The 576716-nt window shown below is 27.9% G+C and overlaps 12 protein-coding genes and 1 long non-coding RNA gene across 26 annotated transcripts; 8 read left to right on the top strand and 5 right to left on the bottom strand.

The window, feature by feature from the left end:
* The first annotated feature begins 145477 nt into the window (after nt 1-145477).
* Nucleotides 145478-150069, top strand: LOC147808089 (uncharacterized). The gene is made up of 3 exons (XM_087166863.1): nt 145478-145741; nt 146101-148641; nt 148768-150069. The coding sequence occupies exons 1-3, from the start codon at nt 145478-145480 to the stop codon at nt 150067-150069; spliced, it is 4107 nt and encodes a 1368-aa protein (XP_087022989.1).
* A 74492-nt stretch (nt 150070-224561) lies between these two features.
* On the bottom strand, nt 224562-225775 carry LOC107448436 (putative glutamate receptor). Its single transcript, XM_016063616.2, has one exon. The coding sequence runs from the start codon at nt 225771-225773 to the stop codon at nt 224562-224564; it is 1212 nt and encodes a 403-aa protein (XP_015919102.1). The 5' UTR covers nt 225774-225775.
* A 16134-nt stretch (nt 225776-241909) lies between these two features.
* Nucleotides 241910-295044, top strand: Gug (arginine-glutamic acid dipeptide repeats grunge). Of its 4 annotated transcripts, none has more exons than XM_043050550.3 (17): nt 241910-242134; nt 253312-253573; nt 258170-258269; nt 263178-263276; nt 263438-263518; nt 263677-263824; nt 266123-266221; nt 274827-275008; nt 277530-277646; nt 279329-279609; nt 279691-281145; nt 282410-282557; nt 283391-283659; nt 284829-285492; nt 290936-291063; nt 291322-291390; nt 294270-294503. In XM_043050550.3, exons 2-17 carry the CDS (start codon nt 253485-253487, stop codon nt 294349-294351), a joined length of 4011 nt encoding a protein of 1336 aa, XP_042906484.1. In that variant the 5' UTR covers nt 241910-242134; nt 253312-253484; the 3' UTR covers nt 294352-294503. The 4 variants fall into 4 exon arrangements, with proteins under 4 accessions (XP_042906484.1, XP_015919122.1, XP_042906489.1 ...); XM_043050555.3 differs by having other exon boundaries at nt 242008-242366; XM_043050561.3 differs by lacking the exon at nt 241910-242134 and adding an exon at nt 242387-242772.
* A 12121-nt stretch (nt 295045-307165) lies between these two features.
* mdlc (RING finger protein mdlc) lies at nt 307166-309081 on the bottom strand. Its single transcript, XM_016063626.4, has one exon. The coding sequence runs from the start codon at nt 308961-308963 to the stop codon at nt 308049-308051; it is 915 nt and encodes a 304-aa protein (XP_015919112.1). The 5' UTR covers nt 308964-309081; the 3' UTR covers nt 307166-308048.
* A 92-nt stretch (nt 309082-309173) lies between these two features.
* Nucleotides 309174-369898, top strand: LOC107448442 (nucleolar pre-ribosomal-associated protein 1). The gene is made up of 33 exons (XM_016063624.3): nt 309174-309437; nt 309613-309758; nt 312721-313008; nt 314687-314783; nt 319015-319097; nt 319429-319587; nt 321341-321462; nt 328146-328341; nt 329272-329409; nt 330618-330779; nt 330868-330955; nt 331092-331324; nt 334642-334737; nt 334814-335042; nt 336196-336268; nt 336778-336848; nt 337949-338106; nt 342820-343035; nt 346566-347256; nt 348152-348493; nt 349216-349460; nt 350650-350726; nt 352647-352810; nt 354206-354316; nt 355695-355758; nt 356744-356909; nt 357877-357976; nt 358650-358922; nt 359990-360096; nt 361768-361911; nt 365900-366006; nt 366319-366420; nt 369768-369898. Exons 1-33 carry the CDS (start codon nt 309371-309373, stop codon nt 369835-369837), a joined length of 5385 nt encoding a protein of 1794 aa, XP_015919110.1. The 5' UTR covers nt 309174-309370; the 3' UTR covers nt 369838-369898.
* Nucleotides 360965-396830, bottom strand: LOC122270999 (uncharacterized). Of its 2 annotated transcripts, none has more exons than XR_006226099.3 (3): nt 396696-396830; nt 369751-369857; nt 360965-361130 (listed from the first exon to the last, which is right to left on the bottom strand). It is a non-coding gene; the product is annotated as an uncharacterized LOC122270999 (long non-coding RNA). The 2 variants fall into 2 exon arrangements; XR_015434712.1 differs by lacking the exon at nt 360965-361130 and adding an exon at nt 367133-367267.
* LOC107448435 (salivary peroxidase/catechol oxidase) lies at nt 386452-423133 on the top strand. 7 transcript variants are annotated; one of them, XM_043050581.3, is made up of 18 exons: nt 386540-386640; nt 403422-403519; nt 405386-405585; nt 406956-407065; nt 407182-407283; nt 408703-408829; nt 409200-409369; nt 411038-411208; nt 412149-412322; nt 413122-413223; nt 413337-413444; nt 413741-413938; nt 415024-415157; nt 415563-415727; nt 416860-417062; nt 418881-419050; nt 420619-420724; nt 422160-423133. In XM_043050581.3, the coding sequence occupies exons 2-18, from the start codon at nt 403496-403498 to the stop codon at nt 422218-422220; spliced, it is 2325 nt and encodes a 774-aa protein (XP_042906515.2). In that variant the 5' UTR covers nt 386540-386640; nt 403422-403495; the 3' UTR covers nt 422221-423133. The 7 variants fall into 7 exon arrangements, with proteins under 7 accessions (XP_042906530.2, XP_042906515.2, XP_042906512.2 ...); XM_043050578.3 differs by having other exon boundaries at nt 386540-386673; XM_071178526.2 differs by having other exon boundaries at nt 386545-386627.
* A 4684-nt stretch (nt 423134-427817) lies between these two features.
* Nucleotides 427818-445720, top strand: Ndc1 (Nuclear division cycle 1). Of its 2 annotated transcripts, none has more exons than XM_043050624.3 (16): nt 427818-428024; nt 428104-428224; nt 429120-429221; nt 434757-434925; nt 436454-436577; nt 436665-436773; nt 438114-438162; nt 439071-439197; nt 439862-439954; nt 440035-440116; nt 442210-442338; nt 443472-443533; nt 443611-443731; nt 443987-444087; nt 444668-444822; nt 445479-445720. In XM_043050624.3, exons 1-16 carry the CDS (start codon nt 428007-428009, stop codon nt 445543-445545), a joined length of 1629 nt encoding a protein of 542 aa, XP_042906558.1. In that variant the 5' UTR covers nt 427818-428006; the 3' UTR covers nt 445546-445720. The 2 variants fall into 2 exon arrangements, with proteins under 2 accessions (XP_042906558.1, XP_042906553.1); XM_043050619.3 differs by having other exon boundaries at nt 427871-428024; nt 442210-442347.
* A 322-nt stretch (nt 445721-446042) lies between these two features.
* On the bottom strand, nt 446043-456728 carry Der-2 (Derlin 2). Its single transcript, XM_016063648.4, has 6 exons — nt 456363-456728; nt 450752-450817; nt 449382-449549; nt 448822-449017; nt 447900-447990; nt 446043-446229 (listed from the first exon to the last, which is right to left on the bottom strand). Exons 1-6 carry the CDS (start codon nt 456450-456452, stop codon nt 446142-446144), a joined length of 699 nt encoding a protein of 232 aa, XP_015919134.1. The 5' UTR covers nt 456453-456728; the 3' UTR covers nt 446043-446141.
* Nucleotides 456729-456887: 159 nt separating this feature from the next.
* Rsph3 (Radial spoke head protein 3) lies at nt 456888-467209 on the top strand. Of its 2 annotated transcripts, none has more exons than XM_043050643.3 (9): nt 456888-457113; nt 458622-458765; nt 459680-459728; nt 460990-461214; nt 462216-462419; nt 462693-462861; nt 464042-464128; nt 465280-465380; nt 467071-467209. In XM_043050643.3, the coding sequence occupies exons 2-9, from the start codon at nt 458668-458670 to the stop codon at nt 467134-467136; spliced, it is 999 nt and encodes a 332-aa protein (XP_042906577.1). In that variant the 5' UTR covers nt 456888-457113; nt 458622-458667; the 3' UTR covers nt 467137-467209. The 2 variants fall into 2 exon arrangements, with proteins under 2 accessions (XP_042906577.1, XP_042906592.1); XM_043050658.3 differs by having other exon boundaries at nt 456900-457113; nt 458639-458765.
* A 1407-nt stretch (nt 467210-468616) lies between these two features.
* Nucleotides 468617-491619, bottom strand: LOC107448432 (serine/threonine-protein kinase VRK1). 2 transcript variants are annotated; one of them, XM_087165991.1, is made up of 13 exons: nt 490699-491619; nt 490102-490589; nt 484825-484968; nt 483161-483216; nt 480613-480682; nt 480315-480511; nt 478589-478687; nt 477178-477307; nt 476215-476335; nt 474100-474158; nt 472574-472743; nt 471405-471744; nt 468617-469077 (listed from the first exon to the last, which is right to left on the bottom strand). In XM_087165991.1, the coding sequence occupies exons 2-13, from the start codon at nt 490130-490132 to the stop codon at nt 469034-469036; spliced, it is 1461 nt and encodes a 486-aa protein (XP_087022117.1). In that variant the 5' UTR covers nt 490133-490589; nt 490699-491619; the 3' UTR covers nt 468617-469033. The 2 variants fall into 2 exon arrangements, with proteins under 2 accessions (XP_087022117.1, XP_042906562.1); XM_043050628.3 differs by having other exon boundaries at nt 490102-490172; nt 491454-491606.
* A 26-nt stretch (nt 491620-491645) lies between these two features.
* LOC107448455 (uncharacterized) lies at nt 491646-515515 on the top strand. Its single transcript, XM_016063650.4, has 17 exons — nt 491646-492196; nt 493725-493897; nt 494026-494096; nt 496448-496614; nt 496978-497066; nt 499092-499201; nt 501439-501541; nt 502423-502509; nt 503000-503090; nt 504860-504911; nt 507958-508067; nt 509738-509907; nt 509986-510086; nt 511789-511930; nt 514737-514820; nt 514903-515012; nt 515136-515515. The coding sequence occupies exons 1-17, from the start codon at nt 491872-491874 to the stop codon at nt 515173-515175; spliced, it is 2025 nt and encodes a 674-aa protein (XP_015919136.3). The 5' UTR covers nt 491646-491871; the 3' UTR covers nt 515176-515515.
* Nucleotides 515516-520299: 4784 nt separating this feature from the next.
* On the top strand, nt 520300-525818 carry LOC107448437 (uncharacterized). The gene is made up of 5 exons (XM_016063618.5): nt 520300-520515; nt 520977-521066; nt 521167-521225; nt 524116-524221; nt 525680-525818. Exons 1-5 carry the CDS (start codon nt 520442-520444, stop codon nt 525759-525761), a joined length of 411 nt encoding a protein of 136 aa, XP_015919104.2. The 5' UTR covers nt 520300-520441; the 3' UTR covers nt 525762-525818.
* The last annotated feature ends 50898 nt before the right edge of the window (nt 525819-576716 follow it).

The raw sequence follows: 576716 nt of genomic DNA, 5'->3' as shown, positions 1-576716 counted from the left end.
TAGTTAAAATTCGTCTAAAAACGCACATAAAATTATGTGAACTTAATAATGTTTCATTTATTCTTTGATGCTTTTCTTTTTTCATTTATTCTTATATATATACTTTTTTTTAATTTTTTTGCAATAAAAAGTAGCAAAAACATAACAAAAATATCTGAAGCTTGAAATTTTAAAAAAGGATTTTTAGATTATAATATAAAATCAGGCTTAAATTTATGTATGAGTTAAATATATATACAGTTCGCAAAATTAAATGGAGCGCCCTGAATAATTATGCAAGGTGTCTCAGTTAAGCGTTTCAGAACTTCTAAGAGGGGTAGGGGGCATCCTGACGACTCGAAATCATAAAGCAATGCGGGGTCGGAAATGCTTTCCTGACGCGGTAGATGGCGTTGTTCGAAAGTTCCGACCGAGCTTTCCAGTGCGTTGGCCTCCTCAGTCACCCGACCTATCATGTCTTGAATTTTATTTCTGGGGTCATATGAAAACACTGGCTTAAGACACCCCTGTTGGCAATGCTGAGGAGCTGGTTGCAAGAATCACAGTAGCTGCCGGAGAAATTCGAGATATGCCTGGAGTATTGCAGAATGTTCGGATGTTCATGCACCGGAGATGTGAGGTGTGCATTGTAGCCGGTGGCAGAAACTTCGAGCACTTACTTTGACCCATCTGCCTTATGCTTTTTTCAATGTATTATTAGAACGATTTTTCACTTACGATCTCTTTTCTTTATGGTGCTTCTGTGTACGTCACAGCTTCAGGAAAGCATTTCCGACCCCACATTGCTATATGATTTCGAGTCGTCAGGATGCCCCCTACCCCTCTTAGAAGTTCTGAAACGCTTAACTGAGACACCCTGTATATCTAGTGATCGGATCTTTACGTAACAGAAGTGAATCTCATTGATTTCAAGAAGAGGTGAACTCAAATGTGCTATATAATTTGTTTAAACAATATATAAAGTTGCGAAATCGGACACAAAACTTACTTTCTTTTAATAAAATCCTTTTTTTGCGACATTCTCAACCTTATTCTCAGTCGCAATCTGCGAAATATGGTCCCAATAGCTTGGTTATGTCGATTATTGTAATTAATTAGCATATTTGACTTTAAACCATAATACGTGAAGATCCGATCCATAAATCAAAAGTTATTCAGGATATTTTTTTTCTTTGTTTACTGTGCACCTTAGCTTTTAAGTTTACTTATTAACAATTATTTTATCTAATAAACAATTCCTTTCCTTATTATAGAGTTTCGTAAAAGCTTTGTGCGTAATTAGGGACTGTAAGACTCAGAATGATTTCGAATACATGCAATATTTGCATTCCTTATTGCAACAAAGAGTAAAACAAAAATATTAACTCAAAATAATTCAACATGAATTTTTGCTTTAATTATAAAATAATTGGTGAAACTTATTTTTATGCATTTTACTCTTTCTCATATATTTCAACTTTTTGCTATATTGCAGTGATATTCTAAATTTTTATTATTAAAGTATTATTTGCGTGAAATGTTTCTTTCTTAATTAGTTTGCAAACTAATTTAATTTTCAAGCTTTCTAAAATTTAAATCTAATTTTGGAATATTTCTTTAAAAAATACAGATATGTAAAATATTGTAAAGGATAATTACTCATTAAAGAGGAAAAATTTTGACTTATTAACTTTATTCATGTTTTCCATTTTCTACAAACTTATACCGGAATTTAATCATAAAAATTAAGGAACTGCTTTCGTGTCAGTTCACAGTAAACAAAGATTGCGATTCTTCTTCAAAATGCAAATATTTCATGAATTCAAAATAATCATCTACTATTCACGAAGTTAAGCAATAGGATTTTATTTCCGTAAGGACACAAAGGAAAACTCAAATGCAAATATAAAAATATATCCATAAAAATATATCCTTTAAAAAGAATTATACAGTAAAATTCCTTATTCAATCTTTTTTCTGAATTCTATGTCAGGAATATTGATGTTTTAGAACCTTTGATCTAGTACTCAGTGACTTTCTTAAGTTTTTGAAAAAATATGTAATGTCTTTGAAATGTGCCTTTGTAACCGAAAACTTTAAATTTTGACTTTAGAAAGGGTTTTAATTTGCTAAAAACGTACTTGAAACTTTTTAGGGTCTCAAAAGTATTTTTGTCTTAAAAGTATAAGTAAAAATATAAGCATATATAACGGAATAAAAAAATTTTACAATATCGATACAAAAATATTATCTTTTTGAGACTCGGTACAAAATATCGGTTTTTTGGTACAAAATATTGTAAAATAAAACTTTATAATTATATGAAAGATGGAATTATTGTGTTGCAGGCACTCGGAAGTACATTATGCTTTACAAATACAAAAGTTTGAACATCGAATGAAGCTTGAAATTAGTGCTTAAATTTGTTCAATGAAACGAATAAAAATTGGACTTTCTTCATATACTTGTGCTTTTTAATATTTTTTTTCACATTTCGTGCACAAAAATTGCACTATTTTCTTCATAAAAGCCTTTGACTTAATCTGTTTTGAACAAAAAAATTAATTAAAGGTACAAACTCAGATAAAACTGGCATTCCGAGCCTTTTAAACAAAAGTTTTATACATACTTTTTATCCATGCTTTGTTTTCAATCATTCTTTCTTTTTATCTATTTTTACTAAAAGTGCTGTATCTTGTGTGAAAAAGCCCCATTTTAACCTGCTTATAATATTTATCAGATCGTTCTGAAGAGCACATAAATTTTAACAGCAAAATCAGGAGTTTTAAATGGAAAATAAATAGAAACTGGTCTGTGATTTAAACAAAAATTTTGTGAGCTACTATTGTTACAAGTGACATGTAACATTAATTTTTGGTATTAATTATGTTTTATGTGTTATTTAGTTCTCTTTTTCAATATCATAGAATATTTTTGCAATTTTATGAATAATGTACTCATATGCAATGATTTTTTTTAAAACAACAATTAAATTTTTTCTCCGAAAATTCGTAATTTTATTGAAAATTTCAGAATTCTTTATGAAAGATAAACTAGTTCAATTTACCCCTATTGTACCTGCGTAAAATTTTAAAGCTCATCTCGTTAAAGTTAAGCAGATATTTTTCGACAGTTAAATACGTATATTTAGCTAAAAATGTGCAAAGAATAAAAGTAAATGCCCTCAAGATTCTGTTCATTCAGGATACTTTTTAATCGAGATTTTATCCTCGTGTGCTTTAATCCTTGAAAGATTTTATACACACGATGTTTTTTCCACGGAAGATTTTATCCACATGAGATTTTAACCACCGGAGATTTTCTCCACCAGAGATTTTATCCACGGGAGTTTTATCCACATAATATTTTAACCAGACAAGATTTAATATATAGAAGAATTCATTCACAAGAGATTTTATCCTCATGAGATTTTATACACACGAGATTTTTTCCTCATAAGATTTTATACACACGATGTCTTTTCCACGGAAGATTTTATCCACAGAATATTTTCCCCGCTCGAGATTTCCTCCACACGAGATTTTATTCACAAAAATTTTATCTACATAAGATTTGAACCACGCTAGATTTTATACACAGGAGATTATATCTATGAACGATTTTCTCCACGTCAGAATTTAAGCACCCAAGATTTTATGAGCAAGAAATTTTAACCACACAAGATATCATAAGCTGGAAATTTTATCCACAAGAAATTTTAACGACAGAAGATTTCTCATCACGGGATTTCATCCACGGGAGATTTTATCTACTCAAGATTTTAATCAAGCGATATTTTATACTCAGGAGAATTTATCCTTTTAAGATTTTATCCAAATCAGATTTTATCCGATCGAGATTTTATGCACACGAGCTTTTTAAACGGGAGTTTTTACCCGCTTAAGATGTCTCCACAGTCCAATTTTAACCACACGGAATTTTATACATAGGAGATTTTATAAAAAGAAGATTTCATCAAAAGACGATTTTTTCAAAGGAGTGTGAGTGTTTCAAAAGCTTACGTTCTATTTCTTCCTATTTAAAGAAATATAAACAATTATTTTTTAAATAAATTTACATAATTTTTACTAAGTATCTAAACTATAAAATTCAACAGTCATTATAAGAAACACGAAGAAGGATTTTAGCTTACTGGAAGCTATCTGAAATGCTCTCTATTCGGACAGGTTTTTGTAAAAATATTTTTTCTGGAAGCTTTAGTCCTCAAAACAAAAGCAAGATTAACCTAGATGCTTCATTAATCATTGCTCTTGTCTCGAAAGTTACTCTCTCCAGATTGAAGGACTTATAGCAAAGCTGCTATGTATTAACAATACTTTTAATACGTTTTTTAAAACTAATGAGGCATAAGTACTACTACTTTTAACTCTTGTGAGTAATTTTTAATTATTCTGACCTTTTATAAAAAGTTCTCTTATTTTCATAAATATCTGATGTAAAAATATTGAAAATCCATGAATTCATAATTGTGCTCTTACGTTATTTAGAAAATGTTTATTTGACTATGTTTGCTTCAAACATAAAAGTATTTCCCCTCAATTATTTTTTATTTCTTCTGTTTCATATATATATGTATAAGCGTTTAAAGTGTAAGAGAGTGTCAATTATTTTTTATTTCTTCTGTTTCATATATATATGTATAAGCGTTTAAAGTGTAAGAGACCAACATTTTGTCCTCTATAAATGAGTGAGGTTACAAACAAGTTTTTAACTTTTTGTGAAAAGTAATAGCGTACGCATTCCAAATTTTGCTAAATTTTGGTTTTTGAATTTTTATTTATCTAAAGTTGTATGCCAGATTTCTCTCTTTTTTTAACTTGACAGAAACAAACTATTTAATATAATACTATGTAAAATTTTGACTATGTAAATCCAATTTTTTTTAAAGAGAATAGTTAAATTCAGTAGCAAATTTAATGCATATCAATTTTTTTTTCTGAGTATAAGCAAACTAGTTCATTGTTACATTCTGAACAGACTACTTTTTTCAGATATAAATAGGGATTCAGTAAAGCGATGACAGACTTGGAAAAACACTTCCGAAGATTTGAGAATTGCATAGCTACCCAAGCCGAAATCTCAATAGGCTGCTTAAGGCGCTACCTTACTTCTGCTTTTACGCATTTGATTATGCACTTTCATTTGAACTATATTAATTTCTTGCTTTCAAAGAATTGCTGTCAAAATTATAGTTTAGTGATTTGGCGACTGGCTTGCAGTGCTTTCTAATTGGATTGCAAAACCTGTAAGTCACGATTAAACAACTTTCTTCTGGATGTATTTGAATGCAATTTTTTTCATAGAAAACATAAAATTAAGATAAATCAGAATGTCAGCACCGGCTCAAATACACACAAACAGTTTTTCTACATAGTGAAAGTACCCTACACTGAAAACTCCTGAATCAAATAAAGATTTAAAGTATCAGCATTTCGGATGCATCATTCGTAAAATCCATTTCGCTGTAAAATCCATTTGTAATACAAAATATTAATTTTTACTCTAACCTCTATTTAATTAGACTGATGCTGTAATTTTACTGAAATTATTGCTGCAAAAATTATGTGTATATTATATTTTTCTTTGACATATTACGATAAAAATGGATTTTACAGTAAAAAGTATCGACACTCAAGTTAATGGCTCTTTTTACAGTAATTCTTTTGGCAGTGGCATAGCATGACTTTTTCGACCTATGCAGTAGCATTTGGCTCAAGTATAGGACTGGTCAGTAGTATGTTTGGCACAAATCGAGAATAATCCGTAATTCATTATAAAAAAATACCCCTGAATCAAATATTAGTACAATCTTGACGTAAATAAAAAGACAATTTTGTCTTAGATATAGGAACAAATCTTTATGTATACGGTAATTAGTGACTGAAATATAAGGATGAACCTGGCTCAAATCTTCCTGACTTAAATATTAGGGCATATTTAGTCTTTAATAATAAAAAGAGTCAGTAATCCAAACTTGTTAGCAAAAAAGTACGATTAATCAATAAAAAGAGTTTAACGATAAGGAGTTAAGAGTTTAGAGTAGGAGTTTTCTTTAAAGGGGATGGATCCTAGAATAGCCCACCCCGTGGTAATTTTTTTTAAATCTCGCCAAGCAAGTTTTTGGCCACACTAGGTTTACGGAAGATATTTCGGGGAGATTATTTTGAACGTCCGATCACACCTCCAAAATTAAACCTGATTGGTTATTTGATTTGTATACTTACGCAAAAGTTACAGCGTTATTACAAATCAGAGAAATAGGTTTTAAGTTATAATAAAATGAATTTAAAGAATATAACCTATCGTTAATCAAAATTAAATCTTAATATTTCTCTAATTATCTACATAAAAATGTTATCTCTATTATAAATAAAGATCTATGCAAATATTTTTATTTTCGAGTCCAGAAAGCAACTTTAAATAAGCGACCGAATAGTTCCCAAGAAATCAAATTTCTAATATACACTTTTTTTTCAATTTCTATATCTCAGGAACTATTTGACCGATTTAGTTTAAACTTTATATTCTGCCTTATAAATTTATATTCTTTAAAATACTGTCTAACTTTGTATGCGTTGGAAGTCAAATTTAAATTTTCTATTATTCAATAAGCAAAATAATAAATAATTATGAAAAAGGTTTTTTCCTTGGAATTTTCTTTGGATAAAAAAAATTTATAATTGTGTACAAAAGCTTTTCGAATCATTTTATAGTTCTTTAGAAATGGTGAAGTACGCATAAAGTAAAATTTGTCCAGCTCTTCTGACCAATCCATTGGGACCATATTTCTCGGATTGCGGCTACCTCCTATATTTTGAGGATAAGAAATTCAAATCTGTAGGAAATCAGATATGTTTATTCTGAGAAAGTAATTTTAGTATCTGATTTTGCAACTTAAAATACCGTCTGCAATAATTAATTGGCAAGTTCAAGGTCACCCTCGTAATCCATTAAATTTGTGTCTTAGTAAATGAATATCTTATCATTAGATCAAAAGTAATTTAAACTTATTCATTTAATTATTCATTACTATTTTTAGCAATCTGTATGCAGTTATCCATTTTCTAGCCATTATAAGTTTTGTAAATATTTCGTTCCTTTCTTTCAGTATAATATCTTCCCTTTAGTTTACCAACTAAAAATATTTTAAATTAGAGTTTTTCAATGTATCACATATTAACATCTACTAAAGACTGCTATTAAAAAAACTTATCATAAGAGACATTGCTTTGTGTTTGAGAATATTCAACTCATTTTAAAACCAGTTTTTCTAAAAACACTTTCGTGATTCAAGAAAAAAAAAGAACAAAAATTTGCATTTCAATCTAACTAAACATATTAGTTTTACTTCAGATTTTTGACTTAAGCATATTCCAAAAAAGAAAACACTTCTTATCTTTTTGAAGTGTTTTGCATAAAAATCATATTTCTCTGTCAGAGGAGACATCAACGAATTCAGCTTCTTCTCTTTTCGTATCATTTGCGCTTAGAATTTACATAAGTTCTGAAACAGCTGCGAAGGCTTTCTTTTTTTTTTTTACTCTTTTCAGTCATTTTCAGAAAAACGTGACTTTCGAATATACTCAGATAGTTTTTTTTACAATTAAAATAAGGAAATGTAAATTTTGGATGTGGATAAAAACACTTTTGAAGATTGTGATTGGCATTTCCAGAAATATCATTTTTAACAACAAATGCATTAAAAAAAATGGAGGCACGTGTTTCACAGCTTTCAATGCTTTTGCATGTAAAAAAAAAGTTTTTTTTTGTCTTCTTTTTGATTGCACGTAAATAAAACGGTTGGTTTTAAAAGCTTTTCTGCAGATTTTTTTTAAATTAAAAAAAAAAACCATGAATGCAGGAAAGTTAAAAAGCAGAGAAAAAACTAAGAATTAAACACCATTTTATTTTAAGTTTTCTGCGAGAGCATTTGCTTAAAAGATCAATTATCTAAAGTGAAAGATGAGTCAACAGTTACACTCTGCATTTTCTTGAATGAAAATTTTCTTGAAACATGTATATTGTGATGCATATTATAATGCATATCATTAACAAATTAGATATAGCAGCTGAATTTATCCCTTAATACTGGGCAACTAAAGAATGAATAAAACCAACCATGATATTGTTTGAGATTATGGCAAAAAATGATATTGGAAAGTACAATTTAAATGTACGACTTCGAAGATCAAATTTATCAAATGTACAAATATTTTATGTCATTTTCTGAAATATGAGTAAAGGTATGTAAAACTACCTTTTAACTTAACATGTGTTTGAAAAAGGCCCGAGACTACAGATAAGTTCTTGGAGTTTTGATTCACTTCTTTAGGAGATCAGTTAGTTCTGATTTATTTTACAGATAAAAATGTATGGCTGCATTCAATCTCATACTTCCAAGGAATTTCTCTAATATGAAGATATTTACCGATTGTAGAGGCCAACAAGATCACCAGATCTTAACCCTATATAGAATGGCTGCAAAGCCATGAAGGGGGCAGTTGAAACTAATAACTTTCTTCAAACAACGATACAGAGCTGAATAAGAAAGTTCTTGCTAGACGAATAAGTTGCCTCAAAGACACCAAAACCGTCTTCCCAGAATAAAATCTAAAATCAATGTCTGTGTATCATGAAAATATAATGAGAAGAGACTATTTCCACTTTAAAAGCAATTTTTCCTACAATTCAGCAATGACTGTTTTGAACTCTCCGTGTCATAGGAATACTATAAGTTGTAAGTGTGGAATAATTGTTTTTTCTTATTGTATCATTACATCCTACGTGAAAATCTAATTTCATTCTTACCAGTTCAATAGTTAATTTAGTGGGAGCAAATTTTATTCACAGATATTTATTTATGCTATTTTATTTTATTTTTATAATTGTACTGCTTAAAAATACGAATATAATTACAGTGCCTCATTAATTTGAAATAAAGGTCCTCTGTAGCCTTTGTTTTGACAATTTTCTAATGCTTTTCAAACCTTAAAATTAAATATTCACGTGCAATTATAAAACTTGATTCGGTTCATAAAAAGATAAATAACAATCTGCGGTAAATAAGCATTGTACAGTAAATTACACTCGATTGTAGACCAAGTAGAAATATATCTCAAAAACTAAATTCCTTTATGAATATCTGCACATTTAAATTTTCTGATTGATCCTTACTATGAGAAATTGAAATATTAGTCATAAATAAATAAAAGTGCCAGAAATAATTTGAATAGATATTTATTCCAACACATGCGTTTTTTAAATCTCTATATAATAGAAATTATTAGTAAGCCCCAAAGCCACGAGTATTTTTATAATTTATTTTGCATTATTATTTTTTATTTTATGCTTTAATTTAAATATTTATTTTCATTTATTTATGTTTAATTAAAATATATATTTTTATTTATTTATGTTTAATTTAAATACTTTTTTTTATTTTTACTTATCTATCAGTAATAAATGAATAAAAATGCTAGAAATAGTTCGAATAGATACTTATTGCAACACTCGTTTCTTTTCTTTTTTTCAAATTTCTATGTAACCGAAATTATTAGGAAGTCCCAAAACCACGAATATTTTTAGGATATTCTAAGGTTCAGTAAAATGCTGCAGGAGTAATGTAGCAATGTGCTGTCACGAAGCAATGTAGAATCACGAAGAGGAAAGCTGGTGTGGGCAAGTGAAAAATATTTTAAGCTAAATTATAATTCAAATTTACTTTTCATCATTATATTTCATTTTATGTCTTAACGCATTTTGTTAGCAGACAATATTTTAAAATAATCAAGTACCACCAATAAAGCAGAAACCTGGAAATACCATATATACCACAAACATAAAAATATGAATTTCTACTTCTGCCCAAATCTATATAAAAAAGAGTATAAACTAAGTGTTTATATATTGTTTATTTTTTAATTTTTGCATCAGAATATTTCTTCAATTTTATATTTATAAGTTTTATGTTAAGAAAATATGCTTAAAAGTATTAATAATCTTTATTTATCTTCTAGATCTTTATAATTTATACATTAAAAGAATGGTTAACAACAAATATAAATAAAAAGTAACCTATCATTAAATTAATAATTTTAAGAAAAAAAATGCAATTTAAAATATAAATGTCTGTGATTTTTTTAACATTGTTTTAACTTAACTATATTTAGTTTGACGAATTACTAAAATCTTCGTTTCTCTAATAATATTAATGACTCTTCCTCTTCCAAATTGAAAAAAAAAAGTGAAATGGTAAGGTAAAATAAATTTTTAGCCGAAAGTATTTATTTATTTTTCACTGTTTTTGATTAAACATCATAAAAACGTCAAATTGTTTAAATTATAGCTTATCCAACTACAAAAAAATTTAATTATGCATTCGTGTCCCAATTTTATTTTTGCTGATTTCTTCATTCCATCCTATTTTGAGTAAAGAATTTTATTTTATTTTTATTTAGTTATTCTTTGATCGATGAATGTTATCCATAACAAGGAGGTGCAATACATTTTTTTAAAATAAAAGGGAAATGCCCCAAAAGCTGACTACCCTTCGTTCTTGAAAATAAAAAAGCGTATAGGAATCTGAAAAACTCGTTCTTGATTTACGATGAAAATCACCATAGAAACAAATTTGCATTTTTCTTTTTCTTTTAGTTGGCTGAAAGATTGAAAAAGTATATGGTTCGGTATGCATAAACATCACATTTTTTGAAATAAAAAAAAATATTAACCATTTGTCTTTATATTTAAGCTGAATAATAAATAATACAAAGTAACGAAACATTATTATCAAACTATTTAGTTATTTGAAATTAACATTAAGTTTACTACTAAAAAAAGTTTTAATTTACCCAGTATAGGTATTTATGCCTTATAAAATTATAAGTATTTATGTCTTACCCAATTTAATCGAAATTTCACTTATGACCTTAAAATCAAGCAGAACTAAAATTCCAGTTAAATATTTGAGCTTTGGCATTCGAATTGCAAATGCAGGGATAGAATAGGTTTACACTATATTGTTTACACCATTCATAAACATTAACGTTTACCTATTTTTTACATAATTACCAATTCATTCGATGAAATTTTATACTCTCTGGCTATCACGGGATGAACTCTCAGTTAAGTTACTAAAAGTTACCCATGTCAAAATTCTTGATGGTTTCATCAAAACATTTGATGTTTTATGTTGGTTTCAATGCGATTCAAGATGGTCCAACATCATTTGATGATGATCATCATCAACATTTTCCATTATGCATTCATGGTTTTTGATATGCCAGCAAACTTCCATCATTCCATGATGGAAAATGCTACTTTAATGCTATGATGGCTCGTAACCATCAAGAAAAGTTTGATTCTCATGGACCAACAATCCATAATGATCCGTGATGTTCCATGATGGTTCCAACTATAATTCTCGTTGGTTCTCAGGACTATACCATCAAAACAATTTGTTTTTTTTATGTTGGACCATCATGAATCTGTACGAATTCCTACATTGGGATGATGATTGTTCATGATCATTCCAACATTTGATTTCTAAAAAAACTTTGATGGAAATTTCTGATGGTTCAAAATGAGCAAACCATCAAAACAAGTTGCTATTCTTATGCTGGACTATCATAAATCAGTCCGAATTCCTACATTGGGATAATGGTTACTAATGTTTGAAAACATCAAAAATGTAGCGCTTCATAATGGAATTATTGATGGTTACAATCAAGATTATGTTGGTCCATCAATAGAAAACCATCAAAAAATTTCACTTGGGTAAGCCGTTATAGCTAGACTGTTAAACATGTCCCATCACCACACCATATATAATTAAGAAAAGACTTTTCACCTTGTCATTGAAAAAAAAATTTTGACGCATTATGATTATTTAATTATTAACCGTTGGCAAATACTATTGAAACTATAATAAACAGCAAAGACTCAGGTAAGCTATCGAAAACTTGAAGAAAAAAAATTATGAATAAGTAGGTACGTTTTCCCATCTTGTCGCACAACACGTTGACTATCCAGTTGTTTCAATGGATATATCCAAACGCAGATTCAATCATCTTGACTGGGCATGAAATGATCACCACATGTTTCCTAATTTGAAATAATATTTAACTAGAAGGTAATTCAGTTCTTGACGAAATTTAAAGTTGGAGTATAATAAAAACATATAAAATCTGACAAAGAATATACGAAAACTGCTCCAATTCGATTTTTTTCAAAACGAATAAAGAGAATATTAAAATTCTTTAAAGATTTTAAAAACTATTATTTTAAGTATTTGTTTTCGGAAAGTAGTTGTAATCTTGATTGAAGATTCATTTGGTTGACAATAAATTCTGCTTGCGGTGATACGTAAATAATTTTCACTCGTAATGCTATCGAGCAGAGAACTGTAAATAAAATTTAAGAGCTTTTCCTATTCAGAAAACAATTGGAAATTTATTTGAAACTAAATTCTTATTGTTAATAATATAGAGATAATTTCTTTTTATGGCAATCAAGAAAAGATTTAAACTTTTAATATCATTTATCTCAGAGTTCTATTTAAATTTTGAGTTCTCTAGCATTGGAGGAATTAGTCAAGAACTTTTTGATGACAAATTTTTGCCAATAAATTTAGGATTAAACTTACTTTTAGCTACCTGAAATGATTCGTCAGTTATTATACTATAGAGATTCAGAATGGTTCTGTAAAGATTTGAGTGCCTTAGCGAATGGATAAGTGGTTGAAATCCTTTATGTAATATTCCATCGTTACAAACACAAACGCAAGTGATTAGAAAGATAGTGAATAAAAGTAACTCTCAACTTTCGAAAGAATGTAAATATGAATAAAAAGACTGCATAAAAGACAGAATTCAATTCTCATATATTGTGAGAATTCAATTTTCATATATTGTGAGAACTCAATTCTCATATATTGTGACAATTCTCATATAATGCTTGTAAGCTTCTAACTCAATAGGAGGGCATATTGATAGATTTTTTTTCCATTTACTTCGATAGACAATAGCAGTAACTAGGATACTTATAGTGCCCATTATCTGTTTTAAACCATACCAAATTTTTTAGATTACAATACTTGATTTTGATCAATTTTTTGCTTTGTTGCATTTAAATTAGTCTTTACTATATTTTCAGACCTCTGCATAATTCCTATTTCTGCTAATTACTCTGTGTTAGTAAATTAAACGAAAAAAAATGGATAGATTCTAGCAAAACTAATCATAATTTATTACGATAAATATGAAACTTAATATGAAGCATAATAAAAATGAAGCATAAAAATACTAAGATTTTCAAGCAGTTGTTCTATAAAGCATTTACAATGAAAGAAATTAAAATTTTACAACATTAATTTACAAAAATGACAAACACGTGAGAATTTTTGTCCAAATTATAAGTACTTCTTAAATTCGTTATTTTTCAGAAAAGTCACTTGGTTTTGTGAAAAATGCTTCTAAAGACTTAAGCTACAATTATTTTAAGATAAGAGAGACAAGTTAATATTATCCCAATGTACTTGGTAATTTACTCAGTATTATTTATCATCCATTCTTACAGTATATCCTATCAATTTTCTTAAGATTTTTGATTCTCATTCACCTGGAACTTTAAGTTTTAAATATAATATAAAGATTATACATTTTTCACACTCACACGTTTTTAAAAGAAATGTTTCAAAAACTATCAAAACTTATTTCAAAAAGTTTTAAATAAAGGTCTATTTTATTTTAAATAAAGGTCTATTTTATTTTAAATAAAGGTCTAGTTTTGACTATTTTTCAAATGTTTTTTATCTCAACTTTTAAAAAGTCAGTTTATATAACTGCAATTTAAATTCGAATTAAAAAAGAAAAAAATATCAAATAAGTCTTATAAAAATATCTTCAATAACAAAGAAACGCAGTTTTAATATTTTTTAAAAACATCTTGTTTTCAATGAAAAAACTTCTGGACTAATTATGACAAAATTTAAAATTTTTCCCTGCACTTTTAACAAAACTATACCAAATCATAATTCAAAATTACTTATTTTTTACGGGTATTAGTATTATAAACAAGAACTTTAAGACATCCAAAATGTTACATTGTGCAAAGAAACTAATAATTTAAAAAATTAAATTCATTTTTAGATCTTCCAAAAATATCTTACCACTTTTGTTGAAACATTTAAAACCATTCAAAATGTACAACACAAATACTATTTTCAGAACATTAAAAAATGCTAGGTTAAATTTCTTTTTTTTTAATAGATAAAATTTAGAATTTTTTTCTGTACTTTTATTCAAACTATGTCAAATCATTATTTAAAATTACTTGCTTCTATTTCGTGTATTAATATTATAAATAAGAGATTTAAGACATCCGAAATATTGCATTGTGCAAAAAAAAAATTTTTGAAAAAATTTTTAATTATTTTTAAATTTTCCAAAACTATTTTACTGCTTTCGTTGAAACAAGCAAACAAATTTGAAATGTACAGAACAAATACTATTTTGCGAACATTAAAATAAAAGGTAGGATAAATTCTTGAAACAATACAATAAAATAATTAATCCGATTTAAATGAAAATGTCTTATTTCCATATTCAACAATTCAAAATCGAAGATTTATGAAACATTCTATCATTTACACACCACTTGACTTTTATAAGGGGCAATCTGGAAACCGCTTTTTAGCCTAAAAGCTTCTTTATAAAGGAAGATGGATGCTTGTTAAAAATGCATCACGGTAACAGCTGTGAAAAAAGAAAAACTATCATTCTTTCTTTAAAGGGGATCAAAATGCTTCAAGTTTTAAAAGCTCTGTTAAAAATAAATGACAGGCTTTAAACGCTACTTTGAAGTGTTCTCCATGAAAGTTGCAAAGAAATTCTTATCTCAAAAAAATGATGATTTACGGATTTTAACAACGGTGCATATCTCTAATTATTGATTCCCATTATAGAATTTAAGCTCGATTTAATATGTCAGCACCGTTAGTTGCTTAAGAAAAAAATCATATTTAAATTTCTTAATAATTCGATGCAGTTTTGCTTATTTTGATACTTTAATGTTGTGATACTCAATATTGTGACATTATTGCAACATTTTTAAAATCATTTTTAGTATCAAAATTTTGACTACTTCGTGCCTGGTTGGAGGACTCAAATCTCAACTTCAAGTGCCTGCTGATAATGTCGATTGAAATTTTATACTAAATGTTGTAAGAAATATTTTTCCATTTTATCACAACTCAAAATTTCCTTTACTTTATGCTATAAGCAACTAAGCACGCAACCAAAATGACGAAACAATTTATATAATAACTACATTTTTCGAGTTGACTGAATCGGAGAATATAATTTAATAAATGTCGCACTTATAATGAGAAACGTGGACTATACATGACTATCGTAATAAATATTTATGAAACCAAAATTCCAACATCTTTCAAAAGTGAAAAGTTTTTCGTTTTAGCAATGACTAAAATTGAATTAATTTGTTCTTTTTAGTTCACTTTGGAAACGTAATTTTAAAATTTTTATTATTTTCACACGTATCATAAAATATATGTTTCAATCGATCATTTTCTTAATATTAGCAAATAAGGTGTTGTATGCATTTTTTATTTCTAAAAAATATACAATCAAATATCAGAACTTTTAAAAAGCATTAAAAAACATCTATTTTAAAGGCAACTCAGTTTATTTACTAGTTTTTTTTAGTTTTTAGAAGATTCATTGTATAAGTAGGGAAGAGTCAAGTCTATAATAATACAGAGCATCTTGCCTGTAATTCGGTGCAACATTGTTTCGCAAGATGTTTTGAACTATATATTGCGCTGTATTTTTAGTTTAGCTGGTTCAAAGTTTTGATAGGAAAGGAAAAAGTCTATTTCCTCCCATAATACAGAGTGTCTTTCATGTAATTCGGTGCAATATTTTTTCTCAAGAAGTTTTAAACGACTTACTGGGCTGAATTTTTATTTTAACTGGTTCAGAATATCGTTAGGAAAGGATCAAGTCGTCTTCTATAATACAGCGTATCTTTGTTGTAATTCGGTACTGCATTGTTTCTCAAAATGTTTTAGATGACGACTAGTTTGTATCTTTTTTAATTAAAATCAAGCCCATTTCTAGATATAAAATGATGTGCCCTTTCTGTAACTCATTGTAATGTTTCTTACGATATTTTAAATTATATATTGGGTTGTATTATTACTTAAATTATTTCAGTGCTTTGAATTGAACAGGTTTGGAAACGAACCAATACTTAATTATTTGTATTTGATAGGAACAAAAATCAAACACATTTAGATTTGTATAATAGTGTGAGAATTCGCAGCATTTCTTAAAATATGTAAAAAGTATTTTTTCAACATTTTTGTTTTTATAAATATTTCATACAAAAATATTTATAAAATAAAAATTGATATAAGATATTTATAATATCAATTTCATATGAAAAATGTAAACCAAAGTCATTCACTAATTTTAATTTCTCTAAAAATGTTTTTAAAGTAGGAAAATTCAGCTCTTGTGGTCTTTAGAATGTCTGTTTCATTTATTTCTTGAAAAAATATAAATTATATTATTACAGACAAAAAATTTCAGAAAATTAAAAATATTCTTTACTGAGTACGAATATAAACACGCTCATTGCTAGGCTCAAATATTTTATAGAGCTTCAGTTTTTACATTTTTAGGAGTAAAATTTGGCGTTATTACTACTTAAAATATAGTAATAGAAAGGGAAAAAAGTATAAAAACAAACTTTATTTTCAAAAAAAGGAAAATAAGCCTTTTGATATAATTCAGTTTGGTAGGAATTACTAGCAAAGATCTTAAACTATCATAACAACAGAGATTCTTTCAAGTAACGAAAACATGAACTCTATAACTTATTAAGCTATCAAAATCTGATATCGATAAATATTCAATATCTTTTCACGATATAATACTAATCATTTTATAATTATATCACATATTTATAAAATTTACATTTACTTTTATATCTGTTGAGATTACAGCAAGCATGTTAGAAAAATAAAAGTTACAACGGCACATATCATCTTTAAGAGAAGAAAATAATGTGGCTCGATGTAATTCAATTTGGTGGGCAATATAAACGAAGTTCTTGAGCTTCCTAGCATCAAACTTCCTTGCAGATAAGAAAACCACAATCTCTTATACTCTGACAGGAAAGTAAGGTTTGATACTGCTCCAGCGGGAAAAATAAAATGCACGAAATCGAATCAAAATTTCAACTTTCAGAAAATATTACCACAAGGAATACGATCTGAAGCTATAAAAACAATCTTGTCTTTCATACTTCTAGAAGATCGAGAGTGTTAGATGGATAAATTGCATAGTTTTCTTCCTTTTCAAGAAAATATATTGGAATTAATAATACATTGTAAACAGAGTAACATAAGAATATTAAATGTTAATGGAACATGATGTTAAATGCTTCAGTGTTCAATTTTCTCTTCATATAAGTAGTATGCACACACCCATATTTATATATATATATATATATATATATATATATATATATATATATATATATATATATATATATATATATATATATATATATATATATATATGAATAAAAGAAATTAGGAGCCATATCAGTGCCAAGTTGCTAATGTTAGGGGAGAGTCCGGTACCCCCGCCCGCAGTCAATTTCATATGTATAGAATATTTTTTCAAGTCAATGGGCCATCGGACATTAATTGCTATATTAAAAAAAGATTATTTTCAAAGTTTCAAGTATTTATGCAGCTGTTAACATGGTAAACAATAGTTCTGAAAATATGTTGAATGCAGTAGTCATGAAATTAAGAAAAATTAGTTGAATGTTTCGATTAAACTTCATTTTAATACTAAAAAAATAATTTTTTCTATACATACAACATTAAAGTATGTAGTCTTAAGTTTAATTTGCACGAAGAAAGAAGTTTATATGTGAAAAATTGTTCGAGTAATTACAAATTTACAAAAAAATTGGATTTCGGGTAGCCCTGCTCACATGAATGTCGGGTATCACCGCCCAATTTTGTTTCGACGATAAATGTACGGTTGCAAAGATTATTATTTTACTGTTTCAAATTTGAACGTTATATGCATTTTAACAACAATACAACAAATATTATTGTTATTAAATGATTGTTATTAAAAGATAGAATTCACTAAAAGTGTATAAATATGCAATAAATAAAATAATTTTGTGATAAAAATGATAAATTAGGTTTATCTATTGTCAATACATTGGTCACTTTCATTTACACCTGAAAAAGCAGTCGAAAAACCTAATTTTTGTAACAGGGCGGGGCTACCCGATACATTTTGAAAAGAGCTGAAAAACATGTTTTTTTTAATTTCCATTTTTTTAAGTTAAACTATTCTTTTTTGGTTTATTCTTTTTGCATTATTTAATTAGATGGTAAAACAATGGAAACATACAAAAATATTGATTATTACTCAATATTATACATAAATATAAGCAATACTCCTTAAGTTGGCAGGGCTACCCGACTCTCCCCTACCAGTAGAAATTTGAGGAAATAAAAAATATTTTCAAAATAAAGAATAAAAATGGAAATCGAAAACACTGAAATCTAAGGGGAATTATCTAGCCGTCGATGCAGGAGCAGTTTCTGCTGTCGGTGACAAAATAACACAAACAATCATCAAAACAACTCGAAAATCGAAGTCACTTCGATTTTTAGGATCTTATTATATATATTCGTCTGACTTGCTTTTGTTTCTTGTTTTATTACTCTTTCTTGTAATAATCAGTGGTATGGCTGCTCATGGTATTTTGTCATCGACAGTCAGTGTGTTTTTCAGTGCTTAAAAGTTTAAGCAATATCTTTATTATGATAGGTGATTTCACGATTTTAGTCCTGATATGACGCAATGTATAAATTAATTAATTTACTCTAAATATGTATCAATATCTGAAATATCATAGTGTCAAATGTAAATACATAAAAAGGATTTCATTCATTATAGAAAAAGTATTCAAAATAGAAATCTCTAATTGTCTCTCTTCTGAAAAACGCCTTTTATTTTATGAAAGACATTGATTTTCAGATATACATTTTTATCATTAACTCATGTATTTATTTATGTTCAACAAAAATGAAATAATATAAAAATTGAAAAAACACCTTCGTTTTTGAAATACTGTTTGTACCGTTATGTACCATTATGTACCGTTAAATTATTGCTGATTATAACAATTTTCAACAATCAAAACTTTCCAACTAAAACTAGATTATAACGTAACTTTGTCTCCTAAGAAGCATCTATTCAACGGGGTTTCTGAGAATCATGCATAGTAATCCATCATCATATGTAACTGATCTTCTATGGTTAAACATGACTGTTTGACGATGTCAGATGGGTAGATAGGTCTTTATTCACAATGTAGTACTTGTAGATTAGTTAGAATTTCCACAACACACTCCTATCATATCTAGTTACGATTCCGCTTTGCAGTAAACATCATATTACAGTTTACAGAAATGTTCCATTTATGAGTACAAATAAACACAAAATTAAGCAAATAATCTCACATTGCTTAGGCTTAATGGTTATATATACTACTAATTAAAAAAGTAAACGCTAAATTTTTACTTCCATTAAATTTCTATTTCCTATTTGTTATGCTGTCTATGTGAATTAAGACGTTTTTTTTTCCAATGCTCACCTGAAGAATGACCTTTCGTCATGCAGGCATCAGTGTTGGCCACTCTTTCAGGGGCACCATATTAGGTGAGCAACATTGCTACCACTATAAGGACAGATAGTATAGAGACGGAAAGAACATCCATGACTTAGCCGGGTTTCGAACCCGCAACCTTTCTGATGCACGCCAAATTTCCTACACAGGCAGATCGGCGTGAATTAAGACATTAACGTATGTAATTTCATTGCATTTATAAATACATAAAATAGATTTGAAAAAAATAATGTTTCAAATATAATTCTAAATACCCTAAACTTGCATTAGTTACATAAAAACATTCCCGTCATAGCCCATTGTAGGCCAGGGGGTCATGGATGTTAAGACACTAAAATTTCTTGTCCAATCGCGTGATTGTGACAATCTGGTCAGCATTGCTCACATTCCACCTTTACTTCCCAGATAAGTAGGTATCCATCGATCTGAAGTTAGGTGAGCTTAACCCCCCCCCCCCCCCCTGGGGATCGAATCCCAGTTCCTCACTCTGGCAGTTCAGTGCCTTAACCACTGAGTCATCACCATTCAAACAGTTAAACACAGATGGATGAATATATTCGCATAGGTACAAATATAAATCGGTAGGACCTAAATATTAGCAGCTATAATCAATTTTTTTCAGAGTTATACTCATCCTTACATGACTAGTGAAATTTAAAAAATAAATATCTTAAGTACTAGTTTTTATTTTTTTTGCTTAAAAATCACTTGTATTTAAGCATATACTTTAGTGAATGTAATTAATATTGTATAATTAATAAAGTAATTAATATAATTCATTTTCTTAATATCAAAACTCTCTCAATATTAAGGCACTGAAAAAACACAATGTAAACTAGTTTAAAAATTTTATCATCCAAAACAAACAATAAATGTATATTTCAAAATTACATAAGTGCATCAAAAATGTGGAAACGAAGCTGATATTTATGATACATTCAAGGGATAATCTCCGCTACAGTTTTATAAATATAATGCAAGCATAAAATTGCACAAGACAACAGAACTTGTATCAAATTTATAATAAGTTCTTTATAGTAATTCTATGAATATGAGCTGGTTTAATACAACTCTAGAAATAGTGGATTAAATTATTTTCATCTGTAATTCTGAGATTTTGCAACAGTGTATAAATAGAAATGGTGGAATTTGAAAAATTCCAATTACCATAGATATAGGATTTCAGAATTGTAGACATACATATTTGAACAAATTAATAGAAATACTAAAATAAATTTCAGTAGATAAAATATAAAAATATCGCATCGACAAGCAACACAAAAAGATATTTCAAAATTTAGCTTGCGAAACATACATATTATGTTTACAGGTTATTATGTTTCCAGGATATGGTTATTTCTTGTTTAACATTCAATGTGATTACCTATTGACAAACTATATATTCTCCTGTTGCAAAACATTTTATCAATCTCTTAATTTAGAATAATGTTTTTTAATAGACTATTCCATAAAATAAGGAACTCTAAATAGTGCTATACAAGCTTAATAATCGTTGCTCATATGAGAGGAACAAAAAGAAGATAATTATTTAATCTGTACTAAATAGCATTACGAAATCATACGCAAAACTGAAAGTCTTGCCTACTCTAGATAAAAAGCTGAAATAATTCCAATATATATATTTTTTTATGTACTATTGGTTTTTGTCCTCTCCGGTAGTTATAAGTTATTAGATTAAGTAAACCATGCAACTCCATCAAGCTTTCAAACATTCAAAACAAAACACTTTTCAGCGCAATTTTCCACTTCAGTATTTCTCTGTGGGTAGTATTTGCCGTATCTATTTATACTCGTTTAAAAATAAGTAAATATGTTTAATGCCATTGTTTGAGAATATACTCAGAGTTCTGTTTTGCGTGGGAGTAAAACTAATAATGCGTTTATGAAAATCATTTCATGTACTTTCATTTCAACTGTCCGCTTTATTTATAATTTTTCGTTCAATTTTCACAAAGACCATCGGACTTATATTTAGAGCACAACAATTCCCTCCTTTACAACATCTACCATTTAAAATTCGCTGAATATAGAGTATTGGCAAGTAAAATATTTCTAAATGTCGTTTTTATTATATAACTTGTATTTAGCAAATATTTCTTATCTCGCTTCTTTGTGTTCTCTTGCTATTAACAGGTAGATATTTATGGGTTCTAGCATGATCCCGTATGGGAGGTATACTATGGAAATGAATTTTCTTTTGTAATAATAATCCTGGTAGCGACGTAAAATAATTCTTGGTCATTCATCCGTCTACATTTGACATACTTTCAGTATTTTTTTAAGCCCAAAGTAATACAATCTAATATCTCTCAAAATTCATATGTTTGTAGCATTCTAAAAGCAATTTGCTCTTATTTCAACTTTCTCATTACAAGCAAATACTACGGTTTCAGGAGCCCACAAATTGCCGTCTCGGTAACACACGTAAGTGAAACAGGGGTTCGTCATGCTCCCGGTCAAACAACTTGGCCGGGCAATCACCCGTAAAATATTAAAACTAATAAATTCGCATAAAAATAATACTTCCGATATTACTTTTTTGTTCTATATGACACTTTTCAGCAATTCTTATGATACATCAAAGATTTCATTAATTTTATTCGGAATTCTTCACATTAAATTTGTGGCGTAACTACCACTACGATTATTAAACATCAATTCACTGGTATATAAGACATGCTAACTTGATTCAATCACGAGGTACCTTTTGATAGATGAAGGTTGGCATGATCGATAACTCCGCCCCCACAAATTGTTATGTATTTTCGATGCTGTGATGTTTATTTCTAATGTAATATTATGTTTCTTATTTTCAATTTTAAATAAAAATATGTTTAAAATAGTTCTCGTTAAGCTCTTTAAGATAATTACTAAAAGATTTTGATATTTGCATTTTTAAAAATGATCATTTTGAAATAGTTTATTAAGGAAAGCAGTGTCACAATTGCCATCTTTGGAAAAGGAGGTCACCAAACTTAAGGTCTCCCGATTTCGTGACCAATGTAACAATGTAGTGAGCAATATAGTCAGCATCTCACACCGATCGACTATTCTTTTCAGGTAAATTAGTACTAATCAATCTTGCACCAGGTGGGCTTCAAACCAATACCATACTGAAAAAAAAGTGCAGTCAATACTACTTCTTAGTAAAATTTACCGTATTTCTGGGTCTATGGTAAAACAAAAAAGCTCGGTAATTTTAAAAGAAGGGCTTTAGTAATCATTTTTGTAAAATTAACAATGAAATATTGTTTTTTAATCTGTGATAAATTAGGTATATGGGCTAAAATTGTGTAATTTAATTGTGATATCTTAGAGCATTGCATAAACACGGATTGTGTGGTTAAATTTGCTTTAAGGTTTTGTATTTTTTACTAAATGTGTGGCTATAAGAACTATAAGTTTGAAAACCAGAGCGGAAAAGTTTTTAAGTAATTGGCTTAAATGCATTTTGGTTTTATTTTGGTTTTATTAGCCAGAATTGGGTTCTTTTTTTAACGGAAATATTACCATACAGCACTGTAGTTTTATAAGAATTTTTTTCTCCGTGCAAGCAAACTTGACTATTTTACCTTGACAACTCAGTGACTTAACCATCGTAGCACTTTAATAGCGTATCAAAGAAATATACGTGACCGTGACAGCGTCAGCAGAAACTTAACCCGATTGCTGAAACTTTTAACGCATGTTAAGAAGATTTAATAAATATTATTGCTTATATATTTATAACGATAGAAAAAAATACTAATATACCTCTATATAACTTTTATCTTAATGATTAATTTTGAAGTAAATGGTACAAATACATTTATATAGTATATCACTAGAGTTCCTTTATTTAAAATAACATTTCATTTTCCTTCTGTATGCACTATATGAGGTCATAATAAACATATTTGAGCTAGCATTTTTGCATATAATTATTATTAGAAGCAAAAGTAATATGAATGGTTGACGATCATCTTTACAATAATTACTATATAAATCATCTTCATAAAATCATATTATAAAATCAGCTTTATCATAAATACTAGAAATTATTCATACTAGGGCATTATATATTTTGTAATGTATTTATTAACTTTCATCCGTTATTAAACTTATTTCATAATACATGTTTCAATAACCACTTTTTTTCTCAGAAATACATACTGACGAATAATATACCACTAGCGTTTCTTCTTTTAAAATAACATTTAAAATAACATTTAATTTTTATTCTTTATGCAGTATAGTTTTAAAAACTCACGAAAGATATATTTGGACCAGAATTTCTTTACATAGAATTGGTGTTAAAGGCGAAAATATGATGTACAATTGGCAATCTTTTACATAGTATTAAGTACTACCCATACTAATACATTGTATATTTTGTAACGTATTTAGCAACTTTCATGTGTTATTAAATTTATTCCATTATGCATTTTTCAAATGCCTCTTTTTTCTCAATATGAACAGCTTTTCTGAACCAATCTGAACCAACACTTTTTAAATAGAATTAATATTAGAGGCGAAAATAATATGAATGGTTGACAATCTTTATACATAGTAATAAATACTTTCAATGATTCATGCTAATGTATTGTATTATTTTGGGATTCATTTATTAACGTTCATCAGTTACTAAATTTATTTCACAATAAATATTCTTAATGGCCTACAAAAAATAGAAATTGTTGCTGCGTCATAAACAATAAAAAAATACCTTTCAAGAAAACGTAAGCACATTCAATCAACTAAAAGCTTTTTTTTTTGGAATCTCCACGAATCTTAAAAGTTCTGATGAGCTTTTTTGTTATGACATTCATTTATTCATATATAAGATTTCAGTGATGAATATTAATGTCGCAAAAAGTTTGTTTAACATACAATGTTTTTTCATACATTCATTTTGCGGGCTCCAGTAATTAATCAAATTTTTTTTTCCACCAAAACAGAAGAAAAAAATTAAATGGTTATTAATCAAGTTATATGAGGGTTATTTTAGAAGACAGTTTTTTTCGCTAGAGTAAGTAGGAAGAAAATGGAGTTTTTTTTCCAGCCTTTTATGCAGGCAAGAAAACCATAGCAAAAAATGAATTTAACTATATAGGTGATTTTTATTTGTTCATAAGCATCTTACTTATCAAAAAAAAAGGCTAAATGTTATTATTTAGTTTGGTGCTCATACAATACCGTTAGCTTTGTTTAAAATTTTAATTTTAGTGACGTAATCATTTGATAGCTGCGCAATATCAATAGCGAAATCTATTTACAAATAAAGCTTTCTCTCAGTGTAAATTACATTGTAGATGCTCTAGCGTGATAATTAAAAACTTATTCATAATAACAAACCATAGTTCAATTAGTTCTAAAGTTACATGAAGCGCTTTGGTATAACAGATTTGGTGCAACTAAATATGGTCTTATAATTTGTCATAAATTTTGGAAAATGAGGTAAAGTTTGATAATTTTATAAAATTAGCTATAAGCATGGCATAAAAACCATTTACTTTCTATTAAGTTTATTTTTTCCCTTTTTCTACGAAATGTGTGGTTATAAGAACTATAATTTTGAAAACCAAAGTTTCCGGTAAGCCGTTAACATGTGAGAGGAAAAATACCCAATAAATAATTTAAGTACTGCAATTCGGTATTTAATGTACTCATTTAATATGTATTTAATTTGGTTTTTGTTTAACCAGAATTAATGTTTTTAAAACAGAAATGTCATCATCATACAGTACGATGGTTTTAGAAGAACTTTTTCTTCTCTTTTATTTATAGGGATAGTAATGGAAACCTAACTCGGGAGAACGAGCGTTGGTCATTTTAAAACCCCATACATTCTAGAAGCTCTTATTCCAGAAAACTAGACACCTGTTTGTCCTGTTTTCATAAGTAGCTAATTGTATCCATCCTTATCAGCATTTTCTGAATGTTTCGAAGTAATTTCAATTTATCCACTTCCTTACTTTATCAGCATTTTCTGAATGTTTCGAAGTAATTTCAATGTATCCACTTCCTTATTTTATCAGCATTTTCTGAATGTTTCGAAGTAATTTCAATGTATCCACTTCCTTATTTTATCAGCATTTTCTGAATGTTTCGAAGTAATTTCAATGTATCCACTTCCTTATTTTATCAGCATTTTCTGAATGTTTAGAAGTAATTTCAATGCATCCACTTCCTTATTTTATCGGTTAATGTGGGTATATAATGACCCCACTTTATTCTTTCCGTTTTATGTACAAATCATTTTATTTCTCTTGACTGAAGAATTCAGGGAGTTTTTTTCCATACCCGATTAAAAAATTTTCTCAATAAGTACAAGAACTGCTTTGCTATGCAACAAAAATAAACTAATTGCTGGGGAGTTGAATCATGAACCGAATATTTAGAATCACTTATCCGAGTTAGAATCATATAAACTGCAAGTTCAAATATTAAATAATTAATACCTGCAATCCACAAAATATAAATTTTTCAACGTTATTTTAAACTTTTCAAAAGAAAGTTTTACTCTAGAAATGAACTGCTTCAACCAGCAATTCATTCGAAAAATAATTTTGCAATGGACATATAATTTCTGAGTGTAATTACAGCCTCCGATGAAACTATAAATAAAAACTACTATATTCATTCATAGCCGTGGGGATTCAGGGGATAGAGAATTCTCCTCCCAATGAGGTGACCCGGGTTCGATTCCTGCGATAGCTGGTCGATTTTAATTCTGCACCCGGCTCGCACTGACCGCAGTGCTGACGTAAAATATCCTCTGTGGTAGACGGATCAAGTCTTAGAGTCCCCTTGCCGTCAAGCTAACCATGGGAGGTTTACGTGCTTTTCCTCTCCATGTAACGCAAATGCGGGTTAGTTGCCTCAAAAAGTCCTCCACGATGGCAAATTTCTCCCAATACTTGATCCAGGAGTTCCCTTGACTTCCAGATCTAATTCAAAATCACAAGGCTACGTAGTTGAACATTAGTAGCCGTGAGGAAATTTGAGTCGCGACCAAGGTCCTTAGGGCCCATACGCCAAATATTTGATGCCTCGCCGTCACAGAAGAACCCACAAAGCACTCAAGGCCATGCAGAAGGTGGACTCTCAGGCACATGGCTCCGAGTCACACAAGATTAAGGCACCACGTGTAGTGTCGGATGGCAAAGGAGGACCGAAGACCCCGGGGGGTGCAACGAGTGATGCGACGTCAAAGTCGAGGTACCAGGTCTGGGCCGACAGCAGTTGAGCTTCACCCACTGGGATCCACTAAGCAGCCTCCAACCAGAAGGCCAGCAAGGCGTCTTGCCCCTCAACCACATGCTTTATTAAAATTCAATTAAAAACATGATTAAAAACAATAAAATCAATTAAAAATATCATTGAATCCAAGCGAGGCGCAGCTCGCAATACAATTTTCTTCTTTGGCGTCACATGAGTCGAGGTAGTAGCCGTAACCAGTAAATTGGGTCTGCTGTTCAAAGACGGTTATATATTCGTATATACTAATTCTTATTTGCTTTAAAACAATCATATCGAATGTAATATAATAATTCATATTATAATGTTTTTAGAAACTTTTAAATGAATTTAATTTTGGATCATTCAATGACTTCCACGCTTCTTAACATTAGTTCGGGGTGGCGTGCACCTTCATGGGACTTCCATAACCCCCTTGGCTCACGACAGACCGTTGCAGAAATGCTTCACTGACTTTCTAAAGGAAAGTAGTTTATTAAAATATATAATTATTCTCGATAAATACAGTATTATATAAAAACTACTATATACGAGTATCATATAAAGCATCAATTTTTATAATTGGTACAAAAATATTCCCCTTTTCATTTTTTAAAAATAATACACCGAAGAGCCATTACATTATGACCACCCTACTAATAACATGTAGGACCACCCTTAGACCTCAAAACTGCTATCACCCGCCGTGGCATTGATTCCGCAAGGTACTGATATGTAGTCTGAGGTATATGGTACCAAGCGCTCACCAACTGGTTCTGCAATTCCCTCACATTGCGAGGGGTAGCGTGGCAGCACGAATTTCGTTTTCCAAGTAGGACCACAAATGCTCTATTGGATTAAGGTCAGGTGAAGTTGGGGACCGAGACATGACTTGAAAGTCACTGGAATGTTCCTCGAACCAATCTATGACGATTCGACCCTTAGGACATGGTGCATTATCCTGTTGGTAAACACCATCCCCCGCAGGAAAAACTATTGCCATGAATGGGTGAACCTGGTCTGCAACTATGTTCAAGTAGCTTACAGACGTCAGGGATTGTTCTATGAGGATTATGGGTACTAATGTGCCCCATGAAAACATTGTTCCTGCACGAGAAACCATGAAAACCTGGGCGAGCCCATTTTTATAGATGGAGGGTGGTCATAATGTAATGGCTCTTCGGTGTATATTTATATATATACTAATTCTTATTAGCTTTAAGACAATCATATCGAATGTAATATAATAATTCATATTATAACGTTTTTAGAAACTCTTAAATGAATTTAATTTTGGATCATTCAATGGCTTCCACGCTTCTTAACATTAGTTCAGGGGACGTGCACCTTCACGGGACCTCCATAACCCCCTTGGCTCACGACAGGCCATTGCAAAAATGCTTCACTGACTTTCTAAAGGAAAGTAATTAATTAAAAAATATAATTACTCTCGATAAATACAGTATTATATAAATACTACTTTATACTATATGAAGCATCAATTTATGATTGGTACAAAAATATACCCCTTTTCTTTTTTAAAAAATAATATATCTCGCTTAATATTTTGTGAGCTTCAAAAAACGTAGTTTAAAGTTCAATCGCAGCTTTTGAATTCTTTATATTCTATTTTGAGATACTACAAATATTTTATATTTTTCTTTTAACTTTTTTGAGTGGGGTTGAGTATTTTTTCAAATGCTTTAAATGATCATTCTACTACATTAAACAATTGATTTGATGATCAAACGAGTAACATCCAATGAAATTAATTATAATGATAATCATTTTTAAGAATAATTTTAATGTACACTATCACCATCAAGGAATATAACGATCAATTTGATGCGTCTTTATTATTCTCTTTCTGTATCAATGGTTATCAAAAAGTAAATTAAGTTCATTCTAAGCGCGTATATTACCATTCAAACGTACATATAAAGTTAATCGAAACGCGTATCAATGGTCAAGTTAAGAAATTAAATTAACTCCAAAATGTATTCAATATTTATTCAAATGTATCGATTACAGCTTAATGAACTTTATGAATTCTTTTCCCTCTAAAATCACAGTTAATGTTTTTTTATGCTTCTTTGCTTTAATTTTTTATTAATAATAATGTCACTAATATAATAGTACTTTATATTCTGTCACCTTATTAACTAAGTAAAAGAAGAAAAACTAATTAAAAACTAAAATTATTATAACAAATTAAAAACTACTTAAAATTGTAATGAGCAATAGCTTAAACAAGATACCTAGAAGCAAATGCTCCTAGAATCTACAGAAGGAACGTGAAAGTTGTACTTCTTCAATCTCAATCCACAAAAGTTCACTAAATATGAGAAAAAAGTGGATTTAAATAGTAGTTTTTCTTAGATGAATGAAAATTTCTATGTATTTAACATTTGGGGGAAGAAACTAAAAAAAGTACAATGGAATCCGTTATGACTTTTCTTCCCATCAGAGAGAAAAAGAAATATCTACAAACCCTGATTAAAGTCAAAGAATTACTGAAGATTGCAGATCTCAATTAACATAAAACTTGAAGAAAAAAAGAAACTTTCCCTCTAACCCAATTAAGAGTAAAATAGTTATTTCTTGCTACTTCGCATAGATTCTCTCAATAACACTTCATTTAACTTTATTGCAAGTATTAAATTAGTTGGCCATACAAAGAAATACTGAGAAAAATAATAGGAATGTATGCGCATTTTATTCAACCAAAGAGCATCCTATTCTTAATGACCTCAGTTAAAGTGCATCAAAACAAAATCAGAAGACAAGCTCATTTTATTAATTTAATTACAGAAAGCCTCAAAATTAAAACACGTAATGTTCTTGTGCCTTATTTTAATGAGACTATTTCCCATTCTTCTGTTTGGTATAATGATTCTGTAATGTAATTAAAGTCTGGTGTTCTTAATGATTAGCATGACTATTTAAAGTTCTTTTCAAACAGCTAAGACCTAATATTTGTCATTACTTATCAAGCATATACATCAGTTAAGCATATACAGTGTAATACGTCAGTTTAGTTTAATTCTTTAACCCTTAAATGCAGTTTCACAAAAATATTTTTTTAAATAGTATTGTTTTTAAACTACAAAGTTCTTTAGTGAGAAAAATTATTCGAATTCATATTTTCTATTCATAATTAATATTAAAAACACAGTTGTAATATTTATTTTAAACGAGATTTACTATGCTAACTATAGACAGTTCAGGCAGAAAAGACTTTCTTTTTTAATATATTACTCGTTACGAAGCCCAAAATATAGTTTGCCAATATGCGTTTGTGAAACGCTATGAATTTTATATAGAGAAAAGATGGGAGGTTTGACTCTTTGTTTACAAAAGCATTTTATAAGATGGGCGTTGCTGGGGTTCCAATATCTGTTCTTTTAATTACGTTTTATTGCTGTTGGCATTTTGTGTTATGTAAACTTTTAATAATTTTTAATAAATGCCACGGGTGGTGGCTTAGCAAACCGGGTCAGCAGTGTGGGTGTCCCGTGGGTCCGGGCAGTGGTCCTTTTGGTGGACTGGCGGGAACTTCGAATTTGGAACTTCGGGAGGGGCGGAGTATATTTTACCTTACAAAAACATTTTTCAATGTCTTATTTACATAATAGAATTCATAATTTGTTTAGATTATTATTGTTTTACTTACAAATTCTTTTTTTTTTTATTAAGGCATTTTAGAATTTAAAGTCAAGCTACCCAGACATGGTTTGAATCATTATGAAGCTATTATACCCTACACAGCATTAAATATTGTCAACAAAAAAAACAGGTAGTAACTGTGTTGAAAGATGTACCAATTATTTACAAACTGACATTAATAATAATAAATCTGAATTAAATTGTTAAATTAATGTAGTTTGGAGCAGTATATTGAGTAAAATGGAGGCAATTCTGTCATATGCTTTTTGTTAACTTTTTTTCCGGTAGAAGTATTTTGTAGAACTTTCTTGTTTGTTTGTTGTCTCTATTTTTTGCTTATTGTTCTTCAGGATTTCTAGTTCAGTAATAAAATCTGACAAATTCTGTTATGAATGGTCAATTTAAAATGCATTTAAATGGAAAGTCAAAGTGTGCAGTTGATAAACTTGTTTTTAGTACACATATTAATCCAATTACATAAAAATGACAAATCGTTCTTAATAGATATTAATGACAGATGGTACCGTAGAGAATCAAATTTACATAGATTAAGTTACTCTTCCGTATAAAAAATTTCATTATTCATATTATTTTAATTATAATAAGTTATTACAGTAAAATATTTATCATCTAACTGTTTCTATTTAATTCTTTGAATTTACTTGCAAACTGAGAAAGAATATAAATGACGTATAATTTTGCATAATATCATTATACAATCTTGTCAGTTGAATATATGTTTTTTTTTTCTTTTTTAAATGAATAAAATTAATCAAGCCACTCCTGTTGTCAAACTTTCCTTATACGTATCCCCATTAAGTTGCGTGCAGAAAGAGAACATTTATTTTTTAAATACTTTTATTAAACTGTGGCAGTCATAAATAAAATTTACACTGATTTAAAATATAGTTGTATCTTATTAAGCACTCAACACAACTATCCTATCTCTATTTCCTCATATTTATTTTAATAAAACAATAAAAAATATTTTGCTGAAAATCTTTGATTTCGAATATTTTGAGTTTTAAAATAATTATAAGCACCACAACTGAAGTCGGAAAGAGTTCTTATAGAAACATGATTTAAATCAAACTATATAAACTTTATTGCATGTTAAAGATAGCAAACTATTACTTTTATAATCAGAATTTTTAAAAATAAAATAACCGAAATAAAACTAAATTATTTTTTTCATCTTAAGTTATGTAGCTTTAAATAACAAAATCTGAAATATCTATGGAATTTATTGAATTGATTTAAAGCTTAGAAATAGAAATGAATAGAATGATTTTTTTTCTAATTTCCATGTTTCCGTATCAATTTAAATATTTTCTTTATTTCCTTTGAGACTTCGGAATAATGAGTTTCTCTTATTCAATTTTTTAACGAGTTCTTACACAGCCATTTCAAAATCTTCGCTCGAGGGGGAAATTAATTAGTTCATTCATTCTTTAACACTGAATTAAATCTCAACTTAAACTCTTAATATACATGAAAATATGACGCTCTTTTTTAGCTTCTTAATATATATAAATTATCGCCTTTTATACCTTCTACGTTAATGGGTTGGGATAGCCTAGTTGGTAAGGCGTTGGGTTCATGTCCAAGAGGTGTCAAGTTCGTGAGTGAGTGAGCCTGCTGAAGGCTCACCGTGTAGCGAATGGTGACTCGTGTACGTTAAATCTGTCGGGGTCACAAAGTCCTCTAAGTTCCCATAACAAATAAAAACTTTTGGGGGTACTGAATAGGAAATTGATTTTTCTCTGGATCAATTCAAAATTAAAATCTGTGGATGAATAAAAGGATATATGAATGGGTCCACCTGATAAACGGGTCGTGACGTGTGTGTGTGACTGAAATCATATTCTTGACAAAAGATGGCACCACTGGAAAAAAAGAAACTCAAACTCTGCCTTAAGTTGACCAGATTTCAACAAGCTGGCTTGCTGGTAATTGGCATGTGGTATTAGAAACAACAACAATCGTTTACGTAAATAGATTACTTAATTTTCTTTAAAAGCATTTATTAATATCTAAGCTAACAATATTAAAATATTTTAATAGAAAAACTATATATTAATTGCAAAATGACTTGTTGAAAATGTTCTATCATCCGAAATCAAAAAATACGTGAATGTTTTAAAGTATAATTTAACGGTCAATGATCATATTATATTTACGACTAATAATTTTCAAAAGAAAATGAGCTAAACTGCAAATGAAAATAACTTACCTTATCTAGTTCAAAGCCACTAATTTCTTAATTAAATGGTTCAGAGGTTTAATTATATAAAACTAGATAAAGTATAAATTTTCTCGTTCATTTTAAACATAAAAATAAGAGGGTATATGCCAGAATTTACGTTATAAAAACGGATATAGTACATGAAATAAATTTATCCTATAATTTAAAGCTATGGTATCAAAGTTAAAATTAATAAAATAATAATTAGTAGATATTAAGTTCCATAGTAAAAAATTAGCCTATTAGTATACTACCATAAGCTTCTTGTTTTAATTTTTCTTCTTCTTTGTGTGATTTCGTGTGAGTTTCGTTAAGTAATCCGTTATTTTCAAAATCCTAATTCTTTTGTTATAATTCGTCTACTAATAAAATTAGAAATTTTTCTTTTGTTATTTTTTGCTTACTGTTCCAAAAATTTTAAGAGATCATAGATTATTTCGCATCGCTGATTTCCAATATGAAATCTGCTTCTTTCTCTAATTTAATTTTTTAGAGCTAACATTTACAGTCTATTTTTGCATAAATGTGCAAATTGAAAAACGTTATATATAACAGGGGGTCAGCTAAATTGTGCAACAAATTTTTAGAGTAATTAAGGCACATCATCAGGATTGAAATTACATAGGAACCCATGACCGTCACACGCCGCTTGGGGCGCTTCCCTCTTATGAACTGTTTCCTCGTGTGCTTCTTAACAAGTCATAAATGGGAGGGCCCCTAAGCGTAAACGAAGACGTTTCCTGATATGGGTTCCTATACACGTTTAAATTCCGATAATGTGCTCTCACTCCCTCAGAAGTTTGTCGCAACAATTATGAGATCATTTGCTGCGCATAATATTTTTGAACTTACATTAAACTTTTCAATCTTACATTTTAACAAAAAAAGAGTGAAAATGTCATTTAAAAAATTTCTGTAGCTATAGGAGAGAAAACAGATTTGAAATTCATGCATCTAAGTTTAGTAAGATAAAGTGTCTGTATAAATGCAACAAAAAATTTGGCCTCAGTGTATTCATAAGGTTTTTAACATTACTGTAAAATTATAATATTAGTATTACCTAAAAAAATACATTTTTGGCACTGAAAACGTTCTTAAAATTAAATAAATACATTGAAAAATTTAAATAGATCATAAAACAGGAATCACGAATACTGCCTAATTTCGACAAATTCAATTTTTAACAATTATATTCGATTTTTAACAATTTTGATTAGTAAAATGTTTGTAGTGTTCAAGTAAACTAAAAATAAATGTTAAATAACTTTAACGTTTATAAAAATTAAATATTTTTATATAAATTAAAATAATTAATTGTCTATATCACCAAAATAATTATTTTTAGCTTATGAGGCCTTTTTAAAAAAATTCAGAGGATGATGGATAGATAAAAGGTATTGATGAAATCTTCTAGCGATAAAAACCTTTATAGAAATAATACGTTAACTAAATATCTAAGTTGATAATTCAAAGAAATTTTTTTTGGTTAATGTTTTCCATAACTAATATTTGGTTTAAAATAGGATAATATCTCTATCTGACCGTCTCTGGTTCATTGCCAGGTCATTTGATATATTAAATTCCATGTGATATATAAAATTCCATATGATGTATTATCATGCGTAATATGGAAATTTTACCCTAATTTCATTTTAATGAACGACAGGCACTTATTTTCTTAGAGCCTAATTAGTCAACTTTCTAGAAAGGGAGAATATTTAAATTATAGCTTTACTGGCCATATCTCCATATATCAACAAAATAGATCGCGTTTGTTGCTCTCTAATACAAATGATTGAATTTCACAATCCTATTTCGAGAACTATTAAGATTCTGATAAAAGCATTGCTAAATGAATGCTACAGAAACTGCCTTACTTCCACTATGATATTACTATGTTTAACTCTAATAGGTATTCACATCAGTTATTGTTTCATATTTTCTGACTCTTTCACGCATTACGCACATGATTATGCGTAAATATTATAACTATGGAATAGTCATTTAGCTTGTGTTACACATTCCACTGTTCTAACTAAATTTCCTTAAAATCAGCCATGGATTTCAGAAGCTGATCAACTAAATCTGAATATTCTCGTATTTTTGAACCCAAGTTTAATTTTTAATTAACTTTATAGTTAGAAAATTTTAGTACTTCTGTTCTTGAAATCGTAATTATAAATGCCTATCATTTTTAGAAAACCAATTAAAAATACTAGCGCTTGTTTGTTTCGAATTATTTAATTTCGAATTATCAGCATTAGTTCAACATTTAATATTTACTTGAAAACTAATGCACAGTAAAATACTTTTGTTTCAATTCAAATTAATACTGGAATATAAGCGAACACATTTCCTCTTCTATCAATAATTTTGAGTAATGTTTCGCTGAATCCTTTTCCCTCAATAAAACCTTGCGAGATTCATGGATATTCTCTTTTAAATTATTGCTCTTAAATTGAAATAGAATGTTTTAAATTTGATGCATAAAACAAGTAGAGAATGCTCAAATAATAAAACTTAATAATTTGTTCTCAACGCATATTTTTATTGCATTTTAAGGTGTTTTCAATTTAATTTGAAGATCTATATGAAAGCAAAACATCGGAAACGTATTCTGGAATGAAAAAAATAAAAACCATATTTTGTGTAAAAACTTAAAAACAGAAATAAATAATGACCAAAAAAACTAATATAACATAATGAAATTTTAAATTTTACCGTTATTTAATTAAATTTTACTTTTTAAATGAAACATTTTTATTAAAATGCTAATAGGTTTCCAAATAAAATGTAAATTTTTAATTTTTAAACTAATATCCTAATTTTGTATTTTCAGAAGTTGCTATTTGAAAGACTTTTTAGGGATTCTTTTAAATTTATTTCCTGTAAAAGTATTTAAAATGGGTAAACTATATTTTAGGCTAATTTATATTTGCATTATTATATTTACATTATGATATTTACATTACTATAATTTATATTTACATTATAAACTATATTTTAAATTAAAAATGTATCGATCGAAATTCTTTGCCCTCCACACAATTCAGTTTAAAATAAAGTTTATGCTTGAAATTGTATTGAGAGAAACCTTCGTGGGGAACTTTTTGATTGAACTAACCCGCATTTGCGATATATGAAAAATAAAACCACGAAAACCTTCCACGGTTAGCCCGATGGCAAGGGGCTCTAACACATCCATCTACCACTGAGAACAGTTTTACGCCAGCACTGCGGTCGGTACGAGCCGCGTGTGGAATTTGCATGTTTTTTATAACTAATTGTGTGTTTTTTCGTATGTTCTAAAAAGATACGTAGATATTTATATACATTTTCAAAAGATGCAATGAAAAAGGCTTCTACTAAATCCCACTCTCTAAAACAAGCGAAAATTTCTTGAATTGTTCGCCAGAACACCAAATAAAATAATGTATTCAGACTACATCAAGAAAATTAATCAAATTTGACAAGGATGCAAGAAAAAGTTGTTTCAAATGTTAATTTCCTAATAGAAGCGACTACGTAGAATTATTCAACCGACGTAAGTCATTTTAAATTATGGCATTACTATGTCATCAGTTTTGAATATTTTGGAGTGAATCTAATTTCCTTAGAATATTCTAAAAATTAATCTAATTACAAATAGAAATCTCTGCAAATATGATAAGCATTAATTTATATAAAACTAGTTTAAAATGAATATTGAAATGAATATATAGATTAAAATTAATATAAAATTAATAAAACTAGATAAAATAAAATGAATATAGTACAAAAATTTTGAAAGACATAAATTCTTAAAATTACCACCAGTTGATATGAAATAATAATATTCCATTAACAAAATAAAGATTAGTTGTACAGGATTAATATGTACAACTTTGTTAGCTGCCTGATAGGTGAAAAAAATTTTTAGATAAAATTCTACTTTACTAAAAATACTTTTTGATATATCTTAAATAGTTAAGTCTGTCAAAAGAGGAAAATACTTAAATTTTTATTGAAAAGAAATGATTTCAAAAGCAGTTCATTTTTCCTAAGATTGAAAAAAAGAAGATTATTGAACTATCAGGAAGATGAAAGAAAGTAGTATTCATATTTCTGCATTATTCATGTACATGAAAATGTCTTTATATCACAAGGAACGATTTAATGAATTTTAAACAGTCGTGCTCTTTTCATTTTAAATTTTATCAAGAATATACTTCTTATTACTTGCATAGTGAGCTAAACTGAAACTGCTGGCGTATGATTAAATTTGAAAGAATAATGTTCTAAAACATCAAGCTTTCATATTTTTCAGATCGGATATTTATGAATTTTGATTTTATAAACTTTTTCTTTGATGAAAAATTTAATATATTAATTAAAAATCTCAGCTACTTTTTTTCGTTACGTTTTTTTTTAATTAATGCGATACTTAGTATCTCTTTGCCTATTTAAATTAGTTTATTTTTAAATTAGCAGAATACCCCATTTGCACACGGGGTGGAGAAAGTCAACAAATCAGTACTGAATGACACAAAAAAATCATTCTAAACTGAAAGACATGCATAAATACAAGTAAATTGAAAAGAATTCCATTTCTTACTTTCTTTCTTTTTTGTATTTGACGAAGGATTTACAATTTTAGATTAAACAGAATGAGTTTTTAGTGGTTTATCTCATCAAAATAATAATAAACTATATTCAGTATCAGTTCCATGATACTGAAACTTAAGATGAACTTATGTCAGCCGAAAATAGCCACTATTAAATGATTTTATCTGGTCCTTATCTCTTACAAGGGCCGTAAAAAATCTCTTTTCATAGTATTTATATTGAAACTGGACAGTTCCCATGCAGTTTGGTACCAAATTTACTAATTGTACCTATATAGCACATTCGATACCTATTAAAACTGCACCAACTACCAAAATACCAAAAGTTGCTATTACAAAAATGAATTAATGTGGATTTCTGCTTCAGTGGTCCAAATTAAGCCTCATTTTTAACGTTTTTCTTTTTTAATGAAATGAAAGGATACATTGAGACATACAGTATTACCTATGTCTACCTGAAATATTTATTCATAGATATTCCTTGTAGTTCACCCTTTGTTTAACTTATTCTTTCTTCTATGTTTTTCATAAATTGCATAGAGAGCCAGAAAAATATTTTTTTTAAAAAAAAAAATTTCTCTAATTTTCATAACTGCATTTGTTGCCTTAGCACAAGATTCGAATCAGAATGTCTGCAATTCGGTTCGGGGGGGGGGGGGAATTTCTTAAAGAAAATACATTAATAGTTCATATACTAGCATTATTTTATTTAAAATAACTGAATTATAAGAGCAATAGTTGATATTTGAAACACAAATTCAATGAGCACGTCTTGTATTCTGCTAGAGGGATAGTGACGAGTTAGTAGCATTTAATGCAACTTTCTAACAAAATTAAAATAGAACTAGTTAATATATCTGTCTGGTATCAATTCTATTTAAAATAACTGAATCACAAATGTAATAGTATTAGAATGAGACTCAATTTTTCAAGGTAATGGCCTTCCCTACAATATAAATGTAATCAAAGAGTCAATATAACAACCCCATTCTACCTGTCTTAAGTAAGCTTTTATGATTTTGATTATATTCTATAGACCTAAAGTAAATAAGACACACTAATATGTTGCTAAATTTCATTTGATTGGTACTAGAATTGGAATGTGAAAACTCGATTTACACCTTGTCTCTGCGTTAAGTATCGGAAGGATGATTTTGTGTGCGTATGTCTATGACAGAATATATTACAACACACAATTCTAGTTATTAATTATATTGTCTAGCTCTTAATATTGTGATTTAGCTTGAAAACAAATTCAATAACTTGGTGCAAAGGATTTCGAAATTTCAGAATACGTATCCGGTTTGTTAAATTTCGATTAAAAAGAGATATTATAATTAAATATGAAAGCAGATACATTACTGTAGTGTTCTCCAGTTATGTATTTGTTACGTATTGGTGTTTCATGTGATGTAGATGTAGTGTAGTATAATGTTTCATGTTCAAACACAAATTTATGTTTTTTTTTTTATTTGTTAAATAGAAATAAAAATCTTATTCTCCAATAATAAATTAAAATTTAAAGGAAATTGATGGGGAAGAATTATACGTAATAAAATTCAATTATCATAATTTTATTTATCACATAAAGTACTTTACATAAATAATTATAAAGGACAAAATTATGTTAAAATTGAAATCAGAGTTCTGTATAAAACGTCACATTTCAGGTAATAAAAAAATCATAATTCCGATTAATAAAACTGAAATATATGATATTTAAACCATTCATTTGTTAATTTTCCGTTCATGTTATGGTTATTTTAAATTATAGTTCGCATTTCCACGCAATATCCGAAGCTGAATATGACAGTGGAAGTGATTTACACTCACTGTAAGGCACATTTTCAAAAAGTTTTCTCAAAGAGGAAATATCAGTGAAGCTTTAGCTACTTTTTTTTCCAAGTTTTCACTAATCACTTTATCTGAAATGGTAGATGTTTTTTCAATGTTAGAAACACATTTTTGAAATTTTCTAAAAATGCCCTTTTTCGTTTTGCTGGCCTTTCTTTTAACTTATGCCAACGAGAACTGGGGTTTTTCATGTTTCGGAAATAACAAATAAAACAAAAATGAAAACAAAAGTAATAATTAACAATTAACAATTAATATATATATATATATATATATATATATATATATATATATATATAAATAAATAAATAATACGCGCGATAAAAAAAATTGGCAAATAACCAATTAATTATAAACATTGATGCAGTCACAATTAAGAACTATGTTGCCAAAAAATTCAGAAATTAAATTAAAATACTAAAAATATTTTTAAAAATTTAAAAAACTACCAAAATTAAACTGAATGAGAAAGAATCAATAAAAAGCGAAACTAATTTTAATAGTTATCTGCAGACAAGAAAATGTAAACAAAAGGGAGTGGTCAAAGCAGAAATGGCCATAACTTGTCAATTTTGCTCTAATTCTTTTTAATGTCCAGTTAAATATCTGAATTTCAAAAATATGAAAAGTAAAAAATCAAATTTCTTTTTTTGGCAAATTTTCGCTAATTTGAAAGTCTTTTATCACTTTAATTGAATAAATGGTTTATACGCCCTGCTCTAAGGTATGATGATAAAATTGCCAAATTTCGCTCCATTTACAAAAATTTTATTACATATTATAAAATTATACCAACCAAAATCATCACACATCTTTTTTTTTATTCCCATAGATACAGAAACACGATCAGTTTTACCATACTTTTTTTGTAAATGATTAAATTCTAGGTAAAGTTATGTTTCAATACTCAGTATATCGTTCTAAATTCGAATCAAACTAGTTACTATCTTTAACATTTTCATTTAATGAAAAGCGTATTAAAATTCTAAAAAAAACTTATAATGTGACTATATTATGTGACACAATATACCCAAAAAATGCTCCTAGATTATCCTAGTTAAAATCAAACTACTGAATCTAAAAAAGTTTTAGATTTAAAACACAAGTACGGGAATAGGTCTCTAGAAAAGGGTATTACGAATAGAAGCCACGGGTTATAAGAAACATATAAATTGGTAACCACTTTTGTAATATTGATAACCACTTTTAGTATGTATTCAGGGTTATTTATTTTATAAATCCTTTTGGAAAAAATCAATATATTTGATTTAAGGTATCCGACTAGTTTCGACAACTTTATTTTTTAAATATTTATAGAAAAATTTAAAAAGCTATATGTGTATTTGCATGTAATATATGTATTGCATGCTATATGTGTATTTGCATGCTATATGTGTATTTGCATGTTTGCATATGTAAGCATGTGTATTTGTTTAGCAAATAATAACTATTATTATGATTTTCCTAATTAGTAATTTACAGGTAAATAAGTCATTTTTTTGCATTTACGCTACATTAAATAAAATTTCTACCGTCTGAAACAAAAATTCCTTTGAGAATTTTCTTTAAAAGGCTATCAACTATCTTATGACGCAATTATCTTAAAAGCAAGTGCATATACTACCGTAGTTAGGTATCAATGTTGTTCGAAAATAATAAAAAATTAAATTTCTATAATTGTAACAAATTTTAAATTTCCATAAAAAACGTGGACAAAGAATGAAATTCTACTTTTTTTCTCTTAGTCTGCATTTAAAAACATGCGCACTATAGTTCCAAACGTCTGTAACAAAGTGTACACAATTGTTTTAAAAACAACATGAGATATCGTGTTTTGGGTGGTCTAAAATGTGAAAAAATCTGATTTTGAGATAAACGCATTTAATGACTTATAATCATTAGTCTATCCACTGTTATCGCCTTGCACAAAACCTGATATATCTTTGTACGGAATTTGAGTACAAACAAAGATAAAGTATTTTTAGAAAGCTAAGACTACAAGAATTTTAAATTTATAATAAACTCAATTTAAAAATTTTGCCCCAAATTACGCTTTTGCACTAGTCAGACACCTTAAATCCTTTTCGTATATATTTTTTAAAAATAAAATAAATTTATTACAAAAATGTCTTACAATAAACAGTTTATTGATGTATATTTCTTTTAAAAATAGTACATAACTTAAGAGAATTTGAATAATACGAATAGCAATCATTTAGAAATATTTACAAACTAAAGATAAATAATAACATATATAATATACTTGTAAAATGTATCAGATATTTATAAATGGAAGTGAAGAAAAATAACTTTCTTCTCTAATATAATTTAAATTCTAATTAATAATTATTTCGATTATTTTTATTTTTGGTTCTAATTGTTAAACTACTCACAATATGCTTTTCAATTATTTGTATTATACAATTTCTGATAGGGGTTTGCAACCATTTCTTCATAGAAAATTAAGTTGTTTCATCCAAAATAAAAGGATTTTTACTACTTGTGAATAAGTAAGAGGATGAAAGTATTGAACAAAAATTATCCATAATATGTGAAAGCATAAGAAAATGAAATAAAATAGCTATTTTGAAATGAACAAAAAGAAGTTAGGAAGAAGCAATCTTATTGGAATAAGGCTTTAATAAAAGTTTAAAAAATATGAACTGTAAAGTATCGTAAACCTTAAAGTAGTTTTTAAATACTAATAAAAATAAAAATAAAATTTTCTGAAGTTTTCATACTTTTTTAGTCAATTTTGCTAAAGGAAAATGGAAGAAAGTAATCTAAGATAAATCCCTGCAATGTGTATTGCATAAATCTGAAATGTTTTCAATCACTATGTTAGTAACTTAAATATAATGGATTAAATATATACAGTGCGCAAAATAAATTTTTTCAATGTTTCTGGCAAATATAGCCATAATAGTTTGATTAGAAAAGCGGATCAAAGTTTGAACTCTTTAATATTAATTTTCCATATCTCGAGAAATTTTTGAAGCAAAATGAAAAAAATTTGCACACAGCTATGAAATCCGTTTATTTCAGATTAACTTTTAGTGAATATTTATCATTATTTTATTATTTTATTTATTAATAGTCGAAAAAAATAGTCAAATAGTCGAAAATTTTGAAGAATGCATTTTTAAATGTCAATATACAAATTTTGAGCAAAATCGGTCGAATATGTTTCTGAGAAATCGAGTTTCAAAAATAAGACTTTTTCAAACTTTGATGCATTCAATATATTTAATGTGTATTAATAACTTACTGATTTAAAATTATATTATTAGAAATTTCACGATGCATCAAAGCAAAATATTGTGCTAAATAGAAAAAAAAATATTGTAAACCTACTGGAGCTCGTATTATCAATCAACTTTAGTGGAGATATGGTACAATTTAACCCCTTGAGAACCACATAGAAAATCTGATGAATATTTTATATCAAAGTACCAATATCATGGTTCAATATTGAACCGATATTTATAATATTGAGTAAATGAATAATGTGCAAAATAAAGATGTTAATAACAAAAAAATATTAAGACCAGAGCTGATGCTAAAGGAAAACTCATATAATAAATTCCTTTTATAATTTATTAGCATAAAAAATATGTTGAAGCTTACATTTCACTAGTTTATATATTTATGTGCTGTAAACTGAAAAAAGAAGGAAAATGCATTTTAACGGTTATTTTCAAGCTATAACTTTCATTATTCCTGATATTTTATTTATTACAATTTCAAAAGCGAAAACAAAGCATTCATAACTATGAAAGTTTCTACTGAGAGTTTTATTTGTCCGCATTTATACTCAGCCTAAATCTTATCCAGAAAACAAATACTGTTTTAGAAAACAAAAAGTTGCAAAAGCCTACCGAAACGTCTCAACACTTATAGAGAGCTTTGAAGTAGCTAAAAATAAGTGGATCTATAAAAACCCATTATCAGATTTAAAACGTTTTGATGGATAGGATTTATCCTCCGTTTTATTTTACATAGTAACTTCCATAAAATGGAAATAAATATCGTTATTTTTTCAATACCTTCAACTTAGATACGGATTTAGGAAGGATGGGTCTATTTTGAGAAAATAAAAGGATTTTTTTTATTGGAAAAGAATGGGGGTGTCAAAGCTTGCTTTGCATTAAAATGAATGTGTGACTCACACAATTAAAATTTTTTTCTTAATAATCTCGAGGTAAAATTTTGAATTTTAAAGAGTAATATTAAAATAGTTTGTATAATATTGAAATCTGTTAAGATCTAGAAAGCTAAAAGAAATCCTTGAAGAGAAATAATTTCATACATCACACAAGTTTAAGCTTACTGTAATGTTCAAATTAACACTAATAACAATAAAAAACTTTTAAAAAATAAGTAATACATATTTACAAAAATAGGTTCAACATTGAATCATAATATTGGTATTTTTAACGATAATATAAGCAAGTTTTCTGTAACCATATGGTGTTAAATTAGACGATGCTTCCGTAAAACTTCAAGATGCAAAAATATGCAACTTAATACTATATTAACGTTGCTGCAAATTTAAATAATATTATGCAATATAAATTTTTCGAAAAAAGTGGTTAAATAACAATTTATTTCATTTTATACTGTCATATTCAACCGAAACAATCAAATAGCCAAAAAAATATTATTTTCCATATACTGTTTTCATATACTGTTTACTGTGAGAAAAATCATTTATTGAATGTTTTCAGTTAATAAAGGGTTAGACAACCAGAATATTATCCGAACCAACTAGGAGCATAGCCAATGCAATCGAGATGCATCGCAAAGCTGTTTTACACTAAATAGTCAGGTATTTCTAACTCTCATGATAGATGGCACCACTGGATAAAGTAATTAGACATATGTCTCCGTTCATTTGGCAAAACACTACTCAACCAAAATCTAACTCAAATTTTACATAATCTAACGAAAATCCTAACTCTAAAGTTCACTTAAATTACATTTTTACCGATTTTGAAACCATTCTTGTTGTAAATTATTACAAAATTATGTAGTTTAATATTCATGGTTTCTTTACTCTACGAGCAATTCAACAGTTTAAAATCCGTAAAAAAAAGAAGAAATATTCCTACTCGTAAACTTTGCGATCCGGAAAGACAGATTGCGTCCAGTTATTTTACCGTAATTTTATAATAAATATTTTTACAATGTGGTTAGAAACGCTCCAAAATTTAAAACAGGTTTTTTTTAAATACCTGTCATGCAAAAAATATTTTGAAAATTCCAAAAATAACTACAAGAGCTTACAAATTCTCTAAAACTAGGATTTTTTGCTTTCCTGCTTCTACTATTAAACCCAATTATAATTTTTTTTCTGAAATATTTCCAAGATTTAACAAAAGTTTTTCAAATATTTTTGGGTTTAAAATATTTGAAATTGATAAAAAAATATTCGAAAATTTCCAACAATATTTTTTAACTCTCTAAAACATTTAACTTGCGTTTTTCAACTGCTACTTAAAAACACTTCTGAAATGTCTTGGAAAGGTTCGCAAAAGAGTTTAAAAAGGTTTTAAATACTATTGCAAAAGAGATAATGGTCAGCAATCTGTATAAAAGCAGTCGAACTACAAAATATTATATACTAATTTATTGATAGTTTCACGAAGTAAAATATTTATTTTAACAGCATTTTTGTACATAACATAAAATTTAATAAATATATATATAACAGATTTTCATATCAAAATATTATCCTTTCTATTGAAATTTCTTCCATCACTGCACATTACATGCCTTTTTTATAATCAAATAGAACTATTTTTCCTGAAATAAGACACTATAATATATCAATGAGTATCGATTAAATATTTCTTTATTTGATTCATTTTATTCCTAAATGCGGGAGTGAAGAAAAAGTGAAAATCTAAAAATAGCGTTCACTGAAGCACCTAATATAATGCTGTTTTATCCAGTTCTTGATACCCTTATCAATCTTTCTGGAGTTTAATTTAAAATTTGCTTCAACTTTCATAAATCTAATGCACAGCTATTACCTTTCTCAGTCAAAAATAAATCTCTGATGTCCTGGAAAAACTGCCCCAAATTTAATGAAATCCATACAAAGATAGACTGTGTGTGTTTAATATCATACATATCAGAAATTATTTATGTATTGTAATACTGTTACTGTGAATTTTATTCGCTAATCATTTTTCAATATTCAAATAATTTTTTGCTCATCAATTTAAATCCATTCTTTTTAATTTTCTATTGCCCAATAATTGTAATGTTACTGTTACAATGATTGCAATGTAATTGTAATGTAATAATTTTTAGATTACACAATAATTGTAATGTTATTATTGTGTAGTTTATTCTCTAATAATTTTTTTTATTTATTTTTGTGAATCAATTTTTATATATTTTAAACTTCCAAATCATTTAATAATTATTTGTTAACAAATTCTTTCTCTGGAATTCATTTGCTAATTATTTTATTTTATTTATTTTTCCACTTTTACGCCATTTTGTTTTTATTTTTTCTGCTGTAATTTTTTTTACTTGCTATGCATTTTGTTCGCTAAATTTATTTTACGTTTAGTTACTTTTTCATTGTTACAAATTACTCCGATTATGAAGAGATGTAGCAAATCATTTCTATTAATAAAACTTAATATTTATTATTATAACTTACCTATTTTTATCAATTGAAGAGATTAGGAATTAGGAATAGAATAGAGGTAAAGAATAGACGAGAGAATCGGACTAATAGCTATGATAATTTTATGTTCAAAAAGTACAATTTCGTTCTTGTGACTGTATCTACGCATTGACATTGTTAGCAAAAGAGGTAAAACTTTGTTCCCCGTGTATTTTTTTCCTATGTATTTTGTTTTCAATATAAATCAATAATGATTAAGGTATCGACTAGTTTCTACAACTTTTTTTTAAATGTTAATATAAAAATTTTTTAAAAACTAGTTTATTTGTTTCATTATCTGTAAAAACTTATAAAACTAGCAAAAAAATATTATTATTATTTTCATAATTGGCTATTTTTAGGTAAAAATAAGGCACTTTTTGCACTTATTCTAAGCACTGTGAAAAGAATTCAATTGTCTGAAACAAAGAATTAGAGTATAAACAAAAGTAAAGTATTTTTATAAAGCTAAAAGTGCAGGAATTGTAAATTTGTAATAAACTCAATTTCAAAACTTTTAACCCAATTCATGTTTTTGGACGAGTCAGATAATTTAAACAAGACTGAAAACGATAAATAATTCAAAATTTTTATTGTTTTTACTTAAAAAAGTACTATTGTAGTTATTTTACATTGGTATGTAGTGAATATATCTAAGCACGCTAAACATAGTTCCGATTTTGTTTTCTACTTAATTAAGTAAAATTAAACACGAGATGGACAAACTAACAATTCAAGAGTACAAAAAGTACAATTTTGTACTTTTGAACTTATATGTACTATTTGAACATTGTTTCCGGTGTATTTCTTTCAATACTTTATGCCTGCTTGAATGACGCCAAAATCGAGTCAATCGAGAACTGATATTTCAGAAGCTGTGATAGTATTTTTATGATGCGAAATCAAAAATAAATGGTTAAAAATTTAAACATTCGGGAGTTCCTTTTATTTGCTGACTTTTATGTTTTTACTGAAAACAAGGAAAATGTCTTAATAACAATTGAAGATCAAGTGGAAAGGACAGTTTATGACGATTTGATCGCCAGCTGTTGCATTTTATAGATTACTAAGTATTGATAATTCAAAAATATGGAAAATAGGTTGTCTTCTAGAGATATTATACAGTGAATATGGGCCATGCTGGGGAAAAACGTACCGCTTCCACGTGCGAATTCGTTTCTTCTCAGAATCTGCTTTGATGGGCATAAACAATTCTTCCCCCTCGGTCTTCATTTTCTAATGATAAGAAATCGAGATGGAAATAATAAAATAATTGAAAATTTGACAAACAGCAGAAGCTCCAAGATGCAGCGCTCAATCCAAGAGGCACCCAATTCTACACTCTAACCATTAAATGTTAAATATTTAAGTATTTCGCCTATTTTAAGCATATCCATAAGAAATAGAATGAATGTAATACAGTATTTTTCTATCATCGAATTTTAATCTTTAAAACTGAACCATTCAAATTTAGGAAAAATGTCATTTAAAACTTGAATTTAATTGGCACTTCAATTAACATTAGGCTTCCCGTATCCATAATTAGAAAAATAAATTTTAATACTGAAAATATCTAGATAGAATATTAATGTATATATAAAGCTAAATCATTCTACACTGTAAATAATTTTGGATCAAATTACAATTATCGGTACTTTGGGTGCCTCATCCGTAAAATCCATTTTTACCTTAAAATATTAAACCGTAATTTTTTACAGTTAATTAACTAGAGTGATTCAGTGATTTTACGGTAATTATTACGGTAAAATTACGGTATATCTAATTTTTTGTTCCTTAACATGTTCCACTAAAAATGGATTTTTCTGTAAAAACCACACACAAGATACCGGTACTTTTTATCGCAATTTAATCCAGAATTTTTCCCAGTGTAAAAATCGCAATTAAATGAATTTCAATAATAAACAATTTCGACAAATATAATCAATTCTCTTTATAAAACAAATATTTTTGCGTTTTTTAAAATACCGTTCTTAAAAATTGAGGGTGTTTTTATGATTTAGAAATCTGCTCCAGCTCCCGAGAACTCAATAAAGTGAAAAAGGGAAAAGGAATGTCAAAAAAATCGATGGCGGAAAAATTATTTCCCTTGACTTTTTTGAATGCATTCAAAAGAATTCATTGATTTTTCTTGAGCTGAAAAAAAAGAAGAATTTTTCCGAGAACTTAACCAATTTTATGATCATTAAATATATATTAATCATAAATTTCCTATTATTTTTTTTTTCATTTCGCTAAATAGAAAAAATATTAAGAATTAATTAAATGTAGATTCCTACTTGATAAAAAATATTATGCTTTAATTTTACAAATTTAACTTTTTTAAAAAAAGCTTATTTTACTTTAGCTTTTTTTTTTAATGAAATGACGGTCAGCTTAAAAAAGAAAATTTAATAACAATTCGTAATAGTTTCGTTAATTTTAATATTATAACGATAACTATTAATTTTACTAACTATACCGATACCCTTACTTGTTTAGCAATGTTATAAACAAATTATATAGTTAGATATATCATCATTATTCTTACTTATTTTTAAGGGATTGTATAAATTAAAATTGGGCTTAAAAATTGCTCCATTTCGAAATGTTTTAACTTACTTTAAAAGAAAAATAAATTAAAATGAAGTTAATACTTTAATAAAGCATAATAATTACTACAAAAAAGTTAATATCAATTCAATGGAGCTTACTGCATTCTTTTACTTTATTATGTTCTATATTCTAACACAAAGATATATTCTAACAAAAAGATATTTAAAAAAAATAAGTCATTAAATATAGTGTTTTGTACTTTTTTTCCCTTTTTTTGGGTTCAAATATTAATTTCGACGACTATTGTGTATATTTTTTATTCAATTTCGGACGAAGTTTAAAAAAACATATTACAACGACAATCATTAATGAACACTCTGAACTAATATTTCAAAGTTAGAAAAAAATTTTCCTTAATTTAGACTATTTTTTCAGACGTGTAATCATTTTAAACAATTTGTTTTTCATCACTTTTTTAATTGGAATTAGATGAAATTTATTTTTTACATACTTGCATTTTATGTAAAAATGAATTATAATTAGAAGAAAACACTGGAAAAGAAATAAAATATATTTTTCTACGAAGGTATATTTATGGGGATTAGCGCTTCTAAAATTAATCAACCCATTAATTTTTTCATAAAAAGTTTAAAACTTACTCATAAATATAAACGTAATTTAACATTCAATACAATTCTAACGAATAATTTAAAAAGCGACAATGATTACTTTTATTGTGGGTTTGATTTTTTTTTATTTAATTGCTGATTGTCGCCATGGTCCTGAAGCGCAATTAATTTTAAATTACTTATTTTTATATGGTAAACAACAAAAACCAACTAAAATCGGTCAAATGTAATATCGGTCAATTGTTAGTTTTAAAAATGTCCTATATTTATAAATTCGATTTCTCAGAAACAATAAGACCAATTTCGCTCAAATTTTGTATTTTACCTGGTAAAATCCCATTTTTAAAATTATGTGAAATATTGTATACCTTATAATTCAGATTTTTTCTTACTTTTATTAAATAAAATAATAAAAAATAATAAATGATTATTGAAATTATTTAGCTTTTGAGAAACGAACCTTTATAATTGTGTGCAAATATTTTTTAATTCACTTAAAATGTTCTGCAGATGTATTGAATTACACAAAATGTAAAATTAACAATAAAAGGTAAATAAAAAAATTAAATTAACAATAACTTTGCACCTTTCTCCAGGTCAAAATATTGGGAGTATAATTCCAAGATTGTGGGTACCCCCTTCAGGATAGGAAATGCGAAATCAAAACCCATCTAAAAAGCATATGTTTATTCAGAAGAAGCATGTTTTGACGTCCGATTTCATATTTCAAAATATCGTCTTCATGAACTAATCAGCATATATGAGGTAATCCCTGGAACCATTAAGTTTAAGCCCAATAGTATGTAAAAATCTGACCATATTATGAAAAGATTTTCAGTGTGCTTCCTTTTTTTACCGCACTGTACATAACGCTATTGGATATTAATTACAGTGTGTATCATAATAGTAACTTTACTTTCGTTACATGTTTAAGTCGTTAAAATAAAAAAGAAAATTTAGTAATTGCAAATTTAATTAAATTTATATAACAGGTAAATTTGTTAAGTGAATCAGTAGTTTTCATATAAAAATTTCTTCTGATTCTGTATCTTAAACGAAAATTTGTTTATTACAAACATGTAAATATACTGTAAGATAAATAAGTGTGTAAATATAAATTTGATTTTCAAAGCTCTTTTGAAAAGAGAAATAAAAAAATAAGTAGTTTTATTACCCCAAACTTAAACAAAAAATTTTTATATTTAAACTATATATGCTATCATTCAGAAAATAATTGACAAAGCTCTTTTATCAAGAAAAATAAAAAAAATCCATCATTCTATTGCCTAAAACTAAGTTTCAATTTCAAACTCTATACCTATCCAGAAAATAATTGTTAAAGCTCTTTTGCCAAGACAAACGAAAAATCCATAGTTCTATGCCTTAAACTTAAAACTAGGTTTTAAATTTAAACTATACATACTATATGTCAGAAAATAATTGTGAAATATCTTTTGTGAGGAAAATAAGAAATCCATAGTTCTATTGCATTACACTTAAAACTAAGTTTTAAATTATTTTCAATAAAACCAAAATGCACCACATTTAAACAATTAATTTGGTAATTTTTCCATTCATATAGTAACATTTTATAGCAAGCTCTAGTTTTCAAAATTATAGTTGTTATTACCACGCATTTAGTAAAAAGTACAAAACTCAAAAACAAATATAACAGCATGAATGATTTTTATGCTTTGCTCTAAGGTATCATGATAAAATTACCGTGATGCCACAATTGGCACTACATATTTCCTACCTTTTAAAATATTCTTAATTACTTTAGCTTATTTTTCTAATCATTATTAATCGAATTATATTTAAATTAAATCAATAAGCTAATCTTTATAAAAGCGAGCATAAAATATTTTATTCTTCTCTTATCGATCAATGTAACAGCTAACTTTTTATTTCAATACTAATGCAGACTTATTAATTCACTATCAAGCCTAATCGAAAACAAAAATCTATTTATAACTCTTTATTATTAATTTCTTGCAGCAAATATGTTTCAGTTACATGGTTATAATAATTCTCACAGTCTTGTTGGCGATTTGCGATCGCCAAGGTATTTTCAAACCTAATAATGATCATGCGGGGTTGGCTTTATTTTGGCTATGTTATGTTTCGATAAATCGCCAATTTGGGATCTCCTCTCCATGCTTCTGCGTCCGTTAGGAATAAATTCATTCACTTTCAATTTCAAATTTGTGGCGACTGGGGATGCCCTTGCAGTCCTCCCAGTCCCAACCGTTGAATATCAATGATGGTAACAAATTTCTCGATGTAAGAGAATATTTTATCTTGATCCCTTTAGAGGATTTTCTTTTCCTTATGACTTGTGTACTCTATGGTCATTTAAATATATTTATTCTTACTTTAATAAATAAAATTTCTACTTAAACGATTTTATTCTTTTTTCTGGAGATAATATTTCAAACACCATTATATAGCAATCACCAACATCATAGTTGCAAAGTGTTATGAAGCTATATTTTTTTGTTAATTTCACAAACTTATTACTAAAGCGAATCGGCAAAATTTACCAAGATCTTTTTTGTTCTCGTGGAGCAAGAAAAATGGTACATTTTCCCATATTCTGGTAGTTTCGACCATCTCTATTTTCAGTGCGTAATATTAAAGCATATTTATTAATTTTTTACTCTTTGTTAGAAGCCTTTTTCTTTCTAATCTACTGCGTTCATTTTTTTATATCAAATACTGAATTGAACACTGATACCAATACTATGCGTCCTAATAATATAAATAGCAGATCGACTTCAGATTAAAGTATTTGCAAATTCAACGGAACTGTATTAGGAAAAATAATACAAAATTTGTATCAAATAATATATAGTTTGAATTCTCAAAACATTTTTAAGTTTTTCCACTATTTTTTAAGTTTCTCACCTATTTTTAATAGGTTCCTCATTCGCCTTCCAATGACGTGACCCACGTTCAAATCACAGAGATGGTTGATAAATACGAATTCTTTTTCCAACTCACACCGACCACAGTGCTGACGTAAAACATCATCGGTAGTAGACGGATCATGAGTCAACATCCCCTTACAGTAGAGCTACCCAAAGGAAAATTTCGGGGTTTGCCTACCCATCAAGAAGTAGTTCATGGAAGGTAGTTAGTCCTAAAGCTTGACCCAGAAGTTTTCTCGTCTGTGGATTTGAATTAGAATAACAAAGCTATGAAATCGAACATGGGTAGTTGTTTACTCAAAATTGGATTGAAAGTTCAACGCAGTTATAAATTAAAATAGAATGTTTATGTTAATTTACTTAAAGTTATCCCTTTGACGCAGAATTTTTATTAAGTATATTTTTCAGATTTTTTCATAATTTTGTATTAAGTCAAAATAAGTGAAAAATATTATATTTGACAGTTTAATAATTTATGGCTATGAAATGCAGCATGAAACGCAGGTGTCTTTTTTTTTCTTTTGCTTTAAAGGTAAAATCTTCCAAATAACCTTCTATACAATTATTATTCATCTCTGAAATTTCTTTAATTTAAAAAATCAATTATTGATTCAATATGAATGGAGAAAAAAAATTCATTCTACTTATTGGGTTATTTTTTTTTATTTATTTATTTATTTATTTATTTATTTATTTATTTATTTTTTCAAACCTAAATTCGAAAATCTAAAAAAAAAAAAATATTAACCATTACACTGTTTTTTTACACTTTAAAAAAACACGCTTTCACTTGTAATTAGAGCATTAGAAAAAAATTATGTAAAAGGGACTGTCTCATTTGTCATCAAAAACATATAAAATGGTATCTCATTTGCGTCAAAGAGTTAAAGAAAGACCATTTATTGATTGGTTGGTTGGTTCTAATGCCACTTGCCACACTGGCAGGCCTGCTTGGTGAAACCGAGCAAATTTAAGGCAGAGTGTGCGATACTTGTTTTTCAGTGGCGCCATCTATGGCCAAGAATTCGACTTCGCCACACCATACGTCACACCAGTTTATAAGGCGGATCCATTCATACATCCATTCATTCATCCACAGATCGTAATTTTGACCTGAATCAAAGAACTATCGAGCTCCTATCCAGTACCCCCAGAGGTATTGATTTATTATGGGAACATGGAGGACTTCTCGTCTCAACAAAATTTTAACGTGCATCAGTCACCAACTACGCGGAGAGTCTTCGGTCGACGGGATTCGAACCCACGCACTCTCGGACATGGGCCCAGCGCCCTACCAACCAGGCTATCCCGGAACCCATTTATAGAAATAGTGATTTCCTTTCAACTATTATTAACGAAAAAAGGAGTTTAAAAAAGGGGGAAGGCATTAGGTGCTATATAAATGTAATTATGTCGTTGGAAAATAAGTTCTGTCTATTTTCCCATGACAATTATTTATACTTCATGGTATTTCTGAAAATTAGAAAGATATTAGATGTCGGATGTCACAGAAAAGCTTCTTGTTTACGTTTTTAAACACTCATTGTTTAGAATTTTACATTTCATGTTATTATTTAATAATTTTTGGAAAAACAAACAGGTGCTCATAACAAAGTTAAAGAAAATGATAAACTCTCTGTGATTCTTTTAAATTGTAAGGGTAATAAAAGTAATGCATTGCCTGTAAACAATTTTTAGATTCGATAAGTCATGGATGAATTGCTGGTGAACGCAGCAAGTGAAATGTCATTTCTAGCAATGTGACATTTATTGCGATAGAATCTTTTGGGAGAACTTTATGGACAATTCAGATTCATGCTCCATAAATTTTAAGTAACATTTATTATCGTTCGATTTGCTTTAAGAAGTTTTGAATGTACTTTCAATTTAGTTAAGAATTCTGCTCATTGATGACCGTTACTTTATTATGTTGACATTGTTTTTTGCCTCAACAACTTGCTTTAAATTTCTCCTTTGCTATATAGGTTAGATATAAAGATGTGTAAAATGCATAGGAAAAATTCTGAATGAAAATAGTTCAACATCATATGGATTAAATTTATGCATCCTAAGGCAAGTAATATAATCTTAGTTTTAAGCAAACGTAACTAAAATTTTAGTTTTCATGTATTTAATAATCTTGTCTAGCATTTAATTTAGCCCTTCTTGTACATTACGTCATCATAAGAAAATTAAATTTTTGTATAGAGATTAGCTGATGCTGAATGTTGAATCTCCAGCTAATCTTTATATAAAAGGTTAAAAAAGCTTAAGGTAGGGCGGAAATGCAGGTTAAGAACAAACTATTCTTATAAACAAATTATTCTACATTACTGTTTTAATTCTAATTTTCAACGGAAACCTAATCAGTGTGTCTTTGACTATTTATGATGATTGATAATTTACACAGGTGATATATATATATATATATATATATATATATATATATATATATATATATATATATATATATATATATATATATATATATATATATATATATATATATATATATATATATATATATATATATATATATATATATTTCATTAAAGAAGATCGGCAAGGAATGTGGTCGAGAGTGGAGATCTCACTACGTAACTTTTAAACATTGATCCAACCGAAAGTTTCTTTAACTCGATGAACTAGCTCCGTTTTCGTCTACTTTGTTAATATCATTTTCTTTTCAGTTCCTTATCTTTTTCCTTAGTTTTTAAACTGTCTACGAGTTTATTGTAAGAAAATAGTAAAAAGATTTGAAATTGTTGTCTAAACTCTAAAATTTATAACAGTGTATATAGAGAGAATAGAGAAATTCTATGAAATATTGATTCCGAATATAGTTTCTAGTAATATTGAAATATATATAAATCATATCGTATCAGTATTTTCAGGTCCATATAAATGCAATACATATTTAACATAAATGAAAGGCTTCACAAAATCCATACGCTGTTAATGTTTAGTTCTCTATTTTCTTTCTAGAGAAATATAAGACCAGGTTGAAAACACGCGTATCCAATCAGAAAGTGAAGCAAACTCTAGTTATGAAATAGCTCAAAAGGAATATCATACATATAAAGCAAGAATAAAGTTAGAAAAAGCATCCTATGTGCTATAGAGGGGAGCACAAGAGCTCAGCATGAAGGGTTGAACCTCCCTGCAACAATATCTTTTTTTTTAAATCATAGAGGAAAAGGTTTTGTAAATAAAGAAAAAGTTGTTATTACTGTGAAAAAGAAAAAAAGCATAGTAATTTATATCAATTTGAAAATGAATGTAATAAAGCTGAGCATTATTTTTTTTTGAAAAAAGGTGTATAGTATCTGTATAACACGGTGAAAGTTAAAGTTATTAACTGCATTTATTGTTGGAGGATAGTATCACTCTCGAGCTAAACAAAAATTTAAAAAATTAAGTTTACTTAAATTCTTCAGTTTGAACATTAAAAGACATTTTCTAAAATTAAAAGATAACTTACAGTAATAGTATCAGAGGGATCAAATGCATTTATAAAGTTTTATATTCCTTTGCTTCATAAAGAATATTCTATTTTACAAATTACTGATCCTCAGCGAACTAAGTTTTTTATTTAATGTTCGCAGAGTAGAAAATTTTTAAGATTAAATGCAAGGTGGAAAAAAATTATTCTTTCGGAGTATTTTAAGAAATAAATTAACCACTCTCAATATTTTATTCAAAATACTGTTTTAGTTTAATGAATATTTTTATAAAAAGAAAAATTACATTCCCGACGAAGATTATTTTAACTATTCAAAAACTGTTGAATTTTAAGATAAATTGGATAGAATTTAAGGAATATAATTCAGCTCAGATTCAACAAATAATGCAGCTAAACACACGCGTCTTTAGTTTCCTATATTTTCTTTAACTATTATCCTAAATATAGTTCAAATATATAGTTTCCCTTCCAGCAATATAATGCCATAATTATGTAGTACACATAATTACTATTAGGTTGTGTACTACATGAGCTGTGGTTCTAAATGCTTTTCCTTCCAGATATTACTAGTGTAATTCAAATGCCTTAAGACTAAGATATGGAGTCAGAGGCTGGACGTCATTACTGTGTTGCCATTCTTGCGGAAAATTAACATTTCCCCAAATCCTTTGAAATGGGTTATCTTGATGACATATTTTGATGGACGTATTTCCGGTGGATAACATTCAGTACTCATAAAGCTGCCTTTGATAAAGACTTCCAATGATGGTAACTGAAAATACTTTTAATCTGAGTTAAGTGGCTTAGACATTATCTCGATTTTCTAACAAATAATTTGCGCGATAAATATCGTGTGACGCTGGGAGTTTTTTAAAGTTATTTTCTTTAATATTGTTAATACAGTTTAACGTTTTTGGAACTGTTTAATTTGAGATTCTGGATAATTCAAATTTTTGATCGGTCATTAGAGTTTTGAATTAAAAAATGGTAATAAATCGTCGATAATTAAAATTTTATTTAGATTTTCCGTATGATCGCCTTGTAAAACACTAGAGTGAATATTGTTCTTAAAAGTGTGTTTCTAAGGAAAGCAAGATGTCCCACTACGAATTACTTTAACAAAACCAGTCTGGTGCATTTTTTTCGCATGCGAATAAGCGGATGTAATACGAATGCTCTCTTTCAGGCATTTTTAAGCAAGAATTATACTTTGATACTACTTTAATTTTAACCTACTTATTATTCTGTATTTTCTTTCTTTTTTTTTACATTTTATAAATTAGTACTAAACTTGAGAACTTGAAGCTGTGATGTGCCTGAATACTGAAATTTAGAAATGTGTACAAGGGAAAAATAAAATTTAGAAGCAAAAAATTGTCTCAAAGAAATTGTTAACATTGAATTCAACATAAATTTTTACTTCAACTACCAAATAATGTTCTAATTTCAACATTTTTTATGACTGTGATGCCACAATTGGCATTACATATTTATTTCCTATATTTTAAGATATCTTTGATTACTTAAGCTGATTTTTATTAATAGAATTACTTTTAAAATAAATCAAAGACTTAATCTTTTGAAACGAACATAAAATTCTTGTCTTTTAGATCAATGTAACGGATACTTTTTATTTTATTACTAATGCAGACTTGTTAATTCACTGTCGCCTCTAATCGAAAACAAAAATCTATTAATAACTTTTTAATTCTAAATTTTCTAACCGAAAATATGTTTCAGTTGCATGGTAGCAATAATTCTCATAGATTTGTTGGCGATTCGTGATCGCCAAGGTATTCTTTTAAACCCAATATTGATATGCTGGTTGGCTTTGTTTTGGCTATGTTATGTTATGATAATTCGCCAATTTTGAATCTCCTACCCATGCTTCTCCTGTGTCCGATCGGAACAAATTACACGTACTTTTTAATTTGGCTTTTGTTTAGGCAGGTCGTGGGGGATGTGTCTCCCATGGCCCGTCCTTATTAGTATTATTATGCAAAATTGATTCAACTGAAATTCTTATGGATAATATTTAAATTTGGTATCTCGAGCTCTGCAAATATATGAAATAAAAGCTTTTTATTAAATATGATCCGGTTCAATTGTTAATTTTCATCATCCCCTGATTTCAGCATCAATCTTCAATTTGTCAATACCCTACACCCTCCTACAACACCTGCCTATTCCATCTTAACATTATTGGCTCCCTAATTGGCTAAATATTCCTTCTTCCACCATGATGACTATACTAATTTTTCCTGCTATTTCCTTTGATTCTTATACGTTTTACAACTTTGTGATAAAATAAAGAACATATAGTTGCTGTCCTTCTGAAAACTGAAATTTAGAATTGTATACTTGAAGGAATATGCGAACTTTTAGCAATTTCAAGTTAATAGTGAAATGCATAGTATAGACCCGCAGTGGACTGGTCGTTAAGACATGATTCCCAGCAGATCACCGAAGTCAAGCATCACTGACTGCGGTCAGTGTGCGGGTGGGTAACCACTTGGTCCAGTCTGCATAGGGACCGAGGGTGTGCGGTATTGGTCCTCGTTAAACTGTTCTACCGTAAAGTGCTTGACTTCGCGTGCAGGTCGTCGGGCTACCGAAGCGGGAGTGCCATCCCCTCCGCAGAGGATCAAAATTGTGATGGCATGTCTTCGGATCATCCTCAGGGATGCTTCCCAGAACGTCGCCAATGGCCCATTGTGCAGCTCTAGTGCGACGTAAATGAACTACAACTACAACAGCATAGTATAGAGAAACCAAATATATATTTAAAATTTTGTACAGAGAAGAGTTTTATGAACTATTTTAACTTTAGACGTCTAAAATGTATACAAAATGAGACGGAATTAGCGCATCAAATGAATGAGCGAAGCCCGTTTGGATTGCTTCGCAATCCGAAGCAATCCAAACGATTCGCAATATCATTTAAGGAGTTTTCGAGCCATAGTGAGCAGGGGTGGAGCCTTCTAGCTCTTTTGGTTTTGCTGAAACTGGTGCTTAATTATAATGATTTAATGCTGTTGTAACATTAGGAATTTTTGAAGGCTTCGCAATTTTTTGAAGGACAGTCGAATGTGGAACATCCATGTTTTGCATCAATTAATGAGTAAGAATCAAGGATTTCATTCAATGAATCAATTAAACATTAGATGCCCTCCTTTGAAGAAAAAAAATTATGAATAATAAGTCGTTGAACAATATTTGATTAAAGAAAAAATTCTTTTTGCTTGCAATTTTGTACTCGTACTACGTGTTCGTCAAATTTGTTGTATACTCCCTGAGGGTAGATTGACTTTTAAAATCTTAATGAAAAAAAGTAGTAGTATGAAGAAAATGTAGTAGTCTTTTTTCAGATAAAGTTTTTTTGTTGAATGTATGATTGTGAATTTAATCTGCATATATTATTTATTTCTCCTGTTATGCATGGAAAGAAGAGAATGCATGGAAATTGACTTTTTCAATATTTAAACTTTTTTTCTCAAGTGCTTTCAACTTGGATGTACCCAAGCTTGACTACAAATAGCACTTGTAAAATTCTGGAACGTACGCTTGTTTATTATTAGTTTAGAATTGAATTCCGTGGTGCAATAAAACAAAATTTTAACTTTCTTCATGAATTTCGAAAGAAAAAAAAAAGAGTTAGCAAAAAAAATATTTTTTTAAAGTCATAAGGACTGTTTAAGATTCAATATTTCAAATATCTTGTGGGAAAAGGAATTTTATGGAATCTTTTTATTTCATTTTTGCTTTTTAAATGACATGAAAGTACAGCTTTTTTCACATGCAAGCTGATGAAATTAAAAAGAGCTATTTTCCCTTACGCCATTGTACTTTTTAGTAACATCTTAATGTTATATGTAGATTTAAAAAAATTGCATGTTTGCTCGAACCTCAGTATGCTTCAAAAGTTTTTTAATTTCTTTTCGAATTAATAACTTTACATCTTATTGCAAATTTATGTTGGACAGTAAAATTAAATAAAGTTTTCTCTTTAGTGACTTCATAACTTTAAAAAAAAAAATTTCATTTTGTGTATTTTCACTTTTTAATTTTAAAGAATAAGGGTTTTTTTTAAGAAAATGACAGAAAAATTTTAAAAAAAAATGTACAAAAATCTGTTTTGAGTGATCTACTTAACGTTACTTTTTATTTAGGGGCAAAAGTACTGTAAGACATAGAAACTGCAAATTTCATAGTTGTGTAGAAAATGATCAGGAGGTACGAAGAAATAAAAAAAAAATAGGATAGAATTCAGTATTATAATTATGTTTATTTACGTCTTTATTTTGGCAGCGCTGCACAATGGGCTATTGGCGACGGTCTGGGATTTATCCCTGTGAATGATCCAAAGACAAGCCATCATAATTTCGATCCTTTGTAGAGGAGATGAGTCCTTCGCTTTGGTAGCTCGACCAAAGCATATGCATAGGGGGAGAAGGCTAGCTTCCGTAGGTATAATGTAAACAAGACCCCAAAGGTTTGGTGCAGTCCCTGTGTATGAAAGAAAACACATTATTTACGGACACGCAGCAGAAGCTCTTGAAACTAGTTCCCACTCTTGTCTCTTCCCAATCCCTACTGGGGCAGGGAGAAGAAAAAAAGTGTTCTCTTTTCGTTACTGGTATACTCTGAATTTCGCACTATTGATAAACGGTACTGTACTGTTAGTAAAGATATTCCTTTGAGAAATACACTTGCATCATCCATGTTGATTTAATCAGCTGACGCATTTTGACAAAGAAAAAAAGAATAATATGGCGTACCCAGTCATGCATGTAGAGTTGCCCAACAACCGGTTGGCTGTCACTTTGTTTCTTATGCGTATGGGCTAGATCTCAGTACATATGATACTCTGTTACATTTGAGTACGTTGCTCACCTTGCATGTTGTTTTTCTGGTATAACATATCGAACCGAGCAGTTGTCCAAGTTAGTTTCGTATTCTGAGAGCTGGACTTCTTCAACTTCCTATGTTCCTTGGCTCGACGACCTTCGTCTGAAGTGCACCCTACCGCTCACTCACCGCAGGTAACGATAGTTGAGTTCTGTGTTCTTCTAGAAGCTGTGTTCTAACAGTAAGTCAACAGGGGGAGAAAATCAATCATTAGTTTGAAAATCTATTAAACTTGTAATAAAAATACCACGTGGGGCCCTCTGAAGACTGCTGGAATGCAAGTGAAATTTAACGTGCTAAAAAGGACCATTTTCGTTTCTAAACTAAATCTATACTAAAACTATCTTTTTATTTTTTTTATTTTGCAACTCCATTTTTTTTTCTTTGATAACTCCAATTTTCGTGCTTTACAATTTTTCTTTCCGATACATTTGTTTCGCTGAGACCAAGTAGCTAAGAAACTTAAGATTACAACGGTGTGTTGAAAATGAACATGGAGTACAACGAAATAAAAAGTTTAAAAAAAAACTAAGATTCAATTATTAAACAAAGAAATATCAACTATTAAACTTGCTGTAAAAAATATCATGTGAGCCGATCTGCTGCCCACTGCAATGTAGCTACCGGCTTGAAATTAAACGTGCAGAAAGGTTTTTTTAGCTGATTTTTTCACCTTTTTAGCTTTACACAATGATTACTTATCCATTGTTGTGGAAAATTTAATTTCTTCCTCTACGAAATTTTTTTTATAAGTTTGCGCTTGACTTAGTGAATAAAAAAGCGAACAAATAAAATAAGAAATAAGATAAAGAAATTAGACGATGCAGATATAAATCTCAACACTTGTATCGAATAACACTTGTATCGTAAAAATAAAATAAACTCAAGAGTGAGGAAAATTGCTTCCAATTTAAACGGCTATATGAGAAAAACTTTATGTTATAAATTTTCAACAAGTAAAATTATTTCTCATTTATGCCTTTATTACGTCACGCATTCTGTATTCCTAAGCTTAATTTTTATTATTGACTATTTTTTTACAGTTGACTATTTTTTTAAATTCAGGAATCCAGGTAATCTTTCATTTTGTTTCAATTAATGTGTTAACAATTTTTTATTTTTTATAATTATAATAATAATACATTTTATAAACAAAATGCTCTTTTTTTTTAGTCTTTTCATTTCAAAATTCCAACTTCAAAAAAATGGCAGACAACCACTGGTGTTGCAAAAGGTGACAGGTGGTGGAGTGTTCAGAAAATGGGGCCTCCCATCCTTTTGTGAATAGAAAAGGCGTCTCAAGGTTTCACAATTTTCGCACTCTCCACACTTTTCCCTCTCAGTTACCATGGTAATCCCAAAGCTTCTTTCTCCTCACATGGCAATACCTTTCAGTATAATGTTGGAATGTACTAAGCGTTGGAAAAGCAAAATTTGTCGTAACCATGGTAACAAAAAGGGGAAATCTCGAAAGTGTAAGGTGACTATTCTATTCACAAAGAAAATAGTAATGATTGATAAGAAATTTGCTTACATACCAAGACTATTGTTGTTTCCTTATTGTTGGAAATTTACAAGGCAGTGTAACCGTTAAAAGCATTGTTTTTTTTTTTAAATTTACATTTTTAATGCATAAAAAACCTTTTTTTATGTACGAATAATTAGAGAATTCAGTTTGGAAACAAATTTAAAAAATAACTGAGGGAAAGAATGAATAAGTTTTGATCATTCAAAATAATAACTGAAATTCTGTGATTGCCAGATATCTGTTATAGCCCGATTGAAGTATCTGTTATTGCGCGATTGAAGTACCTGTTATCGCCCGATGTTTCTCTTTCAGGAATCACATAAATAATATTCTAATTATTTCTCTTTACTCACAGTAACAATCTGAACAATACCAGATTTTTATCTTTACTGTGAATAACCCAAATAACTCAAAAATGTTCGGCACTGTGAAAAATTACGGATCTAATTAGGGTAAAAAATACCGGATCCGAAAAAATCCATTTTTGCAGAGCATGTTACGGAAATAATTGTAATCTTCACTATTGTAGAATCACTGAATCACTCTAATTAAATAAATGTGATGGTAAAAATTTACTGTATAAAATTTTATAGTATAACATTGTACGGTAAAAATAGATTTTACAATAAAATGAATTTGACGGATTATGCACCCAAAATGCTGGTACTTTATACTGTACTCACTATCTTGTTTGCTGTGTAGTATTATCTTGCAACATAATTAATTTTACGCTTTTGCATCTTAAAAATACCACAATGACCCTACATATACACTGAAGAGCCATTACATTACGACCACCCTGCTAATAACATGTAGGACTACCTTTAGCCCTCAAAACTTATTAATATTTTTTATTTCTTGGGAAAAATTAAGCCAAAAAATGTGCACAATAAGGATTTCAAATTGATATTAAAACAAGAAAGAAAAATTAGCAGATCAGTTTGACTGCTTTAAGAACCTGTGTGTTTCTTATTAACATCTTTTCAATTTCTCTCTGTACTTACCATCAAATAAGCAGGGCTTTTTCTCACTTTCAGTTCTATTTCCTTCAGTTAGATTTTGATAAAGTTATCTTTTTCTTTGCTACCTCGCTTGAATATTAATTTGAAGCTCTATATAGATTTTATTTTAACAAGTATTCTAAAAGTATGTATTAAGGGTGTTTATTCCGAAAACCCTGTTTGTTTTTGACTACCAAAAGATTAAGCAAACAAATCAGTTCCGTTTAAATAAATATGCGCAGTTTTCTCAAAGAATAACCACCACATACATACAGTTGCCATTCTCAAAAACATTCGCTTAGTGCCTTTCATAAAAACAAGAATACAAGCCCTTCAACAGCTTTCACTTTCTAAAAAAAAATAACTTTAAACCTAAAAAGTTCTACTTTATTTGAATCATTTCTTCGGTTGGCTGGCGAATTCTAAAAGAAATTTCTGAATTCTTGCGAAGAAAAAGAAATAGAACTTAACCGATGAACAAAAATATGTTGTAAGGAGTTTCAATACTTTTCCTTTCCTGGATACATTTTTATGACTTTCAAGGCTGTCATCCATCACACAAATAGCTTATTTTAGTTCTCAAAAAATCGTGCATATGTGATTTAGTTAGATAGCTAGAAAAATATAAAACTTTTATATGTGTTTTGTGAAAGTAAATCATATGTTACATTGACAATCTTGGGGGAAAAAATTTAAAAATTGTTTTTCGTATTTCGGTACTAGCAAATGTTTTTAATATTTGATTAGCACAAATAAGTTTTACTGAAAAATATATTTAAATATTTTTTTCAAGCTTAAATGTAGCATTCACTATTTTTTCAAACTCAATATTATTCTTAACATTTCAAAAAATTATTTTAGGTAGAAACTTAAACAGTTTTCATGTTATGAAAAATTTTGACTGATTTTAACATATTCCTTACTATGAATAATAAATATTTGTATATATATATATATATATATATATATATATATATATATATATATATATATATATATATATATATATATATATATATATATATATATATATATATATATATATATATATATATATATATAATAAAATAAATATTTATAATATATAATAAAAAAATAAATACAAGAAAACACGAAGAAAATTAAGAAAAACAATAAGTTTCATTTATTGCGCTTAAGCTGCAAGTAAACAGAACTCATTAGATAAGTTCAAAATGAACTCTCTGTTTCACGGATGTAATCGTGTGGGCTGATGAAAAGATTATATCTTCTTTTTCCGGTTTTTTAAATAAAATTTCATCCATTTTTTTTTTCCTTAAACTGTTGTTTGTTATTTTTTTACTTATTATTCCCCCCTCTTTTTTTTCATATGTCTATAATTTTTCTTTGCTTTATTCTTCATTTTGAACTTATATATATATATATATATATATATATATATATATATATATATATATATATATATATATATATATATATATATATATATATATATATATATATATATATCACTCTTATTACTGCAAAAATTTCAGCATTTTTGTTTTTTAGAATTAGATTAGTACTCTGTTCACCACACTTCTTTAAACGTTTTTTAATAACGTACTTTATATACATTTTTTCCACTTTTTAATAAATTGCTATAAAAATTACTCATATTACTGATATCGGTACTTTTTACCGTAGTTCATCAGAAATTTTTATAAGGTACAAAACAATATACTTTTTAAATAACTATAAATTAAAAAACATATTTTCTTAATCATATCATTTAATTCAATTTCAAAATTTATTAAATTATTATGTTGCTAAATTTTAATTCATTTTACTTATATTTATTTTAGTACCAGCTTCCTCCGGCGTTCAACTGTTCCACCTATTGAAAGAAGTGGAATTTTAAGTATTTCGAGATTTAAAATACTGTACAGTTAAAAATTAAGACCATAAGTAAGTGTGATAAACTCATATTGCGTAAGAGTGACTGGAATTAATATTTGTCTCTTACATCTTATCGTTTTGTATCGTGAATATCTTAGTGAATTTGTTATTAAAATGTTTATTACGACATATGTTAATATTAAAGAAAAATAAATGATAATTCTCTCAATAGCATCTATGCCAGATGATAAATCAAATTAGCAACATTTTCAAAATCAAACTGCGAGCAGATTTGCTATTATTTATAATGCGAGCCCATGAATTTCATTAGTAAGGGTTTAGAAATATATACAAATATCAAGGCATACTTTCACTTATCTAAAGAGATATTTGAAATACTTTTACATCTATACTTATTAAATTGTATAGAAAATTTCCATCCAAAATTAAATTCGAACTATATTAAAAATAATATATTTTGTAAACCTAATATAAAGATGTTGTCTATTCAACTTTATTTTCGAAATGAGAACGCAGATGCATATGGAAAGCAAATTAGTTTTTCAGAAGAAAATTCCAATACCACCTGAGGAAGGAATTCTTGAATACTTTGGAGATTCTTTTTATTGAAGTTTTCATATCTGATCAATAGATTTTTATTGAGAGCAAGAAAGAATGTAAACGCATCATGAATCCGTGAAAATTATCTCACTCTTCAGAAATAAAATTTCAATTCTCCAGAAGGCATGACAAAAATACGTGTTTCGTTGTTAGAAATAGGACAAAGATATTACCTCACAAAAAATAGCGTAATAAGGGTTTTGTAAAGTTAATACTTTTTATGTATTACATTATTTTTAATGTTACTTGCTTCTTCCGGAATTGCTTATAAATTAATACTTGCTGTACTTCAATAAGTTTTGTATTGCATAATTTAAATAATAATAAATTTATTTTAGTTATGGGACTACACTGTTAAAAATTTTAGGAAAAAATCGTTAATTAGCAGTTTATTCAATTGTTATTTTACCACATTCAATCAAAACAGTCAAATAAGCATTAAAAAAAGTTTGCTTAAACTGTTAAGTGCAAGAAAAAAAAAGTTTATTGAATGTTTTTTTTTCAAATACGGTTAAACAAAACGAATACACACGGTAGCTGAGAAGGCTGATAGGTGAATCTCATGACCTGCTGATCAGGGGTTCGAATCCCAGCATTGATAACATTACATTTCTTTAATTTCTTCAATACATGAAGAGTTTCCAAGGTCCTGCACTCTTTAATCAGTGATCCTGGTCTATTAGAATACGAAACATTCACGCAGAAATGACGCTGCACCTACAGAACTCCAATGTCTGTTTAAGTTTCATTTTTATACTTTAGAAACTATGCCATTTGTAAATTGTTACAAAACCGTATAGTTTTGTATTCACGATTCTTTAATCTTACAAGTAAACGGTTTCAAAACTGCAAAGATAAAAAAATGTTCCTAACCATAAACTTTACTTTAATCAGATAGACCGACTGGTACCGTTTATTTTACCGTAATTTCCAAATGAAAATTTTAACAGTGTATGACACACATTTCCAACTAAGTTAAAATCATAATTTACGAATGTAATATTACCATTATTGTCATTTATCTTAAATATAATAGGCTCTAACTACACTAAAATAATTTTATTGCATCTTAACACAAAACATGGTGTAATTACTTTTCACCAAAGAGGTGTAGCAAAACGCCATATATATCTGTTGGATTACTACACCAAGAATATTCGTTCACTCTACTTGGTGCGAAATAGCGGCCACCATTTCTCTTATTCAATAACAGCGAAATTTATAATTATAGTAATATAAAATACTCATAAAAATCAGTAAAGTTATTTTTATGATGCAACATAAAGCAAGAATCATTACTTTATGGTGCATATACAATATAATAAAAATTTCTTAAAATTGAATGAAATACGTATATGGTTAAACGGCGAAATGGTAAATGGTTTAAGGCAAAACAAATCTTTCACCATTTTAAACTCTGTAATTTAAGATGACAAAATATTAAATTTAAACGAAATTGGAAGAATAGTTTTTGAGAAATAAAACTTTATAATACGGCTTTTTTGAAATTTCATAACTCGAGAATTATTTCTACTAATTTTGCACACATTTTATATTTTGTTATTTGTAATTACGTAGTTTAAAAGAGTGTAATGAAAAATTTATTCAAGAAAAGTAGGTCTTTATGTGTGATTATGATACTTTAAAACTGGACTATTTAATCTGCATATTGAGGTAGGACCCTTGAAATCAAGATTGAATTTTGTTTTTTGGCTAACTCTAAAGTATGCAAAGAAACGAAAGATGTCAATCTCAAGAGCTTTCAATGTAATGACTGGATTTTCACGTACTAAGACTCAAGTTAATGGTCCGAGAGCGTAACCTTAAATATGCTAATTAATTAGTGCAAGGAATATTTTAAGTTATAAAATCAGTCACAATAACGTACTTTCACTGCATTAACATACATTTCACGAAGAATCTGAAATATATAGTCACTATATATTAGTCAGGAACGCGGTTAAAAATTTAGCCTCTTAATCTTAAAATCTTAATCATTTTAGTTTAGTTTCAATGCTAGATTCTAAAATAAAATAAATTTTGCTTATTCAAATGTCTATAATTAATAAAGTATATATATAACAAATCACTTCAGCAATGCAGTAAGAATGGCCCTTTAAAACAAAACCCCTCCAGTTACACTCAATTTGCGCTTTTGTTTTCATATTTTGTAATCTGGCAATCTTGTTGCGAAAATATTTTTAAATCATTCTTGAAAAATTTCCCGTTCATATAAGTACATCTGATTTCGCTACTCGCTTTATAGTTTCTGTTTTACACTGTTTTTTCTTTTTATTTTATTTTATTTTCTGTTTTTACGTGTTATTTTTACTTATTGTGTTCTATTTTATTTGTTGTAATTGTTGTAAAAAAATTTTTTAATTGCTCCTCACACTATTGTATTAATATATTTTGCTTTGGCTATATTGATACAATAGCAGAACGCATTTTCTTTTGCAGATATAATCGTGTGGGCTGATGAAAAGATTATATCTATTTCTTTTTATTATATATATATATATATATATATATATATATATATATATATATATATATATATATATATATATATATATATATATATATATATATATATATATATATATATATAACAAATTTGGTGAGGTCACAACTGTTTAATATTTTTGCTTACCGTACGGACGGATGTACGGACGGGTCAAATACAATTTTTGTATTCTTCACTTTGTGCATGAAGCTGAAAGTTAAGTTCTAAATCAGTTAACGAATCTCTTTAACAGTAATTCGTTGTACTATATTAATATAATTTCCACCAAGAAATAATACTTACAAAACTGTTAATAAGATCAGACATCAATTTAAATAAATTTATCTTAAAATATAACTTAGAATTATGTGATAATAATAATAAAAAAACAATTTTCTTAAGCTCTTAATTTGGAAAGCAAACAAAAGCGTAATAATAACAGTTCAGGTAAATAGCCTTGAATTAGGGATACAAAAGTATTTATAGGAAAACAATACCTTCATGACTTATATCAATTTTGTATTGATGATAACCAAACCAATAAGAAAATTAATGAGGGAAAACTGGATCCTACCATGTGATTTTCTGGCCAAAAAATTCGCGGACAACAGTGGGAAACTGTGTTAGATTATTATGCTTTCATGTTACACAAAGATATATACATTTTAACTCTGAAATTGGGGGTAACTACTTAGTCACCATTTTTGTTGTTCAGATACGCGAAAAAAATTTAGGCTAACTTTGCAACCTTAAGCGTTTTCCAGTTTATTAAAACTGGCACTTAAGTTTAACAGCATTGTGTAGCCAATACCTTAATAAAAAAAATCACTTTGTTTGGCACTTTTAGCTTTTTTAATATTTTTTATAATCTTGCGCAATATGAGTTTATCGTTCGATCAAAAAAAAAATAATTCTGAGCTGCAATTCAACTATGAATTAAACTGAATTCAACACCAAATATATTTGTTTTGACAGAAAAGTTGTAATCAATAGCTAAAACTAAATAAAATGAGTTAAAAATATTCTTAAGATGTTAAAAAAATAATTTTCATTTAAAAGAAAAATTTTTTAATGCCATTATTTAATACTTAAATAATTTTTAAGAAAATTGTATTAATATTGAAATACTTTTAAACTGAAATAAAATTCTTCTTTTTAGCAATTAAAGTTTAAATCTTATATGTTATTTGAAATACGATACATTTTCTTAAAGAAATGCACTTTTTTAATTTATTAAATACAAAAAAATAATTCAATTGAACTTCCACTACTGGAATTCAAAGTAAATATATTTTTTATTTCCTTCAAAATAAATTGGCTATCTTTTACTTTTATTGGTTATATTTATAAAATATATTTTACTTCTGTAAAAGTGAAGAAGAAAAAATAAATTTTAAAACTTACTTACGAATTTCATCAGATATAATAATCATATTTCATTTTCAGTAAAAAAAAATCTGCAGGATCTAAGTTGGTAAAGAATCATTAAGTAGTGATCAAGTAAATACGAAACTAAATTAAATTTAATTCAGAGTCAAAAAGAAATTAAAGTAGCGTTACCAATATCGAATAAAAAATATTTTTTCTTTACGAATAATACAGTAAAAAAAAAATTTCTTTATCTTTTGAGGAGCTGTGCAGAATATAAATTTAATTCGAATCAAAAATTTTACTAAAACTTTTCTATTTAAATCAAAGTTTAGTATTAAGCAAATCTATTTTAATTTTAAAATATTTTTTGAAAAAAATAGAGAAAAAAACTTTTAGATACGAATTGATGAAATATTTTTTTAAAAAAAGGGGTTTAAATCTTCGGTTATATTTGATTAAACTAAGCGTTAAAAACTTAATTCAAATTTCTTTCATAAAATCATCTAAGATTTCCACATAAAAAAATTGAAATCTTAAATTTTAAAATTAACTATTTAGCTTGTTTAATCGATTGATTTTATTGAGCTTGTTTAATCGATTGATTGGTTATCCATTGATTCTAAAAATAAATGAATGAAGATTCTCAATTATTCACCCTATCTTTAAACACTATTAACACCTTTATGGTCAATATTTTCATGTTAGTATTTTTACATTAATATTTTTCTTGTTATATAAAAATAGAACTTTTTTATTTTTGGATTATGAAGTTGACGTTCATTGCATTTATTAAAAGAAAAAAGAACTATGTATTTTTTTTCTATTTAATTACATTTGGTACCACTTAACAACTATTCTTTGATTTTTGCTTTTGTATTACGGAATTGGCGAAAATTCTTGTACTATTTCTTAAAATATACAATAATTAAATATGCATTAAATAACTTATTCTAGTGAAATTTATAAAAACCGCATTTCAGCACTTTCAGAAAATAAAAAAAGTATTTTATTTCATTAATATATTACTGCTTGTGTGTGATTAAAAAAGCAAAGATTAAACAAAATAAAATATTTTACTTTGAATTTTAGCCCTTTATCCATTGTTAACTCATAGAACTATTAATATTAAGCGTAGAAATAGTGAATGATCAAATCAATTTATTCACAAAACAAAAATATAAAAGTAGAGAAAAGATATGCCTTGAAAGAGAAATAAAAAGAAAATGATATAACTAAGAAAGTTAACTTTCATAGCAGTCAGTATGTTTATTTTGGGAAAATTCTTTTTCTTTTTAGATCAAAACATTAACCAAAAAGCACAATACAGTAAAGAAGCATGTTTTCTCAAACATACCTCAAGAACATGATATCAGTACCAACAAAGTAATAAGCAACTATTAGTAGGATTACTCTCGCACTGAAATTCGGATCGTTAGTGATAAAATAGTACATGATCGTTTCCTCTACCATTATGCTTAAAGATATTGGCAAGAAAATGTTTCTCATAATTTTCTTGTTAAATACTCTTTCGCCAGATCATTTATTATTTTCCATAAATACGGTTAATCTTAGACAAATATTCAAGCAATATTACAAAGTGATTACTCTGAAAAACAAATTTTTTGTTGCATTCATACTAATAATTGATCTTGACTAATTTTGGTGTAAGAATTTAAAATCTGGAACTAGTTTTTTTCCAAATGCTACAGATATTTTTAAATGACACTTTTAGTCAAATTTTTTAATATGTTTACACTTTATATGTAACAGGGGTTCACGTAAATGTTTTATTTAATTTTATAACCGGTGTTGAACAACAGACCTAATTTTGAGATTACGACTATCAATGTTCAACTCCATAGCCTTGCAATTTTGAACCTAACTCATAAGACAAGCAAACTCTTGAATCAAGCATTGGGAGAAACTAGGCTTTATGGGACTTTTTGATGGAACTAATCCGATTTGATCTAAGTAGAGAGGAAAACCACGAAGCCCTCTCTCGGTTAACCCGACGGCAAGGAAATTCTAACCCATAATCCGTCTACCATTGAGATTATTTTATATCGGCACTGTGATCGTTGCAAACCGGGAGTTGAATTCAATTCTATCGGCCGACGCTAGGATCTAACAAGGGTAATCTCATCGGGAGACGAGCTCTCTATATATCGGTGATACCATGATAACTGTTTCGGGATACCATGATAACTGAGAGGGAAAAGTGTGGAGAGTGTGAAAATTGTGTAACCGTGAGACGATTATTCTATTCAAAAAAAGGTATAAGAGGTACCATCAACTGAATGCTCCACCATCTCTGCCACCTTTTGCCCCTCCGAAGTTTGTTTTTTTTTATAAGTTGATATTTTAAAATAAAAAGAGTACCACGACTCGCCTAAATGTTACAACAAACTCTCTATAGGAGTTAGGAAAAATCATTAGGATTAAAATTGCTTAGGAATCCATGCCTTGAAATGTCGTCGGACGCTGCTCTAGGCACAACCCGAAGGCGCCCAAAATAACATTTCCGGGCAAGTCGTGGCTTCCCATGCAAATTTAATCTTGATGATGTGCCCTAACTAAAAGTTTGTTTCAACATTTATGTGAACCAATTTTATATATAACGCTTTTAAACTTCTTCATTTCGACAAAAAATGGACGGCAAATGTCATTTAAAAAAGAAGTGTAACTTGTAGAATAGTTAAGAAATGTTAAGAAATTTCATGCAACAGAAAACAACAACAAAAATTGTTTCAGTATTATTAGGTTACTCGATTTAAACCAACGGAATGCCAATGAAATTTGGTATATACATAGTATGAACCGTACCTAGTGGACGAGAGAAAACTCCAAGTTAAGTAAATAAATAAAAATTTAATCTAAACATTCAATTAAAATTTGAAATTAAAAATAATATCTGATATTAAAAAGACAAGAACACATTTGCATTATTTCCATTTAATGTGAAAGCATTTTTCTTATTATTTTCTAAGTCTATCTTCCATTTATGTATTTTAATGAACAAAAAGTATATATTTTCAGAAAAACACATTGTAATTATATCTTAATTATGATACTTCTTTTTAAAAAATACTAGTAGAAACTGAGAATTAGTTATTTCTTTGGGGTATAGTCTATTTATCTCTAGGAAATAACACGTCAAAATAGTCTGTTTTAAATTAATCTTGCAGCATACGTGTTTGGCAACTAATTGTGTAGAATTAACTCATATATTTTAAGCTCAAAACAGATTTTCAAAGCAGATATAATTAATTAAGATACACTTACTTGTATGAAATTTAAATAATTCATTTCGAAACATTTTTATAAATTAAGTAAGAAGGACTTAAACTTCTTTTGAAATCAAGGTGGTGTATGTACTTTAAAAAAAACCGTCTTTTAACAAACTGATAAACACCAGAGATAAAAAAAAAACATTTTTAAGTCCCACTATTTCAATACACCATATAAGTCAGTATCTAATTTGTATTCGAAATTGATATTTTTCTTTTTATACAGATTCATATATAACAAAAATAATTAAACTGTGGCGTAATTAGGCAAAAAGACACACATTTAGTTTTATAAAAATACCGATTTGAAAAATATAAAGAGAAAATTGCGTTGCTTAAAATTATTTAAAATTAATCACTATCTGCTTAAAAACCATTAAGCTATTGTCAACCCAATTTATATCATAGTCCACAGTCACGGTTTCAGTTAAATTCATCTCTTGTACGGTTTTCCATGAAAATTTTATAAATATTATCTAAACTCTACTCACCTTAAAAAGAAATATGTGTTTTCTTTCTATTACATGCATTCTCATTGAGAAAAAAACATGAAGCTTATATAAATAAATAAAATTTGTTTTTTGTGAGGTGTATCGAATTAATAAAGCTTATAAAAGATTTTATCTGTTAAATACAAGGAGAAAAATATTCTGGTAGATATTACAGTACTGTATAGTAATGTTATGTCTGGTGAAACAAAAGTCATAATTCTAATTAATAAAATCAAGATATTGGATATTCAAACGCTTCAATTAGTAATTTCATTTTATTCATATGGTGACGGTTTATTGATTATTCTGGTCTTCAAAACTATAGTTCTTATTACTACACATTTAGTAAAAAATACAAAACTGAACAGTAAATTTAACCAAATAAATGATTTTTATGTCATGCTCTAGGGTATAATGACAAAATTACTAAATTTTATACATTTTATCATGCATTATAAAACCATGTTCTTTTTTTTAATTTTAACAAATCATTAACGAAATACTTAACAGTAAAAATTACCGAACTTTTTGGTAATTCCATAGATCTGCTAATTTAGGTCCTATTTTTTATTTGCGTAATTGTCCCTAAATTGTAATAATTATCGGCCCGCAATATTTATTTACAATTTTATTGTAATTTTGTGTTTTTATTGATACAACTGCGTTTTTGAATTGGATTATAGATCAAAACTGAATGCTTAAAACAAAAAGTGGTGTTTCTTTGTCAATATATAAATTAACCTTATGAGATAACCTTATTATGCAATATTTTATGATAATTATATTTTGTAACCATTTAAGTAGCATACCACTCGTATGTGGATTTACTCGTAAGCTTTTACTTATTTAATCCTTAATTCAAATAGTATACTATATATAATTTTTCAAATGGAATTATAAAGATAGCTTATATTTATACAAAAATACTACAAAACTTTAATACAACTGAAATTCGACTGAAAAAATCAGAACAATGCACTCTTATTTAATTAATCTTTTTAATGAACTATTCGTTGTTAATTTCGAAAAACTATTCAGCTCAATATCAAATTATTCTCACAAAAAATACACATCCAATACATTTTTCATCATGAAATTAAATATCTTGCATATTTATAAAATCCTAAGCTCTCAAAAGAAATTCATCAAAGCTTTAAACGAAATGAAAATGTAAAACTTTTTCATTAAAATACTTTAACATTTCGAAAAAAAGCATTTTTCAACAAACATCTTTGTTATAAAGCTATAAAATATTGAATTTCTTCTAAAAAAAATTTAGACATCTCTAAAGAACATGCAAAGAATAAATTAACTGTAAAAGAATATGAAATATTTCTATTAATATTTACCATTTCTATTTTAACAACGAATGATTCCAAGTAAAACTTAAACTTCATTATTTTTTGTATTAAAGTTAAAAAGAAACGATTTGCTCTAAAGTTTCAACTAAAAACTATTTTTCCAAACAATACTTAATTTAATGAAAATGTTTCTATTCTTAAGTTATATTTCTTTTAAAGGAAATGTTCGAGTATAAACAAACAGTTCGTAAATTTAAATTTCCATTAAAAACAGTACGAGGAAAGGATAATGTTTCTTTAAAAATGCATTTTATGGAACTACGGAATCGGAAAAAAGAGCATATCGCAATTTAAAGAAGAAATTGAATGTTTAAAGAATGCAGATATTCGTAATATTTTTGTTTCAAGACAAGAAAGAGAAACAAATTATAGTTTCGGGAGTCTACAGAAAGAGACTAACTTCCTATTCGGCAATCGACCGACACGCTAGAAAAATTTGATTATTTCGCCCAATAGGAAGTCAACTTCCTATAACCACTGCAGCAATTTAATGAGACTTTAGACAAAACTCGGTTAATAGTTTGCATTTTACTGTTGGGCTCATTTCTTCTTTACATTTATTTGATAAGTTCTCCCCAGATTTTGCAATTTGGAGGTGCTGGCTATTTTTCCTCATTTATTTGAAGTCGCATTTATTTTTAAAAATGTATTCCTGGGGAATACTTAAAACCTTATTTTAATTTTTACCTAAATGATTTATTTTTTTTAATTTTTTATTTTTAGTGTGATATTTTAAAACAGCTTTTCTGATAACTCGCTTTCATTTAAATTTGGGTGGTGCATTGCAATCAAAGTTTCTTTGATAATCCTGGTCTGGAATACTCAAATTCTAGCTCAAGCTTCATGCTAAATGAAAATCCTTGATTAATTTTGTTTTCTGACTTTTATAAACAAGATTTGTGTGGTTATTTCTTGGCAAATAAGAAGTATTTAGCACTTTGCATGTAACTAGAGTGCTCAAGTTTCATCTTAAGTTCTATGCCTGAGAAAATTACAAGTTTCAATAACTTACTATTTGATACTGCCATACACATTAAAAATATTTTTGTCTATGTCCCAAAAAGAAATAAATTATACTTTCTGCAAGGAGAAAAAAAAAGCAAAGTACCATACTGTATGGGTATGACATTTCTGGTGGTTTATATAACTAAAATATATGGTATTTAAGCCATTCATTTGATAGACTTTTAATCTGTATGGTACCAGTTTGCAGTAATTTACCGTGGTTTTCTAAATTATAGTTTATATCACTATACATTTAATAAAAAATACAAAACTGAAAAGTAAATTTAACCACATAAAGGGTTTTATGTTAAAGTGTCATGATAAAGTTATGAAATTGTACCACATATCCATAATTGCGAAATTTTACCACATATTATGAAACTATATTTTATTGTTAATTTTATCAAAACCATAACTGATGCGCTTTGATAAAAATTACCGAGCTTTTTGATGTCCCCATAGATCCAGAAACACGGAAAATTTTACCATATTTTGATAATTTTGACCAAAGATTAAATAAATCAATTGACCTATAGATTTGAAATTTCTGATTATTTCAACTAGCAGAAGAAGCGATCTTGCTATTACCACTGAGCCAAGTTGTATGAATTTTGATACTAACAATAAGTTTGGTTAATAGCTACTGAATAGTTCTGTTGGATCTTCTTTTGCCCTTTACGTCTATTTTGAAGTTTTGCTCTATAGGGCGTAATTGGACAGTGTAAATTGTTTTGCTTCGTTATTTGAAAATCGCATTTATTTAAAACTGTTTCTTGAAATTTAAAAGCTTTTTTCAACTTTTACGTAGGGGAGAGTGGGGTCAATTGTAACCAGGGCTAAAGAGAATAGAAGGGCTGGTTCACTCCTTTGAAGTATCTCTTGCCGCGCCGATCCTCCGACGTCACTCTAGTGACGTCACTTTGGCGCAAAGCTCGCACTTTTACTTCAAGAACGGAGCGTTTGGCCTTACTAGCTCTAACTAATATTGGATCATTTCTTTTTGCGAGATATTCTAAGACATTTGTTATTTTCTATAATGACTTTCCTCAGTTTTTGCAGTGAATTTACAAGAATTTAAAACTATTATCGAAATGCCAGTTTGCGCGATTGCAACTAGCAAAAATTCTGATATAAAAACAAAAGGAAAAAGTATAATTTTTCGCGTGTTCCCTAAAGTAAATGAACAACTATGTGAAGAATGGATTCCGAAATGACACAGTTAATATAAAACAGCAACACGTTTATTCTGTCGTAAAGAACTTTTATAAAAATTCATTATCTAAATAGAAACCGCCTCGTTACTTCATAAAGAAAGGCAGGTGAAAAGAATTAAAAAATAGATAAAGTCAAAGAAAATTAAAATGTAAGTAAAAAGTATAAATAAAATATATAGTATATAGTTGAAATTCTCCTAATTTCATAACATATTTTTTAATGTAGTTATTCTAAATATTTATGATTTTTTTTAAAAATTATATTCTCTTCAATTTAAATATCTATAAATTATATCATCGTAAATTTAAATGTCTTTAAGCAATTGCAAAATTTCTAATGTCATTATGAACCTAAATTATTATTTTGTTTCAGTAATTAGCGTTTAAGGTTGATGTTTCCTAATGATGAAGTATGAACAAATTGCTACTAACGACATATTTTAAAATCAGGGATTCTAAATTTAACTTAACTTATCTTTATAAAAGAATATGTAGATAAAAAAAGTGTCGATATATGCCTTCATTTTTCTTAATAGTTAAAGTTAAAACAGAACTTTTTAAAATAAAGTATTTATCGTGTCATTTTCACCAACTAGCAAAACATTTTTATAAGTTTAAAATGGTATTTTTTTAATATAATAACCAAGAAAGTTTTTTTTGAACTATGTTTATGAACGGAAATAATGTGTTAATTACGTAAAGTTTGAAGGCTAATAACCAGAAAAAGTCTAACTTATTTTTACAAAGAGAAAGATGCAAAGTTATCATATCTTTGCTTAGCGATCTCCGAGATCTGTGGACACAGTGACGTCATGAGGAGGAAAATCGTAGCTTCAGCTCTAAGAGCGGAGTGAACTAGCCCTTGTATTCTCTTTAGCCCTGAATTGTAACAGGGTACGATTGTAGAGCAAAAATTTCGAGTGTCGGGTTCTAGATTTGGCTCATAGGTGGCGCACAAGGTGTATTTAACAAATCTACATGTACACCCCTGCCGGCAACCATTTTTATGTACTTTTGTAAGAGTTACATCACAAAAGATATTTTCACGCTACGTAAGTACTTTTTTGGTATTGGAATATTATATTGTAACAAAGTAATTTTGTTTAAACAAATAAAAATTATTAACCGAATATGTAAGTGGACACCTTAATTAACATTTCAATAAAAAAAATTAGTTTTGTTAATTAACTAGCATTGTTTTTAGCAAATGAAGCTGAAATGGCGTCTTGGGGACGATTGTAACAATAAGTAAAGGGACGATTGTAACAGCTGAAAATAAACAATCTTATGTTTACAAACCGTTACTTAGCTCTTTAAGAACCACCAATAGTTTCCTATATCATTTATATTATGCTGCATGTGCATTATTTTATTTGTCACCTTTCACAGCATAAATTAAAATTTTTAACTCTTTAGGGCGCTTTTTCATTACACGACACGATACCGACAAAATCGGACGACAAATGTGTGAACGACAATGTCGTTGCCGGATCGTTCAAGCAATTGTTTTTTCACTTCCGATATCGTTCGTCCGAGAAGTAGAAATTCTTGTTCATTCAATGTTTTGAGCTTGAGTGAGCAGTTGTTTGTGTTCTGTAGTGATTTTTTTCTGCAAACTTTAAATATGCCGGATGATAATCGTCGTCTCAAACTTCTTTTTAGAAGAAAAAAGCTAGCAGTGCAGAAACGTTTTTGGATGCACGAAATGGTACTTACGTATTAACGCCACCGCAGCTACAGATTTGGCGGTTTTTAAGTGCCGTCAATCTACACCTAAAATTTTTGCGACAAATCATGAAATAAAACACTCTATTTAAAATCTAAAAATTCAAAACACATTATTTAAAATCAAAGTAGTCAATCAGATTTCGGTGGAAAATGGGCCGATATAGAGTTTTACATATATTCAAAACAGTCTCTTTTCTTTCACCAGATGTTGTCGCCATATGAACTCTGATAAATAAGATTCCAAATGATGTCTGACTGTCCACCTATGTCTTTTGTTCCTCCATTTAACACTATCCCTTATTCTCTCAACTGTTTGTGTATTATGAACTCCTGTATCAAGGTTAATAAAATGTATACAAATACCTACTTGCTAAGGTATTTGTATTTATGATAAACTTTAGCCACTAGGAATCCTTCCATTACCTTTGTTTGATAACCTTTCCAACTGTCAGAATAAATTGTGCTACCATCTAAGTCCCACTTGCTGATACACTGTCTTAGATTACATTTCCAAAACGTACGTTTACCAAAATAAAGTCTCATGTCATGGGAATTGATACATTTTAGTTTTCCTTTTGTTCTATTTTCAGCAAATCCCAAAGATGCATTTTCGTAGTACTAAAAATGGCGTCAGAAATCAGCAAACAAGGCAACAAGGAATCCAAAAGATAACTGCATGCGAAAACGCTGTGTGCGAACAACAGGATTGCTCTTTATTGGAGCATTAGCACAACTTCTGCAACAACGTAAGTACCCACGAAATAAATGAGGCAAGACATGTTGAAGAAGATTTTTATGTGTTTTTCCATAAGCTGCAAAAAGTCCCAAATAAATTTTTTAATAACGTCTGAATGAGAAAAACCAAGAACAAGAGTGATGTTAATGAGGAGTAATTTTTATATGGCTTTTAAGTTGGCGTCTGCTCGCTAATTTATGTCTGTAATCACTTAACATTACTTAAATTCTTTAAATGCTTTTAAAAGTATTAACGTTTTTTTAATCGAATTAAAATATTTGTTTCTTTTAGAATAATCTTTTTAGATGATTTTTTAAATGAGTTTTACCAAATTTATCTTATGAAGCCGCTCTATCATATTTCAAGAAAATGTTTCAGTTGAATCAGGGAACAGATTTTTTATTACTCAATCAAGCAGAAACCAGTAGTTAGTTCGAGTTCTGTTTGAAATACATAAGGGTCTTTATTTGCCTTCTTATCAAACCATTACTTTTATAAAAAATATTATCTCTTCATAAAGCATATAATGAATTTATAAAAAATTTTAATAAAACTTTTATGATTGTTTAAGTTTTTCAACCTCATTATAATGTAAAAAATGCTATATCATAAAATTAGAAATTTATAACTAGACATGAGAATACATTTTATAAAACTTTTATTTTCAAATTTTGCATTTGGCACGATCAAATAAACGATTAAAATTGATTAAAAGAATAAAATAATGATATCAAAAGAAGAGATAAAACAGAAAAGATACACAATAACAAATAAAATCGTCAAGAATTGAGGAGAAACTTGCTTGCCTAACCAACATTTGATTCCGACGAACGATATCGCCTTGTCGGATACGACATAATCGTTATCGTATCGGTGAGTGAAAAAGCACTCCGTTGCTGACCATGTATTTTACTTGACTCTATGTCGTTCGCCGACAATCGGATCCGTTTTGTCGTTATAGTGTCGTGTAATAAAAAAGCGCCCTCAAAGTTAAAAGTTTAACCCTTTAGGTGTCTGCTCATTATTACTTTTACTCCTAAAGTATCACTACTATTTTGATCAATAAAAAAATACATCACAACTATGATAATATGTATAATTAACTATATTTTAGTTGAATTTATGAACTGTTACAATTGACCCCGTAAGTGGGAACAATTGTAACAAATGCACGACTGTCAAAAATGTTTGATAACTAATGTAATAACAATTAAATATATAACATTTAAAATAAGGTATTTATTTTTTTTTCTGGTAGAGGATAGTCTACTTTACTCGTCTGTCAATTAATACTAATAATATATTGGATTTTTTGTTAGTTAAGAATAGTTAAGTAAAAAATTTTACAATTGACCCCACTCTCCCCTACTAATATTTCTTTACTCTCATTTTCAGATTAAATAAACATTTAATTTTTAGAGGTCTTTTTTCATTCCGCTGTGTAATGACAATTATTATGTATTATTTTTTGCCGAAGGAGAAGAAAAAATGAGGCAAAAACGTTCTCCTTAGCATCCATAAAATTCAAATTCAACTAACAAAACAAAAATACTCATGAGGTAATATAATAGTACAAACACACATACATAGAGAATTTTTCGTTAAATTAATATGCACTTGCGTTACGCCTTAGAAAAGATCTTCAAATGCCATTCACTGTTAGAGAGGTTTCGCATTCACTGTTAGAGAGATTTTGCATTCACAGGTAGAGAAATTTTGCATTCACTGTTAGAGAGATTTTTCACCCATCTCTCTCTTGTTAGCTTGTTCTTTCCGCTTAAAATTACGAATATTGCGCAACCTCCGATTGACCAGTAATTACATCACTTTTACGCTGTTAGATCTTGATAAGCAGAGGAAAGAAATTAAGAAAACGGAAGGGTAAAAGTAACAGACATTATGTCCTTGATACGTCTACGAATGTGGAGATTTCATATTAGCGTGCCTTGCAATACAATCTAGGCTCAGTTATGTCCGGAGTTCAAACATGCAGGGCCTCGTGTGCCAAAATTAAACGCTTTTTTCCGATGCATAACGATCAATGTGAGGCTATTTTTCAAAGTTGTCAGCCAAGATCAAAACTAATGAAATAAAATTAAAACAGCCTTAGCATTCATGTTTCATTTTTATGATTTTTATATGAAGAACTGTGCTTGCGCTTCCTGGGATTATGATAATCATACTATTTTTTGTTAGCGATGAAAGCTATGCTCCTTCAATATTTTCCTGAACTTTATTATGCTACACTTACGCTTCTTATTTAGCATAGTCTATAGTTTAAGGAAAAAAAAACTCTGTGCTTTTTCTGGATGAACAATGCTTTTCTTATATATCCGGATCTCGTGTCTGGAAAATATGTTTCCAATAACTAAAATAGAAGAGTTCTCGAAGATTTTGATCCCTTAAATTTGATTTCACATCTTGCATTTTTCTCATGTCATTGGAATTACTTAAAAGAATTAAAAACGTCGTTTCATATAATTATAAAACATGCTCTATCCAAAAATATTACACGCAAGAAAGTATTTCCTTTTTCATAATTATTTATTGCTTAATTTAATAAAAAATTTAAAGTTTCTTGAATTATTACATATACAAAATTTCACGTCATTTTAAACTTGGTAATTTTAAATTAGAAAATCTAAAACTTAAACGAAATTGTTTATTACAATTCTTGACAAATTAAATCTTGAAAATAAATATTTTTTAATTTATTGCTCAGAAAATGAATTCCAATTTCATTCGAATAATGAATTTTTCTTATTTAATTAAAATTTCTTAGTTTAATTTAATGTAAAAATGAAAATATTGATAGAGCTGGATATGGATGTAGAAAATATTTTATAACAGGAAAGATATATTGTAATTTCATTTATGCTGATCAATAAAAATATTTTTAAAGGTGTCTATCCGAAGATTTGAATTCTCCACTTAAATACACTGTTAGAAATTTCTCGGAAAAAAATGAATAACAATTTATTATTTGTTATTTTACCATTTTAAAACTAAATAGTCAAATAACCATAAAAAAAGATGGTAATCAAATTGTTAACTGTGAGAAAAACCGTTTATTAACTGCCTTCATCTAATATGGTTAAACAATTCGAATTTTATAGCAGCAACTAAGCACTCCTAATAAAGCCACTTAGTTCTTCAACTGAGTGCATATTATTGCCGAGAGGAGTAATCTGTCAATCTCTTGAAAGAAAGAACTTTACTTCGAGTCTTAGCATAAACGCCCCAATATTTCCCTCTCCAGCTTTCAACGAAACCATTACTAAACGAAAAGTCCAGTGTTCAGTTAAATCTGTGTTTATGGTTTTGAAACCATGTTAGTTAGTTGTACATGATGAAAAGCCGTATAGTTATGCATTTATAATTTTATAACCATACTAGTTGTAAACGGTTCCAAAACCAAAAAGATTTTTTTAAAAATTTCTATACCACAAACTTTGCGATTAAGTAAATGTACAGACTGTTGCTGGTTATTTTACCATAATTTTAAAATGCAAATTCTAACAGTGTACACCATTGTAATATTTGTATCATAAAGAAGAATTATAAATAAGTTTTTCTGCATCATATGGTTTATTTTTTATTTGCCTAAATAAATTATATATTTAGACTCTTACTAACGAACTTAAAATGGAAGCAAACTTGCGCATTTAAAATAAAAGTTATAATTTAATGAACACAGCGAAAAAACCAGAGAAATTTGAAAAACATCATAATTATGTATATGATTATACCTAAAGTTGGATGAAAAATGAAATAGATATATTTCACAATCATCTTTAAAAAACTCTATTGAATCTAGAAAACAAAACAATGAAATATTTTTGTTCAATTATATTACTAAAAATTACCAAAATATTGTAATTTAAGCTCCGAACAGCTTACTATTACTTTTAAGTACAGAAAAGAAAGAATTATCATTATTCATTACCTAAAACAGTTTCATTAAATACAAAAGCTCTTTTTAATTAATTTACTAGGCGCAAGTGAAACTTAACTTGGAACAATAAAGTTTCTGAACTAAATTAAGTTTGCAAAGAAAGAACACCTTACAATGAGAGAACCTTTGTCTCCCTTATTTAACGAAGTCTTTGGGCTATTTGTCATCTAGTAATTCCGTAAATAGCAGAAAAAGTTAATACACCTTCTGTCTCTTTTATTATTTTAGATTATTCAAATAGTTTCTATTTCAAAGGAATTTTTTTCGTTCGATTCAGTAACCGCCATTAAATTTCAAAATTAATTACATGCTTTATCGTAATAATTAAACTCGCCGTTAGCTCTTCCATGGGTCGTTAATTAATTTTTGATCTTATGATTCATAAATTACAATTTAAATAAGCACCTTCATTAATATTGATTAAGATACTAGAAATCACTTATAAAAAGTCTTTATTCAAAGGTCGTTTTCTCGTGATTAAAGCTTAATTAAAGAGAAAAATCTCAAGCAGTTTCAGTTATTTCCGAAATAAATAGCTTTGAAAATATATTAAACTCATCAGAACAAATGAAACTCATCAGAACTTTCAAAATATTTTCAATCCTAAAGATGAAATATTTTCCTCGAAATCTTTTCATCAAAAATTATTTGGAGACTTCCAGCCATGTGAATATTATTAAATGTAGAATATTAGATCCCTTCAAGAAAATATATTTTCTCAAATCTATCTTTCAAATTTCAAATGATGATTATTTTTCTTTTTCCTAATGTGTTTATTTTTCTCAAATAAACAACCAAGTAAATTTTGGGATATATTTTTAAAAGATCTCGTTACTTGTCTGTTTTTTACTCATATTCTCTCATCTACATTAACAAGCAAAAATAGTTTCAAAAGATACATTTAATTTAGTGTATTAAAAATACATTTGCTTAATTTCGTTTTACCATCCACGCTTAACTGCCTAATGAGCATGTGTGGTTCTTATATATCCAGGATATCTACTCTTTACTTCGTAACATTGAATCTCAAAAAAAGCAGCAAATGGTGCAAAAATTTCGAGCTAACCCCGTTTTTTTGGAGAAAGTCCCTTAAACCCAAAGCAGAAATTTTAAATTATATATAGGCAAAAATGGGGTAAGACCGAGTAGATAAGATTCGAAGGCCTATTGGAGTTAAACTGTTCGACATGGAAAGTGTCATATTTAGTCAGGATATCCATTGTTTAAATGTGCACCATGTATCATTCCTGAAAAATCATTGATATACTAGTTTTTTTTTTATGCTTTTTTTTCAATTCCTACTATTATTTCACAGTCTCCTTATATCTTGTTCAAATTTTCAATCGTTAATAAAATACTTTTTATTCATCCCCTCAAATCATCATCAAGTCATCACTTGATGTTAATACAGTTCTGTCAAATATTAATTCATTAATTAAATAGGAATTAGCGAAAAGCGAAATGGAATTTTCTGATTGGTTAAGAGTAAGTCATCGTTTTAAATTTTACTATAAGCTATTCAGTTCTTCAAATATTTTAAAAATAACATCAGTGATAATTTCTAACTTATAGCTCTATTTGAACAAAAAAATAGTTCACTGCCCACATTTATACATTTAATTATTTTATATCTGCTGTGTCAGATAAATTCAATTAGAACACTACGTGGTGGCACGTATGCTCCACGTCACCAAACTCATACTTTTATAAATCCTTATTGTTTGTTATGGTACGAATCTTTAATGGAAGCATAATAACCGGTTCTAAAAATTATTTATATAGTTTTGATGACCAATAAATAAGAATATCTTAAAAACAGAAGAACCTTCGAGAGTTGACATAGTAAAACAAATATATACACACACAGACACCGTGAATTTATCAATAACAACACGAACATAATATGGATCACTTTTCATGACTAGTAAAGTTTAATTCAGAGTTTGTTTTCTAGAAAACAGAACTAATTTTCTCTCAATCGATATACTCAGTCTTATCCCACCCTCCCCTACTATTTTACCTTAAAAATTCATCTGATGTTTGAAGAATACTAATAACTTAATTATTTAAAAAAAATATTGAACTTCTCAAAAAAATTACCGATTTGGCTAGATTTTTCAACCTTTAAGAAAATTATTAAAACTTATTACATTTTGCAAAATTTAGGAGCCCAAACAATACATAGTTGGAGTAACTTTTCAAATATTAAAAACAAAATTAAATTAAAAAAGTTTCTCGATTTTTCAAAACAGTGATTTTTTTTCGTATTGGCACTGCGCCATTTTGAAAATTAGCACAGAGTGTGCTAACCTAAATTAAGCAAAACCAAATCTAACAGTGAACACTTACTGTTGCAATTTCACAACAGTTTTAAAAAAATAGCGTGATATTCTGAAAAATCATTCTTTCACAGCAGTTTACCAAGCAATGATGAATAATTCTTAAAAATTTTTACATATTAATTCTTAAAAATTTTTACATGTGAATTCTTAAAAATTTTTACATATTACTTTATAAATCATTGTTACATATGAAGACCAAGTGTTTGAGAAACAGCCTTAAACATATTTGTATTTATATGAAACAAAATGAACTACCAAATTCTCCCATGCAAATTCCGATGGTAATTAAACTCTAATCGTTGATCCGCTTACCACTTGGATTATTCTATGTAAGTGATAAGGGTAACACCAGTTTATACAAGATTCAATCTGGTTTCACCGGAATGGAAATCAAGGTTATCTGCAATGTTTTAATGAAAGCAAATGGTTTAATTCCTGGGCCATCAATCTTCTAGGTTTTACAACGTAAAGTATAGCTGGATGTTATACTACAGTCTTCTTTATTAGTTAGCCGAAACGATTTTACCTGGTTTAACGTCAGAGAGTCGAAACAAAATGTTTGTTAAGGTTTTCATTTACAAGAGAGGGTTTATAGGAAACTAGAATTATTTTCAATTCTGGCTAAATCTTTAATATAATGAAAAATTAATTTTTGAATTCGTGTTTACAAATGTTTCATCTAAGAACAGAAATGAATTCATAAAATATACTTTTCCAATTTTTGAGTTTCAAACTACCAGCTACAACAGTTGCATGCAATAATTTTTCCATAAAATGAAACTTAATTATTCCAGAAAATTAAATAACTTTTAGCTGTTAGTTTCAGTAATCAATTTTTTTTTAATTATAAATTTCGCGAAATGAAGTTATAGGATGCTGTGGGCGTGCATAAAGAATGAGAATTTAACAATGAAATGTTCAGAACATACCGTTTCAAGCACACGGATAATTTGAATGTTTGATGTGAAATCAAACATAGACAAAACAAAAAAACATTTGTTTACCTTATTATCGGTTAATATAGTAAGCAAACAAACTGCTAACTGAATGTTAGTTCAAACTTAAAATAACACAGAATCATGTATTGCTCCAACCTGTGTATTGTATAGTTTACTATGAGAAAATAAGCATGAACCTAAAATTTATAATAGTGTTTTCTCTTTCAGTTGCTTAAATTCCGTTTATAAAATATAAGTAAACAAGTTAGATACTTAAATATTATCTTAGGCTTACTTGAAGCCACCTTGTTAAAACTCCATTTTAAAAGATTTTACTATGATGTCTAACTCTGTCAACTTTAAGAGTAAGTTTTACGTGCGTTTACAAAGGCTTTGAAGTAACATTTAAGATCAAGATTCATGAATAATTAAGTTCTGTTAAAATTGAAATGATTATCTAAGGGAATTTAAGTAGTAAGTCTCTGATAAAAGCACGTATATTCGCATGTATATTCGATGAAATTATTGGCAGTATTTTAAAGTAAATTTGAAGAAAAGCATACTGGATCAATACTTCACAGAAAATTATAAATATTCTTGTATTGTTATTGGATCTATGTTTTTCAGGAATAGGGGTATTAAATATAATAGAAATGTTACCAAGAAAGATTAATTGAAAAAAAAATGTTGTTTCTTCGGTTAGATGAAATATCCAACATACCGACAGATATTTGTTGCAAAGTGCATTGCAATAAGTCCCACAGTGGACTGATCGTTAAGACACGGTTCCCAGCTGATCACGGAAGTCAAGCATCACTGGCTGCGGTCAGTGTGCGGGTGGGTGACCACTTGGATCAGCCTGCGTAGGGACCGAGGGTGTGCGGTATTGGTCCTCGTTAAACTGCTCTACCGTAAAGTGCTCGACTTCGCGCGCTGGTCGCCGGGCTACCGAAGCGGGGGAGCCATCCCCTCCGCAGAGGATCAAAATTGTTATGGAACGTCTTCGGATCATCCTCAGGGATGTTTCCCAGACCGTCGCCAATAGCCCATTGTGCAGCTCTAGTGCGACGTAAATGAGCAACAACAACAACAGCATTGCAATAAAATCCAATAAACTACTTGTTTGCTCAAAGTTAGTTCAAAACATACATTGACATGACCTGACATTTTCTAAACATACATTGACATTCAATTTTTGAAAAGACATGCATGTTTATTTAAAAGTAATGAATCTTTTGTAACAAGATCGATCATTTTAAAAGAAAAATGGTTTTGGAAAGCCATCAATATCTAGCTCATCAAGTTAATAACCAAATTATTAAATTACGATAAACATCTACGATGGTTGTAAATTAAACAGTGGCAACTTAACCTTGAAACTCACAAAAGGTCGCGCATGCGTAAATAGGGTATGGGTGCGGTGAGGTGGCGCTGTTGTCGATGTGTAGAGTGCAAAAAACAGTCGATTTGCTTAGAAGGGTAGTTGTTGCGTGGCGTTAAAGTGAGGAGTTTCGTTTCCATCGCTCTAAAGCATGTTGTGAAAAGGCTTAATGACGAAAAAAGACGAGATGCTTGAATCCATCGTGCTACTGTCCTATATGGTAAAGCATTTGCTCCAAAGGCTTCCACTAATCCTCGATAGCATTCTGTTGCATTTTTGCCACGGGCAACCTCGATTGTAAGCCACGACCGCTGATCACCTTTTGAAAACATGCTTTGGAGCGATGGAAACGATACTCCTCACTTTAACGCCACACAACATTTACCCTTCTAAGCTAATCGACTTTTTTTTGCACTCTACACATCGACAACAGCCCCACCTCACAGCTCCCATATCTAATTTGCGCATGCCCGTCCTTCTGTGAGTTTAAAGGTTAAGTTGCCACTATTTAATTTACAACCCTCGTATTTCAGGACGCATCTGAATGACATATTTGGCAATAATTATAAGAAAACGTAAAGTTAGCTTAAAATTAATGTAATTTATGTAAATAAAACTATCGTTTCAAGTGAGCGCGGAAGAGGCGTATTCCGGAAGCTGAATGGAGAAAAAAATTGGCAAAATTAATGGCATTCCTGATTTTAAAAAATAAATAAAAAGATAAAAAACATAATTTCAGTATAAAAATCAAAATATACATTTAGCCCATTCATTTGGTAATTTTTTCATTCATATGGTAATGGCTTACAGGAAATTTGAGTTTTCAAAATTGTTCTTATTAGCACACATTTAGTAAAAAGTGCAAAACTGAAATCAAATTAATGGTTAAAGCATGGTTTTTATGCCACTCTCTAATGTATCATGACGAAATTGTCGAATTTTACCGCAGTTACCAAACTTTGTGATGCATTATAAAATCATATTTTATTGTTAATTTTACCAAAATCATTACTAAACCTCTTTGGAATAAATTACCGTTCCCATTGAGTCACAGACCTGGTAAATTTTACCATATACTGATAATTTTGAATATACATTTTTGCCTCAGTGTGCGATCAATTTCGTATTGTGGGCTTCTGTGGAGTCCTCAATTTTCTTAATGTGCCCTGTATATGTCTGTAAATCAGAAAGGACAGAAACCACATCATGACATTACTTAAATCTGCCCCGAAATTGATATCCATAAAATATGATAATAAATTTACTGTTCTTAATATGGGATTATGGATTTACACTTGCCTTATCAATAGTTCCACTTGAAATTTAGACTAAAGAAGCTATTTCTAACTCTCTGAATGAGAGTTATTCCGTTTTCTGAACTTACTGAACAGAAGGCCTACCTGCATCGTAAAATTGTTTTTTTTTTCCATGCTATTCTTTGGAATTTTACTGCTTGGCTGGGAAATTTCTTGGACATATTTGTCCAGGAACTCTATGCTTGTAGGGTGAAAAAATAGCGTTCAGATTTGACACGGAATGGAGGGAACCGGCATCTAGAAAACAAATTCTTAAGACTTTTCTCCAAATGTTTCGCACATATGTTAGTCTCACAACTTTTTCGTTAGCAAAGTATTCCTGAGTCACATCTCCTTTGTAAAATCAAGAGCATTTTTTTGCCATATGTAATAAAAACAATTATTACATAAACAAGTTGTAAACTATCGGCGTTATGATAAAAAATATAATTCCGTTTCATACAAGTATCATTTTAAATCAATCAATTATCATTTAAATCAAGTATAATTTTTAAAAAAAAATTCTTTTCTCATAAAGAAACGCGTTGTCATTTTATATGCTCTAGAATTATAGGGGAAACTATGTATTTCTCTGTGATAGAAATATGTAAGAAAAACACTTGTAACTATCCAAGTCCAGCTAATAATTCTGCAACGTATCGACGAATTTACATTTGCCACTAACTCAACCTGAATTCAAAACTCATCTCCTTTGAACATAGCTATGCACTTCTGTCCAATTGAATGTCTGAACCATGCGTTATTATATATTATAGTTACCTTATTGCAATTATTAGGGCGTTATATACGAGTCCAAGAAAGGTCAAGTCCATTGCCAGAAAATAAATGTTTCAAAGAAAATATGAAGAAAAATTTTCATTCATACTTAAGCAAAAATGGTATATTGACAAAATAACATCAAAGAAACATTATCCCCTTCCTTCTCGCTCCCGTGAAAATGACGGGGTGAGGTTTCGTCCTCTATTTCTCGCTCCCGTGATATTTCCGAGCTGAAGTGTTCAGTAGTAACGCGCCAGTGAAAATAAAAATAAATCATTTCTTATGCCCAGAAAACATTTTATTTCTCATTTTACACACCAGATGGCAGTACCAGGATATTTTTAAGGTAATTTTGGAAGAGATGAAAAAAATAAGAGATATAAGAATGAAACTCGGTACTACTATCCAGATTGTGACTTTGGCCTCTCATGCTTTGAAAGTTATCACACTAGAAAAATTACAAATATTTATGTATATTATACGTGAGTTTAATAAAATTCTTTTTTAATGTTTAGAGCCCATATTTTTAAAATTTTCCTTGCTTGCTGGAAAACCAACACTAAGTCATAGTAACCATGACTGTTGGCTTTTCCTGAAAATTTATTTTTCTTAAAATTCCAAGCTAAAAACAAATCAAGAATTAAAAATGAATATATATATCGTTCATACACATATTTATGTATAATTTTCAGGAATGAAGGAAATAGGCACTTTTATGACCGTTTTCTTGAAAATTAACCGATCCTTAATGGGTTATTTAGAGAATACAGATGATATGGCATGTATTAAGCATATAAAGAACTTTCTGAAGTGTAAATATGTCGTTTTGTGTTTTGACTGTAACTGCTTGCATAGTAAATTTGTGAATATTTATTTCATTGTAAACTATACAAACGTAAACTAAATTTCATTTTAGAGTAGATTCAGAACTCTCTAGCCCTGATGTGATTCATTGAAATATATTACGATCAAAGCTTATAATCGTGAAAAAGTCATACACCTGTTAGCGGAGAACATTCTCTCTGTATACCTAACACGCATACTTCGAGAAATTTTAATACAACCTCAATATTAATAATACGAAATAATGCAAAACTGTTTAGTTTACAATCTGTGGGAAAAGTTTCCGAAATACCTGCACAACTATTTTGAATTAGGTGGATAAATATTTCTGTCTAACAAATACTGAAACAGATTTCACTTGGGTATTTAACTAATCAGACTGGCAATAGACTTATGAAAGAATTTTAACTTCCACTTCTGTTTTGTTAGAATATTCCGCATCCTGCTAAAGTTGTTTGTGTTCCTTTTTTTTCAAATATCAAAGCTATATTGCAAATCTTAGAACTATTGAAAATTTATTTCTAAAAAAATTCATCAGAAATATAAAAAAGTATCTTATTTACTAATAAACAATTTTAAATGAAACATATTTTTAATAATTTAAATAAAAATTATTTTAATACTTAATTTCAACACACTGCTGACAATACATCATTACTGTAGCTATACACTGTAAAAAGATTTAGTGTAAAATTGCCACCATTTTCGGTGTTGAGATAAACTGAAATTTTTTACAGTACAGGTAGTCACATTTTTATTTACTTTTTCCCTGTTATAGTTCCATTTATTTATTTATTTATTTTTTGTTTGTTTGTTTAGTGTTAACACCTATTTTCATGCTCATTAGAATCAATTTATGTCTTTATTTCAAAAGCCTTTTGTTTAAAAACCAAGCGCTTTTACAGTAATATGTTTTATTAACTCTATGTTTACCCTACAATTCTATGTTTAACCCTACAATTCTATGTTTAAAATATGCTTAGTTTAACTCAACACCAGAAATAGTCTCAACTATACGCCAAATTTTTTTGCAGTATAGAGCTACATTAAGTTTCAAAATCTATTAAAATTAATGATAGATTAAAATCAAAGATAGCATGAACTTCCTTCCAATTTTATTTAAGAAAGTAAGGCTATATTTGCTTATTTAAATTATATCATAAGTTTTACTTATCAATTTATTACTTATGATAATATAAAATATTTTTTTGATGAGGTACAAAGATTTCTTTTTTTTTAAAAAACAAAATTCGAATTTTTAAAACAAATTTTTCCTGACTCTTTGAAAGAAAAAGTAGCATTTCTTTTCCAGGTACATGACAATGAAACTAGTGTCAATATGAAAAGCCAAGTTAAGTAGGATAAAATATTTCATGGCCAAAAAACTGCACTTGAAAATTAATTGTCATGTTAGTAAAATATAGAAAATAAAAACATCCTTTCAGTAGTAAATTTTCAAAAGCTTATAAATTCCTACAACTGTCTTATTCAATAAAAAAAGAAAATAAGTTGAACAGTGACTTTGAACTTGACTTTATGGAGCTTATAAACTAAAGCGAAATGTCAAACTAGGAAACTGAAACTTTAATCTAGAATGACAAGCGTCTATACCTGATTGTTGTTTCCCTGTTTATAGTTGTTTTGTTGGTAATATTAATGCGTGTTATAACACTACATTTACAAAATTTTATTGCACACTATAAAACAATATTTTATTGTTAATTTTATCAAAATTATTACTAAAGCTCGCTCGTCGATAAAAATCATCGAGCTTTATGGTGCTCCTATACAGCGAAAAAAATCGGTAAATTTTGACCTTTCGCTAGTTTTGACCACATTTTCTTTTCTCGGTGTATATGTAGGTTTGCATTATCTTTCATATTGCAGTGATGTAATTTCAAGTTATGGAATTTAATACTCTCTATACAATTCAATAAAATCTTAAGGATAAATGACTTACAAATTATTGTGCAATTTCATTAAAATAATCATACAATAACACGAAAAAAACTTTTATAAATGCTTAAAGTTTTTAAATGTTTATTGACAATGCAAATGAATGTTTACCTGTTTTTTGTCTAAGCGATAAGCGGAATAGCTATATTAATTGAACAGGTCATGCCACGAATTAACGCCTTACTGTAATCTCCATCTTAAGTTGAAATGAATTTAATAGTTCTCAGCAGATGCATAACCATTAATTATTTTCTAGGTATCAGTGAATTTAATATAGCGATATAGATCTTAAGTCTGGTTTCATACATATAGAAACTCCCTATGGCACTATAACGTGTGTCTATGTCAACGCGCTCGAGATGTGCAATGCTTTCTAATTACAAACAACAATGGAAGTGGTTAAATAAAGCACTAATTAAAGATCAAAGCTTCCGTAATTAAACTACTAATAATTACCTGTTTAATACGGTTTTATTAGAACTGTCTTTGATATTTTGAGTGCCTTATCAACATGTTCGCAATTATATGAAATACCATGAATAATAATTTGGTTAGTTCCTGGTGTATTCGGCTATGGAATAAAGAGTAAAGTATATAGTTTAATTTAAATATAGAGATCACATCTTTTGTATTTGAGTTACTAATAATTACTTTTATATAATAATCTGAAGAAGCATAAATAAATATATATTTTAAGTCAAATATAGAGATCAAAGCTTTCGTATTTAGACTACTAATAATTACTTTTATATATTAGTTATATGATTAGGAAATTTAAAATATATTAATTATATTATTTATATGAAATAATATGAATAGTGTCTTGGTTAGTTCTTTAAGATTAGCATTGTAGCGGACTATGATGCGTTCAATATATGTATATATACTAGCTGACCCGGCAAGCGTTGTTTTGCCATATGAATTATTTCTAGAATATGGAAATATATCTTATTTATTGTAAGTGTGTGCATATGTGGTATATGAGTGGAAGAGACATGGAGCGCTGTGAACGATGACGGAATGTGAAGATAACAACACACCAAATAATATTTTTTTAAATTTATTGTAACTTTTTTTTATAAATTATATATACAGCGAATTCTGAAAATATTAGTCAACAATATTAATCTCTTAGTGCAGTATTTCCCAAAGTGTGGTACGCGTACCCCCAGGGGTACGGGAGCAGCTTAGCGGGAGTACGCGTTCTTATGCGAAATATCTTACAACAAACGAAAAATTTAAAAAGAATTTATTTAAAAACAAAGCTAGCAGCGAAAATTTACTATTACGTATTTTTCTATTGGCTATTTTTTGTAGAGTTAACAGTTAATGATTAGTGGTGTCAACAGCCAGTTTCAATTTTTAACTTATGTGCAATTTTTTTATAGTAAAAAATTTACTTTCATTTTTTTATTTGTGGTACACGGCGTTGCGAAACATTTTAAAAGGGTACACAAAAGTCATAAGTTTGGGAAACACTGTCTTAGTGCAATGTAGTGTACAATATTTTTTGACATTCCATCTTTAGCTAACACAAATAAACTGGATGGTTTGCCCACTCGAGAGCATGCCATGTATAATTGTCCGTGTGAAAAGCATGGTGTGCTCAAATTAAAGCCACAAACAAACATTGCTTGGCCTTGAAATTTATTCATAGTCATTGCAAATGCAAATCTAATGAGGAACTGAATGCGTTTAAATTGAATTGGCACATCTGTGGGTGTAATAGGGATTCGTGGAAGTAATATACTTTCACCCATTTAAAATAATGACTTCGATAACGCTGTTCATTAATTTTTTAACGACTAATCGTACGCCGTTGCGCAGCCGTGGTGGGTTCAAATTACGAAGCAAAATAACAGGAGATGCAACTTTTCCCTTGCTGAGATAGTTGATCAAGTGTTAATTGATCAGCTATCGACCGGGGTTAAAAAATATAAAATGCTTATTAAAAAGTAGGGTTTGGTGGTAGGAGGGTGAAAATTAAGGACTGAATATATTTTTTAATGCCACAAAATAATAAAAAAAAATAACAAAAAAAATTTGTCCAAAGAAATTTTTAAAAAATTAGTTATAAACCTATTCTCAGACTTACACTGAATATACATATAAAATGCCATCAAAATCGGTGAAGCCATGTCGGAGGAGTATAAACACTAAAACTGTGACATGAGATTATATATATATATATATATATATATATATATATATATATATATATATATATGCCGACCAGTCTGTGTAGGGGGCAGGGAACTGTTCTGGCACTTTCTGTGGCCAATGGACAATAGCTCCAAGTGCCCGCCATTAAAAAAAAAAAAAAAAAAAAAAAAAAAAAAAAATATATATATATATATATATATATATATATATATATATATATATATATATATATATATATATATATATATGTGTGTGTAATACAAAAATTAAATACTTTTGTATTAATAAAAGCATTAAAACTTCATACGTTTTCATAAAATATCTTTAGTGAAAGATAAGGGTAGAAATTCTATTTTGGGACTTCAAGGCTAAAAACATGCCAATGAATAATAATTAGATTTATACTTCAAAAGAGAAGTTATTTTAAGATCTTTCACTTCCATATAAGGAAAGATTAAACGATTTGCTTTGAGTAATAAATAAATTGATGAGGCATTTTTTTTGGGGGGGGGATGTAATACAAAAATTAAATACTTTTGTATTAATAAAAGCATTAAAACTTCATACGTTTTCATAAAATATCTTTAGTGAAAGATAAGGGTAGAAATTCTATTTTGGGACTTCAAGGCTAAAAACATGCCAATGAATAATAATTAGATTTATACTTCAAAAGAGAAGTTATTTTAAGATCTTTCACTTCCATATAAGGAAAGATTAAACGATTTGCTTTGAGTAATAAATAAATTGATGAGGCATTTTTTTTGGGAGGGGGGGATGTAATACAAAAATTAAATACTTTTGTATTAATAAAAGCATTAAAACTTCATACGTTTTCATAAAATATCTTCAGTGAAAGATAAGGGTAGAAATTCTATTTTGGGACTTCAAGGCTAAAAACATGCCAATGAATAATAATTAGATTTATACTTCAAAAGAGAAGTTATTTTAAGATCTTTCACTTCCATATAAGGAAAGATTAAACGATTTGCTTTGAGTAATAAATAAATTGATGAGGCATTTTTTTTTGGGGGGGGGGATGTAATACAAAAATTAAATACTTTTGTATTAATAAAAGCATTAAAACTTCATACGTTTTCATGAAATATCTTCAGTGAAAGATAAGGGTAGAAATTCTATTTTGGGACTTCAAGGCTAAAAACATGCCAATGAATAATAATTAGATTTATACTTCAAAAGAGAAGTTATTTTAAGATCTTTCACTTCCATATAAAAGATTAAACGATTTGCTTTGAGTAATAAATAAATTGATGAGGCGTAAGAATACAGAAAAAGGCAATATGACTAGCCTCTTTACAACTAAAAATCATCCTATAAAATGCAGGAGCAATGTTTTTGCGTGACTTTATGGTGTATAATGTTTACCAACTAAACTTCGTCAAATCTGACGGTAACTCTGTCTCTCCCTCTCCGTCTGGAGAGGGGTGAAACTGCTATTTCACCATCGTTTAGCTAAATAAAAGATTATGCCGAAACTGGACTCCTTAATCATGCTGCTCTCACTACTAAATTACAAAAAAATAACGGTGTGGTTACACCGAATATTTCATATATATATATATATATATATATATATATATATATATATATATATATATATTCAAAGTCAAATGTACTTCCACTTACCGGTAAAAAAAGATTTAAACGATTTTAGCAACAGGTTTGTCAAATATGAAAAAACACATATGAAAGTAAATTACAAAATATATATTATAATAATAATAAATATATATTACAAAATATGAAAGTAAAAGCGCAAATAAACAATAGTGGAATGCATTTTATGGCTCTCTCTTACTGACGTACAAAACCGCATTTGATTTGTTATTCACCATGAATTGGTTCGAAACTGGATATGCGCAAAGTAATAATAATGTACTGAATAATTCAATGTTTGTAATTTATAAAGTTTAATTTTAATTTTGTTGAGTTTTAAAAAAATTATTAACATTTATTAAAAGAAAATTTTATTAAAAAACTCTTAATTAAATATTAGAAGATTTTTAACCACGGATTTCTGAATTGAACTCAATGAACTTTTTTATTTTTAAACGTACGTCAAAATTGGTTTACGTATTCTCTTTTATTTTAGTTTAAATTTAAATACTAACTTTAAAGTATATGTGAACTTTCGATTTGGTGTAACGTGAAAATGAAATAACTTGGTTCACAAAACTTTGGAGTTTTTCAACTCCAAATTCATCTCTGCCTTTGTAACACCCAACAGTTTTTACAGTGTGTGAGCAATTGAGCTATAAATATTACAATAACTTACATAACTTGTTACCATATTATATATAAAATGTAATTACATGAACAAAACTTTAAATAATATTTCTTACCAATGTTATTATATGTTTTACATACAATTACATTTTAATTCTTTACTGTCATTAATCTAAACTTCTGATTGGGGTACACATATTATTTCCTTCAGTATACCTTAACAATAACCTAACTTTTAATGCTTAGACTTAATTTTATCCCCCATAAATGCTTCTAACCTCAAAATTTATCAAGCAAAGTTGACTTGATCTCATTATGCAGTTCCTGCTCATTAAAATGACTATAATTATCCTTAAATATGAACCATCTGGCACTATAATTAGGTTAAACAACTGTAATTTAGATATTTAAATGTTTAAAATGCTAACAATACTGTTGTCATCATACCCAACAATTGGTGTCATAATTAAAGTAGCTACGAAACAGTTTTGCATTTGATACTTTAGAATAAAGTTGCATTCATATATTTACTCGTGGATTTATTAAATGTAAGAAGATCTTATTTTAATTAGGTTAAGCTTACTTAACAGAATTTTTTTATTGCTTCTCATTTGTCTAAGGGTGCATGATAGACACTCATATATCAAATTATAGATAAGATAATTCATTTGTAATTTTTTACTACGTTAGTTATTATTTTTCAAATAGTGATATATATAATTGTCTGATTTAAATAATACACATTAAAAAATAGATACTACAAATTCGCAAAGTTTCTTTCGTTTTGATGATATGGTTTCCTGGAAAATACACCAAGCTAACATTTTGTTAAACTTGAGGAAATTATTATATTTTTTTTTGATTGAGGACACGAATTTCGTCAAAAACTTTAAGTTATAATGATTAACACAATTGATAAGAAAATATGACGCAAGTTAAAAGGTGTGTAGTGGAATGAATTCTCAGACACGACCAGGATTTGAACCCAAAAATGTCACATGCGCTCACTAATCACGACCACTTTCCATCACAGTGAGTAAACCAATTGGAAATCAGATAAAGATTGCTTAGGAAATCCCAGAAATGCACTAAATTGATGCACGTGTAAAAATGCAGTTTTTCTCCTATATTTTAAAGTATGTCTAAAAACATGTAGTTTTGTGGTTGTCAAAAATAAGGTAAAAAATGACATTAAAATTTCTGAGAAAATGCTCTAATGAATTAGAAATTTACTTTTCTACTTGCTATTGTTGGCCAACTTTTAGAATATCATTTTGCTATTTAAGCTTGTTCCGCGTAATCTAGCATTTTTGTTTAAGCAATGTGCCGGCACAGATTAAAAAACTATATTATCTATAACTATTTATATTAAAAGTATAATTAGAGATGCCCCTTTTCGAAAACTGTCAAATTGGTTTTGGCTTCATTCGTATCTACGTAAAACACCATGTGAAACAAAATGACTTCCATAATAAAACATGATTAAGACATAAAAATAAATTATAAACCGAATTTATAACAAAAGAGTTGATTTTATAACAAAATAAAGCAAGCAAATTGCATAAAAATTCAAATGCATGTTATTTACTGCGCCATGTAGAATAAAGGAAATGTGATGTTTTATTTATAATTTTTTTGTGCGGGTTGCCATAAATGAAATAAAATCGCTCACATTGATAACCAACTTGGCTATTATCCTACGGGCAACTGAATATATAATCTGACCCCAAATTTTTAGGCATTATGTAGCTTTAGAATTTCTATAAAATTAAATTTTATACGTTAAAGGGTTTTCAATTTTTTTTTTCAATTTTCTATAGATGTAACTCTACATGTAACATATACAATTTAACAAGCACAATATAACATACACAATATAACATGTACTATAAAGATAAATATTTATATAAATAAACATACACATTAAGTATAAATTACAAGCTTAATTGAGGAAAATCAATAAAATTAATAAAACAAAACTTAAGAAATATTTGCAGAGAACATTAATTGCGTACTTATAACATTAATTGCACTGCAAGAATATGAAATTTTGTTTGTTTGTTTTTTTACTGAACACAAATAATTTCCATGTATGTTAGTTTTATAATTTCTAAGAATTAGTATCCGAAATATATATCCAAATAAATTTAAAACGAGTATTTAATACTCCATATCGGTTATACGGACATTTAAAATCATTTACACGTATCTCACTGTTTACGTCATTTCTAGTTTCCAATTTCCAAACAAACATATTCATTAACAGTAAATTTGTCAGTTCATCCGGTATTCCTTTCGAGAGTAATTTATGATTCAACGTAATGTTCAGAATTTCAATCAGTTTATTTTCCAAATAACCCAAACATTTTGTAATTCAAAATGATTGTGTTTATGTTTGGCAAATATAGGACAGATTACGGCAAATTAATTATAAGGAATTTTAACACCTAATAACTATATTATACTAATATGTACATAAAATTTTTAATACCATATTTCTTGCATATTCTGTTCAAAAAAGAATAAAATTAACATGCAAGTATATTCTATAAATTAAGATTTCGTATAATTGATTATTATTAATTGCTCATAGCATAAGGTTTGGGTGAATGTTGCGTTACGGGCAAGGTATTGTTTTTTGTTCTTCGTGCTAAACTCATACGGTTATTTTTTTTTAAATTATAGCAAAAAAAATTCAATGGTAAATTGCGTTATAATGTTGCAAAAAATTTTTAAATTTTAGACTGGTGTTATCATTACAATGCAGCTTACTGCTTTCTTTAAATTAAATTTTTGGTGACGATAAATTTTAACAAACATAGGGGTTGACTAGCAACCTAGCTGTAAAAGCAAAAATATCACCTAAATAAAGTAGTGTGGCTAAGTAACATTTGTTTTACACGTGCAGAAAAACTGTGACTAAACTTAAGAGTTAATAACGTCAGAATTAATAATTAATAACCTAATTGATAGCTTTTTATACAGGCATTAAAGGACTTTAGGCTGCATTTCCAATTGGAGGCAGTTTTAATAATAATTCGTTTAAATTTTCGGCAATTTAAAGTATTTGCGAACGTTTCAGTTCAAAAAATTTAAGCAATTAGATTAACAACTGCATTAGTTAGTATAGATGAATACTTTCTTTTGTTCAAAATCATTAAGTTCAAAGCAGTCTTTAAACCAGGACTCAAAAAATTTTCATGTAGTTCCCTTTAGGTTTATACATTACATTACAATTAATAAATGTTCATGATAATTAAGCACGTCTATCCCAAGCATGACAATTAATAAATATTCATGAAATAATAATTATTCATGACAATTAATGATGATTCAGGAAATATTTTGGGTACTTTTATTTTAGTTTAAATTCTATGAACCAAAATAAAAGTAGCCAAAATATTTTCCTTGCGTTAGCATTAAAAAAAAACGTTTCATGTTTTTTATACAAAATTGGATGTAATCCTGAATATTTATTAGATTTCCCAAGTTTTTAAATAGTTAGGGTTGTTTTTAAAACAAATGAGTTTTAAAAAAATCTCAAATTAGATAAAAAGTTTAAAAAATCTTACTGGTTGTTCGTAAGACTCTCATTTTGTAATGTTTTGTAAGTATGGATAAGATCTATATCAATATTTTTAATTAGTAAAAAAATTAAAATTGCTTTTTCAAATTTTGCGCTGTTTGAAATACTTTGTTGTATAAGAGAAACACACCAACAATAAAGAAACACAACAATTTGTTGCTCTAAAGGTGCCTTAGTATAAAAGGTGTCAATTAATAAGGTGCCTCTACGGGTGCAGATTTTTAAGCACGGAAACCCTATCTAGAAGCATTTAAATTTAGAAAATTATTCCATAAATTTACCGTTCATTTAATATTTTTCTGAAAACATTTTATTTTTTACATTCAAATGTTATAAGTCCTTAAAAACTTGCTTGTGAGTTGTCAACTATTTTATTGAGATATCTTATAAGTCGAGTAACATTTGAAAGCCAATTTAAAAATATTTTCACTTAAATTTATACATGCCTTAACGAACGCAAAGAATAGTTTTAATCTCTTAATATAATTTTTTTTTGTAAAATAATTAACCATTATATTTATAGAAGTTGCATTCAAATTTTGATTTGATACCGAATAAACTTTGTACTTACCTAAAATCTAAGAGCGCCTCACTTTTAGGAACTCTAAAAAGAAAAAAAATATCTGTAATAAATATTAACAAAGATAATTTTCTAATTATAGCGGAAAGTAATTAAACTTTTATTAATTACGTTTGCATAAACAAATATTTTAAAGATAACTTTCATTGGGAAATAAATTTTAAGCAAGTATTTATCTTCTACGTAAGCGAAAAATGTATGGCCACAAGAGAATAATATTTCACTTTTTTTATAAAAACGAAAAATAGTTTCAATAACTCTGGAAGGCGTCTGATTATCCAACTAATTTAAATTTCTTGGTTAAGGAAAATACGTTTCCACAGTAAAGAATTTGAAAAGAAAAAAGAAATAACTGGCACAGTTAAAAAAAAATAATTGATCATAATTAAAGATACAAAGTTAAAAATTATTCAAGAAATTTGGAACAAAGCCAAGTCAAGAGTGCTCTAGCAGTTTACCGCAAAAAGTGAAATAAAATTTATTTGTCTTCCACAAAATGTGTTATAATTTTTTTCAAAACATGTTTAGGAATGAAACTTTGATAATATACATTTGCAGATTTATAAAAAAAATAAACAACTATTGTATTGTGTTGAACAGTTTATATCTTATTGTCATAAATGCAGTTGTAAAAAAGAGGAACTTTGCTAAGTGTGGTAATCTATTGCAATGTTCTTGTCTTACTGAAAATTTTAGCGCTGTCAGCCATAAGTTTCTAATTACGTTAGCTGTAGGAACTTTAGCTGAGAAAAGAGCGAAAATAATATTATGGTAAATCAGACATTTCTTAAGGATGATAGAAATTTTCATTAGTTGGGAGTCTGAGCGAAACTGTCTCTCCCAATATGGAGTGTCAAAGTTAATCAATAACATTTTACGCCATTTGTAACAACTTTATTAAGTTTCTTTAACCCATACATTAAATGTAACAGAATAAATCGTTTTTTAGTCATGGTCTTCGATATCTTGTTAAAATTTTCAAATTTTACCTCATTTATCAAATTTATCCCCCTGTTATAAAACTCTATTCTACTGCAAAACGCTTCGATGAAAACTACCGAGCTTTTTGATATTCCCATAAAACCAGAAACACGATAAATTTTATCATTTTCTAGTAGTTTTGAACATACTTTTTCTCATTGTTCAGTCTATTTCACTAAGGATAAAAAAGCTACATTTGATAGCCCAAAACAAGAAACAAAAAATCAATGAATTTATTATTTTTCTGAAAACAATTTATAGACTTCAAAACTGGCAAATATTTGAATATTTCAAAAAATACATTAAAAAAACAATTGCAGTTTGTTTAACCACTCTTAGTTTTTTCAATTATGGCTGTTCTTTGAGGGCAATGAATAATTCTATGAATTGGCAGGCTGCTAGTAATTGGAGCAAAGTATTGCTGGAATAACTTTCGAAAACTGAAAGATCAAAAAAAAAATATATGACTTTTTTAAATATTATAATCGTCTTTTATGATTATAATGGACGCTAGATAGGGAAAGGCATAATAACTGTTTTGAAATCCCAGTTACAAAACGAACATAAAATTTGGTAAGCGTCACTCTTTCGTAACACGACTCACAGCCTTAAAAAACAATCCTAAGTAGAATGATTAACAGCAGCAAAGATGAAACTATTTTTAAGCAACAGTAAAAAGCTAATCATGTCAAATATTTAAATCACTGAAAATAAAAATCTGGATGAAAACTAGAAGGACAAAATGGATGCTTGAGAAATCATATATTACATGAAATGAAAAGCGTTGGTGAAAACATTTTATCACAAACACTTTTTGTTTGAAAACAAAAAGCTGTCGTTTTGCTTTTTGTTGACATGCATTTCATTGGATCAGATTGACTCCAAACCAACAAATATGAAAAGGCCTCTTCAGAGATTTGTATGCCGTTTTACCTTGTTCAAAGTATAAACCAAACATTTGGTTGGAAATTTAAAGAGCATTGCAAGTGTCCACTGTTTGTTAATCGTTGTCGATTTGTCTAAATGGACTCAAACTAGAAGAACTGCAAATTTTGTAATAGATTGAAAAAAACTAGGCTACGTTAGTACTTTTAAATTGGTGCACTGAAAACAACTTGATTGTCGATAACTCTGCGGTTCGTCTATCTCGCGAGCTCACTAAGCACTTCCCACTAAAGTAAAGTTTGCAATATCAAAGGTATTGCAATATCCGATCATTTCAAATACAGGGTGCTAATTTTTTTTAGAATTAACGATCTCTTACTAAGCACTTCCCACTAAAGTAAAGTTTGCAATATCAAAGGTATTGCAATATCCGATCATTTCAAATACAGGGTGCTAATTTTTTTTAGAATTAACGATCTCTACTCACTTTTCTTGCGAAAGTACTGAAAGTACCAACTGTCATATATTAATACAATGCGACTTTTTTCAAGGATTGAGTAACTGTGTAGAAGTTTGATTCTCATGTAGATGTATTTTTAGTTTTGTTTGTTTCTAACCTTACATCAAAAGAGAGAAAATATCTTTTCCATTGATTCTGTCAAATCATTTATAATTAACAACATCCATTTTTTCCTTCAAATTATGAAACTCTGACGATCTCAGGGAATGATTTATTTTATGAATAAAATTCATCTATAGATTTTCAGTTAATATCATAAACAGAATTGAGAATTCGACAGCCTCGGTGAATAAAAATTGGGAAATTTTATTACCTTTATTCAATTACCTTTGATAATAAATTTATCTAGAATTTGCAAGTGGAATCGCATATAGAATATACAGATTGACGATTGATTATTCTGAAGTGTTTAACTAGTTCAATGTGGGGAAACGCCAGAACTACCATAAATATAAAAGACATTTGTTTTGCCCTTGATTTCATATTTCTGACAACCACGTGTAACCAGATCCAGAAAAAAACTGGAAACCTTTCAAAATTAGTGAAATAGACTCATCACTAAGGCATTCTAATATACTCTAATTGAATTTTTCTTACGATTACTAAAATATTTATTTTAACGTTGGCTTCCCGTTGGACGAAAAGGTTGACATCTTGTATGAGCCCTTGATCTGTATTAATAATCTATTCTGAGTTAATTATTACGACTCACTAAGGAGTTTAAACACTCTTTGTGGTTACAGAAAGTCCGAGATATTAAGGTTTAATGTGTTCTAATTGATCAAAGATAGGAAACTGTACCATGAGCAAACCCCTTATCTATGATTCAAATTGAAGCAAACCTTGACTGAGTTAAGTGTTCTCCATAAGTGTAAGAGCTACCAAAAACTTGGAATGCTTTGCTTTGGAATTCCTAAGTACTATATACCTGGAATATAATTGGCTACATGTATATACAGACAAATCATTATTTAAAGACTCAGATTCTGCAGGTAAGGTAATTTTTTATAGTCTCCTCTGTTTATATGCAACTTCTGAAAAAAAAAACAAAATTGTTAGTCCATAATACCTGAATATAAACCAGAATTTCACAAGATAATTAACCTTCTTTAAATATTAATAGAATTGATTTTCTGACATTTACTTTAATATACTTTATTATTTAATGCTAAACTGTATATCTAAAAACTTATTTTGGTGAAAAAAATTGAGATTCAAATGAAATGTCTATGATACTAATAAAAACGAAGATACTTTGTACTTATTCCCTATTTCAAGTTTCTATTTTTTTTTTAAAAAAAACTCAATAGTCCTTAAAATGAATTTGTGCTAAAATAAAATTTGAAACATGTAAGAGTTTCTTTTGTATCAAAAAAGCAATATCTGTATTTAAAATTATGAAATAAGAGTAATTTGTTTAATGAGATCTACAGCAAAAAGCAGTTTTATTTTTTATTGAAACTTTTAAGACTTTCTTCTTAAAATTAACAAAGAAAAAAAGTTCCCCTCAAAGTAACTTCTCATTTTGGTCTTAAAAACTTGAAATATATTCCTTTTCATCTTATGAAATAAAATCCTAGTTCTTTGAAAGATCTTAAAAAGACAATAAGAAGTCGCATTTTAAAAATATTTCATATTTTTAATGAAAAGAAAGAAACAAACAATTCTTTTATAATATTTTTAATTTCTTGAAAGAATTTCATAAAAACATAGTATTTATTTCAAATAACTAAAAGGTGTTTTTTATCGTTACAAATATGCACTTCATAAATTTTTCAAATTCTGTTAATTAATTTAAAAGAAATACAGAACTTTTATTTTATCCACATTATAAATAAAGTAAAACAGGTAGCTGCTTGAAAATTAATTTATTTCTGTGTAGTAAGAAACAATAATTTATCTTTTGGAATAACGAAACTTATTATGAAAAAGTAGTTTGTTTCATATTGTTTCTTTATTATTATGCAAAACTTTATTATCATGCAAAATAAGAATGCAAATTCTTTAAATATAAATTATTTTTCCTTTTATTTTAAGTGGGTATCAATTAATTTCCAATAAATCCTTTGTTTACTTATTTAACCTATCAAACTCGACTCCAGAATACCTCATTAAACAATAGACCAACAATGAAACAGTCATGTTCTTAAAACATGTATAGAACCAAGCAGCGTGTATTCAAATAAAATTCAAAATGCCTTTTGGCTTAAAAATTAATTTATGTTTGTTATAAACATATTTTCATGTCTTTAATTTAATTGTAATCAATTCTAAAACATTAAAAATTTCCTCATTTAGAAAGATGTTTCATTGTTCTACTTTTCTTTATTGCTTTTATTTTTAAGAAAATGTGAACTATATTACGATTTTTTTTCTCTTATAATAATAGTGAATTTGCTAAAAAAATATGATTACATTAAATATTTCTATTTTAAAATGCTCGAAAGTTTATTCAATAATTTTGATAGTGCCATGTGTGACTATAATGTTTATTTAAACACATGTATATATATATATATATATATATATATATATATATATATATATATATATATATATATATATATATATATATATATATATATATATATATATATATATATATATATGTTTAAATAAGACACATATAAAGAATAATTTTTATCTTAGGATAATTATTCTTTATTCAGAAATATCGCATTAATTTAAACCAATAGATGTGTCTTGATAACGACTATTGGTTTTCCCATTTTTAGTTTCTCTTCATATTAATTTTTATTTTATTATTTGTGTTTATATATATGTATATATATATAGGGGTCATTCTCACGAAAACTGTCATTTTTCAGTTCATAAAATCCCAAAAAAGTAAAGTGAATAAAAAGCTCTGAAACTTTTTATATTAATAGAAGTATGTAATGACATTATAAAGAAAGTATACATCCTATAAATTATACTTAATATTTAAATTAATTAATTTTTTAAATAATTAATTTATAATTAATTAATTTATAATAATTAATAATTAATTAATTAATTTAATAAATTAATTTATTAAATTATTTAATTTATTTTTCAAATTAATTAATAAGTAAATTAATTATTTTCACTATTTAAAAAGTGAGGGAATGACACTAACAGTGAGGGAATGATATTTTATTTTAATACATGTTGTTATCTAAGTTACATCTACCTAAAGTTTGAAAATGATAACATACTAAGTATATCTAATATTTATTATAATTTAGTCTTATATATTTAATAGCTTTTACAGGTTTGGGATATAAATTGGCTGGCACGATTGAACAAAAAAAAATTTATGATATACTCATCTTGAATCATTCCCTCACATCAGCATCATTCCCTCACTTTATACACTAGTGAGGGAATGACGAATTCAATAAAATTAAAAAATAACAGTTAGGCCTAATTAATTTCTGAAGTCAATCACATACAATTATATTCATACAAGAAAGCAACATATAATTATCCACTTTCTCGATGAAGTTGTATTTTATTTTACTCTAAAAAATGACATGAGGGAATGACAAATGAAAAAATTTTTACCTAGTTTTATTCATTCAAATTTATTCCACAGCAAAGCTTCTTTAAGTTGAAGATGGAAACATACTGCAATTTTATTCTATGATGCCAGTTGTTAACTTCTGAAGTTTTTATTAAAATATTTTTATTCTAAGAAGATTGCAGGTGATAAGAACATTGTTGTGAGGGAATGACGCGAAACACTGGGGACAAAGTTTAAAATAGTGCTGTGTTAATATTTTTATCAGAAATTAAATTTAAAATTGATTTTCTGAATTCTATATTTCAGTATTCTGAAATAAAAAACACGAATTTGTAAAAAAAAAATAAAAAATAAAAAATTATTTCCGAAACAATTTTTTTCTTTTTTTAAATCAGCAGTGGGGAAAAGTGAGGGAATGACATACTGGTATATTTTAATTACCTAAAATAAATAAAAAATAAAAATTTATAATTTTATTTTTATTCTTTTGTTAGCTTGCATTCTGAAGGACACTTTCTCTGAATTTTTTTTTTCGTAAGCTGTAAAACAAACATAAAATATACTGGGGACATGAAAATGACTGTTTTTGTGAGAATGACCCATATATATATATAAACACACACACACACACACATATATATATATATATATATATATATATATATATATATATATATATATATATATATATAAATAATGTACAATCAGTATACATACAAAACCATTATATGTTTTCGGTTATTCAACACTCATACATTTCATTTTAATGTTTTAATGTAACTCATTCGCAAAGGACCCTGTAAAAATTTAAGGACATGCATTTGTTTAAGTAAGTTTTTAATTCTACTAACTCACTTTTCTTTTAAATAAAAAAAGATATCACTAAATCCCTCTTTAGTAATTGCAACAATGTACGTAAATATAAAAGAAAAGACTACAGCTAATAAAAATAATGACTGCAAACTTTTCTTTTTACATTTTATACGAATTTTATACTTATTTAAATGCAAGTGCTTTATTAGACATGAAGAAACAATATAAATACCATTTTAAAGAAGAATTACAGAAACAGCACACATAAGAGACTCTTTCTAATTTATTGTTGTAAATAAATATTGTTTTCGTTTTTAGACCGAAGTTAATAATTTAAAAGTATATGCATAAGTTGTATAAAAGCATATGCTGTATATTTCAACTTTCATTCAAACTTCTTTTCGAAAGTTTTTTCTCTCAGAAACAATGAAATATTAATTTATTTTATTTTTTTAAGTTTAGATATGAGCAATTGTATGTATTATTTGAGCAGCATAACATTTGCGAAACAATTTTCGCTGAAGCATTTTTAAAGCTCTTAAAATTATTATATGAACCATTAAAAGAATTATAACTATTACCTAAATCCTAATATTTAAAATCAAACTCTTAAAATCATTTTTAACATGACAAATTTTTAAAAGGAAGTCAATAGAATTGAAAATTATATTTTGAATTAAAAAAAAGTCATACTTAAAAGTGATGTTGAAATAAATGGTGTCGTTTCTTACGTTAAGTTTAAAAATTTTAAAATAAAAAAAAACAATATATTAAAAGTTTTTCCATTTAAGAACTTGTAGAAAAATTAAGTTATTTTAAAATTCATAAGGTGAAAGTAAAAATAGGAATATTTCCCAGTTCTTTCCAATTTAGGAATTTGTAAAAATTAAATAGTTTAATATTCGTTGGGTGAAAAATTGTTCCTTGATTAAACCAAGCACATTTTCAACAAAAAATAACAATAAACTAAACTGTGGAATTTTACAAAAATAATTTCTTTATATTTAATACAAATAGTTTATTGTCTGAGAAACCTTTCACTGAGGTTTATATTATTTTCTAAAATTCCCCTCATCTTTAGTTACAAAGAGTTTTATTTAATATTTTACAGCATAAAAATTAAATAGCTTATACCATAAGTATTTACATTCTAGAACAAAGCTTTTTCATCTTATTATACTTCGAATTATAAATTTCCTGTTAAAAATCTTCATAAAAAGGGAATGTATGTAAAAATAAATATTCCTCTCATTTGTTTAGGTTTTATTTATTATTGAAAAGAGCTGCATCTAATGAAGACAAAAATATATTCATTGGGAAGAAAATAATTCCTAGACAATTTTTTTAATATCACTAAGTTTTAAGAAGAAGAATGCCGAACTGTACACGGAAAAAAATTCTTGTTAAATTACCGCACTGTATAGTTGTGACATTATTCGTGAAAAAAGAAACAAAATCTGGTTAATAATATTAAAATATACGGTACTTAACCCATTAATTTGGTAATTTCCCTGTTCATATGGTACCGGAATTTCTTTATTTTAGAAATAATTCCTATTAATTTAAAAATAGATAACTGAGAAGTAAATTTAACCGAATAAATGGTTTTTATGCCATGCTCTAAAGTATCATGATGCAATTACAAAATTTTACTTCTTTAACCAAATTTTTTCACACGTTATAAAACAATACTTTTTTAATATTTTTAACAAAAGCATTCACCAACCTGCTTCGGTAAAAATTAATTTGCTTTTCGGTGCAAAAAATTGAAAAAAAAAATTTTCAAGTTTTAATTTATCTTGGGAGAAAGAGAAGAAACAGAAGGAATAAAGATGAGAAACAAAACTAGTAAACCCACAGTTGCTGAGACAGAAAAAGATGAAGAACAGGCCAAAAAAATCCACAGTGGACGAGAGAGGCAATACAGGTCCATAATTTCCACTCGCTATGGAGAAATGGTGAGGAACTAATGTCATTAACAAAGGAATCAGTTTTCATGTGAATAAATAAAACGAAATTCCAAGACATCAAGATGAGCTGAAGTTAATGGAGTGAAAATTGACGAAATGAAATTTATGTTCAAGTTTCCATCAATGGGCTGTGATTGATGATTTCTCGCAATATTGATAACGAACATATCAATCATGTTCCTTTAGTCTAAATAAAGCGTGTCCAGTTTGTCTGATGTAGCCAAGATCGCACTGACTAGGAATGTGGTAATTCCCCCAGCGATTATCAAAACCAGCAGAATATTTTTAAGAGATTTATATTTAATTTTCTTAACAGGCATTAAAAGGGCTTTAAAGCAAAAAAGAAGAGGTCAAAAAAAGAGGTTTTAAGTAAAAAATATTCATAGCGCAAAGAAAAACTACTTTCGCAGAACATTCTTAAAAAAAACCTTATACTAGTACAGAGAAATAAAAATGAAGGAAGAAATTTTAAAAAGGAATTTTTTGAAGGAATTTTAAAAAGGAACTGAAAGCTTCATCGCCCTATTTTTATTATCCTGAAGTATTATTATTAATATTACTGTTTTCTCCATAATGACAATTAATATAGTCATTACCAATAATAACAAATAATTTAGTCAGAAATGATGCATTTTTAATGTACTGAAAAAAATTATTGAATCCCCCTAAAGGAACTTAGTTACAAATCATAATCAACACGAAACGTATTGAATACTAATAAATATAGCACTTGTTTGACTAATGAATATAGCACTATACTAATGAATATAGCACTTGTTTGACTAATGAATATAGCACTTGTTTGACATTTACTGACACGGTAAAAAATTTTAACATATCCCAACGCCAAAAATGGTGGCAACTACTTTGCAACAAAATGGTGTAGTGAAACGCCATACTTAACTCTTGAATCTAGATAAGATACATATAGGAGTCAGTAAATTTATTTTTGCGATGCAATATAAAGTAAAAATCATTAATTTAGAATGTATAGATACACTAATCCTTAAAAAAAATTAGTATATGAATCAAAGATCCGCATAGAACAGAGAGAATCTTAAGACAAATTCGAATTAGGCTTAATAGAACGAAAGTGGATAGAAATTATACATTATAAAATCATTTAATACAATTATTAGAGATTTAAAAAATTAAGTGTAATTATCCTTAATACGCAAGTAAAAACACACATACATATTAAGCAGCGAATTTTTGTTTCTGTTGATGAATCTCATCGTTGAAAATTACAGCGAACTCTTCCCAGCATATTCCAGATTGCAAACAAATTACTCACATTATTCTACTTGGCGTTTCTTGATATTCAAAGATTGCCAAATGCTAACCTTGGTGTTTTTGGATATGAAAATATTTTTTGTATGGTGAAAAAGTTTGGTGTAAGATTAATCAATTTTAAGTGTTTGGAGTTAAATTATACATCCTTTAAATCGAATACAAATGCTCGATTTGGTGCTAACTCTGCTTAAAGTGTTTCTTCACACAATTTTTCGGGTTGTTTAACATCCTAGTTGGATAGAAATTACAGCACAGTTATTCAGTATAGGTTCAAATTAGTGCTATATTATTTTCGATTTTAATCCAATCTATTGTACTTAATTTTTATATTATTATTGTGTGAGAAAAGTGTATAAACCGAAATTTGGTTTTATCATTTGAAATTACATTTAGAACATTGCTGTAAGAAAATCAGCAAGAATTTACTAAAATGTCGAATATTATACAATATCTTTAGAAAAACATGTAACACGAAGAAGAACAATTAATATTGTCCTAAGCACTAAAAGCAATGTAAACCACAAATGTAAGAAAATTATTAAACAAATAATTTTATGTCTGCAATTATTTCGAACTGAAAAATAAATGAATTACTTTAGTTTCCGAAAACATATTATTATTGTGTTCAAAACTCCATATGTTAAATACTATTTAAAAATTTATTTTCTAATAAATGCATTCTAACGTTTCTCAACTTTATCCAAGACTTTATTGACTTCTTACATTGGTAGAATAAATCTTCTATCATGAATAAAAATCTTTACCGGTGCTTGTATTCGTAGAAGAGAGATTTTACAACACATTCCTTTTCACCTCAGACATGAAATATCTTCATTTCCCTGGCGCACACGCACCATAGTTATGATTCCCATGGGAAATGCTTTACACTTTCGATTCCAGAGAAAGCGCTGGTAAAACTTTATTTTCTCTTATAGTCTACATTTTGTGAAAAATAGAGATTTCAGCCTAAATTTCTGGTCATTTTTAAGATTCAATTCAATTCCTGATCCAACAATTTTTCTTTTTTTGAACATGAAAAAAAATCATTTCTTGTTCGAGATTAAAAAGAAAGGTTACAGCAAACAATTACAGTTACAAATAAACAATAAAATTACAAATAAACAATTAGAGTTTACGTAAGAAAAAAGCAACTTTAATGTTTTTATGGTGTAATTTGTTATTTTCTAAACGCTTACTATACATTGCTTTAATTTTTACTTACAATAATGTTTAAGTCCTATAGATGTTTAAGTCCTATAGATGTTAAGTTGAGATGTTTAAGTCCTATAAGTTATCTAAAATAATTTTATTTTTTAAATAAATATTTAATCATGAAATCATGAAACAAAAATTATTACTTATCTCCAATCAGAATTTAGATGCGAGACCAAGAAAGCTAGCTTATAAATTTAAACTAACACCAGCGAAAATGTGTGTTAAACTATGCCTAACTTTTTTTCTTATTCAATATAATATTTTAAATATTTTACAACATCTTATCTTTTTTCCTAATTTAGCTATCATTGGGGAAATCTGTGGTAAGAAGCCAAAGAAGCTCGCTCAGATTTCCTTCAACTTTTGAAATGTAACCAATCGCGCATACTTTTCGAGCTATTCCGTTTAAAAAAGCAGTAGTAGTTCAGAAGATAGAGTGCTCACTTCCTAATGCTCGCTTCCTAACCCAAATTCGAATCCCAGTGACCGAATTCACTGGTCAATCATCCTCAGTCATCAACAGATTATGAATAAAGTTCCCCATTCTGTCGGGCTAACCTGGGATGGTTATCGTGACTTTCTCTCTCCATAAAACGCAAATTCGTGTTAGCTCATTCAAAAGGTAAAGGCATTTTGACTAGTTTGTTCCAATTCTTTTTCATGAGTTCCCCTGTCTTCTGAGTTAAGTGCATCAGCACAAGACTGCGTAGATTGCAAAAATGAGCCAGCTGTTCAACACTAGCTGTTAAATGCAACAAAATTCAGTTTTAAGTTTGCAAGTAACGTCATAATTCTTTAGTGAAAAATATTTCTTTAGTAGCATTTTAAAAATTTTTGTCAGAAAAACAAACCCAAACACAAAAAAACTGAAACCATTTAGAAAATAAAAATTCAATTAATAATTTTCGGAAACTTAGGAAGCATTCTTACTAGGTCTAAATCGACGATCGACGTTTGCGCGAATCAAGCTTTCAATTTCCCAATACATATCCCATTAATTTACATTTATAATGCAGTCGGAATCTATTATAGGAATAACGATTTCCGTTACATTTTTTTGAGAAAAAACATTTGATTAATTTATGCATTAAGCAATAATTAGAGAATAAACTATAGACTTTGAAGCTATATAATATTTAAAATATAGGAAATATTTGATACCTATAATAGCATGACAATCTTGTTCACTCTATTTTTCTTATTAAAATAGATACGGGAAATTGATATACAGCGGGCAACAAAAAAAGGACCACCCTGATTGCGGCTACCACCTATATTTTGGGGCTCCGAAAACCAAATCAGTTGAATAAAAGTTTCGTTCATTCAAAGAAAGTGCTTCTTCGTGTCTAATTCCGTAATTTAATATATCATCTGCACTAATTAATTAGCATATTTGAGGTCACTTCTTCGAACCATTAAGGTTGAATCCTAAAACGCGAAGATCCGATGATTAAATCAAAAGTTATTCAGGTTGATCCAGTTTTCTTATTTTTTGGTGCATTGTACCTGGATCTTCATGTACAGTCCCAAATTAAAAAAGTAAACACTCTGAGTAGCTTTTGACCTAATGATTTTATTTTACCAACTGTATCTCAGATCACAGCAATGATAAAATTTGCACTCAGTGATGGTTATTACCTGTAATCTATTGCGTGCAGTTAAAAGCAAATTAATATCTCTTGTATTGTCGAACGTTTCAGAGTATCCCAAATATATGCAGAGGAATTTTTCTGATTCTGAATAATTTTTCCTGATTTTCTGATTTCTGAATAATTTTTTCCATTCAATCGCATTGAGAAATAAGACACTTTGATACTTGCATTTGAAAGCAAAACTTATTAAGTAAATTGCAAATTTTCATTCCCGAGGTAAAATACCAATTTTTAAAAAAATAATAACTTCTTCTTACGAGATTTAAGAAGATCAATAAAGTGCGTCTTATTTGTATCTTGAACTGGTGTAAGGTACCTGCAACAGGTACTTTTTTACATCAGATAGCATAAATGTAAATTCTTGTGTACTTTGCTACATACCAGATGTGAAAAAAATATGATATTCTTAGTAAACCTCTAAATTTTTAAAAATTTTCTAAACTTTTATTTTTATGATTCATTGGATTAACTTTAACCAAAGCCGGCAAATTGTATCAATATTGAACTTTTTGCACTACATTCATCTGCCGAGTCTATGAGAAAACTCAAAATAAATCAAACATGGGGCGGAATCCAATGTTACAGGGACACCTTGGATTACCTTGATTAATATTTCTAACTTTCGCCAAAAAAATTATATTAACGAAGAATTGTAAAATGCACTTCTCATAAAATTTAGAAGTAATTAAAATTATTGCATTTTGCATAAAAAATCAAAATAGGCTCAAAATACGACAATAATTCTTAAAAATATGCGTGAATCAATACACTGTGAAAAATTTTAGTACATAGTTGCCACCCTTTTAGGTGTTGAGGTAAACTGAAATTTTTCACAGTGCATGTTGTCATATTATCTATTTGATTTACCTCTGTTACAATTTTATTTACTTAATTTTTAATTTTTTGTTGTTTGTTTAATGACAACACATATTGTCATGCGTATTGGAATCAATTTCATGGCTTCATTGCAAATTATTTCGCTTAAGAAAGAAGCACATATTTAATAATATATCCGCATTAGTTCTTTCAAACAATTGATGTATTTGGTCAATTTTATATAAATTTTTGCATGATTGCAATAGTTCGGTACTAATAAATGTATTTAATTTACCTCAAAACCAAAAATGATGGCAACTATGGACCAGAATTTTTTACAGTGTAGAATTTGAAATATTTTTAGCAAACACATTTTGTTTTTAAATTGCATTTACAAAATTATTTTAGAATGACAAAGAACGATATCCCTTTTGAACTCTACTCTAGTCCACGCACATAAATTTAAGAAATTTTCAATTTAAATTTTTATTTAAAGATATGATTTCCAATTTCAACATTTAAAAATTTCCAAATTTAATAGTTTACGTATTTTGAAGAAATGCAGGAAATTCAAATAGGTAAAAAAAACATATTTCTTTCTTACTGCTTTTCTTGTTATTTCAAATTTGTTCTGTTGAAGAAAAGAATTACTCAACATTGCAACTTTGTTCCCATTTTTCATCAAACTATTTTCTTTGTTTAAAGAAAAAATTATCACTCGCAATTGGTGGCGTTATACATTTATCTTGCCTAAGGAAAAAGGAAATTTAAACAAAGGCAAACAAGTCTGTTTTGAATTTTTTCTAATACGAAAGCAGTTTCATATCAATAAAAAAGATTTATCTATAAACATATATGTTAAACCAATGAATATTTGCATTGGAAATAATTTTTATAGGTTTCCCTGGAGTACAATTCTGATGTTTTTAAAAGAAATAAAATGCATTTTGAATCCAAAAAAATTAAAAACATCATTTCACATTTCTTCTTTTAACAGAAAAATTTAAGAAGCATTCACTTTTTTTCAGGTGGTACCAAACATTGTGTGTTAAGTCTTATTAGAATGGTAAGAAACTATTAGATTTGAGATTATTTGAGTTTGAGTTTTGCTGTTGAAAAAAATTTCTTCTAAAGCAAAAATTACGCTTGGTAAAAGAAAGAATTTCATTATGTAAAATGCTTTTCACAACAGTGCCTTTTATATGACTTAGAAAAATAAAAAGGTTTTTATATACTCTCAAGTGGCACTTCAAAGTAAATTTAATTTTGGCCAAAAGTTTTAGAAAATTTGCTTTTTAGAATATATTAAATTCTTTCAGAAAAATAATGTTTGTTCTATAACAAATAAAATGAGTGTTTTAAAGAAAAATTTAATCTTTAAGCAAAGCAAGTATTCACAAGACAATTTGCGTGAAGTTAGAAAAGCTTTAAAAATAAATACACTTAGTCTAATTCAAAACAATGATGAGTTTTTAAAAAATTATGAAAGAAGTTCTTACTTTAAAGATAAATACGTTTCATATTTACGTTCGAAAAAAATCAAATAACCTCGTTTTTTAAAGACACATTTCTGTTTATTTAAAGTGTTATAATCCCTTTTTTATTCAAATTTTAATAAGATAACTAGTAAATATTTTTAGGCTTTCGAAAACTTCAAAATGACTAAACCTATTCCTTATCACCATTTTTTTAATATATATGTTTGATATTTTTTAAATGCCTATCCTGATTAAATTAAGGAACTATGAATGTGTTATATGACCTAGGTCTAATCTCAATTTTGAGTTACAATTAGAAAGAATGCCATGTGCAGAGAATCCTGTATTCACTGGTATTTTGAGAAGTGCTTGAATTTTCTGGGCTAAAGTGATCACATAATCTCGAGAGGTTTATGTTATCATTAGCTTGAAAAAGAATAACTATTATATACTTATATTGTATACTTGTATACTTGGTATATAAACAGAGTGTGTCAGATTTTAAATTTAGAGGCAGTGACTATTTTATATATATTTGTGGGAAAAGTTGTTGCTCTGAAGAATTCCTGTAAGGTTTGAAAAGTATATTAACTTCTATGTTATGTTTGGTGATGTTTAGTGATTATGTTAGGTCATGCTTTGGTCTAGCCTGTCATACGGAGAAAAAAAACAAGTGGAGGTAATGGTCTAGTTATTCATAAGGAGAATTTTATGCAATAAGAGTGTAAATGCTATAGTCTAGTAAGTCATAAGGAGAAAACGCATAAGTGGATGTTATGATCAAGTCAGTCATACGAAGAAAATGTATGAGTGAATGCTAAGGTTGAGTGAGTCTGAAAGTGCAACTTCTACTCAGAAGTGAGGTTCAAAAACAACAATACAATAACAAGTAGAAACAGAAACAATATTATTTCAGGAATTTTCAAATAATATAGGAAAAGTGCAATAATAAAAAATTTATTTGTTTCGTATATAAAAAGTACAAAACATATAATTATTTCCAAACAAATGAGTAAAACTCATATTGTGATTTATTTATTTCTGTATACCTCTTCTTTGTAATAAATTCTACATAATTATAATACACAGTAAATTGAACCTTTTGTGCACTTATACAATTGTAATTAGAAAAATAAATAAAATTTTCAGAATGTAAATAATAGTGACAATGAAAAAACTGTATTCTTAAAAAAATTTTATTATTTTTTTTACATTTAGCAATAACTTATTTGATTTTTAAAACATTAATAACTTTGCAAGATATTTATCTGGAAGACATGAACAATAAATAAATATTAAGCTGTAAAAAATCGGCACTATTAAAGAAAATAAATAAATAGTAAAGATCAAATCATTTGCGGAATAATCAAGGAGTAGAGCAATATATTAAGTTTAGTAAAAGCAGTTTAATCTCTACATTGCAAGCAGCTTTAAGCAATCTAATTAGATAAGCTTTGATCTCTAATTAACATTTTACGTGATTACAAGCCTCACGGTCATGTGACAATACAAGGTAAATTTAGGTTAATGCAGTGACATACAAAAGCCTGCTTAATGTAGTTCAGTTACTTGGAAATTGTATTGAAACTAGTATTTACATGCCCAATTTACAGGTATCTTGAAATGTTTCTTGATGTTGTCGATACAGCAATGTGATGGAAAAAATATTCTTTCCTATAAAAAGAATTTTTTATCTTAATTACATCAATTGTAACTTATGACTTATAATTAGTTTAACTTTATTCAAAGGTTGTGTATTTATTAACTTTGACAAATAAATTACTATCTCTTTATTTGTTTATTTAATAAAATTAAATTTGTGGCAGATAATGAAACTGCGTATTTTAATTGCTTTTAGCAATCTAAATATTTAGGAACTTCTAAATTATAATGCATTCACGTAACAAATAGCTAGAATTATCTATAATGGCATATATTTGTATTATACAAAACACTATTGTATATATTGTCACAAAACTAATTAAATTTCTTTTCTTGTGTTGGCAACGAAAGGTTGCTATAAGTTAGGCAGAGAAGAGTAATTAAAAGTAAGTTTTAGTTCATCTAAACGAACTGACTGTTTTACATATTTTTTAAGTCATACTTATTAATTTACACAGGTAACAGAATAATTTAAAACTTTAATTAAGTTTACAGAGCCAGTTTCCATAAACCTTAGGCAAGTTTGGATGCTTGATATTTCAGATTTTGTTAAAATTTATTATATTTCAAATGTCTATTTTTTATTCTTCGTAAAAAAAATTTGCGATTTTTTGGAAAGACAAAATAAAGATCATCCAGAATTTTGGGGGTAAAATACATCTATTTAAATACGGGAATTGATCTCATTTTGCATTCTACTACTTGCACCTTAACTATGATGACATTATTGCTATCTCAAGTACTTTGCCTCAGAGGTCAAAAGTGTTTCAAAACTCCTTTACTTAAATCTATATTTTAGACTTTGGCCGCCAAAATTTACTCGTGTCACAATGAGCAACAAAGGAATTTATTTTTGTGACTGCATACTAATGAGTAGACCAAAAAAACATCACATGTGGGGTATACATTTTGCGTGGCCTTAAACTGACCTTAAAAAAGCGAGAAGCTGAAATTTTTCTTGCTTTCAAAGTCATTAACTGCCTTCACCAAAACTTAACAAATATGAAACATACATGTATGAGATATTGCTGGAAAAAAGCCCTCTAAATATAGCAGAAACAATATTATATACATATATATATATATATATATATATATATATATATATATATATATATATATATATATATATATATATATATATATATATATATATATATATATATATATATATATATATATATATATATATATATATATTTCTGGATATTCGCAGGTGTTTCAAAAGTGCTTCGATACTTACAGTTTAGGTGTTCGAAGGAACAATTCTATTATTTGTAAATATTTTTTATTAGGGTACAATATATAATAATTAAATAATATTTAACAATATAAAATAATAAACTAGAGCATTCAATTTAAATATTCATCGAAGTAAATATTCATTAAAGTCATTAATACAATAGCAACAGTAAATTAATTTTAGTTGTAAGTTTACAGCTTAATTTGCATAATTTTAGATTCAAGAGATAAAAGCAATGCTTACTTTGCTCAGAATACAGTATTGAAGGAAAGGGCTGAACTTGACTTCACTTAGATGTTCTTTAGGCCATGAATTGGGCACCCTTTTCCTCATCTAAACAAGGACAATAATTTCAATCATAAAATTTAAAATGTTATGAAGTGCTCCCATCTCCCCTACATAAATCAAATCTTAATCGCACGGTAAAAAAAATCATTCTAGTAAACCACACTGTATGATAAATGGAAATTTTTAATAACAGAAGTGATTATTAAAACCTGGTTTACCCGAAGTTCTGGATTTCGAAACTATAGTTCTTAATATCATACATTTACTAAAAAGTACAAAACTGAAAAATAAACCTAACTAAACTAAATGTGCTTTTATAAGGTATCAGGAAAAAAGTAATAGATTTTACCTCATTTTACAAATTATACCACACGTTAATTTTATTATTAATTTCACAAAAATCATTACTAAAGCGCTTCACTAAAAATTTACCGAGCTTTTTGGTGTTCCCACAGAACTACAAAACCGATAAGCTTTACCATACTTTGGTAGTTTTCACCATACTTCCAGTCTTATTGCTCCTAGAAATTGAATAGAAAGTTTAGAAATTGAACTGCTTAGAAATTGAAAAACTCTATTGCATATATTTTGAACTTCATTTTAGGAAAAATAGATTAAGACCAAATCTATTCATTAATGACAGATACTCGAGAAAACCAAAGAATATAATGTTGATAAGTATTTATTTCTAAAAAAAATTTATTCAATAACTTATTATAGACAAAAAAATTTAATTTCCTTAAGAGGGATTACCGTTACAGATTTTAATGATTGATTTTGATTTTTAATATTTTACACGCTCAGAAAATAATATTCATTATTAAATTTGGAAATAGTTTTCTTCATCCTTTGGAACTTATATTTAAGAATATTTTCATTTCCAATCAATCATTTCCAATAAATCACAGTACAATGAAGTAAAGCTGTAATAGTTAACTTGAAAAGCAGCATAATTTCACTAGAATCTATGGTAGTTTTTAAGAGTGATTCCACATTAAAGGGGGAAGAACTTTCATGAAGCTTTCATTTTAAATATTTAACTAGTTATAACTTTATGTATATTGCAAAATAATCTCTGATGGGTTGCATTGGGAAAATAAAAACTTTTCTAATAACTATGCGTTATTATTTTTTTTATCTTTTGACATCTGACATTTTATATAGTATAAAAAATATATTTAATGAAGGTATAAAAAATCGGTGAACCAGAGTTTTTCATCCGATAATAACTTATAGTATCTATAACAACACCGAACAAGAGTAAACGCAATATTCTCACGTTAAAATACATTTATAATGACGTACTTAAGTTTCCACAAATCAATTATGTATTTCTTTCTGCCTGAATTATTAATTTCTAAAAACTCGAAAGCATAAAATGCTAGAATGATTTGACAATTTCCTTTTGGGGATAACTTAAACTTTGGCTTATATCATGCAAAATTAATATACTTTTATCTTTAGATACTCTGTAAATAAAGCATAAATTTCATAAAAATATTCATTAAAAAAACGAATTGAAATAATTTTTATCTCCAAGTGCTAAAATGTATTAAAAATCATTTGTTAAGTTGAACTGTTCTCATAAATTTGTATTCCTTACAATACCACTGACTTATTGGTCGGTCTACTTTTATTTATATATACTTTAAATGTTTCTCTTGATATACTCAATGGTTTCAATAATAATGTTTTTAAATAATTATTAAACTTTTATTGTGCTCAAGAAAAGCTTCCAAGTGAAAATTAAAACTTATTACGAGTTTATTACACCAGTATGCTACATTTTCTAGGTCTATTAAATAAATGAGGTCAATTGCGTAGAACGAAAATCCGGAAGAAAGAGTAAAGTATGTTATCCGTAATTACATGTATTTGTAAAATATCTATTTGTAAAACATACATTTGTAAGACGTGTGTTTAATTGCCTGAAGAAACATACAGTGTTCGAAATTCTGGATCAAATTACAAAATCAATTACCGGCACTTTTCGTGTTAAATACATTTTTCCGTAATATATTATACAGTAATTTTTACAGTACTTCTTATTTCAATTTGATGAGATTAGTAATTCTTACTTAATTAGATTATTAATTTCAATGATATTACGATAGTTATTACTGTAAAAATTGCGATATATTAAATTTTTTTTTGTTATCTAATATGTTTTGGTAAAAATGGATTTACGATGAGAAGTACTTTTTCAAAGGTGAATTTTAGAGACACTAACAATTTTAACGAAGCAATCAAACTGGTTTTTCATTATTTTCTTATCTATATCATTAGTGATGTGATGGTTTATTTGGATTGCGCTTTTTTATATTCATTTGCTTTTCTTGTATTTGTATGGTATGCAATTTTTACTTCAAATTTATTAAAGATTCTGAAAACATATGTAAAGGGCTGAAGATATGGAATATACAGTATATAACATGTGTGTAAATTAATAAAAGTTTTTTGTATATAAAGGCACAAGTCAAAGCATTAATGAAGATTTATATAAATATTTTTTATAAGTAATTTACTAAATTATGAGCTGTAAAATTTGAAACTCATATGAGATAATATAGTAGATTAAATACATAAATTGAAAAGTGTTAATTTTAAATAAGAAAAAATATTTTAAGAAAAATATTTCCTATTTTCTTCAGTATAAAAATATTTAAAAAAATTTCAACGAGAATTTCAGACAAAAAGGAATTCTTTAAGCAAAATATGAGACTAAATAAGTTTAAAAAGGAAGAATAACCTTTATTAAAAAGAAATTGCAACAAGAAAGAGTAAGAAAATAGATTTAGAATGCTTTTCTAAGATTAATTAATAAATTCTTGTTTTATAGAATTAAAAAAAATCAGTAAGCATGTTTTATGTTGATATGAAGAAAAAAAATTACTCAACAAAATAGAAAACAGCAACAAAAACAATGATCTGAAAGTCTTTAAATTATCAAACAATCAAAACACTTTATCTTTTTCCTGATACTAATTTATTTTATTACTTAAAGTTGCAAAAAACTAAAGAATTTTTAAATTTAAGATAAAATTTATATCTCATCAACAGAAAAAAAAATTTTTCAATACAAGTAATGAAATATTTTAACTATATAATTCTTTTGTAATAGAAACAAAAACTTCGTGCTTCATTTTTTCGAACAAAGAATTATGCTTTAAAAGTAAATAATCCAATAAAGAAGTTTCTTAATTTTATTTTTGGCAAAATTAGTTTTCATAAAATATTAAAAAAATATCACTTTATTTTTAGTCCTTTGCTCCTTTTTTATTTAATACACTGTAAACTCTTATTTCATATAAATATTGTCGACACCGGTGACCATCTGGTTCACCGTTTTAAATAAGTAGAATTTTATTTATTTCAAGATTTAAAACCATACAGTCGAAAATCAAGACAATATGTAAGTATAGCTCAAGTGTGAATGGATTAATTTTGTTTCTTACATGTTCGTATGGTATCGTGGTGTTATCAAAATGTTTATTTAGTACAACATATGCTATTATTAAACGAAAACAAAAATGCTTATTACCTCAATCTCGCTTCAATTAGTGAATAATTAGTGAAATTAGGAATTTTTTCAAAGTCAAACTGTGTCCTTATTTGTTATTATTAATTGCCAATGAATTTCATTTGGAATGGTTTTTTCGCAAGAGCAAAATGAGCTTAACTGTTAGAAATTTCTTTAAGTTAAAAGATTACAAACTGAGTTTTTTTTTCATTTACTTAGTTAAATTTACTGAACATTAACAGTAAAAGTACGGTTTTAATAAGAGTCATAACTCTAAAATGCAGCATTGGAGATTGGAGAAAAATTAACTTAAAGAATATTTTTAGCATTTTTCCGAATTAGACACAAAACTGACACAACTGTTCTAAACTGGATAAATTGCGAGTTAAGTGTGGGAAATTTTTTGAACTTGGTGGGTCACTTAACATATATGTTTTATTGACATAATCTCAAAATTACTGTTTTTTTACTTGTGACACTTTTCTTGCCGGGGTGTGATATGTGATGAAATTTGGTAAATGTGGTGCAGTTTGGTAATTGGGAGAAAATTTGTAAATTTTTTCTTGATAACTTAGAGCATGGTCCAAAAACAGTTTTTTCTTTTCATTTATTTGGTTAAATTTACTATTCAGTGTTGTACTTCTTACTAAATGTGTGGATATAAGAACTATAATTTTGAAAACCAGCATTTCCAGTAAACTATTACTATATGAGCGGAAAAAATGCTAAATGAATGGTTTAAATTCTGCATATTTTGGCTTTAATACCAGAAATGTAGTTTTTTTTTACCCGAAATGTCATTACCATACAGTACAGTAATTTTAACAGAATTGTTTCCTCTGTACGTTTAGCCAAAATCTTAAACAAATAAATATTTTAAATGAATAGAATATTTAGAAATTTAAGCTTTTATGAGAAATTGTTTAAATGTTATAATTATATATTTAAATGGTTTATTGTTAGTCTCAATCTTACAAAAATTTCCAAATCTTTTTTTTTAATTTAACATTAGCTTTTGGTTTAATAAACAAATTATAATGCCGTGAAATTTTTTTCCTTAAATTAAATATGTTATCCGTTGTAGTGATGTACAATTGCTTTTTGCTTTATTTCCTTCGTATAAACTTTTACAAGAAGACAATTAAAGCTTTCCAACAGAATGCATTTCTTATTAGTTCATCCAACAATTTTTCGTGACCAGTTTAAATAGGAGAAGTTTAATGTTTCTATGGGCGATCAACGAATGTTTCTATTTCTACCAGGATTGCTAAGTAGTTTAATTTTCTTGTAACGTAGCTTTACTTACAAATTCAAACCATAAAAGAAAGAACTACTTTATTTTTCTCTTGAAAATTCCCATCGATTTCCACCTACTATCATTAAGGAAACAATATATTTAAAGTGTTGTGAATTTCTCATTGTAACATGCTATACTGATGGAAAAAAATTTCTCCCTTCTCTCGCTTTTTCAATTAGACTATATACTTTTATTTCGTACGTATATATAAGTGCATGAACTGAGAAAAAAGGTATGGTCAAAACTACCAGAATATGACAAAATTGTTTCTGGATTTATGGAATCACCGAAAAATTTGGTAATTTTTCCGAAGTGCTTTTGGGATGATTTTGGCTAAATTAACAACAAAATATAGTCTTATACTAATATGTGATAAATTTGATAATTTTATCATATCTTAGAGTATGGCATAAAATCATTCATTCAGTTAAAATAATATTTTACTTCTGCATATTTTGTTAAATGCGTGGTAATGTGGATCATAATTTTTAAAACCAGCAAACTTTTCAGTAAACCGTTACCATACGAGCGGTAAAATTACCAATGGTTTGAAAACAGTATATTTATGTTTTATTTCAAGAATTATGTTGTTTTTTTACCAGAAATGTCTTTACCATACAGTACGCTAACTTTAGAATTTTTTTTCTTCGTGCACTGTTAATTACTTCTCGGGAATTTATCGAACAATTTATTTAATTGTTATTTCACCATATTAAAACAAAGCAGTCAAATAACCATGAATATGGTACATATTATAGCCTAGAGGACTAATCTGTCACTCTCATGACCAACAAAGCTGAGATTCGAAACCCAACGTTAACAAAACAATATTTCTTCATCAAATATATTTTTTGTAGTTTTTAAAGCATGCTATTTGTAAATGGTTAAAAAAATAGTTTCGTATTCCTGGTTTTATAACCATACTACTTGTAAACGGTTTCGAAATCGTATAGGTAAAATATTTTCATTACCGTAAACTTTACTGTTAATCGAATGGATATTTTGCTGTCGGGTTTTTTTACCACAATTTTAGAATAAACATTCTAACAGTGTGTAGCATTTGATATATTTTGCAGCATATATTAGACTTCAGAGATGAAGATATTTCTAATGTTTCATGAAGAAAATTAAAACGTTTGGAGGACATTTAAAAACATTTTTTTATTAAAAGCATTACATAAACAATGTATGTTTACTTATGATATTTTTTGAGGCCCGGAACTTGGTTAAAAAGAATAATCAATGAAAAACAAAACGGTATTTTCCATGTCTTCCAAACTAAAAAGCAAATGCTTGGAAAATCTGCGAAAGAAGTAAAATAAACATCCCGAAGGCATAGCAAGTAACTTATTGTCAAGATGTTCAATGTTTTGCGGTGCAATAAATTTTATCGTGGGCTTTGACGCCTGAGGACTTGATCTTACAAGAGATTGCAATGCTTTGTTATCATTTTTTTTCTGGAAGAAAGAATTGTGCTGAAGTGTTGCGCTCAAAAAAAAACTCTCTTTTATTTTTTGTAGCTTTATTGAGCTTCAAGTATCCAATAAACATAGGTAAGTGACAAAGAATGTTGTGATTTCAATGACGCTTTATAAGTATTGTATGTCAATAGTGCAATAAAAATGTCAGTGAAGATGTCAAAGAAATCTTTACTGCTGATAACATTTACTTTGTAAAGGTTTTTTTATAGAAATCGTGTTGTTTTGGACTATATTAATAGATACGAAGAAAAGTTTTAAAGCTTTTTAAAACTACGTGCATTCTTTTCGAGATTTTGTGTTTTTGTACATTCAATAAGTAATTATATTTTTTGCAAATCTATCGTAGCTTTAAGAAAAAAAATTAAATACTTGCTGGCTCTGGTTGAAAGAGTTATACTGGAGTTTGTAAAACTCCCGTCTCTCTCTCTATCCATGAAAGAGAGAGACCATGAAAGGAAAGTACACTATACCATCAGCACATAACATCTATATTCAAATAAAACCTTTCATTAAATCAGGCAATAAGCAATGAAAAAAACATTAATAATGTACTATGACTCTAATATAAAGTTTGTGGGAGGCAGAATTTCTGAACTTAAAAGTTTTATTTGAAAAACATTTTGCACATCTCTGTAATAAAAATTTCCAAACATTTTTAGGAGATAAAAAACTTTTTAAACTGCATACAAAACGTGCTTTTAAAATGTCACAGAATTATTTGCGGAATGTAGATTGTCGAAGATAGCTCTATCTGAAATGATAGAACTGTTTTTAAATTATTCACAAATATACATATAATTCAACATTTATACTTTCAGGAAGATTTTTTTTTATTTTTATAAGTATGGAAGAGTTGGTACCTGCATAGTATTTTACTCAAGAGACGCTGCTTTCTAAATCCTTTTTGATGAAATTTTAAGCATTTTATCCTTCCAAGATAGTTTTGTCAGGATGTTTTTATCCAAAGATTTAAACGAGAGCTTATTCCCTGCAAATAGAAACTGACAAGAAAAAAATATAAAAGTCATAACTAAAGTATAAACATGGAAAAGAAAAAGTATTTGAAGCAAAATAACACTACTATTTTCAGTTTAATGCCCATGATGGATGTCGGTTAAGACAGATATAAAGCATTCTTTTAAGCAATCAGTATTATCCTTGTCTTTTGGTGAGAGATATTGCTTCCATTGTGAACCTTAACTGAAGAAACTTTAAACCAATTACTTTTTATTAAATTATTTTTATTTTATTACGAGAAGACTGTACTTCCTACTGTAGGATGCTTACAAAGTCTAAGAGAAACTTCTCAATTTTTTATTATAGAATAATTATTACCACTACAATTAACGCAAAAGGCAAGTTATTACTAAGCAATTTTACCCTAAGGTGAAATGTTTTTATAACCATAATATTATTATTTTTTTACAGCTGGCACTGAACTTTCGTTCTTCGCCTCTGAAGATGGCGGAAGTGTTGCCCAGTGAGCTCCTTTGAACCTAAGTCACGGAGACGAGCAACATTACAAATGCCACACTGCCATAGATACCCGCTTATAGGGTGGGCCACATTCACATATCACACAACAGAGAACAACAGAGAGAGAAAAAAAAACATCCATGCAATGAGCGGGATTCGAACCCGCAACCATTGGCCTCACTGTCAGGCACAATTGAAAACACCTTTTTGTATCTAAAGCTTTTGATCATGAAACTGCATATAAAATATAATTTTCTGAGACAGATAATTTACAGTGTTAAGAAATTATAAGTTTTCAAATATCAGTGTATAAAAAATAAACATATATCTTGCTTTTACTTAAATTATTTTTTATATAAGTTCTTAGCTGATTATGCATTTTGTGTTGCATTAATATTATTTCTTTGAACTACCTATCGGTTCAAATTTCGTGTATTTTATCCATATAATTGAGAAAATAGAACCAAAAAGAAATAAAGTGAAAATGAAATAAAATAAGATTTATGCGAATATTATTGGTTTATCAATAATGGAACTTTAAAATGTATACCTTTAGAATGTTAAAATACTGCAAAACATGAAATACATTATGAAGGAAAAGTAGATTATATATATATATATATATATATGTACAAAAGTATATTCAGATTGAACGACGGATATTGTACGAACCATTCTTCTAAGCCAAAAAGCAAATAAAGTTTGTTTATAGACTTAATTCAGTTAAAACAATGTGTTTTTCATGTTGTTGTTAAATATAGTTAATTAATTGAGAGTTATTAAATATTACGTTATCCACTAAATTAGTATTCTAGGACATAACTTCTCTTCAATAAAAAATCTTATTTCCTATAACCATCTATTCATTAAATCTAATACATAAACACATATTATATGCATCATCATTATATCCATCATCATTATATCTATTATCATTAAATCCATTATCATTATATCTATTCCCATTATGTGTTTCAAATTGCTTTTACTAAAAATAACTTAAAATTATTAACGTGAGGACTACGAAAATAAAATTGGTGCTTTAAAAATAAAGTATGGTGATTATGAAAAGAAAAAATTTATTATTACTTGATCAAAAATAAATTAGCCAACTATTTAGTTGAAGAAATGACTGTATTTCAACAGGTGGGAGGTAATGCTTTGAACAATTAATTTCCAAATTAACAAAATTGAAAAAGGAATACTTAAAGCATGCAAAAGTTAGTTAGTTTACATTGAATACAAATTACTTGCTAAATTAAAAATCACTGCTGGTTAAAATTCAGTTACTTTATTTAATTCTTAATTAAATCATCTAATTTTTCACACAAAAAAAATTATCCAAGTAAAATTTGCATCTAATTTAAAATTCTCTCATAATTATTCACTTAAATTATATTTTAAAAATAGCTGAAAAAATCCTTATTCATGGACTTTCAGTCAATAGGGAATATATTATACAAGCCATTTTCTGATAGAAAATATTTGTAAAAAGAAGCCATTGTGATATGAACAGTTTAAATTTGTTTAAACAAAAATGTTTCCTAAAATAAGAATATTTTCCTGAATTTCTGCATGATTTAATTTGTAAAATTAATTAACTTCTAATTCCTAGAAATCTGAATGTTTAAATTTTAATTGAAGTTACATTATTCAGTTTTAATTAATTTTATTTGTCATAAAATATTGAAAACTCAGAATATAGTTATTTACGCCTTTGTATTTATAATTGGGAACTTACTGATATTTCTAACAGTTAAAAAGTTAAAAATTAAATTTATTTTAATAGCACCTATATTTTGGCTTGTTTGTAATAAGTACATCGTCTAAATACATTTACATTTGCAATTTTAAATTTAAAATTTTTACAGCTTTCTTAAAGAACATTTAAAGTGCTGAGATTAAATAGAATGTTCTTAAGAGATTTAAAAGCATAATTAAATCCTGCAATTCAAAAACGAATAAAATGCTTATAATAGCAAGTTTTTTCGTCGGCATTTGTGTTTAAAAGTATCTTTATCTCCCTTTGTGTTTATGAGTAATTTACACATCTTTAAATATTCTAAATATGCCCAAAGTTCTTAATAATAGTAATAAAACTATTTTTATAAGATTCCAGAACATTTAAGATAATAGCATAGTTTGTATTCGCCCGTTTTTAATATAATTTTTAAGCGACTGTCATTTGTTTAATAAACTATCTTATTTGTTCTTTTCAGTGTATTAAATCAGATTTTTAAATCTTTAAAAGGACTTTAAACACCAAAAGAGATTAAACTATGATAGCTACGGCATTAAAATATTTTATGGCAACATTCTTGTCACTCTCTCTCTTCTCGTAAATATATATATATATATATATATATATATATATATATTCCGTATTTTCAGAAGATACTTTTCCTATACTGTAAAAAATTTCGGTATAAAGTTACCATAAAATCTCTTTACCGAAACATGTTTAGGAACAAAAAATCTGATAAACAGCAATTTATATAGTAATATTTACCTCAAAATTACTGAAGCACTCTAATTAAATAAATATTACTGTAAAAACTACTGTATAATATTTCACAGTAAAAATTGATTTTACGGATGATGCAAGCAAAGTATCTTTACTTTATACCATAATTTGATTCGGCATTTTTTTACAGTGTAGTGAAGAAAAGAAGGGTGTTAATGTTTTGAGTTAAAATAAACAAAATTTTGTCCACCACTACACAAAACTAATTTAAACGCATATAATAATGGTCGTATAGACGAATGGTCATTCTCTTAAGCGTATAACAATAGTGTATGAGTGTATAACATTATATATTAAGTAAGTGTATAACAAAAAATTTTGCTTATGTATGTATAAAGGCACAATTTTTCAAAGAATATAAAAATTTCTCACTATTTAAAAAGGGGAAAAAGCAACTTATCAAAGTATTTCATAGTAATAACTACAATATCTATACCTGAATGATAGCGTTATTATTATTTTTATGAACATTTATCTTAAAAACTGATCAAATGGGAACAGTCAATAGTTTGAAGAAAAAATATCAGCCTATTATAAAGAGTGGGCAGAACTTCATGAAAAAGTTTTTAATATCTTTGATTGGGCTTGAATTAATATTTTTAGTTTTAAATTTCGTAAGCCATATGAAGGAAAACACTGAGCACCAAATTTTAACTTTCTGCCAAGAAAAATCCGTTTTAAGTTCTTTTATAAAATAACAAAATATTTTGTCCAAAGCAAAACTTATAAACTTTTAAAAATAGAGATCCATTTTGTACTTTATGTGAGGAGAATTAAATAGAAACCAAATAACATGTCTTATGTGAATACCCCTTTTGTAAAAAAATCATTGGCGTAAATATCTGAAAGCCTTTTTTATACTTTTAGAATGAAAAATTTTAGGGAGAAGTATTCATACATAAAAGCAGGAAAAATGTTACTCTATCAGTAAAACAACAACTAGTGCAGTATTTTATTTTTTTGTGCATATTTCAAAATCACGACAATGTTTTGTAGGACACATTGTTATATCCATTGCAAGTGATGTTCCAATATTGTAATAGAAAGTTGTACTATTATATGACATTATAGACAAAAATTTTATAATTAACATATTTAATTACCTGTTTGCAATATTTTAGTGATGAATATAGTTTATTAAATTTACGGTTAAAGTAGTTATTACAAAATAAGTATTTAAAATTAAGAAGATGTCATAGAAATTAACTTTTTGGAATAGCGATAATAAATATCTCTATCCAAAAATATTTCATGAGTTTTTAAAGAAAAAGTCGAAAATGAATGAAAAATACAAGTTTGTTTATGAAGTTGGAATGGTTACCAAGCAAAAAGATTAGGTTTATATTTTATCTCTGTAGTCAGAAGAGTCTTTGCAGAAGCTGCGACATACATAAAACCAAAACGCCATGGTAGTCTACCGGAATCTTTTTGCATGATAGTGCCTGACACCATACTGCTATTCTGGTAATGTCAATATATAGCTAGGATGCACTCTAACATCCTCTATACAGACCATGTTTCTCCTACTGTTATTTCAATATTCTTAGTGACTTTAAGAGAGTCATTAGTGAATGTCGGAATCATTCGGACTTTAAATTGCTGAAGGGGTCGATTCGTCAATGATTTATCACCTAGTTGATTGATCATCTTGTCTCTCAGTGCAATAAATGTATTATAGCTTTCAGCAATTGCTTTTAAAGAAAACTCATTCCACTGTCACCTTACAGTTGGTGTCCGATTTTCATTTGGCTATCCTTCGTATGTAAATAAAACCTTACTAAAACTTAGAATGATAATCAAATTTATCGTAATATAAAGAACTGGAACTCAGTTGTTTTTGCAAAATAAGTTGCTTAGAAAATTAAATAATTGTGTAGTAACTCTATTTTATTGCACATTTTGGTTACCCTTTAACTATTACAATTGCATTTTAATTGATACTAGGGAATTGATTTTAATTTCACTTTTAAGTATTTTAATAACTTTTTATCGAAATTTAAATTTTTTAAACTTTTAAATGTATGAATATGAAGGAAAAAATCCATTATTTGTATTTTATTCCATAAACTGTGCATTTAGGAGTTGTTTACGTAATATGTATTTTAATATGCTGTAGTTGTATCTTTAGGGAGGTAAAAAAAAAACTTGAAAAAGAAGGACTTGAAAAAATTACTTCTTCCTTTTGGTATTTCTTAATGGAAATACTTTACAATGACAACAAGAATTTATATGTATTATTTTTTGTGGTAATAATATACACTTAACTCCTAATAATTAATTAAATTATAAATCAAAAAGCGAGATGCTAACACCAATAAGAAAACTGATACCTTATGAAATTATTTATAACAGAGCTATTTTTTTCTGCTTAACGAAACCAGAAAAATCTATCGTAATTATTAATTTTATAATTGCCACGTAATTTAAGGACTAATGAACTTTGTTAGAAAAATCAAAAAATAACCTATTAATAATAGTTATTTTCGAAATTGCTATTAACTGTCACGATAATGACCCTCCTAAGTTAGAGAAGTATTTGTTAAAATAAAGACAGCAGGATTTTATAAAAACAAAAAATACTGTGCATTTTTTTATATTTCACCTTATCAAATAATACTAAACTACTTTTTTTATAATGAAATACTGATTTTCAAACTACTTACTTACAAAAGAATTTTAAAATGCAGTATTTTATTAAACAAAATTACTGTTAATACTCAATTTGTTTTAATTCAGTTTAGGGGAATGAAATCTAAATGATGAAGAAAAAAATATTTTTTTCTCCCTAATGAATAAATGTTTGTTTATTATTACTTTTTTAATTCCAAATACAAATTATACATGCAAATTTCAATGCAGGCTTTTATAATGAGAAATTTCTCTAAAATAGTAGTTAAGGCTTTCCGAATTTAATTAAACTAAAGAAAATGAATATAAATCTGAGTAAATAAATTGGGTAAAACTACATTATTAGCATTTACATAATTTTACATCAAAACAATTAGTAAGAAATAGCAAAATGTAATACTCTTTTTATATTATTTTTATTTAAAAAAGCAAAGTAATGGAGAAGGGCAACTTTATCTATTATTGTTAAATTAATTTAATATTCTTTTATCTTTTTAAAATGACTAATTGTAAAAAGATTTCATCCTCACATTTTATTTCTAATTAAATAAAGGGTATTTGAAACAGTTTATTCATGTTCCCATAACAGATGCATGAAAAATTATTAAAATTTAATAACAATGGGAAAACAAATAATCAGTTAAATTTGGACTACTTGAAATAAATATTTTAACAGATTTGCAAACTCACAATACTTTTCAGATTAGTTTTGATATTTTATCTCATTCACATTTTTAAACTTTTATCATAAATTCATTATCATTCTATTAACATTTCACCGAAAAGTTATAGAGGTTCGTTTTTTGCGCTTTTTTAAATGTATTATATTTTTCTTTTCCTACAATTTAATACAATATGTGTTTTTAAATTAGTATTTAAATAAAAAAAATGAAGAAAAATAATTGATTTTCATGAATTTTTATCAAATAAATAATAACTATGCAATAATAAATAATAATTGTGAATAATATTAACTAAAAAATTAGTAACAATTATGAATTTGAAGTTTTGCATAAAAAATCGATAATAATTTAAATCTGCGGCTGTTTTTCGCATATCAATTAAATCTAGCGCATTTATAATTTGAGAAAACTCTCATAGATTTTATAATGTTAATACACAACTAACTTAAAAAAATTACAACAGAAAGTAAAGGAAGAGTCGTTGGTTATAGTTGAAAATTAATTAACTATAAACAAGTTCTAAAAACGCAAGCTTTTGTAGCATTTAAAAGCTTTATGAGAGTAAAAAAGTATATAAATTAAATCACTTCATATGAGTTCTTCAAAAGCAAAAATATTTTCTCTGGACATTAAGAAGAAAAACATTAATTTTCTAAGAGAACTTGATGTTCGCATTTTTATTTTAAAACATTTTAACTCTGAACTTTATTTTGTAGTCAAGGAATGGTTAGTAAGAAGTGTTTTTAATCTAAGAAGGAATTCTGAGAAATAGAAGTAATTAATAATTTAAATTAAATGTTATAAACTATCCAAGTTACGAAACCATATGCTCCTATGTAAAATATTAAACTCTACCTTCACTTTAAGTAATATCATACCGTAAAATATTTAAATTCATGCAATTTATCTTTGAAAATGATAAATACGCTTACATTTGGAAATTCAAATTCAAATTTTCATAGCTTAATATAAGGCGGTTTAATTTATGTATGCTTCTTGAATGTTTCGCTATCTTTGTATTTGCACTAAATACAAAAAATAATGAAAGCTATGAGAACTAAATTTCAATTAGGAACTTAATCAGAATTTTAATCAGAACTTTCATTTTATACAGAAAAAATGAATTAATTTTGTATTACTTGAAATATGTATTTAAATAGTTGCAAATTAAAAATGCTTACCTGATTGATCTTTATAATATTTTACTATTTTTAAGTTTATGATTTCTATCAATATTTTATAAATGCCTAATTTTCATCATCGTAGTTTTCATCGAAAAATAATGATAATTTTTCATAAGTATGATACATTTATAATCCATAAAACAAATACATTAATATTTTATCAAAAATTAATTTTTTAAGTAGAAAACGTTAATTTATCATAAAATGATTATAAAAAGTAAAGAACTTTATATGAAAGAAATTAAGGAATAAGGAATAAAAGATCAAAAATGAATTATTGTTTATGCATAAAATAAGTGCACCATATTTTGGAAACTTTTCAATTTATCAAATTTTATCAAATTTTTTATAATTTGAAAAAACTCACATAGATATTTTGTAAATAAAAATAAATTTTTTCGATATATTTTTTAAACAAATGGAAGATAAGTTAGTTATAGATATTTGTCTATGAGGTTTATTTTAAATTGTTTTGAGATGCAAGGTTGCTTTGATGGGATGTTTAGTTAAAATTAATTTCTGAAGTAACCCTTAAAGCATCAGCCTCCGAAGGCTTATAATCAAGGTGTATGAAGTTGTTATATTCACACTTGAGGCTGTTTTGGAGTTGAGTAGACTACCTTAGCTCTACCTTAGAGCTAGAAATCTACCTTATTATTGTTTTTGAAGAGCAGAGGATAATTTTTCTACACTTCAAGCAAGTAATTATATTTGTGGTATGAATAATTTCACCACATTTCAACTAAAAGTATTGCTGATTTATATAAAAGGTTGTTTTCATGAGCTATAAATGCTATTGAAATTGAGGTATATATTTAAGATTTGTTTGGTGCAAAACATAACCTCATTTCCACAGTCAGGTGTATTTTTTTCACCTTTTAAATTCAAAAAGAACCTCAAAGACACTTTTTTCCAGAGAGGAGTTGAAATTCTGCATGATCATATCGTAAAGACCTACCCAAAAGCACACTAATTTCCATGATATTTAAAAGCTTCGAAAGAATAAAAGAATACCGAATTAAACCATTTCATGGAAATAAAAAAAGAGGAGCAATAATTTTTTTAAAAATACAAGAGCAAAGAGCTTCATGTTTACATGTTTATTTGAAAACATTTTAATTATAAATATCATTTTATTTCGTAGTTAAAAATTGTTATAAAGCTGAGTTTTAAAGCTGAGTTTATAATCATGTCTTAAATTATTTTATTTTTTCAATATTCATCTTTTAAAATGGTAAAAGAAATATATTTAAAAGTTACAATTATTTTTTTATATCTTAATATAGACATGTCTTAATTTCCTACCATGCATGTCTTACGATATTTATATAATTATAATTAATAATAATAAATAATTTTCTTAGCATTTATTCAAGAAAATCATGATTAAAAGAACACTTTTATGTTTATTTTATGTTGTGCGGGTTTTTTTGGTTTATTTTTGTTATTTATTTTAATTTTGTGCGAATAAGGTTCAACGGTGCTGGCCTAGCAAGCTTCAGAAAACCAATTAAGAAATTTTAACTCAATTAGCAATTGACAATTGGGTACTAAACTAATTGCAGGATCACTTGGTTGTGCATAGCTTTAAGGCTAAGGTTTACAACCACCTGAAGCAAATTTTGGAGTGAGCTGTAACTGCAAGTGAGATGAAACGTTAACATGTCATGTACTTCCACATTATAGTGTTTACGTGGCCATGAGTACAAATTATTTTTTTATTAAAGTGAATTTGATCTAAACTGAAATGTAAGAAATTATAACCAAAAAAGATTGTTCACTATTCTTTTTGTATAAAACTAGTCTGATTTTTAAAAACCTTATGTGTATATTTGATCACCATTGAATATATATTTGAACATTATCTACCTCTTTAGTTTCGCTTAATGTATAAATATCATTAACTTTTTATATGTCCATTTAAAATTCCTTTGTGCCATAGCTTACAAATTTTGACTTATAAAAATTAACATATTTTTACCTGATAAATAATCCTCTAAGTTATTTTAAACATACTAACTATACTGCTGCAGAATAAAATTTGAATTAAATATGTGGAATTTACATAATGGTTTTGGGAAGAGTTTAATGGAGAATAAAACAAATCTTGTATTCACTAATTCTGATATTTATCAGTCCTGTCATGTCAAGATTTATTTGAACGCGAAAAACTCCTTATCTAATATAAAACGAAATGAAAAACTTAAAACAAGGAATATTTACTCAAAGGAATTATTATAATTCTGAATTTAAATGACTGTCGCAACCTTTGAAAAAACTAACTGATCGAGAAAAAATAATATTCCGAGATGCAGTTGTATTTATGCAAAAATTTTATTCCAAACCGAAAAGAGTTTTGTATATTTCGAACAATAGTAATAACTAAAATGCATCTCATTAAAGATATCTCTCGCTTATTTATTTACACATTATATTACTCTCTTCCTTTATTTTTTTCTTCCTATTTTTCAATTCCAAAAGCAAATTGTGACCATCATATAGCATAATATATTTAAAACTTCACTTTTTTTGAAGATATTAAAATAAATTCCAGGTCTAAGACTATTACAAGCATCTTTTGAAAGAATATTTAAGCAAGACAATTCTATCAAACTCTTAAACAAAATGAAAAAGAATTGCTTATTGTAAAGTAAGTACAAATTTACGAATTTAAATTACATTGTCATCATTTTAAATGTTGCCAACATTACTAACTGTGGAGATCGTTTAAGTTATCAAGCTTTCATCCAAGCCATTGTTTCAAATTTCTGATTAAATAGTAATTAAAAAAGTTTTTTTGGTCACATTTATTTCATTTTTCTATTATATCTTTCTCATAAAATATAAATCTAAAAAAGTCATATTTCATAAATCTTTTTTTTTCGAAATTAATTCTTGAATAATAAGGAAAATTTTAAAAACTCCTCGAAAAAAATTTTTTTTTAATATTTGAAATAATTTATCAAAATTTCATCCACAAAATTTGAATAATCATTCTCAATAACCGGTACCTGAAATTATAATATGCGCTATTAAAAGTTCCTCCTATATGAAAGAAGTAATGACTTTCCTCAAATCATTTTTCTTCATCGAAAACCAATAAAAGTCTTCGAGTAAAATGTTTTTACAAAAAAGCCGGCGAAGCCATCATTAAAAAAACTTTCCTAATATATTTTAAATGCATAGAACGAAACAAAGTGTTTTCAGTTTTTTGTAGAAATTATTAAATATTTAAAATCATTTTTAGTTCGTTACTTCGCTCTAACCATAGTTTCATTTAACGTTTTAAACAACTTTCATCAAGTCTGAAAAATCATGAGACAAAAATTACTAAAAAAAATTAACATAATATGAAGTATCTTTTTTATATATTTATGAATCATCTATCTTAAATTATATTCTATTCTGTTGTTTGAGTTTTATAGCTAAAATAGCTTATTCAGGTTTCAAAGAACCACCGAAGCTAACCTAACAAACTTCAAATAAAAGAATACTGAAAAAAATTCTGAAATATGAATTATTATTAGAGTTAAAGACAATTAACTTAAGTATTTTGTGAAATTTAATGTTCACATAGTTAGTGAAAATATCTGTGATTAAATATAGCTTTTTCTTCTACTAGTTTCAGACATTAATTTTTTTTTATGAAAGTGTTATATTTATTTATTTTGAAGATACTTTAACTTTATTATTCATTGTGACTCCAGATTAATAATTAAAGACAGTTATTAATGAACAGTTAGGAATAAAATAAATAATTTAAACATTTATACATCACTTTTTTGGTTACTTGTGAATTTATCTTTTTATTAATGTTCGTTGCATTCATTAGTTATTCTTAGTTAACCTAATCTGATACACGAAAATAACATTAAAAAACCTACATTCTCCAGATTAGCTTAAAAAATTATATTTTTAACTCTCTTTTTTCATATTTAAATTAATGTTCAATACATGATTGAGAACGTTTTGTTATTTATTTTTATTTTTCATAGAATAATGTTATTTAAAAAAATTCTAACACTAATTTTCCTTCTGACACATCATAAGAAAGATTTAAAATATATGCCACAAATCTGACTAATGTGATAATTGAGGATTACTGCAAGAATAGCATAAAAAAATTGGTAATAATTGGTTTGGTAGTATAGTAAATTTGGCTGATGATATGCTTTTTACGAAAGATTTTGAAACCGAATGATTCTGCGAGCACTTTAGTCAACTAGAGTTTATGGCCTCTTAACTTTTGTTCTAGGATAACATCTTCTCACGGAAACTTTTTTCCCTCCCTAATCAACAGTCTTTTTTTATATATATATATACAGGGTTTTTAATAAACACCAACCTTAATACGTATTTTTTAATGCTTATCGTGAATTGAAGTAAAAAGTATTCCCATAGAGTCACAAATTAATATTTGAGAAAAGAAAAATACATTATTGAAATCTAAATAATAATAGTATTTGTAAGCGGATGCACTAAACCCCAAAAATTGCTTGATTGAAAGTTGAACTTCGAAGGTGTTTCTATCTATCGTCTTTAAAATCCTTTCTGTTTACTCCCACAATCAAACCAATTTTGTAGTTTATTGTAAAAGTGTACTTTAAAAAAAATACATATAATGTCACAAAAAAAGACAAATGCTATAATGAAACACCTTCTTCAGTGTCAATACTCCGGGTTTCAACGTTAAAGAAAGTACTTCATAATAATGGTAAAATGATCGTATGTCTTTTTTACTGAATTATTTTATTTTTCAGTTATTTTAATTTAATTTTATGTACACAAATAAAAATTCCGGATCGAAGTACCAGCACTTTGTCAGCATCATTCATAAAATCCCTTTTCACAATACAATATTATAGTACTGTTTATGAAATTCGAGTGATTAAGTAATTTTACTGTATTGCTATAAAAATTACAGTGTATCAGATCTTTTATTACGTAACATGCTCCGGGAAAATGGATTTTAAGGAAAAAAGTACCGGCACCCTGAGCACCGGTACTCTTCACCATAACTAGATCCGAAATATTTTACAGTTTGCAGAGCAAAATTAGTTATATTTTTGAATGGAATTAATTTTGAAGTATGGTAATAAGGTTAAACATATTAAGGTAGTCCAAGCGATATTGTGGTTCAATCAACATAAAAATTTTAACAGTGTATTTAGCAGAAAATATAATTTTCTAATTTATTGAAGGTTAATTTGTTAATCATCATGTAATCAAAGTAGCAATAGAATTGAAAACATTTTTTAAATCAAAACTTAACCTAATTTTATGTTTAAAAACAATACATAAAAACATCTCACTGAATCATTTTATTGAGTTGGAAATTAAATGCTTTGTTGCGAAGTGTATTTTTCGAATGATTTCTACAAAAACGACAATGATGTATAAGAGAGTTATACATAAAAGAGTATTCTGAATTTCCAAATCAAATTTTGCACTAAATTCTTTTCTATAAAATTTGTTATACCTCCGTTTTTCTACTATACGTCACAGTTTCTATCTCAATTCAATTTATTATTTTACCAAACTATTTTTACTGTTTTCATTGTTTTTCCAAAACGGTTTTTGAAATAAAGAAAATTGTAAATGTTTCCTGTCATGCAATATTACAAGCAATCTGGAAAAAAGGAAGCCATGTTTAAAGTAAACAATTTGCGTTGACAGTAAGAATAGTTTTTCTTAACTCCTAAGCAATAGCTATCTGAAAAAAGCATGTTTGTTTTCTTACAATGAAAAAAACTTTTATGTGAATGAGAATAAGGAATGAATTTAAGGAAAACAACCGTAAACTTCATTTAAAATAAATAGAATGCTATTCAGTAACAATTTAAGGCTGTCAAATGTTTGTATTGCTAGTGGAAAATATACATTTATGTTAACGCACACCAAAAAATGTACCTAAAAAATTTACAGCAAAATGTACTGACATTTTAGAGTGCCATTAAAGCTGAAGGTTGCAAAAATTAGAAACAGAAAAAAATACAAATATAAGCAAAGGAAAATTAAGTCACAGACATAATTTGAACCCTGGGAACTTAGTTAATAAGCTAATGCATTAACCCGCAGCACAATCTGTATGATTTTTTCGAATTCGATGAAATGTTTTAGAAACTGGTCTCAATGTCATAGCAAATGAGAAAAATTTAATTAAAAAGACATTCATTCAAAACATTCTAAAAAAACATTCTTCTAAATTTAAGAAAAACATTCTGCTGAATGATTAGTAATAGTGATAAATGAATAGCATTAGAAGTAATTATAATATCTTTAAACGATAAAAGCAAATCATGCCAATGAATTTTGAATATACTAAAAATTAACTTTCGGTGTTTGAATTAAATAGCTTTAGATGATCCAAGAATGAATTTAAATACTTTCATCAAATTAATAGGATCATTGAATAGTTGTTAAAATTATTTTCGCTTCCATTTTCATAGATAAGAAAAACATTTATTGTATTAAACTTAATTTTCTTTAAAACAATTTTTTTTCGATACATATATGCCTAATTGTATGATAGTAACACTATATTGTGCAGCAATTGGGCTAAATAAATTTTTGTTTTATTTAATTGAGGATATATTACATTCTTTCATAACTTCTAAATTAATTTAAATAATGATAAGCAATGTTTTTTTTAAAAAAAAACCATTTTTTATATTTCCTAGTTTAGCTTCATGTATGCAGCTGTATATATTGCATAGTATTCAATTGCATCATACTTCTAGTATAAGTTTGATTAAAATTTGTAGTAGCACAATAGAATCGAATTTTGTTTTACTTTAACTTTCTAAGAAGTCTCTTTGGACTTAAAGCAAAGTTATTAAAGTTTATCAAATGGCTTTAATTAGAAATCAATCCAAAAACAATACAGACAGTATGAACAACATAAAGATGAAAGAACAAATGAAAAAAGCACATCGGTGAATGGTGTCGGACCCAAATATTGCAGAACCCAAAGAGGCTTGACGCTTCCTTATTGATGCAAGCTAATAATATTTATTTTAATATTTACAAAGAAATAAATGAACCCTTACAAATAAAAAGATTTTTACTATTGATGTTTATTACTAAAATAATGCGAATCATTTGAAACTATAAATACTATTTCTTTTGCTTTTCACTTTTGAACTAAAAAATAATATTCGCTATTTAATTAAATCGCATGATACACTTGTTGATATGTTTCAACTAAGTGTTCGTCTTCTTTTTTCTCAGCACTACGGCTTGTAACTTGTCAGACCTGTTTTAATTCATCGAGATCTCCCATATGCCAGCGGTATATGGGAGTATCTCTGATATGGTACTTAAGCGAGTTACTACGAAATCAAGTATAAATATTTTTAAGACGAAATACACGGCACTTAATTCAACCTAAAAATCTAAGTCACTTATTAAACAAAACTAAAAACAACATTCTAACGTAGCTAATTTTTCTAAAAAACGAAAGAAAGAAAAAGGATTAGAAACACTCTAAAATTTTGGAAAATTCTTCTTTTTTTTTTTTTTTTTCGATTCTTGCTCATGCGTTTTAATACCTTAATATTATGTAACCAAGTGTTTAATAGATAATATTTTAGTAAAGTTTATTAGTAAATACGTAATTACTCGAGATTCAATTTTTAGTATAACCCCATACAATTTACTGCTAGCATTGAAAAAACAATTTCAAATTGACTGAACTCATTCAACAATTAACATTGAAAGTAAACTGAATGTTTAAAACTGGGGTAATTACAAAAATATGTACTGTGTTTTTTTATCATATAATTTTGTTTTCTTATAAGCAGTTTCTTGGAGATTTTTTAAGTGAGATATAAGCTTTTCTACTTTTTTTAAACATATTAAAAATTGATATACCTAAAAATTCCAACTTAGTTTTGTAAATATTCAAATTCTTATTTTATTATTCTTATTTTGTAACTATTTAATTGAAGAGAAGAAAATGTATGCTCTAAATTTAACTTTTTGACGCAGACGGGACACTGATATCCCTCTTATATATTTTTTCTGACGCACTAATTGCAAACGAAAATATATTTTTGGACTTTTTAACTCTAAAACATTGTGTAATAGTTAGTAATAATTACTGAACAAAAACATTTGTTAAATTATTCAAATTACATCTGCATTAAAATACAAAATACAAAGGTAAGTAGTTTGATTAAAAAAAATTTATTGATATGAACTGAAATAAAGAAAACAGTCATAAATTTAAAACGTTTTAAACATGTTTTAAACAACGTTTTAGTTTCATGAGTTTAAAGTTAAAAGTATTAAAAAATCCAAGACCATCACTCGATAAGTAGCCAGAAAAAATTTTAAGTAACTGATTCATCAAGTAACTAGATTAAATTTAAATTCAAAATTTATTAAAAAAAATATCAATTAAAATTGGGGCCGAAATGTATTAGATAAGATTCGTAACTAAGCTTATAAAAAAATAATAATTATCTTTAAATAAGCGAAAGTTATTAAGTATAGCATTTTTAAATGAACTGAAATTTTTTAAAAAAAACAGTCATAAATTTTAAATGTTTAAACAATTTCAAAAGTTTCATGGGTTTAAAGTGAAAATTATTAAGAAGTTCAAGACCATTAACATATTGTTAGTTGAGTAACTGGAGAGAATTAAAAGTAACTGGTTCGTTAAGTAACTGGATCAAAATTAAACGTAAAATTTAAATTTAAATTATTACGAAAAAATTAAACTGAATTCTGGCCGAAACGTATAAGAAAAAAATCATAACAAAGTTTATGAAAAAAAACTATAATTATCTTTAAATAAACGAAAGATATTCATTACAGCATTTGTAAGTGAACTGAAATTTAAAAAAAACAGTCATAAATTTAAAACGTTTAATTAATTTCAAAAGTTTCGCGGATTTAAAGTGAAAAGTATTAAGAAGTTCAAGACCATGAATACATTGTTCGTTAAGTAACTGGAAACGAAAGTGATTAGCGAATCATTAGCACTAAACGCTCTATTGAAAACTAAATAAGAAAAAAAACTGTTCTTAAAAGGTTATCTGAGAAGTCTGTAAATATCATCGATTCATTAACTATTCTAAGAGTCTTTTAATGTTTTGGAAAATAGCGGAACAAAATTACTTAAAGACTTCTAATGACCAGAGCTATCTTGAGGAAATACAATCTACAGCAGCTGCTTCATTTGTGCCTTATATGACTTTAAAACTTGGCCCGAGTCTTCTTTTATAAGAAAGAAAATTATCCAATACTTAAACTCGAAGGAACTTTTTAAACAGAAGGGTCTGCTTCAATTATTTTTTATGAAAGAAAACTGCTACAAACAGAACTTATTTTTCTGGTTAAAAAACATTGAGGACCTGGCAGAACGCTTTTTCTAATAATTCCAGCAAGACGTAATTTTAAATCAAACAAATATTTTATGTCGCACGATGCCCTGATCGAATTAAAGATATTGTAGATGTTTTCAATCTAGATTTTTATGATCATTTTGCTTTTGTGTACAGAAGAAAAATTTATAATTTACAACTAACAATTTTCCTACATCATTGAATCCCCTCTAATTTACTTTTTATGACTAATTGTTCACTATGGAGGAAGGTAAATTTCATATATTTATAATAATTTAATACCTGAGGAAAAAAAAGAATAGTCTAAACTATCAGAGCATGGCAGAATTTATCGTATTCCTTAATTTAAGGGAATAAAAAACCATTTTTGTGCTGAGGTAATCTGAAACTTTTTACAGGGCCCATAATCTCAGTTTTATTCACTTTTTCACATTTTTATTAACTTTTATTTTACTTTTTCTTTATTGATTGATTGATTCTTTGTTTGCTGAATTACTGACAATGCATATTTTCATGTGCATTGGAATCAATTTATGGCTTTATTTCAAAAACATTTCTTTTGGAAAACATGCAAATTTTTAGTAATACATCTTTATGCTAGTTCTCTAAAATGATTGTTATTTCATTAATTTTATATAACTTTCTGCATGATGACAACAATTCTGTGCTTAAAAATCTATTTAGTTTATCTCAACACCAAAAATGATGGTAACACAGCACAAAGGTTTTTACAGTATACTAAATGTTTGGTAATAAGAACTATATCTTTGAAAAGGAGAATTTCCGGTAAACCATTACCATATGAATGAAAACATTTTTATATGAATGTTTTAAATACCATATATTTTGGTTTTAATAACCAGAATAATGATTTCTTACCAGAAATGTCATAGTTAAGGGCAGAAGTGTTTTTTATGTCAAACTGTTCCCTAGCGTTGTTTCCTTATAAATACATTACTTTTTTTTAATATAATTTAAATGTTTACTTAAAATCTTTAGTATCGGCAAAACCGCTAAAAGTCAAACATAAAGATGATAGCAAGCAACTTTTATCAGAAATATTGCAAGTAACTTTTTTTTTATTATTGAGAGTAATTTCCCATGTTGATGTTTCACTTACTAAAATAACATTTTAGATGATTTTTAAGAAGATACAGATCAGCGGTTTGGAAAAAGGTTCCGTAGAACTGTTACAGGTTCTTCAAAAGTCAGGTTTTAATATAAGTGATAAAATCTATATTTATATCCAATTCAACCGTCATGGCTCAGGGGATAGAGTGTTCGCCTTCCAATGAGGTAAACCTGGGTTCGAATCCCAACTATGCTGGTCGATACGCTGGCGCCGACCACAGTGCTGACGCAAAATATCCTCAATGGTTGTGGAAAATAGAGTGATAGTTTTTGTAAATATATGTCTGACGTCACAAAGTTATTTTATATGTTCTTTAAATTGTAATTATTATATTTGTTAAAAGAGAAAATGGCAACGATGTTTGTATTCGAATGTTGATTAAATGATAAGGGTGAAAGTTAATGCATCGTGTCAAGTTATTTTCTACTAGAATTATTATAATCTTGTAAAGTATAGAAATTAAATGGAGTCAGATAATTAATAAGCTGAGTACGACTGAATGAAACAATATTCAGGGAGATACTACCGACATTAGTGGTGACCGACGGACGTGATTCTTTAAAAGGTACTGTGTCTTTAAGTTTTAAGTTATGGAACTCTTGATTAAGAAACGCTCGCCAATTAGAGGCAATTTTACCAAAACTTACAATGCATTAACTGAATTGTTGGCGGAAGAAAGTCCTCAGGAGGAAAGTATTAAAGTAAATTACGCTCGCTTAGAAAGAATTCATCGGTCTTTGGCGATATTGGACAATGAAATCTGCGACATGTTATTAGATACTTCCGAGCAGCAAAAATACGATGATGAATATAATGCTATCGAAGAATATAATGAAAAAATGGATTCTGCAAAAGTAAATTTCGAGTTTTTTTTTTGGCGAAAAACGCAAGTTTAGATAGAGCAAGTTTAGATGGTTGTTCGTTGTCAACGAAAAGGAAATTGAAATTGCCGAAAATAGAATTGGTAAAATTTAGTTCAGAGTTAAAAGATTGGCTTTCCTTTTGGAGCCAGTTTAAAAGAATACACGAGGATAATGAATTGGAAAATGAGGATAAATTCCAATACTTAATTCAATGCATCAGCAAAGGAACAAGAGCTCGAGAAATAATCGATAGTTTTCCGCCCACAAGTGAGAATTATAAAAAGGCGATTGAAAGTTTAAAATCCCGATTTGGGCGAGATGAGTTATTAATTTAATTTTATGTGAGACAGCTTCTTCAACTGGTTGTTCAAAATGCAAAAGGAGCCAAAAATAAAATTAACACCAGTAGTTTGTATGATAAGTTAGAATCATATCTAAGAGCGCTGGAATCGATTGGCTTGACCTCCGACAAATACGCTGCCATGCTTTTTCCACTTGTAGAATCGTGTATTCCGGAAGACATTTTTAGAGTATGGCTAAGAAACCCAGGTGCCATTGCTGATGATTCGTCAAATAATGTTTACAGCACAAAGTTAAAAAGTTTATTGGCATTTCTCAAAACCGAAGTAGAAGGAGACGAACGAATTCGTTTGGCGCAATCCAGTTTTGAAAATGATCGAAATCGTTTGGAACAATCCAGCTTTGAAAATGAACGCCGACAACGAAAAGAGAAATCGCCACAATTTACTACTGCGAATGATTTGTTCTCGGGAACACTTGAAAAGAAGAAAATAAATCCTCCTTGTGTATTTTGTGACAAAGTGCACGACAGTAAAGAATGCTTTCACGCTCAAACACTTAAATGGGAACAAAAGCAAGAAATTTTACGTAATAAGAAGTGTTGTTTTCTATGTTTGAAAATCGGACACCGATCAAAATTCTGCAAAACTCGCGTAAAATGTGTTTTGTGTAGCAAAAGGCACTTGGTTTTAATGTGTCCAGAATTGCCAGCTAACAAAATAACTGAAAAGAAAACCGACTTGACCTTGCCAAAAGTCAGTTTGACAAGCCATTGCAATACAGAAGACGTGTTACTTCAAACATTAATTGTGAAGTTGAAAGCGAACGGTAAAACACGCCAAGTTCGAGTTCTGATTGATAGTGGATCGCAAAGGTCATACATACTTGAAAGTACTGCTGAAACTATCGGCCAACTTTTTACCGGGCGCATACATAAGCTTAAATGTGGCCTAATAGCGTGTGAAACTCATTTGGGTTGGATAGTCATGGGTAAAGTGCCTGGAGAGAGATTTGACCATACCTCAGCCAACCTGATAACATCATTGTTTGTAAAAAACGCATCAATAGCCAATCTCTGGGAAATGGATATACTCGGTATAAAAGATCCTATTGAAGCCAAATCCAGAAAAGAAATGGAAGCAGCAGCCGTTGATCATTTTATCAAAACTTTTTCAATAAACGAAGATGGCCGTTATGAGGTCCATTTACCTTGGAAAGAAGCAAATTGTGAGTTGATTGACAACAGGGACATTGCTGAGAAAAGACTTATTTCGACGTCTCTGAAGCTCATACGGGAGGAAAAGTATAATGATTACAATGCAGTTTTCAAGGATTGGGAAGAATCAGGGATAATAGAAGTAGTACCCGAAGAAGAACATCAACGTCCCTCTATTTACTTGCCTCATAGAGCCGTTATAAAGGAGAACTCTACAACCAAAATAAGACCTGTATTTGATGCTTCTTGTCATGTAAAAAGGCACCTGTCACTGAATGACTGTTTGGAGAAAGGTCCAAATCTTCTAGAAGAAATTCCACCTATATTAATGAGATTCCGCAAGGATAAGATTGGCATAGTTTCCGACGTCAGAAAGGCATTTCTCCAGATATCTGTTTCGAAGGAAGATTGCGATTCTCTCCGTTTTTTGTGGTGGAAGGACTTTGAAAAAAGGCAAACGAAGGTGTTCCGACATCGGCGTGTCGTATTTGGACTTACATGCAGCCTATTCCTATTAGCTGCTGTATTGAATAACTTGATAGAAAACGCCCCAATAGAGATGCAGGATACGGCAGACATCTTACGAAGATCCTTTTATGTAGACAATTGTGTTACCTCTTTGCCAACTGAAGAAAGAATGATAACATTCATTCATCAATCGAGAAATTTATTGGAAAGAGGCCGTTTTGACCTCAGAGGGTGGGAACATTCCAATTTCTACGAAATAAAAACTTCTGAGAAACCCATATCTGTTTTGGGATTACAATGGGATAAAAACGAAGATACTCTTTTTTGTGATATACAATCAGTTGAAGAAGCGAAGAAAAATTTGACAAAAAGAAATATCCTTTCAACTGTGAATAAAATATTCGATCCTCTCGGATTTTTATGCCCTGTGACAGTTATTCCCAAGCTTATGGTGCAACAAACTGGGAATCTCAAGATTGGTTGGGACGCAGAACTTCCAGAAGAAATCCAAAATAAATTTCAAGTCTGGATTAAAGATTTAGAGTTACTATCCAGCGTTAAAATTCCCCGATGTCTTGATATATGCCAGCCCAGCTCGCAAATAAGCCTTCATGTCTTTGTGGATGCAAGCAAACTTGCATACAGTGCTGTTGTATTCCTTAGGAGGATTGAAGGCAAAATTATAAGTGTTCATTTTATTCAAGCGAAAAGTAGAGTCTCTCCTTTACACAAGATGTCAATTCCCAGACTTGAGCTACTTGCATGCTGTATTGGAGCACGACTCGCCCATTCCGTAATGAAGGCAATGGATTTGTTTGATGTGCCCATTACCTATTGGACGGATTCCTCAACCGCTCTCAGTTGGATAATAAAGAATGAGAACTGGGGAGTCTTTGTTAATAACCGAGTAAGATAAATCAGAACGCTTTCGAATAAAGATTCATGGAAACATATTTCCGGAGAGCACAATCCCGCCGATTTACCTTCAAGGGGTTGTTCAATTAGAGCCTATTTAAGATCCAAATGGTGGGAGGGGCTGTTATGGTTGAGACAAGACGAAGAAAATTGGCCAAAATCAGAAGTACGAATAGATGAAGAGGAAGTTTCAAAAGAAAAAAGAAAAGATCTTGACTTATCGTCTACCTTTCTCGTTACTGAGGAAGAGAGAAAATGGTACAACAGAAGGTTTTCGAAGTATTCTCAAATACTTAGAAGGATTGCCTGGATCCTCCGTTTTTCAAATAACTCACTTAAAAGAAATAAGAAAATTACAGGTGAACTATTAATTACTGAATTAGAAATTGCAGAAAAGAAGCTTGTAAAATTTATTCAAGAAGACCATTTTAAGCAAAGTGAATGTCATAAACAGCTAAAATCGCTTTGTACCTTTCATGATGATGAAGGACTTCTTAGACTCAAGACCAAGATCATAAGACGTAAAGATGAAGAAAATTTCTTGTGCCCAATCATTCTCCCATCTAATAATGATGTGGTCAACAAACTCATCCATGAACGTCATTTACAGCTCTCACATGCTGGAACTCAGGTTGTATTGACGAATATTAGGCAGCAATTCTGGATTTTAAGAGGCAGAAAAACTGTGCAACGTGTAATAGCGAAATGTGTCCGGTGCAGGAGGCATGCTGCCAAAGGAGTTGAATCCATTCCTACATCACTACCAGAAGATAGAACCAGGGATACTTTAGTCTTTGAGGTAATTGGAATAGATCTGGCAGGACCGTTGTACATGAAGACTGGAGAAAAATTGTGGATTCTACTATTCACCTGCGCGGTGTATCGTGCTATTCACCTTGAGCTACTAAAAAGTGTGTCCACAAACTATTTCCTTTTAGGCTTAAGAAGGTTCATAGCTCACCGGGGTCGGCCTAAAATAATATATAGCGACAACGGAAGCAATTTTCTTGGAGCCTCGAATCTTATGAAAAGTCTCAACTGGGATCAAATAATTCGTGACACTTCAATCTACAGAATACAATGGAAATTTAATCCCCCAGCTGCACCATGGTGGGGCGGTTGGTGGGAGAGAATTGTGCAAATGGTGAAAAGTCTATTAAAAAAAGTGTTAGGAAAGGCTTGTCTTGTTTACGAAGAAATTCTAACCATTTTGTGTGATGTAGAAGCTGTAATTAATGCAAGACCTCTCACTTATGTCTCAGATGATCCAAGAGATTTGGTTCCCCTATCTCCATCATTGTTCATTCAGGATATTCCTACTGTTGGTGTCCCAGATTTGGATCATTTGGATGATGTTAATATTTCAAAAAGGTTGAGATACCAGCAAAGGCTACGTAAGGAATTTCGAAAACGATATTGAGATGAATATCTCAGTCTTTTAGTGCAGTCACCTGTTAAGAAAAGGTATCTAATCAAAGAGTTAAAGATAGGTGATATTGTGTTAATTAAGTGTGATAATAAGAAGAGAATGGATTGGCCACTTGGACGAATTATTGAAGTTTTTCCTGGACATGACAATTTCATTCGTGTGGTTAAAGTTAAAACTGCGAATGGAGAATTGACACGACCTGTTAAAAATATATACCCCTTAGAGATTTCATGTAGTAATGAACTGTGCGAGAAAGTAGACATTAGCAAAACTGAGTCTGTTGCTCCTGAAGTTGTTGTCAATCAAGACTCTGATACAACTCAGACTGTTGCTCCAAGAGTTGTGGTCGCTCCAGACTCTGATTCCAAGAATGATCAAACTAGGTGCGGAAGAAGAATTAGACTTCCAAAACGTTATGATAACTAATTCAACTTCTCATTAATATTTGTAAACTGTTCTATCTTAATTTATATGAATGTTGAATTATATGTGTGTTGATTATATGCGTGCGTGTGTGATTGAGTTGAATGTTTTAAAATTAGTTTAACCTTAACTGTTTTGATAAATTAGCATTTATCAAAAGGTGGGAGTGTGGAAAATAGAGTGATAGTTTTTGTAAATATATGTCTGACGTCACAAAGTTATTTTATATGTTCTTTAAGTTGTAATTATTATATTTGTTAAAAGAGAAAATGGCAACGATGTTTGTATTCGAATGTTGATTAAATGATAATGGTGAAAGTTAATGAATCGTGTCAAGTTATTTTCTACTAGAATTATTATAATCTTGTAAAGTATACAAATTAAATGGAGTCAGATAATTAATAAGCTGAGTACGACTGAATGAAACAATATTCAGGGAGATACTACCGACAATGGTAGACGGATCAAGGGTTAGAGTCCTCTTACCATCAGGTTCATGATTTTCCTCTCTATGTGACGCAAATGCGAGTTAGTTCCATCAAAAAGTCCTCCATGAAGGCAAATCTCTCACAACTTGAGCCAGGAGTTCCCTTGTATTCTGGATTGGGTTCAAAATTACAATGCTGCGGAGTTGAACATTAGTATTCGTAAATCCCAAATAGGGTCGGCTGTTCAACGACGGTTATAAAATAAAATAAATGAACTTCCTTATATAAAATGTCAATAAAAAATAGCAACATTTAAAAAAAAATTTCTTTTGCAACATATTGAATAAATTATAAAAAAGGTATGAATTCATAAAAAAAATTCAATGAGTATTTCTCATCAAGCTTTTCAATTCAAAACAAAATAACTAATTTCAATGAAGAAAAATTGCATTTTCCTTATAACTACTCTCAATGTTTACAACAATTCTATATTGAACACTATAATTCAGCTTGTTTTATTTATTTTCAGCATATGCATACATCAAAAGCAAATTCATAATTCTAAATACTTTATTTCACACTAAATATTTTATAAATAATTAGTAGTCTTTTTTCTAAGTATATTCGCAGCCGCTAATGATCTTATTTTCTTCATAATTCCGAAGTTCCGCCTAAAGAAGCCCAATCATTTAGGGATCCATAACCGAAAAAAATTGGAAACCGCTGACATAGTTCAAGATGTGGATTAGCACCCACAATCTGCTGAATCTTCTACTCAATGCCCGTAAAATCAAAATAATTTTTTGTAACTTAGTACAGTCCATGGCCACATTATTAGATGCATTATAAGATTCTACGTAAAATCTTAATTATCAGGTGATATTATACAGCGTTATTGTTTTTACAAGGATGAAACCGGTTTGCATTTGCTTACGTCCATGTATAAATTGGTTAACATTGATTACAATGTAATACATTAGTTCAAAACGTTAACGTTATGTTAACGTTATGTTAAAAATGAAAACTAATATTAGTATTTATTTTTAACATATTACAATGTAATACATTAGTAATATGTTAAAAATAAATACTAATAGGAAGTGTATAAAAAATCTCCTGAATAAAAAGTCATTATATGGATATTTAAGTATAAAAGCATTGCATACAAACTCGTGCAAAACATGTAATTATTAAAACACTACAGCGCGCCTAATAATTTGGTCTAATTATTATAATATTCTAATTTATTACCTGATATAAGAAATATTCTATATTTATATAATATATCGTCTAATTTATCCAATCGTCGAATATATATCATATATCATCTAATTTAACAAATTGATAGACGGACGTAAAGAAGTGCAACCCGGTTTCAGTCACGTAAAAACAATAAAGCTGTAGGAGAGTCGGGTAGCCCCGCCTGCAGTCAATTTCATATGTATAGAATGTTTTTTCAAATCAATGGGCCATCGGACATTAATTGTTATATTAAGAAAATATTATTTTCAAAGTTTCAAGTATTTATGCAACTGTTAACATGGTAAACATTAGTTTTGAAAATATGTTGAACCCAGTAGTCATGAAATTAAGAAAAATTGGTTGAATGTTTCGATTAAACTTCATTTTAATACTAAAAAAATAATTTTTTCTATACATACAGCATTAAAGTAAGTAGTCTTAAGTTTAATTTGCACGAAGAAAGAAGTTTATATGTGAAAAATTGTTCGAGTAATTACAAATTTACAAAAAAATTGGATTTTGGGTAGCCCCGCTCATATGAATGTCGGGTATCACCGCCCAATTTTATTTCATCGAGAAATGTACGGTTGCAAAGATTATTATTTTATTCCTTCAAATTTGAACGTTATATGCATTTTTAACAACAAATATTGTTGTAATTAAATTATTGTAATTAAATGATAGAATTCACTAAAAGTATATAAATATGTAATAAATAAAATAATTTTGTGATAAAAATGATAAATGAGGTTTATCTATTGTCAATACATTGGTCACTTTCATTTGTACCTGAAAAAACACAATTTTTGTAGCTGGGTGGGGCTACCCGACACATTTTGAAAAGAGCTGAAAAACATGTTTTTTTAAATTTTTATTTTTTTAAGTTAAACTATTCTTTTTTGGTTCATTCTTTTTGCATTATTTAATTAGATGGTAAAACAATAGAAACATACAAAAATATTGATTCTTACTCAATATTATACAGAAATATAAGCAATACTCCTTAAGTGGGCGGGGCTACCCGACTCTCCCCTATTAACCTGATAATTAAGATTTCACTTGGAATCTTATATTGCGTCTAATCATTTGGAAAGGGGCTGTATACTAAGCTAGAAAATTAATTTTTGTTTAGTGAAAGATGATTTTGTTGTCAGTAGTTTAATGGAGTTATTTGTAGCACAGAAATACTGAAAAAATTCTAATTGGATTCTTAGTAATGTATGCATGTAATAATGTTCTAAATTTTACCATATTCATCAATAAGTGTGTTCCAAGTTTTTCATTTATATTATTTTTTAAACAATTGTCATGTTAAATATCTGAATATTTATTATGTTTAACATGTGCTTTGCATGTATAGAATTAAACTTCATATGCAAACATAAATACACTGGTATAAGCCTGCCTAAACATTTTTTTTTAAATTTCCTTTAAATAAATTAGTGAACATTTATTCAAATAGAAAAAATAGGAAGCACCCATTAAGATTTATAATGCACCCTATTGTTGAAAGAAAATCTAACTCAATCGCTACATCAAAATAATCAGTTAATTAGGTCCGCGTAATCAACTCGTTAATTCTAATTTAATTAGTTTTGTTACTTTCATCTACGTGAAAAGAAGTATAACAAAACCACTAAAATTAACCACGGCACCATAAATAGAAAACAAAAACGCATTGAAATCTTTTATAAATGAGTTACCGATTCATTAAATTTGTGTAAACCGCCCCATAAATAAAGAATCAAAAGCATTAGTTTCAAAAAAAAAAGTTTAATTAATGCACCATCTTTCCAATTAAATTGTCTTTGTTAAAGAGATGAAAGATAAATATATTAAAAAATCTCTATTAGTAATCAATAATCATTTAGTTACTTTTTATAAAAAAGCATAAGCGTGTTTGCTAAAAATTATTCAATTAAAATATATTTGTTAAAATATTCCTTTGAACTAAGTATCATATTAATTTGATTTTGGTAATTAAAGCATCTTAAATGTATCTCATATAGATTTAAATATTTCATGCTAGTAAATTATTAAACGTGTATCATGTAATAGAAACAACTGAATAAAGCACAAATAATTGCAGAAAATTAATCTTGCTGTAGATTTTTGTGATTTTTGTGCAGTAATTTTGTATTTCGATATTGAGGAAAAATCGACTTTATAAAACCAATGCTATAATGTGTATGATGCACTTTTGTACCTTAATTTCTTCTTACTTCCGGCTTTTCAATTCCCATTATTAATTCACAATCTCCCTTTACTTATTTATATATCTTGTTCAAAATTTCAATCGTTAATAGAATACTTTTAATTCAGTCACTCAAGTTCAAATACATTTTCTTAAACTTGTAGTGGATGACACTTAATCTTAATACAGTTTTTCCAAATATTAAATAATTAATTAAATTTAATTAGTTAATTAAATTTAATTAATTAATTTTAGTTTTATAATATTTTATAATTAATTAATTAAATTAAATTAGTTAATTAAATTTAATTAATTAATTTTAGTTTTATAATATTTTATAATTAATTAATTAAATTTAATTAATTAATTTTAGTTTTATATGGGAGAAAAAGATTGCAATAATGAATCATTACAAGAGGTGGATAGAATGGGAAACTATAGACCACCATCAGCCTCATAAATAAGAAACTAAAATAAATAAAAAGCTAATAAATAGTAGTAACAAACAAAAATAATCATCCAACACCATAATTAAAAAGGAGAATTGCAAGGAAATTCGCTTTCGATTTTGCCTTTTAATATTGTGATTCTGTCGTATGTATATACATAATTATATTAATTGTAATTATTTAATAAAAAGTAACTAAAATAAAAATTTTCCTTGTTGACCTAAGTAGAAATTGACTTTAATTTTTTCTTATATTACTTGTTTTTTATATTATTCATACATGGAGAAAAGTATTCTGGTAAAATTACCATTCTATTTGGTAATTTACTTTTATCATATATCGTATAGTATTCATACTTTTTTCTCAGTGTACTTAGCACAGTGTCTACTTTATCTTTATTTAAATTAATTATTTAAATTATTTATTCTACTTAGTAATGAAATCTAAAAGTTTAGGGAACATTTCTGGAAAATAAAAAAATCATAATTTTGATTTATAAAAAACAAAAAATATTTTCAATCAACTATTCGTTAATTTTTCCGTTTAATTCTGATTTTCAAAATCGTAGCTCTCATTACCACACACTTAGTTAAAAATACAAAACCTAAAAGCAAATTTAAATGAATAAATAGTTCTTTCGCCATGCTTTAAGGTATCATGATAATATCGCCTAATTTTTCCATATTTACCAAGTTTTATCACATATTATAAAACCATGTCTCATTCTTAATTTTACAAAAAAAATGCCAAAGCACTTTGGTAAAAATTACTGAGATTTTTGGTGCTAGTAGTTTTGAGGGCTAAATGTGGTCCTACATGTTATTAGCAGGGTGGTCATAATTTAATGGCTCTTCGGAGTATATTACCTCCTTCATTTGAAATTCTGAAAATAAAATGTGATTATTAAAAGTAAAGAGAAATTTTGAAAGTTACTTTTGCACCTTAAAAACCTTCTTCTATTTTAAGTATTCTCAGTTCGATTATGCAAATGCACAGGGAAGCGTGCATTAGTGTTGGCAATTTAGCATATCACTCAGAGGAAATTTGACAAATAAGTTGAAAAGTTATTCGAGATATAGACTCTTGTCCCATGTCCACGCTGGTCCTCCTCTCCCGTAATTATAACAGAAAAAGTGAGTTCTTAATATCATAATATCCTATAATGAAACAAGCACTTTTTAATTAACTTAATATTAATTAATAATTTATTAACTTATTATTAACTTAATATTAATTAATAATTTATTAACTTATTATTAACTTAATATTAATTAATATTAATTAATAATTTATTAACTTAATATTAATATTAAATATTAATTATTTCCAAAACTATTATATCCTATAATGAAACGAGCCAATATTAGTCTTATAACAACTTAAAATGAATAAAATCCACATAAATCTTATGGTTGAGTTAAGAATTCAATTTTTTAAATCATTCTGAAAGTAATTTTAATACTTTTCTGTCTTTCTTCCCATTTCCAAATTCCCAGCTCTCGAGCAATTCCTGTTTTACTAACTATTACCTTTTCTTACTTCAACTTAACTAGTACTTTCGAAAAATTTTAATTGCTAATTATTAGTAGATTTACGAAATTTTTGGCTTCTGATGAAAAAGTTAAAATATCAAGAGACATTTACAAGACATTTTTGAAAATGGTTTTTAATATTTTAAAAAATATTATACGAATATTGTGCCTGGATATCTTATGTATTATTTTAATTTTTATCGTATGTCATATTTCTATATTTTATTACTACAGTTACTCTAATGTTAATAAAAATGACATAAGGGGAAAATATTAAAATTAATATTTTATAAAGAAAGAAACTATAAAATTTAATGTTAATGAAAAGAGGAGATTTAATGGAAAGTACCTTTAATTTGTACAAAATACAACAAAACAAGAATCTTGCTTGTTTTTTTCTTGCTTTTAAAAAATTCCTTAATTTCCTTTTCTTAATATTTAAAAATAGTTAAATCTGTAAGATTTACACTTTATATATTTTACTTAAAAAAATAAAAGCGAAACATTTAATATAATTTATTTTTAAGGAATTTATTAGTTTTATTCTTTTACTTCCCGAAGTAAATAGAAAAATCTCTAAGGAATTCATGAGATAAAAAAAATATCATTTTTTAAACAATAATTTTTCTTTTTTTTAATGTTCCTTTTTCAAAAATTTATAAAAATAAATTTTTTACATTGGATTAGCGTTTGTTTTATTTACATTCACCTGAAAAATATATAAAAGGAAAAAAATGTGGAAACTTATTTATTATATAAGAACTTTTAATACCTCATTTAAAATTTAGAATATCATTTTGACTTCATCCTTTTTAAATATTTAACTTTTAAATAAGTGAAAGTGTCATAAGTATTAAGAGTAAATTTTATCACATGTCAGAGAAAGTATTTATTTATTATTCAATAAAATTTGAGCTTTACACTGAAGCAGTTTTTTTTATAAAAAAAACTTTTTTGCAGAAAATATTTTTTAGATAGCTAATTTTTTGAGAAAAGAAGAAAACTAAAAGCGTTTTTTCCTCAAAGACATTAGAACAATAAATTTTGTTATGTACTAACGCTTAGCGTTTCGAAAAGCGTTTGAAGCAGAAACTAATATAGGAATTAAATAATTAAAACACTTAAAATCTGATAAAATACGTACTAAATAAAATTTTAAAAATTAATTACTCTCATAATCTATTACGGAGAAAAACATTATGGTAAAATTACCATTCTGTAAACACAATTCTGGTAAAGAAAAAAAAATTCCAAAACCCATTCTTTTGGTAATTTTTCCGTTCTTATGATTACGGTTAGCTGTAAATTCTGTTTTACTAAATTGTGATTCGCATCACCACATATTTAATAAAAATTCTAAATTGAAAAATAAATTTAACTAAATAAAGGGTTTTTATAACATGCTCTGAAATATCATGATAACATTACCAAATTTTACGACAATTACGATATTTTATCACATATTATAATACCATATTTTATTGTTAATTTTAATAAAGCAGTTCGATAAAAATTACCCGGCTTTTTGGTCTTCCCAAAGAGTCAGAAACTTGGTAAAATTTTACCATATTCTAGTATTTTTGACCATACTTTCTTTTCTAAGTGTAGAAATACCCACTTTTATGTAACAGCATGTGAAATCCTTGTTATGTGTTTTTGACAAATTCTCAGGAAGAATTTCAAATGATTTCAACTGTACTGTAAAAAATTCAAGATCAAATTGCGATAAAAAGAAATGACACTTAGGGTGCCCATACATTTTATTGCAAAATTCCTTTTTATAGGAACAGGATATGGAACAAAAATTTGCTATACTGTAATTTTTACGGTGATAATTACCATAAAATCACTGATAACTCTAAGGAACTAAATATTACTGTAAAAATTACGGTATAATATTTTACTGTAAAAATTAATTTTACGGTAAAATGAATTTTACAATGATGCACACAAAGTTCCTGTACCTTATGCCGTAATTTGATCAGAAAAATTTTCTACAGTGTGACATGTTTTAAAATAGTCGATATACATTAGATATTATGTATAATTTTAATAATACGTTTCCCGTTATATTTTTTTAAACTTATTTTAGTATTGTATTATTTTTAATAATGCAAAAGTTAGTTAAATTCTTCATAAATGTAAAACATTTATACATTGTTTAAAGTTATAAATACATAAAAACTAATTCTATCTCTTCACAATTTAACTCATTCTGTGAATGGCTCAGAAAATGTTCATCATCCGAAAAGGCTTCGTTTAATTCCTTTTTAACCGTTTCTAAGCAACTCTCACGAAAGTAACGAGATTAATTCAACATTCTCATTCATCAGTCAGCTTAGTAGCTTTAAACAATTTGAAAATAGTATTTATACTCGGAACGTTTCTTTGGTGCCATAAAATTGCTTACATTCTTAAGACATACCGAATAATGATAAACCCATTTTATACATAAGGAGTATACAAATTTAAAGAAACTGGCAAATATTGAATTAAACATTCAAACAAAAATGCACGATTGTTGTATTTTCCTACCGACTGAATATCTATATGTCTTACAAGGTGAATAAAAAAAAGAAACAATAAATTATTGTTGAACAACACTACAGAAACAAGCCGACACAAATAATGAAGCTTGCCCTTCCCAGTGGCTTCACCATATTAGATTAAGTAAAAAACACATTCCCGGTAGGTTCGCATTAAAAAAAGAAAAAAAGTTTAACTATATTCTGTGTCATCCGGCGAAATGTTGTTAGTCGAATCAACTCGTGATACTTAAAATTTATCAAAATCAAGCAACGTTTTCCTGTACTCATATATTCGAGCAGCCGTAAAGAAACTATTGCTGCAGTAAACCATAAAAATACACAATATTGGTGCAGCTTTAGTAGGCACCAAATTAACTCATGAAATACTTTGTACCGATATAACAGTAAATTTGGTACCTATTAAAACTGCACCTATTACCCTAGTGCTTATTGCCAAACTTAAACATCATTGTTTTCAATAACAGTATGGCGATATGTTATGGTTCCCCATATAAAATAAATACATTTTATTTATTTTGCTTTTCAATGCATAGCATAATTTTTTATTTCAATTAGTACCGATTATCAAAATTAATTAAGCATCAATGAGTCAATAATAGACTATTTTTTACTATCTTTTCTACAAATTAGTACCATTTCTCGAAACATTACGTTTTAGTACATAACTTACATTTTATTTTAATTGGTAACCAATGCCAAATTGATCATTAGCGTCAATAATAATATTGGCATTTGTTTTACATTTATCTTCTATTAATCACAGTCATGTCCATTAAATTTGATTCTCAGTGCAGAACTTTTTTAATTCAATTACCGTTTATTTTAAATCATTTAGCTTCGTCGTAACGCTTTTTAAAACCATAACTATAAGCAAAATAAACATGTGGTTTTCAAATAAATTTAAGAATACTAATTTGGTGACGTAATTTGCTACCTCAATCACATTGATGATGCAGATAATTTAGCATATAGATGTGTATCTAAGCTGAAGTCTCTTCATTTATCTGTTCAGTAACAATAAATCAATGATCAATCAGTTATACAGCAACCAATAGTAATAAGTTTTTATTGGGATAGAAATAAGTATCGCCCAGTAGTAATAGTGTAAACAGCTAGTTCACAACCACACAATTATTACAATTGATTGATTTATTCCACTGAAGGATGTAGTTCAGTTTTTGGCTTGGACATCTTTGTAACGAATAAAAAATTATGAAGTATTTCAGAAATAACGATAAAGAAATTCTTAGCTATGAGCTAACATATACCACTGATGTTATCTTTAAAATTTTTTACAAAACTAAATCGTCTATTAATTTAAAACAATAATACAATAGTTTAATTTAAAGCAATAGTTTAATTTAAAACAATAGCTTTCAATAGGAATATTGCAAGAAGCTAATAGCCATTCCCAATCACGAAATTACTACAATTGATTGATTTATTCCCCTCAAGGATGTTTCTGGCTTGGACAACTCTAAAAAGAATAAAATATAATTATTATAACAAATAAAAATTCATTAATAATAACACGCAATAAACAACTTTTGAGCTATAATCTAATAAACATCACTGATGTCATCTTTAAAATATCGGACATAAAACTGAATCGTCTATAATTTAATTTAAAACAATGGCTTCCTCTAAAGAAATGGGAAAAATCCATTTTTGAAATGTTTACGAATTAAAAATGTAATTAAAAAAATCAAAAATAGAGCTTCGTAATTTATTTTCTATTGAACTCATTTAGTTTCATAGTGAACGTCGGATTTGTAGTGCCTACGGTATGACGCACAGACACGCACACAAATTCTTTATTTCATTATGAAGATGAAATAATTTTTTTTTCTTTTCATTTTTTCTTCATTAAACCAAATATCTGAATGGAATTTTTGTGATACTATAAAAAATATCTTTTGTGGTATTAATGTAAGTAAAATTTTTAAAAATGATTGAATTCATATCAAGCACACTTAAAGAAAACTTTTTATGATAAATTATATTTTATATTAAGTGTTTCAATAAACATTATATTTCACATTGTCTTAAGATTTAAAAAAAAGAAAATAGGAATGATATTTTTTCATAAATTTTATTTTTCGCGTTGCAAAATACTATGCTACTTAAGTAAAATAAAGCATTACCGCAGCATCCCGTTATGGGCCAGGGTTGTCACAGAGGGTTAGGCTCCACAATTTCGTGACCAATGGTATAATTTGAGACAAGGTAGTCAGCATTGCGCGCAGACCAACTTTATTTACCAGACAGGCTAGGCTGGTACTCATTGATCTGAAGCTGAATCTGCTTCCCTCCCCCACTGAGAATCGAACCCCTGTTCCTCACAATGATAGTTCCGTACCTTAACCACTGTGTCTTCGCGTCTTAGTGGTTATAGGGAAAACTTAAAAAGGAATATTTCCTAAATTTCTAAAATTTCTTGTTTCAAGTTATATTATCGACAATAAATGTTACAAAAACAAGTAAATGATTCAAAACTTTTCATTTGGAAAGTTTTAAAAATTTCATAATTTTTTCCTTTTTCACAAATTTGTCATAATTAACAGAAAAATGAGAGGCATTAGAACTTTTACTGACTTGCGACGTTTAGTGACAAAATATTTAATGTACCACTTGTTATTTTTATTTTTATTTTATTTTTTTTAAATTTTAGTTACTGTTCATCTTAGAAACTAAATGTGTAAAAAAGTCTCTATCATATTTTTATAAAATAGAAATTCTTGAAACGTAACAAATTTTGATTGTGTATGTGTAGATTATTATTTTATTTCATATCTTTTATATCATTTTATATTATTTTATATCTTTTATATTATTTTATATCAGACGTTGAACAGCTGATCCAGTTTTTGGGATTTACTACTACTAATGTTCAACTCCGTAGCCTTGGAGTTTAGAACCAATCCAGAAGACAAGGAAGCTCCTGGATCAGTACCGCTAGTAATTTGAAATGGCTGCATGGAGTATAATTTGTAATGGCAGCATGGAGGACTTGGTGACTCGTCAGTTTATCATACATCAGTCACCATTTACTACACGGGGAGACTTTGGTAGGCTGGTATCGAACCCACGACCTCTTGGACATGGGCCCAGTGCCCTGTCAACCAGGCAATCCCGGCCAATTCATTTTTGAAAACAATGGAAGCTAATGGCCAAAGAAAGAAAAAGGTAGAGCTGTGTGGTTGTGTGGTAAAGGAGGCGATAGTCCTTCATGAACTGTAGAGCCGAGGATTAAGTAAATAAGCAATCTGTTCATCGTATCTATCACTAAAATTGAAAAAAAAAGTCTGAATTATTCTCAAGGCTTTAAATATAAATAAAACTACATTTTAATACTTTTTTAGGTTCATTTAATTGCATATACCTTATTGAAATTCCATAAATGTATCCGATTTAAGGTTAAAGTTTTTCAATAGTAATTGTGTTTCATTAAAGTGTATGATCTTAACCTTAAATAAAATTGCTGCAGTTTAAAAACAACAAAATTATCTTCCCCACTTCTGCTTTATCTTAATTAGGAAAAATTGGAACAGTTTGACGTTGCAATTAGTTTGAAATGTATGTATTGTTGTTTTCAAAGCATACACAATAGGCAACTACAAAGGACATTTTTTAGTAAAAGATGCGATGCATATTTAGAGAGTTAAAGGACGAAAATAAAAATTGTCAATCGACAAAGAAAGTTGGAATGCCTTCTTACTTCCTCCTTGTCCTTTGTGACCTCAAGAACTTAACCCTTTCTGGGATAGTGAGATAAAAACTGCCCCACCCATTTTTGGCAATAATATAAGCCACTAAAACTTTAATTAAACTTCACGATTTCTAATCAATCACTTTAAATATGGGAAGAATATAGTATTAAATATAGTGAGTTTGTAATTGAAGTAAAATATAAAATATAGTAAGTAAATAATTGAAGTAAAGTAGATCATTTCACTTACTACTCCCAACTCTGTGTTTAGCACTAAACACAGAGTTGGCGCAAAAATACCTCCATTGGTACTGGATACTTGCATTGGCATTCTCTTGACATCAGGATAACACGGTTTGAATTCGGTTCCCCGCAATTGCCGGTTGGATCTTATATCACTCCCCTTTTGCACCAAAAACAGAGTTGGCGCAAAAAAAATATCTTCATTGGTACATGGAACATGCAGCTACGTTCCCTTGACAATAGGATAGCCCTAAGAGATTTTCGTAGTTTTCTTATCCATGTAACTTAAATGAGTATAAGTTGACTTAATGAGTATAAGTTCATAAATTCTTAAATTAGTATAAGTTCATAAAATTCTTTCAAGAAGGTCGGTTTGAACCAATACTCAAAGCAAAAGTTTCGCTGGTTTCCGAATTCAACTTGAAACTGCCAAGGCACGTTATCTATTTATAATTATATCCATGATAAATATTATCTATAATCTATTATCCATAATCTATTATATATAATTATACTAGTATATTTATATGAATAGTCTGATATCAAAATTTCCTCATAACAAAAAGGAACCAAACTAGCACTTTTATAATCAGTTACTGCTATTTATCAATTTTCAAATCAGATCCGTTTTCAAATCAGATATATCTATGTATAATAACTATTTTAGTTATTCATTTGCATCAAACAAAAAATAATTACTGAATTTATTAGATTTCAATACACTTCACCTCACAGTAAAAATATGTATGAAATATTTATTTCTTAAAGCTAAAAAATTAACAAATAATCTATATAAATCCTTAGATTAATAAAACTACCTTATCAAAATAAGAAGCTGGGGTAAATTTATACGCTATATTTGCATTTTTAGTTCTAATTTTATTTATTTTTGTAACAAAAATTTACCAAGCAAAAACATTTAACTAAAATTAAATAATGTGTTACATTATAATATTATTTTAATTTTATTATTTTTTACAGCAAAAAATTACCTCTAAAAGTCCATCTATAATTTATAAATTCCTTAACTGAAACTTTTCCTTACTTACATTCTAAGCCGAATAATTTCGAAATCTTTTGGGTAAAAAATGCGTAAGCCTTCTTTCTCTTCGTTACAGATGACATCTCATATTAAGAAAGTCAAGAATGAGGCTAACAACCTTTTCAAAGCTAATTGCTATGATTAATGATGGTGCGGATCGTGTTGCCTCTTTTCAAGAGAAAGCGGAATATTGCTGATAATCCCGTTTTTGTCTTTATGATCCTGGGTTATCGAGGAAAAGAGAGTTTTACAAGGGCCTCGCTTGATCGGAAATGTTATTGAGTCACACTTGGGAGTTATAATTCTCGTTCGTGTCTACGAAAGGAAATGACTATTTTTCATGGTTACAGTTAAACTATAACAATGAAAATTTTATTTAGAGCAAATCTTTCAAATTATTTTATACTAATAAATTCATAAGCATTTAATATTTGTTTTAAGTGTAAAGTGATTAACATAAATTAAATCATAAAAGTAATCAAAATTATTTTAATGGAAAGGCTAATACACTTCTGTAAGATAATACAAACATAAATTTTAGTAGATAGTAAATAAATGAAACAGCAAAACATTTGCGATGTGTATTTATGATATGAAAAAATGTTTGCAATTTTTATTGCGTATGCTAAAAATTTATTGTTCTAATCAAGCAATAATTGTCTTTTTTCTCAATGTTAAGCAGTAAAAATTGAGAATGGCAAGAAATAGCGGTTTCGAAAATGTTAGTACAATCTAAGGATAGTCTAGTAGTTTCAGTTGGAATTTATATTAATCGGCAAATCAGCCATTAGTTATTAAGTCATTTTAAAATTGAAGTTTTATTCGAAAAATTCTACTTTATTTGTGATATACTTACATGCATAATAATTCTCCTAAATATTCGGGATTGAAGGATAACGTCTTAAAAATTCCTCCTTGCAACATATTGTACCTTAGCAGAATGATAATAGAAATGAAATTTGGATTTCCTTTTTACTGGGGGCTTGTTAATTTTTATTTCAATATTATATTATTAATATATTATTTTGTAAAAATTTATCAGTAATTTTACATTCTAATTAAACATCTTTCATCCAAGAATAATGATACTATATTACGTAATTTAGTGTTTTTTTTGTCGTATGCCTGTTTAGGCAATGGGAGTGCGATTGTTCCTGTTTTTCAGTGGCGCCATCTACGGCCAGGAATTCGACTTCTGCCACACCATTCACACAACCACAACCCGTTTATAGGGCGGGTCACTTTCACACACATTCACACACAAAGGAGAAAGGATATAGAACACACAGAGAGAGAAAGAAACATCCATGCCTTCCCCGGTATTCGAACCCATGACCTTTCTGATGCAAGAACAGTTCCCTGCCCCCTACACAGACCGGTCGGCAATTTATTGATTAGTTTTTAAAAACAGAGTATAATGGAGAGAAAAAACATTACTTTTTACAAAGCATGGAGCTATGGAGGACGTGCTTAGAGACATACCTACATAAATGCATATAAGTAATTTTTTTCACTGCAATTGATAGGTTTTATTTTTCGATGCAGGAAAATTATGCTCATTGTAACTATTCACTTGTATTTTATGTCTTATTTTCCATTAACTTATGTATTAATTTACTTAATTACTTTAACTTTATATATTAATTGTTTACAGCATAAAATACTGCTGGAAAATTATCCTATAGAAGTTTTTAAATTTTATTTAAAAACAATTCCCTTAAATAAATATTAATGGCTAGTTTAAATAGCTATTAAAAGTATTTTTATGTTTCAAATACGTTATAGTTTGTTTTACTCTGTTAACTATATCATTTTAATGTCATGAAAGATGCCCATTAATAATTACGATTATTATTGTTAAATATTATAAAATAATGATATAACTTAAATCAAACTTATAAAAATAGTGTTTTTGCCAAATTTTCAAGGGAATTTACTCTTTTTTCCTAAGAATTATAATGATTTGAGTTGAATTTTAATGATTGCAAGTTTTGCAAAAGTCAAAATTCTTTAAAAGAAATTCAATTGATTTAATTAGCCAACTAATGAGACCACATAACTAGTTTTTTTTTATTTAAAACTCTTTTTTCACTAATTAAAGACATGTTTTGAAATAATGCTGTTTATTAACTAAAAATAAATAATTCTTTTTTAGTTTACTTAAGTGCAAGGCTTTTTCTTCGAAAATAAAGTTGTCTGAAAATATTTCCACTGTTACGTTAACTATTTCTTTTTATTTACATCTATTCAAAAACAAATTATTTATTTTTAAAACGATAAATAAACCCAAACTCAGTCGCTTCTAGAAATATAAGTCAATAAAGGTATATTACATATGGTGGAAATATTTTTGACGATAAAAGTTCTTTAATGGAAAAAACGTGATAGTATATCCTGTAAACTCATTTATGTTCTCCTTAAATCATTACTATAAGAAAATTTATTGCATTCTCAGAAATAAAACTCTCACTTTCGATAATTCAGCAAACCTTAAGCTTTATTTTGTTAATGTTGATAATAATTTTATCTCGAAATTGTGTGATGAAACGCTAAATCTCGATGAAAATGTTTCCTCAACTTGAAACCTCATTGTAGAGCATTGCGAGAGAGAGTTACCTATAATAGCGAAACTAGTACGAAGACCAGACAATCGAGAATTAAGGGACGAAGTAAGCCGACTGCACTATATGGTGGTCAAGGAGTTGGTCTCGTACCAGGAAGATCCCAAAATGTAATTCTGTTTCTGGCATGGAAGTTTGCCTCTCTGTTCTATCTGTCCTTCTATTAGGGGGACACATTGGTCCACTGATATGGTCCCCACGATAAAGTGATTAATCGAAAAGTTTAATAGGTTTAGCACAGCGAAGCGTTTCATTTATTTATTTATTTTTGATAAAGAATAAAATAGCGAAATATTTCTTTTTTTAAATTTTGACGAAATTCATTCCCGCGAAGAAGTGATAGTTATTTCGTTACTTTGGTGATATAATAGCTTGGAGCATATGCCGGAAAACAATTTCGTCGAAAACAAAGATAATTTTGTGATATTTTTTTTTAATGGCGGGCACTTGGGACGAAGACTCATTGGCCTCAGAAAATGCCAGAACTGTTACTCTCTTCTCGTTACCCAGTGGGCACCTGGGGCGAAGCCACGGCAGTGGAGCAGCGTCGCCCACATCACACAACCACAAATCCGTTTATAGGGCGAGTCACATTCACGCACAAAGGAGAAAGGACATAGAACACAGAGAGAAAAAAACATCCATGCACTGAACAGGATACTCCCCGTGCAGTAAATGGTGACTGATGCACGTTAAATCTGTCGAGTCTCAAAGTCCTCCATGTTCCCATAACAAATCAATACCTCTGGGGGTACTGATCCAGGAGTTTCCTTGTCTTCTGGATTGGTTCAAAATTACAAGGCTACGGAGTTGAACTTTAGTAGTCGTAAACCCATGAAATTGGGTCGGCTGTTTAACGACGGTTATAAAATAAAATAAAATATCGGCTCCGCAGTCAAGCTCGCTAACCACTCGGCCACCTGGTTGGCAATTTTGTGATATATAAGTCCCTTTTTTACAGTTCACGTAAACCATTTATTCATTACAATAAAATTGCTTTTTTTTTCAAAGGATTTATTTGCTTTTTCTTAAAAGGATTTGAACTAAAGACAAATATTGCTCTCTCATAATTAAAATACATTTTGACTTATCAAAGGGGGGATTTATAAGGAATTATGCAGCGTGTCTTTCTCGGCTTTAAGTTACTCTTGTGTGCTGTTAAAACATTGTGTGTGTCGCCTAGCTAAAATGTGGATTGTAATGTGATAAACAAAACATAAATACAGATTCGTTATTTTCAGCTAAACACATATGTGAAATACGTATTTTCTTTTAAAGAGTTTTTTTCGTATTATAACGTGTTATTTGCAAGTTTGTGCAAACCTATTCTATTGAATATCATTCGATTTAAATGGTAATTTAAATGTCCTTCGATTATAATTCTACGTTATCCATAAACAAATAAAAAATAGCTTTGAGTCTCTTAGTTTGATCTAATTAGAAACTAACTAAATCTATTTAAAACCAAATTTCAGAATCACAACAAAGACCAATTGCCAAAAAAATGATTAAGGAAACATCAAGATAGAAAAACAGTATTTGATACCACAAAATCGTTCAAACAGCATAAAAAAAGTTTCGTTTAATTTCAAAAAAACTACTACATTAGTTAATTGCAAAATAAAACAAAGCTAAAAAAATAGAAATCGGCAATTTGTTTGTTCTATACAAATGTTCTTTCAAGCTATTTCCATTCAAATTTACTGAAACAAAGCACGATGGGAATAAATTTACTCGGTTTATTTACAAAAAGATTTAAATTAAAGCATTTTAATAGCGTATGCATTGGTTTGTTTTGAAAACATTATTTTGGTGGCTTAATAGCTATGTATTAATTTTAATTAAATGCATGGTTAAAATAATAAAACTACAAGTTTTGTACATTTTATCAAACAATTAACTTTATTTCAGCTTTTCTTAATTAAGATAGTTTTTAAACTTTTATAAGAATATAAAAAAAGAAAAAGAAAGTGCACAAGTTATAATATATTTTAACGCTCTTATATTTCAATATTATATTATATTATATTATATTATATTATATTATATTATATTATATTATATTATATTATATTATATTATATTATATTATATTATATTATATTATATTATATTATATTATATTATATTATATTATATTATATTATATTATATTATATTATATTATACTATATTATATTATATTATATCATATCATATCATATCATATCATATCATATCATATTATATTATATCTATATATATTTCTCTTACACGGCGACAAAAAAAATCTCATTACAACTCCCCGAATGGCAACGCTAGAAAATCAACCAATGATTTGCCGCAAAAAATGTCACATGCCAAATCTAGCTGAGGTGGCTCAACATATAGCGGTTTTAAAAACTGAAACAACCTGAGAGAGCATCAGCTGCGGCAATCTCATACTATTAAGCTAGGCAGAAGTGAGTAGTCTTTGTCTTTAGATCTCTATTTTAGTATTTTGTCGAAGGCGCTTTTTTCACGAATTTATATATTATGAATTCATTTGACGATTTTTGATTTATATCACGAATTTATTTGTTTTATTTTTGTTATTAGTTATTCATTGAAAAATGAGTCTCAGTCGCGCTGTTACGCTTTAAGATTTTATAGTATAGCACATTTCTAATAGGTTTAAGGAATTACATGTAATTTATTTGAATTCAAATTTATTTTAATGACTTAGTATTTACTAAAAAGATGTATTTTTTTTCTAAAAAAAAATTGTTATATGGATTTGAATTATGGTTTTGAATTCTTAGAATTTTGTGCATTTGCAATGTACCTAAGTTAGTAGCGAGCGAAACGAGCTTGGTATGCGAAGCAATCCATATAAGATTGCGTAGCAATTTTCGGGGGTTGGCGAGCGTTAGCGAGCAGTGGCCACAGCCCACTAGTTATATTATATTATGTTATGTTATATTATATAATTATGTATTGCCCTTAAAAATATTTTTTATTTAAAAAAAAAGTCTTTTTCTTAGGCATTTGACTCGGTGTTCCGAAAATGTCTGGCGTTTTGAGAACCCAGTTAAAAACAAAAAAGTGGTTGAAAAAATAGGTCTGCAGAACTTTATTTATGAAACTAGTTTTTATTTTTAAGAAGTTGCAAAATTACTTAGACTGCTTATCAAAATGTAGCGCTGGTGACTAGACCACAAAGCAATGTTTTCTATTGCATGTCATACCATTCTTACTAAAATATTTGCAAAACCCATAGCTCATTTTGCTTTCAAACTGTTTCATATTGTTACTACATTTTGGGTGGAATTTCAAAAGTATTGCTTTATAATTTTTTTTCAGTTAACAGCAGCGTCTATTAAAGAGTTTTCAAGTAATTAATTTGAAATTCGATGTGAAAAGGCAGTGTTTTCTCAGAAAAAAGCAGTAAGCTTTACGTTTCTAAGTTCTTCTTTTTTCTTTAATTCATTTTCTTTTCAAATCATCGATTATTTTTACTGCCCTTGGTCTTCGAAAGAAAGAGTTAGACTCGAAAAATAACATAAATTTGTATTTCAGGAATTAATTACAATTAATTGTTATGCAATTTTTTTTTAAAAATTATGAAGATTTTTGTTCCCTATTTTTTATTTCAAATTACATTGATTCCAAAACTATTTTTCGTTCTTTTTATCTCAAAAATATTTTTTTACAGTTGAACAGCATTTACTTCTTAAATACCAGCATTAACTCAGACATCATTTCTCAATAGTCACAAAGTTAAGGCAATCTAAAATATGAGTTAAATTTTCTCTTATGCTGGGTTGCATATTCAAATTTTTGCAAACTTCATGCTGAAGCAATATAAATTTCGAAGCCCATTTCACATTTTATTCTCATTAAGACTCAGAAAGCAAGCTGTAAAGGATTATTACACTTTCAAAATAGAAGCGAACTACACATTTAAATTTTTTGAACTAGCTTATCTGAATTTCCTTATTTCCTTTTTTTTCCTTTAATGAATAAAACCTTCTCTCCCTGATGATATTCGATTGAGTAATTCGAATTGACTTCACTGGTTTTCATGAAACTTTTAAATTGGATTTCCACGAACAATATAAGGTTTTCATCAGAGCTTTGCATTCGCTGTAACTTTATTTTGCATTCAATCAATTTAATAAAAAATAATTCCAAAAAGGAGAAGTCTGAATTTCGAAGGAACTATTTGAATTATTTACTTGCATTTAATTATTTCATTCTAAATATGTTTTAATAAACTCACTGCGTTATGGGCTTAAAAATTTAAATTAGTATGCGCAAATCATTTTATTAGAATATAAGTCATTCATATCAATTTATATTTATCAGTCTTTCTAATATTCAAAAAGTGCCAACTGGACTGTGTAAGAGTCAGGAAACTGGCTTTGAATCAGAAAGGTTCTGGGTTCGAATCCCGGGCAAGGCATGGATATTTTTTCAGTCTCTATACTATCTGTCCTTACTGTGGAAGCAACGTTGGCCTACTTAATATGATGCCCCTGAAAAAGTGATCTTGAAATCTGCCTTTCAGATGCATGTATTAACGAGAGGTCATTCCGCAGGTGGGCATTGGAAAAAAATACTTAGAGTGCTTATGAAACGTTTAAAATATTTAATTTTAAGTTACTCTGAGTAAGAACTATCTTATACTTTTTGGATACTTTTCCGAAGAGCTTTGATCATGATTTTGGTATAATCAGCTATGAAATATGATTTTATAATATGTGTTAAAATTAGGAAAATATCATAAAATTCTTTATGATATTTTTCTAATGTTAATTCCTAATTAACTTTAAAAATATGATAAAATTTTATTATGATACTTTAGAGCATGACATAAGAACCCTTTATTCGATTAAATTTACATTTTAGTTTTGTATTCCTTATTAAATGTGTGGTAATATGAACTATAATTATGAAAACCGGAATTTCCGGTAAACGGTTACCATATGAACAGAAAAATTTCCTAATGAATGGTATGAAAACCGTATATTTTGGTTTCTTTTCCAGAATTATAAGATTTTTCTTTTTACAAAAAATGCCATTACCATACACTAACTTAATTTTAACAGTTGTTGAGGCTGGACGGATTTTACCCTATGCGGTAAGAAAATATTGTTGAAAAAATATAGTCAAAAGAAGCTTAGAAAATTGTGGTTACCGAATGTGTATTCACAATAAAGCGATTTATTTTGTCTTTGTGCATTTTTCAAAAAAAAAATAGCCATTAAATGAAAACCGCGCAGCTTTAGAGATAAAAACTATTATAACTTATGGGGCTTATATTATTGTCAAAAATGAGTGGAGAATTTTTTTGCCACCGTTCCTGAAAGTTTCAAACTTGTCAAACTTTACAAACAAATTAAAAATGCTTTTTTTATAAAAAAAATAAATAAATAAATAAATAAATAAATAAATAAATAAAATAAAAAACATTATCTGCGCATCTCAAAATTTTTACTTTTTTTTTCAAATATTTATGAACTAATCTGGTATACATTCTTAAGAATAAATAATATGCATTCTTTATTATATTTAAATAATTTAAAAATCGTATACATATCAGAAATTTAATTTTTATCAATTATTTCCTTTCTTAAAAAAAAACTTCTCAAACCACTGGGTTTCGGACTCACCGTCCAAGTTTGAAAAATCCAAACTATTTTTAAATATTTGATTAGTCATTTCATCAATCTATAGCAATAGTTTAACCAAAATCTACTAAGTCGCGGAGCCCTAAAAGACATTTAAAAGAAGTCACACACATCAAATATTTTCAAACTAAGCATTTTTTTACAAAACCAATTTTGTTTTAGTCCGGTACATGTGGGTTTTTTAATAAACAAGCTAAATTAAAAATAAATATGTAGTCAAAAAATTTTAAACTTTATAATAAACTTTCGGAAATAACCTGAGCATTTGAAAAATTATGGCACTTTTTCTCGGAAATAAAAATATCAGAAAACGCAAAAAACAATTCATTCTAACATTGTCTTTTAGGAAAAAAAATTTATTGTACACGAAAACAATTCCGGTTAAATTACCGTATAGTAAAATAATTATAATTTTGGTAATAAAACCAAAAATATACAGTATTTAAACCATTTATTTGGTAATTTTACCGTTTCTACAGTAATGGTTTACAAGAAATTCTGGTTTAAATAAAACTGAAAAGTAAATTTAACCGAATAAATGATTTGTTTGCCATGATCTAAAGTATCATGATTAATTTACCAAATTTACCAAATTTTATTACTGATTATAAACCAATATTTTATACTTAATTTTACCAAAATCATTATCAAAGCGCTTTAGTAATAATTACCTAGAGCACTTCGGCATTCCCATAGAGCCACAAGCACAGTAAACTTTTACCATATTCTGGTAGTTTGGACCACACTTTTTTTTCAAATCCAAAATAGTCAAAAATTTAAGTGATAGGAATAAATGTTTAGACAAGTTTAACAATATAAAAATGGTGCAAAAATTGACATTTACTCTTTCTTTTTAATCTGGTTACATTGTAATCGCAACTAGCTGACACAAAAAATAATTTTTCATGAATTTATTGTACAAAGTCAGACAAAACTAATAAATAGAAAATGTTAGAAAAGCAATTAGCGACAACTTTGGAAATCGCCGCAAGTGAAGTAATTCTACACAACGAAATTCGAAAAGTTAGGAATAGAAATTCTCTTCTCAATTGACAAAAAAAATAACAAAACTATGAGATAATATGCCTTATTATTTTTTTTTCTAATCAAATTAGATGAACTAAGAAAACTCAACTTTGCTGTGAAAGAATCTTATAGAAACATCATCATAATTCGAAAATTTAAAAAGCCTTATACCTGGAACAAATTTTATCTTCAAAAATATTATTTAAATATCACTTTAGAAACAAAGAGAAAAAGGTGCTTTAATTTTTCAAATTCAATCTAAGACAAAAAGAAGATAAAAGCTAACTTTTTTCTGTCTAATGTTAAAAGGATTAATTTGTAAAATCAACGTTTTGTAAAGCAAAGCTAATTATCGTTTTTATTTTGTCTTTCTAATCCAGTACAAGACTTCATTTTTTATTCGAATTTTTCGGATTTAACTTTTATAACTCCAAGCTGTATCAGTCATGCTGTTATAATCCCAGCTTAATAAGAGAGTTTTCTTTTGTCTGAAAAATAACTTTTTTTTATTTTAATGTCTGTATCTTGTTTTTTATAGCTAAAGAATAAAGGGATTTTTATATCCATGGCTTTCTAACAGAATGCTCAAAAAAAATAGACTAGAGAAAAAAAATTTTATTCTATAATTAAAAAAAAATATTGTTTAATGATTCGGACAAAAGATGGTCTTTATGCTGAAAAAATAAACCAAATAAATGGGAAATGTTCGAATAGTAATTACTTACAAGTTTTGAAATCGCTTTAAGTAAAATAATTTGGCACACTGTGAAAAAAAAAGTATGGACAAAACTACCAGAATATGATAAAATTTACCGTTCTTTTTGGCTCTATGGAAACACAAAAAAGCTGGATAATTTTTACAGAAGTGCTTTTGTAATGAGTTTGATAACATTAACAATACTATATGATTTCATAACATGCGATAAAATTTGTTTAATGCGGTAAAATTTGGTACTTCTATCATGATCACGGCTTAAAAACCATTTATGTAGCTAAATTTACATTTCAGCTTCGTATTATTTGTTACATAAGGGGTAATAAGAGCTGTAATTTTCAAAACCAGAATTTCCAGTTAACCGTTACCATATAAACGGAAAAATTTTCAAATGAATGGTTTAAATACCGTATATTTAGGCTTTATTTACCAGAATTATGTTTTCTTACCGTAAATATCATTATCATACATTACGGTAATTTTACCAGATTTGTTTTGTCTCCGTGCAATGATAGTCAAAAGAACAAAAACAGAAACTCTTATACAATAAAAAAGAAATATCTGAAGTGTACGATAGTGAAGCTCGTTAATTCTTTACTGACCAAATCAGATCTACTTAAATTAAACTTTGTTATGAAAAAGCTTTCAGCAACGAAATCACAAGGCATCAGATTAAAATGTCTTATTCCTTGAACAACTTTAATCAATATAAATGTTATTTTAACATCATTATATGAACTAATTTTCCAAACTCAATCAGAAATGGAGATAAATGCTTTTATATTCTTTTTTTATTTATTTATTTTTTTTAGCTTGTCTAAATGCCTATATTAAAAGGATTAGTTATTAGAATCAACACTTTGAATAACGAAGATAAGTATTGCTTTTACTTGTGTATACAATTAAAAATTCTGGAAATTTCTGTCTGGTCTATTACGATTTTTCTCTTCTTGTCAAATTCTTCAGATTGATCTTTTTTTTTAATACAAGTTGCATTATTCAAATAATTTAAATCCCAGATAAATAATCTAGCTTTTTTAACATTCTAAAACAATATTTTTTGTTCAATAATTAAAATTTATCTTTTGTTATTTGAGAATAAACAGGTACTTCGAAATCTGTAATTATCCTTTTCTTCGCTAAGGAGTAAAAGTAAAATAATATGAGATTTAATTTTTTCGTTTTTTTAAAAAAGCAATTGCTTAAAAAAAATTAATCAGCCTTTGCCTGACAACATATTACCTATCAAATAAAAAATGTTCGAACATTAAATAGAGGCAAGTTTGGAAATCGCCACGAGTAAAACCATTTAATACAATAATACTCGAAAAATCAAGAACAGAAGTTCGCTTCTAAATTAATAAAAAAGAAAACTGAAAGATAGTGGAACTTATTATTTCTTATCTGATCAAATTACATCTACAAATCAAATTCACTTTCATTGAGAGAGAAACTTATAGCAACTTAATCACAAAACAGCGATTGAAAGTAATTTGAAAAAACTTATTCCTCGAACAACTTATATCATTATAAACAATGTTTAAATGTCACTTCAGGAAGCAAGAAGGTGCTTTAATTTTCTCAATTTAATCAAATGCAGATGAAAAGATAAAAGCTAATTTCTTTTCTGTCTACGTTAAAAGGTTTAATCGCAAAATCAGCAATTTCTAAAGTGAAGCTGATTGCCGTTTTTATTTTGTATAAGAATGAAGATTATGGAATTTTTTTTTTTTTGATGTAATGTATGGCTTCTTTTTTTATACGAATTTCCTAGATTAAAGCTTTCATAATCCCAGCTGTGTCAGTAAAATTTAGATAATCTTAACTGAATAAACGTGTGTTTTTGTACTCAAAAAATAGTAGTGTTTCCTTTTTTTAATCTTTAAAACTTACATTTGAGTTGTTTTGAAAAAGAACTGGTTAGTTGAAAACTATGATTATCCAATACTATATTAATTAACTATAAGAGATTAATATTTTTCAATCCTTAGAGTGAAAATCGTTTAATAGTTGATGGATTTAAAACTAACTGTGTTTAAATAATATTAAAGTAAATCTTCAATGGTAGACCTCTAATTAAAATTTTAGCTTGCTGTGAATATATTAACTGAAATCTATCAGAATTTTGATCCAAAATTAAGCTAACTCTTTAATGTGCTATTTTAAAAAAGTACATAAATCAATTTTCCTCTAAGAAAATGCATATAATAAAGTTAGCAATGATCGTAAGCTAGACTTAATTTTTAATGTTTCAAATGAATAAAATAAAGTTATTTTTTTATAAGTGATTAATTGCAGTGATTAAATGCTAAATAAATTGCAACAAATTTAATACTGTAGAGAGAAAAAAAATTCGTTTAAAATTTGCGGTATTTTCGGTAATAAAATTTCTAGATAAAAATACATTAAAAAAAATTAAAAAAAACATGATTCTGGTTAATAAAACTGAAATATTTGGCACTTAAACCATTCATTTTGGTAATTTTTCCTTTCACATGGTAATGGTTTACCAAAAGTTCTGGTTTTCAAAACTATAGTTCTTAATACTACACATTTAAAAAAATTTAAACGTAAATTTAACCGAATAAAGGTTTTTTATGCCATGCTCTAAGGTATTAAGATAAAATTACCAAATTTTATTAAATTTGCCACATTTTATCATGTTTTATTTAACAGTATTTAATAGTTAATTTCATTGAAATCATTACCAATGCGCTTTGATAAAATTACCGAGCTTTTTGATTTTCCCATAGAGCCAGAAGCACTATTGTTAGAACAAAATTTTCCAGTAATTAAAAGACTATAATTTACGTTTAAAGAAACTCTTTGTAATTGCAACTTTTGAAAAAAAAATTATTCTTCCTAACTTTTGACAATATATTTCACTAAGAGTCATTTCTTGAAAGAAACAGTCACTGTTAGGTCAAGTTTAGCCTTTTTAAAGCCAGCGCTGTCTACGCTTATTTTGAAAATAGCGCAAAACGTCAGTATGAAGAAAAGCCACAGTTTTATGAAAATAAAAAGCGTTTATGGACTAATGTTTTAATATTTAGAAACTTACTCCTATTCTGCATTACTTGGGATCATAAAAATTTGCAAAAACTGAAATTAAGACTGTTTTTGATAATTTTCATCAAGGTGGAAAAATGTTGCCAAATTGACGATTTTTAAAAAAATTTAATAACTTTTAAAACAATTAAGTTATTTGTCTGTTCTAAAGCCCAGATAATTTTTAATGCAAGAATAGTTTGAAATCATCGCATTGCTTCAAGTGTAAAGCGCTTAAACTATGTTTTTTTTATTTTCCTTGGCGACAGAGCTTCAAGAAACAGCATTGAGTGTAACTTGTTTCCCTCAATTGAAAATCGCTAAAAAAAAATTCTAATTTTATTTCTGGAAAACAAAATAAATTTCACGTTTCCCTCTATAATTTTTATTTGATGCATACGCAAACTAACTGTGAAAAAACCTCTTTTAGTAATTTAAATCTTTGAGGGATAAGTTATTTAGCTGTACACATTAACTATACGGAAGAGACGAGCATTTTCCAGCGGACATGACCTCCAATCCTTTGAGAAAAAGTAATAAAACAAAATGTCACTACCATTTGTACAAAGACTTGTACCTTAACCCGGGACTATTTATCAAATAAGAACACTAATTTTTAATTTATCCTCTGAGTAAAGATAATTAGATACTTGCACTTCAAGAGGAAGAAGATCACAGATATCCACACTTGTGACCTATGACTAAACATTAAGTCAGTGCCAGCTGATCGCTTATAAGCAAAATGGAATCATAAAGCTGTGCTAAGATTCTATAACTAGACTGGTAATTAGTGTTAAGTTAATTAAATAAAACGCCGTATTGGGCATCGAATTTGTTGAAATATAATTCTTTCTCGAATATATAATATAATTCTAATAACATATATATATATATATATATATATATATATATATATATATATATATATATATATATATATATATATATATATATATATATATATATATATATATATATATATATATATATATATATATATATATATATATATATATATATATATATATATATATATATATATATATTGAAGGAATTTAAATCTTTGTGAAAGAATATAGAATAAATCACTTAAGAATTGACACTTGATGGGCTTGTCTTACTCTAAACAGACTGGAAAGAACTGTTGCTAACGTAGACAAATGCAGCGCTTCAACAACCAATCAGGATCCAAATACCCACACTTGAAGGTATCCCATTGTGATTTAGCTAAAATCCCATTGTTGCTTTACTTTACCTAGACACCATGTTTATGATTATCCATCGGGTGATCGTAATGGTCATTAGAAAACTAAAAAATCATCTTGATTGTGCCGCAAACTAGGTTCTGTGATTTGGAAGCTAGTTTTTCTTAGTTTTCTCCTTAGTTTTGAGAAAATATTTCATCTATTTTGTGATATATTTGTATTTTGCCCAATATATTTATGCTATGCTACGGATACTACTAAAATATTTTCGAACCATTTAAAATGATGTAGTTCCAGAAAGTTGTTTTCACATGGAGTATTTCTAACAATAAAATGAATATTTACTCTGATTATATTAAATCAAATAACTTTCTATTTTATTCAACGACATTATTTCGAAGATTTAAAATGATTTTATTCTTGAAAGAGTTCATTTCATCCCAAACTAAACAATGAGCATTTCATTCGAAACGAATTTTATATCTTTTATTTATCATCCGTATGTATCAAACAAAGCACGAATTTCAAAATTGATTTTAAAGTCATTTTCAACAAACGACAAAAAAAATTATAAAAATTTACGTCGAAGTGAAATGTATGTGAGTTTTTTTTTCTTTATAAGCAATTCTAAAACACTCATTTATGAAAGTACCATACAACTGAATTGAAAAACTCGGAGTTAAAGATATTATATTTGATGCTGATATCATTTTCGAAACGGAAATCGACTCTTATAAAATAAATATGGCTATCAAATTCCTTATTTATTTGATGTGAAAAAACTGCCTGCACTTTGCCAAGTTTTTTATTTTCTCAAAAATAGAGTAAAATATTTTATTTGATCTGATTTATCGAAATGAGGATATGTTGTGATTTTTCTTTCGATTGAAATAAAGTTGAATAAAATATGTTATACAACCTTAAAAACTCTAATCATATTTAGAGTAACGTATAAATCATCTTCTGCTGAAACTATTATTTAAGTAAATACCTAAATATTACATAATATAGCATCCGTAAAACCCTAATACTATTATATAAATGATACGTCATTGATACAACAATCAAATTCTGACAATGCTGTTTCGGTTAATACAAGAATCTGGCACAATTGTTACTTCAGTCCTCTTTCTCTTGCTAACACGCTGAATAACTTCGATGCATTTATACTTTCTTTTTCGATCGCAATAAAGTTGAATAAAAATATGTTTTACAAGAATAAAAAAAAATTCATATTGAAAATACCATTTAAACCATCTTTTGCTGCAATTATCATATTAGCAAATACCTTACCATATATATTGCGTTAGTAAATAATCTAACACTTTTCTATTAGTGACTAGATGGTAATATGAGGAGAGGAATTTCTGGAAAATTACAACCAAAGAATATACATCTATACAGTCCTCCAAAAAAAAACGGATCTAATCTTTTGATCTATTAATCGGATTTTCGGATAAAAGTAATATAAATTTTGAACAGCATAAACTTATTTGTGTGCAATTTTTATTAACCTTACGTAAGCAAAGTTTGCCTTATACATGCCAGATTACGACCAATTATTGCAATATTAGTCATTGATTGTTTGTGCTACGATCAGAGACAAATTTGAATTTATGAAGATTGCTCTGTAGATTGATTCTGTAAATTCTTCGATGACAAACATATGTAGTGAGCAGGAAAAAAAGAAAAAAAGCATATACTACCCTGAATAACTTTTGATTTAATAATCGAATGTTCACAATCTTATTGACTCGAGGAGGTTACCTCAGATGTGATTTATTAATAAGTGCCGACGATATTTTAAGTTACGAAAACAGACACAAAAACGTTCTGTCTCTGCATAAACATATCTTTTTTTCGACGAATTCATATTTCTAACATCCAAATTGTAGGGGATAGCCACAATTTGGGAAATATGATCTTCATAGTTTGGTCAGGAGAGTGATCCAAAGTTCGGACATCATAATCATAATTTTTTTTTTGCGTATCTCGTCATATCTTGAGAACTTTTCAAGCGAATTGAAAAATCTTTGCACACTATTATAAAATTTGTTTATTCAAAGATAATTCTATACATTTTATTATTTTTTATTATTTTATTTAATAATAATCGAAAAAATTTTGAATTGCAAGGTATACAATTTTTACATCATTTAAAGTATGTAATTTTACATGACAAAATACGAAATTTCTGCGAAATTGGTTAAATGGTTCCTGAGAAATCAAAGTTCAAAAAATCAAGCATGTAAAATTAATTAATTTATTTGAATTGTAAGGTACACAAATTCGTATATTATTTTATCTAGTGTAATTTAAATAAATAAACTTCTAAATTTAAAAGGAAACGGATGAATAGTTTCTGAGAAAATAAAATTTCTAAATAATCAGAATCACTCTTTCAATCTCAAGAATTATTTTTCTGATTTCGATCAAATTTTTTATCTTGTCATTAAAAATCGTAACTTTAAAACGGTGTAAAAATCTGTATATCTAATTAATCATAAATTCTTAGTGTATTATTTATAAAATAAAATAAAAATAATCAATAGTTATAAATTACGATTTCATTTTTCTCATATAACTTTCTTTGGATAAACGAATTTTAGAATTGCTCTCAAAAATTCTAAGATTCGCTTAAAACTTCTCAAAATATGGTGAAGTGCACAAAAAGTGAAATTTATATTAAAAGGCCAGCATGAACTTTAAACCGCACTCCTGGCTGAACTATGGGGACCCTATTTATCAGACTGCAGCTATTCTGTATATTTTGATTCTTAAACCATTAAAGTTGGTCCTTAGTTGATCAATAGAAAAAAAAAGTTATTCAGTATAATATATTTTTTTACTTTTTTTCGCTTTGTACCTAATAAAAAACATTATAAATCTATCGTATTTTGATTTTGATTTGGCTCTCATTTGCAATTTATGAATCGAAACTTGTTCTTGCACCAAAAGGATTGCTAAAGGATTTCAAAGATTATGATTATTTTTTACGGGTTGAGCTAGAGGAATCAAATTACTCAAAACAGAAAGGAAAAATTTTACACTCTGCACCCATGAAAAATGTACATTGTATGATTATGCTATTCCTTAAATTTTAAAATCAAGGTGAAGAATATATGTCTATAATAGCTGATTCAGAGGAAAAAAAGGTGAAAATGTGAGGGCAGGGACTGTTTCTCCTAAGAACGGCCAAGCTTCACAATGTAATAACTCTCGGGAAGAACCAATTTTTCATGCTATTGATTGGTCAAAACTTAGCAATCCTCAAAATGCAGCAAATTGTAATCTATTTGTCCTTTTTCTAACAAATGGACATAAAGCTTTTTTCCACTTTGATCCTCATGTATGAAAAGCTGGAAAAATGGAAGGACAGGATATATCTACATATATGGAGTAATTTTAACTGGAAAACATGCTATGCATCCTAAATATAAAGAACTTGGTGGTAAATAACATGTTAAAGGCATGTTTTACCTTACATATATTAAGTGCTTGCATTGTAAAAACATATTATACCTAACACATGAACAACTTATAGTGGAAGAACATGTTATATCTACATGGAAAAAGAACTTACAGTAAAAGAACATGTTTTCTAATCATATATGAAGAACTTATAAAAGAAGAACACGATATGTTTTATATATATGAAGCACTTGCAGGGGAAGAACATGATAAAAACTGCTTCGGCATTGTTGCATTTTGCTAGCTGTAATATTTAAGTACTTACTCAATCTGACAATACTGTTAATATTTCTTTGGGTAGAAAAAAGATATTGAAAAGGTATTGTTTCAAACACAGCTCTCCAAAATTTCATAACAAAGTTTTGTTTAGCAAAATCGTTTAATTAAATTAGTTTATTATTTGTCTATCATATTAGCTTTTCAAATGAATGAAACTTCGTTAAGTAAGAATTTTGAAATAAATCAAATAGTTATACATTTTTGAGTTAAGCAAAAATTACCGCAAAAATTCAGAAAAATAAACGATTTTAAACTATAAGGTTAAATTTCATGAAAAAAATAAACTTGACTGGAAGAAACGTGAATGACATGAAATTCCTATTTTTTTTTTCTTAATATAATCGCATTTTAATAAAAAAGAATTATATCACATATAGGTAACACGGTATACATTCAAATACGTTGTCTCATTTATAATAAATTTTGACTAATTGTAACAATATGATTATTGAATACAAGGGCTTTCATTAAATGCACCAGTTAGCATTTATCACAAGCCAAATATTTAAATAGCTTATTATAAAGATTGAAAAGTAAAATAACAGTTTTGTGATTACGAACTTTACATCTACATCTTCATATATTGATAAAATACAAAAAATGTGATTAACAGTCAAAATTTCTTAAAAATGATGTACATCTTTAATAAAAATTAGTTAACATTACGTAAAATTTTCCCATTTTTATCCCAAGAAAACACATTATTTTCCTTCGACTATATAAACCTTTTTCTAGACATAATTTTTATGAAAACACATTTTTTTCCAATTACTTTACGTCCCAAATTGCTAAAAGTAAATGTTTTTAGCGCAGTGCACTGATAATTTTGGGAACTGTTTGCATTATGTTTCAGATTGCACTAAATTTAAAAAAACAGAGATCTACAAGAATTTACAAGAAAATAGAAAAATTTAAACCATTAAAATAACATTTAACAAAATTAAATTTTATTCCAAACAAGAATCGTATTATTTTTTCTTCAACAGGAATTTATTAACTTTTCTAGAGTTTAATGTTTGAGTAAAAACAGGTTGTGTTTCGGGATTAATTAAAATTGTCCGAAATTAAGTTTAAAGAGTTTTGGCAGTATATGATACTTTAAAACTAGAAATAACTCTTTTTTTTGTATGAGCTGTTATCAATTTTAATTTCTGGAATTTCTCTAACAATCGCGCAACACTATTTACTAAATCATTGATCCCAAACATCATCTCCATTATTCATTTTCCTAAGTGAACTAGAGCCATCTATCGGAAATTAAATCAACTTTTAAATTAAGCTTAAAATAATTTCTGAGATTGAACGAAAAAATAAACCAGAAAATAACCAATGATCTGAAATTATTAAATTTTTTAAAAAAAAAAATTTCTTTTGTAAAAAGAAGAAAAAAAACCGAAAACTTAAATTTTTTTCACTCTTGCACTTACTTTAACACAATAAACTATATAATCAAAATAATAATTAAGCAACTTATTTTTGAAATAAAAAATTAATTAAGTCACATTTCTGGCACAAAATAATTAAAATAAATTTTTAAAAAATCTTACTTTTTTCAATAGAATTTTTTTTAATTCTTCTTCAAAATTTAAATAAAATTTATAGGTACTTTTGAATAATTTAGGCTACAATAAATTCTACAGAATTTCAAAAGTTCTGAGTCTACCCAGTAACAAAACAGACGATACCGAAGAGAGGTTTTTCCCAAACCAATTATAGTTAAGAAAAATTTCAGTAATAACGTAAAAGGTTGGTTATTACATTTATATTTTACGAATAAAACCTCTCATCGGTATTGAAAGTTTCATTAAATTAAAGAGTATATGAAATATTGATAATGACATTTTAGCATAATATCCTTTTACTTATACTTTTAAAAAAAATATTTCGTAAATGTTCATAATTTTTTATTATATTATTTCCCATGTCTATACGACAAAAATTTTATTAGCCACTATAAATCAAAGACTTAAATTTAAATTCCGCGCAACTACAGAAACGATATTCCTTAGTGAGAACAATTTCCATTGTACTTTCTCTTGTGCGTTTTTTGAAATAAAAAGAAATTGCTTTCGACCGTATTCCATAAGCATCCATTAATCACATAAACTAATAAATTTAACTATCAACCACACCAAATGGTATAGAGTTATATTATTTCTCTAGAGGTTCTTATATTCTTCTGGTATTCTGCCAAATAACATGAAATATTTGACTCCATGCATGTATTGAAAACTATATAGTGAATAAAAAAAAATAGAAAATTGCTTAAAAATGAATTGTGAAAGCTGTCCAAAATAATATTGCATAAAAGGAGATTTCACAGAGATAAACAGCTCTAATGGGAAAGTCATGTGACCAATTTTTTAGCGCCAATGCTAACTATATAAAAAGATGAATTTTGAGTTAAAACATTCCACGAATCTCTTTAGGGTTACAAATAAAGTTTAAATAAGAAACATATAATTAATATATATATATATATATATATATATATATATATATATATATATATATATATATATATATATATATATATATATATATATATATATATATATATATATATATATATATATATATATATATATATATATATATATATATATATATATGTACATACATATATATGTACATACATATATATGTACATACATATATATATATATATATATATATATATATATATATATATATATATATATATATATATATATATATATATATATATATATATATATATATATATATATATATGTATGTATGTATGTATGTATGTATGTATGTATGTATGTATACAGAGCAATTAAATACAAAAAAACACAAGGAAAATTAAGAAAAACAATAAGTTTCATTTCTTGCGCATAAACTGCAAGTAAACAGAACTCATGAGATAAGTTTAAAATGAAGATAAAACAAATTTTTATTTTACTTTATTTTCTGTTTTACGTGTTATTTTTACCTATTGTGTTCTATTTTATTTGTTGTAATTTTTGCAAAAAAATATTTGAGTGCTCCTCACACTATTGTATTGATATATTTTGCGTTAGCTATATTGATACAATATCAGAAAGCACTCTTTTTTGCGGATATAATCGTGTGGGCTGATGAAAAGATTACATCTTTTATTTTCCAGACTTTTTAAAAAAATTTTATCCTTTTTTTCCCAGTTGTCTGTCTTTTTTATCATTTTTTTTTCTCCCCCCCCCTTTTTTCATATGTCTGTAATTTTCCTTTGTTTTATCTTCATTTTGAACTTATATATATTGCAGACTTGCATCTACTGGAAAATACTCAATCAGGAAACTCATTTAAGTTACACTTTTAAACAGTCGTCAAAAAAACGAAAGCATAGCATATTTAGAAAGTCTGAAAGATTACTTTATGTAGCAAAAGTTACTAAGCTTCAGTTTCTAAACAGACACAAAATATGGCATTTAAATTTCAGCCAGCAAGTCATGAGCAAATGGTCCACCAATGGATACAAATATTTTTTTCTGGTAAAAAAGATATGATTTGGATAGACCAGATGAATGGAAGTACTATTGGCATGAATTAAGGAAATAAAAAGAAATATTCTCCAAACGCTTATTAGGTGGAAGCTCTGTGACTATCCGAGGATCTTTTTCTTACAATGATGTTGGTTCAATTGAGTTTATTTCAGGCAAAATGAATTCACGAGCTTTCCAAAATGCCCTAGCAAGTCATCTTTTGCCAAATGCACACTTTCTTTCAGGATAAAATTGCATATATCAGCAAGACAACGCGACTATTCATTCAAGTAACAAAACGAAAAATTGATGAAATCTGCCATCGAAGACAATTGGTATAAAGCAGACCCGGAACTTAATAAAAATCTAGTTTCATCCATGAAGTATTTGAAGTATTTAAGAAAAATGTCTCTCACAGCAGCTCCGAAATCTTTTGTGTTATTTTCTACATGCTACATTCTATGTTGGTTTTAAAGGTTTTTACTCAGGCTGAAATACTAATTTTGTAAATACAACTTTTTTCTGATAATTATAAGATTACAAATCGAGTTTTTTGCATTATTTCTTAACAGTGTACTATAAGAATTAATAATACCATAATATTTAAATCCCTTTTATTTTTTACATTCTTTGCTCAAAGTTTTTCACTAGCTTTAAGTTCTTACTCAAACATCATTACCAACGTTGCATTGTAGCCATATGCTGAATCCCTGTGACTTAGATTTAATAAATATATTCGGTATTAACTTCGGGAGGATTAGATAAGTTAAAACCTTTATATAGCTTTATTTTGGAAGAAAAGATGATTTATTTGATTTTTTTTATTATTGTTAGTTTATAATTACTAAAGCTGACTATAAGTCTAATTTTTTTTGGGAAGTATAATTCCCATTTATATACGGACATAAGTCTGTATTTGTATTTTATCACTTGTATTTCATCCTTTCATTAAATATTTTGATATTGTAAAATCCTTTAAATTGATGATTTTTGTTATCGTTAATATTTTTTTTGCTTAATTTTGAAAATATTTATATTAAGTGATTATTAAAAGAACTCGTGAATAAGAATGTGCTAGTAAAGAAGAATAACAAATTAAAAACAAAAAAAAACTAAGTAAGGCATAATTAAGAGAGGAAGGAAAAGGTTTCACGTTACTTAAATAATTGTCAATTATAAATATTTAAAAAAGTTCTTTAATTTAAAAAAAACAGTTAAAAACAATTGCATATTCCCATTTAAAACATATATTCCATATTTTATTTTTAAGAAAAGCATGTCTTAGCTTGTTTCAAAAAAAAATTTAATTCAAATGCCGAGACAAAAAGGTACAAATAGAAAGATGAAATAAGTAACAAATACATATGTACGTAGGATAACAAAAAGAGAAGACCGAAGTCATTGCATTAAAAGTTCTCTTGCTTCCCAACATCTTGAGGACTCAGTGTGTCCATGAAGGGCCCCACATAGAAGCAGGTGGTCCCTGCCCAATGTTTCAAAAATTGAAATATAAGTTTTAATACTAGTATATAGCCATACTATATTAATTTTCTAAGCCATAGCAATAAATCAGATAAAGCATTATTGAAAATAAGAATCTTGGGCAATTATGTCATTATAGTACTCTGTATGAAAGGTCATGCGTTAATATAATAGTTTAGGGAAAATGCATAATGGCTAAATCCTTGATTAAGTCAGCTTAAGTCCCTCCATTAAGTCAGCTAAAATAACTAAGTTCCGAAAATATGTTTGGTTAGTCCATGTTTATACAATAGCTCTTTTAATAACATCTTCTTAAAATTAATTCTTTTGTTTATGCAAACCATAATAATTAAATTCAACTTCTTTAAGGAGGAAAAATTATTTATTCAAATCTTTTACCAAACTCAGATTACTTAGATTGCCAGATACCATAACTATTCTATAGTTCACTATTCCATTTTTGGTAATGAATTTCCGCTATTTACCATTTTTGAAAGAAATATTGTAAACTTGGAGGCTTCGTCCCCTGCTCGCTGGCGCTCACCAACCCCCGGAACTGCTTTCACAGTTCATTTCGGATTGTTTCGCAATCCAATGCTCGCTTTGCTCGCTCATTGGATACGTTCTTAACGTCTAGTTTTTGTATACTTTTTTGAATACTGAAGTTCCGAAAACTTTTCACTGTAGAAAATTCTAAACCTGTACATTTCAATATTAATTTGAAATTGCAAACAGTTCACATATTTTTTCATAATCACACTATTCTAAATTTCAGTTGTTGAGAAAAGTAACTGTTGTAAGTTTTGTTTTAAAGTCTTTTCCACCAGAGGGCTAAAGCCATGTGTTGTAAGACAATATGAAATAGTAGTCTGCCACTGAACGCCGGATGTAAAGCATCGGCTTTGATGAAGATAATTTTGTATTTTTAATTCTCTGAAGGGCGCCACCTTAATAATATGAAATTTGTAAAATAAATGTATATATTTTTGATTATTGATGAAGCCCATTATTTTGTGTTTTCATCAGTGTTCAGAAGCAGAACAACTATAAGTTTTTTATTTTATCACAAAAAAATAAAATGTTTAAAAAACAAAGAAAAGAGTAAGAAAATGAGTATAGTCATAGAAAAAGTTAAAATTGTAATATAGTATTTGTCAGTTAAAATAAAACTTTTTGTTTAAGTCATTGCTAACAATTCAAATTTCTCCGAGGCAATTCTAAAGTATAAATTAAGGTAGTATTGTTAAGTTGAAACACAATATTTTTAGTTTTGATGTCAACAATACAATTCAATTTTTCACAAAAACGATTGTTTCCATTGTTAAGTTCAATGTCAACAATTCAAATTTTTCTGAGGCAATTCTTAACCTCTAAATATTAATTTTTTTTATGTACACATTTCTAAATGTCAGTATTCAACCACAAAACAAAGTCCTCAAATTTAGCATGAAGTTGTAAAATGTACTGAAAGAGGGTCATAGCAAATAATGAAAGTAGAAGTAAAGTTAGTACTGTAAAATTAAAACAATATTTTTAATCAATTAGCCAAGTTCTTCAAGAAGCAGTTGTAGAAGTAGGTTGTTTATTTAAAACTTTTTATAGAATTTCTTTAAGAACACAATTGTTAATTTGGGCATTTGGCGATACAACACTTTTAGAATTGAAGGATTTGTTACGTCAAGCGCTCAGGTATCATAATTTTGATCTAGTTGCGCTTCTATGTCATTTTGACTTATGTTGCTAAGTTAACTTTCAAAAAATTCTATGGCTGGCAACAGCATTTTTATTTTTTAAGTTGTTTATTTTTATTTCTTTTAGAATTCGTTATTTTTTTAGCGAAATGTTTTTTAACCTAACAGAATTCTTTGCCGACTGTTTTCTCTATGAATGAAGAAAATAAAGTAAATATTTAACTGTTGTGAAAAGAATTTTATTTAGTTGTACAAAGTACTTCAGCCAAAATTTGGGAGCCTCGTAAGAGAATTATATATATTAGATCAGAAACACATCATTAAAAGGCAGAATGCTTTGGTGTTTTCAAAACAAAGCAAACGTTGCCACCGGCGGAAAAGAAATACAACCAAAATTTGGGAGCCACGTAAGAGAATTATATATAATAGATGTATTCTTTTTCCTTTTTTATTAGTTCAATGTATAACGACATAAACAGATAGCAAAATATGTATAAAAAAGGAAATATCTAATATAATGTTAATGGAACTGTGACAGTTGGATTTGACATGCATACATTTTTTTTTAATTTCATAAGTTTCATTTTATTTTTATACTTTTCCATTCGCAGGCATTCAAAACTGAAAAATAAATAAATATTTAAATAGTTAAAAATAATAGTTCAGCTCAATGGCACTTTTGATCGATAATAAAACAAATTAGCAACTTTGATATAATCAAACTATGCACTTATTCGGCAGTGTTAATTGTATTTGTATTAGCAATAAGAACGTTCTATGACAAGACGATGAATTATATTTATAATGGTTTTTTTGCCGAAAAATAATGAATATTTACCTCTTATAAATTTATTCAAGTTGTGGTGAACCACCTTCTCACCAGATGGCGATGAACTTTGTTCGCCAGGTGGCAGTACAAAACTTTCCCCTCAAGAAAATGACTTTTCTATAAGATGGCAACATCTCTGAGTTAAAACCTTAGTTTCAAGAAATGGCAACACGTCAATTGTCTAACATTCATTCCATCTTGCTGTCTGATGAACTTACACCATTTTTGAAATGCTGCTGTCGCTAATCCTAGTCGTCTTTCTATTTATAACTTAATATGATTTCTTTTATGTTTTATTATTATTAAACTGTGTTGATAGTTAATTTTTATTGAATTAATTTATTTAATATATTTTACCTAATCACCACAGATTGGTGACCCGGACGTGATGAACTTTGATGAACTGGCTAAAGCTCAAAAAAGTGACACTGAACTTCAAGCTCTTCTGAGTGATAAAAAGTGCTCGCCAAACTTCCAGTCATTACATCTGACGAATGGACTGCACATAATTTGTGACTCTAGCAAGCAAAAAGTTAGACCATATGTCCCTGTTCAGTTTAGGAAACCTATTTTCTTTGCTTTCCATAACCTATCCCATCCTGGTGTAAGAGCCACTAAAAAACTTGTCATGGACAGATACGTTTGGCCTGCTATCGCCAAAGATATAGTCGAATGGACCAGAAGCTGCCTAGACTGCCAGAGATCCAAAGTCACCCGACACACTCGTAGTCCTATCCAGTCATTCATACCACCTTCAGCAAGGTTCGACCATATACACCTTGACCTGGTCGGACCCCTGCCACCCTCCAATGGTAACAGTTACTTGTTAACGTGCATCGACATATACACCAGATGGGCAGAAGCAGTACCACTGGCGGATATTACAGCTGAAACTGTAGCTCGAGCTTTTGTTGAGCATTGGATTGCTCGATTTGGTGTACCTTCAAGAATCACCACAGACCAAGGAAGACAATTTCAGTCATCGCTTTTCACGTCATTAGCTCAAATATTGGGCACTCATCAAATTCGCACATCTCCGTACCACCCAGCCAGCAATGGAATGGTTGAGCGCTTCCACCGCTCACTAAAACAAGCTTTGATGTGCCACAGCAACAAGAGATGGACTGAAACCCTACCGATAGTACTCTTGGGTCTCCGCTCTGCTTTTAAAGAGGACTTGAAGTGTACAGTCCGCAAAAAAAAAACGAATCACCCTGAATAACTTTCGTTCTAATGATCGGATTTTCACGAACTAAGTGTCAATCTTAATGGTTCCTGGGGGTGACCTCAAATATGCTAATTAATTAGTGCTAACTATTAATTAAGTTACGAAATCAGACACAAAAACGTACTTTCTCTCAATAAACATGCATTTTTTTTTACATATTTGGATTTCTTATCTTCAAAATATAGGGGGTAGCCGCAATCTGGGAAATGTGGTCCCCATAGTTTGGTCAGGAGAGCGATTCAAAGTTCGTACCCCTTAATGTTAATTTCGCTTTTTGCGTTTTCAGTTATATTTTCAAAACTAATGAAGCAATTCAAAAAAAAATTGCACCCACTCATAAAACTCATTTACCCAAAGATAATTTCATGCAAAAAATAATTTTTAATAATTATTTATTATTTTTTATTATTTAATTAAAGTGAGGATGAAAAAATATTCAATTATAAGGTATGAATTTTTTTATACCATATTAATCTACATATTTTTCAATTGAAAAATCTAAAGTTTCAACTGTTTTTATTTATTAGAAGCTGAGAAAAATTAAAATTAATTATTTTTAAAAAAATAATTTGGCGACAATAATGAAATAACTAATTGGGGCGATTAAAATTAAAATGTGATAAACTTGGGAGGACTTCGCGCGCGTAGCGTAAAATTTCATTCATATTTTTTTCGCTAATAATCGTTTGCTAATCTTTTTATTTTTATTTCTTTCACACTATAAAATACGATGTTTCTTTTTTAGTCATTTAATAATTTATTTGCAATTTAGAAAAGAATTTTGAATAAAAAAAACTTTATTCAACAAATGTCTAGTTTTAAAAAAGCGTGCTTCTGATAGAATACACCAGATTGTGCTTATTTAATTTGATTATTTTTTATTTTTTTTATTTTATTTTTCAATAACTGATACAATTTCAATAATATACATACGTATGCATAGATTTGGAATACTATATTTATCAATTTCTTGAATACATATTTTATAAATATTAATAAAAATACGTAGTCAACATTTTTAAACATCTCTCACAACATCGCAAATTTCTCAACGTCTTATAGGGTAAACTAAACAATGAAGGAACACTTAAGCTTAGCTTGCCTTTAAAAAAAATTCATAAAAATTTCAAAATTTGTAATTTTAGCTAAATGATGGCGTCGACATATTGGTTATTAAATGTAAATTATGTAAAAAAAAGTTAGATAACTTACATAATATTGTTTTAAGCTTTTGGTGGTTTAAATAATAAGTAGTAAGATGACCAAGTGAAGGAACAGTTCTTACCAGTGAATAAACACTAAATTTTCCAGTGAATGAACACTTAATTTTGAGAATGTTTGATGCTCGTTAGGAGTCCATAGGCCACACAAATGTCTAAGAACAAGATTTTTCTTGGAATTACGACATATAACCATAGTTGATGTGGAAAATATTACTTTTTTTTCAGTCATGGAATGGAAAGTAAAATATGTTTGAATACATAATTTTAAAAAAAATGTTTTTCATTTTTTTCTCACAGTTTAATAGTCCGTTCTAAATTATGAATGTTTATCATTGTGTAATCCGATGATGTTTTTATTATTATTATAATTCGATCATTTTTTTGTTTACTCTTTTCCCCATATTTTTGAAGCTTTTTTTAAAATCTTTTTAAGTATTTTTTTTTCTCTTCGTCATGAGTATTTTATTTCTTTTGATTTAACCTTCCTCTTTTTTCCAAATTTTTGGCCAATGTAAATGTATCTTCGAAATTTCTTTTGATTTTCTAGTTCCATTTCCAGAATTCCTCACTGGATAATAAATGAGAATAAGGAGTTTCGAAGTTTGAGTAAAACCCATCTCTCATTGACTTATATCTAGTAGTTACTTATGAAACCAATTGTTTTTGCAACTAATAATGCATCAAGAGGACTTATCTCAAAATCAGTTTTCAAGATACTTTCATTATTAATGTTAGTTGTCTCAGCTTCAGAGCCAAAATTTGATTATACAATTGTTCTTTTTGAAATAAATTCTTCAATATTGAGAAAAGCACAGGCTATTGGATATTTGGGAGATAAAACTTTTCTGTCAATGCTCCTTTAAAAATTTGCAACATAACTTGTGAGATTTCCATCTCAAGCTTCCGAAGAAATAGCGCATCGTTACTCTCGAAGCATGTGTTTTGTTGATAAGTTGTCTTGCTCATTAATTCTTGGTGTCTGTTTTGCATGCATTTGTTACAGTCAACGTTTTCTACATCGAATGGAAAAATATCGCATTTCATAAAAGCATTTTAACTTCATCAGTTGATGCCTCAAATTTTATTTAAAAATGGATGCAAAATTTTCTAGACATATTGTTTTACAATTCTTTTGTTTTCAAGATCTAACGAGAGATTTCCATGAATTAGGTAGAAAACTAAACCAGAAAATTTGTTTTGAGGAACAAAACTTGCTCAGTTTCAAATTGATATGAGATTTATACCTATCCAGAAGAAGCAAAATATGGAATTTGATTGCATTTTTAATTAGCCATGAGTAGAAACATTTGCAATATATTTGTAAAATGCTGCTGCAGTCATCGTTTCATTTCATGAATAGCTTTTTCCAATGAAATATGTAGCAGGGACTGATTCTGTAATATCTCAACGACTTCTTCTGTAAAGAAAAACTACCAATGGAGGTACTTTTTCTTTCCTAGGTACTTTAGAATATAAATCCTTATAATTTTTGAGGCCGAAGAGTTTTCCCGTTTAAGGACAGTATTCAACTCTTGTTTCATTCGCATTGTAAATGCAATCACTTTATAAAAGGATGCCAGGGCTACTTCCCTCCTAAAGATTCTTCTGAAGCTCTTAAAACCAGTATTTCAAATATTATTCTCTAAGGGAACTTTTGCCTTTTGAATTTATCGTCTTATTCCTTGAGTTATCGGTGGATGTCGCCTTAAAAAAACTTCACCCATTTTTCACCTATATAATTGTCTTTAAATGGATTTTTCCTACCAGTTCTCGTTAGGACATTAATGACGGCAATAAGATAATAATTTAGCTAATTATTGGCACAAAATCCTGCAAAGAAATTTTCCATTCAAGCTTTTATTATTATACTTAGTTGTTATATTTAGTAAATAAACATAGTTTATTAAGGTGTCTAAGGTATGATGTAATAACTAATCACTACATTTATAAAGATAAATAATAAATTAAATATTATTATAATTCTTTAAATAAATTTAGCAACTAAATTTGCATATTTAAATGAAATTGTTATAAGAACTATTCATACAACATTTAACTGAATTTTAGGAGTCCTCTATGTCGCTGAACTACTAATTATCCATGTAAAATCATATTTCACTCCTACTATTCATTCACTGGGAAATCTATTCTCAGTGAAGGAACATGCCTGTTCCTTCACTGGTTAGAAGTTGTTTTTTTAATTTCTAACATAATTTTGATTTATAATATGACAAAAGGTACAAGAAAATTAAAAATTTTCTTTTATTTTCATTAACTTGAAAAAATCCCAATAAAGGAACACTTGTTTATTCATTGATTTTTCATCGTTTGGTAATCTCAGTACCTGCTTATGTTATGATGCTTGAAATAAATAAAACGTAGCTTCAATAACCATATTTTGAACAACTTTTTCACAATGAGAAAAAAAGCATTATTATATGCAATTAATTTTACTTTAAACGGATAACTAGCACCACTGACCTTATAATTGTATCAAAGAAACAAGGCGTTGAGCAGATACTAACAAATTCAAAACTTTTTCCTGAGAAGACTCTAAGACCAGGTAACTCAATGCATTGTTAGATAACTTCCTATTGTTAGGTAGTAAGCTACTGTTACCAATCAATCTAAATTAAAACGTTTAAAATCTTATTTTAAAAAAAATATCTATGAAATGTTCCTTCACTGGGGTGTGTTCCATCACTGGTTGGCTTACCTTATATCGCCTTAATCTTAATAGAAATTTCTGGAAGTGTTTCACAAATGTTTCGCAGAACTATTTTACCAGTTATTTAAGCAAATTTTGACATTTTTAAGAATCTTTTTCTTTACCCTTTTACGTTCATTATTTCTTTATTAATATACTAATCAATTCTTTTAGTTCTTTAATTTAGGTTTTCTTTAAAGTAAAGTTCCTTTCTAAATTATAATCAAGTTTTCTTAAAAAGAATTATTGTCTGCTAGCTAAGAATAAAACCTTGTTAAGAAATTAAAAACATTCCGCTGTTTAAAATTATTTAATGCAAAACAGCTGATTATTTACTAAGCATACTATTTTTTTTTGAAGGAAGAGTATAAATTATTAATTGTCTTTTTTTTTTGTTGTTTCTTTTGACTTCAACATAGATTATCTAAAATAGTTTTGATGTTTTATAAGTCACTACAAAGAGTTTAAAGATACAGAACATAAAAAGCTGTCGAATACGCAGCCAAATTTTTAAGCGTCTTAAAATATCTCAGTATCTTAAATGTCGTCCTAACATCCTAGTTGTGAAACTAAATTTTTAGTTATCTGATCACGTGTGATTCACTAATTATTTCATTATATCTTTTACTCTTTCTTTATGATACCAAGTAGATTTTTTTCTTGATAATATACTAAACTATTTTGTTTATTTTTTTACTTTAGCACGATTCCCAATATATTATTGTAGTATAATTTGTTATCTGGAAAATGCCTTATTTTGTTAAGTAGGAAATACTAAAAATTGAAATTTGTAAGAAGGTTCCGAAGCCGTGCCAATTTTAGAGTCATCTGATTTTAAAAAAATGCTATAAAAAATACGCAATTTCCCAACTTATTTTAATAAAAAAATAAATAAAAGAAACCGTGGCAAGAAGGCTAACATACTTTTTACAGAAACTGTGAAAACTAATTTTTCCTATATTTCGTCAAAAGAGGATAAGAATGATATTGCTCCAAGGGACCTACTCAATAATTTCGCTATTTCCAGAATGAAATCTGTTTGATCGAAACATATTATTCCTTGAAAATTAAAACGAGGAAAAAATTAGCTTTTATTATTTATCTAAGCTTATTTCATTTATTTAATAATACAGGTATTAAGGTTAAGAATATGCGATGGAAGCCCCGTTTACTATTATACTATAAATGCATTAAATCATATAGCTTGAATAATTTATTTTAAGCAAATTATTTAATAATTTTAAGCAAATAAGGGTGTAAAAATAAACTCGATCAAAATACTCCGATAGCATACCCTAAAATATATATAGAATAAACTTTGGCATCGATACATAAAAAATACCTTTTCAAAACTTATTTTAATATCGAGTGAAATAATTTAATATGTTGTGTAACTAGATGGATAATCCCAAGAAACTAAATCGAAAATATGAAAACTTCATTGCTTTAAAAAAATAATAGATGATAATAAAAGTAAACATGTTTTGAGAGTCCAATAATGAAAGTCACAAGTTATTCAAGCCTGACAAGTCTTGAGAATGGGCGATTATATTTGAACGCTCGAAACATATCGACTTTTACTTCCCTCTTCATATGTTTTGAAGCCAGTTGAGCTTTTATCGTCAATTATACTGTTTTACATTTGGGTCTTGATCATTATTTTGATAAGGATTTTACACTCGTTAAAGTAAACATATGCATTTTAATATTTTAACAGGATTCATGTGGTCTTTAAAAACGTAAGAGCATCAATATTGTAAAAGTTATATTTAACTAAAAAATTAAAATTTTGACACCGGATATTTTGAGTTAATGAAATAAAATATTTTATCTTTTAAGTTTTTGGGCCCCATTTCAGTAACTTAAAGATCTTACCAGCTCTGTTTAAAAGCAGAGTATCAGATATATATAAGAAAACATAAATAATCATAGTAGCAGTATTTGGTGGTAAATGTAGCTTATCGTAATTGAAGAATATGCTGTGCGACATTGTATGGGAAATTTGCGAACGTAAGTTTCAGAATGCATCGAAACACGAGGATGCTATTTGCTAATCATCTTTATCCAAAGAAAACCATGTAGCCTAAATATCTAGCAGAATGAATCGATTTTATAAACAACGAATATTACAATATGCAGCATATTATTTCAATATCTTATTCTTAAACAAAACATATTTCAATGTCTTTAAAATGCCACTAAACATTCAGCAATTCCTTGAGTTATAGAAAAAAGAAATATCGCAAATTATAGAAAACCTTGTAAATGTGCATTAGAATTACTATACAATCTACATTTTATTTTTCAAGTACTTTTTTGTTCTTCAAACTTTCTTGCTTAGAAGACTCGATTAAAGCTGTAAAAATGATTATCCCTAAAAGTTTGTATTTAGCTATAAGTTATGTTAATTTAATTTTAGTATTAAATCCTCGAATAAATATAGCAAAAACAGCATAATCTATATAATATCGGTAAAAAGTTCATGTATTTAAATTCTAAAAACTTAGAAAATCATAAATAATTTATAAATCGATACAAATTTTCTTTTCAAAGGGGATTAAAATATTTTTTTTTGCTTTTTGGACAGAAATCAGCTTAAAAATTGTCTATTGCCTAGAAACTTCGAGATATTTACTATTAACAATTAATTAAACCTCTCCCAGCAATCAACAACATTATTTCAATTTTTTCTACAGTCAGAGCGTGGTTGCCAAGCAACCTAGTAAAATTACGCATTCCTCTTTTGAATTAGTCAATGGGTTATCTTAAAATATTCATTTGCGTAGGCGACTTTTTTTGGCGGTTTTCTGGACTATCGCCAAATATATAAACCTTTATTGCTACCCAATTTACCACACAATTTTTTTAAAATTTTGTCTACCCCCCCGAATTCAAGTGTCTAGATTCCAAATATGTAAAAAAAAATATATGTTTATTCAGAGAAAGTACGTTTTTGTGTCTGATTTCGTAACTTAATTAATAGTTAGCACTAATTAATTAGCATATTTGAGGTCAGCCCCAGGAACCATTAAGATTGACACTTAGTTCGTGAAAATCCGATCATTAGAACGAAAGTTATTCAGGGTGATTCGTTTTTTTTTTCTTGCGGACTGTACATCTTCAGAATTAGTCTATGGTACAACCATAAGGCTTCCAGCAGACTTTATCGCTCCATCAACAACTACCAAAAAAGACTTGCCAGAAGATTTTGTACAGCAGCTAAAAAAAGCTATGCAAACTCTGACTCCGACTCCAGGTTCTGCCCACTGTGAACCAGGAACATTTGTGCATCATTCATTATCTGATTGCAGTCAGGTTCTAGTGCGTCACGGTGGAATTAAAAGATCTCTCCAACCTCCCTATGATGGACCCTACCAAGTACTTGAGCGCACCCCAAAACACTTTACTGTGCTCATACATGGCAAAAGATGCACAATTGGCATTGATCGCCTTAAGCCATGTTTCTCGACAGCATCAGACGAGGTGTTGACAGGACAAAAAGCAACCACTAGTGTAAACATCAGTGATTCTCTGGATCCTACTCCAGAAGGCAAGGACCCTGTGATCCAACCCCAGACCATCACACGATCTGGAAGGCATGTTCGCTTTAACCCTCGCTACCTCTGACATCAGTGCCTTCACCACTTGGGGGGGAGTACTGTGGTGAACCACCTTCTCACCAGATGGCGATGAACTTTGCTCGCCAGGTGGCAGTACAAAACTTTCCCCTCAAGAAAATGACTTTTCTATAAGATGGCAACATCTCTGAGTTAAAACCTTAGTTTCAAGAAATGGCAACACGTCAATTGTCTAACATTCATTCCATCTTGCTGTCTGATGAACTTACACCATTTTTGAAATGCTGCTGTCGCTAATCCTAGTCGTCTTTCTATTTATAACTTAATATGATTTCTTTTATGTTTTATTATTATTAAACTGTGTTGATAGTTAATTTTTATTGAATTAATTTATTTAATATATTTAACCTAATCACCACAAAGTTAAAAGTAAACATGGATATAAAAGAAAGTAAATAATACTTTTTAGAGCAAAAAAATATTTCAGTTTAATAGTGCTGTTGAAAAATTAAAAGACAGTATTGACTTAGTTTTCAACGGTTGGCTGCGGTATTTGTAGAGGTTGTTTCGACTTCCAGTGAAAGACTTGCTTGAATTGATTTCTATTTTTTTCTTTTTTTTTTCATATTATTTTTCGATTTATTTTCTTATTACAATTATTTGTTTTCAATGACTAAAAATTCGCTTGCAAGTGGCAACAGTTGTTTTGAATTGCACTAAACGTCGAAGCATAAATTTGTTTTCTGAAATTAACGTATTTGAATTTTAAGACCAATTCCTTCGAATTCAGTCGAATAATGCAATAAAGAGTAAGGACTTGAAATAAAGACATTGTCACGTCAAAAAACGACGCCAGAGGAAGACAAGACTTCCTGTAGAGTTGTTGTCGTTGTCATGTCCATGGATTAAGGTTGTAAACTAGATGCCATTAAAAAAGCGGTTAACTTGAGGGGATTTAATCTTAGACTATGTCAACCTTCATCTATCAAAAGGTACCTCATGATAGAATCAAGTTAACATCTCTTATATACTAGTGATTCGGTATTTAATATTTATAGTGGTAGTTACGCCACATTACTCCCCTTCCAGAATTTTATCTGTGATAGAATTCGATGAACAGATACCACTAGTTGATTAATGCTGTTTTATTTATTAACTTCAATTTTTTGCTCATTATATTTATTTTTTTTCTTCCAAGCATTTCGCTCGTTATTTTTTCTTATATATATAGCTTTTTCGCTATTTTTTCCCATCATTTTTTTATAGCTTTTCGCTATTATTATTTTTTTTTCTAGCATTTCGCTCATTATTAATTATTAACCGGGAGACTTTATTTACACTTCACCGGATTTCCTTCTTTTTTTTTTCTTTGAGCAGTATATATATTTTTTTAAGCAAATCAACTGTTTAATGTGGATTCATCCATCAATATTGACAATTTCTTATCACGTCCGGGTCACCAATGAGGGGATTTAATCTTAGACTATGTCAACCTTCATTTATCAAAAGGTACCTCATGATAGAATCAAGTTAACATCTCTTATATACTAGTGATTCGGTATTTAATATTTATAGTGGTAGTTACACCACAAACTGAAGCCGCCAGTTCTGGTGCCTTGGAGCTATAAAGAATCTCCTGGAGAGTTGTTCCTGAAGTGGCAACATACCAAGCTTTAATGCATTTACAATAAAAATTGGGTATTCAGAGATATGTTTTGGTGCTAATTGGGAATCTGGGCAGTCCTTCCAGTTGATATATGATCTTGTATTATCGGGATGGATTTTCATGTCCTTATAATGTTTTGTCCTTAGTCTGTCCTGTAGGGTTAGTTGAGTTTTTTTAGGATAGATGGTGCATAACCAAGTGAATGGATATTTGCATTAAAATGTCAAAATCAGTCTTTACATTCATATGACACCTTTAATTGGTGATTAAAATGGAATTTTTTATATCAAATCACTTTTCTTTAACTTTTTTCAGCTTTGGCAAAGTAATTTTTTCTGTTGCTTTTATTTTCTTATTATTCAGATCCACGATTTGAGACTTAAGCTTTAAATGTGAGTACACAAACATATTATTTATGTAGCACATACGTTAAATGCATCTAGCCACGGTTTGAGTTCAAAATATCGCGAATAAAAATCGGAATATTTAATAAAGTTTATATTTCTATTTAAAGGATATTAATGTGCAGTTAGATATTTGAAAATTTGTGGTAGAAAAACACCAAAGAATAATTATTATCATTAATATTTGGCAACACTAAGTTTCAACATTAGAGTTCAATAAATTTAAACGTCTTAAAATTAAAATGCTGTTTGGACGAAAAAGAAAAGAATTTTTGTTTAAAATTCCCAGTAACTGCTAAACATAGTATTTATTTAATTTTTGATAACTTATGCTAGCCTGCGTTTTTGTTTCAAGCACGTGTATTTACTTCAATATTTAAATTATTACCTTTAATTGGGTACTTGCACTTCAAGAATAAGAAGACCGCCCTAGAGCCCCTGAATTAGACAGCCTGACTCATCATCTATTTTTGCTCCAAAGAGCTAACATAAGCACAATACTAACATAACGTTAACTTGCAAACTTTTTTGCTCCAATATTGCTTGATAGGTCATAGTATAGGAGCCTTACTTCCCCCTTTTTGCCTTCGTGACGTCACTTGTGTGTGATGTCATATTATCCATTTCTTTATTTGCAAGTTATTATTTTTCTATTTAAATCTTTTTATTTTAATTTTAAAACAAATATACGTTAGTTAAAATTTTCCTTCAGATTGAGTTTAAAAAGTTAAACGTATTTACGCCCGGAAAAAAATTAAAAGAGTACATTTTACAATTTCACGCGATTTGAGTTACAATATTAGAATTAAAATTATTATTTATGTAGTTTTTAATTTTATTTTATCTCAGGTTGCATTTACTAATTTAAATACAATGCCTATAAATATAAAAAGAATAAACAAATGAAAATATAAAGAGAAGTAAATAGCAAATAAAAAAATTTTAATGCAAAATTTTAATTTTTTGGTTTTTAAACATAAGTGAGTAATTGTAATTTTATTAAAAATTTCTAACAATTGTATGTTATTTTAATTTTAATATTGATCTAAGTTTCCTGATATAAGTTAGAATGTTAATTTACGATAAGTTCATTAAACACAGAGTCATATCTCACATCGAATAGGTTGAAATACAATTCTTTTGCTTCTACTTCTTTTAATTAACTGAGATTTATTATTTGTTTATGCATTTTATTGTAACCGTGATATATTTTTGTTTTGTGTACCTGTAAACTTCGATGCATAATTAGTTTATGTTCCTCATGACTTCGTGCCTGTCTTTGTGTTATGTCTCTGCGTAAATATATAATGAAAGAATTGAAATCTTGCACAAAGAATCTATGGTAAAGAATTTAGAATGTATCACCTAAGAGACTTGATACTTGCCTGCTTGGCTTACTCGAAATAGAATGGAAAGAACAGTTGATAATGTAAACAAGTGCAGTGTTTCAACAGACACTCAGGATCGAGATACCCACACTACGTCACTTGCAGGTATTTCTTTAGGTATTTGAAAATTTCTCGAGATTTCGTCTGCTTCAATTTTGTTAAACATTTTGTAACGATGCTGTTTCTGTAACTGAGGAAAGTTGAAACGATTATAAAAAGCGTTTGTCAACATTGCATGCGAACAAATCAACGTAGAGAGATTGAGAATATCGAAAAATGATTCACAAAATATTATTAAAATGTAACAAGAAACGTCATGCCAATCGGTAAAAACATTCGAAAGAAAGTAAGAAAAGTTTAAACTGAAACAATGGATTTCAACAATGAAATTTTCATATTTACGATATTGTGCCCAAACTACATAAAACTGGAAAATGATGATTGGTTACAAACCACTCCAAGAAAATTTGCAAAATGCTGGGGAAAAAACACGATCCAAATCGGTTTTTCCGTTCGCGAGTTATTAGTGAGCATACATACAAGCAAACTTCCACTTTTACATTTATATAGTGATAAATAGTAACACATCCGGGGCCACTTAGTTCAAAATCCAACTTCATTTACACTGTTGTTCAATAGGGTAAACAAGAAGAGGCTTACATGTAAAATCAATTGCAAAGCGACTTTGAGACTAAGAATTTGTTTAAAACGTAACTTTAAATCATAATCTAGTTCAACCACAGACTGAATAATCTGAAAAAGTTAAACAATACTGAGTTAAGCCTTACTTGATGGAAGGAAATAAAATCACAATCATATTGTTTTACCATGTATAGGATGTTAGGACCAAAGATATTAATCTCATTATTTATAATTTCATATTATGAAGTAATCCTCTAATATTTTTAGTACATTATTTAAAAATAAAAAAACAAGAATTTATTTAAACAGGAACTACTCAAGTTTAGCTTAAAATAAATTTCATAAGAAAATTGGGAAATTAAAAACTTCTTTAATGCACGTGGGTTTCTTTATTTGTATTACGTGTTTCCCAGCTATTTGAACACGAGAAAAATGAAGTTTTTAGAACGCTATTTGTATAAATTCAGGAGCTAAATTACATTATTTTAAATTTTTAAAATCATTTTAACAGAAAGCCTCCAATAATCTTTTGATTCTTATTGACTCAAATTAACCTTTTTTTGCCGAAATGGACAAGAAAACTGCTGAAAAGAAACCAGCTGAAAAAAAGCCCGCTGAGAAGAAACCCGGTGAAAAGAAAGGCGCTGAAACGAAGGAGGGCGAAACCTTTTTTCAGAAAATTGCCGGAATATTTAAAAAGAAATAATGAATCGGTGAATCTTTGTTTAGTAATGGACTGGCTACAAGAACTTATTGAAAAATGATTTTATACGAATGAGACTGCACTAATTTCCTTCAGCTTTAAGCAATATGACATAGGTCAACTAAACCAAAAAATTACTCACAATTGCTGTTGATCCTCATTATGTTAAAATAAATCCTCTGGTCCTTTTGGGTGAGACATTCAATCATTTTGTTTTTCTCATAAAAGTATTTTTCATACATTGTAATTAATTTAGAAGCATTACTTTTCCATTAATATAATCAATAAGTATCCTTATTCCTATTTAAAGTATTCGATGAAGTTGGTAACTGAACAAAAAGATTCGAATGTTACATTATTTTTCCCACATATTGATTTCTAATGCAGTTGTATTATTATAATTTTGAGCCCAACTTTTAAAGTAAAGAAATCCACTAATCACTTATTGCAACTAAAAGTAATTTCAACTTTATTAGTAATTAAATAATTCATAAGTAATTTAATTTGAAATTCCTTATCAGCTCCTGTTTGACGAGAAGAACAGCATCAAAATTACTTCGTCAAACTTGCCGGACCATTTGCATTTGGCGATAGAAACTTAAGCTAATATACAGTACATACAGAATTTTGCGGAATTCGCCAGTTTAAATAATCTAATAATTCTAAATTTTGTGTACCAGTTGATAGTAATTTCTCGATAAAAGTTCACAATCAAGTACCCCTTATATTTCAGTGATTTTTTTATATTCCTAGAGAAAACAGATTTTGACATAAAAATGAGTTTTCTGATAATAAGTAATCGAAATAGAAATCGTAGGAAGAGGAAGAAATTTTATCTACAGTAAAAGCTCACGTAAAGCGCCCAATCGAGAGACACCCTATTCTACACTCTATTCTTTTTTCTTAATTAAATTGTTCCTCCCATTCTTTGTAAAGTAAATCAATAAACAGATTAATTTTAGATTGTATCTTAAATAATTACTTGTTGGCGACAATTTTAAAATCATGTAAATGCTTAGATCTATCCTATGTTTCTACTGAAACTCAAGCTTATCTATTTCCTCTTGAATTATTGATTAGGATTCTGATGTGATTGATTTAATCATAGTCAAAATGTAGTATTGACATTGTATTTTTACAAAACGCTTTCAATGGCTTTTAATTTTCTAGTTCATAAATAAATATCTCAGCACTTCTTTCTCAGGAGAACCATCTGCAAAGTGATTCATGCCAAGACTGATGCCAAGACTAATTGAAGACAGTTTTTAACAATAATCTTGCTCAAACTTACAGCTATTTTTTTTCTCTTTTGGTATATACTTTTCTGAGGGCCGTCTATTAGCGCAGTGCTTAGATTTGGATGCCCATTACCAGCATTAGCATATTTTTATGACAATAGTACCTAAATTATAATTTATCTTATATATAACTTATTACCACATTACCTGCTTTAGGTTTTCCCATTATTATAATAAACACCTATTACCGCAATGCCAGTAATACTGATAACCACAATTATTAAGCATCACTAGAGTGTAAATTGTCAATTTGATAGTTTTTCATAAAGCCCATCGAAATGGATAAGCATCGTTTTTTTTTAAAACCATACATCTTTGTTACCAAGGAATACTTAAAAATCTTTGGCTGCCATTAACGTAAATTTAACAAGAGTTATAATAGTAATAAACTAATTTATTACTATAATAACTTTTGTGTAAAACTTTAATTGTAAAAGTGTGTTTTTTTTTCAACGATCAGAACAAAATTTGTATTTATATTCCATTTTAAAGTATTTTTATTCTGTTCTATTTGGACTATAGACGCATCTGATGTAAATTGAATTTATAGTCAATTATTCTGATCTATCATACTGTTTATATTCAACTTATTTTGTCATTTCAGCTATTGCTGTTATACTTTTATTAAAATGCAATGCAAAAAATTAAAAGACACGAGTGGTGTAGATCAGTAAAGATTAGATTGAAAGAAAGAAACAGAGAGTAGTGTGAAAACAAAAGAATTCCACTTGTAGTACTTCAGTAGTTTGGTAGTTTGGTTTACTAGTAGTTTGGTAGTCCGATGACCTGAGCTCGAATTCGAACACTTTCGGGTAGAACAGTTTATCGAGGACTGCAACTGGCCAGCCTCGGTCCCTTCGCAGATTGGTAAAAGTGGTCCCGAGCCGTTTTGGCTCAGGGGATAGAGCACTGCTATTATTGCAGTTTTTGATTTCAATTGTTTTTTTCAATTAAGAGTTTATAACTTAGAGTTGTTTCTTTACTATACCATAATTCTATTATATTGCCTTAATAAACTACATTTTAAGATAATTTCACTTAAATCTGTGTCTAAATTTATTCACCAATTTGCAAGAATTATTTTTTGGTGCAAACCTCATTTATATAATGTAAATTACAGTTAAAAATATACTAGCCTATTTGGTAAACGAAAATATTAAAAATATTTTTCGCATAGCCGTGAGCAAGCGAAAAGTCGCCAAGAAATGTAGACTTAAGCCAAACTTTTGTTTATTGGTTTTATATTTATTTTTTAAACATATAAATATAAAATAAAACATCTTACAACTAGGGGCCATTTTTTGGCGAATTTTTGACACCAAGGACGACATCAAAATGTTAAAGATTTTTCTTATGATCTTAATAAATTGATTCGAAATTCTCTCTTTAACTGATATCACATATCCTCAATTATACTAGTATGGGCACCAGTCTCGGGAACTACAAAATTCAAGTAATGATTAATAAGTAAATGCAAGAAACCTTCATTTTTCAAACAATTATAGGATATCCAAAAATAATTGAGATGATGGTTGTCCCAAGCAATATTTTCCAGCTAATAACTTCAAACAAAGTCTCTTTTGCACGATCTTCTACGAAATCAATAAAATGTATATATATATATATATATATATATATATATATATATATATATATATATATATATATATATATATATATATATATATATATATATATATATATATATATATATATATATATATATATATATATATATATATATATATATATATATATATATATATATATATATATATATATAGATAGATAAATAGATATAGGTACATACATATAAGCTGTATGTAAATTTTGGAAAGATAGAGTGTTTCCTATTGAGATGCTAGTTTAATTATAGGAGATTATAATTTCTCATCAGAAAAAAAGTGAGTAGATTAGTAAAATAAATAAAAATTTTATAAAATTTAAATTATTTTAGTAGATTTATAAAAGTATTCCTAAAATGTTTAAACTCCTTAATACCAAAATGCTTCTTTTAAAATTCTCTTGTGCAAAATTTATCACATCTTCGATATTTCGATAATATTATTTCGCATATATTTGCAAGAATACGTGTTTACACTTCAATGGAAACAACAAAAAATTGTAATAACTGCAGTTCTTCCTTTCAAAGCAAACCCAAAATACTCTTTCTAGATTTAGCACCCCATAATCACAGAAAAGAGATTACTGACTACCCAGCTGTTGCTAAAATTTTCAAAATTTATCGGTCCCTCGTAAACCTTTCAACTTTTTCTAGCCTTCTTTGAAATATAGCTGCAAAACTATTTCTGAATAAGAAATATTTTAAGCCATTTCAAAATCTTGAGAGAATAAAGCAGACTGCTTATCTGATTTTTAAATCAACCAGAAACAGAAGATAGTTTTCGCCATCCCCTCGATAAGCATCAAGAAAAATATTCCATGAAAAAAAAGAATGAAGAATATTTATTGCAGAACTTTTCCAACTCGAAGATTTTTTTTATCCTACACACACAACAGAAAACGTAATTGGAAAGTTTTCGAAAAGCTACTCGCATATTCTAAAGTTCTATTTTTTTTCTTTGCTGAAAAATAACAATCTTGATTTAAATTTGTTTATTTTCTTACATTTTTCTCTCGTTAAAAGTTTATTTTTTTAAGTACTTGATAAGAACTTCTGTTTCCCTTGATAAAGTGAAAAACATGGAATAATGTTGTTAAATTAAAAGAATAATTCTAAGAAACTGAAGTGGAAAGATATCCCGAAAAAATAAAAACTTCATTTGCTTTCAAAATTATTGAAGTGAGAAAAGTTGTCATGTTTCGAACACTCAAAATTAGGCAACCATTTTCAATAACTCGAAAAACAGAATAGGTTTTAAATAAAAAACATTACATCAACTATTAAAAAAATGAAAAATAAATAAAGGTGGAAAAAAACTAGAAAAAGCACAGCAGCCGAGAAAGGCAAATCGCTTCAGGACGCTGGTCCAAGCACTAGGTTGAGATCATGATTATAATTTTTGAAGCAAATGAAGATTTTTCATTTTCAAGTAAAGGCTGATAGATATTTTGAAAATAATTTTTTAAATTTTTTAATCATGCTGTGTTATCACTTTCTATCATATATTGCCCCTATCATTGAAACACTAGTAATCATAAAGCATATGGTAAACATGTTTACGGTAAATGTATGATTAACATATAATCATGTCGATAGATTAAAAAATAATTCCAAGAAACTGAAGCAGAAAGACATGCTTAAAAACGTAAAAGCTTCAGTTGCTTTAAAATTTATTGAATTGATAAAAGTCGAGTTTTGTTCAAACTTTTCGAGTTAGAGTTTTTAAGTGATGTTTAGACTATTCAAAATTCGGCACCACTTTTCAAAACTCGGAAACAAAACCAAGTTTGAAATAGAAAACATTAAGTAGCCTATGAAAAATGAGAAATGAATAAAATTGATAAACAAAACAAGAAAAAGCATAGCAGCCAAAAAAGTCAATTCAGGGCAGAACACCGTTTTGAGTACTATGAAAAAATCATTATTATAATTTTTGAATAAAATAGAGCTTTTTTTTATGTAAATGTCGAGGGACATTTTGAGAAAAATTTTAGATTTTTTTTTTATCATGCATACTAATCATTTCGTTTCTGTATTGCTCCTGTCACTAAAACACTAGAAGAAGTCTTAAAACATATTGGGCTGTAAAAATGAATATAAAATGACAGAAGTGATAGCAAAGGTAATTAACTAATTACTTAACAGTGTTTTTTTTTGCAAACGAAAATACACTATTTGGAAGGAAGTGACGGGACACGACACTATAACGACATAAATCCATATTTATTAAAATTAATTGGAGGCTGCGATCACAGCTGCAACCCTTTTGGGCATGCTTTCCACTAAATTAGCCATAGTGGCAAGAAGAATTTCCTTCCAAATGTTTAACAGGAAGTTCCATAGTTTATGCTTGCTTTTGGTGAGTGGGGTGCAGGCCCTCAACCGACGGTCCAATTCGTCCCAGAGACGTTCAATTGGGTTAAGATCAGGGTAACAAAAATGCGGTTACTGTATATTCATTAACTTTTTTCAACTATTGAATTTTTTTACTCTTCTTTTCTTAAAAAGAATAATCAGCTAAATAACTTTGCTTGAAAATATGCAATTTTAAAATAAAATTCTCTTCCATGGAAAAAGTACATTCAGGCCCCTTAATTATTTTTATTTAAAATCACGAATTCATAATTAGAAAGAAGACATTTAAGTTTCTAATTAGTGTCCGAAGATTTTTTCCAATATAAAAATAAATCAATTATAAAATTTTATATTTTATTTTAATCCAGTGTAAAAATTCAGCAAAATAATTTAATATTTCCGATATAATATTCTACACTGAATGTAGAAACTTCTTAAAGATTTTACTTTAAAATTATTCAACTATGTTACCCATTCAACGAGGAAATGGGTAACATATTTAATCTTTAAAGGTTTTTTTTATTCTCTTATCTTCAACTATTTCTGTGCAAGCAAAAAAAATAATAAATAAAGAGATTCATTTACTTAAACTTTCTTTTTTTTCCAGTAAATTTCATTTATTTCGCTTGTCAAAATATGCATAAAAATAAAGACACAAAATTTGTAAGCCATTTATGTATTTTTTCAAAAATTTAATCACTTACTTTAGTTTTTCAAGAAATGAGCTTTTAAGAAAATATTCCCAAGAAAGTAAGAAAAGGTCTTCAAACAAATTCAAATTCATAAATCAACTAAGCTTTCTTGAAATCCCTATCAAATAAAATAAAAAATATAATAAATAAGGAATAATGAAACAATTGTTAAGAAGCAATTTTTATTTCATTTCTTGAAGCATTAAAATGATTAAAATTAAATAATTTTTTCCCCTTTTTAAAACTAATAACGAAGGAAAACTTTTTTTCTGAAATTTGAATGAACTTTGAAACAAATTTTCCGTTCTTCTTTTTCATTCCACTTCCAACAATCTGCCTGTAAATAAAAAAAAAATTTTAAAAAATGTTTCGAAGATATATTGTTCAACTTTGATCATTTTTTTAAAACTCACTTTAAAAAATATTCAAAACATATAGAAAGTGAAAAAAACAAAACTATATAAAGATCTGATTTACTCAAAGTTAAGTATTGATCTTATAACTGAAGTTTTTATAAGTTCTGCTTTTTTTTGACTGAATAATAATTTCCACTATTTTATCTCTTTTTTAATGAAAAAGTGAAGTTTAATTCCAGATAATGCTAATAACACTACGGAACAAATTTTTTGCAACATTTATACGAATTCCAGACTTTGTCTAATTCGGGTGTGGAGATTTCAAATCTCAGTTTAATTTTGCTCGTAAAACAATGGATTTTGTTTTAAAATTACATTTTTAAACTATTAATGTTGAAATGTGCAAGTTTAAAAACATTTTGTACAACAAAAGACAAAGAGTACTAGAACAGTTCACAATAGGGAATCGCTACTTGCGGCGTATAACGACATTACCAGGCAAAGATTTTTAAGTAATTTTAATCCTTATGATGTACCCTAACTCCCCTAGAAGTTTGTCAAAATACTTATGTGACCCTCTGTTGTATATAACGTATTTAAACTTGTACATTTGGAACAACAACAAAAAATCTATTAAGAATGCCATTTAAAAAAACTGTTGCATGGAGATAGAAACCGATTGCAGATTTAAAATCAGTGATATGAAAGTATCTAAGATCTGTTAAAAAAATCTCATGAAACAGGAAACAAAAAAAATTATTGGTTTCATTTCTTAACATCAAAACTAAGGTCTGGATTTGTCTGTTTACTAAAAACTTAAAAGGAGACACCAGCATGCCATTTTCCTATTACAATTTGCTGCAAATTTCCGAGATGTTTTGCAATAGTTAACACCCTCTTACGTAAAGAAAAGTTTTATTTTATATTTCCGAAAGGAATGTTCGAAAAATATTTTTTAGTAAGACTTGGGAAACCTAAATATCAGATTATAAATCTATAAACTCAAGTTCAATTTCCAATATCCTTTAAAGTTATAACATGCTTTTTATATAATTTCTTAGAATTTTTTGGCTCTACATTTTCTTATATATGTGAAGTCTTTTCCAAAAGAAAGTATATTTAATTTGATAAAATGAAATATAGTAGCCTATGTTTCAAGAATGTGAAAAAAAAGAAAAGAAATCTCTTACGGCGGTATTCATTAAAATATATAGTGAAATAGTTGAAACAAACTGCAAAATTTTCTGTTTAAAAAAATTTGCATTTTTTTCACTCTTAAGAAAAAGAAAAAAGCAAATTGTTTTTTTTTTATCTGAACTATATCAGCTTTGTTATTGAAACCGACAATCAAGCAAGAGGCCTTTCCTAAGTCAGGTGCAATGATTAATGATACTATAGATCGTTTTGTTACTTGAAAAAGAAGTGAAAGGGGCACCATGGATAATCTCGCTTTTGTCTTAACGATTAAAGGTATCAAAGAAAAAAGAACTTTACGGGAGCGTTTCAGGATTGAAAGTACTTCAGATAAACCCTAGAGAGCTATAATCCACGTTCGTGTTCTCGTGGGGGATTGTAACTATTTCCCTCAGGTATAGATATATACTAGAAATCTGAAACATTGAACTAAGAAGTAATTTTTTGAGCATTACGATCATGTCGAATTTTATCAGCATTCAAGTTTTTATATCGGTCTTAAGTCTAGAGTTACTTTTTCAGCGAACTTTATATTTGAATTTTTTTTAGAAAGGTACATTTTTCAATTTATAAAATGAAGGATATTCAACTGATCTCTAAAAATAAATGGTAAAAAAATCGACTGCTTTAAACTCAAATCAAATTTTTAATATTTAATTACCAGATTCGATCAAATTTAGCAACTGCTTTAAAACAATTACTTATTTACAAGTACACGAAAAAGACAGGCGATATATACACTGATACAAAAAATATGATCAAAACTACACCAGAGCTTGATAATTTTTACCGAATCAATTTGGTAAAATTAAAAACAAAATATGGTTTGAAAATATGTGATAATTTTATTATGATATCTTAGAGTGGGGTTTAAAAACCATTTATTCGGCTATATTTACTTTTCAGTTTTGTACTTTTTTCAGTTTTGTGTGGTAATGAGAACTATAATTTTGAGAAACAGAATTTCTGATAACGATTACCATAAAAACGGAAAAATTACCAAATAAATAGCTTTACCAGAATTATGATTTTTTTTAGCAGAAATGTCATTACCATACAATACGGTAATTTTACCAGAATTTTTTTCTCCGAGTAGAAAGATATAATATAAATGCACTGTTGAGTTCCTTTAAACAGAACTAAATAAATCACGAAGAAGCGGAGTGTAGCAGATGTTTTATTAATACATGATTAACGCACTTATGATACAATCTCAAGACGGCTTTTCCACTTCCTTAATTTGTCACATGAGGGCGGGTCAGAACTAACCTAATTTCTGAAATATACAAGTGCTAAATGTGTGCACTTTTGTTTACCCCGAACACGCCCACAGTGAACTGATCATTAAGACACGGTTCCCAGTAGATCACCGAAGTCAAGTACACTGTTTGCGGTTAGTGTGCGGGTGGGTGACCACTTGCATCAGTCTGCGTAGGGACCGAGGGTGTACGGTATTGGTCCTCGTTAAACTGTTCTACCGTGAAGTGCTCGACTTCGCTTGTAGGTCGTCTGGCTACCGAAGCGGGGATGCCATCCCCTCTGCAGACGATCAAAATTGTGATGGCATGTCTTCGGATCATCCTCAGGGATGTTTCCCAGACTGTCACCAATAGCCCATTGTGCAGCTCTAGTGCTACGTAAATGAGCTACAACTACAACAATTTTCCCCGAACACAACCTTAAAATAATGAAGTTCAAAAAATAATCAAAAAATAGATCTGATTAAAAAACGCTTATTTTTGCGGATATGATTAGTTTAAAAATTCAAATTTTCATATCTTCATATATTATTTTTTCATATTATTTTAAAAATTGAAATTTTCACAGCAAATTTCAATTATTAAAGTGATTTTATCAAAGAAATACTAATTTATGTCAAAATTATAATAAATAAATTTTTGAGGATATGATTAATTATATTTTAAAAATTCAAATTTTCGCTGAAATGAAAAGCATAAATTATTTTGTAAATAAATTATTCTTTCACTGAAGTTAACCGTTAAAATTAGTTTTTCTGAAGAAATACTTTACTCTAAGAATCAGTTCAAACCAATTCTAACGGTAGCATATTTAATGAAACGATTCACCAAATCCAGATAGTAATATATTTCGGATGTCGTTATTTTGAAGACTTTTTTAGTGCAGTTGTCCCACTAATAAAATCTGTCCAAAAAAGTATAAATACCTCGTAAGGATGAGCTTCAAAAGATAAGATTCCTTGAGTCAAAATGCGACACTTCCAGGAAATTCACTCCTTGGAAAAATTTAAAAACTGAAAGGAAAAGCTCGAGGAAATAAATATTTAAACTAACACCTAAGTACCAAAAATTATTTGCAAATTTTATAGTTGTATCAGAACTAATCTGCAGAATTTTTGGAATATAAACAAAACAAAAAACTTGTAAAACTATCATCAATCTCCTGAAATATTTCTCTTTGCTTTTTAAATTTTTCCAAACTGTTGCTACTTTTATATCTTAGCCTGTATCCAATATTATATTTATGATTTCAATAAAAATCTTAAGAAAATTAAGGTTATTGTTCGCAATAAATTATTAAATATTACCAAAAACAGTAACCTTTACAAACTTAAAAACAATATTTTTATCGAATGATGCCTTAACTTGCAACGATGTTCCATTCTTCATGATTAAGATCTAAGAAAATTTGTTGAAGCTGTTTTTGAAGCTCGCACTGCTCTTTATCACAAGCGGAGAGCAATTAAAAGAAACAAAATGTTAGATTCCTGTAGCAATAGTTGCCGTAAATCAGAAATTTATCTTGAGCTGTTTCTTGAACACCAAAAGCGTTTGGCTTCATTTTTCCTTTTATTTGTTTTTGTTGCAGCTTTCTGTAAAATATTAGGCTGTAACTATGATGGATTGCAGTCATCAATCACTGAAATATAAACCTCAGCTACCAGACTGTCTAACTTATAAACCAGTGTATGAACAAGACTAACTTTCTAACTAAACAGATATTTTTGATACATAGTAATATTCTTCAAATATGTCGATTTATTTTTTTTCTTAAATGGAAGTTTAAATTTGCTGTATCTTACGGTGTGAAGAGCGCACTTCATATATATTTTTAGACTTCTTTCCAAACAAGTCATTAAAAAAAATACACATTTCTGGAGTTCCGAATTATTAAACTCTACCAAATTCTGTCGAACCACAATAGAGAAAACAGAAATTGAAAGACTGAAAGACGTTATTGGAAGCACTTTCAGATTTTATGAGGCAATTAAAATAAGTTTCGATATTTTCAGTCTCGCCTTCTTCAATTGTGATTCGTTAGATTTCTATAGGGCTTTTTTTCTTCAATATTAATTGGCGATTCTTAATGTACTTCATTTTTGAGAAGGATACTAAAATATTTGTTAAGGATAGTCATTTCAAAAACTCTAGGTAACATAATTGGTGATGTTAGTTAAGGACATAGTATAGGTTATTTAAATCTATGCCATTCGTGAGAGAATTTGCTTAAGCAAAGTATATACCTTTTATTATTTTCCCGGATATTGAATATTAAGGGTTTAAAAACCTTAATCTTTACCCGATAATAAAGTATTACCAATAACTAGCTATTAAATCTGGCGTAGTTTGGATTTTTTTTAAAAAATTGATTATTTATGAACTGATATGTATTAACAGTGTATAGTTCTCAAATTGAAATTTTAAAAAAAGTCTACGTTTTCAAACACGTTCTTCAATTGTGGATTTTATCACTAACTATTGACACTGGTGTTTCTCGGATAAAAAAAGGAGGCTCATTATTAATAAAGTAATCAAAATTTAATTCTTAAATTGGAATTTACAAAGGGTGTTTAGAAGAAATTTTAAGAGTCTTTTTTACGTAAAAATACACTACTATTGTCTGATAGACAATGAAATGTTATTGCATATTGTGCTGTTTTTCTTAGAAACACTACTAAGGAAACTTTTGATGTAAAAATGCCACTTTTTGAAGAAAAAAATTATGGCTTATTTCCACTTTTGCAATTTCCACATTTGTATATATAACTAATATTTATTTTAAATTTTTTTAGTTTTTAAAATCTCATTCTGGAATTTTATTCATTGAATAATAACTCTCTCATATTTTCTACTTTAAGAAAACTAGTTTTTGTAAAAATAAAAAAATTTAAACCGAATTTGTAAAACTTAAGAGTTTTAGCATTCCTATAAAAAATTCAAAAAAAGGAATTTTAAAAGTTTAGCTATACTTTCTTTGAATTCGCGGCTTAAGATTTCTTTTGCAACAAACAACTGTGCTTTCTTATTCTTCGAGAAAATTCCTCAAACTTCCCCAAAAAGAAAAACCACACACACACACATATATATAGCTAGATATCCACCCAATATATAGTTAGACTAAATTTTTTGGGAAGAAATTTACTATTCATTTAATCTTATGGTTAAAACTTTTTTTAAATATATATAAACAGAAAATGAAAGTTAATTAACTAGTCATTTGAAAAATTGCTTTGCTTCCGAAACATAAGAAAACAAAACGCTTTTAAACTAATTTCTGGTTTTTTTATAATCTGCCGTGTAATTTTGCTAACCTTAGCTGCTTTTAAATGCATTTTTTTTCATTTATCAATTTTAATTAAAAATCAAATATAAAGCTAATGGTTTTTAAAACAATGATATCCTTATGTCTGTGAAAATATTAAAAAACAAAAAGAATTTTTTTAATCAAATTGGTTAAAGCAATTTATACAATAAAAATTACTTTTAACTGAAAAAAATTCTTCATAAATGAGATTATTTCGAAACGTTGAAAATTAAATAAAAATATTTACATACAATAAAGAAGATATAAGATGCGGCGAAAAATAAGAACTTGTATTCACAGTTAGATATGCACTTATAGATATATTTTGAAAGAAAGGAAATTTTTAATGAGTATTCAAAAATAATAATCTTTCAAAATCATTGAACTATATGCTGTATTATTTCTCCGAAATGAGAAAAAAATAGAATTTAAGGCAAGACAGTTTATAAAATTGTTATTTGAGTTTCTTTCCTTTTTTTTTCAATATAAGCGTTTTAAGGAACTTTTTTTGGCATAACCAGACAAATAAACGAAATTTACGATATTTACGATATTTAATCTCAACTTTAGATAGCGATAAATCTCAATAATAATTCCTGAAATGTTCAGAACAGCTCTCTTTTTGCTTCCTCACTTAAATATTAATATCCGATATGCGATGAGTATTTCTCTTTTTTCGTCGAGTATGCTGAAAATATATTTCAAGGTTTATTAGAGAACACTATTAACATCTCATTCACCAGTAATATTATTTTTTTCTGCTCGCGTATTTTAGTAACATTCTGAATAGAAACATCACTTAATAATTCAAATATCTTATTAGTTTATATATCTTTGTTTTTACATTAGCCTTTCATCGAGCCATTTTTAGCAATGTTATGTTAAAATATTTTTAGGGTTAAGATCAATTTATAAAAATCATTTCATTTAGCTTATTACTTAAAACCAATTTCATTTTTTCTTTTTTGTGGTTACGTGGATGGAATATTCAAAATTTTACTTACAGTAAAGAATTCACCATACGTTTGAAATTTTGTGCTTATAAATAACCGAATTTATAAATTCTGTGTTTAAAACTATAAAGAAACTAAATGAGAAATGATCAGACGAAACAACTCCTAACGCACAAGAGAAAATAACTCCCCAGTGTTTGTCTAAGCACAACTTTAATCCACATTTATGTAAACAACGCCCCCTGTTTTGTTTCTTTTTTCTTTTTTTTTTCGTAATTTCTGAAGTCAACAGCAGACAGCCGCCCAAACTATGGGTAAATAGCCTCCCATCCACTTTTAAAAACTAATGAAATTGGTAAGAAATATACTTCTTACTGCCCTATAAAGAATCAACACGTGAATATCTAAGTCCTATTTTATATTAATACTAGGAGGCTCCGCCCCCTGCTCGCTAACGCTCGCCAACCCCCGAGAATTGCTACGCAATCCTATGCGGTTCACGCCGTGAACTATGGCTCGCTGCGCTCGCTCGCCAATGAACACAATGTTCTAGCACAAAGACATAATATATTATCATCAAAGACATAGTATTTTATCATCAAAGACATAGTATTTTATCATCAAAGACATAGTATTGTACTTATGTAGAAAAATTCTACCAATGTTCTTATTGGCTTTTAAAAAAGTATATTAGCTATTTAGATTGTACATGGTGAAAAAATCAAAACATTAGCTAAATAAGAAACATATTAGCAAAATAAATTATCAAATATTGCTTCACTAAAATTCTGCATTTTAAAGCGTGAAAATTCAATGCATAAATAAACGCGAAATATAAAAAAATTCAATGCATTCAATACAAACACTTCAACGTTTTTTAGACGTTTAGGTAGCTCCCAGTAGAAAGATATCAATTCAACAGCGGCCTTTTAAAGCATTCTCACTATTAATTAATTAATTCCTAATTGAGTTTAAATTAAATATTCGCGATCGCAACGAACTATAGGGGGGCGTTGTTGTAGGAGACTAATACCTGCGATTTCTATATGAACAGTCATTCAGTTACTCTAGAGACGTCGTTAATGTCGCACGTAGCATTGCAACGTTCCTTCTTTATTGTGGCTAATTAAATTTAAAAAAGAAAAATGCTTGATATTCTTTCTTATGCAAACGAAAACAAAATGGTATCTCTTTTTATTAGCGAAGGAATATCCAAAACACATCTGAAAAATATTTGTACATTAACAGAAAAAAATATGTATATTCTTATAAGAGTTAAAACCTAATGCCCGAGAAATAGTACTACTAAATTTAATGATATAACATGAAAGGCCCATTTAAACTTTACATTCTATAGTTTTACGAATCATATTACTTCAAAAATTTAAATGAACAAAAAGTATACATAAGCCTCATAATTTTATGAAATTTAATTTTGTAAGCAAAGTTTTCTGACAACAATTTTTATCAAAAAATTTCAAGTTTCAATAAAAATCATTATTTAGAAACTAAGAAACGTAAAATAAGGAATGCTGACGAAACAAAAACAAAAAATCAATTCTTTTTTGTCGCCATTTTTAGTGCTACGAAAATTCGTCTTTGGGATTTGCCAAAAACAAAACAAGATGAAATTTTATTTTTTCAGGAGGGAAATATTTTACCGAAAAAACGAAAATGTACCAATTCCCACAACATGAAACTTTATCTTGGTAAACGTACGTTTTGGAAATGTTATTTCATTTGGAATCTTATTTATCAGAGTTCATATGGCGATATGATTGTTTTGAATCTATGCTAAACTCTATATCGGCTCATTTTCCACCGAAATCCGATTGACTATTTTGATTTTAAATAAAGTATTTTATTTTAAGGAATTGTCGCAAAAATTTTAAGTGTAGATTGGCGGCACTTAAAAACCGCCAAATCTGCAGCGGTGGTGGCGTTAATACGTAAGTACCGAATTTTTATTCCATACTTTTCTAAATCATATTACTTCAAACATTGGAATATACAAGAAGTATACATAAATACATAATGTTATACCATTTAATTTTTCAAAAAAAGTATTTTGAGAACAATTTTTATCAAAAAATTATAAACTAAAAAACGGAAAATAAAGAATTCTTAGGATAAAAAAAACGATTTTAAGAATTCTTTACATTGAAATAAAAACTTTCATATTGTTTCTTTTTTTATTATTCTTATAGTTCTTAATCAGACGTAAAAAACCATTCTGTAGAGAACCATCATCAAATGAAAAAAAATATTTACTAGCAAATTTTTTATTGTAAAAATCATTGCACTTACCTGATTTATAATTCCCGGAGAATACCAAAATGATAAGTTCCTTGTTTGAAAACTTTATTCTCAAATAATAGATACATAGTTTATCCCTTCATTACTTTTAGATAACATACTACACAGCAATATTTTATAATTGATATGAATTTGAATATGTAGCTAAAAACAGAATAGCTGAATTCTAGTTGAACTTATTCTTTCAAAACTAAAAAATACTTACCAAGAAAACGATACAAATTAATTAAGAATTAGCGCAAATGGCACTATTCGCGATCGCAACGCTCGAGTACGCCATCTAGCGGGAGCCTGTAAATATCAGACATTAATTTATCACGTTTTCATTTAGTTCCATCAAAATCATTGACTGAATCAGACGCCATTTTTTAGCAGCAAATAAGAAACAAAATTTCCCTAAGGAAAAGGCCGAAGAACTTGAAAAAAATTTCCAGAATATTAGTAAATCTTTCAGGAACAGAACACGCCAAGCATTTGAAGAAAAATTCCTCAATAATTTTTAATTTCTATTATCAACAAACTTGCAACTGATGACTTCCGATTTCGGATACTGTTACAGATGTGTGTATTAAGGTAAAATGCATTTCTTCTGTCTTCAATTCATTACGAATTAAAGTGAAGTCAACATTGCTTTCGTCATTCCAGTGAATAAATATGAATTCAGAACATACAGAATTGTAATAGTTATAGCATATTCTTCTTCGTTATAGAATAGTATATATTTCTGTATCCATATAATTCGGAAAACAACAATAAAAAATTATCCAAGTTACTTGAAATAGTGCCATTTGTGCTGATTCTTAATTAATTTTAATCGTTTTCTTGGTAAGTATTTTTTAGTTTTGAAAGAATAAGTTCAACTAGAATTCAGCTATTCTGTTTTTAACTACATATTTAAATTCATATCAATTATAAAATTTTGCTGTGTGGTATGTTATCTAAAAGTAATGAAGGGATAAACTATGTATTTTTTATTTGAGAATAAAGGTTTCAAACAAGGAACTTATCATTTTGGAATTCTCCGGGAATTATAATCAGGTAAGTGCAATGATTTTTACAATAAAAAATTTGCTTGTAAATATTTTTTTTTCATTTGATGATGGTTCTCTACAGAATGGTTTTTTACGTCTGATTAAGAACTATAAGAATAATAAAAAAAGAAACAATATGAAAGTTTTTATTTCAATGTAAAGAATTCTTAAAATCGTTTTTTTATCCTAAGAATTCTTTATTTTCCGTTTTTTAGTTTATAATTTTTTGATAAAAATTGTTCTCAAAATACTTTTTTTGAAAAATTAAATGGTATAACATTATGTGTTTATGTATACTTCTTGTATATTCCAATGTTTGAAGTAATATGATTCAGAAAAGTATGGAATAAAAATTCGGTACTTACGTATTAGAGCCACCGCCGCTACAGATTTGGCGGTTTTTAAGTGCCGCCAATCTACACTTAAAATTTTTGCGACAATTCATTAAATAAAACACTTTATTTAAAATCAAAATAGTCAATCGGATTTCGGTGGAAAATGAGACGATATAGAGTTTAGCATAGATTCAAAACAATCATATCGCCATATGAACTCTGATAAATAAGATTCCAAATGAAATAACATTTCCAAAACGTACGTTTACCAAAATAAAGTTTTATGTTGTGGGAATTGGTACATTTTCGTTTTTTCGGTAAAATATTTCCCTCCTGAAAAAATAAAATTGCATCATGTTTTGTTTTTGGCAAATCCCAAAGACGAATTTTCGTAGCACTAAAAATGGCGACAAAAAAGAATTGTTTTTTTTTTTTTTTTTTTTTTTTTTGTTTCGTCAGCATTCCTTATTTTACGTTTCTTAGTCTCTAAATAATGATTTTTATTGAAACTTGAAATTTTTTTATAAAAATTGTTGTCAAAAAACTTTGTTTACAAAATTAAATTTCATAAAATTATGAGGCTTATGTATACTTTTTGTTCATTTTAATTTTTGAAGTAATATGATTCTTAAAACTATAGAATGTAAAGTTTAAATGGGCCTTTCATGTTATATCATTAAATTTAGTAATACTATTTCTCGGGCATTAGGTTTTAACTCTTATAAGAATATACATATTTTTTTCTGTTAATGTACAAATATTTTTCCGATGTGTTTTGGATATTCCTTCTCTAATAAAAAGAGATACCATTTTGTTTTCGTTTGCATAAGAAAGAATATCAAGCATTTTTCTTTTTTAAATTTAATTAGCCACAATAAAGAAGGAACGTTGCAATGCTACGTGCTACATTAACGACGTCTCTAGAGTAACTGAATGACTGTTCATATAGAAATCGCAGGTATTAGTCTCATACAACAACGCCCCCTATAGTTCGTTGCGATCGCGAATTTCAAGTAACTTGGATAATTTTTTATTATTGTTTTCCGAATAATATGGATACAGAAATATATACTATTCTATAACGAAGAAGAATATGCTATAACTATTACAATTCTGTATGTTCTGAATTCATATTTATTCACTGGAATGACGAAAGCAATGTTGACTTCACTTTAATTCGTAATGAATTGAAGACAGAAGAAATGCATTTTACCTCAAACATCTGTAACAGTATCCGAAATCGGAAGTCATCAGTTGCAAGTTTGTTGATAATAGAAATTAAAAATTATTGAGGAATTTTTCTTCAAATGTTTGGCGTGTTCTGTTCCTGAAAGATTTACTAATATTCTGGAGATTTTTTTCAAGTTCTTCGGCCTTTTCCTTAGGGAAATTTTGTTTCTTATTTGCTGCTAAAAAATGGCGTCTTATTCAGTCAATGATTTTGATGGAACTAAATGAAAACGTGATAAATTAATGTCCGATATTTACAGGCTCCCGCTAGACGGCGTACTCGAGCGTTGCGATCGCGAATTGTCATGTTTTTAGTGCATGAATCTGAATTGAACAACCTGATAATGCTCACTCTGGTTATTGTTATCTGGTTGCTCACTACGTGCTCTTGCGCGCCGAATTCAATCAATTAAAAATGAAAACTGTTGCCAGCGCGAGAAAAGAAATATCATCAGTTTTATTGATACATACATACGTACGTATTAGCGTTTTATATAATATAGATTTTGTATACGAATATTAAATTATGCGCATTCAACTTGAGAATTACAAAGATTTCTGCCTAAAATTGTTCTCTTTTATTTGAAAATGCTGAAATATCCCTAACAATGTTCTAACTTACCATCTTTGTCTCGCAATTTGTAGTGGATGAACACGATATTTTTGCGCCAAACACTCATCATTCTGCTTCTTTAGCCAAGACCCCAACTACTCCATCGAGGGACTAGTTTTCCAGCTTAATTTAGTTGTCCTTCTTAATTAATGTTTTGTAAACTAATACTGGTCAATGTGAAGTCAACCTGCAAGCTATTAAAAATTACTGTATAAAATATTTTAGCTTCATTTGAAAAAGTTAAAATGTTCCTAACTCTGCTGTTCCCTTTAATGCAGTATATATGACATGGTAATGGTTTTATTAGCTGATGGAGAAAAAAACAATGTAAGATCCATTTAAATTAAGCTACTTAGGAAATTATGCTACTTAAGTGATTTACTTTTTTTAGATACTGTAATTTTTTTAGAATAAGTGATATAAGTATTTTCATATGAGTGCTTCATTTATATATGTGTTTCATTCATACATCTATTTTTTTTAATTATTTATTTAAAAGTAATTAAGAACATCCTTAAAGTAAAGTAAGAAAATTGTGCCTTTTCTTAGAAAATACTGAATAATATTTCAGCTTGTTACTGCTGTTATACAGCTAGTTTTAACGATTTTTTTTTAATTTGTAACTTGGAGTTTTGACAATTTAAAAAATCATTTCAAATATTAAATGTATTACACACTAATAATGAGTTTTTTTTTTTGTATGTGTTCCATTCATATGTCTGTTTTTTTTAAATTATTTGTTAAGAAGTGATTAGAAACATCCTTGCTGTAAGGTAACAAAAATGCGCCTTTTCTCAAAAATTACTGAATCAGCTTGTTCTTGCTATTATAATGATCTCTTTAATGAATTTTTTTTTTAATTTTAAACATGGAGTTTTGATAATTTGAAAATCATTTGAAATGTTAAATATATTATAAACTTTTAATAAAAAAAAATTTTGAGCCACATTTGATATAGCTAGTAAAAATTAAACCATATTTACCACTTTCTTTAAAATTAGATATCCTTCTATTAAAGCTACTAATAATGAAATCAAACGCTAGATTTCCATTCGAATTAATGATCACCAATTTTCGTACCGAAATTCAGCCGGCTTGCGCCATCTATCAACAAGTTTATGAATACGATTACATAAAAAAAAATCACTAAACAGAAAAATAAATGACTTATGAAGATTTATTTTTCGTTTGAAATTTAATAAAACGTTCTAACCAAGTACTTAATATTTTATTATTGTTAACTAAACTTAAAGTTAATGAAGAAAATATCCATTTCTTCATCTTTTTTATTAATAGAACATAACAGAAACACAATATTTTAACATTTGATTGATTTATATGTCATGAAATAATTATCATCATAAATATGAATTTAAATAATTATAGTAGAATTGTACTTATTTAAAACAATATCCCTCAAACTAACGAAAAGAATTTAGGAATTTGTAAATAAAGATGGAAAACGCATTTTTATGTTTCTGGGCGGATAAAAAATATTCTAGTAAAATTACAATACTATATTATTAAAACATTTCTGGTAAAAAAAAAAAATTCTAGTATTAAAACACAAAATATGCGATATTTAAACCTTTCATTTGGTAATTTTTCTGTTCTTGTGACAACGGTTTATCGGAAATTCTGGTTTTTAAAATTATAGTTGTTACTACTGCAAATTTAGTAAAAAATATACATAATGGAAAAGTGCATTTAATGAAATGGTTTTTATGACATGCTCTAAAATATCATGATAAACTTGCAAAATTTTAAAACATTTACCAAATTTTATACACATTATAAAACCATATTTTGTTAATTTTGCCAAATCCATTACCAAAGCGTTTCGGTAAAACTTATCGAGATTTTTGTTATTTCCACACAGTCATAAACACCATAAATTTTAATATATTCTGGAAGTTTTGACCATACAGTTTTTCTCAGTGTGTATACATATATTTATTATTGTCACCCCTAAAGTGAAAAACAGTCTATACAGCACTTTAGTACATTAGACTTTCATCACTAACAAAAATTCCGCGTCTTTCGAAAGTGATATGCCCTACGTTTTTCATTTTAGATGTGTCAAAATCAAATTATTTTCTCTTCTACGTAAAAAATAAACTGGACTAAAAAAGTAAAAAGTTCCCAACGCTATTTGTTCTTTTTTAAAAATGAAGTTTGATCGAGGAGGCTTATTACTGATACTATCTCAAATAATTTAATGCTGATATTTATCACTTACCACTACCGTATAGTATATAATCAGAAATTAAACATTAGTACAATGCGTTAAACCAAGCCTTGGTTGAACTAATGCCTTTACATATCCTTATTGATCAATAAATACAATAAATTAATAATTTTATGCATAAATTATTAATAATTTTGATCAATAATTTTAATGATTTATATATTAACAATTCAACGCTTATGCTCAGGCCTTTTTCTTTTTACTCTGTGTTAGTTAGTACGTAGAAAAAAAAATACACAACACAAGAAAGCTTATATATTACATTAAGCATGCCAGAGATTGATGAAATACATATAATATCATAAAAGTTATGCTTTCTTTATCAATGTCTTTCAATTATAAAACGTTCATCATTTTTTAACATAGAAAGTAAAATGCAGCTGCCACTGGCAAGCCTTTTTGAGAGGTAACATTAGAGATTTAAATATAGATAAATTTTTATTGCCATTTTGTTAAGAGCAACAATTTTACGTGATATAATTGTTTAAAATGACATATTACGAAGTAAAAAGAAATTAACGATAAAAAAAAATTCTTTCAACAATTAAATTTTTTGAAGCTTGCTTCTCCATAATTTAAAATTATTTAAAAAATATTTGTTGCTCTATATTTGTTTTGTCTGTCATGAGACAAATATATAAAGATTAAATCTGTGCTAATGTGCAGATTTTGCATATTAACTACTCTTGATGATACAACCAATTTAATAAATATTTATAAGTATGTTCTTATTCGCATATAATAGTAAAACAATTGTACTCTGATATTAATATAAGGCGTTATAGTTATGATTATGAGATGATGTAAATGTAAGAAAATTCATTTTTTCTTATAGAAACAGCATTCTCCAATGAATGCTACAATTGATAGAATACATCCAAAAGCAAAAATAATCAGTGCTCCTGATAAATCCTGTACAGACAATGGATGGTTAGTTTCCGGTATCGTTAAATTTTTTATATATTTAAACCAAGATTGATACAGTTCATCTTCTATAAGTTTTTGATATATACCAGCGTACTTAATCTTAACAATAGCAGCATCAAGCTCATCCTTGCAGCAAAAATTTTTTCTCACACCCAATGCCATTTCATAAGAATAAGCTGTATCTTCAGATACATACTTCCTTGTAAAAGGAGCCTTTCCAAATCTGAAATATAAAAATATTCTACTACCCAAGTGTGCTGTTCGACCATCAAAATAAGTTTCTGTTTGTGATTCGGGATATGTTAAAAACCAATTGTTTCTTATAATTGTATCAGCTAAATGTACGAGATCTTCTCGCTTGCTTGCAAGTAAACCTGGAACAAAGGCAGTTCCGTTAACATCAAGGCACCTGTATTGGTTTTTGGATACAGCCATGGATAATTCTTGAAAGTTTCTTATGGGAGTTTCTTGCAGAGGGATGCTTAAAAAGGATAAAAGAGCTCCTGAGTAACTGACTGATAAAACTATAGAAGTAATCCACCAAAATACAAGAAGAGTTTTTTGGTAAAAATGTTCATCATTTAAAGGCTGATGCACAATCGTCCCGTATAGATACAATAGACGCTCAAAGTATGATGGGCCAGAAGAAGATAGCAACCAGAAAAAAAATGGGATCATTAAAATGAGAAATATGAGGCAACACCATGTGATTCGATCAAAAGGATGGAAGAAAGCATAAGCTTTAGGTAAATTTTCTGGCAACGTAGTAACATAAGTTAAGTCATCCACGTCATAGGGCTCGCTAAAATCGACTGCTTCTGAACGTTCTTTCGTAACCGAAGTCCATAACGTAAAGTCTGCCTCTCCTCTAAATACTTGTCCTATCATACCAGTCCAGTTCCCATCATCGGTCATTCGACCCCATTCTCTGTCAGGTGGTATTTTAACGTTGTATTTAAATTTCAAAGCTTGTGCTAGAATGTTTAAAAACTTTCCATCTGAACCATGCAAATGAACACGACCATCCTCGATTCTGTTAATTTCAACAACTCGTGGTACAGGAACCACTGACACTATGACACCAGAAGGGAATCTCCACACCATTGTTGCAAAAACACCAAGATCACAATGCACATGGGAAAAAAATCAGTGACCATTTTATTGAAGACGACAATCACGAGAGCGTGTTCATCGAAAAATTCGATAAGGCGGTAATGCAACAAAAACAAATAAATTAGAATGATTTGAAGTTTAGAACGATTTTAGGTATTTCGCGTTACTCAAATTATGGCTATATTTTGTTTACTTCCAAGTTGTTGTTTTTTTGTGACATTCTCATCTCGTGCATTTTAAATGTTTATTTATTTGTTTTATGATGTATATTGTTACATCAGATGAGTTTGTTGAGATAAGAAATATTAAAAAATACATAGTCGCAATCTTGTTTGAATTTCGAATGACTCTTGCTCATCTTGAAAACTTAAGATGATCATTAAAAATATCGCCGTTTTTTTATCTTATTATTTTCATACAAAACATTTATTTTAACAAAATGTGAAGAATAAAGATGTATATTTATAATGGAAAACAAGCGATGTTAAACGTATCCCGACCATATACCAATTCCAAATACATTATCATTCTTAATGCTTATTGAAGCACGAGTTACATAATGTTGCAAAAGAAACAATTCTGAAGTTCGATTTTTTAGTTGTATTTAATGTTTCCTTCGAGAGAAAAAAATATTACAAGCCTATTTTTTCACCAGATTTAAAATAAAGTTTGAAAAAGTTATTATTTTTCAAATCCGAAATATTTATTAAATATTTTATTGTAAGAACTGGTGGCTTAAACTAAATTGAAACATTCACCGTTTTGTTCTGTTTCGGTATATTGTCCGGAATTTATATTTCGGCTTTCTTTATACTAAAGAAACACTACTTTCAGTTTTAAGCTTTTGCTATGTTATGTTGATCAAATTAAAAAGTATGATATTTACATAAAATATCTAGGAAGAATGAGACATAAATATTAACTGTTAACTCCTTAAATTTAAGGATTAAGATATATTTAATAGGTAAACAATACCTTAATAAATTTTAATAATTTTATGCTATTGATAATCAAGGAAATCTGCATCTTCATGTGAGTAAACTAAATGATACCGTGTGATTTTCTGGTCAATAAAAATAAGTAAAAAATTTATTGCTTTGTTGTACAGACATTAAAAATATTGTCTGTTTTAAAGTTAAAAAGACACAGATATATTTGAAATATTTCTTTCACTTAATTTAACATTTCTTAATATTTTTTGTTGTTCAATTAAATGAATGAGATAATTAAAATGTTCATAAAGTTTAAGGTTTGGCGTATGCTTTCAAATTTCAGTTTCCACAATAGCATACAAAATTTTGAAAAAATTCCAATCGCATGCACGAAATCAAAATATCAATATATTTAGTAAGTGATGTATTAATACATTCTATTTTTTTATCTGATTGTTTGCTAGTTTTCGGTTTAAAATACATTTTTAATGCATTAAAATTATTAATTATTTCAATAATTGAGTAATACTTTCATGAAATTTTAAATTCTGTTTACGTTAAGATTTTTGAAGAAAAAAATAATTTTACTATTTTTCTCTTTTTCAAGAATTAGTTCAGTTTTTTTTTTCTTTTTTTTTTTTTTTTTTTTTTAAAATTTGGTATAAAGTTTCTAAAATGCAAGCAAGCTCAAAATATTAAAGAGCATAACAATTTATTTAACCATATTTTCTTCAAAGTCGACGCCAGCTGAGGGGATTATTTAGTTTTTTTAAAGTCCCATCAATAAAAAAATTCCCTATTTCAAAGAGCTAATAATTCCATTTACCATAAAAAAGGTACAATAAATAAATAAAAACTATAACGAATAATTACGCATTATGCCATCGAAAACAAAATTCTTTGATAAGATTAATTTTCTCTTTCTCTTTTTTTTTGCAAAAAATAATAAAAAAGAAGTGTCTTTTTGGGGAAAATTAATTATTTTTTTGACAATCTCGCTTCCAAATGTATTAAGTTTTCGTCAAAACAATTTCAGGCATAAATGAAGCTTCCATGCTTTTGCTATTTAATAATAATTATTTTATCTAACAATAAAGAGCTCAGTTTCATGGAAAAATTATTTAATTCGCATCACTTTTGGAAAATGAATTAATGAAGTAGATTTAAGTTAGTATCGGGAAGCTCACTTAATTGCTTTTTCACATACTTTTAACGTGCTGTTCTTTAATGAAATTTATTTTAATGCAATATCCTTTAAATCTTGAAAGTTAATTTTGCTTTTGGAAAGATTAAAAAATGGGATATAATGAAATTTTTATGAAATAAATCCATATAATTCTCCTAATAATTAATTCCCAGTATGTTTCAAAAATAGAAAGATATAATAAAATGAGATAAAATTGAAATAGAATAGACATTATGTTAAAACGATAAGTAAACCTAGCATATTGCATGTCAATTACTTTCAATTTATTTAAAAATGCCAGAATGAAATTAAATTTATTTTAATTAATTTTCATATTTTTGAATACTTTTAATTAAAAGAAATATATATTTTGAAAGTACAGTTCATTGACAAATAGTTTAAATAATTCGTTTTTAATGGGATACCTGCAAGTGACATAGTGTGTGTATTTCTATCTTGATTGGTTATTGAAACGTGGCATTTGTTTACGTTAGCAATTGTTCTTTCTATTCTATTTCATGTAAGCCAAGCCTGTCAAATATCAATTGTCTTAAGTGGCACACTCTCTATTCTTACACAAAGATTCTATCGTAAAGATTTAAATTCTTTCACTAAATATTTACACAGAGACTTTACACAAAAACAAGCACGAAGTCACATGGTACATAAACAAACTAATTATGCATCGAAGTTTCCAGGTACACGAAACAAAAATATATCACTGTTAAAATAAAATTTATTATTAAATAACAAATCTTAGTTAAATAAATGAAGTAGAAGAGAAAGAATCATAATTCAACTAATTCGATATGCCATAAGGCGCAGTAATTAATTAACTTATCTCTAATTAACATTTTAACTTATGCAGAGAAACTTAGCTCAACTTTAACACGCCCTTTTACTTATAAATGATCAGCTGCAGCTGACGTCATAGATCACATGTGTGGGTATGTCTGATCTTCTTCTTCTTCTTCTTGAAGTGAAGAAACCCAATTATATACGTGCAGATGACTTCATCCTAGGTAAATTATAGCATTTGAATCATTAAGAAGCTATCCAAGTTCGACACACACGCGTGACGTCTCTTACGAATATCCAATTAAATCTGTTTTAAATCACATGGTTAAACATAATCACTTCACTTCCTCTCGAGTTGCAAGAACCCAAATCCATATTTAATTAAAATGGAGTATAGAACAGCAGTAAATGATTGAAGCATTTAAATATTTTTTAGAAATCGATTTTATCGTAGGTCAAAAGCAATTGATAAAGTTCTGTTCTTTCTTTTCCTTTTTTAATCTTTTAAACCTCTATCGTTAATATTAATTATTTTCTTAATCTGTTATACACAATTTCCCGAAATAGCACAAGTTCACATTTTTTAAGCAATTTTTAGTAGTCTTTCACAGAAGTGTTCGCATTTAAATAATATGCATGCATATGTTACACTCCTGTAAATATTCATAATTTCGTCTTAGATAATTTACGGAAAGTCAAAAAAGAATTGTATAGTGCCCTAAAGAAAAAACGGACCACCCTGAATAATTTTTGATCTAATAATCAGATCTTCACGTTCTAGGACTCAGTCTTAATGGTTCGAGGGGGATGACTTCAAATATGCTAATTAATTACTGCAGACGATATTTTAAGTTACGAAATCAGACACAAAAATACATTTCTCTGAATAAACATACCTTTTTTTCGAACGATTCAGGTTTCTGACCCCGCAACCTCTAAAATATGGCCTCCATAGTTCGATCAGGAGAGTTATCCAAAGTTTGAACCTCGTAATGTTAATTTTATTTTTTGCGTATTTCGCCATATCTCGAGAACTTTTTGATCGAATTGAAAAGTTTTGCTCAAAATTATAAAATTTGTTTAGCCAAAGGTAATTCCAGGCAAAAAAAAAAATTTTTTTATGATTTTTATTATTTTATTTAATATTAGTCGAAAAATTTTGAATTTTAAGATACATAATTTTTTATGCCTTTAAGACATGTAATTTTGCTTTGTAAAATGCAAAATTTGGACGAAATCGATTGAATAGTTCCTGAGAAATGGAATTTTAAGGAAGTCTAATATTTAAAATTCGATTTCTCATGGGCTATTCTGCCGGTTTCGCCCAAATTTGGTATTTCGCCGTGTATAATTACATACTTTAAAATGACATAAAAATTGCTTTGAATTATAGCATATTTGAGGTCAACCATTAGAGTCATTAAGATTGAGTTCTAAAATATGAAGATCCAATCATTAGATTAAAAGTTATTCAGGGAGGTCAGTTTTTCATCTGCTCTTGGTACATTAATGCTTTCTCGCTGAAATCAAAACCACCTAGACCTGTTAAGCAGCATTATAAACAAATTCAAGACCAGAAGTCAACTTATTTCATTATTCCAAGAATCTCGCTAGTCTGGTTATACTCCCAAGCCATCATTTGGTTGCCCTCTGTTTATAAGTAATGGTGGTTATAAAAAGCGCTAAACACAAGTGAGCTGAATAAAAAATATTTAAATTGTCATCTTGAGTGATGTCTAATGTCAAAGAAAAAATAAATTTTCCCCTGAAAGCAATAATCTTATCAATTGTGAACAAAGAGTATGTACACTAAATATACATCTTCCCGCACATAAAAGTATAATAGCCATGATTTTGATTTGGTAGGAGCTCAAGTCATAAAAATACATTGGTTTGAATAAGAAGTGCTTTCTTGAAGATTTGTTTCTTTTTTTCCCAAATCCTTAAGTTTACACTGAACATCCATTTTTATCTACCAATATGATATATTATAATGAAATAAGTAAGGCTTAAATTTTATTTTTGTCATAAATTGGAAACTAAACGAACTACAGCTCATGCCATCCTTAAATAAAACTGTATCCTTTGTGATTATTTATATTAATTTAGTATATGCTTATTATTTCCTGACTTATTATTTCCTGACTTAGTGTCCTTTCCTTTAAAATGTATTTTATCATTTTCAAATTATCATAGCGGAAAACGTAATACTTTGTCCCAGAAAAAACCTTTCCGATTGCATGAAGAATGACGTATATATTGCAAAAACTTCTAGAAGGTTAATGGCTGAAATTTCTTAGATTATCAAATGAAAGCTGTGGAGTATATAATTAAATGTGAAAAGTGGAAGAATAACTTCTTAGAGAACGACTTGATAAAGAAGCATTGAAATGATTATTAAAATATATCTTTAAAAAAATAAAACAAAGAAAAATGCGGGTGGAAATGGGGTTTATCGTTATTATTAAAACTCTCCATACATCTTGAGGTTAGGATTTTTACTTTAATTTCAAAGATTTTTAAAAATTAAATGTCATTTTAAACCTCACACTTTTCAACACTTAGTAATGATCTAAAGTTTTTGACACTGAAAGAAAAGATTCAATATTATCTAAAGGCTAAGACAGATTGGCAGGTTAAAGATATTCTATTAAGTATTACATTTAAAAAATAAAGAAGGAGATAATTCTATTTGCACAAATTAGGAAACAATATTTCTAGATTAAATTTGCGGAAAGAGTGTTAGAAAACATACTTCAAAATATATTTCTTGAACATTTTTTTAAGTTATTAAAATGAGAATATATTTAAAAAGTTTTTTTTAATTTGATACATTTAGATAATTCATTACCGATAAAAATAATTTCAACAATCACTAACCAATACTAATAATTTAAAAAATCTTAAAGCAATCCTGATAATTTCAGCAGTCGTCTTCGAGGATTGTTTGGAATTATACATACCAAAAACGTGCAATCGAGTTTAATTTTTTCAGTCAGCACTCCTTTGAAATAATACATAATAGTAAGACATAATTGACATTGGCTTATGCTATTTTGTTTAATTTTTTTGTCATTAAGTGTTTATTTCTATTTCAAAAACGCGATATATAAGTTGCTGTTGTGGTAATTCATTAAACACTAACGGTTCCTGATAATTTCAACAATCTTCATCGGGAGGATTAGATTAAGAAATTTTTCAATGCTACTTAAAACGTACAACCACTTCTAACTTTCTTAATTGTTTATGCTCCGAAATAATATATAATAATAGGAAATATCTAACAACAGCTTACAAAGTTTTTTCAATAAGCAAATATTCATTTCTATTTTAAAAATTCTGTACCTGCTGAATACACGCCACATTTTTTTGTTTTTCCTTTTTTTTTCTAGCCAGGTATTGTATCTCAGATATAAGTTAACCGATTCGATTGATTGATTGTATTCACCGCTATAAATCTTTCTTGAAAATGCTATATTGGACTATATTGAAATAGCCACATAGCTGGTGTTAAAGAAGGAAACTTTGAAACTGGCATTTGCGCAACAAAATCAAACGGCGCGTAAAAAAAATGCCAGCCATGTGATTGGTGCTTAATTGTTGTTGTTGTTGTTGTTGTTGCTTCTAATAACACATGGATAAGCCTAGCTCACCAGCCATTGTGTTTTTGCGAATTATCTCAAGAAGATGCGCCTTTCGTTTTACAAGAGAGCTCAGCTAGGATGAAAGTACGTCTTGGCTCAGAACTCCACGGATGGATGACAGAACCATTGATGCCACTTCCTCCATTTAGACATAAATCTGAAGGGGAAGGAAATTTTCTCCAGATCCCTATAATCATGGTATTGCTTAGCGACCCGGTGCTCACTTAAAGAAGGTAAATATTATGAAACAATTGTGATATATTTGCTGCCACTTTTCTCTTTGAGAGAAAACTCCCCAGATTCTAATTTCTATTTAAGCCTCTATTTCTACCCTAATTATTAACCGTTTCTATAGATTAAGAGATTTTTAATTTTAATAAAATCGTCTCAGTAGTTTTAAAAGGTATTCTATTGAAAACGCAAATTTCTCCATTTCAAACATCACCAAATAAATAATTTAAACTTTGTTAATCATTTATATTCTTTGTTCTTATAATTATTTTAGAACTACCGAAGAATATACGTTGCCACATACGGTCATGGAAATTGAAAACTACTCGTAAAGATGGTTAAATTTAGCATCCAAAATTCTACGCACTCCGATTAAACAGTCCATCCAGCTGTTGCTTAAGATCTCCAAACTCTTCAGTCGCTCGTAAAATTTCTTTCTGCTCCATCATCCTTGATATATATTGAGATCGAAACCTAGCGCTGAATAGAAAATATCTAAAAGCATCCGAAGAGTTCGATAGTAGGAAGAATAAACTTATCAGGCTTCTAAATCAATCGAATGCGTGAAAGTTCTGCCGTTATCTTTTCAATAAATAGGAAGAGAGTTGTTGAGCTGAAAAATAAAACAGAAGTTATTTCAAAATTATTTTAATTCCAAACATTCACCTTGGCTGTTTGGAACACTTAGTCATAAGTCTTCGTAGAAATATTAAATAAATAAAACACTGCTTTACAATAAGAAATAATGCTAGTATTATTATTATTATAATTATCATTATTATTATTATGTATCCTTATGTTGTATATGACTCAATTTAATATATGATTGCATTTGATTTTCAATTTATTGAAATGTAAAATGCAAGAAAATAAAATACACTATATCTCAACCATACAGAAATAAAATTAAATGTTTGAAATAATTTAATAAAGGACTTGTATAGAAATAAATGTGTCTATAAAAATAGTAATCCCTTTTAATTATTATAGAATTCAATAAATCGTTATCACCAATTTAATGCATCAATATCTATAATTTAATATATCAGTGCACTCAACCTGCATTATATTGATAATTTTTATTTTTTTATTTTTTTATTTTAATTAACTTCGCTATGAATGTCATGTTTGAAAATTAGTTAAACAACAACTGATTTGATTTTTGTATAAAGTCACAACATAAAAAATTAGCAAAGCTGCATTAGTAGACTGTTAAAAAAAACACAATAATAAAAACAAGCAAATTTTTTATTGTAAAAATCATTGCACTTACCTGATTTATAATCCCCGGAGAATTCCAAAATAAGTTCCTTGTTTGAAAACTTTATTCTCAAATAATAGATACATAGTTTATCCCTTCATTACTTTTAGATAACATACTACACAGCAAAATTTTATAATTGATATGAATTTGAATATGTAGCTAAAAACAGAATAGCTGAATTCTAGTTGAACTTATTCTTTCGAAGCTAAAAAATACTTACCAAGAAAACGATTAAAATTAATTAAGAATCAGCACAAATGGCACTATTTCAAGTAACTTGGATACTTTTTTATTGTTGTTTTCCTAATTATATGGATACAGAAATATTACAATTCTGTATGTTCTACTATTACACTTAACATACGTATGTTCTACTATTACATTCTACTATTACTATTACAATTCTGTATGTTCTGAATTCATATTTATTCACTGGAATGACGAAAGCAATGTTGACTTCACTTTAATTCGTAATGAATTGAAGACAGAAGAAATGCATTTTACCTTAATACACACATCTGTAACAGTATCCGAAATCGGAAGTCATCAGTTGCAAGTTTGTTAATAATAGAAATTAAAAATTATTGAGGAATTTTTCTTCAAATATTTGGCGTGTTCTGTTCCTGAAAGATTTACTAATATTCTGGAGATTTTTTCAAGTTCTTCGGCCTTTTCCTTAGGGAAATTTTGTTTCTTATTTGCTGCTAAAAAATGGCGTCTGATTCAGTCAATGATTTTGATGGAACTAAATGAAAACGTGATAAATTAATGTCTGATATTTACAGGCTCCAGCTAGACGGCGTACTCGAGCGTTGCGATCGCGAATTGTGAAATCAGTCATCCATGTTACCCTACATTTTCCTTTTTAAACTCCGATTATAATATTTTATTCCCTAATAATTGTTTCAAGGAATAGTGTTTGATGAAGAAATCAATAACTCGGTATAAAAAATTTTTAATTTGCTTAAAACAGTTTGGAATATAAGTTTTATTTATGAAAAGAATTTATTAAACCGTAACCTCCCAAATATTCTAAATTTATTTTTTAAGAAAGAAAAGAATATGAATATTTATTAATCAATGAATTTGAACATTAAACAATTGAGATAATAAAAATAACAACTAAACTAAATTATTTTTGAGTTTTAGAAATGTTAAGAACGTATTACTGAAGTTTCATAACGTAATAAATAAAACCGAACTATCTGTCATGCGTTCTTTGTTATTTTTAGGGTGAAACGTTTTTCGGGCATTTTTAACATAAGTTACATCTTGCCATGGTTAATTTCATCAACAGTATTCTTTCAGAAACTAATTTATTCTTCAAATTGTTGAAAATCTCTAAATTATTAGCAGAAATGGTATTTTCTTGATAAAATATCATAAACTAGGAGGCTCCGCCCCCTGCTCGCTAACGCTCGCCAACCCCCGAGAATTGCTACGCAATCCTATGTGGTTCACGCAGTGAACCATGGCTCGCTGCGCTCGCTCACCAATGAACACAATGTTCTAGCACAAAGACATAGTATTGTACTTACGTAGAAGAATTCTATCAATGTTCTTATTGGCTTTTAAAAAAGTATATTAGCTATTTAGATTGTACATGGTGAAAAAATCAAAACATTAGCTAAATGAGAAACATATTAGCAAAATAAATTATCAAATATTGCAGTCACTCACCTAAATTCAACTAAATGTGTATAATAAATTAGTTAATGCTAGAAATTCTGAAAGTTTTAGAAAAAAATTTTATTATTTAAAAATATAAACTTTAAACCCTAACTTTTCCTTGTGAGATAATAACCCTCAAAAAGTCTTTCATTTTCAAGAACACAAAAATTTTTTTAATCGCCAAATGAAATATTTTTAGGTGATCAGCATTATTGAAATCAATTTCTATATTAATTAACATTTGTGATAAAGTGCATAAAATTTTAGAACAAAATAAGGATGTTTTACATACAATAAATTAAAATGCATTACCCGAGAAATACCACGTGGAGGTCGCCATGCTGCATTTCTAATCGGGGAGTTTTGATTTTGGCAGTTCCCCTTACCTACTGCCAATTCGCGATCGCAACGCTCGAGTACGCCGTCTAGCGGGAGCCTGTAAATATCAGACATTAATTTATCACGTTTTCATTTAGTTCCATCGAAATCATTGACTGAATCAGACGCCATTTTTTAGCAGCAAATAAGAAACAAAATTTCCCTAAGGAAAAGGCCGAAGAACTTTAAAAAAATATCCAGAATATTAGTAAATCTTTCAGGAACAGAACACGCCAAACATTTGAAGAAAAATTCCTCAATTATTTTTAATTTCTATTATCAACAAACTTGCAACTGATGACTTCCGATTTCGGATACTGTTACAGATGTGTGTATTAAGGTAAAATGCATTTCTTCTGTCTTCAATTCATTACGAATTAAAGTGAAGTCAACATTGCTTTCGTCATTCCAGTGAATAAATATGAATTCAGAACATACAGAATTGTGATAGTTATAGCATATTCTTCTTCGTTATAGAATAGTATATATTTCTGTATCCATATAATTCGGAAAACAGCAATAAAGAATCATCCAAACTACTTGAAATAGATTCATTTGTGCTGATTATTAATAAATTTGTATCGTTTTCTTGGTAATTATTTTTTTGTTTTGAAGGAATAATTTCAACTAGAATTCAGCTATTCTGTTTTTAGCTACATATTCAAATTCATATCAATTATAACATTTTGCTGTGTAGTATGTTATCTAAAAGTAATGAAGGGATAAACTATGTTATCTATTATTTGAGAATAAAGTTTTCAAACAAGGAACTTATCATTTTGGAATTCTCCGGGGATTATAAATCAGGTAAGTGCAATGATTTTTACAATAAAAAATATGCTTGTAAATATTTTTTTTTTCATTTGATGATGGTTCTCTACAGAATGGTTTTTTACGTCTGATTAAGAACTATAAGAATAATAAAAAAAGAAACAATATGAAAGTTTTTATTTCAATGTAAAGAATTCTTAAAATAGTTTTTTATCCTAAGAATTCTTTATTTTCCGTTTTTTAGTTTATAATTTTTTGATAAAAATTGTTCTCAAAATACTTTTTTTGAAAAATTAAATGGTATAAGATTATGTGTTTATATATACTTCTTGTATATTCCAATGCTTGAAGTAATATGATTCAGAAAAGTATGGAATAAAAATTCGGTACTTACGTATTAAGATTTGGATTACAGATTTGGCGGTTTTTAAGTGCCGCTAATCTACACTTAAAATTTTTGCGACAATTCATAAAATAAAACACTTTATTTAAAATCAAAATAGTCAATCGGATTTCGGTGGAAAATGAGCCGATATAGAGTTTAGCATAGATTCAAAACAATCATATCGCCATATGAACTCTGATAAATAAGATTCCAAATGAAATAACATTTCCAAAACGTACGTTTACCAAGATAAAGTTTTATGTTGTGGGATTTGGTATATTTTCGTTTCTTCGGTAAAATATTTCCCTCCTGAAAAAATAAAATTGCATCTTGTTTTGTTTTTGGCAAATCCCAAAGACGAATTTTTGTAGCACTAAAAATGGCGACAAAAAAGAATTTTTTTTTTTGTTTTTGTTTCGTCAGCATTCTTTATTTTACGTTTCTTAGTTTCTAAATAATGATTTTTATTGAAACTTGAAATTTTTTGATAAAAATTGTTGTCAGAAAACTTTGTTTACAAAATTAAATTTCATAAAATTATTAGGCTTATGTATACTTTTTGTTCATTTTAATTTTTGAAGTAATATGATTCTTAAAACTATAGAATGTAAAGTTTAAATGGGCCTTTCATGTTATATCATTAAATTTAGTAAAACTATTTCTCGGGCATTAGGTTTTAACTCTTATAAGAATATACATATTTTTTTCTGTTAATGTACAAATATTTTTCCGATGTGTTTTGGATATTCTTTCTCTAATAAAAAGAGATACCATTTTGTTTTCGTTTGCATAAGAAAGAATATCAAGCATTTTTTCTTTTTTAAATTTAATTAGCCACAATAAAGAAGGAACGTTGCAGTGCTACGTGCTACATTAACGACGTCTCTAGAGTAACTGAATGACTGTTCATATAGAAATCGCAGGTATTAGTCTCATACAACAACGCCCCCTATAGTTCATTGCGATCGCGAATAGAAGTTTCAATTAAATTTTTTCCAAAAAACATTTCTTTCTGCAAAGCTTTAAGAAATTAACACTAAGCATTTAGAATTTCTTTGAAAACACAATTATAGATTTGGCAAACAACCTGATAATGCTCACTCTGGTTATTGTTTCCGTTTTTAAAAACGCTATATGTTGAGCCAGTTTAAATTAAATATTATTATGTTTTTAGGGTATGAATCTGAATTGAACAACCTGATAATGCTCACTCTGGTTATTGTTTCCGTTTTTAAAAGTGCTATATGTTGAGCCACCTCATGTGACATTTGCCATGTGACATTTTTAGCAACAATCATTGGTCGATTTTCTAACGTTGCCATTCGGGGAGTTGTAATGAGGCTTTTTTTTGGTACCGTGTAAGAGAAATATATATATAGATATTCTTAATTATTTTAATTGAAATAATCGGATTTTCGCTTGCTACGATACATTATTAACAACAAAGTATAAAAGTTAAACAAAATCGGCAGACTAGTTAATGAAAATTTTAGAAAGTGGAGTTTTTAAATTTTTATTTCATGAATCTATTCAAACTTTCTGCTAAAACTATAAGAATCATATGGTTATCTCCATATATTGATGGCCAAGAATCTTAATCAATCGAGAGAAAAAGTACGTTTAATCAGAGAAAGTAAACTTTTTGTATTTGATTTCGTAACTTAAAACATCATTTGCACAATTTAATTAGAATATTTAAATTAAGCCCCAAGCAATATTTTGTAAATTTATGTTATTCGAACCGAAATGTTAAGTGAATTTAGTTTACAAGAATTGAAATATTATTTTAAAATACGAAATATGAACGAATTCGAAATATGAACGAATGAAATTCCAAAATAAAACCGCATGTATATTTTTGTTTCGCAATTAACATTGGGAAGCCCTAACTTTCGCCCTCTATACAATATAAACTATTGGAACACCGAATTTACTATATATAGTGAATTATAAAAATATTTGGATTGGAAATATTTTAAATTGGATGATTATTTATTGTTGTATTCCGAGTTATATAGATACAGAAATATATTCCATTCTATAAAGAAGAAGAATATTCTATAACAATATTACATAATATATCATAGTAATATATTACAGTTTTGCACGTTCTGAAATCACATTTATTCATTGGAATGAAGTAAGCAATGTGGACTTAAGTAACTTCCCTTCAATTTAAAATGAATTAAAGACAAAAAAAAATTATAAAAAAATATATTAAAAATATATGTATGTATCCTTTACGAAGGCAGAATTCTCCAAGTACTTGATTCAGGAGTTCCCTTGTCGAAATGGATTGGGTTCAAAATTACAAAGCTACGGAGTTGAACATTTGTAGTCGTTAACTCAAAAATTGGGTCTGCTGTTTAAACGACGGTAATAATTTAAAATATACCAAAAAAAAATTTCTATTGAAAATTAAAGTAAATCAAATTAATTAACTCTAAAGTGTCTACTATTATCAGAGTTTTCCATCTTATTGCAAAGCTTTACGATAACCATTCTACATCCAAACATTCATTCCAAATTTCTTAGAAACTTGAAATTTAATTTTTTTTTTCGAAAATCTAAAAATGAAAGCATACATTTTTATTGATATAGGCACGCAATAAATTTTCTGATCATTCATATTCGATATTTTTTCGTTACAATTTATATTCGACAAATGTTTGTTCAATAAAAAATTACGTACTCGATTTTCATATTGTTATATTGCCCAGACGGAAAATAAATCCTAATTTACCTAGTACTCGTAACCGGTCGGGTAACAAATAAAACTTCACTAGTACCCAGAACGAACCGGGTAAAAGGTTTAAGTTTCTAGTTAACTGGAACCCTAATCCGGTATATCTCTAAAATGTACTAAATTTGAAATCAAATTCTTCCCATTTACATGCGCAAAGATTTTTTGAATAGTTTGTCTACTTCTAGTGCCGGAATGTACCTCTACCAGCTAATTAGGTCCTGGGTCACGCTGCACGCGAAGACTTCGCAAATAAGAATTTGGAGTAGCGAAAGAGGTAGGTAAGTACTATATTTACGTCGCACTAGAGTTTCACAATGAGCTATTGTCGACGGTCTGAGAAACATCCCTGAGGATGATCCGAAGACATGACGACCTGTGAGTGAAGTTGAGAGAAAAGAAAGAGAACTTGAGTAATGAAATATATTCATCAGAAAGCAATTCGTCAAGAGCCATTTACACTGCATGCGATTTTTTTTCGTATGCGAAAAAATGGTATGCGTACGGGAACATAATTGGTAAGTTTTTGCAGGGAAATATTTTTCCCCAATCCAGTTGTCATTTGTTAGAAATTTTTTTGCTTGCGATGAAATTGCATCCAGTGAGAATCGTCCTTCACTCAGATTCTCTCTCGCTTCGCCAAATTTGTGATTTTTTTCGCATGCAGTCTGAATTTCTCTGTGGAAATGGCGGCACATAAATAAATTGCATTTTCGTATGCGTATGCGAATCACGTCCAGTTATGCTTACATGCAATCGCACGCGAATATGATACACACGTGTGAGAGTAGTTCTTCTTAAGAGTTATTCTCGCTGCATGTGTAAAATTGGCTTATGCGGGAGGTAAACTGACTGGCGAATTTTCTGTGTAAATTTGCTCGCAATTTTACCATTCATAAGATTTTCCTGTAAATTTTAAATTCTAACTGGTTGTGAGCCAAAAATAATTTTTTATCGCAACATAAATAAAGTGTAAGGTTTGCCATGATATGATAGTGTTATTCCTTTGTTTGGCAATATTTGTGTAAAATATCACCGTTATTTATTTTTTGGGTTGCATCTTGCAAGGCATAGCATGCTTACGGAGTCTTTCAAATGCTTATGTTGTTTGCTTCGTTGAAATTTAAACTTAAAAAACACTTTATATTGTAAACACTACAATTGCATGTAATTGTAGTAAGTATTCTATGACTTTCTTCCTCTATGACTCTCCACACGCTAAAGGTAAAAGCATGCAAAGTGTTGCCATAGGTAGAGAGTTCTGCTCTACGCCACCTGCAGCCCATTTCGATTGCCAATTTCACTAGTCAAGTGTCTCATTTCAAAACTCTGCGAATTTTTCGCATGCAGTAAAAATGGTATGTATAGCTTCACGACGTTCCCACGCGTGTGTAGGTAAACTTGATAAAATACTAGGGCCATTTTCACTGTATATGAGTCGCACATGCGATCCTCGTAAATGCAATTCGCACTTGTGCAAACAGTTCTCCCAGGAATCTTTCACACTTTATGCAAAAAATTCACGTAATATTTGAATTTGGAAACAAGACCAAAAAACTTATCAATCAGGTTCTAGTTTGCATCTCTGCATTTACTTTCCCGATTTATTTCGTACCCGAGGTAAATGCCCCTTTCTGGTCCATCAACACTGCATCTCATTGAAATGCGTGAGAAAGTATGTTTAGAGATTGCATGCAAGACAAACTGATTGAGCATGCATGAATTGTGTGCTCAGAGTACTCCCTTTGGTAAAGTTTTTTTAACCTTTGCTCACGTCGATATCGGATGAAGTGAGGATGATACAGGAACATCTTCTTTGATTGGAATACGCATGTGCGATCAAACCAAATATGATTCGCGCAGTCCCAAACCTCACTTGTAGTTTCAAAACATTCACACTCGCGTTTAGGGCTATCACAGGCAATCATAAACGCAAGCCCCTTAATCACAATCGCAAGTGCATTTCGTTTTAATAAGCATTAATTTTACAACCGAGAGCGCCAGCTTCCAGGATATGTTTAGCATGGAACAAGAATTTCATTGAACAGCGGAAATTTTGCATAAGTTATGAGATAATTGATAAATAAATGTAAACATTTTAAGAATTAACTTTCAACCGCCAAAGAAATTTATTGTAATTACAAAATGGCGTATGCGGTGTTCTACCAATCAGGCTGCGGCTAGCCACGGGTCATTGCAGTGTGAAAAAAAAAAATAATAACAGTTAAGTGTGTAGATAGTTGCCTGTGCAAATAAATTAAATGGAATGAACATACAATGCTTTTATTTACAATTTCCCATTCGATCATTCCCAAAATAGAAGAATAGATGACATGAATTTTAATTATTGTAAGTCTATTAAATAAAGATAATTTTATAATTGTATTGTTATCTTGATGTGATCGATGTAAATTACAAAAGCATTTAATCCAAAACTTATCCATTTACTACGCCTAAAAACACTTATCTTTAATTAAATATGTGTCTTTTAGATGTTTTAATCGATTGCAAGAAAACAAAAGAAAATAATCAATTGATTTTTGTCACGATTTGTTTATTTTAGGTACTGGTACAACAGGAAGTAAGTTACTTAGGATAATCATATCTGTAAATCGTATGCATCACTGCTTCGACAAATATAACATGTTTACTTTTAAATAACTTGCTTGATTAATTTTTATTGCATTCATTTTATTTGAGTATACATTCCAAATATTTAAAAGATAATAAAACCTTTTGACATCACTACAAAAACATTCATCCCGTTCAATTATCTCCTTCAGCTACAAAATTAGACAGCGTATTTGAAAATTCAGAATTTTATAATTTGTTTGGTTCGTTTGAAAATCTCTTATCATTCGATGTGCACTGAGAATAAGTCATTGGTATTCTTGTTATTTATATAAATTTCACCTCAGAAATCTGTAGATTATTTTTAATTAATAACTATCGACTTTAGCAGAGAAGTTAAGCATCGTATTTTTAAGGTATATAATTTATTTGATTTATGTGAAAATCTTAATTTACCGATCGATGTGCGTTTAAATATATCTTGGTTATACAGCATTATCCCCAGAAATCATAATAATTATTAAGATTTATATATAATACTTTAATGGTTATATATAATACCTGCTAACATATTATTTAACTTTCAGTTTAAATTTGAGTTTGTTTTGAAATGTTTTTAAATTATTTTACTGTTAACTACATGAGTATAACTAAAAACAATTTTGGTACTTTGTTTGAAAAGGAATTTTTGTGTAGATTAATTATTCATCTCAATTGAATTATTTCAATGTTTAGATTATAAAAACATGCTTTTTATAATCGTTGAAAATTAAATCATACATCAAATACTATGTGGCCATAAGATTTTTACCATGTGTTATAATTTAAGTTCTGTAGTTATAAAAACCAATTGAAAGAGTACCATGAGGGTTATGCATATATATTTATCAATGTGAACCTGTCAAAAAATTAGGACACCTGACCTAGTTTATAATCAATCTTGTTATTTATCATTTATTGTTTTTAAGTTTTTTAATGCTTAATCTTCAGCCAAATATTCTAAGTAAGCTTTTAATTTTTATATGAAATATAAACTGTTTCACAATTTGATGTAACCAATATATGTGTAGCACAAAATTAATAAAAATTATTTTGCTTTATTTTAAGTAAGTTAATTTTAATTCCTATAAATCTTTAGGTTTTAAACACTTTTTAAAGTTGTATAATGTTTGAACTACAGTTTCTTAATTTGCTAATGCACAATGTTAAACTTCTTTATTGAATTGAATTACATGTGAGAAATTTTATTGTTTTCATAACACAGAATAAAAATTTCTCATTAGTTTAAGAAAGAAATGTGGTTTTAAATGAATAAAAGCATTTATTGAATTATATTTTTGAAAATATTTTTTAAAAAATTTGACATTTCAGAAATAATACTTATTTACTTAGATCAGGGTTGGAGTTTTTGCTGGCAAAAAGGGGTTTTTGCCAGGACAGTGGCAAAAACCTGGTAAAAACAGACAAAAACCAAATTATCTAAATTGCTGATTAAATATTATTACAAAATACTTGAAACAAATTTAAATCAATCATAAGGAATAATAATTTTGATACATTACATGAAAAAATTATTTTTAACACATTAATAATTAATAAAAAGGCAATAATTTTTAAAAGATTGAAAGTTTTTGACCTCTTTTCATTTTAGAATCCTTAAATAAATGTTTTTTTACAAATAAATAAATATTATTATTTGTATAATATTATTATTTATCATAAAAAAATTATTATTTGTACAATAATTAACTACACATCTTGATAGATATTTTCTGCTTTAAATTATAGTTATATTAATTTAAAATAAGTTCATTTCACTGGAAAAAAGAGATTAATCGAGAATTTTCCAATCAATAATGTTTTAAACAGGGTTCGCCAAGTGGGCCCACTTTGAAAAAACCCGCCCGGGTTTTATTGGGTGGGCCCACCTTGAAAAAACCCACTTGGAACGATAAGTGGGTTTTTTCAAAAAAAAAATTTTTTTTTTTACTAAAACTTATTGTTTCACATTTATTTTTATATAATTTATTGTGCAGCATAAATTTGTCCAATAGAGTTGCATGATTTATATGATTAAGTTTTTAATATTAGTAAAGTAAAAGAAACTCAAATATTCATATAATTTTTATAGTAGGTGCTATTGAAAACTTCAAGTGGGTTTTTTCAAAAAAGTAATATTTTAATGATATCAAATCAAATAAAAATTTAAATAATATAGTCTGAAAAGATCAATTTTTCAACTATAGTTGCATGCTTTATATATTAATAAACAGGTAATAAAATACATACAGGTAATATAATAATATAATATATTAAAAAAAATTGAAAAGAAACAATTTCTTTCTTTTTTTTACCAAGCGATACATTAACAAATTTAAACAGTTTTATTTTCTAGCTTAAAAAAAAAAAAGCTAAAACTTCTTATAGGAGAACTTTTTAAAATTATTTATCTAAAAATGAAATCCTTTTCCTAGGGTTAATTATTTGAAAACAAATGGGACAAGTAACTGATACTCTTTATAATTATATGTAGTTTTAATTTCACTTTCTATTAATCTTATTATAGAAACATGTAAGACCATTAAATATGTATTTCAGTTTTTTATTTAACTCAAGTCAGATGAAATTTTAGTTTTTACTGATTATAAATATTTACAGATTATAATTTTATAATGGGTAACATCCATATGTTTAATAAATATAGTAAATAAATGTGTGTGAAAACAAAAAGATTAATAAACTTGTTCCTTTTATATTACTGCATTTATATTTTATAATTCTTGAGTTAAAAAATTATGAAACGTAATGTACTTAAAAATAAAGAAGATTCAAATATGTATTAGTGATAATGCGTTATTTAAACTTAATATAAAATACATATAATCAGGGTTCCCCAAGTGGGCACACTTTGAAAAAACCCACTTGGTGATTTTTTTCACAAATTGTTTTTTTTTTTAAATTTGGTTCAAAAAGAAGTATATCTCCTAATACTATTATTGGACATATCGTTGAAGTTAACAAATATTTTAGAAATGTGCATCAAGCACATGGATGGGCAAATGAAAAAAACTGCTTGATGACCAAATGATACAAGGTGGAATTCATATTGTGAGCGCGTAAAAACTTTTGCCAATAATTACCATAAATATGAAGAGATTGTTCTTGAACAATTTTATGTGTCAAAAAAATTAAATAATGTTGGGCTTTACCAATAAACTATCGATTGGGAAAAACAGATATCAATTGTTTCTGAAGCTTTAAAAAAGCTTCAACCAGAAAACATTTCAATTTCAGAACCTGTTGAAATATGAATTAACTTACAATCGTGTGATGAATTAGAATCCCATAAACATTTTGTTAAAAGATCAGGCTGTTCAGCCACATCATTTATCAGCATATGAATCCTGGATCCCGAAACAAGGGGACAATTTTTAAATGATGAACAAGACCAATTAGCAAAAAGCTGTTTTTCTAAGCATCATCCAGAATTTTTGCCACATGTTATGGCATCCAAAATTTCCGATCCTGAATACTTTCCAAAAACAATGATGCTTGACACTGTTATTGAACAGCTTTCATCAAAAAATAGTGGAAAATTATGGCAAAAAAAATAAATAAATAAGTAAGTAAATAAAATTCCTAGCTTCCACAAAATTTCTGTCAATTCTTTTTTCTTTGCACTCAGCACCAGCATCCTCTGTCTCTATCGAAAGACACTTTTCAACTTTCGGTTTGGTGCAGAGTAAACTTCGAAATAGATTAGGAATAGATAAAGCTACAAAACTCGTAAAAGTGTATTGCCATCTAAGAGAGAAATGTAGACACTTAGAATCTGTTGTATGATAATAATAATAAAGGAAAAAATTGACCTTTTTTTTAAGTTAACTCTTAACATCTGCTGACAATTTTTAATTATTGGAGAAAGTTTATCACAATTAAAAAACAGTTAAAAATTAAAATATTACTTTTAAGATTTTTTAAATATTTTTAAGATTTCATTTGAATACAATTTATTTTGTTTCTTTTAATCATGTTTAAAAATATTGAAAGCAAACAAAACAAAAAAATGTATTAAGTGATACATTAAACAACAATAAACAAATTTAAAGTTTTATTATCTGATTTTTAAAAAATAAGCTATAACTTTTTATATATGCTTTTTTATAATTTTAAGATTAATTTGTTTTTTGAAACAATAAAGTTAAAATGCATATATTTATCTAAATATTTGAAAAAAGGGACAAGTAACTGATACTCTTTATAATTATACAAAATTTTAATTTCACTTTCTATTAATCGTATTATAAAAACACTGAAGACCATTAAATATTTATTCCAGTTTAATTTTAATACAGGTAAAAGTCAGATGAAATTTTAGTGTTTACTTATACAACTCTATTTAATGAATAAAAATATTTTCACAGTGAAATTTATAAGCACTAAATGAAAAAACCCAATTTTCCCCGGGTTTTTTCAAATAAAACCCAATTTTCCCCGGGTTTTTTCAATAAAACCCAGGCGGGTTGGGTTTTTTCAAAAATCCCCGGGTTTTTTCAAACCCTGGTTTTAAACTACTAAAATGATATATTATTACATTATGAATTAATTATGGAATAATAATTTTGTTAATTTTTTTGTAATTATTTATATTTATATTTCAATTTTAGGAATGTTTTAATTTAATGCAAAATAAAAAGAGACAAAACTTAATATATATATCAGAGTTCTCCCAAGGTATTAAAAAGTACAGGGTTTTTACTCACAGAGAAAGGCGTTTTGATTAAGTTATACTATTTTATGTGTAGATCTCAAAAAGTAATTTTCACTCATTATCTGAATAAAAGAAAAATTTGTGGTTTAAAAATAATAATTAAGGGCATTCCAAGTCACAATTTTTGTGGATAAATTTTTTTTCAAAAAAAAGTAAACTAATAAAAAAAAAATTTTGATCAACAGCTTAAAAGATTATTTCTATAATTTATACTTAAAATTATTTGAGAATAAACCTTTAAAGGTGAATTTATTATTAAAACAAAAGGTATTTATTCAAAAAATATTTGTAAAATCACTTAAAAAATTTCTTATTATTCTCCCTTAAAAAAAGAAAAATTTAACCAGTTAAGAATAATCTTAAGAAAGTAAATGTTTGTAATAGTAATCAGAATTAAACCTATAAACACTATAAAAAAAAAAAATTTTTTTTTATAATTGTTATTTAAGCTATTTAATTAATTTTACTTTAAAAGACAGCGTTTTTAAGGTATGGTGGCTTATTTTTACATATAGTGGCTTATTTTTCATTTATTGGGATCAAAAAACATGGCCTTTCTAAAAATGCTAAGGGAGAACACTGTATATATATAATTGCGCTTATAGAAGAGAAAAATTATTATTTCTATTTATATGTGTTCATTTCATATGGCTTTATATGTTCAGATTTGCCTGAGATTGGCAAGAGTTATACCATTCAAGTTCTTTAATATTAAGAACTAAAATAAAACAAATAGTTTCGTACTATCCAAATATATATGAGTTTTATTTATGTTATAGACATTTATTTTTTTTTAATAGTTGAATTGTTTTTTAGTTTTGCTTTTTTAGTGCCAGAGCCCAGCATATATATTCCCAGTGTACCCTGCAGTGAAGTTTCTTGATCAGCTCCTCTGCCCGGTATACCTTAAACCAGTGCTTCCCAAACTTATGACTTTTGTGTACCCTTTCTAAATTTTTCATAATGCTAAGTACCACTGAAGAAAAAAGGAATGAATTTCTCACTATAGAAAAATTGCACTAAAGTTAAAAATCACAACTATCTTTTGACACCACTAAATATTAACTCTGCAAAAAATAGCCAATACAAAAATGCATAATTGTAAATTTTCATGGCTAGCTTTGTTTTTAAATACAATTTTTTGAAATTTTCGTTTGTTGCAAGATATTTTGCATACGAACGCATACCCTCACTAAAGTGTTCCCGTACCCCTAGGGGTACGTGTACCACACTTTGGGAAGCACTGCCTTGCACTGATGCTTTTTTAAGGTTAAGTGACATCGGCCGGCATGCCTTTACACCGTTGCTAATAATTGACCATTAATATAAATGAACTGTGAATTTCATAGGGTATATTCAGATATTGTATTTCGTTTTTAGCATCAGGTGCTGACGCATAACAAATCAGTTTTAAAATTTAAAATATTTTTAATGCTTGCTACACTATTTTGCAATGATTGATTACTTAGTTCTTTAATTCACAAGGTTATTAGCTCTCTAATTGTTACACTGGGTCATCATTAGTCAAATATATTGAATAGTGCATTAATAAAAAAATTTCACTTTTGTGGGAAATGAACTATTGATTTTTGCTAAAATTAAATATATGAGCCATTCTCTGGGAAGGTGTTATTTTCCGTCCCGTGTTTGATACAACCTCAGAAAAAAAATGAATTGTTTTTTTATTACTATTTTTGATTTGTCATCTTCTACAGAGCAAAATTACATGCATATAATAAAGATGTATATCCCCTATTTTTAACAATTTACAATATAAAGTGTAAAATGTCATTACCATCCACTGTCCCTTATCAGAATTTCTGTTTTTCATGACTTACCTGTACTAATAAAAATAAAAATGCATCATTAAAATATTTTTTTTTACTTGCCTAATATACTTTTAAATTCAAAATAAAGTTTGTCTTTTGTTTGACTGCAATTTAAAATTATGGGTACATTGTTTTTATCTTGTCCCCTGCATTTTACATCATTACCATCCATAATCTTGTACAGCCTTTCATCGCCACTAGATGGCATTACTAATTTATACAGCATTCAGTCTAGAGACAGCCACCTTTCTTTTGTTGATGTAGTTAGAATTTTGTGTGTGGAAATCTTGATACATCATTCTACAGAGCATTGAATATTAAAGTAAGTTGAAAATTATTTATTGCTGTCATTACCATCCTTACCAATTATGAATTATTTTTAACATTATACTAAACTTTTGATTTATATATGCTAATATTAGTTAGATCTTTGTATTAAACAAGTAAAAAATTTTCAAAGTTAGCCATATTTTATATCCTGGCAAGTGAAATAATGTAAAATGTCATTACCATCCATGTCATTACCATCCAGTTTACAATTCATAAAAATGTGGATGGTAATGACAGATTGGGGATGGTAATGATAAACTTAGAATTTAATGATACCATGTGCTTTTTTTAATTTTATAATTTAAGTTTGATACATTTTTACTAGCTTAATTTTTAAGTTACTTTTATACTATTATAAAATTTTATTATGGTACATAGAACTTCATTTAAAAGAATTCTGCAAAGTATTTTTTATTCTTTAGCATTTCAAGTTTTTACTTTAGATTATTATTTATGCATTTTCTGACCATATTTTTTTTGTTTCTACAACACCTGTAATTACCAATAACTACAGCATTGAGATAAATTTTGAAAATCTTTTCTGGAATTCCAATTTAATTTGTAGTTTATTTAATAATGTGCTTTTATTAGTGTAGATTAATAATGGGCAAACCAAGTAAGAACAAAAAAAGTAAAAGGATGTCAATTGATGAGAAGCGTCAGAAGGATAATGAGAGAAAAAGAAGGGATAGACAAAAACTGAAGGAGAATCCTGAGGAATATGAAAAGGCAAGGGCCAAGGAGAAAGAACGTTATAACAGGCGTAAAAAAGAAGGAAAGTTGAAATCTATTGAACAAAAACCTAAAAGACAACAAAGACAGCAGCGAAAGAGTTGGCGAGTACATGCTCAAACTTACAGAGCAAAGAAAAGGTTAATTGCAGAAGAGGAGCATCAACAAGATTCACCATCATGCAGTTATAGCTTAGGTCTGCATAATTTAGTTACCTCAAGCATTGAGAAAAAGAAGTCTGGGCGGAAAAGAGTCGTGCGCGCAAGAAATGCTGCATCTAAGAAAATAAAAATTTTGGAGAGTGCTTTAGCTTCTGAGAAGAAAAGGGCAGCTAAATACAAGAAACGCTGTCAAAGACTCCAAGATTCAAAGTGTCTTACTCCAAGGAAAAAAGTAAGACGTTTGCTAAAAGATCCTAAAGCTGTTAAACGCAGTCTCTTGTTTCATGAAGCACTAGTGAATCAATTGATTCATAATGCAAAATTAAGGAAAACTAACAGGGAAAAATTTGCCTTCACAAAGTTTGTGACAGGTAAAATTTTAAAAAAATACAGATTAATTAAATTAACAAGAGATTTCACTTTTAGTTTCAAGAATAATGGATCAGCATTGAATTACCAAAGGGTATCAAATTCGCTATTACCAAGTATAAAAAAAGCATTATTTTCTTTTTTTCAAGATGAAGAAAACTCTACTATAGCCCCAGGAAAGAAGGATTGTATAACAAAATATAAAATTAAAAAACAAAAGAGATACCTGGTAGATACCTTAAAGAACTTGCATAAGAAATTCCTTTGTTCTAGTACATTTTATGTATCATATTCTACGTTTTGTCGAGCGAAGCCCTTTTGGGTTGTCAAGCCTAATATATCAGCAAGGGATACGTGCATGTGTAAAAAGCATGCAAATTTTCAATATTTAGTTACGAAGCTGAAAATATTGAAAGTAATACCTTATTCGCAAGCAAGTAACCTCTCCAGCGCAGTTGTTTGTGATGTAATGTCAAAAGAATGCATGTACCGTGATTGCATAAAATGTAAAGACAAAGTCATTACTGTAGTAAATGATGAAAAAATAGAGGATGAAAGTTTTTACCACAAATGGGTAACAAATAAAGAAAAAAGAGTGAACAATAAAGGTAAAGAAATTACAGTTCAAATTACATCCAAGAATAAAATTAATTGCAAAGTCAATGAGATGTTTGCTGAAATGCAAACTCATTTGCCTCAATTTCTAAAGCACTGCTACAATGTATTCCACCAGTTTAGAGCAATGAAAAACTTGCGAAACAATCTTGCAGAAAATGAAATTTTAATAATAATTGATTTTTCTGAAAATTATGAATGCAAATATCACAGAGAAATTCAATCTGCTCATTTTGGAGCAAGCAAAAGTCAAATAACTATTCACACAGCTGTACTCTACTGTAAAAGTAGTGAATCAGAGAAAAAATGTCATTCTTTTGCGACAATAAGTGGATCCCTACGACATGATGCATGTGCGGTATGGGCACATCTTTGTGCAGTGATAAAAGAAGTAAAACAACTTTTCCCTCATGCCAATATAATTCATTTTCAAAGTGATGGTCCCACTACACAATACAGAAACAAGACAAATTTTTTTCTGTTTGCTCATTTTGCTACTACTTTAGGATTTAAAAAGGCAACGTGGAATTTTAGTGAAGCTGGTCACGGTAAATCACCTGCAGATGGCATTGGGGGTTTCATAAAACACTATGCTGACCAGGCAGTTGCACATGGAGAAGACATCACAACAACGGAACAATTTTTAAATGTTTTCCGAAAAGAAAAGGTTAAGGTAACAGTAATAGAAGTGAAAGAGGCAGACATTCATAGAGTTGAAAGCATTGTACCTAATTGGCTAAAAGCTGTAAAAAATACAATGTTATTGCACCAACTTGTATGGGAGGAAAGCAATTGTGATCAATTGCAATTGCACATTTTAAGTTGCTTCAATTGCAAGATTGAACCATGTTCCCATTTTTTGGCTGAGCCATATTTATGGTCAATTGAAGGACTCCGGGAGAGAAGGAAATCAAATATCTCGGGCCCTCCCAAAAAACTAATAAAAAGAGATGAAGGAGTTTCTAAGAGATTCCCATCAAAAGTACCTGTAGGACAATGGGTTGCTGTCATTTTTGATGATCAATGGTTCCCAGGTATGTAAACTATTTTTTATTAAGCATGTCGTAGTATGTTTTGAATTGTTTGCTTTTAAATGTTATGTATTATATATAAAAGTGATCAAGGCTTTAATGTGCAGGTGTTGTGGAATCGGTGCAAAAAAATGTCCTGGAAATCAACTTTATGTCTCGTTCGCAAACAAAAAGCCATTTTTGCTGGCCTACAGAAGAAGACAAGCACCAAATACCCGCTGAAGAGATTTTATGCCTCATTAAAGATCCTCCTACTCCCGTATCTCGTAGATATTTCTTTTTTTCAGAAAAGGAGCATATTGACAGAATTTTTGAATCTGTATTTAATAAAAATTAATGTGTAAAAAATATTTTTTACACAACCAGCATTCTGTATTAATTCTATTTTATACTTGCTAAAATATATTCCAAACATAGTATGTACCATCCTTCCTTCCATTTCACAGTTATTACCATCCTTCCTCAGTCATTACCATCCTTCCTCAGTCATTACCATCCTACCGCTGTCATTACCATCCTTGCCTAAGAATTGTTTATCCTTAAATTATTTATGACTGAATATTTAAGTATATGTTTTTAAGGTACTTAGATTTAATGGTAATTTAAGTTGAAAACATAATTAGGCTAAAAAAAAAAACTTTACTTGTCAAAAATAAACAGTAAGCACTCTATAATACAAAAAAATTAGAATAAGCTAACCTTTTAAAATTTTATTTAAAAAAAAAAAAAGAATCTAGAACGATTTATTTTGGTGATTTTATTTAGATTATTGCTAATGTCCGATTATAAACCTTCAACAAATCTACAAAAACTGTATTTATGGAATTTTTTCATCATTTTCAACATAGGATGGTAATGACACTTTCTGACAAATTTACATATTTAAACCTCATTTTTGCCAAAATAAATGAAGATGTTTCATGGATTTTAGTATTTTTAGAAAAATACATATATTGTCTTGTTAAAAAATGCCAAACTGCACCCTTTGTGCAAAGTTGAAAAATTAAAAAATTAGAAGTGCAAAATCACACCTTCCCAGATAATTGCCCATATTTGTTCAGTTGTGAATTTTGATGATATTTTCTTGTATAGTTTACATTAATATTTTTTATTTCAGTCTTGCAGCTAGTATTGATATTCGCTTTTGAGTAGCTCTGTTATTGCTGGAACAGATTTTCCCTTTGAAATATTTAATCTCACAGGCTGGCGACAATTCAAGGAGAAATAAGGGTGGGTCCCAGCCACCAGGCTCGGCTGCCTGAATATAAGCCCAATATAAAGCCTTACGAAATGCCAGAAAAGTGTGAAGCGCTTGAAGAACTAAGATGGTATCCTGGTGTTCCTGATTGTGATCTTCAGATGTATCTACGAGCAGCTAGGTACAGTTTATCTATAATTTTTTTTTCTTTGTATTTATATCAATTGAAAAAATAAATTTAAAATAGTCATATATTTTTATAGCTTTAAAGTAAGTTTTAACATTAATATCTTTACTTCTTGTAAAGAAAAATTTTTCCATCCAAATGCTGTAAAGAAAGAAAAATTTTCCATTTTTGTTTAATATTTTTTACTTTTGTCCTATGTTCTTCAAAAGAAATTTTGATTCTTCTTTATTTTTAACTTAAACCTTTATTAAAAATGTACTACCGTCATATTTGCTCTAGCAAAACATGACTGAAGTTTATTTTTATAATTCTTTTGTGTTTTGTAGTATTGAGTTTTTTATAAAAATCCTCTAAATTTATAAATTAAAATGTCTTTGTGGTAGGCCGCTCTTTTTTTTTTTTTTTTTTTTTTTACACTGCCAAGGATGCATATCAAAACCTATCTCTCTTTTTTTAAATTATATTCTTAGTTTTTAGTTAAGGGTCTAGTATCTGAACTATTACTTAAGACCAATTTTATGAGATTTTATACATAAAAACTTTATTTATTTCAGGAAGGAAAAAATTAAGACCCCAAAAAACATTTTGTTATCCCCTGAAATGTTTTTAAAAGATTCATAGCTTGCTAACATTTGATTCTAAATGTACTAATGAGAAAGATAATTAATTTAAAAATTCTTTATCCCATTATTTGCCATAAATGAAACGAACAGAAAAAAAAACTTATATCAAACATTTGCTTGCAGAACTTGGAAAAAATATCAAATTATAAATAATTTTTTAAAAAAAGTATCTTTCATATTCTGACATGATGGAAAACAGTTCTTCCTATTTACTTGACTTGTTGAAGCTCTGGTGTTATTGAAAATCTTTGATCGCATAAAAGAAAACGCTAAATATAAGTGTCTTTATTAAAGCTTCTTACTATTTTAAGTTTAAACTTTCAATGTTACAATTAAATTATTTAACCATATTACTTTATTTAATAGATAAAATTATTAGAAAAAATATAGTAGTTCTTAGTTAATTATAGTAGTAAAATTTCTTAAAAGATATTAGTTAACAGTTTTTATGCAAGATTTAAAAACTTTTTAAATTACAAAAAAGAATATGAAGTTTTTTTTTCTTCTTCCGTTAAATTATATTTTTTGCTTTTTAAGTGACTATAAATATTTTTTTTAAAATCACCAATAAAATAAATCAGAAAAAATATACAAAAACTTTAATTTTATTTTTTCCCTGTGTAGTAGTATGCAGGGTGTATCGTGGTTTTAAAAAGTACTTAAACGTGCTTATTATTTATGATCTTTTTTACGGGCTCATAAGGAAGCTAATTTTTATTGGATGTTTGTAAAATGTATACTTTTTTTTTTTTCTTCTTCTTACCATTCAAATTATTACCATGAATTAGCACTTAAAGCATATTTACTACATGGTCATTCACTCAGAGACTGTTACACCATCGTCCGTACCATACAGACAACTTAATTTTTTTTTTTTTTTTTTTTATGTTGGATACGATGATTCGAATTTGGCTAGAAGGATTCCTACTTTCACATGTGCAACTCTGCGGAATTTGGCAAGTGGCTCCCTATTTCAGGCTTCATTCTTGCCCTATAGAATCGAACCATAAATATCCCGAATTTCTACTGATCACTAAAAAGTGGTAATTTATAGAGATGAAACCAAAATTAAATTTTCTCATTTTCTCAACCATTTTAAATTTTACAAAAGCTTATTTTAATAAAAAAATATGTTTTTGTCATGAGAACACATACTTTCTGGTAAAATTGTTGGATGATATGCATCTAGCTACTACTTTATCTGCTTTATTGTCACAAACTGCTAGAGTTTCATCTGGTGATATTGCGTGATCCGTCAATGAAAGTGTTAATTTGAATTTACGATTTTTTCTTTGCTCCAATTTTTAATGTTAGTAAAATCTTTCTTGTTGCTTACATTATCTGGACTTAATATAATTCTAATTAGTTATGTGACATATCTAAGGGAAATAACTGTAATCGAATAAAATATACAAGATTTGTTCCGAAAAATTCATATTGATGTTATTTTCAAGATCAAGGGAATATATATTTTTCTTAATGGTAGAAAAAATCAATCACCAAAACACTGTTTGTTTTGTCAAATTTTCAATTTTAAGCACATTGGTGAGTTCCCTGTCTCTGTATTTTTATTTCAAGATAATTTAAACCTTTTGTTTTTAAATCTTTAACTATTGAGCATAAAACATAAAAGAATTATTGACTTAAAAGTAAGAGTATGCAACCTTTTCGAATGAAGGCCACTTACTCAGCAGGATGTATAACGAAGTGCCACACGCGTATTTAAACATGTTGATGACAAATAGGAAAAACATTATATAAACATTAGTATTCTAAGCACTAAAGTTTTTTTGTCAGTAAATTTAGTAATATATTTACAGCAAATTAAATACTTTCAATTATTTATTAAGATTTATTCAAAAATTTAAAAACTGATACTTTTTTTAAGTTTATTCCCTTTTTATCAAAAACCGATTTATTAAAAAATGTGTATAAATATATGGAAAAAGAAATGGGTTTTTTTTTTCTTTTTTCAGGATATCACGTAATACACAAGTTCGTTTCAAAATAAATTCTAATAAAAAGAGAAAAAACTAATGCTTGTGAAATAAATAAAAAAAAAATGAATACATATTTTAATGAGTAATATAAATTCAAATTAAATATTTGAATTTAAAAAAATTTTTAGGGTTTAAACAAAAACTAAAAATTAAAACAAAGCCATTATAATACAAAATAAGATTCAATATTTATTTGGTATTATACTTTAGATATCATTTCTATTTCTTAACATTAATTATTTCACAATGATTGCCACACAAAAAAGGCGTTTAAATTTACGATGAAATCAACATGAATAAAGTGCGTCAATAAATAATTATTTAAATGCGTTATTTAAAATTTGCATGTTATATTAAAAATTTGAATTTTTAAAACCACGATGGAATGTAGAGCGCTAACTGCCTAAAAAATGGTTCGAAAATAACTGGAATTTCCAATAAAATCGCCACAAACAAAGCGCTCAAGAAGAGATTTAAATGTGCGATTTGAAACTCATGTATCAAACAAATTTCTTAGTAAAAATATGGAATTTTCAAAATGATTGCAAAAAGCTTAGTAATAACTGCCTTTTAAAAAAAATTATTAAATAAAAATAATTTAAGATTTAGAATGAAATCAACCCAGATAAAACACATCAAAAAGCAGTCAATCAAATACACGATTTATAACTCGTGAGTAGTAATATTGTATTAAATTTACCTGTTTTTTAAAAACCACATGGAAATTATTAGTTATAACTGCAACACAAAAAAAAACGATCAAAAAAATTATTGAAAGTGATTGGATTTGCAATGAAATCGACAAAAATAAAAGAAATCATAAAGTGATTACCCAAATTTAAAATTCGCATATTAAAATTTCATATTAAAAATATTTAATTTTTTTAAAAAATCATGTGGAATTCTAAAGCAATTACCATGGGAAAAGTGATTGAGAAATGGAGATTTACAATAGAATATATGCAGATTGAGCACATGGAACTTTGATAACTCGAATGTGCAATTCGAAATTTTCGTCAATTTGTTTATTTTTCAAAAAAAAAAAAAAAAAAAAAAAAAAAAAAAACATTTTTTTCATGGTGTTGGAAAGCTTCTACATAAAGTTATAAAAGAACTAGTATCTAGAACTATTATGTTATAAAAGAACTGTTGAACCAAATTACAGTTTTTAATGAACATTATTCTCTGGTTTGGTTCAAATCCTGGACGAGGCATGCATGTTTTTTCATTCTCAGTACTATTTGTCCTTACTGTGTAGGAGCAATGTTGGCCCACCTAATATGGTCACCCTAAAAGAGTGGGCATTTGAAGAAAAAAAGTAATTAATATTTATTCAAATCTAAAATATACACTTTTTTTTTTTAAATTGAAGTATAACTGACTGTTGTTCTAAATTATTTATTTGTTTTTATTATTTATTTTGCATAATGGAACAAAGTGATTGTTACTTTAAAGAATAGAATTCACAACATCACATTGAATCCAATTTAAATTAATATAAAATGCTTTCATGGTGGCTAATAAAATCAAGAATCAAGTTCTTTGCCAAAAACGAGTTATTTTATTAATGATTACACACATGAGTATCTTTTTTTTCTCTTCCAAATACAATGTTTTATAATTTTTGAGTCCTTGAAAGGTGCTTATTTTTTGTTGAAAATTTTGTCGACACATCCTAGCATGGTTAAAAACTAATTTGGTAATAAAAATGTACAAATGATAGCTTAACTCGTTTACTCACTAAAATAATTATTCATTATTTGAATAATAAATATTCGTTAAAAAAAATAATAAATTTGAAAAACTCATTGTTACTGTCGGGCTAAATATTATACTGTATAATTACTTAAAAATATAACATTTTTCCTATTAAATAATACATTTCATAAATTTTAAATATGCATATATGCTCATCTACTTATTATATGGAGCAAAAATTCATTTTGAATAATTTTTTCCTTTCGCAGAAGTATGGCTGCATTTGCTGGTATGTGTGATGGGGGTTCTGCTGAAGATGGCTGCATTGCTGCTTCTAGAGATGACACAACTATAAATGCAATGGATTTAGTAAGATAACTACAAAAATATTATAATTAAGTGATGCAACAGACTGGGCTAAAGAGAATAGAAGGGCTGGTTCACTCCTTTGAAGAAACTCTCGAAGCGTCAATCCTCCGATTTTCTCTAATGACGTCGCTTTGGCGCAAAGCTCGCACTTTTACTTCAAGAACGGAGCGTTCGGCCTTACTCGCTCTAACTAAAATTGGAGCATTTCCTTTTACGAGATATTCTAAGACATTTGTTATTTTCTATAATGACTTTCCTCAGTTTTTGCAGTGAATTTACAAGAATTTAAAACTATTATTGAAATGCCAGTTTGCGCGATTGCAACTTGCAAAAATTCTGATAGGAAAACAAAAGGAAAAAATATAATTTTCCGCGTGTTCCCTAAAGTAAATGAACAACTATGTAAAGAATGGGTTCTGAAATGACACAGTTTATATAAAACAGCAATATGTTTATTCTCTAGTTAAGAACTTTTATAAAAATTCATTATCTAAATAGAAACCGCCTTGTTACTTCAAAAAGAAAGGCAGGTGAAAAAAATTAAAAAAATGGATAAAGTCAAAGAAAATTAAAATGTAAATAAAAAGTATAAATAAAATATAGTATATAATTGAAATTCTCCTAATTTCATAACATATTTTTTAATGTAGTTATTCTAAATATTTATGATTTTTTTTAAATATTATATTCTTTTAAATTTAAATATCTGTAAATTATAACTTGTAAATTTAAATATCTATAAACAATTGCAAAATTTTTAATGTCATTTTGAACCTAAATTATTATTTTGTTTCAGTAATTAGCGTTTAAGATTGATGTTTCATAGTGATTAACTATTAACAAATTGCTATTAAAAGCATATTTTAAAATCAGGGATTCTAAATTTATCTCAACTTATTGTTATAAAAGAATATGTAGATAAAAAAAGTGTCGATATATGCTTTCATTTTTCTTAATAATTAAAGTTAAAACTGAACTTTTTAAAATAAAGTATTTATAGTGTCATTTTCCCAACTAGTAAAACATTTTTATAAGTTTAAAATGGTATATTTTTTAATATAATGGCCAAGGAAGTTTTTTTGAACTATGTTTATGAACGGAAATAATGTGTTAATTACGTAAAGTTTGAAAGCTAATAACCAGAAAAAGTCTAAACTTATTTTTACAAAGAGAAAGATGCAAAGTAATCATAATATCTTTGCTTGCGATCTCCGAGATCTGTCGACACAGTGACGTCATGAGGAGGGAAATCGTAGCTTCAGCTCTAAGTGCGGAGTGAACTAGCCCTTCTATTCTCTTTAGCCCTGTGCAACAGATACCCAATCAGCTTGTTTTATAAAGCATGTCCAGGCAAAACTCAAAATAATCAGAAGTAGTCGTAAATTATAATTATTTTGCTGCAGCCCCCTGAAATAATTTATAGAAAAATGAAATTAATGTAACAAAAAAAATTTAATGTTAGCACTCGGATGGCTGCAATTTTAGCCCCATAACAGCAGTAGGCTTTCAAATTGACTGTTCTTTAAAAACAGTTGTTAAATTTGAGTTTAAAAGCGGATGACTAAGGAAAATTGTTTTTTATATTAGTTTTTCTCTTATAATTTAAAAAGCTTAATTTTAGTCACTTATCTTTAAAAAAATTTTGAGTTTGTGATTAACTTATTAAATATGACTTATTAAAAATATGATTTAGCGCATTTAAACTAATACTGGAAAGAAAGCGGAGACTTATGTGACCCCTCTCATTTTTTGTTTCTCTGTAATTCAAAAAATAACTTTTGGAAAGTAAAAATTATTTATGATATAAAATAATTTGATCCAATTTAATTTCTTGTTTAATCATACTTGTGTTAGCATTAGGGTGTCAGTTAAGGAAGGCCAGGAAAGCCTGGCTGTAAAGTCATTGAGCTCATGTCCGAGAGGTCGTGAGATTGATCCCCGCCGGCTGAAGACTATCCCTGTACAAAATGATGACTGGGGCACACTAAATCTGTCAGGGTCACAAAGTTCTAACAACAGGGATGTGATTCTTTCGCGGATTTCCGCTTTTTTTCAGATTTTTCCATTTTTCCCGCTAATTTCCGCTGACATTTTTTTTTTTTTTGCACAAGTTAAAATATTTTATGAGGAATTTAATTTTCCCCGGAGGGAAATTATTGAAGTCCCTTTTCCTCCCTCTGAAGTTTCTCTAAAAATCATTTCTTTGGGATAAAACTGGTTGACCTTTATACAGGGATGAGATTTTTTTTGTCTCTCGAATTTCAGCCTTTTTATCAAAAACTCCAATTCTCTAAAAGTTTCGTTTTTTTTTTTAATAAATATCCCGTTTTTTTTTTTAAAATTCAGTCATTGAAGTAAAATAATTATATTTATTTACGATTTTCAAAGATAAACAGAAAATTCAATCTATGCCCTAGCTGCTGACCCTTCCGCATTTTTACTTATTTTAGCTATTTTCTCCTATTTCACGCACAGAAAATAAGATTTTCCGTATTTTTTATCAGTCGGCTGGATAGCTCGTATTTTCGTAATTCAGACGCCGCTGCTTCTTGTATTCTGGCGTGAAAACAAACAAAAAAGAGTGGAAAAATAGAGGTGGATTTGCGGTGAAAATATTTATTTGCTCATTCAATTAATCTTGTGAATTTGTATTTATTATGTCTAAACAAAAATAATACAAACAAGCCTTTTAGAAATCACAAGTCCTGACTCTGCAAATATCTCGATTTTTATTCACGCGATTTTAATATCAATCATCGATTTTCGTATTTACCTGATTTAAAAGTTGCGCATTGCGATTCTTATTTACAACATTTAAAAATCCAATATCGTGTTTTGTATTTATGCATTTTTAAAATCGCGATTTTATTATCAAATCTCGATTTTCGTATTTACTTGATTTAAAAGTTGAACGTTGCGATTCTTATTCAGGTGATTTAAATATTGTACATTGCGATTCTCACTTACGAGATTTAAAAAATCAATATTGCGATTTGTATTTACGAGCTTTTAAAGCCCTATGTAGCAATTCGTATTCACGCGAGCTTAAAATCCAATATCGTGATTCGTTTTTGTGGTTGTAATATCACACGATTTAAAAATTATGCATCGTGATCAAAAAATTAAAAAATCATGATTTGTATTTTTGCATTTTTTTAATTCAATGTAGAGTTTCATATTTACGTGATTTAAAAGTCTCATATCGGGATTTATATTCACATGGTTTACAAGTTTAAAAATCGCACATTTTTGTTTATATATACATATATATATAATTTTTTTTTTCTGGATTTCCTCTTTTTTACTTTCTGACTACTCTCATCCCTGTAGCAAGGTCTCATAACAAATCAATACCTCTGGGGAAACTGGATCGCAGATTGATCCTACTCTGGTTCAGGTATAAATTACAATCAGCGGATGGATAAATGTGGTGTGAATGTGTCCTCCCTGTAAAATGGGATATGGCATATTTATATCTTCTCTGGATCATCCTCCAGGATGTTACCCAGGCGTTTGCCAATAGTACATTGCACAGCTCTTGTGTGACATAAATAAAGGAAAGAAGAGTGTATATATAGAACCTTATTACCTAGAATGACAGAAGGGGCCCTTAAAGTATTTTGGTAGGTACCTCATAACATAAGTGGGTTTGGTATAAGTTATCCCAGTTTCAAAAAAGAATTTAAGGTATTTGAACTTATTATTATTATTTAAGAAGAAAAGAAAACTGAATTATTTAAATAAAACTCATAATTATGTATAATTGAAAAGTCTTATGTTGCATTTCTTCAAATATTTTCATACACCAAATCAAATAAAATTCCATTGATTTTAGATGCTTAATTGATCAAAATCTAGGAGGGGTCACTCTGGTCTTTAAACTGTCTCTTGTAAGATCAATAGTACTAGTTAAGATGCCTATCAATCTAATCTCAAACAAAAATCTAGAAAGCCATACTAGCCCATTTAGACTTTCTAGATACACAGTAGTATATTGTCTTTTCGATAAAAGGCTTTTGGGCTAGTGGCTATTTAATTTTTAACTAGGATACAAAACTATAAGCATATCACAAACTCTTGGTTTAAAGTCAATAGTCTGAACACCTTTAAGAAAGACAATATAATCATTCCAAAGCTTCACTCATGTGTATGTCTCTTTTAAATAGGTGTGTCTCTCTCTAATCTTCACACCCAATCATTTGATAATGTAGAATAATTAATTTTAAAGCAAAAGAAATATAAATCTTTAAAACTGGTTATTTTGGCCTTGTTGGCCATTTTAGATATGATGTAATTTTACAAAGAAATTAATAAAGATGAATGAACAAAATTTTTCATGGGTGATGTTTATAAATATTTAGAAAAAATCTACAAATATTGGTGATAGCCGGAAAAAAATTTCCGAATAGTTTTACGGTCAAAATGACCGGTGTGGCCATTCTAGTGTTATGTCATTATTAAAAAACATTTGGTTAATATTTTTTAGTAAATAAATAAATAAATACGCATAATAAAAACTGACTAGGGGACTAAGCCCTTTTGTCATTATTTATGATTGGTAAATTAAAATGAAACAAAAATGGCAATCAATCAGCATTCCTTGGTACAATTCAGTTCGGTTTTTTTCTCCTAAATTAACTGTACTTCTTTGTATAATTTCCCATTGTATATACTGCTGATTAAAAGGAAAAAGAAAGAAAGGTATTTTTTTAATCGCTTTTGATAAAGGTGAAAAAGGAAAATGAAAATCTCTAGAAAAAGACAAGAGTAAAGATCAGAAGAAAGAAAAGTATACTGGCAATATGTGGATACCTGTTTTCTAGCCAAATTGATATCTGTTGCATAACTATTATAAATTTTGTTAGCTTTGCTGATCTAAACTTAATGAAACTATTTTATTTATTTTAGTTGCATGAAAGTAGTTATGATACTGGCAAAGCCTTGCAAGCATTAGTGAAAAATCCGATTCCACCTGGCATTGAAAAGAAATGGCAGGAGGAAGAACAAGTAAACATTTTTCTATTAAATGCATATATATCATGCTGTCATGTTTCTTGGTGTTTTCTTTTTAATATCTTTATTGTTTTATTGTAAGTTTTTAAATTGTTATTATTTTATCACTACTTTAAATTCAATTAAATTTCTTTAAAACATGAATTTTCTTCTAGAAAAGATTTGTGAAAGGTTTAAGACAGTATGGCAAAAACTTCTTTAAAATACGAAAAGAATTACTGCCACACAAAGAAACGGTAATAATGTTTTTGTGTTTTATAGATAATGGGGTAATTATTCAATTTATGTTTTATTCCCATTGTATGCATATCAATAATTCTTCTTTTTATGCAATAAAAGTTTAATTTCACTTTTTATAGCATTGAAAATTTATTTATATTCTCTAAAAAATTAGGCTGAATTAGTTGAGTTCTATTATCTATGGAAGAAATCCCCTGGAGCTGTTACATCTCGTACACATAGACGTAATCGTCGTCAAAATACTTTACGTCGTATAAAGCCTAGTCCTGTTAAACAAAGCAGACCAGCATCTAATGATTTTAGTAAGTTTTAAACCTTTTATTCATAAAATGTAACCTGCAGTTTTATCATATCCAAGCTAACACTGTTAATTAAGCTTAAAAAAATTACAAGTAATCAAATTATATATTTTGCCAAATCGTCAGTAAGAATTATCAAAACAATTTGTAAAAAGTTTTGATTTTTACTAATTATGTTTTAAAAAAGTCTTATAATTTTATTTTTAAAAAATTACACTTAAGATTTGAATGAAACTCGCGCTTGTAAAAATGTCTCATTAAATCATCAAAACAGGGTTGCCACAGGCGACTAAAATGCAACTATTTTCGGCCTGAGGCGACTTTGGCAACTTTTCTTGCCTGAAAAAGCTAAAAAAAAAAAAAAAAAAAAAAAACTATTTTCTAGAAAAGGAAACTATTAGGAGACTTTTTTGCTTTCATAGCAATGTTTTTTAGTATTAATAGGGTTGACAACCTGCAGCCTGCAAGAGCTTCTGAGCACAATGAATTTTTTCTTAAAGAATAAAAAATATTAAATCATTGAACTGTTGAAGTTTGAGTCATCACTCTTTAATGCGCTTAATTTGCACAGATTCCATTTTAAGTCTTATTTTGTTTCTTGACCGCCTTTTCAACAGTTATTACTACAAAATTCTGCTTGATTTAAAAAATTTAGAAAAAGTCTATTTTGAATGAATTCTAATAATTAAAAGTATTTAATTTTCTGCAAATAACTATTTTTTTATATAAAGATTCAATGCTAAAACACTAACGTTTATATAAAAATTATCATATTTGTCACCAACTTTACTAAATTGATCATCGTATATGATAATTCATTTATAAAATTTTAATCTTATTAATGAAAAATTTTTGTTCTTATTTAGGCAACTATTTTCATAGTTTTTGGCAACTATTTTCATGCTTTAGGTTACTAAAAGCTACTATTTTGTTCATTTTTTTCTTTGGCAACCCTGTCAAAAAAGAAAGTTTTCTTAAATTAAATAATTTAACTTCACTCTCAATTAAAATTTTTCAAGTATTAACTGATCCTTTCAAATGTAAAGTATGCAAGAACAAATATAACTTTTTAATAAATGAGTTCATTATAATATTTTGCTTAACGTAGAGACAACTGACCTGTTTTTGTGAGTAACAAGTAAAAGTTAACTTTAGTATTATTAGAATTAATGTGTTCATCAAATCAAAAATAAGTTTGTTTTTATTCTTAAATTATTTTAAAGGTTGGGAAAATTACTTTTATTGTGTTGATAAAATGTATGCTTTAAATGCGCTTTATATTTTGAAAATACATACAAGTAAAATACATGTATGACCATTAAAAAAGATTCAAAGCATGTTCTACCATTAGGAACCTAATTAGTGTAACGCTTTTAAAATGAAATCAACAAGCTCAATATGCATATCTCTTTAAGTAAAGTTAATATTAATTTTACTTGAGAAACCAAATACAAGCCATGGTTTCTTCTTACTTTATTTTTCTGAATAAAGTAACTCAGTTTTAAATCCTGGCAGCAACTGGTTGATATGAATTCTTCTCGCAGCTTGCAACCAACCGCAGTTAAAACATTCTCAATGGCATATGGATTATGTGTTGCCTTTAGACTAACCCTGGAAGGTTTTCATGGTGTTTCTCTCCATGTAATGCAAATTCAGGTTATTTCCATCAAAAAATTCTCTTCGCTGGAAGGCTTCTCTTTCCCAATGCTTGATCTAAGCATTCCCTTGTCTTCTGGGTTAGGTTCAGAATTACACGGAGTGGAACATTGATTCAGCTGTTTAAAAAAATTACCAAAGGCAATGTTTTACTAAAAACTTAACTTCTTTTACATTATTTATCTGGTTTTAATATCTGGAATTTAGATAAAGATAATTTATAGAGTCACTTTTCTATTGTATTTTATCAAAATAAGTATATTTCTCATACTTTCCTTTCTATGAAAAGTATTTTAATCAATTCCTATGCAAACCTCAATTTTAAACAAAAAAATATTGTTTGGTAATTAATACTATTTCAATTGTAATAATTATTTGCATTTGATAAACTGATTTATGCATTTGATTGTATAATTAATTTTTAAAAATCCTTGCAATTATGATCGAGTTTACATTATCATTGTTAAAAAACTGTAATAATCATTTGAATTAATATTTTTAGTATAAACTGATTTATGTATTCGATCATAGAATAAATTTTTTTTTAAAAAATCTTACATTAATGACTGAGTATTCAATTTGCAATTGTCTTTGTCAAATTATTTATTTATTTTTTATCATTCCAATTTTTTTTTCTCCTATTAGTTGAGGGAAGTTCTGGTAGTGATGAAGGTGAAGATTCAGCTGATGATTCTGATTCTAGAGATGTCACTAGTTACACTTGCCAAAATTGTTCCACTACAAGTAATGTTATAACTCTAATGATTATTACACTCTTTCACTACTGACAAAAAATATTTTTTATATATTATTTGAACAAAAACTTACACCTTTTAAATATGCTAATGTTCTATATGAATTCTGCAAGTGCTAGTATGTTTTAAAACTTGAAAAATGCTTACATTTTCAAAAATGTTAAATGAAATATTTCATGGAAGGTTTTAAAAAATTAATTTTTATTATTTAATTCCTCTTATTGGACAAAATTGTTACAGAACCTCTTGCATAGAACTGATTGTTGGTTATACTAATTGTGTGTTGATTATTTAGTTATTTAGAATCTCAAATCCTATCAGTAGAGTGTAAAAAGATGACATACTAGTTGGATTTTTGCAACAATGTTCGATATGAAAATATACTTAATATCATATGATATGAAAATTTGCACAATTTTCTATCTTTCCAGTCTTATTTCATGCTTCAATGGAAATAAACTTGTCTAATAAGTTACTGGTTAATGAATAGCTTCTCCGCAAAGAAAAACAAGAAAGCTGGGTTCATGTTATCATCACCAGTCGAAAATCAAAAAAATTTTGTAATATGTAGTTTTTTCTTTTATTTGAGTGCGCTGATGTTCCTTTTTTTAGCATGTGATGGAATTAAAGAAAATTGGTACAGCTTAGTTAAACCTTATAGTTACTGTCTCAACCAGTAACTAAAAACTTATATAGTTAATCAAAGTTCACAGATTTTCAGTTCATATTCAAGACTCAATTCTTAGTTCTTATTTTAGTTTTTCTAGTCTTGTTTGAAAGTATTTATAAGAAATTACATTACCAATTATCACCTGTATCCTTAAATTTTGTGCCTAAATGTGTCAATTGAACAAAATGATAAGATTAAAATATTTTATAGAACCTCAGTACTATATAAATGGTACAAAAGATTATGTGTAGTATTGTGAATGAAAAAAATGCAACTTTAAATTATAAAAGAAATGTCTGTTTAAAAAATTAACATTTGCAAAGTAAAATGTTTTGAATCATTTTTCTTGGAAAACATCAAATTTAGCTTCAAAATCTACTTTAACAATGTAAACAAAAAAAATTATTTTTTCTTAAAGTATTGTGAAATAAAACTTTAAGTTAACCTATGATATATTACTGTAATCAAACTAACATACAAATTCCGATACTATGGTGAGCTACAGATCTAGCCTCACCTAACTTTATTTAAAGCTTTAAATTTATTTAACACCGTTGGCAACGTTCCGTTGACAACTGAGTTGTAATTTGGTTTTTCACTTTTCCAGTTTTACCTTTTCATTCTCGGCCGTCAAACCAGATGGTTGTGTTCTTGTTTTTAGTTAATAAATTTAGTTTATGTATGAATGATATTTCTTTCCTTGTACATAACGTTCAATAGACCCTCGAAGACACGGGGGCCTAAAAGTGGTGACCCGTTTGGACATAGAACACGTATAGTCTGCAAATAGAATGTGTTTCTTTCATGGTGGTGTCAACTGGCGTTCAGTAAGCTTATTCTACGACGTAAATATGGTCATTTATTTCAAATATTAGATGAAATTTAAATTTATAAATGCTTAAGATAATGCAAATTTTTTAATATTTCTATAAAGTTAATTGAACTTTTTAAAATATTCTGTCATTATATTTGACATTTAATAACTACTTTTCAATTTCGTAAACTTTGTTACTCTAATCTTAATTTACTATAAATTTCAATTACAATGTGTGAAAAGCAATGAATTTTTAATTAGAGTATAAGAAATACAATTAATTAGTTTCAACTTCACTTACAATAATTTTAATTTAAAATGAAGTATTCTTCAACTGTATTTTGCATTCTTTCTCAAAATGCATTTATTAACTTATGTTTGATATACTTCGATTAGAAATTTAAATTTGTGATTTATTGTGCATGCCTTTTACTTTTTGCTCTCTGACTCGCTCATATAAACAAAATGCCTGACGAAATTACTGCTTCTGAAAGCGTGGCAGATGTTGCTCGCGTCGCTTTTAAAGCACCCCCGTTTTGGCGCGCTAATCCAGAAGTGTGGTTTATTCAATTGGAATCTCAGTTTGTCGTATCTGGGATAAGCGCCGACGACACAAAATATCACTGCGTTGTGTCTGCTCTAGATGGAGATGTTCTAACTTTAATTTCGGATATTATTCGGCAGCCACCTACTGATAATAAATATGAAACGATTAAAAATAGAATAATTGCAAACTATGCAGATTCCGAAACTGCTCGTTTGAAAATGCTTCTTAAAGACTTAGAATTGGGAGATAAACGACCTTCTCACTTATTACGCTCCATGCAAGATCTCGCTGGTAATTCTATAAGCACAGAAATTTTACGTTCACTTTTTCTTCAGCGTTTACCGGTCTCCGTGCAACAAATTCTTTCAGTTTGCATGGAAAAAGGTGAGCAAAATTTATCTCTCCTAGCCGAGAAAGCCGATAAAATTTTGGAAGTAACTCAAAATTCATTGACAGTTAATTCTATAAATGTGACAGATGACAATTCGCGTTTTCAAAAATTGGAGGATGAAATTCGTAAACTTTCCGAGACCGTTACACGTTTGTCTAGACAACAATATCGGAATAAAAATAAATTTAGCACACGTAGACAAGGTTCTCGTTCAAGGTCGACACAGCGCACTGTGGCTGGACCTCTATGCTGGTATCACTATAAATTCGGTACTAAAGCTAATAAATGCATTCCTCCTTGCAATTACGCTCAAAATTCGGAAAACTGATTGGACCCTCTGTTCATGCGACGGCAGATATAGGTCCTAGTCAAAGTCGCCTATTTGTATACGACAGACTCACCAACCGCCAGTTTCTTATAGACACCGGGGCTTCTGTTTCAGTTATTCCAAAAACACATATGCAGAAAAATTTGATTTCTAATAAATCTTTTGATATTTACGCTGCTAATGGTTCGAAAATTGCAGTTTACGGTCAGACAACATGTACTTTAGATTTCGGAATTTCCAGGCGATTTCAATGGAAATTTCTTGTCGCTGACGTTACTCAACCAATTTTAGGAGCGGATTTTCTTACCCATTTTAAATTGCTGGTTGATTTAAAAAATAAAAAATTGATTGATTCCTTAACTTACGCTGGTATTAAAGGGGAAACATTTCCTACTTTCTCTTTGGGTTTAACAACTATTGCAGAAGATGCTGTTTATCGAAAATTATTATTGCAGTACCCTCGTATATGTACGAATAACTTAACTTTCAACACTTCAACTCATGATGTTCAGCATCATATTCAAACTATAGGTCCTCCGGTGTTTGCAAAAGCTAGACGTTTGCCACCGGATAAACTTGCAGCCGCCAAAAAAGAATTTGATTATATGTTAAAAACCGGCTTATGCAGGCCTTCAAGTAGCCCATGGGCAAGTCCCATTCATATGGTGCCGAAGTCAAACGGCACTTGGAGAATATGCGGTGATTACAGACGGTTAAATTCTATTACAATACCGGACAGATACCCTCTCCCACACATTCATGATTTCGCTTATAGCCTAAATGACTCAAAAATTTATTCAAAGTTAGATTTTGTTCGAGCGTATCATCAGATCCCTGTCGCGGAAACAGACATTGAAAAAACAGCTGTTATAACCCCTTTTGGCTTATTCGAATTCACTAAAATGATGTTTGGGCTCTGCAATGCAGGGCAAACTTTCCAACGCTTCATGCATGTCGTTTTAAGGGGATTAGAATTTTGCTTCGTATACCTTGATGACGTTTTAATTGCTTCCAAAACTTTAGAAGAACACTTAACTCACTTAAATATAGTTTTTAAACGTTTTGATGAATACGGAATTGTTTTGAATACCGAAAAATGTGTGTTTGGAAAATCAAAGTTAACATTTTTAGGTTTTGAAGTGTCTCCCGATGGAATTGCTCCTTCACCTAGTAAAGTGTCCGCAATTACCGATTTTCCCCAACCTAAAACTGTATCGGAATTACGTAGATTTTTAGCAATGTTCAATTTTTACCATAGATTTATAGATCACGCTTCCGAAAAACAATCTCTCCTTAGTTCCTTACTCACAAATAAAAAGAAAGACCCTACACCCATTAATTGGTCAACCGAAGCTGTGTGCGCTTTTGAAACTTGCAAACAAGCCATTTCTAAGGCAGCAACACTTGCACACCCCACACCCGCCGCAAAATTGTTTTTGCATACAGACGCGTCCGACGTTGGTATAGGCGCAGTCCTTCAACAGCTTAAAAACTCCACACTCGAACCTCTAGCATTCTTTTCTCGCAAACTCACGCTCACTGAAAGAAAATACAGTACGTACGATAGAGAGTTACTCGCAGTCTACTCTTCCATACGGTACTTCGCTCACATGTTAGAGGGAAGAGAGTTCCATGTGCTAACGGATCATAAACCGCTGACCTTCGCATTCCAGCAAAAATCGGATGACTCTTCACCTCGTAAAAACCGACATTTACAGTATATAAGTCAGTTTACAACGTCGATTCGTCACGTGCCTGGAAAAGAAAATGTTGTTACTGATGCACTTTCCCGCATAGAGGAAATAGCACTCACTGGTCCAATGGACTACGCTGAACTTGCAGCAGCGCAAAAATCCGATCCCGAACTTAGCACTTTAAAGTCGTCAGCTAATTCTAGTTTAGTTTTCAAAAATATTGTATTTCCTCCTGACGGTATAATACTTTGTTGTGATACTTCTACTAATGTTGCACGTCCATTTATTCCTCAATCTTTTCGACAAATAATTTTTTACAAATTTCATAACCTGTCACATCCCGGTATACGCGCAACAATTCGTCTCATTAAACAAAGGTTCATTTGGCCTTCCTTGAATAAAGATTGTACCCTGTGGTGTCGAGCTTGTGTCTCGTGTCAGAGAGCTAAAATTCAAAGGCATACGAAATCACCTTTAAAAGATTATCCTCTAACTTCTGATAGGTTCGCGCATATACATATTGATATCGTCGGACCACTTCCTACATCAAAAGGTTTTAGATTTTGTCTCACAACAATTGATCGCTTCACGCGTTGGCCTGAAGCAACGCCAATTGTTGACACCACTGCTGAAACTGTTGCTGCTGCCCTACTGAATACCTGGATAGCTCGCTTTGGAGTTCCAGAAACTGTAACTACTGATAGAGGAGCACAGTTCGAAAGTGAACTTTTTTCACAATTATCCAGAATGCTGGGTATACACAGAACTCGAACAACAGCTTACCACCCACAAGCTAATTCAATGATCGAACGCTTTCACCGACACTTAAAATCGTCCATTAGAGCTTATGCCACAGAAAAATGGGTCGAAGTCCTCCCACTAATTCTCTTAGGAATGAGAACTGCTATTAAAGAAGACCTCACCTTTTCAAGTGCAGAGATGCTCTATGGCACAACCCTTCGATTGCCTGGAGATTTTTTCCGACCTTCCAGTACTGGCAAAGAACCCCGCAATGTCCCGGGTTTTGTACAAAGACTTCGTGAGTTCATGTGTACGTTGCTTCCTACTCAAGTACCACGGCACGGACAGCACAATATTTTTGTGCATCAAGACTTGAAAACGTGCACACATGTGTTTGTGAGAATTGACAGTGGCCGCCGAAGTCTCGAACCTCCATATCACGGCCCACATAAAGTTGTTAAACGCAACGACAAAGTGTTCACTTTAAAAATTGGAAATAAAGAATCAACAGTAACCATTGACAGACTTAAACCATGTTTTACAGACAATACGTCCAATGTGCATCCAAGAGTTGAAAATTTCCCCACAAATCCTCCATATAAATCTATTCTAAAGAACAGTATGGAATCTTCACAACAATCAACGAATCTTACACCTTCCAAACCGAAACAGCATAAGGTTAAATTTGAAAACTCTCCTCGATCTTTAACCAAAACTACAATGAGAGGAAGAAAAGTTCAAGTACCTGTTCGTTACCCGCAATAGACATTTGCGCAGTTTATTTTTGGTAACGTTCGTGGACCTCACTGGAGGGGGAGTACTATGGTGAGCTACAGATCTAGCCTCACCTAACTTTATTTAAAGCTTTAAATTTATTTAACACCGTTGGCAACGTTCCGTTGACAACTGAGTTGTAATTTGGTTTTTCACTTTTCCAGTTTTACCTTTTCATTCTCGGCCGTCAAACCAGATGGTTGTGTTCTTGTTTTTAGTTAATAAATTTAGTTTATGTATGAATGATATTTCTTTCCTTGTACATAACGTTCAATAGACCCTCGAAACATATATATATGATACATATATATATAATGATACATTATAAACATGAATAGTATTTTAACTAATGTGTTAGATATTTTAACATTATCTTTTACCTTTTATTCGCTCATCACAATGTTTTTATTCTTCTTAACTTTCATAAAGCTGTAACAAATATTAGGCCTTTTTAAAAGTGTTTCTGATAGAATCTATCTCCTTTAACAATTTATGAATATTTATTTTCCAAAAAATATTATTTTTAGCGGTAAAGTTTTGCTTTGAAAATTAAGAGAATTCTTTTTCTATTTCTCTTTTTTTGCAACTTTAGTTTGTTATTTTTTTTATAGTTATTAGTTAATTTTTTTATTTTTCCTAAATATTTTTGATGGTCAATTATTAGTTTTTTTTTCCTCATACCAATAATCATATTTGATTATACAATATTTATTAATGATTTTATTTTTAACTGAAATGTTGCTATTCGTTACATCACTAAACTTTCATTCTACTTTTTTCATGCTATTTTTTAATATTATCTGATATAAAATATATGGCAATTGTAAACTGTTTTGGAAGACCAATACAGTGTCTAGCATTTAATATGATCACATCAATACCTGTAGGTTTTGATTCCTATAAGTAGCTGTGTATGCTAAAAGGTTTTTGACATTGCCTAAGAAATGCATAATCTTGCCATTCTTTTTTTTAATATTTTATCTTGCTAATATGGTATCTTGTCATTTTTATTGGAAGAAAATACCACATTTATCTATCCACATTCTAACAAATCCCAAATTCTTATTTTTCTAACGTGGAAAATAATTATTCAATTAAATTAAGTTGAAATAGAACTTAATGATGTTGAACAACACCTAAAGACAGAAGATTTCTTTTGAAAGGGGGGGGGGGGCAAATTATTACTTCTACAGGGTTCCCACGGTCCTTGAATTTTTTTTTGCTAAATTTAGGTCCTTGAAAGTGCTTGAAAAACGTCTTAGGTCCTTGAAAAACTTGATAAGTCCTTGAATTTGTCCAATACAGCCGGCGGCCCTTTTTATAAAACACCTGCGGATCTTTCTCGTTCTTTCTGTTTTGTTCCCGAGCTCTCTCACGTGGTTTTTAACGCCACCGTTTCTAACCGGGCTTAGTGTCTTGGTGTCTGCCAAGCGCGCGGGACACAGCAGACAATCAATGCGTTCGGGGCGAGACTCCACTTTCGAATTTCGTGACAGTATGTACCTTGTAGTTTTCAATAAATTTGCCGTTTTACCATCCGCACTTGTCCTTACGTTTGCGTCATTTCAAAACTTTATTGTAAAGCGTATTCGCAAAGGCACGGCTTCGTATTTGTGTTATGTAGTTTAGACTAGTTATGCCTGGGAAGTGCTATTTTAATCCCCAATGGATGGATAATCAAGCTTATAAAGAATGGATTTTATCGATGCCCGAAGAGAAGTTCAGAGCCAAGTGCCGATTATGCATGAAGGAGATCGATATCGCAAAAATGGAAGAATCTGCTCTGAAATCACACGTGAAAGAAAGGTAAAACAAAAAAGCAGTCTCATGCCCTGAGTTCTCTTTTTCCAAAGACATCATCATCTAATTCATCTGGTGTAAATACTCCTTCAACATCGTGTGCCCCAAGTGAAACAGAAACTTTAGTGGCCGAGGTAACATTGTCTTCTTATCTGGTCAAAAGGAATGTGCTTGATACTGAAATTCTCTGGAGTCTGAAGTGCATCACTAGTAATTATTCATGAAACTCCTGTGAAGGGATTAGTAAATTGTTCTCCAAAATGTTTGCTGATAGCTGTATAGCGAGACAATTTTTTTGTAGTGCCACAAAGTGAGCCTATTTGGGCTCCTTTGGATTGGCACTATACTTCAAAGGGATTCTTATAAATGAGCTGAAGAATGTTGATTGCTACACTGTACTCTTTGATGAGACGTTAAATCAGTCTATACAATCTAAGATGGACATTATGGTAAGGAATTGATAATAAAGTTTGCACTAAGTATCTTACCTCCCAATTTATGGGTCATGGAACTGCAGAAAATATTTTGTCCTCTTTTTACAAATGCATGGATGATGGTTAAAAGCTCTCTAAATTACATCAATTATCCATGGCTGGACCCTATGTCTATTGGAAATTCTATTAGAAGCTTCAGTGTGAATTAAGAGAGAAATATTCCCACCAGGTCATATTCATTGGTCATATTCAATAATTAGTTTAATCATTTAAGGTTAATTAATTTAGTTTCGACACAGCATGTCCTTTTTTAAAACTTGTGCCATTTAACCTTACATTTAACTTTAAATAATTAGTTTAAATGCTTTCAAGTTTTAATTGGGCTATATTTTTCTGTTTAGCATCAAAAGATTGGCTTCCTGTTGGAAAAGATTTGGCAGTTATGTGTACAGATTGTCGAAATTATTACAAAAAGCATGGGGAATTTCCTGCCATTGATTCAAAAGACTTCTTTTTCCAACCTGTAAAAGAAGAGGAAGGTGTAAATGGAAAGCATGTTATGAGGACTCGTCGTTGCAAAGAAGTAATTTTGCTCATATTTGTTTCTGATGAATCAAAAGATTTTATTTAATATTTGCTAGTAATAATTTTTCTTTGAGGACTAATGACATAATAATATGGTTGATATTTTGATTTAAACTTATGTGACTTAATGTATCTCATATAAATTTATACCTGTATCTTCTTTTTTTTTAAAAAAAATGTATGTTTTTGCAACTAATAAACTTTTAAAGCTATAAATTTATTTAATTACTTTAAAAACATAATAAATTAAATTATTTTTAATTGTATTTTTAAAGCTGCACTTTTGTATAATTACTTTGAAAATGATACTAGACTCTAATTAACATATATTTTTATAAAAAAATTATTTTCATTCTGTAGAGTTTGATTTTTTAAGAATAAATTAGATTTTTAAGAAAAATATTGTTTCAAATATTTCGAGAAATAAATGTTGCCTAATTATAAAAATTCTTAACAAACCAAATGAAGTAAAGACAATCACTTTGTGAAAAAAAAAATTAAGAACTGAAAAAGATAAATTTTTTTTATTTTTACTTCATACACTTTCCCATTTAATCAGGGCCTAATCTATAATTTTTATCTTGCTTTGTACTTTTCTAAAAAAAAGTTTATCAGCTCTCTAGTTTTGAGAATAATTTGAGCACTCTTAAGTTTTTGTGAAGGAAAGAAAAATTGCAATTTCATCTTAAATGAGATGCACTCTATTTTTTAAAAAAAGGTGGATAAAAATTTTAGCATTTTGAGAACCACACTTGATTTAGTTTTTATGTTACAGGATGATAACTTAGCTATTCCTTAATGTTATACAACAGACCTTTACTACACAAACTTTGAATCTTGAGGCTTTGTGTTATGTAGATCATTTCACATATCATTAAACTTATCTATTAAACATGGGTGTATGCAATGGAACAGATCAATATTGATGCTTTAAACTAATTTTTAAATTCAAATAGTTTAAAACACAAAATTATGTGTACTAAAGTATTCGTTATTTACAACAACAAAAAAAAACTGAATTAAAAGTGAAAGTTGACGAATTTATAAATTTTTGGTTTGCTTTAGAATTAAAATTCATGAGATTTATAGAATTGCCTTGTATAGGTCTTCTATTGTAGTACAATATTATTTTGTCTCAAAAATTAAACGGAGAAATACTGCAAATTAAATACTTAGATGTCAGCTTGTACTGTCATTGAGGAAAAAAATTTCTTAGTGGTAGCAGGACTGATTGTGCTCCGGAAAAATTCTGGATTTTTCGCTAACAGTGATCCGGAAGCTTCCGGAGATATAAGGTCCAGACGTTTAAAAAAATCCTTGATCACAGAAGTTTCCGGAAACAAAATTTTCAAAGGTGGAACTTAAAAATACAGTTTATTTTATTTGTTTCTAAGGGAGAACTGGATACTTTATAAGCTTATATTCATGATTATTATTAATTTTTTATCAGTAAACAGTTATTATAATCATAAACTCAAGAAAGACATATTTGTAAATTTTAATTACTTCTCCAGGTCATCATAGGTATGTGTAAATGGTATAGGTATATGTAAAATTTTAAATATATTTTAAGTAAACTAAGAAATGTTGAGAAAAAGAAAAAAAAACCTTGTTTAAATTTTTTTTCAATTTAAACTGTTTTTTTTTTTTTTTTTTTTAACTCTAGAAATTTTTTGGAATTTTGACTTGGGCTCACAATCATGTTAGTTACATTTATATTTTAACATATAAATCTTAATTTTAAAAGTTAAATCTTAAATTGTACAAACTTACCATGACAAATTATTAGTTTAAATATATCATATATATTTAGCCAACTAATTTTGCTTTTTAATTAAATTTAGGTAAAGCAGTTTAAATTTTAGAAAATTTTTATTATTTCTAATGTTAGTATGCTACTGTTTTTTAAAAATTTCCTGTACAACAGCATTGACAATTATTTATATATAATATTTATAAAGTAATATTTTGAAGATCATTTGATGTTTTATGCAAATTGTCTTCTTTTTTAATAAATAAATTTCAACAATTTCTAATTTTATTTGTATAAACATAAATTTATTTAAACATCTTTAATTTGTATATAAATCTTTAAACTAGTTCCATTTGAACATATTTTGGTTACAGAGTTTTCTTTAAAAAAAAATAATAATAACAATCGCTATAATAAAAAATTTAAATCTTTGACACAGCTTGAATTAGAATGTCTACATTTTGAAATTTTAATCTTATAATTTCAGTATTCAAAATTAATTTGAAAAATAGTCTTAAATGTCTTACTCTTTTTATGTTGGTTTTTCCAATTAATGTTTGGTTGTCAGAGGAGTTAGCACTGATAGATCATTCAAAGGCTGCATTTACTCCCCTCCCTCAAGCTATTTTTTATACACACCTAAAGTATTAAGTTTTAGCAGAGACTTTTTGTGCTGAGTTTTCATTATTTTTGCGATAACGGCTTAATAATTGTGAAATTGACCTGTATTAATTCCAATGTGCTAATTACATTTTTTTGAATTTAGAATCAAAGTCCAAAGACAGTCCTTAATGAGGGTGGTACAATAATCAAAACAGAAAGAAAGTCTCCTGGTGTTGCCAGCACTGGTACTGCAGGCTCTCAAGATAGAGATAAGAAAAAAGTAAGTATTTTTTTTTCCAAATAAAGTGCTAATAAACTGCTATATACAGTACAAAGTCCGTTATCTGGACGTCCATTTGCAGGAAATATCTCTTTTCCAGACACTTTTTAAGAGTCAAAATCTTGACAAACCAGTCCAGATTTTGACTGTTCTAGGGATGAGCGGATTTCCGCTTTTTTTACTTTTGTGTCTCGAATATCCGAACTTTTGTGTATCGAATATTTATCAAAAACTCCGATTATCTAAAAGTTTCACTTTTTTTTAAAAAAAATTTTAAATAAATATTTTGCTTTTTCAAAAATTTAGCTGTTGAATTAAGAGAATTTTCTATCAACAATTATTAGTATATATAGGCATATTTAAAACTTACATTCTGTGCTTGCAAAGAAGAATGTGACAAAGGCAGGTAAAGAAAGAAAATATGGGATTTGTGAAAAGATGTTTGAAGATGGGCTAATGACTGAATTAATCACCAATCTGTTTCCCCTCATTCACAAGCTGCATTACGAGAAATTTGACCTTGTTAAAGGATTTTTTGCTTGTTTTGTAAAACATGAAGTGCTTGCAGCAAATTAAGCAACAAAAAAAAATATATAGCAAACAAAAGCAATCACTTAAAAAATTATTCAATTTTTTGTGGAAAAAGAGTTGATTAACTCATCACCGAAATTTAAGAAATAATAATGCTGCTGTTATTTATGATATAAAATGTGAAATTCTTATCATATGAAAAATAATTATCTAAACAGTTGCTGATTATCATGTAATTTTTTCAAACTAAAATAGCAATTTTTGTTATTTGTTATCATAAATTGTCAGGAATTTATTATTAAACGACTGCACATGCGTAAAATTTGCTCACATGGAAATTCAGCTTTTTTACCTTTTGGCCAATCTCATCCTTGCTGTTTAAAAGTCTTTTCTCTTTTTTGAAAAGGGGAAAGTCCTGTCTTTTCCCTTTTCAAGATTTTTTTTTTACTTTGCAGCCTGTTAAAACATAGTATGCATGGATGAGAATCCTCCACTTCTTTGATTTTTAGCCAATTTTTGTTCAATTTTAATCTGATTTCCGCTATAATATTTTCTTTTTAAAAATTGAATACCACAGGAACGAAAGTCGTCATTTCACTACAACATGAAAAAAATCATGTAATTTTTTTCCCTCACATAAAAAGATTATTACCTCCAAAAATCATCACTGTGGAATCGTCGCTAATCGGCGGATCAAGAAATTATTACTAACTGAAGTGCATGATTCGGAATTCGCAGTGTGCTATAATGACATGTTAAAACATTAGGATTTTAAAAATCGTGTGGAAATTTGTAACAAAAGCTGGTACAATAGTGCAACCACGCAAACCACATGGATTTATAGGTTGATTGAAATTTACGTAAGTTATTGTTATTCTTTATTGAATATAGATGTTTTGTTTGTTTACCTTAAAGACCTATTATCTAGAAACATCTATTTTCCATGCTTGCCAAAGTCCCAATGATTCCGGATACAAGACTTTCCACTGTAGTTCTATTATAACATACCGTTCCAAAAACTGTCCCAATTTATTTATAAACTGTGATCCTGTTTTTTTTTTTTTTTTTCACTTTATACTTACTAGAAGACTTGAATATTTTAGCATTAGTTCATAAATTTAAAAGATTGAAGTATTATATTTTTTATTTAGAAACAAATCAGTGATACTACTTCTAAAAGTAAAAAAAGGATTAAGGAAGAAAAAAGTAGTAACTCAGAGGATGTAAGTGATGGAAAATCTGAGAGTCATAAAAAGAAAAGTAGACCGAATAGCCCGTCTGAATCTGTATGTACAGAAAGTAGCGTGTCTAATGAAGAAGTACCTCAAGATGGTGAAGCTCCCAGTTCACCTAGTCCTGGTGCAAGTCCAGTACCGAGTCCTCTTCCCATTCTCCCTGAAGTCGAAACACAGCCCGACCAGGAGCCTGAATTGTATGTGCATTCAATATATTTTGATTTTTATGCATATTAATCTATTTATATATTAAATGTATATTATAATTTCTTATTTAGGCCAATGGAAAGTTCTTCGATTTCAAACGATATGGAACAACCTGTTACAGTAAAAGAAGAATATATCCCTCCAGTAACTCCAGAACCCTTGTTATGCCCTGTTGAAGTAAAGCAAGAAGTTATTGCAAATGAATCAGATGAAGCAATGGATACTCAAGATTCAATGAACCCTCCTGAGCAGCTTGAACTTATGGAAAAAATTAAAGAGGAAAACCCAGTTCATTCATATACACCTTCACCAGCAGCATCACCTGTTCCTTTTGTTCCTCCTATAGATGAGCCTATGCCCGTATCAGATACAAATTCTGCAGCTCCTGAAATTTCGGAACCCAATCGATATGCCTCTCCTACTGAAGAACAGCAAACATCTGATGAACCTGTCATTCAAAATCAACCACATTATCCTGGACCTTCTCCTCAAGGCATTAAAATGGAACCTGTTGATATAACTGCCACTCCCCCTCCTCCTGCAATTCATGAACCTCCAGTCCACCATCCTCATGTATATGCTCAGTCCTCTTCAACTGCTTTTTCAAATAGTATATCCATTGCCATGGCTAATAGTTCTGTATCCGGTTCAATATCTGCATCATCCTCTATATCTCTATCATATCATAATCATTCCAAAATGCCTTATCCCGGACATTCTACTCTCATTACTACCTCACAATCATCAATGTCTGCTTTTAATTATCGACCCTTTTCTCCTCAATACCCATATCCTCCTGCCTTGCCTCCATTTCCTCATATGCCAGCTCAACCAATAAAACATAAGTACAATACCAGTACCTCGTCACCTTCTCCGAGTACTCCTCCTCCAACATCTTCCCCTTATAATGCAGCATCTCTTGCTGCTTCCCAGCAATATCGTGAATCCACTCCACCTACAAAACCTCATAGCAATGGATCAACACCACCAAGCTATCCACGTAGTTCACAGATGTCAAGTTCATTACAATCACCTGCTGTAACATCTCATTCATCAGTGCCTACAATGCCTAGTTCACATGGCTCTTCAAAATCACCATCATATGGAATGCAAAGTCAAAACAGCCAGAGCTCATCAAGTCAAAAAGCTGTGCCTCAGCCTGCCCACCAGAGTTCTATGTATTCTCAAATGGGAATAAATCAACAATCATCTATGAAATCTAGCAGTCATTCTCATCAGTTACCAAGACCTCATCCTCTTTCTCAACATTCTCAATCTGGGCTACCTACTTCATCACAGCATTTGCCTCCCACAGCTTATGTGGCAAATTTACCTCCACAAGTTGGAGCTCAAAATCAGATGCACATGGCACCCGAAAGAACAATAGAATCTGAAAAATGTTCTGTCATTCAAGAACCTGTGACTATTGAAGAAGAGGAAGAGGTTGAACCTCATTATCCTTATAGAGGTCCTAGTCCTGAACCAAGAGTTGAAGATGTTGAATGTCACAGGAGTCAATTTGCCATGTAAGTCTTTTTAACTTTCAATTACAAGCTGCATTCAAATTATTGTGACATTTTTGTGCAACGTAACTTCTCACCATATTTGTTCTAATTCCTCATTCAAAATTTTTATCGTTAAAAAAAAAAAAAAAATTTAATAAAATATAAATTTTAATAACATTTTCTGAACCTTCCCCTTTAATTCATAAATGCATCCAATATATAAAAAAAATAAGAAAAATTTATTTACTTGTGAGTTTTTTTTTCTAAATTTACATAGTTTTTCAATTGTTTTTATGACTAATTAATCATTTTTTGGCAGTTTCCCAGTGATTTCTCAAATTCTGTATTTTAATTATTACTTTCACATCATTTGATGATAGTTTTTCGAGAGTTATTTATCATTTTCTCAGCTTCTATTTATCCTTTTTTCAGAAGTTATTCATGGGTTTTCAAATTCCAATAATTTTAATGTGATGTTATTAGAACGTGAGAATTTTGATTTTGTGTTATCACCTTTTGATGCATTTCATTCATGGTGATTTCATCGCAAATTGCAATGTTTAGTTTAATTTCATAAATTTCGGGAAATTTTTTATTTTTTTTATTTTTTAGTGCCCCTTTTTCATGAGTTTTCGAATTCTAATAACTTTAATATTGTGTTATGATGTTTGAATTATCACTTTTTCACCTGTTCAATTTGTGACAATTCCAATTTAATTCAATTCCTTAAATGATAGTTTTTTCCGCCCTTTTCACATGGTTTCTCAAATTCCAATATTTTCATTCAGCAACTTCCTGTTGCTGAATGATAGTGTTTCAGCTGTTGTTCATCATTTTTCTGGCATTTATTATATGGGTTTTTAAACTACATTTTTTTAATAGATTATTCCAACAGATTAATTTTAAATTTGAGTTATTACTGTAAGAGGCACTCAATTTACATAGTAAGTCATTTTGACAACTCTTTTAAAATCCTGATATTAATATGTTATTGTTACTCAAAATTTTCAAAGTTCAAGATTTTTGCTCATTTTAAAAATAGACTCGCGAATTTAATTGAGGAATAATTTAAAGTTAATTTATTTCTTAATTTTGTAATATTTTTTTTCATGATAGGACTATTTTTTGAGTTGATCTTGAGTTTGTATATTCTGAGACTAAAAAAAAAGTTGTACAAATGTTTGCAATCCCTTTTTGATGGAATATATCACGCTTTTTATTTTCTAACATTTGTCCTTTTTAAGATCTAGAATAAATTCTGATAAATGTACTTTCTAAATTTCAGTTTTTTGAGGCATTGGAATAGAGGTGAATTCAATTCTTGTGCAAGAACAGATCTCACTTTCAAACCGGTACCTGATTCTAAGCTTGCTCGAACGAGAGAAGCTAAAGCCAGAAAAGCAGCAGAAAAAGAAAGAGAAGAGACAAAAGCTGTAAGATTTTTTCTTTAAATTTTCAAATAATTGTGAATAACTTCCTAGATGGAAGATAAAGTTTTTGATTTTATTCAATGACATATTCAGAGTTGATTTATTAAAATTTATTTGGTAAACTAAGATTTTTTTTAAATTGATTTTTTTTTTCATTATTTTTTATCCATCTAAATGGTTATTATATTATCAAAATAGATTTCAGCCGGATACTAAATGTTAATAAATGATATCCAAGTACTATCAATGATAAATATATTTTACTTTCTTATAATAATTCTGATAAATATATTCTCTTATATAATTATTGAAGAATTATATACTTGCCATTAAGAACCATATACCATGAATATAAACTATTTTAATTTGATTTTACTAAGGTAAATTTTTTTATTGGGGTATAATCTTCATAAGTGAATAATTTATTTAAATCTTATGTAAGGCATAGTTTGTTATTACCCAAATTAGCATATCTTTGATTTTCTTATAAAAAAAATGTTTTCACATTAACTTTCTTTGAACTGAGGAAGCATTTAATTCCTTTTCATATAAAGTTATTAGACGCACACTTTTTTTTCATTGAATTTAAATATAATACATATAGTTTCCAACATTTGGATGTCACTGTTAAAAAAATTTTCACCTTCCTACTTTCAACTTTCTTAAACCCATTTCTTCATATTTTTACCAATAGACTCATACCATGATTTGACATTAACTTGTTTTCTTTATGTAGGTGAACTGTACTGTAAAATGTTGTCTCAAAATACTTACTACTTGATTGAATTTATATCAGGTATAATATCTCTAATTCATTCCGTGTTTATTTTTCATAGCGACTGGGTTCTACACCTGATAATAAATCAGGATCTAGCTCTCAGGCAGATGGCCATCATCTCAGTCCTTTTGACAGACAATCTTCTAGAAGTGGGCCAGATACGCCTGCTCTCAGACAGCTTAGTGAGTATGCCCGCCCTCACGCTTCTGCCTTTCCACCTGGATATGCTCGCCCAGGTCAACCCATAGGTGTTTTGCCTCATGGAATTGACCCCATATTACACTATCAATTATCTTCTGGAATGTATGGAGCTGCAGCTAGGGAAAGGTAAGTGCATGAAATGCAATTCACTTTATATATTTACAGTTTAATAGCTCTTCATTAAATTTCTCAAGTTGTTTGGAAATCTCGTGTTTCATTGATTTCTTGAGTATCATTAGCACTGTTTTAAAGTCTCTTATAAAAGTATAATTCATGAACTACTTGAAAAAAATGTATATATTTATAGGTATTTTATATGTACTTTGACTGTCTAAAACATGCATTCATCTTTATGCACCATTACTTTTCAAAGATTAGGCACTTATCATTTTTTTTTATTTCTTTATTTTTAAACACCTTGTATGTTCTAATTATTAGTAAGGATGAATTATTACTTTTTTTTTTTTTTTTAATTTTCTTGTATTCTATGATTTAGCTACAATAAAATCCTGATGATTCAAGCTTATCTAACTCGAAATATTCAGATTTTTGAACATGTTCCCATGGAGAGCATAGTTTTAGCAAAGTGTAATTATTTGTGCTTTAGGGTGATACAGTGTGAAAGCAGGATTAAAAAATAAATCATTACTTATGCAAATCACTGTATCAATTCGGTTTAGAACTTTTACTTGATTTCACCCTTGTTTTGCAATTATGCCTGTAAACAGTCAAAAATTAATGATAGTCTGTTTCAGCATAAACAACATTTTGTTTGCTTTATGCTTCAGTCAAACAGCTTAATTTGCACCTAATCTGAGTATCATTAGTTCATTTATAGATGAACTAGTTACTTTAGTGAATGTCTGTTAAATATAGGAAGTTCATAATTTATGATAGTCTGGCTTGGTCAATTATTTAATGTATTAACTAAGTAAAATTTGAAACAACTCAATTATACATTAATGGTAACATAAACATTTACATTTCTTATTAACTTTTTTTTTTAATCTAGTTGAATTGTATTAAATACTTTGAAATTTTATATTGCACCCTTAACATCATTTTTACATTTCGATTTAAGTACTATTTTGTACCAGTATTATGGTACTTTTACTCCTTGAGCTGATTATATTAAAAATAAAGATGAACAGATATAATCGTTCTTTTATGAAAGATACAAGTTTAAGTAATAATTCTGTTGAATGGTTTTTTACTTTTCATAAAAATCTATATTAAGCAACATTAAGATAGAAATTAACACCAGGTTGTTATAATTTGAATATTGTTTATTGTAGTTATAGACTTGAAATTGAAATGGAAAGAGAGAAGCGTGAACGGGATCTTCATGATAAAATAAAAGCTGAATATGAAATGAAGGCTCGTCTTCCACCTGGAAGTTATGATCCACATTGGATGGAGCTTCAACGCAGGTATGGTGGTCTTCAAGGAGGACCGGCTGTTGGTCTTGCTCAAGCTCATGCTGGTATGAATCATGGGCCTTTTGGTCTGTATACACCCGCAGAGAGAGAACGACTGGGCATTCCTCAAAATGTACCTGTTTCTGAAGCTGCAGCCATAGAACGCATTAATGCGGAACGAGCTCATTCTGAACGGCTCATGCTAGGAGCTGATCCTTTATTGCGTTTACAAATGGCTGGTTTGGCACCTGAACTTCATACTCATGCTCATACCCATGCTCATGCTCATACTCATTTACACCTACATCCCCATGATGCCGTTTCAGCGGCTGCTGCGGCAGCTGCAGCAATGGGTGTGCCTCCTCACCCAGGAATGGAACCGGGTGTTCATCCATCTTCAGGATCACATCCACTTTTACCACCATCAGGCTATCCAGCTGGGGCACAGAGACCTGGTTTAATTCCCCGTGCAGAGCTTCTTCATCCTGCTGCCTCAGCAGGAATGTTACGACCCCCATATGATGAACAGTTTGCTCATCAGGTAATTAAATCCAGCTATACATGATTAAGGTTTCGAAGACTTTTTATTCAGCTGTTAAAAGTTTGCTAAAATTATTTAAAAGTTAGCCATTGCATGTAAATATTATTAGAAATTGATCGAATTACATGTCAGTCTGGTATTAATTCAGGGTTCCCACGGTCCTTGAGAGTCCTTGAAAGTCCTTGAATTTTTTTTTGCTAAATTTAGGTCCTTGAAAAACGTCTTAGGTCCTTGAAAAACTTGATAGGTCCTTGAATTTGTCCAATACTGCTGGCGGCCCTTTTTATAAAACACCCGCGGATCTTTCTCGTTCTTTCTGTTTTGTTCCCGAACTCTCTCACCTGGTTTTTAACGCCACCGTTTCTAACCGGGCCTAGCGTCTTGGTGTCTGCCAAGCACGCGGAGCACAGCAGACAATCAATGCGTTCGGGGCGAGACTCCACTTCATCTTCTGTCACATATGCTTAGATCTTCTTTTTTCTTAACGAAACTGGGATACTCTCGAATTTCGTAACAATATGTACCTTGTAGTTTTCAATAAATTTGCCGTTTTACCATCCGCACTTGTCCTTACGTTTGCGTCATTTCAAAACTTTATTGTAAATCGTATTCGCAAAGGCACGGCTTCGTATTTGTGTTATGTAGTTTAGACTAGTTATGCCTGGGAAGTGCTATTTTAATCCCCAATGGATGGATAATCAAGCTTATAAAGAATGGATTTTATCGATGCCCGAAAAGAAGTTCAGAGCCAAGTGCCGATTATGCATGAAGGAGATCGATATCGCGAAAATGAAAGAATCTGCTCTGAAATCACACATCAAAGAAAGGTAAGACAAAAAAGCAGTCTCATGCCCTGAGTTCTCTTTTTCCAAAGACATCAACATCTAATTCATCTGGTGTAAATACTCCTTCGACATCGTGTGCCCCATGTGAAACAGAAACTTTAGTGGCCGAGGTAACATTGTCTTCTTATCTGGTCAAAAGGAATGTGCTTGATGCTGAAATTCTCTGGAGTCTGAAGTGCATCACTAGTAATTATTCATGTAACTCCTGTGAAGGGATTAGTAAATTGTTCTCCAAAATGTTTGCTGATAGCTGTATAGCGAGACAATTTTTTTGTAGTGCCACAAAGTGAGCCTATTTGGGCTCCTTTGGATTGGCACTATACTTCAAAGGGATTCTTATAAATGAGCTGAAGAATGTTGATTGCTACACTGTACTCTTTGATGAGACGTTAAGTCAGTCTCTACAATCTAAGCAGATGGACATTATGGTAAGGAATTGATAATAAAGTTTGCACTAAGTATCTTACCTCCCAATTTATAGGTCATGGAACTGCAGAAAATATTTTGTCCTCTCTTTACAAATGCATGGATGATGGTTAAAAGCTCTCTAAAATACTTCAATTATCCATGGATGGACCCTATGTCACTTGGAAATTCTATTAGAAGCTTCAGTGTGAATTAAAAGAGAAATATTCCCACCAGCTCATATTCATTGGCAGTTGTGGATTACACATAACGAATAATGCTTTTAACCATGGTGAAAATGGGATATGTTCCTTCTAATTTTTATTTTCAGAAAGAATTGTTGCTGCATAACATTTAGAGAAGGTTGTGTAAATTATGGATGAATAATTTCAGAAACTATGCTTAATAGAGGAGAGGAGGGGGTTATGGAATAGTCACGGAATATGGAATACCTAAGATTTAACTCTGTCTTTCATGCAGCCTTCACATGGAAATACACAGGATTAAAGGATTTCACCATTAACACCTCATTACCATTAGTTATAGATTGTGCTGAAAATGATTTTGTGAATTAATATGTAAAACCAGTAGGGTTGTTTTTAAAAAAATCAGGGATGAGATTTTTCCGCTTTTTAGCGGATTTCCGCTTTTTTCACTTTTATCTCTTGAATTTCAGTTTTTTTTTTTATCAAAAATTCAGATTTTTCTAAAAATTTCACTTTTTTTATAAGTATTCCGCTTTTTCAGAAAATTCACCGATTTTCAAAGAGAAACAGAAAATTCAAACTACATAGCTAGCAATCCTTTCTCATTTTTACTTATTATAGCTATTTTCTCCCCTTTTACTACAGCAGCTGATAAGATTTTCCGAATTTTTTACCCGCCCTCCCGATAGATCCGATTTTTGTAGTACAAGCGACGCTGCTTCTGACAAGCCTTTTAGAGGTCCCAAAGCTGGAATCTGCTAATATCTCCATTCTTATTCACACGATTTTAATATCAAACATAGCTTTTCATATTTGCGTGTTACGATTCTTATTCACGCGATTTGAATATTGTATGTTGCGATTCTTATTTACGAGATTTAAAAATCCGATATTGTGATTCGTATTTACGCCTTTTTAAAAACCTATATAGCGATTCGTATTCACGCAAGTTTAAAATTAATGTCTTGATTTGCTCATGCGGTTTATAATATCAAACATTGATTTTCGTATTTATACATGATTTTAAAATAAGGCATTGGGATTCGCATTCTGAAAATTATGCATCATAACTCTTATTTATGCAATCTAAAAATTACGCATCATGATTCGTATTTACGCAATCTAAAAAGAATGAATCGTGATTTGTATTTACGCATTTTAAAAATTCTATATCCCAGTTTGTATTTCCTCATTTTCAAAATCGTATATCTAGTTTCATATTCATGTGATTTCAAAATCCATAATTGTTATTCATATTCACGCTATTTTAAAATCAACTATCGCGATTCTTGTAAGAAGTAAATTATTTTTTTAAATTAGTTACTATAAAGGTGACTGTTTTTCTAACGACGATTATTAGTATATGTAAGTGTTACAACATCAGAGAAACTGGAAGGGAATATATTCAAAACTTACATTCTGTGCTTGCAAAGAAGAAAAAATAGGATTTGTCACGAGATGTTTGAAGATGGACTAACGACTAAATATAGCAAACATAAAAGATATAGCAAACAAAAGCAATCACTTAAAAAGGGATTTAATTTAATTTTTTTTTTTTTGGAAAAAGAGTTAATTAACTCATCATCAAAATTTTATTTATAATTGCTGTTATTTATGCTATAAAAGGCAAAATTCTTATCAAATAAAAAACAATTATCTAAATAGTTACTGATTGTCATGTAATTTTTCAAACTAAAATAGCAATTTTTGTATGCTAAGGAGTTACTATATATTTCTACTTCACTGTTATTGATATGTTTCAAAGGGCTCTAGTTAGATTAGACTATAATATTAACATAATGATTCTGTCCATTGTTAAAGTTTTTTTTCCCAATATAATTTAAAAAGTAATATTACTGATATATTTGCTATAAAACACATAACAGTATTTATTAAAAGAAATGAAATATTAATGTATATTCTCAGTAGTTTTAATTTGCTAAACCAGGTAGTTTTTCAAGTATTAATTGTCTCTTATGTGAACTGAGGAAAATTATAATTTCCAGCTTTATTTTTTCAATTGGTAATTTTTATTTTCACTAAATGTTAAGTAGCAATGTAATCATTTATATAATAATAGATTAGTACAAAATTGTATGTCAACACATTATTTATTACCTTAAACTGTCTGGAATTTATTATCAAAGGGTTGCGCTTGCGTAAAATTTATGATCGTGGAAATTCAGCTTTTTTGCCTTTTGGCTAATCTCATCCCTGAAAAATATAAATTTTAGTCCATAATACATATACTTTCTTCTCTCTATATAGGCAAAGCATTTAGGTATTATATTTGAAATTAATTATTGCCACAACAAGCATTGTTGCTTCTAGTAAAATAGAAGAGAATAATTTTTGAAATTGGTCTTAGATTAAGGTCCTTGAAAATTTTGTTGAGGTCCTTGAAAAGTCCTGGAAAGTCCTTGAATTTCAATCTCATCATAGAGTGGGAACCCTGTAATTGCTCCATAATTTACCAAATGCTTGTATTTGCTTGATAATCAATTACTTATTGCGATGCACTAATGTCAAATTTTTATCATTTAGATATTGACATGGAGACAAATTTGTGTTTAGTCTAATTTCATTCATAAAATAATTTTAAAGATTGGAATTGGATAGAATTGTTTTTAATTATAATAATATGCTGTTAAAGCATAAATGTTAAGTTTGCGGAATATTATTTTAGGAGTTTATTAATTACATAATTATTAAATAAATAATTTTTCCTTAAAAATTATTTGTAAGAATAAAACATGCCTTCCCCTCACATGTTTTAAATAATTAATTGTTTTCAGATAGAACCATTTTTGTTTAAAATTTTACATGCTTGCGCCATTTTAAAAATAATCTTGTAAGCCTTAATTTGAAAACATTTTAAGTAGAACACTTATGAATCAAGTAATGAGTATGGCTCTTTTTTTTTTAAACCAATATTTTTATTTATGATTTCTTTGATTTATTACTAATTTTCCTTTTTTCAAGTTATTTGAACAAAAAATGATTATTCCATTGTCTTATAGTCGAGTTAAAAAGTACATTAGTTTAATCATACTTTAACTATGCTTCACTTACCATTTTAAAATTTTAAATGAATGTGCATCAATTTTTAAAATGGTAACTTTTTATTTTAAAGGAATACCCTCTTAACTGTTTTTACTATGACAGTTATATGCATCGATATATTAAACATATTTTAGTCATTAACAAAGAATGTTTATTTAATCAGGAATTTAATAGGTTATTATAATAAAGGGAGAAGAATTAGTATTTCTCAAATTTTTGGAAATAAACTCATTTCTTACAAATCAACACAATGATTTTATCTCTTATTAAATTTTTCTGCAACATAATGTTTTATACAGCTTAATTCGGTACAGCACTTACAAACCTTAAAGGAAGGTAAAGCATGTTATACAGATTAAAAATCACTTAACAACCCATATCCAGAAATGTTATCTTTTGTCACTAAAAGTACCTGCACTTTCTGAACTGTTTGTGTACATTTCAAGGGGTAATTGTCACTAAAAGTTTTTAACTGTAATTTTGTCACTAAAAGGTATCTAAAGTCTTACTTTTATACTAAATTTGCATTTCCTAATAGTTATTACATTTAAATGGACCCAGATACCTTTATCGTAATTAATGATTTGGTGACCAATTTAGCAAGCATTTCTGGTTAGTCAAATCATTAAATTACAATAAAGCACCTGTTCCTGGGTCTTATGTATGCAATTTGTCAATAATTTCTAGAAAAAGTTAATGTTTACATAAAAATAAATTAATGTTCCCTTTCAAATCTGTATGAACAAAAAGTACATAATTGGGAGGCGTCTCTAGTTGTGTGTGGTGAACATTTCCGGTAATGGGCTGCTATGCGATTCTCTTTTTCTTATGATATGCCCTACCACCCCTCCAAGTTCGTAACTACTAGACTGGATCACTCTTTATTATTATTCTTTGCATTAATAATATGTGTATTTACACTAGCTCACTGCCCAGTTACACCAAGAACAAATGCAACGACAAATTTTAATGGAAAGAGAAAGGTATGCACATATGGGAGGTCCCATGGCTCATCCATCCTCTCTTATTTCACCACATGAAGAATTTCTTAGGTAATTATAAAAATATGAATTTAATCTATATATGTTTTAATAATGCCTATCTATATATGTTTTATTTTTTTATTATGATGAAGAAACAAAATCTGGTTTATGTTAAAAATAAAGCAGCAATTAGCTGCAATCTCAATTTGAAATCATGTTTAGGTATTTATTTTTAAGTTAAGTAAGGGTATTGTTCTTACATTTAAACATAAAGTTGCACCAAAAATAATCATATATTGATTTTTTATATTATTAATATTGAAAAAGGTATGAACAAATGAGAGGTCCCATGCCTCATCCATCCTCCTTTATTTCTCAACATGATGAATTTCTTAGGTAATTATAGAAATGTGAATTAAAGTCTCTATGCATTTATTTATTGTGTTTCTCATTGTATAAAAATTTGAATATTAGTGAATAATAGAGTAAAATAGCATAACCGTTCCATACTAAAATCATGTTCTGTGACTTTTTTCTGTTTTAATCAGGAATGAAATTTTTGCTTTAAATCATTAAACTTTAGCAAAATAATAAAAAAAAAATTATCATTTACACAGTATATACAAAAAATATGCAAATAAAATCTTAAATTTAAGCAATTTGAAAGCAGCGATTTGGAAATTTAAAATATCCGAGATAAATTCCTTTTTTTTTTTTTTTTTTTTTTTTTAACAAAGTTATCTGGGCTGCCAATGGAGACTTAAAAGGCAACTGCAACCGCTATTTTAAAGGGAATGAGACTAAGGCGATTATTTTTGCTGAAATATAGTTAAAAAATGTATAGCAGTCAATTGCGAAAAAAAGACAACATTTTTGCACCGATTAGGTACTATAAAATAGCACAAACCAAGCCCAGAGGCGTGATCTCAAATATGCTAATTAATTATTGCTAACTATTTGTTAAGTTACAGATTCAAACACAAAAACGTGCTTTCTCTGAATAAACATACTTATTTTTGTGATGTAATTGAATTTTAAATATGAGGGGTAACAGCAATCAGTTCCCAAAAGTTTAGGCAATAGAGCAGTCAAAAATTCAAATCCCTTGAAGTTAATTTGACATATTTGGCCATATCTTTGATATTTTTTTAAGCGAATCGAAAGAATTTTGTACACAATTACAAAGTTTATTCAAAAATTAATTTTAAATGACAAAATACGAAATTTGAACTAAATTGGCCCAAAAATTCTGGAGAAATAGAGTTTTTAAAATATGGCCTTTTTGAGATTTTACAACTTGAATTTTTCAATTGATTTCGTTAAAAAAATTTTGATCTTTATTATGTTAAATAATAAAAAATAAATAAATATTTTTTTCAGGAAATTATGTCTGAATAAGGGAATTTTTTTATAGTTAAGTTACAAATGGCTGTAAAACTTTCCGACTAAACATGCAAAAAGTGAAAATAACATGAAAAGGCAGAAACGTTTGGAACCTCTCCCTACCCTAAACTTTTGAGACCATATTTTTCAAATTGTGACTACATATCGATGATCAAAAATATCTATCTGTCAAAAAAAATATTAAGTTTATTCAGAAATAGTACATTTTATTGTCCATTTATATAATTTAATTAAAATTTTGCGCAAATTAATGACCACGTTCAAGATTACCTTTTTATCATTCAACAAAGGTACTTACTTTTTGATAATCAGGACATTAGATTATAATATCCTTTTTATTTTGGGCACTGTACAGAAGAACAGATTTGAAATAATTCATGGAAGGAGGTTGAAAAGAATCTGTTAGATGCGCATGAAAGATGTTTAATTGAAAATGGGGGGGTGAAGCAGCAAATTTTAATAAAAAAAATCTTTTGCGATGAAAAACGTGAATATGAATAAAAAAAAATTAGTGCAACTCTTGAGTTAAAATAGAAATAAATATTCTTAAAAATATTAAAAAATGATGTTATGTAATGATATATAATTTTTAATAGTTTTAGTATACTCATTTCTTTTTTTTTTTTTTTTCTTTTTTTTTTTTTCATGCGACTTAACTCATTTATTGACTTTATCATTCTCGACAAATTTCCAAATTCAACATTTAGTTATTATTTTTGCATTGGTGAGCTAAACAGAATTCATAAAATTTTGTCTGTGTTTAAAATTATTGAGTTCGGTATTTTAATTGTATTTACAACTAATTTTTTGATTTCATTAAACTTACCATGTAAAATTTTTCTTTGTAAATGTTATTTTATTTTATGAGAATTTCTGAAAACATCCACATAACATGTCTCTATACATCTTTAACGGATTGAGTTTAATGCTTTTGTATATTTTGAATAAGATTATTATTACATTAATTTTTCGAAGTGTAAGCATCTATCAGAAAAATATATGTATTTGGATTATTTTATATTATAATAGTATAAGTATTGTAAAAATAGATTAAGGCTGGAGGCTTTTTAATATCTGAAGCAGCCAAATCGACTGTTTTTAGAGTCTTACCCCAGTGGCAGCCCTGAGCTTTAGCTTATTAATCTTATAACTAACACATGGTGCGTAGCATTTTTTAAAAAGTTCTTAAAGGTGCTTATTTTCATTTTTTAAAAGCCCCTAAAGGTGCTTTTTTTCATTGGGTGTTTTAAAAAATTGCTTAATTTTCCCTTTTCGAACATAGATTTTTTTTCTTTACCATTTCGATTTTCGCCACGTATTATGCAAAAGTGTACTTTTCACATTGTTCACAATTCATTCAACCCCAATCATTTTACATGTTTGATGAAATCTTGCCATTCTACATATGCACCTACTGAGCTGGGTTCGGTGAGATTATTGCATTCTCATGTGCAACTCTGCCGCATTCTCAATTTCGGGCTTCTTTTTCCACCTTCAGATATTGAACCGAAAATCTCTTAATCATTTTATAATGGCTAATATCAAGAAAAGAGTTCTTTGTCAGAAACTAGTTAGTTAGTCATGATCATGTAAAGTCTTTGGAAAGTAATTTGCATTTTGTTAATGTTAACGTAGTGCTTTAAATTTTTTTTTTTTTTTTTGAGTGATTAAAAAGTACTTATTTTCTGGTGTAAAAAGTACTTTTATTAAAGGTGCTTATTTTTTGTTGAAAGATTTGGCTACGCACCCTGTAACATGCTTTAATTGTTTACATTCTTTATCATTTATTTTTTCCAGATTTAAAGGAAAGGAAATTCATTAATTAAATTGTTATTTTTATGAATTTGATAATTCTAAATGCTTGTTTACAGACAACAGCAGCAACGAGAAAGAGAGATAAAATTAAGAACGTTGGAAGAAGCTGCTCGAGGTGGAAGGCCCCCAATGAATTGAACATAAATATTTGGTTGTATATAATAGTGACATTTTTCTTCTCTTTAGAAGAAAATTTATATACATATATATATTTATTGAAAATCTGTGTTTGTAGATATGACATATAAGCTAATCTAGTTGAAATTCAGTATTTTTATTGTTGGTTTTAATTATTTCTTGTTATTTAACAATACTAATGTAATATAGGCTTAAGATGGAGAAAAGTATTTTTATTACCAGTTAAAACTTAAATTCTAGTTAACTTGCAGCATATACTAGTATTCAGTTTTTGGCATATGACAATTAAATATTATTCTCCATTTTATCTCCTTTGCTAACAGTCAGTATTTATGTTGCTTTGTTTTTCTATTAAAATCTCTGTATCAGTTTCAAATATTCCATGGTGATTATTCTGCAAAATTGTTTATTCTAAATTGATGAATGTGGTTATAAAAGCCCTCTAGTACAAAGATACATATCTTTTTTTAATTTGCGTATTCAAATATTTTATATGGAAATAATTTTAATAATCATCTTAGCTCTAAACTCTTTTTTAGAGTATTTTATATGCCCTGTAGCTTTTAATATTTTCAATGCACTTGATGGTATAACTATATTAAGACCAAAAAATAGTAAAGACATCAAATTAGTTTATTTTCTTTTTTTTCTAAAGCTGGATGTTTTTAAAAGACCAATATTATCAGAAATCAATTTTGTATGATCTGATGTATTCTGTTTAGAAGAGCAAAAATGTATGCTCAACATGTTTTAAAATTAGTTGTTTTCATCCTGTTTAAACATCAACAAATAATGGTGTTAACTGAAAAAAACAAGACAATGTTTAAAATGATGACTAATTTGTAACTATTTGGTGCAGTCTATGGACTGAAGTAAGACTAGAACCTAATGCAGAAAACATTGTTTTATAGCTTTTTTTTTCTCTTTTTTTATTTAACAATGTCATCTGTTCACAAATTTAATTGCTAACTTTAAATGTTATGAGAATAAATTACACCTGGTTTCCTTAGCAGATCCAGCTAACCATGCATTTATATCTTCTTCTTTTTTCTATTAAATTTTTAAATTATGTATTTTTTAAAGGACACCAGATAAATCCAAAGCATGACACTGCATAATAATAATTATTAATTTATTTATTAATAATATTAGAGTAAGTAAATTAAAAAAACAAACTTTTGCAATGTACAAGACAATGATCATAGTATTTATGTTTAATTAGCAACATTATCTAAAATGGATGTAATAGTTTCCTGTTTAACCAAGTTATGCTATAAAAATGATTTAAAACATGATATAGTTGGATTATGTTTGTATTATAGTGATATTTTGCAATTGTATATAAATGTATGTAAATTAATTTTATATTTATTTTTCAGTTCCAATATTTTGTTAATTATTAATTTTGCTGAATAATTTCTTCAACCCCTAATTATTTAAATGTAACTTTCTCAAATTCATTCATAATTTATCTGTTAACACATGAAAACGTGTTTTTTTATTAGATTAAGAAAAATAAAGGCTCAAAGCTAAATACAATAAAAAAGAAAACTCTTTTTGATTTTGTCTAAGTCTATATTGGAGCTATTCTTGTCAAAAAGTAACATGTTTTAGCAATCTATTATATTTTTTTTAATTCTTCGAGAACTTGTCATTCAATTGTGTGAAAAAGTATTTATGAAAAATGATTGCCTCTAAATGTTCATAACAGTATTAAATATAGCTTCAAAATAAGAAATCAAATTTTTAGCTTTGTCGCATTTTTTAAATTGTTTTACTAATTAAAAAATTGTGTGACAAGAATGTTGATTTTTATTTTTTAAAAATATTTAAATTGTGTTTTAACTTTCTACTGTTACTGATTAAGATTTACTATCTGGTTCAGTGTAAGATAAACATTTTGTTGACTAAAATTTTTAATGGACATGAAGGCTATGGTAAAAATTTCTTAGAATGTGTTTGAAGTAAATTTTAGAATTGTAATAATTATTTAAACTTAAAACTTAGCTGTAATTTCGTTCTTCAGATTTTTACACGTTTTCTGATCAAAAATCTTAAGTATTTACATAACTGTGGTAGAATATAAAACTTATTCCAAATTTGTGAAAAGTAATAATTTTAAATCATATAATTAAATTGTAAGGTTTAATATTGCGAGCTATATGCTTAATTTTGATTTTTGAAACTTCAACAACTTCGCTAGTTTTGTTTTCCCTTCTGTTTTCATAAGTTTACCAGATTATTTTTATATTAAGATGCAGGCTGAAGAAATAATAATTTTGCTTTAAAATTTTAATATTTTTGTTGCATTCTAAACTTTAAATTCTTATAAAGTACTTTAAAAACCAGTACAATAAGATGCATTATTTTTGTCATTATTTGACATTTTTTTCTCTAATGTATTTGCTGAAATTTTTATATTTAAAACTTTCTCTTTTTATACTCCTTTAATTAAATGATTTTTAAAAATCCTTTTTTGCAAAATATTTTATTGTATACTGCACTTCTGATGAGTAATTGAATTAAATCATTGTCTCATGATAAATTCCAGTTTTTGTAATCTATGAAGAATTTATATATATAGATTCTTTAACATTCTTTTGCTTCAATTAAGATACTTTAAAAACTAATTTTTTTGCAAATATCTGTCAAAATTTTATCAAAGTAAACTACTCTTAAATTTTTTTTTTCAATGCTCACTTGGGGAATGCCTACATCATACAGGCATCTGAAGGGCAAATTTGTTGGCCACTTTTTCTAGGGCATTATATTAGGCAGGCCAACATTGCTCCCACAGTAAGGACAGATAGAACAGATAATTAAAAAAAACATCCATGCTTTGCCCGGGATTCAATCCCAGAACCTTTCTGATGCAAGGTGAGTTCCCTGGCCCCTACACAGGCCGGGTGGAACTGCTCTAAATTTGGAATGAAATATCAAAACTCAATAAGTCATCTACTGAACACTGTTTCTCTCCATCTTTTTAAAGTTTTCAAATGTCCTCGGAGTCAATAGAACAAGAAAAAACAGAAATAAGACTTATAAGGAATGGTGTAACCGATACTTTAATATCGATATATACATATTTAGTTAATATGAGCAAATGAAAAGTTTTATGCAAAAAAACATAATGGGATAATTGATATACCTAAAATAAACATGTATAACAATTTAACAAGACAGTTAAAAATTGTGTTTAATATCCGCCAGGTATGACAGCTTTATTTCGATAGGTATGTTGGTAATAGCTAAAAATAAAAAAGTGAGCGAAGCTGATCAATCAATCATAACAGGTGGGCTGAAAAGTTCGTAGGCTAACGTAGAAAAAAAAATTGTGATAAAATTTCATTTTATTTTTCAATATAGTTTCCTTCAAGGGCGATACAATGATTATAGCTGTCATATAATTTTTCGATACCATTTTTATAGTACGATTTGTCTTTAGCCTCAAAATAGGGCTTAGTTTCGGTAACTACTTGTTTATCGGCGCTAAATTTTTTTCCAGCGAACATTCTCTTGAGGTCTCAGAACAGGAAAAAGTCGCTGGGGACCAGATCTGGAGAATACCGTGGATGCGGAAGCAATTCGAAGACCAATTTATATAATTTTGCCATCGTTTTCATTGACTTGTGACATGGTGCATTGTCTTGATGAAACAGCACTTTCTTCTTCTTCAAATGGGGCCGTTTTTCTGCGATTTCGTAGTTCAAACGGTCCAATAACGCTATGTAATAGTCAATGTTGACGGTTGTTCCTTTTTCAAGATAGTCAATGAATATTAAACCATGAGCATTCCAAAATACTGATGCCATATCTTTGCCTGCTGACTTTTGCATCTTTCCAAGCTTTAGAGTTGGTTCTTCTCGTGCAGTTCACTCGCTGACGATTGATTAGACTCCGGTATGAAATTATGGAGCCATGTTTCACCCATTGTCATTTATCGACACATAAATTCAGATTTATTACGATTAAACAGCTTCAAACACAGCTCAGACTCATTAATTCGTTGTTGTTTTTGGTCAATTGTGAGCTCGTGTGGCACCCAATTTGCCTAGAGCTTTCTCATACCCAAATATTCATTCACGATATGTCTTAACACTTTCCTTTGATATCTTTAGAGTCTCAGATATTTTGATCAACTTCATTTTACGGTAATCTAAAATTATTTTGTGAACTTTTTTAATATTTTCGTCGCTAACAGCCTCTTTGGGGCGTTCACGGTGCGCATCTTCGTCGGAGTTCATTTCGCCTCGTTTAAACTTAGCAAACCACTTCTCAATGGTTGATTTTCCTGGTACAGAGTTCGAATAATGTTTCTCGAGCCTAGCCTTGGCGTCATGAGTAATTTTTTTTCGCTGGAAAGCAATGCTTTATAAACACGCGAAATTCCGTTTTATCCATTGTTTTTAAACTAACAAAAGTTGCTTCACTAAAAATACTATATCTCACAAACTTTTAGTCCGGCAGCTGTCAAATTTATACATGTGTCTTTCGAAGGCTAGAACTAACTAAAAATCATATGTTTTTAATAATAGCAGCCCCATCTTTGTGTCAGCCTACGAACTTTTCAGCCCAACTGTTACAATGGCTTTTTTTTTTACCAAGATTATTTTTTTTGTATTTGAAAAAAATGTTTTTTTTTTCTTTTTTGAATGACCGATTCCTCTGTGAGAGATTTACATTATTATTCGTTAATAAAGATTTTTTTTTTGTCCTTACCTTATTAGATTTTTTTTTTCTTTTTACTAAAAATAATTGTTTTTGTGCCTTTTTCTAAAAAAAAAAAAAAAAATTTTTGTCTATTTAAGATGCCTGAAAATTATTTAAAAATATATTTCTGTTAATTCTAATGAAAATAATGTATAGTTAACAAGGAAGTCCATTGAGAGTCAATCATAGTTTATATTCATTTTAATGGCAAAAAAATTATTATAATAATATATATGTACTTTAAAATGGTTGCAATTCTGTATTTTTATATTTCAGCACGAAATTAATGTAAATATGTAATCAATTAAAATAAATGTTTGTATAAACTGTATATATGAATATGATTGTTAGAAACAAAAGATAGTATCGTGTTGTGTATAGCTTGATCTTTTTTCATAACTTTGTGCATTTAATAAGTACAGCTTATAGACTTTTTTGAAATATTTACCAAATATTTGCAGTCAAACTAAAGTTTTTATTTATGAAAGATTATGTAGATTTTTAAATGTAGAATAAAATATTTTACAACAATGATCTGTCTCTTTGGGAAATATCCTGGGGGTTATAGTTGTCCAATTTTTCTTACACTATTTTTTTTCCTTAGTCCTCCATTTCTTAATTTTCAGCCTATCATCACTTCCCCAAAATCATTACCTAGCTTTTCTTATGTGCCAATATTAATTTTCTCCATTTGCACATAGTGGTTATTTCCATCTTGACTTAAAACCAGCTGGTCTGCCTATACGAACTCACCGCTTTGCAATTCCAAACTGTTCTTTGCCTGCAACATATGTTAATTTATCGGAACATGCTATTTAGCATTACTGTCAAGCAGGTTAATTACCCTGATTAATTTAAAATACTAAAATGTATTTCTTCTAGTTTTTTTTTTTTTTTTTTTTTTATCTTATCTTATAAAGAGCACGTGGACCAAATTCAAGAATTTCATCTTGAAGGGGAAAAAATTATTATTAAGCAATGCTGCCAATTAGGCTGATTACTCAAATTATTATTTCAAAACATCCTAATATTAGCAAAATTAATTTTTTTTTTTAGTTTTTTGCTTATTTTATAAAGAACGTGTGATTTAAATTTGAGAGTTCAATCTTGGTAAAAACTTGCTATTTAGCATTACTGTCAACTATACTAATTGTCCTGAAATTTACAAATATCAAAAAAAAGACTTTTTACTTGCCACTATTAATTTTCTTCTTTGGCACATAGTGATCATTTTCACCTTGACTAATAAAAATTAACGAGATCGAAACTTGCATAACCTTGTTAAGTATAATCAATGTTCCCATGAATCGGGAAAACCAGGAATTGTCACACAATTTTATTTTGACAATTAAAAAAACAGGAAAAGTTGCTCTTTTTTTATAGATACATGGAAAATTACTGCACTTTTTCTGAAAAATTGTCAGTAACACTAATCTATTATTGAAATTCTATTCAATTAATTTTAACATCTATTAAAATTATTTGTTGTAAAAATTTCACATTTTAGTGAATCTTTTCCATGTTTTCATCCTAACTCTATTTTTGCTCACAAAATATAATATTGGACATGCAATGCAACTAAGAAAAAAACTAAGTTTTTCGAGGAGAAATTGATCGATCAAATTAGATCTGGATAAGTCCCACAGTGGACTGATCGTTAAGACACAGTTCCCAGCAGATCGCCGAAGTCAAGCATCACTGGCTACGGTCAGTGTGCGGGTGGATGACCACTTGGATCAGTCTGCTTAGGGACCGAGGGTGTGCGGTATTGGTAGTTGGGCTGCCGAAGCGGGGGTGCCATCCCCTGTGCAGAGGATCGAAATTGTGATGGGATGTCTTCGGATCATTCTCGGGGATGTTTCCCAGGCCATCGCCAGTTGCCCATTGTGCAGCTCTAGAACGACGTAAATGAACAACGACAACCAGATCTGGATAAATTGAAATTTGTCCGAAATGCCCAGGATTTTTTTCTGAAATTAAATGGGAACTTAGTGAATGTGCCAGTATTAAAATTTATCAACAAGTTCTTACTGCTTCTAATTTAATTGTACTTGCGCTCTTGATTTCTTCGTAATGCCTGAACTAGTAAGCTACAACAAGGTGGTGTTTCATTTATTATTAATCTTGTTTAACTAAATCAATCTTAAAATCCATTTATTGAATTAGAAAAGAAGCATTAGACGAATCTAATGATGGTAGGGGAAAAAATGAAATGATTAAAAAAAAAATTATGAATAGGAAGCAATTACAAATGAGTGAGAAGTGGTTGGTGAGCTGAACTTCCGAGTATAATTTAAAAAAGTATTTAGATAAAATTCTTAAAATTTCTGTCCGCGCACTTCAAAGTAATCTTTGTAAATAAAATATTACTATTCAAAAAACATCTAGTTCCATTTGAATAAATATGATTAAATTTGAACTATCGATGGGAATGAACCGTCTTTGCTGAAATTAATGCAATAAATCTCATTAAATTTGAACTCATTGGGCTGAATCAAATGAGTCATTAAGTTTATTTAATTTTTAAAAATAACATCACCACTTAGTGTTTATATCGCTATCTTTGTCTTCGAAATATAATATTTCTAAAGGTGAATCTAATTAAGATAAGACAATCAAATACAACTAAAAAAATAGTTGTTTAACCCCTTAACGATCCGTTAGTTTTCAAGAAAACGGTCATAAAAGCTTTTTTTTGTATTTGATTAGTGCAGACATCTAGTTTAAAATAAACTAACTATCTACAATTACCTTAAAAATATCCTGGTACTGCCATCTTGTGTAAAATGAGAAATAAAATGTTTTCCGGGCAAAAGAAATGAATTAGTTTTATTCTTGTTGGCGTGTTACTACTGATCACTCCTCCAGCCCGTCAATATCACGGGAGCGAGAAATATAGGGCGATAATTCACCCCGTCATTTTCACGGGAGCGAGAAGGAAGGGGTTAAATAAAAAATTTATATACATTTTTGTTGTTTGAAGAAATGAGTGGCAGAGTTTTCAAATTCAAAGGGGGTGTCCTCATTAGCCTTTGGAACGATGGGCACCCGTGTTTCATATTAACCTCTGCCTTTGCAAACTTACAAAATTTGCTCTAGTGCCCTGAAAGCATTGCATTTTAATTTTATGTACAAATTTTAATTTTGAGATTCACAAGATCACCGTTTTGCACATTTTAACTCACAATACAGAGGATAAAAGCGAGTAGCACTGATCCTCTCAATGCACAGGAGCCGACCGGTATCGCCCACCACACGCTGTGCAAAGTGTGGAGGTCCATGTCTCACTAAAATATTTCCAAAAGAATGCTTTTATTTTGCAGCTAGAACATTCTTATGCCTTTCCGACCGCATATTTCTTTTAATAATTAGAAACCGGAAGTATTTTTAAAAAATCAGATCTTTAGAAACGACGGGATTGAGATGTAAGTACTTATTGAACCAAATATGAAATAAAAAGCCTGATGAAAAAATAAAACGGCTATTTAGTTTCTTAGCCTATTTACTTAGCTCCATTAGTAGGTCGGCTAAATGGGGGAGTACGGTAAGTAATGGCAAAGGAGCTTTTGAATCATATCACGGGGTTCTGAAATTAATAATAAAAAAATATTGACCTGAAGAAGATAATCTTTAAGGACCTGACTTACAAAAACTGAAGAATCACATCACACAGAAATTGGACGAATACTTAACTACGTCACTTTTTTTAAATAAATCAAAAATTAGCAAACTTGCACTTTCATAGAAGGTACTAGGTTCGAATCCCGCCATTCTGTTTCAAATATCAATTAATAGCGTTTTTAATCATATATTAGGAGAGAAAAAGTTATTGTTTGTTAAAATAAACCGTATTTCACAAATCTTAGTCTTAACACAGATATCATAAATTTTTGGAAGGTGATATAAAGTTACCTTGCCTTCCTCTGTTCAAATTAAGAAAGAAATATAAATGACAGTAGAGGATTGAACAAACAGACTTAGAATGAAGTGGCCGTTAATCTCACGTCCTGTACTGCGGGAAATAGTGTTTTAAGTTTGCGTTTGAAATCCTGCGCATTCAATTAAAATAGAACTAGTTCATAATAGAGTAGCACAATGAGCTATTGGCGACGGTCTGGGAAACATTCCTGAGGATGACCCGAAGACATGCCATCACAATTTTGATCCTCTGCGGAGGGGAAGTTACCCCCACTTCGGTAGCCCAACGACCTGTACGTGAAGTCGAGCACTTCACGGTAGAACAGTTTAACGAGGACCAATACCGCACACAGTCGATCCCTACTCAGACTGATCCAAGTGGTCACCCACCCGCACATGGCTGCGGTCAGTGTGCGGGTGGCAGTCAAGCATCACTGCAGTGATGCTTGACTTGGTGATCTGCTGTGAACTGTATCTTAACGATCAGTTCACTACGGGACTGAAACAGAAACTTATGGTAGGAAGATTCACTTTTACTTGAAGTTGAAATTGAGGCAGAAATCAAACCTACCAATGGATACAAATTGATCCATAGGTGACATGGAAAACTAAATTATAGATAAAATTCAAAAGTCTGTGTCTGAGTTGGATGAAGAAAAGGATCTTTGCTCATCACTTTCATCCTCTATGCTGTGAGAAATTTGAGATTGATGATGATGATGGAGAAGTGAGGATACAAGATGATCATAATGAAGAAACATTAAACTAATTCGAGGTAAAATTTACAGTGTTCCGAGAAATCAAAGTACATAATTCTGTGGTTCCAATACTTTTGGAGAGATTGAGTTGATGATAATGAAGTGTGATATAAAACGATTGTGAAGATAGGCTTTAAATCAATACGGTGCTAACTGCTAAGTTTGCAGTTTCCTAGAATTCGAAAGCAAAAATTTTGAGGTTCCAATACTTTTACAGCTGAGATCATACAAGGTTTGGACACAAACTTGTAAGATTTTAGGGAACTTTAATATGCGCAGCCCGATAACCACCAAAATAATTGGACTAAATTGCGAGATAAGAATCAGAAATGGCCTAGACGTCATACAGCTCCCTAGTGACTTAGTTGTCATGACTCACCTAGTTCTGCTTTCAACAGCAGTTTTCTCAATCCAATAAGTGCATATCTGAAGAGTAAAATGGGAGATGTCCGGACTTTTCTGCCCCTTACCCCCACAAAAAATTTAGTTGCTCTTTTTATTTTCATGTTAAATTCTAAACCTTTTTCAAAATCCAACTAAATATGAAAATAATCGATATAAAAATTTTTTGTTAAAGCTGATAACAAACTGAAACATTAATCATTCTACTGGACTATCCGAACAGTAATAAGTACTGTTAACTTTTTTTTTATTTAAATTATTGAACTACTACTCTTGCTCCACAAAGTATATCATGAGACTTAGAGATATAAGTGGACAAAGTACAATTCTAAATTAAAACGAGAATGAGAATACAATTAATTAGACTTGTACTTTTTTTATTCAAAATTTATCGCAAGTTTTTTAACTATTTTCAGGATTTTCTGTTAGCAATAACATTACACTAATTATCTTTTTTTCCCAAATCAGAAATAATTTAATAACTTATCAATTCCTTTGTCTTTTGAGGCGTGTTAAAGTTTATAGAGATATGATGAATTGGCTGTCTAATGAAAAAAATAAAACTGTACTTATAAATGTAGAAATAAAATTCAAAGATTAACACCATTGTAACACCATTTATTTAATTTCAAAATTTTATACACCCGAATTGACTGCCTAATGAAACTATACATATAAAAGAAATAAAATTATGAGTTCAATGTAACAACATTTATTTAATTTTAAAAATTTGTACGCATAATTAATAAAACTACAACGACAGTTACTTTATTCATATTATTGAGTTTCTCCTCTTGGCATTATGGCTTGACTCAGTTTTTTTTTAAACCAAATCTTTAGGATAAATACTAAAAATAAAATGTTTTTTTTTTTAAACCAAATCTTTAGAATAAATACTAAAAATAAAATGTTTTTTTTTTTTAAACCAAATCAAATCATCAATATATGTAAAATCATTAAACTCAAGAAATTTAGCTTAAAAAAAATTTGGTTTTGAAAAAAAACTAATTAGAATTGCTTAAATGTTGAATATTTAGATTTTAAAATTGATATTGTTGATTAAATAATTAAAATTGGTGTTTTTGATAAACGAGAGGCTTTTAAATTTAAAGTTTATTTTTTTCTGTAACTTTAATACTAATTTGAGCAATAAAATTTTCAAAAATTTAGTTTTTTCTCAATTGTTTAGAGTTAAAAAAATGTTTTCAAGAGGCTGTGAATAATTTTTTGAGAAATAATGATTTTCCTTATAATTATTGTAATGTTAAATTTTTGATTAGGAAAATGATTGAGGAATATTAGTTCATTATTTCTTTTAACAGGGCGAAATTAAAGTCTCGACTGAGCAGCCCCAGTTAAGCATTATATTAATCTGTTACGCAATCTTTACCTTTCCTATTCTTTTTTTCTTCCTACTGCGCATTTTAATAGAAGGTGTTTTCTTTTATATCAAATGCAGGGTTGGCAAGTTTTTGACACATGACGGTTTTTACTGTCATGTCAAAAACCCATAGTTTCGATAAAACTGTATTTTAGTTTGAGTTTAACTGCTTATGATTTAAAATTAATTCATTTTTGGGCAATAAAATTAGAAAAAATGAAATGAAAAAAGTGAATGTTTTGTTTAGCTTATTTCTAATATTTAAGAAATGCCAAATTTTAAATTCTTCTTTTTAGTTCTTGAATTTATTAATAGTTCCAAGTTTTTTTGTTTGTTCGTTTATTTCTAACTATTAAGAAGTGCAAAATTTTAAATCCTTTGCAAATCAAGCTATAATGATAAAAGTTAAGTATCACTATTTTCAATAAGTATATTACAATATTTCTGTATGAATGTATATCCTTCTATAAGAATACATGTATATAGTTGCAAAATCAATAGCAATCATTTACAACACTCATTTATAAAGGCAATTAAGTGAAAATAATATATTGTCCGCTATATGCCATAAATTAAAGAAAACAGTAGGTTTTTGACGGTTTTTACCACTGTCATTTTAAAAGCCAGTTTTTGACGGCAAAAACCCAACCCTGATCAAATGTTTCTTTCACAATTAGTTAGTTTCATGAAATTGCTGTTTGACCAGTTTACTGTGAGTTTTTGTATTTTCCTTTTTGTATTATATTCTCAAGATTTTGTTTGAAATTTCTCTTCTGATTTGATTTTATGTATTTCTTTCTGGACTTTTGCAAAACCTTCGGGGTACTGAGGAAGCAAATTCTGACATTTGTCTGGCTCTCTCAATAGAAAAAGTTTTGTTCTATGGCTTCCGGAGCTGATAACCCCTGAAGACGTCGGCTTCGGTGGCCATATTTTTATTTCCATTGTTTTCTTTTTTCTTTATTGATTCAATTATTCTTTCTTTTGAAAATACTGCTGCTTTGCACGTTTTTTACAAGGAAAGTTCTGTTATTATAGAATTAAATATTTTGTATTCTTTTACTTAAATTTTTGATACATCATAAGCCATGTAAGTCAAAATTGGAAATAATATAAGCACTTACATTTAGCGAAGTGAAAAATATGTATATAAGTCTTAATCTAAAGAAGATTTTTTTAAAACCATTATTTGTAACTACTTAAACTATAAATACTCAACATACTGCAGTACTGGCAATAGCACTATCTACATAGGAATAAGAGAAGTACTTTACCATCAGCAGATATTTTATCATCCAAATTTTTTTTTTAAATTACGAAGAAATTAAGAGAACAACAGATTTTTTTCAATAAATATGGAGAAATTTGAGAATATACGTATAAACCAGAGATTGTCGTAAAATACAAGAGTTTTCGTTAAAAAACGAGAGACTTGGCAGGTATGTAAGACCATATTTTGCTAGCAAACACACAATAATTTAAAACCAGACATAAAAACCACATATTTTAAATCTTGTTTTAAAATGCATATTTGTTTACAGAAAACAATAATTACCAAAAAGGACAATAAACTTTCATTCATTCCTCTTATTTTAGGCCTTGATAGCTAAAACGCTAAGTTTTTAATAAATAACGACACAATAGATTTAAACAATGAGATTTATTATTTTTATTTTTTTGTTTTTAACTATACACTTTAAATTAAATACTTATGCATAGTGTTTTGTACAACCTTTGACAGTGAGACGTATCTTATAACAATATACATGGAGAATATATAACTAATTCTTACAAAAGATACAAGCCATAAATAAAAAACATTTCTGTGTTTTTAAACACAGTATGAGGTAAACTTTTAACTTTGGTAAAGAACATGCTTTCTAGAACATAAAAATTACAACAAATAAATGCTAATAAAGTACCAACTGCTCTGTTTCAGGAAGCCCAGAAAAATATTACCTCAGTACCTATATTTGTTTATTAGGTACCAATTATTAGAATATGAATAGTACAATTTACTACAGTTAATTAAGCCTCACTAGCATCATTAATAACTTAGAGGGGGAAATTTATTAATTAGTATTCAATTCTGAACAAAGGTTTTAAGGACCCCGAGAACAAAATCTACAGCTGGCCCCTTCCTCAAAACACAAAAATAAACATAACATTATAGACATAAAAATTCTCCGCAAGTTTTTTTTTTTTAAAAAATTAATAAATTATAAACTCCAAAATAGTTTTAAGACATTTTAGTTGGACCCTCAGCAGTCCTGAGCACACCCCCCCCCAGACTAAATCCAGCCAAACTTTGTCACAACCAGACAATGGATGCAAAAAACTAAAAAAAAGAAAAGAAGATAGTTCAAAGAATTTTAATTTAAAAACTAAAGATCCTTCGACGCTTTTGAAAGTAGTTGGCTTGAACAGGTGCTAATATGAAAATATCTTGATTAGTAATCTGTTTAATGGCTCACGAAACAAAGTACTACAACTACTAATAAAATTTAAAATAAAATAAAAAACAATAATCAGTCACTATTTTCAGGAGAATCTTTTGCCTCCCTAGCTGCTAATTTAGCTTTCAATTCTTTAGCTGGTTTGAAAAAACCAGAAGTTTGCGTACCACAAACATAACATCTGGAACTTTTTTTGTACTGCTCTAGAGCGCACTTCTCACAAAAGTAATGTTGGCATTTAGTTACAACAGGTTCAACAAAAGAACTGCGACAAATGAAACACTTGAAAGGCAAATCATCTTCATCAGAACTTATTTCATATTTTGTATCATCTTCAGCCCCATAGGTATTGTTTGCCATTTCTAATTCTAGTTGCCAACCATGTTTATGATCTGAACGGTCATGCAAAAACTTACAACTGTCACCAAAGCCACAAAAACCAGTTTCTTTATAATCTTTACAAATGTCAGGTTGGTAATCCCATCTAACTGTAGATCTGATATTATCAGGTGCTCGTATGGGTCCTTTTCTGACCATACCACTAGATGCATTACCCTGTGCAGTATCTTTTATTTTGCTATATTGAGCATAATTGTTAATACCTCTATATACTTTATCATCAGCTTTGTCTTTGAGCTCGTCATTAATTTTTTGTGCTTTCTCGAATATTGCTTGAGCATCTCTGTCTTTCTCAGTCTCAACTTGATTATATGATGTAGCACCCATATCTGATGGGCCAACTCGAGCACTTGTCTTGTCGGATTTATACGCTACCAAAGCAGGTTCATCATCGTTGTCGTCTACCACAATGTCCCGAGTTTTCTTTTTGCTTTTGTTTGTACTTTGAATCATGGGATTACTAAAATTGGACTTTTTTTCTTTTTGTAAAACTCTAGTTTCATCTTCACTACTTGATGCATCACTCCCGCTTATTTTTCTTTTTCGTATGTTTCGTTTGAATGATTTTTTGAAAACAACACCTTCCATATTTAGAACAAACTTTGAGGATATGAAATATTTAGATTGTAGAATGATAAAACGATCATAAAATATTTATTTATTTTCATCTGAATGATGCACAAAATGATGCAACTTTACGATGTGTAAATGAGCAGCTTGTCGCTTACATAGTTTATTATGCCAACAATTAAGATTGGTAAAAAGATTACAAGCACAACTGCTTGATCTCATACTCTTATGACACAAAGCAAACTGTTTACACTGAGATTAAAAAGTTTTTTCAGTTTAGCATTTCTGGGAACGAAAATTAGAGTAAAAATCATCTCAACGAGTTCGATGCGATTGCGCATTGAATCCTTGAGTTTTTAATTCTGGAAAAACTATTTACTGTATTTCACGTGTATTTGTTTTGGTTAGCGAAATACAAGAACACGATGGAGGAAAAGATCAATGCTGAATTCCTTTATAATGCATTTATAAAAAACGATAACTCCTATAAGTGTATGTAATTTTCTTCTATACTTCTTCTAATTCTGTATAAAATTACTTTTATTTCTCTATGTAAATTAAACCTCGTATATTATTCTATAGCAAGTTACTTAAATGATGATTCTTATAAATCTACTGTTTTTATATTATAATCTTTAAGTTTAGTTACTAATCTTGTTTTTTCCAGATTTGCATAAATTTGTAAGCTTTGCTGAAGAATTTAATGAAAGTAAATCAAATTATGACATTGTCAAAGAATATTTACAGTTCTCTAATAGTTGTGATGAATTACTGCCTTTTGTGAAAGAATTAGCAAATGCAGATTCTCAAAATGTAAGTTCAAATAATCAGTGTCTTAAATTTCAATTTAATATTGTATTACATATTTTCAGTGATTTTTCTCGTATAAAGTTAAGAGTTTTGTTATAAGTTTTTCAGAAGCTTAAGGTTTGATGCATAACGGTTATCAAATCTAGAAGTAGGTATCTAAAGTGCAATGAATTATGTATTCGTAAGTTACTTGGGGATATTTCGGTATCGTGGTCTGTCACGCCAGCTACAATCGCTAAGGTGCCAAATAGATTTTAAATTTGTGAACTTTAAAAAAAGAAGAAGAAAAAAAGCATGTATATGTTTGCCTGGGGGTTGTTACAAGTTAAAACTTTCGAGTTCCGTTCTGTGATGTTATTTTTAGTTTCTCCTGGGACAGTGTCCGGAAGTTTCCAAGAATAGGCGATTATTCTGCCACAGATCATGATACGGAAATCTCTCCAGTTACTTTACTAGTTTTTTGTAATGCTACCAGTGTTTTCACTACAGCGCGAGAATCTCGCATATTTTTGTTCTTCTCTCGCAATAAAAAATTTTTAACGTGAGAAGTTCGTGCACTCCATTAATCAATTTCAAAATGCGCGAATTTTTGGAAAAAATTTCGTCTTTTGCCATTTTGAATAAAATCCTTTTCACTGTTCTTCCTTGATCTTTCATTATTTTGAACATCGGTCCTTGTTATCTAGCTTCCCTATTTTCGAGTATAGTTCAAAACCGGTGCGAACAGCAGAACACCACTCACCTTTCTCTGCAACCACATGTTCACCATAGGTAAGGTTTCTTCATGTAAGACGTTTACATTTTTATGTAAGATGGACAAATACCTTGTTAAAGCGACATCTTCTACTCCATAACGGACAAATGAAAAGGAAACAAATGTCGGTAGAAACGGTCAAAACAAATACGGATATTTTTCAGCCAAATAAATATTATAGCTGATGAAAAAGTGGATATAGAACATTTTCCATATGATGATACAGCAAAAATATTCAATTAGAAGATGTTAAAAATGTATTATAATTAAAGAAATAATTTTTTTTCCAAGTCTATTCATGTTTTTTTAATTTTTAGATGTAGAGCATTTAAGATATAGAATATAGGAAAAGTAGATATAGAACATTTTCCATATGATGATGCAGCAAAAATATTCAATTAGAAGATGTTAAAAATGTATTATAATTTAAGAAATAATTTTTTTCCAAGTCTATTCATGTTTTTTTTAATTTTTAGAAATCTCACTTAGCTTTTTTAAATCTCACCCTGTTTTTGAGAAAGGGTGAGAAATTCTCTCCCATAATGAAAACACTGGCTACAAAGTAATTGAACATTGAAGAAACCATGCTTTTATTCACAGTAGTTGAACCATGTCTAATGTTTAAAGATAAAAGTGATATTTTTAAAAGTGTTTAACAATCAATTCTTACTAATAACTATTATTTATGACAAATAATTTTATTATGCAGAGTAATGCCTTCAATTTATGGGAATACAGTAAAATATCTATAAAATGTCTATCCACAATGAAACTTAAAGTTTTGTTTTATGGAATTTTGTATTATATAGATCATTTCACTGATCTTTAACTTTACCTTACTAAATATGGCAATTTTAGTCTGGAAGAGATCAACAGTAAAATGCTCTAAAATAATTTTTAGATACAAATACTTAAAAATACAAAATGTTCTTTTAAATATTTATTATTTACAAAAAAAAAAAAAAAAGACTAATTTCTTGCAGTGTTTGAAGTAGAAACAAACAAATTAACCAATTTTAGTTTGTTCAGCTTATGACATTTAGCTTATGACATCTTAGCAAATAATTTAAAAAGTTAAAAGTTCTATCAGAGATTTCTTTACTGCAAATTTTATTATTTACACCAGCAAAGCTAATTTGGTTTATGGAGAAGTGCTGCTTATACAATTACATTATGTAGGCCTTCTACTGTACTTCTAAAAACATTCTTAATTAGTAAAAGTTATGTATAACTGTCTCTACAGATGAAATAAAATTTATTAACAGCCTATTAAATTTTCATTGAGACTTGCTATTAAGTTGTCCTTGTATAAAAGTAGATCAAATTGTTCTGCACCTAACATAAATTGCTTATCAGGGGCTATGTCTATTCCATAATTTGAGCACTTTTAGCTTTGGGACTTCTATATAGTTTTTGGAATAGTTTTGCTTGTTTATGTATTAAGTTACTATTATTTATAACTTTTCATTTATTAGCAGAGTTAGATAATGTAGATGCATGCTGGGTGTGGGTGCACCCACAGAAATTCTTAAATTTTGCTGATTCTTTTTAAAAATTTACAAAAGTGATGGCATTTTCATAAAATATAAAAATTCTAGTGTTTTTTTAAAAAATTTTAAATTCTGTTTTTTCCTTATAAAGTTCCATTTTTCCTTTTTATGACGATGGTATTTTTTTGTCACTCTTTAATGAGTAAATGTGTAGTAAAGCCATTTAAAAATAAACATCATGATTGGCTTTAAAGTGGTCGACAAATACTACTTTATGATTCACATTTGATTTATTTGGTGATTTATTGCAATTTACGATTGCTTCATGTTTTTTAAATTTTACAGATTTTTCGCTATTCATATTGAAGTAATTTACAAATTGCACTTAGCATTCTAACAAGTCATACAAGTGATTCTAAGCTCTTAGAAAGATCACAAATAGCACATAGTGAATCATTCTCACACAATTTAAAAATCTCAAATTACACTTTGTTTCCCCACAATTTAAAAATTGCTCATGGAATTTTAAATTCAAAGTTTTGATTAAAAATTCTTTAAAATTTGTTTAAAAGATTGAACTATCCTAGTTGTACTCAATTTGCCATTCTTAAATATCTTTGAATAAATCTTGCTTAATTACTACATCTAAAACTTAATGATTCTAAAGTGTGATTTGTGCATTTTTTCTCTTATATGACTTTGTTTTTTAATATTAATATAGGTTGGTGTGGTTTTGAAAGCTATGTGCCACATTCTTATTCGAGTGGCAGGCGACTTACATGTACATGAAGCAGCTGGAACTAAAATCGTAAAAGATGTGTTACTGCATGGTATGCGACTCATATTTCAATATTTAAGACCTCAAAAGCGTCCTGCACAAGCAAGGTTAGCTTTACATCTTTTAGCTTCAATGGTTGCATTAAGCAAACAAGTAGCTACTCAAGTAGTCGCCAAATTAGATTTCAGTCATGTCAATTTTACGCATTTACTATTCAACACAAATACTAGAGTAAGTATTTATTTTTACTTCTTTTTTATTATGTTAGCTATATTTACACTTGTGTTTGATTTGATAATGAATTGTTTCGGTGGTATATAAGGCACATAAACTAAGTCAGAACACATTTAAATTTTAATTTATAGTTGTATAGAACTTATTCTAAACCTGCTTTGTCATGATTACTTTTTGGCAATAAAACTTCAATTGGGTTAATAGACAAATTTTTCACTTTCATATGTTAGTGTTCCACAACCATATGTTCATAAATGTAGGTTACGGTCAATGAAGGGGGAATTCATATCGTCTCTGTGCAATAATACAAAAAGAAATCAAAATTGGGAAAAAGAAATCAAGTTCAATGCGCAAAAATAGCTATGAAATGTTTTTCTTTCAATTAGCCACGGTTGTTCTAGCAAATCATCCTGCGGCGTGAATCACACTTTTCCTTACATTCTTCTTTAGGTATATGAAAAGTGTTGCATATTTTATTTGTTAATGGGAATGAAAGAAAAATATATAATGTTTCAGTATTTTAAATTGAGCTTTCACCTTTGTGTACCACCATTTCTGTACTTTTCTTTTAAAAAGACCAACTTTTACAATTTAAGTAAAAAAAAAAAAAAAAACGGCTATAGTGCATAAATGCGAACTCTGACAGAACTTACATATATGAACATGTGGAATACTATGTGAGAGTGCAAAATCGCTCAAATATCTATTTTTCTTTATATCTGTTTTTAATATTTTCTATTTTTAGTTTTATTTTTCTATGAAAAGACCACTGTTTTATATAACATCTGTGAGAAATAGAAATGTGCCATTTCGTATGGAATTGATTGCTTTCCTCTAAATTGTATTTTGCAATCATATTTCCATGGCTGTTAAATTCTACTGGTTTTTTTAGGAGATTGTTAAATACTAGTAAGTACCGTTTCTCCTAATTTAATAGGAAAATCTTTTATTTTTTGTTTTAAAAAACCACTTAAATTTAGAGGCTGATGAAAGCCCCATCAAAGCATTTTATATTTTTCTTACAATTTTATTTTATAGTATTTATAAATTTATTAAAAAAGTTTTTCTTTTCAAAATTAGATATTTAAAGTGCAATAAACTAATGTAAAATTCTATTTCATTGTTCAATCAATAAAAATAGACCAGAAATATTATAGTTAATTTGAATTTTGTCGTTAATTGTGTTAGTACATTATTTTCATGTTTTTTCCTCTTTTTCATTATTATAACAAATTTCTAGATCTCATAATGTTAATCATTGTTTCTTATTCTGATTTTCCCATTTTAATCTAGTTTGTACATCACTAAATCTTCTATTGAACTTTTATTTATGTATTTATTTTTTTTTAAAAATGACTTGTTAAGCAAGTATTTTACTTCGCAAATACCTGGTCATAATCAAATGTCAATCATAAATCATATGATTTTTGTCATTGTTTAAGAAATTTTTGTTATATTTGTCTTATTTTTCAGTATGTAATTTAAAAGCCAATATTTTGCTAAATAACTGTAATATTCCGTTACTGCTATTTCAGTCTATTTGTATAAAGGAACAGGCTATTGTGGCTCATATTTAGTTGGCGGCTCATAATTAGTTATATTTAGTTTTTTTTGTTTGAAGTTATATAAAAAATTCTTTGTTCTGTTGTTTAAAGCTTCTTTATTTGCTTTTCAGGCTGAAGAAGATGTTAGAAGTGCTTTTTTGAATTTATTAGTTTTGGTTATCACTATCTGTGATAATAATGTAATTCGTCAAATTGTGGAAGTTAAAGGTATGCATGGAAATTTTTTATAAATAGCTTCTTTTTAAAGCAAAAGTTTCTGTTTTATATTTCAAAAAGTTTATTGTTGTTATGTTATCGCTCTTTCATGAGGTGCCTCATTTAGTGCTCCGGTGGCGCAATCGGTTAAGGCATCATTTGCATTACTGGTAGTAGTATAGGGGCTAGTGAGTTCAATCTTGACAAAAACAAGTGGCGTGTATATGCGGCAAGATGCATGTTACATGTGTCATGTCTAAAAGTCCTCTCATTGATTGTTGTGTAGAGATTTGGAGAAAAGGGTATCTGCTCAGATTCTGTTTACTCCGTCTGACCAGGTTTAAAGTTTTACGTAGTAAAAGAGTTTTCCTACCAGGCTATTAAAAGATACAGGGGTTGGTGCTTGGCCATGGTTGAGTGATGTGATGTCTGGTGGTGCTTTATTAAGTGTTTTGTTTTCAAAGTTTAGTAATAACATTTTCAAGATTACTCATTAGCTATATTTACATTTTATCATCTGTTTCAAATATAACATTGTTTTATTTTTTTACTAAAAAAAGTAATTTGCTCATAATTTTTTTTTATTTTTGAATTTTAAGTATTTTTTTTTATATAAAATATTATCAAAAGCATTTTTAAATTTAAATTATTGTTTGTTAAGCAATTGACTTAAAAATGGTTGCTTCAGTCATTATTTAACATTAATTTTTGGAAATAAAAATAAAAATTTATATTTATCAAGCAGCTGTTAATTATCTTGCACTTTTGTCTTTTACTGCTAAAATTAATATGGTGGTTTAATATAGGTAATAAGCCAAATATACAACCAGGGTTCCCGCGGCCTTGAAAAAGCCTTGAAAAGTACTTGAATTTCATTTTGATTTTCAAGGGCCCCTAGAAGTACTTGAAAATGATATTAAATCCTTGAAAAATTCGAAATGACCTTGAAAAGTATCGAAAACTCAGGAAAACAGCCCTATTTCCAGTATTTCTATGTTTAACTTTTGACGCGCGTAAGTGTGAGAGAATGACTTCCCCGTCTTTCAGATGATGACACATACTGTTTGATTTTAGGATTTTATGTAAGTTTGGCTGATTTTAGAAATTTTAAATATTGGGAACTGCGCCAAATTCTGACAAAATCTCGATACTTATTCAGGCGATTTTAATATCAATCATCGATCTTCGTATTAGACTTATTTAAAAATTATGTGTTGCAGGGATGAAAGACTTCCGCGAAAAAGCGGAAATCCGCTTTTTTTCCCCAATTTTGAAAATTTCCGACCGTGTTCCAAAAACTAAAATTTTTGGGAAGTCCTATTGGAGAAACCCAAGCCGCCCGAGCGATAGTCGGATTACCGCGACTTCTGCTATAGAGTGGAAAAGAGTCTAAGCGTTTCGAGCGCCGATGTTTTTTTTTTTTTTTTTTTTGGCTGATTTTTGGAATATTAGGAACTGCACCGGAATTTGCCAAAATCGCGATTTTTAATCAAACGATTTTAATATCAATCATCGATTTTTGTATTTAACTGATTTAAAACTTACGTGTTGCAATTTTTTTACGCGATTTAAAAATCGTACTAGCAATTCCTATTCACTCAATTTCAAAATCCAATATCGCGATTTGTATTTAAGCGTTTTTAAAACCCAATGTCGCGATTTGTATTCTTGTGAGTTTAAAATCCAACATCGCGATTCGTATTCACGCATTTTTAAATCCAATTTTGCGATTCGTTATCACGCAGTTGTAATATCAGATATCGTTTTTCGTATTTGTACGCTATTTAAAAATTACTGCGATTCGTATTCACGTGATCTAAAAATTATGTATCGTGATTCTTATTTACGCGATTTAAAAGTTCAATATCGCAATTTGTATTTTCGTGTTTTTAAAATCCAACAGCTCGATTCATATTCACGGGATTTTAAAATCCAAAATCGCGATTCATATTCACGCGATTTTAAAATCCAAAAACGCGATTCATATTCACGCGATTTTAAAATCCAATATCATTATTGGTATTCACGTGATTTTAAAATCCAATATCGTGATTTGTATTTTCGTGTTTTTAAAATCCAAAATCGCGATTCATATTCACGCGATTTTAAAATCCAATATCGTGATTCATATTCACGCATTTTTAAAATCCAAAATCGCGATTCATATTCACGCGATTTTAAAATCCAATATCGTGATTCATATTCACGCGATTTTAAAATCTAATATCGTGATTTGTATTTTCGGGTTTTTAAAATCCAACTGCACGATTCATATTCACGCGGTTTTAAAATCCAATAGCATGATTCACATTCACGAAATTTTAAAATCCAAAATCGCGATTCATATTCACGCGATTTTAAAATCCAATTTCGTGATTCATATTCACGCGATTTTGAAATCCAAAATCGCGATTCATATTCATGCGATTTTAAAATCGAATATCAAGATTCATATTCACACGATTTTAAAACCCAATATCGCGATTCTTGAAAGAAGTAGAAGTAAGCTTTCTCTTGAATTAGTTACTGTAAAGATGTGATATATTTTTCATTAGTAAGTAATTTAATAGTTGCGCCTTCCTATAATTGCTTAATTTTTTTAAATATATTAGTGGTCGAAATTTTAAAATTATATTTAAGAAAAATTTAAAGTTAACTGTCTAAATGCTTCTGCCACTTTAAATATTGAATAAAAATCTCCCAGCATAATTAAAAGTTGCTTTTATAAATCTCAGTATCATATAGAGCACCCCCCCTCCTCCTAGTGACCTGCGTTGTAAAGGTTCAGCTTTTTTTATTTTTGTCCACTTTAATGCCTGCTGTTGCAATTCGTTTTCGCGTGATTCAAAAATCGCACTCGCAATTCCCATTAAAGCAATTCAAAAATCTAATATCGCGATTTGTACTTAAGCGGTTTTTTAGCGCAATTAGTTTTTCCGCGAGTTTAAAATCCAATGTCGCTATTCGTATTCGCGCATTTTGCGATATCAAACATCGATGTTGTAATATCAAACATCGATTTTCGTATTTATACTCAATTTGAAAACTACTTGTTGCAGTTCATATTCACGTGACCATGTCAAGTGCAAATGATCGATGCTACTGAAAAAAAGTTAATTCAAGTATGAGTGGTTAATTAAAAAAGTCAAAGTGACCAAAATTGTTACTAAGAATCTATCAGAAGGTATTGAGGTGAAAGTTGGCAACTGTTTCAATTTAAAATGGTTGACTGGTAATAAATTTAAAATGATAGTTAAGCCGCAACATCCAATAATTGATTAATTTTCTTAAATAGAAAAGTGGTCGAAATTTCAAAATTATATTTAAGAACAATTTAAATTTCACTGTCTAAATGCTTCTGCCACTTTAAATATTAAATAAAAGTCTCCCGGCAGAGTTGTTTTTAAATATCTAATTGATATCACAGTATTATATAGAACATTCCCCCCTACCCCGTCTTCTGAACGAATCTTTGCTTATTCAGAGGTTGTATACCTAGCTTAAAATAAGCCTTAATGCAAAATTCAAACCTGACGTTTTTATGCATCATGAATTTTATTCTCGACTTGATGCCAATCACCCTTGTTTTTTTTTTACTTAGATCACTTTCCAAAATCAAGAGAGAGCAATGGAAGTCTTATTTTTCAGTACTGCTATTATCGACTAACATTTATCGTCAAAACATTTTAGTTTAAAATGTTAAATTTTAGTCTATCTTTAACTAAAATTTAAGTCCTTGAGAATTTTATAATAAGTCTTAAAAAGTCCTTGAAAAGTACTTGAATTTTATTTTTATAGTAGAGCATGAACCCTGACAACCTATATGTTGTAAAATAAGTTACAAGCATATACACATATTAATCTTAGTGATACATACTACGCTAAATGAGGCATCCCATGATATATACTGATGGGGTACGTACTTTTATTTTACTTGAGTTCAATATGAAGCAATAATTTTATTAAAAAAACTTTTTTTTGTAATTTATTTTATAATTAAACCTCATTTTTTCCCCTTTTATGTACTTTTTACATAATTAAGTAAACTATTAATTGTTTATTATACCAAGTTGTGAAAGTTACAATTGTTACTCTCATATAATTCACATAGAATTTCAGATTTTTTGAAAATCTTATCCCTGTAATTGCTTTTTATTTCAATGCTGACTAATATTAGTAAAAAGATATGACTTATAATTGTGAAAAAAAGGTAATTGATAGTTGTTTTTTAACCTCTTTCTAGGTCTTTTAAATAATGTATTTCCAGGACTGCTAACTGATCATGCATCAACAATAACTCTTGTTTTGAATACCTTTCGTTCTAAAGTATGAAAATATTATTTATTTCCCTTCTGCGTTTACTCTGATATTGAAAGAAAATGTTTTCTTGTAAAATTGTTTTTAAGAATCTAAAAAATTTCGTGTAATGTGTCTTTTGATGATCCTGTGCTGAATAACTACAAAAATATCAGTGTGTATTATAGTTTTAGAAGTTACCATGTACTGAATAGTTGTTTATTTGTCAGAAATATATTGTTCATGCATGCGATTATGATTAAACTAAGCTGTTCCAATATTTTTCAACTGATATTAAATACTGCTATTAAATTTTTTTAATTATTATTATTAAATGATGTTTTTATTTATATGTATTCAGATTGTTGAAAATATTGATATTCCAAAAACTTGTAAGCTTCGTCTGTTCAACGAACATTCTTTAAAATTTGTGATTGAATTGTATTCTTGGAGAGGCCCTTTGAAAAAGAAAAAGTTTATGAAGCGTAAATTAGGAGAAGATGCAAAACCTCTGTGTTATGTACGTATTATTCAAAGTCGTTCAGACTTTCATAATTTATTTTGTATGTTTTTTCCTGATTTATAGTTTGCTAATTCTTTATCTCTTGCACTTTTCTTTATTTTTATACCATAAATGTCTCTTATTGTTTTTAAAGATCTGCATTAAGAGAAGACATTTTTATTAATAAATATTATCTACAGTTTAACATTTAGATTCTATTAGCATTTGTGCTATTGCACTATATTTTTACTTACACATTATGTCACTTTATTTCATAATTAGGAATAAAGTTGATACAAAAAATTTTTGCACTGTTCCTAAACCATGAAATAATCTTCAATTTTGAAATTTTTGATACATTTTGAAACAATAATTGAAGATCAAAGGGAAAACTGTTTGTGACCACTTTTCGCAAAAAAATATTATTTGATCTGATCTATTGCATTTTAAGAATTACTAAGTTTTGACAAATCAATAACTTGGAAATGACAACTCAATAATATTATTCATATAATAATATATCTCAGTTTTTTGGATTTAAGTATTAAAACCGAAGAAAATATCTGCATTGATGACTTATACAATAAAAGAAGTAATTTTAACTTTAATCTAAACTAATTACATGGAATTCTAATGTTTCTAAAAACACTTTTTTAAATAACATTTTTAATCAAATAAATAGAATTAAAAGAATTAGTAGTAATGTTTATCTAGCGAAAACGAACAATGAATATTCAACTAATGTAATTGAATTCTTTATAAATTCATTGAGTTAATTGTATGTAATTATTAATAAATTTGTAAAATTATTTGCTAATTAAATTTATATTTTTACTATATTTAAATCCATGGCTAAAATTTTTATAATTAACTCTAAAATCAAACTAAAATTTTTAGTTTATAATTATCAAACAAATCAAACACGTAAAATCTGTATTTCAGTAAAAATGTGCCATAAAATGATTCCACTCTCTATTTATGCTTCTATTTTTCCTATTTTGTGACCCGACAATCTTGTTACGAAAATATTTTAAATCATTTTTGTAAGATGCTGGTAAGTGGAAGTATATTTGAATTTGCTACTTGCTTTGTATATAAGTTGTGTTTTATTCTCTATTTTCTTGAATTTCTATTTCCTATTTTTTGCTTGATTTGTTTTATTTTGTATTCTTTGCTCAATGTGCTCTACTTTTGTTTTTAAAAAAAATTGTTATTTATTTGTTTATTATTGATCATATGTTGTTTTCTGGTTTTTTATTTAATATTTTTTTTTATTATTTTCTGTAAATATTTTTATTCAAATTTTTTATTTTCTTTAAAAAATTTATATATTTTTTCCATGTTTTCTTTGTATTTTTAACTTATTTTATGAGTTCTATGTACTTGCAGCTTATGCACAGTAAATAAAACTTTTTATTAGTTTTCTTAATTTTCTTTGTTAATCTCTCTTTTTTTTATTCTTGTTTGTTTCTTTATTGTGTTATATATGTATGTGTGTGTAAATATATATCTATATGTATGTAGTAATTTTAATTCGGGAATAATCCGAATATTAAATGAACTTTATTCTTTTCCTTAAACTATCTAATTATAGCAGTCAGTCTTTGTTCTGTAATGCTTCATATAGGGAGTTCTGCACTATCAATGTTGCTGTTATAATTATTTTCCTTCCTTATTAAATTTGTTAAGTTAATTATTGTCTTTTTTCCTCCTTTGCTCCCCAAATTACTGCACATATATATTTAGTTTGTCAAATTTCATTTTATTATAGGAAGTAGGAGATGAAGAGGCTAAAGAAGTTCAATTATGTGCTCATCAATTTATGCTTTCTTTGTGCTCTTCAGTTAAATACGGAATAATATTTCGAGATCCTTCATTAGGATCATCTGGAAGGTAATGGAATAAATCTCAGCTGTTGAAATCTTATTGAAATATCTTATTTTTTTAGTTTTGGAATTTATGGAAGTTCATATGTTTTTGAAGTTTTGGATGTTTAATTGTTTTGAAAGCATTAGATTGTTCTGGTTGCATGTATTTATTGAGTCTTTTATAGAAGTCCTTTTATATTTTGAATGCTTTTGTTTACAAAAACAGACCATATAGAAAGTAATTAACTAACTATATCACATAAAACATCGTTTTAGAGTTCAATTAGTTTTATGCGATATAGGTAGCTAATTACTTTCTTAACATCATTTTAGAATTCAATTTGTTTTACGTGAAATACATAGTTAATTACTTTCTGCATATTTTATTTATTTTTTAATTTGAGTTTTTTAATTTAATATATGTATATGTTTTCAAGAGAAATATGATTAAATTTTAAAAGTTTTATATCTAATTGTTTTAACAGCATTAGTAAGTTTTTTTTTATCAATTCAATAAACTTTCATGGAAATTTATTTTTCTTTTTTACCACTTGTCTTACAAAAATGTGCAGCGCTTGTCAAGATGCTTTTGTCAAAAAATCACCAACTGCAAGTGTCAGCCTATTCCAATTTCTATAAAGCATTGAACATTATAAGTTCTTCAGTGATAAAATATTTTCGATTTAGAGTAAATCTGAAATCAATAAAAAAGAAAAATTTTAAAATTATTTTTTGATTTTGGCTTGTGTTAAAAGTTTTATTAACTATGTTTATAATATAATATTTGGATCAATTAATCTGTTGATTTTTCATGAGAGTGGAAATCATCATTGCATACTTAATCCAAAATTCTCTGTAGCTTCTCTTTCTCATTTTTGCATTAGTCCACTTATTTACTTTTATTGAATTGTTTGACGTGTAAATAAGAAAAGTAAAATTATTCGGTGTCAAGATATTCAACTTCCTTATTTATTTATAAAATTTTCATTTAAATAAAATAAATAAATAGTAGGAATTGAATTAAATTGATGCAAAAGTAAGAATTAACAACTATATTGATAAAATATGTGAACCTTAGATTAATATAAGATGTATAAATCAGAATAATAGGACTATTTCATAGATAAACTCTCATAGAGCTGACTGTGTATTGATAGAAACTAAATATTTGATGCATCCTTAATTGCTGATAATGGAGTTAAAAAAAACTAACTTAAACAGGGTTCCCACGGTCCTTGAGAGTCCTTGAAAGTCCTTGAATTTTTTTTGCTAAATTTAGGTCCTTGAAAGTGCTTGAAAAACATCTTAGGTCCTTGAAAAACTTGATAGGTCCTTGAATTTGTCCAATACTGCCGACGGCCCTTTTTATAAAACACCCACGGATCTTTCTGTTTTGTTCCCGAGCTCTCTCACGTGGTTTTTAACGCCACCGTTTCCATACTTGCCAACTTTTACGGATTATCCGTAAAATGTACGGATTTACGTCTAATTTTGCAGGCCTACGGATTAACCTGAAATTTATACGGATCCCCCGTTTTTAGCGTTGCACGATTAGCGCATCGGCAAAATTCCGCGATTATCAGCTGCTACGGAGCTAGAGTAAAACCATTTGTAAAGTGCTGAGTTATTGTTTACCTCTTTTTTAGTTGAGCATAATGTTCCGCTAAATGCCGACAGTCATGTGGGTCCGCTTTTTCGAAAGATGTTTCCGAAAAGTGAAATTGCGAAACGTTACGGATGTGCTAAAACCAAAACTGCATCCCTTGTCCATGAAATGGCTATAGATCGAACTTCAGAAATTATTAAATATTTGCAAGAACAAGCATTTACTGCAGCATGTGATGGTAGTCACGAAGCTGATTATAAGTTGAACCCAGTTGTGGTGAGTTATTTTAACGTGGATCTTAAACGCATTGAAAGTACTTTATTGGCAATCCCAAATTTGTAAGGAAACTCCGCAGGTGAAAATATAAGCTCCCTTCTTTTAAATGTGTTTGCTAAATATAACATTCCTTTTAGAAATTGTATAGCATTCAGTGCAGATAATGCTTCTGTTATGCAGGGAAAGAAAAATGGTGTGATTTCATTTTTAGAGAAGGAAAATGAGCACATAATATCAATTTGATGCTGCTGCCATTTAATACACCTTGCCTCTGGAAAAGCTGCTGCAACTTTTCCCGTTAGGATAGATGAAGTTTTGGTAGATATTTCTTACCACTTAAAAAGGAGCGTTAATTGTAAGGACTCTCTTAAGAAATTTCAGGAAAAGTATGGTAAAGAAGCACAAAAAGTGCTTAAACATGTGTCAACTCGCTGGTTATCGTTAGGGAGAAGTCTTACACGCTTGGTTAATCAGTGGGATCCACTTATGAGCTATTTTAGAGCTGAAGTTTCTACTTCCAGTGTGTCTGTATCATCTACTTTGTCATTTTTCAAAATACCAAAAGTAGTTGATACGGAAAGCAACACAGTAGATAAATTGAAGGATAAGCCTAAAGTGGAAACTAAGACTTGTGCTATAATAAAACAGCCTATGACACATAAACAGGACCCAACTAATGATAAAAAAAAAAAGGAAAAGTTCACAACAAGAAAGTGTGAATATGGTTAAAAGACATAAAGCTAAAAAAGATTATTCAACTTTATCCAAAGAAGAGAAAATTTTTATGTATTTGTCTTCAGATTTAAATAAGTGCTTTAGTTTATTTCTTTTAAATGTTATCCCTACATTTGAAAAGGTAAATGTGATTTTGCAGTCATCTTCCCCAAAAATTCATCGATTAGGAGCTCTTCTTTTGGATCTGTTAAAAGAACTTTTTTCCAAGTTTATTAAACCTTCTGAGGTTAAAGGAAAAGAGTTAACATGCGTCAATTTTCATTCTTCTTTCAACCATAAAGATTAGCAAGATTTAGTTATAGGCAACGCAGCAATGGACTTAATTTCAAATTCTTCGGAAGAAAGAAAACATTGTTTTATTCAGCTGTTATCAAATATTTCATAACTGCCTGTGAATATATTATTAAGAAATTCCCTTTAAATGATCAAGTACTCAAACATGCTGAAGTTGCTGACTTAAATAAAATTGAAAACTCCAGTTTTGAAAGCGTGAGATATTTTGTAAATTTGTTTCCCTTCCTTTTAAAAACAAAAAGTAATGAAACCAAGCTTACAGCAATGGATGAACTGCAGAAACAGTTTTGCCAACTTCAGTTGGAAGATTTGAGTGAAATAACTGTTTCAGATAGATCAATTGATGTGCAGTGGTTAATGATAAGTCAAATGAAAGGTGCGGATGACATTTTTTAGTATGAAAAATTTGGAAACATTGTATTGTCAATTCTTCTCATACCACATTCAAATTCAGAAAGTGAGAGAATTTTTAGTTTGGTTAGAAAGAACCGTACTGAATCGCGAACAATTATGTCTAATAAAACTTTAGAAAGCCTGCTTATATTAAAAACCAAATTTTCTAAAATCTGTCACGAACAAGTGTTTGAAAAAGATTTTTTAATTAAAGCAAAGAAGGCTACTTCAGCTTCTTTAAATTCAGCATCCTCTTTTGCTGTTGATTTATTAAGAAACTATTTAACTTATTAACTATTTAACTTTAGAAACTTAAAGAACTATTTTATTTTGCATATAACATTTTTTAAAAAAGTAGCATCATTGTAATAGAATTTGAAATAATTGTAATAGAATTTGAGATGATAAATGATTGGTTGATTAGATATTTCGGTACATTTTCTAACAAGTGCAATTAAAAAATTTACTGAAAATTTGGTTCTCACTTCATCAACATTCAATCATGTGATAGATTCTATAATTAATATATTTATTATTCATTTGTGGTGTATTGTTACTTATTAAATAATTCGAATGGTCTTAAATTTTTCGTAAAAAAAGTTTTACTGATGGCAGTTTTTTTAAGTTGGCAAGTATGCGTTTCTAACCGGGCCTAGCGTCTTGGCGTCTGCCAAGCGCGCGGAGCACAGCAGACAATTAATGCATTCGGGGCGAGACTCCACTTCATCTTCTGTCGCATATGCTTAGATCTTTTTTCTTATCGAAACTGGAATACTCTCAAATTTTGTAACAATATGTACCTTGTAGTTTTCAATAAATTTGCCGTTTTACCATCCGCACTTGTCCTTACGTTTGCGTCATTTCAAAACTTTATTGTAAAGCGTATTCGCAAAGGCACGGCTTCGTATTTGTGTTATGTAGTTTAGACTAGTTATGCCTGGGAAGTGCTATTTTAATCCCCAATGGATGGATAATCAAGCTTATAAAGAATGGATTTTATCGATGCCCGAAAAGAAGTTCAGAGCCAAGTGCCGATTATGCATGAAGGAGATCGATATCGCGAAAATGGAAGAATCTGCTCTGAAATCACACATCAAAGAAAGGTAAAACAAAAAAGCAGTCTCATGCCCTGAGTTCTCTTTTTCCAAAGACATGAACATCTAATTCATCTGGTGTAAATACTCCTTCAACATTGTGTGCCCCATGTGAAACAGAAACTTTAGTGGCCGAGGTAACATTGTCTTCTTATCTGGTCAAAAGGAATGTGCTTGATGCTGAAATTCTCTGGAGTCTGAAGTGCATCACTAGTAATTATTCATGTAACTCCTGTGAGGGGATTAGTAAATTGTTCTCCAAAATGTTTGCTGATAGCTGTATAGCGAGACAATTTTTTTGTAGTGCCACAAAGTGAGCGTATTTGAGCTCCTTTGGATTGGCACTATACTTCAAAGGGATTCTTATAAATGAGCTGAAGAATGTTGATTGCTACACTGTATTCTTTGATCAGACGTTAAATCAGTCTCTACAATCTAAGCAGATGGACATTATGGTAAGGAATTGATAATAAAGTTTGCACTAAGTATCTTACCTCCCAATTTATGGGTCATGGAACTGCAGAAAATATTTTGTCCTCTTTTTACAAATGCATGGATGATGGTTAAAAGCTCTCTAAAATACTTCAATTATCCATGGATAGACCCTATGTCAATTGAAAATTCTATTAGAAGCTTCAGTGTGAATTAAAAGAGAAATATTCCCACCAGGTCATATTCATTGGCAGTTGTGGATTACACATAACTAAGGCCCGGATTTTGATGACATTTGCATTTTTGGACATTTTTTGTCCTTTAGAGCATTTTTTTGAGATTTATAGGGCATTTTCTTTAAATTTTGGGGCGTATTTTGCATTTTAAAGCATTTTTTAAATTTTTTGTTAATTTTTTCTAATTTTTGCTATTTTTTATAATTTTTTATTATTACACTGGCTTCCAAGCAATGAAGAAAATCTCTAGGATATTAAAAGGTGAAACAACATCTTTTCAAATTGAAGAAGAATTGTCAGTAAGTGTGACTGTCCTTTTCAAGTACGCACCAATAACATCAGTAGACGTTGAAAGAAGTTTCTCCTGGTATAAAAATTTGCTTTCGGACAAGAGACGCTCGTTTACGTTTCAAAATATTAAAGAAAATTTAATAATCCATTGTAATTCTGATATTTAGTAATATTATGAGATGGAAGTTGTTATATTCATTTAAGTTTCTATACAAAATGAAAATGTTTTGGACTCAACATATTTTCCTTTTTTTTGTTATTTTTGGATATAAAACATATTTTTCAAACTTTAATGAACGTAGAACAAGTATTGCATTGCTTTATATTTTTTGAAACGACTCATAATAATTTTAAAGAGTAAAGCATTGTTTTAGTTCAATATTTAAGTCATGTCATAAGGCATTTTTAGCGCAATTTTCGCATTTTAAGGGCATTTTTTGCAGTTTGTAAGGGCATTTTTTGCAGTTTGTAAGGGCATTTTTTGCACTTTTTAAGGGCATTAATTGAGATTTTTTAGGTCATCAAAATCCGGGCTCTACACATAACGAATAATGCTTTTAAACAAGGTGAAAATGGGATATGTTCCTTCTAATTTTTATTTTCAGAAAGAATTGTTGCTGCATCACATTTAGAGAAGGTTGTGTATATTATGGATGAATAATTTCAGAAACGATGTTTAATAGAGGAGAGGAGGAGGCTTATGGTATAGTCATGGAATATGGAATACCTAAGATTTAGCTCTGTCTTTCATGCAGCCTTCACATGGAAATACACAGGATTAAAGGATTTCACCATTAACACCTCATTACCATTAGTTATAGATTGTGCTGAAAATGATTTTGTGAATTAATATGTAAAACCAGTAGGGTTGTTTTTAAAAAAATATAAATTTTAGTACATAATACATATACTCTCTTCTCTCTATATAGGCAAAGCATTTAGGTATTATATTTGAAATTAATTATTGCCACAACAAGCATTGTTGCTTCTAGTAAAATAGAAGAGAATAATTTTTAAAATTGGTCTTAGATTAAGGTCCTTGAAAATTTTGTTGAGGTCCTTGAAAAGTCCTGGAAAGTCCTTGAATTTCAATCTCATCATAGAATGGGAACCCTGTTAAATTTATTTTTTTACTCTTACATTATTTAGTGTTATGGATTATAAGTTAATTTAAAAGTAATAGTTGCTCGATTTAGTAATACTGAATCATCAAAAAAAAATTGGATTAAGTTACAACAAGTGAATTTTTAATAGTTTAGGCTCTGCTACTTGTGTGTATAAAATGTTATAAGTGTATTTATAATTAGTATTGCTTTTTAAATATTTCATTGTTTTTCTGTATGAATTTCAGAAATTTTAATTCTGTCATTACAAACATTTTAAAATGTTTTACCAAACCTTTTGCTGATGAGTTATCTTCAGAGTTTGTGATATCTGTTCTTAAAGCTTGTCCTGATCAAGTCAAGTTTTTTCTCCCACTTCTAAAAGATAGTTTTGCACCAAGAATCTCTGTTTTGTGGGTGAAAGCAATTGAGTTTTTTGAGAAAGTATGTATATCATTTTTCTTGAAAAGATAAATATTTTCTGTTTTAGGCATTTTTTTACTGTTTACATTTTAATAGCAATATTCATATTACAGTATCATTTGTCATTTTGGATCAGAATCAGTCTAATTCAGTATTATTATTTTGCAAACTAACTTTTTCTTGGAAGAGTTAATTTTTGAACTTCAATAAGATTCAAAAATATTGATTATCTTATGAGTGTCTTTATTTGTTAGAAACAGCACTGAACATGGAATCAGCCATAAGTACTTCCAATGTGTGTTATAATTATTACTACAAAATGATTGTTAGTTGAATATATCGTAAATTTCATCAACACTATGCTGGTAAGGATAAAGCATTAAAATTAAATTTACTGTATTTAATTTAGTTTTTCAGTTCTAAATTTAGAGTGGAATTAAATTCTTATTTTTTTTAAAAAAAATCAGCTAAGATAATTATTATACTCCATTTTTTTTTGTGCAAAGTATTACTATACACATTTAATATAATAGAGAGTCTTTGTTTAGTTTTTTTTCTTCCTGAATTTAATATTTGATAAACATTTTCTATTCAAAAACTATACTTTTATAATAGAAAGTTGTGTATTAAAAATGTGGTTTAAATTTGTTTTTCAATTTCAAAAATGGTGAAAGTCAGTGAATTTTATTTTCTGATTTTTTCAGTTTTATATTTATTATTACAATGTTTCAGATTCCTTATAATAAATTTAAAAATTCTAAATTGTAATGTTTATTTTTAATATAATAAGGTAAAACTAAAAACGATAAGTTTTTATTTTGTGTTGAACATGTAATTATTTCATGGTTACCTAAAATCTTGGTAAAAAATTTATATATAACTGAGACAAGAAATATTTTAATTTATTTTATGTTATAAATAATATTTTAATCACTATGTCCGTTACTCTAGGCAATCAGGTCCCTTGATGTAACTTCATATTTATTTAAATCAGGAACTAAATTTCCTATGCCCACATTGACTTCAATCTCCAAAACATTTTGTTTACCTGGTCTTCTAAGTATTTCAACTATAGAAGAGACATTCATAGTAAGTTTTTGTTTATGTATAATAATTCTTTTATTTCTTTATTGAATTTCTAATTTTATTTATTTTTTGCTTGCTCTCAATATATGTTCACTAGGTAGGCAAAATAAAACTGTTCAAAAAATAATTGTTACTTTGAATGTAAAAGCTACAAAGAACATTAAAAACATTGTTGCTACTCTCCCTTCAGCGCAATGTTACAATAACCCTTTGCTTGCTGTGTACCATGTTGTGTCATCACATGTGCCAGCCATAAGCAAATGGTTAATGTTAATAGTGACTATTTTTAGTATTTTCTGTGTTTGATTGTTTTCTTGTTAATGAATACAGGTACATTTTCTGTCCAGTCTTGCAATTTTTTTCTGGGACATTTTTTGCATTGAAATAAGCTTTGTTAATTACTCTCATTATTCAAATTTATTGCTACATACAATGGAGTAAAGATGACAAATACAAAGGAATTAAAAAAGGTTTTCAATGTTTAAATTAATAGAAAGTTTTAATAAAGGTGTAAATTTTGCAAAAGTTGCTCTTTAATAAATGATTATTATTATTTTTTTTAATAATTCAGAAATCCCTTTAGAAATCTTTACTACAGTACAGAACCCGTTATCCGGAAATCGGAAAACCAAAAAACCGGAACAAAATTCGATAAATTTTCCCGCCATTTAAAAAAAAAAATTTTTTTTTTCCTCATAAGATTTTAAGATTTTTCTTTCTTTTTTGAAAGATGTTTACCTTACCATCATTTTGGAAATAATCATTAGTGTATTACTTCATCGTTTTTCTTCTTTTTAAGATTATTTCCAAATATTTTTTTTTTTAGTTGGGTTTAACAGTAAAAAAAAACGGCATTTTGTAGCGATTCAGAAAACCGGAAAAATCAGTTATCCGGAATAGCGACGGTCCCAATCGATCCGGATAATCGGTTCCCTACTGTATTCCCTACTGAAATTTTGTTCTTCATCTCTACGTATATGCAAGCAACTCAATTTTTACACATTATTCGTGTTTAAAGTGTTAAAAAGTTTTACTTTGTCATTGCATCAGATGTTACTTTCAAAGTTAAGAAATTAACAAAATAGTTGAAAAAAATATTGCTCTTGAAAAGAACCTTATTTAACTTTACCTAACCCTAATCTAAACCTTATTTAGCTTAACCTTATCAAAAAAGGAAGTGAATAGTTCAAGAGTTGTTCATTCTTTTTCAGCTTGGTCATCCAGTATTAGGGTACTATGTTAGTAATTACTTATCAAGCCTTTTGGAGCAAATAAAATCTGTGCTAGATTTCTGTGAGCATCCAACTTCAGACTTATATGATCCATCTGAATTAGCTGCATTTCGAAAAGCATTTTTACCATTAGCATTGCGAGTAAGATATTTTTCATTACTTAAGAATTCAATTTTTGGTCTTACTTTCCTACTTAATTAATTTCATGTTTGAAATCATCAAATTCTAGAACTTACCTATAACAAGAGGACTAGAAAGTTTTTGGAATAAAATCGTATCTGGAGAAAATATTTGGTTGAAAGATGAAGCTTTAAGTGGTAAGATTTCTCTTTTGTTTTTAAAAGTTTCTTCAGAAGCTACCAACTATTTTAAAATTGTATTAATTTTGTAAAATAATTTTATGTGTTTTACTAACTAATAATTAAATCACTTAGACAATGCATTTTATTATAGGCTTTCCTTCGCCAAGTTGCTTCGAACAGTTATTTGCTGTACTAAAAGTAATGAAAGTTTTTCAAGAAATATACCAAAATTCACAAAATAATCACAGTTTTAATTTTCTTCAAATGCTACACTCTTTGCAAAAGTTTGAGTCTTTGACAAAAAAGGAACTTTTGCTTGTTCGCATAGAACTTGTAGATCTTATAGCTACTCAACAGCAAGGAACTATTCTCTTAGCAAAAGAGGTAATATTTTTCTGCATTTATGTTGTACAAAATTAAGGTCTATTAAATTGTATATTTTATAACATTGCTTTTAATTTCAAATATGAAAAATGAACAATTATTTTAAATTGTTAATGAAATATACAAATCTGTATTTTTATTAAGCATTTAAATTAAAATTAGTATACAAACATGATTGCTTGAAATGTACTTCCTTTCGAAGTTGAGAAAAATTCTGTTCTTTTATGAGGGAATAAATTTAAAGTACATTTAAAATGTATCCTTATTTTTTGAAGTGTGTTTATTATGTCCTGTAATTTGACCTTTGTTGTGTAATATTCTTTTTATTTTCTTTGGGTTGTTTGAGAAATAATCCCCGTTTGAGAAATAATTTCCCGCAGAGGACATTTAATTTTTTCTTATCCAACTTCACACTTAAGCTGCATAATCATTCTAAATTTTGACTGCTGATATCAGCTTACTTGTTAAAAAGATAAATTGGTTCTATTCAGTAGTTTTTGGTTGGAAGAAAAAAAATTATCTGGTGTGTATGGAAACAATGTATTAAACAGTAAACCATTGCCCAAACTGGTTTTTCCAAAATTTTGATCCAGCAACTTTGATGTAGAAGATTCACCACATTCTGGAAGTGCAATTAAAGACATGATTAAGGCCTTAGTTGATGCAAATCAATGAAGATTAAATTCCAATAGCTGAAAGATTAAATTTATTAAATTCAACCATTCATTATGATTTAAAACATCTTGGTTCATTCTCAAAGATTGACATACAGATTCCTCATGTTCTTTCTAAAAGATGTCGGTGATTTGCTTCTCAAATGTCAAGAAAATGGTCCATTTTTGAAGATCTATTGATCTATTTAGATCCCTAATCACTGGGGACGAGAAATGGCTTATTTATAATATTAGTTCGGGTCTCCACAAAAATTTTGAAATGATAAAACAATTACTTTCAATAAGGATGTCAAAAATCACCTGTGATAATTTTTTTCTAGCAAAAATTTTGTGAATCATGCTACTTCCAGAAAGATAGCAAAATGTATCGAACCAGAATGGACAATGTGTACTTCAATAAAATATTTATTCACTATAAGAAAATAATCTTTTATTTTCATAAGATTAGAACAAAATTACTTTCTGAACAACTCAATATTTATGCTGTTAAGTCTGCCTTTAGACTGCACATCACATAACCATAGCTAAGCTCCATAGCCCCATTTGTATGGCTCTCTCTTGTATTAGTCATGGTGGGAATGCGAGGCAATTTAGGCCCCAATCAGACGACACAGGAAGCACCTGAGTTAGTACCTTTCTTTCCAAACTTCCATATCAATAGAGAACTTTCAGCTGCAACAGATTTAATGTGCACCTTACTGCATATACGTGCCAATTGTTTTGTCAGCTTCTCATATCAAGCTTAATTCCCCCAGCTCTTGAGCCAGCAGTGTTGAACTTAGACTGGGCTTGTGCCAGACTTGAAGAATTTTTACAAATACAAAAAAAAAAAAAAAAAAAAAAAATCGTTTTGTTTCTGTTTTGCAGCTCACTGTGCCTGAAGTTACCTAAGACAAAGCTGCATAACAATGTGCAGTCTGTTTAAGATAACTGATATCTAATAGTACCTATAAAAATCAACAATTGTTTGACAACTTTTAATATTTTTTTTTTAAACAGTTGGTCTATAGATTTGTATGAGTTAAAGCTATTTCCTTTTTCTCTAAATATAGAAAAAAATTACTTCAATGCTATATCTTTGCATCATTATTGGATTCTATCCACATCATTTATAAAACTACTTTTAATCTCTAAGTTTAAAGTTTTTAAAATTTGATGAGACTGCTTTAGTGTTGGATACTACTTACCATTAAAACTTTTAACAAAAAAGAAAAAGCACAAGGCTCATCCAAAGTTTGGTGGGTTAGAAATGTATGAGATAAATTAAATGCCTTCATCAGCATTGAACACTGTGCAATACTGATTACAATGTAGACAAAAGAAAATAAGTCATTTTACCCACATGTATTATCATGCTCTAATATATCAATAATGACATAGTTGACAAAAGAAAATAAGTCATTTTACTCATATCATTTTATCATTTTCTTGCACACTGAGCCAACTTATTCTGATTGGTTATGTCTATTGTGCCAGAAACTGTTATCTCCTAGAAATGGCTGTACAATGTTCTAACAAAAACTGGGCCATGCTCATAATTGTTTGGGGGCCCTTATTCAAACTCTTAGTCAATGCAAATAAATGTTTAGCTTTTTTATGTCTATTTTATATAAGGCTTAATTTTATTTTTCTTTTGCTTTGTTTTCTAACATAAATTTAATTTGATAAACATATGCTGATAAACTAATAGTGAAAAGGGCGAAAAGAATTGTGAGCAAATAAGCTGCAACAGACAAGAATAGAGAAATAAAAAAATAAAAATTAAAAAAAATCTAAAAATGAAGAATAATTATCATAAAGTTTTAAAAAATTAAAAGGTCTAAACTGAATCATTACCATATCAAAACATGCTAATGCATTCCTTTTATAAAATCATGATCATGGTTTTGTAAAACAAAAGAAAGGAAAAAAACATAGTTGCAGATGTGGATGACATTTCTTAGGGAAATTGAAGGGTGAGAGTTATAAAATAATAAGTGTTAAGGAATCTAAATGAAAGCAATTCATGAATTAGGAAAAATTATGGAATGCCTGTTATCATTCAATGGCGATGATCTTCACAAATTCAATAAGGTAAATCTACCTTCAATAGATGTCAATAAAGCACTCAATATTTTAAAATGAACTTTACAGTTAAGAAAAGGAAATATTGAAAGCTCTAAAACTTTTATAAATTTTCAAACCATGTTGACTTTTTGATTTAAATTTAGCTAATCAAACAATTCTGCTAATATTTTAAGATCTTTCTGCAAATTTAAAAAATATAGCTAATGTTTAATCAAAATGTCAAATGTAGGTTCAGTAAAAATAAAATATAAATTTAGTAATCAATTTGGGTTTAAGTGCTTTTGTAAAATGTGGTGCTCCGGTTTATAAAATCAGCTGTTTTATAAAATCAAATGTTCCTCATAACAGGCAGGATTTTAAAAGGCAGCGAATACTCTATTGAAGTTTTTGTAATATAACATTTCTGGGTCTGTCTAGATATGCTCAATAAATCTTTTAATAAATTTCTACATCAATAAAATCTTTATAAATAATCATTATTGTCAATGACTTTGTATAATGTCATTGACTATGAAAATGGCTTTGTATTTGTTTCTACAGCATTTGGCTTTTATTAAATGATAATTTAATTTTCAGGATTCAAAAAGTATTCCTTTTCCGCCTGTGTTGGATGTTTATTTAACAGCTGAAGAACCGGAAGAAATCCTTATGGCTACACACTTAATACACAAAGTAAGATGTTATAACAAACAAATTACATCACAAACGTGATATATAACTTCTTGTTCTAATTGTAAGATTTTTGCAGGTTCTCTGGCATACAAAATTGTTTGATAATTGCAAATGGGAAATTGAAGTGTGGTTAGATGCAATCAAAAGTACCAAATCTCAAGATTTATCTGCAGTATTTGAACTTTTAAGTGATTCACTTAAAGTATCTCTTGCTCAACCAAACCTTGTTTCATTTGAATCATTTGATGTTCAGGGTCCTGTAAATAGCATCAATGAAATAACTGATCCTTTAGAAATGTTAAAAGGTTTGTATGGAAAAATTAGTTTAATATTTCCGTGTTTTCATTGAAAATTCACTTTATGTAACATTTTCCAATAGGAGTTATGCTTACTTATCATGTTTGTATAGCAATGTTTATTATGCCATGAATATTTTATCACATACTTTTGTAAGTGGCAACATCAATTTGGGAAAACATACTTAGCATTACAATAAATTCTTTATTTCATTTGAAATTAATGTTGTGTTGAAATAATTAAACAAAATATTCAGAAATGCAAATTTAGCAATATAAACATTTATAAAATCTTTAATGTTATTAAGATAATTTAAATGATTTACAATATTGAATAGTAACTTAGCACAACAATAAAATTACATTGTATTGGAAAATTATATATTTTGAACCAGTGTAAAGATATTTTTATTGATCTCCATTTCTGTGATCTTGGCGAAAATTGTAAGAAATGTTGTTTGCAAATGTTAAGACTTTACATATCCCATAGGCCACCTTTGAAAAGACGCTTAAGGAGACCACTGATTTCATAAAAATAAGTAATAATATCTAGCTAAGACAATTTTGTTTCTTTTTATGGTTATAAAAATTTGGATTAGTTTATCAAATTTATTATGTAAACCTTAAATAGTAGTTCTCAGATATTTTAAATATAAGTTGGGTATCTTAACTTATGTAACTTTTAAGATTTTAATCTAACTAAAGATACCTTCAAGTTATGTCCTCTTACAACTTAAGCAGGATTTATTTAACATTATACAAGGATACAAAATCTATATAAGATTAGATATTAGTATCTAACTTATAATGCCTTCAAGATATATACAGAGCACGCTATATATGTTTTATATAAACTTTTAAATTGAATTAATTTTGTATTTAGGTTACAGTTTTTTGTTATGTTGGGTAATCTTGGGATTCATCAGTCTTTTTGATAGACTTGATGCTCTGCAGCAAGTCTATCAAAGCTGCTTGCTAAAGGCAGTTAGTATGAAATGTCTTTGATTTCTTTCTAACATGCGAACATAACAAATACAAACCTGATTAAATTTTGCCTCAAAATTAAATGTATGTAAAATACTATTAACAAAATTATTGTGCTTAATTTTTTTATGTACATAGATTTGTTAATTGTGCATTAACTTATCTTGTCATTTTATAGGCATTATAGATGAGGATAATGATGATCATAGTGGTGCTTTAGAAGTTGAGCCAATCGAATATTCATCAGAAAGGTAAGCTTAAATTTGTTACTATTTAGAGGAAAATTTTTTGTCTTATTTTATTCTATTTTGCAGCTTTTGCTACCATTGTGTAATAAAATTGCTTACAATTTTTGTCTCTTATGATTTGTAAATGGTGAATTAACTTTGGTTATGTATGCAACTTTAGTATTTTGTTTAATACTTTGTTATTCAATTGGTATAAAAGTAATTTCATGGTACTAGACCAACTAACTACTGTTAGTTCATCATATATTTTTAATACTGAAATGGCTGTAGTCATATTTCATGTATTTTAAAAAAATTAATGTATATAAATTAAATAAACACAGATTCTTATAGTTCAAAAAAAATTTGCTTTATTTAATTTTATTGGCATTCTAAATTTTTGATAGAAGCTGTGTGATTTTTTTCAAAATTTGAAAATTGGATAACAATCGAACATATGGCAATGCTGTTTCAACCAATCTTTATTGTTAAAAGCTAATTATCTTTCCAAACTGTTTTTTTTTTCTTTCTAGGTTTTGTTTCAGTAATTTGGTTCCTGCTATTCTCCAACAATTTGCATCTCTGAATAAGAAAGATAAAAAAGGTATGTTTAATAGCATATAAGATTGTGGAATTTTTGTCAGAATTTTTTTTTTTTTTTTTTTTTTTTTTTTTTTTATCTATTTTATTTCTTGCATTTTCAGTGAATTTTTAAAAATTTGAAAAAATCATTGCATAATTGCCAAATCTCTTCATTCCAATTAATTCATTATTATACATTATTTTAAATGGTGTTGATAATTTTCTACAGTGTAGTAAAATCCCATTAATTCAAGGTTTGTTTAGTTTTCTCAAAAGAATCCGAATTATTTTATATTTTTTTGTTGTTGCAAATAATGCTATAGTTATATAGATGGAGAAGTAATGCTTGCCATTGAAAATATGATCCCTATAAATAATTTGTATATAACTCTTTTACAATGCATTTTTGTAAACTAAAATTGTTTTTTATGTATATATATATATATTTATTTAAGTTTATTATCTTCTCGAATAATAGTAACTCTTAAGTGTATGATTAATATTATGATAGATAGTTTTATTTGTTTTGAGGTTTTAGTGCTCTAAAATGCTGTTTGTCTTAATTAACTAATATTATTGTCATAGCAATATATTTATCGTTAAAATGCTGATTAAATAAATTGATTAAAATAACTTGATTTATTTTATTCCAAGTAATATAATTAATTTTAAGAAAAAAGGTATATTTTAAGAAAAAAGGTATAATAAATATTTTTTAAATTGGAAATAAGATAAATAATATATAATCTTAAGAAAAAAGCATATAAAATAAGCACAGGATGAAGAACATGTATATAAATTGTAAAAATTAGTTTGTTTTCTTTACTAACGTTTGAGCATTTGCTCTGATTTTAATTGTATTCTAATGATATTATATTACAAACCAGAAAAATCCATTAGTTTTCACGTAAATTGTTATGAATAGATAATTTCAATCAATCTTGCTAAAGTCGCATTCTTCATTCACTTTTAGCCTATTAAAAATGATTTTCAAGTTTAATGATATTATATCTATTTTAAACGATAAATTTAGTCGTGAAAAACTTAAATTATTTTCTAAAATGTTTAAGAAAACGAATTGCATATGATTGTATTGATTAATATCAAGTTCTTTTTTTATAGTTTGCAGACCTTTTGTAGAAAATGCTCTACTTCTGGTACTTCATCGTCAATTTTCAACCGAAACTCTATTTGAATTAGTTAAGAAATATGAAGATTCTCTTGATTCAACAACATTTGCATATTTCGACTTGCTCCATTCATTAAAAAGAGATATTCAAGTAATTTTCACTAGTTAATAATACTTTTAGATACTTTTCCATCTCGTGGGACCCTAAAAACTTTCCGTACTATATTCTAGATCAGTGTTTCTCAACGGGGGCGTTGGGAGTATGCTGAGGGGCGGTGGACTTGTTTTGGGCGGCAGGGGGGCATTAGGTATGTTTTGGGCGGTAGGAGGCGATGAGCTTGTTATGTTATTCAAATTTAATTTTAATACTCCCAAATAAAATTATTAAATTAAGAATCATTTAGTAAATAAAATTAATCTAAAATTAATAATAAAGAAAACAAAGATTAAATTAATATAATAAATTTAGATTATCTGATACAACATTAGTACCAGCAGTAAAACGAACTTATGCAATACATATTCTCCTATCCGAATCAGCACAGCGCATAGGCAATTACTGTAAATATCTCTGTTCAAGTTTGTATTTTCTCTAATCATGGAAATATTATTGTGAAGCTACCACAACGACTGCTTATATTCAAAATGTTTTTAACTCATTGTTGTAATTTCATGATGAATGGGATAGAGGCCGCTGCGCGGCCCAGGTGCCCAGTTGTCTTTAAATAAAGTAAGTAAGTAAGCGCAGCGCATGAGTCAGTAGTTTTTGCCTCTGACTCATTTCAGCCATTTGGTGAGAATTAAAGTGCATGCGCTTTTTGTAAAAAGTTCGATTTGACCCGTGTTTCTTATGATGGTTTAGTTTGCTTCCTAGCAGTTTTTTACCCAGTTTCGATTCGATTCCATTGTTTATTTGGTCAGGTGCGTTTGTGAATTAGTTCTTAATCGTAAATTATTTATTAATTTGAAAAAACAGTTGATTTTCTTTCATTCGTATTTTGCTGCCACCAACAATGTCGGTTAACATAAACAAGTGTATTCAATACAGTGTCACGTACTTGAAGTTTAGATTTGTTCAATTGCCCTCGAACTCTCAACTACCCATAAATTTATTTTATAACAAAGTTTAATATAATGAGATAATGGAGCCTTCTCGTTAGCAGAAGCATTTGCAAAATATTCATCCTCACAAACAAAATAAAGATTTGTCATTTTTCTTGAATATCAAAGACAAGTTTCTGAAGGCACCTTTGGCCTCAGGCTTACTGACAACCTAATCACAAAAATGCGATGATGGTTTGATAAGTTCTTATAATATATCAAAATTAATTGCTAAATCTGGGAAATGTCATGCCGTCGGCAAATAATTGATACTGCCGGCTGTTAAGCAAGTTTTAGGAACAGTTTTACACTATCAAGCCTCATCCGATTTAATCAAAAATATCCCTTGCAATAGTGGGTCGACATGGTGGGTTTTTCGCCGTTTTGAAGAGGGTGGTACCAGATATTTTAGCAGTTCATTGCGTGATTCACAGGCAGTATTTAATAAGAAAAAACCTCAGCTACCGTTTGCATCAGTCATTGCAATATGTTATATCTGCTGCAAACAAAATTCTCAGTAATGTTCTCAATGATTGATTACTCAGACAGCTGTTTAAGAAAAACTATGAAGAATATCGCTTGCTACTACACCGTGATTCGCTGGCTTTCCAAAGGAGCCTTGTCTCAATAGGTTCTTGAATATTTTCGACTCTGTGCTTGAGTTCCTCGGAGACATAATGTAGCTCTGAGAGACAGATTGCTAGAATTTAAGATAAACGTTGGTGGATTTACTTGCAAAATTAAATGGTGTTAATTTGCAACTTCAAGGTGACAAACTCAATTTGATCCCTACGAAATCAGTTATTTCTACATTTCTAAAAAAACTTATTTTTTGGTAGCAGAAATTTGGTTGGAATGAGTTCAACCAATTTAAAATCTTATCGTATCTTGAAAAGAATGGCGAAATTTCCTCTGATGATACACAAGAATATAGTTAATATCTTGACTCTTTGCACATGTACTTTTCTGACCGTTATAAATATGTTTTGTTCTGCTTCCTTCAATGGGTTATTAACCCTTTTTTGAATATTGAAATAGAAGAGGTTCAGATACAGGAGGAATCGGTCAAACTTTCAACTAATGAAGCTTTGAAATGGTGATAACTCACAGAATTTTGGCTTCAAGGTAACATCAGCTGCTAACTCTGGACTGTCAAAATTCATTCTTATTTTCAATTTCCTTCACTTTCTCCTACTTCGTCGAACGTGGATTCAGTTCTGTTATGGATCAAGTCACAAAAAAGAGAAATAGACACGAAATCATGCAACGAGGGGACTTGCGTCTTCACCTCAGCAAAAATATTGAGCCGAACGTTTAGAAATTGGCTATGAACCATCAAGTACAATCATTCCACTGACATAGTAACTTGATTGTTTCGTTGATACTACTTTTATTTTTGGGTGTTTTTTTAATTATCTAATTAAGAACAGGTGGCTCTTTTTAAGTATAGTTTTCTTTGTTGTACTATTTTTTTTCATTACCGTATTTATTTTTATTATGACAAATAGACTGTGGTTACCTGCCTGGAGAAAATTATTGAGTTAACGTACACATTATATTTTTTAAAAAAAAAACAAGCAAATTTAACGTTTAAAAAATTGCCTAAAAATGCATCTTATAATTCAGCACACCCCCTCCGTCCTCATGCTCTAAATAACTGAATTATCACAAAGAGGGGCGTTGATATGTGTTTTGCTTATTAAGGGGGCGGCAACGTTAAAAAGGTTGAGAATCTATGTTCTAGATGCTTAATTGATTTTGGTAATAATTATTGCTTGCAATGTGGTATTAGGTGGTACTAATGATAATATTCCTGACAATGATAATATAATGATAATTCCTTGATGATAATTTTTTCTGCCCCCTCTGAAACGAGATACCTAATTTTATAAACTGTTTATATTTTAAACTGTTAAACTCCATTTCATTTGTTATGTTCAATTTAGCACAACATCGCTATATATGGTATTTGTGCTATTAAGCTCTACATTTAATCCTATGCAAAGAAATATTTTGTCTTGGCGAAACAAACTTTCCTTTTTCTATTTAAAACATAAGGAAAAATATTATATGACTAAAAATTATAGCTTATCACTTACAAATAATTACATCAATTTATTTCTCTTCATTTTGAAATATTTTTTTCCTGAAACAAATTACAAATTTATTAAAATAAATTAGCACCTGTTAATAAATATTAAAGAATGAGTGCAGCTAGAGTGAGTGAATCATTAAGCTATAAGTAGAAAATGTATTCGCTGATTTGGAAACATCATACTTATTTTTTTATATTTTTTATTATCGAAGTTTTATTTATTGGTAACCTTTTATCTGGATATTATTTTACTATTATTTGATTAGCAATTAATGCTATATAATATAATACATTGCATTAAAATATCAGTTTCAATTGTGGATGCAATGTGTATGTAGGGCAAAGACCTGTTAATAGTGTAATTTGAAACAATTTTTTTTTTTAATATTTATTTTTTAATATTTTCCAGATAAACTCAAATTTCTAATTATAGAAGAGTAATACATCTTTAGATCTTCATTTACCAGTGTTTATATGATTTAATATTACGATTACATATCTAAACAATACTTAATTATTTTGTTTTGTTTCTTTATAAAATTGTTATTTTTAAGAGTTAAAAAATGAGAAATTTGAGAAAATAATAACTCAAAATAATAACTCAAAAAATAAACAAAATCTTATCTACTTCAATTAAATAAGGGATGAACATTTTGATTTTGACTGATAAGATCAGCCATTTAAAAAATAATGGAGTGTAGGATAAGATCTTACTAAATACAATTCTTTTACTATCTTAAACTTTTGTGTAAGATAGTGCAAAAATTGTTTTGAATTACATAGTACTATATGTGTGTGCTATTAGCATAATTCAATTTCTATGTTGATGTATTCCTTCAACGTCTATATATGGGCATTTGATTTCCTTGATTTTTTTTTATTAGTTAAGAAATACCATTTTGTTAACATAAAGAATTAGTAAAGAATGCAAAACATGTGTTGAGAGCATAGATATTTATTAAAACTTCTTAGAGCACTTACTATTTTTAACTCAATAAATATAGCTTTCCAGCCATGAAATCTCATATGTTAGACTTTTGGAAATATGGCATATATTGCATTTCTTATAATGGATGTGAAATGTATATTCAGCAAACCAAGAGAACCCAAGGAAACATAGATATAGAAAACTATAATTGAGTATCTAATTTAGAAGTGTTAAAATCTTCTGTTGCCAAATATACTTGGTACTTTTTCCACATTTTTAAGTTTCAAATCGCAAAATTTTTTTATAATGTTAATTATAAATTTGAACTTGTGACCATTTTTATAAACAGGAATAAGATTGTAAATCAAAATAATTATTGTAAATTTTTATCTACTGTTTGGAAAAATATGTGTTTTTCGGCTTGTAATTTTATTATTTATTAGTTTTATTTGTAGTATTTTTTGTATTATATATTATTAAACTAGAACAATTAACAAAGAATAATTAAATAAAGAATATTTACTAGTATTCTTTATTTTATTAGTATTATTTATAACTTTCAGTTGATTTTATTTCTTACTTGTACTTTTTTTCTTTTCATTTTCTTATTTCTGCTTTTTTTTTATAGCTTTATTGCCTCAACAACATTTATCAACAAATCATGCTATAATTTATAAATTTCTTAATTATTTTTCATATTGCAAACTATAATTAAATTAATTTAATACTGTTTCTTTTAGGTTGATTCATTGATATCAAAGACACAAAGTGATGCATGTGAAAAGAATCTAAGTGAACACCTGCAACAAATATTTGTTATTTTGCTTAAATCTGACAAAGGAAATGCTTGTTCTTGTACAGTAGATATGACATCCTTCAATCCAAATCAGGACTCTGCACGAAATATTCTTTGGCAATTGTTATCATACATCAATTTTGAATTGAAACATTTACTTGTAAGTTGAACTTTTTTTCTGTAGGTGTACTTAGAAATCTAATTAAAATGAGTGTAGCAGAGAAAGATAATTATTACTTGCCGTACTATATGTTATTCAAAATCCTATAAATCTTTCATAGAATTTTTTTCCCATTGGAAAATTACAAGAATTTAATAATGTTATTAACATCTCTAAATTCTTGTAAATATTGATCAACATTACATAAATACAATACTTGGAGGAACACTGGTCTTAAATTGATTGCAGGCTTTCAAATTAAACAGACAATCAAAACAGTCCAGTGCCTATGTTAGTGTACTCTTAACGTTTAACCCTTTGTTAGTGTGTATTTTGTATGAATGAATGATTTGTAATAATCTCATTTTTATATTTGTGTTACCATGAAAGTTCAAAATCTAGCAAATGTTAACATTTGGAGTTACTTTGGTGGTGGTCCTAAATATTTTTCATATTCATCATTATTTCACTCTTAACCAGCAACTAGTGCTTTGATGACGAATCTTGAATTAAGAAAAATGTTTTACAGACTGAAAACAGACATCTGCAGATTATAACTTTCTGTGGATCGACATCAAATATGTTGGTCTATTGACATTACTAGTCAATTTACATTTGTTTATATTTGGTACTTATGTTTATACCCTTTTTGGTAGCCACATGTTAGTTTCTCATTGGCAGAGCTATTGCATACCAGCCATCTATTAATCCTTTCGAGGATGATTTTCCCCAGTGGTAGTAAAATGGAATTTAAATTGCAATTTTAGGCAGAAACATACACTGTATTTTTAAAAGAGCTTATTTGGACTACCACAACAGTAATATGTATGCTTAATTTTTTTTAAGAATAGTGGTGGCCGAAAAGATTATAAATTTAGTTTATAAATACAGGGAATATATAGAAAGCATACATTTTACTACCACTTTAAATATAGAAATAAAATTTTACACCAAATACATAAAAGTTGGCAGTTATGCTATCGTCATAAGTAAGAATTCACTTTTATTTTCATGTAAGTTCTAATAATTTTCAGGCATCAGTTGTTGACATTGACTTCATATCAGGGTTGGCAGGTTTTTGACATGTGACAGTTTTTGACAGTTTAAACCATGGTTTAAACCGTCACGTCAAAAACCTCACTGTCAAAAATGTCGAAAATGTCAAAAACCTATATTCATATGTGAAATTTAATTAATACATAAAATTTATATATTTTTTATAAAGGATAGTGTTTCTAAATATGCTCTAGAAAAAATAAATTTAAAATTTTGAAGAAACACTTATATTTTGAATAGTAACCAAAATCTTGTACTTTTGAAAGCTCACATCTTTTGTAATATTATGTATTCATTTTCATGTGTTATTGAAAATCTGCAGTGATATTATTAAGAAATTTATTTATAACCAAATTTAGTGTATAGTATAGATTATACTAAAAATTAGACACTTTTAAAGATAAACATTAGCAGTTTTGTACATTAGACATCTTTTAAAGAAAAATCTTTTTAATATTCTTTTAAATCTTCTTAATAATCTTTTTAACATAAGACAATACAAATTTAAGTGCTTTCTGTTAAATACACAGAGTAGTTAGTGTCGATTTACAGTATATTCAGCCTATTCATTTACTATGCTGAAAATTTAGTTTATCCAAATACTTGTGAATTTCATTTTGCTGAATACGATATAGTTTTGTTGAATATCTAAATATTCAGCTGCTGAATAATTACTTCTTGCTTTCAAGATATGCATTATTTGTATTCTTAATACAAGTGGCGAAAAAAAAATTAAGAGATAAAAATTGTTTTAAAAGGATAAGTGTAATAATTATAAATAAATATAACTACTTTTAAATTCAAATTAACATACTGGATAATAAAGATATTCGGTATAACATTAAAATTTTTTTTCATACACTTGTATCAAGTTTGTATTTATACAACATAACTTGTAAGTTCCTTATAAATATTAGTTATATGTTCCTTATATGTCAAAAATGCATAGTAATAAACTTTTAATTTTCTTAAGTATCAAAAAAAAAACTTTTTTTTTTCAAAATATAAATATTTAAAAACATTTTGGGCAAAATTTTTCTGCACATGCATTTGAATATAAATTTCTGAGATTTTAAATCTGTTATTTTACCTTAATTTTAATTAAAAAATATTTTAAAACCTGCTGATTACCTATAGTATAATTAAATTTCAATATAATGCATGGCAACTGTTGGTAGTTTTGAAGTTTATAAATTTTCTTGGCAAACTTTAGTTTTTGACATTTTTGACGGGTTTTTGACGGTTTAAACCAGTATTATACCCTTGTCATGTCAAAAACCACTTTTTGACGTCAAAAACCCAACCCTGCTTCATATAAATTAGGTATAGGATAAATACCAACTATTAGGTGTTTTCTTTCACACTTTTATCCAGATAGTAGATTAGAATGTGTCATATTATCTTTAGACTAGTGACTAGAACCTGTATAATTGCCTTGTTGATGTCCACTTGAAGTTGCAGAGTAATTTAATGATAGATGGAATTAATTGAGGTATGTTATGTTACTGTTCTCAATCCAAGGGAAACTTCCCGCATACTCTGAATCATGAGGAATGAACATTTAAACTTATGTTTGAAATGTCAAACTACATTAGTTAGAATGCTTGGGTGTTAGCTCATGTTGTTGGGCATGTTACAAACATTACCTTTCCTAGTTGAATCGTTTTGTGTTCAAACTGTTACTGGTTCCTGTATAATGACCAATAGTGTGTTACTAAGTATGTGTTACTTTGGCTGTCACTCACAGATTTTGTTTTGATAAAGATGACCTTATGTTTACAACTTGTGTGCTGCTGTACATTTCCTATGTTACAAGAAACACTGTTTTATTCTTCTCCTTATACTAAATGCTCATTTGGTGTAAAACATCACAATGTGCAATTGAGAAATAATATTTTAACTGTATTTTATTCAACATTCATTATTAATGCACGCTGAGTATCAATGTTGTGAACCTTCGCCTTAGTTAATAAAAAATAATGATAATTAACAACTGTTTTGCTTACCCCCCAAAGCATTTATAAATGTTGACATTAATTTATTTTTGACTTTTTTAGAAACATCTATTCAGAGAAAAAAAAAATTTGTCTACATAATTCAAATATGATATTTTTCTAAAGGTTTAGCTCATATATGTTTTTTATACAGAAAAAATTACTTACTACTTTATGATTCTGTTTCTAACTTCTTTTCTAATTATACTAGATTGCCTTTTTTGATCTAAGAACAATAAATTGGTCCTAAAATAATTTAGAGATTGGCAATATTTTTAAAGATTAGAATGCTTGCATAGGGTTTTTCTTAGCTGAACAGAATTTTGTTGACTATTAATAGATAACCAATTTTTCAGGAATAAACATTATTGAATTAACTGTAGAAAAAAAAATCATAATGAATCAATATTTACGAAACTGTGTTTTTATTATTTTTTATTTATTTAAGTTCTAATAATTTCATATACTTTTTTATTTTAGGAATTTCAAGATAAGGAGTCTTCTTTGTTGATATTTATAGATTTCCTTCAAAAATTATATGGTTCTTTGAAACCATACTTTCAAAAGGAAGAGCACAAAAATTTTGATATGGAGAAATCAAGTGATATCTCATCTAAAAATGCAGAAATAAACCTAGAAGGAGAGATACTCTCTCACCCTGCTATTCTGAAGTTATTTTTACAAACTGAAAATACCCCTAAGTGTATTTCTAAATTATTGAAAAAAGCTTCTAGGACTATTACAAAACTTGTGCTAGATATTACTCAAGATATGATGAGTTTTAATAAAGAAGAGCACCATTTGTATATCAGAAAATACAAGCAAAAAGTTTTAAATTACATCCATGAAAGTTCTAGTAATTTAAAATGTGATGAGTTAGATCTACTTTCTATAATAGGAGCTTTCTCATCATTCTATTCAAGCCGGGAAATTGTACTTTTACTTGAAAATTTGCCAAATGTCCAGCAATCTGAATCATCATTCTCATTGTTAGTGTTGCTTGTGAAGCAATATCTTGAGACAAAGAATTTCATTACTTTATCTCCATCTTGTGTTGATTCATTAGTTTTGAAGTATTCTGCTATGTCCAAAAAGCAGAAGAAGATTTTTATTGATATATTTCTTGAAGTCTTCCACAAACATCCAGCTTACGGTTTACATGTTAATAAAGGTGAGTTCTTGATTTAATTTTATAACAACTCTTAAAAATATAAAAAAAGACTTGTTGCAAGAATTTTTTTGCACACAGAAAACACATGCTTTTTTTTATCCCTAAAAGAGCATATGTATTTGTTTATTTCATTGTTTATTATTTTTTCAAAGGCATTCAGTAAATATATTGTTAAAAATTGTGTGTGTTGCATTGTTTGTGTGTGCTCGTATGTGCATAATGGGTTATTAGTACAACAAGTTTAAATGGGAGAGATTGCATTTCATTGACTTTAAACTAGATTACAAACTCAATAAAAAATTTTTATAAATTTATGCATCATAATTAAAGAATTCTAATTTCATAAGCTTTTAGAAGTAGACAAAACTAGATCATAAATACATTACATTTGCTGGATAATTTCTGAAACTTGGAGGTGGTGGAGCATTTTCTCTAACATTAAAATTTGTTGTCAAATGTAAAAAAAAAATAGAAAAGGTTCAATCGGTTGTAAATCCAAAAACTGGAGTTATTCAAACTTTCTCTTTTTGTAAGGAAAAGATGTAGTGTTTAATAAGTTGTTTTGATGAAGTTTAATTTCTAAGAAAAATATTTTATAACACTATGGGGGGGAGCTGTCTATGTTTTTTGGTTGTGACTTTTTCGCTGAAATGAAAATTCATCTGAAAGATGCATTTTTTTCCCTCCTCAAAATTGCAGCAATTTGACTGGGATAGTTTCGACAGAATGGTCAGATTTGGTTTTGACAAAATTGTTATGACAATCTTTGATTTGTGAAAGAAAAATAAGAAAGGTCAATTTAAAATGAAACATCTTGATATTAGGAAAATATTTTATTCATTCATTTTTATTATATTATTATTATTTATTTATTATTTATTTTTATTTTTTTCAGATTCATTCTGGCTTCTATTAGAACACAGGTCAGATAAAGACCTAAATGTGCTAGGTGCTTTAATTGAGCTCAATAAAGAACTTCGCCAACTCACTCAAGTACATCTTGGAGAAATTACTGAAGATTTTAACAACTTCAGTTTCATGTTCCTCACCAGTAGATGTCTGAGTATGTGTGATAGTGAAGATGAGCAAGATCAGAAATTTAAAACTACCATCTCAGATGTATTCTGGAATAGTATTACTCAGTTTCTTAATGAAGAATTAGAGAGGGAAGTAGAAAATTTTAAATTCTGCAAAGCAGATAAAGCTGTTCAAAATCTGCTGCAAGAAAATTTTATTTGTAAGCTTTTTATAATTCGTTTTTTTTTTATTTTAATATTTTGATAAGAATGATACCTATGACTTGCCATGCCCATAATGTATTTTGACATGCCCTCTGAACTGTTTGAAATAATTAAAAAAATTATAAAAGAAACATGAAAGTAGTTTTTCCATATGTGCTATGCAAAAGTAAATTATGGAACTAGCTCAACCTTTTTTAGGAGTCCCAGATTCTAACTAATTCCAAATACATTATAATTATCTTGAATATTGTATTGCTAAGAAAGTCTATTTTCTAAATATTAGTCAACTTTATTTAAAAATTTTCTGGGGTAAAGGAAAATGTTTTAATTTTCTATTCTTCTTTTTTCTGTATACCTATTCTTTTGTTATAATTTTTTTTTTGTAACAACATCTAGCAGCCATGTAATTACATACAAATAAATAAATACAGATCTATTTGCATTAAATATAATATTTATTTTATGTTCTAAATGCAAGTAATGAAAATTAGACATTTGTAAGTTAACCATTTTATTTTCTAACAGAGACTAATATTCTCACTTCAGTTATGATCATAGCTTCCTGTTAATGTTGCTCCACACCATGTTAATTTGGTTTTTATGGTTCGCTCCCTGTAAATGATTGAGCATCTTCCCTTCTAGATTGATTTTAAAAAAATTTCATATCTCTTTAGAAACATTCATTAATGTATGTTTAATGTTGTTCAATTATTTTTAGCTTCTAAGAAGTTGAGTAAGTTTTGGAAATCCCTTCTTGGAGATTCAAAAAGTTTAGAATCAGCTCCTGCTCCATCTAAAATGTCTGTGTTGCTTCAACTTCTTAAAATATGGAAAACTCAAAGATGTGAAAAGGGCAAAAGCTTAATTCCTGTCTTGCAGATTATTTTTTCATGGATGACAATCTGTTTACCTAAATTTCAAGAATATATTGATTTGATTGCTGCTATAAAGAATATACTCCAGGTAGTAACAAAATTTCCTTTTTTAGTGCTTATTATAACCTTTATGTGTATTGTTTGTAATGAGCAGTGTGTTTATATTTATTTTTAATAAATTATTATAGTGTTTGGATTTAAAATTTGAATTTATATTTATTATTTACTTTGCATTGTGTGTTGAGTGGCTTTCTATATTTTATGTTAGTCTCTTATACAGCTAATATTTTATATTTTCTCAAGATACTAAATCAGTTTTAAAAATCTTTTTTTTTTATTTGTTTATATTTGTTTGTTTATTTGTTTATATTTATTTTTAATAAATTATTATAGTGTTTGGATTTAAAATTTAAATTTATATTTATTATTTACTTTGCATTGTGTGTTGAGTGGCTTTCTATATTTTATGTTAGCCTTTTATACAGCTAATATTTTATATTTCCTCAAGATACTAAATCAGTTTTAAAAATCTTTTTTTTTTATTTGTTAGATGAAAAGTTTAAAATAGTATGTGGTGACAAGTTGTTTGTTAAAATATATGGTGACAAGTTATTAGAAAAATGGAATTTAATTTTTTAAATTTGAATCTGAAAAATGTGAATTTTATTGTCAATCAACTGAATTAAAAATTTACAATCTAATCAACAACCGAAAAGTTTTGTTAGCTAGCTATTTTTAGTTGAGCAAAACAAAATGTTCACTATTAAAAGAAGAACAAAGCTAAGTTTACAAGGAGAACTAAATTTTTAAAAATCAATTGTTTTTCCGAGAAATGTTTTTAACCTAGGGTTAGATGGCACATCTGATTCCACTTATTTTAATGCTTCAGTAGTTTTTTTAGTATCAAGAGTATGAAATGTTTATTTCATATTCGATTGAAATTGTTCTTGTAATTTGATTAGTCATTTTGTTCATAAAGTTGTAACGCTTTCCTCATATCAATATTTAATTTTAAAAAAAGTCATTAATATTATAATAAAATCATTATTCATGTATTAGGTTTTTTTTCAGTATTAAACTAAAGAATATTTTTTAGAAAGGAAAGAATTTGTTTTTTTTTTCTTGCAATGTTTGAAGATGGGGAAAACTATTCATTTTTTAAAGATTTTCCAAAATAGCGAATTTTCATAGCCTCTAAGAGATAAAAAATTATAAAGATTTCAATAATTTTACTACTATTTAGATATTTTAAGTATGTTTTTATTATTTTCTTCCAGGACCTAGATGAAATAACTTTATCTGACTTTCTTGATGTTATTCCTTTTTTCCAAAAAGCGTTAAAAGTATCAATGAAGTAAGTAAAATTTGGTGCATATAAAATTGTCTAATATCCAGTGCTAGGTTTTTCTAGCTATTTCACTTATTACTTTATTTTACTTTTCCCCCAAACATTTAACAAATAATTTAGTAGAAATGTAAGAAACAATATTTTAAATAATCATAAATAATTTTTAAAAAAAGATCTTTGTTTACAAAACGAACAGAAAAAAGGACTGTATTTTGTTTACCAAGTGGTAAAATAATAAATTAGTTAAATATTCATGATCAGATTCTTATCTTTTAAAAAATTGCAAAACATGATAGGAAATTGCTTTTTTGCATTATTATTAAATGTGTTTACTAAATTAAATTTTTATTGTCGAAAAAAGCTTTTAATTAGTTGTTATAACTACCAAAAATTAAATCAAAATTTTTAAAAGAGTCTAAGTTTGAGGCAGATAATGGATTTTTTTCAGAATTTTTGACATATATATGTATTTATTGTAGTTATCTTTAATTTCATAGATACCATCCAAATAGGAACTATTTTAACTAACTGCAATTTTGAGACAAAATACAATCTTCTTTTGCCTGTAAAGATGACCCTCTGTAAAAACTTGTGTTTTTAAAATTAGTTTTAACATTGTTTTATTTATATGTTATAATGATTTGTATTAAAGTAATAAAAAATAAACAATCAACAAACAACAACAAAAATAAACAATCAACAAAATAAACAAACAACTTGTTTTTAAATTTTTTATGAAATGATGCCATTATAAATTGTGACATAGAATGGATATCATTGTTCATGGCATATAAAATGAAATATGAAGCTGCAGTGATAACTGAGGAAATTTGTTATGAAAATAAAGCTTACATTTTAATAATATTTTAATTAAATGATTGCTAAGAAAAAGGAATATATTCAGAAATAGATTTTAATGCAAAAAAATCAACTTAATTTTTATTTAGTTAATAAATACAAGGCACTGAAACAAAACATAATACACAAGTTTTAAGTTGAGATTTTAATTTTTTATGCGTAAAAAACATTTTATTTACCATCAGTTTACTATCCTGAATTATCTCGGGCAAATGAAAAAAGTTAAATATTTGTCTTTGTATGATAGTTTTTAAAACAAGGGACAAAGTGATACTTACCAAATGCCAGTGAAATGATATGCTATTTTTATACTCTTTTCTTTCTATGTAAATTTAGCAATTATCACATATGCAATCACATAAAACACATGTGTAGTCCCACAATCTAACAGTAAATGTAAAACTCCCAAACAAAACTTGGCAAACTTCCAATCACTGCAGATTTTTATTTATTTATTTTTGTTGTTTTGTTTCTGGCCTATTAAACACGTCATAAAACAAAACGTTCTGACAAATTCTGCTACGCCCAAGTTTTCTTATGATAGTAAATATTTACAATATGTACATACCCGAGTTATCTCGAAATAATCAGGGAAGGGATTAGCAGAATTATAAACGATTTGTATGGACATGGAAAACATGAGTAGAATTCCTTTAGCATATACAGTTAAAATGAATTATTTCAATTTTTGAAAACTTCTATGTCAAAAAACGAAAATTATTGCAAAGCATTCATGATGGCTGTTAAGCATCAATGAACAGAGGCTCTGCCTACTAGTATATCATAAAACGTCAGTGCAATACAAAGCTTAGTACAAATATAATTAATGCTAATTCTTTTTTTTGCATATTCATAATAGTGATAACACTAATTAAGAAATATGTTTCTGATGTCTGAATTCCATTTCAATGTTTTTAAAGCTTTTAGAAAAATTGTTCATGTCTTTATTTACTCAAAGTTTTCTACTTCTTTCAACTGGTAAAAATCTGAAGTTAATCAACGCCTATTGTACTTGAGATTTTGAATGCTTAGTTTTTATGTTTTGCTAATTCCAAATTAATTTTATAGATGTGATGGAGTTGGGGTAGAAATTTTGAAGATTTTGTCTGTTTTGTGTGCAAAATCAAGAAATGTTAATTTGCCAGTTCAAAATCTGCATGATTTAGTCATTGGACACTCAAATTTTTTCAATATAATTCTAACAGATGTGAAAAATGATGCAAGCTTAAAAGGTAATTTTTTAATAACATATTTATTTATAATTGTGTTCATAACTTTTGAGCATTACAATAACTTAAAAGTTTGAAGAGCTTAGAAGCTCTAAACTTTGAACTGCATTTAATTCCTTTTGATTCTTACTTAAGAAGTTTTAATGAATTTCAACCTACTGAACAATTTTTGTAGCAATTAGAAGAAAAATAAGCTGAATAAATATCAACTGGTTACAAAAAAAGTAATTTTGAGCTTTTGTTTATTTTAAATATACAGGTAATTTAAATAGGCTAGTTTATAATTTCAAGTTATAGCTGCATTCTTTTATGAAATTCATATTTCAATACCCATTTTCATAGATACCTTTGAGCTCCTGAGTTTTTTAAAAATAATTTTTTGGGGAGGGGATATTATTTCCCCCATTTTTCCTGATATATAATGTACAATATTTATCTCACAAGATTTTATCCTATTGCATACTTCACAAGTAGTTTTGGTTATATCCAATGTTGAATGTAGCATAAAAAGGTATAAAATGTATCAGAAAGTCTTTTCATCTTCTACTAATATCCAACTACCCAAAGAACAAACATATTTTAGTTGCATGTTTTTTTTTTTTTTGGTGCAATACTATAAAAAGAGTATAAGATGGTTCATTTTATGATTAATGATTGCACTTAGAAGACATTTGCATTTTTTAAAATTTTTATCTTTAATTTTTTTTTTTTTTTTTTTTAAATTTGGAGAATTTTTTTTTTAATGTTAAGAGTATTTTTTTTATGGGGTATTCTCTCTCTCTTTTTTTAAAGTTATTTCTTTAGCTTTGGGTCATTTTAATTGTATTGACTGCATTTTTTTTCCCTTATAATTTGACATTTTATTATGCAATTTACCATACCACCTTCAATCAGGTTTTCCCATTATGTTATTGATGCAAAATCTTTAGAAATAATTCTTTATTACAGTTTTCTAGGAAATAATTTAGTGTTGTCTACTATTGAAACAAACTTTGCAGTTTAATACTCCCATTTATGTTAATATAGTATTGGAAGTTTTTATGATCATCAAAAAGAAAATGTTCAGGAGTCAGTTTATTTTCTTTTTTTTTGCCATAACAACTCATAACATTTATTTTAAACTTTCATGAACATGGAACATGTATTGCACTTTTTTATATAATTATTTTCACATGATTGGGTATAATTTCAAGGAGGAAACATTGTTTTAGTTTAATAGTTTTACTTTAAAATGGCATTTTTTAATAGCATCTATGGGGATTTTTTAGGTCATCAAAATACTGGCTATAATCGTGATTATTAAATATTTATAGCCTAATCATTCTTGATAGTTATAAAACTGTTTTATGCACTGCTTATTCCTTGTCTTATGATCTTTTGGTTTATATTTCTTAATAGAGGGTGTTATTGAACTACTGACAGTTCTTGCAAAACTTGATGTTTCAGTCTGTAAAGAACAACATATAGGAATATTTCTCGGTGCATACCATGGCACCATGTCTAGGATAGGTGAGTAATTACCAACTGTTTCTTACATTTTGGGTTAGCAAAACTGTCAACTTTCAGGCTTTTTTCCTAATAAGTGTATTAATCGGAGGACCTGTGTGCAGTTTGCCCAGAAAGTAATATTTGGAAATTTTGACTAAATTTTTTTTTAAAAAAGTGTAACAATTTTTTAGCAAAGCATATACAAAGCACTGCGCTATCAAAGCTTATGATATCTTAAATTCACATTAAAATAGAAAATTTGAGTGATAATGCAACTAAGAACTAAAATTTTTCATTCTTTTGATGGGGTTGATACTTAATGGTATAAAGTCAGTCGCAAGAAAATTAATACCTTCAGTATATTGACCAAATTAAAGATAGCGGTATTAACCATTTCTCCCAGCGATTTGATTGTAAGAGACTTGTAAATTCTGTTTTTGCCAAAACAAACTGGAGAATTCCTAGACTGAGAAAGCTAATCAGAATTCAAATTTTTTTATATAACCTTTTTTAAAAATAGTCAAATCAGCTATTCATTCTGTTTAAAAAAGTAGATTAATTTATTTTTATTTTTTAAAAGGTAAAAAAGTTACTTATAGAAATTTAATGAACATGTAAATTTATTCAATTTTATTATTTTTTGTTTGGATGCTTATTATGCTATGTTTACAATAAGTTCAGGTCTGGGTTAATTTTATCTCTGTTTTATAACTATAGTATTTATTTTTTTACTTAAATATTTAATTTTTCATTTATTTTGTCTGGTCAATTATCTGTTTAAGTTTAGTCACTTGTTTATTTTTGAAATTTTTTAAGAGTAGATTCTTCTTTCAAGTCTAAGCATCAAAAATGATTTCCCATTTAAAAAAATTGGACATTTTGTCCTCCTATCTTTTAAAATGATTTTTCTTCTAACAGCTTTGAATTTAAATAAATGTTACATTTGACCTTTAAAGAAATTATTTAATTTCTAAGTTAAAATTTTGAAACTTAAATTCCAATGATTTATTATTTATATGGTTAATTGTAATTTCAGTATTAGTTATTGTATTATTTTTTTTCATTTCATATATTATATTAAATAGCACTGAAAAAATAGAATTCTTGTCCCTACTTAATTTTATTCTATTCAACCTCTTGTAATTCTCATACTTTTGTTTAATTTTTTTCTAATTTTTGAACCTTTACCACATATCCCTTTAAAATATGTTAAATATTTCATTTCTTTAGTTTCTTGTGGGAATGACAAAAATGTTCTATAAGTACGACACTATTTTATAAAAAGAATTCCTTTAATTTTTCTTGTCACATCTTGAAGGCAGCAAATATTGTAACTAAAAACATTTTATGATAACAACAAAGCATATACTAATGCTCGTTACAAACTTTTTTATTTTAGATCAAAAATTGCTATATTTGATCAAGATTTATTCAGACAATGGTGTCAATATGATAAAATATAGGTAATGTTCTTATTAGTTTTTATTTGTTTTATGTCACCTGACTTACTTCTGTAACAACATTTGTTTATTTACTAACACTTTGCTACTTATGACATATTAAAATGTGTATCAAAGAAAAATAAATTAAATATTGATTTATATTATAAAATACCAAATTTAAGCATAAAAACTTTCATTCTTTCATGTTATTAATTGTTAACATTTAATACTTTTTCTAATTTAAATGTCATTGATCAATGGTAAATATTTTCTAGAAAAGGGTGTCCTAAATTTTATGGTAGATTGAATTAAATAGAAAAGTGGTCTCCTAGATAATTTGATTTAACACCATTAGATTTCTTTTGACGAGGATAATTTGAAGTCAAAGATCTATATCAACAAGCCCACATTCCGCCGTGCATCAAAGAAGCATCGATGGAATTCTACAGCATTTATGCCAAATAGTAATGGAAAATTTTGATGAAAAAGTGTGCCAGCAAGATTGTGAAACTCATTTGCCCAATCTACTATTTCATATATAATCCTGTCCCATGTAGTTTATGTTTCAATAAAAATAATTAATAATTTGAAAATTTTTTTTTTATTTAAATAAAATCTTTCGTAAATTTTAGGACATCCTTTGTATGCTAAGTATTGCAGTGTAAAATTATTAATCTTTTGAACTTGTATGGATTTGACTTGTTAAAGATAAAAAGAAACTTTAATTAAAATATAAAAATTAAAGTGTACTAAAATATTCAAGTATTGTTTTTGTTAATATGATTTTTTTTGTTTGCTCATAGAAATTAAAAGAAAGTAAAATTGCTTGAATAATTAATTAAATCTTAAAGTTTAATGACTGAATTACTGTGAAACTCTTAAATATCACTGCTTTTTCAGCATTTACTTGTAAATTTAGTTTATGTACTAATTAGTCTAACTTTTTTTTAAAAGAAACAAAATAAGTTATTTTAAAATGTATCATTTTTATTTTCTATTATTCTAGCCCTTTCTTATGGGGTAAAGCTGCAATTGCACATTATTCAATTGTAAACAGTGGAGAACATCTTAATTTATCGAAGCAAGCTAAACTTAAAGATATTGCCAGTCTAATCTCGTCTGAAAAAATTGAAAAAACTATTCTTCATTATCCTCTAAAAATGGCTTTACAGGTAAATATATTTTTTCATATATTTTGTTCTTTGTTTCTATTATAATAATTGTTTTTAAGCTTTCAGTATCCACATCCAACTTATATAATAATAAATATGTTAATCCGATTATTAATGAGTTGCTTTATAAAATAATTTGCATTACAAGTTTAATATTTTAGTGTTCTTACTGGCTTTTGACAAACTTTAGAAAAACCTGCAAAAAAATAAATAAATGTATGTAAATAACGATGTTAGTAAATTAAATTCTCCGCTTTATTAATTACTGATCTCAATTTAAATATTTGTTATAGAATCCATCAAAGTAGTTATCCTTTAAAAATTTCAGAATCTCCCCTAAAATGTTCAAAATTTAGATTATAATCTCTTTTATTCAGAGGAGAAATTACCAAACCTTTTTTCATTATTATTTAAATTAATTATACTTTAAAGTTATAATTTAGTTTGTTAAGTTTCTAATGGTATAGAATTTCAAATAGTTTTTTGATATTTTGTGACTAAATTTTTCTTAATCATTTTAATCATTTTCTTAATCACATCAAAATTTGGTATTCCTTGTGTTATTTCCAAGAAAAGAAAAATAGAACAATAGCTATATAATTAACTAATGAAATTGAACTTTAGGTTTTAGTGAAATGTTGATTATATTTTTTTCCTTATCATATAAATTTCTATAGGCAGTTAATCTATTTGAAATCAAACTTGCACAAAAATAAACCAACTCATAAAAACTGAAAATAGTGATTAAATTTCTAATTTAGATTTTTTTTTTTTTAATTATTATTTATTTATATTTCTAATTTTCTTTCTAAAATTTTCAGAAAGTTTGCCTGATTTACATAAACCCTAATTAGGCAACCTTTACTTTAGTTGTAAAATTCATTCCATTCTTATTTTTTTTCTGAATCTTATTGTCTTTCTTAAGCATTATTTAAATTATTATTTTTTTAATCATTTTTGTTTTTAGCTTTCTCTGGAATTTGTAGAAGACATTGACAAGGAATTAGCTTGTAACATTTATGATTTACGTTTCTTTCTGCCTTTACTTGCAAATCTGCTGTCTCCTGGTAAGTACATTACTATTTTTATCTTTTGTGCATTGCTGCTACTTAGCATGTTTAACATTTTCTTCTATTACTTGTGTTTTAAATTTTATTTTTTTTAAATTTTATCTTAATTAAATTTTATCTTACTCTATTTTTTCTTGAATTTATTCCATTTTAGAAAAGCATTATTTTTATAGCTTATAGAATATTTTCTTGTCTTGGTCTTTTGCAACTGTGACCAAAATCTTGACTTAAAATATTTTATTCTTGCATTTATTGTGCTTTAGTAAAATTAATTTCCTTAAATAAAATTTATATAAATCTTAAAATTCAGATTTATAATTTGCAAACTGAGGTTATTATAAATCAAAAAATGCCTTATTAACCTTTAAGAGTGAACAAATAATAGTTATTAAACATTTACTTTCATTAAATATTTTACAACAATTTCTTGGAAATAGTTCACTTTAAGAAAAAGTGCAATCTAAGTTTATGGGTTTCCAATTAAAATTGCTTTAAAATATTCCAGACAGACAATTTAAGATTGTGCCTAAAGAATATAAAAATTTCTTTGTTTCTCTGAACCATAATTATTAATCATGTTTGAGAATAACGCTGAATACTTTGGAAGTATTTCTTAGACTTTTATATCTAACTCTTCATGTTTTAAAATTTTAATAAATTATTTTTTTAGGTTCCTATGTAAATATCCACTGTTTCCTTGAATCAAAACTTTTATTCCTGGTATTTATTTCATTGAGTAGTTATGATTCAGATCTCAGGGCTCTTGGATATTATTGTCTTTCTCAGTTTTATCACCATTTAGAAAGTTGGAGATCTCAAGAAAAAGAAGTTTGGATATCTCTTTTAGAGTGCCTGCGTAATGATATATCATCTTCCAATCCTAAACTTCCATGCATTATTACATTATTTCTTGTTAGAGTAACTGAAATATTCAACAAACCAAGTATGTTTTTTTTAATATTATATCATGAATCAGTGATTTCTTTTGTATTTATTATAAACCTTTAATTCCTCAATATTTGTGTAATATTAATTTTGACAAATGAATCAAAGTATTTGTTCAATCAAATATCTTTATTTCTTTTTTACTGATTTTTTTAAAAAAAAATCAAATTCAAATATATATTCAAATTTTTTCAAAATGTTATGATTATTTTTTAGTTCTAATTTAACAAAATAAAGTAAAATTTAATTTATTATGATTTATTTTTATTTTAAATATGCTTTCTTAAATGAAAAGATATATAAATACTTTTATAATTGAATAAATTAAAAATATATGAGAAAAACAACTTAATCGAAGGGCCCCAAAAATTTTAATGGCCTAGAGCCCCATGTACGCTTAATCCGGCCCTGGTACAGTCAACTGCCTGTTTATGATAAACTGAAGTAGAATGAAAATTTTATTAATAGTATAATAATTTATCTATTTTTTACTGGGTGTAGTGTGACCTACAATAAACTACAAAGGATGGAAAAGTGTTTGCATTAAACGAAAATAGAGAATTGTCTAATTTCAGCTGAAGTTTTTCTCAGAGATTTCTTAACTCTAATATCTTGCACTATGGAAATTCTGGGCAATTTGAAAGCTAATCCTTGAATCCTTTTTTTTTTTTTTACTTATTATTTTTCTTATAAATATTTTTTACATAAAAGACCTAAAAACCACTAAGAATTGGATACAAAGTTCTGCTTGGTTTTTAAATACTAAATAAGTTTTCTTAATATTTTGTTTCTTTGTTCTCTTTCAATATCTTGTTTTTATTCTCTAAAACTGATGTGAATTGTACTGATAGCTGCTTTCCTTATTAAGTCAATCTCCAGAGATCTGTTACTTTTAAAAATGATTGAAATGATTGTTTGAGTTTGAAAAAACTTCGTTACTGACATGTATCTTTTATTTTATATTATAAATATTTTTATGTATTGAAATCTAAAAATTGAACTATCATAATGTTCTTATTATTTATTGAAAAGAAAAATATTTTAAAGTAAGTACATTTTTTTCAGGTAATTCTCTATATCCTATTCTGTACAAATTTATTATGACAAAACCAGCCTTAGATGTCACTCATGTTCCTGAATTTTACAAGTTATTTAACAGTGTAGAGTTAGAGGTAAATTTAATATTCATCTTTTAAGATTACATACTCACCATAATTTAGATAACTGACAAACCTTATAGTTTTATCACCATGTAATCTTTATAGATATTGCAGAAGTAGTATCAGCTTTTCTCCTTCTTATTGTTATATACAATTTTTTTCTATAAGCAATAAACTTTTACTACGTTATATACTATTATATTGTTTAAAAAATGTGCTTAGTACAAATTTGCTGTCTGATGATTTTTGGTACGATTAAGTAATAATCAATTAATCTGGTTTGATTTTATGAGTAAATATTAAAGGAATTGTTTTGATTTTTAGAAGCAACTCTTAATGCATGATTTAGTCTACTGTATTGACAAGGTTTTTCTTTCTTTGATTCAACTTAACAGTTCAGCTTATAAAAATCATTCAGCAATTATATGAACATTTTAAAAAATATTGAAGTTATTATCGTTTTGAGATTTAGAAAAATAAAAAAAAAGTCTCTTGATGCTAGTGCAATGAAGAAAGTTAGTATCTGTTGCAATATGATGGATATGCATCAATTGATGAAAATGTTAAAACTTGTGGTATTGTTAGTTAAAGAAATGTCACAGAAGCTAAGGAATGCAAACTGATACTGATGAAGACTGTAAAACCAAACAACAACCAATGTGTGGAACTGCAACCAAAATTCATTTGTGGAAGGCCTCAGAGCCTTTAAAAATAATGAGGAACTTTGGATTTTTACGTAAACTTACAGAAAATGAATGGCAATCTGTTACAAGTGCCGAAAATTTATTGTTTAATCTAAGAAGAAAAGAGTGTTCAAATCAAAATGTCCAAATATTTGAAGTAAATACATGTGTTTATTCATCTTTCTTTTGCGTCGGAAATATCTTTACATTAAGTACACACTCTTTTTAATTAAATTTTTTTACACATAACGTAAGTTTATAATTTTAAAATCCATTTTTTTTCATACATTTTCAAGTTATTTGATATTTAATGTTGTCTTGCATTCGTTTTTCCATCACATCGATGTTTTGCAATGAATGTCCCTAAAGAAACAATCAATCAAAGTTTTATTGTATAAATTTACAGATAATGAATGTATCCAAATATTTGATTGCGAAAATTTAGCTGTGGGGTCATGATAAAAAATTATGTATGTCACCAATATTTCTATGATAAGCAAGACAAGTTTGTTTCAGCATCTTGAAGTAGTTTCTTTTCATTTAGTATTGCTCGATAAGTATTGTACCATTTACTATTTCTTGTATAATTACTGAACTTAATTTAAAATTTTTTTGTCATATGTCTGTATCTTCAGGCATTAGTTTTTATTATTTTAAGAAAAGTTAGAATTCATTACCCACATTTAACATAAATTTAAACTCAGCTCTATTCTTATTACAAAAAAAAAAAAATAATAATAATTCTGCAACTGCCCGATTTGAGCTAAATTCACAATTTCTTGACCAGAAGCATATAGTGACAATGTGGTCAGCATTGGGCATGAACTGCCTTCTCTTCCTAGAAAATCTAGCACTTAGTGATTAGAAGCTGGGTAGGCTACAGGTCACTACAAGAAATATTTTTGTTATTTAAATTTTTTTATTATTCTCATTTTGTTTATTTTATTTTTGTAAATCTTTTAATGTCATGTTGTTTAACATTGCTTTTTCTTGCTCATAGCATAGAATACAAAGGTTATGGTTATTAAGCTTACTTGCTGATGGACTTCGTACAAGTGTAGATTTTCATATTTGTGAGAAGCGATATATTTTCAGTATAATGAAATCTCTTTGTTGGAGCACCTTATCATCGCAGCAGGAAAAAGTAACTTCTTTTAAATACTATGTATTTTTCATGTAAAACATTAAATACATATTTAAGTATGTACATTATTCCATATGCCATCTTCTCAAATTAGTAAAGTATTTGTTATAGTTAAGAAATTTATTTAAGCCAGATTATTTTTGATAGCCCACAATTTGCACCATAACACCTATATCTACCTACAACATTGAAATTTTAAACTGTACTTCGTAATAAAAGTACTTTTTAAGATTTTTAAAAAATAAAAAAAAACGACTTAGCACCTTGAAAAAAAAAGGGGGGGGGGTATATAATTTTTTTCAAAAAAAAAAGAATTTTACTGTTTTTTGTAAAATCACTCAATTAGTTATGAAATATTTATTATGTATATTTATTATATGTATATTTATTTGAAAAAAGTACGATATTGTGTTATGTAATCTGTCTAAGCAAATTGATTATTTATGTCATTACTGAAAGGAAAAAATATTTAAAAAAATACTTATTGGTATTATAACAATGAGACAAGAATAATAAATATTTTAGGTGCTTTCATTATAAAAAAATATATTTTAGCCATAGAAACTTATCTAAAGGTAATTGATTAAATGTAATTTTGAACTAATATCTAGAAGTTTATTAACTTAAGAGTTTTTTACCAGTGATATGCTAATTCATCTTTAAATAAGTTTTCTATTTGCCATAAATAACAGTTTTTAATTGTGTGATAATTTTTTATTCTAGTCAAAATCTAAAACTTATTTTGTTATTACAAAAATTATTTATTTTATCTGAGTAGAGTTTTAAGATTTTGTAGTTAGTTATTTTAACTCATTGACTACAGGTCTTTGAAATTTGGATCATTGCTTAAAGCTTGATTAGTCCATCAACCCTCTTGCTATTTGGATAAATTTGTTCAAAAACTTTGCTAACTATTTGAATACGATGTAAACCTTCAGTTATTATAACGGTTATTCAGTCATATATTCAGGGTTCCCGCGGCCTTGAAAAGTACTTGAATTTCATTTTGATTTTCAAGGGCCCCTAGGAGTACTTGAAAATGATATTACATCCTTGAAAATTTCGAAATGACCTTGAAAAGTATCGAAAACTCGGGAAAACAGCCCTATTTCCAGTATTTCTATGTTTAACTTTTTGACGTGCGTAAGTGTGAGAGAATGACTTCCCCGTCTTTCAGATGATGACTCGTACTGTTTGATTTAAGGATTTTATGTATGTTTGACTGATTTTAGGAATTTTAAATATTGGGAACTGCGCCAGATTCTGACAAAATCTCGATTCTTATTCAGGCGATTTTAATATCAATCATCGATCTTCGTATTAGACGTAGTTAAAAATTATGTGTTGCAGGGATGAAAGACTTCCACGAAAAAGCGGAAATCCGCTTTTTTCCCCCAATTTTGAAAATTTCCGACCATGTTCCAAAAACTAAAATTTTTGGCAAGTCCTAAACCCAAGCCGCCCGAACGATAGTCGGATTACCGCGACTTCTGCTATAGAGTGGACAGGAGTCTAAGCGTTTCGTTACGAGCGCCGATATTTGATTTTTTTTTTGTTTGGCTGATTTTTGGAATTTTAAATATTAGGAACTGCACCGGAATTTGCTAAAACCGCGATTTTTAATCAAACGATTTTAATATCAATCATCGATTTTTGTATTTAACTGATTTAAAACTTACGTGTTGCAATTTTTTTACGCGATTTAAAAAACGTACTAGCAATTCCTATTCACCCAATATCGCGATTTGTATTTAAGCGTTTTTAAAACCCAATATCGCGATTTGTATTCTCGTGAGTTTAAAATCCAACGTCTCGATTCGTATTCACGCATTTTTAAAACCAATTTTGCGATTCGTTATCACGCAGTTGTAATATCAGCTAACGTTTTTCGTATTTACTGCGATTCGTATTCACGTGGTCTAAAAATTATGCATCGTGATTCTTATTTACGCGATTTAAAAATTCAATATCGCAATTTGTATTTTCATGTCTTTAAAATCCAACAGCGTGATTCGTAATCACGGGATTTTATAAATCCAAAATCGCGATTCATATTCACGCTATTTTAAAATCTAAAAACGCGATTCATATTCACACGATTTTAAAATCCAATATCGTTATTTGTATTCACGCGATTTTAAAATCCAATATCGTGATTTGTATTTTCACGTTTTTAAAATCCAATGTCGTGATTCATATTCATGCAATTTTAAAATCCAAAATCGCGATTCATAGTCACGCGATTTTAAAATCTAATATCGTGATTCATATTCACGCGATTTTAAAATCCAATATCGTGATTCATATTCACGCGATTTTAAAATCCAATATCGCGATTCATTTTCACGCGGTTTTAAAATCCAACAGCATGATTCACATTCACGCAATTTTAAAATCCAAAATCGCGTTTCATATTCACGCGATTTTAAAATCCAACAGCACTATTCATATTCACGCGATTTTAAAATCCAAAATCGCGATTCATATTCACGCGATTTTAAAATCCAAAATCGCGATTCATATTCACGCGATTTTGAAATCCAAAATCGCGATTCATATTTATGCGATTTTATAATCCAATATCAAGATTCATATTCACACGATTTTAAAACCCAATATCGCGATTCTTGAAAGAAGTAGAAGTAAGCTTTCTCTTGAATTAGTTACTGTAAAGATGTGATATATTTTTCATTAGTAAGTAATTTAATAGTCGCGCCTTCCTATAATTGCTTAATTTTTTTTTTTAATATATTAGTGGTCAAAATTTTAAAATTATATTTAAGAAAAATTTAAAGTTAACTGTCTAAATGCTTCTGCCACTTTAAATATTGAATAAAAATCTCCCAGCATAGTTAAAAGTTGCTTTTATAAATCTCAGTATCATATAAAGCACTTCCCACCCCTCCTCCTAGTGACCTGCATTGTAAAAGTTCAGCTTTTTTTATTTTTGTCCACTTTAATGCCTGGTGTTGCAATTCGTTTTGGCGTGATTCAAAAATCGTACTCGCAATTGCCATTAAAGCAATTTAAAAATGTATTATCTCGATTTGTACTTAAGCGTTTTTTTAGCGCAATTAGTTTTTCCGCGAATTTAAAATTCAATGTCGCTATTCGTATTCACGCATTTTGCGATATCAAACATCGATTTTCATATTTATACTCTATTTGAAAACTACTTGTTGCAATTCATATTAACGTGACCATGTCAAGTGCGTATGATCGATGCTACTGAAAAAAAGTTAATTCAAGTATGAGTGGTTAATTAAAAAAGTCAGTGACCAAAATTGTTACTAAGAATCTATCAGAAGGTATTGAGGTGAAAGTTGGCAACTGTTTCAATTTAAAATGGTTGACTGGTAATAAATTTAAAATGATAATCAAGCCGCAACAACCAATAATTGATTAATTTTCTTAAATAGAAAAGTGGTTGAAATTTCAAAATTACATTTAAGAACAATTTAAATTTCACTGTCTAAATGCTTCTGCCACTTTAAATATTAAATAAAAGTCTCCCGGCAGAGTTGTTTTTAAATATCTAATTGATATCACAGTATTATATCGAACATTCCCCCCTACCCCGTCTTCTGCCCGAATCTTTGCTTATTCAGACTTTATATACCTAGCTTAAAATAAGCCTCAATGCAAAATTCAAACCTGACGTTTTTATGCATCATGAATTTTATTCTCGACTTGATGCCAATCACCCTTGTTTTTTTTGTTGTTTTTTTTATATATATACTTAGATCACTTTCCGAAATCAAGAGAGAGCAATGGAAGTCTTATTTTTCAGTACTGCTATTATCGACTAACATTTATCATCAAAACATTTTAGTTTAAAATGTTAAATTTTAATCTATATTTAACTAAAATTTAAGTCCTTGAGAATTTTATAATAAGTCTTAAAAAGTCCTTGAAAAGTACTTGAATTTTATTTTTATAGTAGAGCATGAACCCTGTATATTATAAGCATTTTATTTTGTATTTATAGATTTCTGTTCTTCGTGTTATTTTGTCCGCTGTTAAAATTGAGTCATCTGCTCGAACATTATGTCAAAATGGTTTACTAGTATGGCTACATAATATATTAGAACAGTGGTAAGTAGAAATCAATTATTGTTATGATGATGACTTGTAAATTTTCATTTCTGTATCTTATTTTTTGACTGATTTTAATTTTATTCATTTATTTATTTATTTTTGTCAAGGAGCACTAGCTTGGTAATGACTTAAAGAATTATCCAACTTTTTCTTTGAAAACTGGAATTTATGACAATTTTTTTATTTTTAGTTTTATTTTTAAGTAAAATTTTCAAATAATTAAAATTCAAAAATGTTTATTTATAAAATTCTAAGCTATTATGTTTTTTATTTCTCAAAAAGGTACTGATTTTTTTTTCTTCTCTTTAGTGAAATGACTGATGAAATATCACCAATTTTAAAAGATATTTTTGAAAATGTCAGTAAAGCTGATGCTGAAAATGGATCACTAATGCTTTTGCAAAAGTTAAAGTAAGAATTTGTTTTCTAATATTACATGTACTAATATTTCAATCACATGATATTCTAAATTAAATTTTCAGAAAAGATATATTATTTTAATTAAAAAATATTCAATGAGATGCATTTGTATTGTAGTTACAAACATTTGCCTTCTAAATTTTAAAATTAATTGCTAACAATAAACTAGTGTCATGATTTCTTCAAAAATTTCAATTTTACCTATTCCTTAATGATCTTATGCTCTTATCACTCTTTCTCAACCTAGTTATTTATATCACCAGGGCAGCCACTTTCTCTGGAAACAGAAAAAAAACTATAATTCTCATTCAATTTCAAAATACCACAGGGAAACCTGGGATTGTGTTTCAAAATACCACAGGAAACTGTGTTTTAATCTATTATTTATTAGGCATTAAAAAAATTTTCCTAACTATTCATTATACTACTCATTTATTTTTATTGTCATTACTTGTTTAATGAATAATTTGAATTAGTTTTTTTGTTAATTCTATTTTCTATATTAAACAAGCATTTTTTAAAATCGCTTCAACCTATAAAGAATATTTATGAAAATTAATACTGAATTTTTTTAATTATGATTTTTTTTTAAATGTCGGGAATATTTAATGTGCAAAACACTGAATAAATTCCTATTAAAGATATGAGCAATTTTCTGCATTTATTGTAAATTCCTAATAAGCATATGTGTAAATTTAATTGCATTTAAAATCAAATAATTTATATTACAAAATTCTGCACAATGCGTTTTCTCTGGAAATCTCAAGGAATATGGTTATTGTCTGAAGAATGTCCACACAATCACGTTCTTCTTTAGTAAATCTTTCTGTTCCATTTGCTGAAAACGAATTTAATATCGGTTTTCTGATAACTAACAAATGATGTTTTTTTTTCTGAATGTTTATATAGTTGTAAATAAATGAGTTCTAAACGAAAATAAATTTTAAAACCAAGATCATAGATTGAACCATCAAAACCACAGGGTTGCCCACATTTGAACAACAGTAAGAGGAGCACAAATTAAGAGGAACATTTTATACATTTTGCAAAGCACTTTTTAGAGTTAGGTAAAATAATTTAATAGCAAATCAAAACTCAATTTATTAATAAATTTAAATATTTTCAATGTGTGTAATCAATAACTTACAGCAGAAACAATAACAGTAGAAAAGAAATCAATTTATTGAAAGAAAATAAAGTTGAATGTTTTCAATGCATTTATTTAATAATAGAAAACATTTCCAGAAGAAGAATGAAATGAAAAATTATAGTAAAAAAACAAGAATTGTTGCATTTAAAATATTAAATTCAAATCAAGTGTAAATATGTAGATCAGGGGTCCCCAACCTTTTTTCACCTAAGAGCAAATACCAGAATATCGGTCGAATGGCGGGCACCATTTATTTTTTCAAGACAAATTTATAATTGATAGACATAGGTAATAATAAACACTACATATAATGCACAGAAAGTTTAATTGAAAAAATTAATTTAACATATGAATATAATTAGTATTAATATTCTTGTGTAAAATAAATTATTACTAAATTGCTTTCAAAACATACGAAGTATAAAAATTATTTATAAAATACAGTCAATGTGGTCTTTGGCATGGCATTTCTTTGGCCAGCGCTTCATAATTGGGAGAATATGATGAAATTCCTGCTCGCAAGCAATCGTTAAGGTGTTCATCTGTAAGTCGGGATCTATATTTTGATTTTATGATATTCATTGTCAAAAACAATGATTCGCACAAGTATGTGGAACCAAGAAACGACTTTATTTTATGTGCTGCTCTTTTTAAGAATGGAATTTATTCCTTCAACTATATTCCAAAATTTCTCATCTGATATAACAGTTTTGAGGATAATGTCATTCTGAAGATCCGCAATTTCTATCTCCACTTCCTCTCGCCTTAGTTGAAGAAATTCTGAAATGTATGTTGCTATTAAGGTTGCGTTTATTTGGTTGGTAAAAAGATTAACAAAAAAGGTTATCAAGGGCTCGATGATATTAAATTGTTGAAAACTTTTTTCAAATTGATCTTGAAGCAATTGAAGGTTGATGATAAATGTTGATAAGTCAATTTCACTGTTACCTATCATTTTTTTCATGTTTGGAAAATGCACAAGAGACTTCATTTTGAAATGTGATATCCACAAAACTAGCTTAGCTCTGAACAAGTTTATAGCCTCTATCATTTTTGCTATATGGTTGTCCTTTCCCTGCAGCTCCAAGTTTAAATTATTTAGTTTTTTTTTATGTCCGTTATGAAAGACAAATATGCTAGCCAAATAGAATCTCTTAATTCTAAAAATGTTTGATCTTTGGCTGCAAGGTTATTTTTAATTTTTTCATTTAAATATAAAATTAGAAATCTATCAGGTACTTTGCCTTTACTGAGCCAGCGTACTTCAGTATGTACACTGTTCAGTACATAGCATTTAATGGGAAAATAGAAAACTTAAATATTTTATCGTTGGTCACAAGCAGCGGGCACACTTAGACCTGTCGACGGGCGCCATGGTGCCCGCGGGCATAGGGTTGGGGACCCCTGATGTAGATAATATTTTCCTTTTTATACCAATAAATTGTATTCAAAAATTAACAAAAAATATTTTAAGTGCATAGTATTTTGTAATAACTTTTTTTGTTGTTACCAGTAATGATTTTTCATATAGAGATAGATATATGATGTTTAAGCTTCGTGAAATGTAGTCTATAAAATCAAAATACAGTGGAATGGTCCATAAAGGATAAAAAAAAAAATTCTTTTTTCATGTCAAATGACAAAAATATTATTTTAAATAAAAATATCATTATTTGTAGAACTAAAGACACAGCTGATTGGGCATAGTTTCAAAATGTTGCGGTGAAACTTCGTTCAATGTGGAGCAGTTAGCAACCCTGTACACTTACCATGTTAAATATCATAGAAACTGAAAATCAATTATAATATTATATGTCATCAGTAAAATTTACTCATAGCATTGATCATTGATTCTTAAATTACATTAGATATCTACAACCTAAGCAGGCATCTATAGAAATAAAAAGGCAAATTTACTCTTCTTAATACTGCAGTGAACTATGTTAAGTGGCTATTTCTGTTAGAAAATGTTAATTTTTAAACATTTTTCTTAAAATATAAATTAATAATTAATTTTTTAATACAAATATTAAAATTTTAATATTAATAAATATCTTAATTGATGGATTGATATATTTGGATGATAATATGTGACCCATTCCAGTTTTGAAATTTTAATTATTTAGAAATGAAACTTCATTTATTGCTACTTTTATTTATACATTCATTACCTGTAAATTATTTTCAGAGAGCATCTTCTTAAATCTTCCTTATTGAATCATCACTCCTCTACAGTTTCACAAATGGATATCAGTTGAGAATTTGCATTTTATATCACCTGTAAATAGGCTTTTATAAATAAATAATGAAAGAATAAAATTGTCTTCATTTTACTTCATAATTCTGTTTAATTGAAGTATTTTTGTAAACCAGCTATTGTTAATATTACTTTTACAGGTATATGATTTTCAACATTTTTACTGAATTCAGTAATAATGTTCAGTTGGCAAAAAAAAGGACCATCCTGAATAACTTTTGATTATATGATTGGATTTTGCGTTCTAGGCTCAAGCCCACTCTTATATATACTAATCTCAAATATATTAATAAATAAGTGTAGACAATATTTTAAGTTATGAAATCAGACACAAAAATGAACTTTCTCTGAATAAACATATCTTTTTTTTTTTCTTGACAGATTTGGATTTCTGACCCACAAAATAAAGGGGGGTTCAAAGTTTGGACTCCTGGATGTCAATTTTTCTTTTTGCGTATTTCACCATATCTCAAAAACTTTTTAAGCATTTTTTGCACACAATTATAACATTCGTTTATCCAAAGGTAATTCCATGTGAAAAATAATTTTTAATAAATATTTATTATTTTATTCAATAATGGTAGAAAAAATTTTGAATTGTAAGGTATACAATTTTATACATCATTTTCAAAATGTAATTTTATGTATCAAAATACAAAATTTGAGCAAAATCCATTGAATAGTGCCTGAGAAATAGAATTTCAAATAAGTCAGATGCTTAAAATTCGATTTGATATAAAACTTTAAATTTTTTTATTTTGTGTATTATGTATTTGAAAATTAAATATTTGTAAAAAATATAGTCAGCTATATAGTTTTATAAGTTTATCAAGCAATTAGTAACTACATTAGGAAGATCCTGTCATCAAAATGACTTGTCGAGAATGCAATTATCGCTATTTCCTTTTTCAATATTTCTGTTAATTTAAATTGAATTTGTTTCTCTAAACCTGATTCTCATGTTTTTTTTACCCGTTAATCATTACATCATTAATGTATCTGAAATTTTTTAAATTATCTGCCTTTGAAAAAAAGTTATAAATAAAGCAACTTATACAAATATAAAAAAAAATATTTTCTGATAATTTATAATATTCAGATCCTTGCCATTAACTCTTTCATCACGGCAATGGCACTTTTTTGTCCCATCTTTTGTTCTAAGAGTTGCCCTGCAGCACTAAAATTGAAACAAAATGCAAATTCTTTTAAGATTTGTTTATTTTACTTTAAAAAAAAATAGTTATCATTAGCAATTAATAACAATACTAATACAATTTTAACGCATAAAGAGTATTTCTGAAATACGAGTTATCTTGTCCATCACGATGAAAAAGTTTAAGTTTAAATTTTTTTTTCACTTTATTACATAGAATACATTCCAGTAAATAAACTGAAAAAAATCTTCAGCAACATAAAATGATTGAAAAACTTTATTACATAGAATACATTCCAGTAAATAAACTGAAAAAAATCTTCAACAACATAAAATGATTGAAAAACTCATTTTCTGTTTTTTAAATTAGTCTTCTTGCTTTCTATCCCTTGCCGACCCTCATAAACTGCTTGCACAGTTCTTTAAAGATAGTTTCCCCACAGTTACCATTTCACTTGTCTTAAAACGAAAATAATTTAGGTCTCTTCTTTCAAGGCACTGCAGGCAAAAGCCGCCCCAACTTGTCTTTGAGGTCTGGTCCTATCCTTGGCTAGGCTTTTTCAGTTTCCCTTATTTACTATATGAAATTCTTTCTCCACCGATTCTAGTCCCCTAATTGGTTTTCTTCCTTGTTTTCTATTTCTCATGGGATTAATAAAAGTGAGCTTTTTTTACTGGATTTGTATTATCAGATCAAAATAGATGTCTGAGCCATCATAGCCTATTTTTTTTTTATTTAAACGACTTAAAACTCCTCATGCACCACAAAGTATAGCATGAGGCTTACAGTTGTAAGTAGAAAACAAAAGGAGAAAAATTTACAAATTTACATTAAAAACAAAATTCCGCAAGGCCGCAAGACTTTCAATACTTTTGACCAGTTCTAATAAGACAGGTGGCCAACAAATTGAAAGACGTCTCAAATCAGTCTTTAAATTCATTCGGGCACTCGCATAGAGACTACAGTGAAAAAGAATATGTTCAGCATAACCGCAAGCACAAATTCCACTGGTCTGCAGATGGAAACGAAATAAATATCTCTTAAAATTTGGGTCAATTTAAAATCAGTTGCAAAGAATTTACATTGCAAACGGTGAAAAATGGATGGAAAGAACCTTTTCGTCCAGAGCGACCGAGGCGAAGCAAGAAATTCTGCATTCCAGTCCGCAATGATTTTATCTCTAGCGATGCGCTTCCAGTGAGAAGCTGGAACAGACACCCTTAAGTCTATTTCACCACACGTAGCTTCCTTAGCCAATTGGTCTGCTCTTTCATTGCCCAAAATACCGCTATGGCCACGAACGTAAGAAAAATGAATAGTTACGTTTTCAAGAGCGTTCAAAATCGAGAGAATTTCCACCACAAGCTTCTCAGTAGAAGTCGTGTCACGCAAAAGAAAAAGTGAAGAAAGAGAATCTGTACAAATGAGATATTTAAAAATTTGGTTTTCACTAAAAGAATTTTGTATCCACTTAACAACCAGGTTTATACACAAAAGTTCAGCCTGGAAAACAGTACATTCATTATGTAGTCGGTGCTTGGCAGTAACCTTCTCTGTTCCATTTTCATAAATTTATAACAGGTTTCATCATAGCCTATTGCATTTTATTATTTTAACAGTATCGGTTTACTGGATTTGTATTATCAGATCAGAGCTATCATAGCCTTATGCATTTTATTATTTTAACAATATCGGTTTTGTACTTTTGGTAAATTTCTAAGTTAAGCAAAGATCTGCTATTATTCTCATCAACTGCACTAAATATTTTTCTTAATAGTTTCTGTTCAAAGGTCAATGCTTTGAGTTTCATGCGACTTTGTTATTGCTCCGTATTCCCTCCCATAAAGCAGAATAGGTCATCTTTAATAGTGAAAATGTAGTGTTAATAGTCAAAGATTCAGAATAAAATTATAATTGCATATACATTTAGACACAAAATATGGAAATTGAACTCAAAAGGAGTATTGTTTCAATTTCATTTATTTATTCTTTTAAATTTTCCTCCAGCACTAAATAAGTTTTATTCTTGGATAAACGAAGTTGTGCTTGCATTGGCACACATTAGAGTTGCTTTCTATATTTTTTCTATCTACTTTTTAAGTTGCTTTCATTTGTAGCGTAATTATGAAGTCTGATTCGCTAAAATAAGTTGACACAAATGGAAACAATGCTTCGAGTCCTCTTTCTGCCTCCTGTGTGACTGATTAATTTTCTCCTAGAAATTTAGAAGAATTTTTTTAAACGAAGTTTATATCGAATTAAATTGTACTTCTTGTCAGAGAATTCAGGAAAGCATATCCCAAATACGTTTTCTAATGATAAAAAGAGGTCTTGAATAGAAATCAAATGTATAATCAGAACCACTGATAAATAAGTTTGGAAATAAAAAATTTCTGGCATCAGAGACGCCGGGAATAGCGATGAAAAAAATAATCCACAAGTATCATATTAGGCATCTATTTCACAATTCTCCTATTTTCCTTTCCAAATCTAAATCCCTTCTTGCCATTGGAAAGTTCATTTTTCAAACAATTGTAATGGAGCTCCTGTTTTTGAACACGAACGAGTCAGTTACATCAGAAGGAGAGTTTATCTTAAATTCAAAAGTTTCCTCGCGCACGTTCTTCTTTTATGGATAAGAAAAAGTACAAATATAGTTTGGTTAATGTTGCACGAAGCATGAAAAATATCAAATTAATTACATACAGCAGAAATTTATTTAAATTTTTAAATACATAAAAATTTCTAAGATTAAACGTTTGCGTAAGCGATACTAAGTTGAATGTTTAACTTATGAAAATAATTTTTGACTATCTCTCATATTAAAAGGAAGTTACTGGCGCAAAATCACTTCTATATCAGAAAATATTCGCCAAACATGCTTCTCACTGTCATAACTCAAAAACTATTCAATGGAATAATATGAGATTTTGCACATTACAACAAATCCGATTTTAGAATGTGATTGATGGCGGCTTTTTTACTTTAAAGATTTTTCTTCTCGCGGAAACGTAAATGGGTTACTCATCAGTCATCACTTTTGAATTAACTAAAAAATAGTTTATATTGACGGTTTCGGATGTTTAGAAAAAATAGTGGCTGTAAAATTGTAATTTTTAGTTTTGTACTCTTATGATTGAAAATAATAATAATGAAAAATTAAAAAAAACGTTGACCTCTTTCTAAAATTTTGAATTCAAAGCAATTAAATTTGAAAAATTTTGGTATTTTTTTTATAGAATCCTGAAAGTTTAACAAAAAATACGTTCTTTTTTACATCGTTTGGACACGTCGAATGTTAAATGTTCTCCTTTCGTTACAAAAAAATGGGATTATTTTAATTGGGGAGGGAGAGCTCGATTCTCAGAATATGCTATTCATGTTCAGTATTCGACGAGATTTGCCGATCACCAAATTATTTGTTAATCCGCTCGTGGGATAGTGAAAAGTTATATCTTTATTTTAGTTGCTAATTAATTAATATTTATATTTATTTCTCAATTTGTTCATAAATTATTTTATTTATTGGCTAGAATAAATAAGTGCATAATCGTTAAAGCAGCTATATATTAGTGGAAAAAATTGACTTGTTTTGAAAATATAAGCAACAAAATAATATAATTTTTTATTGAAGCAAATGAATAACATCCTTATATATATTTTATTCTACAAACAGTACGCCCTTTTTCATTATAGTTATAGCAAATCTATTTCCCTAGCTGTTAGTAAACTTGATTTTACTATAAATTAGATTTTTTAAAATATGGTTGTTTGTTGACATTATATTAGACAAATTATACTTATTTCGTAACTCGTAACACTTGCACTTATTTAAGAAGTTTTTGTTTTCAAGTTGCAGTGAAATAAAAATTGCAAAAACAACAGTAAGAAATTTGTCAAATTTTATCAGCACGTATGACCATATTTATGATTATTCGATAGTTTATATTACGTTTAAATTAATTAGGTATAATGATGAGCGAAAACCTTTCAAATCAGATTTATTCAATCTAAGTATAAATCTTGTTACCAGTAAAAATATAAAACCTCCCAGGGTGAAATAGGAGAAGTTAGCAGCTATGTTATCTATAAAAAATATATTTAAATATAATATTTTTTAAGATTTGTTTATAACGTTTTTCCTTGGAGATCAGAATAATTGCAGACGCTCATTTATAATTCGATTAAAATTGGGAATTTCATTCGTCAAAATTGCACTTTCTTCCCCCCCAAAAATATAAGTTTGCGGCCACCCTGTATGGTATATGAATAATAACTACTAAATTGATAGACGTGGAAAAATCGTTTCAAATCGAAGTGCCTCAAACGCGGCACTGTTTCAGTGAAGAAAGGAAAAATTATAACCGCGAACAGAGAATGTAGAAGATAATTTTACAAACCAGCCGTATTAATTTATTTTATTGCATAACCGTCGTTGATCAGCTGACCCAATTTTTTGGGTTTACGACTACTAATGTTTAACGCTGTAGCCTTGTAATTTAGAACGCAATTCAGAAGACAACGGAATACCTGGATCAAATATTGGGAGAAATTTGCCTTCGTGGAGGACTTTGTTTTGATGAAACTAACCCGCATTAGCGCAAACCTCCCACGGTTAGCCTGGCGGCAAAGGAAGTCTAACCCATGATCCGTCTACCACACAGAATGTTTTACGTCGGTGCGAGCTGGGAGCAGAATTTGTATCGACCAGCTGTCGCTGGGATTCGAACCCGACTCATCTCATTGGAAGGCGAACGCTCTATCCCCTGAGCCACCACGGCTCTGTATTAATATATGTAAATATCAACATTGACTCCCCCAAAATAATATTGTACCATAAAAAGTTTTTATGAAAACATATTTTGCATTATTTCCGCCCTCTAAATTGAAGTGAATTTTTAAAAAAAATTTCATTTTCATGGTTACATGAAAACACAACAACACATTTAAGATTCAGTAACTCCGAAAATAATTCAAAATTTTATAAAAGGTCCAAAGATTTTTTTATTTTTATCGTTAGTCCTGAAAATACGTAAAAGAAAAAAAAAATTCATAATTTTACTGCAATTATTTTTTCCTTTCCATTGAAATATCAGAAAAACTTTTAATATAAACTATTTAATTGCGCCAAAACTAAATTGAAATTTAAGCAAAATAAAATGCATCAAAGTAAAACGGTGTCAGTAGCTACAAAGAAAAAAAAATTATATATATATATATATATATGCTTTTGCTAAATTTTCGCTAAACTAAGCAAGAAAAAAATTCTTCCACTTTGACATATAATAATTGAAAATCTAATAACTGCATCACTTTTATTTTGATATCAGAATGTCCCTTAAGCTAGGGCTAAAGAGAATAGAAGGGCTAGTTCACTCCGCTCTTAGAGCTGAAGCTACGATTTCCCTCCTCATGACGTCACTGTGTCCACAGATCTCGGAGATCGCAAGCAAAGATATATGATAACTTTGCATCTTTCACTTTGTAAAAATAAGTTAGACTTTTTCTGGTTATTAGCTCTCAAACTTTACGTAATTAACACATTATTTTCGTTCATAAACATAGTTCCAAAAAACTTTCTGGGCCATTATATTAAAAAAAAATACCATTTTAAACTTATAAAAATGTTTTACTAGTTGGCGAAAATGACACCATAAATACTTTATTTTAAAAAGTTCAGTTTTAACTTTAATTATTAAGAAAAATGCAAGCATATATCGACACTTTTTTTTATCTACATATTCTTTTATAACAATAAGTTGAGTTAAATTTAGAATCCCTGATTTTAAAATATGCCGTTAATAGCAATTTGTTCATACTTAATCATTAGGAAACATCAACCTTAAACGCTAATTACTGAAACAAAATAATAATTTAGGTTCATAATGACATTAGAAATTTTACAATTGCTTATAGATATTTAAATTTAAGAGAATATAATTTTTTTTTAAAATCATAAATATTTAGAATAACTACACTAAAAAATATGTTATGAAATTAGGAGAATTCCAACTATATACAAAATATTTTATTTATACTTTTTATTTACATTTTAATTTTCTTTGACTTTATCCATTTTTGAATTTTTTTTTCACCTGCCTTTCTTTTTGAAGTAACTAGGCGGTTTCTATTTAGATAATGAATTTTTATAAAAGTTCATAACGACAGAATAAACGTATTGCTGTTTTATATTAACTGTGTCATTTCGGAATCCATTCTTTACATAGTTGTTCATTTACTTTTGTTAACACGCGGAAAATTATAGTTTTTCCTTTTGTTTTTCTATCAGAATTTTTTCAAGTTGCAATGGCGCAAACTGGCATTTCGATAATAGTTTTAAATTCTTGTAAATTCACTACAAAAACTGAGGAAACTCATTATAGAAAATAACAAATGTCTTAGAATATCTCGCAAAAAGAAATGCTCCAATATTAGTTAGAGCTAGTAAAATCGGAGGATTGGCGCGGCGAGAGCTTCTTCAAAGGAGTGAACCAGCCCTTCTATTCTCTTTATCCCTGTTCTTTACCTATCTAAAAAATTTCATCTTTAATAATCTAATAGTTTTTTAGTTAAAGTGAAAAGCGCGCTCGACAAAAATATCTGAACCAGCGATGATAACGACAGCAAATTTTTTTTCTTTTTAAATAATAGTAATGGAGATACTGCAATGCAGTCAACATTCTGTTAATTGTAGCAATTATGAAATATTACATATTATTTATGAGCTTAATTATAATTATCAGATCTGAATCGATAAGGAGATAGTTTTCTGCTTATTCGATTCAAGCTAAAAATGAAGAACCATTAAGTGTTCGCAATTTTCTACGCCCTCTCGACCAAGTTTCTGTCAGTGAAGAAGAATGATCAATATCAAGGTCATGGTTGTTACATAACAAAATATTATTCACTCCTCGTTTCATTCTTTTTACTTTGATATTCAGTCTCCAAGTACAAGCGGTGCCACATAACCGTACTACGTATGTAAGAAATATTCGATCAAAAATGTTGAAATGAAGGTGATCCACTTAAAAAAGCAAATAAGAAAATTTTGGGTTACGTGCATCGAGACCCAGTCAGATATTAAATTACAGTTATTAAATCCAGGACTTAAACAGATTCGATTCAGTTTCCTGAGAACTTTTTTTTTTCTGAAATAATAATAATTTTGTAAGCATTAATGTTTTTCTCACTTCATAGAGCAAGCAATAAGTGTTTCTCCAGCTTTTTGCCAAACAAAACTTTTGTAATACTAATAATTTCTTTTTAATGGACATCTTTTCTTATCCATTTCTGAAAATATATGTTTTAAGTAGTAATTTACTTTTTTCCCCTCTTGAATTAATCATGTGTGCTAATTTGTTTTTAATTTATAATACTTATAATTTATTTACTTAATTTTTTAATATTTATTATATTGAACATTGAGTGGAGTAGGAAGCGCTCCACATTCCTTAAATTTTTTTTTTTTTTTTTTTTTAAAAGGTAACAATTATTTGACAACTGACTTTTCAAACGATACAGTTCATATTTTCCCGTTACGTCATTCATTCCTTATTTAATAATTATTCTAATTATTATCAATATTTTAAATAATTCTCTCTGAAAAAACTTACAACAAAAAAGATAAAATCTTAAAAAATAATAAAATACTATTTACGATTTTTAAAAATTTAAGGAACATACGCGATATGATTTGATAAGTTCTGCTTTAAAAGCAAAATCAGATTCTCAATTTCGAAAAGCATATTTCATATAAACTTGCATTTTGAATAAAAAGTAATTATAAAAAATATAGTCAGTGCCACGTTGTTAAATATTTTTAAAAACTATAAGATTGTCGTCAGAATATTTTTTAATTTTACACAAAATCGTTTGTTTATAAGAAAAAGGGAAGGATTGAATATCATATCGAGCAAATGTTTTTTAATTCTTTTTAAAAATCAAGTAGTAGTTAACAGAAAATATTCATTTAACTAAAACAACTAACCACTTTTCTCATTGGAGATATTTTTGCGTTACGGCATATAAAAAATCCAGGCGTTAATGGGTTAATCAATGAATAAGAAAGTCTTAAGTCTATCATACTACATCAGAGCAGAAATGTTAAGGAAACGAAATTTCTAAAATACAATTTTTGAAGTTATACTTCTTATGCGACTTCCAACAAGGTTGCGTTAAACGTTTAACGCTACATTTTTATTGGCCGGGAAATCATGTGGTAGGATCCAGTTTTCCCTCATTCATTTCCATATTGTTTTGGTTCTCACTAGCATAAAAATAATAAAAGTCATAAAAGTATTGTTTTTCTATAAATATTTTTTTAGTTTGTTTTGATACGCATATAATTTAATAGGGTAGTATTTTTTATTTTCAAATTTAGTGGATAACAATTGTAAAAAATGAGTGAAAATAATCCCACGGACAATGCGACGGATTTAAGGTTATGTCAAGGTACGTCTCTTGTGAATATCAATTGATTGTTAGGTTTTCTCCTTTGAAATTACATTATGACGCATTCACAAACATTACTAATACAAATACATTTTCCATGGCGAGACGATGAGGCAGCCACAAGCACTTCCACTGATTCAAGAGTTCCACGAGGGAAAAATGCACAATATTACCGTTATTACAGAGCACGGAAGCCAGCGGAGCAGGAAAAAGAGTCGTTGAATAGAACTAGTGATCATTCTACGACTGCTGATTCTTCTACAATTAACGTCGCAAGTTACGAAGTTTAACTTCTTCCGAGCTGAGGGACTCCATGCACTATTTTTTTTGCTAAAGAAATTTATTAGGGGATGGAGCTTTCGCCTTCCTCTGAGGTGAACCGGGTTCGAATCCCAGCAATGACTAGTCGATGCAAATTTCCCACCGGGCTCGCACCGACCACGGTGCTGACGTAAAATATCCTCTGAGGTAGACGCATCATGGGTCAGAGTCCTCTTGCCGTTAGGCTAACCGTGGGAGGTTTTCGGGGTTTTTCTTCAAGCAAACCAAAAGCGGGTTAGTTGCATCAAAAGATCCTGCAGGAAGGCAAAATTTCTCACAATATTTGATCCAAGAGTTCCCTTGTCTTCTGGATTGGGTTCCAAATCAAAAGGCTACGAAGTTGAATATTAGTAGTCATAAACTCACAATTGGGTCGGCTGTTCAACGGTGGTTATAAAATATAAAATAAAATAAACTTATTTTAGATTAAAACGTGGACAAAAATGTAAAAATAAGTACTTATGCTTTTATTTATACACGCGTGTAATAAATTTACTTAGATATAAATTAGATGAGATATTGTTACTATTAGATGCTATTACTACTAGATACTTGTATTAGATACTTAGATAATATACTAAATACTTTTTCGATTGAAAATTACACGATTTTTATAATAGCATATATGCTAAACGGCCGGATAATAAATCCAATTTTTACCGGGTACCTGGACCGGACAAGGAAATAATTAAAATTCGTACCGGTTATCCGGAACCGGCCGTGTAAGAGATTTTAACTTTTACTGCGTACCCAAACCTGGCAAAGGTGTAGGACCCGGTCCGTCCCTACATCATAAAAACGAAATTGAATTCTTAATTTCAAAATATGCCTTATAGATTCAAGTCAGTCAATTCAAATAGTAAAAAACTTGTTCTGTATGATTTATAACTCTTATATAAGAGGAATGTTCTGACCACGTCTCTTAAACGTGAAGGTTATAGCAGTTTTAGATTCAACGTGAGTATGGCAGTCGGCTTTTAGTGTTTAAAGAAAAGAAAAAGTAAACTTTTAGTAGTTGGCCTTCAGAGCTAGAAAAATTACAATGTTTCAAGGTCAAAAAAAGAAGTAATACCAGTGTTTAAACGTGAAGTTGCTGTCAAGTTGGATAACTAGATTATAATCGAAATCTAACAAAGATTTGTACTCAAATATCAGCATGTAACAAAATTTATTACTTATCTTAATTCATGTCATTTCTAGGAATACAAATTTATACTCAGTTATATAAAGGTTTTTAAAGAAATAAATTAATAATAACCTCCTGAAATTCGAGCTTTTATCAGGGTAGAAATGCGATTTTCATGTAGAATAAAAAGTTAATAGAATAAAGAAAATAATAGAATAAGAATAGAATAAAGTTAATAGAATGGTAGAATAAAGTTAGAAAAAAGTAAACTCATAAATACGATAAAAAAATTTTTTTTAAATAATTCCATTAACTAAACATAATTAACTTTTTAATTATTATATAAAATGTTGCTAACATTTAATTTTTAGCATTATTTAGGATTTTTTTCTTGTAGTACATTTTTTCATAATTTAATAATGAAAAAAAAAATCAACTCGCTTCAAACTATGTAAGGAAATTATATTTTAATGTAATCGGGTTCACCAGCAATTCATTTTCTCTGTTTTCTAGTGACTGCACTACCGGATCAAATTTGGGTTATTGAAAAAAAAAAAATGATGGCATTTTAAGTCCTTATTAAAAACTAATTTATTAAACAATTATCGTAACAATTACAGATTTATTATCGTAAACAATTACTGATATCAGCCACCTAAAAAAATCACCGGAACTGGAACTTCATAAATGATTCACAAGACATGAAGGGAGATAAGGTATTGTGTCTTAACTAATGGGGCATATGTTGAAACGCGATGAAATGGATACAGTGACATGGGGCAAAGGGTAGTCGATGAGAGGGGCAATGTCCCCAGGCCTTCGAGATGAGGCGGTCACTGTCCGAACCCGAAATTCCGAGCCTTAACCAGGGACCGACCAAGACAAATTCAGGCCTAAGGACCACCAAATTTTCTGGGCCCCTAACAAGATATTTTGATATTAGATTGCTGAAGAGTAGTCCAAATAATGTAAAAGAATTTATTGAATAGCATGATTCAGGAGAAACATTCTAAGAAATTTTGAAAGCAGACAATGGAAGATTATTTTTCTAAGATAAAGTTTATGTATCTATAAACTAGAGCAAAATATAAAACAGCAAAACAATGTTATATCAAAATAAAAATAGTTTGTTAGCCAAAAACAATCTAAATCAGTGATTTTTGCTAAAAGTTACTCATTTTTATTTAATACTGTTTGTTGTAAAACTGCTTTTTATTTAATACTTAAACCAACAGAAAGCTAGTCCACTTTCCATTAGACTTTTTACTACTTTTCGAGGCCCCTCAGAAATTGTGGGCCCTTGGCCCATGCCTGTTGAGCCTAGGTGATAATCAGGCCCTGGCCTTAACTCGACTCGGACTAATTGAAATTATCTGTAGAAAGTCATTGGCCTATAGGTCTCATGATAGAGATTTCATTTGCTTTCTTATTATTTTTTAATTATAAACATGTTTAAAGTATTATGTTCCGCTCATAAGTATTAAAAAATTATTAGCATAAAAAGTAGGCAGTTTTATAATTTTATTTTATTTTATAACCGTCGTTGAACAGCCGACCCAGTTTTGAGTTTACGACTTCCAATGTTTAATTCCGTAACATTGTAATTTTGAACCTAATCCAGAAGACAAGAGAACTGATGGTTCAGGTATTGGGAGAAATTTGTCTTCATGGAGGAGTTTTTGATGGGCATATTCATTACATGGAGAGAAAAAACACGAAAACCCCCACGGTTAGCTAGACGGCAAGGAGACTCTAACTCATGATCCGTCTACTACTGAGGATGACTTACGTTAGAACTGTGGTCTGTGCGAGCCGAGTGCGGAGTACGTATCAACCAGCCATCGCTGAGATTCGAACTTTGTTACAGAGAGCTCTATTCCCTGAGCCACCGCAACACGGTATAAGCTGTATCGTATTTCTGCTCTGCAATTCCAAAAACAACGTATGTGCTTCACGATTGATTCTGAGAAAAGTGGCTAGACAACTATGATTGCTAATGCTATGAACGTAACGTACCATACAACGATGCCAAATATATAAAAATCTCAATTTTGAATTTTTTGTCTCTAACGTTGATTTTTCAATCAAACGGCTAATTTATCCTTTGTCTTTGTTAGATTCAGCTTTATATTTTGGAGAGTTTCGATCTCCGGCTATATTATATCTTAGACTGAGCTGCTTCAGGCATGAAAATACGTATATATTAACTTCGAACGCTTGGGAGGACTCGGATTTTAAGTTTTCGGATTCGGGAAAGAGCCCGTATTCTTTTCTATCAAGCATCCTATCCAGCCAAAAAGGGGCAGACGACTATGGGCACTTTCAATCTATATTTGAATTTTTTAGCAGATAAATATCTGATTCAAACAAACATTTTGTGAAGAATAAAATGTGATTTTAAAACCAACTTAGAAATTAAGTTTCAGATTATTACATTTTAATTATTCCAGGGTTTCCACTCAATTTCAGAAAAAAATTCCCTGACTCTTCCAGGTATAACAAGTAAATTTCAATGAAAATCTATACCATATTTTATCTATACCTTGCAATATTTAATCAGAAAACTTTGATTATTTTTATTTGTTAAGTCAAATATTAAATTTTGTGAGTGAAAACATATAATAGAATAAGAATGGATACATGGAAAATTTTCACTAAAAAGTGGAATTTTTTTAAATAATTATAATAGATGTTAAAATTATTTAGCATGTATCTCAATTACTGATTGCTGACTCAATTACTGACTGGTTGTGTTCCAGGTATGATGTAGGAATTTTTCAGATTTTTTTGTAAGAAATTGAGATTTTTTCTGACAATTCCCTGCTTTTTGGAGTCAAAATAAAATTTTCCCACAATTCTAGGTTTTCCCAGACCCGTGGAAGCCCTGTATTCCTTACATTTAAAGAAATAAAAGAATATTTAATTAGAAATAATAAGCATTTTATCATAGAATAATTTAAATTATACCATAGTTATATTTTCATTAAAAGGAGTTTAAAATATGGATTTAGATTTTTACAAATGCATATCTTCCCATTGTTTTTCTCTTTTTTTTCCAATAAAATTAGTTTGCCTCTTTAGTGAATTTTTTTTCCCAGCTGTAAATAATTTTTCTGGGCATTCGGGCACTTCTGCATACCACGGAATGAACATAAACATTTGTACTTTTCATAATATTTTTTGTACCAAGTTTGCATTCAAGTGTTTATTTATTCGTATAACGCAAATTTTGTAATTGCGGCAATTTATTTCGGTATCGATTCGGATAAATATCTTTCACAAGTTCTTCTGAATAAAAATTGAGATACAGAATCATGGAATTTATTAATTTTGATGCGTTAATAATTTTAAAAAAAGTAAATTTTTTATACTTAAAGAAGTAAATAATTTCATATAAGTTGTCTGTGTCGTCGAATCCTAAAATGCTTTAACCGCATTCAATATAGTTTAAATTTCTATAGTTACCCTTTAAATCTTCAGTTTTAATTCATTTTGTTGACTTATGCTATAAATAAACCTCTGCCATCTGACTACCATTGGTAACGTTCTATGTTTGAACTGTAGTTAACGCGAGCCGAAAAATATAAATTGCCCCATGATGCATTATTTAAAAATAAAAAATAAAAAAATCCTGTGGTCAGGTTTTGGTTTGTTCCTTCAAGAAAATAATTTTGTATATGATGCATGATTAAGAAAATAAAAGGCAAATATTCTGTTTAAATTTTTTAAAAATTAGCAATTGTTTTTAAATAAGCACGTATGATTTTGATATTATAGCATTTTTTTTCCTTATTTTTTTCTAAATATTATATTAGGAGCTATTTTTGCCTGAATTAAATAAAAAGAGGGAACAAAAAAAAATCGTTAAAATTTTTGTTTACATTTTTATGAAGTTAGATACTGAATTCGAAATTAAACGAAATTTAACAATAATTTTTTTAAGGTTAAATAATTTCAATAAAAATAATTGACAATTTGTTAAATATGTATTTTTGGTATATTGTATTTGGTATATGTATTATGTGCTATATTTATTCAATTTATACGTTAATTTCTTTTTCAGAAGAAGAAATAGCACAAAATAACCACGAAATTCTCTAAAGATTAAAGGAAAATCTCGAAAGATTAAATATGCAGATTATCTACAAAAGAGAGAGGGAGATACAAAAGCAAGGAAGAGAAAGAAGGGGGAGGGGGGTAACAACAGCGGCCAACAAGGAAAAACAATTACAGCAACAAATGCAGAGTGAGAGGCAAATAAAATAAATATTATTACCTTTTTATAGTCTTATCTTTTGATATCGTTACTGTGTTACACATCATTATATTTATATCTTTTATTACCTTTTTCCTTTTATTACAATATTATTACCTTTTGATATTAAAACCTATTGATATTATTACCTTTTGATTTCATTAATGAATTAATGATTATATTAATGATTATATTTAATTATTAATTATATTAATGATTATATTAATAAAAAATATCTGATTTGTAAATATTTGTGTTGTGTTCTTATTTCATTGTTCATATAAGTCACACCCGCAATTTAAATATTGAATATTTCCTACAGAAGTAAGAATTGAGAAAGTAATTGTTTTTTTCTTGTTTTTTTTTCTTGTTTTTTTTTTCCAGAGAATATTTATTTAAAATTATTGACTAACATAAATAAAACGCAGTTCTTACAGTTGTTATAATTCACAGAATTTGGAGTTTTTGCACTGAAAGATGAAAAGGCATGTCTTTTCATGTCACACGCGTAGAAATTAGTTTTTTTTTAAAAAAAATACAGGGCAACTAGCAGTTATGTATTAATGTATATGTTAGTAGCCAACATTGAAATCCGTTAAAATTTAAACCAAGGCTTTAAAATATTTTAACTAATAGCCAATTTAGTTAGTGTAAATGTCACACCTTTCAACTTTGGATAAGGTGATTTCTAGAATAAGTTCATTATACGAATTATATTCCTTAATTATAAGTAATTTTACTACTTTTCACAATTCTGAACAAAAATGCGTTTAAAATATACTCACTTTGAAAATAATTTGTAAAATATTCAATAATTCAATAAATGAACCTTAAACATATTTATCAAAATCGTCAAATATACATTACATTTGCGATCACTAGAAAAAAAAAGACTAGGAAATTCTATATAATGATTATGATATATATATATATATATATATATATATATATATATATATATATATATATATATATATATATATATATATATATATATATATATATATATATATATATATATATATATATATATATATATATATATAAATAAATCATTATAAATCATAAAAATGTTATATGATTTATTATGTTTTAGTTGAGTTATTGTAAAATATTACTTTCGTGATGTTATATAATCTTAGAAAAACCAACAATTGTAATTGAAAAATTTTAATCTAGAAATTATAATAATTGCTATCTAGTAAACAGCCGGAACAGAATTAAAAAAGAATCCAAAAACTGTAATGTAAATCTCTTTTTTTTGGAACAAGTGTATAAAGACAACAGGTCTTCAAAGAAGAGGCGGTTGCATCACAGAACGCCTTGAAATTCTGAATTCTGATTGGCTAACAGAGCATGCAGACAAATAAACGAGGGGCTTCACAAGAAAAAAAAAGGGATACATGAGTTTTATTCATCTAAGTTTTCATTTTACAAATTATATTTCTATACTTCGTTAAAGTATAAGCCTTCACTGATATCAGGTACACTTCACAGGTACTATATCTTACAGTAACTATTTCATATAAGGTATTATCAATTCGTAATTATTTAAAATATTTTATAAACATATTATAACTAAATATTCAATATTTATTTATTCTAAATATATTTGAATTGCTTAAAGCATTTAAAAATTCTAAAATATTAAGAATATAATTGAAGTTTTAGGTAAGGAACTGAATGCAAAATTTTATTTTAAAAGTAGTTCAATTTATGTTTAAGAAACGCTTAATATTAAATCGGATTTCAATTTTTATTTCTATTTAAAAAAGGAAATAAATGGAAAATCGAAATAATTTAAATCGAATTTTTATTTTAAGATAATTTTATCTAAAAATTAAAAAAAAATTTAAAAACAGATTTTCAACTTACTGCAGTTTGATATTTCTTATATTTTATTTTTAAATAAAATTTGATCGTAAATTAATTTTAATATTTTTAATTAAATATTTTTTTAAAGAAAATATATCTTAGTAATTATTTAAATGGCTGATTATTTATGAATTAATATTTTAGAAATTTTCAAAAATAGTTGTGATAAATATATATTGTATGATTAATAGGTTTTTTTTTCTTTTAAAAAACTTTTTATTATTTACTATTAACAATTTTTTGAAACACAATGCACTGAACATTTTGTATCATTTTTAAATGTTATTATATTATTTCTGTTAGAATTATTTTTTGAATCATTTTGAAATTGCCATATTTGTGTGATAGAAATATTCTTCGAATTTTTGAGCTTAAATTAATTTGTTAATTGACACTAACACACGCAAACAAAAAAAAAAACCTTGTATCTAACACAAAATTTGAAAATTATATTTTTCAGTTTATATATAGTTTTCAGTTATATATATAGTATATATATAGATACATGTAGAATATATATATAGTTATATATAGAATAAATATATTGTTATATATAGAATATATATATATAGTTATATATAGAATATATATATAGTTATATATAGAATATATATAGTTATATGTATGCATTCAGTTATTATTTAGCATTAGTTATAGTATTCAGTTTATCAATATATTAGCATCAAGTAAAATATTCAATTTTGGTAAAAAAAAATTAAAAAATATCTGCTTTTTCTTAAAAGATTTATTTAAATAGCCTTAATTCTTTTCTTTCCCTTTTTTAAAAATAGTGAACAGTTTTTTAATCATTTTTTAAGAAAAACATGCATGATGAATTGAAAAAAGGATTAAAGTATTAGTAAAAGCTAACAAAACAAAATTATTGAAAAAACATTTCTTTCAAAAGTCATATTGGATAGCATTAAGTATTTTCTATCATTTAAAAAAAATGGAAAAGTCATTTACTCATTTTTTAAGAAAAACATATATAATGAATACAAAAATATTAAAATTTAGTATAAGTTAATATGAAACAAATTGATAAAATAATTGAAAAAAAATTATTTTCTTTTCTTCAAAATAATGTTTAAATAGTTTTTATTTTCTTCAAAATAATGTTTAAATAGTTTTTTTTTTCAAGAATAGGGAATAGTTTATTTCTTTTTCCTTAAAAAATATTTAAGATTTCTTGTTAATCAATGGAACAAACTATTTTAATTTACTACTTTATTTTGCGTTATTAAATCAAGTTAGCTGATTTTATAAGCAATAAAATAAGAAAAATTGATAATAAATAAATATTGCAAAAATATGTACTAGTTAACAAATTAAATTATAATAGTATTTATATTATTTTATACAATAAAATTATTGAAATAAATTTCTTTTTCTAATATTGTTATTCAACTCTGTCTTATGCGAGAAAAATCAAAATTTGTGGTTAAAAAAAGTTTTTTTTCTTTGTTATATATGGTACATTTTTAACATTTATAAGTATTTTTATTTGGAAATTTAAAAACTGTTCATTCATGAACGTCTTAAATTTGAAGTCTAAAGTAAAGCACAGAATTATATTATATAAATGGGAAAATGTTCACATACATAATTCGAACATAAATTAGAGCTTAGATGTTTGCTAAAATCTACAACGCAATAAAAGGGATGGTTAAATTTTGCAAATTGGTAACGATCAATATTCTGTCTATGGAAAGAATTCCCTTCCTCATTTGTCAGCAGCAGTGGCGGTGATTATGGTTGCGAAATTTAACTATTTCATGTATGGGTGTTGGGTCTATAGTTAAGATAAGACAAAAAAGGTAGTTCTGGGAAGAAAAAAACTCCCCTCTTTAAAATGCACTATTTCTTGTTTCGATAGCGCAGACGGCATTAGACTTCGTTGCGAGAAGAGTTTTTTCTATAAATAAATTATCGTGTAAGTTTAGAGCCAATGGCACAATACTTCGGCCAAAACATTCATTGGGTCAATGGCACTTGTTTTTATTTTTCCACTATGTAATTAACATTTTATAATTGTACGATAGATTGTATAAAACATGTTATAATGTCAAGACATGCATAGTATGAAACAGCTGCCAACATTTTCATTCTTTAAGGAACTTTTCTTTCTACTGGTAGTGACGTTACATTAATTATATTCAGAGTTGTAAACAGATATTTTTAATATTTTATCAGCATCTAAAAATAACATCAAATAACTATCAATCTTTTATAGATGTGTTTTAATTATTCTTACATAATGGTGGGCAAAATTCTTTTAAATCGGATTGATTTAATCAAGGACGAAATATTAAAGCATAAATTTTGCAAAAGCGTCAAAAAACTTATGGATAAGCAGAAAAAAATGCAGCTATGTATATGGTAACGGTAGACAGTGTTATAAGTATACAGTTAGCAAAATACGCATAACTTTATTGATTTAATTATTAATCCCATTTTCTAAATTGTTTGTTACATTTTCTAAATTGATAGTCGTAAACTCAAAATTAGGTTAAATGAATAAAGCGAAAATTGCTACATTATGAATGGGTTGGTGACCCACCCCTATCCAGGCAATTATTTTTCAATTTTTTCGTACGAAGACACGCTGCATCTTCGTACGAAGACACGCTGCTGTTAAGCTGTAGAGCCTCAGGCGATAGGGCTTTCGCCTCCCAATGAGGTGACTCAGATTCAAATCCGATATGTGGTTGATACAAAATCTTCTCAAGGCTCGGGCCGACCACATCGCTGATATAAAATATCTTTCAGTGGTGGCATTTCTCTCGCTTTTTTCTTTTTATCACTTGTTTTATTTTTACACATATGCCTCCTCAGCTTATGTCTTTTAGATTATGAAGAATCTAAGTTAAGAAAGGAACAACTATTGCCCAAGCATCTCGTTGCTCCATCTCTCTGCACTCATTTAAATTGCTGGTCCGAAACCAATTCCGGAACATGCTCTCAGAGAATTTCCGTACAAGCAATATACACAAAACCTGGTTCAACCGTATTTTATCCATCCCAAATCAGCCCAGGTTTACGGCAGTCGCTCTCTTTAGACTTGTAACGGGCCATGACTTTTTTGCCAAACACCTTTTTAGCATAAACATTTTTGACTCTCCTAAATGCAAGCTCTGTCGCCTTGGGGAAGACATGGACTTGCCCCATATTTCCGTCTGTCCTGCGCTCATCTCCACTACTGTGTGTGGACGCTACTGGGAAGCTAGGGCCCGTATGGGCTAAGCATGTCACTATGCATTCAATTCTATTTATTTCTTTTTGCCTTGTTTTTCTTGTTATTTTATCCTTTTTGTTCTTTTAAATTGGCCTGCCATTGGAAATAAAAAGATTATGAAGAATCGGTTAGTGGCAATTCGCGCCAAACACCGAGATTGCAACAATATCCAACATTTCTCCCGCCATTATCTGCTCACTATCATATTCTTGTCGCCCAAGAGCACAACTATAGATCAAGGAGTCAGTTCTCAGCTTCGCGAACAGGCACTCCGTATGAACACTCAGTCCAACGCATCATGGGTTAGAATCCCCTTGACTTCTGGTAAACTATGAGAGGTTTCCGAAGTTTTTCTCTCCGTGTAACGCAAATGCAGGTTAGTACTCCACGAAGGCTACAGTTTGTTCCAATGCTCGATCTAGAAATTCCCATGTCTTCTGAGCAGAATTCAAAATTACAAGGCTACGGAGAAGAGCATTGATTAGTCGTAAACTCAGAATTGGGTGGGTTAATCAACAACGGTTATAAATTACAAAATAAAAAGCATATTAGGTGTAATTAAGTTTGAATAAGATAATGATCTAATATTAATTTTTCCCTTTTAGATCTATGTGTACAAAAAAAAAAAAAAAAAAAAAAAAAAAAAAAAAAAACATCAAACATCTTTAGAAAAAAAATTTTTTTGATTACGCTGTCTTTTTCGCTTCTGTTTATAATATTTTTTAAAATTTTATTGACTTGCATAAGATGATAGAGTATTAAAAAATAAAAAAAGCAGCCACTATATTGATCATAAGAATTCTCTGGCCAGCATGTTGATATGAAAATGAAGACGACCGGTTTCCTTCATTTGGGGGGGGGGGGGGGGAGCACAGATCTCCTCCCCTCCAAAAAAAAAACTTACTCAGCATTTCATAAGTGTAACGTTCGTGCTTTGACATGCGCAGTATGGAAAATAATAATTTCATTAATATATTCAAAACAATAAAACTGTCCAAATAGAACAATTTTAACTGTCGCTTAGTTCAAATGGTCCTATGGCTTCCTCTAATTAAAATTTACCGGACATCATAAAACGATAAATATTTGTCTATATTTTATCCATATGTGATTTAAACTCTGGTAAGTATTGATGGAAAAACAACCTTAGGATTTTAAGAAATTTTAAATCATTAAGAAACTTGGGGCACAATAAATATAAGCCACATATTGAAATTTTTCAGGAGTATGTTTTTGGGAAAAAAAACACAATGATTTATATATAGGATAATCGAACTGATGCTTTCAACAAATACTTTGAATTTTTTACAAGGTCTAAAACCTTATCTTGCATTTAAAATGGTTCGTTGAAGCCAATAACTCAATTTTAGAAATGTTTATTGATCTTTGTTAGAATAGTGATGCAAAAAAAGGACAATAGGTATAATAAAAGCAAATTGAAAGTATTGTCGCGCAATAGAGAAAGTCCATGCAAGTGACGAAAAATCCGCAAATGAGATTTTCATATATTTAACATTTTTGTACAATAAGTAACTTATTAAAAAAATTAAAAAAAAAATTTTTATTAGTTTTTTTGAAATTCTATTTTAGCGTTCTTGTTTTTTCCTTATGAAAAGAGTCTTGTTTATTTAGAAGGGATGGTTTTGAAAATCTGTGTATTGCAAGTCAGAACAGGTTTTCATAGGAATCCCTTCTAAAACTAAATTTCGCCTTGCTATAACTAGTTTTTTTTTCTTAAAAAGGAAAAAAAAAAATAACCAAGACGCCGCTCAGATCTGACCCACACGCGTGACGTCGCTTGCAGGTATTCGATAAAATCAGATCCGAAAATTCATGCAGCGGGATGCTAAACACAAGTCTTATGAAGCTGTAACGGTTAACACACCATGCACAACCACGTGATTAGGCACAACCATCCGATTAGTTAGGAATACTCAATTGAATTGTTTTCGAACTGTGTTAAATGCTATCTGAAATATTTTTTATCGTAAAGAAATCTAACAAAAAACAGTCAGTTATTATTGAAGAATTCGTGTATCAGAACTTTAAAACACGTAATTCATATGCGTGACGTCACCAATGATAATTTCACTGAAAGTTTCCAGTCGTTTTTGCTTGAACTGATATTCTTTTAATTTAAATCTAACGAAGTTCTCTTTTTGTGCATTTAAAAAAAAAATTATTTGATCTTAATTTCTCAGTGTTACAAAGCAGGTAAATAAATACAAATTAATAATAAGGGGGGAAAATCGAATAGAAAAGTAAAGGGGGACTGATAAGCATTTTATTAATATTTTTTTACTTTTTTTTTGATTACTCATTTAAAGTCACCATCTATGATTTCTTCCCATGCCTGTTTCTATAAAAGTTCTTCCCTTATAATTTAAATAAAATTTGATTGATAGAGTTTTCATTCGTAACTAAACAAAAAAAAAACTCTTTTCTCAACACAATATTTTTACCAAAATTACCGATTTTTACACAGTCGAATACCTTCATGTATACATTCATAATGCTTGTCAAAAATAAAAATACACATTAGGTGCCAAACTATTTATCTAGGGAAACTAGACTCATTTTAGACTAATATTTAGACAGCTGATATTTATATTAGGAAAAAAGAAAAAACGTTATCGAATCTGCCGAATTACTCTTAATGAAATATCTTATAGTGGATACAGTTTTTTTTTTTTTTTTTTAAAGATTTAAAATAAACTATATTGATATGAATAAATTATTTTGCGTTCAATTTTAAATTTTAAAAGTAACTGTTCATACTTTTAAAACTTAGAATAAAATAAAATAAAAGAATTAGAATAAAATGAAATTGTGCTATATATTCGGCTTAGTTTTCATTAAAGTTTATTTGTTGCACAGTGCACAAAAAAAGGACTACCCTGAATATCTTTTGATCTGATGATAGGACCTTCACCTACTAGGACTGAATCTCAATGGTTTGAAGGGGTCCTCAAATATCTTGATTAATTAGTTCAGACGATATTTTAAGTTAAGAAATCAGGAAAATATATGGACACATTACTCAGGATTCGTTTACTCTGGAATTATTCGACCAATTTCGTAAAAAAAAAAAAAAAAAAAATTTTTTTTGCCATAAAAAATTGCATTCCTTAAAATGATTTAAAACTTTTCAAACCATATAGTTCTAAATTTTTTCTACCATTATTAAATAAAATAAGGAATTGTTAAAAATAATTTTTTGCATGGAATTATCTTCGCGTAAATCAATTTTATAAATGTGGACAAAACGTTTTCAATTCGGTGCTGGAAGACGCGGAATAAATATCTCGAGATATAGGGCGAAACTATTGCGACCATAATTATCTTTTTATAACAGTTGCTGTAAAAATAAATTGTTGCAAATAATAATTATTTTTTTGCATTATATTATTTTCGGATAAACGAATTTTATATTTGTGGGAAAAAGTTTTTTTTTTTAATTCGTTTAAAATTTCGCGAGATATGGCGAAATACATAAAAAATAAGGTTAGCACTAAGGGGTCCTAGATTTAATAGCATTTGTTTCTCAATTAGTCTTATTTTATAATAAAAATTTTAAAAAAAAGTCAGAAATTTCTAAGAAAATAAAGCCTTATCGTGGTTAAGATTAGTTATTTTACTTTTAGAAAAAGTAAAAAACTTAAATTATAATTCAATGAGCTGATTTACAGAAGATTTAACCAAATTTTTTTTTTGAAAAATATTATCATATATAGAGCATTTAATAGCATGGTTAAAAGGATTTGGAGCAAATTTACATCGCTATCACACCATACACCTTTTTAGTAACTTAATAAAATCAAGCACAAGTAGTAAGGTTTGACAAATGAATTTCAGCTTTAAAAAAATTGAATATCTCAGAAAGCGCATTTCCCAATTTTTGTCTGGGAAACCTAAATGATCCAGTTTTTATGGCGGAACTAGAACTTGATAAATAAAGTTCATCAGCAGCAGCGAATATACTAACCGATGAAAGAAAAGTAATAATTTTGTAATCATTTTATATGAAAATGAAGGTTTTTTGTTCATTGTTCAATCAAGTCAATTGTGTCAGCTAGTTGAATTTTAAAATAGTTCTGAATTTGTTTTGAGTGTATGCATAAATTGAAAATGAATGAAATAAACTGAAGTACGGTTTTCGAAAAATAAAACTGCTCTTAACATTAAGTGAGGTTTTCAGAGGAACACTTCGACTCTTGAATTTCATTATTTTACTCTGAATTCAAAAGATTGATGAGAAATATAGAATCAATTTTTTTTTATAAATGCTTATTCTTTTTAAATTCTATTCAATAAAATGCTGGTTCTTATTCTTTAAATTTTACTATTTCTTCCTCCATTGGCATTTTACTTAAATAATTTCATAAAAATCATCTAGATATTAAATAAATTATGGATTATTGGTTGGATATAAATATTATTACAGATTTCAAAAATAATTACTATTTGAAAAAATGTTTTAACGCTCGGAAATTTTGTGACCCTTCCAAGGAACCCTTGGGTGCCACAGAACACTTTTTGTGGACCACTGCTCTAGATTGTTTCCTACCATTAGCTATTTAATTTATATGGATGATATTATTGCTTTCCTCACATTAGCTATTTAATTTATATGGATGATATTATAAGTCGTAAGATACATAAAAAGGTATGTAAAAAACTGATGAAGGTCAGGTAAAAAAACAATAGACATTTTAGTAAAAATGGACTGGATGACCTTTTTTTATTTACAAATCTAAAAAACAATTAGTTGAGATGCTAATACTGTTAGATCTATTGCATGGCAGTCTTACTTAAATTTCTAAAAGAAAAAATATTATTGAAAGTGATATACTTATTCAAAATTTTATGAAAGTTTCGGTAACTAGAATTTTGCGGAGCAGTTTAACATTTTCTAGCTAGTAACATTTTCTTATTTTAATCCCGAAAGAAAACAACACTAGATACCCATATCCAGAATGCACTATAAGAGTGATGTATTCAAAATCTGGAAGTTGCTTTCTAAGCAATAAAATACTATTTAAAATCTTAAAAAAAAAAAAAAAATTTAAAAATAAGAAATTAAGTTTGAAAAAAAATTGAAGATTTGCATTTTTTACAGTGCATTTTTTAAACAACACAGAGTCACTGGATTTAAAATTAACTGTTTTTTTGTTTTTGCTTTAATCAAATTCTTCCTCGTAGATAATGAATTTCAATTTTTAATCAAATCTTCTCCACAGATATTGAATGCACCACTTGAATAAGATATTTAAAAAAAAAAAAATGCATTTCTACGACGATGCAGTCTAAGTTTACGGTAAATAACTTAATACTATCTAGTTTTAGTAAATTTCTCCCGCAAATATTGACTGCATTAATTTTAAAAAGTTATAAAATTTATTTAAAAAGATATTTAAAAAACAATTTTATGACAAATTTAATTATGTGCATCTTTTCTATGATGCAGATAGTGGAATATAATATATAATAATAATGCAATATTGAAAAGAAAACTCCTCAGATATTAAACACACTATAACAGTGGTCAAAAGCCAATTTTCAAATTAAAAATAATTAATTTCCTATTATATAACTTTAGGATGATTAAAATGAAATATTAATCATCCTAATCCCCTATTAAAATAATTTTAAAATCTTTGCGTTTTAACTCTCAACGCACAGTGGACGCAAGTGTTAAAATATAGGGTTAATCTGTATTCACTTTTACTTTAAATGTTAAATTTATGTTCGAAATTTTTAGCTAAATTTAAATTTTCATTCATGTTAAAAAAAGAATTATCTTTCATGCATTATAAATATTACAAGGATTAACTTGGCGAAATTTATACAAGATTAATAGCAGAATGAAAATTTCATTTCTGGTTGATATTTTTTTTTAAAGACTGAACTAACCAGACTGGATAAATTTAACTACTATAATGATAATAATTAAAACAATGATAATAATACAAATAAATAAACTTGTGCAGTAAGATACGGTATTTTAAGCAATTTACTAAGCACAGAAAATTGCTTCATGCGGAACGTAACTTTGAAACTTCATGCGGAACGTAACTTTGAACTTTGAAACTTCATAAAAAAAATTAAATGAATAAGTCGTTCTAACTAACGATTTAAAATTGATTGAATCTTCCAGTATATAAAATGTTGAAACAATAAAAAATCCTTAACAATCTATATCACGTTTAAACATTTAATTACCAAAAAAAACGTATTTTAGTAAAATTTTGTAAAAATGTAAGATATTCTGAATATCTTGCACCATTTAAAAATTTGATTGGAGGTGACCTATACATTAAAGCAAAAAGCTCGTTTTTTATTATTAAATATTTTTAATTAAAAATTCTTAAGTAATCCTTAAAAATCTTAATCTTAAGTAATTTTAAAATAATTATTAAATATAATTCAGAATTCTACTTACCTCCTTTTAAAAGATATCCTTTAAACACTAGTATATACTTTAAAAATTATTTTAGCGAATTTCTTATACGCTGATATTATTTCACGCTTTGTAAATCTTATTCTGGCTAAAAATATCTTTCTACTAACCAAAATGGAAAGAACCTGTTCAACTAGGCATGCGCAGATGCGAGAGTATGATATAACTGGGCAACCTTGATATATTTTTAGAAACCTATTATCATATTATTTTCTACACTTGTGACTGCGTAATTCATTAAAACTTATAAGCGAGGACTGTTTTTATTGTGATAAGTAATAAAAAAAAGAGACTTTTTATTAAAAAAAAAAGTATTTTGTATCTTTTGCTCTTCAGAACGTATCATTAACGTAATTAAGGTTGTCACCAACTATCTCCTTCAATTTGTCTTGTATGTCTTTACATAATTCAATATAATAATATATATTTCTACAATGAATTTTTTTTGATTAAACGATTTTATGAATAGAGATTTTTTTTCTAAGTAATTGCATGATTTTAAGGTTCTGTTGTTGAAAAAGATAGACATTCATTTTCGATAGACATGTTGCGATACCTAGTAATTGCACAATATTAAAAAAAATTATTTTAATATATATATATATATATATAATAAATAAATAAATACAAGAAAACACGAAGAAAGTTAACAATAAGTTTCATTTATTGCGCTTAAGCTGCAATTAAACAGTACTCATTAGATAAGTTCAAAATGAAGAATAAAACAAAGAAAAATTATAGACATATGAAAAAAAAAGGGGGGGGGGGAATAATAAGTCTATAATTTTTCTTTGTTTTATTCTTGTATATATATATATATATATATATATATATATATATATATATATATATATATATATATATATATATATATATTTATATTATTGTAAAGATCTTAAGGTCTTAATATTAATTTTGATTTAATTAGGGGTTGATAGTTGGTAGAAGGATCATTCTTAGAAGAACAGTACAGTATTGAATAAATTAACTAATCGGAGATTAATTAACATTTGGGTAGCAGGTCATAAATGTTTAATTAATATGGCAACCTAACGTCTGGAATTTATTTTGTAATTGTATGTTAATGTCATTAGGGACAACAGACCCAGTATTCAGTCAAAGGGGTGTGACAATAGACAAATAAGATAAAATTTAATTTCGAAAAATATACATTTGCCATAACAAAAATAAATTGCCAATTATTTTCTTCAAATAACAAAGCTGTAAACTAAAATTATGTTTTAATTTCTCTTTTATTTTGATTTAAATATATTGGGGGCTTAGCTTCCAACTCGCTTTCGCTCTTCAGCCCCGGAATTACTTACGCAGTTAATTTTAGATAAATAATTTCAAACAAATGAAAACTGAGTTCGAAATATAAATAGATAATTTTATTGTTCGTGATAAAGTATTAAATTATTGCTCGACAATGAATGAAAACATCCGACTCTTAAACACTTTTCTTCCCTCTTTTATTTTTGATATTTATGAACGCTTTCACCTTCCATAAGCGGGAAAAATTATACTATTGAAAGGTGTTTTCTCATGTTCTCAACTCCAAAGATATAATTTATTTACAAAATATTTTAATATTATTTTTAATGAGTCAGATAAATATTTATTACCAAAAATGCATTTTATAAAGAAAGTAATTAGATTGTCAATCAAGTTTACTTATGAAGTTTGAGAACATTAAAATATTGGTAGAGGCAGATCGCTATTGAAAATACTTTTCTTACACATAATAATTTTAGCTTGAATTTACTTAAGTAATGAATAAGGCCCGGATTTTGATGACATTTGCATTTTTTTTTTTTTTTTTTTTTTTTTTTTTTTTTTTTTTTGCATTTTTGGACATTTTTTGTCCTTTAGAGCATTTTTTTAGATTTATAGGGCATTTTTTTTTTAAATTTTGGTGTGCATTTCGCATTTTAAGGTATTTTTTAAGCTTTTTGTTAATTTTTTCCAATTTTCATCATTTATTGGGCATTTTTATTACATGAAATGCAATATTTGTCTTATAATTTAAAATTTCATATTGTAGCTTTCAATACCACCTGCATGTCATTATGTTTTTCCATTATGTTATTGATTGATATAAAATCTTTAGAAGTAATTCTTTGTTACAGCTTTCCCATTTTCTCTGATTTGTATAGTTTAAAACATTACAATTTTCTAGGAAATTTTCTTCTCCAGGAATAAAAATTTACTTTCAGAAGAGACGCTCGTTTACATTTCAAAATATCAAAAAACATTTAATAATCCAATGTAATTCTGATATTTAGTAATATTATGAGATGAAAGTTGTTATATTCATTAAAGTTTCTATACAAAATGAAAATGTTTTGGAGTCAACATATTTTCCTCTTTTTTTGTTATTTTAGGATATAAAACATATGTGTCAAACTTTAATTAACGTAGAACAAGAATTGCATTGTTTTATATTTTTTGAAATGACTCATTATAATTTTAAAGAGTAAAACATTGTTTTAGTTTAATATTTTTACTTTATTTAAATCATGTCATAAGGCATTTTTAGCGCATTTATCGCAGTTTTAAGGGCATTTTTCGCACTTTTTAAGGGCATTTTTTGCACTTTTTAAGGGCATTAGCTGAGACTTTTTGGGTCATCAAAATCCGGGCTCTAGTAATGAATTTTAAATACGGATTTTTATAAATTTTTATTTTTATCTTCATTGAAATGGGTTTATATTTGCCCCTTCCAGTGATTATACTCTTCATTTCACTTGTATTTAACCAAGATGTTTGCCCCAGTCTTTAACACACTTCTGCTCGCTATCGATTACTATACTGCAGCAGGGCCGGATTACCCATTAGGCCAGACTAGGCCATGACCTGGGGCCCCCAATGATTAGGAGCCCCCTTAAAAAAATTTTTTTGAAATAATTATAAAAAAATTAAGAAAAACAATGATTTAAAAAAAATCAATTTCAAATATATATTAATAAAATACGATAAATTTTTTTAGTTCTAATTTAACAAAATAAAGAAAAATTTAATTTATTATATTTAATTTTATTTTAAATTTTCTTTCTTAAATGGAAAGATATATAAATACTTTTATATTTGAATAAATAAAAAATATAAGCGAAAAAAAATATATCTAAGGGTGCAAAAATTTGAATGACCTAGGGCCCCGCTTGCGCTTAATCCGGCCCTGTACTGCAGTGTTTCCCAAAGTGTAGTACGCGTACCCCCAGGGGTACGGGAACAGTTTAGCGGGGGTACGCTTTCTAATGCGAAATATCTTGCAACAAACGAAAATTTCAAAAAATTTTATTTAAAAACAAAGCTAGCCACGAAAATTTTAGATTACGTATTTTTCTATTGGCTATTCTTCGCTGCGGTAACAGTTAATAATTAGTGGTGTCAACTGCCAGTTGTGATTTTTAACTTTTGTGCAATTTTTGTATAGTAAAAAGTGCATACATTCATTTTTTTCATTAGTGGTACACAGCGTTACGAAAAATGTAGAAAGGGTACACAAAAGTCATAAGTTTGGGAAACATTTTTATATACTGTGTTAATATGAGCAAGTATTTATACTAAGGATCATACTATCAATGATGAGTGGCATAATGAATGGGATAAATGTAGGAATTTTTCTCTTGCATTGTTGCATTAAGGTTTTGTCAGTTTTAAATAATTTTTGAAAAAAAATTTTTTTTAGTAAAAATAAATGTGTTTATGTAATAACATGTAATAAATTACGTGCTCGGAAAATTTAACTATTCTGCAGTGTTCTTATGTTGCGTATACAATCATTTCCCGCACGTACACTATCATTTCTAATAATGAGCTGAGACTTTCAAAAGAATAAATTAAAATATTTAATTACAAAGCTTTGACAATACAGTACATAGTGAAAACGTTAAAATAAAATAATTTATATTTGTAGGGCATCACCTTTAATAACCTAAATACAATCACGCTAAAAAGTGCCAGTTTGAATAATTATTATAGTTACTGTCATGGTACTAAGATTTCTTTTGCTGTCATTAGCATAAAATTAATAAAAGTTATAAAGGTATTCTTCACATAAAAAATATTTTTTAATTCTACGTAACTATTCTACGTTAACGTATATACGTATATACCTATAAAATTTATTTATCATGCTTCCTTATTACGTATTTCATTTTCATTATTATTCCATTCCAAACTCAAGGCTTAAAATTGAAAGTTGCGTTGTTTTATTATCAAGTAACCTCATAATATTGTCTTATCACTCAACTTTTTACTATGAACATAGTTAAATTGATGTTGAAACTTATTAGCAGTTTAAGGATTATTTGTATAATTGCTTTTATTTACTATATTTTACAAATAATATTTACTTTTATAAAAAGCTTTGTGTAAAACTGTGTTCAATCAGCATATACAATAAAAATAACGAATGCAAAAATGAGAAATTTTACTAAGAAATAATTTTTGCACTATTACTAAATAATATATCTAGAGTGAAAAACCTTTAACGAGTTATTTTATCAAACAAAAATTAAATAGGAAGAGGATCGCCAAGAGTCTTTGATTTCTGAGGTGCCTCAAAGATTAGTAAAGCGTCATGAAAAGTATTAACAGTGTAAAAATCATTAAAAACAAAAACTAACTTAAAAATAATTCAAAACAGTATAGCATGATAAATGGAAAAAGCAGACGATACTTTTAGAACTCTTTTTTAAGTTGACTGATTCAGACCGAGTTTTTGTGAAGAAGTGATGTAAACTCATTTTTATAACCGTCGTTGAACAGCCGGCCCAATTTTATGAGTTTACGACTGCTAATGTTCAACTCCATAGCCTTGTAATTGTGAACCCAATCCAGAAGACAAGGGAACTCCTGGATCGAGTATTGGGAGAAATTTGCCTGCGTGGAGGACTTTTTGATGGAGCTAACCCTCAATTGCGTTACATGGAGAGAAAGGCCTCATTGGAAGGCGAACGCTCTATCCCCTGAGCCATCGCGGCTCATGTAAACTCCTTATGGAAAATAAAAGACATAGTTTTTGTTGAGAAATGTCTACTACCCGTTACGGGATGCTAATTTAAAATCTAGCGGCCTTTAACGACTCGTTCTCTTTTATGGAGATTTTTATCTTATTTGTAGTTGGTCGCAATTATATAATACAAGGTTTTATTTCTTATAAAATTTGTTACCTGGGCAAAAAAAAAAAGAAATCGCAAATCCAGTTTTCTTTATTCCGGAAAATGCTAAACTATTAACTAAACAGGAGAGCGAATTGTTGAATGCCGCTGAATTGGAAAATCGCTTTCCGGATAAGAAAGATGTTTGAACTATCCACTAAAGAAATTTTTGCTGTTTAATTGGAACTGGTGACATCGTACGTAATCTGAAGGGATGCAATTGGATGCCTATGAGTGACGTCATGTGTAGGTTGGAAATGGTGAATGCTTCTTTGACATTTAAATAAATGCTATTCTATTTATATTATCCGGATCTTCAAATTAGCAGTACATCAGTTTCTTTCTTGAAAAAAATTCGTTTTTTTTTAAAAATTTGATGAAAAAGTTCCTTTCAAAGAAATGCAATATTTATTTTAAGTGTTCTTCATACTACAAAAAGCTCAAAAAAAATTTCGAATGATTTTATGTTTTGAACTATTTTTACTTGCTAATAACAATGATTCCTAGATACATATTTAGCTTTAATATATAGATAGGTATACTATAACCCCTTGCTTTAAAAATTTCAAAACATTTTTCCACTTGAGGAAAAGTTTTGCTGAAACTTGCCAAAAGGAAGAAACACTACGGGAAAGCATGTAGATCAATTTTATCCCATTGAAATGAAAATAATTACGATTATATTTTTAAATAAGTTTAAAAATAAAGTTTTTCAAAATTATACAATTAGCATTTTAAGTTATATAATTTACTGTCATGTTTTAAACTTTTTTCAATAGCATTAACTTTCTGTTTTAACTCACTCAAATTATTTTAAAATGATTAAATATTTTCTACATTTTGAAATATCTCCAAAAATTACAAACTAGAGGGGAAAAAATTAAAATTTGCCCAAATGTAAATACTTTTGAATTTTCTGATAATAAAACCAAAATTTCATCCAAAAATTTCAAACAAAAGAAAAAAATCATTGTTTTTCCAAAGTAAATATTGTTGAATTTTGTAAGAATAAAACGTATTAAAAATGGCAATAAATGCGATCTTGTAAAAATCTCACAGTAGAGTTACCCTTCAGTTTTCATGAACATAGTTTAGGAACCATGGAAAACAGGTCTTTCTAATGTTAGAAAAATAATAATTTAATAAGCAAATAAAAGAAAATGAATTTCACCTTGAATTAATTCAAAATCGCAAGGTTACGTGTTCTTGTTATTCAGTAGATGTTTGAAATACGTGATTATATAACTATCAGTTACAGAGTTTTCTATGTTATATAAAGAGTCTAACATAAAAAAAGATTCAAAATATCTTAAGCACGTTTAATTATTTCTGGAGGTTTGAGTTGACAATATCTGTCACTAAAAAAAAACTATGCATTCATTATTTTTGCCATAACTTTTAACTGTTCGTCAGATAAATTTTCCTTAAAAATCAGCATGGTTTTGATAAGTAAACTAAGTTAATATCAACATCTAGTACTTATAAGTTATATATTAAAACAATTATTTTATATGTGTTTAATCATGCGTAACTATTTTTATAGGTTTTTCATTTTAAGAGAAGAGGCATAAGTAATTTGTATTGAAAAACCACGTTACCGAGTATCTTGTGAATTAGATGATAATTATTAAGAAAGTTCAGGTAATGGTTATTTCTTGATATAGAGTGGCGCAGAATTTTTTGGTGATATGCTCATATTTCGGAGAGAGAGGGCCTTTCTGTTTTACACACAATTTATGTCTGACAATTTACCTTTTAAAAATTCCAAAGATTAATTAACTCCGTTGGACATCAGTATGATACTGTCGGCTTTTGATGTTTTTAAAACCTAAATAAGGAAATTAAAGTTAAACTTTGTTTATGAAATTCTACTATATTTTTTTTGGATTTAATCGCAAAAAAATAATTTCATTTCTATTCTTGTATAAATATTTACTACTATATGAGATTTATTTCTGAATGAAATTTTATCAACTTTTTATGAATGATGTAACGTAGAGTTTATATTATTCTATCTTTGTTTATAAATTGCGCAAAAAAAAACGGATCAACTTGAATAACTTTTGGTCTAATGATCGATTCACAATTATCAATTCACGCTCTAGTGCTCAATTGAATGGTTCGAGGGGGAGACTTCACATATGTTGATTAATTAGTGCAGACGATATTTTCAATTACGAAATCAGACACAAAAACGTACTGCCTCTGAATGGACGTGTCGTTTTTTCTTGACAGATTTGGATTCACAAAATATAGGGGTTAGCCGTAATCTGGGAAATACGGTCCCATTAGTTAAGACAAGAGAGCAGATCATATAAAATTCGTTTATGCAAAGATAATTCCGTTCAAAAAAATAAGCTTTAGAAAAGATTTGTTATTTTTTACTACTTTATTTAGAGTCGAAAATTTTTTGAATTGTAACGTACAAAATTTTTTACATCAATTTTGTATGGCATAATACAAAATTTGTGCGAAATCGGCCGAAGACTTCCCGAGAAATCGAATTTTTAAAAGAAGACTTTTTCATAATTCAGAATCAAAAATTATTCAGAATGATCTGTATTTTTTTCCTTCGTGTCATACATGTCTGGCTGAAAAGCAACATAAAAAGTTTCTAAAAAAATTAAACTTTAATATAAGTAAAAATAATATTTAACTGTGCAACATAAGTTAAGCAAATAATTTAAGTGCTTGCTGTTTAGGGAATTAATTGAAATCATTCACACCAAGTTTCAGAATTAGTAATAAAATTCGTCAACAGATGGCACTGATAGAACCCACTGATAGATGACTGATGGAACCAATGTTTTCAAAATGCCATTTCACAACGTGGGAAAATCTGAGGACATAATTAAAAACTTCATTGCAAATATTCAGTGTTTTAATAATCTCAAATGAATAAAAAAAAAACATTGTTTCATAATTTCTTTTAGTTATTAGCACCATAAGTTGGATTAACTTTAAATAAATCTGAAAATTGATGAAAATAAACCTTCATTAACAGAGCAAATCGTAAATATCTCCCTTTATTTTTATTTGAATTTGTGTTTAAAGTAGATAGTCATTTTTAGGCACTCAGTACGTCTATTCTATAGAGGGATTAATATGAGTTGCTGTATAAAAATAATTGTACATAATTAACAATAAAAATATAGTTATATATTATCATTCGGTGTTACTTAGATTTCTTTTCAATTTAGGATATCTTTTTTAGGAACATGAGCCTACAGCTACACTGTAAGCTTGGACAAATGAAAGTTTTCTATGTTTAAGACAAAGTAAATAAAACATGGTAGTTTTAGTTAAACCGAGTATAGAGTAACTTACACCAGCATTAAAAATGTTTTTTGGCTAATGTTAGTTGGTGATGTAATAACAAAAGACTTTTTGTCAAGAATATTCTGTCGCCACTCATGATTTTATGTATTATGCAGTCCTCTTATTAAGATGCAGATTGTGCAAATAGGATAAATTTTTTGTAGCTAAAAATATATTTAACTTTTACAGGATTTTGCATATTGCATGAGAATGTTTTTCGTTCATGGTAATGATGAAATAACAACTATAGAGGAGGCTAGTGAAAACACTCCATTGATAGCACCATCTGCACCAACTTATCCCACAGTTAAGCCGAATTCATGGAGGAGATACATAGAAGTAGACATTAAAGTACCTCGGATACAAACGATAACAGGAATACTATTGGGGTAAATATCATAACTAATAGCTTATGACTTATAATTATGAATGTCTGCCACAATAATCAAAGAGGATATAAGCCTTCTTGAATGATGCTTTTGGACGAGTTTTTAAAAACCTGCATATAAATGTTATTTAATAGCATGAATGTAATTTTGTGAATATAGGGTGCCTCAAAAATTTATTGGCAAGCTTTTACGAATGGAACATCAGGAGGATTGAGAACATAATAGCAACATATGAACGGAAATATCCTAATACATCGCAAGCTGGAGATCTGCTCGAAAGCGATGAGAATGAGCGTGGTCTGGTGATCTGATTACTTTCTCCACTGCTTACCTGATTTATCGAGTATTAATTTTTGTCAAATGGAACAGATTTTAAGCCTTTGTGTGAACTTCACCTAGTACGCCATTTTTGCTCATGGTATTTTATAAAAGTTTCCAACTAATTGTTCGCTCGGGTCCTTTCATAACTTTTGCTACTGTCTTCCTGCGAATGTTTCCAGTAATATGTTCTCTGCAATTCTCGATCCTTTCCTTTTGGTATGCCTTACCCCTTCTAAAACTTCTTCGCAACATTTCGGAAACACTCCTTACAGTAGAAAATTTTGTGCTGTATGCATTAATACATATTGTGTTTTAATATATAAAGAGTATAGTCTTGAGATCCCGAGATTAAACCCGTCTTCACTGTACTGAAAGAACCTTCATCGCGAGCTCATCTTGCCATTACCAGACAATATTATTGCTTCATCAGAAAAATGCATAATTTTTCCGAAGAAGCAAATGTAGTATAGTATTGAGATCACGAGATTACCCTCAGTCCTCACTGAAAGCTCATTTCGTGATTGTCAAGCAGTATCATTGCTCCTTCAGAAAAAATATATAATTTTGTTAAAAAAAGTTATTAATTTAACCACTGTTTTGTTATCTTTCTACCTTTCAAATAATAATATACTTCTTCAACCCGATATTAAGAACACAATTTATTTTTTTGGCGAATCTATTTCTATGTCAAAGGAAGGGATTTCACCAAATGTAAACAAAGCTTCCTCGTTAAATCTTCGGACGATCCTGTTACGCGAAATTTAGTTTTCGAACCTGCATTGCCAAACTAGGTTTTTTTCATATTTTTCAGTAGGAGGAGTTTAAGGGGAGAAACATTTCCAAAAGTAGGCCAAATTCCAACTTGGTTAAAAGATAAAAAGACTAATGTTTTGCAAATTTCTAGAAAGAAGCAAATCTATAATATCTCTTTTCTTATAGTTTTTAAATTATGAAATTAACATTAATCCATAGAAGTTTTCAATGAATAAGAGTGATTATACAATTGAAATTATTTATATGTTATCATCATGGGCTATAATTTATTTCAGGTTGCTTTTATTGGGAATGATAGTGATGCTTGTGGCTGAAGCTATTAGAGAAAATCGACAACCTGATCCATTCCTTGTAGATTATTCTACATCGCCATCTCCTTTTGCTGGTATATAAATCAGTTTTCATTCACGTTATATGATATTTTAAAATAATGAAGATATATTTAATATAAAAGTAAAATTTTTAGCTAATTAATAATAATTTTGAAACATGTTTGCACAGGTTTCCTAAGATTACCGAACAAAGCATTTCACCAAGCTTGGGTCGAAGGTGAAGGTATTGCCGCTTATAGGAGAAATTTGGAAAAAGTTCTTTTCGAAAATGGTATGATTTTTAGGAAGACAATTATTTAAATTTTTATTTCCTAATGTAGTTAAGACTTTGACGAATTTAAACAATTTTAAATTTTATTCCACCTACATTATGTATCTTCCTTTTGCTTGAAAAAAATCTTTACCAGCTCTTTTACATTACAATTTATATTTATTAATATTTTTCACCCTTTGCATTTTTTTACTTATTCCTTACATAGACGCTCAAAATTAATGCTGCATTACCGTTAATAATACCGAATAATATTTTTTTTAGTATTAGTGATAAATATTTTTATGAAGTGAAAGAAGAATTAAGAACGGAGACCGGATTCACCGATCTCACCACTGAACACACATTTGAACCACTATGGTTCATACCTAATGCCAGTTTTAAAAGAATACAGTTTTCGTTCTCAGAATTCAACCAATTCTGCTCTAAACAGGAACTGTTCAGGGCAATTACAATAAAATAAAAGTAGCGAACTGCGGTGGCTCAGGAAATAGAGCGCTCCCTCCTAATGATGTGACCCAGGTATAATCGCAGAGTCGGCTGGATTATTCAAATTCCACTCCCGGTTAGCACAGAGCTGACATAAAGTATCCTCAGTAGAAGATGGATTATAGGTTATAACCCGCTTGCATCGAACAAACTGTTGGAGATTTACGCGGTTATCCTCCCCGTGTACCGCTGATACTTGTTAGTTCCATCAAAAAATCCTCCACGAAGGCTAGTTTGTCTCAGTATTTTATCCAGAAGTACTCTTATCTTTTGAATTGGGTTCAAAATTATAAGTCTACGGTGTTGAATATTGAGTGACGCAAACTCAGAACTGGATCGACTGATCAACACCGGTTATAAAATAAAAATAAAAGTAGTCAAAAATTGTTTTTACATTAAACAAACTTTTATCATAAATTTACTTAAGAGCGTAAATGTTTAAAAGCTTAAAAAAACTACCTAAAATTTGGTTGCGTACATAATCAGTATGATTTGGTAGTTTTGAACTTACTTTTTAGGAGTGGAATCACGTTCAATGCTTTAAACTAAGTTTAATCATGGGGTCGAGGAATCGAGTTAGGCGAGTTTCAATTGGGCAGTCCAGATTGTTCCGTTTAAGTAAACCAGCAATCTATACGGATCAATTTCTAGAAATAAGAATTTTCTTTACCTTGTAGTAGGGCATTGTCACCCCGGCAAATTTTTAAGTATCATAATTGTAACTTTTGAAATTGTTAAATTGTTCTATTCTTGAATATTAAATATCGTGTCATCAAATGATAGTTAAAGACATGAATGTATTTGAAATTCGGTCCTTTTTAAACGAACATGAAATCTGGGTTATTCAATATTTGGATTTAAAAAAATTACCTAAATATCCAACATAAGTGTTGAATAGGAATTTAAACAGGAATTTCAACATTTAAACAGGAATTTTGCCAAAGAGAGGATCTCCATCATCCACTCTACAAAAGTTTCAGAAAGGCAACGTTGATGTTCAAGAATTAGAAGATTGCGGCCTGATTGTTGAACACATGAAAAAAGCATTAGGAGGATGGTAAGTAGAAAATGATATTCTAGTCCAGATCTAGCTAAATATTCAAGCTTGAATCTTATATTGAATTAAATGACTTTCAACAAATATACTTCAGATCATAATTTTCAATTCTTAAACTAGTTGCATGTGGCAGAAGGTTCCTTTATTTTTTTAATAATAACATCATGTTTTGAGAATAACATGTGTCACAAACTGCTGCGATTAAATGCTTTACTAACTACAGCTGTTTTAAATACGATAAATTCGTTTTTTCTTCTTTAGGTATACATCTTTTGTCATCATTTATCATTTATTTTCTTTATAATGTATCTAATAAAGAAAAATACCCGTGCATTATCTTGCTTTAAAAATTACTTCTAATTATTTTCAGCATTGATGTAGCCATGTTGCCCGATCATTGTCAACCAGATACTCCAACATCGTGCAGTTCTACATACCCTTACAGAACTTTGAATGGAAGTTGTAATAATCTGCAACATGCTGATTGGGGTATGGCTATGACTGCTTTTAAAAGACTACTGAGACCTGATTATGCAGATGGTAAAAACTCCATACTTAACTTCTTATTATTATAGCATTGTTTTGCATTAATAAATATGAGATAAGAACAATCTCAGGTAAATGGAAGCATGAATTTGATTTTGGGAAAAACTGAATAGATGTCTTTTTTTTCCTTCCTGTATTTAAATCAGTAATTTTAGTAGCTTTTTACTCAAATATCTATTTTTGCCGTGAAAGAAAGCATCTCACAAAATTTTTTGGGATATTGTGTGTCCCAAAAAGGAACGGCGATTTGAAAAATCAATTAGAGATGTTAGACTTAATATATGGACTTACAATATGGTTTACTGCGTTATGCTTAAGAAACAGAAATTTATTCTTATGAAGTTTTAATATTAGCTATAAAGTTCGACAGATGACGTTGCTAATGAAACAACTAGGAAACAATGATTTCTTTGAGACCAGACCATTCAAAATAAAATATTTGAGTAGGCGTTTGTTAAGTTAGTCCTCATATTCCACCACCGTTGTGACTGTTGTTATTAATGGTTGATTTAAAAATATTAATTTATTGTTTTTCCTTGTTTTTAGTGCCACCTATTGACTCATTTTGTAACTAATTTTTAAACTTGACGAGAACAAAAAGCTGTTTTTTTTTAATTTAAAAAAGTGCAGCAAACGGTAGTTTTCTATTTCTTGCAGTTTCTATTTAATTAATTTTTCTAATCATCGGCCATTTTCAGAGTATTCGGAATTTATTCACTAGTTCTTTGGAAATTTATTACTCAAATATGTACTTTTAGAAAAAGAATTACGAAATCTTTATTGTTATATTCTAAGCAGGATACAATGCAGTTTAACATAATTAACAGTATTTATCAACATATAGTTTCATAATATCATCATTCTTTTTTTAAACTTTCAATTACAGTTATTTAAATGGCATATTGAAACATGACTTAGTTACAAGAAGAAAAAATGTTAAACCACAAAGAAGTTGAAAAAAATTTAAATATATTCCTTTAATTACGTTTGAAGGCATTAAATCCTCAAAAATTTGTATTGCTTATAAAATTGGTATTTGTATAAGAAACTTACAGTTTATTTAAATTCAAATTAATAGGGCATACATTAAATACCCTAATAAAGAATGAATTACTATACTATGCCGAAATATAGTATTTTAAAAAAAAAATATTCAGGATGGACTCAATGCTTTTTTTTGTCATCTTTGATATGCAGTAACACATAAAAAAAATCATTAAATTTATGTTGATAGTTTTTTTTATTTGCGTCTAAACTGTAAAAGCTACCGAAAGCATAAAAGCGACTTAATCCATTTAAGAACACTACAACATATCTGGTGGCCCTATCAAGCTCAATTGTGATTTTTGTTGTTTTTAATGCGACAAAAAAAAAAAAAAAAAACGTATGTTTGTACTTTGTGTACTAAAACTGTTTAAGAAACTTACAAACACGTAGCGTGCAAAAGATGAGCACCAAAAAATTTTTTCTGGCCCTAAAGCATGTGACTGTAACAAAAATTAATTTTAATAGGTAAATACAAATTTGCATTATAATTGATAGTAACTTTTAAAACAAAGCAATTTTATTTTAGTATCTGACAATGTTTATTGTTTATCAGTTATAGCTTAGTAAGAACTAAGTAAACGTCTTAATATAAATTTTTTTATTATGCTTTGATAGGTGTTTCACAACCTCGAATGTCCGTAACAGGAGATGAACTTCCAAATGCTCGATATTTAAGCAATAAACTATATACACATCGTTCAAGACCTAAGTGCAATGCTACTGTTTTAATAATTTATTTTGGTCTCTTTGTTGATCATGACGTCATCAGCATAGTGAGCAAACAAGGTAATTATATGAATATTAATGTTTATTATGTTAAATATAAATCGAATAAAATGCAAAGTGAATGAAATATGAATAACGGTAAAAAAAAAAAAGAAATTCATGATTGATGTTGTTGTTTTTTATAACTCTTGGACAGGCCAAGCCAAGCTTGCCAGCCATTCATCTTTTGCGAATTAAGGTGCGTAGGTGTGCCTATCGTTTAACGGTAGAGCATCGCAAGGGTTAAAGTACATCTTAGAACCCCACGGATAGATGGCAGCACCACTCATTCGTGAAGCCACTTCCTCAATTTAAACATAGATCTGAGGGGGAAGAAAATTTTTTCCAGATCCCCCTACCCATAATACAGTTTAGTGACCGAGCACAAGACTTTCGATCCAACAGATTTCACCACCAGGTATATTGCATGTTCTCGGTGGGTCTTAGCGAAGTTGAAATTGAACTCCGGTCCCTCTGGCCCGGAGTCCAAATCTATAACCACTAGGCTACTACAGCCTTTATGATTGATTGATACACAACACAGTATCCAAAACAAAAGCAAATCAAAAAAGTATTTGAAGTAAGAGATTGAAATTTCTATTTTTCTATGAAAGGATGAAATTCACTGAAATGAAATTATGCTAATTTCTTTATCTACGTATACTGGTAAGATATTGATAAATATGGATAAGAATTCGTCAAATCTTTTTCAAAATTCTGCTTTTATAAAGACGTCAAAATACTCATTGCATCAAGAGCACGAATAGACTCTATATTTTGGTTTACATTACTCAACCCTATTATTAAATCTACATTTAGTTTAGTTTAGTAATTAATAGTAAATCTTTAATTACTAAATTTTCTTATTGTATTTGTTCTTGTATTTAAATCAGTAAGGTCATATTTAATAGTTTATGGACGTAATGCAATTTAAATCATTGTTGCTAACTGTTCATTTTAGGTCATAATGGTGCTCCAATTTCATGTTGTCATCCAGACATTATTGAAAATCCATCTCTCATGCACCCTGAATGCATGGCCATAAGTGTTCCTGAAGATGATACATTTTATAGACCTCTTGGAGTCAAGTGTCTGGACTTCTTACGATCTATTCCTGTTCCTGGAGAGTGCCCGGGTAAATATGCTTCCAATCTAAATATATACATATACATATGGTATCGAAATGACCACATGAAATATTTATTTTTAACCCTCTTATAAAAGTAATTGGAATTAATCTCAAATTAATATTCAAACGAAGAATAAACAAAAACTGTATTAGTGTATGACAAACCTTTATTGAGGAGGGTGAGATAATAAAATCACCGCTATTGAGATTACGGATTGATTTTTATGGATGGTTTTAATAAAAAAAAAACTTAGATAACCTCTCTCTGTTTTCGTAGGCAATCAAGCAGATTTTGTTATTTTCAGTCCTGTTTTCCTCTGTTGTGATTTGTAAGATATTGATAGAGTTTTCGGTTTATTCTCACCTAAATATTTATTTGTGACTTCAAAAATTTTATACATTAAAGGTTATTTTTAAAAGAACTAATCTAAATATTAGAGGTTGCAAATACGACTGCTGATTATAAACTTCTAAAAAGAGCTCCTTTCTACCTTGATTTCTAATTAAAGGAGAATGCTTTAAAAAATTTCCTATCGCAGCAATTTTTTTTTTTTATGTTTAAAATTCTATTTTTGCTTTGATTGATCTTAACAGTGATCCGTTATATTTTGATAACTTTTTATAACATTAACATATTTTTTTAAATGAGTAATATATTCTTTACATTTTACTTACATTCTTTTTACAGATATCGATTTTTTTGTACATATAATCCATCGTTTATTTGCCTGATTCAGTAGAATTATTTATTAAATTTGCAATACTAAAATTTATAAAAACTAAAATTTTTTTTGTTTTATTTTAGGAGAAAGAGAGCAGATGAATTTAGTAACTTCATTTTTAGATGCTTCTGGAGTGTATTCGTCCTTTTACGATAAGAGTAATTTTCTGAGATCTCACAAAGATGGTAAGAAATAAAAATCTACAATTTTTTTTTAATGTTTAAATTTAAGAAAAATTATTTAATTAATTAATTATTATGCATTTGAAATTTTAATTAGGAAAACTAATTTTCTTTAGGTCAATTAAGAGTTTGCAATATTAATAATACAGAAATGCTTCCACCCGCTCATCATCTCAGTTATCAATGTGGTTTTCCAAAACAAAATCAATACTGTTTCCAAGCAGGTAAGTACACATTTTTATCAATTATTTTAAATTTGAACTATATTTAGTTGTTGAGCAAAATTGTGAAAAATATATATGGTGTTCTGTAATGATCAACAACAATTAAAATACACCATAAAATTCTCCCTTATCTAAATTGAAACTGCTTAATCTGATTGAAATCATTCACAACTCACTAAAACACACGCAAATAGCATGTCTAGTTGATTATTATGTTTCGCTAATTACTAAATCTCTTATTTTATTTCAAATTATCCTGAATTCTCCTTTAATATTAACTTCTTTTTAATTAACAGGTGATATGCGAGCCAATGAACAAGTGGAATTAACAGCCATTCATGCGATATGGATGAGAGAACATAATCGAATAGCCGAGAGATTTCATTCCCTCAATCCTCACTGGAGTGACGAAAAATTGTTTCAAGAGAGCCGAAGACTAGTTATAGCAGAACTGCAACACATTGTTTACAATGAATTCCTACCTCTTTTACTTGGTATATAAATCACTTGTGCTTTTTGTTTTCCTTTACATGGGTCTTATTTTAACTATTCACCATACATTTTCGTTTATGTTGTTATTGTTACTAATTCTGACGAAGTCAGACCAGGTGCAAAAGACCGTTGACTCGATGAAAGTGTAGTAGTGTATTAGATTAAATGTCCTCGTTGGTGAAGACCAATAGTGTAAGCCGTTTGCGTTTATATTTAAAGTTACCTTATGTATTTTTTAAAGAAAATACAAACACAATTTTGAATCTAAAAAAAGTAGTTTTAGTTAATTAATTATAAGAAAACTCCACATATTCCACGACTTATATAGCATTAAATTTTACTTATTGCACTCTTTTCGGATTGTTTTCATTTTCAGAAAAATAAGTTCAAAGTTCCATATAATACAAACATATTTTAAACATTAATTGAGAAGCTTTAAGGGGCCGTTCAAAAAGTACGTACATCCTGAAGGGGGGGGGAGGGGATTTGCTATTTTGTACGATTTTGTATGATGGGGAGGGGGAGGTATTATACAAAGTACGTACATAAAGTTGGGTGTTATTGTTTAAATAATTAAAATTAATAAATTATATTAAATAAATATTTAATTTTATTTAAAACATAATTATTTTAATTTTTATGAAAAAGGGGGGTAGACTAATAAAATGTACGTACTCTAAGGGGGGGAGTAAGACCTTGTGTACGGTTATGTACAAAGGGGGGGGGGGAGGGGTTAAAATTTCTCCATTTTTGTGTACGTACTTTTTGAACGGCCCCTAACTAAATCTTCGATTTTTAAATTTTTATATTTTAATGTTTACGCTTATGGTAAATTACATACATTTATATAAAAGTTACTACGGTTAATTAATAAAATGGAATAAATCATTAGTTACACAAAAAAATCGCGAAAAATATTCGATATTTAATGAATTTACAAGCGAAGAATGTAATATTAAATTGTACTAAAGACATACATATAGAAGAAAAAGTATGGGAAATTCTAGACGCTGATTTATTTTTAAAACATAAATGTTTTAAGTGTGAAATTTGCTGATGTGATTTTTTTTTAAATTTTATTATTTAGGTGAAGAGGTGGCAAATGACTACAATCTAATTATCGATCCTCAAAGAGGATTTGAGTACAACACTGCAGTAAACCCAAGCATGTTTAATGTGTTTGGTGCTTCAGCGTTTAGAGTAGGCCATTCTCTAATAGAAGTAAGAATTTCAATTTAAAGCTAATTTTATACTTTTTTCCTGGCATATGAAAGCATGTTTATTCAAGTTAACTTCTTTACTCTTATTTTTGAATAAAATGTGCTTTTTTATTAATTATACTATTATAATTGCATACTTTACCTATATTTCATCAGCCATTTTAACAAAATTTTTATTAATCATGTTTTTTTTATTATTTTGTATTTAAATTGTATAATATAATTTTGTATAATATTTTGTATTTACTTTGTATAATATTTTGTATGTTATTTTGTATAATATAATTTAGATCAAAATAAGAAAAAATATTTTATTACGCATTTTAATGATTTTTTCTGTTAAACTATTTTCTGATTTCTGTTCATTTAATGTCTCTTTAATTCTCATAATTTTTTTTATTTAAAGGGGATGTTGGATTTAATAGGCCCAAAATACTCCTCAATGAGACAGATTCCTTTGCATACTGCATTTCTCAATCCTCACATTTTTTACGAGAAAGGAATTGATTTACTTCTACGAGGGTTGGTTCGAGAAAAAGCAGCATCTGCTGATAGTTACATCACTGATGAGGTAAACTAATTCCTTCATCAAAAATTTGCTCATGTTTTACTTAATTTATCCAAAAAACGCTGCGCCTGTGCAGCTTTGGTTTCAATATATGACTTTCGTATCAGTGACTTACAAAAGAAAAATATTGTTTTCAATTATAGTGTAGAATTAACTATAAATAAACACAGAAATGTAAAAAAAGATTTTGTGCGTAAATAACAAAGAGAAACACACTATCTCCACCCCCCTTCTGCTTCATGAGATTTTTGAATAGATCTTCTTAAACACTTAATTATCGCTGATTTCAAATTTGCAATTAGTTTGTCTCTCCATGCTACAGATTTTATAAATAATATTTCTTTGCTTTACATTGTGTAGAAATGTACAAATTTAAAAACGTTATGTATTACAGGGAGTCACATAAATGTTGCGGCAGTGTTGTTAGTCACCTAAGGTGACTAGAGAGTGAGTGATATTAAACTCTAGTGAAAGGTGGCGCTGGACATTACTTATTGTACGTTTTCAGAACAAAATTCATATTATCAATTACAATTAAAATATTAAATTTCATTAAGCAAATCAACTGTGGTCTATCTTTTGACTCTTATTATTTAAGGTTTACTAGCGTTGTAAATGTGTATTATTATGTGACGTTCATTATGTAACGTATTTTGTTATGTAGTGTATTATTATGTAAGGTTTTCTATCTTTGCAAATGTGTATTATTATTATTTAAGTTTTATTAGTGTTGTCATGCGTGTTGGCATATTAGGCATGGCAGGTGGAAAATACTAGATCGAACTGGTGATACTCGTCGGCGGTAGTTTGAAGACCCATCATGATCAAAAACATTTAACAACATTTTCTAACTTTCCAATCTATTTTCATAATAAATAGAAAATAAAGACCCTTAATATGCTTATTTTTCAAGTAAATCAGACAACTGAATACTTGAAACTATGTTATAATAGATTGCAAAAATGATTTTGCTTATGAAAAAAATAAAATATCTGCATTGCTTTCAACAAACAAGTGAGATACCATAAATTCCCCATATATAGATATGATTCTTATACTTTTGACTTTAGTGATATTTTTACTAATGAAAATGTATTATTATTTAGTTATTTTCTCATTGAATTGCACATTTTAGGTTCGTAATCGGTTGTTCCAACCCCACACTGGAAACCACGGAATGGATTTAGCTGCTATTGGAATTCAGAGAGGTCGTGATCAAGGTCTTCCGAATTATCCGAAATGGAGAAAATTTTGTAATCTATCTGAAGTTAATACATGGGAGGATTTGTTTCAAGCAATGGATTCAGAACACGTTCAAAGGTTACGAAATGTTTACAGGTATGTACAAGATTCTGATATTTTGCTTAAGATCGAAATTTAGGTTACTAATAAGTACGGAGTTCCATCGAAAACCATGTTGCACTCGCATAAAAAATAGCTGAGTTCGTACGCTTCGGGAATATCGGAAATATTATCAGGAAAAACGAGACTCGAAAAAAAAAAAAAAAAAAAAGACTGGGAAAGACGTAATTTTACTCCAAAACCGGGAATTGTTGGAGAATTTGACGCCCTACCAAATTGCAGGATTTCACTCTTCTGTTTTCAACCGCAATTTGAGCTTACGCAGTTGAAAAATTGAACGAAAAAAAAAAAACTTTTTTTTTATAGACAGCTAGTAAGTGTATTCTCATGATTCTATTATTCTTAAGCGTTTCTGGAGTGTTGTCAATTAGATGTTCCAAGTTGAAACTTCCGCCTTGAAATTATTAACATGTTAGGTTTTTTCTTTAAATCCACTTTTGCCTTCTCAATTTTAAGTATTGATTTATTATGATAAAAATTATTGTTTTTTAATTTCGGATGAAGCCTTAAATATAAAGAACAAAACGTTTTTTATCGTCTGCTATATGATATTTGTTGAGGAAATTATATATTTTTAATTGAATAAATTTTATTCCTCAGAGTGTTTTTGATTCCCCATTTGTAATAAGTTTTGCTTGTTGCGGAATCACATCTGCTTTCGTTAAAAATCGTCTGCTTAGATAATTTTTTTTCCTGTTTGGTAAACGAAATAAAAGAAGATAGTATATACGTAAACATACTATTATTTTTCACTAAAAGCAGATGATTATTTTATGAAGCTGATTGCGGCTTTCACTTTTTACTAGTCATACATTTCTAACTTACGTATTTGTTAATTTCTTTTTTGTTGGTTTGGTTTTTATCATTAAAGTGAGTCTGACATTTTTTTTAAAACTAATTCTGAGGTTTTTAAATTGCAATCTATATTTTTTAACTATCCATCTTATTTATAATTCATTTTTCTTTAAATATAAGATTTTAATATATTGCATTTTTATAGTTTATTTTTCGTTTTTTTCCCCTTTTTTTCTTAAAAACGTTTGTTCAGTTGACTAAATATAATTTAATTTCAATTAAATACACATTATTTGTGCAAAATTTTTATTAATTTAGTTCTTTTTAAGGATGACTTAGTTGTTGAAAAGTTGTTCTTTTATTATGTTGCTTAATATGTTCTAGTTTTATTTTTTGTTTTCTTTCAGCTTTGTTTCATATTTTAGAACAATTTATTTATTTATTTTATAGCTTAGGTTTAAAAATATTGCACTTTTACCGTTTATTTATTTATTTGCTTGTTTGTTGATAAAAAGCATTATTTTTAAGTTATTTATTCTATTTGACTTAATTTAAAAAATACAGCCTAATTTTAATTAAATATATATTGTTCATATATTTGTTAGATTCTTTTGAAGATGGGTTGATAATTGGTGTTAAAAATACGATTTTTTTAAAACTATTTTCTTTTTAAATTTGTATCACTCACGTTTCAACTGATCTCTATTTTCTTCCGCATTTGAACGTGATAAGTTTTATTCAGCCCTGCTTTCCTCAGTAGTAATTCGTTAGATTTCAAAATCATTTAGCCCTCTTCTAAAAATATATTTTAAAAATGATCATTATGAATGGAAATTGTATAGTAATAAAAGTTTCTAATCAAGTTTTAGTTAATAAAGTTTCATGATTAATTATGAAAAAAATTAACTTAGAAAAGAGAAAGTTGCAGATTAAAATTCCCTTTGCAAATTAAATGATTTGTTATTGTGATGATGAAGTGTTTTTTCTTTCTTTCAATAGTTCCGTGGATGATATCGACCTAACACCTGCTGCTCTCTCTGAAAATCATTTACCTGGAGCTTTAGTAGGACCTACTCATGCCTGCTTAATCGCCAGACAATTTCAACACACTCGATACGGAGATAGATTTTGGTTTGAAGCTAAAAACCAAGTTGGATCTTTTACCCCAAGTGAGAACTATACTCTTATAACAAACATTCATATAGTAAATAAGCTATACTTCTGAGTTTTAAAAACCATGGGTTTGTTTAAATAGATTATTGTATTTTAAAATTAAATAATTTTAATTAAGGATTCATTACACACCAGTAACACTGGCAGATTCTTTCTAAAAATAATAAATCAAAAATTTCAAAAATTATGTTCGTAAAGTGGACTAAGAAAGAAAATAATTTTTTTTTTGTTTGTCAGACCTGATGAGAATTATCCTTTTATTATACTTTAATTCCATTTCACAGAAGCATAATTTTCGAAAGTCATATGGGGGGAGGAGTTAAAAAAATTACTTTATAAAAAACTCTATTTGCTTCAAAAATATACAAAATTATTTATTGTAATAAAAATTATTGTAATTATTGTAATAAATTATTGTAAATAACAGTCAACATGATTCAAGCGCTCAAAAATAAGCGCCTATTCTCAAGAGAAGATGACTTTCGATAGAAGTTTATTATGCCCTTAGTTTTTTTAATTATGTCTGACGAAAAATGAAAATATTTAACTTCGATAGGAACAATTTTTAACTCTTATCGCCTTCACGTGCTGAGCTCCAGTTGAAATTTAAGCACTCTAGCTGACCAGAAAGCAGTCAAAATTACGATCGACAATGAATTCTATTCGGCTAAAAATTTGTGTTATAAATTCTGCATGCAGTTATCAAGACATATATCCTCATCCAACATAATGATGCATTTTAGATAAGCACGTAAACAGTTTAAGCACTCTAGGTAGTCCGACAGTGGGCGAACTTTTGATTGACTTCGGATTCTCTTTGTTTATAATATGATATATTGTGCCTTTAGTGTTCAGGAAGCGATTGAAACTTTTGATATCACTCAACGCAGAGAGTCAGTTAAAATTTGAGTACAATAGTTAGTCAGAAAGATGTCAGAATTTCGATTTCAAATAAATTCTCTGAGGAGATAAATTGTTCATTTGAATTTTGCATTGTTATTAAGCATTGAGCTCTTTTAGAGATTTGGGTGTGCTAACCAGTCGGAAATTGATTGAAATTTCGATTGCAAGATACTAGCATTAAATGCGCGAAAGTGAGCAATAAAAGTATAGTAATAAAACTCCTTTTGGTATGAAGTGTTTTTAATTTCTAGAATTACATTCAGAATTATAACTTTATTTTTTTAATTGAATTCATTTTTATTTATTTCAATTTATTTATTAATAAATTATCATTTAATTTAATAATAGGCAATAAAAGTCAATTTAAGTAAATTAAGCATAAATTTCGAGAAGTGACAGGATTAATATCATATTAAAGAAGAATCATTGAAGACAAATTCGTAACAATCGATCTACATTAAGTTTTTAGTTTCAGTTTTGCCAAACAAAGCTTGTACTAATCATTAATTAAAAATTTTGATTTAAAAACGACAATAAATCCTTTTATCTTCTGTTAATTTTGCTTTTTATTGCCATATGTACTATATAGCTATGTGTCACATTTCAACAAAAAAAATTTAAGTTAAGTTTTTATTTTAATAACTCATATAATATGTAATAGGTCAACTGGCCGAGATATATAAATCAAGTGTGGCCCGCCTCTTCTGTGATAATTCAGATAAAATCGTAGAAATTCAAGCAGAGGCATTCAGGGTAATATCAGATGAGTAAGTATATTTCCGTCTTTTTTCATTGATTAATTATTTTCTGAAGCATACATAATAATAGAGAAAACATATCATTCTCTAAGAAGCGGAGTAAGACATATGACTAACATAAAGAGAATCATCATCATGTGTAAGCATTATTTACATCGTCGGGCGAAAGCAGTCAACCCGTCAATAGTGTTCCTATTCGGCTTACTGATATCAGCCTGGGGTCCCCAAAAAAGATAAATATTTGCCTCCTTTTTATTTCATCTATATCAAAAAAGAAAACAAGCTTTTCTAAGTTTCAAATGCAAAAATAAATGTAATTTTCGTATTTGTTTTTAAAAATCCGACTATTGTTTGTGTTTAACCAAGTAAAAAAAATAATTAATAAATAAATAAACTTAATAAAAATACCTTCCAGGAAAGCAAAGTCCTGCGAAAATGTCCCGCCTTTCTCACCCTTACAACGGCCTTGCACTGTTACTAAATCCTCGTAGCAAGTTTTTTTTCTTCATGTTGTGGAAGTTACTTGTCAAAAAGCATTTTTACCTTACGTCGTTTACTTGCATGTTTAAGTTGAGAATAGTTCTTCTATAAAGAGCTTTCAGCGCATTTGATGTTAAATCAGTTTCCGAAGACTGATTGCTTGTTAAGCATAAAATTTATTCTCTTTTATTAAAAAAATTACCGATGATCGCAAGATTGACAGACTAATTGAAGACGAAATCGACTTAAAAGAAGAAGAAAAAAAACTGGTGTTTTGGAGAGGGAAAAAAACACAGTTATTTTTTCTTACCAACTTTAAAAATTAGCTACAAGGCTTATCCACAGATGTCGTTTTAAAAAACAATATTTTTTAAATATCAGAAATTTGTAGCTGCAACTTGAGTCTTAGGATAAAATTTGTGGCGTAACTACCACTATAAATATTAAATACCGAATCACTAGTATATAAGACATGTCAACTTGATTCGATCTTGAAGTACCTTTTGATAGATGAAGGTTGACATAGTCTATAATCAAATTCCCCTCAAATTAATAGATGCTTTTCCAATCTTGTATCTGCAATTGTCTCACATCAGGGCGTTATAAAAAATTGAATCTTAATATAGTTAAATATTTCAACTATAAAATAAATCAGATTTCTAAACAAAACAAATAACTAAATTTCTTTTAAAATCTAGAACATCAATTAGCCTCAAAACTTGAAAATTTTGAAATGTTTCTTTTGCCTAAATTACTTTAGAAGTTTTTCGCTATTTTCTAACTACATCTATTTTCTAACTTCGAATATAAATCGAAGTTAGAAAGTTCAGTATTAAATGTACAAGACTAACATTTCTTCTTATGGAATATAATAATATTCTTATAACCAGAAATTTCGCATCAGATTAACTGTTCATTCTTAAAATATCATTTCATTACTCTTAAATTATCATGCATTTTTCAGGAATCCTGTTTTGCCTTGTTCAGAAATCGCAAAAGTTGATCTGAAGTTATGGATGGAATGAGTCTCCTGCGTATTTAATGAAATAGAATCACATCAAATGGTGTGAAATGAGAAACAAAAGCAAAACAAAAAATATGTGTTCATTTTTATTCAACTTTTTCAAGTTTCAAATGATGAGCGTAACCGAAGCTTGAAGTTGTATGTGGCAACGAAAAAGTCAAGTCATCGTTTTAGGAACTTTCAGTCATTGTAAATGTACAACAACTTTCTCATGAACTATTTCCCTATTTTGAATTTCATAATTACTTCACCTGACTTTTAATTTCAATTTAAAAGAAATACATTTTGTTTCGTTATTCGTATCATTTCCTTGAAAATAATTCAGGTCATTTCCATGAAAATGATTCCAATATAGGAGTCATGATCATAACCCCGCACCAATTAATGCCTAAATTCTGTTGCTAATGTGATTTATTTAACTTGATATTTAATTTCAATTAAGGAAAAGCCTTATACTTTAGTTTTAAATTTTAATAATTAGATAATTACTAATAATTTAACCAATTTTAACACTTTCTCTTGCAGTTTTTTACTGTATTCTAGGAGGAAAGTTTAAAATAAATTCAGTTTAGTTTTATTTCTAGTTTTTTTTCTTCAATTTCTTGAAGTTAGTGTTACATTTATTGTATATATTTTTCTGCATAAATTTTATTAGTTCTTTAAATTAATAGAATACACAATTATCTTCGAAATGCATTAGAAAAATAAGAAAAAATGATTCTAAGAGCAATTTTGTTACTTCTGCATTTATGGCTTAATTAATGCTGCTTTCTATAAGCAGTAATAGATATTCTGAAAAATTATTTCTAGTGAATTCATATGTTAAAATTACATTTCTGTTATAGATTTAGAGTTTTGGCGCAATTTCATTTTCTATGTATTTGTTGAAAATAAAGTATTTATTTTGTTTTATTTTACTCAATGTTTGAAGAATATTTCTTGTTCTCATTTTCTGAAAATTGACGTTTGTTATAACAAAAAACGTGCCATTTTCTCTTCTTGTGTGTAGTGCAAAAAAAATAAATAAATAAATAAATAAAAAAAAAATAACTGAAATATTAATAACTTTCATTCAACCAAGCAGATTCGAAATTTTCAATGTCATTTGCTTATAAATAGTACTTTTAGAAAATTATGAATTATTTTTAAAAGACTTACAAACACTTAATGAGAGAATATCTGAAATTTTATAATAGACTCAGAATGTTTGTACCAGAAATTTCATTTTTATACATTGTGGGAATTAGATAAACTTGTCCATTATGTCAGGAATATACTGAAAAGCTTTTTGTTGAACATAATTGAAAGAAAAAGCTATTAATGATTGGTGTTTTTCTTTTAAAAAAAATTTCTGCATAAATATAAAAAGTTAGTACTGAATAAATAAAAAATATATGGAATCAGTGTAACTTAGAACCAAAGCTTTCATCTAGACAGTAATAGGTCTTTTCAGGTCCAATAATAACCTGAAAATCTGTAAACTATTGGAATTAGTCCATTTCATTTAAATTGTGGACTTTTCCATTAAAAGTTGCATTGTTTAAGAAGTTGTAACGTTACTTCTATGAAATTTTAAAATTTTGTTTCATAATTAGTAAACCAATTTTATAATTAGTAAACCAATTTTATAATTAGTAAACCAATTTCATAAATGAACGCAAGAATTTCTTAATATACGTCAGAGATTCGCGAAAAGCGAAAAAGTTCAAAAAACACTAAGAAGATTGAACTTTCAACGCTCTTTTAACTAAACTATTAGAACCACAGTTTCCAAATTCTGCAATACTTCGATACTCAAAAATTCTTATCCCTTTAAAAGAAAAACTACAGTTCGATTAATTCAGATATTAATTAAAAGTTCGATTAAGTGACTTAAAATATTTTTTGTTTGCATACATTAACATATTTTCTATTCAGTTTTTTTCCTATTAGATGTCGAAAGGAAAACAATTTTCCTAATAATTATGAAACTAACTGCAAAATCAGCATTAGGAAAACTTGATTCCGTAAAATACGATTTGGATAAAAATTTAAAAGGATGTTAAATTGTGCAGTGAGCGAATTAAATTTAATCTAGGCTATAGGTACTTGAAATTGAAAATTGAGTTCTTGTTGCCATCTGAGTATTTTTTTTTCTGGATAGAAATTCATGAACGCCACAATAGTTTAAGTCATGGGTTGTGAAATCTGCATTAATTATGTTTGTCCAATGGGCAGGATTGGGTTTTCAATTCAATGCAACACACGTTTATAGGCAATATACGCTTACAACACTTTGGCTCAAAATTTTAACTAAACATATTTTCGTAATTTTTTCATTATTTTCCATTAATTTATGTCAAAATAAGTAAAAAATATTGTATTTAGCATTTTAATAATTTATAGTTATGAAGTACAGCATGAAACACCAGTGTCTTTTTCTGAGTTAAGGTAAAATCTTTCAAACGCGTCTCACTAACAAAAAATAATTTTTCCAATTTGCACTTATTTCCAGTTATTTAGATCTAAGCGAAACAAAATCAATTATTGATAAATTTTTAAGTATGAATAAAATAAAAAAATTCAAATTATTATTTTTTTTGGGGGGGGGGGGGATTTTATATTTTAGTGCAAATGCAATTCCGATACTCTAACAGATTTTTTTAGTTACTATTAGACTGTTTTTTATAATTAAAAAATACCATTACATATTTTTATTTGTAATTAGAGGGTCAGAGAAACAATATAAAACACCGGTGTCCCATCAGACTTAACAAAATTCTTTTCCTTCTTTAGTATTCATATTGATATTCAAATAACCACCAAAGCGATAATTATGAATAAGCTAATCATAAAAAGGAAGGAAAAAAATACTGTCAACTAATATATTGTATAAAAACATCAAAAATACACGCAGGTGGAAAAAAAAATACTCAGTCTGGGAAACGATCAACTCAAAGTAGCTCCTAAATTATCGTCTGCTTTTTTTTCATTTGATTTTGGGTTTCTTTTTTTATTTAAAGTTTATATGTTAGCCTGATATTTTATGACTCTTAGGACTCCGTATTTGAGTCTATAAGTTAAATTTGATCTAGTCAAGAAGTGCGTGGACATGAAAGATTTAGAACAACACCCATTTTCCCTAAGGGTAAAATAGAGATAAAGTAAAAATATTTTTTTCTTCGCTACCCTGCATGAAGTGGATGTAAGCAGCGAAACAGTTTTACAGGAGAGAGATTCTTGGATTCGAATTTCTTGGATACTCGCAGCTTGAGGGGACCCCCCCCCAAGAAATCGGGGGTGCTCCCCCCCCCCAAAAAAAAAATCACAAGTTTTGCCTGGCGTGTTAACGATAGTTATTCGCGAAAGCAAAGACCTATTGCGGGCGTTGTTATTTGAGACGAATGACTACTAGCAAAACAACACGAATATCAGTTGCATTTCTTCAATGTAGCATGGTAATCTTCCTTCCTTATTGTGTCTTATTAAATTTAAGAAAGAAAAATGTTTGATATTCTTTCTCATGCAAGCGAATATAAAATGGAATTGCTTTTTTTTAGAGAAGGAACATCCAAAACATGCGGAAAAATATTTGTAAATAAACAGAAAAAATATGTGTCTTCTTATTAGAGTTAAAATCTAATGCCTGCGAAATCAATCTATTAAATTTAAGTCCCGCAGTGAACTGATCGTGAAGACACGGTTCCCAGCAGATCACCGAAGTCAAGCATCACTGGCTACGGTCAGTGTGCGGGTGGGTGACCACTTGGATCAGTCTGCGTAGGGACCGAGGGTGTGCGGTATTGGTCCTCGTTAAACTATGCTACCGTAAAGTGCTCGACTTCGCGCGCAGGTCGTAAGCGGGGGTGCCATCGCCTCCGCAGAGGATCAAAATTGTGATGGCATGTCTTCGGATCATCCTCCGGGATGTTTCCCAGACCGTCGCCAATAGCCCATTGTGCAGCTCTAGTGCGACGTAAATTAACAACAACAACAACAATTAAATTTAATGATCTAATATGAAGGGTCGATTTAAACTTCATATTCCATACTTTTCTGAAGAATCATATTACTTCAAATATTAAAATATACAGAAACACTTAGTGTTACAACATTTAATTTTGCAAAAAACAAAAGTTTTTCGAAGTTTCAATAAAAAATCATTATTTATAAACTAAAAAACGTAAAATAAGGAATGTTTACGATAAAGAAAAAACGATTCTAAAAATCCCTTACATTGTTATAAAATATTTTCATATTGCTTTTTTTATTATATTTTTTTTAGTCTTAAAGTTCTTAATCTGACGTAGAAAATTATTCAGAAGAGAATTATCATCAAATTAGACAAAAATTATTTGCAAGTAAACTTTTTATTATTATATAAAACATAACACTTACCTGTTATATATATCCGGGGAATTCCAAATTGAAATGTTCTTCGTTTGAAAAGTGCATTCATAAATAATATATACATAGATTATAGATTATCTCTTCATTAATTTAGGATGACATACCACACAATAAAATTTTATAATTGTAAGATCTCGATATGAATTTCACTAACTTAAACGCAATGAGCTTATTTAATTTTAAGTTAAATAAGCTCATAACTGAATAACAAAATAGCTGAATTCTAGTTTAAATTAAGCATTCAAAATTTAAAAAAAATACTTGCTAAGAAAACGATAAAAAATTTATTAATAATCAACGCAAATGATACTATTTCAAGTAATTCGGGTGATTCTTTATTGTTGTTCTCCGTATTATATAGATACAGAAATGTATATTATTCTATGAAGAAGAAGAATATTCTATAACTATTACACTTTTGCACTTTATAAAATCACATTTATTCATTCGAATGAAGTAAGCAATGTGGAATGAACTAACTTCCCTTTAATTTATAATTAATTGAAAGCAAAATAAATTTATTTTGCCTTAATACACACATCTTTAACAGTAAGCGATCCTAAAATCAGAAGTTATCAGTTGTGTGCTTGTTGATAACGGAAAGGAAAAAATTATTGAGAAATTGTTCTCCAAATGTTGGACGCGTTCTGTTTCCGAATGATTTACCAATGTTCTGAGTAGTCTTTTCAATTTCTTCTGCGTTTTCCTTTGGGAAATTTTGCTTCTCATTTGCTGCTAAAAAAGAGCGTTCTTCTCTACCAATATATCGCAATTTTGTTAAAATTTATTTTTGCAGCATTGAGGACTCGTTGTTAAGATATTTATTCACTGATCTTGAAGCAATGAAACTTAAACGTGAAACTTCAAACACGAAACTTTTTTTTTGCACAATGGTCAGAGCAATGGTTTTGTGCAATATGTAAGAGATCCTTCTTGGAAAATGTGGAACTCAAATGTCAAAAAAGTGGCTTCTCTGCAAAAGGCCTTTCCATCTTTAAGTAAAACTTTTACATAGGGTACTTTAGATATAAAGAAAATTAATCTTAAATTAATCATTTAAAAAATAAAAACCCACAGCAATATTTTACAAACGAACAATATTTTCAAAAAAGAAAATATTAATTATTTAGAAAATATTAAATCTGGGCCTCGTTCGGCAATGCTCTAAACTGCCGCTGTTGGGCGAACGTCCGGTTTGACCATCCTATTTCACCGGCCATGCACACACCTTAATCTGACGTCAGTTTGTAGGAAGTTGTTAATTTAAAATTATTGCAGTTTCTGAAAGTGGCAACATCAAAACAATTTTGCGGGAAAGGAGAAATATTTATTTACTTCTTTCGAAATTTCTTTTCTGTAATAAATTGTTTCAGTTTTTGTTAATTTTAATTTCTAAAGATGTGGTTTGCTACTGAGGTACCTCAATTTGCTTTCATATAGAAGATATCATTATTTGTTAAAATTATTAATATTGTCTTTATTATTGTTTTTTCAGGTTATATTTCCCAGAATTATTCGAAGCTTTTTCTGGGTTGTCATTATACAGGCCATCTATATTTCATTTTTATTCTTGCTTATGAAAAGCATATCATGGAATCCATTTACGGGAATTATCGGTAATTAATAGATTTCAATTTTAATTGCTGCTTTGTATTTTTAGTAGATCCGCTTATTTTTTTTAGCATGTATTAGTTTATTAGATTGATTTAAAGGATATTTCCTTATTGTATTTTGTTGCGCCAAGTGCTATCGCCGAGGTGCCCAAATGGATATTAAACTATCCATTTGGCAAATGAATAATTAACTATCCATTTGGCACCTAGAAATTTTTTTAGGGATTAAATTCATTGTACTAAGTTTTATATCCACATGTCAGCTTACTAGGAATGTCTTATGTTTCCTACACTTTTCTTACAATAAAAATAATTTGTTTTCCTTTTTCAGTAAATAAAAATAAACAAATTTTCTTGCTATTTTTTATACCCAAATACTTTTTCCTCTTAAAAGAGCACACTAAAAGAGTTTTTAAAAAATGAACAGTTAGAGAAAAACAAATTTAAGTGAGAAAAGAGAACTTTAAATATAACTTAATCTGAATATTAATCGTGTTTGAAAAGAACATCATTATTTGATATTTTTTTTTTATTGAGTAACACATTTTATGCTTGTTTATCGTAACACCTATTATCAGAAAAAAATCCATTTTTCTGGACTTGCTGAAATCTTGACCATTCGGAATTTGAGACTTTCTATTTTTTATAATTATACATATTACTTTCGACATAGCAACTTTTTTTTAAGTAAAGATATTAATTCACGTTAAAAATTGCTTAGTCTTGAATCTGATTGCTATTTTCATTAATTTTCTAATATAATATAAAATGAAAAAAAAATCATGTACAAACTGTCATATTTACTGTCATTATTTCAAACTGTCATATTGTTAAGAAAATTTAATGTTCTTTTGATACTTTGCATTTGAATTATATAATTTCTATGTTTTTTCTTTAGATTGGCTGTTTTATTTAATTCATTGGAAGACACTATTATATCAAGTTATACTTTGCTTATCAACTGTATTATTTGGTGTTTTGAATATGCAATATTATTCTGGTAGGTTTCTTTTAATTAAATTATTTAATACATATTGTTTATTTTTTAGTTTTCTCTTCACTTATTTGAATTGGTTAAACATTTCAAATTTTAAGGAAAATTAATATACACCAAGTAACAGGGATTTTGTGATAGATCTATAAATGAATCCCTTTTTTCCCCCTATTTTTATCTTTCAAAGCTTGATGTAGGTAGCATGACGCATATTTGCTCGTTCTCCAATCTTTTTTATTTCCTTCTTGTTCTTATGTTCATATTTTATAAAGATTACACATAGGCAAAGAAATTCAGCTACCACAGACATAATGTGAACTGGTTCCTAAGGATTAGTACAATCTCTGGATATAAAGGAAGAAACTACAGTGAAGGGTACAGCATCAGAAGCTCATTTTGCAATGAGTTTTCACCCATCTTTTCCTTTAACCATTACTAGGGTTTGTGAGAAGAAAATTTTTATTTTATTAATGGATGGTTGGTCTATTCTTAAATTTTTGCACTTTTTATAAACAGTACTGTTATTAAAATACTTATTTACGAATTTATTTATGTCATCCATCTTGATTATGCCTGAGCACATTTTCAGCTAGATTGAAAGAATAAAATAGGGATTCACAGGAGGCAGCATACCTAACAACTATTCATCTAGCATACCTCCTGACTAGGACTGGGCTATAAATCGATGTATCGAGACATATCGATTTAACGCATATATCGGCAAGACGATACAGCGACTTTCATTCAAGGCAATGCATCAGAAATCTGATTTAAGCCGTCGAGTGAAGACAACGAGCGCAAAACGATATAGCGATATAAGACACGCAAGGATCAGGGTTGGCAGGTTTTTGACGGTTTAAACCATGGTTTAAACTGTCACGTCAAAAACCTCACTGTCAAAAATGTCGAAAATGTCAAAAACCTATATTTATATGTGAAATTTAATTAATACATAAAATTTATCTATTTTTTTTATAAAGGATAATGTTTCTAAATATGTTCTAGAAAACATAAATTTAAAATTTTGAAGAAACACTTATATTTTGAATAGTAACCAAAATCTTGTACTTTTGAAAGCTCACATCTTTTGTAATATTATGTTTTCATTTTCATGTGTTATTGAAAATCTGCAGTGATATTATTAAGAAATTTATTTAAAACCAAATTTAGTGTATAATATAGATAATACTAAAAATTAGACATTTTTAAAGATAAACATTAGCAGTTTTGTACATTAGACATCTTTTAAAGAAAAATCTTTTAAACAGGTTGGGCACATGCAACATTCACAATCAGGGAATTTTTGTCTATTTTTAGCTCTTCTAAAGTAAACTGGGGGGAGGGGGATTAGTGAACCGCTTTCAACATACTTTGTTTGGTGGTGGAAAAATGTTCAAAACTAGTTATGTGCTACCGTATGCTGCAAGGAGCAAATGAACTAGACTATTGAATTTTGAATTAAATTTCTACTTCCATCATTTTCCTTTTGATTATGTAATGTGATGCATGTTCTAATTTTTAAAATTATGTATTTAATTAGAGTAATTAAAAAATTTCCATAATAATTTGTTTACATATTTCATGGATCAGTGACTGTAATGTTCTTCTGTTTCGTTTGACTTTTGTGATTGGTTGTTAGTTTTTCAGAAAAATCAGTAATTCTGAATTTTAAATCTTAAATTTTTTTTAATTCATAGTTAACATAAGACAATACAAATTTAAGTGCTTTCTGTTAAATACACAGAGAAGTTAGTGTCGATTGACAGTATATTCAGCCTATTCATTTACTATGCTGAAAATTTAGTTTATCCAAATACTTGTGAATTTCATTTTGCTGAATACTATATAGTTTTGTTGAATATCGAAATATTCAGCTGTTGAATAATTACTTCTTACTTTCAAGATATACATTATTTGTATTCTTAATACAAGTGGAGAAAAAAAAATTAAGAGATGAAAATTGTTTTAAAATGATAAGTGTAATTATTATAAATAAATATAATAAACAATATGAATTATATTTATCATTATTCATAAATATAACTACTTTTAAATTCAAATTAACATACTGGATAATAAAGATATTCAGTCTAACATTAAATTTTTTTTTTATACGCTTGTATCAAGTTTGTATTTATACAACATAACTTGTAAGTTCCTTATAACTATAAATATTAGTTAAATGTTCCTTATATGCCAAAAATGCATGGTAATAAACTTTTAATTTTCTTAAATATCAAAAAAAAATTTTTTTTTTCAAAATATAAATATTTAAACAATTTTTGTGCAAAATTTTTCTGCACATGCATTTGAATATAAATTTCTGAGATTTTAAATCTGTTATTTTACCTTAATTTTAATAAAAAAATATTTTAAAACCTGCTGATTACCTATAGTATAATTAAATTTCCATATAATGCATGGCAACTGTTGGTAGTTTTGAAGTTTATATATTTTCTTGGCAAACTTCAGTTTTTGACGGTTTAAACCAGTATTATACCCTTGTCATGTCAAAAACCACTTTTTGACGTCAAAAATCCAACCCTGGCAAGGATATAAGATAACGATATAGCGATATAAGACTCTTCTCTTACGTTCCGATGTCGACTCGCGCTGTGGAAGACGATGTTCGTTATGTTGAAATGGCCTTGATTGGTGAGCTGTAGAATCAGAATCAGAGTTTTGAGAACACATATCGCTATATCGCATGTTCCTTTTCGCACCTCTTAGCTTTTTTTTTCTTTGTCGCGACTTTTCTTGTAGATTATTTTCAGTGGGACTAACTTCGTGATCGCCGATGTTACCTTGTTCTGAAGGCAATCTATTATTGAAAAGGAAATATAAAGAAGAGTTTCTTCATTAATTAGATAAGTTTTTTTTTAAAAAAAAAACTTTTTAAATGTGGAAATTATCGGCAATCTAATTTAGGCGCCCATAAAGAATTGAATTTGTTAGGTTATTTTTTTTACTTTCTTTTAATTTATTAAAAACTTTTTGGATGAAACTTCTAATAATTTAATGAGTTTTTATTACTGATTTTAAATTTATAAATCTTGTTGTTTTTATTTTTTGATTAAAACAAAAGAAGTTAGAAGTTAAAACAAAATTTATTTTTGTCATTTGGATTTGGACATAAGTCAATCAACTTTGTTTATACAAAAAAATTTGAAAGGTTTGCGTATTTTATTCATTTTTTAAAATCATTTAGCACTTCGTTTTATTAGAGAGTATAATAATTTCCTATAGAGTATAATCCTGGAGAAGACGATATAATACTGAACTGTATAAAATCTACAGAGACCCAGATATTGTGAAATTCATTAAAATACATCGAATGAACTGGGCAGCTCACATTTTCAGAAGGAATGATGACTCAAATTTAAAAAAAATCCTGTTACACAAACCCCTAACGAACAGGAAAAGAGGTAGACCCAGGCTGAGATGGTTGGATTTAGTTGAGACTGATTTCCTTACTCTAAAGGAGAAAAACTGGCGAACAAGTGTCAAAAGTAGAGAGAAGTGGATTCGATTTCAAAAGAAGGCACTGGCCCACCCTGGGCTGTCTAGCCAGATATGATGATGAATAATTTTTTAAAAAAATATTCTTTTCATATTATTTGTTAATTAGCTAAATATATTACAGAATATCACAATTTTTTTATTTTTAAGAAATTAAATCTTACTTTGTTTTTCGGTCATTATTTAACTTAATTTAATTATTTATCTGAAATGATAAGGTCCCGCAGTGGACTGATCGTTAAGACATGGTTCCCTGCAGATCACCGAAGTCAAGCATCACTGGCTGTGGTCAGTGTGCGGGAGAGTGATCACTTGGATCAGTCTGGATCAGGGACCGAGGGTGTGCGGTATGGGTCCTCGTTAAACTGTTCTACCGTAAAGTGCTCGACATCGCGTGCAGGTCGTCGAGCTACCGAAGCGGGGGTGCCATCCCATCTGCAGAGGATCAAAATTGTGATGCCATGTCTTCGGATCATCCTCAGGGATGTTTCCCAGACCGTCGCCAATAGCCCATTGTGCAGCTCTAGTGTGACGTAAATGAACTATAATAGAACTATAATAACTGAAATGATAATAATAAAAAATAGTGTTTTAAAAGCATTTTTTTTTCTAAAATTTATTTAGCACTTTGCTTTAAACATACAAATAAATTTTAATGTTTCATTTAGAAATTGAACATTACGATCGAACTTAATAATTATGTAATAATTTATGCATAATAGTACAAGAAAATATTAATTTGTGAAAAATGCTTTATAAAAAGTTTTTAACACTTTGTTTTACGCCCATTATGAATTTCTAAACAAACATTTCAATAAATATTTTAAGTAAGATTTGTACATTGTAGTCAATTTATTTAATATACTTAAGCAAAACATATATATCTTGAAATTTATAAATTGATTTAAATTAATCTGAGTATGATGTTTTGATAGAAATCTGACTTTCTGTGCCTTACAAGTAAATGAAATTCAAAAATACTATATCGCGATGCAAAACTGACGATGCATCACGATATATAATTTCCAGTATCGCCCAGTCCTACTCCTGACTGTACCTTGCTTTTTATGCGCATACCGGAATGGTTGTACAATATACATGTGACCTTTTGCTGAATCTGAGCATGTTGTTCTCCTTGTGAGTTGTTTTTATCGTATAGCATACTGTACTGATCAGTTTCCCATATTAGTTACGTATGCAGAGAGTGTGACTTCTTTTCCTTTTTCTATCTTTGTCTTGAGAGTGTTTATGCTAAAACTCCATTATTAATGTACTCTGAACATTGAAATTTTGTTCCCATTTTCCTATAGCTGAATTATTTCCGTATTATGTATTATTATTTATTGAAAATAAGTAAATATATGTCATTCTAAATTAAAATTGAGGAGAATTATTACATTTAAATTTAACCAATATACTCTTCCCCATAAAATAATTTCTCTCTTATTTAAATAAAGTTGGTTGAAACCAATGACATTTCTTTGAGCTGATCAGACTAAAATACTTTTTATTTAATGTAATTCTATAATTTACTTTAAATGGCCACAACGGTTCAGTTTTTAAGGTGTGGAACTCTCATCGTGAAGAATTGAATCAAAAACTCCTTACAAATAACAACTTTTATGTTGAAAAGAAAATAAATAAAAATAAAACATCTTGTAATAATGTTTAAGTTTATTAAACATGTTTTTTTAATTATTTAATATATATAATAATTTTTACTGGAAATGTTAACATTTCCTGAAAAAAAAACATTTTTGTGTTCCAAAAAATTTCATTTAAAGATAAAACGTTCCTCATTAGTGAAGACCTTAAAAAAATTATAACCATTTTATATAGATATTATTGAAGTTGAAAAACATGTTTTAAAATAATCCGTATTTCATTATAAAAAATTATCAGTAAATTTTTTTTCTCATATAATATTTTAATCTAAAAATGTCTCTTGATTTCAACTTTGTTAATTATATTTCCTCTTACTTAATAATATTATATTTTCTTTTCTTGTTTATTCATTCTTAGTTCAAAAGCATATACCAACAACAAGATTTCAAAAAATTTGTCACATTTTGAGTCCCAGATATCTACAGCATTTTATAGTAACTTCGGGATTAGGAGTAGTAGTTAGTTTTTGCTTTGTTGGACTTTCCCACAGTTTTGACCCTGAGAAAACATCAATACTTGGAAGTTGGTAAGTCAAACTTTATTCAATTAAAAACATGTAAGTTTTAATTCAAGGTTGTCATTACAAATGACATAATTGTCGTCTGGAATTTGAATGATAAGTCTATAAGTATTGGTAACTGTATCCTCTTCACTAATGCTTATCTTTCACGATTGAAGTTCTATTGAACAACAATTCATAAAATAACCCCTCTTCTATTTTAAATATTTTTTTTAGTTGAAACACTGATTTGAATTTATTGTGAACACTGAGTGAACAAAATTTTCCTCAATTCCCAGTGCCATTTAGATTTTGTAGAGTCCTGGTTTCTTTTTTTAGCCTTTGACTAAAATGAATTATGGTGAATGGTTTAATCTTTGTTTAGTATAGTTTAGACGAATACAAAAAGTAACATAAAAAAAATTTCCTGCAAATATTATTATTATTTAAATTTAGGTAGTAATACTAATAGTATAAGTTGATTTTTCATTTGATACATGACATCTATAAGAGCAGCCCAAAAATGTCCTGTTTTTGAAGGGGTTTTGATGTGAAATATTTTTGTTTTGAGAAATTTCTCTAAATCTAATAAATTTGTTTCTTTATATTTTTCAATTTTAGAAATTTTTATCTTTGTATTTTTCAACAGACAAATTATACACCCGGAATAACAGAAATTTGCCACCTCATAATCAAAATTAGAGGGTCGAGTTATACACCACAATGTATGGTATATTTAAATATTGTTTTCTATGTTTCATTGTAAAAAAGACAAAATATATGTTTCGTAGGCATTTGAAAACCAAAAGAGATCTTAAAAATTGGCCAATAATAGTGATATTTTTTTCCATCTGTGATTTATGGGTGACATGTTAAGATCATTTTTTCCACCTAAAAAATTTAATTTAAATTTCTAGCTGAAAATTAAAAGCTTGGATTACAATTAGTCTTGACAGATTAATAGGATATGTCTTTAGAAATGAACCAAAGTGAAGTTGAAATATAGGAAATAACATTGCAAACATATCAGAGCCTATAAACATATGGTAATAGTATTGCTACACTACAGGAATGGAACAATCACTGTTTTCTTTTCAGTATGTGTATGCTTATTTCTTCATTTATACAAGGTATCGTGTTAGATAAACTCATTAATAGGGTCTTAAAAAGGAATTTATAATTTGTAAGTGATTGTATAACATTCTGTCACTATCTACTGAAAGTTAATATAGCATGCTAGAATATATTTTATTAATTAATTCTGTTTTTGAAAAATTTAATTTAAAAAAATTACTGATTTTAAAATCCAATGGTTTTATTAAGGATGATAATTTTATTAGTAACACTTTTTTAGTTCTCATTTAAGGAATATTGTAACAAGTAGTAATGAGCCCAAGTGGTGAAAAGTTTTATTATAGTTTCTTTTCATTGTAGTAATTTTAACTATAGGAAATTGATGTTAATATTTTTGTTTTTAAATTGCAATCAAATAATTTTTTGTGTCTTTTAAAAACTGGCCTAAGTTTTTAAAATTAATATATTTTTTTTTTTATAGTTTGCAGGTTGAAACTGAATTTGAATATTTCTTTGTTATTCAGCATGGTTGTTTCTCTGGGTTTATGTTCAGCCTTAAATATTTTGTCTGCTGTTTATATCTTTTAAAGTTCTCATTAGAACAGGTAATAATTTTTTATTTTTTTTAGTGTCTTGCATAAAGCGTTTTTTTTTTTCCTTTCCTTCCTTATCTCATTTCGGTCCTCTTTTAGAAAACAAAACTTCAATTCATACAAAATCAAGCCTTTGAGTTATTGAAGGATTCCGCCTCCTGTATTTTGAAAAGCTTACTTTGGAACTATTTACTTTTTTTCATGATCAGTGAGTATTTAAATTTTTTTCCCATGTGAAATTTATTGACCTTGATAATGAAACTATTTTGCATCGCTACTAACTTTTCTGCACTAGATTTTTGCAATAAATTTCTGCCTTTTTGACTCAAACCCTCTACATTTTGAAACTATTCATTAAAATGTTGCTTTCAAATCTGCGCCTTCTTAGAACTTATGGGTTAGTCTCTCTTGCCTTGCTTAAACTATGATGTCATGAATGTTTGCTGTGTTTCAGCTTAACCAATGTAGTATGCTATTGATTGTGCAAAACATGTTGAAAAAACAATATGTTTTAATACTTTTACTTGTGGAATACAATATCATGCTATAAATAAAATTATCATTAAACATGCTATATGTAAAATTAAATATATTAGTCTCAAATGTGACTTTTGATTCCAAATACTCATATTACTGTTTCTAGAAAATAGTTATAGATATTTAGAATAATTTCATCACTTAATAATCCTCATTTTTTTTTTTTTTCAGTTAGCTTTATTTTAGTATATCAGAAAAATTGATAAATTAGAATTTTTTTTTTAAAGCTTGGAAAACAATCATAATTCTCAATAGAGAAACTTATTGACGTATCAAATCATGCATTCAAAACAGTTAATGGTTGAGGTAGAATGATTCTTGAACTAGGATCATGTTAATAGTTGTCAAACCTGAAATCTTCAGTGCTGAATCAGAACTGTCTCCTGTACACTAATCACTTGGAAATTTAATCCTTAAACAAGTTAATTTTCCTTCTTCTTTCTTATTAGAGTTACAATACTATTTATTTATTATTTTAAATGACGTCTAATGACATTTACTTTACTTGATGTTAATTTTGAAAATGTACTTATTTAAATTTTATAGAGCTGCCATAATGTTCTATTTTAGCTTTGTTAGAAGTATTCTTAAAAAATGTCAGACTACAATTTTTTAACTTATGACTACAGTTTTTCAAGTAGACAAGCAAAAAGTGTGGTTGGTACCTTAAATAGTTTGTCTGAAAATGGATAAACAATAGGCTTTTTTTTTAAAATTACTGTGGTATATTTGTAAAAGATGCAAAAGCAATGATCGGTTGTGTAATATTTGACTAAAAACATTTTCTTTAGCATTTTAAGAAAATATTTAGCTTCAATTTATAAAAAAAAAAAAAAAAAAAATTATCTGTGTAGAGTAAATATATGTGCTTTTATATCTTAGATGCTTATGTAACAAATAAATCATATCATTAATTTTTTATTTAATAATTTGAAAGCACACTAATTTTAGTTTAAACAGTTATGTTACTCTTAGGAAATATCATGTATTTCATGAAATTTATGTTTGTAGGTTCCTTTTTACCTAGCTACATATTCATATTTTCAAAACAGCATTTTAGGTAAGTATTAGTTTTGATTCTATTTTGAAATTTAAGTGGAAATATATAACAAAAAGTATTAATTAAAACTTATAAAGTCTTCTACACTTTAGTTACAGTAAACTGTAAACTAGTCATTGCATGAACAATTATTCTCTTTTTATTATGATTTTTTTCCTACTAGGTAAAGAACCCTTGAAATCTTTAGTGGAGCTCCATGGTTGATGACAATCCAAGTCGATTGTTAATTGACCACTACAAGTGAAATTACTATTGCCAAATAAAATTTCTTGTTAATAGATATTTCAATCCATTTTTGATTAACCACTGGGCTTAAATTTCAGCTTGAGCTCATTAATTGAGGCTAATACAAATTACAATTATGCCCTAAATGATGGGAGCCATTTTATCCTCAACTGTAATTTTGACCTATATTAATAGCAGTGAAACTAAAGTAAAATTTTCTTAAAGGCTGCATTTAAGTAGACTAAAAAAAAGGAATATAGTTTTGTTTTTTAGACCAAATACATAGTGATTATTTGTATCACTATAAACACTTCTCCTTTTAAAACTGATTCCCCTTTTAAATTTTTTGTTCTAGATCTGTCAAAAATTAACTTATTTTCTCTCATATACTAAAAAGGCATAAATTTTAATGTTTTAAAATTTTTATTCTCTTCCTACTCGATGCAAAAAAAGTTGTAGTAATATGATATTACAGTTATGTACTGAATCATGGTAATTATTGAAGTACTATATATTCTTGATCTTTGTATGCTCAATTTACTCCAGCATAAATTTAAATCCCAGTTTAAGATAAAAATGAAACAAAAGCATTTATCATTTAAAATGCTATTTTCAATTTATTTTATTTCATTGTTCAAATGAAATATTTATTTTATAGCTCAATTGAAATTTTTATTTTATAGTTCAGTTGAAAACATACTGTACAGCTTATTCAGCTTTAAACTGTTTCTTGCATCTGTGATGTCTGGCATCGTTATCTTCTTTAATTGGAGCCTTTATATTTTAATTTTCAATACTTGTGCTGTTGAGGTAAGCTATTAAAATGAATCTCTTAATGATTTTATAAGAAATCCTTAAATATTTTGAAATAATATTGCAAATATTTCATTGTATTCAATTGTTTCTTTTAATTTCAATTTTATTAATCCTCTAGCTGCTAGGACAAATTTGTATAAAAATTTCACTGTTGATATATTTTTCTTTTCATTGAATAACACAGAAACTAGTTTTAAGTACTTTGAAGTAACCATGTCCTACTGCAAATTGAGTTTAGGATTGACTTTACAGGGTTAAATCATATATTTCACGTTTTCTCCAGTTTATTCCTTACACATTATTAATTACTTACCTGTTTCTTCATTATTTATAAGATTATGAATAAATATACAACTCCCTTTAACTTTCAAGCCTGCTTGTTAACTTGTTGCAAACTGTGAATTCTACAAGAAATTTAAATATAACTTAAGCATTATATTTCAAGATTTTTTTTTATTTCCAATATTGTAAATTATGTAGTTGTAATAAAATCGTTTTTCGCATAGAATGTCAAGCTAACACTTTTGTAATTTCTAAATGCTTTTTATTTTATTAAGATTAATGCAAATTTTGTTTTTATGCGTTTTCAACAGTGTAAAAGATTATCTATAAAAATTTTAGTAATTATATACAAAATGTTTTCTAATTTTTCTTCTAGCCATACTGTTTCAATATTGATATGCCCACTAAGAACAAAAACAACAAATGTTTGTCGACAGCTATTCAAAGTTCAGAAACTGATATTTTAAAGGTGAGAATTTTCAGCAACTATTTCAGTGTAATTTTTTTTAATTATTAGCACACATTTAATGTTTTTTATTTTATTTTAAGTATTTGGCTGTAATGGACTTGAGACTGTTAGCTCAACACAACCTGAAAAGAAGACTTCAAATTTTTGATATCAGTCATCCAGGTGGGTAAGAATGACAGTTATACTATAAGGACATATGAATACTAAGTATTGAAGCTTTATATAGTTTTAAAGTTTATAATTAAGGTGTAATTAAGATAATTCTAGTTTTGGAAGGTAGGTTCTTTTGTCACCCATTCAACACCTTGGATACTTCTTAATCAAATTGCAAAATTTTTAAATAAATAGAATGCATAAAATACTTGGGAATGTTATACTTGTATACATAAATTTGACTATTTTTGATGTCACATTCTGTTTATCACTAAGAAACAAAATTGATAGTGAAGCAATCATAGTGATTGATGAGAGCAAAAACATGGAAAGGGGATTCTCCTTGTAGGTAATATCTGTAACTGCTCAGACGCAAATATTGTGCTTCAGATTTCAGTAAATCTGATCATTAGATTAAAATAATCAAAGATGTAAGTCATTTATAGTTTGTATAAAGTAAGAACTCCCCTAGCCATTCATCTGGACGACCCGTGGTGGTGGCTATGGTAACGAGGTATAACTATTTCAAGTATGGGTGTGGGGTCATTGTTTAAGACAGGTTTTGGCTCTGGTATATCGTGTTAGCCCTAGAGCAGGGATGAGCAAAATTTTTTGGTCGAGGGCCAAAGATCGAGAAAAAATGTTTGGTGGGCCAGGTAAAAATTTCTAAAAAAAAAAAAAAAAACTACGATATACAAGTTTTAATGAGGTGGAGGAAATTGCGATTTCATTTCCTTATATTGAGGTTCAAAGTGAGATGTGCTTATTTTAAGGAACGAGGCTAAATGCTTGTCTATTAGTGTACTTCTAAAACTGTTTTTATTCTAAGATTCATAGTTGAAAATACTTGTTCACATGCATAAGATGAAGCAAACATAGCACTGATTTTCTGGGCATGAGATTAAATTTTGGAAACTAACTTTTGGTAAAAATTTGTAAAACTCAAACTTTAGCATATTTTGAAACAACTGCTTAAGATGTTTGTTAGATTGCAACTCAATTAATTCAAGTAGCAAATCCGACCTCACTGTTTCCCAATAATGTTGAAAGGCATGGTAAAAATATCTAATTCTGTTTGAATGGCACTGAAATCTTGAAATCTGCTTTCAAATTCAAAATAGAGTTTTTTCAAGCCACTTTCATAATTCCTAAGCTTTTCCTTATTTACAGAGGGTATTGAATTTAACCTCGAGAAATAAAACAAGTCATTCTTAGATAGCTGCCGAGCAAAGAGATTAAGATTCAGTTTAAAAGCTTTGAGATGGACCCAGATATCATCGATGAATTGATTTTTCTCTTGCATCTTAACATTCAAGTTGTTCATATGACAAAGAAGATCTGTCTAAGTCCATTAATCATTGAACGCATGGCACTCTAAATCAATTTTGCATTTTTAGTAGCTTTTATGGGGGTTAAAAAGGTTTACAAATAAGTCAAAGAAGCACTAGCCATTTTATAAATGCGATAATTTCACCATTACTTACAATGACGTGTGTGCAATTTTTCCATACTTAATAAATGTTAGAACTCGTGCCGGCAGAAAAATCCACTCGTTGGAGCTTAAAATGTGCAGTCTGCCACATGTGAACTGCAATTCACCTATAGTAGATTCCATATGTCTGCTCCTCGAGAAAGACAGACCCTCGTTGGAGCCAATCTACTGCTATTCTATAAAGAACTTCTGCTTTCAACATTTTACCAATTGAAGCTGTCTGTGCTAACTATTTCCATCAATTGTCCACTTTGTAGAACAAAAGTAGAGAAAGTAAAAAGGTCATCAGAACTGTGTTAAAAAAGAAAGAACAAAAAGAAACCTCAAATAAAGCAGACAAGAAAATGGATGTATAATGTCTATTGTTTATATTCGCCATGGATCGGCGAGTTAAAATTCTATCCGTGGGCCGTAGTTTGCCCATCCCTGTCCTAGAGGGAAGAGAAACTGCCCTGCAGACGGCCTCAGACTTTGTGACAGTGGGAGTTCTTTCCGTAGACAAACTATATGAATGTTACATTATTTTTGTTAAAAGAGCATTTTTTTAACGGGGTTATTGATATAATTTTTTATTCTGATTTTATAGTAAAGTTTTATGTTTTTGTTTCAGGTGGACACCCATATCAATGGAATTCAATTTCTGAAGAGTGCGAGCTGTCGCTAAAAGTTCTTCTTGAAAAGTTGCATACTTATGCTGTGAATGTCGCTGCGAAAGAAAGCAAACCTGAGCATATTGCAAGTAAAGAAGGTTTTGAGAATTTTTTTACTGTCCAGTTAATATGTCTATATATTTCACATAAAAATTATTAATATATTTCTTTTTAAATCATTGAATTAATGACAACCCAACACCTGTCAAAATGAATTTTTATTGAGTTTTTTTTATAAATCTTTTGAAGAATGTACTACTCTAAATGCATATAATTACATGTTATAAAAATTTTTGAACTTTACCTATCTATAGTAAATAGCATTGTTAATAGCTAAAGGAAACAATAATTTAAATTCAATGAAAGTAAAATTTGAGTTAGTCTAAAAAAAAAAATACTTGTTGAATTTCATTACATTCAAGCAAAATTGAATTTCCTTTGTGTCAGTTTATTGTATTGTCCATTTAACTTGACTTTTAGTAGATAAAGACATTTCCTAGAAGAAAAACAGTCAGGGTGGTTTCCACCTATGTGCAGGATGGAATTTTATTCAAACTTGAGCAATAGACATTCTTACACCAAAAATTATTGTACTAGAGAGAGATGTTGTTATATTGGATATCATTGTAGCTGTATATGAAATCAAAACTGCCCTGCTGTAGGTGGCCAGTGCTCTCATAATTAATTTTACTGTTTAGAAATTACTCTCATAATTACTGTTTAGGAATTTTTTGATTACCTCTTTTTTTCTTTTCTACTTATTTTTGCTGCTTTAAAAATTATGTACTTAATTTACTGTCTCTTGTATCAAATTCAAAAATGAAAGAATATTCTTCATTTTATGTACTCTTTAGAGTACAAAACATTTCTGAAAAAATAAGATAGAGATCCTTCATAAATTTAAGTAAAATTGGAAATACAGTCTTTGTCTGCCTAAATGCAATAATGTTACTAACTTGTTGGTGCCTAGTGTATAGATAACCAATTATATGTTGTTAACAGTGATAATGATTGCTAATTAAAAGAAGGAACTATTTCCTTCTACCTTTGTTTTCATTGAACATTTCATCTTAGTTTAGGATACAGGTCTAGTTCAATAATTTTTTAGTGCACAAATATTTAAATTTTTAATTGCACTTTATTTTATATTTTGAAATAACACATTGGTATTATTTATCAAAACTTTGTAGAGTTTTTAATCTTAAATTGTTTTCTAAAACAGGTCTTGAGCAAACCTATGCTAAGCAGTATGGTACTAAACCTTTGACAAACGTTAATAAGAAGGTTGGTAATGAAATTAAATAATTATTAGTATTTATAATTTTATATATATATATTTAATGACTTGCAATATTTTTTAGGTATTCCCATGTTTTCAGAGATGGCCTACTGTCATTTGCAGTTACTTTTTTGATGAATTGCCAAATACTAAAATAAAACAAATATTTTCCTCTTCACAATACTTAGTATGGATGATTGAAGGTAACTTGTTTAGTTTCTATCTATTCCTACTTATTTTCATAATAGGAATCTTATTTATTAATTTCAAGTATAAAATAAGATTAGTTATCTCAATCTCCATGAATTATGCTTCGCTTATCACTGTGTCTTGTAGCGTTGACTTAAAGTTAAAAAAAAATTATATATGTTTACAATTTTTTGCTGTATTAAAATTATTTTTGGGTGTTGTGTTTCTGATTTATAAATATATACTTAAAAATGTAATTTTTCCCCCAGCTCTTGGTTATTTACTTACTGCATCATATGTTGAAGATAAATATGGTGTTGTGCAACTGATGCTGCCAAAACTAGTCTGTCTTCTGTTAGATCTAAAAATGGTAATTTTATTTATTTGCTTCTCCGATTTTTAAGGATTATCTTATTTACCTATGCAGAAGTGTTTTTATAATAATGATTTCAAATACATGTACCCCTTAATTCCAGCATGTCCTCTTTTGGATTTTGTGCCACTAAACCCTACATTCAATCCAATTTCCCTTAATTTGTAATATGACTTGTGATCATAACTTTAATTCTAAGGAGTTCTGAAATAAAATTCTTAGTTCTTGCAGGGGGGGGGGGGGCAATATAGTGATCAGCCAACCTTTTTCCAACGAATACATTTTGTGCACTTCAAACTGCTCTTTAGTATTGTTTCCAGATAGGTACTTGACAAGTTTCTAAAATTTCCACTATGCTGTAGCACAATACATAGAAGTACCTTATTGCACACAAAAATTGTCTTAAAAATCGTTCTTAAGAACAATTTGTAGGATGTGGCTATGATTATTTTGCAATAAACTATGTTAATTATTTGTGATGTATAAGTATTGATATATTCTTTGTATTTTTTACCATTCGTTTCATTATATTATGTCTTATGATGTTTTCAAAGCACTGTTGCTATTCATATTTCAGGCTGAAGAAAAGTTGCCTATTGATCCGATTGGAATTGAAAGACATGTGAGAGATCCTCAAGATCGATATGAACACATTCATCAGAGACTAGCATTGAAAACAGCTGTCAATAGCTCCCTAAGTCGGATTGCTACTGTATTTAAAGATGATGTCAAGTACGTAAAAACTTAAATAAATTCAATTTTTTGAATTTCAATTCATAGCTTTTTCAGTTAATTTCAATAAGAAAATATTATTTTTGGTTTAAACAAACTGTTAATGCATCTCTTTAAAAATTGATTAAATATTTAAATGAGGAGGTTGTGAAGAGTCGTTAAAAGATTTCTGTTGCTTCTGATGAATAATTTTACTGATTTGCCCTCAAATAAATAATGTGATATATTCAGTGCAATGCGTTAGCAAAATTGGTGCATCTACTATGTGGTTTTCTTTTAGTCTATGGATTATTTTAAGAACTACGAAGCCAGATTTATAGCTTCTGGAAACTTAGTATTTATGCTACTGTGAAACTAAAAATAATTGTTTGCTTCAAATAAAACAATGTTTAAACTTTAATCTTATTATTAACTGATTTTAACTCAGTTCAATTGGCAGAATTTTAAGAATATCAATTATGAAGTGTGGCCCATAAACATATCTAGTGTTTTTATCTGATTCTCAAAATCTTATGCATATTGAAAACCCTTGTTTTATGTTTGGTATCTGCATATAATTTTAAAAACATTTTTTAACTATGCATTAGTTATTGTTACATTATACTGGAGTAAAAGAATTAATGGATTAATTAGTTTCACTTTTCATATGTTTACAGGGGAATATATTTACCAGATGAATATGATAGATATTTTCAACGGTTTCTTGATAGGAAGAACATATAGATTCCGTGGGAAAAATTCCTTGATTCTGAAAAATGTGATATTTCATTTAAATTAATGACTGAATAATTTAACTGTAATGTCTACTATGTGTTTAATCATGTAAAACTTATAAATACATGTGATCTTTTATTGTTTTTTGTAAATATTTTAAAATAAATGGTCAAAGTATAATAAATTTGTACTATTTAAAAACACATAAAACTATTCTGTTTGAATTGTATAGATGAAAATTATTAGACATTTTAAATGACAAAAAGTATATTTCTTTGAAAAAAATTAACAAAATCAGAATGCAATGATTTAAACAGTTCTCCTAAATTTAGTGACATAAGGTAAACAGTTTTTTTTAAAAAAATACAAAATTAGAAATATTTTTACTAAAAACAATTGAACTTTTAATCAGTAAATCATATATAGTTTTTTTTTTTTTCAATGTTAAAGTGGCAGTTAACCTAAACTCTCTTAAGGCTCATAAATGTTAATTGACTAACAAGAAATAAAACTATGTGAAAATATTTTAATTATACAAAATGTACATTAGTGAAAGCTAAAATTAGATTACATATGTTACAAAAGAGTGAAAAAATTAAGTTAGATCATCCCCATTGAAATCCACCAGGTCTCTCCTCTGGAGGGGGCGGTGATTGCACTGTATTAGCATTCTGACTTTCAAAGATATATTTTCTAAAAAAAAAAAGTTATAGCAATAAATCCACTGCATTTTGTATGAAATTATAGATAAAAAGTTTTTTTTCCTATTAATACTTATTAAGAACTGTTTTTAAAATATATGATTAAAAAAACTCAAATTAGCAAAAGGTTCATCACTCAACTTTTTATGTAGCTAAATAATATTAATTTGAAATGAATTTTTTCATCACTTCATTTTTATTTCTTTTCAAAAATAACATTAAATTATTTTTGATTAAAAATACTATGATCTTTTTATTATAACAGATACAAAAAGTTCCATAGATAGCTTGGATCTCCCATTCATGCAGTTTTAATTATTAAATTCATTAGTTCCAAATTTTTCCTTTATTCTAGTTAACAGGAGCCAATTTTTATTCCTAATGAGAAAGATTACTCTTTATACTACTGCTTATTAAACAACTGGCTCCAAATAATAAAAAATTAATAGTTGTAACAGCTTGATAATTTTCATAAAGGACTGAACATAATATTTCATTGTAAGAAGCTTTTATATAATTCAATAAAATACAAAACATTTTTAGTGCCTTGTTGCTAATTCATTTCATTATAATATTTGAGACAAGTCCCTCGATATCTTGACGAATAAACAAAAATTTAGTTAACTCTAGATTTGGAGACATTGGTTTCACAAACAAGGCAATATATTTATATCTACTTTCAATCAGCATTAGACGAATGTTTATAAATCTAAGGTAAATTTTAGCAACTTAATTATTCTACTAAATAATTGATAAGACCAAAACTGTATTTTCCTCCCCAGATTTTGTATATTATGAGTGAAATTTTATAACTTAGTTGGTTATTTAAATATTTGTATTCACTTTCCTACACACAATTTTTTGTTTCTTTTAGGGAGGATTGAATATAATGTTTCATAAATTGAACAGCAAACTATTTTTTTATTAATCACAACCCAATATAATGCACATACAACATCAGTATGAATTTTGAGTCGTAAGCTTTGTAGAAAAGAAAACAAATTAATGTAAATAACTGGAAAGAATCTATTTAGAAACTTTGTAGAACTCAATATTGCTTTTTTTAAAAAAATTTTTTTAGGTAATTTAGTCATGAAAATAAAACACAATTTTTTTTAAAACTAATTTTTCATTTCTTTTTTTGCATTAGTCACATCATAATTAGACACACATCAAAATATTCTTTCACTAATTGAAAGTTCTAATCTATATAAGAAATTACCACAATTAAGAATAACTTAGCTGAACACTTATTAACACTTAAAAGATTTTTTAGACATTATTTTCTATCCAAAATAAATAAATTTAAAAACTAAAATTTTTTCTAATTTCTTGAAAAAATACTTTTGCTTTAATATATATATTTTTTGTATCAAAAATAAGGAATTTTGAAACAAATATAATTAAAAACATAAATTGAAAGAAATTAGTACAATGATATTTTAATTGATTAACATATATCATGTTAATGTAAGTCTAGAAACATAAATAGCTTAAAATGGATCAGGTCATCTAAATGGCTACAAAATATGAAATTAGTCTATAATCAAATTCGCTTATATTGAGCACTTGATTTAACAAAAGAATCGAAAATACTGTGTTGAATGATAAATCTATCAAAGCATAGCAAATTAATTATCAAAAGTAGTTGGTATAGCTTACATAATCCATGGTGTTTTAAGAAGTCTCATTCCTCCAGGCTGATTTGGAAATACATCTTCCAGAAAGTAATACACATGTCCTACAGCAATACCTATTTAAACAAACACTTTTATAATTTCAATATTGTTGTGAAAAGAATTTCTAACGAGAATTATTCAGTTAATGGTATTATACATACAATTAACAATAATTTAATATGATAGAACCGACTAAAAATTATGATCTACTGAATGTTCGATTTACCATAAGAAATAGTCAGATATTTTACTTATAATTTAAAGAGCTTCTAAACTTTTATTAGAGATTATTCTACCAAGGGTAAGGCATATATCTTCCTTTTTTTTCTTCTTGACAGCAAATTATCAAATTCATGTAGTTTAAGGAGATTTTCTACTTTTTTAATATTGCTGAAAGAGTATGAAAAGTTAGGAACTCTGTACTTTAACTGGACTGTATTTTCAATAGACCTAAGTATACTAAACCTATGTTTTTATCTACAGCTACAATACTAAATTGAATAAATTTTTGATTTTATAATATGTTCAAAAAAAATTTAAGTGATTTTTTTCAATGAGACATTATTTTATAAATCTTAATATTATCCTAATAAATTTCATAATGTTGATAAATAAGTACTTCATTTTTTTAAAAATTAGGTCATTATGTAAGTATGTAAAATTGAATTTTGAAATAAAGAAATACAAGCATTCAATAAGTGTTATTTTAGAGATTTTTTGGAGTAGCTTTACTTTTATAAGGAAAGATATAAATAAATGTTATATAATTAAGCAAAAAACACATAATTTAAAAATTAAGAGACACAAATATTATGATGTTCTATCAAAAGTCTTACTGAATGAAGAAATAAGTATCAAATAAGAAAATAAATTATATAATTACTCAACATTATAAATATGCTTACCCATTAAATCAACCATGATGGAATTTCCAAGAAGAAGAGAGAAACCAAGTAAAACCCAAGGTAAATAGGGGGCTTGAAAATTCAGAAGTCCAAAAAAATTCATCCGTATATACGGATTTCGTCGACTCCAAACATAAACTAACATTATAGTGAAAGCTTGTCCTAAAAATAACAAGTTGACAAACACAGCAATAACCTAAAAATAATTAAGGACAAAAAAACTTTTGATTTCACTATGAGCCACATTTTTGTGGTTTCATATTAGTTTTTATTAGTCAAATTTAAATAGAACCATTAGATCAAAAATTTAGTTTTAGTTCTCTCTCTCTTTATTTCTTTTTTTGCTGACATAAAGTAAATTTCGATTAATAAATGTATGCAACATTCACGCATAATTTTATCAAATTACCCAAACAATGCATAAATTTTTGAGTTGCAGAAAATGTTACAATTTACCTTGATTACAGTTTTAAAATAATACCAGTCTAATATACAATATGCACGAAAAATATATATAGATTCAGTATGTAATATAAAACTTAAATCAAGAAAAAGGATACAATCATTAATGCACCTCCAAATAAAAACATAAAAAAGAAATCTGCAGGTCGGTTACGAAAAGAGCCTTCTTCTAACATTCGACAATAGCGATAAGTGAAAATAATATTGAAAAGGAAATTAAAACCAAATCCACCAAAAAATAGAAAAGTTGTAACCAACCTCCAAACCTATAATGTAAAACAAATTTATAATTTTAATATTTAATAATAAATTTTTAAAAAAAATTGCAATTTTAATTGAAATTTTCATACATTTCAGGAACAATATAAAGTGATCATTCCAAAGATTATAGAAAACACTACTTTACAGGTATAAAGCAAAATTAACTTTTATCTTTAGTCACTTGGTGAATTATTAAAAAATTATCTGCTAGCTAGTTTTTTCTTGGAAAATGTACCCCATGAAAATTTTTTTATTACTTTTAATAAATATTGAATTATGAATACTTCTTAATATTCTGATCTTAATATTAATATTTATTTCATGATTCACTTATCAAATTTTTTCTTCCTTTTAGAAATGCACCTTGTTATTTTTATAAAATTTTAAGAAATGTCTAATACATTTGAACTCGTTTATAACGAGCGGGAGGGATCGTTTATGATAATCGAGTGCTCATAATAAATGAGTTCTGAAAAAATAATAAAAATTCATAAATACTTATTAAATTTTAAAACATAGTACTTATTTTTTGACTATCTTATTGTCTGTTAGTTGATATGTGACTCATCACTAATTCAGTTGTCTTAGGGATGTTAAACAAATTTTTTTAAGAAGAAAGTATCTGAGCTGGTGGAAGGAAGAAATTTTGTGACTCACAATATTTGCGAACTAAAACCATGGTTTGCTTGTTAAAGGTGAGTCATGCTTCAACAGATTTAACACAGTACCAACCAAGTATTTCCAATTTACTCGTTAAACCCAGGTTCTTGTTATAAGATAGCTCGACTGTATTAGATTTTTTTTAAGAGTTTAAAACTTCCGATTTCTGAAAAAGTGCAATATTTAAAATGCAATACTACAACTGACCCATTTAAAAATGTCCTAGTTTACAATAAAAAATTTAAATTTTAATTCAATTGGAACTATTTAAAAATTGGAAATTTTGCTCGATATTTACAGATATGGTGCTAGGAAAATATCGAGAATAACATATATGACAACACATGTAAAAACAATGCAACCGTTTCAACATTTTCTTTCTGTTTTAGTTTCATGAAATTAAACAAGATTAAAAATTATTGATAATGACATTAATTAAGCAGCATTTTAAAGAAATGAATATTTTTTCATGATAACTTATAAGTATAATGATGGTTAATAAACACAATAGTTTATATGAAAATGAATTACTTGCATCTATACAGACCTGATAATTCTTAATAATAAGATCTGGATTAAAGTACAGCTGGAATGGAGAGACAAGATCCAGTTGCTAGATAAAGAGAAACATATCTATGAAAAGTTATTGAACAAAAGAAATGTTTTATATATAATGTATGAAAAGCAATAGGAGTGATAGTATGAAATAGGCAGATGATACAAACTTAGAAAGTAAAATTTATATTGTATTTTGGCTAAACATTGAATTGATTTTTATAAAAAAGAAAATTTAAGCTACGTAAATTAATGAAAAAATAAGGTTTCACAATGAGTTAAAAAAAATCTACTACTATGAAAATGAATTTTTCATAGTAAAATTTTGGGAAGAGCATAAGCAAGTTTCTTAAAAAACATGTTTTAAAATAAAAACTTGTAACCACACTTTTTGTTTGTTTGTTTTTTACTTTTAATTTACTGTTTTTTCAACAACCAATGTTTACTCCATAAATTTTTTTTTGTTTTGAAGAAAAATAAAATCTGATATTAAAACCATCTGCATATAATGAGATAATCAGCAGCTCCTGTTGCTGTGCTGGAAGGTTTCTTCTACCACAAAGGGAAAGTGCTCATCAAGTAACTTTACATAATAACCTTATATAATAACATCAAAAAAGGTTAAATCTATAAAGAATTAAATTAAAATCACAAGGAATGTATTGGTACCATGATCTGTTGTGCCAATTGCAACCACAAATCGATTTTAAACATGCAATTTAAAAAAAAAAATATTTAGAAGTTTGCCAGTGGGTGGCTAAAAATTATACTCTTCAAGTTAGTTCCCTTTTGTAATGTTTTTCGTAGTTTCTCGCGGGCCACTGCTCGGAAGTTACCAAGAATTTGCGATTATTCTGCGCATATCATGATGCGAAAATCTTCCAAAAAAGCAACTTAATTGTTAGTTAGCTTAAAAGTTTGCAAAGATTTCCAGATCAGCAACTGCGCCCAAATAATTCCTAAGTTTTGAGTTACAATTGGCCTTTGACAATGAAGGAAGTTTGAGGAACTTTTTTGAAAGTATTAAAATCCTTTGGATGTGTTAGAGATGGTAATTGGTGTGAATATTAATTGTACTTATACAGAAATGTCCCTAAATTTGGTACTTTTCGGTTAGCCTGGCACAAGTAAAAACTCTCCAAACTGTAGATCTCCGCCACCTTTTAATGTTTCTTGTGAATTCTTTTCATGTTATTTTCAGTATATTTTTTATTTTATTAATTATTTTAAACACTAAACCAAATGGACGTTTATAAAAATTAAATTTGAAAAAAAAAAAAAAAAAAAAAAAACAGAATTCGTCGGGTCAGGCTAATTGAAAAGTACCAAAAACTTAAAAATTAGTGGATATTTCTATATTTGATTCGCCGATATGGAAATATCAAATACGGTACAACATTTTAGTTTTCCCCAAGTTAATTGTTAACACCTTGGCGAACAAAAAACAAGGGGCGCGCTCAAATGATCAGAAAGTCGGGTCCACAATCGTGGTTGCCGGGAGAAAAGTGTTGCACCAAGCAGACTCCTCAATTCTGCTTTTAACATGTAAAGTCTATGGCGGGCTTGTCATACTTTGAATCGATTTTTCTTGTTCAAGAATCGGAGTGATCAATTAAAAAAAAATACTAATAATTTTTTCAATCTTTCCTATCCACGAAAATGTAGGTTAATTTTTTTAATCTTTATTACTTTTTGTAATATTGCCTTTGAAACACAAGTCACTTTCTACCTTTGAGTAAGGGAGGAAGGCAACTTCCACCCCCAAGTTCACTAATCTTCTCGGTGGGAGGTCTTGCTCCCTTTTGAAAATCTTTTTCTCTCTCTGTCCTCCTGAAGAACTGATATGGGGAACGCTTTAAAAACCGATAGCTTTCTTTTTAGTTATAAGCTTGTAATTTATTATGAAAATTATATTTGCTGATAATTCGTTCATTCTATATACATTTTATTTATTTAGTAGTAATAATTTTCTTGTTTTTATTTATTTTGAGAATGGAATTTATTTTTTAAATACATGATTCCCCTTTTTTTAAACTTTGTTTCTTGTTTTTTAGAGATGTTTCAGAATTAAAAAAATTAGCTGCTGAATAAAGTGAGATTAATTAAAATCGAATAAATGACGTAAAGATCTTCCAATATACTATAAAGCATCACAAAACTGCAGTTTTCCTTTTTTTTAAAAAAAATATATCGTACACTCATTTATTTGTAGGTTTAAAAAAACATTTACATTAAAAAAATTTAAAAGGTTCCAATTTTTTCATTCCGTAAATAGTTTTAATTACTCCAATAGCTGGGATAGTATGTTTTTTCACGGTAAGGAAAAAAAATAGCTAGTACACAAGACCACGCATCATCCAAACATGAACAAGCACTTAACCCTGTTTTTAGTGCTTTAATGTAAATACACAAGAACACTAAAGTATTATGAAATTTTCATTTTAATCAGCAAATGAAGAAAAATATGAAAATACACGCATGTATTGTAAAATTCTTTTTAAAAAAAAGGAAGTAAAAGAACATTAGTGGTCATAATTAATATTCACGAGAGAAAAATACAAACGATATCAAAATATAATGAATCGATGCTTAGGAACGCAACACTGAAAATATTGAAACCAGTTTGATTGCCAGATGAAATAGAAAGTATGAGAAATGTGATTATTATAAACACCACGAAATTTCATCACGATAAATTAAAAAATAAAAATAAGCTGTAATACTTAGAGTTAAGCTACTCTTTGTTACTTCAGACAGTCAAACTGGTTTTGATGTTTTCAGACCTGATTCCTTAGTTGATTCCCTGATCTGTAGTTCCTAATTAATACACTTCTTAAAACTTTTTTTCGCAATATTCTAAAAATATATATTAAGAGTAGTAATTATGCAATATCTTATGTATTTAATAACGAGAAATTTTTCGAATTCATATTAAAAGTGTATAATGTAATTTTTATTCATAACTTTTTGCTAGAACAAAGTATGTAATCAATGTGTTATTTTAATTTCTCTTCCCTGACCCTCTTTTGCCATTCATGGAGAAGAGTTTTAGTAGAAATTTCTATACTGCAAACTTTAATTAGTGTAATTATAGTTAATTAAAATATAAGAAAACTAACCACCATTAGCATTACATAAAGAGGAAAAACACGAAAACCTCCCAGGGTTAGCCAGTATGCCATCTATATGAATATATCTCCTAGATAACCATAATTTTCTGTATTTTTGTATTTGATAAAATTTTGTAAAGTAAACTTGTCTCAATCTGTTGTTATGTTGTAAGTTTTAATCAAAACCAATAAATGCCTTTTCTTTCAAAAATTTCGTTATCGTACTTTTTATAAATTAATTTCGATTATTTTGATAAATCTTTATATTAATTACAGTGAGCAGTCTCACAAATCTATGTACTAAAATGTAAAATAACATAGAATTGTTTTATTTTGTTGTTTTTAATGATCCATCGAAATGATCTATTAGAAAAATAAATTTAAACTGTCACTTCAGCTTATTAGTCGAAAATTTTATAATTTATTTTTACGACAGAAATAATGGTATTTTTTTATGAATCCTCATAACTGAAATGAGTGAAAGAGTTACATCAATTTTCTTATAATATTACTTCTACGTTTAGAAAATTATAAAGCTTATCAAAGATAGTTTTTAAGGAATTTCTTAGAAATAAGTTATACTTGTAAGTTATTTATTTGTCCTTTTATTTACGACATTTACAAATAAAATGCGTTCATTACCCCCTTTTACCATTATTCTTTGTTATTAGGGTTATAATAATTTAATTAAAAATGAAGTTCCTTTATTATATAAAGTAATCACAAGATATTACTTGATAAAAATTATTTGATAAAATATAAATACCTTTTAACAAGCAAAAGCTGATAAATAAAATATATTCACTTTTTAATAAGTTATATTTTCCTTTATTCCTTTAAAATAAACTTCATATAAAACTGCGCTCTCAAAATATGCAGTTTAATAAATTTATATAAAATAACTGCTTTAGATCAATGAGGAATTTCTTTTGTATTATTGTTAAATAATATCTCTGGCGATAAGTTTTTAAAGTAACTATAACTGAGAAGAAATAATGTAAGTAAAAATGATGAATATGAGTTTGTGGGTGAAGTTTTAAATGTATCCGAGCTAAATTATTTGAATAAGTTAAGTGATATAATCGGAAACTAGATCTGTCTTAATATGATTTAAAATTTTTTGATAATTAAATCGAATAATTTTCAATTTTGATGTTTCAATTTGTTTGTGACAAATAACCCCGTTGTTTATTTTTTAAGATCGAATCATAATTCCAGTTCGGAGTTATTTATACAATAATAATTGTAGTTAGCAAAAGTAATAATTATAATGAAGTGAGTTTTTAGTGAAGGTTAATTTAGTTTTTTCAAATTGCGAAATTCAAATATTTAAGTCTAAATCAAATTTACATAGTAAGCAACCATATTTGCTTAAACAATGGATTAAATGTTAACATAGTTTTTTAAAGTGGTAGAATTTAATTAGTTTCAAAACGGTGTAACAATCTTTAAAAAAAATAATTAAAATTAAAAAAAGATTGTGAAAAATATTTGTATTTGAATTGTAATTGAAAGAAGAAAATTAAATATGTAATAAAAAAATAAAATCTGGAACTCAAGGTTTTACTTTAACATAAAAAGTTTTAAAAATTAGCAAATCAATTTTAAAAAAATTAACAAACTTTATTTGATCTATAGAGAAAATATAAATTTATTTTTAATGTAGTTACTTTATATGAATTACTTTCATATGACTACATAGTAAAATTTTATAAATTTAAATACTCTGGTTATTATTAGTTCTCTAAATAATCAAATCAAAATAATAAACAATTCAAGATATAATTAGAAAAAGTGCATGTTAAATAAAATGATAAAACTATTTTGAAAATAAATAAAGTCGTTTTAGAGTTAAAAAAAAAATTTTTTAAGTTTTTCTTAGAAAGAGAAAAAGCATAATATAAGATGAAGAGTGAGTTTCTTCTGATATCTTTTGAAAGCTAGTTGACCCCCGCAGGTTGCAATCCCCCTTCTGCGACAGTGGTTAGTCGATTAGTTTCTGGTTACACACACGCACCCCCACAAAAAATGTAGGGGAGACAGTAGAACGGGTTTTGGAGGTGCAATATATTTCGTCCCTTTTCGAATCTATCCTTACTGAAGGTTAGAATTGAAATGAAAAGGCCTCTTTAGGTATTCTTTGGCCAAGGTTAACACTATTCATTTCGAAAAGCAGATTTATAATACAAATTAGAATCAAATTGCAAAGAATGTAAAAGTACGTAACACAGATGTAAGTCAGACTTGGTAATCATATAAACACTAACAAAATATTTTCTTTAACCAATTGTTGAACTTAAGTTTTTTTAATCTCTCCATACATAGTAACGAAAAATTGTATAACTACATTCCAAAATAAATACTGATATAAAAGTAAGTAACATTAGTACTTCTATAGTTTTTATTGCGTAGAAATAGCCAAATTAAGAAATGAAGAATATTTATTATGCAAGAATACATAATGCTATGGGCGGATTAGTAAATTCTACTTACAACGGCAGTAGTAGTAAGAACACATGCTGTGGTATAGGCTTTGGTAATAATGGGCATATCCATATACTCTTGCTGGAGTTCATGAGCCATTGTTTTAAATTTTGATTAAGTTCTAGTTTCGGAATGATACGATACTCGTTAAGAGTCTAAATTACATTACCCCAATCTTTATCTAATAAATAAGAAGTGACAAACTATAAAATACCGAGTAGAAAGAATTTATTTGCTTTTAACTTTTTTTTTTTGCCAATTAATAAAATAAAATTATTTTAAAAATAACCAAATATTAGCAAGTTGTTTACATATCAATTCGATTTGTTTATAGCGGCGTCAGCTTAAGGGTATTTGTTAAGTTGAAGTGTAAGTAATTTTTGTTGCTCCAGATTTGCATTTCTCTATTTTTATTGAAAAAAAGAATTTTAAAGAGTTCAAATAAGCATTTTAAAAATAGATTAAATAAATTCGTACAATAATTGTAGTAAAATTTGATTTCATTAGTTTTGCATTTTAATTATTAGAAGTCTTAACGTCAACCGCGGAAATTCGACAAATGGTTTCCGTGTGTTTTGTTTCGGATTCAAAATTAATAATTTTTAAAATAGAAACTAACTAACACTGTTAACTTTACTTATTATAATATTCATATACATTATTATTAGTGATTCAAAATTTTTTAAAGTCGTGATTAACCATTTTTTTCTTGTATTTAAAGCATATTGTAGGTTGAATAATATTTTATTTATTGATTAAGGTAAGTGAAGCATTAAAAAAAAATTTATTTGTTCACTGCAAAAATTTTATGAGAAATTTCTCAAAAATCTTATTTTGAAGTTAAATTTTTATAATGATTCATTTGTTAACTCGGCAAGCTTAATTTTTATTTTCGATTCTCAATGAAATATTTTTTGTAAACTTTACTTGTTAACTTTACTTATAAAATGAATGTAAAAATGGTCCTATTTCATTTAGTGAAAAATTCCTTCTCATTTATAAAGTTTTGTAAGTTCAAAAAATAAATCTAGTTTATGAGATATTAGTTACAAAAGACTAAGCTGTTTTAATAGTTATTACAAAAAAAAGTAGATTTATTTTGTATTTAATTTTAAAATCTATTCATTAAATATTACACTATTCATTGCAGCATTGTTTTTTTCTTCTCTTCAAATATATAATTGCATGTTGGAAATTTTGTTTTTTAAATATTGCTAAATTTTGCAGCAATGCTTTGGGAGGTATTTGCTTAACTGTACCTATTTATTCTCACTGTAATCGCCAAGTACAACTGTTAGATTCTTCTACTTGCTATAAATTTTTTTAAAAAATTATAAAATGGCTTGTTTAGAGTTATTTGCAGTTCTTTTAAGTTAATCCCATTTTGTGAAATTTTTTTTAACCTGAAGACTATTTGGGTGCAGGTACCCGTAAAAAAATATTCTTTTACATCTTCCTTTAGTTTATAGTAATGTCTTAGGTTGCAATCCATCTTTAGAAAAACACTGATGAATTAATATCATATATTGGTACCTGTTTGTGCCACCTGAATTTGCCAGGGTGCAAAGCGCTAGCAATAAATTTTAAAAAGTAAAGGGTAGCGTGCCTAGTTTACTCTTCTAGTGAGCCTTATTTTATAACGTTTTTCATTGGAATTTCAGTTTCTTAAATATTACAAAAATTTAATGACTATTTTGGTGCTGGTAGAGACATAATAATCTTTCCAAACACTGTTTAAATATGTGACTGAAGACCGGTATTTAGCAATAACAAAATTTATTGTTTGAAATCAAAATTTTGTTTCAAAAGTTCTGGTTTAATGTAGGTGACTATATTGTTCTTCATTAAAGAGGTATAGAATATTTTCAGTGTGTAATAGAATTGATAACACTTGAAGTTTTGTTATTGTGTGACATAACTTTTATTTTTTTTCACAGAAAAATATGTTTTGTGCCTTTGAAATGATATTTAAAACTCAAAATATTTTTTTCTTCTTTTTCTAGCAGTATCACAACCATGGTTTCTTCATTAACCACTTGCTCATTTTTAAATACATTCAAATTCTATACTCATTATAAAATTTAATAAAATATAGGTACAATTGTATAAATGATTATATTTTATTTTAATTTTTTTCTTGTTATTCTTTATCATTTTCGGAAAACTCTAAATGTAATTCAGAAGAAAAACAGATTCTTCATTTGACAAAATATTTTGCTGTACACTTACAACCATCTTTGAGATTATTTTAACTACATTTCTTTTCAGAAAAATTTTAAAAAAAGTTGCGTGATAAAGAAATATTAAAGTGATCATGGCTCTTGATATTGTTCAAGTAGAAGGCTGCTATGTGTCATCTAGTTTACCTAAAGCTTTATTTGTACCTTCACCATCTGTTCGTTTTAGGCACAGGTATTTCTTTTTATTAATTTTGTTATAATCTTTTCTTTTTAGTATCGATTTACTATTTTAAGATTAATTCTTCAGATTTATCTAGAATTTTGACAAGAAATAAAGAGTTGTAAAACTACAAATGTTGATTTACTGATTAATTATTACACTTATTTAAATTGATTGCTAAAGCTTGCTAGTTCTTGTTAGGTAAATTAACTTCGAGCAAAAAAATCACTAAGATTTTATTTAATTTTTGAAGAAAAAATTATTCATTTAAATCAATTGAAGTTTCATTCTTAATTTGCAGCCCATAACTTTATTAACTCAAGCAAAACTTTCTAAGTATGTATGTTGAATTCTCAAGCGTATTAATCAAATTTAAGTGCTGTTGATCAATTGAGTCAAATCTCTGGGTCAGGTTGTTGAAGGAAAAAAAAAAAGAGTAATAGTGGGTAAAAATCAAGAATTTGAATTTCTCTGAATTTTTAATCCAACTATTAGAAAGTGTATGCATATCTTAATTTCAGTTAACATAAATATTTTATAGTAATAAACAATTATTAGATTTTCAGACTTCAATAATAATGAATTTAAACAAATTAACTAATCCATTCATTTATTTGTAATTTCCTTTAATTTAAAATGTTTATTTAAATCATGGAATTTAAATTTTGAATACATTTATAATTTTATTGACCTTAAACAGATCTTGAATAAGTATAGATTGAATTACATAATCTTTTTTATTCGAACACTTGTAGGCTAGTAGTTGATTAAATGTTTAAGATTTTCTTAAAGAGATTAAAAACAACCTATTTAATTTCTAAACAAAATAATAACATTTTAATGTTAATATCCTGTGAAATAGTTAAGCCTTATAAATAAAAAACTGTTTTAAATTATATTTTGATATTGTTTGAATTTTTTTTTAGGGAGAATGTTAATCCTTTGTACTTTAAACCAAAAAAGAGAGGTTATGAGGTATGTGACAGTTATTTACTTACTTCCCTATGATTTTCTTAATGCTTTTGTTTCATGTTTATAATATGTGGCAGATTTTCATTTTGATTTTTTTAGTAAGATTTTTCAATCCATTTAAGTCTTTGCCTATCATGGCTTCGGCTAAAGGCCAGTTGTCTGATTAGGTTACACTTTCCATGATACTGTCTTAGTGGTTCAGAATCCACACAAATCATTAAAAAAATGGTTTCATATCTAGTTTTGATACAGGGTGCAAGAGACTGAGTGATTAGTGTGACAATCTGATATGCTATAAATATTGTTGTGGGCACATGATCAGTATTGTTTTTGCATCATCGCTGATGAGTCTCAAACCGTAGCCATCGACCCATTGTTGTGTATAGTTTTAGTACAACATTAACAACCAAAATATCACTTTTTATTTTATTTCAGAAAATAAAACACCTATAACTTCTGAATTATGAAAATGTCGATATTTCCCCCCCAAAATATCAATGTTAGCTATAATTAATGTATTAATTATAATTTTTTTAAAAAAAAGTAATGAAAATTTTAAATTTATATGAATAGTCATGTAAAGACATTTTTCTGAGATACCTGATTTAAGAGTCTATTCAAAAATTAAAGTACAGTAGGGAACCGATTATCCGGAACGATTGGGACCATCGCTATTCCGGCTAACTGATTTTTCCGGTTTTCTGAATCGCTACAAAAAGCCGTTTTTTTATTGTCAAACTCAACTAAAAAAAAAAAATATTTGGAAAAAATCTTAAAAAGAAGAAAAAACAATTAATTAATGCACTAATGATAATTTCCAAAATGATGGTAAGTTAACATCTTTCAAAAAAGAAAGAAAAATCCTGAAATCTTATGAGGAAAAAAAAATTTCTTAAGAAAAATGGCGGGAAAATTTATTGAATTTCGTTCCGATTTTTGGTTTTCCGGTTTTCTGATTTCCGGATAACGGGTTCTGTACTGTATATATATTTAAAAAAAACTAGTTTAAGACAAATGTAGAATTATGTAAGGTAAATCATTCTTAGACACTGATCAAATTACAATAAACATGTTTTTTAGTATAGTTTATATATATATAGTTCATATAAGATATGAATACTGTTGTTAATTTATTTTTTCAGAATGTTACACTTAATAAATTGTTTCACACAATCAACTCACATTCAAATTGAACAGATAAAACCATAAATCTTTTGCCTGTTCTTCCTTTTTCCTTCATAAATAATGTTAATTTTATTTTTAGATAAGACCTCAAACAATTGGTACTGATGACAAAGAATGCTTGCCAGTTGAAGGACGTCAACATTTGTCTGTTCAAACAGATTTGTATCTTGAAGAAATCTGCGATGTCGTGGAAGAAGCTGATGCACAAACTGAAACTGATCCTTTATTAGATAGGCCACCATCCCCTTTGTTTATACCTGCAAAATCTGGACCTGATGTAGCTACTCAAATATATCCTGGAGAAGTAGGTTTAATTTTTATGATCTCTAAGAAAAATGAGTGCAGTTAAATATTATGTTCAACTAAATATATGTTGTTTTAAAATATATCAATAAACAAGTAGTATATAATAATAACTTGAAATCACCTTTAGACTTTCTTTCCCAATTTTTCCATGCAAAAACTATTATATTTATTTAAAACAAGGTTTAAATTAAAAATCAAAACTATGATGCCATCTTCATGCTAAAATATGCATAGTATATTTCCTAACATTTAAAAACAAAATTATTTTCTTATTTTATCCTTTTCTCAGTAAATAAAAATCATTAATCAGTAATCTTTTAATACCACAACCTTGAATGTTGTGCAGAATAAAATCTGTTTCTAGAGATTCCTTCTACATTTGCATAGACTTTGAAAACTGTTATATGCTTGGAAATGTTTCAAATTCATTAAAATCCGATATTATTTCTCATGCTTTCTTTTATCCCAACACATTCGAATGCATAAGGCTAAGAAAAAGAGCCTTGGCAATACATTAAATCAATTAATAGCCAATATATTGATTCCTTAACTTTAGTTGGAGAAAACTATTCCAACTTGTACATTTTTGATTTCTGGATGGACTAAGGTGTCTTATGGGGCTTAGCCCTGCAGCCATTCTCTCTGGACAACTTTTCAAAATTTATTATTTTTAATGATTCATATGTTCATAAAAATAAAAAAATTTAAATTTAAAAAATTATATTACAACATCACAGATTTGATACTCGTGTTGATTTTGAAAAACTAATTCAGACTTAATTGGCTTGCAAGAATTTTTTTTTTTGTCTTCCAAAACCGCTTTGTTTTATGACTTAATTCATGTGATAACAGTTAGTTTGGTTAAAAACCTAGTGTAGCAACATGTATATTTAGAAACATTAATTTTAAAGCAAAGTAGCTTCTCCATACTTTCTACACTTTTTTTTATTTATATAATTGTGATTTTTATTTGTTTATTTATTGTTCTATGTGTTACAGCTCTTCGATTTTGATGAAGAAGTTGAACCTTTTTTAGAAGCATTAGTTGGACAAACTCTGGAACAAGCAATAATTGAAATAATGGCAGAAGAAGAATTAGCAGTATTAGCTGATTTGCAAATGGATTTTGAAACAAAACGAAATGCTGAACTAGCAGAACTAAAGCGTTCAGAAGAAGAGGAAAGAAGAATATTAGAAGAAAAAGTAATTATTTAATACCATTTTAAAATTATTATGCATAATTATTAATAGACAGTATGGTTTTCAATAGTTTTTGACATAGTTATAAGTTTTTTACAATAATAAATATTTTAACTTGAATTAATATGTTAAAAATTAGGTATTTAATTTAATGCTATTATTATTTATAAAATTCTATAAAATAATTTACAATTCAGAATTTTTAAAAAATTTCAGGCTAATAACCACCTATTTAAGACAAAACTGACTTCTTAAAATTTTTTTATGTATATTTAGCAAAGAAGATTAAAAGAACAAGAAGAAGCTATCAAACTGGAAGATGAAGTAGCTCAAAAAATTGTTGCATGTATATTTTCACAAAATTATCTTTCTGAATTAGTGCCCCAAGTTTATAAGAAACTTGAAACTGAAGGTTATTTTGAAACTGAAGATCCTGAATTAAATGGTAATTTTTCAAGATAATAATTAAATTACTATTATCAAATTTAAATAATATTACATTGTTTTTTTTTCCACACTAATTTATAATAATCATATCCAGGGAAAAGAGTGTTTCTTTTATATTTTTAATTTTTGTATCTGACATTTGATCAGGGATTTGTATTGGCTATAATGTTGGCTTTTGAATCTAAAGTTATATTAAAATCTAATCTATTATTATCTATTTAAATAAAGTTATATTACAATCAAAGTTGAGTGACAAACATTCAATATTTCTGCCTTGTAAAACATGACAACCAATAAGTTTCATGCAACTTAGATGAATAATGTTTAAATGAGAAGTTTTCTTTTCTTCTAAATTGAATTGCGCTCAAAATTACTAAGTTGTGAATATTAATAATATTGTCTTTACATAAGCAATGTGTATATTGACTTTTTTAAAATATATTTATGCTTCAAAATATATTTTACATTTATTAAGCAGTCTGATTATATTGCTTAATTTTTTAAGTAATAAGAGTAATAAATACAGTACATTAATCTTTTTAATAACATATGAAAAAGTTCACTTAAAAGTTTATTTTTGAAACTAACATTTACTGACATATTCATTCATGAAAGAGTTCAAATATATTTTAAAAATTTAATTACATATTTAGATAAATTTGAAACGTATATATTTTGCTTTTAATTTTTCCATATCTTATTAATCAATGAATCTATTTTGCATGCTTATTCATATCTCTAACTCTGAAAGCAAACATGAATACTAGATCAAAATCAAAAGTATCAGAACTTTCAGTAAGTTTGATAAGAGAGTTCAAAATCTTCTTTACAATCTGCGAATTAAAATGTTCAGAAACTGATAATAACTTCGATACCTGAGGTAATGCCTAAAAGCTTGTAAACAGGTACAACTCGTTAATTTTTTGAAAGTTACATTAGGTTCATCTTTTAGAAATACTGAATTTTCCATTAAAAAAACAATGCAACTTTTGATTACTTTTTATTGAACTAGAAAACTATTAATTTCAGATAATAGATTTTTAATAAATTGAGTCATCGAATCATTAGCAAGTATATAGCAAGTTTTTTTTTTTTTTTTTTTGAAATATATAAAAGAACTTTCCTTTTATGTTATAAAATAAACTTGAAAAATTTACATTTATTTTCATGCTATTTAGAGGTGGAAGACAATTTCTGGCCATGGTTATTAAATGAAGTAGATTCTGAAATTGCCACTTTAGAAGCTTCCTGTCATTTGCTGGACAGTAAGTATTTCTAATAATTTTTTTTATTTTATTTATATTTTTGTGCATATGTAAAATTATTAAATTTTAGCCACTTTAAATAGAGAATATGAATGTGGGCCATTGTGTTACTTTTAAGTTCAAAATTATTTTTAAATGTGATCATGCTCGTTATGTGCATTTTAATTAAAATAAATATTTATTTAATCAAAATAGAAATTCAAGATTTTTTTCATACTTTTGTTTTTCCTGGTGAAAGATTTCTGACTAATGAATGAGGATGAACTTTAGAAGTTATTTTTTTATATAACCAACTACCTTTGTCTTATTAGTAAATAACTTCCCCTCCATCTAGTTAAAAAATTTTAGCAGTTATTTTAAAATTTCTTTTTAATGTATCACAGATGTAACTAAACTAAATGCTGTTTTATTTCTTAAGTTAGTGATGACTGATAATCTGATTAACTCACATCATAAAATTAAAGAATCCTTAATTTTTCAGAAGTGGTGAAATCAAATAAAACAATATTAAAAAACAGAATAATACTTTTTAAATTAATGAAAATTGATAAATTTAAGTAAATAAATTAAGTCATCCACCAAAGAAAAATTGATTAATTTTTATATTGACTTTCTTTTTCTTCCAATTTTATTCACATTCATTAGATACATGATTACTAATTTTACTTACTTTAAAACTTGATGATATAGTTTGCAAGTGTACACTTAAAACAACTGAGAAAACCCACTTAGAACACATGATCCTGCTTGTTTGGTTGAAAACATGATGTAAAAAAAAAACCTGACAAGTAAATTTTAGTATTTTGATATTGTTGCATGATGTCTATATCTATTTTCTAAAGCTACTGATAATATTTTGTGGTGGTTGAACCAAGTCATCCACCACAAAGGTTTTAGAGGTTAGAACCTCTAAAACATAATTAGAAACTATCTTAAACTAATAATGTATCTTCTATCAGGGATATAATTTTTTCTGGCATGTGTAATAATAATTATTTTTCTAAGCTTTCTTTAATTATGGTATCAACAGTAATCTGAGCATAATGAAAAAAAGTTTGAGTACCATGACATATTATTCCAATGTTTCACTCATTTTCAGGAGTATAAGTGGTGTACAAACATCAGAAATTTATGCTTTTTTTTATTAACAGACCTCATAGAAGATAGTGTCCAGAGTATTGCAGAAACTTCTGTTATTGAACCTGCAGTACCTAACAATTATCCAAATAAACCAAAGGACATATCAAGTGAAGTGAGTATGCACTTAGGTTCTAGAAATTCATAAATTTTACTAATTCTGCACAGTTTTTCTTAGTATAAAATTTTAAAAGAAATGCAATTAGTTAAACTGTTTTTGCTACAAGAACCAGGAAAGGCTATACTGCGCCTAACACTGTTGATATCAAAATTCTGTTTTATACTAAGGTAAGATATCTAGTGTTTTTACGATACAACAAGGCTTATATGAAGATTGGCACCTATTAAAATTCATACGTCAGGATGATTGTGCAATTAAAATATACTTGTAGTATACAATTAGTTCACATTATATAGTACAGTACAGAACCCGTTATCTGAAAATCAGAAAACCAAAATACCGGAACGAAATTCGATAAATTTTCCCGCCATTTTTAAATTTATTTTTTTTCCCTCATAAGATTTTTCTTTCTTTTTTGAAAGATGTTCACCTTACCATCATTTTGGAAATAATCATTAGTGTATTACTTCATCGTTTTTTCTTCTTTTTAAGATTATTTCCAAATTATTATTATTATTATTTTTTAGTTGGGTTTAACAATAAAAAAACGGCTTTTTGTAGCGATTCAGAAAACCGGAAAAATCAGTTATCCGGAATAGCGATGGTCCCGGATAATCGGTTCCCTACTGTATTAGGGTTTAATTAAGTACTTATAATTTTATATTTAAAGATGTTTTTCATGTTTATTCTGTCTTGCAACTGAAATTCAAAAATAAACATTCAATTAAAATTTTAAATATACGTCTATGTGTATGTCCAAATAAAATAATCATACTAAGTCCCTTTTTCGCGTTTAGTAAATTGTAACTACAGAAAAAAAATTCACATTTTTTTCTTTATATTTGAGCAATTTTCTGTTAAAATAATGTAGGGTTAGGTGGTATTCTTTTTTTTTTCTTAGCTTTTGTTGAGGAGTTTTTAGCAAATTTGTTACATCAAAGTGAGAAATTTTTTTTATAGTTCTTAAAATTAAAAGCTTCAAAGCTCGTTTTTTAATTTTTTTAACATACATGTAAGAAAATATTTTCTTCTAAATTTAATTTTATTTAAGGATTTATGTTTTAAATTCTACTGAGTACAACAAAATATTAAAATTTTAATTATTTCATTTCAATTATTTCATTTAAAAAAAAATTATTCTGATTAACAGACATTAATGTTTATTTGAATATATTTTCATCAAAAATTATATATTAGCAATATTTCTTTAAAAATCAAGTAGGAAATCACATAAGAAATTATTAAGCTTAAGCATTAATTCCACATCATTTTTTTAAAAAAAGGTATTCTTTTCAATTACTACAAATAAAGTTAAACTGTTGAGCAAACATAATGTAATTGATAAATAGAATTTAAAAAAAAATTAGTATGACAGAATAGGAATTTAAATGTTTATTTAAATTCCTATATGCTAAATGAGGAATTAATGCTTAAGCTAAATATTGCTAAAATGAGGTAAGTTCCAAACTATTGTTTTAACCAACTATATAAAAAATTAAAATATAGATTGATAATCTAACACAAATAATAATTAAATGACTTTTTAACTACTTACCTTATTTAATAAAAGGGAGATAAGGTTCTGTCAATCAAATCAATTGTTATGTACTATTAATGTTCGCAAGAAAACAAAAAAGTTCTATTTTATCATGTTAAAATAATAATCACTATAATTTGTATGTAGGAGCAAGTTACTGCAGAATCAACAAAATTAGATGAAGATCAAGAAGTCCCAAATTTAGAAACATAGTTAATATATTGATATTCAATTTGTAAATATTTTTATAGAGTTTGATACAATAAATACTCAATAAGACTTTTAATTTTTGAAAAATATGCTTTAATTATCAAATATGAATGTGTGGAAAAAAATTTAAACATTATTTTTAAAGGGGGGGGGGGCACTTGTTTTATCATTATGTAAGTTTTTTAATTTATGAAATCTTACTGTATTAGATATTTTTTAAAATCAAAATAAAGATTATAATTACTATATAATATTGAATATATATTTTTTAATCAATAAAAACCAACTAAACTAGGTATGAAAATAAAATCTTTATTTCTCTTTTTTTGCTTTACAAATTTCAAAAGCAATGTGAAAATTTAAATACTTTAGTTTTGCAATCAACTATATTTTTTGGAAAATATACATTTGAATGGTTTTTTAAAATTAGTAATAAAGTCTAACACTTTTTGTATGTTGAAAATTATTTATTATTTTGTACGTTGAAATTAAAGTGCTGCCTTTTCTTTCATCTACCCAATTTTTTAGCATGTCTTAATTTCATTGTACTCAATTTTAATAATGAATGGATTGATTTTAAAAATATCCGAATTGTATTTATACTCACACAGATAGTGAAAAAATTTGTTACTTTTGATTGATATGGTTTGAGTAAATTTTAGATACATAAAGCTGTATTTAATAAAGTGAATTTATAAATTGTTGAAAATAAAGAAATAGAGAAGCATAGGAAAATAAAGCAATATCCTTAAGTTAAAACAGATTCATTTATTTAAATTTCTATTTACTTTAACAATAACTTAATTTTAAAATTTTTACTAGCACAAGATTTTGACCCACAAAAAAAAATTATATAGTAATACACTTGCATGACATTCTTCATTTTATTTATGAAATTGTGCATGCATTTTTAAGAGAAAAATTAAATTTATTTTTTAAAAAAATGTAATATTTTATTGTAACTTTATTAAGTAAGTTGTATCATTTTTCAAAATTAAAAACTATACATTAAAAATCATCAGTAGTTAAAATATAAATAAATTTTTTTAATAACTTTAACAATTTGAAATTGTTTACTTAAAATTTTATCAATATTCTTTTTTCTTCTACAATGTATTTATTTACAATATTAGTTATTATGGACAAATTAATAGAATGTACAAAAAGGCATTTTTAGTAAATAATTTTTTGAAAATTAAGATTTAATTAAGGAAATATTAATAGTCTTAAATTCAGCACCACCTTTAAGATTTCTGTGCTTTCTGCTGTAAAAAAAAAAGAAAGAAAAGAAGATTAGAGGTTCAAAAATTTTGTAGCAAAATTTAAAATTTATGCTTGATCTAGCGTTATATATCAACATCAATATTGTCAAAATGCTTAAGTAGTGTGGATATAATTTTTACTTACAATATTTTAGTTATCCTCTAACATATCAGCATATTAAATATTTGTAGTTAAAATATACAAAAGAATAACACAGAAATAATTATTAAAAATTTAATTTATACAATTTCATATAATACATAGATAGAGTATTTACATTATACTAATTTTTTTTTTCTCTATTATATACAAAGGATAGTAGAAGAGAATCTTTTCAAATCAGTCGATTTTTTTCAGTCCTTTTTAACAATTATAAATTAGTTTACTCTTGGATTATTACCAGTGTGTAACTAAGAATAGTACAACATATTTCATGAATCTGTAACAACTAATTTTAATTTATTGTCGGTCTTTCTAAACAGATGACTTTGAGAGTTTCCATAATAATTGTCCTAACTTTTTATTGCTATTTTCTAAAAGTCAACACAAAAACTAAAATTTGCAAAAAGAAATGCTAAAACTTTCCATTCAAATATGAACAGCAGTCTATTTGAAAGGTATGCATAAAACAGATCATTCATCTGTTTTTGAATCCATTCAATAAAATTCTCTGTGGCCGAGCTAAGGAGAAAAAGGAAGGAAAAAAAATTAAGAATAATAAAATTAACACATGCATTAAAGAAATAAGAATCATTTATAAGAAAACTCATTCATACTGCTTTATACTTATTTCTTAAAACTCATTCATACAGCTATATATAAAAATATTTGTAACAAATAATGGGATGATTAAGTATTTATTACAAATATTCTCAATGTGTAAACTAAAATTTATCAAAATAACTTGAGGGATTTGTTTCTATTCACCAATCTCTAAAATCATGTTGCAGCTTCTTAGAGATCACATTGTTTTTAATTTTTAACCTTAAAAAATAAAAGCAAAATTATATTAAATTAATTTGCAAATTTACAAGCTCTGTTTCATGGTAAATTTGAAAGTAAAGTAGCAATGATCTAAGGAATAAGCCTATAGACTTGGGAGTAAGTTTATTTGTATTTAAGAGAATCAAATAACTAAGTTTTAAATATAATTTTTATAATAAGAATAAAAACAATTATTAAATCTTTCATGTAGCCACTTTTTTTTTGTTGAAGGAAATGAACATAATCTTTTGTAATGTGCCATAAGTTTTTATACATAAAATATTTTAAATTTATTACAACAAATGTAAATACTAATTGTACCTCTCTAATTTTTTTAAATAACTGGATTTACTTATCATACATTTAAAGTAGGACGAGAAGAATATTTAAAAAAATACAAATATAGAATAATAGAATGTACAACTTAGAGAGTATAGAACAACAATAGAGCACATTCTTCTACTAAAAAATCTGAAAGGTGGTAAATTATCGAGGCAAACAAGCTACACCAAAATGGTAAAGACTCTATAGTTTGCCTATTAAATTTTACAAATTATTGCCAAGTTCTTGATTTAAATGATTACATCCCTATCTTGGTTTTCAAATTAAAAATATATTAGCAGTGCAGAAGATATCAGAAAATATGTCTTTTCAACAAAAACAAAACATTTCGCAACCATGTATCGGTTTCCCATTATATTAATGATATACATTTATTCAGAAAAAAGATTAAATGAAATAATTATCTAGTTTTTAAATGATAGAAAATATGTAATGCTTATTTTTGTAGGACAGCTTCTGAGAGTAGGGTATTTTGAACCCCTACAACTTTAATTAGCATGATTAGTTTTATTATCAAATATAACTACAAAACAGGGATCCAATGATTTCAAGATTCATTTAAAACTCATGACTAGACTTTTTAAACTTTTTAGTTTACATACAAATTTTGTCAATTTCATTCAACATTAGTAACAACTGCAGTGATTGTAAAAGAAAAAGCAAAAATTTGAAATAATTGAAAGCTATTCAAATATTTTAATGGAATATTAAGGTTGTTAAAATAACTTATAGTTAACAACGACCCATATTTTTCTGTGATGAGCACTAAATTTAGTTACATTTAACTTTAAAAAAAAAATTTGAAAAAGAACTTTCATTCTATTGCAAATAAATACTACAAAGAATAAAACTGATTTCCAAATTCAATTTTCTTTCCGTTTTTTATGAATTACTTTCAAGTAAAGAACAAATATCGATCATTAGTTTTGCATGTTTCAAAGTACTTAAAAGTCAACTTGATACCCTTCTCTTTCTAAAATTGAACATGCAAACCAAAGCTAAAAATAAATTTAAAAAAAAAAAAAAAAAGAACTAAAGATGTAAAATTTATTCAATTGATTAAAAGAGGTAAATTAATAGCAGAATATAATTCTACATTCAAAAATAAAAATTTTTAGAACAAAGAAAATAATTTCATGTTTAGAAGTGGAGACTAAAAGTTTTCTGTTAAACAAATTTTGCTTAAAAAAAAATATATATATATATTTTTAGTATGGAGAAATATATGAGTCAAAATTATAATAATGATAGCTTTTTAAAAGTGTTATAAAATGCACAAACTTTTAAAACAAAAAGTTAAATGCAAGAATATTTATTACTTTTGAATAAAGTATTTTGGTTTTCTTTAGAATAAAATTTTGTCTCTTAAGTTCATGTAGAGGTTTAATTGTATTTCTGAAAGCTCAATTAACATAATAGATTTCAATAACAATATCAATAAACATGTTTTACATTTTTATTGATTTAATGACCAATATGAAGCATAATATTACAACACGGATTTTTATGTAGCTTTTGTTTTTAATACACACCACAACTACACGGCAGATTTGTAGCTGTCAACTAAAATAGACCACGACAAATACGTAACATTGTTAATACCAAAGTTTACGATTTTGCCAGCAAAACCTATTCTTCTAAAAATTTTTTTTTTTTATATATAAAGAACTATTTTTACTAACCTCTTCTCCTTGGACAAAGATCAGCCAGAAGGACAGCTTTTATACCATTTTGATCCACAACACCAGTCTTAGATAAATTAGAAATCTGCATTTGACGCTCCAAATTACGTTGCATTACTAATAACATAGCAGGAGTTGGATTTTCAAGAAATTGTAAGGAATTGTTAGAATTGGTATGACCAGAGCCAGAAGCTTGCATACTTTGTGTTGCAGAGGCAACTCTTCGCAACTTCCTCTGTGGTATGGGGGAAGCATTATTGTCAGATGAATCGTGTAATTTCTTTGACTTGGCAGGAGGTGAAAAACTATAACTCCCTCTTTCTGCAGGTCGTTTAAGACCCTGAAAAAAATTACATTTCATTTAGCAACATTTTTATTATAGATTTCGCAATTAAAAATATAAATATTTTTTTTATACATTTAGCAATATAAAATTAGAAGTGTGGGATAAATTTTTCTTATTTGAAAATTTAAAAATTAACAAAATGTGAATTTCTCACTTAGTAAACAAAACTCATTTTGATTATCAACATTTTAACTTGAAACTATTATCCATTATTCATAATTTATATGTTTCTGGAAGCTAGGATAGCAAAATTACATTTGAAATTAATTTTTGTAGCATGATGATATAGGACAACAGTTTTAAAAATGCATGACATTCATAGATCCAGAGTGCATACAAATCAACCTTGATCAAGCACCAAAACACAATTTTTTAGAGCTCTTTTATGGTAGGAATACCACAAAATTTTGACCTTGGAAAAAAAGGAATATTGCCTGTGCAGAATCCCTTACTTTAAACTTTGATAACTCACCAACAAGCGAACTTTAATCATGGCAGATTTACAGTGCACTGTACCTAACAGCGTTTATACACCTAATAGCATTTTGTTTACTTGGCTGCCAAGATTGAACTTGTGACCTTTAGATCTCAAATAGCAATTTGAGTAATGCCCTAACTAACTGTGCCACTAGATAGATTTGATCATGTGTACAGGCAATACCAATACTATTAGAAAATAAGGTTAACTTGTTTTTTTCAAGTTACATGGTTAGTAGAACAAAATAAATGTTTTAATTTTTGGATTTATTTGTATATATAGTGTGCATACACATTGAAATATAACAAATGATTTACAACTATAGATAATTTAAAGTTTTTTTACCTTACGCAGGGGTTGCTTTGTCAAATCCGTGGAAGTAAATACAAGCAAACCATCATCTTGAAATCCTGAAGCTTTTATTGCAGCAGATAAGATGTTTCTACAATGCTTATAGTCCGGCTCTTCCTCAAATGTTAAGCCAGCAATATAAGTAAAATACTCAGTAATGCCACCTAAAAACCGAATAAAGAAATTGCAACATTGCATGTAATAAAAACAAAAAATAGATCATTTAGGAAACTGGATATTTAAAAAAATTGGGACAGATAAATGCGCCATCCTACAATCCAGAGACTAATCTAACTTAGAGGGACTAATCAGACTCAGTGGGACTTACCTTAACTTCACAAGTTAAAAAAATTTTTTTTTCTTTTCTTTTTTTTGTCCCAACGAAATATAAACTTGAGTTTATATTCAGAAATAAGAAGATTTAATTTTTCAAATCATTTTTTCTTAACTTCAACTTTTTGTGAGTGATGTGATAATTATTTTTCATAATTATTGTTTTTAAAATATGATACAAACATTATAGGTACATGTAATTAATCCATAGAATTTTCCTTTCTTATAATATTACAGAGGTGTTTAGTCTTCAAATACTTATGCTGCATCTCCATGTACTCCCCTAACATACAGAGGAAATAACTTCCATGTATTTTTTATTCTTCTATTGGCAAGACAGTCCGTTGTGAGCCAGACTTCCCTAGAACCCTCTCTCCATTCTGCTCTTTTCTTTGCGATTGTTCTCCAGTTAGTAATTCTTGGGATTTTAAAATCCTCTTCCATACAGTCAAGCCATCTGATCTCATGCTTTACCTCTAATTCTAGTTCCCATTGGTTTGTAATTGAAGAAATGGCAAGGAAGAAGGGTTCATTCGACAGATTTGACCTGCAAGCTTTAAGCTACTTATTTTGATATCAGTTTCCTTGAACAGCTTATATGGTATTAATCATCGGAATTCATAATTGTCTGTTTAAAATTACGTTTTTAGGAAAGAGAGGATGTTTATTTTACTCCCTAACTTCAACTAAAATATTTTTACTTTTTTCTCTAAAAATTTTATTAACTCCTTACACAAAACTTTTGCTAAATATTTTGAACTTAATCAATATATATAAACTATTGTATTATTTTAAATTTCAACATGATAAGCATAATTTTTGAAGAACCAACAAGAGAGGGATTCCTGATTCTATGCCCGTGGGCACCCATCAATCGTTTTAAGTGTGGAGGTGCTGAACAATCATATCAAAAATATTTTTTATTTAAATTAATGTTATGTAGAAGTATAAATTCCTCTTGAAAAAATAAATAGCGCTCAAAGTAGAATGAATTTCTACATACACAAGTTTGTAACTCCTGATAGCATTTTATTAAATCAAAACAAATAAATTAACCTTCCTCAACAAAGAAATATTTCTTTAAATTATTTTTTCACTCAGATGAATGGTACTGATGCAGATTATATGAAAAAGTTTAACTTAGTTGGAATAACTAAAATATTGATGTTGTCAATAATTATACTTACGAGGCGGAGCTTTCTTATTATAACAACTTTTAATTAAGGAGGAAATGTTAGACATGTACCTGAAAACAGTAATTAAAATGAATTTACTTAAAAATCTGTAATATAAAAGTAAATTAAAATACTCTAATACTACCGATAAAATTTAATAATTTGTTTGGCTGCATGAATGGTATCTATAAATACACAAACAGAATTTTTTTAAAATTTACTTATGATACCATACAATATTAAAATGCATATTATAAAATATTTTTCATTATTTTATTTTATAAGGATTATTATGAAACAGAAAAAAAATTAGGTTAATTACAACAATATATGTTAAAATAATAAAAGATTTATATCCTAAATTTAAGAACCACCCTGAATAATCTGTGATCTCATGATCAGGTCTTCATGTACTTGGACTTAATCTTAATGGTTTGAGAGAGGATGACCTCAAATATTCAAATTAATTAGTGGAGATAATATTTTAAGTTACAAAATCTTACACAAAAATGTACTTTCTCCTCTGAATAAACAGCTTTTTTTTGTCACGATCGGATTTCTGACCTCCAACTTATATGCGGTAGCTGCAATCTGGGAAATATGACCGCAAAAGTTTGGTCAGGAGATCAGTCCAAAGTTTGGACCCATTCATTTTAATTTTCCTTTTAGTCTATTTCCCCATATGTCGAGAACTTCTCGTGCAAATCAAAAAAATTTTTGCACATAATTATAAAATTCCTTTATCTAAATTTTGAATTGCAAGGTGAAAAATTTTTCCATAATTTTAAAGAATGTAATTTTAATTGCAAAATGCAACATTTTGGCAATATATAGTTCCTTTGAAATGGAATTGTGAAAAAGTCCTATTTTTAAATTTTGATTTCTCAGGAACTATTAAACCGATTTTGTTCAAACTTGTATACCTTGCAATTCAAAATTTTTTGACCGTTAATAAATAAAATTATAAAAAATAATTAATTCATGAGATATGGTGAAAATACACAAAAAATAAAATTATCATTAAGGGGTCCAAACTTCGGACCACTCTCCTGATAAAACATATTTGTACCATATTTCCCATATAGCGGTTAACTCCTATATTTTGAGGGTCATAAATCCAAATGCAGGAAAAAAAGGTATGCTTATTCTTAAATATATAGCTTAAAATATTGTATGCACTAATTAATTAGCATATTTGTAGTCACCCCCTCGAACTGTTAGGATCGAGTCTTAGTATGTGAAGATCCCATCATTAGATCAAAATTTCTGCAGCCTGGGTCATTTTTATTTACGCGCACTTCACATTAGCAAACATACATAATTTTTTAAAACTTAATGTTTACTTTTTTATATATATAGTATATAATTACAGTTTGGAAAATGAATCTACAATTTGATCATGATCATATTTATTTACAATATACAGGGTGGCAATAATTACTCTATGGAAAAAATTCCCCTGATCGTTTTCAAAACGTTAGTGAGTTTGAGATAAAATTTAATGATTGAATACAGAGCATCTTGGAATTGATTCGATTTTTCTTAAAAATGTCGAAATACAGCATTTGTGAACATATATCTACCACCATTAAAAGCATCAATGTTTTAACTTTTCTGTAAGATTTGCAAAAGTTTGCTAGATCTGTGCCACATCATAGCCTTTGATGGCAATCACATTGAACATGATATAAACTAAAACTAGCATGAAACATGGCATAAACTAAATCTCAATAGTTTATGAAAATTTCAGTTCCAAAAGCACAATTTATTTCTTCACACAATTGTTACTTGGCAATAATGACCTAAACATTCTGTAGCCTATGGCTTAATTTCATTCATGCCAAAATATTAAAAATTGATTGATTGGATGTAAAATTAAATCAAAATGGCAAAGCAGTGACAATGAACACAAATTATTTAAAACAATGAACACATAAATGAATCATGTCAAAATATCAATGAACTATACGGCGAACACTATTATTGAAAATAAAAATTATTTCAAATTCTAAATATAATCAGCAGTAAAAGTTTGACTGTAATAAAAAGAGAAACCACATGACACTTCAAAATAAATCTCAAAACTGCAAAAATAAATTTGTTAAAATATATAAATAAATAACTTACATGCTTTTCTGTCTACTAACACTTTCAACATCCTTTAGATTCTCTTCCCATGGCAAGCGACCACAAAGCCACTGAAGCATATTGTAACCCAATATTTCTAAATCTCCTCTTCGTGAATGAGCTAAAATAAAAAAGATGTAATTTTAAAACTTCAGTTTTAATTTTAGGTTACATAGCACACAATAAACTAAGCTTTCACTTTATGGATGGCTTATTGTATACAACTAAGCACGAAAGCCACTAGCAGTTAAAACTCGTAATAAGACTACAATGTAACTACATCAGATTTATTTTTGTGACTAGGCCTGAAAAACATGCCATTCTATATTGCTATTGTACTGTTCGTAATATGACTTGTGTTATTTACTATTCAATATGTAAATTCCTTAAAGTTTAGTTGAAACCATAAAAAACCGAAGATAACATTATACAGGATTCCCACTCTTTTAACAAAACAATATTTAAGGACTCATTAGGACTTTTTTTTTTGAAAATAATTAAGGAATGACCTTAAAATTAGTATAATAATTGAAGAAAACAATATTTTTACTAAAAATAGAAATTTAATGAATAGGAAATTAAACTGTTAAGTGTTGACATTAGAAATGACCATGACTTAAAGTAATTCCACTTTAAATTATTCAACTTCAGATAACTGAAAAATGTGGTTTTTAAAAAATTTCATTTCAATTAACCAAGCAGTTATGATGCATAATATTAATTTACATATATTTTTTTTTAAATATTACTTATACTCATTTAAATTTTTAAGAATTAGGTTTCTTTTGTTATTTCCCCCTCAAATTAATTGCAATTGATGCCTAGAAACAATGAATAGTAATTTATCTTAATATCTCAGCATAAATTTGCTACAGCTGAGCTTGTTTAATAGATGCAGGCAAGATAAAAAAATACTATAAAATTAAAAAAAAAGTCATCGTTCATGAATTGAATTATATTTACCCCCAATATGAGCATCTCTGCTTGTAAATTCTATTGTGCCATCATGAGCTTTCCGAAGATCTTCTTTCAATTCTTTATGCTGACCGTTAACTATATACCTGCAAGCTAAACCAAAGTCTATGAGATAAACCTGAAAGAGAAGTAAATAGATTAAACATAACATGCCCATGTATAAAATTAAATGAAAAATGCATTGAAATTAAAAGTAGGTGTGAGATAATTAAAATATAAAGATTGAAACTTACTCTAGGAAGTAAGAAAAAAAAATCAAAACAAAGAAATTTACACATAAATGTCACTAAACTATCTAAAAATGGCAAGAATGAAAGTATTAGGTATAGCTTGCAACACATTTTTTGCAATTTCTAATTAGGTTATGTTTTATATATAAGCATGAAAGCTACTTCAGCTAATAATAATTAGGAAGAAAGCAATATAGAAAGCATTCTAACAATACACATGCTTCATTCATGTAACTCCAGTTACTTTCATCTCTAGTATAATATACAGTCTCTTATTTTCGATGAATTCAAAATAAGGTTATGTTTTATGTGAGAGCATGGAAGTTTTTTTAAAAAAAATAATAATTAGGAGGAATGCAGCAGAGAAAGTAATTTAGCAATAGAGATACTTTAGTAATGTTATTCCAATAATTTTTATCTCAGTTTAGCATGCAACTGAAAAATGCTTATTTTTTTTTCCCCTTTTTGCAAACCCACAACTAGAAAATAATTGTAGACAACAAGAAGATTTATAGTATTTCAATATCAAAGTTACATAAAATTTCCACTTTTCTTTAACTATTTTAAGACAGTACTATCTTGAACATCAATAATGTTATCTAGCAAATTTAAGAATAAAGATAATTTATGCTAACAACAAGAGCTCACTGAACAAGACCACAATACATTTAACAAAAAAAAAAAAGATAAACCCAGAATTGTACAACTCTTTGATACAGTAAATATTTCCTAAATGAAAAGCTTAATAATAAAGATAATTTATTATATTACTACTGAAAAGGAAAACCATAACAACTGTGCTAAAAAGAGACAAATCCAGAAGAGTACATAGACATAAAGCAGTATTGAATAAAAAGTAGAAGATATTAATACAAAAGTAATTGTGCATGAGTTTATTTATTGCAAAGAGATGGAGCTATGCAAATTTATTTTAATTTTTTACCAAACAAAATTTGTTTGCTTTAAAGCATCTAACTTCACATTTTTATACAGAAAGTTTTTATTCAAATAAATTAATTTTTGTCTATCATATTTACAATAAGGTAAAAACTTCTCCATCAACTTAAATAAATTTTAATTTAATAAATTTAAATCCATAAATTTAAATTTAATAAATTTTAAAATTAAATTTTAACTGAAATATACAAAATACATGAAACATGACTGACCTCATTTTCTTTTTCAGAACCATAGCCAGTTAGCAAATTTGAAGCTTTGACATCTGCATGAATATAGCCGTGACTATGAACATATTCTAAAATATCTAACTGAAAGAAATAATACTGAAAATTATAATTCATAAAATTAAGCATTTAATATAATTTATTAATTCTATATACATCAATAATAATCCAAATAAATGATACGAAAATAATAAAAGTTGACAAGATTGGAAAAAAATAAATACTGGTGAGTGCAAGAAGAGCTTCTTAGCTGTTAATTCATTTTAAAGCATGATTTGTTGCTGCAAGTGCTATCATGCTTTTAGCAGAAGCATGCAAATTCAACAATGCTAAAACTAAATATAGAAATGTTTTTTTTATTTTAAAAAAAAGCTTATTTTTAGTTCTTGAAAATAAAAAATAGTACTGTTCCAAATACAAATAATTTATTTTGGTAAAATTTTATTCAACTTTTTCTAACAAATATTTTTGTTTCTAAAAATAAAATTTAATCACCTGAATATGAAGGTAAAAGGACTAATACTAGAATTAAAAGGGGAAAAAAATAGCAAAAACTATTCTCATATTATTTATATTATCTATTTCATATTTATATTTCATGACAAAAATCAGTATAATATTTGTAATTGTGAAATCAATGAGAATTATACTAGTGTATATGCTTAATGTGTAATTTATTACTAAAGTAGCATTTAAAAAAAAATGATAGTTAGCAAAAACAGAACTTTTGATTTCCCCCCTAACTGGCTGAAGCAGAGATAATTTCCAAACTAAAATGACAGTAGCACCACTACTACAGAAAAAAGCTGTTTCTCTCCCTCCTTGATGTGGGCGAATTCAGCGGTCTGGTGAACAATCAGTATCATTACTGCAACCTGGAACAGTACAGAAAGAGAAAGAAAAAAAATGTTTAAGGCTTTCCTTACTTAAAGATGTTGCACTTCTATGGAGTCAATGATGAAAGGGAACTTCAGTGGCAGCAAATGGTGTCAGTTTATAATAGGATCAACAAGTTTTCATTTTTAACTGCAGTTGATTTTCTTAATTTAAAGTCAATTGTTGTGATTTAGTTTTTACTTATGCAAAATGATTAATTAGTTTGAAAATTAATACTACTATTTAAGCTAGAAAACAAATATTAAGTATTTGAAAAATAGGTTTAATATTTCCTTTTTTTTTTAAAAAACAGTTTCGTCTACTTGGTTCAGAAGAAACCTATATTATGCAGAGCAGTTTTTTCTACTATGAATGAAACTTGTTATCCCTGGAAAATATCATTGCAGATTTAAAGTGAGAACCAATGAAACATATGTATTTCTAAAATCATCACTTGCTAACTTAAAATATTGCATCTTCATAACAAACCATTAGTTGGAATTTTTTAGAACACTAACAGATAACAATAAAAATATATTGATTAAAAAAGAACACAAGAAAACATTATTTCTTTTAATGCTGAGATTGCACATAGAGAGAAGCATACTTAAAAGTAATTTCCAACTTAAATTAACTAATTACTTACTATTTAATCTATAAGCAATAGTAATTAAAAAAATTTAAAAAAGTAAAATCAGTAATGCTCAATTTGAATTACTAATTAACATAATTTTATTAACGATGTTATTATTTTACTCAACTCAATTATTTTATTCAACATGGTGAGGTGTTAAAAATAATAGCTTTTTAAAAATTATATTTGCAATATACTTACGACAATTTTTCCAACAGTATATACAGTTTTCATAGGAAACACTTTGTCATTTCGATCTAACTTTTTTTGTAAATCTTCACCGAATCGATCCATTACCATAAAACGATACTTGACGCCTCTATATTCATGGGATCCAGATCCAATAAATTTTGGCATTCCTAAAAACTTTAATTTCTTCTTTTCTTTCCATTCTTCGACTATAAATTGCAAAAAATAAAAGAAAAGAATGATTTTATGAGACAGCTCATATAGTATACAAGGATTTCAATATAACAGACAAATGATTTTGAATACTTACTTTGTTCAATCTTACCAACACGGTGATAAAAATGCATTTCAGAAAATAATGGTCCATTAGCATGTGGCTCCTAATTATTAGGGAGAGAAAAAATACATGATACAGGTTTTCACACATAAGGATTGTGCAAATTGAGGCAGTATTTTACTCAATAAATAAAAGATGAAGGGGATCAGGGATGCCAACCTTTAGTCATACCAAAGAGGAGCAATTTTTTTGCAGTCAATGATCAATCGCTTTAGTACATTAAATATGCCTCATTATGTACATTATATAGTAATGAAGCAATACTGAATATACAAAATATTTATTAATATAATAATAAAGTATTAAAATGCAATGCAAATATTAAAGTGGAAATTAAAAGAGCATAGAAATTACAACACATTATTTGCTTTGTAGTGCAAAAATTTTGCCCAGTAGCAGTAGATGCTACTGGGCAAAATATGTTCCAGTTGCTTCATGAAGAACTGTCAAAAAGATAGATTACTTGAAGTAACTGTGTCAACTTTTCCTGCGATAATGCTTCATAAATGATTGGTATGCATAAGGGTCTTACAAAGTACTTATTGGAAACGAACTTCAAAATGATAATAAACAAATGTGCTTGTCATTTGTTACATTTAGCTGCTAAAAAGAGGGCTAAAGAACTGCCATTAAATGTGGAGGATTTTCCAATTGATGTATTTTATTACTTCAAAAAAAGTTCAAAGAGGATTGAGGCTTTTAAAGCCTGTCAGATCTTTTGTGATCTTGATAACCACAAAATACTTAAATATGTGGCTACAAGGTGGTTGTCTTTACTTAATGTTATTGAAAGATTTCTTGAGCAGTGGGACAGTCTTTTCCTTTTTTTTCAAAATGAAGATGGTACATCTGAGAAATGTAGAAAGATAAAAAAGATGTTTCTAGATCCACATACAAAACTTTATCTTTTGTTTTTGGAACCTGTGTTACCTCTCTTCTGTTCTGTGAACATTTTGTTGCAGTCAGAAGAACCTTTGATTCACTGCCTTCGAAGAGAGTTGGAGATGCTCTTAACTAAGTTAATTGCACGTCACGTTACATTTCTCCAGTTTCTGTTCCGGCAAAAAGCATACTTACAATTGAATTTTCCAATAGAAAAAGGCAGAAGTTAAACAAAGATTTAGTTATAGGCTGCCAAACAAGGCAATTTTTAAAAGAAAATTCTCTGACTGAAGATGTTCTGTCTACATTTTATCTAAGTGTCAGAAACTTTTATTCCCAGTCATGCAAATATATAAGCAAAAAATTTCCCCTAGAGGGATGTTGCTTTATTAAATACAGAAGTTGCGGACATTAACCTAAGACTGGAAAAATCTTTCAGTGCAGTCAACTACTTCGTAGATCTTTTTTGTGAAGATTTCTCAGACTTACAAAAGGGTAGACGGGATCAGATAGGTTGTTTAAAATACAACATTCTGCCGATTGTTATGAAGAGGATATTGCTAATCCCACACAGTAGTGTTCCTTGTGAAAGACTGTTTAGTCTTGTGAGGAAAAATCAGAATGACTTCAGAGGAAACTTAAGTTTCATCAGAATCTTGAAACATTTTCTTAAATAAAGGCCGCATATGCATTAATTTTTTTATTTGCAGAAAATCTTTCGAAATTTTTTTTATGTCGTTTACACTCCACGTGACGTCTACAGTCATACAGACCACCATGTGCGATAGTGAAATCCATATCGCATGTAATACAATAGGCGTGATTCTCAGACGCTTTTGAGAGCTTTAGGACAGGAAATTATTTTGCATAATCATCTTTAAAAGCTTGATGATGTGATCTTTTTTTAGACAGCATTCTTGAATTTTTTTAAAACTTCAAAACGCGTTTTAGTATAGAGTATAGTTAAGTGCGGCAAGCTCTCTGCTTATAAAACGCGTTTTACAATCAACTGACGACGATGTAAACATGCGATATGTTAAAAACTTCGCGAGTGATTAATTTTTAGCCACCAATGCTCCAATCACAATCTTCAAGCAACATTATCACTGTCATAAACTAACACATCTACGTAAACCAAAATAAGTTGCATTCTCACTGTCATGCTACAAGCTAACGCAACTTTAAAGTGAAACGCATGTGAGGGACGATATTCCAGTTTAGTATCAGTTAGAGCAGGAAAAGCGGAGCGTTTTGAAGGCGGGGCAGCGGAGTTAAAATTTTAAAACGGAGAAACTCCGCTCAAAGCGGAGCAGTTGGCATGTCTGCATTATGCTAGGAAAATTTAAATGCTTCATTAACATATACATAATATATAAAAATATAAATTTCATTGCAATTTTAGAACAAATTTATGAGAAAAAAACATCATTGAAAGTTTTTATCAAGTTCAATGTTTACAGTTAAAACTAAATATTTCTATACAATTGCAATTATTCAAAAAACAATTTGTAGCATTAAACTTCGTTATTAGTGCACCTTTCGATTAACGGACAATTTTTTTCGCTCTTGAGAGTGTCTGTTTAACCGAGGTTTCACTGTATGTATATTGTGTGATAAAAAAGAATGATGCAATACTTACAACTTTAACAACATATTCAGAATTTAAACCAGGCTTTTTCTTAATGCTGTTAGATGCTAAAAAATTAAAAACAGATAGGTGAGAAAAGTTTATAGTACAAAAATAATTTTTCAGAACTTTAGATTAACTGCAAAACATTCCAAAACTTCATATAATTGCTTATTTTAAGAATGTCAGTACAACAAAAAAAGTTTTAAACTGACTTTTTTTAAATGAGGATCACTTCATTATGCATTAGTAACACCTATTCAAATATTCAAGCAAGCAATAATCTGCACAAAAATCCATTTTAATAGGGACTTTTTTTATGAAACTTCTCAATTTTAGAGAATTTACTAAAATGTACAAAAACAAGTAGAATTTTTATTAAACCAGAATACCAGGAGAAACTTCAAATTCCCATAGTCTACTGGAAAATCCAGTAGAGTTGACAGCTATGCATATATATTTGATCTTCTACTTGAAATGAGACATATATGACTCACAAACACATGGTTTTTGATTAAATATAAACATGAGGGGAAAATAATGTTTCCAAATCAAATGCTTTAAGACAGACCTCTAATTATATTATATAGTATTTGTTTATAGTGTGTGGGAGAGTTTCTCTTTTTGCTAGAGTGTTGTGTATTTAAGTTTACAGTCCATTTTCAATTGATAGTTAGATCTTATAGACATCAAATTTTTCTGTTTTTATAGTTACAATGTTGAGGCATTAAAAATGTTAAACAGAACTAAAAAATAATATAAATTAGGGTAAAAATGTATTTAAACCAGAAAAAAACTTTAAATAAAGTATGTAAATAAAAAATATAAACAGTGTATGTCATTTTAGTATATGTATACTTGTATGTAATAGGTATGCAACATAAATTTGGTTTTGCAAGATTTTTAAGAAATATAAAATGTTACAATCAATTTATTTATGGTTCGCCTATAAGCTCTCTTCTCACATTACCAAATAACTAAACAAATTTCTCAATTTAAGAAAACCATAAATTGCAATATATATATATATATATATTAACAACTACGTTAACTACAACTACTATATATATTAACACTCTATATATCAAGCCTGTCACCTATATAAATATTTTACAACAACAGCAATATTGATTTTTATTAAAGAATAACATTAAAAAAAATATTGAATTAGAAAGCGCCAAATAATAAGTTTTTACTATGCACTTTGCCATAGCTGAAGAATCTTTAGGATAGATGATTATGATGAAATTATCAGAAGAAACAAAAGAGTTTAATTTCTTAATTTTGTCTAAATTAAGAAATTAAACTCTTGCACCTGTACTTATTTGAATGAAGAACAATTAATTGCCATTTGCCCATTTTTTTTATGAAAATCATTAAGTTTCATTAATTATTCAGATGATTAGCTAAAATAAAAAAGAAAAGAAAGATATGCAAATATTTTGATTTCAATGGGCAAAATTAAACTCATATATATAGAAATATATTGTTATTCAATAGTGTTTAAATTCTCTCACTCTTAAAATTGGAAAATCTAAATAAAAAAATAAATAAATAAAAAATTTAAATTTTTACCATACATTTACTTCTGTTAAAAATAGATTTTATGTAAAACAAAAGAGTATACAATGCTATGATTTTACATTTCAATTCTTACACTCTATATATATTAATACCTAAATATATCTCTCCAAATCCGCCAAGACCAATGGATTTACCAAGTCTCCATTGACGTTTCATTACATCAGTAAGGACAACACCATTTGGTAAGGGATCAGGTAGTCTATTTCCATTTGGAGCAAATCTTGGTTTCTTCATACCTATAAAAAAAAATTATACAAATATAATAATAGCTAAATATGTTCTTTGCACCTGACTGTATGACACATTTTTCAGATTAAAAAAAATTATCTTGAACACACATTAGGATTTCATGAACTTGACTCAAGTATATTACCATAAACATTTTTAGAAATCACTGTTAGTAGCTTTATTTATTCAAGAAAACATAAAATTACATATGATTAATAAGTTTTATGTGACATAAAAAGTGACATGAAAGTTTATATCAGAAAGTATTGCTTTAGCTTAATTTTGATTACAAATAAATACTTTTCCAGGAAACTAAGATTTTCATGATTTTTTAAACTAAAAATATTTTTATTTACTTAAGAATGAGATAGAAATGAATTATCTTTAAAATACAAGATAAAAAAAAAAAAAAACATAAACTTCTTCACTAATGAAGTATAAAGAAATATAGCACAAAAAAATTCACAGAATTGAATTCTATTTTACTGCCGTAAGTCATAATAAAATAACAATAGAAATTATACTGCTAGGGGATGAATAATGCTATGGCCACGTACATGGACCTCAGGTTTTATCTAAGTAAAATAATATAAATATTTCAAATATTAAATTGCACCTTAAATATGAACAAACATGCATAATATTATACTATAGTTCATTTAAATACAATGATGAATATATTTAATAGTTATTTAGAGATTTTTTTTAAATGCAGTTTTTTTTAATGAGATGTAATACTAAATGCAATACCAATGCATTACTGCATGAAATCTCAAAAAAGAAAAAACTGTTCTAAACTATTTTAATGAAGCAAAATAAATAGTTATAGAAAAGAATCTAACATTAACCATACAAAATATTTAGTTTTTGAGGGTAAAATTTTAAAATTATGAAGAAAAAAACACACAAAAAGTTAAAGTTATTAAATGTATCATGTGCCTTAATATAAAACAATTATAATACACATAAAAATATTATTAAATAGATATAAAATTGAATACTTATAATAAATAATTATAATAAAGAAGCACGATATACAGTAACAAAATGCCAAAATAATTTTCAAAGTCTTTTACATGATCATGATAAAATAACTAGTTTCTAACAAAGAACTATTTTCTTGATTACATTAGTCATCATAAGAACATAAAGAGATTTTTCAGTTTGATTTCAGAGGGTGGAAAATGAAGCCTGAAATTGAGAATTTCTGGCAAAATGCAGCAGAGTTGCACGTGATAGTGCAAGAATAATTCCCACTAACTCCAGCTCAATATATCAGGGGTGATTGTGAGCCTAAGTCAAAAGTCCGGAAAATTTCTTGAGATTAAAAAAAAAAACAGTTTAAATTGAAAAATCAGAAAAAAATTTAAACAAGTTTTTTTTCCTTTTCTTCAGTATTTCTTAGTTTACTTAAAATATATTTAAAATTTTACACATACCTATACCCAGGGTTGGCAGGTTTTTGACATGTGACAGTTTTTGACAGTTTAAACCATGGTTTAAACCGTCATGTCAAAAACCTCATTGTCAAAAATGTCGAAAATGTCAAAAACCTATATTCATATGTTAAATTTAATTAATACATAAAATTTATATATTTTTTAAAGGATAGTGTTTCTAAATATGTTCTAGAAAAAAAAAATTTAAAATTTTGAAGAAACACTTATATTTTGAATAGCAACCAAAATCTTGTACTTTTGAAAACTCACATCTTTTGTAATATTATGTATTCATTTTCATGTGTTATTGAAAATCTGCAGTGATATTATTAAGAAATTTATTTATAACCAAATTTAGTGTATAGTATAGATCAGTGGTGCGCAAACTAGGGGTCGCCAGAAGTTTTTGGGGGTCGCCAAAATTTTTATGAAATGCATTATCCCTGCATGCTGCATACCATACAGTGTACATATAAAGAGTGAATCGCCATCACTCACTGTTTAATTGCAATTGGATTTCCGAAATGTCACGAAATATCGAGTCAGAAGTCATAAAACGCATACAAAATTCATCTGTATTTGCTTTACAACTGGACGAGACTACCAATATTACTAAAATGTCACAACTAATTATTTACGTTAGGTTTATTTTTAATGAAGATATAACAGAAACGTTTTTATGTTGCAAAAATTTGGAAGGAAAAACAACTGGAGAAAAAATATTCGAAGTAATAAATGAATATTTTGAAACAAAGTCCCTTACCTGGGCAAACTGTGTTGCGGTTTGTACTGATGGTGCTGCAGCATTAACAGGTTCGAATAAAGGGCTCAGAGGCTTAATTCAGAAGGTGGCACCTCATATGGTATTTAATCACTGTATGATTCATCGGAAAGCTCTTGTTGCAAAAGATATGGATGAAGAGTTGCACAACGTATTACAAGACGCTGTTAGTTCAATTAACTACATTAAATGCAACAGCCGTCTCTTTTCAATACTTTGCAATGAGATGGGCTCAACGTATGAGAAATTACTGTTACACATCGAAGTCAGATGGCTTTCACGTGGGAAAATACTACGACGGATATTTGATTTGAGAAATGAAGTGTACATGTTCTAAATCAAAAAGAAACATAGATTGGCAAGTTATTATATCAATGAAGTTTGGCTAGGGAAGCTGAGCTATTTAGTTGATATTTTCGAAAAACTTAACGACTTAAATTTGAGCTTGCAGAGTGGGAATTCAACTATCATAACTACAGCCAGTAAAATTCAAGCTTTTAAGAATAAGTTTAGTCTCTGGCAAACTGAACTGAATAAAAACAACACCAACATGTTCCCTTGCTTTAACGATTTTATCAAGGAAAATAATATAGATGTATTTACATTTAAAAACATCATTTCCAATCACATTGAAAAGTTAAAGAAAATTTTTTCGAGAAGATTCGAGGATTTTCCTGAAAACGATCTTGGTTGGATTCGTGATCCATTTTCCTTTGACATATGCAGTTCAACGCTTCAAATTAGTGAGAAAGAGCAATTGATAGATCTGATTAGTGATTATACTCTTCGAAATCAATTTAAGACTCAGCCTTGCCAAACATTTTGGCTATCCGTGGAAAAACAATATCCCGTTTTATGCAAGAATGCCATCAGAGTGTTAATACAATTTGCATCAACGTATTTATGTGAAACTGGATTTAGCAAACTAGTTTCAATAAAAACTAAATACCACTCGCGTTTAAAACCTGAAGATGATATGCGAATTGCAATTAGCAACATACATCCAAACATCGATGAGATAATTAGAAACTTGCAGCCACATACATCTCATTAAAGGGCAATTTACTGATTTTAGTGTTGTACAAAAAGTATTTTCTTAAAATTATAAATAAAATTAATATGAGTCAAATATGATGATGTTTTTATTCGATGAAACGAAAGAAATGCTCGAAATATACATCGTATTTGTGAACATTTATCTCTAGGGGTCGCCAAAAATTTTCTCTCTACAAAAGGGGTCGCGGTCAAAAAAAGTTTGCGCACCACTGGTATAGATTATACTAAAAATTAGACATTTTTAAAGATAAACATTAGCAGTTTTGTACATTAGACATCTTCTTTTAAAGAAAAATCTTTTTAATATTTTTTTAAATCTTCTTAACATAAGACAATACAAATTTAAGTGCTTTCTGTTAAATACACAGAGTAGTTAGTGTCGATTTACAGTATATTCAGCCTATTCATTTTGCTGAATATGATATAGTTTTGTTGAATATCTAAATATTCAGCTGTTGAATAATTACTTCTTGCTTTCAAGATATGCATTATTTGTATTCTTAATATGAGTGGAGAAAAAAAAATTAAGAGATAAAAATTGTTTTAAAATGATAAGTGTAATAATTATAAATAAATATAATGAACAATATGAATTATATTTATCATTATTCATAAATATAACTACTTTTAAATTCAAATAAACATACTGGATAATAAAGATATTCGGTATAACATTAAAAAAAATTTTTTATACACTTGTATCTTGTATCAAGTTTGTATTTATACAACATAACTTGTAAGTTCCTTATAAATATTAGTTATATGTTCCTTATATGTCAAAAATGCATAGTAATAAACTTTTAATTTTCTTAAGTATTAAAAAGAAAAAAGAAATTTTTAAATATAAATATTTAAACAATTTTTGTGCAAAATTTTTCTGCACATGCATTTGAATATAAATTTCTGAGATTTTAAATCTGTTATTTTACCTTAATTTTAATTAAAAAATATTTTAAAACCTGCTGATTACCTATAGTATAATTAAATTTCAATATTATGCATGGCAACTGTTGGTAGTTTTGAAGTTTATATATTTTCTTGGCAAACTTCAGTTTTTGACATTTTTGACGGGTTTTTGACGGTTTAAACCAGTATTATACCCTTGTCATGTCAAAAACCACTTTTTGACGTCAAAAACCCAACCCTGCCTATACCATTTACACATAACCAATGATGATCTGGAGAAGTAATTAAAATTCACAAATATGTCTTCCTTTCTTGAGTTTATGATTATAACAACTATTTACTGATAAAAAATGAATACTAATCATGAATATAAGCTTATAAAGTATCTTTCCGGCTCGTCCTTAGAAACAAATAAAATAAAGTGTGTTTCTAAGTTCCACCTTTGAAAATTTGATTTTCGGAAACTTCTGTGATCAATGATTTCTTGAAACGTCTGGACCTCCGATCTTCGGAAACTTCCGGATCACTGTTGGCAAAAATTCCAGAAATCCGGAGCACAGTTAGCCCTGGTACATGCACATGCGAACCCACAAGTATAATCACCTTTAAATACTTTTTAAAAAGGTTACACAACCTGGAAAAAATCTGGGGTAACTAAGAGGAAAATTCATACAGGTGTAGGACAAAGATGTCAGCTCATTTAAGCAGATTAGTTGATTGTTGCAGAAGGCTAGTTATGCATATATCTATATTCTTCTTTTCTTTTGAAGAAAAAAGAGGTAAAGTGCTTTTTTTTAAAAAACTGAATTACAGTCAAATTTGTGACACTCAAATCATGCTTTTTAATCCAAAAAAACCATTAGATTTGATACTCATTGATAGGGAACAATTTAAAAAAAAAATAACACATAGGAGGTAACATCAATATAGATATTCCATAAATAAAAAGAGAAATTTACCTTTCTTAACATCGTTTCCATTTTTAGCCATGGCTAGACTAGTATTTCACTACTTTAAACTCATCAGATAACTAGTGAATAAAATAGACAAACTACAAATATTGTATGCATATGATCAACTATCAGCATAAACATTTTTCGCATAAAAGTTGAATGTAAGAAAAAATTACAAATTAAAGTATGAAGAATAGTTTAATTAAAAAAAAAATTAAATAAAAAAAATCTGAATTAGGCAAGAGAGCTTTAAGAAAAATATCAAGGAAGATTAAAAGGAATCTAAAATGTTATTTTTTTTCTTTTCACATAATTTGAGTTTTAAAGGCTTCAGGCTAAAGGCTTTACTTACAGGGAATAACTGCTAACATTAGTAAATTTTAAGAAATGCGATCCCACACTATTTTAAGTTATGCAGGATATCAAGATTTATTAACCCTGCAGAAGTGACAAGTCTTAATTAAACATTCAGGGGGAGAGTTCCGTATCGTGATCTGTAACAGAATAATCGTCAAATCTTGGAAATTTCCGGGTAGTGGCCAGCGAGAAACTAAATAATCGTTACAGAAAGGAACCAACTCGATAGGTATAAATCAAAGCCACCCCCGGGCTAACATCTACATGTTTTTTTTCTTCTTTTTAAATATTCAAGTTTAAAATCTATTTGGCACCTTGGCAAGACAGATCACGATAAGGAAATATCCCCTAAGTAAGGAGGTAATGAAAACATCAAAAACTTGCGATTAAAAAACTTGAAACTAGCCTTTAAATATTCTAAAAATTTATATTGCATTCTTGTTTCAATGACATTTCTTTGATCAACATGTTAGAGATATAAAATATAATCATTTTTAACAATTGAGCGTTGTAAATCTGAATATAATTTTTGGGAAATTGGTGTTTATATTTAAATGATCTGCACCACAAGTCTACAAAAAATTATTTCCTCAGCTTTGCTAAGTACATCAGTTGATTACATTTACAGTAATTAAATAAGAAAATAGGTATAAATGCTTTAAATGATGGATGGTGCGATTATGTACATTGAGATTTACATAAAGTAGTGTGTTAGTAACGGTACGTATACAATGGATACAGTAAATATACTTTTCAAGCTATATAGACATAGCAAATACTGTCGAAAATATTGTAATTAAGTTTATCAGCAATTTTATTAGTCTTAAGAACTACAAAGGAATTATATTTTTTATTCCAATCTGGATAAATACGTTTTCTGTTTTTATTAACAATTGTGAGAGATTTATTCTCAGAGAACTATATTATCTGATAACGTTTTTATTAATAAAGATTTATTTAAATTATTTTTCAAATTGATTAAGAGTTTAAATTAGGCTCACTTTTTACAGTCGACAATAGCAAAGATTTACAAATGTTTGATTTCAGTAATTTTTAAAGTATTTCAAATTTTCAAAAGTTTATAAACACAACTGATTTCTAATCTACTTGACAGTGGCGCTCACCGCTCGCTCTGAGCCGTTTTGTTTTAGTCTGCATACTGCAGTTAAAGTTAACAGAAAGTCTTAGAAGCGAAAGAAAAAAATATTTTACTAATAAAGCTATAAGCAAGTTCAACTTGTGTCTTAAATAAGATACATGATTGTTGTTTGCACAAATTTTTGTGACAGATGAAATTGTTTTCCGACATTTCAATTTCAAGCCCAGGAATTATTTACTTCATTTTTCTGTTTAAATTTTAGCTTGAAAACATAATATAATTATTTCTCATATCACGCTTATCACTTCTTAAGAAATAAGATGAATAAATTAGAAGATATTTTTAAATCCTTATTTAGTTTCAGAAAGATTGACAGAGATCAAGGTGTTAATTATCTTTCTCAATTCTTGAATAATGCTTCGATTGAGGATATTCATTCTCTGGAAGACGTTTTTATTAAACATTTTACGAATATTGATGTAGAATGGGAACTAAAACATGGAGCACTTTTGGGTGCGAAAGCTTTGATAACTCAACTTAAAGGAAAAACTATTGATGACAAAACTGAAACATTTTTAAAAGTGTGTCAAAAATTTTGTTTGGAGAATCTAACAGATACAGAAGTTCGCGTACGACTTGCTGCTGGTTTGTAACATTTATGTGTTATATTATTTCAATATGTGCTTCTTAAATAATCTCAATATGCTTATTTTGTTTGTACTTTTAATTTTTATTTATTTAAAATGTTCTTCTCAATTATAAAATTTTATGTATTTTAATTTATAAGGATATTTCTGTATTGTTTTTTTTATTTTTGGAATTAACTAACAAGGGGATTGCATAACTTTACACTAAATAGTAGACACAACATAAAGTAGAATTCACGCTCACCAAAAATGTAATAATTTAATTATATGAGGATACTTCCGTATCGTGATCTGTTGCGCCAACTACAATCGCCAAAGTGCCAAATAGATTTTAAACGTGCAAATTTTTTTAAAAAAAACATGCATGTTATGGGTGGTTACAAGTTAAATATTTCGAGTTGATCTCTTTCTGTGATCTTTTTATTAAGTTCTCATGGGCTGCTGCCCGGAAGTTGCCAAAATTTGGCAATTATTCTGCCACTTATCAAGATGCAGAAATCTCGACATTTATATTGATCCTAAAAAAGAAATAATTTGATTGAAAGTAATCAGAATACTTATACACCGAATTATTAATTTATTAGGTAAATAAAAATCTTGGCCAAAATTAGTACAGTTCACATTTTACAATTTTCATTAACTTTACACATAAATCAGAGGTGGGTTTTAAATTTGTAATAACTTTAACTTATAAATTATAATTAAATAGTTGGCTCTTAAATTAAAATTAGTGAAATTAATTTAAGATAAATTTTGCTGCAATAAAGAAAAAAAAAATTTATGTCACAACTTTATGCACTGCTTAGAGAAGCAGCAACGTCTTCAAAGCAGAGGAGCTTGGAAAATAAAAGGAGTTTACTTGTTGTACACCCCCCAGCTGCAGTAAAGGTGTTGTCATGGGTCTCTCAGCTGATTGGTTAGCAAACCACTAGACTCAATTAAGGGGGGGAGGATATCTATCTTCTGTAGTGATGGCCCCACCGTTGACTTAGTTTTGAAATTATCGTCTGTTTCAGCCACTGAGGGAAATGGAAAGATTGAGTTTCTGCTAGTTGGTATTTGTGTCGAGAAATGCTTAAAATAAAGTGTGAATTAAATAGATTAAATGCATAAAGTAAAATAAGGGGTTATTAATTAATTCTTGCCATATTACATAAAAGAAACCTAACCCTAATAATTGAAAGGTTAATGAAACTGATTCCATGTCATCATGTTATGTTTTTTTCTGAATTACATTTTAAATTTTGTTCTTAAACGTAGAGAAATGTAGAACTGTTAAATTATATTTTTAAGTTTTATAAGAAACTAAAAAGTATAGTTTAAATTTATTATGTTACTTACAGTATCTTTTTAAATTCATTGAATTTTTTTAAAACTGTCTTTGTGCTGTTCACCAAATATTTTTTTTTTTTTCATTCAACATATCAAAATTTTCCAACATAAAGTCATGATTTTTTTTAAATTTCTTTTTTGGAAAGTGTTAGTAATTTCTTTTAAATGTGTGTTTTTGTTTTTTTCCTTTTTAGGAGAAGTCATAGGAAGCCTTTGTTTTCTTAAAGGACCTGAAATATACAGTGAGTGCCATGATTATGTTCTCCAACTTATAAAAGATAATTTAGAGAGAGATTGTATGGATACTAATGAGGAAGTTTTTGATGCAGCATCTGATGCTGAAACACATAGTGAAACAAGGCGAAGGGTATTTTTAGTTTAATTTTTATTATTTGCTTATTTTGTATGACAAATATGGCAGATGAGATTTCTTGACAAACAATTTTTTATATCATTAGTATTATATATATATTTAATTCATAAATATTTTTATAGCGTCTTAGCTCAGATGCATCACAGATATTTCATGACACAGCTGGTTGGAAATTTCTTGAAACAAGCATGAAGTATGTATTTTGGCATTTTTTTTTTATCAATTGTAATATTATTATAGTAAAATTTCAAAAGCATTATGCAAAAATTGTTTTATTTTAAATATTTATTTAATAAGTATTAACTATGTTACGCTGAGATCAGTGTCATCTCAAAATTCCTACTGCCAAAATAGTACCTGTAGCTTTAAATTAATATATTTTTTAAACATTTAAAAAAGTTTGAATTTTTAATTCTCTAATTGATAAATAGTATTATCGCAAAAAATAATTTTATGTGTTACTATTACATAATTACCATGATGAAACACATTTCATCAAGAAATGAGTTTCAATTTATTATCACATTTTGTCTAACTTGGAAAATATTGTTATACTATGTGAAATTATATGAAATGTGCCTTTGTAAAATTACCTTATAGCCTTGTGACTGTAGCCTTATGCTACAGTCCGTTGTTGACCAAGGGATTATGGAGGTTAAGTCTCTACAATTTTATTGCCATAGTCATGATTGTGGAAATGTGGTCAGCATTGCACATAGGCTGCTTATTATTTCTCAGACAAGCTGGTGCTCTTTGATCCAAAACTGGAACTGTTCAAGCCATTATTGAGAACAGAAACCTAGTTTTTCACTATGACAGATCAGTGCCCTAACTTCTGTGGCATTGCGAACTTCACCTGGAAGCTTGAAATCTATTTTTGTTGAATATTTTACACAATTCTTTAATGTGATGTTAAAAATATATTTTAGATAAAACTATGCTTTTTTATACTAATACCTTCGATTGAGAATCAATTATTCTGAAAAATAGGTGTCAAACTAAACTAAAAATCTTAGGTAGATCGTTGGTCATCTGATTATGTTTAAATTTCAAATTTACTTTAAAGTTTCAAAGTTTCTTTCTTCTTTAATAAATTATATTCTAAGTATTAATTACCTGATTAAATATAAGTACCTAAGTATTAATGAACTTAATTACTAAAATGCTCTTTTTTAGAGGTTTGTGAGTTATCCTTGTTAAGTTTTTTTTCTCCTTATTATGTCTGAGCATAAAGCTTTTTGACATTTCATTATTATTTTTTACTGATCAAAGAGTTGGCTTTATTTAATGTTTACTAGAATTTCGCAGTATAGCTTCTGAAGTACCCAGATTTCTAAAATATTGTCATCTTCCAAAACCAGGCAGTTTTTTTCAATTTTTGAGAAGAAAAATGATGAGTTTGGTCTATTCTAAACCAGAAGCAAGATGCAAAAATGCATGTATCACCAATAGTATTGTGTTAAGCAATAATGTGGAAATATGTGATAATAACTTCTAAAATAGTGGTTGTCAGAACCACTTGCATTTAACTTGAAAGGTTGATGCTAATTAGAGATAATTCATGTGTGCGAGCTATAGTATGATAGTGCATTTATTAAAGATGACAAAATTTTTAAGAAAGTGTTGTAATTATTGTCATAAAAATAATTGATAAGACTGCAATTTTTATTGATTAGGCAATTGATTAGGTATTTCTATGTGTCATTCAAAATTTGCATGTTGTTATACATTAAAAATGAATATCAAGATATTAAAAGCTGTATGAAACTGCAAAGCTTTGCTATTGGAAAATATAATGTTAGTTTTTGTTCAAATTTTCCTGGATGAAAAAAAATCCTATTTTAGTTCATTACTAGAAGTATTGAGGAAAATGAAAATTTTAAAATGCTTGAAATGACCTAAGAATAACCGAATGACTGAATAATGAAATGACCACAATAATGATTTAAAGTTTTGCATTTTTTCTTCAAAACTGTTTACACAAACCAAACAATGAAATTTCTAAAATTTCTTATAAATCTTAAACAATTGATGAGTAATTCAATGCTGGTGAATTCTGAGCCAGATTGTAATATAAAGATAGTTGTGGTCTCCTTGAAGTATTCAAAATAACTTGGACATGTCATTGTTAACCCTTTGTGGCACAGTGTTGCTAATCCGCCACCACTAATTTCAAAAATATTCCAAACCACTAGAAATGTAAAGCTGTTTACTAAAAGTTCGTTGATTGCTTGCAATCGCTATCCTGTAAACAACAAAAACTAAAGCATGTCACTTCTTTTAAAATATTTTTTCAAAGGGTGCAGCTACTAATGTGTTTCCGGACAAAAATTTTCAGTTAAAATTTGTTGTTCCGGGAAGGGCTAATAAAAACCAAAACTCATTTAACTATTAAAACTATTATTTAGTGTATTTTATGTTGACTTTGGGTTCTATTTTATTTATTGCTTAATTTACTTTGCTAACATTTTTATTATTGATAGGTTTATTAAAATTTTTATTGTTGCTTTACTTTTTTGAAAATTGTTTTTAATATTTTTTAAGGTGTCTGCAGTTTATGGTTGATGGATGTGGTGAAAGTTTTAAGCCATTTATCACAAACAGTTTTCTTGAACTTCTTTTTAAAACTTTATCTCATACAAATAGATTTGTTAGAGAAACTGGTTATTATGTTTTGGGATCATTAGTCAGTTGTGGAACTTCTTGCCAAGGTTTGTTCTTTTTTAGAAATTTTGTTTTATTTTATTCTTTTAAAATATTATGAGTTCAAGTATTTTATTTTCAGAGTTGCAATTTGTTATTATCTCTTAATTTATCTAGTCTTAAAATTAGATTCTTTTGTCTGAACATTTTTAAAACTAAATTTTTATCAAGTTCAGAAAACTTAAAAAAATTTTTGAAGTTGGAATATTTATAGAAATATCTATTACCTGTGAAAGAAAATGTCATATAATTAATTATAATATATTAAACCTGTTATGCATATTTTCAACCTAATCCACTATTATGTAATATAATTTGTTACTTTTATTTAGTTTAATGTTATTTATTTGTTTATTATATTATTTTATTAGGTAGTTCTCACAATGCTTTTTCTGCTGAAAATTTTGGTCATCAGATTGCGACTCAATTGGGGGTTGGATTAAGTGATAACTGGAGTCAAGTAAATAATAAAATTATTTTTTCCACCTATTATCTTGTATTTCTAATTTTTATTTCATACTTATTTTATACCAGGCATGTTAAACTTTTGTTTTGTTTTGATAGTGGACCCCAAAAACTAAAACAAATGCCATGTTGGGAGCGAACATGTTAGTGTAAAAAATGTAAGCTATATTCAGAACCCAAATAAAAGTAACATGCTCTTATGTAGTAATTTGTAAAACTTACAAGAAATTACATTTCCATCTAAACACTGAACTTATGACCATAAATATATTTTGAATAACAAAATGTTTACACTCAAGTTCAAGCTTGCACTAAGACATTAAGTACATAAAAATGCAGGATGAACAGTATAATAATGATAATGGTGGGTGCGAGCCTGGTCACAAGTAAAATATCCTCAGAGGTAGACGGATCATGATCTGAAGTCTCCTTGCCATCAGGCTAACTGTGGAAGGTTTTTGTGGTTTTCCTCTACATGTAATGGAAATAGTGGTTAACTGCATCAAAAAGTCCTCCACGAAGGCAAATTTCTCACAATTCTTGATCCAGGAGTTAAAAAAATAACATTTCAAATTAAATTTGCCTTAAATTGACAGTTTTCTAGTACCCATTCTATACTTTTTGAAGAATAAAATGCACGCTGATCTGGAAATTTTAAGATTTTAACCTGGAAAAATCAAAGAAATTTGAGTGACCGTCCTGATGATAAATGAAAATTCCTTACTAATAAAATAGTATTTTTTAATAGAACAGTATATTAAAAAAATTGCTCTGAAATTTTAATATGTTTTATTTAAAAGGCTTTATATATTTTTATTAATATTTTAAGCCATTTAGGGGTTGAGTCACACACTTTGAGGCCCAGTTTTGGTCCTCAAGCCACAGGTTGTGTGTCTCAATTACACAATAGTAGCAAAACATAAGATACAAAAAAATTGAATAAATATGGACTCTTAAGTTGTAGTAGCTCCAGGTATGGCGTGTTTGCCTCCCAGCATTGGATGGGTGATACAAATTCTGCTTCTAGGTTGCTCTGTCCACAGTGCTGGTGTAAAACGATTCTCAGTAGCAGATGGATCATTGTTTAGAAGCCCCTTGCCTTCGGCTAACTGTGGGAGGTTTTTGTGGTTTTCTTCTTCATGTAATATGTCCATGTGTGGTTCTCATCTCCAATTGCTGGTTAGTTCCATCGAAAAGTCCTCCACAAAGGCTAGTTTGCTTGATCCAAGAGTTGCTTTATTTTTCTGGATTTGGTACAAAATTGCAAGGATATGGATTTTAACATTGATAGTAGTAAACTCAGAATTGGACCTGTTCTTCAATGCCGGTAATAAAGTAAAATAAATATAGTCTCTTGCAACATTGTATGTTGAGAAGCCAGACAGTTATTACAAATTAGCAAAATTAATAAGCATTGAGAAGTTATGCACTATAAAATAATTGCCATATTGTTGCAATATTAACATGCCACAATGTCTTGCTCATTTCACAAATGAGCCATTGCTTCACAGCTTGTAAAATAAATTGTTAGTTCTGAAAGGTGTACCTGTAAAATTTGAAGTTAATGTAAATCTTTTATGCCTTAGATGAGGGAAAATTGTTTTTAAATAAAGGTTGAATAAACAGATTGAGTTGACACATTTTTTGGTATCAACTGTTGTAGACCAGTATTTACCAATGTAAACAGTATGCCCCAATGGAAGTACGCTGATTTGTGTGCAAAATAATTTACCATTCAGGTTTCATTCAGTGAATAATTTAATTTTATATTTTCAAACATTATGAGTATATTGAAACACCCAAATTAAGCTTATTACAACGATTAAATAATCCATATAACCATTCATACAAATTTATTAGATTACACAGATTTAAAAAAATAATGAAACTTGTTATTATAGGTTTTGAATTTGGAAAATTTTTTACAATTAGTGTGCAAATCTTTTTTGAAATTTTAAGTACCTGTATGTGCATACCAGCTGAATCCTATCACTATTTAAAATTCTGCATTATTTTTTAGGTCAGGTTGGCTTCCTCTGAATGTACAAGAAGCTTCCTTCTTTCATTCGATGAGGAAAATGATAGAGAAGTGTTTTATCCTCAACTATTGCCAAAAATGTGTTTAAATAGGTGCAGTTGTTATATATGTTTTGTATCTTCGTTTTTATAATTTAACTAGAGTTTATACTATTTCGAATATTTTGAGTTATAGTTATTTTACATCTAAGTTATTTAATTGCAAAAAGATTTGAATATGTTTGATTGCATAGTATTAAATTTAAGATTATATATCTAGTATAACAATTAATTTCATTTGGTGATAGCTTTAAATTTTTCTGAACCTTTTTAAAAAAGTATATCTATTTAAATTACTTGAATATCTCTCTTAGTGGTTGCATAAATTTTAAATTGAACATTTTGTGTTGTGTATTTTGTAAATTAGTGTTAGTCATGATATTTTGGACTAACACATAGTGATAATTTAACATGCCTTTAGGTACTGTATGTTTCTTCGAATAAGAAAACTTACAATGTGTCATAGTAATCTGTGGTGGTATGCCAAGAATACAATAGGAATAAAAAAAAATAATTTTTTATTAGTGATCTAGTCAAATGATTTATTTCTATAAACAGAAGTAACACTCTTGGTCTATGTTAACAATTGGTACACACGTGCTAAAAAATTTTGATGCAGTTAGATATGAATGAAAGCATGATATGAATGACAAATTATAATTCAATCTAAATATATTAATAGAAATCTTGACTATGTACGAAAAGCAGTAATAACAACTACATGAGTTACAATATTATATTATGCAGGTTTAGAATACAATTATTTTTAACAGAAATATTGTCAAATTTTACGAGTCGCACCCAAATTTCAATAATATATGATTTAATAAACAAGGACTGGATTTAAATACAAAAAAGGGTAAATCATGGCACATGTTTAGATTGGATTTAGACAAAAATATATCTAGTGAGAAAAATTTTATTTATATATATTATATTTATTTATAATATATTTATTTATAATATTCATTTATAATTTTATTTATATATATTAAAAATATCTAAGAAATTAAAGATTAATGATTTACATTATAATAAATGTTTCACTCTCAAGAAAAAATGACACAGAAAGAGAAATTAAAAAGGAAAGAGATTAAAAGGAATTAAGGGAAAAAACTCTCTCTTAAAATTATAAAATACAATCATATACAATTAATTATAAAATACAATCAGTTTTGGCTTGTCATGCTTTACTTTTTTATTTAGTTACTTTTTTACTCTTATTTTTTTCTATATAGCATAAATTAAGTATTCAAAAACTGCTCTTGTAGTATTGCAAAGACAAATCTTCTTGTCAAGGGTTATTTATCTAAAATTGATTGTGGTAATATGAATCCTGTATTGATAAATTGTTTTATTTTATAATGGATTTTATTTGAATCATGCAATGATAAAATATTAATACTTTTCATAAAAGCATTATTTCAATAAAAAAAAAATTTTCTTTCTAAATATGTAAGTGTTGGTATTTAATATTTTGGTTTGTTTGATAGTTGATTTCTTGATCAATTTTAAATCAATGTATCAATAAAAAAATAGATAAGGGTATATGTAATATCTAATTAATAATCATCAAAATATTTGTTAGAAATGAATATCATTACTTATAAACTTTCTAAAAGTAAAGTATATTATGAAATCAGGTTTTACCTTGAATGTGTGAATAGTTTTCGATGCATAAATGTTTTTTTTATTTCATACGATCATTTTACTTAATTGGAAAAAATCCTTGAATGGTTTTATTATTTAACTGTGTCTTTTGTATCATGCTGTATTTCTCTTACAATTCTACTTTACACCATATGTGTACTGTGTAAATCAGTGTTCATGTAAAATTATTATTAACAAAAGTAAGCACTTGAAATTTTTTTTCAGTATAATCATTTAGAATCATTTGGTAGAACCAAAACTATAGTACGTCAATTTCCGCAAACCAGTATTTCAAATTTTTTAACTGATATTCAAATTAAAAAATCTATATATTTTTCTATTTTTTCTTGCATTAATTGTAAAAAAAAGCGTTTAGAAGCAGTCAGATATATTAAATTAAAACAGATTTATTGTATACTACTTTAAACTTATACAATGATCCTATAAATGTGCTTATAAATTTAAAAAGTGGATGTTCCTTAACATCGTCTCTCTAAATACAGTAAATGCTTCTGTTATTTTTATCAATTACAACTTATTTATTTTTAATTTCTTTGTTATAAGGTTTTTGCTTCGTTGAGAAATGAATATTGATAATAATGAGCACATAAATATATATTCAAATATTTATAATTTTCTAGGTACTACATTGCCGATGGAGTTCGAATATATTCCCAGGAAAGCTGGAGGAGAATTGTAAAAGAAAATGGACGAATGTTTGTCAAGAAATACATAGATAAATTTGTATGTTTTTATTTGTAACCTTATTATTCCTCTGCAATTGTGAATGAATCGTGTAATATTTTTATTTATAAAAGGGAGAACCCTTATTTTTATCTCATTAATATTATTAATAAAGTTATTTATTTTTGGAGAGTCACTTCATCCTTTCAATTGTAACTAAATATAAAGGGTAGTATATCTCAAGAGTATGAATAAAGTCAGTATAAAATTTGCATGGAAAGAGTACTGCAACAGAAATTGTGTATAGAATTAGTTATTATTCTCCAAAATTAATAATTGCTTTTTATTTTAATTTTCATGCACAAATAATAAAGAAAACTAAGTTGTCAATTTTAGTTTTTTTTCTTATTAAACCTCATACGTTCATACATGGATGTATGAACGTATACATTAAAATATTTTCTTTGATTAAAAGTTTTACTCAATTTGAAAAGTGTTTTTTTTTTTAAGCATATTATTGAAAGAAATTCTATTATGTGAAATTTTAGTTTCAATAAAGACTGTTGAAGCAATTAATTTTACTTTTCAAATTTTGCACCACTATTGCATTTATTTACTTGTGGAAAAGTTACGAAGAAACAAACTAACTTGGAAGCATTTTTAATGTTAATGACTTTTGCATGCTGAAATCATGGAAACCAAGCTGCTTATTGAAGGTAATTAGTGCATGATACATATGTTGGAACAATAATCTGGCATTAAGGAAAGTATATGAAAGATTGAAATAAACATTTGTTAGATTTTTATAGTGTTTAACAATCAGTTTATATTTGTATTATATATGCACAAAAATCTATTTTTAAATTTGTAAATTTTTAGATCACAGTTATTTTTCTGATTTTTTTTATTAAATTAACTAAAACTCAATTTTTATTCTTTAGGTGGAACATTATATTTCTCAAACAAAAGCAGATAACCATGCTGTTAGAGAAGCAGCTTGTGCTTGTGTTGCTGAGTTGGCTTCAAAGGTATTATTTAGACATCTAACTGAAAATAAGCTTGTTTTTACTTTATTATCAAGCACTTTATTTTTATTTGACTGTTTTATGCATCATAAAATATCACATACATCACATAATATGCATCATAAAATATCTTGTATTTAGTTAGTTTTTAAGTTTTCATTTTATGTCTAAAAACTGCCTTTTTCAAATTGGATGATATCTTTACAAAAATTTCAATTAGAAAATATAACTATATGTATATGTATTTATTTTTGTATATTTGTTTGATAATGTTTAATCATATAGTATCAAGTAAAATATTAAGAATTAAGATTCTTCATTTTTAAATATACATAGTTATAGTATTTCTCGCATCACAATGCTTGATTGTTTTGCATCTAATATATTAACTAAACACCCATGTAGGTGTTTTATGCTTTGTTAATTCTCTTAAAGTGCTGGTGTTAGTAAACTATAGTTACTCATTATACACTTTCTTTCTTATATTTCTAAGGTTGATAAGGAAGCAACCCAGTCACATGTTCCCCGTCTGCTTCAAACATTAGTTGATTGTTTTAGTGATGACAGTTGGCCAGTAAGAGATGGTATGTTTTATTTATAAAAATTATTTAAATGTGAACATTAAAATAATTTATATTTTTTTCATTTGTATTTTGAATCCTTAAGTATGATAAGAAAATGTCGAAATATAATGTAATGTTTTATTTTATATTCAATTATAAAACTCATAAATGATGAACATTCAACCACTCGCTGTTTCTCATTAGGTGATTTGAAAATGATACAACGTTAACTTCATACTTTTTTCCTCTAATTTTAATAAACTGCATTTGTAAACAAAATATTTGGCATTACCTAAAAAATTCAGAAACCTCCAAAAACAGGAGCATTTCCTTTTCAAATTGTGATTAGAAAAAAATTTGCTAAATTAATTTTAAACTAAGGGCTAGATGACAAAATTCATACGTCAAATTAATTGAAAAAGAATTTTTAAAAAAACCATGGAAAAATCTATAGCAACAATTAATGAAAAAGCAATTGAAAAAATTATGTTGATTTACAATGAGCTTGTCGAGAATTCAGCTTGTTGAAAAGTGACTGTCTGAATGTGCTACTCATAATTCAATTTGTGTATTATTGCATTAAAAATATTATGGTTTTACAAATCATGTGGAAATCCATAGCAATACTTGTGAGAAAAGTGATTGATAAAAGCATATGGATTTGCAATAAAATATTTACAAATTGAATACATCAAAGTAAAGTAATTATTCATATTCGCCTGTAATACCAGTGTACTGTTGAAAACATCGAGATTCAAAAAACCATAGCAATTAAAAAACGATTGATAAAAGCCTGTCCATTTATGATAGAATATGCTTTAAACAATGATTAGATACAGAATTTGTGCTTCGTTATTTTTTTCAATTCAAACCATTGGGATTTTAGAAACAAAGTTGAAATTGGTACAACATATGCTTAAGAAACAACTGAAAAAGAATATGGATTTGCGATGGTATTGAACACATTTATCTTAATTTTAAGCCCGTAACCTGGACATATCTATGAAATATTTAAATACCATATATTTTCAAATTCCAAACCCCATAGCAGTCCAAATTTTGGATGTTATACTGTAATAGTAAAATTATTACAATATAAAATCCGAAAATTAAGCTTTATTTTTTTTCGTGTGAATTATATTTGTTTATTATCATTTTATTCACTTAAACATAATTATTCCATATTTTTAAGTGAATGCTTTAAGCTTTAAAAGTGTAAATCAAAAAAGCAGCTTGCAATTCAAGTTTTCATAAAAGAAGTATTTTTTGTAACATTAGATTAATGCATATAAAGCTATATAAGGTTTTATTTACCTTTTAACAATTTCTGTTTGTGCATGGTATATTTCTCCTAGATATTTGTATTAAACTCTCTCCTTATTTTGAAATGTTATTTTTAAAAAAAATCATATTTATATACCTAATAAATTTTAGCAAAGGTTTCAAAAATTACTTTTAATGAATTCGTGTTTATTAAAAATATCCCACAGAACAATTGAATAAGTTCTGAATAAAATTCAGAAACTTATCTAATGGCAAATTTCTAAACTTTTGTCCAATTTCATTTACCAATTTTAGATTTTCAAATATTTTTCATATGATTTTGAATAAAATATTACAACATGAGCATGTTATAATATTTTTTCAAATAATATATATTTCTTATACTTTTCTCAAAAAATGCATTTAGCTAGATTTTTGATACTATAAGATTTTAATAGTAATGTATCATAGGTTTTATTTACTAATTTTTTTTAAAAATAAAATAGCTGCAATAATTTTTTTTACAGCTGCTTGCCTTGCATGTGGAAATTTTATATTGTGTTTCCCAAATGAATCAAAGTAAGTATATATATATATATATATTTAAAAAATTATTTAATTCTTTTGGCTTTAAATAAATAATAGTTGTAATAATTTAAAAAGATTTTAAGTTAAAAATTATTGAAACTATGTGAAAATATATTGTTAATTTTGTTTTATTATTAATGACATGCAGTCATTGCACGTTTTCAAAACTTCTTAACCTTAAATATCCACAGAAAGTAAGAAAACAGCACATATATTAATGGGAATATCATTGTTCATTCCAAATAACGTCAGTTGATGAGCTGACTACCTCTGTTTTCTAATGATAATAACTATCATAAATTTTATTTTACATTGTATTCACTGCCTTATTTGCAGAATAAAATGCAAATTAATTAGTTTTGAGATTCTATACATTATTTTTGAAATTTTATAATGTGAAAACTCTGGGGTGATAATAACAGATACTGAAATGGAAAATATTTCCTTATTTCTGAATTTAGGATTTTTCAAATAAATTAATAAATTAATGTCAATTACAATTTTCCCCATGAAGATAAGATATTAGCTGAAGAACATATATGATTCTTGAATTACTGTAATACCTCATTCATTGACTTAATGTTAAACAAAAGCCACAAGTTTTTATTTCTGTTTGTAATTTTATTTTAGCAGAGCAGAAGTCTCATTTTAAAAAAACTTTCCTAGATTATCAAACTGATCCTCTATCAATGTGTCAAAATATTTCTTTTAAGTATTACCACCAAACCAACAACAAAAATATGTAATGCTAAGGATAAGCATTAATTTTAGAATTCTACAAGTCTTAGAAACACAATTTTTTTTGTAATTGTTTTACAATAAGCTCTTCATTTTCATAGTATGAAGAATATAAAGATTATTAACTGACAATTTTATTAAAATAAAATATTCATTAGAGCGAAAAATAAAAGAGCTTCATAAAATTACAAAAATCCAACTTATATTTTTATTTGAGCTAAATTATTTCTATAATTTAGTGCAGTAATCACCCATTTCAAAATTTTTAAAGTAAGTTAAAAACTCATATGGAGTATAAAAATTGAGACTTTAAAAAAAATGCCTTGTTTAAGTGAGTGAAAATGGAAATCAGGTATTAAAATACATTTCATGATGTCTTATATTTATACAACATTACACAGATAAGTCAGTAGTTAAGTTTTCTTGTTTTGCAATGACGATTTGAAGCCCGTCTTAGATTCTGTGAGAGATTTGTTTTGAGAGACTTGAGATGTCTTAAATTGTTTTGTCTCATTTCTTTGTTAAATCTTCCTTCCCTTCTTTATCTGTCTTCTTCCCTGCTTTTTTAAATTTATTTTTATTTTTCCTCAAATTCTCTGTAAGACTGAGATCAATGGGTGAAATGAGTTACTTTAAATTTTTTATTCCATTATCATCCAGCCATTTTGTGCTTTGTTTTGCAGTGTGAGAACTAATATTGCAAGAAAAAACTGTTAGGGTAAATTGTTTCGATAGTAAAAATATTTTCCTTATCAATCAATGTATTTGGATGAATTACTTAGTTACAGTTTACCTAGGCCATTAATTTAGAATACTTGAGTACAGGTTTAGTGCATTGGTCTTTTCATCAAACTGCTAATTTATTGCTATAAAAATTCCCGTTTAAATTTTCATTTTTTGCTCTCTACTGTACTGACATGTTAATACAATTGAAACTGCGATTTTTAAAAATATGAAACTTTTCTATCAAGCGCATGAATATTTAAGCATTTATATTGGTTAATAAGCCTCAGATTGAAATTAAGATTCTATTATTATTTTACTCCTTTTTTTATTTAATAAAATTTTTAAGACAGTTTTAAATATAATAAATTTTTTGATTTTAATACAGTGCAGAACCTCTTATCCGGAAATCAGAAAACCGGAAATTAATTTTCTTCCATTAAAAAAATTGTTTTTTCCGGCAAGATTTTGAGCCCATTTTGTTATTTAGAGCGTACGGCGTATCGAGTTGACGAAAGAACTGATTTAGAGGACGGATCAAAAGCCGTTTGTAGACGAATCTCACATAAGCACAAATAGCTTATATATGTTATTAATGTTAATAATAACGTTAATAACATATATAAGCCTGTATATAATTTTTATTTCATAATTTCTTTCCTTATTTAAACTTAAGTGTATTATTTTTTATCATTTTTTATTATTTCTAAAACTATTTCAAACGAATTTTTTAGTTTTGTTTTATAAACATTAAAAAAACTGCATTTTGTAGCGATTCAGAAAACCGGAAAAATCAGTTATCCGGAATCGCGATGGTCCCGATCGTTTTGGATAATCAGTTCTCTACTGTATTAATTGTTTGAATTTCATTTCTGACTGGTTTTAGGAATAAATCATAAACTAGTTTCACTCTCTGACTATTATGTTCAAGACTTTTGAGCTTAGATATTTACAATGTAGTCTGCTTTTAATAATTCAGTGATTGTTAGTAATACTTGCTAGGCTTCTCATATATATTGTAGAAAAGAAAAAGTTCAGATTATTGTAACAAGATGAAAAAAAATTATATCAATTATTAAGATAGTTAACCAAGTCATTATCAATAAAAAAAAAGGAAAAAAATTAAATTTTTTTAATATTTGATTTAGATTTGCAAAATATAAGTTAAATAAATTTCTAATTTTCTTATTTTGAAATCTAATTATAATGGTGTTTTACGCCAGTTTTTTTTATTACATTGTTATACTTAACAATAAACTTTAAAAATAATAAATTAATTGAAAAAAATTTTCATCCTAGTTGATGTTTTTAATATTGTTTATTTTTGGAGTTCATAATGTTTGAATTATTACATGCCCATTTTTTGTAATAATTCAATGTTTTAAGATTATTTATGGTTGACACATGGTAAATTTCACTAAGGTATTACAAAAAGAGCTTTTTAAAAATAGATTATTCTAAAAAATGTTCTGTTTATAAAAAGAATTAAATACTTGAAATTTTTTATAATGCTTGTGTGTTTTGATATGTTGGATTGTCATTATTATTTTAAAATATATATATTTTTGATATTCAGGAATGTGTTAAACTTGCTTTATCCATTATTTTTCATGAACTTGAAGGATGGTATTCCTTCAGTTCGTCAAGGAGCTGCTGGTGCACTAGCCAATGTTGTTAAAGCTTATGGTAAGCTAAAAAATGGAAAATCATATTAATAATTTTTGAAAAGAAAAATGGAGTTTTTTTTTTAATTTTTATAATTAAAAAAATTTATTAAATCATTTACAAATTTTATGTATCAAATTTAAATAATTTATGTTTAATTTTTTAATAATCTATAAGTAAGAGTTAAGTACTATACCAAACAAACAAAATGTTAGCTTTTTTCTTTTTTTTTTTTCTTTTTTTTGTTATGAATAAAATTTATAAATATATTTTACTGGTATATTGATGTATTCCAAATATAAGTAATTAACAATTATGTAATATATTTGTAGCTTTTAAATTAGATAAATTTACGTAAAATGTTTTTTGCATTAATAAATATTTAAAATATTAAAAAATAACAAATTACTTTTAATTAAACCTACATAAATGTAAAAAATATACAGTAGAGCGCCGATTATCCGAACTATGTCTGAATTCTTCTTCTTCTTCTTTTTTTTTTTTAAAAAAAAAATTTAGAATACTTTTTAACCTATTGACAATTTTTCTAAATTAAGAAGAATAAATAATATCCCCTACATCTGAAGACTTTATTTAATTTACAACCTTTTAGCAGTTTTTTATAGTAGCCATACATACATACATGTATTGTGATACAGTTAAACCTACATACCCCTTTAACCCTTTACAACTGAAAATTATCTTCCAAGAATGCGAGCTTCATTTTGATAGTCTACTATGGTTGGAATGCAGAAGGAGTTTATGAATAGATAAGTGCTGAAGTTCTATAATTGGGGAATGGGTAGTTGTCACTTATGGTTAATGATTAGTGATTACAGTGCTTGGAATCTTAAATTTTGGAATAAAATTCTTAACAGAAAAACAAACAAAACTTAAGTTTCTGAACCAGTAGATCTTTCGGATGAAAATGATAAAATTGTTGCTGAAATTTTGAATGAAAATCGGAACTCCACAGACAAAGAGGAAGAAGTAGGTGATCAAGTTCAAGATAATGGACCTTCTCATATAGAAGCATACAATTCATTAGATTTTGCAATGAATAGACTAGAACGTCGAAATTATGTTGATCCAGTTCAGTTGATTTATTTAAATAGAATGAGGGATATGGCAGCTCAAAAAAGAGCACCTTCTTTGTAACAAAAGTATTTTCTGGATTTCTTTTGCAATGAAAAATCATGAAAAATGTGGTCAAATCAGTAACTGACAAAAAAACTATAAAAAACTGAAATATGATAAAAATAATTCAAAATGAAAAAAAGAGTAAAAGAAAATAATTAATTAAAAATATTTAAAAATTGAAAAAAAAAGAACTTTTAAACACGCCAAAACTATTTTAGATAGTACAGTCAGTCCCAAGCCTACAAAAGGTGCAAAGGGAAGTTAGTGCATAAATAATAATCATTTACACTAGATTTTAAACATCTTTCCAATTATCTGAATTTTTCATTATCCGAACCATCTTCGGTCCCGAGCAGTTCGGATAATCGGCGCTCTACTGTACTTGTTTTCAATTTGTTTCAAATAAACTTATTTAACAACATGAAATTTATCACAAGTATAATGTTATTACTATGGTATTTTTAGTAAAATATAGTATTTAGTAGAGGTTGTTATTTTTTATTAATTTAATTTAATGAAATAATTTTTTCTTGTAATTTAAATCTTATTAGGTGTAGAAGCATACTTAAATATTAAACCACAGATTCTTGATGGTCTGAAAGGAGTTAAAGATCAACCTTCTGAGTCAGAAAAATACAGCCAATTGAGCAAAGGCCCTGCTACATTCAGTGTTGTAAAAAAGCTCAGAGACAATGATATGGAGCTACATAGCAACCAACAGGTAAGCCAAATTGTATTATTAAAAAAAATGTTAACTCATTTATTACATAAATTAATACTGTTATTTTTAATTTTTTAGATGTACTCCTGTGGGTCACTTGCACCGAAAATGGGTCGTGGTGGAGGTTGTGGAGACCGTACATTTCGAAAAGAAGCAGAACCGTGGGAACTTGCTGATGGGTAATTTTATTGCTGATTATCATAACTTTGGTTAAAGCTAATGTAGCTTGAATGTTTTTTGAAATGTCGTATTTATTTAAATCTACCGTTCACCCTGAATTCCCAACTTGCTTTTGTGAAAAATAGAAAATAGTGTTAAAAAATAGATTTTAGACCTTTACGATATTAAAAAAAAAAATTTATGAAAACTTACACGAAGTAAATAATTCATTTGTTTTACCTGTGTTAGATACTTTTAATTACAAACATGAACTTAATTGCTTTAACAGAAAATGATTAATCAATATTACAGCTGACTTTGTAACTGATGCTGGCAACACCATTTTCACCCACAGTGTCATCATCTTTGCCATTCAATGCATTTGTTACGCTATATTTTTTATAAGAATGTATATTCTAATAGGATACTTTTTTCCCCGCAGCAGATATCCATTTATTTCCAATATTTGACCGAGGAATTTGTTTTGAATTCGGTGCTAAGCCGAACCCAATTTTCAGTAGATTTAAAAAAAGTGATACTTTTTATTTTTATAATGCAGTAATTTTGAGAGCTTTATTTATAGAAGTTTATTTAAAATATAGCTATTTTTATTATCCGATATAATAAAAGTTAATCCAATTTTTTATTTATTGTTAGTGTATGCCAGTAATTTTTTATTTAGTGTAAATGCAACTCTTGATTCTATTATTTACTAAATTCGAATGTTTCATAAATATATTATTGGTGATTTTTCAGCTTTGATGAGCTAAATTAAAATCTTATCTCCTATAATATAAAACATTTTCTTTGATTTGTTTATTTTTACACTTAAAAATTATTTTTTTTCCAATAAAAGGAAATTAACACTCACATTTGCTCTCCTTCTTCATCAACTAAAATTATTTTTGCCATTTAAATAAAATTTCTCCAATTAAGGAAAAATGATATAACTATTCACCTTCCTCTCCCTCCTTATCAACAGAAATTAATATTTCATCTGTTCCTTTTTGCAATGTAAAGTTAATTTTTATAATAAAGGGAGATACGAGTGTTTGCTTATACTTCCTCTTTCACCTTGTCAGCAAAGATAATTATTTTTTTTAATCTATTCATTTTTGCATTTTTAAATGATTTTTTCCAATAATTGGAAATAGTGTTTTCACTCATATCTCCTTTCCTTCCTTATAAGCTAAAATGAATTATTTTTGACCTCTTTTTTTAAAAATTTAATTTAAAATTAATTTATCCAATCAAGGAAAATTAGCCTTGACCTTTTCTCCCTCCTTGTTGGCTAAAATAAAAAGTCTATAAGGTGGTGTTATATTTCAAAATTTAAAGATAATAAATAAATTGAATTGGATTTATAACTTTGATTGTAACTGCTAGAATAATTCCATAATCTTATTTGGCAATAGCTAAGAGATTGTCTGTTTATATGTTATTTAATGCATTCTCAATAAGAAAATAGGTAGTTTTCACAAAGCTAAAGTCTAATATAAATTTCATTTATGCCCACTGTCTTCTTGGTTTAAATTGTAATTAAACTATTATTTGCTAATATATGTAAGATGTTTTATGACATTTATATGTTACTAGTTTTTTAGTTTGTCTTGAAAATCAACTTGATATCTAAATTGATATGTGTTGGTTAAAATAATATCAACAAAAAATACATATTTGCTTGACTATTTTATTTAAATTTAATGTTTTTCTCAAATATAGCTTTGTTTATTTGACTGCTGAATTAGCACAAATAAATGAAATCACTTCCCACGTGTGTGAATTATTACCATTGGTACACGAGGCTGCAAGCTGTAAGCATTACACTCATCACGTGGTGTTGTTGGAGTCCCTTTGCAAGCTGGTATTGATTGTTTTTTGCTAATAAAATATTGATTCAAACATTAATAATTTATGGAAAATGAAGCTTTTAGAATGATATTCATTTTTTTTTAAAAAAAATTTCATCTTCGCATCTGAATTACTATTATGCTATTTTTGACTCTTTAATATCACTCCATATAATTTTTTACTATAGTTTCTTATTTTTGAGTTTTAGTTATTTTTACCATACATCTCTTATTTTAGTTTATATATACATACACACACAAAGTGAGTTTAAAGTCACATACATCAAATTTGAGCTGTATATAATTGAGTGTAAATGCTTTGAATTTTGATTTCTTTCTGGTAGAAGGCAATGCAGATTGTTTTTAAAATATATCACTCAATATTGCTAATTGCATCCTCAGAGAAAAAGTTTGTGAAGGTGTTTTGTTGTTCAAGGCGATTTTATCAGGGAAAGTGTTCATGGTATTATTCTTGCTCAAAGATAATGATCCCACATCATTGAAGTGTTTCATAAAAATATCACTGCTCCCCCAGTCACTTTTGTGTTTTGGGGTACATAGCAGTTCCTCAAAACACAACAGTGACTTAATTAGTTCATCGTTTTAAAATAGCTGGATCGGTAACTGTCAAGAAAAAATCCGTCAGTTTCATTTTGGATGATAAAAATTTGAGAAAAGTCAAATCAAATTATTTGTGGTCGCCTAGAAGAAGTACAAAATATCTCTCCATACAATAAAGTGTATAAAAAGTGGTATTTCCAATTTCACAAGAGAAAATAATGTTTTGAGTTTATATAATTGTGTATAGCATAATATAATATGTAATTTAATTTAATGTATAGTTTTAATAAATGTATTATTTAATTAAATATTCAGTAGAATTGTTGAATTGAGTATTAATATATAAATGAGTGGAATTAAGTTTAATACAATTACAACTGAGTTTGACATATGCAGATATTTAACACTTAAAATTAGTTTTCTAATATCTGCAAAATGTACAAGTTTTGGTATTCAGAAAACATGATGACATTTCAAGGATTTATTATAACATCTAAACAGTGTTTTCATCATAGAAAAAAAATGGGTGAGAATTTCTCACCCTTTCTCAAAAACAGGGTGAGATTTCAAAAACTTAAGTGAGATTTCTAAAAACTAAAAAAACACAAAAACTCTAGGAATTTTTTTTTTTTTTTAATTATAATACATTTCTAACGTCTTCTATTTTTTAAAGCATTGAATATTTTTGGTGCATCATCATAGAAGATTTTGCCTTTACATGGTATTTGTCCATCTTACATTAGCACATAAAAAATTTGAACGTCTTACATGAAGAAACCTAACCTACGGTAAACACGTGGTTGCAGAGAAATGTGTTCTGAAAGGGGTTCTGTGGTTGTGTTCTGTTGTTCGAAAAGGTTTTTAACAATACTGGTAAATAGGGAAGCTAGATAACGGGGCAGATGTTGAAAATAATGAAAGATACAGGCAGAAAAGTGAAACGGATTTTATTCTAAATGGCGTAATTCTAAGCTTTGTTCGAAAATGCGAGAAATTCGCGACTTTTTGAAATTGATTTATAGAATGCGCAAATTTCTCGCGGTAATAATTTTTTAATGCGAGAAAAGAAAAAAATATGCGAGATTCTCGCGTTCTCGCGCTGTAGTGAAAACACTGTCTAAAGTTTGTCTGCTAGAAAAAGAAAGAAACAAGCCATAATTTGTACAAATCTCTGTGATCAGCAGTTGCAGTTTAAGAATTTAAATGATACTTTCCTTTAAATTCCTAAACTGCTATTTTTAGGAACGGTTAAACTTTGTGTGTGACTTAAAACTAACCCTGTATTATGTCTTGCTAGACTAGAGAAGGATAAGTTATTTTTAGCTATATTTCATACTAACGTTTCTGCGTAAATAGTAGGAAGGAACTGTTTAAAATAATGGACCATGAAAAGTCATAAAACAAATTAAAGTAATAGACTGTAAATTGCTTTAAGTCTTCTTGCTTTAATATGCTTTCTTGATAAATTTGTTGCCTTTAGAACTGAACAATTTTAAACCCTTGTTATTTATTGAAATTATTATAATTGTGTAAATTTGCATCAATAAGAAGGAATTTCAGATATTTTTGTTTATATTATTCAAAGTATTGTTTTTTCTTCAAATTAATAAAAGGTGTTTTTATGAGCTAAAAATGTGGGAAAATGTACAAAAATTTTGAAAGTCAGTTTTTAAGATATTGAATAGGATTGTATTCTTCATTCAAAATCAAATTGTGTTCTTTCACCAAGCTCTTTGGTTGGCAAACATTAATTTAAAAATTATTTTTAAGATTTTATGAAAATGTTAAATAAATTTATTGGTTTTTGTTCTGACCTGAACTTATTATTTTTCTTTAATGATTAATTAAATCACAGTTTATTTTATATCAGATTTTTTCAGTTTGTGTCAAATTTTTTATTTAAATTAAATGATTCATGTATTTTTGATATTTTTACATTTGTAAGGACACCAAATTTATAGACATAATCATATGCTTTTTTCCCCCTAGTAACTCAACTTCCAATTAAATAATGTCTGCTATTTTGTCACGGTTCACTTTAAAGAAAAACATTGTCGATTTCTCATTTTTTTTCTTTCTATGAAACACAGAATCGATACCAAAATTAAACCACATTATAAATCCATTTAAACTATGCAATCTTAATATTATTTTTTCTACGAATCTCAATTGGCCAATTTTCATACATTTTTATATTCAGATTTGCTTAATATTTATATATTTTTACATTGTTATTGAATTGTATTTTCCTCTAATTAGCTGCCAAATATATGTAAGGGTGTTGGAAAGAAGATCTTCAAACAATATTTAGACATGTTTTTAGAAGATGTTTTTTACAGTTTGGTAAGTAAAGTAAAACACATTTTTTGATCCCTGCATTCATTGAAAACACATTTAATTCCTCAACTTACTTTTTTTTCTTCAGACTTGTGAGAACATTTTAACCTCCAGTGCGGCTAGTCAATGTCTAAGTTTACTCTCATCATCAATTGGGCCAAACATTTTAAGAGCTAGAGTTGAAAACCTAAATCCAAGGTGAGAAGTTCTTTATTCGTGTTTCTAAATTCGTTATAAATTTACTATTTATCAGAAAGACAATGCTTTTTTGCTGAAAATTTAATTTCGTTTAAAATAATAGAAAATATAATTTTGTTTCAGATTTGTACAGCTTCTGGACAGCTCTATGAATATGGAATAATAGTTTATCAAGAACCATATTATGTAGTTTATTTCTGTGGTGTAAAAACTATTTTAAACTGCACTTTGTTTTGTATTATTAAAATATGTTGTTGCAACAGAAAAAAATTTTTCTTAAAATTTTTTTTTTGTGGATGCTAAGTGTCCTGACAGAACTTACTTAATATTTGTTATCTTTTATTATGGCTTTACAGAGTACCACTTGTTCTCTATTTAATTTATAATAAAGTTTTATATAATCTAAAAGGTATTTTGTATGTAAAAAACTGAAACTCGTTTGATTTAACTTCAACATATCATGCTTTTATTATTAATAAATATGTATTGATTGAAATTGAAAATGGTTGCTCAATTTTTGCTATGATGTCTTAAAATGATTTTTAAGTCCATTAAACATGACGTTTGTTTTAATTGACAGTAAAAATCTGCTTTTAATAAATTAAAAAATATTTCATTTAAAGCTGAACAACATTTTGTTTTTCTGTAGCTATAGTTTTGTAAAAAAAACATGCATAATATAGTACTGAAACAGATATCCTTTTGTATGCAGGGCGTACATTTCTAAGTCTTATTCATAGATCATTCTTCAATACAATTTTTATTAGCTGAAATGATAAGTCTTTCAAAAACAGGTGCCAGCTTCTGTATTTGGTTGGTAGATTCAGTTTTTAACAAGATTAACTAAACCTTTATTGCAACAACAAACATGGCAGAAAAAATTACCATTTGCCACCCATCAGTTATTTAGGCAGTTGTTAAAAATAGGACTTCAAATATTTTTGATTTTAATAAAACTTAATATATGTAATTTCTATACTGTTACATGCTAGAAGTCAAATTCACAATGCCATCAAAAAAAAAGAGACTTAAACAAACAGACGCATCAGTATATCTCAGTTTCAATAAAATACTTATAAATCTCTTTCTAAAATGCCCATTCAAGTGAAAACTTGTTTTAAATGTAAGACTTGAGTAAAAAGTCAGATATTTAATATAGTAGGGAATTTCGGTTTTCACAAATTTAGTATATTCTACTTTTTTGTTTTATTTATTTATTTTTGTAGTGTTGAAGTATGATATACCCTACTCACCATTTTGTGGGCTACTAGACTTTTCCGTTGAATTTCAGAAAAACTAAAGAAAATTTTACAAGTTGATCCTTAAATAATTATGCTACATCAAATATCTGTAATTCAGTGAAACTATACACGTTTTTATGACAAATTAATATTTCTTAGCCATTTATCGAGAAACATCTACTGGTCATTTGAATTGTCACTGCATTCAGTGAACAATTTTATGTATGTTTGTCTCTAGGGTTGAATGTCAAATAATTTTTTTAATCTGTAGGGTTGAATTACCAAATAATAGAATAATTTTTTGCCTTTCTGTCATACACATTGCAAAAAAGCAAAAAAAAAGGCAATCTTATTCTTTCTAGATATATATTTGCATTAAATTCTCGTGTCATAAAATTTGAAATGCATTTATATATTGCCTATATAATTTTAATTTGATGTTTGCTGTCAATTGTAAATTTCTTTTTTTTTTTTAATAATTGATGGTGGCATCATATCAATTAAACTTTTTTACTTTAGTTATATTTTGATGGATATGTGCTTCAGATTTCTTAGCAAAACTAATATGCATAATTCACTTAAGTCAAATCATTTGGAAAAGTTATAAATGTTTTTCTGTTTTATTATAGATGGTTGTTATCACAATTATGTATTATATTTTGTTGGTCTCTTAAATATACCAACTTAATCCCCACTAAAAAATGAGTTTATGCATGTCTATTTAATGGTTTTTTATGTCTTTACACTAAACAGGTAAAATCATTTAAACCATTTATTTGCCAAAAACTTTTGTTGCATGTACTTTGTTCAATTGAAATTAAATCTAAAATAATTAAAATAAATAAACTGATTTTAATAAATCATTCTGTATAATTTATTCTTTGAAAAATCTAAAGAGATGAATATTTCTAATTAAAATTATGTCAAAAATAATTTTTTTTAATAAGATAATGAAATAGAATAAAATTGTTCACATACATGGGAATGTTACTTTTAAAGTTCCAAAAGTAATGAGTAAAAGATACAAGTACTAAAGAAAAAACGCAACGATTAAGATGACTTAGAAAAATTGAAAATTTAATGTAATTTGAAGTTTTATTGAAAAGTATAACAATGAAAAATAAAACTTTTACATATTAAAATGTATAACAATTATTTGTTATTTAATATCCCTACTTATTGTGGGAAATAATTGCATTTCAAAATCGTGTAGTTGTATTTATGAAGTATGTAAAATTAACCAAAATCAAAATACATAAACAAATAAAATAAAATTCTATAATTCTCATTTTTTAAAAGAAAAATAATAATTTATGATTTCTATGAAAAATTTAGCTTAATCTTTATATTATGCTTTATTATTTGAGTGCTGAAGAGTTTTCTTATACATATGCTAATAGTGCAGAATGAAATGCTCATTGTATTTTATTTTACTTCTTATATTATTAAAAATCACAATTGAGTAAAATGAATAAAAACTGCCACTGATATGAATTCAACTGCTCTCAATAGATGCGAAAATTGTACTAACCAACAGCAGGTACGATAGCGGTTACGATTGAAATTATAAAAATTCACATTTTTTTGCCAAAAACTTTAGGTTTCGTAATGTTAATTGAATTATCAAAATAATTTGGAAAAAAATTTTTATGTGTACGGGAAAAGTTATTTTCTGAAAAAAATTTTTTTTATGCATTTTAAAAAATATTTTTCCTGATTATCCCGTTTGGAATAATTTCTGCAGGTGCTTTTGGTATGATTGACAATGTAGTAAAACTAAAAATTTTAAGGCATTTAAAAATAAATTAGTTTTCTTTCTTTATTATGATAATAACAATGATATGTGAAGATTAATTTATTCTTTTTATAAAATAGTTCCAGAGTGATTGCATTCATTATTGTAATTTTCAAATGAAATTGTCATTCAATAATATATGGAATCATCCTATATTTAAGATCAGTTTAGTAGAATTTGACAAATAGTAAAAAAAGAGATTTTGTAACATTTGCATTTTTTCAGAAAAAAATAAATGAATGATGAGATTGTTCTTGCAGTTTATAAAATCTTGTAATATAAAAAAGACTTACTCAAATAAGCATAAATTATTGAAAATAATCTTTTTGTGGTATTTAGCAGGTTAATAAAAAAAAAATTTATGTGTGAAATTTAAAGAATTACTATGACTGTAATTTAATTTAGTCATAGTATTACATAGTACAATTAATCCCTACAAAAATTTAGCCCTTGTGCACCCATGGAAAAGCGTTTCCCGTCAGACTCTGAAATTGTTTGCAGCTATGGAAGCAAGAAAAAGGACATTTTAGAAAGCGACTTGTCATAAGTATTCTCACTATTATGAGAACCGCCTATTGTTGCATTCTCCAAAGACGGCGTTCGGAGGTGCGTGATTTCCAAAGAGCGAAAATTGCCATTTACACTGCATGCTAAAAATTCGCATATGCGAATTCAGAGATGCGAACGAGAGCCTGATTTGTGGAATACATTAAGGCTATATGACACGAGGCAACCTAGTTGAAAGCAACTAGCGGTTTCGGTGAAGTTGAAACGTGTCATATGATGGTTGCCCGGTTGCTTTCAACCAGCAACTGAAGTTAAAACCTTTCAACTTTAGTGGAGCAGCCAGATTAGTTGAAACGTGTCATATAGTAGTTTCCAAATACTTTCAACCTTAACAAGCAACCATTTAGTAAACAAAATACACGTGCTGATTCTGACGCATCCTGAATTTTTATCTTTTAAATTTAAACTTGGTTCAATCTTCTAACTATGACTAGTTTTAAATGGAATTCTAGTGATATATGTATTTTTTTTTTTTTTTTTTTTTTGAAATTTTTCAAACGTATCCTTGTTTTTGGGACATAAATAACAAAGATTATGCGAATAAACTAATTTCCTCTGTGGAGATATTAAAAGTTACAAATTATTATTGAATTTTAAAAGTGAATGAAAAAAAACTAGCATATTACTAATTACAAATGTTTAAATATTTGAAAATTCAAAATTATATAGCTTGAACGCTAAGCTTTTTAAACTCATTTTGACAGATTTTGATAGATATTTCTTTGACAGATATTTCCGAGTACTAATGAAATTTTGAAAGCAAACGAAAGAAATTATTTTGTTTTGCTATCAGCTCAACGCCAACTTCAAGCACATCGTCAATAATCGCTTCCATGATAATTAAAAGAGCTTTTAGCAATAAACTTTATTGAAAAATATAAGTTCTGGTATTGGACTATTCAGAGTTTGTTGAACAAGCGAAGGTTGTAACGTGTGATCACAAACGAGAAGCCAAAAACCGGTTTCTTAACTTAGTTGCCTCCACTTGGTTGCCTAGTGTCATCAGCACTTCAACCACGAAAAAGTTCATGCTCGCATTTCCAAATGTTCATGCTCGCATTTCGCGATAGCAAGGAATTATAGGGGGCGTTGTTGTATAAGACGAATACCTGTGTATAGTCATTCAGTTGCTCTCTGGTAACGTCCTTAATGTAGCATTGTAACGGTCCTTCTTTATTGTGGCTTATTAAATGTAAAAAAAAATGTTTGATATAGTTATTGGTTGCAAGTTTGTTGATAATACAAAGGGTAAAAATTATTGAAAAATTTTTCTTCAAATGATTGGCGTGTTCTGTTTCCAAATTGAGCACACAAGTCAGCAAATGTATGTAATCTCAATAAAATAAATCTGTTTCCAAAAGATTTATCATTGTTCTGCGAAGTTTTTTCAAGTTTTTCTGCCTTTTCTTTAAGGAAATTTTGCTTTTTATTTGCTGCTAAGAAAATGGCGTCCGACTCTGCCAATGATTCTGATAGAACTAAATTAAAAATTAACAAATAAAAACCGGAAATAACCTATCCGCTAGAGGGCGTACTGGATCGCTGCGATCGTGAAATGCGATGTCTTGAATGCAGTGTGAAGTTCTGGTAACGCATACACGATAACGCATGTACGAAAATTTGATTCAATGTCATGAAAGAAAGTGTACTTTAAAAGGTTATAAAAAGATTTTTTATTTTGGCAACAAATTATATAAAAAAAGTAAATAAACAACTCTCGTCCCGCAATTTTAAAATGAAGTAGATTATTAATAATGTATTATTATAAATTATTATTGTAATTACAATATTTTATTGTTTCATTCTTTGATTTTAAATTGGGTAAAATGTATAATCAAAAAACTAGTACATCCACTCAATATGACAAACGTGGTGTTAGAAATGATAATAAAAGAAAAGAGTAAGTGTTAATATTAGATATTTGTGAGACATTTTAAGTTCTCAAATTTGTCTCCATTTTAATAAACTTAAATGTCTTTTCTCATAAAGTTTTTAATTGTTATTTTATACTTTTGAAAGCAATGTAAAATTAGGTTTGAATTTTTTGTAAATAGATTTATTCATTATATATTTTCCAAAGTTTTTTTTGTAGAGTTAGTAATAATAGTTAATCAGTTTTCCTTAAATAGTTCAATACAACTATAAGCAATTTGTCTGAAATATTTATCACCGTCGCTTTTTATGCAGCTTCCACTTGCATATTCTCTTTTGCTTGCAAATTACTACATTATAAAATTTAAAATTGGATGGAACCTTTAATAATAATTATCATGTTGTCCAACCTTACTTATGCACAATACAGTCAGCATTTAGTTGTATTTTTAAAACAGAATGATAATCTTCCTACTTAATTTATTTTAGGATTCAACATGATGGAAACGTAAATACCAAGGATGCACATCAAGAATTTCGTCAGTTTTTATCAGATAAACTATTTGAATTTATTGAAAGGTGAGTAAGTTGAAGCTCTCCATAATTTTATTCAGAAAAAATTCACTAACTTTGCTAGTGATGGTCCATAAGATTACGGTTGTAATTTTTTTCATTCTAGCCAAATTGAGGAAGTAGAAGTTCAAGATTCTGACTCCGAATTATTTCATTTTGAAGTCGGTGAGTTTTTTTTAGTTGTATATAAGCATATTTACTGATAGATATTTATATATTTTGGTAGTTAATTTTATGATGAGGTTAAATTATTTTCTAAAAATGTATTAATGAATGTTTTAATTTCCTTTAAACAAGATAATGAATTATATATTATTAATGTTTTTTATGGGAATTAGCTTTAGAATCAATATTTATTTTCTATTCCTTCACTTAACCCTCATTATGAGAAAATAGATCTTTTGGTATTAATGAAGCTGATTTATTTTTTAAAAGGTATTATAATAAGGGTCTTAGCTTTTTATGGGATAATTAAAGAATGTATATTGTTTCAATTTTATTCATAGTAATAACTTCGAAAGCGAATAATGCTTTAAAAATAGTTTATAAATATATTTTTTAAATGCATCTTTAAATGATCATTGTCTCACAATTTTCAGTTTAAATTATAGCTAAAGCTTTCAAGTTGTTTATCAATTAATCATCTTTTAGTTTACTTTTTTTTGAAAAAAATTTATGCTCAGAGATTATTTTTCAGCATGCCTTTAATTATTTTTTATAAACTACAAATTTTTCTCTTATTTTGGTAATGGGTGAGTATTATTTTTTGAAATACACCCAGAAAATAGTATGAGAGGGTAATTTAAAAATTGTTGAGGATAAATTCAGTTATTACATAATATTAGTACACATTTGGTAAATCTGCTAAGTGTTACCTTTTTAAAACTCAAAGTGCCCTTTTCTATGAGAAGTACCTTACCCTTTTTTATTCCTCGGAAGAACTCTGAATAAAATATTTAAATGTATTTCTATCCACTAAAAATATTTGTGTTCTACTGACCAATGGTACCTATAACTATAATTGACGTGAAATCAAAGCCTTAAAATTTTACGATAACCTCATGAAACAGTTGTCACCACTTTCTTATTATTTTGCCACCATGCTTCTCTCGTATCTTATTGCAAAAATTAGAAATTTCTGCCTTTTTTTTGTTGTAGGTATTTCATATACCAATGTATATGCAGTGCACCAAAAAAAAAAGGATTACCCTGAATAACTTTTGATTTAATAATCAGATCTTCACGATCTTGTTCTCTTTCTTAACTGTTCAAAGGGTAAAAAAGTCATAAATTTAAAATTTGATTTTTCAGGAACTATTTAATCGATTTCTCACAAATTTTGTATTTTGCTCTGTAAAATTAGATACTTTAAAGTAATTTTAATTTAAATATCTTATAATTCAAAAATTTTGTGATTGTTAGGTATTCAATGAAAAAAATAAAAAATGGTAAATATTTACTACATTTATTTTTTGTTTGGACTTATATTTGGATAAGCGAATTTTATAATTGTGTGCAAAGAGTTTTCAATTCGCTTTAAAAGTTCTCGAGATATGGCAAAATACACAATAAATAAAATTAACATTAAGGGTCAAAACTTTGGATTGCTCTCTTAACCAAACTATGGGGACCATATTTCTCAGATTATGGCTACCCCCAAATTTTGAGGGTCATAAATCTGAATCTGTTGAAAAAAAAAAGGTATGTTTATTCAGAGGAAGTAAATTTTTGTTTCTGGTTTCTTGACTTCTTAACGTAAAACATCTTATGCACTAATTAATCAGGATATTTGGGGTCACCCTTTTGAACCATTAAGAAATAAGTCCAAGAATGTGTAGCTTCGATCATTAGATCAAAAATTATTTAGAGTAATCTCTTTTTTTTTTGCGGGATACACATGTAATTAGGGATAGAGCGAATATTAAGCCACTATTCGGTATTCAACCGTTTTACCAAATATTCGTTTGGCGAAATGTTTAGCCAAGTATTCGACCAAATGTTATGCAAAGTATGTGGAAAGTATTTTTTTTTTGCCAAAGTTTTTATGTTTTTTTTTTTTTTTTTTAAGGAATAAGAATAGATTTTTTTTAAGGAATTTGAATAGATTTTTTTTTAAGGAATTAGAATAGATTTAATATAGAATAATTTAATTGTATTTTTTTATTATACATTATTAGGAAGCAGATATTTGTTCAGTTCTAAAATTTGTTAATTTATGTTCTTAAAGGCAAATGGCAAAATTTGAAGAATTGAAACTAGATTACTTTATACTGAACCATGAGTTTTGTACTGCTGATTTTTTTAGTTTCATTTGGGCAAGTCAATTTCGTAGTTTTCTCAACACTTTTTGTTTTTAGAAGTTAGAATTTTGTTCTTATTTGTTTCATTATTATTATTTTTTTGTTTTAATTATAACACAGCATCTAAACGTAGTGTTTTTAATAGACTTTATTCTTTCATTGGCCCTTTTTTCCTGTATGTAAGTCAATAACATTTTGTGAAATTGATAGTAACGGAGGTAAATATTCAGCTGAAAAAGAATATTTTTCTATTAGAAACATAGCAAACACGTTGAGAATCCAGATTTTTTGTCCTATTAAAAAATTCTTTTTATCAAAGTTCATGATGTCAAAGTTCGATTGTATGTCTATCAATATATGTGTGGGGGTTTAAAAGACGCCACCTACATGACTTAAAAATGGGCCGAAAAAAGCACCCTGTTTTTAAAGAGGCTGTTATATTAAGACACACACCTAATTCTATGATACAAGCTAGCATGCCACACTTGGTCTTTCAAAGAACAAAATTTATGATAGAAAATTTTAAAATAATATAAAATTATTATTACTGTTATTAATATGTTGGTATCCATTGCATCACTCAATATCTGTCATCTTAACTTACTGATTTAAAAATACTTTATTAAAGCCTTTTCTTTTGTCTATGTAAAATAAATAACGACACAGTTTTTGCAAAATTTTGTGATCAATGAATAATATTTTTATTTACTTAAACTGATCATTTAAAATGTAATAATTGTTGTATGGTCTTTAAGGAGATGTATCTTTATTCCCTGGATCTCCTATTTTAAAGGATGAATTAATTCCACCTTCTGTTTCAAACAAACATCCTCCATCAAAGAAAAAAAAGAAGATAGACAAGTATGTCATTTTAGGTTGTTTTACAGTAATTTATAAAATTGTATGAAAACTGAATATTTATATCTTCTGTAAGAAGTATGTTAACATTAAATTACTAAATAACTGTTTTAAGGTAATTTGCAATCCAAAAATTTTCATAATCCAACCAACCTTAATTTTATAAAAAGCAATAAGAAAAGTTTTTTTTTTTTTTTTTTTTTTTTTTTTTTGAATTTTAATGATTTTACAAAGTTGAAATATTTTTAAATTAAAATTTTTCAAAAATATTTTGCATACACATATTAAATGTTTAAAACACATACATTTATTAAATGTTCAAATTAAACTAGAAAACTATTAAATTCTTCTTAAAAATATTTAGTTTTATTTAGAAAAGTGAAATTTAAAGAATTTGGTGAAATTGCAAGGAAAAAGCATTCTGATAAAGTTTAAAAATATGTCATAATGGATCCTGTGAAGACCTCCTTTTTTCAGACTAATTGATTCAATTGTATTTGCTGAAATAAAAATTAAAAAACGAAGCATTGTCAGAACCGTTCCTATAAACTGGTGTTAGATTTTAATTGCTGGATAATTCAAGAGGATTTTTTGCCACATTCTATATAGTAAATACAGTAGAATCTCGATCCATTATTTCTTGTGAGATTATTCTTTGTGAACGATAGATACAATGAATGCGGATCAACCTAAAATAATATATAATGACTTGAAAATATTCATAAAGTAATAACGAAATAATGGACTTGAAAATTGAGAAATTTATAATAAGTATAAAAAATTATAGTTGGAAAAATTAAGTACTTAATACAAAGATATTTACAATGCAAAAAAAAAAAGGAAACAGAATGAATGCATTTATTTATTTAAAATATTTAGAAATTTTGATGTGAATATATCTTAGCACAAACGATAAATTTTAGACATTTGTAACATATTGAAGCCTTCTGCAAATGTTGGCTCTGGTTGTAGCTCTGCTTTGGTTTCACTTTTGCTCTTCTAAAGGTTTTGCAACCATTTCTTAGACCGACAGTGACCACACGTTTCAATATTTCATCAACTGATTCTGCAAACTGTAATAAATCCTCTTCTTTTTACTCATTAGCATCAGGAGTTTTATTTTTCTTCACCATTTTTAAATGTCCGTATGATTTTTGAACGATTGACATGGTAATTTTCTAGTTTCCTAAATGATCTAAAGGGGGATATTATTGTGATTATAAGAATAGCCTTTGTGACGGGACCGTTACAAGATGATATATACAGAAAAATTAAAGGTGCATGAATGATGGATTGAGGTTTGACTGTAGTGCGAAATTTGAAACTAATTTTACAAAATTTCTCTTGCGAAATGTGGCGGTAAAATTTGCATTTGCATTAAACTTCACAAAACAGTAGGGGAAACTATTTGTATGATATAATAATTGTTTCCAATATTTACTGATTTTTTATTTGAAATAGGGATTTGGAAAAGGAGCGAATAAAGGAAGCTGCTGTGTCTGTGGACTGGATCCGACAACAAGCAAAATTGTTTACGTCTTAATATGTTGTAAAATATTGTAAATATTTTCTTTTGAATAAAATTTATAATTCTGTTTAATTTGGTGCATTTCGTTTTGTTCTGGTTAGTCTTTTGACAAAAATTTATATTTTATTTTTTTAAAAGGAATTTTTATTTATGTGTTTTATACTGTACACCTTTTTTAACTGCAATAGAAAAACAAGCAAATACCTATATTTTATTAATCAAAGCGTGTGAATATTTTTGTTCACGTGCAACCCAATGTCAATGGAATCCCAATAATTTCAGTCTTATCCATATGATATACTTGCATAAAGAAAGAGGGTAAAAGTTTTACAAGTATCTTCAAAATTTTTTAAATAGAACAAAAAATAGTGGAAGAGGTAATTTTGAAAGTATGATTGTTCGTTGCAATTATAACAAGCTTGTTTACATATAATAAAAGCATGGGACTTAATTTAAAAGACTTTAAAAGTACACTCTTAATGCAGAAGTTTTTGCTTTTGTTGAACATCAAAGCTACTAAAAAAATTACATTTTAGTAATGCATGTTTGTAAATATTTTCAGAGTATATAATATCATATATAAGGAGGCCTGAATTTTAAGTTATTTTCTGCGTAGAATGAATGAAAACTAATGTTTTTTTCTTCTTTATGAACAAACTATTAAAAACGTCAGCAAAAAATATTTATAATTGGCTCATTACAGTCAGATTCTCCAGGATGGCGAATAACTTCAGTAAATTTCAAAACTTCACATAAATTTCGGAATTTTACCGTATAATTACGGAATCATATCTCGAATCTCAGGAAAGGCGAAAAATTTGAGATAAATAGGTTTCGAGTTATACAAATACTTTAAAAAAAATTTAATTTAATTAGGAAATTCCATTAAAAGTGCTTTAATTGCTTTTAGTAGAAAAATATAGGTAGATTTGTATATTGATTATACCACATACAATTCTCTTACCTATTTACATAAAAAATTTTTAAACATACATTTAACACTGAAAATAATTTTTCAAAGATTTTTGATGTCTAACCTTCTTTGTTTCGATTATTCTTTTGAGGTTAGAAAGAGAAGCAAATCCCTCATAGCCAACATTTTCCTGGGATTCAAGAATAGTTTGTAAGAGTTCTACGTCTTTTTCTGCCTCTTTTTCTTTCTCTTTTGGTTCATCAATATGATCTTCAGCTTCTTTATCTGATACTCCCTTGACATTATCTATGATTCCCGCATCTGTCAATGTTTCGCACGTTGTTAGGCAGTTGTCCACTTGTAAAAATCTTCAAAATTAATGTCAATAATAAATCCCGATTTTATTACATTCCATTCTTGCAAATTTGGCACTGCATTTCCAGCGTCAACAGTTTCCTCCTCTTTACTGATTCCTTCAACTTCTTGTTCATCATCTTCACAGCTATTCTTAAAACCAGCCTTTTTAAAACCATTTTGGATAGTTTTTAGTGACACATTTCTCCAGGTACAGCAGTCATTCTGATAGTCCAACATCAATAGTTTTTCTCCCTTTAAAACTCTTAATTATCCTTCAATCCATTGGTTGCAATTTTGAGGTGAAAATGAATTTCTATTCCTAGCTTTCTTATCTATGTTGAAAAGCTAACTCCTGGTGGTCACTACTCATCAACCCCTCTCTTACTGCCAGAATCATTGTATTCCTTTCTCGTTAAGGAAGTGCAGGGATAGTAACCGACATTCTAAGAAACATCCCAACCTGTTCATCCTTACTTCCAGTGGGTTCACGAAATTCATCTCTGTCTGCAAGTTCTACTGATAAAGAAAGTTATGTTGTTTGGGAATTTGTGCTTTATTGTTAGAAATTCGAAAAACGGAGGTTTGAAAAAAAAAATTTCGATATAAAAATGGAAAATACATTGATTTTAGACAGCAAATGTAGATAATTTTAGAAATCACGAGATACAGAGGTTTTCGAGATAAACAGGTTCATTTGTATATATATATATATGTATGAAAGGGTAGCAGTCATGGTGAGTGTTGTTAGGCCACGCAGATAGCAGTTGGAAGGCAAAAAATATTTTATTAGCTTCACATAGTATATTTAAGACATTTTCTAGCAAAGGCGGAGCTCAAAATCGCACTCAAAAACTGTGTGCTTAAGGCTTAAGTTTTTATCTTAGGGAAAGTAGCAAAGGAATTTCCCTCTATTTTGTTATATTTGAGGGGAAAAGGGAAGTCCCAAGGATTACTATTGGTTTATGATAGAGATCGAGCGTTTCCCACACAGAGCAAAGGGAAATATGTCCTGCTCTTAATTAAATGCATAGTTGAGCCAAAAATAGATTTAAGAACAGGATGTGGCTTTTAAAAGTGTGAGAAAGAATTTCGAATAGAATAATTAATTAGTAATAAAGTAGGAGTTGTTTTATAGCAAAGAAACTAACATAAAAAGATTAATAGAAGCTTTTTATGTTACACACACACATATATATATATATATATATATATATATATATATATATATATATATATATATATATATATATATATATATATATATATATATATATATATATATATATATATATATATATATATATTGTGTATGTATTATATTTTCAACTCCGTTTTGTGATGATATCGGAGAAAAATTTATTTGAAATTTAAAAGGAGCAAATATTTTGGTCTAAAGTCAATTGCAGAAGCTATATTTTAGTACTTAACAAATTTAATACTTAACCTGTTTAATACTTAAACGAGTGCAATTAGTATAAATAGCGTATAGTAAATTGGTAGATTAGTGTCCAAACAAAGTCAGCCGGGATAATTTTTAATATATTTTAGAGTCTTGGTTTTAAAAGTTCACTTCATTTAACTTTAAACTATTCACTTCATTCATCCTTAAACTTACATTTTACGTTTCCAGTCGTTGGGTATAAAAACAGTTCAGAATTCTTTTGCTGATATGTTATTAAATTAAATAACGGAATTTCGTAAACTTTTAACTAAAAATGTTGTGGAAAATACTGATTACTTTTAGAATAAACTTTTAAAATAATCTTGAAAAGTGTTTAGAATTTTTCAAAAATGTCTCAGCTTTAAAAAGAGCATTCTAGCGAAAAATTACTGTCTTTAACAAACTGGGTCCATGTTTTGGAAATAGAAAAACGTGCAATAAATGAAATATTTATAGCCTATTATTTATCTTATTTCTTTTATGAAATAATACGGAGCAACTTGGATATAGTTTTAATATTTGGCTGTGATTTTTAGTTTCGACTGAAATTATTACTCGGAAAATTTAAATATTCTAGTTTCCTTCTAGATTGAAATATTATGTTTGAGAGAGTCTAGATTGAAATATTATGTTTGAGTTATAGTGATGTTATTTTTGTTGCTCTAGACATCATTTTAAAATGCACTGTTTTAAATTTCTGAGAATGTGTTTTAAGTTTAGAGACGGGAGCCGTGATGGCTGAGTGGTTAAGGCATTAAACTGTGAATGCGAAGGTTCGATCCGCAGCAATGGCTTGAAGTTAAACCCAGCTTCGGATCGATGGGTGCCAGCTAATCTGGAAAGTAAAGGTGGCCCGTGCACAATGCTTGTCACAGTTATGCCATTGGTCACGATATTGTAAAGCCCTTATCTTTATGACCTTCTGCCCCATGACAGGCTGTTGTGGGAATGCTTTATTTTAGTTTTAGAGTTGACATATCCGGTTTAACATAGAGTTTAGAATCTAATTTTCGTACATTGATTTACATGCAATTTAACCATTTTAACTGACTTTTCACTCTAGGTGGTTTTTTTACTTATTTATTTTTAAAAAAAGGAACCAGCAAAACCCATATTTAACTGAGTTTTTTTTAGAAATGTTAAAAAAAGGGAGTTGGTTTGCTAATCATTTTTCTTCTGTTATTACTACAACTGTCATATATTTTTCAGTATTTTTCTCAAAATAATTTACGATTTTTAAGCTAATAATATTGATTACTTTCTAAAAAAATTGTGAATCGAAAATTTTTTACTATATTTTTGAAATTTTCATTATATGGAAATAAAAAATGTAGATTTTATATATATAATAAAAAGTTTAAAGAATAAAAAATATTTTAACATAGCAGAAATGGTACACATTATACTCTTTTTATTTTATCAGACTTTCTTATACCAATTATATCACATAATATCAATTTTTGTAATTTACGTTCTGTAATTAATGATATATAGACGAAGTAAAAATAAAATGAATGTTTCATTTAGTTCTGTAATAGTCTCTTATGGTTCTGATTCGCCCCTTAAATAACTATAAACCTTGACAAGCTTTTTGGATTTTTTGAGTTTTCTCAGTTTGGATCAAACATGTAGAAAACATGCGTTCAATAGCTGTTGAGCTGTCTGGTTTAAGTTCTGAGTTGCTTTTCTAGTTGCAAGTGTGACTGATAAGTAAATGTTAAAGACCATCTTATTTTGTGTCGAATGATAATGATCAAAGCCTCAGGGACTCAAGGGATAGAGTGCTCGCCTCCAAATGAGGCTATCCAGGTTCGTATCCCAGAGATGGCTGGTTGATATAAATTCAGCACTCGGCTCCCAAAGATCACAGTGCTGTTGGAAAATATCCCCAGATGTTGACAGATTATGAGAATCTCTTTGCTGTCAAGCTAAGAGTGAGAGAATTTCGTGGTTTTAATTTCTATGTGACGCATTTTGTCCTCTGGATGATCCCGAAATTGACACTCTATTCGACCCAATAAAATCCACCTTGTCTGAGCTTTAAAAAAAAGCCTAGTATTAAAGTGGTTATTGATAGTACACCCCTGAACTCACATACTGTGATGCTACCATATTTGTATATGCATGAAAAATACGATTTCGCATATCCTTTCCAACATAATTTTAAAATTGAAAAATAATTACCATTTATTCATTGAAACTTTCTTATTAAAAATGTTTCTGTGAATTATTAAAAAATAATTGCTCTTTTACAAGTAAATAGTAAATAAAAATCATGGCTTTAATAGGTGAATAATATAAGGATTTTTAATTTTTTAAACGTAATTTTACCTGTAAGCATTTTTTTTCCTTCGTAATATCAATTTTACTGAAATTTTTCGAACAAATTACGCATTTCGTAAGTTTCCAGCTTTCTTCATAAAGATTTATTTATTTATTTTTTAATTGGAAGAATCCTGCTGTGTTCTTAGTATAGTGCGCACTTTAACAGTTCGCGCAGTCATAAAAAGAAAGTTCTATGTGTTAGTAGGTAATAATGACATTTTTGAGTCGACAGGACTTCTTTTTAATGACAGCAGAGCAACAAGGTCTTTCAACTTGCAACTAAGGTCTTGCAACTAACGTGCATGGAACCACCACTTTTGCTTGTTTTTAATCTTAAAAACACTTTCTAGAGATATCAAACTGTTCATCTGCGTGTTGAACAACTTGTTAATTGTGAAGCTAGCGCATTCCAGAATGTTATGCCGCATTTCATTAATATCATTAAACCTAGATGGGTGATATTATTCATATTATTGTTAAATTAGGGAATAATATTTACTAATTACTAACAAATTTATTGTTGTGTTCAAAAATGTATTATTTTATTGCTTAATATTCAATTTGCGTTATGTTCACTATTCTTGAGTATTAATATTTTTTCCCCTTTCTTTCTGTTTATTTTTATTTATTTACTTATTTGCAGTTTACTGGAAGTGACCTAAAACAATTTTAAAAGTTCATTTTTTAAATTTTTTTTCCAAAAACTATAAGTCCTGAATTTTTTTTCTTTGTTCTGCTTATTTAACGCTCTACTTGCACGTTATTCTAATACTATAGTCAGATGCAGCTCTGTGTTCTGAGCTTCACATTGACTTTAGTTTTAAAGAACATTTAAAGATGTATTAGCTCTTCAGATGATGCAGTTTCGCTTTTAAAGTTTCAGCGAGAAAAAGTAAAAATAAATAAATAAAATAATCTATATATAATATATTTATGTTAATCAATAATAAATTTAAATAAAATAAAATTATACGAATTGTTACCAAGTCAAGTATAACATTTTATTTTATTTTATAGCCAGTATCGAACAGCCGACCCATTTTCAGGTTTATGACTAACAATGTTCAACACTGTAGCCTTGTAATTTTGAATCCAACCCTAAAGAAGAAGGAACTTTTGGATAAACATTAGGACAACCTTGCCTTAATGAAAGACTTTTTAAAGAAACTAACCAGCATTTGAGTTGGATGAAGAGGTAAAGCTCGAAAATCTCCCACGGTCAACCCAACAGCACGAGGAGTCGAAAATATGATTCGTCCACCACTGAAAATATTTTACGTCAGCACTGTGGTAGGAGCAGAATCCGAACTAACCAGATATGACTAGGATTTGAACTTGAGTTGCCTCAGTGGAATTTCAACGACTAAACTATAGTAAAAATTAAATAAAATTATGAAAAGGAAGCTTATTAGAAACCCAATCACGTTGAAGAATTTTGAGATTATCGTGAAAAACGTTTTATTTCAATAAATAAAGAAAAAAAGAACATTTTTATTAATTTTTTATTTAATTTAAATTAATTGTATCCCTAATTAATTTTTACTTAACACTTTATGTATCACCCTTTTGACTTAACACTTCAAGTTGGGAAGTTTAATTTCATGTCATAGATGAGCACTTAAATTATCAAAAGCTAATCGTATTTTTTCAATGCAACAGGATTATAAATACGTATACTCCGTGCTAAAATTATCTGCCTATTATTTGAATCAGACATGAAAATTGAATATCTTAAGGGAATAAAGGTTATTTCAATTTAAAATGAGGAAGGAACTAATATATTCGATTATTTATTACGCTTCTGATATTGATTTATGTACGATACACAAAACATTATCTTTCGTCCATCTATCACTTAATTTTAGATATAACAATATGGATTACAGATTTAACATTGGCGATAAGTGAAAGAGTCAATCAGTAATTTTTCATTTTGTTATTTTGTTTTGTTCATTTTGCTATTTCGTCCATATTATTTTGATAATGAATTTTTACAGATTAGCCCTTTGACGCAGAATTTTTACTAAATATATTTTCGATTTTTTTAAATTATTTTTTGCAAACTTAGGTCAAAATTAGGGGAAAATATTATATTTAGCATTTTAATAATTTATGGAGTACCATGGTCTTTTTCTGCGTTAAGAGTAAAATCTTCCAAGCTGGGCTCACTTCCTAACACAATTTTTCAAACTGACTCTTACGTTCAGTTATGTTAAGATCTAAGAGGCACGGTAATTCGTCATTGAAATTTTTTTTAATTCGCAAAATTAATTATTGATAAATTTTTGATTATGAATGAAAAAGAAATTCTCCTAACTTTTTTTATATTTCATATTTTAGTAAAAATATTTCCCCAATAATCTAACAGATTTTTTTAGTAATTATTAGACGGTTTTTTATAATTAAAAAAAATACTGAAATATATATATATGCTTGCAACTATTGTATATATATATATATATATATATATATATATATATATATATATATATATATATATATATATATATATATATATATATATATATATATATATATTACGTAAATTATTTACCAGTTTTTTTTAATCAATTATCTTATATGATATATAAATAGATATTTACATATTTAGAAAAATAAGTTAAGTATTCGAAAACAAGGTTCTAAGGCCACTAAACTTTACGTTAAATTTAATTAAACAGTTCATGAAGTGGATTGAAGATTGCTAATCTTTAAAATTCTTTAATTTGTATGAATATCTAACGAACTCAATTTCTAACTTACAATCAGTTTCGCTATGATGTTTGAAATTGTTTTTCATTTTTACTGCTTTGAACTTGGACTTAAAGAGTCCACTCTTAAACTTACATTTCTCGCTCTCGTGATTTTACCACATATTATTTGACATATTCTTTTCAGCTTAATTTTAAAGGTGAAAAATAATTAAAATTTAATAACTAAAATTTTTTTCTCGATAATATGAAATCGTAATCGCCACGGTCACTGTTGAGTGAATTCTAACTTCGAGACAAATTCAAAATTGAGAAGCTCATTCGAAGTAAAATACCTTGTTTAAACTTAAAAGCAAAGTTGAGCTGTTGATGGTAAACAGAAGAAAAATTGAATATAAATATAACAAGTCGAAAACAAATAACACTACATAACTTTCTTTTCTCTGTACAATAAATATACATTTGTTTTTCATTGGCAGTGGTTATTTTTTCACAGCTGTTTTCATCACTCATCATTAATTTGCATATAGCTGATTAAATAAAGAAATCGTATATATTAATATATAAAATGAATTATTGAGGTACTATTTATGTAAGAAAAGGCTAAAAAATTAGGATCCATTTAATCACAAAAGAGGATTCTTCATTACCGCAAATTTTTATTTTGTTATAACACCGCCTGTTGCTTAGGAAACAAAATGTAAAATGAAATTTTAATAATAAATTAGAATTTAAAACCAAATTTGTCGAAAATAAAAGGAAGGTTCGTTATTTTTGTGTTGAAAAGAATTAACATCTGTTGTTGCATACTTGAACAACGTTTTTCTGAGAAAACCAGGAAAATTTTTTAAAAAGTTCTCACGAGCACTTTTTAAGTTCAAAAAAAAGTTTTTTTGGGACTGTTAAATAATAGTTAAGTATAAAATGTTCGCAACGTTGCTGGGAAAAGGGACCAGATAAAGTTGCTTTCTTTGCCTTCTTTTTTTAAATCGAAATAAATCAAAAAAGGATTTCAGGAGAAATTTCTTAAACTGGATCGGAACTTAACTGGTTCTGGTTTCTTAACTGGTTCTTAAACTGGTTCAGTTTCAAAAAGACTATTTTGATATTCGGAAAGGAAAGGCTGCAAACTTGTACAGAATTTGTTTCACAACTATCAAATGCATATTGTAGACACAAAACAAAAGTTTTTCGATGAAATTTGAGTACACGTTCCTCAGGTGTCAAACTTAAAGAAGAAACATGTATATTTCTATTACTCTATAAAATTCATGAAATAATTTACGAAATTAATATCAATTTCCTATCTTAAGTATATTGTCATGCACTTTTACTTCTTTATCCTTTAGAACGTTTGCCTAGCCACATTTCTATATTTTTTATTGAATAGTGATTTGTTCTTTATTCTAAATAAATTTGACACTTTTTTATAATTGAATACTTACAAGCAGCGTCACGTGTGGGGCAGAAAATCAGGTTCAAGTTCGAAGCTACACGCGTGACTTCGCTTGCAGGCATCCAATTAAATCTGATTCGAAAATTGATTCCGCGTTATAATAAACCTAAGCCTTAATGTTGTAATGTTAACATGGCATGCACAAGCACGTGATTAGACGCAACCATGTGATTATTTTCAAGTATCCAATTGTTCTATATTCATACTAAAAGTGAAGTAAGCAATTTTGGAAGACGTAATGTAAATCTTAATATAATATAAATATCGGAATCTCAAAGTAGTGCATAAGATGCATCTCAATTTAAATAAATCCATAATTAGTACTTGTTTATTATTTCTTTATTTTTTCTTTGTTTGTTTCTTTGTTCATTCCAACATCAAAAGAAGCCGGAGGAGAGTGACAAATCTTAATTTAATTTTTTAAAGCTTTTTTAAAACAATAAGCTTTTAAAAATTAATTTAAAATAACTGAATCTTGGAGGAAAAAAAAACACCGATAGCTATTAATTGTGCAAATTTGCAATTAATTGCAGTTATGTTTCGAATGAAATGCAGTTATTTTTAATAATGGCTAACAATTTGGTTGCCTCTCAGATATTAATTTAATATTTTAAGATAGAGTTTCCCCGTCGAGAGTGTTATGGACCGGAGATGGACCTTTGATATTTCAACAATTATTCTCGGGAAAAAACTGCGCTTTTTTGCCGGTCCCGATGTTAAATACATGATATTGGAAGGAAATTGATTGCAGGTTTTTAACTTGCGCAATTGAGAGTCATCAAAAAGGGGAGATTAAAAAATATTGCTTTCTCTGAGATATTGCGTTATATCGTCCCTATGAAACATATTGCACTTTAGCTCTAAAAATAATCTTTTGATTTAAATATTGGATATTTAGCACTCTGTGTAAAAAATAAAGATCATCTGCAGTTTAAATTTTGCCTCCTTGTGAGTCGGATGACGATGAGCAATGCAGGTGTGCTATCATCTATGACTGTTTGAGAGATTTTCTGGTTCCTATAGTCCAGGTTTACCAATTGATTACTGTATAAGGTAGAAACTCCTCATTTACATAAGAAGTGGAGGAAATGTAGGATGTTTGCGGTGAAAACAGCCGTTGATGAGCATGATAGCTTTGCCTTCTCAGCTAATGTATATGTTACGGCCAAAGCCCGAAGTCCGGCCACTTTGCGAGTTGGCCGGCCATTTCGCACTTTGACCATACCGGACTTCGGGCTTTGGCCGTAACATATATACCCAGGCTTGAGGAGCTAACTTGCTTTATGAGGCTTCACATAATCTAGTAAAAGTAATCAACAAACTAAACTACCTTAATATCTATGGTATAATTAGTAATGTGCGAAAATGCAATATAAAATTGGGGAAACTAAAATGCATGTCATAAATGTATAAAAATGTTGTCTCACAATTAAAAAAAAACCCTTTTAATTTAGGAAACTTTTCAGGAGGAAAGTTGTTTTTCACAGGTGCAAATCCCATTAAAATATGGAATATTGCTGAAAATAATGTGTAACCGAACGTAACTTTCTTACAGCTTACCATAAATTGATTTTTAGGTTAGCAAATACAGATCCAAACTATAGCAAGAAACAATGTGAATGAAACACAAATGAAAGTGCACAATAGGCATACTTTACTTTCAATATCCTTTCCCGTGTCTAAACACTGGGAAGGATCTTGATGGAATAATAATGGAAGTCATTTGTGTTTTATTTACGTTGGTTTTTGCTTTCAGCAAATACAGAGTGCAAATTACCAATACATAATTTTGATTTTCCGAATTTGTCAACAAAATAAAAAAATATAGTAGATGAAAAAGATGTATAAGTATATTTTAGTATTATAGCCAAGATATGCAAATGCTCTTATTTTTTTCGTGTGAAAAAATTATTGTGCTTGAAATTTCAATCTGAACCTTCATAAACACTTTCGTAATCTGAAACTGATATGAATTTAACTTGGCCTACATTACAGCTGAACTACTTGGAAAAGGAGACACGGAGTTTCGTCACTGATATCTTTTTGTATATTTTTTAACTACTTAAGTTTTAGTTTAAAGTGATATGCTTTTTCAATGATAAATATTTCATCTTAACCAAGGTTAGTTTTCCTTTAAAATAAACCATTTCTTTTAGAGAGTGAAAAAGAAGAGAAAAAGAAAAGAAAAAAAGCTCAGAAACTAAGGATACGATGAAATGTATTTAAAATTCAACCAATTCTAGAATCTAATATCAAAATAGTTCCTACTGGAAAGTGTAGTTTTTTTATTATTTTTTTCTAAGTTTACTTTTTTTTCTAAGTTACTTTTTTTCTAAGTTACTTTTTTGAAAGATTTAAATACACTGCTTTTTTATTTTACCTTTTCGCTCGCTTCACTCTCCAGTCCCTATGATTCTCGTTTTAAAGCATAGGCGTTAGTCTCTTTCTTTTGGTAATGACAAATTCAACTTAGAAAACAATTATTGTCAAAAACACACTCATAAACTTCGAGGAATTCTTTTAGAGGAAAATTAACAAGCTGAGTTAAAAATAATCTCTCATGGATATATTTTTTATATAGTTTTGAAACCTTGTATAAAAGCAAGTATAACGGCAATTTTGCCTTTTACTTCGGAAGTTGTGTTACAAGGAGTAGCAAACCACGAAAATTGGTAAAAACCTTGAAATCATGAACGGCAACAGGCCTCTAACCTTTGAATTTAATTACCACAGAGGATAGTTTTTCGTTAGCAGTGTGGTTTGGAACTACATTTTCATTTTAGTAGCACAAACTTCTGTTTTAACTTTGGAAAAATACAGATGCGTTAAGTTCAACATTTTACTGTTTTCACAAATAGAGTGCAAAATTTTGTTATTTACTTTGCTTTTTTACTAACATTATTTCTTCTTTTCTCAAGAGAGTGTCACAAAAATATGTATTTTTTTGACACTCTCAACTCATTTTAGTCAGTAAACATATATTTATGATGCGAATTGATAAATAGAATATTTTCACCTGCTTATTTTTCGATCGAATTAAATTTTTCAAAAGTGTCATTGATTATTCTGTAAAACTATTATTCCAAAAAAAATGAATTCTATTCTTCTTTAAAATAGTGTTTTTGTCACTTTTAATTATTTTTTGAACCTTTATTTTCGATGCTATTGTTTTGAAAATAAATACGTCTATTATTTATATTCAAAAATGCAATTTGTACAGCAATTACTACCAAACAAAAACTATTTTTTATTTTGCAAAAAGAGATAAAAAATAACATTTATGTAAAAATTGAGCGATTTCATTATTACTTCAACTACAACAAAGAGTAACGATATTATATAAAAATAAGAATCTCGAAATATAAATAAATTTTACTACTTCTCTTAGTAACAAAAGATATATGATCATTGTTTAAGGCAAAGTTACGAAGTTTTTGAGAAAAGTTGTATATATATATTGTGTAGTTAAAAAAAACTTTTTTTTTTGAATAAATACTAATAGTCATTTTAAAAGTGACTGAATGAAAAAGTTAACAGATGCGATTCAATAATTTTTATAAATCAGTTTTTAAATACGAAAAAAAATCATCATTATTCTTTATTACATATTTATTGAAAAAAACTCTTACTTAAATCTTATTATTTTAAATTAATAATAATTTATAATATTTTAAATAATAACCTAAATATCTTTAAAGAATTGAAAACTTATTATATTGTTTTAAAGTGACTGTTTTTGATGTTTATTTATACTTGTTGCGTTAGCAATGCTTTAGTTAGTTACCTTATTTTATTTTGGAAATGAGAATAGAATTCAAACGCTATTTTTTGAATGATGAGTATACTAGTTTTAAAAATATACATAAAAGCGACTCGATTTCTATTGAGAATATATTTTCATAGTAAAATTAACAAAATTAAACAATAATATTTGCAAAATGAGATTCTTTTTTGGAGTCCTTGAACTTTAATCACTTCGAATATACAAAAAAGGTTATTAAGGATTTGATAATCTTAAGTGAGATCCATCATTAGGTTAATAACGTTTGTATATACAAAATTCAGAGGGCTTATCACTTACTTCAGCAATTTTTGCATAACATACCTACTAAACTGTACTGAATGGCTATCAACACGATATCACTTGTATTTATGTAACAGATTATCGTGTTCGGGACAATTCTAAATAATGACGCAATAATGATAAGGAATTACTACACTGAAATCTTTTTTCTAGTAGTAGCTATAAAAAGTTTATAAGGTCATCCAAGACTGTGGTTAAGGTCACGAAGGACATGCTTCACTGAGTCAAAAGGCTAAATATTTGTTTATATATATAACTTTCTACATTTCTATTGGTACACTTAAATGAAATATTAATAAAAAATATCTTAATCGTTGTAGTTCAATGTAATTTTTTAAACTTGAGTGTCCTTGATATGACCATATCAATGGCGTGAGAAGTTTTTAAGCCAGTATTTTAAAAAAATAAAATTTATTTTTCGATGATTAATAAAATTTCATAATATAAAAACATTCCCCATGAAATTAATTGGCGGGGTTTTAAATAATAACAACAATGGCAATAATATTTTCGTTATTATTGTTACTACTATTATTAGTTATACTAATGAAAAAATGAAATTCCATAAGTTTTAAGCACAATTATATGATATGGCCATGACATTATATTCTACGTTTATTGTTTCGGCTAAAAAAAATTTGTATGAAATAAATAAACGAATAGAAAGATAATTAGATAAATAAATGTATAGACAAGCATTTTTTAACTTTTTACAACATTATTGGTTAACATTGCTTTGTAATTTTTTTTTTTTTTTAGTTTTTTCACTCATTTTTATTTGAGTTTTAGGACTCTATTAAGTATGACATAAGGCAGCGCAATATCCTTAAGGTTTTTAATGTATATTTGATGAAGGAGGCTACTTTTATGATTACGTAATTTAATTATTTATGTAAAAGTTTATTTTTGCAGTTTGATTAGTGTATAGTTTCATAATTTTTAGCATAATTTTATTCATAATTTTATGTAAATATGGTAAACATTTACGTATAGGTACTGCTCCTATTTTAACGATTTTTTATGATCCAGCAGAAAACAGGGAAAATGACTAACAAGTGAGGTTTTCTAATTATAAGAAATCGAGATAGAAATAATTGGAAAATAAAAGATATTATATTCAATGAAAGCTGCAAGGTACAGTGCTCAATCCAAGAGGCACATAATTAAACTTTTTAGTCGTAAATATATATTTGTTTGTTGTGTGAATACTCATTATGTTTTTTGTCACAATATAATGATACCGAGCCGCGATGGCTCAGGGGATAGAGAATTCGCCTTCCAATGAGGTGAACCGAGGTTCGATCCAGGCGATGATTCCACTCCTGGCTTGCACAGATCAATGATGGGGTAAAATATAGTCAGTGGTCTACGTATCATGGGTTAGAGGCCCCTTACCGTCAGGGTAGCCGTGGGAGGTCTTCGTGGTTTTCCTCTCCATGCAACGCAAATGCGGGCTAATTCCATCGAAGAGTCTTTATGGAAAAAAAATTCTCCCAATACTTGATCCAGGAGTTCTCTTGTCTTCTGGATTGGGTTAAAAATTACAAGGATACAGAGTTGAACGTTGGTGGTCGTAAACCCAATGTTCAACTCCGTATCGGGTCGGCTGTTCAACAACGGTTATAAGATAAAATATAATGCTACCAGAGCCGTAGTGAATCACAGGATAGAGTTCTCGTCTCCCAGCGAGGAGACCCGGGTTCAAATTCCAGGATAATTGTTTGATACGAATTTCGCACCCGACTCGTCTAGACCGCTGTGCTGGCGAAAAATATCTTCAATTGTAGATGGATCATGGGTTAGAGTCTCCTTGCCGACAGGCAAACTGTGGGAGGTTTCAAGGCTTTCCTCTCCATGTAACACAAATGCGGATTAGTTCCATCAAAAAATCCTTTACGAAGACAGAATTCTCCTAATACTTGATTCAGAAGTTTTCTTGTCTAAATGGATTAGGTTCAAAATTACAAAGCTACGAAGTTGAACATTTGTTGTAGAGGTGAACGACGACAATAATGATATATATATAATGATAAAATATAATGATACTAAAAATTGTTTTTATTTTAAATCGCTAGTGTGTTAGTTACTAATAGGTAATATCCATATACACATTTTGGGGGCGAATAAGGAAATTTACTCTTTTTATTTTTCGTTCCGAAATATATTGGAATTCGTTCCGAAATACATTATTTAATACGAAAATTATGTAATTAATCAATAAATAATATTTGTTTTATTCAAACGTGAGTTCAAAGTAAGATTTTTTGTATTTAATCGTTAATCATTTATTTTTCTTCTTAGTTATTAAGTTTAAAGTACTCAATTCTAATTAAAGTGCTATAAATAATTACGTATAAAATAATATTTCTTTATTCAAACGTGGATGAAATATAAGATTTATGTAGTGAAAATTATTATTAATTTTTTCTGCAAAACTGAAATATATACAAAACAAACAAATAGTAAAAAAAACAAAACCATTGATCCATTAAAAAATACAAGGAAAATTTTTTAAACATTTGAGTTTAATCGAATTGCTTTTGTGAGAAGCAAAAACCTTTATGGCCATTTCAAGTAAAGCTTGAGTTTTACGAAAATAGCATGGATAGCAAACCGAGCTGTAAGTTAGGTACAAATGAAAGTTACAAGCTCGTATGAACAACTGCTTTACATTTTTTAAAAATTAGACCTAGGATTTACGACGGTTCAATAACAATTAAGCGATATATTATATTTTAGTTTCATTAGCACTTTATTATCTCCGTGCAAGAAAAATGTGTTTTACAAACAATAGTCGTCCAGTTAAATTTTTGCTATATAAGAATAAAGAATATGATGTGATTTTAAAAACACGGAAATTTATAATTTCGTACTTAAAAAAACGTAATATTTATAAATTGAATTAATGGCAGTAGTTCTAGAGGTTGAGATGATGCAGTGAATAGGGGATTAGTCTCTATTTGATAGTCAATATAGCTAAAAGCAATCCATAATACACTGGTTATCATAAATTAAGGAAAATTCACAAAAATCGCGATAACTCAAGAAATTACACATGGAATTTTATGAAACTTACCCACAATATACAACACATAGTAAGGTATTAAACAACATAAAAAGAAATTATCAGACATTAATAGTAGTATAGAAATTAGCACATGTATAAAATAAACAAATTGGAAGTATCGGTTTGCAATAGAAAAAGTACCTTTAATATGGAATATGATTGCCTCTAGAAGCAATACAGCACAAACAGCGATGTGTGATGCTTTCAATTATGCGGTCTATCAGTTCAATAGGAAGTGAGAGCCATTGCTCTTGTAAAGCAGTTGCAAGCGTGGCAAGGGTCTGAGGGGGCGGATTGATGGCAGATACACGCCTCCCTAGAGCATCCCAAACGTGCTCGATAGGATTCAAGTCCGGGGATCGAGCTGGCCACTCCATGCGAGTAATTGTTTCCTGTTGAAGATAATCATCAACAATGCGAGCTCTGTGTGGTCTTGCATTATCGTCCTGTAACAGGAAGCAATCACCAATTGCCCCGGCATATGGGCGCACATAAGCATCAAGGATGTTGTCTCGATAAACCTGAGCATTCACGGTTCCCCTTGGAAAGACATGGAGGTATGTGCGCCCTCCTAAGGATATGCCTCCCCAAACACAGACACTGCCTCTTCCGTATGCATCTCTTTCACGGATGTTTGAGGGATGATAACGGGTCCCAGGTTCTCTCCATATCAAATAACGTCTACTGTCACTTTCTAGACTAAACCTGGACTCATCCGTAAAGAGAACAGGCCTCCATTGATCTGACGTCCAGTGGACATGTTGTCGGGCCCACTGCAAACGGTCTCTCCTATGGCGTGATGTGAGCGGCACGCAAATGGCTGGTCGTCTCGCATACAGACCACCTTCGTGGAGCCTTCTGCGCACAGTTGACGTTGACACCAACCTTCCGGTGGCTGCAGCAAGAGAGGATCTAAGATGTGTCGGAGTAGCGGTTCTATTCCTGCGTGCACTTAATGTCAAATATCGGTCATCGGCACTGGTCGTAACAGTTGGCCGTCCTTGACTGAACCTCCTAGATGCCGAATCTGTGGTTTGAAATTGCCTCCAAAGTCTATGAACCACAGATGGACTCACATTTAGCCATCTGGCCACTTCTGATTGACTCTGCCCTGCCTCTAGTCTCCCGATGGCTCTCCATCGTAGTTCTTCAGGCAAATGATGCCTAGAGGTCATTATTACGAATTGGCTATCTCAGATTTTCAATGTCGCAATCACAGTAAAATTTGTGTGCTTTCTCTCAAACTTGGACTTTTATGCTCCAGGCAGATGACGTAAGCCGAGTGCAGCGCCACTAATTTGCATATTGCAATTTTACTCAGCTACTCTTAGTGGACAACATATGCAAATTTTGCACGGTTTGGCTTACTTTTGAAAGAGTTATCGCTATTTTTGTGATTTTTCCTTAATTTATGATAACCAGTGTAGTTGAAGTATTAAAAAAGTGCCATTAATTTCAATATTTCATTCAAACTGATATATATATATATATATTTCAAGCATTATTTGTGTGCTATAATACACACTGTAAGTTTTTCACAATATGCATGGACAATTCCATTCTGTATCTATAGTGTTTAAATTTGTAAGTTTAGCAAAATAATTACTCACTATTTAACATTAATCCACTTCATAGGTTATTGTAATGCAGCGGGCTGAATTCTGTGGCTCAAGGTAATCTCTTGCATGTTAGGCATAACAATGCATTTCATTTTAAATTAGACTGTGGAAAGTTTAGGTTTCATTATAGAATAATGGTTTCAATTATCCACATTGTTTGAATTATAAGAATAGTACCATGCAAACGTGGTATTAGTAATAAAATACAAAAAAATTATAAAAATGAAAATTTAAATTAATAAAGTAATAAATGAATAAAAAAATAAAAATTCATGAAATGAATTTCGCAAACTTAAAAATGATCATGAATCTCATATACTACTAATTCCTTAATCTCTAAGGAAATTTTTGAAAAAATGTTAATACACTTTTCTTTGCTTTTTCTACAACATATACAATGGAAAAAATATCTGTAAAATTTACAAAAAAGAATGTCAACTAATGTGCCGGTATAAAACTGTTTATTTACAGAAAAATACAATTATATAAAAGCAGACTCCTGTTCTTTAAACAGATAAGTACTGTTATTTTATCAAACAAATTTAATTTATTTTAACAAACTCAACGCTGTTATTTAAATAAAAAAATACTATAAAAATAACTTGGTCGGCATTTTAGTTGGTGTGAGCTGAGAGCAGCATATGTTCGACCAACCGATGCTGGGATTCGAACCTGAGCCATTTCACTGGCAGACGAGAGATTTGTCCCTGAGTTACTGCAGCTCAAGGGCCTCAGTATGATGAAAAGTTTAAAGCTGCTATTATCTTAAAAGTTTTATCTATTATACAATATTTAAGTGTAAAAATCATTTAAAAGTATAGTGGCCCACCAGTATGAGAAAGTCTGGCAACTTAACTTACGAAATATTATTTCTAAAAAAAATATAATAATTAATTAGGGTATCAATTTGACAATAAAATCAAACCTCAATTTTATTTATACGATGTTCAATACTCTAAAATAATTTCAGAAACTTATGAACAAGTATAAAAAACAATTGTAAAATGATTTGAAAATGAATTGTTGAATGATTGAGTTATCGTGCGGTAAACAAAACTGTGAAGCAAAAACTATAATTTGACCTGAGGGTTTTAATCAGTAAGTGATTAGGATAAAAAACAGGTGCAAACCGTTATATTAACTAAACAGCTATAAATTGTCAAATATACAGAGAAAGAATGTAAAAAGAACGGGAATTTTTTATCATTAAAACTAAAATGAATGTTTTTCAATTAAATGTATAAGCCTTTGTATTGAGCATTTTTGGAAATGTATTAAATGTATTGAGCATTTTTGGAATAAAATAATTTCCTTGCTGAACGGTCTAAATAAAATTATATAATTTATCATGATTCTTTCTTTTAATGCCATCTATAACATAAAAAATTAATTTATAAATAATAAAACTAAATATACGAAAGTTAAAAATTTCCAAAATTTTGAAAGCTTTGAATATTTGGGTAGGCACGTATATATTGATATATACATAAGTTTTCCACGTATACACATTGGTTATTTGAATATATATATCTCAAAGTGTTAAAGCATGTCTCTACATAAATAACAATTCTTACTGGCATATTTATAGGATAAAACTGGAATTGAAAAGGGGACTTCAGCTCGGGAAGTGAACACCCAAAAGAAATGTGCCTATTTTGAATATTTCATTTGTAAATCCGCGTAAAGAATGCAGCTTCTTTTCAAGCACAAAGTAGCTTAAAAAATAGAATTTTATTTAAATAAGCAAAAATTTTATTTATCGAAAATATTTTCGTTCGTATTTTTCTACTAAATTTTTATGCCCATAGTAATAGTTTTAAAAAACATCTATCATCATTACATGTTAAATTAATCTATTGAAACTTAAACTCATAAAAGACTTAATTTCTTGAATTATATTGAATTAAATTAGTAAACTACGGAAATGGTAAAAACTATAGAACAATAAGTTTACTTCAAACTAGAAGCTTATGACGCATTGTTAAAATTACAGCACTGTAATGACATTTCTGGTTAAAAAAAGAGCCATTAATTCAGGTATTAAAAACAAAAATACAGTATTTAATCCATCCATTTGGTAATTTTTAATTGCTAGGCTAACGGCTTACCGGAAATTCTGGTTTTCGAAATTATAGTTATTATAACTACACATTTAATAAAAATACGAATATGAAATTTAAATTTAACCGAAGAAATGGCTTTTGTGCCATGTTCTACTGCAGTGTTTCCCAAAGTGCGGTGCGCGTACCCTCCGGGGTACGGGAACAGTTTAGCGGGCGTACGCGTTCTTATGCGAAATATCTTGCAACAAGCGAAATTTTCAAACAATTTTATTCAAAAACAAACCTAGCCAAGAAAATTTACGATTACATATTTTTCTATTGGCTATTTTTTGCAGAGTTAACAGTTAATAATTAGTAGTGTCAACAGCCAGTTGTGATTTTTAACTTTTGTGCAATTTTTTACAGTAAAAGTTTGTAATAAATTCTACTTATTTTGATTATTTTTATAAAATGCAATTTTTATCCTTCTTGAGAAATAAACAAGAGGAGGCATCATTCTGGCTGCAAATTCAAAATATGTATCCAGTTTTAACAGAAAAAGTTGTGAAATATATTTTGCCTTTTCCAACTTCATATTTATGTGCAGTCGCTTTTTCATCATTCGTGGACATTAATTGGAAAAAACGAAATAGATTATTGCACGTGGAATCGCATCTCAGACTAAAATTGATCACAAGAGAACCGAATTATGATGAACTGTTATCACAGCAAAAACAATATTATCCTTCTCACTGATGTAAATAAACTTATAAGCAAAGAAAAAAAATAAACATATTTTTAAAAAAATGCATTCATTTTTTTATTAGTGGTACACAGCGTTACGAAAAATTTAGAAGGGGTACACATAAGTCATACGTTTGGGAAACACAGTATCATGATGAAATCGCTAAGTTTTAGTACATTTACCAAATTTTGTCACATATTATAAAACCCTATTTCATTGTCGATTTTACCAAAATCATAACCAAAGATCTCCAGTAAAAATTGCAAGTTTTTTGGTGTTCCCCATAGAACCAGACAGCACAGTAAATTTTCCCAATATTCTGGTAATGCTGACCTACTTTTCTTCACTATAGCTAAGCTAGTAATTTAAAACTTTTATCTTGTGTTTGCTGTAATTTTTGAGAAGAACGCAGGCAAATAAATTTTCAAAAATATAATAATAAAAATTGCTATTTTTATTCATCAAATTTTAAGTGATAAATTTTTGTCTTAAATAGTAAGGTGAAATTTGTTTGAAATCTTTAGGAAAAGTTAGGTTAATCATCCTTGTTACAATTTATATTATGCTATTCTCTTATACCTAAATCAATCTAAAGAAAAAAACTTGAAGTGAAAATTAACGTGTACAACCCGAGTTTTATTCAAATAATGGCCTAAGTTGCTTCTTTTTAAATATATTTGACCTTCGTTATCTCAAAGAGATAATTATTATAGGTATTTGTTACCAGAAGTGTGTAACATGGTGGGTGGAGTAGAACTGTCTCACTTCAATATCAAGTTTAAATTTTCCTCTTCCTTCTTTTATAACAGTTTTTTTGTTGTTAAATATAAGTTGCTTTGACACGAAAGAGCTTTCCCCTTTCGAATTCTCAATTTTTTTTATGAAGTATTTATTTTATGTGTAAGAATTTGATTCTGACAAAATAACTCTTACTTAAAAAAGTAAAAAAAGCCTACTTATTATGTAAAATTACTGAATTCATAAGAATACAAGATTTTTTTAAATCTTGATTTATAAATAATCTAATTTATCAGTTGGTTTTGAATTTCAGTTTCAATTGCCCCAGTTTTAAAAGAATAAAATGCTTTGCTTTCAATTACACTGATTCTATCAAAACTTCTTATCTTACTGTATAATATGGCATTTCTGGAGAAAAAAAAACATCAACATATTTCTGGAAGAAAAAGCCAAAATATAGGGTAATTAGATCATTCATTCGTTAAATGTCCCATTCATATGTTGACGGTTTACCAGAAATTCTGGTTTTTAAAATTATAATTCTCATTGCCACACAAATTAGAAAAAAAAATTAAAAAGCTGAAAAGTAAATTTAGATGAATAAATGTTTTTATTCCATGCTCCAAATTATCATGATAAAATTACTGAATTTTACCACTTTTACCAAATTTTATTGCATATTATAAAGGTATATTTTATTGTTAATTTTACCAAAATCATTAAAAATGCATTTAGGTAAAAATGACCGGGTTTTTTTAGTGTTCCCATAGCGTCAAAAGCACAATAAATTTTACCATATTCTGGTTGGTTTGACTATAAATTTTTTTCCACAGTACACGAATACAATGCTGAAATATGAAGAAAAGGGAATTTATAACTGTTGATTATTGTTTAAGATAAATGCTGCTTTAATATTAAATGTATTTTTAAATTATAAAAAATGTAACTAATGAAGCGCCATTAAATGAAAATAAATAGATATTTTTATTACACATTGAAAGTTTTTAACCATAAAGTAAATAGTAAAGCCAAAAATTAATAATTATGAAAATCGAAAACGAAAATTCTATTTCTTGCTTTTCTTTCAATTATTTTTTAAATTATTGACTCATTTCTAGAAATAATTTTGCCTTACTGAATAACTAGCAACTGTGTTTATTCTTTGTTAAAATTAAAAAAAGGTCTTTTTATTTTGCTTTTATTTAAAAACTTCTGCAAATATTGTTCAATTAAAGCCATTTTGTTTACCATTTCATTCAGGACATTATATGATAAATCTTTCAACTTATTATATAAACTTAAAACGAAATAAAGATATTTTAAATTTGAAGTATAAATAGAAAATGTGATTTAGAATAAGGAAAAAAAGGTGGCGTTTTAATGTAGAAAATGTGCATTGTACCATTTTTGAGATATGATTTTTATCGAAAATAATTTTTATTAAAGTAGTAGTTACTTTAGATCTTGGAAGACATTTTTCCAAATTTTCTAAAAGTTAAAAAGTATTTATTTTTAAGAAAAGTGTTGCATTAAACTTAATAAGGTATAGCTAGTCAAAGATATATTTGAATACTAACGTAATATTCTGAAATATTTTAGCATTTTTGATATTTCTTTAATATATTATAATACATTTATAATTACCAAATATTTTTATTGCATGTGTCTTAAAATAGATAAAGATTAGACAATGCAGACAAAGAAAAACGAAAATGTTACGACTCTTTCTTATTGTATTATATTGCTCTATGTTTTAAAACTAAAAACTAAAGCCCTGAAACGGCAATACAGAATATATTACAGAACTAGTTAAGAAACTGACAATTTCCTTCGCACATTTTTTAGATTTGCACAATGCTTTTGGAGTCCCCAAAAATTTTCGTAAATATCATAAGGTCTCTAGACCAAAAAATTTAAGAAACCCAGGACATCATGACAAAATTAATAAATTTTATAAAATCTACTAAATTTTTTCACGTATACCAAATATAAATTGTAATTTATTTTTAATTTTACCAAAATCCTCACCAGAGCGATAAAAAATAAAATAAATAAACCGAGATTGATAAAAAAAACGATCTTCCTGGTGTTTCCATGGAACCAGTAACACGGTAAATTTTGCCATATTTTGGTAGCTTTGGTCATACTTTTTTGTACTCCTTAGTATTTGTAATAAAAAGTATTAGTACTAAAGAGTAATGAGTACTTGTACTGCATTTGTGATATTTTTAATTTCTGCAATACATTCAGCATCAACCCCCAACGAAAGCAAAGGTTTGTGTATCTCGACCTAACAGATATAACATCGTCATCTTATAACATCTTTTAATAATCAAATTTTATAATTATAATTTTAAAATAATAATTCAATTTTATAGCATCTTGTAATAGTTTCTTATCTTGATCCCATGACAATAAAAACCTGTTTTACAAAACAAAAAGTTTTTACTTCGAAAAATAACTTAGGAATCAATAAATTTATATTTTCTTCAATAAACTAGTTTAAACAAATTTTTAACAAGTTTTTCGAATTCGTCGGAAAATGAAGTCTACTGTCATAAATTTAATAAATATGAATATTTTATTTATTTAAAATATTGTCCACTGAATACATAAAGAGATCTAAATATTTCTCATAAAGTATAGTGCATCATACTATTAGAAATTTCTCTGAAAAATGGCTAAATAACAATTTATTTAATTGTTATTTTATCATATTCAAACTAAACAGTCAAATGACTATAAATAAAATGGTATTTGAACTGTTAATTGTGGGAAAACCATTTATTAACTAGTTTCACCGAATGGTACGATCCCAACTAATGAAGCTACTTAGGTTCTTGCACCATATTATTACCGAGAAAGCAAATCCGTCAATCTCATGACCGAAAGAACGGGGGTTCAAATTCCAGTGTTGGCACCACATTATTTCTGTCAACACATAAAAAATTTCCAGTGCCATGCGCTCCTCAATTTATGACCCTGGACTATTAAAATACAATACTCTCATTCATGCATATGTGGCAGCACCATAAAGCTGCTTAACGCGAAAAAGTACAGTATCTCTAATCTTTTACGAAAGTGAAACAATCAGATAAACTAATAAACCACATTCCACTATTTATTTGGTTAAACACAACTCAATCACAATGTCCATTACCTAATGAAAAGCCTAGCTTCATGTCCAGCTATATTTCTTTTTTACGGTTGTAAAATCATTCTAGTTGTGACTGATTAAGAAACTGTATACTTTTGTATTCATGATATCTTAACCATACTAGTTGAAAACGGTTTGAAAATCGTAAAGGTAAAAAATGTTCTTTACCGTAAACCTTAAAGTTAATTGAATTGATAAACTGCTTCCGGTTATTTTACGGTAATTCAAGATTGAAAATTCCAGCAATGTACCGGGATCTTGGTCATACAGTAGAATATAATTTTAAATTGTTAAATTTTTTTTAGCTTTATGTTTACATTCCAACAAAGCAATTGAAAATTCTACTCTAAGGATTTCCTAATTTTATTATACAGAACTATAATTTAAATTTAGAATTTAAATAAATTCTAAATTGTAGTCATCAATTTCCATAAAATTAAATAATGCCTTAAAATTTCCCCTTTTTAATTCTAAAATAGTGAGATTGATGGAGAATAATCTCTTAAAGTTTCAAGATGATGCAGTACTGTTTTTGTTAAATGCACAAAATTTAAATATTTACAAATAAAATATTCTAAAATATATTTTTCAATCACCAACATGGGTATGGAGGACCATTATATTGAAGAGGACAGTTGATTTATCACTTTTGTATAGTAAAGATCATAGAGATCATGATCTTCCATCTTTTTATCACTCTGTACTGGTTTGGTAGTAAACGTAAAATTTTTTTTATTACTAGAACTAAAAACTTATTTATTATCAGAGTAATAAATTATTTTTAAGAAATAGAACAGAATGGAATAGAATAAAATAGAATTGAATAAAATTGAGTTGAATATTTGCATTAGAAAATACTTCGGCTATAGAACAACTATAGTTGTGTATGAGATAAAAAATTTGTTATTAAAACTACATTGAAACGTGCACGTTATCATATTAAGTTTAATTGATTAGTTTTCTTGAACATTAACTTATAAAAAAACACAAATATGATTCAAGTTTAAAATATGTTTTTCTAGAAAAGATATTAATATTTATACTTTTCAAACATAACATGAGTGAATATAAAAAGCGTATTTAAGGAATTATTTAATATGGATTTATTTTAGAATTTTACGTTCAAAACCTTCCACTCTCGTTACCATACAAAACATCAAATATTGTTCGAAGTTTCGTTAGTTTTCTCGGCTCTTTTATTTATCCAATTTCAGGGTAATTAACTGTTTATATATTAAAATACGTGTAATCTGTCATTACTTTTAAAATTAATATATCATTTCAAAAGTAATTCAAAGACAAAAATAATAAAAAATTTACATTTCATAGCAAATAACTACAAACGCTTGGTTTTGAAAAAAAGGTGTATAATATTTAAGTTAAATAAGGAGGCTGAAATTTTTAGCATCCTTAATTAAATGAATTAGTTTATTTCACATTTTATAAGCATTTTTTTCTTTAAAAAAAACCTCATCAAGAAAATCGCATTTTACTGAACCTTATCACTTTGATATTCAAAGTTTGCACTCACTAATGTTGAGAAGAGTCTTTAAATTGCTTTTTAAAATACAAGTTTTAAGTTATTAAAACATAAAGAAATATCAATGCAGTTTTTACATAAAATTTGCATTGTGCTCCCTATATAAATTGTTTTTCACTAATTATCCAGTTCCTGAGCATATTTCATGTAACAAAAGGAATTTTTTTTTCTAAAACTTTAATGACTGGTATCTCCAGGAGTAAAAAATTTCTAATGAGACTTGAAAAACTTTGGTATCTCCAGTAATATTCGAGCTTAAAAATTTTTTTAAGTACGTCATTAAAAATAGACTAAAAATTTATTTTCGGAGAGCCTCCGTGGTTCTCGTTAGTTCTATGCAGCAAGATGCAAATACGTGTTCTTAATGCTTGACTTTCCCCCTGTAATAATAGATCTCTGCAAAAAGAAAAAAAAGAAAAGAAGAAAAAAAAAACCTTTCCCACACGTGCCTTTTTTATGGCGATTATTTTATGGTTTTTAAATGCTGTTTATTGAGATAATACCTCATAACTTAAAGTTTTTGATAAATTTTATGTCATCTTAAATTATATATATATATATATATATATATATATATATATATATATATATATATATATATATATATATATATATATATATATATATATATATATATATATATATATATATATATATATATATATATATATATATATATATATATATAAATACAAAATGTACAAAAAGAAAAAAAAACATGAAGTTTTATTTTCTGTCTGCGAATAAGCTGCAAGTAAATAGAACTCATGAAATAAGTTCAAAATGTTGAGAAAATATGGAAAAAATTACACACCAATGAAAAAAGGGGAAAAAAGGAAAAATAATAATAAAAATTATAAGAAACCGGAAAAAAAAAATTCCAGAAGATACATGCAATTATTTTCTGGATTTTTATAATTTTTTTGTGCCTTTTTTTCGGAATTTTCTTTCTCCTGATTTCCTCTTATTATTATTATTATTTTTCCTCCCCCCCCTTTTTTCATTGTTCTGTATTTTTTCCATGTTTTTTCTACATTTTGAACTTATATATATATATATATATATATATATATATATATATATATATATATATATATATATATATATATATATATATATATATATATATATATATATATATATATATATATATATATATATATATATATATATATATATATATATATATATATATATATATATATATATATATATATATATATATATATATATATATATATATATATATATATATATATATGATTTGGTTGGTATATTTGGTTTTGTAACGTATTATATAAATTAATAAAAATTACTAGAATATTTCGTGGAGCTCTATACTAATAGAAATTATTACGATTTAGTAAAAAATACCTTATTTACATAATAGAACCAGTCACCATGATAAATTAAAGGAATACCGAGAAAGATATTCTTGTCATTAAATATTTTGAACTGAATAATGTTGAAATAAAGATTTATGGATCAATTTTTGTTATATAAATTAATAATTAATCAATTAAATTAATAATAATATATTGATTTTAATAAATTAATAATTAATAAATTATTATTATTATATAAATTAATGAATTACTGGAATATTTCGTGGAGCTTTATACTAATAGAAATTATTACGATTTAGTAAAAAATACTTTATTTACATAATTGAACTGGTCACCATGATAAATTAAAAGAATCCCGAAGAAGATATTCATGTCATTAGATATTTTTAACTGAATAATGTTGAAATAAAGATTTATGTATCAACCACATTATATATTTTTTCTGGGATCTCCAAAAGCAATAAGTATACGTTATGTTATATCCTTTTTTTTTCGTATTCAAAATTATTCGATACTAAAAAATATGCATTTAGGCTGTAATTATACATTATTCTTTTCAAGAATCTAATCATCTAAGTTCTATGAGCGGCAAGGGAATTTTTTCATTGCCTCACCTAGGAGGGAATTTTTTATTTGATATTATCAAATTTCGATAACTTTTTCCTTATCTGAAATTTTTTTGTAACATTCTTGGTATTGATAGTTTTTGTTGAAAATCGAATTCCAATACTCTTGAAATACTTAGTGGATGGGATTAAATTTGTTTTGAAGATGTAAATTAAATTTAAGTTAGCCATTTAAAAGCTTTCTCATTTTCGTTTGTGAAATTTATGAAAGAGAAATAAAAAAATTAATATCCGAGTTACCGTTATAGGATTTCGTTTTTATAAGTAAAACATTAATGATTTAGAGTCTTATAAATTTTAAGACCGATTTTTGAATTTCAATGTCTGTTTAATTAAAATGAACTGCACTTTTATGTAAAAGTAGTCAAAATGCATCTCCGTATAGATTAGGTAGGAAAATGTGTTATTTTAAGAAGCTATTTTTATTTATAATATTGTAAATACTATTTTTAATATTAATTTTTTCATTGTAATGATATGGATAAATATAAAAGTAATAAAAGCTTGGGAATCTTAATTAGATGTTTCTTTTGATTTAAAATTCTGCTAATTTATCTCCTGGATTGTATTGTGTAACACTGAGAAAATTTGAAAAGCATGTAATTTCTTTTCTTGAACGTGAATAATTAATTTTATCTAATTTATTTGTAAGTTAAAATTATTAGTATTTTAAATATTTCTAAGCTTTTGAGAATTATTTTTTCATACTGTACAGAAAACGCGAGATTATGAATCAACTGTTCTTAAAATACTAAGGTGAGTTTATATGATGTTATTAGATTACTGAAAAACTAAATGCACTTAAAAATAACAATTAGGCAAAATTTTGACTCATGCAAATATAAAATATTTAACATAATTATATTGTTTGATTTTTTTATGATAAATTATTTCTGTCAAAATGTTAAATTTTTTTTGAGTGAAAAAATTGTACTGAATTTTTAGAATACAAAAAGAGTAACTGTAATACACAAGAATTGTTCCCGATGGTATAAATGACATTTCCCAAGAATTCCTGTATTTTTAGGGTATAAAAATATTTATAGAATCAAATAGCAGTTTACTCTTAAAACGAAGTAATTTTTCTCTAACTGTCAATCGGAGCATTTTGAAAGAAAACACAAAATATGAGGTTTATTGGAAAACAATTTGATTTACTAAGATAAAAATATTCCTTTAATAAAGTGAAGCAATTGATTTAGCTTTGTAAGCATGCTCTGGTTTCATTTCTGGTTTTGAATTTTTTTTATGTCTAGTTATTTTCCCACTTCTTTTAAAATTGCTTTTTCAAGTCTATATTTCACGATAAGCGTTTTGTTTAGAAACTGAAAAGCAATATTTGAGATCATACAAATGGAAATTCTTTAATTGGAAAAAATAAATACAAAACGAAATCGAAATTTTCTTCTTTATTACCAAATGCTTTATTTATTTTATTTGACTATCAAATTTTGATTTTGCGCCCATTCATGAAAAGTTATTTAAAACTTTTTAAAATTTAAAGCAGAAAATGCAGTAATTGAGTTTAAGAATGGAATTCTAATTAAAAACAGAAAAAAATTATTTCTGTCATAAAAGTGTTTTTTGGTTATTTGGTTCAAATCTAAATCAAATAGTTGTTGAAATATTAAACGTATCTATAAGTATTTTTCATGTATTTTACTATTATCTATTTATAACTATTATTTCTTGCTATCTTCTATAATATAGCTCTTACTTAGAGTAATTTTAAAAAGAATTTTTTTTCCTTGATTTGGTGAAAATAGGCAAAGCACTAATCTCGATCATTCAATTCATAATACATTCATTCCATGTATATTACAGCAATTTTTTTTTCAATTAAAATTTTATTATATTTTTGTTTTTAAAACTATGCATCACAATATAGTTATTAATAAGATGAAAACGGTTTTTCACAATATTATTTGTAATAATGAAATGTGCCGTAGAACATTACAATCAAAAATTTCTCCATACAGCGTTACTCCATACAACTCAATGCAAATTACTCCAAAAATGAAGTGTGTGTAATAACTAAATTCGAAAAACCGAAAAATGAAAGTCTTCTTATTTTTGTCACAGCTATGTTTTTCGTAATCTTTAGAAACACGTGTTTTAGACTAGCCCTTCAATTCCAAACTGCTTCCTATGGATGGTGCTTGAAATTGTACTTTACATGACAAAATAATAATATACAATAATTATGCAATAAATAATTTTATAGCAAAATCCAATTCGTTTCTTATACCAGTATGAGTTTAAAATTCATTTCATTCAGTGTTGGGTTTTGACATGACGCGTCAAAAATCTGTCGAAAAGTTTCAAAAACTGTCAAAAACCTGGGCATGTTTCTTTTCTGACATTGGAGGCATTTCATTAGATACTAAATCAGCCGAAATACTTACATTAAGTACTACTATAATTATAATTTATACTGTATATATCACATCTTAAAAATGTTGCCAAAATTAATACTTTGACCCATATTCTAACTATTCTGTTTATATTAAAGGTAATGAGTTTTTAATTATTATCTATCTAAATATTGATTTCAATTCTTTAATGCTACAATTTAGGCAGATTTTTTTGATTAAGTAAATTTATAGTGTTCACCAATAACTGTCTGATCTCAACGAATATTTTTTTGTTGATTCTAAATATTTGCTGTTTTTAAACATATTCAGGGAAGCAGAATATGTTTAACTACACGAGCAAAGCTTTGGAGGAAAGTTTTCGGTCTAACCAAATTCCAACGAATTTTTTTCTTAAAAAATATGTCTCTTCGCAAAATTTTTTCTTGCTAAAAAAGCATATGTAAATTTGTTTGAGTTTCTTAAGTTAATAAGTGGTACCTTAAATTTAATTAATTAAATTATTATTATTTCAATATATTATGATTTCTGTTTATTTTATAACACATATGCTTATTTATTCAATAACTGTGTAAAATCAAATGAGTTTTTTTCTTATATAAACTATATTTTCCAAAAATATTTTGAAAAAGTTACTGTACTGAAAAAAAAACTAAAGTTTTGGGAGAAATTTTGATCCAAAAAGAAATTTTCTTCATAAGATATCAGACTCTGAGAATTTTCTGCACTCCTGCTTACATGAGCAGTACACCAAATAAAAAAAATTAACCCCCCTGAATACTTTTTGATCTAATGATCGGATTTTCACTTTTTAGGACTTAAATTTAATGGTTCGAGAGGGTGACCTCAAGTATACTAAATAATTAGTGCAGACGATATTTTTAGTTACGGAAATAGACACAGAAGCGTTCTTTGAATATCTTTTTCATGGATTCGGATTTCTGACCCTTAAAATAAAGGGGTAGCCGCAATCTGGGAAATACGACCCCCATAGTTTGGTCAGGAGAACGATCCAAAGTTTGAACCTCCTGAAGTTAGCTTTACTTTTTGCGTATTTCACCATATTTCAAGAACTTTTTAAGCGAATTTAAAATTTTTTTTTGCACACAATTAGAAAACTCGTTTCTCCAAAGATAATTTCATACAAAAAACCAATTGATACACGAACGTAAGCAAGTGCAAACCGGTTTAAGCCGCGTAAAAACAATAAAGCTGTATAGTATCTCTGGATAATTAAGATTTTACATAGAATCTTACAGTGCGTCTAATAGTTTGGCCAGGGACTGTATGCTTATTTATAAAAACTTCTTTTTTATAATAGTCTAATAATTATATCTAATAATTATCCTTACAGTAAAATTTTAGGTTTTTTAATACTTGTCAAAAACTACGTCAAAAAGGGTTTTTTAACATGACGGATAAAACCATAATTAAGACCTGATAAAACTGTTAATTATATAAAATTTGCCATCACTCATTTCATTGCTTCGAGTTTTTAATATTTTGAAAGATCTTTTATTATTCTTGTTTTTTTTCCATTATAATAATTTGTTTTCTTAAGTAGTCGAGATAAGATTGTCTTACTCATTTTTACTCGGATGTGGCTAACTGTTACAAATGTAATTAATTGAAACTAAGAAAAATTTCAGCGTATGAAATTACAGACAATGCCTTTTAACATAAAAAAATATATCACTAGGGAATACCGGTCAACTAACATTAAACAAATACCGGGGTATTATTTTATCACATTTGCGACTGAACGTAGCCCTTAGTTCGTTGTTCTTTTAAGTGCAAAGGTCATAACCTGGTAGTCCCTTTGAATTAAGATTAAGAGACGTGGTCTGGTATTTCTTATGCCTTCACTTTTCTACTCCATCCCAAAGAGTAAAACTCGTAGCCAACTCCTGCTGGGGTAAAATTAAAAAAGAATATAATTAAATATTTTTCCTACTTCTTAGAGAAAAGGGGTGAATATATAATAATATGAAACAAAATTAAGAATTTACAGAGTGGAATTAATTTAAAGATTCGAAAGGATTCGTTATTAGCATTTGTTATTAGATGAAAAAAAATTTATTTTCGATTTTGAAAATCTGAAATGAAAAATAAATTCTATTTGCAGTGTCTACAACAGAGAAAAATGCAGCCATAATTAAGAAATAAAACAATTCACTACTACAGGGAGGAGATTTGGAATAGAAGGGTTAGTTTAAAAATGGTTCTCCCTTGTGTATAATGCATTTCTTCTAAACACATTTTTTTCAAAAAATAATTATTCTTTTCTGGGACAACTTTTTACGCTTATTTCCTATTTTCGATGTACGGCATTGCTTCGGTATTCCTTTTGTTAACATGACATTCAATTAGGAACTATGCGAAGATGATGTTTAAAAAGATATTAAAGATTTATGAAACTCAATTAGGATAAAATAATTTTAGGATATAAAAATGTTACAATAATTAATATTATAGGATATAATAATTTTAGACTATGAAATAACAGTAAAATGGCAGTTAACTGTAAAATAAAATTTTTTTCAAACTAAATCCTATCTCGCATAATATACAAAAAAAATGTTTTTAACTACTGTAGAACTCTTTTAGTTCTGTGGTTAGCTGCCACATAACTAACTTGCTCTTATAATTTATTAACAGACTATATTATATACTTTCAAGGAAAAATATTAGAAATAATGAATATTCCTCAAAATGGTATTCTTTTTTATCTTAAACACATTTCGTTCCGTTACGCTACTTAAGTATTTCACTCGAAGAGAAATGTTTAAAGTTTTATCTTTAAACCATGCATAAAAACTATGTATAATTGATAAACAAGTTATAGTTTTGCTGCAAAATGCTTTTTTTTCACGTGTAAAAATTGTTCTAAATTACTGCAGGAAGAAAATCTGATCTCAAGTGGTTTACTTACATTAAATTTATTTTTTTATTACGTCACTTAGGTTCGCAAAATAATTTTTTTATTTAGAAGTGTTGACATTCTTTCTTACATTTTATTTTCAAATGTCTAATTGAAATTCGAGAACGTAACGTGAAATTATTAATGAAACACTTACGTGAAATTATTAATATTTATTAATATTAATATTTAGCAGTTTAAAAAAACGACATTTCAAATTTCCCTTGAGCAAAACAATTATACTTTATTTTAAACTAATAAATTGAAGTCACTAAATTTAGAGAATGTAAGCTAACAAAGTTTTCTCATTCATTTCATTTGAATTCTCTATTTACATGAAATAGTTTTAAGGAGCTAAATACTTTTTTGAATCTACCATCTAAAGTTTTAAAAATCTAACTATGGGACTCAGCCCCTGTTACTGTATTCGCTAAACCCCGAAACTACTTTTGCAGTTAATTTCGGATTGATTCGCAATTTTTATTTCAATGTTGAATAAAATACCTATTCATAAAGATGAAATGTACTATTAATCCTTTTAAACTGAAGAATAAAAATTCCGAAAAGCGTTAGTAAAGTAGTTTTTTTCTTTTTTTCTTTGTTTATAATAGAATATAAATAAATGACAGAAACACCTTACTTAAAATAGAATTAAAAATTTGGAATTAGTGAGACATTTTTTTGTCTCCGTATAATGAACAGAATGTAAAAAATTAAATACACTAACATAAATTTACACAATTCTATCTGTATTCAATGATTTTTATTGAAATAAAGCACGAAACAACACAACTTTGAAATTAAGCAAACACACAGAAGTATTTTATTCGCTTATGCATTAAATATTATCACCACTCATGGTAATTCCACAAAAGTAAACAAAAACAAGACAAGCACTACATATGAAATATTATTGTAATGTTAACTACTTAATTCTATAGCATCAATTGTAGTTTCCCTTTTGAGTTGCTAGAGAGACCAAAGCCTCACTCGGTGAGGAAAAACTTTAAGAAAAGCGTCGAGTTGACGTCACAGGGGATAGCCTTTAAATATTATGGTTCATTCCAACGTGAGCGATTAGTTTGTTTTTGTTAGGTAGGTAGCATATTTATGTATTTAAAACTATTTTTTATTTAAAGCAATAAAACAGTTTTTGTTTTAAAAATTCATTAAGTTTTTTGAGTATTTTTTTCAGTAACCAAATGTTGTATTAATAATGCAATGATCAGGAATGTAACATTAGAATTTATAAAAGTACATTAATTCTCAATTAAACAATCCTATTAATGATTTATCACAAAATTGTTTATTTTCCGGGGTTCAAACGATGGTATTCTTTTTGAATAGTTGCCCTTTTGCAAAATAAATTAATAAAAAATATGAAAGGTTAAAACAGTATTTAAATTAAAAAGGAATTAATTATAGTTAATTCATTATAGGATATATTCATTATATACATAATACATACATACATATTAATGAATTTCAATTAAAATCACAAAAATTCTCTTAAGCAATGTTTTATTTCAATGCATTTAATTTTATCTATGTAAAAAAAATTGTTTAAGTATTTACAATATTGAACATTGAAATCTAGTATTTTGTTGACTTAGGATCTAATTATTTCTGGACAAAGATTTCCCTTTTACAATAATTTTCAATACAATATGTATTTTCATATATAATTTTAAGCTTGCATAAAAGAAACTTTTGTTAGAATTCAATGAATTTTTCTAATTATTATATTTATGCATCTATAACTACTTAATCAGTTAATAATAATTTCCTTTTGTAACCATTTTCTCCCGCATCAATATTTTTAAATCATGCCCCGAAGTTAAAATATTTTTATTTTCTTACTAACTATTACTGTAAAATATTTTTTAACAAAGAATGTATTTATGTAGTAGTTAAACAGTCATTTCTAACTTTTTGATCAAGATTAAAATTTATAGTAATTGTACTATTTTATTAATTTTTCTAATGATGCTATTATTTGAGTTCAGTTTTATAAATTTAAATTAAATCCCTATATTTATTTCCCATTTATTAACGATATTTTACAAGTATTTTTCAGTGTAATTTAAACTGTTATCAGATAAGTGATGCTTTTAGATAAGATTTGTACTGCATTGTAATTAACTTTAAGGGTAAAAAAAAAATTTTTGTAGATAAATATTTGTTAGACTGATCTTTTACAGTTCTAATTTCTCCTTGAAAAGTCCTAAAATCTTATATTATAAACAAGATTATCTGAAATGGATGAGGAGAAAGTTTCGATAAATATTAAGTGCTTTCTGGATAAAATATAACAAATTTGTTTATAAAAAATTCTTTCTCAGCTTATATCTTGTTGAATAAAAAGAATTTTCTCGAATGTTTCTTAATGAGGATGTGCTTCAAACATGGAGTAATATGGCTTTTAGCGAATATGATGACTATTGTTGACTGCATCTATTTACAGGGTAAAAAAAGTAACAAAGAAACTATATTTTTATGATTATTATGATATTTACATAACTACTAAGCTTTTTAATAAACTTCAAATCAGTGATACTTGTAACTCTCTTAGAATGTTCAAAGTTACCAGATTTTTAGTCTTAGATTAGTACAAAACCTTGTCTTTAAGATGGTCCAAACAAAAATTGAATAGTTTCAAGTCTGGTAAATAAAATGGACATTTGTGTGCTTAAAAATCTGAAAAATGGGCTTTTCACCATTCTTGAATGCTGCTTTTAACTTTGAGTGCAGAAATAGCATATTAAAAATATATTTAACATAAAATTTCTTATGCATTTAGCATTTTTCTTAAAGCATTTTAGTGTTTAATAAAGTATTTTTCTTATCTCTTTAAGTGTTTATTTTATTTTCTATTTGTTCCTAGTCTTTGTGGTTCCATTTGTCATAAAAAAGTGGTAGCAGAAGTATGTTATTATAAGGATTTATTTTTAAGAAACAATATTGTTCCGTCTCCCATAATGTGATAATAATATAAATGCATATATTTAGATCTGAAGTTAAAAAATAATGCTTTTTTTGAAGCTGAAGTGGTAGATAATCGAAATAAAGTCTAAATGGTATAAACCTATATATGCTGACACTTTTTTTATGTAGGTGTTTTCAAATAGACCCCATTTTATGGCTCTGCAAAAAGGGGTTAAAAATGCAAGTAGTGCTTATACTGTTAAATATTTTGAGTCGCATTGAACCATAATATAGTTTAAATTTGCTGTAATCATATTATTGTGCTAAGTTGAACCATTTTGTTGCAGCTCTAAGTCTAATTACACAATACAATGGTTCAACTTGAAAAAAAAGTATGGGTCAATTTGTCACCTTATTAAGGATGCAACGTTGTAGTATATTTTGGTTCAAAGGATTGATATTTCACAGCTTGTATATGTTAATGTAAGTATAATTAATCGCTTACATCATTATCATTAAAAATAACCAAGTAAGTTGGCTAAAGTGATTAATCTCTTAGAACTTATCTCATTTTCCGGTTATCATTCGAAATTATCATTGAAGTTTGAAGAATTTAGTAATTTTCAACGCAGCTGGCCACCGCGAACTTCGATTTTTGTAAGGAGAAAATTCTGATTTTTCTGATGGAAATTTCTGATGAGACCGGATCATGAAAAGGTTCTTCTTCTTCCTCATTTAATAGATTAGGTTTAAAATGTTCTTGATCACCATATATACCTAATTAATTTAAATACATTAAAATTATCTGGTAATCATTGTTGTAGTTTTAGGTGCTCAAGAAATTTAAGACATTTGAGAGTACAGCTATTGTTACAAGTTTTATTTCACTACGACTAGAAAAAAAACTTCTTAAACACGTGTGAAATCTGAGAAATAAGTCTCTAATTGTCTAATATTGTAACAACAAACGAGTATATAACTGATGTTCATATCAAATTTATTAACTGATAAGGAAATAGATTTGCTATAAGCAAAGTGAAATAATTTTAATGCATAAAAATAAACAGAACTTTTATCACTTCATTTACTTATTATTCGAAAAATGAACAATGAGACATTCAATTCAGCAAGTGTTGCCGAATATTGAATATAAATTTATTGAAATCTTTTAAAATGCATTTATTTGTCAAATTCGAAAAAGCAAGGTAAAAAGCCGTAACCTTTAGAATAAAGTATTAGGTAAATCTTTTAGAATTAAGTATATATAAGGTATTTTCTTTAATAAAAAAATTCTTATGTTACACACATTATGTTAATTTCTCCACCAAACGATTTTACGTTTAATTATACTAACGAATACATAAAATTAATAACAAACCATTTGATAAATGAAAATAAAAATACTATTTCCAGATACAATAAGGACATATGTAAATTTTTTTACTGTTTTCTAAACCGAGTTAAAAGAAAATGTGGTAATTGGCAAATATCTTCGAGTACTGAATAAAAATAGAATATTGAGCCCCCTTATAAAAATAATCCCAGTTACTTTTTGAAATGAAAAATAATAATATTTGGCACCGTTATGTCCAAACGATGTACAAAAAATTTGGTTTTTTAAACCTTCCTATATTGTATAAAAAACTACCAAAAATACAAAAAATTTTACCGTGTTTTTGGCTCTATGGGGCACCGATAAACTCGGCAATTTTCACCGAAGAGCTTTAGTAATGATTTTAGTAAAATTAGTGATGAAATATAGTTTAATAATATGTGATAAAGTTCAGTTAACGTGTAAAAAGTTAGTAATTTTATCGTGATACCTAAGACTAATTGAATAGTTTAAATACTTTGATTTTCATTTCCTGAACTATAATGTTATTTTTTTAACAGAAATTCCCTTATTAAAAAGTACAGTAATTTTAAAATTCAATTACTCTGAAACTAATTCGATTTTTTTTTTAAAGAGAACAGTTCTTTTCTTTCAACAGTCACAAAAATACAAAACGGCAAGAAGTAGTTTTTTAGGGCGATAATATTTTTTGCTCCGATATTTTTTTTTCGTGTTTCCCTATTTGACCTTTTCTGAATTTCGTATAGTATTTTGCCTGGTCGTAGGGGGAGGTTTTGATAGTCGCTTCTAAAGGTTTTCTTCAGCATAACGTCTATGGAAAAACTTCAGTGCCTCCCCAGTCTTCCATGGAGGCTTCATTGTATACATGCATATATAAATACAGTATAAAAGAACTAATTTAATTACTCATATCTTGCGCAGTTTTAAACAAATATTTATCAAATTTTCAAGCAAAAAGTTCGTACTTTATTTTAAATTGCTCCGAAGATTTTGTTTAATTTTATTGAATATATTAAAAGTTAAAAAACATAAAAGAATTTTTTTTATAATAATGTAAATATTTCCATAAATATTTAAGCTAGATTTACAAAATTTTGTGTGTTTTTATTGTATACAATAACCAAAATAATTGTTACAAATTTATTACTACATTTTTGGCATAGGAAGATCAAAAAACATTACTTTCCGTTTGTAGTTTATTGTAGGTCCCTCAGATCTCTAAAAGCTTTAAACTTCAGTGATAAGTATGAAAAATTGCATAACCTAAGCAATTCTAAATTTATAAAATGATTTTATAAGTAAGTAGAAATCAAAAAATTTGTTAGTATAGAAGTATTTCCATAATTTTGTCCAACCCCTGTATACATAATCCAGTTATACACGGTGCAAAATGAAATCTTCGACTCAGACATAAAATTATGCGCATCACTAATATTTTGACACCGGAATGTTCATTTTTATGCTTTGATATCAGATTTAGTTCTCTAAAATGTCCATCCAATAGTTTATGACATTGAAATGCATGCTCGGCGAATATTGAAATAGTGGTGACGGTGATATATATATATATATATATATATATATATATATATATATATATATATATATATATATATATATATATATATATATATATATATATATATATATATATATATATATATATATATATATATATATATATATATATATATATATATATATATATATATATATATATATATATATATATATATGAAGAAGGATTAAAGGAATTTTGTCAGTAACATTAAATAAAATTCAATTATTGTAATTCTTTATTTTATAGCTTTAAAGAATAAGCTTATGATTGTCTATGTCTTTATCAGTGAATAAACACGAAAATAAAAAAATTAAAGAGTTGACAACGTTAGGACGTTTAAAATTTTGATTTCAATAGTTCTTCGGTACAAAATTTGAACTCTTATCACTATTACACTTTAATTAAGATTTTTTTTGGATTTAAAAAATAACTAAATCCAATTTTGCAAGAAACAAAAAACAAAACTCTCATGAGGTCATTTTGTATTCGACATGAAACAAATTGAGTTCGTTATTATTTTAAGATATTTTTCATTGTTGAAAATAATGTTACTTTTTATGCACCTTAAGAAAGTACTGCACTATTAAACTGGTTATAAGAAGAAACAGTCGGTGTTCATTTATTTTAACAGACAAAAAAATAATATCGGTTTATTTTGTGAGCAAAAAAATTTGGAAAACAGACACAAAGTTCAGAATTCTTTTTAAGAAAACATTAGTTAGTCAACTTTTGACACCAAGAAAATTAATATATGAGAAGCAGTTGAAGTGAAAAATATTTTATGCTGAAGTAAGAAGAACAAATGAAATTTATTATGAAATTCATTTTTTTTTCAATTATATTTGCACTATTAAGTTTTTTATCTATCTACTCCGTGCACAAAAAGTGTCTTTCCTCTAATTTAGTAAAATTTTAAGCAAAATATTGTTTTCTATGTACTTCAATGACTAAAATTTACTAAAATTAGTTTTTAAATAATTATCTTTTAAGAAAATGATTAAATTATGAACTTTTTTGAAAAAAATCCTTCATATTTGTAGATATTTTTGAAACATGCATTAATTGGTGTCCAAACGTGGCTTGTTCTATAATATAATTAAAATGAATTCATAATTTAATAAATCCAGAAAATAATGTTGTTAAATAGCATTTTATTGTAGGATATTTAACATTATCGTTTCATAATGAATAATATAAATATTCCAGGAAAATTTTTTGTTGAAACAGAAATAAGATTTTAGTTTGTTTTTAAACTTATGCTCAGAAAAAACCAAAAGCAAATATCTTCCGCAAATACTGACGGAAGAGAAAAAGATGTTTGTAATATATAAAAAAAATCATTTCCAGAGAAAGTTAAGATAATAATTTAAACGCTGTAAAATATAATTTTCTCTGTAGTATTTCAATAAAAAAAAGAGTTCCAAAAAGGTAAAATAAATGTGAATTTTTCTTCATTGAAAGAAAAGAATAATTCTGGTGATTTTCCTGCTGCTTTCGAAAAATACTACTGCACATTCTTGATTTTCTTATGATTTTAAATTAATAATTTTCAAATGACTTGCATTATACAATTACTAATTTATAAGGCTATAGTCAATATATAAATGAAGTTATAATGTAGTAATTACTATATTGTATTTTTTATCTCAAAATTATTACTTTAAAATAAATTGATTAAATGAATAAAGACAGCATCATTAAATCAAACACAGTTTTAAGTATCAACCATTATCTTTAAAGATACTCATTTAAAGCTACTAATAGTATATATTTAGATATAAAGCTGATATTAGTTTATTTGGCTGTAGTTAATGTATTAATGTAGTTTAAAGTGTGATTTATAACCCACGAAATAAAAGTATGATCAAAACTCCCAGAATATTTAACCATATGGTAAATGAATATGGCTAAAATTCAATACATTAACCATATTATTATATTTTAGCCATATTTATTTACCATACTTATAGCTCTAAAGAAACACCAAAAAAGCTCAGCAATTTTTGCTAAAGTTTCTTAGCATTCATTTTTATTTAAATTAACCATAAAATATGGAGTTATAATATGTAATAACATTTATAGTAAATGTGGCAACATTTTCTAATTTTATCATGATTCTTTAGAACATAGCATGAAAATATCATAGCATAACCAGTTTTTCGACTAAATTTACTTTTTAGTTTTGTGTTTTTTACTAAACTAAACATTCTGTAATGAGGACTATAATTCTGGAAATCAGAATTTCCAGTAAATGATTTCCTTTTAATCGAAAAAAATAACAAATGAATAGTTTATAAATGCCATATATTTTTTGGTTCTATTATCAGAACTATATTTTTTTACTAGAAATGTCATTACCATCAGAATTTTTCAGATTTAAAATTTTATCAGATTTTTTTTCTCCGTGAATACTAATAATTTTTTTCTTTCAAAAATTAGTTCATAAAGCTCTAGTTAATGAATTAGTAAAATTTAAATTTGGTCAAAACTATATTGTTATTTTTTTTAAAAATTAATTTCTTAACCCTTTTGAAGGCCGTGGGAAGTATACTTACCACCACTTTTTTACCACTTTTAATTTAGGTTTCCATTTGTTAATAACTTCAGCCTTCTTTAAGTGCGTTTGAATAAGATTGGTAACCATTTGTTAGTTTAAAAAAAACGTATAAAAGTTATAAAATACATAATTCCTCTTGAAGTTTGCTGCATTTATAAAATTTATTTTATAAATAGAGAAAAATAAAAGTCAATAAGTTCCTAATAGGTCGTGTTTAATATGTTTACCACCAAAAAAATGGCATTTTTATAAACTAAATGAGTTTTTTTTTCCTTATATCAATTACTATTCTTAAAGCAATTTCAATTCCGAAAATACTTTAATTTACCTTTACTAGAAATAAACGGCCCATTAAAGGGTTAAAATACAACAACCAAGTGAATAAAAGCATAATTCTTAAACCAAACTCAGTCTGAAATACCAACCATAAATTTTAAAAATGCGTTTATGAAGCTAATATTAGTTTGTAATTAGTTATAAAGCTAATATTCGCTAATATTAGTTTGTAATTAGTTATATTAGTTTGTAATTAGTAATATTAGTTTGTAATTATTAATATTAGTTTGTAATTAGTTATAAAGCTAATATTAGTATGTAATTAGTTATAAAGCTAATATTAGCTAATATTAGTATGTAATTAGTTATAAAGCTAATATTAGCTAATATTAGTATGTAATTAGTTATAAAGCTAATATTAGCTAATATTAGTTTGCAATTAGTAATATTAGTTTGTAATTAGTTATAAAGCTAATATTAGCTAATATTAGTATTAAGTTAGTTATAAAGCTTAAAGCTAATATTAGTTTGTAATTAGTTATAAAGCTAATATTAGTATATAATTAGTTATAAAGCTAATATTAGTATGTAATTAGTTATAAAGATAATATTAGCTAATATTAGTTTGTAATTAGTAATATTAGTTTGCAATTAGTAATATTAGTATGTAATTAGTTATAAAGCTAATATTAGTTTGTAATTAGTTATAAAGCTAATATTAGCTAATATCAGCTTGTAATTAGTTATAAGGCTAATATTAGCTAATATTAGTTTGTAATGAGTTATAAAACTAATATTAGCTAATATTAGTTTGTAATTAGTTATAAAGCTAATATTAGTTAATATTAGTTTGTAATTAGATATAAAGCTTAAAGCTAATATTAGTTTGTAATTAGTTATAAAGCTAATATTAGTTGATAAAGTTAAAATTACAACATTAAGGAAATTTAAGTGTAGTCAATACTTCAATATAATTTTTTCTTTCAAACTTCACTATTTTAAAATATAACGATCAAATGAGTTAAAACACAATTCCTAAATCAAACGCAGTCTCAAGTATCAACCATTAACTTCAAAGATGTCTTAGCCATTCTTATCGTTTGCTCTAGAGATCCCACCACCGTCATTGTAATGGCTGGGTCATTCAAGATCATCTGTAATAAATGATCCTCCCACTACCTATTTTCAGAAGAAGGTGATTTGTCGTCTAATGTCGCATCATTTGCCTCATTCCATCAATCACGAAGACTTTGTATCGTCATCAGATTTACTCGAATAAATTCAGATGATATTACTAAGTCTTTGCTCACACCAAACCAAGGATAGGAAAAGTGACGACATTTTTTTCCAGTTTAGTCTTGATAAATGGCATCATAACAACATAAAACAAGGTTTTTTTTTCACCATTACTTCATAAGAATTTTTCGATAAAATTTGTCTATTTATTAAATTTATATCCCCAAAAGTTATGGAATGTATTGTTTTTTGGAAAATAAATTTCGCCTATGAATATAAAGCTATAAAAGTATGTTTAAAAATTCTATCTATATGAAATTTTTAAAAACAATTGCGAACTGAATAGGGTCCTCTTGAATGATTTCAGACAGTTTTTATCGATGTTTTAGACTCGTTAAAGAATTTTGTATATACCCGTTCGTTTGTATGCATTCCGAAACGAATTGTTTGTATAAAACAAAAATTCATTTTACACTCAAAAACAAAGGTTTTGAAAGAAAGATGTTCAAAAAATTTCGAAATATTTCTGTTTGCTTTATAGTTTTTAATAAACATTTTATAAAGTAAGCTATTCCATTTTCTACCTTTGACAGAAACTAAAAAGAATGTGAAGAAAGAGTACGATAATTAGTCCCAACTGACATCTCCGCAATAAAACTTACTATTTGCTTCTTCTTCTTCTTTTTTTTTTTTAAAAAAAGCTTTAAATACTGTTAAAAATTATTCTTAATGCCGGTATATTTCAAAGTTGAAATTTTTTATTCATGAATGCTTAAAAAATCATCAAATGCATTTTACACCTATAATTAAATGCAAAAATATTTTTTTGATGAAGTCAGAACTAACTAAAGTGATCTTGATCTCTTGTGAAATTGCGTCATAATGCCTTAATGGGTTAATGACAATTAAAGAAAGTCAAATTTTATTAAAAAAATTCCCTTATAGGTAACTTTTTAAAACTATAATTGAAATATAGTGAAAAATTTTCTGAAATGTATTCAGAATTATTATGTGCTTTATGTCATTGCAATTGGGGTCTTATCTTTGATTTTCAGTCAATGAAGATAAAAGTTGAATCAATACAGAAATGACTCTAGTATTAGTTAAACTTCATTCTAATATTATTATTCTAATTCTGATAACTCTAATATCTACTCTAATATCTAATTCTAATAAATGTAAGGTAAACATAGTAACTTGATAATTGAGGACACAATGCATCATGATAAATTTAAATTCTTGCATTCCGATTAAGATAGATTAAGTCTTAAGTGTTATAGTGTAGATAAAGCATTTTTAGATGATTTAACTAACCCTTAAATTAGTTGATGATGGACAAGTGCTAAGTGACACATGAAAGTTTAAAGGCGTTTATAATAGTCGAAGAATGTTGTAAAGATATTGTAGGAAAAAGATATTGTTGTTGCAAAGATATTGTAGGAAAAAGATATTGTTGTTGCAAAGATATTGTTTATGTTTTCTTAAAATGTCTACTTACAATAAGATAAATTGAATGCATACATTGACGAAGTTTATATGTATGTTTTAATTTAAGAATAAGGAAGAACTCATTTTTTGAGAAAATATTAATGTGTTGTTACACTGTGTGGTGATGTGTTCGCCGCTCATCGTAAAATCAAGTTTATTTCATATTGTTATCTGTGTCTTTAATCAATTGTGTTTTTACTTATTTTTTAAGTGAACTGAATTAAGAGTTCTGACGTCATATTCTTAGAATTGTATAAATACCAGCACGCACATGACAGCCTGTCAGTATTTTCTCCCATCACCTGCCGTGATGATGTTTCTTGTCAATCAAACCAACTTGTATATAAATGTAAATATATTCAATAAAATATTAGTATCTCGAAGGAGCTATCTTCACTTACTTCAATGGTGACCCGGACGTTCACTTACTTCAACTGTAAGAAATTTCAGTTCAAATCACAGTAAAAATTACCAGCATTCATGTTGCCGGTACTTCTTTTTTTTTACCGAAATACCCATTTTACCGATACATGTAATGGAACGAAAAAGGTAATGTACCGTAATTTTTACAGTAATAATTACTGTAAAAACGTCGATTAACTCTAATTGGATACATATTACAGTAAAAATTACGGTATAATTATTTACGAATAATGCACTCAAATTGCGGGTACTTTATGCTTTAATTTGATCCAGAATATTTTACAGTGTGGGTTTGAGATATTTTTTAAAGCAAATTATCTGTACATATGCTTATAGTAGTAGTTAAAATATCCTCAAAGCAGTCTAAATAAATTCAGAGACACGCTAGTACTAAAGGAGCAAATCGTCATAATCTATTACCTGAATAAATAAATAAATAAAAAATGTTTGAATCAATATTTTCTGATATGTATTTTAAATATTATATTACATTGACTGAATACATTCATTGAAATTCTTAATGTATAAAAAACTGATATTTATTAATTAGTGTGGTATTTTGTGCCAAATATATTTAAGTAGGTTTTTTTTACATTTAATACAGCCATGATAAAAACAAAGCGTTTTCAGAATTTAAAATTTTTGAATTCCGTTCAAAATGAAAAATTGATTCATGCAGACTAGCAGAATTTATGAATTTTTCATGCAATAAACACTTTGATGTGATTGTTTTTTAAGATAACAACAAATCTATAAAAACTTATTGTCCTTTAACATATTTGCGAAGCAATATTAACTGCCTATCAAGCTCCTAAGCAAAATCTTAAATTATATTAATTTTATGTTACGCTTTCAGGAAAATCAGTTTAATGATGTACAATTATTTCGATACTCTAATGATGTGCAAATTTGCTGCAACCATAATAATTTGCAAAATTGAACCATGATTGAGTTCAAGTTGAACAACAAAACCGTGTTATCAAGTTTAAGAAATAATAATATGGCTCAATTCAGTACATAATAACTATAATAAGGTTAACCTGTGTTCAAAACATTTTATTAGTACAGCTTAAGGTTAAGATTGATTTTAAAGAAATATTTTATAAATATTTATAATATTTTTTGTGTTTTTCAAAAAAGTAGAAAAGAGATGCAGATCCTAACGTTTTTTTTAAACTTGAGAGCAAAATTTAAAAAATTCGATCTTAAAATAAGGTTTTAACGTATCAACACTTAACGAAATTTTCTCACATTTCTAACATTTAATTAATTTCTAAGTAAATTAAATGAACCAATAAAAAAGGTCTAAATTATTCCAATTTTAATACTTTATACACTTTAAACGTAAAAGCGCTAATGTATTTGCGATCGATTGAAACATCATATTTCTTTTCGTTAACACTACAAAAAAAGCGCAAAAGTTATAAGGTATAAATTAAATGCTTTTATTACACTGTAATAATATACTAAAAACGAAAACGTAAAAGTTAATTACTGAAAGAGTAGACAGTTTCCTAATTTTAAAGTTTTATTATGATAAAATTAAGTACACTAATCTTAAAATGTTTTTAGAGCTTTAAAATAAATTTTAAATTGAGTTTCACGAGACTATGCGAGGAAATTTAATTAGATTTGAAAATGAAGTATTTTATGAAAATGATTAAAATAGCATAAACTAAGTTTGAAAAATTTTGTTAAACGTTCTATACATTGAACAAATGAAACTTTAAGTTTTATAAATTTGAACTACTGGTATGCAAAAATAATGTTCTACTGTGTATTTCAATGTTTAAAATTTTGATAATTCTAAGCAACTTATTTTATTATCTGTATAATTTAAAAAGAATTTAACCTACCGCACATGACATATCTTTTGTGCCACAAACATCAGGGTGTATAACTCTCATATAGAATTTGATTCAGGTCTTTTAAAGACTGACTGCCCAAGCTATTAAAAGTGCATAAAAATGTCGTAGATCTTTAAACGGCTTTAATGCTTTAAACATATCTTAACTTTTCTTCCCGATCCACTTCTGAGTTTACGAATATCAATGTTTAACTTCGTAATCTTGTACTTTTGAACCTAAACCAAACGAAAGGTAGCTTTGTGGTCAAGCATTTGGACAAAGTAGCTTTCTGTAAGAAAATTCAGAATCAAATTACGGTATAATGAACAGGTACTTTAGGTGCATTATCTGTAAAGTTTACTTTACCGTTATACCGTAATTTTTCCTGTATTATCTAACTAGAGTAATTCAGTGATTATACAGTGATATTTATTGTAAAAACTATGGTGCATATTTTATGTTCTGTAAAATTTTTCGGTAAGAAATAAAGCACCCTAAGGCGCAGTTTATCGCACTTTAATCTGGAATTTTTTTGCAAGGAGCTTTATCGAAGCAGTTATGACATTTCCAAGACCTTAAATATCCATCCCTGGGAATTATACTGATTTTAATAATATACTCGATGCTTAAGTGTTATATGAATGACCCGTCTCAAAACTATTTATTGGACCTAATTTCTAATTTGCTGATCTTTGCTTAAAACTATACGAAGTGATATCCTGTTTGAAATGATTCATTTCACGAGACGAAAAGTACATAACATGTGTTGAAAATGTGTAACACAATTGAGAAAAAGATTCTTGTCAAATTAAGTTCTAAACTAGATTAGGCTATATATTTCTGTAAAATTTTAGTTGTGTTTCAAGTAAATTCTAAATTCAAATGCATTAAGTATTATTTGAAAGTAAAATATTTTTGAATTGTGCATAGTGTAATTTGTGAATGTATGGAAAAGATTAGAAAATGAACAAATTTTAGACAAAAGAAGGGAAGTAAGTCCCAGGATTACATTCAGTTTTATTTGATTGTGAAATACTACTTTGAAATTATATATCGTGTAATTTGTGAATGTGTGGAAAGGATTAAAAAAAGCAAATTCGAGACAAAAAAAGGGAAGTAAGTCCCAGGTTGGCATTCAGTTTTATTTGAATGTAAAATACTTTGAAATTATGTATCATGTAATTTTGTGAATGAGGGGAAAAGATTAAAAACAAATAAATTTGAGACAAAAAGGGGAAAACGCAACGCTTACTATTTGTGGGATTATAATATATTTGTATCTTTTATAACGTTATAGAAGAAATTTTGAGGAAATCCTTTTATTCGAAAAATGATCCCCTTACAGAAATCCCCTGACAGAAATCCCTTTATAGAAAAAGTTTTTTATTATGAGGAGGTTTTGTTTATCCGTAAGAAAAGAAGATATACGCAAAGCAATCATGGAGTTTCTTGAGCTGACCTTTTTAGTAATTTAAAGTAGAAGGATGAAATGTTCAACATCTATCAAGTTATGGATATTTTTATTCCACGAGACATATAATTCGAATTCTGAAGTCACTTTAGACCAATAAAAGTCTTTTAAATAACTAATAAAAAAACTTTTTTAAAAGTTATATCATCGATAAAAAAGGAAATTTATTTGATCTATTATATTTAGAAATGGAGATTTTTTTAAATATGTATGCATATATTTTAAATTCATTTTGTTTGAAGTTTATTCTAAACTTCTAATTAAAAAGATTTTGTTAAGTAATATGTACTTCATTTTTTGATTTAGTTTCTTTTATGCAATAAAAACTCCCTTATAATAATGCCAATCGTAATATTTTCATGTTATTTATGATCTGGGAACTGCTTTTAAGCAAGTAATGATACGATTATTCTTATAAATACGATTATTCTTATAACGATACGATTATTCTTATAAATAAATAGCGTATATTCAGTGAATGCTGAACAACTCTTAACTGGCAAGAATTTTACATTAAAATCACGGGATCAGTTACTTAAGCTATTCCTTTTTCACAAAAACTTCATAGTTTGAAAATAAGTCCAATTTGAACTTTAAAATGTTCGCATTACACAACTTAAAAAGTCTTTTAATAAATATTTTTTAAATCTACGGGAACTTTTAACTTACATTTTAGTTTCAAAAAATGCTGCATTTAGATATTTATAATGAAATTTTCATTTTTTTTGTTGCTAATTTAGGATAAATTAAATTCTTAACCTGATTATCATGGTTTGAAGAGGTAGATATCTAAGCCATCTTGGTGTTTTCATTAGAAATATTTAAGCATATTTGGGAAGTAAGTATCTTAACGAACATATCTGAACAATTTAACTTCATTTCGTACAAAAAATTCAAAAGTAATTACAATAATCTTTAATTTAGGCTGAAACTGAGTGATCATTCATGAAAGTTATTTCAATGTGTAATAAAGGAAAAAAGTCTTAAATTGTTTACTGTACACTTTAGACATTAATTATATTCTCGTTAACGTCCTTTTCATCAAATTAATCACTCCGTTGAACTTGAGGGCTATAAATCATAAATCTAACAATCATATGGTCATTTTAGAGGGTCATCAATTTCTTAAGTGCAGTTTATAAAATGATTTTAACACTAAGAGTGGTAACTTAAATATTTTCTTCACAATTCACTGCAATGTTCTAACAGATGAACTAACATGTTTGTTTTAACGGTACTTCCTTTCGAAGTTGCAAAAAGTTTTTTGCTGTTAGTGAACATAGTATTTTTAACAACTTATTTCTAGTTATTATAAACGAAGTTATCAGTACTAAATTGAATTGATAAATATTCTAAGTTTTTTAAATTGATAATTATGATACTATCATTGTAATTGATAATAATATTATTAAGAAACGTTTTTTTATTGTTCTAACTGAAAATTGTTATTTTATTATTATAAGTAAATTAAGACGAATGTTATGACTTAATATTAATGATAAACATGTTCATAGATATTTTACGATTTTCTTTATATCTAAAATTCAAAATTTTTTTTTACTTATGCACGGACTACTTGCTTTTACAACTTTAATAAGTATTGATAATTTTAAGTATTTAGTTTTAAAAATGTGGTAAAGAGAATATAAAATTCTCCCTAAAGAAATATTTCATCTTTAAATTGAAAATTTCTTAACTATAGTTCAAAAATTCTTATATCTTCATATCTTAGAGATGATTTATTTTATTATTTCTGCTTTCATATTTGATAAGCATTTGATTTATTTTATTATTTTTTGATTGTATTTCCTTAATCAAACTAGTGCTATGAAAATTATATTGATTTAGAAATGTATTTTCTGTATACGTATCTTAATTAATAATAGCACACTAACTGAAAATTATCCGCATGTAGACAAAATTTAAAAAAAATGAAGACTATAACAAAGATTGTAAAAAATTGTTTAATAGGCAAAAAGTTACTTATGGTCACTTATTCCCATTTCTCTAAAGAATTATTTTTAAGACTTATGTGAGTCTTGCTAATTTGGCATAAAGTTATGCATGGAGTTTAAATTCAAAACGAATACTCAATATGGAGCATTTTATTAAAACTATTCTATCTGAAATGTTTACTACTTCGTAACTTAGAGATGGTTTATTTTATTATTTCTGCTTTCATATTTGATAAACATTTATTTTATTTTATTCTTTTTTGATTGTATTTTATTAATCAAACTCGTACTAAAAATAATATTGATTTAGAAATGTCTTTTCTGTATAGGTATTTTAATTAATAATAGCACATTAACTGAAAATTAACCAAAAGTAGACGAAAAAAATAAAGACTAGCAAAGATTGTAAAAATTTGTT

This window comes from Parasteatoda tepidariorum, chromosome 6, assembly GCF_982258835.1.
Source record: "Parasteatoda tepidariorum strain Cologne lab strain chromosome 6, Ptep-v5.0, whole genome shotgun sequence".
Taxonomy (NCBI): domain Eukaryota; kingdom Metazoa; phylum Arthropoda; class Arachnida; order Araneae; family Theridiidae; genus Parasteatoda; species Parasteatoda tepidariorum.
This window is presented reverse-complemented; position numbering and strand designations above follow the sequence as displayed.

Bases quoted from the DNA above. Each gene is read 5' to 3' on its own strand.
- LOC107448442 (XM_016063624.3), top strand. From the start codon at position 309,371: ATGGAGGAAAAGATCAATGCTGAATTCCTTTATAATGCATTTATAAAA. The intron at 347,257-348,151 runs GTGAGTTCTTGA...TATTTTTTTCAG, and splicing joins CGGTTTACATGTTAATAAAG to ATTCATTCTGGCTTCTATTA. The intron at 356,910-357,876 runs GTAAATATATTT...TTTTGTTTTTAG, and splicing joins CTCTAAAAATGGCTTTACAG to CTTTCTCTGGAATTTGTAGA.
- LOC147808089 (XM_087166863.1), top strand. From the start codon at position 145,478: ATGGAACTCTTGATTAAGAAACGCTCGCCAATTAGAGGCAATTTTACC. The intron at 145,742-146,100 runs GTAAATTTCGAG...TATGTGAGACAG, and splicing joins AAAAAATGGATTCTGCAAAA to CTTCTTCAACTGGTTGTTCA. The intron at 148,642-148,767 runs GTAAGATAAATC...AAATGGTGGGAG, and splicing joins GAGTCTTTGTTAATAACCGA to GGGCTGTTATGGTTGAGACA.
- Ndc1 (XM_043050619.3), top strand. The intron at 434,926-436,453 runs GTAAGTCAAACT...TTTTTTTTATAG, and splicing joins ACATCAATACTTGGAAGTTG to TTTGCAGGTTGAAACTGAAT. The intron at 444,823-445,478 runs GTACGTAAAAAC...ATATGTTTACAG, and splicing joins GTATTTAAAGATGATGTCAA to GGGAATATATTTACCAGATG.
- LOC107448437 (XM_016063618.5), top strand. From the start codon at position 520,442: ATGTATAATCAAAAAACTAGTACATCCACTCAATATGACAAACGTGGT. The intron at 520,516-520,976 runs GTAAGTGTTAAT...AATTTATTTTAG, and splicing joins AATGATAATAAAAGAAAAGA to GATTCAACATGATGGAAACG. The intron at 521,067-521,166 runs GTGAGTAAGTTG...TTTTCATTCTAG, and splicing joins CTATTTGAATTTATTGAAAG to CCAAATTGAGGAAGTAGAAG.
- LOC107448432 (XM_087165991.1), bottom strand. From the start codon at position 490,132: ATGGCTAAAAATGGAAACGATGTTAAGAAAG. The intron at 480,683-483,160 runs GTAAGTATTGCA...CCTAATAATTAG, and splicing joins CTGAATATGTTGTTAAAGTT to GAGCCACATGCTAATGGACC. The intron at 480,512-480,612 runs GTAAGTATTCAA...TGCAATTTATAG, and splicing joins TGTTGGTAAGATTGAACAAA to TCGAAGAATGGAAAGAAAAG.
- Der-2 (XM_016063648.4), bottom strand. From the start codon at position 456,452: ATGGCTCATGAACTCCAGCAAGAGTATATGGATATGCCCATTATTACC. The intron at 450,818-456,362 runs GTAAGTAGAATT...CTCTTTATCTAG, and splicing joins TTCTTACTACTACTGCCGTT to CAACTGGATCTTGTCTCTCC. The intron at 447,991-448,821 runs GTAAGCATATTT...TTGTTTAAATAG, and splicing joins CATCATGGTTGATTTAATGG to GTATTGCTGTAGGACATGTG.
- LOC107448436 (XM_016063616.2), bottom strand. From the start codon at position 225,773: ATGGTGTGGAGATTCCCTTCTGGTGTCATAGTGTCAGTGGTTCCTGTA.
- LOC107448435 (XM_043050581.3), top strand. From the start codon at position 403,496: ATGATAATTATTAAGAAAGTTCAG. The intron at 407,284-408,702 runs GTATGATTTTTA...ACATTTAAACAG, and splicing joins AAAAGTTCTTTTCGAAAATG to GAATTTTGCCAAAGAGAGGA. The intron at 420,725-422,159 runs GTAAGTATATTT...TGCATTTTTCAG, and splicing joins TTCAGGGTAATATCAGATGA to GAATCCTGTTTTGCCTTGTT.
- Gug (XM_043050550.3), top strand. From the start codon at position 253,485: ATGCCAGAAAAGTGTGAAGCGCTTGAAGAACTAAGATGGTATCCTGGT. The intron at 275,009-277,529 runs GTAATTTTGCTC...TTTTGAATTTAG, and splicing joins GGACTCGTCGTTGCAAAGAA to AATCAAAGTCCAAAGACAGT. The intron at 285,493-290,935 runs GTAATTAAATCC...TATTTACACTAG, and splicing joins ATGAACAGTTTGCTCATCAG to CTCACTGCCCAGTTACACCA.
- Rsph3 (XM_043050643.3), top strand. From the start codon at position 458,668: ATGGCTCTTGATATTGTTCAAGTAGAAGGCTGCTATGTGTCATCTAGT. The intron at 459,729-460,989 runs GTATGTGACAGT...TTTTATTTTTAG, and splicing joins CAAAAAAGAGAGGTTATGAG to ATAAGACCTCAAACAATTGG. The intron at 465,381-467,070 runs GTGAGTATGCAC...ATTTGTATGTAG, and splicing joins CAAAGGACATATCAAGTGAA to GAGCAAGTTACTGCAGAATC.
- mdlc (XM_016063626.4), bottom strand. From the start codon at position 308,963: ATGGAAGGTGTTGTTTTCAAAAAATCATTCAAACGAAACATACGAAAA.
- LOC107448455 (XM_016063650.4), top strand. From the start codon at position 491,872: ATGAATAAATTAGAAGATATTTTTAAATCCTTATTTAGTTTCAGAAAG. The intron at 497,067-499,091 runs GTAAATAATAAA...ATTATTTTTTAG, and splicing joins TAAGTGATAACTGGAGTCAA to GTCAGGTTGGCTTCCTCTGA. The intron at 508,068-509,737 runs GTAAGCTAAAAA...AAATCTTATTAG, and splicing joins CAATGTTGTTAAAGCTTATG to GTGTAGAAGCATACTTAAAT.